Below are 576,716 nucleotides of genomic sequence, written 5' to 3' on the forward strand. Positions count from 1 at the left end.
ACATGTATTATATTGGTATACGGTCGGGAAGCCGGCGGACTCAATGCCGACTGCCGGCTTCCCGACTGCTTAATCCCGGCGAGGGTTAAATAACAGGCATCTAAATGTAGATGCCTGTCATTTTACCGACGCCGGGAGGCCAGCGCCCGGCATGCCGATTGAATGTGATGCCGGGTACCTGGCACGGACAGCCACGGGGGGGACGGTTAGGTATAGGGGGGGACTTAGGGTTGGGCACACCCCCGGGAGGTTAGGGTCAGGCTAGGGGAGGGGGGGTTAGGGTTAGGCACCCCCCTGGGGGAATTAGGTTTAGGCTGCGGGGAAGGGGGGGTTAGGTTTAGGCACTTAGAGGGGGGATTAGGGTTAGGCACAGGGGGGGGGTTAGGATTAGGCACCCTAGGGTTAGGGGGTAGAATTTCTTTAGTTTATACTTACATTTAGGACGATCAGGATTTCCTCCTCTGCCGGGCTGCCGCTGCCGGCGGTAAATCATACCGAACCCATTATATTTTAATAACCTATAATGCACTGTTTATTTTGGGCTGCGCTTTTGATCTATTTCATTTTTGTATTCTGAAGAAATGCTGGGTTTTGTTTTATCTCACTGTCATACTACTATCTACCTGCGGCTGCTTTTTTGGTTTGCTTTTCATTTATGTCTAATCTAATGCCGTCTCTTATACTATTAAGAAATACTTATTAAACTGTCAGCCTATTTGTCACTGCTTAATCATTCTGCTTCATTCATTTCCATCAGCCAACCAACACTAGGGGGTACATTTACTAAGAATCGAGATAGGTTAGTTCTTTTTAATCTCGATTTGCATCCTGAATCTCGGGTGATTTTCCAGTTTTTCTACTCGCAAATTTACTAAGAAGTGAGTTTAGCTGAAAGTGAGATTGCTGATGGTGATGCAGATCAAGATATCTTCCGCGAGTTGCAAGTGAAGATGAGATTGCAGTGTTTTTTCTCTTCCAAACTCACCCGAGCAAGCAGCCTCCACGTATCAGTGAGATATGTGTAAGCTGCTTGTGTGTTAAGACCTGTAAAAAATGGGTTAAATAATATAAAAAAAATGACAGAGTGCCCCCCCCTAAAGCTTAACCAGCCCCGGACTTGCCAGCCTGTCCAGGTACCTAAAATTACGGGGAACAAAATGAGTAGGGTTCCACCCTAAATAAGGTACCAGCACCAGGCTGCAGGGCCAGTCCTGGTTTTAATTATAGGGGGAAAAAATTTGCGTAGAAGTATCCCTATAATTAAAACCAGCACTGGACCCTTTCTAGCGGGGGGCTGATGCCACAGCCAGGGGAGCCCATTCACAGGCCCCCCTGCCGCAGCATCAGTCCTGACCGCTAGTCAGGCCGGGATCCCTGGGGAGTTGGGGACCCCACCAATAAAGGGGTCCACCTCTCCAGGGCACCCCTGTTCTAGGCTGATAGCCTGGGGCTATCCCTGCCACCCCCAGCCGGTGAGTGGCGGGTTGATAGTGTAGGTGTAGTGTGTAAAGAAAATAATTAACATTGTCTTTACAGTGGAACTACAGGTCCCAGCAAGCCTCCCCCGCATGCTGGTACTTGGAGAAAATACATTTTATTATAACATACCTCCACACTCACACTATCAGCCTAGGCCAGGCTTTGCCCTAGAGAGGGGGACCCATTTATTGGAGGCCAGGGCTGATCCTGCGGCTGGGGGGCCCGGTGAAAGGGCTCCCCTGGCTGCTGTGGCATCAGACCCCCGCTAGAAAGGGTCCAGAGCTGGTTTTAAATATATAATGAACCTCACGCAAATTTTTTCTCCATATATTTAAAACCAGGTCTAGCCCTGCTGCCTGGTGCTGGTTCTGAAATTACAGTGGAACCCTACACATTTTGTCCCCTGTAATTTTAAGAACCAGGACAGGCTGACAAGTCTGGGGCTGGTTAAGCTTTAGGTGGGGGAAACCTCACATCGTTTTTTTGTGATAATTAAAAATAATTTAACAAGTTAATAAAAGAAACATACACAAAACACAATGATTTGTGTATGTTTCAGCCAAACTCGCAGCTCTGGAGGTGAGTGTTTAAAACATCAATTTGGCAGAGAGTTTGCAGACATCTCACCCGAGATTATCATTCTTGGCAAATTTGCGAGCTGTATCTTTTAGGTGAAAAGTACTTCAGAGTTTGGCCGATGGTGAGAAGATTCGAGTTTACTAGCTCTCCCGAGTTTTGCGAGTGAGATAAGAGAAATCTCTTTGTAACTCACCCGACTTTGCCTTTAGTAAATTTGCGATTTGAAAAACATGCCTCATCTCACCCGAGATTGCAATCTCACCCTAACTCGATTCATAGTAAATTTACCCCTAGTCCTCTTTCCAAACTTCTCCCTCTACAACACCCACCCGCAAAAAAAAAAAAATATATTTAGCATGTACATGTAAAAGGTGCATGAGTCTGCCCATTGTGCATTTAGTATTCAACATCCCAATCTGCTCATCTCTTTTCATAAGAACATGTCAAAATATAACACCTTTAGTAAGATGATACAGAAACCTACTTCTTCTTCCATGACCTCTTACTCTTCACCCTCGCTCACATCTATAACTCTCTCTCTCTTCCATGCCTTACTGGATGTCCCAGCGTTTTTCTTAAACTCAACATATCTGACTGAATTTTATGTCTTCCCCTACTCCAGGATGGCTTTTCCTTCCTACCTTTCTCTGACTGCTGCCAATACTAGCTTCTTGCCTGTCCTTAAAGTCTGGGGGTCATCTTCAGATCCTCCTTCCTCACTCCTACATTTATGCTATCTACCAATCCTACTACTTCCATCTCCACATCATCTCCATCTCCAGGATAATATTTATTAGATTATGCAGAGCTGTCTGCTGTATGTTATTTCTGGGGGGTGGGGGAATGGGAGGAATCCTCCCATCCCCCCACACCCCTGGAATAACATATAGCAGACAGCTCTGCATAATCTAATAAATATTATCCTCCCATCCCCCACCCACTGGGAATAGCAGACAGCTGGCATAATCTAATAAATAGTATCCTCCTATTAAAACACTTGAAGTACACAATTAAGTGTATGTTGCAGGCTTATTCTGGTTAGACGTTTTTGTCATTGGGTCTGTAACCAATTATTTGGAAACCACCCTTTCAAAATCCTGCGTTTGCCACTGGATGATAATGTGTTGGTTTGTTATTTCCTTGGCATATCTGCATCCAGATGTTTAGCTAAACTGATGATACTAGTTGTGGGGGGAGGTGGAATGAAATAATTTCATAAGTACCAGCAATCAGGCTTAGGGAGCCCTGTCCATTGAATAACCACTTTTAAGTGCATGCAGCTCCCCAGTTAAGAGTATAGCAACATGTAGCAGGATATACCTCCTGACTCTCCCTGCAGTTGAGACAAAGGGCCTGATTCAGAGATGTACGCAAACCCGAAGGTTAGCGGAAATCTCCGATGGTTTTGGGTCTGCGTATGTGTTTGTTTGCTACAGACACCTCTTGCTGCATTTCAGATGGCTGGAATTGTACAGCCGCTTGTGTGCAGCTCTGCAATACCATCCATCTCTGAATCATGCCCAAAGTACTGACTGCTCAGTACAGCCCCCCAGAATTGGAAAATTCTCACCAGACTAGGAATAGTTGTCAGAAAGTGCTGCTGTGTCTTACTAGTTCTCAGTGTTTTGACTAACTGTAGCTCCTGTGGTCTTATGTTCAGTTGTTGTCTGCAGGTGTGAAGAACTTAAGTGTGTGTGTGTGTGTGTGTGCGGGGAGTCTTTTCAGGAAAGCCTCCCTCTAACACATATATCCCAACTAGATAGTGGGATTTCCTGAAACTTTAAAGTGCTCTCCTCTTTATACTTTCATTCACTCCACCTTGCCTGAGTTGTTGGAAATCTGTAACGTGTGTAGATCTGGTCATGGAACGTGCTCATAGACTTGGTCCACAAAGGGATACAGCAAATACCAGACCCAGAGTGGTCATATTTTGCAGCCTTAACTATGTACACAATGAAACCATTAGGATCGTGTCCAGAAAGCAACATAATCTCTTGTGGCAGGATAATAAAATTTTTATTTTTCAAGATTACTAGGCGGAGGTCACTAAGGCTTGCAAGGAATTATCTCCAGTTTGCTTCCATCTCATTTCTCAATGCTGCAAGTTTGCCTTATTGTTTCCAGCTAGTCTGCACCTCTTTGATATATGGAAAAGGACCCTAGACTGCACATCCTGAATATATACAGTCAGGTGCATAAATATTGGGACATTGACAGAATTTTCATATTTTGGCCTCTATTCACCACCACAATGGCTTTGAAATGAAACAAACAAGATGTGCTTTAACTGCAGACTTTCAGATTTCATTTGAGGGTAATTACATCCAAATCAGGTGAACGGTGTAGGAATTACAACGGTTTCTCTATGTGCCTCCCACTTTTTAAGGGGCCAAAAGTAATGGGACAAACTAAACAATCCTAAATCTAACTTTCACTTTTTAATACTTTGTTGCAAATCCTTTGCAGGCAATTACAGCCTGAAGTCTGGAACGCATAGACATCACCAGACACTGGGTTTCATCCCTGGTGATGCTCTGCCAGGCCTCTACTGCAAAAGTCTTCAATTCCTGCTTGTGCTTGGAGCATTTTCCCTTCAGTTTTGTCTTCATCAAGTGAAATGCATGCTCAATCGGATTCAGGTCAGGGGATTGACTTGGCCATTGCATAACATTCCAGCCTTAAAAAACTCTTTGGTTGCTTTTGCAGTATGCTTCGGGTCACTGTCCATCTGCACTGTGAAGCGCCGTCCAATGAGTTCTGAAGCATTTGACTGAATATGAGCATATAATATTGCCCGAAACACTTCAGAATTCATTCTGCTGCTTTTGTCAGCAGTCACACCTTCAATAAATACAAGGGAACCAGTTCCATTGGCAGCCATACATGCCCACGCCATGACACTACCACCACCATGCTTCACTGATGAGGTGGTATGTTTTGGATCATTAGCAGTTCCTTTCGTTCTCCATACTCTTCTCTTCCCATTTCTCTTGATTTGGATGTAATTACCCTCAAATTAAATCTGAAAGTCTGCAGTTAAAGCACATCTTGTTTGTTTCATGTCAAAGCCATTGTGGTGGTGAATAGCGGCCAAAATATGAAAATTCTGTCAATGTCCCAATATTTATGCACCTGACTGTATAATGGGAGGTGCTACTTGTTGAGACTATTATTGTAGACAAAAAAAGACAAATTACAAGTGCACAACTCCAAATTACTAATTATATACAATACATTTTACAATAAAATTTTGCAATAAATAGAGGTTTTAACATAATCATGGCCAAGGTTATGGGCCTACCCATCACTTCACGGTAACTTCTTAGGGTAGGTCCCTAACATACTGAGGTTCAAATCAAGAGTGCAGGGCACCCCCAAACCAGCCCTGCTGAGCCACACCAGGGCATCACTCGAATAAGAAGTGAAGTGTAAAATTGGATAGATAAGAGCAGCTAATGCTGCATATATAAGAATAGAGATATGAAAATACATATATAATAAACAAACAATAGAAGTGTTAAAAAGTGCACAAAAAGAAAAAGAGTGTTATAATGCAATGTCCTGAAGCAGCCCAACCAAAGCAATCCAGGAGACCCACACCAAAAAAATCAACCGAAAGCTGCACTACAGTATATAAATTTGTAGGACTTACCTAAATTGTGCCTTTTACTAATATGCAGTCACAATGCCAGACTCCCTGCCTAAAACCAATAAGGGAGGGGTGCTAGCCCAGGCTGAAGGTGTCTCATGCCTTCAGGTGTGCAAAGGAGCACACTGACTTAGCATCCTACTAAGGATTTCTCTACTGCTGTTAACACCAAAGCTTTTCTACAGGAACTTCAAGTTTCTGGTATGGTCTGTGACTCTAACTCTTCACCCTTTGCAGTTAGCTGACCCCTCTTACCAGATGGTCCTCTCTGACTCATCAACACTACATCTTTGCCCTCATACAAGACTGCTTATTTGCTCCACCCTGCAGGTCATATGTATTTTGCCTGTTAGGAAAAGCTGTATACATTGGGAATTTACTTGCTGATTGTTAGGCACATACACCTTTACTCATTAGGATGCATGTTGTGCCAAGAAGTGACCCATTATATTTCTGTCTAAGGGTTTATTATATCTGTCTTTGTATTTATAAGTGTGTTTGGTTAGGTATTTGCTACCACACCTCAACTTATGTGCTATTTTCCATTCTGTACCACTCGGAAGTCACTTATATTTTCCTGTTTCATAGGCTTAGGTTACTGTTGACATGCCTACATTTACTTGTTTGTCTTCAATGTCCCCCGTATTTCTCCTTCCCGTATATATGTTTTCTCCTACCTTCTGTTCCCCTCCTCTTCAATGGTGTTTTTATGGTGTACCTATAACGGCTCAGTTACAACACATTTTATTTTGAGTATTCCTTGAAATATTTATAGATGGTTTGATTGTTTTCTCTGTGACAACTTATGTCTAACCTAAAGATTGGTATGCGGAAAGTGTGGGGTTTTAACTTACTGATTAAATGAAAGAAGGTGTTGCTGTACCTTAATAAGAGATAATATAGTCCACTCGGACCAGGCGCTCCGTAGTTGACATTAGACGTTTCTTATCAGCAATTTACTGGTAAAGCCTCGGTAGACCTGAACCTCCATGCCATACTCTTTAGATGCAGAAAAAGCATTTGACCTGGTCTTCTGGGATCATCTCTATGAATATCATCACCTTTTTGGCTTTACAGGTAAATTTATTGATGTCCTTCAAACTTTGGGATCGATTTACTAAGCCTTGAAGAGAGATAAAGTGGACGCAGATAAGTACCAACCAATCAGCTCCCATCATTTTTCAAACACAACCTGTAAAGTGACAGTTAGGAGCTGATTGGTTGTTACTTTATCTTCATGCGGCTTTATCTCTCTCCAAGGCTTAGTACATAGACCCCTATGTATTCCAAATCTACATCCCAAAACTCTTGTAATTGTTATCTCTCTCGTCCTTTTGAGATTCACGTTTGTACTCGTCAAGGTTGATGTTGTCCCCTATACTATTTACAATAGTTTTGAAGCCACTGGCGATCCTCTGTTCTGGGGAGTCAGTGTGGGCGGGGTGGATCTTACAGTTGCTTTGTTTGCTGACAATATGATGTTATTTATATCTGAAACTAAATTTATTTGGTGTAATAAGAAACCAGGGATCACTATGGCCAAACTTTGTTTAAAATGAAGTAAAGGGGTTCTAGGAGTCATGGGTGTAACTGCCAGAGGTGCATGGGGTGCAGGTGCTATGGGGCCCAGAGCTGAGGTGGGCCCATCTTCCTTGTCAAAGTTACATTATTTACATACATTTTTCACCATTGAGTGGTACATATGGGTCCTTACAAACTTTTCCTACGGGGCCTTCAAATACCTAGTTACGCCCCTGCTAGGAGTCCCAGATTTAACAACCCTAACACATTCCATTTTCTTTAGATATATTTTAGACTGGATGTTGGACTGTGAGGGTTATACTTGTACCAGATTAGACAAGGCCTTACTTTATCCCTATTCTCATTGGGTCCATACACCCAAATATTCACTTCCCCTTCATATTAATTTCTAACCCCCTGTTTGGAGATACCTAACTGTCCTGGATATTTATTAACTGCAAGATATCTAGAAATTGGATGTTTTCCCCTATATAACATTCTGGGGGAACTCTTGCCCTGGATAATAAAATGTTCCTTGCATGGAAAGTCAAGGGTCTTATGAGAATTAAAGATATATTTGACCCAGGTGGACAATTAGAAGCACTTACAACCTTTCCAATAAACATTTTTATATGTACAGGTATCTGCTAGTTTGTCACCTTGGTAATTATTTGTCCCCTACTGTGTATTCCACACTTTCTCCATACATATTGATGTCTCTATTGAATTTTGCCCAGTTAATGTGTTTCATACCCGATACATCTACAAATATCTTGTTCAAATAAACCCAACTAATGTGCAGCAAAGAGTAGTTACTGGATGGTCTAATGTAATTATGTACCTGCTATTGTATCCTGTGATGATTTGTTGACCCACTTTGACTCCTCACTCCACCATGAAACATTTGCAATGTGCACTACTTCAAGAAGTTCACTTCAATACCCTCAACAGAGCATATATTATGTAATATCGACGCAGACATGTGGTCACAGAGGAAACAGGCCAATGCCCCAAATCCAGGGGATCGGCTGCCACGAATTCCATCATTTTTGTACCTAAATAAGACGCTTTTGGAAATAGCTTTTCTTTTTGTACTCTCTTTTCTCATTACCTTTTCACTTAGATCCACTGGCTATGCTATGTGTCAGTGCTGAACACTGGGACCAAGGGCCCCAATAAAAGTAGATAATTCCCCTATTAACAGTCATTCTCACGGTAGCCAAAAGGCAATCCTGCCTAAATGACTAGCAAATCTCCTTCTTTGGAGATAGTCAAGCAAATATTATTGAAGCTCTTATATTTTAACAGACATGCGACACTCCTGGATATTATCGTTTCCATAAAAAATGGGCTATGTACATAGAACACCTCAATGAGCAGTCCCAGTCACGCATCTATAAACTATTAGGGGGTGATTTAATAAAGCTTGGAGAGAGAGAAAATTGGAGATAAATAGCACCAACCAATTAGCTCCCAACTGTCATTTTTCAAACACAGCCTGTAAAGTGACAGTTAGGAGCTGATTGGTTGGTGCTATTTATCTCCAATTTTATCTCTCTCCAAGCTTTATTAAATCTCCCCCTTAAGCTGGCCACACACTAGACCAACTTACATCCAACCAGCCAACTTGTTGATTGGTTGGAATGAAAACCTGGTAAGGTATGGGAGTAAATGATGATCAGCAATTTTCTCCTAAATGCCAGAAAACAGATGAAAATGGTCGTCAGACAAGTTTGTTAAATGTGTGATCTAAACTATTTGTTCAAACAACAGTTTTGGTCCATTTTCCAGCGTTTAGGAGCAAATTGCTGATTGTATACCTTACCAGATTTTCATTTCAACCAATCAACTAGTTGGCTGGTTGGACAGATAATCTTTAGATGGCTTAACTCTTCGAATTGGCATTTACTCCGCTATCTGTAACTCCTATTTGACTACATGGCTGTTTCGATATCTGATATTGTTACCAATATTTCTTGTTGTTTAGTTACCAATTGTGCTGAGCCTACCTACTTTACCTCATTTTGATTCCTAACACATTTCCCACCCACCTCTCTCTCTCCCTTCGCTATCAATTCCTTTGTTTTGTCCCATTGTGTCTTTGTCCTTGTTGTTGGGTTATTGTTGTTTTCTCTTATTGTTTACCTGCACTCATGCAGTTTTCATCTTTGTTCCAACCTATGTTCAATGCCTTTGTTACCTTGGAGCAAGTTTAATAATGTTAATATTACTCTTTGCTTGAATGTGAAGATTTTCTTTTTTTTCTGTAAGGTTACTTCTCTAGCCTTCTCATTATTGTCTAACTTATGCTGACAATGGCAAACTGCATGACTTCATTTTAATGCTTATGCTGTAAAATACTTAAAGATTTATTTAAAAAAAAGAGAGAGGCATTAGAGGGGGGGCAAATAGGCTGGCGAGCTCAATCCACGGCACTCAACCATCTGGGGTGCCCTTGGTATGTGACCACACCATCTACATAAAAAATATCATACAAACTCGGCACTCACATGCTTTTCAAACTGCAACTCCTTTGAACATAGGGAATGTTGGTTCCAAAATATTGCAATAATTTGTTAAGCTGGCCACCGCTTCACGGTCATTCCCATCTAGCCAGTCCCTACACATACCAAGGGCACCCCAGATGGTCGAGAGCCGTAGATTGAGCCTGTCGTTTATTTAAATTTTGTGGTCACACTTGCTAGGGCACCCTGTTTTTCAAATGTAAGACAAACTTTTTTCTTTTTCCAGGTGCTTATTAACTGATAGCCCTGGGTGTGGTCCTGTCTCTTTAAGGCAGGACCCAGTTTCATGTTTAAAATGTATGCAAGCTTGAGCCCAAGATGGCAGATCAAGTCCATTTATCTGAGAATCAGTGTGGGGACTGGCTAGATGGGAATGACCGTGAAGCGGTGGCCAGCTTAACAAATTATTGCAATATTTTGGAGCCAACATTCCCTATGTTCAAAGGAGTTGCAGTTTGAAAAGCATGTGAGTGCCAAGTTTGTATATATATATATATATATATATACACACACACACACACACACACACACACACACACACACACACACACACACACACACACACACACACACACACACACTTAATTGTAAGCACATATAACCCCTGCCTAGAAAACCTGCATTTGTCTCTGATCTAGATTCTGAAATGGTGAGGTCCTATTTGGGAAAGTGGTAGGTGCATGAAATATGAGAGACAAGTGAAAATGAACACTTTAGGGTCCACACCAGCCCCAATATTAAGTAATAGGACCCCTGTTTAATAAAGTCCTCCTTCCCCTGGGCAGTACTAATATTAAATTAGTAACATTTATGTTTAAAATAGGGGTGTGCACCGGCCACTTTTCGTGTTTTGTGTTTTGGTTTTGGATCTGGATCTTTCTTCGTGTTTTGGATCTGGATTGGTTTTGCCAAAACCACCCTTCCGTGTTTTGGGTTCTGGGTTTTGTGTTTTGGATCTGTATTTTTTTGAAAAAAAGCATAAAAACAGCTTAAATCACAGAATTTGTGGGGTTTTCTGCTCCTATGCAATTATTAACCTCAATAACCTTCATTTCCACTCATTTCCAGTCTATTCTGAACACCTCACACCTCACAATATTGTTTTTATGGCCAAAAGATTGCACCGAGGTAGCTGGATGACTATGCTAAGCGACACGAGTGGGCGGCACAAACACGTGGCCCATCTAGGAGTGACACTGCAGTGGCAGACAGGATGGCAGTTTGAAAAACTAGGCCCCAAACAGTACATACTGCAAAGAAAAAAAAAGAGGTGCAAGATGGAATTGTCCTTGGGCCCTCCCACCCACCCTTATGTTGTATAAATAGGACATGCACACTTTAACAAACCAATAATTTCAGCGCCAGGGTCTGCCACATGACTGTGGCTGAAATGATTGGTTCGTTTAGGCCCCCACAAAACAAGCTGGCAATTAATGTGTCCCTGTACAAACTGGCTCTACGAAGGCAAGATGTCGTCCTCATCCACCGATTCCTTGGATAAAACAGGAAAAAGGGATTCAGGTGTCCCTGGAATGCTTACGGTCTTAGCCAAAGTTTCTGAACTTGACAGTAACTTTTTATGAACGCGCTGCAGGTGCCGTATAAGGGAGGATGTTCCTAGGTGGTTGACGTCCCTACCCCTACTTATTTCACCTTTACATATGGTACATATGGCAAGACAGTTGTTGTCCGGATTTGGATAGAAATATTGCCAGACCAAAGAGGTGGAATGTTTGGTCTTCTGCCCAGGCATGACCGTGATGGGCTTTTTCATCCCACGGACAACAACTGTCTCCCCCAGAGCCTGATTTAAACAAACCACATCACCATCAGAATCCTCCTCGCCAACTTCCTCCTCAGTGCCAGCTACACCAGTATCCTCATCCTGTTGTACTTCAACAGTGACATCTTCAATTTGCATATCAGCAAGTGGACTGTGGGTGCTCCTTTCAGCACTTGCAGGGGGCGTGCAAATGGTGGAAAGATCCACCTCTTCCCGTCCAGTGCTGGGAAGGTCAGGCATCACAACCGCCACCACACTTGGACTCTCCTTGGGGATTTGTGATATCTTCTTAGAACGCACAGTTCTTCACTGTGCTTTTGCCAGCTTAACTCGTTTGATTTTTTTTAGCGGGAGGAGGGCTTCCATCGTCATGTGAAGCTGAACCACTAGTCATGAACATAGGGAAAGACCTTAGCCGTTCCTTGCCACTCCGTGTCGTAAATGGCATATTGGCAAGTTTACGTTTCTCTTCAGATGATTTAAATGTTTTTTTCAAGGTCATTTTCCTGAACTTTGTCATTTGAGATTGTATGTGCCCTCTACTATGACATTGGGCATCGGCCTTGGCAGACGACGTTGATGGCATGTTATCGTCTATGTCATGACTAGTGGCAGCAGCTTCAGCACTAGGAGGAAGTGGTTCTTGATCCTTCCCTATTTTATTTTTATCGGAGAAAGTTTGGTCCTCCATTTATGTTATATTGATATATACGTGCGGCTAAGGCGCACACAAACACAGAAAATAATTTTTTATTTTTGTTGGAGACTAGTGCACTTTGTGGGTTACACCACCCTTTAAGAAATGAGCCAGCCGGCCCTTTACTTATGGGACACAGGCACACGCTTGGCGCTGCTCCTTTGTTGATGCACGTGCAGCCACAGTGCACACAATTCACAAACACAGAAATTTTTATTTTATTTTGTTTGGAGTGCCCTTTGGGGGTTACAGCACCCTTTAGCGGTCAATCCAGCCGGCCCTTTATTTATGGGACACAGGCGCATGCTTGGCACTACTTTGTTGATGCACGTGCGGCTACTGCGCACACAATTCACAAACACAAAAAAAAATATATTTTTATTTTGTTTGGAGTGCCCTTTGGGGGTTACAGCACCCTTTAACGGACAAGCCAGCCGGCCTTTTACTTATGGGACACAGGCGCACGCTTGGCGCTGCTCCTTCGTTGATGCACGTGCAGCCACAGTGCACACAATTCACAAACACAGAAATTTTTTTTTAATTTTGTTTGGAGTGCCCTTTGGGGGTTACAGCACCCTTTAGCGGTCAATCCAGCCGGCCCTTTATTTATGGGACACAGGCGCACGCTTGGAGTGGACACAGCCCCTATGGACAACTGACTGCACAACACAGTCCAGCCAGCCCCTATGGACTTTAAAGGAGTGGACACAGCCCCTATGGACAACAGCAGCACAGCACAGCACAACACTACACTGCACTACACTACACTACACAGCAGAGCCAGCCCTAACTCCCACCCTCCCTCTTCACTGTCCACAGCCGAGTGAGAAAATGGTGCCGACGCGGGTACCTTATATAGGATCCAAAACCCGCGAGACCCGGAAGGCAGGATGATGACGTTTTGCCTCGATTTCAGATCCGAGTCAGGCGGGAAAAGTCGAGCCTGACTCGGATCGGCCACGGATCGGGGGGGCTCGGGGGGGTTCGGATTTCAGAAATCCGAACCCGCTCACCCCTAGTTTAAAATTAATAGTACACACTTTTCACAAATAAACCTATTACCCTCTAGCAAACCCCAGCATAAAATTAATATGACATCAAACCCACCCCCAGACTACCCCCCCATCAGCCCCCACAAAACATTAACCCACAAATAACATTAACCCCCAACATAACATAAATACTCCCATAGTTTCAGCATTATATTAATATTCCAGAGCCTATCCCTTGAAATATATATTGTTATGTGTATGAGGGGGATGGGAACGGGATCCCGGCGGTCAGAATACCGACAGTCGGGATTCTGACTGTCGGGATAATATTACAGTATAATATTTTTGTCCTCTCCCCACATTTCTCATGGTAGACAGAGCAATTCCTGTATTGATTTGAAAAAAAAAAAATGCACTAATAATAATTTTTTTTTACAATTTTTAATTTGATCAATATGTACTGTATATATTTTATCAACTAGATAATGCTGGAGGGGTTATTACTGGAGACAACAAGGTTATCACTGCTAGTAACCACCCTTATTATCTAGGGTAAATCAACAACAAGCCTTACTGCCCTTTTAATAAATTAGCCCCTTTTTTCACAATTCGACCTGAACCCCAAACATTTTTCTCTTCATATCCCTTTTCCTTCATCTATAAGACACCAGATCAGGAAACGTTCTAATCAAATACCGAACATGCGACTAACTGATAATCCAATAAAACAAGAAACACTTTGCTTAGAAACCGCAGTCTTTATTTCCAGGCTACATCTGTTAACATTAAGCCGTCTGATTCAATTATTCCGTATTTGTTGTAAAATAAATGTCATTACAGAGATTGTTTTTCTTTATTGCTCTTTAGTATTTTATATGCTGTTCACTTGTATATGGATGACATAATAAAATCCTCCATTAAAAAACAAAACCTGTGTCTCTCGTCTTTAAATTCGAGTCAAAGGAAAGAAAGACTGTTATATATAAAGGTTCTATTTTAGCCTCAGCATGACATATAAGGAGTATGACGGGGCAGAAAGCTTATAATTAAAAAGAGAATTCTTGCTTTGCACTGTAGACTTGTGGAATGGGTGAGATTCTCTCACTGAGGGTCTGATTCAGCAAGGAACGCAGTTGCTAATATGCACACAATCGCCCGATTGTTGTGTACTGCGTAAGCGTCGCAGTGCGTGTGTGCGAACTAGCTATTGCGATCAGGACTGCGATCGCAGAGACTATGCAGACCCCGCGCTGATTGATTGACAGGAAGCACCGTTTGTGGGTGGTGACAGGGTGGTGGTTTAGGAAACGTAGCCGTGGCAGTGGTGTGAATAAATTATCCACTGTGATGCCATAAACAGTCTGAGGTCTCATAGCGTGCGTGGTTGTTAGCAATTTCTGAGTTAGGTCAGGGCTTGTGCAAGTGTGCGTGAGGCTGCGATGGTACTCGATTGTACCGATGATTTCGCTATTCTGCTAAGTATTATGGATGTGTGCAATGTAAAGTGGGTGTCCTTATGTAGTGCTAAATTTGCATTGCGATCGCAATGGATTAACATACTACCACAGTTTAATTGCGTGCGCACGCAATATTGCATACCGTAGTAAATCAGGCCCTGAGATAAGTATATGATATTGAAATAAAAGGGTTCGCTTACTAACACTACATTTAGGGGTAAATTTGAACTGCAGACCGGTATCCAACCAGCAATGAGCTTTCATATCTCCCAATATTTACACATGCCTAACTGTGCAACACCTACTTGTTGAAACTCTGCCCATTTTGAGACATGCAAATCTGGACTGTCCCACAGCTCTGAGGCCAGTGAGTGCTGCACTGGGTGTCACCACACCTGGTGACGCCTCTGGGTGAGAGGTCAGTGGTTGCTAATGTTCCTTTTAAACTGGCCATACACCAGACCAACTGGTTGGTTGGTTGGAATGAAAATCCGGTAATGCATGGGAGCAAATGACAATCAGCCATTTGCTCCCAAACACCAGAAAACATGAAAAAGGTCGTTCAGAGAATTTGGTTAAATCTGTTTAATTTGAACATCTCGTCTGAACAACTTTTGTCCATTTTCCAGGAAATTTGGGAGCAAATGGCTGATTGACATTTGCTCCTATGCATTACCAGATTTTCATTTCAACCAACCAACTAGTTGAATGGTTGGAGGAAAGTTGGTCTGGTGCTGGCTTTAAGCCCACAAGGGATTATATAAATGAGAAATGGGATCAAATGTAATAGCCTGCAAAATGCAATGTAAAGCCGAATTCTTTTTAAGACAAAATCAGGTTGGTTTTGCCTTTAAAAAAAAATGTCCTCTTTTATTCTCGCAACTAAATTGCCAAAATCTCAGCACTTGTTGCAACTCACAGGCTATTACATTCGAGTGTATTATAGTGGAATCATGTTTGACTATTAAGTGAACATTTTTCCGTTACCAGCTTACACATTTTCTGGAACATCTGCCAACCTGCGAAACTAAGTACTGATTGCTTTCATCATGATGTTTCCCTTGGTGCATTGAAAAAGGCAACAATTGGTCCACTAGGGACACTTGTTCCAAGGCTAATTAGACCAGGGTCGTAGTCCTTGGTATTTTGAACTGAACTGACCTTTTCACACAGAAAAGGACCCGGGTTGACCCAGCAAATTCCCATCCTTTTCTCTGTCTGTTTGACTATAACTGTCATATACCCCTTTTCCACCAAAATTCCGGGTCTGACCCGGAGTTGGAACAGGTTTCCTATCCGGATAAGACCCGGAATTTAGCCGGCGCCGACTCGGGATATTCCCGAGTCGGCGCCGCTCACACCGGAGTCAGGTCTGCATAGACCCGGCTTTTCCGGAGTGAAAGTGGTCGCTTGGAGATGACGTCATCTCCAAGCGCCACTGAAGCCGGACCAATCGGCCGGCTAGCAGCGCACTCCAGGTCATCGTGACCCGGAGTGCGCTGTTCTCACAGCAGGGTTTCCCGGGCTACGCCCATGTTAAACCCTGCTGGTTACCTGGGTTGGATTGCCGGGTCACTCGACCCGGCGATCCAACCCTCTCCCCTTTTACACCAGGGAGCTGCCCGGGTTAACCCTTCAAAAACCAGGGTTTTAGCTGCGGTGTAAAAGGAGTGTTAGAGAACAAAGCATGTATGTGCAAAGCACATGGTATGGGTAATTACATTACAGAAAATTATTTTACTAATGTAGTTTATGATTGCACACTTTCATGAATAGTAAACTGACACATTGCTCACTTGTAATCTGCTAAATAGTTTTTAACTTGAAACTCATCCATATAGCTTTTCATTGATACAGGTGCATGTTTTCTAACAATGTAAATAATCACTTTTGGTGCATACACACGATCAGATTTTTCCTTCAGATCTGAACGATAACGATTTAAAAATCGTTCAGTCGTTCATATCTGAAGGAAAATCTGACATATCTGACATGCCCGAACGATGGACAATGAACGATGCGCGTTCCCGTTTGTCAGATAACGATATCTGACATCTGATGTGTTTGCAGTCAGACTTTCAACGATTCCATTCATTTTAATGCAGTCAAAAATCGTTCAATCGTTCAAATCGTTCAAAACTTTGGTAAAATCATTCAAATCGTTCAATCGTTCATCTGACAAATCTGACCGTGTGTATGCTCCATTATATTAAGGAAAATAGGGTTTATGGAGCGTACACACGGTCAGATTTGTCAGACTTGTCAGATTTGTCAGATGAACGACTGAACGATTAAACGATTTGAACGATTTGGACGATTTGACCAAAGTTTTGAACGATTTGAACGATTGAACGATTTTTGACTGCATTAAAATGAATGGAATCGTCCAAGTCTGACTGCAAACCCATCAGATGTCAGATATCGTTATCTGACAAACGGGAACGCGCATCGTTGATCGTCCATCGTTCAGGCATGTCAGATATGAACGATTTTCCATCAGATATGAACGACTGAACGATTTTTAAATCGTTATCGTCCATATCTGAAGAAAAAATCTGATCGTGTGTATGCACCATTAGGGAAATGCAATTTACACAATGAGGGTTTGGAGTACTTGTATGAATAAACAATATCTGACACTTCTCCTCTATCAGTAGTACATAGCTGTAGGCTACCCATTTCTAGCTCCTGAAACAATGTTACAAGCCTGGCACAGTACCTCTATATCCTGCCTTGTCCTGGGAACTAATCTCCACAAAAGTTTTACAGCTGAATAATTACAGAAATTGCAGTCAGGCCTCTAGTGAAAAATAACCACACAGCAAAACCTGCTTTCTGTGTTATCCTTTAATTGGTAATCTTCTTTTTATGTTCTTTCAGTTAAGCATGATCTAGGAAACAAAAAGGAATGTTGTTTTATGGTTTAGTGACATTAAATGATGTAGTTTAAGAAATAAAACTGATGTTCTACTTACATGAATATGTTGCAATTAATGCAGCACAAATATAGGCAGTGGGAGAATATTTTTCTGACAGATGTCTTCTGTGTAATAGCTGAGACTTAAGCTGCACTATTTCTGGGTCTAAACTCTAAAGCTGTAATGAATACTGCTGGACAGTATGGTGTATATAGGGAGATGTAGTTCTGAGACATGCGACCACATGGCTGCCGATCTCAATCCCGACACTACAATCCCGGCAGGGGATTTAACATAGGCGTCGAAATACAGACGCCTATGTTAATCCCGATGCCGGAGCGATCGTCCAGCGCCAGAGGTAAGTAGCGATGTAGCCGGGGATGGGGGGGTTAGGTTTAGGCACCCCCCGGGGAGGGTTAGGCTAGGGGAAGGGGAGGGTTAGGTTTAGGCACCCCCGCGGTGAGGGTTAGGCTAGTGAAAGGGGAGGGTTAGGTTTAGGCACTAGGGGGGGAGGTTAGGGACCCCTCGGGAGGGTTAGGTTTAGGGTGCGGGGAGGAGGGGTTAGGTTTAGGCACTAACAAAGGGAGGTTAGGGTTGGGCACCCCTAAAGGAGGGTTAGGGGGGGGGAGAGGGGAGGGTTAGATTACTTACCTCCGCTGTCGGGATTTCCTCTGCGTCGGGCCAGCACTGTCGGGATTTGAACCGGCGCCGGCATTTCAATCCCATTCTGTATATAGGTATGTGCCACCAGCAAGAATGATTTTATTGGCTGTTGGAAATAGTAATAAAATTCAGCAAGGATCGCAACTGCGATTACTCACGCAATTGGCCGATTGTTGTGTACTGCGCATGCATTGCACACTCCACTGCGATCGGGACTGTGATCGCAGTGACCACGCGGACCCATCGCAGAGTGATTGACTGGAAGTACCGTTTAGGGGTGGTGACGGGGTGGTGGTTGGTGAAACGCAGGTGCACCAGGGCATTTGAACGCCATTACAGGGGCATGCATAAATGATCTACTGTAATGACATACACCGCCTGAGCTCTCACTGCGTACTGGAATGTTAGCAATTTCTGAGTAAGGTCTGACCTTGTGCAAGTGTGCGTGAGGCTGCGATGGTATGCGATGTTATGGATGTGTGTAAGGTAAGGTGGGCGTCCTTATGTTGTGCTGCGACAGCATAGCGATCACAGAGGATTAGCTTATGAACACAATTAGACTGGGTGCGTAATCGCTATTGCAATCACAGTTGCAATCCTTCAGTTAGATTAAGCAGGACAGAAGCTGACGTTTTAGGAGTTCAATGGACAAATTAATCTTTGCATACGGAAGGCTGAATGGGAAGTGATACAATGCAGGGGCATACTTACAATGGGTGCAAGGACTTCACACGGGCCCCTGAGTCAAGAAGAGTCCACGTCACAGTCCCTGATCCACAGAAGTCTGACCATGCTGATGCCATATTTCTTAAGAAATCGCCAGAGATATGGTACATGCACAAAAGCTAGCAAGGACTCTGTGATACCACAGTCACGGGTCTGACCCAATATTTGGAACATGGTCAAATCTGGGACAGACGCAAGACAGACTCCATTCTCACTGCGACTCCATTCCCACTGCGACGAGACAGACTCCATTCCCACTGCGACATGGTCAAATCTGGTACAGACTCCATTCCCGGGTGAAGTGGAACTGTTCTTCCGGCGCTTAGAGATTAAATCATCTCCAAGCGCCAAGAAACCTGGAAATCCCTATCCTGTAAATGGGACCTGGGTCGGACGACGAGGGTTACCCATTTACACTGCAGGGTTACACAGTTCATTCCCTTGTTAAACCCTGCAAGCTACCCAGGTTGGATATGCCGAGTCACTCGACCTGGGAATCCAACCCTGGTCCCTTTTACACCTAGCAGCAACCAGGGTTACCCCTGCAATAATCTGGGTTTCTTCTTCAGGGTCCATAGGCTCCACAGGGAGACCTTGGGGTGTAGGTGATGGGAACCAATCCGGGCACCACGCAGTTAAAGCTTTAGCACTGGGTCCACTTTCCCTATACCCCGCCCCCGAGCCAGAGGCACCTCAGTTTCATTGGTGCCCAGCCGGAGTTGGGTCACCATTCTGCTTGGGGGCTGTCGATCAGCCCCTAAAGCTTTTTTCTTTATTTTATTTAGCTACTTCTACAAGCGACTAGAGCGCACAGCAGCAGACTGTCCGCGGGACGTCTGTGCTAACTTTTTATACGGATGGGAGTTGTCATAGACAAACAGACACAGGTGAATTATGTACAGGTTATGCTATTGTAAATGACACAGACATCATAGAAGCTAAACCTCTCGGCCCTCCTCACTCAGCCCAGGTGGCAGAGTTAGTAGCACTGACTAGAGCATGTGAACTGGCAGCAGGCAAATCTGCTAACATTTACACTGACTCGAGGTATGCGTTCGGGCTGGTGCACGATTTGGGGGCTCTATGGCGTCTGAGAAATTTTATGACAGCAGCAGGCACACCAGTTGCACATTCCCAACACATAAAACATCTTTTAGAAGCAATCCAACTGCCCAAAGCAGTGGCAGTAATTAAATGCAAAGCCCACACATGTGAGGATGACCCGGTGTCACTGGGCAACAACAGAGCTGATGAAGCTGCAAAATGGGCAGCAGGGTTAAAAATGTTTTCTCCAACTGAAACAATTATGTCATTTCAAACTATTGATATGCTGAAATTAATTGAGATGCAAAATTTGTGTTCAATTCAGGAAAAATCCATTTGGAAGTCCAAGGGATGTGGCCAAGAGTCCTCTGGGCTCTGGAGGGACGGACATGGTAAGCCAGTAGCCCCCAAGGCATATTACCCCAGCCTGGCTGAGGCAGCACACGGTCTGACTCATCTGGGTAAACAGGGTATGTGCAAGTTGGTGAGGGCATACTGGTGCGCACCAGGTTTTTCTTCACAAGCAGAAAAGATAGCAATGTCCTGTTTGACCTGCTTGAGAAAGAACATAGGGAAAGCGTTCCCTACCGAACCGTCCCACATTCCACCGACTGATGGACCTTTCCAGGTGATACAAATTGATTTCATCCAATTACCACCCTGCAGGAACCTTAAGTATGTATTAGTGTGCACAGACGTATTTTCTAACTTGGTTGAGGCCTACCCAGCGGCCACTAATACTGCTGCGTTTACTGCCAAGAAAATTGTTCAGGAATTTGTATGCAGGTACGGTATCCCTAAAATCATTGAGAGTGATAGGGGTACCCATTTCACAGGTGATGTTTTTCAAAATATGTGTAAGCTGATGGGTATTAATAGCCGACTTCACACCCCCTACCGACCGCAAGCCAGTGCAATGGTAGAGAGGATGAACGGGACTATTAAAAATAAGCAAAGTAAAATCATGACTGAGACTGGACTAGGATGGCCAGAAGCGTTACCTTTGGTCCTACATAGCATAAGGACCACTCCTAGACCTTCTCTGAATCTGTCCACATGTGAAATATTGTTCGGTAGACAACCTCATTTGATTATAAGTCCACAGGAAGATCTAAAGGGTTATAACGAGGTAACTGTGAAGTATCATATCAATGAGTAAGCAGTTAAAGCAACAGCAGCAGAAACTGAAATTGTTGTCTAATGATATGCCTGAAACGAACTGTCATGATGTTGAACCAGGAGAATATGTAATGATCAGAAATTCTTGCGTTCAGGTTGTTTGACTGATCGGTGGGAAGGTCCGTACCAGGTGCTACTGACAAGTACTACATCTTTGAAGGTGGCCGAGAGAGATACCTGGGTCCATTCCACTCACTGCAAAAAGGTCAATCAACCGGTGGAGAAACAAGTCGGAGACAAAGCTGATAGCGTGGACCTGTCGCTCGCGAGCTTGTTCTGGGAGGATTGAAAAGGTCATAGTAAGATACCTGAACTGAGAGAAATTTGCAGGTCTTGTTGTGACAATGGACAGGCCTGCTGTGTTCATTTTCATATTCTCTTTTAGAGTGTTCACCACCCTGGTCAGTCCGGGGATATCCAGTGTCTGTGATGGGGGACCGATTGAGGAAACGGGAGCTGATGGCAGCGCTGATGGAGTGGAATCAGGAGGAGTGCAATGCCAATCAGGGGAGTGTCTGACCAATCTTAATACTGTTATTGTTAAGAGAGCTGTCATTCCGGATACTCGGGGAAGGTGTGGAGGTTTATCATCTGAAGATTCCTGCATTTGTGAGCTGTGTGGGTCCCTAGTTGATGAGAACTGTATCCAAAGGTGCCAACCTAAATATAATCCGTACTGGGGTGGGTATCCTCTAGAGGATTATCATAGCATGGTAGGCAAAGTGTTAAATCAAACTGATTGCTGGGTGTGTTCACATGTGCCACAGGGACAGCATAACTAAGGTTTGTTGCCATTTCCGCTGAATATCACGGAAATTTTAGAATTGCAAAAAGGGAAAATTCCTATCATCCAAACCACCTCATTTCGAACTCCATCAATTCCAAGTAGATAGATCACTTTTGTGTCTAAACATAACCAACCCCAATAAACCTGGGAGTTGGGAAGTGACGGGGAATAATCAGACGATGACCTTCTCACAAAGAGCTGATAATGAGTCCATAAACCATGATCTGCTGTGCTCCATTAAGTCTGGTGGGAAACATTTTAGGTATTGGTATACATTGAGTTCCACCAAAGAAATTATTGGTAAGGTGCCAAATGGTTATTGTGCTAAAATAATACAGCCAGAAACTTGCATGTACCAGATGGAAGAACCAGAAATAGGATTGTTTGCAAGGGAAATGTGCTTAATGATAATGATGCATACCATTCCTTATGTTCTCCCTGATAATGTATATTTCATCTGTGGAAGAAAAGTGTATAAATGGCTCTCCCCGAGTTCCGAAGGTTTGTGTTACCTGGGAAGAGATGTCCCAGAAGTTATGACCCTCACACATGTTGAAATGCTGGGTATACATAAAAACACACCGTCACCATATGTTCACACACAATATGAACACAGAGGCAAAATAAATATGGTACCTGGTGATATACATAAAGCCACTCAGTTAATCAGTGAGACAACTGGCTTTCAAGTTCTGGTCGTATTGGACCCCACCAGGATCGCTCGGGGTACATAAAATTTTAGATATATCCAGAAACTTGCCAAATTGTTAGATAATATCACCGAGATGTACGATGACACATTCAGGTATACAGGGAGAGAATTGCAAGTGTACAAGAAAGAACTGGTGCAACACAGGCTGGTGTTGAATTATTTAACTGCTGTTACTGGAGGGTATTGCATAACATTGGCCACCCAATTTGGAGTAAAATGTTGCACCTATGTCACCAATGATACCAGCGACCCTAAGGAGGTGATAGACTGGAAGATGGATAAAATTCTGCAGCTAAAGTGGGAATTTCCATAACGCTTCAGTGGCTGAAATAGGGGAGAAGATAGAAGGATGGGTTTCATGGCTGAACCCAGTGAAATGGTTCTCAGGTCTAGGGGAATGGGTCCAGGAAGTCATCGCCAGCGTAGGCAAATTCTTAATCCTTATACTGATTGTCATCATAATAATTGGCATATGCGTCCGGTGTGTTCCTATTGTGTTGAAGTGTGGAAAATGTAAAAACAGAGTGAAACGAAAGAATGAAACTATGATGGTGGTCAGTAATGACAATATGTATACCGAGGTAAATATAGAACTGCATTACAACCTTGAACTAGGAAATACAATCGTTTGATGTATTATATTTAGACATGCATAGAATGTATTATTGAAATGTTATTTATAGAACACCTCAGATAATATAAAGTCTCAACTCCCCTTCAAGACTGCTATTGTAAGACTGGTGCATTCCCACACCTTTCACATGATCTTCCAAGATCCGCGGTGTGCGTATAATAGTAGTTTTATGTCCCCACCCAGAGACACATTATTGATGGATTAAGAACCACCTTGTGCCATCCCATAATAACACCAAATAATATGTAAATGTAAGCCTAAATTAAATTCTAATAGATTGTGATAGCATGTTGTTTGCAATCAAAGGGTGGACTGTCGAAGCTGAATAATTGGCTGAGACAAGTTCAGTTTAAAATGTAATCGCGGTGATGCCATCTTGCGACTGGCCACAAGACGCCATCTTGAAAATGAGATCGCAAGACACCATTTTGCGAAGGGCCGCCTAAGCGCCATTTTAGATAAACTCACATTTTAGTACATGTGGCGATGATACTATTAGCCCCATGTGATTAAATTTTTCACCATTTCTCTTACACACATTAATACGCACAATTGCGCTGTTAACTAGTCGCATATTAGCGACTGCATAGGACTTTGTATGAAACCGCTGTTTTATTAGCTTTATGCGCACGCATCTGCCCTAAGTTAACTAGCATCCTTATATCAAACCCTCAATACCCACACATTACATATTCACACATAAGGTTCAATAAGCTTTAAAGTGTATGATTTAAGTTGGTTCAGTTAGTTTAAATGCTGAGAAATAAAGGTATTTGATAACTAAGGTATTATACATGCTAAACAAGTCGTGTTTGGTCTTGTACTGATGCGTACTCTTTTTACAGTATTCCAGTGTTATCGGTGGGGAGGTCGCATCATGCAAACTCAAGTTATGGATCGCAGAGCCTACAAGCAACAAAATGTATATTTCATAAACAACTGTTAGATTGTTGCAGGGGGCATGAAGAGGAAGATCCCCAGCTGTTAGAGGCAGGGAGAGTCTATTTGAACCAGCCTGTTAAATGTGCTGTAACAGATGTTTCTCCCCTGGGAACCAATGACAAACTTCCCTATTGTCCTGTTTATTCTGGGGGGGTATAAATATGTGTGCACGAACGCTGGTTCTCAGTCTTCGTGCTGAACGCTGTATGACTAGGGGTCTCTTGCTGATGCCTATCTCCGGGTCCGGAAGCGCCTGCGTATGTATACTGTACTTGGGTCTGTATAATTTTCCTTTTGCGCCTAAATTGTGTATGGATCAATTGCGTGTAACTGTCTGAACTTTTACCTGTGCTTTGGAACCACAGATTCCACGTCTAAGTCTTTATTTATGGTATGACTGCGTACGCAAATTAGCGTCATCCTTAGAAGGTATAGGTAGGATATTAGAAGGTATAGGAAGGTGTGTATAGAGGTTCTGATCCAGTATCGTTACTCTCCTCCTCCGGACACATCCCCTCCGAGTTCTCCGGCAGCCATTTTCTAAATGTGCAGTCGCAGTTCTCTCAGGACAGCGCGTGGTCCGGTCCCCCTGCATACCTCTCCCCAGGGTCAGCGTACTCTCCCCAGGGTCAGCGTATGTAGCGCTATTTTCTACCAGACACTGCGTCTGTGTAGTTGAGTTTAGTGCCGCTTTGCTTCGTTTTTCCTGCATTGTATGTGACTTGTGCTAGTGCCTCTGTGTCTTTTTTTCGATCTGTCATCGTATGACTATATCCGTTCTCTCATTCTGCCCTAAATACAGGTGTTGTTAAGAATGGCTCATACTTAACCTCAGATATATATATATAATTCAATATTTCTGAGGTCTGTCACATACTGTTGTGTGCTGCACTGTGCCATATTTTGGCAACAGGTTCCTGCAGCTTCCATAAGACATTGCTCCCTGTTAGTATCTATATTTACTCTTGGTTGCTTTGTACACAGGGCCTGATTCTGACCCGCTCGCGAGCGCTGAGCGCTCGCAAGCGGGTCGATGGTGCCCAAGTGCGCTTGCGCATGACGGAGGTGCCTCCATCGTGCGCATGCGCCCCAACCCGAATAACGACGGCCAAGCTGCCGTTAAGGGTCTTGCACCAAAGGGGGCGTGCTGTCGATAGTGATTAACAGAGCCAAAAGCACTCCTGGGCTTGCGGTAGCGAGACCCTACCGCAGGGTCTCGTCACAAGCCCGATGGTCTGGTCTTGACCATCGCGACCATCATTTTGGCCGCTCGCTATAGCTGTGGGTGGTCACCCACAGCTATGTGAGCGGCCAGGAGGCTGCTCCAAAAAGGAGCAGGGACAGCCCTGATTCAGAGTGAGCACTCTGTCAGAGCGTCCGGCTCTGAATCAGGGCCACAGTGCGATATTGTGCGTCATTTACCCCGCAGACATGTCTGACAAGAGTAATGGACACATTCCTGTACTTTTGTCGCAATCTTACAGATTACATGTACTGCAGTTTTCAGTGAGGAGGATGTGGTTCAGGTTGGGCTATGTATGAGGTGTTATAACCCGCCATGTGCCCCGAACCCCCTGACATCAGTACAGGAGCCCCCTTGAGCGGTTTTCTCTCAGATGCTGGCCTACATTGTAGACCGTCTGGCAGTCCCGGCTGTTGTACGTCACTCTCAGGAACTACCACTGAATATGCAGACACTTCCTTTTCCTCAGCAGGCAGTCATGCCCACAGTGGGATCGCTACAGGGCCCTCCACCATGGGTGGATGTTTTCTCCAACTCAGTACAGAGTCTGGCAGCAACCTCTACTGTGCTTCAGACCATGTTACAGAGTGAAAAGCCCATTAGACCAGCTAAGCGTCCTATGTTGTCATCTCAATCCACACAGCTATCAGAGTCTGAGATGTCTTCTGATGACGGAGAAGTGGCTGATGCCTCTAACACCAGGGACGTATCTATAATGGGTGCAGGGTGTGCGGGGAACACGGCCCCTAGGTCCAGTGGGGCCCCGCACCGCACACCCTGCACCCATAGAATTACTATGTCGGCGCGGGTGTCCGGTGCTCTAAAAAGGACCGTCGTTTGCGTATTCGCAGTACAACGAAAATGGCCACCGTGACCATTTTCCCAGTGACCAGCGCATCCTCTATGGACTCTGGGCGCACTCTAGTGCCCAGAGTCTATAACTCCGGCGCTGGCCACGCACAACTCAGTGCGCTGCCGGCCGCTGGACAGAGAGGAGGGGGCCCGTGTTGAAATCTGCACACGGGCCCCCTCCTCTCTAGAAACGCCCCTGTCTATCACTGACTCCCCTCGGCAAGAGGCGGAGCCTAAGTCAGGGATTAATATTCCTGCCTTGGTGCGAGCGGTCAGATCCGCATTGGTTATTGAGGATGACGAGCCAGTCCCTAAATCCAAGCACGCACTGTTTAAGGTATGCAGTCAGGAAGCCGGCGGACCTAATCCCGACAGCCAGCTTCCCGACTGCTTAATCCCGGCAAGGGTTAAATGACCGGCATCTAAATGTAGACACCTGTCATTGTACCGACGCTGGGAGACCGGCGCCCGGCATCCCGATCGAAGGGATGCCGAGCGTGGATAGCCGCGGGGGGGTGGGTTAGGTTTGACGTTCCTGGGGGGATTTAGGGTTAGGTTTAGGCTAGGGGAAGGGGAGGTTAGGGTTGGGCACCCCCGCGGGGAGGTTAGGGTTAGGCACTCCCCGGGGGACTTAGGTTTAGGTGGCAGGGAAGGGGGGGTTAGGTTTAGGCACTTAGAGGGGAATTAGGTTGAGGCACTGGGTGGGAAGGTTAGGGTTAGTTACCCCTAAGGGAGGGTTAGGGTTAGGGGGTAGAATTAGGTTATACAATACTTACCTTGGATGATCGGGATTTCCTCCTCTGCCGGGATGCCACTGTCGGGATTCCAACCGCCGGGCATGGGTCCGGCGGTAAATCATACTGATTCCCTGTTTAAACAGGTGAAGGTGACTTTGGCAGTATTCCCTCTGTCAGATCACCTGGTTTATCACATGGTAGTTGCCTGGCAATCACCCTCAGAAACGTTTGACCTCCTGTTACCCGTTTGTGGAGGCTCATTGTAAAAAGTGGGAATCCCCCCCTCCGTGGATTCACACGTTACATGGCTAATAAAGAGTGCAGCGTTACCTATGCCTTCCATTTCTTCCTTAAAGGATCCTATGGATAGGTAGGTGGAAACTTGCCTGAAGTCTATTTACTCTCTTTCAGGAGCTGTTGCCCGCCCGTCCATGGCTATCTCCTGGGTAGCTAAGGCTATAGAGAGTTGGGCCAATACACTTGAGGACTCCTCTGAAGTTCCAGAGGATCAGGAGTCACTGATCTGCCATTATTAGGGACGTGGCTGCATATATTGGTGAGGCCACTCTGGATGCTAGTCTACTGACATCCAGGTCTCGGCCGTGGCCATATCTGCTCGCCGTTCCCTGTGGTTACGCTATTGGGGCACAGTTGCCGATTCTAAGAAGGACCTGGAGGCCTTACCCTATAATGGGGAGATTTTGTGTGGTCTATCACACAGGGGTATCACACAAATACTTGCACACAGGGCCCCACATTTGTAAAAACGCCCTTGATACTGCATATTATAAGCATTGCAACTGGAGTCGCTGAGAGAAAGTCAGGTTTGCAGGAAAATTCATACCATGAGCAGAGCTAGATGAAGAATTTGGGAGGGAGGGGAGGTGGATTGTGGCATTTAAGACAGGGTAGCCAACCATGACCCAAAACTAAACATCATGCATGACAAAAAGGTTGCAAGACATTCTTCATCATAAAAGGAATATTTATTTTATTGTACCCAAATATAATACAAATACAGAGAGTACCCTCATGACCATAATACAATATTGGTAGCCAGTGCCGTAGCAAACAACTTATATCTCCTCAGCTGTCCCCGCATGCCCTACACTCCCAGCACATGTGACGTCATGATGCCATGGAAGAGCGGTCCGTGACCATGAATCTGAGAGGTGGGTGTCCAAACTGTAGGATGCTGTTCTAGGCAAGCCAAATACAGATGGGATTGTGGCAGCAACAATGCTGCCTTCTTGGTCTTGCACCTTAGGTGATAGCACCTGTCACATAAAACTAGGCATGGCCTTGCAGAGAGCATTCTATTGACCACCATACAATACAGAGAGCATCCTAGTGACTAATAGAGCATCCCACAATATTGCCATCACACAAAATCACTCAAAAAGATTGAGACAGGAATTTTTATATAAAATAAGAAATTTTCCTACAAAAAATGCAGTTGGGATATGACACTCTACATAAAGTGATAGGGACATATACCATCTACTGAGCCCTCCTTACACCTCTCCTTCCCAGCTGAAATCCTCCTCCCAGCTATCCTCCACAATTCTTTGTCTTTCGATCCCTCACATCACTGCTCTACCCCTTGCATTCTCTCCCACCCGTCCCTCGTGGCGTCATGCTCCTTGGTCTTTTTGTGTGACCCCTCAGTTTACAAGTGATCAGTCCTTGTGTCTGGGAGCTCCCCTGGAAGAGTGGGGGCCAGCAGGGTGGCCAAGACATTGGGTGGGCCCTAGTACTGGGGGTGTGGTCATTGGAGGGGACATGGTTATGTCCCATTGTGAAATAAGATTCCTTTTGGTAATACATTACCATATTGCCTAATACCCTTCATACTGTGCCCCAATATTTGACATCTAGGGTTGTGAAACCTGAGTCTAACGCATATTGAACACTAGGAGTAATAATATGTCCTTGAACACTAATGAAAAACGATAAAAATAATATAAATAAATATTCATATAAGATGGTATTAGTATAATTATTATCCGTGTTATCTATATTATATAATACTCAATAATATATGTGAACGTTAAGACTATATGATTTAAGTGTATTTAGGTAATGTGGTGTAAACTATGGTTGGATTACCCATGTCTTCATTAAAGCCTTCCAGCTGTCATCCTAACTTGCTGATACGTCTTCCTTCCTTCCCGCCTACCCCATCTGTGTCACTCCTGTTTGTCTGCCTCTCCATTTTAGAATGTAAGCTCTTTTGAGCAGGGCCCTCTACCCTCTTGTGCTTCTCCCTACTGTATTTTCATTTATCTCTTACTTCCCACAAGGGCAACTAACACTTGGCTGCTTATGTGGGTGTAAAGGTCGCTAATATAGCAATGTTTATTGTCCGTGTATTGTATTGTATTACAAGTTGCTGGTTACTTATTTGTTTATGTACTTTGTTATGTACTTTCCATATGCTGCGGAACTCTTGTGGCCCCATATAAATAAATTATAATAATAATAATGACTAAATTCAATCATGCAGGATTGTAATGACATAATCCAGGGAATTGAAAACTGTATTATGTTTAGGAAGTGATGAAGCCAGATGATTGGCTGAGACCTTAATTGTAACAATAATATCTGCACGGAGCCTGCTCCGTCGTGCGCATGCACACTGGGCCACCATCGACCCGCTTGCGAACGCATAGCGCTCGCGAGCGGGTCTGAATCAGGCCCTCTGGGTGGTCAATTTCTCACAACCGTATATTACTGCATGGTGGATGCTAAAAGGAACCCTGAGAACCTACTCCACGGACTGGTAATCTTTTTGCTGCTAAATCATATCCTTTGGACACACAGGAGGGAGTCCTAACTCCAGCATAAGTAATTTGGGAGCTAATACAATTTAGCATTTCTGCACTTTTGATTTTATTTGATTATGTTTATATGAATGTTGAAATTTTATTAGTCGAGTATGCACTGAGGGGTCGATTCAGACACGGACGCTAAGGTGCGCTCTCACGCAGCCAAAAGGGTCTGGGTATGCAAATGCCACGATCGCACTGTCTGGTGGAAGGACGCCCTCTATGCCTTAGAGAGCGACGGCAGAGCGAACGCACGCCAGTATAAAGTCGCGCACCTTTCTTTCTTAGCACACGTCATCTCCAGGAAGTGTGTGTTTAATCGGTTACATCAAGAGCCATCGGAGCTGCACGCAGCGCTTGAGGTAGACCCTACCCCACCGCAAGCACTGCGATCAGTGCTGTCTAAAATACAACCAAGTGATGTGTACAATGACGCTTCATTGCTAATTATGCACACCCATAAAACGCCGTTTAGACGCACAGACACGCCTGTATTCGCACATCCACCCCCCTGATCTGTCACTCAAATTAGCGTCCAGTCTGTGTACTACGAGCGCACAATTCCCGAGCACAGTGAGTGACTCACGCATCCGCAAATTGACGCATACGCATACGGGCGATTATCGGCCATAGCTTGTGTTCGCGGCTTAGTGTCTGGGTTTGAATCAGGCCCTGAGTGCACTCTTTTTATTGTGCCATTTTTTAAAACCGGCCATCATATTTATTTCACTTCTACTTTTATATTTATTTAGCGCTGGCTCCTGTATTATTAACTTTCTTGAAATAGGATTCTATAGCGCTGTCTACTGTGAAGAATCTGTGAGTGCAGAGGTGCTGTGGCATCATCGGGGCATGGCTGCAAACCCCCTATCAGAACCTCTGGGGCATATGGCCCGTAACCCCTGGCCCCCCTTAATCTGTTTCTGACTAATGGGAATCAGATTCAATCTGTCTGAGCCACTGTATGAGCTATTCACTTGGGTAAACCTGAATCCAGGGCCGTAGCTAGGGTAGTGCGGCCAGTGCCATCGCACAGGGCACCACAGGTCAGGGGGCGCTGTTTGGATCTGTCAAATTTCTGTTTATTATCATTCTCACTGGTAGCTTCCTCTTATTTCATCCCCAGCATCTCCTGGCCTCTGCTAAATTTTCTCTGGCCCTTCCCCATGAGGCCATTCCTCTTTTTTGGGTGCATTATGTCCCTTTGAAAAATGAGGGGGGCGCCAATGCTCTTTCTGACACAGGGCACCAAAAAGTCTAGTTACGGCTCTGCCTGAATCAATGAGTTTTAGTGTTCTCCCTCATAGTGACTAACATAGTTAACTAGTGTAACCCTTTTTCTTACTGGGTCAATAAAATGTGCCTCCACGCTCCACCCAAGCTTAATTATATGCATGTATAATACCTGGGCTCCCTTGGGTAAGCCTGATTAAACTTAAGTGTAGTTTGCATGTGGTGCACACAATAAATCACCTTCTTCTTTCTCCCTTTTGTAACCTGTATGTACAGATGAAATGGGACCTTCTTAATGCTCTTCCAGGTAAGTAAACACACGTTATTATAGACTTTTGTTATTTTATGTTAACAGATGTGAAAGAATGAGAGCAAATACATTAACAACACATCATAGTTTTCAGCATCCATTTAGGGAACATGCATATATACAAATATACATTACTGTATTCAAGAATAACAAAGTTACACTTTCCTCTAACACTAATGTCTCTTTGATGAACATACAAATTAATGAAGTCCTCTATCAATTGTTATATAGACATCCTTGTTAATATCCAACGTGTATTGGTCAGCTTTCAATGTCTTTGAAACATTCAAATAGGAATTCTCGTATTACCAATAGCTTCTTAAACTAACATAAATACCACAATAAGGGCTATGAAGGAATTTTATGTATCTTTAACTATTTATTACTCCTCTGTAAAATAAGTTCTGAAAATAATTTGTAGCAGTACCCCAATTAAGCCACAAAGGGCCTGATTCAGACCCACTCACGAGCGGCTGTCCGCTCGCAAGTGGGTCGATGTTATGGACTGAGCATGCGCACGACGGAGGGAGCTCCGTCGTGCGCATGCGCCAGACGCGACGAGCGAAGGAAAGTCCTTCGCTCGTTGTGTCCGATCAAAGGGGGCGTGCTGTCAATGTTGATTGACAGCACGCCCCCTTTGGTGGGCGTGCCGGGGGCGTGCCTCCCTGACGGGGGCGTTCCCACGGGAACGCCTCCCGTCAGAAGCCGGCCCACTGACATCACTAGTGATGTCAGTGGGAGTGATTTTGGCTCTGATAGAGCCAAAATCACTCCGGAGCTTGCGGTTGAAAACCTCAACCGCAGGCTCCGGCTCGCAATTTCAATGGTCACAAAGCACGCTCGTATAGCCTGTGGGTGGTGACCCACAGCTATACGAGCGTCCAGGAGGACGCTCCATGAAAATGGAGCCCGGCCCTCATTCAGAGCGTGCGCTCTGCTCAGAGCGTACGGCTCTGAATGAGGGCCAATGTCATATATAAATCCTCCAGAAGTGGGGATGTTATTGATTTAATATGATCCTTTCACTTTCTACCTAGACTAGAGCTATGTCCCCAATTATTGATGAGATCAATCAGTACTTATACTGTAGATAATTTGAATGTTGCTGCTTGCCCAAAACCTCAGGATAAAGCAGTACTCCAGGTGCTCTTCTTATCCTCTTATTTTGCTATATGTTTGACTAGGATTCCAAATAATAATGTTATTATAAGTCTCAAGGTGACTTCTGGGGTAGAATAACGGAATCGGTATGATTCACCGTTGGCCACATGGCCGGCAGTTCAAATTCCGGCAGCGGCAGCCCGACAGAGGAGGAAATCCCGATCGTCCCCAGGTAAGTATAAACTAACCTAATTTTACCCTCTAATCCTAACCCTCCTTTAGGGTGCCTAACCCTAACCTCCCCCCTTCTAAGTGCCTAAACCTAACCTCCCTTACCCTCTGCCTAAACCTAAGTCCCCCGGGGGGGTGCCTAACCCTAACCTCCCCCCGGGGGTGCCTAACCCTAACCCTCCCTCCCCCTAGCCTAACCCTAAGTCCCCCCCGGGAGCCCTAAACCTAACCCTCTCCCCCCGCGGCTGTCCGCACCCGGCGCTGGTATAATGACAGGCGTCTAGATTTAGACGCCTGTCTTTTAACCCTCGCCGGGATTAAGTAGTCTAGAAGACGGCGGTCGGGATTCCGTCCGCCGGCTTCATAAACGTATAACAGAATAACTCCTATCTGTGCTGTTTACATTTAAGGTCAATTATTAATGCTGTATGAGAGATCCAGCTGAGTGTGTTACTGGTGTAATAGTGCTCACTGTAGGTACAGCGCTGCTGCTGTTCCCACTGCCACTAGTTAGCTTCACTCACTTCTGCTACCAGACTAGCTGTCAGCTGCCTGTATAATGCAGGCTCTCTTTGCCTTGGTATCGGTGGCTAGGACTCAGGCACGGCTGTCAGATTTCTCAATATGGGCAGTCTCTCTTACTGACCGGCCCCGGCTCTGACGCGACTGTACTCTTCACCTCCGGCCACCTTCTGTTCTCAACAGCCGCTGGGAACTGTGGTCACCTCTGACCAAGTCGCTACCCGTCCAGCCTCACTCTGGCCCTGCGCAAACTCACACTCCCGGACGCTGCTAGGCTCTCCCTTCCTTCACACAGCGCCGGTGGAGTGATGTGTGGCAACCTCTGGTGAGGGGAACACCAGACTAAAGCTGCAACACACACAACGATTTTGTAAATTAACGATTTTAGTAAACAATTTTCGTTCATTTTTTCAAGGGAAAAATGAATGAAAATCGTTTACTAAAATTGTTCATTTACTAAATGTAATTAACGATTTTTTTGAACTACAAACGATTTTTGCATATTCCCTTACTGAAAATCATTGAGTTGGTCAGTCTGACTGAACTACAAACGTGAACGCATGTGAACGATAATCGTTCATTGTTTTAACTCAGAAAGTGAACGATTTTTTCAACGATTGAACGATAAACGATATCGTTATCGATAATCATTCAAAAAATCGTTGTGTGTGTATGCACCTTAACTGTCAGCTGCTGCTAACAGCTCTTCTCTACTACTCTCTAAACGGATCCCTCTTTCCTGACAGAAACCAAATTACTCCCACCTATATTACTCCGCTCCTGCTCTGCATGCTTATGTTATAACATTAACCCCTGCCAGTCCCGCCCTTTTACAATCAAAACATAACATTTTACAAAGATTCATCTCTATATTTAATCTTATATGCTAAAACAACTTTCCCTAATAAATTGTGATATATCATACATCAGAGATCTGCAACAATATCTCTATACACCTTGTACAACAAACTCTAGACATATATCTATATGGCTACACTAGTTTCTGCATTGGCTGCACCATTGTCACTTATATGTATAACTAGCCAAATATCATTACACTGGAAGTGTGCATATGTGCTAGTTCTTTATTTACAATACCACTTTCACACATACAACCCGGGAATTGCCCTGCTCAGACCCAGGTTTTTCACCTCAGCAAAAACCCGGGTTTAAGCTCGAGACCCCCATTCACACTACACCTTCACATCAGATATAAGCCTGTCTGCCCTGGCTTTCTAACAACCAGGACTGCCACGCTGCTCTCATGTCACGCTCATACACACACATAAATGTCATACACGCACACACACACACGTCACACTCATACACACTCACGCAAGCACACACCCCTTCTCCAGCCACGAGACCTCACATCGGGCAGCGTCTCTGTAGCTAGTGTGTGGGTACTTGGTCTTCACCCCTTGTTATAAGGGCTGTGAAACCACTGATTGTCTCCGCAGATTCAGTGCTGACAGTTTTTTTTTCCTATTGTAGGAGGATGCTTCGCCCCTCCAGACAGCCTCGCCCTTTGCAGGTGGCCCCAAAACGGCCAATCAGAGGCCGCTAGTTGCAACCAGGGAGTAAAATCCCGGGTCGCACCATTCAGACTGAACACAGGTTGTCTACCTGGGACTTAAAAACCCTGGTCAATAGCAGGGAAGCCGACTCGAGCTGGAGTATGGTAAGTCAGTGCTCAGAATGCGGACACCAGAATGTCGACATGGTTCAAATGATGGCATTCAGAATGTTGATTTATTAAATGTCAACATTCACAATGTCAACATTGTGAATGTTGACAGTCGACATGTTGACGATTTTGCATAGATGGCTTAACTAACCCGGGGCCTGCTTCAGTACGGATTGCAATTGCGATCCCAGCTGCGATAACACTTGCAACGCAGCTGTGAAAATATGCTAATGCCTCCCACAGCTCAGCCAGCATAGAAACACCCAGTGCTGCTTTCTCACATCCATGATACCTCACAGTCCTGCGTAAACATCGGTGCCATCAACATACATCTGCCCATCACGCACATTTTCAGCAGGTCTGACCAGCCGCAGAAACTGCAAGTCTCGCCACACATAGTGATTGACATTCTGCTGCTGTTTGTGGGTGTCGACAGCCACTATTACCCGAAACGGAGGCGTGTTGCCACTGTTGGGGGGGAGGGAAGTCGGATGATAGAGATTTCCTGGCCTCTTCCTCTAAACTGTGGCGGCCGGCTGCGGGACCCTATGGGTCACCGCAGCGATACTGCATTGCACAATGCATCTCTGGGATCAGGCTCCCTAACCATAAACCTAATTCTAAAGTCGGCTAAAATCAGCTGTCGACATTCACAATGTTAAGATTATGTCATGTTGACATTCTGTCATTGTCAACAGTGTGAATGTCGACATGTTGAATGTTGACATTCTGTGCAGGTTGACATTCTGATTATGTTGACATTCTGGTGTTGATATTCTGAACGTACACCCAGAGCTGTACTCATCTCGGGATCAGCAGTACATGTGCCTAGTTTATGACATTGTGTGCTGCAGTGCAGATACAGACATATGCCTCCTAAGTTCCTAACAGGTGTATATGCACATAATTGCTGGACTGCATTGGCCTTGTTGGTATGCACACGCCCTTAGTGAATTTTGCCTATGTGAGAATGCCCCTTCCCAACCCCATTCTTCTTTTCCTATCGTAAGATTTGTTACTTACAAAATGCATGGGATTATGCATAGGTGCATACACATGCAGAGCAAAGTCACGCAGGATGTGCTGCACAAACTGGCGTAGTGCACGCTCTGCATCGTTCCTCTGGAGTCTTAGGGGGTGATTGGTGACTTCCTGCAAACATATTTAGACTGCCTTTCCAATGCCATAGCCCATATCCTTATAGCAGTAATGTTAATGAGATACATAATTAAATGAGACATACTCATGCTCTCCACCCGGGCAACACCAGGTATCCCAGCTAGTTATATCATCATCTCCATCAGCTCCATCAGCTCCCACTTTGAATACAGGGCCTCATTCAGACCCACTCGCAAGCGGCTGTCCGCTCGCAAGTGGGTCGATGGTGTGCACTGCGCATGTGCACGACGGAGGGAGCTACGTCGTGCGCATGCGCCAGACGCGACGAGCGAAGGACTTTCCTTCGCTCGTTGTGTCTGATCAAAGGGGGCGTGCTGTCGATGTTGAAGGGAACGCCTACCGTCAGAAGCCGGCCCCACTGACATCACTAGTGATGTCAGTGGGAGTGATTTTGGCTCTGATAGAGCCAAAATCACTCCAGGGCTTGTGGTCGAAAACCCCGACCACAGGCTTCTGGTCGCACTGGCGATGGTCGCGATGGTCAAGACCATCGCGACCATCATCCTGCACGCTCGTATGTGCTGTGGGTGGTGACCCACAGCTATACGAGCATCCAGGAGGACGCTCCATTTTTATGGAGGACGGCCCTCATTCAGAGCGAGCGCTCTGCTCAGAGCGTCCGGCTGTGAATGAGGGCCACAGTCCCTTGCTACTGGTGTTTACATACACCGCTCCCAAGGGCGTATCTATAATGGGTGCAGGGTGTACGGTGCACACGGGTCCCGGGGGCCCACATCACACACCCTGCACCAATATTTTCCAATACTTACCTCTCAGAAGTCCCACGTCAGCTGGTGAGGCGCTACACAACACTCTGGGAAATTGGCTGCATTCTGCGCATACGCAGTAGGGACATCACCAGGTAAATGGCTGCTGCGCCATTTTCTTGGTGTCCTGTGAATGCGCAGTAGACTCCGGGCACAGACATTCATCTGCCCATCACGCACATTTTCAGCAGGTCTGACCAGCCGCAGAAACTGCAAGTCTCGCCACACATAGTGATTGACATTCTGCTGCCGTTTGGGGGCATCGACAGCCACCATTACCCGAAACGGAGGCGTGTTGCCACCGTTGGGGGGGGAGGGAAGTCGGGTGATGGAGATTTCCTGGCCTTTTCCTCTAAACTGTGGCGGCCGGAGTCTACTGACAACCTGTCAGTGCACCACGGCCGCCGGAGAGAGAGGACGGGGCCCCAAACGGTAAATGAACATGGGCCCCATCCTCTCTTAATACGGCCCCTGACCGATGCTAACCTTTTCTCTCAGAAAACCTAGGATACTCCCGAATTCCAGGGTGCACTCACTGACTCCCATCAGAGCAGGCCAGCCTACCACAACAGGGGTCCTGAGTACACAATTCACTCTGACGTGGATCAATTTGTGGCCCCACCGCCGGTTGTATCACTAGCGCACCACCCCTGCAACTCCCACATAGTTGCTCCCTCTGGAATTCTCCAGGAAAGTTATTGTGGAATACCTCTCCTTGTCTTACTGATCAAGCAAAGTTGGGCAAGAGGACTTTTAAAAAGATAGACCCCTGTTTATTTTAAATAACTGCAGTTTTGGTCAATGGAATCAATGTAAATACAATTACCCAGGATAGGATAAGTTTGGTTCGAACAAACCTGCAGCTTGTGGGCTGAGAAATGACTTATGTTTATTAATAAGTAACTGCCTCAAGTCCATTTTCATTAGCATTAGGTAATATTTACTACTGTTTTGTGTTTAGATTATATTTCTCAGTAAATGTATAATCCGCCAAGAAGAGTATGAGAATCCTATCCATCTACAGCTTTGCATATATATATATTGAATATTTTTATTGAAAGTTACACTACAATACACCGCTATGCAGACAGCAGTACATGTCCTTTGTTCAGCTTTGCATATTTTTATGCACAATGATGACCTAAGGGAGGAAGTGTGTGTTTGTTTTGCAAATGGACAAAGACTGCATGTATTAAAAGAATCAAGGTATTTAAATAAAGGTACCCTAACAAATGTTGTGCCAAGTTAAAATGACTTCAGACTTATCTGTGTAGGCCTGTGATCCATGATCTAATAATAATCAGTCTCCTCTGGAATATTCCCTTGATTCATTTTTCAAATATGGAAAAGGACAGATAAAAGTACAGAGTGTACTATCTTTGATTTAAATGCTGCACAAAAAATATACGTACATAATGTGTTATGAAATAACTTATCTGAGGGAACAGCCTTAAACCCCTTTTAGATCTGTAATAAGGGCTTGCGGGGGGTGTAAGCCTGCTGCCGTGGAGGTGTGGTCTACCTTTGCGTTGCACCCTCTCACGTTCAGTCTGTACGTGTAACAGACGGTCCTGGTATGCAGGCTGGACACTGACATGAAGAAGGATTAGCTTTAGGAGGAAAGACAACGCATAAGTACTATCCTACCTTCAAGTTGACCGCAACAGCCTACCGTTCCGAGACTACAAAAATAGTATTTTGGGTTTAGGTGTAAATCTGGCACTTTTAGCCTCAGATCCCAAGTTTCACCTATGGGTGTTCATGCACCAGATGGAAACTCGACTTTGCACCTACAGTCTACCCAGAAAACAAGGAAGACAGAAAGAAAGGGAGAGCACAATCACAAAGTTTCTCACCGGTGGCACTCTTGAATTTCATCCTGCTCACTTCCTCACTGGTTCCTGTAAGGCTGTGTTTCCCAAACTCATTCCTCAGGGAACACTAACAGTGCATGGTTTCCATTTTTCCTAGTTGGTGCACATGTGTAGTCATTACTGGCTGACACATTTTAAAAGATTCACAGATGGAGCTAATTATTTCACTTGTGATTCTGTGAGGAGAGCCGGAACACATGCACTGCTAGTGCTCCCTGAGGAATTAGTTTGGGAAACACTGCTTTGAGGAGCCAATAAACACCTCCATGCAGGTCCCTTCCCTAACTTACAATGTGTCACAGAACTACACTGTATACCTATAATAATAATAAACTGGGCCTAACTCACTAGCTTTGTACCATGTATATTTAAATAAACAGCAAAACATATGGTGTATAACCTTATCCAACAGTACTTTTATAACTTGGACCTGCATGGACACAGCAAGAGGTATGCAGTCGGGTAGCCGGTGGACGTAATCCCGACGGCCGGCTTCCCGACTGCTTTATCCCGGTGAGGGTTAAATGACAGGCATCTAAATCTAGATGCCTGTCATTTTACCAATGCAAGGAGACCGTGCCCACCGTCCCGATCGAAGTGATGCCGGGTGCCGCTGCGGACAGCTGGGGAGTGTGGGGGGGTTAGGTTTAGGGCTCACGGGGGGGGACTTAGGGTTAGGCACCCCCCGGGAGGTTAGGCTTAGGGGAAGGGAGGGTTAGGGTTAGGCACCCACGGGGGGGACTTAGGGTTAGGCACCCCCCCGGGGGACTTAGGTTTAGGCGGTGTGAAGGGGGGGTTAGGGTTAGGCACTGGGGGGGAAGGTTAGGGGAGTGAGGTTAGGTTAGTAAATACTTACCTAGGGATGATCGAGATTTTCAGCCATGTCGGGCAGGCGCTGTCGGGATTTGAACCACCGTACCGATTCCCACCAACAAAAGGACATTTTCAGATACACAGCATAAGAGTAACCACAGACAACAAATGTAGGTACTGCCTCCTTATACCTACCTACAGAGGGCTGTTTCTTTAAAGCCGCATACAGACTAGATAGCGATATCGTTAGCATTCAATGGTTTAAAATATCGGCTAGTGTCTGTGCGAAAACGACCAGCGATGCTGGTCATTTAATGATAACCCCGCTCAGCTGTACATGCAGCCCAATCTGGGGTTATTGTGAGCGATGCCATGCTGCCTACAGAGAGCTCTCCCTCTAACACCTCCCTACAGAGAACTGTCCCTCTAACACCTGCCTACAGAGAGCTGTCCCTCTAACACCTGCCTACAGAGAGCTGTCCCTCTAACACCTCCCTACATAGAGCTGTCCCTCTAACACCTGCCTACAGAGAGCTGTCCCTCTAACACCTGCCTGCAGAGAACTGACCCTCTAACACCTCCCTACAGAGAGCTGTCCCTCTAACACCTGCCTACACAGAGCTGTCCCTCTAACACCTCCCTACAGAGAGCTGTCCCTCTAACACCTGCCTACAAAGAGCTGTCCCTCTAACACCTGACTACAGAGAACTGTCCCTCTAACACCTCCCTACAGAGAGCTGTCCCTCTAACACCTGCCTACAAAGAGCTGTCCTCTAACACCTCCCTACATAGAGCTGTCCCTCTAACACCTGCCTACAGAGAGCTGTCCCTCTAACACCTGCCTACAGAGAGCTCTCCCTCTAACACCTCCCTACAGAGAGCTGTCCCTCTAACACCAGCCTACAGAGTGCTGTCCCCCTAACACCTCCCTACAGAGAGCTCTCCCTCTAACACCTCCCTACAGAGAGCTCTCTCTCCAACACCTGCCTGCAGAGAGCTGTCCCTCTAATACCTGCCTACAGAGAGCTAACACCTGCCTACAAAGAGCTGTCCCTCTAACACCTGCCTACAGAGAACTGTACCCCTAACACCTGCCTACAGAGAGCTGTCCCTCTAACACCTGCCTACAGAGAGCTGTCCCTCTAACACCTGCCTACAGAGAACTGTCCCTCTAACACCTCCCTACAGAGAACTGTCCCTCTAACACCTGCCTACAGAGAGCTGTCCCTCTAACACCTGCCTACAGAGAGCTGTCCCTCTAACACCTCCCTACATAGAGCTGTCCCTCTAACACCTGCCTACAGAGAGCTGTCCCTCTAACACCTGCCTGCAGAGAACTCACCCTCTAACACCTCCCTACAGAGAGCTGGCCCTCTAACACCTGCCTACAAAGAGCTGTCCCTCTAACACCTCCCTACAGATAGCTGTCCCTCTAACACCTGCCTACAAAGAGCTGTCCCTCTAACACCTGACTACAGAGAACTGTCCCTCTAACACCTCCCTACAGAGAGCTGTCCCTCTAACACCAGCCTACAGAGTGCTGTCCCCCTAACACCTCCCTACAGAGTGCTGTCCCTCTAACACCTCCCTACAGAGAGCTCTCTCTCCAACACCTGCCTACAGAGAGCTGTCCCTCTAATACCTGCCTACAGAGAGCTAAGACCTGCCTACAAAGAGCTGTCCCTCTAACACCTGCCTACAGAGAACTGTCCCTCTAACACCTGCCTACAGAGAGCTGTCCCTCTAACACCTGCCTACAGAGAACTGTCCCTCTAACACCTGCCTACAGAGAGCTGTCCCTCAAACACCTGCCTACAGAGAGCTCTCCCTCTAACACCTGCCTACAGAGAACTGTCCCTCTAACACCTGCCTACAGAGAGCTGTCCCTCTAACACCTCCCTACAGTGAGCTCTCCCCCTAACACCTGCCTACAGAGTGCTGTCCCCCTAACACCTCCCTACAGAGAGCTGTCCCTCTAACACCTGCCTATAGAGAGTTGTCCCTCTAACACCTGCCTACAGAGTGCTGTCCTCCTAACACCTGCCTACAGAGAGCTGTCCCTCTAACACCTGCCTACAGAGAGCTAACACCTGCCTACAGAGAGCTGTCCCTCTAATACCTGCCTACAGAGAGCTGTCTCTCTAACACCTGCCTACAGAGAGCTGTCTCTCTAACACCTGCCTACAGAGAGCTGTCCCTCTAACACCTGCCTACAGAGAGCTGACCCTCTAACACCTGCCTACAGAGAACTGTCCCTCTAACACCTGCCTATAGAGAGATGTTCCTCTAACACCTGCCTACAGAGAGCTGTCCCTCTAACACCTGCCTACAGAGAACTGTACCTCTAACACCTGCCTACAGAGAACTGTCCCTCTAACACCTGCCTACCGAGAGCTGTCCCTCTAACACCTGCCTACAGAGAACTGTCCCTCTAACACCTGCCTACAGAGAGCTGTCCCTCTAACACCTGCCTACAGAGAGCTCTCCCTCTAACACCTGCCTACAGAGAGCTGTCCCTCTAACACCTCCCTACAGTGAGCTCTCCCCCTAACACCTGCCTACAGAGTGCTGTCCCCCTAACACCTCCCTACAGAGAGCTCTCCCTCTAACACCTCCCTACAGAGAGCTCTCCCTCTAACACCTGCCTACAGAGTGCTGTCCTACTAACACCTGCCTACAGAGAGCTGTCCCTCTAACACATGCCTACAGAGAGCTAACATCTGCCTACAGAGAGCTGTCCCTCTAATACCTGCCTACAGAGATAGCATAAGCTTGTAAATCTGGCTAATGCTGCTACCCCCAAATGAAGCTGCTCTGCGGGTGACTCAGAATCGGCTCCACAGTATGTGCTAGCTATTATTTTGACCCATCCATTTGTACAGGAGCAAATGTGAAGACTAAGGGCCTGATTCAGCTTTAGACGGAATTGCAAAGCTGCATGCAGGCAGCTTTGCAATTCAGTCCTTGCAGATATGGTAATGCAGCAGAGGCATCACGCCTCCTGCTGCATTACTTATCCGAGCTGCATTCTAAAACGCAGGATCGGATAATCTGCGGGAACATCGGCCAGCTAAGTGACCCATGAGGTCACGCAAGCCGGCCTCTGCAGATGAGAGAAAGAGGCCAGGAAATCTCCCTCAGCAGACGGAGATCCTGGCCTCTTCCCCCCCCAACGGTGGTGACACGCTTCCTTTTCAGGAAACGGAGGCCGTCGCCGCCCTCTCCCGCCCACAAACGGCAGTCGACTGTCCACCACTGACAGTCCGCTGCCGCTCTGCGTGCGTACACGCAGGAACTGTACTGCACATGTGCAGTATGGGTCAGTTGCCTGCGCAGATTCCCGAAGGCCCTAAATCCACTTATGTTAATATTGAAATATTATTACTTACATAATATAAATGATACTAGGGCGTATGTTTACTAAAGTGCGGGTTTATAGAAGTAACAATCAGATTCTACTTATCATTTATCTAACACCTTCTAGACAATAATAGCTGGAACCTGATTGGTTGCTGTGGGCAACATCTCCTCTTTTATAAAACCGCACTTTAGTAAAAATACCCCTTGATCTCACTGTGCTGGATTGTACTCTTTGTTAGTTATAGGTGCTGCTACATCACTGTAGCCGGTGCTTTTTCACCTCCTGTTGTTACCTGCTGTACTGTGAAGCCATAAACTCCCTATCGGCAGATGTAAGATTGCATGACCTCCCCCCACCTTAACCATAATGCCTGATGAATGAAACTATAAACTTAACTAAAATAATGACACAGACACAGGAAATGCCATTAAAATTGGTCAACCTTTTATTTAAGAATTAAATAATCAAATAAGTATGGTGGCAGAAAGAAAGATTGGCGCTATAAGTCTACACAGTATTGTTGAATAATTGCAAACCTTATAAAAACCTAATAAAGAACTAGCAAGAGCCGTATAGGTGTTTGACATTTAAACATGATTTTTTCTCATTTCTTGTTCACTTATAATATTAAAAATGTATATATCATAAACCACAATTTAAAAAGGAAAGCTTATGTAGCAAAATATTGCTTTTGGACACTTAGCAGTGTTCCACATCTTAGAAATCCAGATACATGCTACAATCTTAACACAAATAAATAATAAAGTTGCTATTTGAATAAAATCGATATTAGCTACAATTGTAGCTGGCAAAAGGATAACCAGAGATCACACAGAAGGTTTATTGTGAATTTAGCCTCATTAGATCTAATGGTTATATCCGGGTGATTGAGGTGAATAAGCTTAGGACCTCATTCAGACTTGCTAGCGGGTCGATGGTGGGGCACTGCGCATGCGCCGCGTGCGTGCGCAAGCCCTGTAGCGAGTGAGAAATTCACTCGCTCCCGGGGTCGCTACAAACGGGGCGGCTGTCGACGACAGCTCGCTCCATTTTGTAGGAGGGAAGGGGGGTGGCTGGTCAAACGGAGGCGTTCCTGAAGGAATGCCTACCGTTTGTGGGTAGCCCAACTGACATCACTCGTGATGTCAGTAGAGAGCCTCCTGCTCTATTTTAGCAGGTTGCTCACTGGGGCTTGTGGCAGACGAGGCCCTACCACAAGGGTCTCGTCGCAAGCCCAATGGTTGCGATAATCGCGAAATTCACCTGACCGCTCGCAAAAGCTGTGGGTGGTCACCTACAGCTTAGTGAGCGGCCAGGAGGCCGGGTTAAAAAAAAAATGACCACCCTGATTCAGAGCGAGCGCTTGCTTTTTGCGAGCGCCTCTGAATGAGGTCCTTAATCCAATGATGATATTATGGTGGCTGATTTATAGATAGATGTTTTTAGGTTAGATGTAGTTCTCTGTGATAGTATATAAGAATTTTACAGCTGCATTGAGATAAACTCGAGCAATGTCGTCGGATGTAGTCAGCGGTGTAAAATTAAATTTGATCACACCCAGCAAAGCAGTGAGGTTGAGCGGTGTATCTCCCAGCACTGATGTTATTATTATCAGTGAAACAGTGTAGTGTCCCACTCCGGAAAGCGTGCAGTCGGGTGGTGTCTGTGGTCCAACTCACCCGCAAGCCAACATCAATCTGGCAGCAGAAAGACGTCATCAGAAGTGCGCTGACATCAGACCCATTTGGGGGAAAGGTGCTGTCTAGCGGTGTACGTGTTCCGATTCACCGGCAGTTCCTGGTCACAGTCAATTGCCACAATCCTATAATAATCTGGCAGCACGGAGGAGTGCATCAAAAGGTGTGCTATTCTCGATCCCACTCAGGGGAAGTGCGGTGTCAGTCCAACAGTTTAGGTATTCTCTGTCTAGGACTGCTTCCTCAGAGGCAACTCATTGCATCTGAGGAGGCTGTCCTAGACAGGGAAGCGCATTAGGCAGAGTACCCTACACTCCTGCTACACCATCTGCTACACGTATTGTTGCTATTATTACCAGAGAGTGATTGAGATCAGAAACATTGGTAATTGGAATACCTAGGCTATCCCTATCCCCCCCCCTAACCCTCCCTAAGCTTCCCACTTAGTGCCTAACCTAACCTCCCCCCGGGGTGCCTAAACCTAACTCCCTCTCCCCGCACCCTAAACCTAACCCTCCCCGGGGGGTTCCTAACCATAACCTCCCCCCTGGGGGTGCCTGACACTAATCCCCCCTTCCCCTAGCCTAACCCTAACCCTCCGGGGAGGGTGTCTAACGCTAAGTGTCCCCGGGAGACCCTAAACCTAAACCCGCGGCAATCCTCTCTCGACACCCGGCTTACCTACGATCGGTATTCTGGGCATCAGGATTTAGGCCTGGGGCTAATGATAGGCGTTGGTATTTAGATGCCTATCATTAGCCCCATGCCGAGATTTTACTGTCGGGAAGTCGGCGGTTGGAATTTTGACCTCCGGCTTCCTGTCTACATACCTTTCTGTTGTTTACATTATAACCATCGCGTGTGTCTAAATACTTTATATATTCACACCTAAAGTGCCCATATAAGTGCCCCTCATGCCAAATATATTTTCTAATGTGTGTGTATATATGTCAGTATGTGTGTGTATGTCAGTGTGTGTATATGTGTCAGTGTGTTTATATATGTCAGTGTGTATCTATGTCAGTGGTCCATGTGTGTGTATCTGTGTCAGTGTTTGTGTGTGAAATGACGCAGGGGGGGATGATCGCATGACTGATAGATGACGCAGGGGGGAGGTGATGGTGTGCTGAGAGATGATGGGGTGGATGATAGTGGGACTGAGAGACGACCGCACCGGTGGTGTTGGTGTGGTGAGAGATGACATGGGGGGTGATGGTGTGGCTAAGAGAGGATACGGGGGGGAGGTGATGGTGTGCTGAGAGATGATGCGGGGTTGGGGGGGAGGTGATGGTGATGGTGTGTTGAGAGACAATGCGAGGGGGAATGATGGTGTGGTTGAGAGATGACGTAGGGGGAGGTGATGGTATGCTGAGAGATGATGGGGGAGGTGATGGTGTGAATAAGAGATGACATGGGTAGCTGAGAGACAATGTGTGGGGAGGTGATGATGTGTTGAGAGTCGATGTAGGGAGGTGATGGTGAGGCTGAGAGATGACATATTATTACCAGAGAGTGATTGAGATCAGAAACATTGGTAATTGGAATACCTAAACTCACACACACACTGAGAAAGCCTACACAGACACACACACCTCTTTCACACAAATGTTTTTTATTTCTCTAGTTATCAACCAGGAGACTAACTGGTATTCTAGAGGCTGCCCACAAGTACTATTTGATAAATTGTATTTCTGTTGGGAATCGGTATGTCAGTCCGGTGGATGAAATACCGATGGTAGTAGGCTGGCAGATGAAGATCCCGACAGGGGAGGTAAGTAGGCTATCCGTACCCCCCCTAACCCTCCCTAAGCTCCCCGCTTAGTGCCTAACCTAACCTCCCCCCGGGGTGCCTAAACCTAACTCCCTCTCCCCGCACCCTAAACCTAACCATCCCTGGGGGGTGCCTAACCATAACCTCCCCCCAGAGGTGCCTGACTCTAACCCACCCTTCCGCTAGCCTAACCCTCCGGGAGGGTGTCTAGCCCTAAGTCTCCCTGGGAGACCCTAAACCTAAACCCGCAGCAATCCTCTCTCGACACCAGGCTTACCTACGATTGGTATTCCGGGCATCGGGATTTAGGCATGGGGCTACTGATAGGCATCGGTATTTAGATGCCAATCATTAGTCCCATGCTGGGAGTTTACTGTCGGGAAGTCGGCGGTTGGAATTTTGACCGCCGGCTTCCTGACTACATACCTTTCTGTTGTTTATATTATAACCATCGCGTGTGTCTAAATACTTTATATATTCACATCTAAAGTGCCCATATAAGTGCCCCTCGTGCCAAATATTTTTTCTAATGTGTGTGTATATGTGTCAGTTTATGTGCATATGTGTCAGTGTGTGTGTGTCTGTGTGTATATATGTCAGTATGTGTGTCTATGTCAGTGTGTGTGTATATGTGTCAGTGTGTTTATATATGTCAGTGTGTGTATATATGTCAGTGTGTATCTATGTCAGTGATCAGCGTGTGTGTATCTGTGTCAGAGTTTGTGTGAGAGATGACGCAGGGGGGGATGATCGCATGACTGATAGATGACGCAGGGGGAGGTGATGGTGTGCTGTTAGATGACGGTGTGGATGATAGTAGGACTGAGAGATGAACGCACGGGTGGTGTTGGTGTGCTGAGAGATGACATGGGGGGTGATGGTGTGGCTAAGAGAGGATACGGGGGGGAGGTGATGGTGTGCTGAGAGATGATGTGGGGGTCAGGGTGGAGGTGATGGTGTGTTGAGAGACAATGTGGTTGAGAGATGATGTAGGGGGAGGAGATGGTATGCTGTGAGATGACGGGGGGAGGTGATGGTGTGAATAAGAGATGACATGGGGGTAGCTGAGAGACAATGTGCGGGGAGGGGATGGTGTGTTGAGAGTCGATGCGGGGAGGTGATGGTGAGGCTGAGAGATGACGTAGGGGGGAGGTGATGGTGTGCTGAGAGACGATGCAGTAAGTAGATGATGGTGTGCTGAGAGATGATGCGGGGGGTGATGGTGTGCTGAGAGATGATGTAGGGGGAGGTGATGGTGTGCTGAGAGATGACGCAGTAAGGAGGTGATGGTGTGCTGAGAGATGATGCGGGGGGTGATGGTGTGGCTGAGAGACGATGTAGGGGGGTAGGTGATGGTGTGCTGAGACAATGTAGGGGGGAGGTGATGGTGTGCTGAGAGATGACACAGTAGGGAGATGATGGTGTGCTGAGAGATGACACGGGGGTGATGGTGTGCTGAGAGATGACGTGAGGGAGAGATGATGGTGTGCTGAGAGATGACACAGTAGGGAGATGATGGTGTGCTGAGAGACGATGCAGGGTGTGAGGTGATGGTGTGGCTGAGAGTTGACACAGAGGGGAGGTGATGGTGTGCTGAGAGACAATGTGGTGGGGAGATGATGGTGTGGCTAAAAGAGGATGCAGTGAGATGATGGTGTGGCTGAGAGACGATGCAGGGAGGGAGATGATGGTGTGGTTAAGAGAGGATGCAATAAGATGGTGGTGTGGCTGAGAGGCGCAGGGGCAAGGAAGTTGCAAAGGGGGCATGAGTCTTGTTGAACCGTTGTATGATGATGACCATGTTAATATTCCTACACAAACAGGCATCTTCCGGACAATGTGACCTACATGAATATTGAACACTGACTGAAGACGCCGTTGTCCCAGGGAGGATATATTTCTTCAGAGGTTCCACATTGTGAGAAACCACCATATAGGTAAGGTGCATATGGATTGGAAAGGAATGTTCCCAGAGTGACAAGAAATGGGTGGCGTGTCACCACATTTGCAGTAGCCACGCACCTTCCGGTATGTGACCATGCCCATTGTTTTGCCACGCAGCTTCAGGAGCAAAATATATTTTACTGTATGATGGTGGGGGGGGGGTTTGCGCCAATCTTAAACTTGCCCTGGGCTCCAAAGATCCTAGTTACGCCACTGTTAAGCTTGCTCATGCTCATTCTAGCACTCACTCATCATTTACTGTAAAACAATCAGTTTGAACTATGGGGTCGATTCAGACCTGGACGCTAAGCCGCGATCGCTCGCATCCAAAAGGGGCCGGGTATGCAAATTTCACGATCGTACTGTCTGGTGTAAGGACGCCCTCTATGTCTTAGAGAGCGACGGCAGAGTGAGTGCACGCCTGTCTAAAGACGCCTACTTTTCTTTCTTAGTACACGTCATCTCCAGGTAGTGTATCAGAACCATCGAGAACCATCGGAGCTGCACGCAGCGCTTGAGGTAGACCCTACCCCAAGACAAGCACTGCGATCACTGCAGGATGAAATACAACCAAGTGACGTGTACAATGAAACTTCCATGCTAATTTTGCACACCTATAAAACTCAGTTTTGACGCCCAGACACACCTACGTTCGCAGCACCACTCCCCCGTTCACAGGCACCTTCCCCTATTACCACCCACAAACAGCACTATCTGTCACTCAAAGTAGCGTCCAGTCTGTACTACGAGTGCACGATTGCCGGACGCAGTGACTTCTTCAGGCATGCGTACTTTGATGCATACGCATGCGCTAACGTGCGATAATCGCCCATAGCGTGCATCCGCAGCTTAGCGAACGGGTCTGAATCAGGGGCCACAGTCCCTTGCTACTGGTATTTACATACACCGCTCTCAGGGGCGTATCTAAAATGGGTGCAGAGTGTGCGGTGCACACAGGTCCCGGGGGCCCACACCGCACACCCTGCAAGCACCTTCCCCTGTTACCACCCACAAACAGCACCATCTGTCACTCAAAGTAGTGTTCAGTCTTTGTGCTACGAGCACGCGATTCCAATTGCAGTGACTGGTTTGCGTACACGCGTACTGCGATGCATGCGGAGACGAGCGACAATCGCCCATAGCGAGCGATCACGGCTTAGTGTCCGGGTCTGAATCAGGCCCTATGTTCGACTGCTCTCTGCAGTAAGAATGATGGGGTTCATTGACCAACCTCACTTTTCATCCAGCTCTATCATATATACTATGATTTTAATCGCTTGTACTAAGGCTATTCACTGTGTAATAGTCATCCAGTTTCGTAAAAAAAACAAAACACTCTAATTGGCTGACCAAATCTGCATGAATGTAGCTAACACAAAACAGACATGCAACATGAATATTAATAGACTCCTTATTAATATTTATGTTGCATTTTTGTCTTATGTTAGCTACATACATGCAGATTTGGTCAGCCAATTCATCCAACTCTAAAGGTGCATACAGACTAGGGGTGTGCACCGGCCACTTTTCGTGTTTTGTGTTTTGGTTTTGGATCTGGATCTTTCTTCGTGTTTTGGATCTGGATTGGTTTTGCCAAAACCACCCTTCCGTGTTTTGGGTTCTGGGTTTTGTGTTTTGGATCTGTATTTTTTTTAAAAAAAGCATAAAAACAGCTAAAATCACAGAATTTGTAGGTTTTTCTGCTCCTATGCTATTATTAACCTCAATAACCTTAATTTCCACTCATTTCCAGTCTATTCTGAACACCTCACACCTCACAATAGTGTTTTTATGTCCAAAAGGTTGCACCGAGGTAGCTGGATGACTATGCTAAGCGACACGAGTGGGCGGCACAAACACGTGACCCATCTAGGCGTGAAACTGCAGTGGCAGACAGGATGGCAGTTTGAAAAACTAGGCCCCAAACTGTACATAATGCAAAGAAAAAAAAGAGGTGCAAGATGGAATTGTCCTTGGGCCCTCCCACCCACCCTTATGTTGTATAAACAGGACATGCACACTTTAACAAACCAATCATTTCAGCACCAGGGTCTGCCACACAACTGTGGCTGAAATGATTGGTTCGTTTGGGCCCCCACAAAACAAGCTGGCAATTAATGTGTCCCTGCACAAACTGGCTCTATGGAGGCAAGATGTCATCCTCATCCTCCTCATCCACCGATTCCTCACCTTCTTCAGTGTGTACATCCTCATCCTCACAAATTATTAACTCGTCCCCACTTGAATCCACCACCACAGGTCCCTCTGTACCTTCTGGAGGCTGGTCTCCCTGGAAGAGCTGATAATTCATTTTGATGAACATCATCTTCTCCACATTCTGTGGAAGCAACCTCCTACGCCTTTCGCTGACAAGGTTCCCGGCTGCACTAAACACTCTTTCGGAGTACACACTGGAGGGGGGGCAACTCAGGTAAAATAGAGCCAGTTTGTACAGGGGCCTCCAAATTGCCTCTTTTTCCTGCCAGTACAGGTATGGACTGTCTGCCATGCCTACTTGGATGCTGTCACCGATGTAATCCTCCACCATTCTGTCAATGGTGACAGTATCATATGCAGTGACAGTAGACATGTCAGAAATTGTTGCCAGGTCCTTCAGTCCGGACCAGATGTCCAAACTTGGTCCTGCCTGCCCTGCATCACCGCCAGCGGGTTGCTTAGGATACCTAAGTTTTTTCCTGGCAGCCCCAGTTGCAGGAGAAAATGAAGAAGGAGCCGTTGACGTGTCACGTTCCGCTTCAGCTGACAGTGTGTTCACCAGCAGGTCTTTGCACCTCTGCAGGCTTGTGTCGGCCGGAAAGAGAGACACCACATAGGCTTTAAACCTAGGATCGAGCACGGTGGCCAAAACGTAGTGGTCTGATTTCAACAGATTGACCACCCTGGAATCCTGGCAAAGCGAATGAAGGGCTTCATCCACAAGTCCCACATGCCGAGCGGAATCGCTCCGTCTTAGCTCCTCCTTCACTTTCTCCAGCTGCTTCTGCAAAAGCCTGATGAGGGGAATGACCTGACTCAAGCTGGCAGTGTCTGAACTGACTTCACGTGTGGCAAGTTCGAAGGGCTGGAGAACCTTGCACAACACGGAAATCATTCTCCACTGCGCTTGAGTCAGGTGCATACCCCCTCCTTTGCCTATGTCATAGGTGGATGTATAGGCTTGTATGGCCTTTTGCTGCTCCTCCATCCTCTGAAGCATATAGAGGGTTGAGTTCCACCGCGTCACAACCTCTTGCTTCAGGTGATGGCGGGGCAGGTTCAAGAGTGTTTGCTGGCGCTCCAGTCTTCGGCACGCAGTCGCTGAATGGCGAAAGTGGCCAGAAATTTTTCGGGCCACCCAAAGCGTCTCCTGCACGCCCCTGTCGCTTTTCAGAAAATTCTGCACCACCAAGTTTATTGTGTGAGCAAAACATGGGACATGCTGGAATTTGCCCAGATGTAATGCCCGCACAATATTGGTGGCGTTGTCAGATATCACAAATCCCCAGGAGAGTCTAAGTGGGGTAAGCCACTGGGCGATGATTTCCCTCAGTTTCTCTAAGAGGTTGTCGGCGGTGTGCCTCTTACTGAAACCGGTGATACACAGCGTAGCCTGCCTTGTAACGAGCTGGCATTTCTGAGATGCTGCTACTGGTGACGCTGCTGCTGTTGCTGCGTAAGGTGATACATCTACCCAGTGGGCTGTCACAGTCATATAGTCCTTAGTCTGCCCTGTTCCACTTGTCCACATGTCCGTGGTTAAGTGGACATTGTGTACAACGGCATTTTTCAGGACACTGAGGACACTTTTTCTGACGTTTCTGTACAGTCTCGGTATCGCCTGCCTAGTGAAGTGGAATCTAGACGGGATTTGGAACCGGGGACACACTACCTCCATCAATTGTCTAAATCCCACTGCACTAATGGCGGATACCGGACGCACGTCTAACACCAACATAGCAGTCAAGGCCTCAGTTATACGTTTTGCTTCAGGATGACTGCTGTCGTACTTCATCCTCCTCGCTAAGGACTGTTGGAGGGTCAATTGTTTAGTAAAAGTAGTGGTGTTCCTACTTCCTCTCTGGGATGATGAACGACTCCCAGCAGCAGCAACAGCAGCAGCGGCAGCAGTAGGCATAGCAATGCAGGATCCTCCAGAGGAATCCCGGATAGGAGAGTCAGTCATGCCAGTGACATGGCCTGCAGGACTACTTCCGATCCTGACTAAGGAGGAAATTGACGAGGAGGGAGTTGACGGTGTGGTTTGCAGGCGCTTGGATACAACAGGACAACGGGATTTAGGTGTCCCTGGACTGCTTACGGTCTTAGCCAAAGTTTCTGAACTTGACAGTAACTTTTTATGAACGCGCTGCAGGTGCCGTATAAGGGAGGATGTTCCTAGGTGGTTGACGTCCCTACCCCTACTTATTTCACCTTTACATATGGTACATATGGCAAGACAGTTGTTGTCCGGATTTGGATAGAAATATTGCCAGACCAAAGAGGTGGAATGTTTGGTCTTCTGCCCAGGCATGACCGTGATGGGCTTTTTCATCCCACGGACAACAACTGTCTCCCCCGGAGCCTGATTTAAACAAACCACATCACCATCAGAATCCTCCTCGCCAACTTCCTCCTCAGCGCCAGCTACACCAGTATCCTCATCCTGTTGTACTTCAACAGTGACATCTTCAATTTGCATATCAGCAAGTGGACTGTGGGTGCTCCTTTCAGCACTTGCAGGGGGCGTGCAAATGGTGGAAAGAGCCACCTCTTCCCGTCCAGTGCTGGGAAGGTCAGGCATCGCAACCACCACCACACTTGGACTCTCCTTGGGGATTTGTGATATCTTCTTAGAAAGCACAGTTCTTCGCTGTGCTTTTGCCAGCTTAACTCTTTTGATTTTTTTAGTGGGAGGAGGGCTTCCATCGTCATGTGAAGCTGAACCACTAGTCATGAACATACTAGGGATCGACCTTAGCCGTTCCTTGCCACTCCGTGTTGTAAATGGCATATTGGCAAGTTTACGTTTCTCTTCAGCTGATTTAAATGTCTTTTTCAAGGTCATTTTCCTGAACTTTGCCATTTGGGATTGTATGTGCCCTCTACTATGTCATTGGGCATCGGCCTTGGCAGACGACGTTGATGGCATGTTATCGTCTATGTCATGACTAGTGGCAGCAGCTTCAGCACTAGGAGGAAGTGGTTCTTGATCTTTCTCTATTTTATTTTTATCGGAGAAAGTTTGGTCCTCCATTTATGTTATATCGATTTGATATATACGTGCGGCTAAACACAGAAAATAATTTTTTTTTTGGTTTGGACTGGAGTGTACTTTGTGGGTTACAGCACCCTTTAACGGTCAAGCCAGCCGGCCCTTTACTTATGACACAGGCGCACGCTTGGCACTACTTTGTTGATGCACGTGCGGCTACTGCGCACACAATTCACAAACACAGAAAATAATTTTTTTTTGGTTTGGACTGGAGTGTACTTTCGGGGGTTACAGCACCCTTTAACGGTCAAGCCAGCCGGCCCTTTACTTATGACACAGGCGCACGCTTGGCACTACTTTGTTGATGCACGTGCGGCTACTGCGCACACAATTCACAAACACAGAAAATAATTTTTTTTTGGTTTGGACTGGAGTGTACTTTCGGGGGTTACAGCACCCTTTAACGGTCAAGCCAGCCGGCCCTTTACTTATGACACAGGCGCACGCTTGGCACTACTTTGTTGATGCACGTGTGGCTACTGCGCACACAATTCACAAACACAGAAAATAATTTTTTTTTGGTTTGGACTGGAGTGTACTTTCGGGGGTTACAGCACCCTTAACGGTCAAGCCAGCCGGCCCTTTACTTATGACACAGGCGCACGCTTGGCACTACTTTGTTGATGCACGTGCGGCTACTGCGCACACAATTCAGAAACACAGAAAATAATTTTTTTTTGGTTTGGACTGGAGTGTACTTTCGGGGGTTACAGCACCCTTTAACGGTCAAGCCAGCCGGCCCTTTACTTATGACACAGGCGCACGCTTGGCACTACTTTGTTGATGCACGTGCGGCTACTGCGCACACAATTCACAAACACAGAAAATAATTTTTTTTTGGTTTGGACTGGAGTGTACTTTCGGGGGTTACAGCACCCTTTAACGGTCAAGCCAGCCGGCCCTTTACTTATGACACAGGCGCACGCTTGGCACTACTTTGTTGATGCACGTGCGGCTACTGCGCACACAATTCACAAACACAGAAAATAATTTTTTTTTTGGTTTGGACTGGAGTGTACTTTGGGGGTTACAGCACCCTTTAACGGTCAAGCCAGCCGGCCCTTTACTTATGACACAGGCGCACGCTTGGCACTACTTTGTTGATGCACGTGCGGCTACTGCGCACACAATTCACAAACACAGAAAATATATTATTTTTTTAGCACTTGGGGGGAGCACCCCTGATGGACAGAGCACCCCCTGGACAACACTACAGCACTCCATTAGGACTGGGACACTGCACAGGACTTTGGAGTGGACACAGCCCCTATGGAGAACTGACTGCACAACACAGTCCAGCCAGCCCCTATGGACTTTGAAGTAGTGGACACAGCCCCTATTAACAACAGCAGCACAGCACAACACAGCCAGCCCCTATGGACTTTGAAGTAGTGGACAACAGCAGCACTACACTACACTACACTACACTACACTACACAGCCCTAACTCCCACCCTCCCTCTTCACTGTCCACAGCCGAGTGAGAAAATGGCGCCGACGCGGGTACCTTATATAGGATCCAAAACCCGCGAGACTCGGAAGGCGGGATGATGACGTTTTGCCTCGATTTCAGATCCGAGTCAGGCGGGAAAAGTCGAGCCTGACTCGGATCGGACTCGGATCGGGGGGGCTCGGGGGGGTTCGGATTTCAGAAATCCGAACCCGCTCACCCCTAATACAGACACAACGATGTTAGTAACCAACAATTTTAGTGAACAGTTTTCTTTCAGATTTTCCCTTGAAAAAGTGAATGAAAATCGTTCACTAAAAATCGTTGGTTACTAAAATAATGAACGATTTTCAGAACGAAAATCGTTTGTGGGACAGTCAGAATGGACGATGAACTACGAACTACAAACTACAAACGTGAATGCGCATGAATGATTATCGTACATCGTTCAGCTTAAAAAGATGAACAATTTTATAAATGATTTAACGATAACGACGTCGTTAGTTCAATCGTTCAAAAAATCGTTGTGTGTACGCATCTTGAAAATTTGTTTTACATTTTTCTTTATGTAATTTAATTAGCAACAGATACATATGTATCATAGACTTATTATAAAATGTATCTGTTACTAAATTACACAAATGCAAAGAAATATGTAAAATAAATTGAAAGTGTAACTTCAACAAAGTTGGACCATCTGTTATGTGTTTAAAAGCTGCAATAACTTTGTACAAAGACACTAAAGAAGTAAGAAGAATTTGTTACATCTATTGACACTGTACATGGTATCCGGTCAGGTAGTCGACATTCAGAATGTCGTCATTTAGAATGTTGACACTAGAATGTCGACATGTTCTGTATGTTCACAGTCAGAATGTCGACATGGGCATTAGGTCAACATGGTTAAATTGTGAGCATTCAGAATGTCCTAATTTATCATGCAAACTCCGCACAGATAGAACCCGTGACCTCCGTGCTGTCAATGCTCATCACTGCGCCACGATGCTGTTTTTATGGTCATACTGGGCGCACTGTAAAGATCTATAGAAATTCTTTTAGTTAAACTCTTACACTATGTGCATACTGTGGAATATTTTGGACCAAGAATATTGTGTAAACGTTACCTCTACTACTGGGAATTTAAAAAGCTGCATGGTCTAACTAAAGGGGAATAAAGGTTTGCTAGTCTGTATTGTGTTACACTGTGCTATTATGGGAACCTGGTGTGGAGTATCCAGAGTGAAGGATGGACTGATATTCATAAACTGAGTCCTTCCCACTAAGACTACATCAAATAATCTGGTCCAGGATTTCCCTGAGACTGACTTGGAATAGATTCATCAGGTAATTGATCTCATCTAGTTAATTAGAAAAGGGAAAACTCCTATATAAACCTGAATGACAGACGTATTTTTTTTTAAATAATTTTATTGATATTTTTAGGGAACAGCAAAAAAGGCACATTTGCATAAACATTGGCATGGAAGAGTCAAATGACACAGACCGACACAATATTCCTAGCCATAAAAAGAGATAACAAGAACACAAATAGACTTCGCAGTTATACAACAAATCAATTCCCAATTATTTTATAGATGATAGGAAATATTCCTAAAGCTGCATACACACGTAAAGATTTTCTGTCCAACCATCCAACTAGTTGATTGGTTGGAATGAAAATCTGGTAAGATATGAAAGCAAATGACAATCAGCAATTTGCTCCCAAACGCCGGAAAATGGACAAAAACTGTTGTTTGAACAAATTGTTTAGATCAAACATTTAACAAACTTGTCTGACGACCGTTTTCATCTGTTTTCTGGCATTTAGGAGCAAATTGCTGATTATCATTTACTCCCATACATTACCAGATTTTCATTCCAACCAATCAACTAGTTGGATGGTTGAACAGAAAATCTTTACGTGTGTTTGCAGCTTTACAGTAGAGAAATGGCGGAAAGAAAGACAAAGGGGAACAAAAGTGAGGGAAATCGAGGTAGCGTTAGTGAGGAACAAAGAGGGGCATAAAGGGCAGGAAAGGAAGCAATGACAGACTTATTTAAGACCTTCTAGGATGGCCATTGGTAGGTTGCCCATCAATGGCCAAAACCATTGACAGGGAAGCATCGATGGTGTGCACCCATCAATGGACATCCCCACTTTACTGATTGGCAGGTGGCAGGCCAATCACTGAAGGTGGGGGGTTTTAGTTGTGTACCCAGGGGTGGTGGGGCAAAGCTCTGTTCCCCTGCACTGGGGATACATTGCTGCTTGCCATCGGATCTCTGCTGTCCATGTTAACCATCGATGGTCGATGGCCATCACTAAGACCTTCCACTTCCTAAGGGTGGATCAGTGTTGAATACCCAGGGAACGTGCCTGATAAAAAAAATCCTAAAAACATAAGAACCAGTGTACCAGACATATATAATGGCAGATAGCCAAGATGCCCAGTTAGTGTTAGGTGTAATAACAGGGTATTAGATAGTGCCCTGAAAGAGGTAGGATTTTGTTTTATTATTGTCTTTCTTTGCCAGGCATGAAATCCGTATCACATTGTATGTAGTGAAGGGGCCTCAAGCCATTTGAATCCACCTGTACTTGCAAGTCATCCTTTACCCTAAGGGACTGTGTGATTTGTGAAGCTTAGAACATTACCCATTGTCACATCTGCTAGATGAAAAGACATTTCCCTGATGCAAGAATGCAATATAAAATGCATAAACCTTCTCAAACGCAAATTATTCTATACTGTAGATTGCAGTTAAAATATAGGTACTCTCCATCCAGTGTTTTTATATCACAGGACTAATAGACTGTGGAGGGTGATGGTGGTAAGGACAGGGGCTCTGTGTTATAATGGATACCAGCCCGAGCTACCTAACACTGGGTTCTTATGTTATAGATGCAGAGACGAGCGCAATTCAGGCGAGTAAGCCAATATTTTGCAGCTTTAAAAATACTGGCTAGCTCGCTGGCTATTACATAATTAGGACCTGGGGCGAGTGAGGATTTGGGGGCTGGGGAACAGACTGAACAGTTTCTAATTGTTTTGATAATTTTACTTTCATGCTTTCCAGTGGACTTTTAAAAATTAGCTAGTACAGAACATTCTGTAAGCCTTTTGATGCTTTAGAATGGGCGTGCTTCCCACTCCTCAAATCGCTTTTGAAAACACGTCTTCCTGCCCCCTTATTTTATTACAATTATCTTGCCCTGCAAAATCTCATTTCTGTGCTGCTCCGCAAAATGAGGCACATCGGTTTTGTTTCCTGAGTTTTTAAGACCACTGTTAATTTATTAATTAATCTATTATGAATTTAGGTTTGTGTATTGTCTTCTGTCGATGTTGCCAGGTGCAGAACATCATACTGTTTGAGGGTTTTACACCTCAACAATTCTTACAATCCCAATGTTATGTGAGGGATTGCACAAATTAATGCCAGAGGTTTTGTGATTTGAGGGATTGGGTTGATCAAGGAATGACCTGGATCTGAGGTGTGTGGTCTAAAATGTCCACATCCTTCAGTTCAGGAATATTGAGAGGTGTGAATTTGAAGTAGGACAAAATGCTATTCTCCCAATTTTTCCACTTATTTTCCTACTGTATGCAACAAAAAGCAGGGATCACAGCTGATCTGCTGTATTGAGCGAGTATTGACATATCCAGGTAATGTAAGTTGATTCAGTCTTGTCTAGGTTCCACTAGGAGCATATTACGTACATCCTATATAGCATGGTCATTAAGGTCTTCTTCAGGAAGAACATTCTCAATGGCTTTAGTGTTGTAATATAATAAATTAACTAAGGTATTTTTAAGCTGTTTTTATTATATTTACAAAATATTTTTTTAAGTGGTGTAATTGTGTTTTTTTTATTTTCATTAGATACTAATAGTTCAGCAAGTCTTGTCTTCCAGGCTGACACTTGTTGTTCCACAAGTTACAACATTTTCTGGCAACAATGGGCAAGCTGGAGATTCTAGTTCCACAGGCGCCAGCAATCCCAATAGTTGCCAAGGCTTGTTGGGACTTGTAGTTCCACAATAGAATGTAATTTATATTTTGCTTTTCACTACTGGAGCATAAAAGGTAAACTCTGTTTATTTGTTCTTCCTTCTGTGAGGACGGATTAATAAAATCCAAAACTTTGAGCTATAGGCTGTGTGTGTGGTACCCCCAAATAAATTTATAGTAGACTAGTGACCTGCCCTGGCTTCACACGGGAGCAATTTCATCTCACAACAGCCTCCTGCTTCTTACTCCTACCCCCTGCATCTCACAACAACCTCCTGCTTCTTACTTCTACCCCCTGCATCTCACAACAGCCTCCTGCATCTTACTCCTACCCCCTGCATCTCACAACAACCTCCTGCTTCTTACTCCTACCCCCTGCATCTCTCAACAGCCTCCTGCTTCTTACTCCTACCCCCTGAATCTCACAACAGCCTCCTGCTTCTTACTCCTACCGCCTGCATCTCACAACAGCCTCCTGCATCTCCCTCATACCCCCTACATCTCACAACAGCCTCCTGCTTCTTACTCCTACCCCCTGCATCTCACAACAGCCTCCTGCTTCTTACTCCTACCGCCTGCATCTCACAACAGCCTCCTGCATCTCCCTCATACCCCCTACATCTCACAACAGCCTCCTGCTTCTTACTCCTACCCCCTGCATTTCACAACAGCCTCCTGCATCTCACTCATACCCCCTGCATTTCACAACAGCCTCCTGCATCTCACTCATACCCCCTACATCTCACAACAGCCTCCTGCTTCTTACTCCTACCCCCTGCATCTCACAACAGCCTCTTGCTTCTCACTACTGCCCCCTGCATTTCACCACAGCCTTCTGCTTCTTACTCCTACCCCCTGTATCTCACAACAGCCTCCTGCTTCTTACTCCTACCCCTGGCATCTCACAACAGCCTCCTGCTTCTTACTCCTACCCGCTGCATCTCACAACAGCCTCCTGCTTCTTACTCCTACCCCCTGCATCTCACAACAGCCTCCTGCTTCTTACTCCTACCCCCTGCATCTCACAACAGCCTCCTGCTTCTTACTCCTACCGCCTGCATCTCACAACAGCCTCCTGCATCTCACTCATACCCCGTGCATCTCACAACAGCCTCCTGCTTCTTACTCCTACACCCTGCATTTCACAACAGCCTCCTGCTTCTTACTCCTACCCCCTGCATTTAACAAAAGCCTCTTGCTTCTCACTACTGCCCCCTGCATTTCACCACAGCCTTCTGCTTCTTACTCCTACCCCCTGCATCTCACAACTGCCTCCTGCTCCTTACTCCTACCCCCGGCATCTCACAACAGCCTCCTGCTTCTTACTCCTACCCGCTGCATCTCACAACAGCCTCCTGCTTCTTACTCCTACCCCCTGCATCTCACAACAGCCTCCTGCTTCTCACTACTCCCCCCTGCATTTCACCACAGCATCCTATATGTCACCACAGCCCCTTGCATCTCACCACAGGACCCTGCTTCTTACTCCTGCCACTGGTTCTTACCACAGCCCCCTACATCTCCCCACAGGCCTCTGCATCTCACCACAACCCCCTACTTCTCACTCCTGCCCCCTGCATCTCACTAATGTCACCCTGCCCCCCCTTACTGTTGCCCTGCAGCTGGCTGGGGCCCCGCTACTGGGATGTGCTGGGAAGGGCAGGAGGATCATGTATGAGAGATTTGTATTGCAGCTACCGTAAGCATTGTCAGCAGCACGTCCCTGGGGAACCTGTGCACATTTCCGCTGCCTCCATGCGCACCCCTCCTCGTCTGCCAAACATGGCGAAGAGCAATATCCTCTTTGCACAATGTACCTTGTATTTCCTGGTCTTCCTGTTGACCTTCCTCTAAGTGGTGCCCCTGTCCGAGAACAGCGCTGCCTTCCATGGGAGGAGCCTCCTGTTCACCGAGGGCTTGTGTCTGAGCAGGAACATCATGCTGGAGAGGGAGCACTTCACGATGTAGGATTGGTGGCTGGAGTCAGCCTGCAGGTTCAGCGTAGGATGGACATCAGAATCCGTTGGTTACTAACCATCAATGTCTTTGTTCCGATGGTAGTGTTTTTACCATTAAATGATGGTGGCCCGATATTTGCCACCATCAAATGGAAATCATTCAATGGTGTTCCAATGGTTGTTTTTTTCCCCTAGTTCCTGATAGCTACGCCTCCCCTGGTCCCTTCCTAGCTACTGTGTCTGCAAAAGGGCATCTTTATGGGTTCAGTGGAAGCTGTCTCTCACTCTCTGTCTACTTCAGACGTGACCCTGCTCAGCCCCTGACTCCATCCCCTCTCTAGACTGCTGCTAAGCAACAGGGCACATTGCTATCTCTGATTGGCTCTCACTGTCTCTTGCTGATTCAGCACCCTGGCCAGCAGCTTGGTGCAAGATTTTCTTGTCTGACGTTGCTTCAGTAAAATCATCTCGGGATGCAGTCAGGAAGCCGACGGTCGAAATGCCAACTGGCGGCTAACCCTACTGTCAAATCCCGGCAGGGTACTAATGACAGGCATCGAAATCCCAACACCTGTCATTATACATAAGCCGGGAGCCCGACGCACGGCATACAGATCGAAGGTAAGCCGGGCAGCGGGCACGGACAGCCGCGGGAGAGAGAGTTAGGTTAGGGGCTCCCAGTGGGGAGGTTAGGCATCCCCGGGGAGAGGTTATGGTAAGGACCCCCCCTGGGAGACTTAGGTTTAGACTTAGGTTTAGGCTGCGGGGAGGGGGGGTTAGGTTTAGGCACTAGGGGGGAGGTTAGGATTAGGCACCCCTAAGGGAGGGTTATGGTTAGGGGGGGGGTAGGGTTAGTAATACTCACCTAAATCCCCTGTTGGGATTTCCACTGCTGTCGGTCTGCCAGCAACGGGATTTGAACCACTGGCCTTACAGCTGGTGGTCATTCATACTGATTCCAATCGTCACTGATCAGCTCCCTTTTTTGTCACAGATGACTAACAGGCAGACTCCTAAATCAAGAATATATATATATATATATATATATATAGAAGCATGAAGGTGCAGCACTCCCCTCTCAATAAATCAAGCAGAGACCAAAGGATCAATAGAACGTTTCAGTACTTTTAGTACTATCTTCAACCATATACAGATACAAACAAATGGCTCACCTTAAATACACCCCTCTGCCCAATGTGCTAAACACAAGCCAGTCAGATCACATGACAAGACTGACAGCGCCTCCTGACATCAGCAACTAAGCTGTCATCACTACAGGACCACATCACCATAGAAACACATAAACACAAACAGAGCCAGGACATATAATGCAATAGCACTGTGCCTGGTTGCCTAGCAACCACAATTACCTCAATAATGTACATGAAATGATTGTCAAATGAGCGGAATGGATATACAGCATTACAGATACCAACAATGTTACATGTGTGGATATCAAAACACATTCACAATGATCACAATAATAGTCATTATATATAAAAAGTCATTATATATAAAAATGTCTATCACATGCCCATGCTATACCCAGGTTACATAATAGCCTCAATAATACACGGATATAATAAGGGAATATTACAGGCATGCAATGCTATACAAAAAGACCTATGCATGTCAACACACATTGCAGCAATGACTAACATTCACATACATAGAGATAGTTATGTTATTAAATTTGCTAACTAAATCTGAATCTAGTGACAGAAGAGAAATACTCCCGTGGGTTAATAAATTTAATGTCTTATCCCCTAATATTAATCAGGCATCTAAAAAGCATTGGCCCATTGTAAAATATGATAATTCCTTGGGTTTGGCCAATACTGACATTATGTCTTGTTATTCCAGAGGGAGAAATTTACGGGATATATTGATGAAGGCCGATATTTCTAATCGCATAAATACTCCTCTTAAAAAACATTTTTGGGCAGTAAGAAAGAACGGATGTCACAGATGTTCATGTGTGACATGTAGATACTTAATCCCTGGGGATAGCTTTGCTCATCCGCATTCGGGTAAACAGTTTTCCATTCTTCACCATTTAACATGCAATAGCACATTTGTCGTGTACCAGATTATCTGTCCATGCGGACTTTCGTACGTGGGTAAAACCCAGCGTAAATTTAAAGAACGCATGGCAATGCATCGTTCAAGTATTCGGACAGCATTGTCATGTGGCTCTAGTGATCAGCCGGTGGCCCGGCATTTTCTGGCATTCAATCATAATTTGGCATGCCTCCGCTACAGGATGATAGATCATGTCCCACAGCCAAAAAGAGGGGGTGATAGAAACTGTTTGCTATTACAGTGTGAGGCGAGATGGATTCATCGATTGGATGTAGTTGCACCGCGTGGTTTAAATGAGGCTCTCACATTATCGTGTTTCTAATAACTAATTACTGGAATTTAATAACATAACTATCTCTATGTATGTGAATGTTAGTCATTGCTGCAATGTGTGTTGACATGCATAGGTCTTTTTGTATAGCATTGCATGCCTGTAATATTCCCTTATTATATCCGTGTATTATTGAGGCTATTATGTAACCTGGGTATAGCATGGGCATGTGATAGACATTTTTATATATAATTACTTTTTATATATAATGACTATTATTGTGATCATTGTGAATGTGTTTTGATATCCACACATGTAACATTGTTGGTATCTGTAATGCTGTATATCCATTCCGCTCGTTTGACAATCATTTCATGTACATTATTGAGGTAATTGTGGTTGCTAGGCAACCAGGCACAGTGCTATTGCATTATATGTCCTGGCTCTGTTTGTGTTTATGTGTTTCTATGGTGATGTGGTCCTGTAGTGATGACAGCTTAGTTGCTGATGTCAGGAGGCGCTGTCAGTCTTGTCATGTGATCTGACTGGCTTGTGTTTAGCACATTGGGCAGAGGGGTGTATTTAAGGTGAGCCATTTGTTTGTATCGATTCTGTATATGGTTGAAGATAGTACTAAAAGTACTGAAACGTTCTATTGATCCTTTGGTCTCTGCTTGATTTATTGAGAGGGGAGTGCTGCACCTTCATGCTTCTATTTATCCCTATGTGAGGGCACCCCTGCAGGATTTGGTTTATTAGCTGGAGTGCCGGACCTGGAGACTTTGTATATATATATATATATATATATATATATATATATATATATATATATATATATGTTACAGTGTTTTGGATTATCACAGGCCCGAAGTTACTGTATTAGCAGGTATCCACTTTAGCTCCAGCACTCTGTCCTTAGCAGCAAGATTGGCTCTTCCCACTGGCGTAACACGGGTATTTGGAGCCCAGTGCAAATTTAAAAATGGAGCCCCCCCCCATGTGCACAAAAAATGGGCGTGGTCACTTACAAATGTGGCATTTCAACATGACACACACCCCTCTCTCGTCACTCTGAACATTCCTTTCCATATGCACCTTAACTGTAGTAGTTCCCCTTATACAGTACCCCCAGTATGCAATGTCCCCAGTAGTGGTCCCTCATATGCAGGCCCCTAATAGTGCCCCTTATACAGTACCCCCAGTAGTGGTCCCCCTTATGCAGCCCTCCATAGTTACCCTTATAAGGTGCCCCCAGGAGTGGTCCCCCTTATGCAGCCCCCATTAGTTCCCCTTATACAGTGTCCCAGTAGTGGTACCCCCTAAGCAGTGCCCTTTATATAGTGCCCCCAGTAGTAGACCCCCCAATGCAGTGTCCCCAGTAGTGGTACCCCCTATGCAGCGCCCTTTAGATTGTGCCCTCAGTAGTAGTCCCCCCTATGCAGTGCCCCCAGTAGTGGTCCCCCTTATGCAGGCCCCCAGTAGTGATACCCCCTATCCAGTGCCCTTTATACAGTGCCCCCTGTAGTGGTCCTCCCTATGTAGTGCCCCCCAGTAGTGGTCCCCCCATTGCAGTGCCCCTTGTGCCCCTAGTAGTAAGCCCCTTAGTGCCCCCAGTAGTAGTTCCCCCCAGTAGTAGTCCCCAGTAGAGGTTCCCCCTCCCGATGCAGTGCCCCCTGTAGTAGTCCCTCCCCAGTAGTGCTCCCAGTAGAGGTCCCCCCTCCCGATGCAGTGCCCCCAGCAGTGGTCTCCTTCCAATAAAGGTCCCCACTTCCGATGCAGTGCCCCCAGTAGTAGTCCCCTCCCAGTAGTGCCCCCAGTAGTAGCACCCCCGTAGTGCCCCTAGTAGTAGTCCCCCCAAGTAAAGTCAACCCCCTCCCTCCGATGCAGTGTAGACAAATACAAGTAAAAAAAGAAAAAAAAAAAAACTTACCTGAATCCCAGCTCCAGCTCCGGCTGCTGCCCTGCCACCATCCGCACATCAGTCCTCCCGGGCTGGCGCGGTCTGCATTATGGGAGAGACGTCATGACGTCTCTCCCATTACCCACTGCAGGAGCCGGAAGGCGGAGCTCATAAGTGAGCTCCAGCCCGGCTCTTGCAGTGAGCGCAGCAGCCAATGAGAGTCTGTCTGACTCTCATTGGCTGCTGGTTAACACACACATTGCCGCCACGCTGGCGACGATGTGTGTGTAAAAATGCACCAGCCTGAGCCCGCCTCCCACCCTCTGTCTAGCACTATTGGGTAAGTGCTCAGTGGGAGGGAAGGGGCTTGGCTGTGCAGCACAGGATGGTGCTGGGCGCAGGGAAGCCTAGCGCCGATCCTGTGTAAATGTGTAGTGCTGTACAATACACTGGCTAACTATGACAGACTGGTACTGTGGCCGGCAGCACCCCCCGCACTGCCGGTCCTATGGCGCCCAGGGCACACACCCTGCTCGACCCCCCTCAGTGACTCCACTGGTTCTTCCATCCCTCACACCGCAACAGAAAGGCAAGGAAAACTTACATTTTCCCAAAGACTCAAAATAAAGGCTAGAATGGGTCACTTCAATTAAAGGAACAGATGGCATGCATTTCTTTAATTACATTAAAAACAGGATTCACTAATGCAATATCACATATGCATAGGCGATGGTTCCTACCAAATATTTCCTCGCTGACTATACAGCAAATACAAAGTAACTTGATCTTCACAGATGCATATTATGTTCCAATTATACAGTCCAACTTAACATTTCACCATAATACTTAGTGCTTCACAAAAAATACTTTATTACTTAAGCATGAAATATTAATGTTGCAGTGCTGTTATATATACTTTAAATGCAGCAATGTCTCTCACATGAAATAATGGTTATCTCTCACCAAATAGCAGGATACAGCTTCCCCTGCAGAAGATAGCCCAGCATACACTGGAACACTTGGTCTGGCTGTGGCACAACAAGTCTCAGCGATCTCTTGGTGCTTAGCATTACTGCCTCACAGCACTGAGGTCGTTGGGTCAATACCCACTACAGCCCTAACTGTGTGGAGTTTGTATATTCTCCTTGTGCTTGCGTGGGTTTCCTTCGGGTGCTCCGGTTTCCTCCCACACTCCAAAAATATACTGGTAGGTTAATTGGCTCATAACAATTTTACCCCTAGTGTGTATGTGTGTGAGCATGTGATAGGAAATATAGATTGAACACAGAAAAAAAGGGATTTGCCCCCCAGCACACTGTAGCAAAATCAAAAATACTTAAATCCTACATGATAATAGAGATTCAGAGGTATTAGTTACATACATTTGCAAATATATGAATAAGCGCCAGGCCAATCGTCAAGGCTCCTCTATACTGGCATCCCTAACATTAAGGGGTTCACGTCTGAGAAGCAAGGCACCCCAAAAAATTCCAGCCAAGGACCATCCCCAGGGCATCACAGGAAAAGGGGAAAAAAAGTGATAGTGAAGTGTAAAGGATAGATGTGTAAGGATAAATCAATAAGTGTTAATGAAATGTGAAAGAATTAAAATGACATAAATAATATACAAACAATTAGAGAAGTGATAAAAATATTCTATGTGAATTAAGTGGTGATGCCATGAGAAAGGTCCAGCCAGAGCAACCCCAGGGGCCCCACTCCCAAACGCTCACCCCAAAATAATTATTGCTACATAATAGTAGCACCCACTCTGGGTCATATAAATACAAATTGGTGTACTGCATGATAACAGCACATGTATGAGCTAAGAGCTAACTCACCTTGAAGGTACCCCAAAAACCTCCACATGGCACTATAAGGATCAGCACCTCCTCCTAATGCTGACTCCCTTCATGCCTGGGGCAGGGAAGGATGTGAATGGCCGAATATTCTCTGTAAAGCACTGCGGAATATGTGTGCGCTGTATAAATAACTGGTAATAAATAAATAATAATGCAGTTTGTCTCTCTGGGAGCTGTTTTTCTCTCTCACTTGTTTCTTATTTTTTGCTTCCACACTTTATGTATCTTTCTCTTGCTTTCTGCTTACTGTAGTTCCACTCTCCTTGCTGCTTCCTTATCTCCCCATGTGGGTCTAGTCCTATGTTCCTCTCTGTCCTTCAGTCACATCCACCCAACTCTGACTAACCTCCTCTCATGGCTTACACTTATCTCTTCTGTAATCTTAAACTCCTGAGGTTTAAACCTTGTGGCTAATTGAATTCCCCCTTTAGAAGGCTTGATACTCTCAATTTGCCATGGGACATACAGTGTGGCTGCAGCTCCAGGTATACTGCCCAGAGTTATTCAATTATTTGGCAATTTCCATGCACGGTAAGCATGGAAACTAATGCTGGGTACACACTGGCTGATATATTAGCCAATCAATTGATCGGCCAATATATCGTGCCCCATCGGCCAGTGTGTACAAACAATATAGACATATCGTATATGCAGACATATCTGTCCATCGACAAGTGTGTACGGGCGATCAGGGGCGCCGCAAGGGGGGGAGAGCAGGTACTAATTACCCGGGTCCGGCAACGCTCCCCCTCCCTCTTAGGTCACAGCACACACTGGGCTGCACTGGGACACTGTCCGAGGCTGCTAAAGCAGCCGCTGGAGCAGTCTCCTATGCCAAAGGGGGGGAGCGATCACGCTGATCATGCACTCCACTGGCTGTGCACCGGGCTGAGGGACACACAGCGCCCCCCTCCCCAGCGCACAGCGCCACAAATAATTTTTCTTTTTTTCCGAAGGGGGCATGGCCACGCCGTCTGCGATTAGGCCACACCCCTACCTGCCCCCAGTCCGGCCCGACCCGCTGCAGCATGCAGATGATGGTCGTTCAGTGTGTATGAACGACCATCATCTGCAGATATATCTGCAGATCACTCGATCTGCAGATATATATCGCTATAGTGTGTACCCACCTTAACAGTAAACCTCTGAGGGTGCACTTAACACCGATTTTTCTTTGCAGTGAACCCGCAGGGCTTACCGCACTGGCATTGGGCAGTAATTGAATAGCTTGTGGCAGAGCTGCAGCCGCATGGTAAGGCCCACAGCTAATTAACCACTTGCCTGGCACGGTCGTATCAGATATGACCATACCAGACTGGGCTTTCCCTGACATGGTCGTATCTAAATGACCAGTCAGAAATGGCCACTAGGTGGCTATGGGAAGTTAATCTTCCCACTGCCGCCTATATCAGAGGGACCTTCTGGTCCCTCTACACCCGCGGCTCCCGCTCCTTTGTGTCCCGATCACTGCTGGCCACAGTGATCGGGCACCGTCAGCACCTCCCTCACGGCGAGCTTCCATGGGCTAGCAACTTCCAGCAGCCAGGGCTTATGTAGCCGTGGCTGCTGCGGTGACCCGATCACTGTGGCCAGCAGTGATCGGGCAGCCGGACCCACCCCTTCAGTAAGAAGCAGCAGCGGCGGCTCTGGTAGCCGCCGCTCTGCTCTGTATCCAGGCCGCCAGCGGGACACCCTCCTGCTGTGGCTCCGGCTCTACAGTGATCACTGTGTGATCACTGTTGTGTAGGAGCAGCAGCGGCGACTCTGGTAGCTGCCGCTCTGCTATGTTCAGGGCCACTCCCTCCAGCCTCAGCAGCTCCAACTCCCTAATTATGCCCATTTGTATAAGGGCCAGGCCATTATATATATATATATATATATATACACACACATATATACACATATATATATATATATATTAGGGGTGAGCGGGTTCGGATTTCTGAAATCCGAACCCCCCCGAGCCCCCCCGATCCGAGTCCGATCCGAGTCAGGCTCGACTTTTCCCGTCTGACTCGGATTCTGAAATCGAGGCAAAACGTCATCTTCCCGCCTTCCGAGTCTCGCGGGTTTTGGATCCTATATAAGGTACCCACGTCGGCGCCATTTTCTCACTCGGCTGTGGACAGTGAAGAGGGAGGGTGGGAGTTAGGGCTGTGTAGTGTAGTGTAGTGTAGTGCTGCTGTTGTCCACTACTTCAAAGTCCATAGGGGCTGGCTGTGTTGTGCTGTGCTGCTGTTGTTAATAGGGGCTGTGTCCACTACTTCAAAGTCCATAGGGGCTGGCTGGACTGTGTTGTGCAGTCAGTTCTCCATAGGGGCTGTGTCCACTCCAAAGTCCTGTGCAGTGTCCCAGTCCTAAAGAGGTGCTGTAGTGTTGTCCAGGGGGTGCTCTGTCCATCAGGGGTGCTCCCCCCAAGTGCTAAAAATATAATATATTTTCTGTGTTTGTGAATTGTGTGCGCAGTAGCCGCACGTGCATCAACAAAGTAGTGCCAAGCGTGCGCCTGTGTCATAAGTAAAGGGCCGGCTGGCTTGACCGTTAAAGGGTGCTGTAACCCCCGAAAGTACACTCCAGTCCAAACCAAAAAAAAATTATTTTCTGTGTTTGTGAATTGTGTGCGCAGTAGCCGCACGTGCATCAACAAAGTAGTGCCAAGCGTGCGCCTGTGTCATAAGTAAAGGGCCGGCTGGCTTGACCGTTAAGGGTGCTGTAACCCCCGAAAGTACACTCCAGTCCAAACCAAAAAAAAAATTATTTTCTGTGTTTGTGAATTGTGTGCGCAGTAGCCGCACGTGCATCAACAAAGTAGTGCCAAGCGTGCGCCTGTGTCATAAGTAAAGGGCCGGCTGGCTTGACCGTTAAGGGTGCTGTAACCCCCGAAAGTACACTCCAGTCCAAACCAAAAAAAAAATTATTTTCTGTGTTTGTGAATTGTGTGCGCAGTAGCCGCACGTGCATCAACACAGTAGTGCCAAGCGTGCGCCTGTGTCATAAGTAAAGGGCCGGCTGGCTTGACCGTTAAGGGTGCTGTAACCCCCGAAAGTACACTCCAGTCCAAACCAAAAAAAAAATTATTTTCTGTGTTTGTGAATTGTGTGCGCAGTAGCCGCACGTGCATCAACAAAGTAGTGCCAAGCGTGCGCCTGTGTCATAAGTAAAGGGCCGGCTGGCTTGACCGTTAAGGGTGCTGTAACCCCCGAAAGTACACTCCAGTCCAAACCAAAAAAAAATTATTTTCTGTGTTTGTGAATTGTGTGCGCAGTAGCCGCACGTGCATCAACAAAGTAGTGCCAAGCGTGCGCCTGTGTCATAAGTAAAGGGCCGGCTGGCTTGACCGTTAAGGGTGCTGTAACCCCCGAAAGTACACTCCAGTCCAAACCAAAAAAAAAATTATTTTCTGTGTTTGTGAATTGTGTGCGCAGTAGCCGCACGTGCATCAACAAAGTAGTGCCAAGCGTGCACCTGTGTCATAAGTAAAGGGCCGGCTGGCTTGACCGTTAAGGGTGCTGTAACCCCCGAAAGTACACTCCAGTCCAAACCAAAAAAAAAATTATTTTCTGTGTTTGTGAATTGTGTGCGCAGTAGCCGCACGTGCATCAACAAAGTAGTGCCAAGCGTGCGCCTATGTCATAAGTAAAGGGCCGGCTGGCTTGACCGTTAAAGGGTGCTGTAACCCCCAAAGTACACTCCAGTCCAAACCAAAAAAAAAATTATTTTCTGTGTTTGTGAATTGTGTGCGCAGTAGCCGCACGTGCATCAACAAAGTAGTGCCAAGCGTGCGCCTGTGTCATAAGTAAAGGGCCGGCTGGCTTGACCGTTAAAGGGTGCTGTAACCCCCGAAAGTACACTCCAGTCCAAACCAAAAAAAAATTATTTTCTGTGTTTGTGAATTGTGTGCGCAGTAGCCGCACGTGCATCAACAAAGTAGTGCCAAGCGTGCGCCTGTGTCATAAGTAAAGGGCCGGCTGGCTTGACCGTTAAGGGTGCTGTAACCCCCGAAAGTACACTCCAGTCCAAACCAAAAAAAAAATTATTTTCTGTGTTTGTGAATTGTGTGCGCAGTAGCCGCACGTGCATCAACAAAGTAGTGCCAAGCGTGCGCCTGTGTCATAAGTAAAGGGCCGGCTGGCTTGACCGTTAAAGGGTGCTGTAACCCCCGAAAGTACACTCCAGTCCAAACCAAAAAAAAATTATTTTCTGTGTTTGTGAATTGTGTGCGCAGTAGCCGCACGTGCATCAACAAAGTAGTGCCAAGCGTGCGCCTGTGTCATAAGTAAAGGGCCGGCTGGCTTGACCGTTAAAGGGTGCTGTAACCCCCGAAAGTACACTCCAGTCCAAACCAAAAAAAAATTATTTTCTGTGTTTGTGAATTGTGTGCGCAGTAGCCGCACGTGCATCAACAAAGTAGTGCCAAGCGTGCGCCTGTGTCATAAGTAAAGGGCCGGCTGGCTTGACCGTTAAAGGGTGCTGTAACCCCCGAAAGTACACTCCAGTCCAAACCAAAAAAAAATTATTTTCTGTGTTTGTGAATTGTGTGCGCAGTAGCCGCACGTGCATCAACAAAGTAGTGCCAAGCGTGCGCCTGTGTCATAAGTAAAGGGCCGGCTGGCTTGACCGTTAAAGGGTGCTGTAACCCACAAAGTACACTCCAGTCCAAACCCAAAAAAAAAATATTTTCTGTGTTTAGCCGCACGTATATATCAAATCGATATAACATAAATGGAGGACCAAACTTTCTCCGATAAAAATAAAATAGAGAAAGATCAAGAACCACTTCCTCCTAGTGCTGAAGCTGCTGCCACTAGTCATGACATAGACGATAACATGCCATCAACGTCGTCTGCCAAGGCCGATGCCCAATGTCATAGTAGAGGGCACATACAATCCCAAATGGCAAAGTTCAGGAAAATGACCTTGAAAAAGACATTTAAATCAGCTGAAGAGAAACGTAAACTTGCCAATATGCCATTTACGACACGGAGTGGCAAGGAACGGCTAAGGTCGATCCCTAGTATGTTCATGACTAGTGGTTCAGCTTCACATGACGATGGAAGCCCTCCTCCCACTAAAAAAATCAAAAGAGTTAAGCTGGCAAAAGCACAGCGAAGAACTGTGCTTTCTAAGAAGATATCACAAATCCCCAAGGAGAGTCCAAGTGTGGTGGTGGTTGCGATGCCTGACCTTCCCAGCACTGGACGGGAAGAGGTGGCTCTTTCCACCATTTGCACGCCCCCTGCAAGTGCTGAAAGGAGCACCCACAGTCCACTTGCTGATATGCAAATTGAAGATGTCACTGTTGAAGTACAACAGGATGAGGATACTGGTGTAGCTGGCGCTGAGGAGGAAGTTGGCGAGGAGGATTCTGATGGTGATGTGGTTTGTTTAAATCAGGCTCCGGGGGAGACAGTTGTTGTCCGTGGGATGAAAAAGCCCATCACGGTCATGCCTGGGCAGAAGACCAAACATTCCACCTCTTTGGTCTGGCAATATTTCTATCCAAATCCGGACAACAACTGTCTTGCCATATGTACCATATGTAAAGGTGAAATAAGTAGGGGTAGGGACGTCAACCACCTAGGAACATCCTCCCTTATACGGCACCTGCAGCGCGTTCATAAAAAGTTACTGTCAAGTTCAGAAACTTTGGCTAAGACCGTAAGCAGTCCAGGGACACCTAAATCCCGTTGTCCTGTTGTATCCAAGCGCCTGCAAACCACACCGTCAACTCCCTCCTCGTCAATTTCCTCCTTAGTTAGGATCGGAAGTAGTCCTGCAGGCCATGTCACTGGCATGACTGACTCTCCTATCCGGGATTCCTCCGGAGGATCCTGCATTGCTACGCCTACTGCTGCCGCTGCTGCTGTTGCTGCTGCTGGGAGTCGTTCATCATCCCAGAGAGGAAGTAGGAACACCACTACTTTTACTAAACAATTGACCCTCCAACAGTCCTTAGCGAGGAGGATGAAGTACGACAGCAGTCATCCTGAAGCAAAACGTATAACTGAGGCCTTGACTGCTATGTTGGTGTTAGACGTGCGTCCGGTATCCGCCATTAGTGCAGTGGGATTTAGACAATTGATGGAGGTAGTGTGTCCCCGGTTCCAAATCCCGTCTAGATTCCACTTCACTAGGCAGGCGATACCGAGACTGTACAGAAACGTCAGAAAAAGTGTCCTCAGTGTCCTGAAAAATGCCGTTGTACACAATGTCCACTTAACCACGGACATGTGGACAAGTGGAACAGGGCAGACTAAGGACTATATGACTGTGACAGCCCACTGGGTAGATGTATCACCTTACGCAGCAACAGCAGCAGCGTCACCAGTAGCAGCATCTCAGAAATGCCAGCTCGTTACAAGGCAGGCTACGCTGTGTATCACCGGTTTCAGTAAGAGGCACACCGCCGACAACCTCTTAGAGAAACTGAGGGAAATCATCGCCCAGTGGCTTACCCCACTTAGACTCTCCTGGGGATTTGTGATATCTGACAACGCCACCAATATTGTGCGGGCATTACATCTGGGCAAATTCCAGCACGTCCCATGTTTTGCTCACACAATAAACTTGGTGGTGCAGAATTTTCTGAAAAGCGACAGGGGCGTGCAGGAGACGCTTTGGGTGGCCCGAAAAATTTCTGGCCACTTTCGCCATTCAGCGACTGCGTGCCGAAGACTGGAGCGCCAGCAAACACTCTTGAACCTGCCCCGCCATCACCTGAAGCAAGAGGTTGTGACGCGGTGGAACTCAACCCTCTATATGCTTCAGAGGATGGAGGAGCAGCAAAAGGCCATACAAGCCTATACATCCACCTATGACATAGGCAAAGGAGGGGGTATGCACCTGACTCAAGCGCAGTGGAGAATGATTTCCGTGTTGTGCAAGGTTCTCCAGCCCTTCGAACTTGCCACACGTGAAGTCAGTTCAGACACTGCCAGCTTGAGTCAGGTCATTCCCCTCATCAGGCTTTTGCAGAAGCAGCTGGAGAAAGTGAAGGAGGAGCTAAGACGGAGCGATTCCGCTCGGCATGTGGGACTTGTGGATGAAGCCCTTCATTCGCTTTGCCAGGATTCCAGGGTGGTCAATCTGTTGAAATCAGACCACTACGTTTTGGCCACCGTGCTCGATCCTAGGTTTAAAGCCTATGTGGTGTCTCTCTTTCCGGCCGACACAAGCCTGCAGAGGTGCAAAGACCTGCTGGTGAACACACTGTCAGCTGAAGCGGAACGTGACACGTCAACGGCTCCTTCTTCATTTTCTCCTGCAACTGGGGCTGCCAGGAAAAAACTTAGGTATCCTAAGCAACCCGCTGGCGGTGATGCAGGGCAGGCAGGACCAAGTTTGGACATCTGGTCCGGACTGAAGGACCTGGCAACAATTTCTGACATGTCTACTGTCACTGCATATGATACTGTCACCATTGACAGAATGGTGGAGGATTACATCGGTGACAGCATCCAAGTAGGCATGGCAGACAGTCCATACCTGTACTGGCAGGAAAAAGAGGCAATTTGGAGGCCCCTGTACAAACTGGCTCTATTTTACCTGAGTTGCCCCCCCTCCAGTGTGTACTCCGAAAGAGTGTTTAGTGCAGCCGGGAACCTTGTCAGCGAAAGGCGTAGGAGGTTGCTTCCACAGAATGTGGAGAAGATGATGTTCATCAAAATGAATTATCAGCTCTTCCAGGGAGACCAGCCTCCAGAAGGTACAGAGGGACCTGTGGTGGTGGATTCAAGTGGGGACGAGTTAATACTTTGTGAGGATGAGGATGTACACACTGAAGAGGGTGAGGAATCGGTGGATGAGGAGGATGAGGATGACATCTTGCCTCCATAGAGCCAGTTTGTGCAGGGACACATTAATTGCCAGCTTGTTTTGTGGGGGCCCAAACGAACCAATCATTTCAGCCACAGTTGTGTGGCAGACCCTGGCGCTGAAATGATTGGTTTGTTAAAGTGTGCATGTCCTGTTTATACAACATAAGGGTGGGTGGGAGGGCCCAAGGACAATTCCATCTTGCACCTCTTTTTTTTCTTTGCATTATGTACAGTTTGGGGCCTAGTTTTTCAAACTGCCATCCTGTCTGCCACTGCAGTTTCACGCCTAGATGGGTCACGTGTTTGTGCCGCCCACTCGTGTCGCTTAGCATAGTCATCCAGCTACCTCGGTGCAACGTTTTGGACATAAAAACACTATTGTGAGGTGTGAGGTGTTCAGAATAGACTGGAAATGAGTGGAAATTAAGGTTATTGAGGTTAATAATAGCATAGGAGCAGAAAAACCTACAAATTCTGTGATTTTAGCTGTTTTTATGCTTTTTTTAAAAAAAATACAGATCCAAAACACAAAACCCAGAACCCAAAACACGGAAGGGTGGTTTTGGCAAAACCAATCCAGATCCAAAACACGAAGAAAGATCCAGATCCAAAACCAAAACACAAAACACGAAAAGTGGCCGGTGCACACCCCTAATATATATATATATATATATATATATGGAATATATTTTTTTATATATATGTATGTGTGTATATATATATATATATATACACATACTGTAAGTGTGTGTATATATATTTATGTATATATAGATATATATATATATGTATATATAGAATATATTTTTTTATATATATGTATGTATATATATATACACATATTGTAAGTGTGTGTATATATATTTATGTGTGTATATATATATATGTGTGTGTGTGTATATATATATATATATATATATGTGTAATCGATAGATATCGCAGAGCCTCTGATTTGGAATGGCAACCGACCATCGATGGTTTGTAAACCATCAGTGGTCTGACTGAAAACAAGTGGTTTGACATTACTATTCACCCCCCTAAAGTCAGTATTTTGTCGAGCCACCTTTTGCGGCAATTACAGCTGCAAGTCGCTTTGGATAAGTCTCTATGAGCTTGCCACATCTTGCCCCTGGGATGTTTGCCCATTCCTCAAGGCAAAACTGCTCCAGCTCCTTCATGTTTGATGGTTTCCGCTTGTGAACAGCAATCTTCAAGTCTGACTACAGATTCTCAATTGGATTGAGATCGGGGCTTTGACTAGGCCATTCCAATGTTTCCCCTTAAACCACTCGAGTGTTGCTTTAGCAGTATGCTTCGGGTCATTGTCCTGCTGGAAGGGGAACCTCCGTCCCAGTCTCAAATCACAGGCAGACTGAAACAGGTTTTGCTCAAGAATATCCCTGTATTTAACACCATCCATCTTTCCATCGACTTGCATCAGTTCCCAGTCCCTGCTGCTGAAAAACATCCCCACAGCATGATGCTGCCACCACCATGTTTCACTGTGGAGATGGTGTTCTTGGGGTGATGGGATGTGTTGGGTTTGCGCCAGATATAGTGTTTTCCTTGGTGGCTGAAAAGTTACATTTTAGTCTCATCTGACCAGAGCACCTTCCTCCATACATTTGGGGAGTCACCCACATGCCTTTTGGCAAACTCAAATTATGTCTTCTTATTTTTATCACTAAGTAATGACTTTTTTCTGGCCACTCTTCCATAAAGCCCAGCTCTATGGAGTGTACGGCTTATTGTGGTCACATGCACAGATATACCAGTCTCTGCTGTGGAACTCTGCAGCTCCTTCAGGGTTACCTTTGGTCTCTATGCTGCCTCTCTGATTAATGCCCTCCTTGCCCGGCCTGAGAGTCTTGGTGGGCGGCCCTCTCTTGGCAGGTTTGTTGTGGTACCATGTTCTTTCCATTTGATGATGATGGATTTGATGGTGCTTCGGGGGATCATCAAATGGATATTTTTTTAAAACCCAACCCAGAATTGTACTTCTCAACAACATTGTCCCTGACTTGTTTGGAGAGCTCCTTGGTCTTCATGGTGTGATGCCTCTTGCTTAGTGGTGTTGCAGCCTCTGGGGCCTTTCAGAAAAGGAGTGTTTATACTAACAGATCATGTGACACTTAGATTTCACACAGGTGGACTTCATTTCACTAATTATGTGACTTCTGAAGGTAATTGGTTGCACCAGAACTTTTGAGGGGCTTCATAGCAAAGAGGGTGATTACATATGTGCATGGCAATTTTCAGAATTTTATTTATAAAGATTATTTTTTATATACTGTATATTTTTCTCATTTCACTTCACCAAATTAGAATATTTTGTGCAGATCCATCACATAAAATTCAAATAAAAACATAAATAAAGTACAGGTTGTAATGTAACAAAACAGGTAAAACGCCAAGGGGGTGAATACTTTTGCAAGGCACTGTATGTGTCAAGAAAAACGACTGTAGTCACCCGCAGCAAGTATTTATTTGCAGTGTGATTGACAGTCAGGCAGCGTTGGGGGTGGTAACGGGGAATATTGTGGCCGTTTTCGGGGTGTATCACATCCTGCTTCTGCTATCTCATACGCGGTAAGCATGGCTCTAGCGTCCCATTTTCCACGTCCATTCTGCGTGACTCTATAGTTACTCAGGTCTGCTAACATCCAATGATCCGCGACCAATGCTGCGTCTTTGTACGTAGAGGCTTGGATTTGCAAAGATGCCGGGCGCTTCAATACATCTCCCGACAGCTGCATCATTTGCATATATTCACACTGCATCTGCGTACAGGATCGCAGCTGTGGTGACAATAGCATACAACTAAATCATGCCCACAGTTATGATGCTCATACGTGTAGAGAATACAGGAGTACTAGCTGCCGCTCATGCAAGGATCTTCATTGATTTTTAACTTGAAAGTGAGTATTCCTTGTTGGACAGCAGGGCCGTATCTAGGGTAGTGCGACCGATGCCCTGGCACAGGGCACTGCAGGGCAGGGGGTGCTGTTTGGGCCTGTCAATTTTTCTGTTTATTATCATGCTCACTTGATCTCTTCCCTGGCCCTTCCCCATGAGGCCACGGCCCTTTTTCAGGTGCTCTTATGTCCCTATTTAAAAACTGGGGGGCACCAATGCTCTCTCTGGCACAGGGCACCAAAAAGTCTAGTTACGTCTCTGTTGTACAGGAACATGTTTTCTCCATGTCCTTCTGACTTTATTTCTAACAAATTACAATGCAATCCTCAGTGACATTAGCAGATACTTATAGTAGCATGGTTACTTATTAAACGATAGGAGCTTTCCTTGGGTGATTAACCGAATAATATATCTTCAATTAAATTAGTTGTAGCACTTCTTTAAGGAACATTGGCCCTGATTCAGAGTTGGACGCTCTGACAGAGCGCTCGGTCTGAATCAAGGCCGTCCTTCTTAATTTTAAGAGCGGCCTCCTGGCCGCTCTTATAGCTGTGGGTGACCACCCACAGCTATAGCGAGTGGCCAGGATGATGGTCGCGATGGTCTTGACCATCGGGCTTGCGACGAGACCCTTGTGGTAGGGTCTAGTCTGCCACAAGCCCTTGAGTGCTTTCGGCTCTATCAGAGCCGAGAGCACTCCTACTGACATCACTTGTGATGTCAGTGGGGCCGGCCCAGGACGGTAGGCGTTCCCATGGGAACGCCTCCGTCTGGGCAGCCCTGCCCCTGGCACACCCACCAAAGGGGGCGTGCTGTCACTCACCATCGACAGCACGCCCCCTTTGGTATGAGACCCGAAGCGACGGCTTGCCCGTCACTATCCGGGTCTCGCGCATGCGCACTGGGCAAACATCGACCCGCTTGCGAGCGCTCAGCGCTCGCGAGTGGGTCTGAATCAGGCCCTTTGATCCTCACCGCAGCTAAGGCGAAGGCTCTCATCACATAGGGCCCATTGCTGAGTTGGACGCACTGCTGATGTCAGATGCAGTTGGGTGTGGGGGTGTGGCCTAATGATGTCTGAGCTGGCCCCGCCTCCCCAAAGTAGCAAGCTGCATCTCCTCCTCGGGCTTCTCCCAGAAAAGAGATGAAGAAAGTAGGTAAGTCTGCTATGAGCTCAGCGTGATTTATCCTACAGCTTCAGATGGAGCTTAGGGCCTGATTCATATGTGGACAGTATTGCACAGAAGCAAGGAAGCGGCTGTGCAATACCATCCAGCAAATATTTGAATGCTACAGGAGGCATCTATAGGAAGCAGAGGCCTCCTGACAACAGTTGCGATCAAATTGCAGCATCAGTAGATGCTGCATCGGATCACCATTGCGACCATCACCACCAACGCAGACCCAGGCCTCAGCACTCCCGCAAAACGGGCAAACTATATTTTACATGGTAAATGCGACTTTAGTATTTATCAATAACACTGACACATACACAGACTGTCTTATGTATATACTTCAATAAATCTCTGTATTGTGTACAAATTGAAGACCTCATTCAGAGGCGGTCGTTAGATGCAAGCGGTCGCTCTGAATGAGGGCGGCTGTTGCATCTTGTAGTGCCTCTTGGTCGATCACTAAGCTGTGGGTTACCACCCACAGCTCTAGCGACTGACCAGGGTGATGGTCGCTATGGTCAAGACCATCACGACCATCGGGGCTTGCGATGAGACCCTAAGGTTGGGTCTCGGCACTCGCAAGCCCCAGGGAGCGTCCTGCTCTGATCGAGCAGGAAGCTCCCCACTGACATCACAGCTAAATGTCAGTGCGGCCGCCCACAAAGGCAAGCGTTCCTTCGGGAATGCCTCTGTTTGGCCGGCCATGCCCCCTGCCCGCCTCCCAAACATGGCGAGCTGTCACTCACCATCGACAGCTTGCCCCCTTTGGTGCGAGACCCCTAGCGACGGAGCGCCCGTTGCTAGCCGGGTATTGCGCATGCGCACGTCGGAGCCTGCTCTGATGTGTGCATTCCCAGTGGGGGAAAATCGACCCGGTTGCGACCGCTCAGCGCTTGTGACCAGGTCTGAATGACCCCCTGAGTACTGTAGCCTTAGCATTTGCTATTAGATTGCCAAGCCACGGCTGCTGGCGTAAAGCTGGCGCATATGCTATCCTTTTAAAGCTGGCGCATATGCTATCCTTGTAAAGCTGGCGCACATGCTATCCTTGTAAAGCTGGAGCACATGCTATCCTTGTAAAGCTGGCGCACATATGCTATCCTTGTAAACCTGGCGCACATGCTATCCTTGTAGAGCTGGAGCACATGCTATCCTTGTAAAGCTGGCGCACATATGCTATCCTTGTAATGCTGGCGCACATGCTATCCTTGTAAAGCTGGAGCACATGCTATCCTTGTAAAGCTGGCGCACATATGCTATCCTTGTAAAGCTGGCGCACATGCTATCCTTGTAAAGCTGGAGCACATATGCTATCCTTGTAATGCTGGAGCACATGCTATCCTTGTTAAGCTGGCGCACATGCTATCCTTGTTAAGCTGGCGCACATGCTATCCTTGTAAAGCTGGCGCACATATGCTATCCTTGTAAAGCTGGCGCACATGCTATCCTTGTAAAGCTGGAGCACATATGCTATCCTTGTAATGCTGGCACACATGCTATCCTTGTAAAGCTGGCACACATGCTATCCTTGTAAAGCTGGCGCACATATGCTATCCTTGTAAAGCTGGCGCACATGCTATCCTTGTAAAGCTGGCGCATATGCTATCCTTGTAAAGCTGGAGCACAGGCTATCCTTGTAAAGCTGACGCACAGGCTATCCTTGTAAAGCTGGCACATATGCTATCCTTGTAAAGCTGGCGCACAGGCTATCCTTGTAAAGCTGGCACATAGGCTATACTTGTAAAGCTGGCACATATGCTATCCTTGTAAAGCTGGCGCACATGCTATCCTTGTAAAGCTGGCGCACATGCTATCCTTGTAAAGCTGGCGCACATGCTATCCTTGTAAAGCTGGCGCACAGGCTATCCTTGTAAAGCTGGCGCACAGGCTATCCTTGTAAAGCTGGCGCACAGGCTATCCTTGTAAAGCTGGCGCACATGATATCCTTGTAAAGCTGGCGCACATGCTATCCTTGTAAAGCTGGCGCACATGCTATCCTTGTAAAGCTGGCGCACATGCTATCCTTGTAAAGCTGGCGCACATGCTATCCTTGTAAAGCTGGCGCACATGCTATCCTTATAAAGCTGGCGCACATGCTGTAAAGCTGGCGCACATGCTATCCTTGTAAAGCTGGCGCACATGATATCCTTGTAAAGCTGGCACACATGCTATACTTGTAAAACTGGCACATATGCTATCCTTGTAAATCTGGCGCACATACTATCCTTGTAAAGCTGGCGCACATGCTATCCTTGTAAAGCTGGCACCTATGCTATCCTTGTAAAGCTGGCACACAGGCTATCCTTGTAAAGCTGGCACACATGCTATCCTTGTAAAGCTGGCGCACATGCTATCCTTGTAAAGCTGGCACACATGCTATCCTTGTAAAGCTGGCGCACATGCTATCCTTGTAATGCTGGCACATATGCTATCCTTGTAAAGCTGGCACATATGCTATCCTTGTAAAGCTGGCGCACATGCTATCCTTGTAAAGTTGGCACACATGCTATCCTTGTAAAGCTGGCGCACATGCTATCCTTGTAAAGTTGGCACATATGCTATTCTTGTAAAGCTGGCACACATGCTATCCTTGTAAAGCTGGCGCACATGCTATCCTTGTAAAGCTGACGCACAGGCTATTCTTGTAAAGCTGGCACATATGCTATCCTTGTAAAGCTGACGCACAGGCTATTCTTGTAAAGCTGGCACATATGCTATCCTTGTAAAGCTGGCACATATGCTATCCTTGTAAAGCTGACGCACAGGCTATCCTTGTAAAGCTGGCGCATAGGCTATCCTTGTAAAGCTGGCGCACATGCTATCCTTGTAAAGCTGGCGCACATGCTATCCTTGTAAAGCTGGCGCACATGCTATCCTTGTAAAGCTGGCGCACATGCTATCCTTGTAAAGCTGGCGCACATGCTATCCTTGTAAAGCTGGCGCACATGATATCCTTGTAAAGCTGGTGCACATGATATCCTTGTAAAGCTGGTGCACATGCTATCCTTGTAAAGCTGGCGCACATGCTATCCTTGTAAAGCTGGCGCACATGCTATCCTTGTAAAGCTGGCGCACATGCTATCCTTGTAAAGCTGGCGCATATGCTATCCTTGTAAAGCTGGCGCATATGCAATCCTTGTAAAACTGGCGCATATGCTATCCTTGTAAAGCTGGAGGTATCTCAAGCTCTGCGAATGCATTTTTTCAGACACATTTTACTTCCGCAATTTGGCTCAAAAAGTCTTCAGTCTATACTGTACCTATATGTTATGTTAGGACTTTGGGGAATATGCAATAGCTTGGGAGTTGCAGGTACCTGCGAGATTTTGTTGATTTAGCCCCTATATTTAAAGCAGCAACTTTTTAAAAGCAAAAACCTCGACTCAGTGGCGTATCTATAATGGGTGCAGTGTGTGTGGTGCACACGGGCCCCCAGGTCCAGGGGGGGGCCCCACCACACACCCTGCATCCATACTTTGTATTACTTACCTCTCCGAAGTTCCGTGTCGGGTCTTCCCATGGCCATTTTTCTGGCATTTTGAGCATGCGCTGGGAGGCGATTGCCGGGAAAACGGCGGCCGTGCCATTTCCCCGGCGATCTGCACATGCGCAATAGACTCTTGGAACACTCTAGTGCCCAGAGTCTATTGATTCTGCGGTGGCCGGCCAGCCGTGTCAGTCGGATGCCGCCACCAGTGTGAGAGAAGGGGGTCTGTGTTGGGGGGATGCACACGGGCCTCCTCCTCTCTAAAGACGCCCCTGGTTTGACTAATAAAAGAATTGGCGCTTTCAATTTAGCAGCTAAATGGCAGAAATGTGGCGGCTGCCTGCGACTCACTAGCTATTACGTTTTCCCTTTGTCTATATTCCTATGACATTGCCCAGCTTACCGCGCCATTCACAGCACTGCTGTCATTTCAGACCTTTGAACTCTGGTATTTATATTGACTGGGGACTCTTCAATTTACACATGATCAATCATATATAAAAACTCTTTAAAACCGCCTCTTTCCAGGATTTACACAGTCAGGGATGGCAGACCTCCCTCCTACCAAGAAGCAATAAACATAATGCAAAGCTTAATAAATTGACAAACACGCTTTGCATTTGGAGCTGCATTGGTCTCTTATAACATCTGTCTCATCCTAATGGAAACAGCATTGACTTTCTGCCCCATGAGACCCATTCTCCAAACTGAGTATTGAATGAGTTCTGCTATGCAGCTCACACTAAGGATTCTTATTAACCCCATGAATACAAAGGTTGACTGGCTTGATGGTAGAGGGTCAGCAGTTTTGTGTTCCTTCGTTTACATGTAACATTATTGCAAATGCTTTATACTATGGCGGGAGAGGGCCGCATTGTAAGACCTAATGACTTTTTAAAATGAAGATTTGTTTTTGTTCTTTGAAATGTCACATTTTGCGATGCGCTGGCTACATTGGCAATACATAATTTTAGGATACAACAGAGAAAGTGGTGTGCTACTGCAAGCGGAGATGTATAGTAGATCACTGGGGCTGACACAGGGGTATTCCTGCCTGAATATCCCCAAAACAAAACAGAAAATAAAGAATATGTGTCTGTGCCTGGGCCTGCCTGCCTTTCTGGGGGTCGGGAGAAGCACCCGATATTCGGGAGGCTCCCGACCAAATCGGGAGGGTAGGCAAGCCTGCTGCAGAGGTGTCTTCTGGGTCCTGGCGGTCCTGTGACCGTCACTTCCGGGTCAGAGTTCTGATCCTTCGGTTTACTGGTGTTTCTCCCCTATCCCTAACCCTTGTCCCCACCCACCCTCTAGTGCCTAACCCTGAGGAATGGGTACGAAATACCGGCGGTTCGATTCCCGTCAGCGGCAGCCCGACAAAAGCAGAGTTAGAAGCAGTGGAAGCCCGGCAGCGCTGGAAACCCGATTGTGGATAGGTGAGTATATACTAACCTAACCTAACCCCCCTAACCCTAACCCTCCTTAGGGGTGCCTAACCCTAACTTCCCCCCCAAGTGCCTAACCCTAGTCCCCCCGGGGGTGCCTAACCCTAACCCTCCCTCCCCCTAGCCTAACCCTAACCCTCCCGGGGGGAATGCCTAACCCTAAGTCCCCCCCGGGAGCCATAAACCTAACCCTCCCCCCCGCGGCTGTCCGCTCGCGGCGCCCGGCATCACTACGATCGGGATGCCGGGCGCCGGTCTCCCGGCGTCTGGGAAATGCGGGCGTCTACATCTAGACGCCTGGCATTTCACCCTTGCCGGGAAATGACAGTCGGGAAGCCAGCTGCCGGTATTTAGGCAGTCGGCTTCCCGATTGTATACCAACCCTGACTCCCCCCTCGCAGCCTAATCCTAAAACTCTCACATCCGCAGCCTAACCCTAATGTCAACATTCTAACTGTCAACATTGTAGTTACTGTCGACTTTTTAAGTACATCCCGTACGTGGTGACACACCTATGTAATGGCTTTTAGAGCTGTCCCTATATAAAAGGTTTGTAAGTCCTGTGGAAATGCGCAAGGTGGAATGTGTTAAAATATAATCTTCAAGTCTGCCCTACATTAATTACAATCTATACATTTCACCTACAAAACTGCAATACTGGCCAGATAAAGGTGGGTTTTGGTGGATTGTGTCAGAGTTCATAAGTGATGGGGGCAGGGATTTTATTGTGTGTCTTAATATTTGGAAGTCTGCTTACATTAGTCATGAGAGAGGGGAAATCGGGACTATATTACATGTATCTTTAGTGTGCCTGAATGTTTTCATTTCATTGGTGTTTATTCACCTAGAAATGCGCTTTCCTGTATAAAGCGCGTCTGGAAGGTTGATATACTGACAGATATATTGGCTGATATGTCTGTGAACTACGTCGTTCACAGACATCGCGTCATCTATGCTGCACAACTGATGGCAGATATATCTATCCCATAGTTGCCGACATTCAGCTCCCTCCTTCCGGGAGGGAGCTGAATGCCTGCATTGTGTGGGGGGCGTGGCCGGGCTATGATGCAGTTTCGGGGGCGGGGCCGGGGGCGTGACCGCACGATCGCGTCATCGTGGCCCCGCCCCCTCTTCACAATGCCGGAAAAAAGACATTGTGAAGCAGGGGGCGGAGCCACGATGACGCGATTCAGCGCGAATCGCGTCATCGGGCCCCCCGCCAGCGGGGGTTTTTACCATTAGTCTGGGGGGGTAGGCGGCAGCCGGGAGGCTTGCCTGCCTTTCCGGGGGGTCGGGAGCGGCACCCGATATTCGGGAGGCTCCCGACCAAATCGGGAGGGTAGGCAAGCCTGATCTATCCATAGGCAAGTGTGTACACATGCAGCAGAGGCCGCAGGGAGGGGGGCGAGACACACCCCCCTACCAGCGGGACCAGCGGCCAGAGGCAGATGATGGATGTTCAATGTGTATGAATGACCATCATCTGCAGATATATCTGTGCAGTGTGTACCCACAATTAGGGGCCTATTCATCATCACTTGTCACAAAAGCAGGTGAAAAAGCACATTTTCACCTGAAATTGTGACAATTAAGTATTCGGGCCATTCATTAAGAAGGTGAAGCAGGAATGGCTGCTGTGTATGGGGACAGAATTCATCAAGCTCCGAAAATATTATATTTTCGAAGCTTGACTGCAGGGCATTTGCCATCTTCAGATGGCGAATACCCCCGCTTGGTGTTCGCAACCTGCTCTTCCCTATGCAAAGTAGGTCCGGTAGAGCAGTAGGAGCAGTGAAGCCGCTCGCGGGATTTCACATCAGCTGTCACCGCGCCGGAGCAAAGCTGAATTGCTCTGGTGGCCGCAGCGAATTAGAATGTTAATTGTTGGGGACCCCGATTCTTAACATCATGAATAGGCCCCTTAGTCCCTTTGAAACTAGGCCAATCAAGGCTTGGTTTCCAACCAGCCCCTCCTATTATAAGGTAGATAATATTGTACCCTCACAGATGCTGCATATTTGGTAGTGCGGTGGACGAATACAGTCACTTTTTGCCATGAAACCATCAGTGCAATGCAGGCAGGACCATGATGAAGCAATTTGCTAAGAATTATGTTGGTGTTTTATTAGGAAGTGGGTGGGATGTAGGAGGATAACTTACTCTCCTCAGTATTTGTGGGGACTCCTCCATATTTGTCAGTCTCCCGGCTGATCCGGGAGAGTAGGTATGTATGAAAGCAGAGAATTCATAAAACGTCATCTGCATAATGGGTTCACTGTTATTGTGACAGGTACCCATAATAAGCATCATATAAATAAAATAGTATTACAGTTTTTAATGATTCCTACTTAGTGCAACCCCAGAAGTAGATGACAGGATATATTCAGTTAATTACTATTTGTAGTTATACTAAATGCATGTATTGTCCCTCAAATTTTATTGCTACCCTGGTTTACCACAAGGTTCATTCTTTGCAGAAAAGTACAGTAAAAAAGTATCAATTCCATTGTGTCATCTTCATTGGCATTATACACTTCATTGGCATTATACACTTCATTGGCATTATACAGTAGGGGCCTGTACTTACCTCAACATCTGAAGCAGTTATGCAGCAACAGCAAAATTCCCCATTATTCTGGGGAAAAATCAGGATAACAAAACCATATAGTCTATAAAAATCAGGACTGTACTATGATAACCTGGAGTTCTATATGAAAGGTGCTTACTGTAAAATGGCTATAATAAGGAAAATTTGCTGGGGACTTGTGAACAAACGTTAGGTAGTTGGTGCCTATTTTGATGCCACCTCATTCAGACATACATACACAGGGGGCAGGATGCACCGAGCATGGCATTTTGCATGTGATGCATCCCGGCGATCATGGCATACATGCCGGCGTAAATAACGCCGGTATGCATGAAAATATTATAAAGGACAGCTCTCCCGGTAAGAGATGTCCTTTGCGATAGAGTCTTCCGGGTTTATGACCCAGAAGTCCTTCTGCACATACGTCGAGTGGCGCACGCACCACAGGGGGTGATGGGAGGGATCTCTGACAGCACCCACAGAATAGAAGCCCATAGGCTAAAGATGGCGTTGCCCACTGCATCCAAGCCCCGGAATGTAACGCATACGGATATTGATGCATCTGCGGTGAGCGGCCAAACCTCCCAATACATAATTTTCGGAGATTTGACTGTAAAAAACCGCAATAGTGCATCACGCCCATAGTCTTCTCCTGGGGGCCCTGGTGTTTTATAGAAGGAAACATGGAAAATGACTTTATTGCCCTCTGCAGATCTGTAATCATTATCCAGTACATATGATAGAGTATTGTGAACTTCTCGTGAAAAATCTGTGACCTACATGAAATTTATTATTTTCCAATGTATAGTGGGATCCCATTACAGGATATTCCGATATTCCGGCAGACACTGCAATCCTTAGTTCATCATTTCACTGGAAGACAGCTATTGTGTTTCCTCATTTACAATGCAGCATTCTATTGGACGCCAATCATTTGGAGAACAGGGATAAAATAGTTTTGTTCCACTTTGCTGGACAGCAACAGACAGGGGCATAACTAGGTACAACTCTGAATCAGGCCTTATGGACAGGTGACTGGAGAGTGGCTCCGTGAGTTATTATGTATCTCTATCTCCTGCTATGCTGTTAAGGACTGTGGAATGATTCATGCACAGAAGGGTCCCAGCTCTGGAACATTGATTATGGTGGAAACAGGAGGAATTCAATTTCCTAATAAAATCATTTCGGAGTAATGGGACCATACAAAACAGTAGAGGCATATCTGTCCACATCAGTTACTGTGATTTTCTTTATATATTCATTTATTATTGTATTTTTTTTTTTAAAGCTAGCAAGGATGGACGTAGGGAAAACAACAATATAATTTTCTTAAAATTCTAGCAGTTAATAAGCATCATGTACTGAAGGCTACGTTGATGGTTCCCAATGTGTGATATATATAGTTTGGGACGTCACATTGTCACTAGATGTAGGAGATGACAAAGCATGAGGCTTCGCACTAATTAGGAAGCACCTCTGAGGTAAACGCACACCATCCGCTACAGATGCCTCTGACTGCAGACCATCCGCTACAGAGCCTCTGACTGCACACCATCCGCTACAGATGCCTCTGACTGCAGACCATCCGCTACAGATGCCTCTGACTGCACACCATCCGCTACAGATGCCTCTGACTGCACACCATCCGCTACAGATGCCTCTGACTGCACACCATCCACTACAGATGCCTCTGACTGCAGACCATCCGCTACAGATGCCTCTGACTGCACACCATCCGCTACAGATGCCTCTGACTGCACACCATATGCTACAGATGCCTCTGACTGCACACCATCCTCTACAGAGCCTCTGACTGCAGACCATCCGCTACAGATGCCTCTGACTGCACACCATCCGCTACAGAGCCTCTGACTGCACACCATCCTCTACAGATGCCTCTGACTGCACACCATCCGCTACAGATGCCTCTTACTGCACACCATCTGCTACAGATGCCTCTGACTGCACACCATCTGCTACAGAGCCTCTGACTGCACACCATCTGCTACAGATGCCTCTGACTGCACACCATCCGCTACAGATGCCTCTGACTGCACACCATCCGCTACAGAGCCTCTGACTGCACACCATCCTCTACAGATGCCTCTGACTGCACACCATCCGCTACAGATGCCTCTGACTGCACACCATCCGCTACAGATGCCTCTGACTGCACACCATCCGCTACAGATGCCTCTGACTGCAGACCATCCGCTACAGAGCCTCTGACTGCAGACCATCCGCTACAGAGCCTCTGACTGCAGACCATCCGCTACAGAGCCTCTGACTGCAGACCATCCTCTACAGAGCCTCTGACTGCAGACCATCCGCTACAGAGCCTCTGACTGCACACCATCCGCTACAGAGCCTCTGACTGCACACCATCCGCTACAGAGCCTCTGACTGCAGACCATGCACTATCTGGAATTTTACTTCCAGGACTGAAAGTCCACATACAGCTTTAGTGCGCATGTGCCAGTCCCCCCTATACATGCTCAGAAGGGCAGAGCAGGGGGTCTTCAGAGGGGGCAGTCATGTATTACCGGACACAACTCCAAATTTTGCTGTGGGCACTGGACACCAGCTGTTGCGTGTTACCCCCACAGGATGAAGTGATGAGTTTGCCGGGCGCCGGTCTCCCGGCGATGGGGAAATGTCAGGCGTCTACATCTAGACGCCTGGTATTTCACCCTCGCCGGGATATGACAGTCGGGAAGCCGGCTGCCGGTATTAAGGCAGCTGGTTTCCCGATTGTATACCGTAATCTCCGGCTGGTCGGAGCATAGTGAATAGATAACACAACTTTTGCCCTTTATTAATGACAGCACAAGTCACCTATTAGTGTTGCTTGACCTGGTGTCAGAATAGATGTACAGTACACCTGGGGTCATAAGCTGTAGTCAGCACTCTGGTGGCTGGTAATTATGTTGTTATAGTTTCCTGGGCATATATATAATGTCACATAAGAACTCCATAGGGATCGGCATGATTTGTCGTTCAAATCCCGATGCCGGAAGACTGGCACCAGTGAAGATAAGTACTAACTAACCTAACCCCCCCAACCCTTGCTTAGGGGTGCCTAACCCTAACCTCCCCCCCCAAGTGCCTAACCCTAATCCCCCTCTAAGTTCCTAAACCTAACCCCCCCTTCCCCGCAGCCTGAACCTAAGTCTACCTGGGGGGGGCCTACCCCTAAGTCCCCCCCCCCCCCGGGAGCCTCTAACCTAACCCTCCCCCCCGCGGCTGTCCGAACCCGGCATACCTTCGATCGGGATGCCAGGGTTCGGGCTCCCGGCGTAGGTAAAATGACAGGCGTTGGGGTTTCGACGCCTGTCATTAGACCCTTGCCGGGATTAGACAGTCAGAGTGCCGACGGTCTGCATTTAGACCATCGGCATCCTGAGTGCATACCCTATCAGCATATTGTTTAGGGACAAGTGAAGAAAAATATGCTGTGCTTTGGTAAATAACATGTCATGTTAATGTTTAGTTCTGTTTCTGTTGATCACACTTGTTAGGCCTCTTCAATGGAGACTTCAGTGATTGGGAGGAACCAAACCTCATGGCTGTTTTGTTGTGTGTCGGGCCTGACATCATCAGACTGCCAGTGTCATTGTAAATAGTTTCCTGCATGGGAGCATTCACAGCTAGTGACATAGGCAGAATTACTTCCCAAGGAAGGGCAGACATACAGCATGGCAAATGGGGCTAGTTAATTATATTAGTCGAAATTTTGGACATCTGAAAGAAAAATGGAATAAAGTACAGACTGTACAGCATCATAAAGGGACATGTCCATTAGTCATTCCATTTTTGATTACTAAATAAATACTAAAATACTTAAAAGCAATACAATTATTTAAAAAAAAAAGTTATTTAAATAATGATATCTTACTAATAACATATATTAGAGTGTAAGAGGCTCTGTAAAGAGGTGTGAGGGAAAATACAGTTACAATTCTGTGATATTCAGGAATTAGTAAGTAAATATATTCAGCGCTAGTCATGTGTGTTACTTTGAGTACATTTTCTCCGATGCTTTGGATGCCGCCACTATTACTCTATAAGTGACGGCATTCAAAAGCCACTGCTTCTCTGCGTTTAAGTCCAAATTTTAAAACGGCAATGATTTAATAGCATGCTGCTTAGTAAATAAGGGACGTAGTTAATTAGTCCATAGGCAGATATCGACACTCAGAATATGGGAGGGTAATGTCGACTACAGAATGCCGACACAGTAGTAGTGTGATTTAAAGCATTGGGCAATGTAGCTTTAAACATGATGCTTTACCATCATGTTTAAAGTCATAGGGCCTGATTCAGACCCGCTTGCTAGATGCGACCGCTTGCATCCAGCGTATGCAAATTTTTCAAAGTGATGACATGGGAAGCGATCGCTCGCCAAGGCATAAGCACACCCACTTTGGCTGTGCGAGCGATCGCTCTGTGTATGCAGACACCCATTAGCGTATGTTGAGACGCCCACTAGCGCATGTCATCTCCGGGAAGTGTATTAAAACATTGGTACATCGAGCACCATCGGAAGCTAACGCAGCGCTTGTGGTTGCCATAAACTGCCGCAAGCACTGCAAGGACTTCAGTGTAAAAACCAGGCATGTGACGTGTACTATGACGCTGCCTGTTAATTATACACGCCTTAAAAACCCAGGCACGCCTTCGTTCGCACCTCCACACCCCCGTTATTAATGTCCTTTCCCTGTTACTACCCACAAAAGGCCTCTCCTGTCACTCATTTCACTGGGCTGTCTTTGCTGGGCGAGCGAGCGGCCTGCGATCGCACAGAGTAGTTCACGCACGCGCAGAACGAAGCGTGCGCATGCGCGTTTGCAAACCATCGGGCCACTTGCGAGCGCATAACGCTAGTGAGCGGGTCTGAATGAGGTCCATAATGCAGACACTGTAATAAATGCTTTCAATTATGTGGTCGCATTACACTGTACACATTCTCAGTGTCGACATTCTTACCGATCTCATAAATAATCCCCAAAGAGACAACCCAAACATGGATGAAATAACAATTTTAAAATTATATCTGTTACGTTTATAAATGAAAATTTAATTCTTATCCTGTTGCTCTAAGAATCATATGCACAATAACATAGACACTTTTTCCATAGTAATAACGTTCTTTATATCAGTTCTGAGTATACATTGCTTCACCATTTTGTGCTCTGTATGTAATGTACATATATTCCTGTGTAGTTAACATTCTTCACAGGGAAACACGGAGCAGCGCCCCCCAACCCGAGGTTATATACACTGAATTTTATACATATATATATATACATATACACTGATTTCATCTATTCATATATTTATAAGTGATGGAAAAATATAAAAAAGAATTATAAAATAATGAACTAAAAACAGTAACTCCTCTTTAAATTACCCAAATAAACACACTCTGCATAAACACATACATATTTGCATTTACACACAGTATTTCAGGAGATGTTTTAGTTAGGCCACATGAAAAAAGGATTTTTACAGCTATACCTGTATGGTTATATTAGATGACACACAGGATCAATTTCTGTGTATGGGTGTAGGATGTCCATCTAGTAGGTGAATCACTGTCTGAGGTTCTATTTTGTCCTGAACTGGATAGTGCGGCTCCACAGTACCATGTTGTTTTCTAATTAAATATGTGGGTAAATGCTTCTTTATACCTGTCCTGATATGGTGAGAGGTAGAGAAACCAAGTTACCTTGGTAACTGTTTTTAAGTCATTAAATAGTGTTCATCCCATTACAGAACACTTATAAAATTAATTGCAATATGCAGGGGCACCGACAGGGGGCTGGTGGGAGGGGATTGGCTGAGGGTACTCTTTACCCAAGCCAGTGCTTGTTGGAGGGGCCCGGGTCAGTAGCACATCAAGAAGGGAGAGAGAGGAGACTGCTGCAGCTGCGTGCGGTCCAGGGAGGAGCAGCAGCAGCATGATGTGCCCACTGCCGCTGCAGTGCTATACAGCGGCCAGCAGTAGTGGGCAAGTAATAAGTGCTACAGGGGAAGGGGGAAATCACTGATCGCCCCCCTCCCCTGGATCCATCCCTGGCTGAGTTGCATGCTGCGCATAAAGTATTTTTTTACAAAATGTTAAAAAGGGGCATGGCCACACCTCCCCCGATTTTGCCACCCCCTTTTCCCAGTACCTGGGTCCGTCCCTGCCCTTGACGGCCCTAGCAAAATGGAAAGTAAGTGGTTGGGCTCAGTATATGCAAAGAGATGATAACGGTAAACCTAACTGGCAGTGGTACAACCCCAGGCATTGAAACAACTGAATATGCCTTATGTCAGTGTATCAGTATTCAATACCAAGTAGCAAAAAAGGTATGTTGTTTTTTTTTTTTTATAAAAAATTCAGTGCTACCTTTCGGCATGTTCTTTATTGTCTATGTCTATTGTTTATATGGTAATTAATTTTGGGTGCTTTTTGTTTGCGCGTTAACTAAATGCTGAATATATGTTACTTATTTGAATAATGATGGGTTGTTCTATAAAGTCTAATGAAAATTCTTGTGTCAGTGACACTGGCGAAAAATGACTATTCTATGAAACTGATAACTAAGAGGAAAGTGTAAGAAAGATGTTGGTTGTATAATGGTAACTGCTATCATATGCTGTGGAGAAGAAGCAGGGCTGCCCAGGGAGCATGCGGCAACTTGGTGCATTGTTATTTTATTAAGGCTGAGGCTTTACAACCCATTCTAACAGGAGCTTAGGGGCCTAGACAAGCCCAGAAAGACCCTTAGGTGCATACACCGGATTCTCTAGCAAATGCCAGGAGCGGGACTGAGGAATAAAGTGACTAATGGCACCTGCACTGTTGTTAAACCCGGCCCCTGGTTTACAAGTGAAGACAGTAGCTGCTTTTCCTATTAAATAGCCCCCACTAAACCGATGATATATTTGGTGAATCTCAAGGATATTTCTTCTGTTATAACATTGTAATAATTTTAGACATGGAACCAGATCAGGTATAGGCAATCTGTGGCTTCCCAGCTGCTGAGTTATGCTGTGATATGTAGTTCTTCAATGCCTGAAAAGCCAAAGATGTCTTCTTTTACTCTAGAAATATTATCTGTAACTAGTGATATGTTATTATGGGAATACTTATCAATCAGATATATAAAGAACATGTGTATAATACAGTACTGTATATTGATTCAGTGGGATTGTATGGATTTTCACTTTGTATGGGATGAGGAGGTTCCAATGGTGAGAATGGTATAAAGAAAGGCAAATTGAAGGTTCCTAGTCACAAGAGAAGTCCCAGGCTTCTAAGTAATCATTTCTGAGTTCACTGAGCATCTGCAGTCGTAGGCTGCAGCCGCTGATCCACATTTCTTATCCCCAGGGTGGTCGGCGCCTTTCACATTAACGTCACAGTGATCAATCCTCCAAGGATAAGAGATTCAGTCCACCTATCTGTGGTACATTAGGTCTGGATTCTGGCAATGGGCACACACTGACTTCTCATAGTACAATCAATGTGACCATAGATAGATAGTAAACACATAGAAAGTTATGTTGGCTCCCTTCTTTAAGAGTCCTTCAAAGTACTGAAGTAGTAATTCTTTGTAGCACCCCAAGGTCGGGCTCCAAGGCCACTATGTTCAACAATCATCTGCTATGTCTATGGGATGGAAAACTGGAAGTGATTGATTGCTCTGGAATCTTCAACACTGCTATCTCCATTCATTCAACCTGCTGTGGTAAATGATCTAGGATTATCCTAATCTGACAGTTCACATTCACAGAGTACTGACAACCCCATGGATGTCAATATTCTATGTAGAATGAACATCAAAGATTACGATTCTTTCACTTCCAGAATACTGGGGAATGTATGCGTCACAGACTCAGGAAACAAGAGCGAGAGAGCGAAAACCTGGTACAACCTGGAAAAGCACAGTATATGGAAATGACAAACCCCATCAGCACTGATACCAACCAGCTAGGCTTAACAAGATAATATACCTGGTAATAAAGTCACTGCTGCAATTTGGGGCAAGACACATCTATATCGGGATCAGCAAGGTCATCAATTTTGACAGAAAACAAATCTAGGTTCAGTTAAAGGAAGACACGCATGGAGATTAGAACAGGCCTTTGGCTATCACATACAAGAGGGGAGATTGACACCCATCAGGAGAGTGCATGTATGCTGTCATTAGCAGGAACAGAGTAGGTAGGTGACACAGAATCCCCTAATAATTAATATATGACTAATAGGGCATACCTAGCTAATACTAGAGTATATAACTAATATCTACCTTATTCTATGAAACAATAAAAACCCAAATAAATGTGAAATTACAGATCTTGGCAATCAGATGATTACAGTTGGTTTCCTCCAATAGGCTGTGATCCGAATGTACGGATGACCCTGGGTTGTAACAGGTTCCTCACCCCCTTATGCAGCACAGAAGTGTTAATATAGGGGGCGATACCTCTCTATCATGATAATCTCAGGATTCATACATTTAGATTTTTCACAATGCTGGACTATTGGAACTTTCCTTATATATTAGACTTAGGAGACATGTATCTACAATGCACTGGTCATTTGCTGTAGATGATGGTAAATAGAGATAATATAATTTAGTGTTAGCTGCTCATTCTGTACTATTATGCACCTTACATGCATTATTATGACAGCACAATGACTACCTAATAACCTGCACTTTGGGATCGTTTAGGATTTATATCGGACTATCCAGATAAAAATAGTGTTTCCTTTTAGGCTTTCTTTCTTCTTCCAGAGCTGTAAAATAATCGCTCTGCTATGTGTTCTGTCTTTTCCAGAAGGCAGTGATCATATATTTTAATTTGTAACCTATCCCAACCAATAGTTTTTGTCGTAGTCAGTGATCCGGATGTGGCGGTCTGCCCACTCTGTTCGCGCTCCCGTGAATTTGGCTCAGCACGTGCTGCTTAAACGGTTTATCCCTGTATTATTGATATGGCATCCTGTACTGTGTTATATGTGAACCTGTGGAGTTTAACACACCAGTTAAATAAATGGTGCCATCATCTGCAGTAGTTTTGTTCCCTGTTGGAGTAAACACATATACCGTATGAGTCTCTTGGATTGAGATGAGTTTATGGTATCTGTTTCAACACATTCTCTCATTTTGAAATGTCTCTGGGTTGGGGATATGTGTATTTTATACATTTTGAATACTTCTGACTATTAAAAACTGGCTTCTAAGATATGAGTATTGCTCAGATAATTCCTCTTGTCATTAACAGGTTTTCTGTGTCACGGGGAGGAGGAGGGAATGAGACTGACTCTCAGTCGATCTTTCTCTGCTTATCAATAATAGTTCTCTCACACTCTCAGGGCACATTCACGTTTTCTTTACAGTTGTTCTTGAATTACAATGATGCCATTTTTGGTTATGTAGATTTTCGTCCAGGCTCTTGTGCTCTCATCTCCTCATTTGCTCTTGTTACTTTCAGAAGATGATTTTGCTCTCTCAGCTGTTCTAGGATGAGGTCTCAGCATGTGAAGTCTTCAAATGCTCCACGTACAGCATGGTGGGGGAGAATGTTAGCTGTGTAGCTCATTCCTGCTGGGTGCCCTCTCACGCCCTCACACGGAGCCTGTAATGAGAAGATTGTATTCATTATTACAGGGAACACTACAGGAAACGAGTAAAGCAGTAATGGGGGTAAAACGTAAAACTATATCTTTTTTGTATTGCAAGAATCATTATAATAACTTTATGGGAAGGACTATGGCACAGATCTCCCTGGCCAGCTACCTGATTCTGAGTTGGGAATAAAGCAAGAAACTCCAAGTAACTCTTGGACAAACCATGTAGGAATGCAAGGGGTGCAAATATTATTATTTATTAACAGTTACTTATATACAGTCAGGTGCATAAATATTGGGACATTGACAGAATTTTCATATTTTGGCCTCTATTCACCACCACAATGGCTTTGAAATGAAACAAAGAAGATGTGCTTTAACTGCAGACTTTCAGATTTAATTTGAGGGTAATTACATGCAAATCAGGTGAACGGTGTAGGAATTACAATGGTTTCTATATGTGCCTCCCACTTTTTAAGGGGCCAAAAGTAATGGGACAAACTAAACAATCCTAAATCTAACTTTCACTTTTTAATACTTTGTTGCAAATCCTTTGCAGGCAATTACAGCCTGAAGCCTGGAACGCATAGACATCACCAGACGATGGGTTTCATCCCTGGTGATGCTCTGCCAGGCCTCTACTGCAAATGTCTTCAGTTCCTGCTTGTTCTTGGGGCATTTTCCCTTCAGTTTTGTCTTCATCAAGTGAAATGCATGCTCAATCGGATTCACGTCAGGGGATTGACTTGGCCATTGCATAACATTCCACTTTTTAGCCTGAAAAACCTCTTTGGTTGCTTTTGCAGTATGCTTCGGGTCATTGTCCATCTGCACTGTGAAGCGCCGTCCAATGAGTTCTGAATATGAGCATATAATATTGCCCGAAACACTTCAGAATTCATTCTGCTGCTTTTGCCAGCAGTCACATCATCAATAAATACAAGGGAACCAGTTCCATTGGCAGCCATACATGCCCACACCATGACACTACCAGCACCATGCTTCACTGATGAGGTGGTATGTTTTGGATCATGAGCAGTTCCTTTCCTTCTCCATACTCTTCTCTTCCCATCTCTGTGGTACAAGTTGATCTTTGTCGCATCTGTCCATAGGATGTTGCTCCAGAACTGTAATGGCTTTTTTAGATGTTGTTTGGCAAACTCTAATCTGGTCTTCCTGTTTTTGTGGCTCACCAATGGTTTACATCTTGTGGTGAACCCTCTATATTCACTCTTGTGAAGTCTTCTCTTGATTGTTGACTTTGACACATATACACCTACTTCCTGGAGAGTGTTCTTGATTCGGCCAACTGTTGTGAAGGGGTTTTTCTTCACCAGGGAAATAATTCTTCTGTCATCCACCACAGTTGTTTTCCGTGGTCTTCCGAGTCTTTTGGCGTTGCTGAGCTCTCCGGTGCGTTCTTTCTTTTTAAGAATGTTCCAAACAGTTGATTTGGCGACACCTAATGTTTTTGCTATCTCTCTGATGGGTTTGTTTTGATTTTTCAGCCTAATGATGGCTTGCTTTACTGATAGTGACAGCTCTTTGGATCTCATATTGAGAGTCGACAGCAACTGATTCCAAATGCAAATGTCACACCTAGAATCAACTCCAGATCTTTTACCTGTTTAATTGATAATGAAATAACGAGGGAATAGCCCACCCCTGTCCATGAAATAGCTTTTGAGTTGATAGTCCCGTTACTTTTGGCCCCTTAAAAAGTGGGAGGCACATATAGAAACCGTTGTAATTCCTACACCGTTCACCTGATTTGGATGTAATTACCCTCAAATTAAATCTGAAAGTCTGCAGTTAAAGCACATCTTGTTTGTTTCATTTCAAAGCCATTGTGGTGGTGAATAGAGGCCAAAATATGAAAATTCTGTCAATGTCCCAATATTTATGCACCTGACTGTAGCGCAGCATATTCCACTGTGCTTTACAATTGGGAGCAAAGAGTACTAAAACAAGATTGGGTAATAGCAATTAATAGACAGAGGTAAGAGGGCCTTGCATTGTTCACAAGCTTACAATCTATGAAATACGTAATTGTTTTTGCATGCAGGGGCGCAGAGAGGGGGCCAGGCTTATTGGAGGGGCCCAGCGCAGCCCCAGGTCTGATGCCGCCCCCCCTCCCAATTACTTGTCAGCAGCCTAGCACACGCTGCTGTGTGCTGAGCTGCAAAAGTGAGAGACCAGGGAGACTGCTCGCTGCTCAGCAGCAACAGTCTCCTCCTCTGCCTGTTGGTTTGCGCCAGGCTGAGGGGCTCACAACGCCCCCCTCTCTAGCTCGCAGCTACGTGAAATAGTTTTTTCCTAAGGGGTGTGGCCACGCCTCCCGGGATTAGATTAGGCCACACCCCCATTAGTAATCGGGCTTGGGTCGGCTCTCTACGGCCATGTTTGCATGCAGGGTAAATACTGGCTGCTTTTGTAGCCCACAAATGCTGGACAGCTTTATTTTTACACTGCAATTTAGATTTCAGTTTGGACAAATCTACATTTCTGCACATTTTACATCTACCCCACCTGCAGTGCAGCATGGTTTTACCAAGATACACAGTTACTTGCTCTTTCTTGCTCTATTCCCTACTCATTATCACACCCATAGTACTATAATACTATACTAATATCCTCAGCACTCAGCAAGACAGGAACACACATGTACAAGTGTATAGACTGGTAATGTATTACTTTATGAGGCAGTTTGACCCTGTCCTCTATATCCCAACATAATAAATAGGAATACACTAACAGTCATGATCACCACTTATAGATTTGATTTGTTACAAATATATACTTTTGAAGTGCATAGTATATTAACAGCAGTATTCTTTCTAAAATGTGCAACTGAAATGGAAGAGTAGAAAACAATCTAATGAGAATTCCACCCTGGCGCTTGGGCTATGTGGGTAGACCAGGGTGCCGGGCTGAAAATAAATGCTAAGCCCCCTTGGCATTCCCGCTTGCCAAGCTGAGTTAAATCACATGGCAGTGCTAATGTTAATGTATGTTTTAATGTTATATCATTGTAACTGTTCTTAAAGGTCACCAGATGGGTTTTACAAGTCACGGCTGTAATCTAGACTATGCCAACTAAAAGAGCTAATGTCATTTGGGTTCATTGTGATCTCCAGGCTACAGGCACCATAGAAACTGTTCAACAGCCCTATACTATGGGAACCAGACAAGTGATAGAAAGTAACAGTAGTCTTCAGCTTGGGACAGTGCAGCTCCTGTCGAATCATTGCTGATATCCTGGCTCTCTACGCCTCAGCAGTCTTTAGAGGAGATGTATCAAACCTCCTTTAGAGAACAGGTGGAGAAGTTTCCCATAGTAAGTAACCAGTCGGCTTCTAGCTGTCATTTTATCCTCTTTAGTAAATTTGATACATCTCCTCTTCTATCACTTTGTGCACCTGCCAAAAGCAAAAAGGGCTTGGCCCCTATCTTGCTGGTAGAGGAGCGACTCGTCAGTCTGATCCTAACTGTAATTTTTCAAACACAGCTTGTAGAGTGACAGTTAGGAGCAAATTGGTTGGTACTTTATCTCTCTCCAAAGCTTAGTGCACATATTCCTTTATCTCTCGCCATTTTATGGGGCATTTCCAATTGCGGGCGGGCTTTTTAATAAAAAAAAAACCACGGCGCGGTGTTTTCCCCACTGCCGCATACTTTCGCTATTTAATAAGGTGCCTGAAAATGGGACGTGGTGATTTCTATAGAAATCCATCTCATCTGTTTTCTCGCACCTCCAGAGCAAGTCTGACTTTTTCTAAAATCATTGATTTTGGCAGATATACTGGCCGATATCCTGGCTGCCCGGTGTTGCCAGGTCAAATGTCACAGGTGGCAAAAAGCAGCCAGGTTTTACAATTCCCTACATTTTAAAGTAGGGATGGAAGAAAAGGGCGGGCGCAATTCAGCACAAATCGCGTCATCAAGCTGCCCTCACCGCCTACTTCTCTTGGTAAGTGACGGCACCGGGCAACAACAGACATGCTCCAGGAGGCTTGCTTAATTTTCCAGGCTTCTGGTAGAGCCCCTCCCCCCTTTCCCCGTTGATGTGAGTCTCTCTGACATTCTGGGAGATCAGGTAAGTATGGTGATTAGGACTGCTGAATAAGATGGCGGAGGAGTTTGATGGAAAGAAGACATTCCCACTGAAGTACGGAATAGTAGGGTAGCCAGGAAATTTATCGGGCACTGGTATGGGAAGTGCAGCCAAGTGTTTGTGCGGGCGCAGCCATACCCCATTGTGAATATCAGACAAGCATTACCTGCTGCACCACCGACTCAAGGGTGTAGCTAAGCCCTCTTTGCAGAGTGGTTGTCAGGCCCATGCCCCAGGCAAGTCTGAGCCCGGACGCTGTGTGCTGATTCTGATTCGGACGGATCACTGTGCATGGGCGCAAATGGCGAGTGTTTGCATACGGTGCATGCACAGATGAAACTTTACCGATGTGCCGGTCCTTCTCTGAGTTGTATGGAACTGACTTTCCAAGAAATTTGTGGTGGCAATCAGACAGCAACAATTCATAAATAGAGTAACACTTGTTGGTGATCCTTATATCTATATTATATAATAAGCTAGAGACATTTCACTAGCACAAAGAAAGTAGAGAACTAAACGGAGGTCCCGCCTCCTTCCTTCCCTCAAAGCTCTCCCTGGGGGCCTGCAGTATAAAGCCTCACCTCCCCCACCAGAGGAAGAAGGCACCAAACTGTATGTGAATCAGCGGGCCAGTGAAAACCAACAACCCCCCGCCCTTCCTAAGTGTTCCACCTGGGCCTGATCCCCCTGCTCATGCTATGGAAGACGGAGAACCGAGGGGGAAAGAAGCAGCATAGCTCCCCCCCAGAATCCACCCAGACTGTGACTAACTGAAGACTTGGGGAGCCCACCGCCTGTACTTTTATTTATTATTATTATTATTTATTATTTAAACAGTGCACTGTGCATATATGCTGTCTGTAACATAGTGGACTCCATGCAACATACGTAATGAACACATACAACATGTTAAAAAAACCTGCCCTAAGGTCCGCTTACTCACTTGATTTATTTGAGTACAAATAAATGTAATTCTAACAATATATTAGGAGAAAAACCTGAAATGCTTATTTAATTCGAAGGGATGTGATGTTTTTGATTTTCCACAGTACACATTCTTAAGATTGTCTTGCTTAATTCAAGGCACATTTCTACTTTTTGGAGACTGCACATTGATATTTACTGAGCAAACTAAAGAGGTGCAGTGATATATAACCAATGTGATTTGCAGTGTATTGTGGGAGAGCTTCCTAAATGACCCCTATTGTAATTCATTTGTATGGCAAGTGTGTATAGTTCCATTGAGCACTTGTGAGATCCTCCTGCTGCTTAAGGCTAGAGAATTGTGTCTGTGTGTTCATCGTTCTCATTTATTAATAAAACTAGTTTTCCAAAAAAAAAGTGTTTAACTTACATGACGCTTTACATCATCCATACTTAATGTCACTCCCTTGTCATTGTTATTGCGTTTCGAGTCTTTACCACATTTTGCGCCTCCACACAGCTTGTATCTCAGAACCTGGAGATAAACATCAGCATTAATTCCTGCATTGCCATAGGAACAACATACAGTAATGACTAGCAGGAGAAAATGAAGTGCTTTCAGTAAGAGTTCCTGCCACTGAGTAATCTTACCTCATAGACATAGTCAAAGAGTTCCAGAACCGTTAGGATACTCGCTCCAATAAACAGGCCCATCTGTCCCCCAATATCCCCTATTGGAAGAAATCACAGCACAGATAAGAGTGAGAACAGGCTGGGTGCTATGAGAGACAATGATGCAATCATGTCAGTATTAACAGCAAGAAAACTGTGGTGGTGAGGGAAGGGTTAAAGCATGGGACAAGTAACACAAAGGATAGCTGTCAAAAAATGTGAATAAGGATACTGTGTTAGGCTCAGAACAAATTTATCCTATCATTTTGGAAACAAGCAGGTGGATATGGATAGAGCACAGGTGGAACATATTGCAAATGCATTCCATAAATCATCTGAAAGCAACCAGCTAACTACACCCAGAATGCCCTGCCAGTGACAAGGGAGACTCACAGGTTGACTAACGGCGCATACACACTGGACGATGTGTGTATTCAGCGATATAGGCAGCGGTGGGGGTTGCGGCATCGGTAAGTGCATACACACTTGCCGATGCCGGCAACGACAAACGGCGGCGCTGCGGGTTCCATGCTGCATTCAGCAGCATGGCATCATTAACGATATGCCCAGATTGAGCTGCATGTTGGGGATATCGTTTACGACCCGCGGGAGTGTGCATCGTTCATCGCTTAGTGCATACACACTGGACGATTTGAACAATATATCGTTCGAAGATGTCGATATCGTTCAAAAATATCGTCCAGTGTGTATGCAGCTTAAGGCTAATGTCAGATATGAGCTTAGTGTGCTTGTGTACTGTAGCCTTATGAACTCATTACATTCTCAGATATCAGGCATTGTTCCTGCCATGAGAATACCGATAGGTGGTATTTTGTAGATCCTATCTCTTGAAGGAGAACCGAGCTCTTAAAGCTGTCAGGGAATTCTGGGATTTGTTGTTTGACAACAGCTGGATGGTACAGGTTGTCTAAGGCTATACAGGCAATAATATTTATTTAAAATGACCACATTTTAGGACAGTAAGAAGGAAAAACTATTTACGGCTGTTTCTATGTAAAGCAGCCATAAACTTATAGGGCCCCATTTAGAGTTTGACGCAGTTGTCACTCCGAATGTATGCGCAAAAATTTTGTAGCAAAAAAAAAATCATTTCATTACGCCACATGTACTGTAAGTGTGAAAGTTGCATTCTTCATATAAACAATGTAATAAAATACAAATCCAATAGGAATCTACTTTCCTGCAGTAGTCCAAATGGAAGAGACAAACAAGCAATCAAAACAAAAGTCTGTGACTTAATATAATTTAAGTGCTATATAATGAAGTAAAACCAGATTGGGGGGGTCAATACGCAAGCAGCTAATTATAAGGGGCCAGATAACGATTTATAATTAACATGACATATTTTTACACCATGCCATTAGTACCTGTAAAAGATAGGTCTCATCCCCAGGGGGCGCACTGCACTTACAAAACACGTCCTTACTGTACTGAACCTACACTTGCCTACCCGCATTCCGCCGAAGAGGGCACAAGTTGTAGATACCCACAATGCTAGATATGGACACTTTGAGGGGTATTCAATATGAAACGTAAACTTCGCTGTCGAAGTTTACGTTTCATATCGGAGTTTTTACCTGCGTTAAAGTATCGGGCGCGCGCCCCCTTATCCCCGTATTCAATATGAAATTAATGAAAACGGGAAACTCCGAAGTTGGATTTGCGTAAAGTTACAAATTTTTCCTTAAAAAAATTGTAGGACCCCCCTAAAGTTGTAAAAACATGGGGGATCACTATGGGTACCCCCGTTTTAGCCTGTAATTGAAAGTCGGGGATTTAAATAGCCGCAGCAGGTGTTTTTCCCCGACATTGAAAAAGTGATGCAGAAGAGCACTTAGGTTAAATTTGGGGTACATGAAAATGGGTACTAGCATATTTTTATGTCCCTAAAGTAAGTTTTTAAAAATTCTGCATTTGTGCACCTGCCGCTATAATTCTATTCTAGAAAACACCTGCCGCATACTTGCAGAATAGCCCTGAACCTATTTCCCTATTGTTAAACAAATTTTTCCCATTTTTTTTTTCACCCAAATTCTTACATTAATTTTTTGGGGTGTCCCTATTTTTTTTTAAACTTTTTTTGACACAGTTCTTTTTTAAATAACATTCCCAGGGGTGCAGGCTATTTTTTTTAAGCCTGCACCCCTAAACCCCAATTCTGCACTTTTTTTCGACACCTATTCAATGGTGAAAAGTTATCCCCGTTTTTTATCAAAGACTTTTCGAACCTGCGAAAAGTCTTTGAAATTGAATACGGTGTAAAACTAAAACCTGCGATAATTACGTCATAAGTGCGATATTAACGCAAAAATGATGTTTTCGCTCCCATATTGAATACCCCTATTTGTGTTCTGCATGTGCAGTAGGAAAATGTGTGTATTCGAACTAAAAAAATCACGGATGTACATCCAACTGTAAATGAGGCCCGAAGAGTTAAGACAAGTTCTGATTTGGTTAGTTAGATATATCTCACCAAGAAGTCCGGGCACCTCATATTCCTTCTTCTGTTCAATAGTTTCATAGTTTAGTGCTTCAAAGAAAATATCCAGAACCAAAATATTCTCCCTATGAGAGAGAGAGCAGGCTGCTTAGAGAGTGCACTGTGTAGGCATAGGGAGTGACAAGGGCCATGTTTAGTAAGTAACACTAGCTGTGGGACTTTCCCAACTGGAGACATCCATGGAACGCCACATACAGACTTGCAGCATTGTCAGTGTTTGTGTCTGATAGCAGGGAGAGGACCAGTTCTAATTATTCAAGTAGTTACTATAGGAGTGAGTCTTCTATGCGGCAGCTGATTAGATTGGCCGTGGCTCTTGTCCCATCAGCTGCTACATAGATCCTGATTCAGAGGTGTGTACGTATTATCGTGACCAAGCCGCGCTGCGCATGCATCCTTATGATCACATGATTACCCATGTGAGGCGCACTATAGAAGCAACACGCACAGAGATGGATTTTCAGTGGACGTTTCAGGGTCAGCGTTGCAGGGGATGTGTCAGCGGCAATGGTGGGGCCGTGACAGTGCAATCGTGTCTTCACAGTCCCACACCCGCTATATAATGCAGAGATTTTCGGCATTGTACAGCAGGATCATTGCCCCTCAACCCCCTTCCCCGGACAGCCCAATGCAAGATAGGGCCAAAATAGTTAGATGCCTGTCACCTGCATAGCCTGGCATAATAAACGGGTGTCTGAACAGATAGCATATAACTGAATATATGTTACATACATACTCTATGTCACAACTGTAGAATTTCTTCTAATCTAAGTAGGCGAATACTTAATTGTGAACTTTTTTTCTTTTTACTTTCGCTGAAATGCAATTTTCTTATGACCCTTCCTTCCAACAGGTGAGAGGCTCAGCCTGGCAGAAATCAGTGCTCCTCAGTGGCCTCTTGTAGCGCAAGAGCGGTTGATTGACACTCCCCCTTTGAGAGCGGCAGTTTATCTCTACCTCAGGGAAGGACATGGTCTCCATCTTAGCTAGGGGCAAATGCTATGCCAATTAAGGGGAAGTCATACCACTCAATCCAGTTTGTGCTGGGTGGGTGCCACCCCATGAATTCAAATATCTTTATATAGCAGTGGCTGGAGTTCGCACTGCTTTTTTTTGCCACCCTTCACAACTACAATTCTAATTCAATAAAATTGGCAGTGACCTATTGATTGCAATACAGTTGTCTGTGTATTTATTTCTACTTAATATGATAAGTTATAGTATGGCATAATAAAACCACTGGATCACTTACAGCGTTGTACATGTCTGCAGGAAGATAGTGATCTTTTGGGCAAATGTTAACAGAATTATCTTTGAGAGTGTGAACAACCTACGTACTGGCTGAAGCTCATTGAGGGGTCTATTTACTAAGCAGTGTTAGGAGACAGAGTGAAAGTGATAAGGTGCCAACCAATCAGCTCCTAACTCTCATCTCACAGACTGTGTTTGAAAAATGACAGTTGGGAGCTGATTGGCTGGCACCTTATCACTTTTCACTCTTCACTTTTCCTAACACTGCTTAGTAAATAGACCCCTGTGTTCCTGAAAAACAATATAGGGCATAGTTGCCTACTCTCCCAGTATTTCCAGTAGACTCCTGAAGTTGCTTAAGTTCTCCCGGCACCTGGATAATGGGCGTCCTCATGGTGTCCTCATGGCACCCACCGAAACGTGACTATACATTTCGTAGAGCTACTTCAAACTCAGCACATGGGATCATCCTTCCATTAATAGTCATGAAACAGTATTTTAATTACTAACTTAATGAAGACTTTACAACGGTACTAATTAGCCTCCATGGGCCTAGTGGAGGGGCTTGTGGGGTCCAGGGCCAGCTGCTGCGAGGGATGAATGTCTCACTTTGCAGCATGTAGTTTCCATTGCTTCCTCCAGGATTTGCTCATGCTCCTTTCTGTACCCGGGCCCGTGACTGTCTCAGTGGCCCTGTACAGAACAACCATATAGATGTAACACAATGTAAATGTAGCATAAGCTTATTTACAGTCAGGTGCATAAATATTGGGACATTGACATAATTTTCATATTTTGGCCTCTATTCACCACCACAATCGCTTTGAAATTAAACAAACAAGATGTGCTTTAACTGCAGATTTTCAGATTTAATTTGAGGGTAATTACATCCAAATCAGGTGAACGGTGTAGGAATTACAACGGTTTCTATATGTGCCTCCCACTTTTTAAGGGGCCAAAAGTAATAGGACAAACTAAACCATCCTAAATCTAACTTTCACTTTTTAATACTTTGTTGCAAATCCTTTGCAGGCAATTACAGCCTGAAGTCTGGAACGCATAGACATCACCAGACGTTGGGTTTCATCCCTGGTGATGCTCTGCCAGGCCTCTACTGCAAATGTATTCAGTTCCTGCTTGTTCTTGGGGCATTTTCCCTTCAGTTTTGTCTTCATCAAGTGAAATGCATGCTCAATCAGATTCAGGTCAGGGGATTGACTTGGCCATTGCATAACATAACATAACATTCTCTCAATGTCCCAATATTTTTGCACCTGACTGTATATATTGTCCATTAAGAGCTGTTTAATGTGTGTAGATAACAGGTCCTCTTTATCCATTCCTCCCAACTGTTCCAATTTACAGTAGGTGGGACAGACTTGTCTTACTGCCCCACTGTAGAATATAGTAAAAAAAAATACCAAATTTATGTTATATATAATAATTCATAATGTCATATTTTTATTTGTGGGCTTTAAAAGACACACAGACATTTTTGTACTTTTTTATTTTCTACTATACAGTAAATGTAAGAAAAGCTTTAGTGTGGTCTTTCAGTTCAGTTGGACATGTGCGAGCTGGCAAGCCGACCCATGTCATAGTTACCTATCTGGCCCGGTACTGACGAGGCAGTTGAGTAAGCTCAGTGATTTTTACAGAAATAAAAACATGGTATAATATTAAATTAGCCCATTAATCTTGCAGCGCATCATGTTTTATCGGGTAGTGTTACTTAGTCAACATGGCCCAATTTAGCAAGAGTCAGTGTGAACAAAGATGTAGAGGGTAGTGCCGAAAGACACAACAAAGGATAGGAAAAGGTGATCTCTGATTATTCTAGGCAGAGAAATACACACAGTGGGTGCAGATACATGGAGGCATAAGTGCTAGATACATGGAGGCATAAGTGTTAGATACATGGAGGCATAAGTGCTAGATGCATGGAGGTATAAGTGTTAGATGCATGGAGGTATAAGTGCTAGATGCATGGAGGCATAAGTGCTAGATACATGGAGGTATAAGTGCTAGATACATGGAGGTATAAGTGCTAGATACTTGGAGGCATAAGTGCTAGATACATGGAGGCATAAGTGCTAGGTACATGGAGGTATAAGTGCTAGATACATGGAGGCATAAGTGCTAGATACATGGAGGCATAAGTGCTAGAAACATGGAGGTAGAAGTGCTAGAGAGGCATAAGTGCTAGATACATGGAGGCATAAGTGCTAGATACATGAAGGCATAGGTGCTAGATACATGGAGGCATAAGTGCTGGATACATGGAGGCATAAGTGCTAGATACATGGAGGCATAAGTGCTAGATACATGGAGGCATAAGTGCTAGATACATGGACGCATAAGTGCTAGATACATGGAGGCATAAGTGCTAGATACATGGAGGTATAAGTGCTAGATACATGGAGGCATAAGTGTTAGATACATGGAGGTATAAGTGGTAGAATCATGGAGGTATAAGTGCTAGATACATGGAGGCATAAGTGCTAGATACATGGAGGCATAAGTGCTAGATACATGGAGGTATGAGTGCTATATACATGGAGGTATAAGTGCTAGATACATGGAGGCATAAGTGCTAGATACATGGAGGTATAAGTGCTAGATACATGGAGGTATAAGTGCTAGGGAGGCATAAGTGCTAGATACATGGAGGCATAAGTGCTAGATACATGGAGGTATAAGTGCTAGGGAGGCATAAGTGCTAGATACATGGAGGTATAAGTGCTAGATACATGGAGGCATAAGTGCTAGATACATGGAGGTATAAGTGCTAGGGAGGCATAAGTGCTAGATACATGGAGGGATAAGTACTAGATACATGGAGGCATAAGTGCTAGATACATGGAGGTATAAGTGCTAGATACATGGAGGTATAAGTGCTAGATACATGGAGGCATAAGTGCTAGATACATGGAGGTAGAAGTGCTAGATACATGGAGGTAGAAGTGCTAGATACATGGAGGCATAAGTGCTAGATACATGGAGGTATAAGTGCTAGATACATGGAGGCATAAGTGCTAGATACATGGAGGCATAAGTGCTAGGGAGGCATAAGTGCTAGATACATGGAGGTATAAGTGCTAGATACATGGAGGCATAAGTGCTAGATACATGGAGGTAGAGTGCTAGATACATGGAGGCATAAGTGCTAGGGAGGCATAAGTGCTAGATACATGGAGGTATAAGTGCTAGATACTTGGAGGTATAAGTGCTAGATACATGAAGGCATAAGTGCTAGATACATGGAGGCATAAGTGCTAGGTACATGGAGGTATAAGTGCTAGATACATGGAGGCATAAGTGCTAGATACATGGAGGTAGAGTGCTAGATACATGGAGGCATAAGTGCTAGATACATGGAGGTAGAAGTGCTAGATACATGGAGGCATAAGTGCTAGATACATGGAGGCATAAGTGCTAGATACATGGAGGTAGAAGTGCTAGGGAGGCATAAGTGCTAGATACATGGAGGTATAAGTGCTAGATACATGGAGGCATAAGTGCTAGATACATGAAGGCATAGGTGCTAGATACATGGAGGCATAAGTGCTGGATACATGGAGGCATAAGTGCTAGATACATGGAGGCATAAGTGCTTGATACATGGAGGCATAAGTGCTAGATACATGGACGCATAAGTGCTAGATACATGGAGGCATAAGTGCTAGATACATGGAGGTATTAGTGCTAGATACATGGAGGCATAAGTGCTAGATACATGGAGGCATAAGTGGTAGAATCATGGAGGTATAAGTGCTAGATACATGGAGGCATAAGTGTTAGATACATGGAGGCATAAGTGCTAGATACATGGAGGTATAAATGCTAGATACATGGAGGTATAAGTGCTAGATACATGGAGGCATAAGTGCTAGATACATGGAGGTATAAGTGCTAGGGAGGCATAAGTGCTAGATACATGGAGGTATAAGTGCTAGATACATAGAGGTATAAGTGGTAGAATCATGGAGGTATAAGTGCTAGATACATGGACACATAAGTGCTAGATACATGGAGGTATAAGTGCTAGATACATGGAGGTATAAGTGCTAGATACATGGAGGCATAAGTGCTAGATACATGGAGGTATAAGTGCTAGGGAGGCATAAGTGCTAGATACATGGAGGCATAAGTGCTAGATACATGGAGGTATAAGTGGTAGAATCATGGAGGTATAAGTGCTAGATACATGGACGCATAAGTGCTAGATACATGGAGGTATAAGTGCTAGATACATGGAGGTATAAGTGCTAGATACATGGAGGCATAAGTGCTTGATACATGGAGGTATAAGTGCTAGGGAGGTATAAGTGCTAGATACATGGAGGTATAAGTGCTAGATACATGGAGGTATAAGTGCTAGATACATGGAGGCATAAGTGCTAGATACATGGAGGTATAAGTGCTAGATACATGGAGGCATAAGTGCTAGATACATGGAGGTATAAGTGCTAGGGAGGCATAAGTGCTATATACATGGAGGTATAAGTGCTAGATACATGGAGGTATAAGTGCTAGATACATGGAGGTATAAGCGCTAGATACATGGAGGCATAAGTGCTAGATACATGGAGGTATAAGTGCTAGGTACATGGAGGCATAAGTGCTAGATACATGGAGGTATACGTGCTAGATAAATGGAGGCATACGTGCTAGATACATGGAGGCATAAGTGCTAGATACATGGAGGCATTAGTGCTATGAGTAATCCTGCAAATCAATGATTAATAAGTACTTTTACATTTTATGAAATTCACCGTTATTTATCCTTGTTATATTGTAAACATATAGAAAACCATCTCCACAAAGCAAATCAATTAATTTATAATAACACCTCGGATGCATTCATCCTCACATTGCTAATCTGCTCGGTAACCCTGCTACCCACCGGCCACCTCCATTGCCTGTGTCACATGCAACTTTGTCTAACACTAGCACAACAGTAGGGGTGTAACTAAAGACGTATAGTCCCCATAGCAGAACTCTGTAAGCTTCCCATAAACAATATCCCCTGCTGGGGGCTGAAGGCCTGAAGCTGACGACCTGAATTGCCAGGGAATAGCAGGGATATATATAACAGGCAGGTTGGTCTGCAGTTACAGACTGGTAAATGGGAATAGCAGGGGTAATAAACATAACTGGGTGAGAGTGTTTTTAAGAAAAATCCCAATTTTAATGCAGCATGCTGTGGAGACACCTACCTCCCAACCCCCCATCGGCGCAAGTATTGGGACCTTCCAGCCAAAAGTCTGTCATCTACCAGTACTAAAGGTAGTTAATGAGCGACTCTAATGACTCTAATGACACACTGTACTATTTATCCCATCTGCCTAACAATTAAACCCCAGCCCTCATCTTCACCATGATAAAGCACCCTCAATATTAGGTAACAACTCCCCACCACCAATATCCTATCCCCCCACCAGCAAAGCCATAACTAGACTTCTTGGTGCCCTGTGCCAGAGAGAGCATTGGCGCGATAGGGGCAGCCAGGAGATGCTGGGGATAAAAGAAGAGGAAGCTACAAGTGAGAATGATAATAAACAGGAAAATTGACAGGCCCAAACAGCACCCCCTGCCCTGCGGTGCCCTGTGCCATGGCACTGATCGCACTACCCTAGTTACGGCGATGCCCACCAGTTGGAAAGAGATCTCTTGCCATGCGGAGGCCTACCACGCATGGGTGCTGATGCTGGAGAGTGGACCCCTAACCACCCCTCTCCAGAGAAGCACTTACCCCCTAGCTGTAGGCCAGGCAGTGGATGCAAAGGTTACTCCTTTGCACACCAGCGTGCAGAACACTACCTCCTACAACATACACACTCATCTCCTGAAATACTACTGTTAACATTTTGAAGATCTCATTGGCTATAGTTTGTTCTAACTCTGCCCACTTCAAATAGGGGGAACACATATGAACAGGTGATGTAGACAGCAGAATGACAAGAAAGTGGTGCACTGCTCATACACTGGTCAGTCACAACATAGAAAGGAGGCTATTGTTTTGCATTGGGAAGATACCAGGATAAGGCCAAGTGGCATCATGAGGGGGTGCAGTCCACTCCCAGGTGTCACCCTTGGAGGGGGTGACACCAAAATGCCGGCTGCTCTGCAGTGACAGGAGCTGAGTGCTGCAGTGTGACATTCTCCTGCAGCACCCGGCTCCTGTCATAGAGGATGAGCAGACTGCCCAGTCTCAAGGGGCAGCCCAGCATCTCCGATGATGCTGGGTTGCCCCCGGAGTGGTGTTATCCGGAGCCCCCGTGAGGCCACGCCCCTTAATTTAGCCCATGCCCCCTTTTGGCCGGACATCCAGAGTGCACACCAGGTGTCACCAGATCCAGTGACGCCTATGGATAAGGCTCTCCAGTTGTTTTGAAACTACAAGTCCCAGAATGCCTTGTCAACCTGCTGGAACTTGATGTTTCTGCTGGCTTCCATTATTGTTTCATTTCATCTAAAAATAAAACCCCCAGCTACAGTACACAGTTTAGGTGTTGGCTAATCACTTATGTGTGAGGATGCTGGCACATTCATAGTCAGATATACAGCACTTGTTTAATTATCTTTAGCTGTGAAGGTTAATGGAGACGAAAGGGAAAATAGAGCTTAATATATTATTAAAAATTACAGCTGTGGCTATATAGAAGTCATTTTCTTCTGTGCCCGTCTCTCAAGGAGCGAGTGATTATTATGCCTCATAACTGCTTGTACCAGCCTAGCTACACAACAACAACAATCATCACAGCAGCCCAGCAGGTCCGGAGCCCGTCAGACAAATGAGATTACCACTTTAAAGATCATATGTCACCTAAACACTGTGGACACAGACAGTTTGTGGGCTGTATATTTTAATGTTTATAAAAATACATTAAGAAATATTGACTCGTGTATGCATGACACAGTTATCTAGCAAGAAGATGTCATCGGTTCCTAGTGAATGCATTGGATAATATCTTATGAATTTATTACCTAAACGTGCTGCCCCCAGTAAAGCGAGGTACACACCTGACATATGTGCCAACAACTAGACTAATTCCGGTGACCGAAAACATCTTACTAACACCAGATGTGGAGCGTGATGTTACACAATAATTGCTTAGTTTCAAACAATCACATGGACTACAAATCGTTGAATTGACGTTTGTTATATCCAGGATCAGCCTGATCTCAGTACACATTACAAATTCCGAATGAAGCCTATCGTTGAGACCATCATAGCATGTGCAGCACACACTATGTCTGTGACAGGTCCGACGGGACCGTTCCTGGTCCCTGGTGCAGCGTACACACTAAATTCTCAGGCCAAGGACCCAATATCTGACAGGTTGCCAGCGTGTGGCAATGGTGTATCTATCTAATGGGTGCAGGGTGTACAGTGCACAAGAGCCCCTGGCCACACCGCACACCCTGCACCCATATGAGTGAGGCCGATGCTGCAGAGCAGCAAACATCAGAGCAGTGGCCATTTTCCCTGTGATTTGCGCATACGTAGTAGAGATGTGCCCGGTCACCATTTTCCTGGAGATCTGCGTCAAGCCAGAATCTACTGTGCCCTCTCCTCTTTTAAAACACCCATGGTATGTACCCATCCCATCTCAGGTCTCAATTGCAACAATACAAATCCTTTTTTATGACACTGCAAGGTTACATTTGTGTAAGCGATTTTTACATAGGCTATAACCTGTAATAGTGCTAATAGTGGAGGTCACCGGATGTCTCTCAAGAGCTTAGTGGGCATGCTTCTGCCAGTATATGGGCAGTTCCCACTCTCATTAATGGTCTGGATTATTCATTGCTAACCAGAAGAGCTGCCTATAGGCATGTGTAGGGATGGACAAATGTTGCTCCCGTATCGATAACTGAATCGATAGAGGATTGGCCCTGGAAAATTGATGATAATCATGGAAATAATATATAGCATTGGCAGAACGGGGATTGGCGTTTAGATGTATGGACCGCATAATACTGTCTCAAATACAGAAAGAAGGCAAAGACTATTGACTTCAAACTAACATACTGTAGTATTATTCATTCTCACCGTTAGCCAACACCAACATACGTTTGCAGGGAGGTGAAGAAATAGAACATCAAAGTCAAACTTTCTAAAACTTTCATCCCATATGAAATGAAAAATGTAAGTTTTAATGGGAAGATGTATTAAGCCTCTACAGAGGGCAAACGGCAAATTTGCCCAAAACAATCAATCAGTTCCCAGCTATCATTTATCTAGTACAGTCTATAAAATGATGGGTGGAATCGATTTGATTGTTGTGGGGAACGTTGCTACTTGTCCACTTTAGAAGCTTGATCTCCCCCTTAGTGTTCCCCTAAAATAATGCATGGATTTACTTTATTTATGGTTTAAATTAATCATGAGAACGAGGCGATCTCAGGACTGTTTTTATCTCTTACTTTGCTCAAAGTCTGTCTAGAAATGTTTATCCTCCATAGAGCTACTGGAAGATGTATAGCCCATACAGTACTTGCCGAATTTTGATACCGGAGTAGAGGTCCAAGTGAAAAGTGCAGGGGGCATGGTGACACAATGTGTATTACCAAGGTGCCAGACCCCACAGTGTAATGTCTCAAGGATCCGATTTGCAGCAAATAACGTAAACAAGGCCCATCTACTACACTAGGGAAGTGGATGTAAACTACTGTAGGAGGGATCCTTGCTGTCTCAGGAGACAGGGAGCACCCCCTGAAAATCATGACTCTCACAGCCATTTCAGAAGATTAGGCAAGTATGGGTTACATCATCTGTTCTAAGCTGGTTGAAAAATCAATTTTTTGCAGAGTGAAAATGACTGGCCTATTCATCAACACTAAAATAACGTTTTTAAAGGCATTTTCCTTAATTAACGTTATTTTAGTATTCATGAACACACTTAGCACAGTAGATAAAACTGATATCGCCTTGCTAAGTCCCCCTGCGTTAATTTCCACACTCCCCATACATTAGTATGGGGATATGGAAATTATGGTATTCATCAAATTCCAAAAATTATGTATTTTCGGAATTTTATGGTGTTACTATTCGCCACTGTGAGGTGGCGTATAGTAGGTAACACTTACCTGCTTCCAGCTGGGCAGGTCCCCCGGCGTCTCCTTCCGGCGCTCTGGTCTCTCCTTTGGCTCCGACTGCTATGCTGACATTGTGTTCTCCCATCAGAACACAATAAAGTTTAGAAAAAAACAAACATTTTTTTTTTCTAAACAGTACTGTGCTCTTCTGGGAGAACACGTGACAGCATAGCAGATGGAGCCGGTGGCTGCTGCGCGGGCAGGTAAGTGCTGAACGGGGGGAGGTGAGCGGGAGGGGGGTGGGGGGGCAGGTGAGCAGAGGGGGGGGACACAAACTTACCGCAGGTGTAAGCAGTGCTGCGCATGCGCTGGTTTTACAGATGTAACAGTGCATGCGCAGCACGGAGTCCAGCTGCGGTAAGTTAGAGCAGGCAGGGATATCTATTTATTTCCCGAAAAGCTGTCATCGCAAAAATAACAGCTTTTCGGAATAGATAGTTATGGGGAGGAGGAATGATGAATTCCTCCTGTAATTAAGTAGAACTCCATGCGAGTTCTAAACCTAATTACCTCCTGAGAAACTTTAGGTATGATGAATAGGCCCCTGTGTCCCTTACAGTAGCAATGACCTCCCCTAAAAACGGCACCTTCTCAACTCTTTTACCTGATTTAATAATCCACAAAACAAAATCTTGGCTTTGCACTGCTCTATAAAAAACGGAAGCATTGATGTGCAGGGAACACCTTCACACCCCTTCCTCCCATTGGCTGGTACCGATTCTTCCTACCGTCATCTTGTGCCTTAATCTCCCTTCCTAAATGACAGCTATTGTTTGCGCTTCCAATTTCCCTGCATCTTATCATTTTTACAATAACAGCTCAAGAGTGTGGTGAGACTGAATAGATGACCTTTACTTCTATGCGTTGGATTACAGGAAAGTGGAATCCATCAGAACACAGAGGCTGATTTGCCTTTCCACATCTAGATCTGATACACAGTCACCTTTTTTTTTTACAGTAAAAAGAATTTTACATAACAATGTCACCGAGTCCTCTACATAGCAATATTCATGTTATTTACATGCTAATATGTGGGAGACAATACAGTTGTTGGAAATAATGAAGTTATAGTTGTTGCCATTGAAGTCGGAGACAGCCATGCAGTTAACACTTTAATAACACTGTAGTAACAATATAAACTGGTGATGAGAATAAAGCTGGATACACACCTTGCGAACACGCTGTACGAACGCGCAATGTATCATTACATGAAACTACAATGCCTCGTTCATTGAATGTGATGATTCAATGAACGATGGCCGGGAGAAACGGATCAGGCGTACACACTATACAATATGCATGATATAGCTTTTCAATTCGCATCGGGTCTATAAATCTTATATATCGTATGGTGTGAACCCAGCTTAAGAGTGATAACGAGCAACGTTACTAATATGTTGTCATACGGGAATAGGACTCAGGTTCTAATGCAGGCACTGCCTTCTGGAGCTCTCTTCTCTAGACTAAAGCTGGCCACACACACATAGCGATATTTTATCCGATCTGTCCGATTCCGACACATTGGAACGACAGATCGTGTAAAATATGGCCAAATCCTGAGTAAATCATAAGTCCCCACTCATGATCACGATGCGATGCGTGTCCCCGCTGGTCGACATCGCATCTTCAGATCTGCCGTGCAGTAGGGCAGATCTGACAATCTAGGAGGCGATGCACTGTGAAAGTCTAGATGCAGGAGAGATCGTATGAAGATTGGACACCACATTGTGTGCAGAGCTGCCGGGGAGAGTTCCAAGGGAAATCGTACACAAATCGTACACATCGGCTGATCGTGTGTAGATCGCCATGTGTGTGGTCACCTTTAATGTAGCAAGAGCAGTGTTTTAGAAAAAACAGAGCCATTACCTGGATGTTTGAAGAAATATTCCCCTTCTCCTATCAGAGCTTTTCCATCAATTCATACACACCCGGGCTAAAGCTCCCTGGCACACATTTCATACTACGAAATCACATCTGCTGATCACATGTGTAAGCAAACTGCCAGATGGCCCATAGTTGATAAGGGCCCTGAGGTAGAGGCCAATGTCGTTATCTGGATAGTGGCATCACACAGAACGTTTTATACAAAGCGGATCAATTTCTTGGACATACAGGGTCAGTCTCTCCGCAGAGAATATTCTCCGTGTAACAAGCAGCAGGGGGTCTCTGATCAGGAATTGAGGAAGGACGGAATCCCAGGGCGAAAATATGTATGGAAGGAATGTTGACGCTTCGGGAGATTACAGAATGAAGGACTATGGCTCATGGCAAAGACAGATTTAGCACCCCAGAGTAGGAGTCCAGACAAGAATACAGAAGGACAAGCCAGCGTCAGGATCACATAGCAGGCAGTCTTACAGCATAGGGTCAAAACTGAAATAGGTCGTTAATGAGTGAACCATCAATGCCTTGTGTGCTAATACACTGTGGGATATATTAGAGAAATATTGTCTGTTACAGCTCACACCGAATAGAGTTGCTAGCCAAAAGCAAGTGAGTCTTCTGTATGGTAATGGCTGGAAATATGCGCAGCTGGAGATCACAACCCCACTGAATTGAAACAGCCCCTTGGAGTCAATTCAAAGACATTTAGAGACGGACGCAGAACCAATTCAGTTCCATCTGTCCACTAGTTTTTTACTGCACCTGGCTGCTGTGTGCATGAGCCATGATACTGCTGGGGCTCCGGACGCAGGGTGGGGGAAGTCGCAGCCTGTCAATCATTTTAGGAGGAGACGGGGAACGTTGCACAGAACGGAAGTGTGTCTCCTCCGTTTTGTGGGAGTGCCGAGGCTAATGATTGTATCTTACGATGCAGACTTACTGGCCTCGGTAGCATATGTAGATGTGACTGTCATCCTGAGTTGCCTGCCTGATGGCTGTGTTGCAAAACTATCTTCCAACTAAAGAAATTGCAGTCACACCAGCAAAACAGAGATATCACACAGGTTACTCTGCAGCTAAGAAACAGATCAGAGCTTTTCCTATTTACTTTATACATATTAGAAATTAATATTTGCTTTTTTTATATAAATGGTCTGATTTTATAATTATTGTACATGAAATTGTGTTCCTATGTTTTATTACATAATTATAGGGCTCACAGTTACTGACCAATGTCCACTCTACGATTTTGTAAATAGCTGCAACGAACTCTATTTAGAAGTGTGTTATAAATAATGGTAAATCTTGCTAGCTTTACCATTATTTATAACACACTTCTAAATAGAGTAGCTGTAAAAACAAGCTGTAAAAACAAGTGATCCATGAGCACTGCTGCTGGGTACATTGGTAATACAGTACTTTTTAAATGCTTGTGTTGTAGACAAGTCCACAAGTCTGTCCTCTATAATCCCCATGTCTGTTTCTATAGTTTCTATATTTTGCATAACGCTACCTGATTTTTCAAGATTAAGATTTTTCATTAAATAACCATAACAAACATAGCAGGAGACTGGCTTGTACTCTGCTCTCCATAGCAGGAGACTGGCTTGTACTCTGCTCTCCATAGCAGGAGACTGGCCTGTACTAGGCTCTCCATAGCAGGAGACTGGCCTGTACTAGGCTCTCCATAGCAGGAGATTGGCTTGTACTCTGCTCTCCATAGCAGGAGACTGGCTTGTTCTCTGCTCTCCATAGCAGGAGACTGGCTTGTACTCTGCTCTCCATAGCAGGAGACTGGCTTGTACTCTGCTCTCCATAGCAGGAGACTGGCTTGTACTCTGCTCTCCATAGCAGGAGACTGGCTTGTACTCTGCTCTCCATAGCAGGAGACTGGCTTGTACTCTGCTCTCCATAGCAGGAGACTGGCTTGTACTCTGCTCTCCATAGCAGGAGACTGGCTTGTTCTCTGCTCTCCATAGCAGGAGACTGGCTTGTTCTCTGCTCTCCATAGCAGGAGACTGGCTTGTTCTCTGCTCTCCATAGCAGGAGACTGGCTTGTACTCTGCTCTCGGCAGCCAGAGTTGCTATTGACTCAAAATGTCATTGACCCAAAGTAAAATCAATATCTGAATTAAATAACAAAATCTTGTCCGGACTAAAAAAATACTGCTTTGCTTTATCAACATTTGTTACAAATGTAAAAAAATTATTTTAAGATACCTGGTTTAATTGCGTTCCACCATAAGTCCAGCCCCTTTAAAGTCATTTTTATTTGTCTTCAATTACTTTCGTCAATGTTGTTACTATGAATTAGGGGTGAGCGGGTTCGGATTTCTGAAATCCGAACCCCCCCGAGCCTCCCCGATCCGAGTCCGATCCGAATCAGGCTCGACTATTCCCGCCTGACTCGGATCTGAAATCGAGGCAAAACGTCATCATCCCGCCTTCCGAGTCTCGCGGGTTTTGGATCCTATATAAGGTACCCGCGTCGGCGCCATTTTCTCACTCGGCTGTGGACAGTGAAGAGGGAGGGTGGGAGTTAGGGCTGTGTAGTGTAGTGTAGTGTAGTGCTGCTGTTGTCCACTACTTCAAAGTCCATAGGGGCTGGCTGTGTTGTGCTGTGCTGCTGTTGTTAATAGGGGCTGTGTCCACTACTTCAAAGTCCATAGGGGCTGGCTGGACTGTGTTGTGCAGTCAGTTCTCCATAGGGGCTGTGTCCACTCCAAAGTCCTGTGCAGTATCCCAGTCCTAAAGGGGTGCTGTAGTGTTGTCCAGGGGGTGCTCTGTCCATCAGGGGTGCTCCCCCCAAGTGCTAAAAAAATAATATATTTTCTGTGTTTGTGAATTGTGTGCGCAGTAGCCGCACGTGCATCAACAAAGTAGTGCCAAGCGTGCGCCTGTGTCATAAGTAAAGGGCCGGCTGGCTTGACCGTTAAGGGTGCTGTAACCCCTGAAAGTACACTCCAGTCCAAACCCCAAAAAAAATTATTTTCTGTGTTTGTGAATTGTGTGCGCAGTAGCCGCACGTGCATCAACAAAGTAGTGCCAAGCGTGCGCCTGTGTCATAAGTAAAGGGCCGGCTGGCTTGACCGTTAAGGGTGCTGTAACCCCCGAAAGTACACTCCAGTCCAAACCAAAAAAAAAAATATTTTCTGTGTTTGTGAATTGTGTGCGCAGTAGCCGCACGTGCATCAACAAAGTAGTGCCAAGCGTGCACCTGTGTCATAAGTAAAGGGCCGGCTGGCTTGACCGTTAAGGGTGTTGTAACCCCCGAAAGTACACTCCAGTCCAAACCAAAAAAAAAATTATTTTCTGTGTTTGTGAATTGTGTGCGCAGTAGCCGCATGTGCATCAACAAAGTAGTGCCAAGCGTGCGCCTGTGTCATAAGTAAAGGGCCGGCTGGCTTGACCGTTAAAGGGTGCTGTAACCCCCAAAGTACACTCCAGTCCAAACCAAAAAAAAAATTATTTTCTGTGTTTGTGAATTGTGTGCGCAGTAGCCGCACGTGCATCAACAAAGTAGTGCCAAGCATGCGCCTGTGTCATAAGTAAAGGGCCGGCTGGCTTGACCGTTAAGGGTGCTGTAACCCCCGAAAGTACACTCCAGTCCAAACCAAAAAAAAAATTATTTTCTGTGTTTGTGAATTGTGTGCGCAGTAGCCGCACGTGCATCAACAAAGTAGTGCCAAGCGTGCGCCTGTGTCATAAGTAAAGGGCCGGCTGGCTTGACCGTTAAGGGTGCTGTAACCCCCGAAAGTACACTCCAGTCCAAACCAAAAAAAAAATTATTTTCTGTGTTTGTGAATTGTGTGCGCAGTAGCCGCACGTGCATCAACAAAGTAGTGCCAAGCGTGCGCCTGTGTCATAAGTAAAGGGCCGGCTGGCTTGACCGTTAAGGGTGCTGTAACCCCTGAAAGTACACTCCAGTCCAAACCCCCAAAAAAATTATTTTCTGTGTTTGTGAATTGTGTGCGCAGTAGCCGCACGTGCATCAACAAAGTAGTGCCAAGCGTGCGCCTGTGTCATAAGTAAAGGGCCGGCTGGCTTGACCGTTAAGGGTGCTGTAACCCCCGAAAGTACACTCCAGTCCAAACCAAAAAAAAAAATATTTTCTGTGTTTGTGAATTGTGTGCGCAGTAGCCGCACGTGCATCAACAAAGTAGTGCCAAGCGTGCACCTGTGTCATAAGTAAAGGGCCGGCTGGCTTGACCGTTAAGGGTGTTGTAACCCCCGAAAGTACACTCCAGTCCAAACCAAAAAAAAAATTATTTTCTGTGTTTGTGAATTGTGTGCGCAGTAGCCGCATGTGCATCAACAAAGTAGTGCCAAGCGTGCGCCTGTGTCATAAGTAAAGGGCCGGCTGGCTTGACCGTTAAAGGGTGCTGTAACCCCCAAAGTACACTCCAGTCCAAACCAAAAAAAAAATTATTTTCTGTGTTTGTGAATTGTGTGCGCAGTAGCCGCACGTGCATCAACAAAGTAGTGCCAAGCATGCGCCTGTGTCATAAGTAAAGGGCCGGCTGGCTTGACCGTTAAGGGTGCTGTAACCCCCGAAAGTACACTCCAGTCCAAACCAAAAAAAAAATTATTTTCTGTGTTTGTGAATTGTGTGCGCAGTAGCCGCACGTGCATCAACAAAGTAGTGCCAAGCGTGCGCCTGTGTCATAAGTAAAGGGCCGGCTGGCTTGACCGTTAAGGGTGCTGTAACCCCCGAAAGTACACTCCAGTCCAAACCAAAAAAAAAATTATTTTCTGTGTTTGTGAATTGTGTGCGCAGTAGCCGCACGTGCATCAACAAAGTAGTGCCAAGCGTGCGCCTGTGTCATAAGTAAAGGGCCGGCTGGCTTGACCGTTAAAGGGTGCTGTAACCCCCAAAGTACACTCCAGTCCAAACCAAAAAAAAAATTATTTTCTGTGTTTGTGAATTGTGTGCGCAGTAGCCGCATGTGCATCAACAAAGTAGTGCCAAGCGTGCGCCTGTGTCATAAGTAAAGGGCCGGCTGGCTTGACCGTTAAAGGGTGCTGTAACCCCCAAAGTACACTCCAGTCCAAACCAAAAAAAAAATTATTTTCTGTGTTTGTGAATTGTGTGCGCAGTAGCCGCACGTGCATCAACAAAGTAGTGCCAAGCGTGCGCCTGTGTCATAAGTAAAGGGCCGGCTGGCTTGACCGTTAAAGGGTGCTGTAACCCCTGAAAGTACACTCCAGTCCAAACCAAAAAAAAAATAATTTTCTGTGTTTGTGAATTGTGTGCGCAGTAGCCGCACGTGCATCAACAAAGTAGTGCCAAGCGTGCGCCTGTGTCATAAGTAAAGGGCCGGCTGGCTTGACCGTTAAAGGGTGCTGTAACCCCCAAAGTACACTCCAGTCCAAACCAAAAAAAAAATTATTTTCTGTGTTTGTGAATTGTGTGCGCAGTAGCCGCACGTGCATCAACAAAGTAGTGCCAAGTGTGCGCCTGTGTCATAAGTAAAGGGCCGGCTGGCTTGACCGTTAAAGGGTGCTGTAACCCCCGAAAGTACAGTCCAGTCCACACCAAAAAAAATATTATTTTCTGTGTTTGTGAATTGTGTGCGCAGTAGCCGCACGTGCATCAACAAAGTAGTGCCAAGCGTGCGCCTGTGTCATAAGTAAAGGGCCGGCTGGCTAGACCGCTAAAGGGTGCTGTAACCCCCGAAAGTACACTCCAGTCCAAACCAAAAAAAAAATTATTTTCTGTGTTTGTGAATTGTGTGCGCAGTAGCCGCACGTGCATCAACAAAGTAGTGCCAAGCATGCGCCTGTGTCATAAGTAAAGGGCCGGCTGGCTTGACCGTTAAAGGGTTCTGTAACCCCCAAAGTACACTCCAAACCAAAAAAATATATATTTTCTGTGTTTGTGACTTGTGTGCACTGTGGCTGCACGTGCATCAACAAAGGAGCAGCGCCAAGCGTGCGCCTGTGTCCCATAAGTAAAGAGCTGGCTGGCTCATTTCTTAAAGGGTGGTGTAACCCACAAAGTGCACTACTCTCCAGCAAAAATAAAAAAATATTTTCTGTGTTTGTGTGCGCTTTAGCCGCACGTATATATCAATATAACATAAATGGAGGACCAAACTTTCTCCGATAAAAATAAAATAGGGAAAGATCAAGAACCACTTCCTCCTAGTGCTGTTGCTGCTGCTGGGAGTTGTTCATCATCCCAGAGAGGAAGTAGGAACATCACTACTTTTACTAAACAATTGACCCTCCAACAGTCCCTAGCGATGAGGATGAAGTACGACAGCAGTCATCCTGAAGCAAAACGTATAACTGAGGCCTTGACTGCTATGTTGGTGTTAGACGTGCGTCCGGTATCCGACATTAGTGCAGTGGGATTTAGACAATTGATGGAGGTAGTGTGTCCTCGGTTCCAAATCCCGTCTAGATTCCACCTGCATCCTCAAAGCAGCAGCGACAAGCGTGCGTCTGTCTGTTAAAGGGTGGTGACACCCTCAAAGTGTGCTACACAAACAATTAAAATATTGTTCTTTTTTTTTCTGTCTTTGTGAATTGTGTGGGCTGTAGCCGCACCTGCATCCTTAAAGCAGCAGCGACAAGCGTGCGTCTGTCTGTTAAAGGGTGGTGACACCCTCACAGTGTGCTACACAAACAATTAAAATATTGTTCTTTTTTTTTCGGTCTTTGTGAAATGTGTGGGCTGTAGCCGCACCTGCATCCTTAAAGCAGCAGCGACAAGCGTGCGTCTGTCTGTTAAAGGGTGGTGTAACTCTCAAAGTGCTCCAAAAAATAAAAAACTATTTTTTTAATGTGTTTGTGACTTGTGTGCGATGTAGCCGCACTTGCATCCTCAAAGCAGCAGCGACAAGCGTGCGTCTGTCTGTTAAAGGGTGGTGACACCCTCAAAGTGTGCTACACAAACAATTAAAATATTGTTCTTTTTTTTTCGGTCTTTGTGAAATGTGTGGGCTGTAGCCGCACCTGCATCCTTAAAGCAGCAGCGACAAGCGTGCGTCTGTCTGTTAAAGGGTGGTGACACCCTCAAAGTGTGCTACACAAACAATTAAAATATTGTTCTTTTTTTTTTGGTCTTTGTGAATTGTGTGGGCTGTAGCCGCACCTGCATCCTTAAAGCAGCAGCGACAAGCGTGCGTCTGTCTGTTAAAGGGTGGTGACACCCTCAAAGTGTGCTACACAAACAATAAAAATATTCTTCTTCTTTTTTCTGTCTTTGTGAATTGTGTGGGCTGTAGCCGCACTTGCATTCTCAAAGCAGCAGCGAGAAGCGTGCGTCTGTCTGTTAAAGGGTGGTGTAACCCTCAAAGTGTGCTCCACAAACAATAAAAATATTCTTTTTTTTTTTCTGTCTTTGTGAATTGTGTGGGCTGTAGCCGCACTTGAATCCTCAAAGCAGCAGCGACAAGCGTGCGTCTGTCTGTTAAAGGATTACATCGGTGACAGCATCCAAGTAGGCATGTCAGACAGTCCGTACCTGTACTGGCAGGAAAAAGAAGCAATTTGGAGGTCCCTGTACAAACTGGCTCTATTTTACCTGAGTTGCCCCCCCTCCAGTGTGTACTCCGAAAGAGTGTTTAGTGCAGCCGGGAACCTTGTCAGCGAAAGGCGTAGGAGGTTGCTTCCACAAAATGTGGAGAAGATGATGTTCATAAAATGAATTATCAACTCTTCCAGGGAGACCAGCCTCCAGAACGTACAGAGGGACCTGTGGTTCCAGCAGGGACGAATTAATACTCTGTGAGGATGAGGATGTACACACTGAAGAGGGTGAGGAATCGGTGGATGAGGAGGATGAGGATGACATCTTGCCTCCGTAGAGCCAGTTTGTGCAGGGACAGATAAATTGCCAGCTTGTTTTGTGGGGGCCCAAACGAACCAATCATTTCAGCCACAGTTGTGTGGCAGACCCTGGCGCTGAAATGATTGGTTTGTTAAAGTGTGCATGTCCTGTTTATACAACATAAGGGTGGGTGGGAGGGCCCAAGGACAATTCCATCTTGCACCTCTTTTTTTTCTTTGCATTATGTACAGTTTGGGGCCTAGTTTTTCAATGCCATCCTGTCTGCCACTGCAGTTTCACGCCTAGATGGGTCACGTGTTTGTGCCGCCCACTCGTGTCGCTTAGCATAGTCATCCAGCTACCTCGGTGCAACCTTTTGGACATAAAAACACTATTGTGAGGTGTGAGGTATTCAGAATAGACTGGAAATGAGTGGAAATTAAGGTTATTGAGGTTATTAATAGCATAGGAGCAGAAAAACCTACAAATTCTGTGATTTTAGCTGTTTTTATGCTTTTTTTCAAAAAAATACAGATCCAAAACACAAAACCCAGAATCCAAAACACGGAAGGGTGGTTTTGGCAAAACCAATCCAGATCCAAAACACGAAGAAAGATCCAGATCCAAAACCAAAACACAAAACACGAAAAGTGGCCGGTGCACACCCCTACTATGAATATGTATACCATAGCCTAACTTTTCTTACTAATTCATGGCATACTTGCCTACCCTCCTGAATTGGTCTGGAGCCTCCCGAAAATCGGGTGCCGCTCCCGACCTCCCGGGAAGGCAGGCAAGCCTCCCGGCTGCCGGCGACCCCTCCTATCCCCCCTCAATTACATGTAAAACCCCTGCAGCGGGGGACGGTGGTGACGCAATTCACGTGGAATCGGGTAATTTTGGCCCCGTCCCCTGCTTCACACTGCCTGTAATATCAGCAGTGTGTAGTGGGGGCGGGGCCAAAATGACGTGATTGTGTGGCCCCACCCCCACCCCGCCCGCAAGCACTCATCGTCTGGCCGGCCCTGCCCCCGTTTGCTGGCCACGCCCCCCCAGTCATGCCGACCTGGCTGCTCCCTCTCGGAAGGGGCAGCCAGATAGTTGGCAAGTATGAATCATGGCCTCCTACCTCTTCCTTTAGCCTCCTCCTGCCTCATGTTCCCTCGCCATCATTGTTGCTGTTTTGTTTTCATTGAACTTTATTTTCCATGTTAATATACTTTTTTTTTCATAAAAAAATAAAATGTACACCCCCAGCCCCCCCAAAAAATGTATTCACCAGTAATTCGTAAAGAATCTGTTATATGCCTGCACCTAAACAGTGCAGGGAGGAGAGCCTAGGGGCAGTGCAGTCGCTCAGGAAGCGCTGGGCACGCCCACAGAGTGACAAAACTGGAGGAACATGCAGTTAGGCCACCCTCCCTTTGTGGGCACGCGGGGAATGTTGGCAGGTATGGTATGGGGATCCAGAGACTATTAACAGGATACTGTTGGGTTCATATCCTATTAGCAGAACTGTGTGACAGTGCGGTGTGCAGCACTGATGCTGGGTGTAGTAGTCCCCCAGACAATTTACCCACCAGGAGGGAATACACTTGGCCAAAGTATATATGATGTTGGGTGCGTTGTGCAGTTGTTTGGTGCTGGTGACAGTTAGTCCACACGTGGTACAGCTTAACCAGTGTTTAGGTTTATTGAGCCAGGTAGAACAACAAGTAGCATAAGACACAGGGATATGACAGATATAGTTGTATCATACAGAAGCAGCCTGGAGATATAGGATATCACTGGACGTTGTAGTGTGCCGGGCGTCTGAGCGGTACTTGCACTGGTGGATGTTAGCCATATGGCCTCACACTATAGCATTGGTAATATAGTGTACGTGTGGTGTTTGTATAGACTCAATATGGCTAGAGGGAGGAGAGGAGGAGCCTGGGCCCAGGTAAGTAAATTGTAATGTATATATATATATATATATATATATATACACACACACACACACACACACAGTATATATATATATATATATATATATATATATGTGTAATATAAATAAAATCGGGGTGTAGAGCAGACATTATCTGGGGGAATTACTTCAGGGGGCATGACTAGTGAAAATCTACGTATTTTGTAGCCCTCAGATATATATGATCTATCTCTCAATGTTACCCTCTGCCTCTCCCTGCCATCCCCTACCTTTCTATGGTCGGGATGTACTAAGGATCCCATTGTGGATGTGATACATCCCACCACTTATTCTATTGAGCAATGCCATGTAAAGATGGCATTGCCCATCGGGTCCAAGCTCTGGAATGTATCACATTCCGGAACATGGTACTTATGGGGAATGCATCCAAATTTTCATTTAGTACATCCTGCCCTATGTCACCCACTGTCTCTCCCTGTCACCCTCTACCTCTCCCCGCCCCCTCTAAATCTGAGTCAGCCACTGCCTCCCCATATCATTCACTGCCTCTCCACATCACGCTCTACCTCACCCTATCGCCTACTGCCTCTTCCTGACATCCTATACCTCTCCCTATCACCCCGTAAATCTCCCAGTCATCCACTGCCTCCCCATGTCACCCTCTGCCTCCCCTTATCATTCACTGCCTCTCCATGTCATCCTCTACCTCTCCCTGTCACTCTATACATTTCCCAGTCACCCACTGCCTCCCCTTGTCATCCACTGTCCCTCCATGTCACCCTCTACCTCACCCTGTCATACATCTCCCTGTCATCCACTGCCTCCCCATGTCACCCTCTGCATCTCCATGTCATTCACTGCCTCCCCATGTCACCCTCTGCATCTCCATGTCATTCACTGCCTCTACCTGTCACCCTCTACCTCTCCCTGTCATTCACTGCATCTTCCTGTCATCCTCTACCTCTCCCTGTCACGCACTGCCTCTCCCTGTTACCTTCTACCTCACCCATCCCCTACTGCCTCTCCCTGTCACCCTCTACCTCACCCTGTCATCCACTCATCCACTGCCTCTCCCTGTCACCCTCTACCTCACCCTGTAACCCACTGCCTCTCCCTGTTACCTTCTACCTCACCCGTCCCCTACTGCCTCTCCCTGTCACCCTCTACCTCACCCTGTCATCCACTCATCCACTGCCTCTCCCTGTCACCCTCTACCTCACCCTGTAACCCACTGCCTCTCCCTGTCATTGACTGCCTCTCCCTGTCACCCTCTACCTCACCCTGTCATCCACTGCCTCTCCCTGTCACCCTCTACCTCACCCTGTAACCCACTGCCTCTCCCTGTCACCCTCTACCTCTCCCTGTCATTGACTGCATCTTCCTGTCATCCTCTACCTCTCCCTGTCACGCACTGCCTCTCCCTGTTACCTTCTACCTCACCCGTCCCCTACTGCCTCTCCCTGTCACCCTCTACCTCACCCTGTCATCCACTGCCTCTCCCTGTCACCCTCTACCTCACCCTGTAACCCACTGCCTCTCCCTGTAACCTTCTACCTCACCCGTCCCCTACTGCCTCTCCCTGTCACCCTCTACCTCACCCTGTCATCCACTGCCTCTCCCTGTCACCCTCTGCCTCACCCTGTAACCCATTGCCTCTCCCTGTCACCCTCTACCTCACCTGACACCCACTGGTGTGTGGCATATTACACAGTGTGGGGTGGAGGAGGGGGACCCTAAGCATATTTTTGCACCTGGGCCCACCACTCTGTCACTGCTATCTGGTTGTGGGGCCATTTCATCAACAATAAATTAACGGTTTAAGGACAATTTTCCTTAATTACCATTTTTTAGTATTCATTAACATACAATGCAGGAGATATCACTGATATCTCCTGGTTAAGTCCGCCTGCGTTAATTCCACACTCCCCATACTTCAGTGTGGGGATGTAGAAATTAGGCTATTCATCAAATTCTGAAAATTATGTATTAATCTGATGTATTAATCTGATGTATTAATTAAGATGCTGCTGCTACATTAGCTGGGCTGATCCGGGAGACAGGTTGAGGAAAGAAAACTATTTTCAGAAAAGTTGTCATTGCAAAAATGGTAGCTTTTCGGAATAGATACTTATGGAGAGGAGGAATGATGAATTCCTCCGGTAATTGGGTAGAACTCCATTCGAGTTCTAAACCGAATTATCTCCAAGGATATTTAAGTATTAATGAATAGACCCCTATGTATTTTTAGTTTGTTCCTGCATCCTACAAAAATATGGGTCATCACAATCTTTAGTGTCCTTCTTTATTTATACTACTCACCGTGAATCACAAGCACATTCTACTGTATGAGGCATAACAAAAGATTACCTCTAGTATACCTACTCAAATGAATTATACCATAATGCCTCTTCTACATAAATCACTTATATCATAACTTTTATCCTCTATACAGGCCTCATATTTATCACGTAAACCTGACATTTTGAAAAATCTCCTAAACATCACTGTTAATAATCCAGGATTGATAGCTCAGGAAATAACCATTCCTATTAGCGACAGGTCATATGCACTCACACACTTTCTACCTTTGTAATTAATAAGACAATGATATGCATATCAGTCAATGATGAATTAAATTTTCTTCTACCTGTTAAGCAAATATTGCATAAATCCCATTATATTAATATGTGCAGTGAACATTGACACCTCACCTGCTGGTTACTGGAAGTTATTGAAATTGCAACCTGCAATCACTGGAAAGTTACTGATATCAAACCCTACATTAACCTGGGAACAAACTACAGCATTCTTCTTTAATCAGTCTTCTGTGAACTGATGATGTTCCATGGCAAGACACATTAATCTTTCTAATGAACAGACACTATTAAATGATATTAATGCGTTTATGCTTTATTAGTGAGCCCAGTGTGACAGTTCCAGTGGGACTATGCATGAAAAGATGAAAATAAAAAAAAATAAACTAATAGGGCCTTATTCTGAGTTAGGAATTAAGCAAAAACAGAGCAAGTAACTGTGCACCTGGACAATCCATGCTGCAAGCAAAGGGGATACAGTTAATATACCTGACGGACGAGAAGCTGTCCGTCGGAATCCCGCTGTCTCAATCCCAACATGGGACTAAAGACAGGCGTCTAAATCTAGACGCCTATCATTAGGCCGACGACGGAATCCCGACAGGACGGCTTCCTAAACATAGCTAAGCGGGAACACTTAGTTCTTAGCTGCGGGGTGGGTGGGTTAGATTTAGGCACCCCCGGGGGACTTAGGGTTAGGCACCCTCGGGGGAGGGTTAGGCACCACTGGTGGGAGGTTAGGGTTAGGCACCCCCCTGGGAGGGTTAAGGTGCAGGGCGGGGGGTTAGGTTTAGGCACCACCCCGGGAGTTTTAGGGTTAGGCACCCCCAAGGGAGGGTTAGGGTTAGGGGGGGAGGAGTAGGGTTAGGTGATTTACCTGCGCCATCGGGATTCTGCTCCTGTCGGGCTTCCATTGTTGGATTTTCACTCCAAAGGCGAGCTCAGGGAGGACAGAAACCTCCCGTGGAGCAGAAGGGTTTTCATACCCAACCCAAGAAAAGAGTGCATATATATTTATACTTTGGCAAGGGTAAATATTGACTGCTGCTGCATGTAGCCCACAAATAAAAGCTTTATTTTTACACAGTAATTTAGATTTCAGTTTGGACATGCCCTTCTCACATCTAAATGGCCCCATACATCAGGCGGCCGATTCCCCGATCTAAACAGAACCACTGATCCGCCAGTCAGAAATGTTGTTCGTCAGCCATCGATAATTGCCTACCCTTCAGGGAGTCGGGGAAATTAAAACACTTTAACTGCTACGTATGACTCACTGGTGGTGTTCTGGGGCGGTTTGGTTGTATTGGCCCTGGAGAAATTCTTCTTGTTAATAAGCACTGATCTGGCGATCCCGATCATATTTTGGTCGGGATCGGTAAATAATGGAAATCCAACTCGTTGGATTTCACCACAGCCCCGACCCCAGTATCTGGGTCGGGGAATTGCCCCATTCCATCACAACCAATATATGATCGTGATCAGCAAATCTGGTCAGCAAATCTGGGATTTTTAACATGAAGAATTTCACAGATTCCCTGTTGGATTGCCGATCATTGATGGCTGCCAATCATTGATGGTTGCCGATCGGTGTTCACAGATTCCCCGTCGGATTGCCGATCATTAATAGCTGCCGATCATTGATGGCTGCCGATCAGTGTTTCTGGTTCCGGTCACATCCAGGAATCGGCAGGCAGGGGATGCAGTCAGCATCCCGGTGTGTGGAATGATGGGTGAAATTCCAGCGCTGAAATCCCGACAGTGTTGGGAACCCGGCACCAGAATCCTGACTGTCGGCACCGGCATCCCGAAGGTAAGTATCGGGCGTTAGGGGGAAGGTTAGGGTGCGGGGTTAGGGTTAAGGAGAGGGTTAGACACTAGGAGGGAGGATTAGAGTTAGGCACCGGGGAGGGAGGGTCAGGGGTAAGGGTCAGTCTTTTTTCTTTATGAGTGTTGGGATTCTGACTGTTGAGATGCCGCTGTTGGTATTCTGACCAGAGGCATCCCGACAGCCGGGATCTCATACCCAACCCAGCAGGCAGATATATGGGTCCCTTTAGATATACATATACATACATTTACGAGGTTCCTTTGCCCTGGATTCTCAGCTAGTAGTTGGTGTTAAATTTCTACTTTTTCTTGTGGACATTTTGTGCTGTTGTCATGGGTTTTATTGTGTATTCAGAAAGGTTTTATTAATAGATTTATTTCCAGAACCATTCTAATTTTTATAGCTTAGAGTTTTGTATATATATATATATATATATATATATATATATATATATATTAGGGGTGTGCACCGGCCACTTTTCGTGTTTTGTGTTTTGGTTTTGGATCTGGATCTTTCTTCGTGTTTTGGATCTGGATTGGTTTTGCCAAAACCACCCTTCCGTGTTTTGGGTTCTGGGTTTTGTGTTTTGGATCTGGATTTTTTCTTAAAAAATAAAAAAAAAACGCTAAAATCACATAAAATGGGCCTTTTTTTGTTCCTACGCTATTAATAACCCCAATAACATTAATTTTCACTCATTTCCACTCTATTCTGAACACCTCACAACTCACAATATTGTTTTTAGGCCAAAAGGTTGCACCGAGGTAGCTGGATGACTATGCTAAGCGACACAAGTGGGCGGCACAAACACGTGGCCCATCTAGGAGTGGCACTGCAGTGGCAGACAGGAAGCCAATCAGCGTTATGGTGCCCATTTGCATGTAGCATGAACCCGGGAGATCCGCGCTACATGCATCTGTGTGATTGGCACAGAGCAATGACAGGTCCGTGAGACCCGTCTGTGCTGCTGTGGTAAAAAAAAAAAAAAAAAACCTGTGTAAAAAAAGAAAAAAATGGCGTGCACCCCCCCAAAAAAGAGCAACCAGCCTCGGGCATTAGTAACCCAGTTCTGGGTGTGCTTAAATACAGGGGACAAACGACGTAGGGGTCCCCTGTACTTAAGCACAACCAGCACCGGGCTAGTCAGAACCAGCGCTGGTTGCCAAAATACGGGGGACAAACGACGTAGGGGTCCCCCATATTCTGCGCAACCAGCTCTGGGCTCTGATCCGGTCCTGGTTCTGGAAATACAGGGGAAAAAAATTAGTAGGGTTCCCCTGTATGTTCCAGAAACAGCACTGGACTTTTTCTAGCGGGGGGCTGATGCCACAGCCAGGGGAGCCCTTTCACCAGGCCCCCCAGCCGCAGCATCAGCCCTGACCGCTAGTCAGCCCAGGCCGGGGATCCCTGGAGAGCTGGGGACCCCCCCAATAAAGGGGTCACCCTCTCCAGGGCACCCCAGGCCCAGGCTGATAGCCCGGGGCTATCCCCGCCACCCCTGGTGGCGGTGGGTGGCGGGTTGATTGTGTGGTGTGGTGTAAATAAAGAATATCAAACATTGTCTTTACAAGTAGAACTGCAAGTCCCAGCTAGCCTGCCCCGCATGCTGGTACTTGGAGAACCACAAGTACCAGCATGCAGGGCATTAAGGGCCCACTAGTACCTGTAGTTCACCTGTAAAAAAAATGTTTAAAAAAACACAGGACACACACACCGTGACAGTATAAGTTTATTAAACATACATACACACACACACACACATGTACACATACTCACCTATGTAACCTGTAGCATCGGTCCACTTGTCCGGTAAAGTATCCATAGGGGACCTGTGAAAAAAAACATACTCACCATCTCCTATGCGAGGTTCTGTCCTCTTCGTTCCAAAGTAGGCATCCCCGGACTTGGCAACAAAAAAAAACGAAAACGCGATCCACGAACTTAGTACCGTTCTATAGAACGGTACTTCCCGAATGAGAGCTTAGCGGCGGGGTATCACCATGGAAACCCCGCTGCTAAGCGTTCATTGGCTGAGAGAGGTCATCTCCCGTCTCTCAGCCAATGAACGGCTCCCTCCATTGTAGTCAATGGTGGGAGCCGCAGGGTAAACTTTAATAACCTTGCGGCTCCCACCATTGACTACAATGGAGGGAGCCGTTCATTGGCTGAGAGACGGGAGATGACCTCTCTCAGCCAATGAACGCTTAGCAGCGGGGTTTCCATGGTGATACCCCGCCGCTAAGCTCTCATTCGGGAAGTACCGTTCTATAGAACGGTACTAAGTTCGTGGATCGCGTTTTCGTTTTTTTTTTTTGCCAAGTCCGGGGATGCCTACTTTGGAACGAAGAGGACAGAACCTCGCATAGGAGATGGTGAGTATGTTTTTTTTCACAGGTCCCCTATGGATACTTTACCGGACAAGTGGACCGATGCTACAGGTTACATAGGTGAGTATGTGTACATGTGTGTGTGTGTGTGTATGTATGTTTAATAAACTTATACTGTCACGGTGTGTGTGTCCTGTGTTTTTTTTAAACATTTTTTTACAGGTGAACTACAGGTACTAGTGGGCCCTTAATGCCCTGCATGCTGGTACTTGTGGTTCTCCAAGTACCAGCATGCGGGGCAGGCTTGCTGGGACTTGCAGTTCTACTTGTAAAGACAATGTTTGATATTCATTATTTACACCACACCACACAATCAACCCGCCACCCACCGCCACCAGGGGTGGCGGGGATAGCCCCGGGCTATCAGCCTGGGCCTGGGGTGCCCTGGAGAGGGTGACCCCTTTATTGGGGGGGTCCCCAGCTCTCCAGGGATCCCCGGCCTGGGCTGACTAGCGGTCAGGGCTGATGCTGCGGCTGGGGGGCCCGGTGAAAGGGCTCCCCTGGCTGTGGCATCAGCCCCCCGCTAGAAAAAGTCCAGTGCTGGTTCTGGAACATACAGGGGAACCCTACTAATTTTTTTCCCCTGTATTTTCAGAACCAGGACTGGATCAGAGCCCAGAGCTGGTTGCGCAGAATACGGGGGACCCCTACGTCGTTTGTCCCCCGTATTTTGGCAACCAGCGCTGGTTCTGACTAGCCCGGTGCTTGTTGTGCTTAAGTACAGGGGACCCCTACGTCGTTTGTCCCCTGTATTTAAGCACACCCAGCACTGGGTCACTAATGCCCGGGGCTGGTTGCTCTTTTTTGGGGGGGGCACGCCATTTTTTTCTTTTTTTACACAGGTTTTTTTTTTTTTTTACCACAGCAGCACAGACGGGTCTCACGGACCTGTCAGTGCTCTGTGTCAATGACACAGATGCAAGTAGCACAGATCTCCTGGTCCGTGCGTGCATCTGTGTCATTGAAATACACAGCAGCACAGACGGGTCTCACTGACCCATCTGTGCTCTGTGTCACTGTCAATCACACAGATGCATGTAGCACGGATCTCACGAGTCCGTGCTACATGCAAATGAGCACCATAATGCTGATTGGCTGAGAGCCGTGACAGACGGCTCTGTCAGCCAATCAGCACTTTGCCCATTAAAGGCAAAGGCATTTTTTTAAAAATGGCCGCTCGAGGCAAAACCTCGAGATCCGACAGCAGATCTCGAGGTTTTGCCTCGGGAGAGGGATCCGGGGCAGACAGGGAGATCCGAGCTTGGGCTCGGATCGCCCCGGATCCCCGAAGTTCGGGTGGGTTCGGTTCTCAGGGAACCGAACCCGCTCATCCCTAATATATATATATATACTTTAGACAAGTCATCTCTATCCCTGAGGAAGAGGACAGCCTGGGGACTTGATGATGCAGTTAGCTGTGAATAGTGGACCCCAATGCCTACCCCCTGCTGCATCATAGCACAAATCACAGCCTTGCACAGTGGTGGGCAGGGCCATGTGATGTAATTTGAAATGCCATGCTCCCATTTCAACCTCCCCTCCAGAATCTCTTGAGGCAGAAGAATAAAACAGTCAGCAGGTATGGTTTTATGTTTTTCCTTTATTACATTTATTCTTTTTATGCTGTCCTGAAACATGATACTTGATAAATAGCAAAAGCATGGGGAAGCCATCACCGGTGATATGTAATTGTGGAAGGGTTATCGCTGGTGGTAACCCTCTTAATATACAGCAGCATATTTTTAAAAGAAAATTTGCAGGATATCCCCTGAAAACACCCATTTTCGGGGATACCTGCTAATATTAAGGATTCCCAGGATATAATATAGAGGAACCGCAGTAGATAGCTGTCCCTCCATTTCCGACCACAAAGCAAAACAACAGGTTTCTATGGGGTCTTCTATACTGTTGGATTTACCAAGCATGCCCCGGCAGCTGAAGATGGCGTTAGCCTATAGTGGCCTATGGTTACTATAACACCATTATTTTCTAAGAGGGATCCATCTGTGTTGCCCCTAATGACGCATGCACATCACCTGCAGAGGACCCGAACCAGGAAGCTATCACTCTACTTCCAGCTCTTCCCCGGGATGAGCTCTTATTGGATCCCATCTCCCGGCAGAGCAAGATGGGCACATTTGTGTAGAAACAACAGTTTGTGCAAACAGAGAGGAGGAGTTGGGCGTAGTAAAGTACGGAGTTGGGAGAGCAGAGGAGAAATGAGATTTAGGCAGTGAGATTATGGAAATGAAATATTATATAACCTCATAGCAACCTTTATTAATGACTCATTGTAGCAATATTTATTGAATTAATCATATGAGTGAGAGAACCTCTGGGCTGCCTTTGTTACATGTAGCCAGGGGCGCAGGTACACATTACTTGAGCCAGGCCTTTGGATTGGCCTGGGAGTGCGGGGGAGGCATAACCATGCCTCCACACCATGCCCCATGATCTCCCAGGACTGTGCACCAGGACGGTGTGTATAGTAGTCGCTCCATCTCCAGTAGCCATACCCTCTTAGTACTCGGGACCACCCTATGTCTTGCCGGCCCTGCGTCTAACAAGCTTGTGTTTTTGGATTAAAAACATAATAATTCTTACATTCCTTAAAGGGCTCCTTTATTGAAGTGCAACAGCCGAGTGAAAAAAGTGGTCCATTACAAGTATAGAACCCGTTCAAGTCCTTCTGCCAGAGTGGAAGTGGCTGTTTGTATTTTTTAACCCCTTTATTTCCTTTAAATATTTACTCCACAAAATCAAAACTCATTTTGCACTGCTTCACAAAACTAGGAGTAACAGTACGGGCCAGATGTACTAAGCATCCCCCTTAATCTGCTCTGTACCTCCCAAGGAATGTCTTTAGTCCACCCAAACCCTCCCATCGGTGGTGCAGACTTCTGCCACTCTGCAAATACTTCATAAACCCATGGACTTTCACAGATATCTTTGTGCACCTGTGTGAATCAGTAGCACTGCCAGATCCATTCATATGCTAGTTATCTGACAGTATTACTTATGAGTGTTCTGAGGTGAACAGAGGCTTTTTGTCACCGTTCTACTAGTTCTGCACATCTGCCAGAAATAAAAGGACATGAACAATGTAAAACCTACTTCACAGGGTAAAAGCAATGTTGATTGAAAGACTATTTCGGCCTTCAAAAGCAAACTTTGATATCTCTTTTATATTAAATGGTTTATTAACTCACAATATGGTATTTATGGAGAATTAATATTCTCCGCTCAGCACATAAGAGAACTACATGTGTTGAACGGACGGTACATTGTTTACAGATGATAGAAATCTATACGGCGAATCTTTCTTTAGTGCCATGTTAAAAACTGGCCTCTTATTTCAGCATTATACAGAGCGAGGGTTTAGGTTTTTCTGGCCTGACGCAAAAAACTGCCAGTATTAATGCCAGGCACTGTACACATATTTATTCTATCTTGTCGATCAAACCGATGGTCCATACTGTAGACAATAATGGTTTGACTGGACTTTATAAATTTTAAAAATCCAGGCAGGAATATGATAGTCTATAATAAAGTGTGACTATACTGCATGGGAACAGATTTCAGGCACAGGTGGCCATTAGTGTGTTACGCATGCTTTGAGGGGATTAAAGAGACATTCTGCTAAAATATATATATTTTTATTAACAAAATATTTGACTAATAAAGCTGTTTTTGAGAAACAAATCAAGGATGTGTCTGTGTCTGAGAGCAGAGCAGGGGCAGATTAAGAGAGGAGGGAGACTGTTTGCAGCCTCCATGCAAGCACCCTCCTCTCCCTGTGGTGCAGACGCCAGCACCCTCCTCTCTCTCTCTGTGGTGCAGATGCCAGCACCCTCCTCTCCCTGTGGTGCAGATACCAGCACCCTCCTCTCCCTGTGGTGCAGATACCAGCACCCTCCTCTCTCTGTGGTGCAGGTGCAAGCACACTCCTCTCTCTCTCTGTGGCGCAGATGCCAGCACCCTCCTCTCCCTGTGGTGCAGATGCCAGCACCCTCCTCTCTCTCTCTGTGGTGCAGATGCCAGCACCCTCCTCTCTGTCTGTGGTGCAGATGCCAGCACCCTCCTCTCTGTCTGTGGTGCAGATGCCAGCACCCTCCTCTCTCTGTGGTGCAGATGCCAGCACCCTCCTCTCCCTGTGGTGCAGATGCAAGCACCTGCCTCTCTCTGTGGTGCAGGTGCCAGCACCCTCCTCTCCCTGTGGTGCAGATACCAGCACCCTCCTATGGGTTCCCGGTGGTCGTGATGCCGCCGGACAGAAAACAGACAGTGACATCCTGACAGAATCCCGACACCCGTAGGTAAGTACTCCTAACGCTAACCTGTACCCCTCCCCTAACCCTCCCTCCCCAGTGCCTGAACCTAACCTCCCCATCAGTGTCTAAACCTAACCTCCCCCTCCCCACACCTAAACCTAACCCTCCCCCCTTAGTGTCTAACCGTAACCCTTCCCAAAGTGCCTAACCCTAACCCCGAACCCTCCTCTTACTCCTGATACCTTTGGGATGCCGGCGGTCAGGATTCTGGAGCTGGTATCTTGACGCTGTCGGGATTCCGGCAATGGTATTTAGTCTACTGACTACTTCCCCATTGCACAAGCCATAATTACAGGCAAACACCCTCCTTACACAGGAAGACATTACACAGTGCCCCAAATCCTGTCACATCACATTTAGATCTCTTATTGCCTTGCATGTTGCAGAAACAACGCCCCATAAGCATAGCACACAGAAAACACCCATTGCACAGTTATTACGTACACTCTGGCTATAGGCATAATCAGACACTTACGCTATATACTGCTCGCTTTTGTTATATTTCTTGGCTAGGTACCGTGCTGAAGCTTTGCTGGGGATTTTCACCATGGACAGCTCCTTCCCAAATCTTGTCATGTTACATGGAGTCTCACACACACAGTAGTCATTATCTTTTTCCACCAGGAAATCTGAGGCAGTTGAGAGGAGAGCAAGACAAAAGAATCAAGACCAAAAGAAACCTAAAGAAGCACATTCACTGACCTATAAAAAAAACAACAAAAAAATTGTTCGAAATATAACAAAGCTATAGAAAAATAACGTGTTATATTTTATTTCTAAATGTAACATTGCTTTTGGCCATAGTAGGCCAGCAGTGCGACTAGTAATACAAAATGATGTCTGCTGTTTATGTTCAAATTAAATAAAATGTTTTAAAAAAAACATTAAAATGTAACAATTTAAGCTTCAGAACAGGCAACGCTTATAAATAATTTATTTGTCTTTTTCCTTTTTACTCGAAGTTCAAGCTGCGAAAGTGGATAAGGCAGTAAAAGGTCTATTCATCAAGCACTGCAGAGCGTCAGTACTAATTTAGTTTCAACTCGCTGCGAGTTCCAACGAAACACAGGAACTATTCAACATTGTTCCAGTGCAGGGACAGCTTATCTGACAATCAGCCGTCACTGCAATCTTTATTACTGCTAAATCCACAGCAATGAAACTAAACAATGCTGTGTCTGAGTCGGCAGTGTTAGTGCACATGGAGATACCCAATTGTCTGCGGGGAGCGGAGCTTCGAGAATGGACACCAACTGAAGATGGCGTCCGTTCCCGCAATCACATTCCAAAAATTATTATTTTCGGAGTTTGATGAATTGGGAACTGAGGAGTATGCGGACCACTGTTAAATGAATGGGGCCAGCACTAGGTGATATTTTCCCCTACTTTTAAGCATAATGAATAGGCCCCACAGAGACAAATCAAACTGACCCATCAATCTCGATCCTGCACCTAACAACTTAGAGGCCAGGCAGCTCCCAAGGCCCACAAGTATGCAATGACAAAAAATTCTCCCATTCGTGAAATCAGTACATACTCCTTTGCCCTGAAAATACAGATTATTACAACTTTTAATTGTAGACTGCTTTCTTCACTTCTGACCAACTATGGACAGAATATGGTGACTGTGTTTTCCTATCAATTACAATAATTCTATGTATACTTATTCATTTCTTTGCTGATTATTAAGTCGCATTCATACTGAAACATAGGTCCTGATTCAGAGTTGTACGCTAATGCCGCCGCTGCTGTGTCTGTGTGCGCAGCTGCTGTGCAAAATTATGCAAATGACAGACGTCAAGAGATGTACCGAGCCAGCCACTGGCTTCTTTGCAAAGCCAATCATCTGCATACAAAGACGCAGCAACGGTCGCACATCACTAGATTATCCCAGACCTGAATGAGCCTACGGTCCCGCACAATGGCCATGGGAACTAAGACGCCTGAGCCATATTTCTTGCATATGGCAATGCAGACACATGGAGTGACATGCCCCCGTAACGTTTGCGACACGCCTGCGTGCTTTGCCGCCACCCCCCATTACCTACAAAAACAGTCCCTGTCTGTCAATGGCACTGCTAGTAAAAAGTCAGTGTGTGCGGCTACGGTTATTGATACTGACATATGCACATTGCAACCAGGATGCATGCGCAGATTGGCGATAATCGCTCAACTGCGAAACTTTGGTAGATCGTGAAAATCTGAATCAGGCCCACAGTACACAGAGTACACCCTGAATCTTGAATATAGATTTACTTTAAGGTTTGTAAATACAACAAGATCAGAAAGACCAAAAAGTTAAATGAATCTATTGAGCGCTATAATGTGTTCTTGCCGTGACCGGTCAGCAGGTATGTAAAGCTTACCACATACACAACAATGTGTACTCCCAATTTTCATGTTGAGCCTCCAGGTATATTCAGAAGTAGTCTATTATGATGCCAAGGACCTCACATTGCAGCAGCCGATGCTGAGCAGTAGTATTAATGAAGGCTTGACCTTTCTGCCATACGTGTTTTCCTATCACAACATTTCTCATAGCATATCATAATGACATTTTCTTTGCAGCCTCTGCTTGGCACGGTAGTGATGTTAGCCTGTGGCCTTTTATGTCTTATATTATGGTATTTTTTTTTTACTTAAAGTGGAATTCGCCATTCAGAGAATTCTTTTGTCCAGGTAGATTTAGTTTATTTTTGAGCTCCTTGGATATGACAGGGTAACGTTTGGCCCGTGCATTGGATAAAACTACATCTAGAAAAGCAGATTAGATCGGAAACATGGCAACAAAAATAATCACATATTCCCGATATACAGAACTTTATACATGTGAAGTTCTCCTCAACTTCTGCTGACCAATGATGACGGGTTATTTTTTTACCCATGGTACTGAGCAGGATATTACAGATTAGCTTCAAAGCTAAAGACAATATACTCACACATATTTGTGTGTTTGCGTATAATTTGGCCTAGCACATATGGGGGATGCTAGTGTCTGTAAGGTTAAGCTGTCCTTTCATGAATTCTAAGGGCAGAATTTACAAAACAGCGGCTTGCAGGGGAACATTTTAAATGGCACTCGGAGTCAGTGTAAAGCACACCGGCTTTACACTGACTCCGAGTGCCGTTTAAAATATTCCCCTGCAACTCGCCGGGAAGCAGCGGCTTACAGAAGATTGCATTATCACCCAAGATTTTCTGTCTAAATAGAAATCTCTCCCGAGTTTGCTTTTAGTAAATTTCCGAGTTGGTGAAAATGGAATCAGTATGATTTACCGCCGGCTGACAGCAGAAGCCCGGTAGTGAATATCCCAACAGGTAAGTATTTTTTCTATTTACTAACCTAACCTCCACCCCTAACCCTAACTCTCCCTTAGGGGTGCCTAACCCTAACCTCCCTCCCAAGTGCCTAACCCTAACCCCCCCTTCCCCTAGCCTAACCCTAACCTCCCGGGGGGTGCCTAACCCTAAGTCCCACCCAGGAGCCCCTAACCTAACCCTCCACCCCCGCAGCTGTCCGCGCCCGGCTTACCTTCAATCGGTAAGCCAGATGTCGGGCTCCCGGCGTATGTCTAATGACAGGCGTCGGGATTTAGACGCCGGTCATTAGACACTTGGCGGGATTAGACAGTCAGGATGCCGACGGTCATCATTTAGACCGTCGGCATCCCGACTGCATCCCGGTGAAAATGGTTAAACTCACCCGAGATTGCAATCTCGACCAAACATGATTCTTAGTAAATTTACCCCATAGAATTCAGATAACAATTCTAACCCTCACTTATAAAGCACTCACTACCCCTCCTACAGCTCAAACCTTATTTCTGTTCACATTCCCTCCCGATCCCTCTGCTCTTCCTATGGTTGCTGCCTCCACTCCAACCTGGCTACCTCCTTCAGTGGCATCACTAGGGGATTGCGAGCCACACTGGCTGACACCATCAGTGGCGTAACTACCGCACCCGCAGACCGTGCCATGGCTTGGGGGCGCGGTGGCGGGGGCTGAAGATTCCATACGGACTGACCGTCCGCATGAAATCTGCTGAAAATGGCCCTCCAAAAATGGCCGCCGCCTAGGAGGAGACATATGCTAGAGGTCCTTCTGGACCTTTAGCATCTGTTAGTCACCCAGGCAGGGCGGTAGTGTGGACCGCACATAAGTGCAGTCCGCACTACACTACTAGTATAGCAAACACACAGCCGCCGGCGCCGGCAGCTGTGTGTTTTAGCAGCCGATGAGAGTCAGATAGACTCTCATTGGCTGCTTGCCTTCCGGCTTCCACAGTGGGTGATGGGAGAGGTGTCTCCCATCACCCACTGATGTCTCTCCCATCATGCAGAGCGGGCCGGCCCAGGAGGACGCTGGATGGAGGAGCAGATGCCGGAGCATGGATCAAGGTAAGTGGATTTTTTGTGTGTGTGTCTGTCTGGCGGGGGTGTTTACTACTACTACGGGGACTGCATAGAGGGGGATTACTTCTGGGGGCACTGCTGGGAGGGACTACCACTGGGGCACTGCTGGGGGGGTAGACTACCACTGGGGGCACTTCTGGGGGGACTACTACTGGGGGCATTGCAGGGGGGGACTACTGCTGGGGGGGCCTACTACTGTGGGCATTGCTGGGGGGGCTACTACTGGGGGCATTGCTGGGGGGGACTACTACTGGGGGCATTGCTGGGGGGACCACTACTGGGGGCACTGCACTGGTGGGACCACTACTGAGGGCAAAGCGTGGGTGGGGATTACTGCTGGGGGCACTGCATATATGGGGATTACTGCTGGGGGCACTGCATAGGTGGGGATTACTGCTGGGGGCATTGCTGGGGGAGGACTACTACTAGAGGCACTGCTGGGGGGTTAGTACTGGGGTCACTATATAAGGGGGACTACTACTGGGGCCTTATATAAGGGGCACTGCATAGGGGGACCACTATCTGGGGCACTATATAAGGGGCACTGCATAGGGGGACTACTACTGGGGGCATTGCTGGGGGAGACTACTACTGGGGGCATTGCTGGGGGGGACAACTACTGGGGGCATTGCTGGGGGGACTACTACTGGGGGCACTGCTGGGAGGACTACTACTGGAGGCACTGATGGGACCACTACTGGGGACACTGCACTGGTGAGACCACTACTGAGGGTACTGCATAGGTGGGGATTACTGCTGGGGGCACTGCATAGGTGGGGGACTACTACTGAGGACATTGCTGTGGGAAGACTACTACTGGAGGCACTGCTGGGGGGACTACTACTGGGGGCACTGCTGAGGGGTTAGTACTGGGGTCACTATATAAGGGGAACTACTACTGGGGGCATTATATAAGGGGTACTGCATAGGGGGACCACTACCTGGGGAACTATATAAGGGGCACTGCATAGGGGACCACTACTGGGGGCACTGTACAAGGGGCACTGCATAAGGGCTTGTGTAGCTATCCAAGAGAAGGGTGAGGGTGCAAGGTTGAAGAAATGCCTAGGGTGCCAAGAAGCCTTGCACCGGCCCTGCACCCAGGGGCTCCCGCGCGCGCTGTACTGTGCCGAGGAGGAGTACAGCCACTTCCTGCTGTCTGACAGGTACTCATAGTGGCTCTCTCTCTCCCCTCTTCCTCGGGGCTGTCAGACACCGGTGGGAGGAGTCGATGGGTCTGCAGTGGCCACAAACTAACACCCTGTAAAAGATGCTGCTGTGTGCAGGCTGCAATGCTCTGTCTCTGTGTACTGGAGCAATGCTCTGCTTTTGTGCTCTGTCTGTGTACGGAAGGGATGATCTGTGCAGGATGCTCGTTATGGTGATGATGATTGGTGCTCTGTGATACATGGTGTACTGTACATATAAATGCAGTGTGAGGGATGCTGGCGGTATAGGATGCTTTATACGACTAGGAGCACCGGCGCCCCCATTTACATACACTCCCAAATATACATATTATACCCCTGGCAACGAGCGTAAAACTCCTGGCAATGAGCATGGAGCCCCTGGCAATGAGTATGGAGCCCCTGGCAACAGGTATGGAACACCTGACAACAAGCATGAAACCCCTGACAACGAGCATGAGACCCCTGATGAGCAGGTAATTTAAAAGCAATTAGAAGCCTTACTGTGGGGCATAAAATGGTGTCAGGGGGCAAATATGTAAGTGGCACTTTGGTAATAGGCATTACAGTGTGTGGCATAATGTGTAATGGGCATTATGGTGTGTGGAATAATGTGTAAGGGGTATTATGGAGTGTGGCATAATGTGTAAAGGGCATTACTACAAGGAGGAAAAATATTGTAAACTGTCTAGGGGGGTGGGAGAACATTTTTAACTTTTGCACTGGGAGCCAAATTGCGTATAAACGGTAATTATTACCAAAATGCCGTGGAGGGGCGACAGAAACATTTTTTGGTGGGGGGGCCACAGAAAATTTTTGGCAGGGGGGGAGCAAAATGTATAGTTATGCCACTGGACACCATCCAAGGGGGTGGCACCAAAATATCAAAGCTGCTCTGCTATTTTTATTTAATTCCCTCGGATGGTGTCACCAAGCAGCACTGATAGCAATGATGGATTACGCAGCTTTTCTGATTTTGCTAGACATCTTGAGTAACCTGAGGGTTATGGAGATGTCTGATGATCATGCAGTTGATTAGATGCTGTGTCTCCAGATGCAGCAGGGGATCACAGAAACTGGCAGTGGGAGTCTTTTTACTTAAGACACCTCCTGCGGCTTTTGCATCATTTTGCACTGCCCCTGCGTACAAATATGAATTGGCGGCTAAATTAGTGTTCATCTCTGAATCAGGCCCTATGACACTACAAAATACACATCATGAGAATCTTCTCTGCATATGTATAGAATTCATGTTAATAAATTGGCAAGTACACAATGGAAATGGAAAAAAACATACCCAATGCAGGGTCCGCACATTCCTTGTACAGCTCTGGGGTGCAGTATGCAGCATCTCCTGAACAAAAAGAAAATATAAGCAGTTACTACTATGATTAATGGCGAGCTACTGGTCTACATCATGCAGATATACAGGGAGAGGAAACAGCATTATAGAGAAATTACCTGTGAAAGTGTTATTATAAGCAGTAAAGCATTTTGCATTTATATCAAGATAAATATTATAGAATTCACAAGGAATCGTTAAATTATTATTATTATATTCTTTTTTTCTGTTTCAAATTAACAAATGTTATTTTTGTGATTAAACGTTCTTCTTTATCATTATCTAGATGTACAACATCTACCGTTACAAGACTTTAAAGGAGTTACTTTCTCCCAAGCAAAGTCATATTATTGCATGCCTCCAAATTGTCCCGATCTAGATGGAACAGTCCTAATTCTGGAGTCTGTACCATTATCCTGACTGCTGGTAATATTGGCATGTCTCACTCACATCGGTGATCGGATGCAGATGGGAGTGCACTGGAGTTTTAAGAAAAGCACAGAGGGGAAGGGGCATGTCTACATTCCCATAGTCACCCAACTGCATCACCATCACATGTTGGCAACACACCCTTCTCATTATTGTCTGGGTTCCAGAAATGTGACCGTAGGAAGCCTGTTATTGTATCATATGCATAGCCTATCACCTGGTGGCTTCTCTTGTGTGTAAATCCTACCTCCAATACCATCTTGAGTAACACAGGGCAATTATATTCTTGAGAATTATGATTATAGTACATTGCAGATTTTCCTACGCACCTCCATGGGTTACGAAGTAAAATCTGCAATGTTTGTGGCTGTGAATTGCTGGGGAAATGGTTCAAATGCTGGCAACTTACAGTCATGGTTTTTAATTGAAGCAGTTTCAATTATCTGAGGGCTGAGTAACATGCTCTGCAAGTAAAGTGCCCAGAGCAGAGCCAGAGTTAGAGGTCAGACTGCCCCTAGGCACAGCATTATTGGCCACCCCCACCATAAAAAAAGTAAGATAGCAAGATCATTTAATAAGTATTTGGCCTGCTACTTATATACATACATTATATTTGCAATATTTAAAATCTAATAAGTGCAAATTCTAATCACGACTGCCAGTGCCACCAGATAGGTATCCATGTTTCAGCATCTCTGATGGTCAAAGCCTTCACCTGCGAATCCCATGCCAGCTCCCTGGGCACTGCAGTTCAGCATAGCTGCAGAATCACCCAGCAGTGACAGGCATCAGCAAGCTGCGCTGCCTCTGTCTGTCACAGATCACAATATCATGATCACATTACTGCCTGCTCAGGCTTTGCCCCCTTCACGAATGGGCCAGCCAGTCTCAATCAGATGCCTCCAGAGTTCCGGGCAGGCAATGCGTTATGGCCCAACTGCACCACAAATCTCTGACAGTGAAACCCCACCCCCTCTTTGTTGCTAAGTTAAAAAAGGGCCAGCTGTTCTGATGTAGGGGTGGGGAAGCATGCTGCAGCACCCCAAATAAGTGGTGCCTCTAGGCCTGTGCCTCATGTGCCTAGTGGGAAATCTGCTTCTGGCCCAGAGCTATTCAATTACAGACCTGTGGACCTATGGAGGTGCAAGCTGATGTAAGCAATAACTGCTACCTCCCGCGGCAACAGACGGTATGACTCAGCCAGAAGCTAAATGATCTGCCTGTCAGCCAGCCTTAACTTTGGGAGTCAGTGTTGGTATTGGGTGCCTTCACATTTTCTCTCCCTCATAGCATAGTATGCACTGATTTCAGACTTGCATAATGTCTGTGGGCAAAAGACCTCCAGGCAAAAACTGTTATAGGGCCTGTTTCAGAAAGTAATGCAATGGCTATAACTGACGCACATAGAGTAATTGTTTGCCAGTGCACATGCGTATAAGTCGCACTGCGTGTGCGCATCAGTCACATTGTGATTATGGATGCACAGGGCACCCACAAGCAAAATGAGTGACAGGTAGTCAGCGTTTGGGGGTGGTAATGGTGGGGTGGCCAGAAAAACGCAGGTGTCTCACCGTTTGAATGCCGTTACATGGGCGTGTATAAATTAGCCCTTGCGATCTCCTACACAGCACGAGAACCCTCTGCAAGTCAGGAGAGCTACCAAGTCTGCAGCTGGTCAGACCTATCACAAGGGCAAGATGGCCGGTCGATGTGCGTCGATGTTACAGATATTTATGCAGGTAAGCAACATGGTATGCATATAAGAAGGCAGTAGTGGACGTCCTTACGCTTGGGTATTCTTTGCAACCATTATCATATTTTCGCAGCAGTTTTGCTTTTTACCAGTTTTGGTAAATATAGGCAGGATCCTCATGGTCACAAGGAGAGCCACTATGATGAGACCTAGATAAGCCAACAACAGCTGGACACAAAGATGTGGTCCTCCACATTGAAAGTGCTTAAAGTGAGATCATTAAGAAGGTGCCAAGGAGACCAAAATTTATTTTAGGAGGAGCATTTTGTCTCAATTTGTTAGAAACAGGGTGGTGAAATGTGTTGGGACAGGCTGATGTAATACTGGCATAATGTGCTTCATCATAATGTGTTAGAAACAGGGTGGTGAAATGTGTTGGGTACAGGCTGGTGTAAGAGTGGTATAATGTGTTTCATCATAATGTGTTAGCAACAGGGTGGTGAAATGTGTTGGGCACAGGCTGGTGTAAGACTGGTATAATGTGTTTCATCATAATATGTTAGAAACAGGGTGGTGAAATGTGTTGGGAACAGGCTGATGTAAGACTGGTATAATGTGTTTCATCATAATGTGTTAGAAACAGAGTGGCGAAATGTGTTGGGTACAGGCTGGTGTAAGACTGGTATAATGTGTATCATCATAATGTGTTAGAAACAGGGTGGTGAAATGTGTTGGGAATAGACTGGTGTAATGTGTTTAGGAAATGCTGGTATAATAGAATTTTTTAGGAAACTTTTATTAGGAACACTGTTATCCAGACTTCCAGGGCAAATGACCAGTCTCAATAAACTATTCTGTTTGGACAATAAGATGAATTAATGAAATATCCATAGAATGTGATATTATATTGCTTCCTAGTGAAACATAAAAAAAACAATTTTGGGGTTCTGAGTTGAACTGATCTCCAGCTTAGTTTACACTGAGGTCGAGTAGAGTCCTGAATCGGGTCTTCTCGCCAAGTACGGATCTCGGATCTTAAAAGTGGATTTTGCATGTTTTGGATTGCATGTAGGTCCTTTCCTTGTGATTTCAGGGGCAATTTTATACAGTACAGTGTATGGAGAGGATGTGGCAGGGGCATATCTATAATGGGTGCAGGGTGTGCGGTGCACGCGGGCCCCTTGGTCCAGGGCGGGGACCACACGGCACACCCTGCACCCATTTATTCAATACTTACCTCTCCGGAGTCCTGTGTCATCGGTAGCATCAGTGTAAAAATCACCTGGAAAATGGCCACCACGGCCAGTTTCCTGGCATTTTGCGCATGTGCAGTAGGGAAATCACCGGGAAAATGGCTGCCGGACCATTTCCTCAGTGAACTGCATATGCCCAGTAGACCCTGGCACAGACTAGTGCCCAGAGTCTACTCCTGTGCCAAGTGTGCTGCCAGCCTCTGGGTAGAGAGGTGGGGGGGCGAAGATTGCTCATGGGCCCCCTCCTCTCTTAATATCCCCTGGTATGTGAGCTGTAGTTCATGCTACAATGCTACATACTAGTCGCCATTAGAGAGCGTTGTAGGTAGATGGAGTGGGTGCAAAGCCAGTAAAAGACTGGAGGGATCTCTGTCACTCTGAGGTAAATTTACTAAAGTGAGAGTCTTTAGAAATGTAGATGTTGCCCATAGCAACCAATCAGATTCTAGCTATTATCTTGTAGAAGTTCAATGTTAAGTATAATCTGATTGGTTGCTATGGGCAACATCTCCACTTCTAAAAAACACAATCACTTTAGTAAATTTACCCCTGTGTGTTTGTTTGTCAGACACTAACTAGCTGGCACCTGTAATCAAGTGCAGTGGGTTTTAGACAGTTAATTGAGGTCCTGTGTCCTTGCTACCATGTCCCTTCTAGATTCCACTTCATTAAGACAGCAATTCCCAGTCTGTACAAGGACATTAAAAAAAACCTTATTAGTGTCCTATGAAATGCCGTTGTACCCACTGTCCACTTAACCACAGATATGTGGACAAGTGGGACAGGACAAACTAAAGATTACATGACAGCCCACTGGGTAGGTGTATTGCCTCCAACAGTGCAAACAGCAACAGCAGCATCTAACAAATGCCAGCTCATTCAGAGGCAGGCTACTCTGTGTGTCACAGGTTTAACTAAGAGGCATACCGATGAGAACCTCTTAGAAAAACTTAGGGAAATCATTGCAAAATGGCTTACCTCGCTTGGACTCTCCTCGGGATTTGTGATTTCTGACAATGCCACCAATATTGTGAGAGCATTACATCTAGACGAATTCAAACACGTCCCATGTTTTACTCACAATTAATTTGGTGGTGCAACATTTTAAAAAAAATGACAGGGGCGTGCAGGAGATGCTTTCGGTGGCCCGAAAGATTTCGGGACATTTTCGACATTCAGCAACTGCATGTCGAAGATTGCAGCACCAACAAGTACTGTTGAATTTGCCCTGCCATCAGCTGAAGCAAGAGGTAGTAACTAGATGGAATTCTACCCTATATATGCTTCAGCAGATGAAGGGGTAGCAAAAGGCCATCCAAGGCTACACAACGACCTATGATATAGGGAAAGGAGCGGGAATGCACCTTAGTCAAGCACAGTCGATAATAATTTCCGTGTTGTGCAGTGGACAATAATTTCAGTGTTGTGCAAGGTTCTCGAAAATGTCCAGAAATTTTTATGGCCACAGACAGCATCTCCTGCATGCCCCTTTAATTTTTTAAAATATTTTGAACCACTAAGTTGATCTTGTGGGCAAAACATGGGTCATATTGTTCACCCATGCTCTCCCCTCCTCCCTCATAAATTTGCTTCGGTATCCAAAACTTAAATTAAATTTACTATGAATCAACCCTTCCTTTTCCTGCCTTCAACTACATACATACTCGAACTGCCCCAGGCCTCAGTCTTAATTAATAAAAAATATTTGTTTCCTGATGTGCCATGTTGGAGCTAAACTGCCAAATGTTAGTGCCGCCCACTGCTGTCGCTTAGCTTAGTCAGCCAGCTAGCTCGAGGCAACTTTTTGGCCTAAACTGGATGAAATCAATATTCTGAGCTGTGCGGTGGTCAAAATTGACAGGAAATGACTGGAAATAAATGTTATTGAGGTTAATAATACTGTAGGAACAAAAATAGGCCACAATGATGTGATTTCAGCTTCTTTTATGATTTTTTTTAGAAAAAATACAGATTCAAAAAAACAAAACACGCAAGGGTAATTTTGGCAAAACCAATCCAGATCCAAAACACGAAGGAGATACAGATCCATATCCAAAACCAAAACACAGGGGATCGTGCACATCCCTAGAACAAAGGCAGGTCCAAGTTGCATGATTTTAGTTGTTTTTTTTTGTTATGATTTTTTAAAGAAATTCAGATCCAAAAGCAGAACCAAAACCGAAACCAAAACATTACAGAGTGATTTTACCAAAACCAAAAGAGGAAGATGAGTTAGAATCAAAACACGGAGGTGTGCGCACATCTCTAGTGTTCAGTGGTACTCATATTTTGCCAGATTGTGTTCAGCATGCATTTGTTGGTCCTGCCCATGATTGACCCAGCTCATTTGACTATTCTGACTGTTGCGTTCCTAACCTCAGATTGTATTTCAATTAACCTGTCTGCCATTTGCCCAGACCTCAGATTGTTATATGACCATTATTTTCTTTGCTGCCAGCCCTGAACCTTACATGTTTATCTTTATGATCCCCAGGGCCTATTTACTACAATCCGCATTTAAAATGTGGTTGTAGTGTGATATTTTTGCCTAAATTTGTATTGCGAATTTAGGAAATATCACAAGTATTTATTAAAAATCAATGCACATACAATAAAGACTACCTCTCCACTATCGCTTGTTAAATCAATGTACAGTAGTTGATGAGAATTCTTCAATTTTGTGTATAATATTCTCCACCTCACAAATGTAGTGTATCACCCACCTCAATAGTGTTGGGTATAACCGAAAAAAGGAGAAAAACTACAATACATAGTGTAAAACCCTATATACAATGAACATTTATTACAATAAAAGACTATGAACAATAAAAACAAGTTGTCATAATATAAAAGGAGCAGGCATCCACATCTTCATCTGGTCTCAAATCTCCTTCACATGAAACGGCTTAGCCACATCAGCCAATGTCGACGATAATACAGTTACGTGAGCACCCACGCGTTCCGACACCCCTCGGGTCTTTCTCAAGGTCAGCTCCAGTGTGAATGTCCAAGCTCAAAATATCGAGCATATATCCACCTAGCTGAAGCATGATTGGTCCCGGCATTCTAATAAATATTAGGGGTGTGCACCGGCCACTTTTCGTGTTTTGTGTTTTGGTTTTGGATCTGGATCTTTCTTCGTGTTTTGGGTTCTGGGTTTTGTGTTTTGGATCTGTAATTTTTTGAAAAAAAGCATAAAAACAGCTGAAATCACAGAATTTGTGAGTTTTTCTGCTCCTATGCTATTATTAACCCCAATAACCTTAATTTCCACTCATTTCCAGTCTATTCTGAACACCTCACAATAGTGTTCTTATGTCCAAAAGGTTGCACCAAGGTAGCTGGATGACTATGCTAAGCGACACGAGTGGGCGGCACAACATGTGGCCCATCTAGGAGTGACACTGCAGTGGCAGACAGGATGGCAGTTTGAAAAACTAGGCCCCAAACAGTACATAATGCAAAGAAAAAAAAGAGGTGCAAGATGGAATTGTCCTTGGGCCCTACCACCCACCCTTATGTTGTATAAACAGGACATGCACACTTTAACAAACCAATTATTTCAGCGCCAGGGTCTGCCACACGACTGTGACTGAAATGATTAGTTCGTTTGGGCCCCCACAAAACAAGCTGGCAATTAATCTGTCCCTGCACAAACTGGATCTACGGAGGCAAGATGTCGTCCTCATCCACCGATTCCTCACCCTCTTCAGTGTTGTGTACATCCTCATCCTCACAGAGTATTAATTCGTCCTTGCTGGAATCCACCACCACAGGTCCCTCTGTACGTTGTGGAGGCTGGTCTCCCTGGAAGAGTTGATAATTCATTTTTATGAACATCATCTTCTCCACATTTTGTGGAAGCAACCTCCTACGCCTTTCGCTGACAAGGTTCCCGGCTGCACTAAACACTCTTTCGGAGTACACACTGGAGGGGGGCAACTCAGGTAAAATAGAGCCCGTTTGTACAGGGGCCTCCAAATTGCCTCTTTTTCCTGCCAGTACAGGTACGGACTGTCTGACATGCCTAATTGGATGCTGTCACCGATGTAATCCTTCACCATTCTGTCAGGTCCTTCAGTCCGGACCAGATGTCTAAACTTGGTCCTGCCTGCCCTGCATCACCGCCTGCGGGTTGCTTAGGATACCTAAGTTTTTCCTGGCAGCCCCAGTTGCGGAAGAAAATGAAGAAGGGCTGTTGACGTGTCACGTTCCACTTCAGCTGACAGTGTTTTCACCAGCAGGTCTTTGCACCTCTGCAGGCTTGTGTCGGCCAGAAAGAGAGACACCACATAAGCTTTCAACCTAGGATCGAGCACGGTGGCCAAAATGTAGTGGTCTGATTTCAACAGATTGACCACCCTGGAATCCTGGCAAAGCGAATGAAAGGCTTCATCCACAAGTCCCACATGCCGAGCGGAATCGCTCCGTCTTAGCTCCTACTTCACTTTCTCCAGCTGCTTCTGCAGAAGCCTGATGAGGGGAATGACCTGACTCAACTTGGCAGTGTCTTAATTGACTTCACGTGTGGCAAGTTCGAAGGGCTGGAGAACCTTGCACAACACGGAAATCATTCTCCACTGCGCTTGAGTCAGGTCCATACTCCTTCCTTTGCCTATGTCATAGGTGGATTTATAGGCTTGAATGGCCTTTTGCTGCTCCTCCATCCTCTGAAGCATATAGAGGGTTGAGTTCCACCGCGTCACAACCTCTTGCTGTAGGTGATGGCGGGGCAGGTTCAAGAGTGTTTGCTGGTGCTCCAGTCTTCGGCACGCAGTCGCTGAATGGCGAAAGTGCCCAGCAATTTTTCGGGGCACCCAAAGTGTCTCCTGCACGCCCCTGTCGCTTTTCAGAAAATTCTGCACCACCAAGTTTATTGTGTGATCAAAACATGGGACGTGCTGGAATTTGCCCAGATGTAATGCCCGCACAATATTGGTGGTGTTGTCAGATATCACAAATCCTCAGGAGAGTCTAAGTGGGGTAAGCCACTGGGCGATGATTTCCCGCAGTTTCTCTAAGAGGTTGTCGGCGGTGTGCCTCTTACTGAAACCGGTGATACACAGCGAAGCCTGCCTTGGAAAGAGCTGGCGTTTCTGAGATGCTGCTACTGGTGACGCTGCTATTGTTGCTGCATAAGGTGATACATCTACCCAGTGGGCTGTCACAGTCATATAGTCCTTAGTCTGCCCTGTTCCACTTGTCCACATGTCCGTGGTTAAGTGGACATTGGGTACAACCGCATTTTTCAGGACACTGAGGACACTTTTTCTGACGTTTCTGTACAGTCTCGGTATCGCCTGCCTAGTGAAGTGGAATCTAGACGGGATTTGGAACCGGGGACACACTACCTCCATCAATTGTCTAGATCCCACTGCACTAATGGCGGATACCGGACGCACGTCTAACACCAACATAGCAGTCAAGGCCTCAGTTATACGTTTTGCTGCAGGATGACTGCTGTCGTACTTCATCCTCCTCGTTAAGGACTGTTGGAGGGTCAATTGTTTAGTAAAAATAGTGGTGTTCCAACTTCCTCTCTGGGATGATGAATGACTCCCAGCAGCAACAGCAGCAGTGGCAGCAGTAGGCATAGCAATGCGGGATCCTCCGGAGGAATCCCGGATAGGAGAGTCAGTCATGCCAGTGACATGGCCTGCAGGACTACTTCCGATCCTGGCTAAGGAAGAAATTAACGAGGAGGGAGTTAATGGTGTGTTTTGCAGGCGCTTGGATACAACAGGACAAAGGGATTTAGGTGTCCCTGGACTGCTTATGGTCTTAGCCAAAGTTTCTGAACTTGACAGTAACTTTTTATGAACGCGCTGCAGGTGACATATAAGGGAGGATGTTCCTAGGTGGTTAACGTCCCTACCCCTACTTATTTCACCTTTACATATGGTACATATGGCAAGACAGTTGTTGTCCGGATTTGGATAGAAATATTGCCAGACCAAAGAGGTGGAATGTTTGGTCTTCTGCCCAGGCATGACCGTGATGGGCTTTTTCACCCCACGGACAACAACTGTCTCCCACGGAGCCTGATTTAAACAAACCACATCACCATCAGAATCCTCCTCGTCAACTTCCTCCTCAGCGCCAGCTACACCAGTATCCTCATCCTGTTGTACTTCAACAGTGACATCTTCAATTTGCATATCAGCAAGTGGACTGTGGGTGCTCCTTTCAGCACTTGCAGAGGGCGTGCAAATGGTGGAAAGAGCCACCTCTTCCCGTCCAGTGCTAGGAAGGTCAGGCATCGCAACCGCCACCACACTTGGACTCTCCTTGGGGATTTGTGATATCTTCGTAGAACGCACAGTTCTTCGCTGTGCTTTTGCCAACTTAAGTCGTTTGATTTTTTTAGCGGGATGAGGGCTTCCATCGTCATGTGAAGCTGAACCACTAGTCATGAACATAGGGATAGACCATAGCCGTTCCTTGCCACCCCGTGTCGTAAATGGCATATTGGCAAGTTTACGTTTCTCCTCAGATGATTTAAATGTTTTTTTTAAGTTCATTTTCCTGAACTTTGTCATTTGGCATTGTATATGCCCTCTACTATGACATTGGGCATCGGCCTTGGCAGATGACGTTGATGGCATGTTATCGTCTATGTCATGACTAGTGGCAGCAGCTTCAGCACTAGGAGGAAGTGGTTCTTGATCTTTCCCTATTTTATTTTTATCGGAGAAAGTTTGGTCCTCCATTTATGTTATATTGATATATACGTGCGGCTAAGGCACACACAAACACAGAAAATAATTTTTTATTATTGCTGGAGACTAGTGCACTTTGTGGGTTACACCACCCTTTAAGAAATGAGCCAGCCGGCTCTTTATTTATGGGACACAGGCGCACGCTTGGCGCTGCTCCTTTGTTGATGCACATGCAGCTACAGTGCACACAATTCACAAAGACAGAAAAAAAAGAATTTTTTATTTTTTGTGAAGCGCACTTTGAGGGTTACACCACCCTTTAACAGACAGACGCACGCTTGGCGCTGCTGCTTTTAGGATGCATGTACAGTGCAGACAATTCACAAACACAGAAGAAAATATTTTATTTTTGTTGGAGTGCACCTTGGGGGTTACACCACCCTTTAACAGACAGACGCATGCTTGGCGCTGCTGCTTTGAGGATGCACGTACAGTTCACACAAATCACAAACACAGAAAGAAATATATATTTTTTGGAGTGCACTTTGGGGGTTACAGCACTCTTTAATGGACGAGCCAACCGGCCCTTCACTTATGACACAGGTGCACGCTTGGCGCTACTTTGTTGATGCACGTGCGGCTACTGCGCACACAATTCACAAACACAAAAAAATATTTTTTTTTATTTTGTTTGGAGTGCACTTTGGGGGTTACAGCACCCTTTAACGGACAAGCCAGCTGGCCCTTTACTTATGTGACACAGGCGCACACTTGGCGCTGCTCCTTTGTTGATGCACGTGCAGCCACAGTGCACACAATTCACAAACACAGAAAATTATTTTTTATTCTGTTTGGAGTGCACTTTGGGGGTTACAGTACCCTTTAACGGTCAAGCCAGCCGCTCCTTTACGTATGACACAGGCGCATGCTTGGCGCTACTTTGTTGATAACCGTGCGGCTACTGCGCACAAAATTCACAAACACAGAAAAAAAAATATTATTTGGAGTGCACTTTGGGTTTTACAGCACCCTTTAACGGACGAGCCAGCCAGCCCTTTACCTATGACACAGGCGCACGCTTGGCGCTACTTTGCTGATGCACGTGCGGCTACTGCGCACACAATTCACAGACAGAGAAAAAATATACTTTTTTTTTGCACTTGGGGGAGCACCCCTGATGGACAGAGCACCCCCTGGACAACACTACAGCACCCCTTTAGGACTGGGACACTGCACAGGACTTTGGAGTGGACACAGCCCCTATGGACAACTGACTGCACAACACAGTCCAGCCAGCCCCTATGGACTTTGGAGGAGTGGACACAACCCCTATGGACAACAGCAGCACAGCACAACACAGCCAGCCCCTTTGGACTTTGGAGGAGTGGACACAGCCCCTATGGACAACAGCAGCACAGCGCAGCACAGCACAACACTACACTGCACTACACTACATAGCCCAGCCAGACTTAACTCCCACCCTCCCTCTTCACTGTCCACAGCCGAGTGAGAAAATAGCACCGACGCGGGTACCTTACATAGAATCCAAAACCCGCGAGACCCGGAAGGCGGGATGATTAAGTTTTGCCTTGATTAAGTTTTTGTGACATGACCTTTTTGTTCATACTAATAATCTCTATAATAGATTCAGATGCGGCCATCCTATCTTCTACGGATAGGTTTCAATTACGTCAGGCTACTAGTAGTAATGAATCCATACATTTTTTGGATATCACTATGTGGAAATTCAAAAGATCCACACCAAATTTTTTACAAAACCCACTGATTCTCTGAAGTTATATTAATGCTGGTAGCTACCATCATCCAAATTGGCTGTAGTCCATTCCAACAGGCCAATTCAAACTAATTAAAAGAAATTGTACAAAGGATGATATTTATCAGAGTCCGGCTAAGGAAATGCAATGGAAGTTTATAGCCTGTAGATATAAAAAAGATCTGGATGATGAGGCAGCAAAAAAATGGAAAAAGTGCAAAGAAAACGTTTCTTAGAACCAGAGGGTATAGAAAAGAAAGGAATGAAGGAGTCAAAGGGTTGTGAATGGGCTTTTGTAACGACCTTTAACAAACAATACAGAATGTTAGGAAAATCTATTGAGAAGCATTGGGGAATCCTAAAAAAAAGACCCAACAGTAGGTGATCAGTTACCTGCTAGACCTAAATGTATTTATAAAAGTGCACAGGTATCAAATCAAAAGGGTTTTACCAATGCATGTCATGCATAGCCTGTAAAGAAATCATAATGTAAGATCAAACCAAAACTAGTGAAGTGAAAATAAATGAGAATATTTTTCGTGATTAGGGAATTTATCACATGTGCAACAAAAAACCTAGTTTACGCAATAGAATGTGACTGTAACTTGTTTTATATAGGGAGAACCTCCAGGCCACTTAAGGTGTGACTTGGAGAGCACCTTAGAAATATAAAAAAAGGCCTGGAGTCTCATGCTCTCTCTGACCATTTTAGAAAATATCATAATTGTTCGACTACTGCCATCAAACGCTTTATGGGTCTAAAATGGGTCAATGGCCATTGGAGACAGAGGTTGATTGAGGAAGCCCGACATACAAGATCACAGACTTTTAGGAGTGGTTATGTATATGGATCACATGTGCTGAGACCAATCATGCTTCAGCTAGGGGGAAATACCCTCAATATTTTGAACTTGGATATTCACACTGGAGCTGACCTTGAGAAAGACCCGAGGGGGGTTGAAATGTATGCGTGGGTGCTCATGGAACTGTATTATAGTGGACGGTGACTGATGTGGCTAAGATGGTCCAAGGAGATTTGAGACCAGGAGGACCCATTGCTGCAGCCGGAGATTTACTCTTGAAAGTGCACACTCATAAGAACTGACTGTTGCCAATTCTCTTTCACAGTCAGTAATTGCCCATTGCTCTTGTTTGCGGTGGAGGTAGGAAGAGCCTCTGAGAGTTTTCTGCACTGCTGACTACTGTGCGCACCTTGTGGTATTTGTATCTTGTGGTATATTTATTAAAAATCCCTTGCATGGACAGAACTTACGATAAAGCTCTGTCCTTGCGAATCCCCTCCGCAATCTTTTCTCTGTATTTTTCTGTAAAAATACAGTGAGAAGGTGCCTGTGCATGCGCCGACCGGCTTGTCTAACCCCACTCATATGACCCCCCCCCCGTGATTTTCCCCGCTTTACTTTCACTTACCTTTGGTCATTGGTGCTCCAGTGAGGACCCGTGGCTCCGATCAGCTGGTCTTCCATCCTGCACTGTGACCCCGGTCAGCTGTTCTATGTCACAGTGCAGGAGCCAGGAGACCCGCAGGACATCACCGGAGCACCGATCACCGGCCCTGGAATCAGGTAAGTGGGTTTTTTTAACTTTTTTTTTTTTTGCAATGATCAGCTTGTGGTCTATTTAGACCACACAGGTGATCACTGGGGCCTTGCTCCCGGCTCTGCTCTGTCTATTAGAGCAGAGCAGGAGTCTGGGAACCATGGGAAACCCTGGATAACGCCATCACCAGGTGACGTTATTATCACAGGGCTTCCCCTAGGATTTTTTCACATTTAATTTTTAGTAACTTTGGTCAGATTTCAATTTACAATTATGGGAAATGCGATCTGCTTACTAAAAAATATGAGATATGGTAAGAACTTACCCTTGTTATCTCTATTTCTACGAAGTCCATAGGGTTCCACAGGATACCTTGGGGTATAGGTGTGACGTCAGTCGCAGGGCACCAAAGAGTTAAGCTTTCAGCCTCCCAGGATGCACTAGGTCCCCCTCCTATACCCCGCCCCCAGGCCAAGGCACCTCAGTTAGTTACCAAGCCATAGGCCGGAGGAGGAGAAGGAAGAGAGAGAACAAAGATCTGGACACATACAAGAATCACATTCTCACCAGAGGGAGACGGAAAACCGGTGACCAGAGCAAAGCCCATCTGCAGCACAGGTGCGACAGGGCGGGAGTCCTGTGGAACCCTATGGACTTCGTAGAAATAGAGATAACAAGGGTAAGTTCTTACCATATCTCATATTTTCTACTTCAGGGTCCATAGGGTATCCACAGGATACCTTGGGGATGTCCCAAAGCAGTATCCTTTAAGGGTGGGGACGCTCCTGTGCAGAAAGGAGAATCCGCCGCCCGAAGGAAGCATCCTGAGAGGCGAAGGTGTCAAACCTGTAATACCTCACGAAGGTATGGACAGAAGACCACGTAGCAGCCTTGCAGATCTGAACTGCCGAGGCACCACGTCAAGCTGCCCACGAAGGACCCACAGACCTAGTGGAATGAGCCTTCAGAGAAGGAGGGACCGGTAGGCCTTCATGAAGATAAGCTTCAGAAATAGCCATACGGATCCAGGCTGCCAAAGTTTGCTTTGAAGCAGGCCAACCCTTTTTACAGAAGCCATAGAGGACAACAAAGCGTCCGACTTCCTAAACAAAGAAGTGCGGTCCACATAAGTCCTTAAGGCCCGCACAACATCCAAAGAGGCCTCACCCACGGAAAGACCCGGTGAGTTAAAGGCCGGAACAACTATTTCCTCGTTAACCTGAAACTGGGAAACAACTTTGGGGAGAAACTCGGGCCGAGTGCGGAGCACTGCCCTGTTCCCATGAAAAAAAAAACCAAGAAAGGGGGTCTACAAGAAAGAGCCCCTAACTCAGAAACACGTCTGGCTGAAGCAACGGCCAGAAGGAAAACAGTCTTAGCTGTTAGCCATTTAATATCCACTGAGCCCAGTGGTTCAAACGGCGGTCCTTGGAGAGTCCTCAGGACCACAGCCAAATCCCAAGGCGCCACAGGTGGAACAAAGGGCGGCTGAATACGGAGAACACCTTGCATAAAGGTGCGCACATCCGGGATTGTAGCAATCCTACGGTGAAACCAGACAGATAGGGCCGAAACCTGTACCTTCAAAGAAGCAAGGCGAAGCCCATGATCTAGTCCCGCTTGCAGGAAGGCGAGAATCCGAGACAGACGAAACTCCCGCGGTGCATAACCTCTCGGTCGACACCACTGGAAGAACGTATGCCACACGCGATGGTATATCCTCGCGGAAGACGGTTTCCGAGCTCGTAACATGGTACACAGCATAGAGCTGGCAAACCCCCAGGACCTCAGCATGGCCGTCTCAACAGCCACGCCGCCAAAGACAGCCGAGTCAGGTCCGGGTGAAGACAAGGACCCTGAGACAGAAGGTCCGGTCGTAGCGGCAACCGCAGAGGACTGTCCACGGACAGACCCTGAAGGTCTGAGAACCAGTGCCGTCTGGGCCACGCGGGAGCTATCAACAGGAGCGTCCCTCCTTCCTGTTTGAATTTCCGGATTACCCGTGGAAGAAGGGAGACCGGAGGGAACAGGTATGCGAACCTGAACGTCCACCAGACGGACAGAGCATCCACCAGAGACGCCCCTTCGTCTCTTGTGCGAGACCCGTACACCGGCAACTTGTTGTTGTGCCGGGACGCCATGAGGTCGATTTCTGGAAGACCCCACCTGTCCACCAGTAGTTGAAAAACGTCCGGGTGCAGGGACCATTCCCCTGGATGAACGTCCTGGCGACTTAGAAAGTCCGCCTCCCAATTTAGCACTCCCGGGATGAAGACCGCTGATATGGCCGGAAGATTGCGCTCCGCCCAAACCAGGATCCGAGAGACCTCTACGAGAGCCGCCCGACTGCGAGTTCCTCCTTGCCTGTTTATGTAGGCCACGGTGGTAGCATTGTCCGACTGGACCTGCACCGGGTGACCCTGGAGAAACCGCTGTGCCTGCAGGAGAGCATTGAAGACCGCACGGAGTTCCAAGATATTTATTGGAAGCTCCGCTTCTGTCGGTGTCCACCTGCCCTGGGACAAGTGTGGACCCGAAACTGCTCCCCAGCCCCGAAGACTGGCGTCCGTTGTCAACAGGACCCAATTTGGAACCCAGAACGGACGTCCCTTGTTGAGGTGGGTCATCTTTAACCACCACGCAAGGGACAGGCGAACTTCCGGGGTGAGCACAATCGTCTGGAACTTCAGAGACTGAGGCAGCCCGTTCCACTTGGACAGGATCAGGTGCTGCAGAGGTCTAGAGTGAAACTGGGCGTATTCCACCATGTCGAACACCGACACCATGGAGCCCAGTAACCTCATCGCCGAGTGTAAGGACACCCGGCGGCTGTGCAGACAACTGCGCACCCTTGACTGTAAAGCAGAGATCTTGTCCTCCGTCACGAAGATCCTTTGCTGTCCCGAGTCCAATAAGGCTCCAAGATGCAGAATCCTCCGAGACGGGATTAGAGTGGACTTCTGCCAGTTAATTAGCCAGCCGTGCCGTTGCAGCAGTGCAATGGTCAGGTCCAAGTGGTGTAACAGGAGCTCTGGAGATCGTGCCACCAATAACAGGTCGTCCAAGTACGGCAACATGCGGACTCCTTGCAGCCGCAGAGAAGCCGCCATGACCGCCATAGCGTCCTGTATGTCCAATGACACCATGTAGTCCCCAGGTTCCAGCGCCAGAATGATGGACCGTAGGGTCTCCATCCGAAACTTCGGGACCCGCAAAGACTTGTTGAGTGCTTTGAGGTTGAGAATCGGACGATATGACCCATTGGGTTTCTGTACCAAAAATAGATTTGAATAGAAACCCTGGCCCCTCTGGGAGAATGGAACAGGCACTATAACTCCAGCCTGGAGCATAGTGTGCAATACCTTCCGCAGCTCCGTAGCCTTGTTCCGGTCTGATGGTAGACCCGTGGTGAAGAATCGAGCCGGGGGTCTGTGCCGGAAGGAGAGGGCGTACCCGTGAGAGACCACCTCCAGAACCCAAGTGTCTGTCGTAGTGAACGACCAACACCGGGAGAACTGCAGCAGGCGGCCTCCCACCCTGGGATCCCCCAAGGGGAGACCCGGACCGTCAGGCCGCAGGCTTGTCATCTGGCTTGGGGGCCGGACGTCTGGTACTCCATGCCTGTTTCCGGGGCTTGCCCGATTTCTTAGGGCCAGCCTGTCGAGGAAACGACTGTGGTTTGGGCCTGCCCTGGGCCCTAGATGACCGAAAGGACGATGGTCCAGAACCAGAAGGAGCAGCGGCCGACGGGAGACAAGCAGATTTGGCTGCCGCCAGCGTGGCCACAATCTTATCCAGATCCGGACCGAAGAGAACTTCTCCGGTAAACGGCAACGCTTCCAGACCTTTCTTGGATCTGCGTCCGCCTTCCAGGATCGCAGCCACAAGGTGCGACGAGCAGCTACCGCTGCTGAAGAAATTCTAGACACCAGAGTACTAATGTCTAGAGCCGCCTCGTTGATGTAGGTGGCCGAATCACGGAGATTGCCAATCAACTCCGCTTGTTCGGCCGGACAGTCGGATTCAAAAGAAGCCTCTAATGAATCCGCCCAGCGCTCCATCGCTCTGGCAACCCAGCAAATGGCCATAGCCGGCCGTGCTGCCCCCCCTGCAAGGGAATAAGCGGACTTCAGGCAGATTTCTACCTTGCGGTCCGTAGCATCCTTAAGGGAGGACATGGATGGCATCGGCAATGTGGCACTACGGACAAGACGGGTCACGTGAGAATCCACCTGTGGAGGGGATTCACACTTAGCAAAATAATTATCCGCGAACGGATAAGCCACCGCCAGGCGTCTCTGCGGCTGGTATCTTTTGCCAGGTTGTTTCCACGCCTCCTCTAAATGGTCCACCAACTGACCCGAAAGAGGAAAGACTGTGGCATCGCCCTTCACATCTTTGAAAAAGGCATACTTAGATTTAGCCGCTGGGGGAACTTCGTCCTCAATCACCAAGGCTGTGCGGACCGCCCGAATAAGTCCAGGAATATATACTTTGGACTTAGCATCAGCGTCCTTAGTATGGAAAGGTTCCTGATCGTAAGGATCCAGAATCTCCCCATCATCAGACGTCCCTTCGTCATCCTCATAAGGAGCGGACAGAGACGCCACCGGCCTTTTATGAGGCCGCATCACAGACTCCCCTTGCAATACATCCGACAAGTGCTGTAAAGAACTCGTCAGGGAGTTAACCCACGCTGGCTCCTGAGAACCCGGGAGCGGGGAAATAGGGAGACTGTGGGGTACCACCAATTGTCGTGGGAACCCCTGCATGGGTGACGACACCACAGACTGCTGGGACAAACCCATCGGAGTAAACGCGGGCTGCGGAGCTAACTGGCCCACTAAAGCTGTTAACGCCTGAGCGAAACAAGCCCAGGGCGGCTCCTGTACCGGTGCTGTAACCGTAATAGGCCGCGCCATGGACAACACTGCCGGCAAAGGCCCTCCGCGCTACCCTCCCCCTCCGCTAACGGTACTTTGCACGTGGTACACTGTAGCCGGAGGGGAAAATCACTTTCAGACATGATGGCACCACGTATGTGACCTCTCTCACCAATTAAGTATTAAATAGGCGAGAGACCACCCTGCAGCACCGCACCGCAAGGGCTTTAGCAGAAAGAACAGGGACAGTAATAAAGCTGACAGTTTAGTGAAGAATAGTTACAGGCAGCGCTAGCACAGTCACATACAATGCAGAGAAATAACAATTCCTGCACTAACAGCGCTGATCACTCAACTACACAGACACAGGGCCTGGTAGGACACAGCGCTGCATACACAGACCTGAGCCACAGCGGAGGAGAGGTATGCGGGGGGACCCAGACCACGATGCTTCCTTCCAGACTTCCAGCAGCGTTCACCATGCGTTGCAGAGAAGATGGCCGCCGAGGAGCAGAGAGAAGCTGGCCTGGGGGAGGAGCGCTGACACAGGACCAGTCAGCACAGTGCAGAGAGGGCTGTGTGCAGCGGGGGAGGCGCCGGCTGTGAGACAGGGAAGGCGCGCTCCCCTGGCATGCATTTAACCCCTGGGACGCCGCAGCGATACCGCTCTGCTGCGGTCCGCTGTCCCAGGGGGTAGTGGAAGCGCAGGTTGGTCGCCTGGCTCCACGCTGCAGCCAGTCCCCAGGGAGCCCCCTGCCTGGGGACTTAGGACCATGTGATCAGCGGGGACCCACCGCGGGACCCCGCTGCTTACCTCTGTCCCCCTTGAATCCGGCCATGGTCCGGAGCATCTGGGGTCACCGCTAGCTGTGACCCCAGACGCCCACCAGCATCCCCGGATCAGTACCGGCGTTCTGGTACCGGCGGGGTGTAGGGAAGACAGCATGGACGTCAGGACTGACTGTCCATGCTGTTCATCCAGTTGTGCAGCCACAGCTGCATGAAGAATAAGCTTCAGGGGCTCTTCTAGCCCCCACTCCAACAGGTGCACCCGACTCCGGCCGGGCACCAAACTAAACTGAGGTGCCTTGGCCTGGGGGCGGGGTATAGGAGGGGGACCTAGTGCATCCTGGGAGGCTGAAAGCTTAACTCTTTGGTGCCCTGCGACTGACGTCACACCTATACCCCAAGGTATCCTGTGGATACCCTATGGACCCTGAAGTAGAAAATATGTGATAATTAGGGTTTGGAGTAGAATTCTACTCCAATTGCTCTGTAGTAAATTTATGTGAAACTAAAATAATGTGAAAAGGGTGTGAAAAAATGTGCAGGCTCGGTTTTACTCGGAATTAATCGGTTCTTATCGCCACTTTACCGCAAATTCAGATTGATTATATTGGCTATCCAAAACACATGATAGGCGATAGCCAATAAAAAGATCCGAGTAAATCTGAGTAAAACCGAACCCGCTCACCCCTAGAAAAAACCCTTTTCACTTTATTTTAGTAAAAATAATGTTAATAAATAGACCCATTAGTCACCTGCCCTGCCCTTAGCTTGTTTCTGTTATTGTAGCAAGCCACCTGCCCCTGACTAGCTGAGCTTTGTCCTTTACCCTGGTTTTGTCACTCTGTATCCAGATTTGCTGGTATTTCTGATTTTGGGCCCGAATTAGCATGGATCGCTAATGCAACCGCCACTGTGTAATCGCACTCAGTTTTGCTGCGAAAATATGCTAATGTTTGCAATCTGTCAGCCAGCATAGAGAAGCCCACTACCACTTTCTCACATCCGTAATACCTCACAGTCCTCCGTACACATCGGTAACATCGAGTAACATTGGACGCTCACACAGAATTACAGCAGCTCTGACCGTCTGGCATGTCTCGTCACACGCTGCGAGTAATGAAGCTGCGTATGCTGTCGCAATGGCTAATTTATGCAAGTCCATGTTCAAAAGGACAGGCATTGCTGCGTTTCTCCGACAACTCCCCCGTCACCACCCCCCAAACGCTGACGTCCCATCACTCACTCTGTGATAACTTTGTTCTTGTGTGTGTGATCCCAGTGCGATCGCAATGCTATCCTGCACAGGCGCACTGCGGTGCATACGCATGCGCAGTACACACCATCGGCTGATCTGCGTACACTGTTGCAATTGCGATCCATTCTCAATCAGGCTCTTTGCCTCCTAAAACACAATTCTCCTCTGCATCAGCTTCCTGTAAACTTGTACTAGACCTGGGAGCAACAGAGTACCGGTGAGCGCATAGAGCTCTATGGGAAAGGGCACAGCTGTAAGTGAAGATTAGATGCTCCTCTATAGATTTACCTTGAAGATGAGTGCAGTCATTACCAGGTTAAGGTTCCCTACAAGGTAAAATCTTGATGCTCTGTCTGGACAGCATTGAGTGGACAGATATACAGGCATATTTGGGGGCCAGGACAAATGGTTTAGATCCATAGGGTCCCAATTAGTGCCAGTGGACACTGACGTAATGAGGATTACCAGTCCAAGTGTATTTTTTATGCTCAATCTCAATCATTATTACATCACAATAATTGCACAGTGTATTTAGGTTAAGCTCATGTAGTTTTGTACAGGAAGGGAGTTCCACCACCTCACTAGGACCACTTTAAGCACTGGCCCTTTTGGCATTTGCCAGAATTGCCAGGTAGCCAGTCCGCCCGTAGATACACTGTATATTAGTTTAGTAAGAGAACTCATTATTGCACATTATTGCACATTTCCCTGCTAAAGAATTTTGGACCTGAAAGTAGGCCAGCCTCCCGGGTCCTGCCCAATTCCTCAGTGATGTTGGCAATCCATGGCTGAATGCAACATGGATTGCCAGAGAAAAGTTGTCAAAAATGCTTTATTGTGTGGTATGGGGGTACTAACAACATTTACGTTTTTGTACGTTTATATTTCTGAAAAAATAAAAGGTTTTTACTTTCCGATGGCTCTGATTCTAAGTCACATGCTGGTCTGAATGTAGCGCATCTCGCAATTGTAAACAAACTGCACATGTGCCTCAGCCTTCATGCATAACCTCTTTCATTATTTTATATCAGACAATGAATTTCATTTAATAATTATTTAGTCTAATTGAAATTAAAATATTTATATAGTGAATATGTAATTATAAGTGCACATAATTGTGCTAGAATTAGAACCTTTAGCATCTGTAGCTGTTACATTCCATTTTCTATAACCTGTTTGTTGGAACAGCTGAAATCTATAATTAGTAAATATTAATCTCATCACTGTGCTGCCAAGACGACTGCAGGCTTGTTCTTCTATTTATTCATTTGGAATTCTTTATTCAAATTCTATTCTTGTAATTCATGAAACTGCTATAACCAGAATATTTTCTTTGCGTCTTGTAAACGGTCTTTTCATTAGCTCTGAAAACATCCAGCTATGGCTTCCTAACCAAAGGTAAGCTGCCACATATTCCTCCCCAACAGGCCCCATAAAACAATGCTTCATTTGTAATGACTTTTATCTTAATTTCAGGATGTACCTTCCATCCCCAGGAACTACTCAGCATTGTCTCATACAATAATTTCACAGTCTCTCATATTCCATGTCTGCTAACATTTCAAATGCCCGAAGAGGAACATTTAATATTAGTGCAGTTTTCATGTATTTACAATCATAGATTAGTACAAAATGTCTCAGACGCAATTAACATGTAAAACAGTTTATTCAATATTACACAGTACAAACCACTAAAGCTAACAGTAATAATACGTATAAGCAGGGGTGTAGCGTTTAGCCATGGCGCCCGGAGCATGTGTGTGCTACCGCGCCCCCACCCCCCAAGTGTGCCAGGCATGAGATGTGTCCAGCATTTAGGGGCAAATTAAAGGGAAATAAAAATAAACATTATGGGCAGTATCAAACTGGGACATGGAGGGCTAGATATATTCCAATCCACTAAAGTAATTCCACCAATTAAAAATAAACCACACAGTACAGTAGTGCCCACAATTCACATTACGCCACACAGTTGTGTCTTTTATTCATGTTACGCCACAGTAGTGCCCCTTATTCACATTACGCCTTGTACACAGGTCAGTGCGTCCTTGCTGGGGCATGGTCTGGGTGAAGCCACAAGCTCCGCACCGTACACACCATGCCCCTTTTCTGGAAGCACTGATCTCTGTGTTTCACACTCAGCTCAGCAGGTGCTCTGTCCTTCCTCGGAATGGCTGATCTCCAGCGCCCTGGCTAGAGCAGGCGCCTGGAGCAGGTGCTTTACTGGAGCCACCCTCGCTACTCCCCTGCGTATAAGCCACACAACACTGAAGGGCTGTAGCTATAAAGTTAGACAAGTCAATAGAGGGAATCTGGACAGAAAAGATGAGCCAGGTTCCAAAGTGCAAACCTGGGACATTTGGCATAAATGTGTTATTACACTATATAAATATTAATTTTCTTCATCAGGGGCCTGATTTAAAATAGGACGCAATTTTGCATGCTGAACATAGACATAAACAGTGGCCTTATGTATATACCTCGAGTTATACCCAAACTAAGGTATGAGAACTTGAACTAGAGTGTGTACTATAGATTCAGCTGCATTATTATGCTCATATTATAGGCCAATATGAATATACAGCAGATGATAAATGCTATATCTATGCTGTTTAAAACAAAAGATGATTTGGCCGACACCCAAAATATAGCCCTTGCTGTTCACAGCTAATGCAAGGGGGCAACGGCATGGACTCGTCACACTACAACAGGGGGACTCACTGCGCAGATTCCGCCTGTCATAATGTGAAGCAAACCCCACCCTTATTAGCATATGGCTGAACATCCTATGGAAAATGGGCCTGCAAAAATGTGCATCCACCTTAAAAGGGGCTCATCCTGGCACTCCTGGTATAGTAATAGTGTAAAGTGAAAAATAGATGTGTTCCTGCAGTATTGTAAAACTGAAATGCCACTTGTGATACTACAGTAGTCATCTCCAGGGGATGTGCTGAACGAACCTCAACCTACTATACGTAACTTGCATGCGCACACCCCCTGATTCGCATCTGCGGATGCAAGGTGCTGGAACTGCAAGTTACTCACAAGTATATAAAATCTATAAATGCGCCCTCATTTAAACATACAGTGCAACAAGGTACATTTTTACAGGCGCAGGTGGACTAGTGTCTAACTCTATAAATCAGGTCCTGTAATATTCTAAATTGGATTCCATCAACCTACAGTATGGCCCTTCTGCTCTTGCTAATTCACAGCTCCAAACTGCTGGGGAAAACATACAGAGAATTGTAATTCCACACTGGATGAGCTATTTCCTAAGCATCTCTTAAGAATAAATATGTATTTGCACAGTTGACACTCAGGGGTGTATTTACTAAAATGCGGGTTTTTAGAAGTTGAGGTGTTACCCATAGCAAGCAATCTGATTCTACTTAACATTATCTAGCCTCTTCTAGAAGATAATAGCTAGATTCTGATTGGTTGCTATGTGCAACATCTGAAAACCTGCACTTTAGAAAACATCCCCCTCACTGTTAATTTTTTATGGATATGTTAGAGAATCAAAACATATATGGTTCACATTAGATCCGATCAAATGTAGATATCAAAACTGACAGATGAAATGCTCAGAATATGTGGATTTTAAGTTCAAATTATCAAATTGAAGCTGATTGAAGTGTGTATTGTAACTGTGCAGTTAGAGACGTGAATCCTAAAACTGTTGTACATTGCACATTTACAGCAATTGTTTTCATTGGGATGCAGCTGTCTTGTCTATCTTAATTTACGATTTTATAGAAACTCATTGGATTAAAAATGATACATGCCTTAAGTGTATACTGATGCAATTGCAATCGTTACTTGAAACAATATGCCACAATTGAAGTTTAAGAAAGTTGTAATGATCAGATCACCTGCAGACAACTCTACAGCATCAGTCTTTACATTTATTTAAATCTATATCAGGCATAGCATTCTAGCGCCCTGTAAGTGCTGTCTGCCACCGGATGTGAGAAGGTGGAATTAAAGCTAGTTCACATTCCTACAGCAATTAGATCCCTCATTTTGAAACAAAACAACAGGATCTGTACAGGTGCTGCTATGTGCAAATTATCAGCATACAAAATAGAATAAGTGAAACAAAAACACCTTCCTGCACATGTGCTTCCTGTTATGCTGTTGTCTTCTACAGGATAGACACCTGCACTGTACACATGTAGGCGAGGAGGGGACACAATGGCTGCACTGAAAAGTGGAGTGATCTGATTGATGTGTGTACACTGAACATGTTGACATGGTTATAATGTCGACATTCAGCATGTCAACAACACTGATGCAATGTCAACATGGTCAGAATGTCGACACTGTGTTTTTAAGGTGAGTCTCTCCATAACCCTTATCCCTAAACCTAACCCTAAACCAATGTCAACATTTCATATGTGGACAGTCTGTCCTTGTCGCTATTCTTCAGTTGTTGACATTTATGATGTCGACATTTTTAAATGTCATAAAGCTTAGGCTTAGCTATACTGAGCACAGATCTCTGCATATATAAGGTGTGGGCATTTAATACATATGCATAAAAGCAAAACATGAAAAACATGTTTGAAAACAGTAGTAGTAAAATACTTCTGGGAACTGAAAGGTCTACGTAGCTTTTAGAACTCTCTGAGATATTAAAGGTGTTTACAGTAAGTAGCTCCAAAAATACTTTTCTGCTTGTCTAGAACAGTGGTTCTCAAACTCTGTCCCCAAACAGCTCATGTTTTCCAGGTCAACCGTGGATCTTTAAAATGTTGGTAATACACCTGTGCACCTGAGGAACAAGGTTGAGAAACACTGGTCTAGAACATAGAACAATTGTGCAAGCAATTACAGTACATTACCAACTGCCCTCCTAGGTGAAACCTGCATGGTGTAGCTGGTGCGGAATGTCCAGGTACCCACAGGGTGAATGAGGCATAGTGTATGTGATGCACAGTCACTGCTGGAAATGGAAATCTCTTGGAGGCTCTTCCAATGTGAGATCCGGGTTGCAACCCCCAGAGGGGGTGATGAAAGAGTCAGTGTTAGCCTTGTATGATAATAGCCCTGTGCAGGAATTGCTAGCAGGATGATAGAAAACCTGAAGATAAGAATTTTCATGGGTCATATAAACTTTGTGGGTAAAGGATCTGTAGCCCAAGAGCGGTAAAGGTCTTTCGCATTTCACTGGGCTTGCCAACTTCCTAAGCGGCAATCTGCTCACTCTTATTATCACATAGAGTTCTATAAGGTCTATAGCCCATCATTTTGAAACGTCAGCATGGTGCAGTGTTTTTGTTTTTTTTACTGATTTTACTGAACCAACATCTTGCATTATTAACGGAAAGGGCTGCAAGGCAGCATACATTACCTGGCATATGCACCATACGACAATTACAGTTTTCCACAAGGTAACGTGTCTCGCAGTCGATCCGACATGCAGAAATACTATATGTGTCAAAGAATTCAGAGTCCATGGCACCGCCTTTGCAGACTCCCCAGGGTGGGGGCAGGTATGTGAGCTAGAATAATTGCAAGTTGGACATAGTGAGAGGGAGACAAGCAGACAAGATAAACATCAGACAACTGGTGCTTCTTCTACAATACTGTTTTTATTCTTACAATCACACATAGGATTCACTAGCAAAGTGAAGGACAAGTAGTCAGCATTTGGGGGAGGCACCGGGGGGTGGTTAGAGAAATGCAGGCGCGTTGGATCGCTTTCTAGGTGTCCAGAAATTAGCCACTGCGTCCTTGCTCGCAGTGTCTGTGTGTCTGGAGACCCGCCATGTCTGCGACAGCTTAGACTTATTCAGAGGGCTGATGGCCGTCTGATCTGCATTTGATGTTTCCGATGTTTCCAGTTCTGTGTGTGAGCGGTGGATGTGACATGCTTTCAGTGGGCGTCTCTAAGCACTGGGCGGCGAGTGAGTCATTAGTATATTTTCCCAATTGCGATCTGTGCGAGATCTGCGTCCATCTCTGAATCAGATCCTGGGGAAGATGTACTAAGCCTTGGAGAGGGATAAAGTGAAGAGGGATAAAGTATCAACCAATCAGCTCCTAACTGCCATGTTACAGCATGTGTTTGAAAAATGACAGTTAGGAGCTGATTGGTTGGTACTTTATTTCCATCCACTTTATCTCTCTCCAATGCTTAGTACACCCCTGTATCTATACATTTTCACAATACTGATTGGTTGGTACATTATTTCCCTCCACTTATCTCTCTCCAAGGCTTAGTGCATCTACCTTCCTGTGTCTATAAATTTGGACAGTGTATGTAATACAACCATTGCTCTGTAAAATGACATATCAGAAGTGGGTAAGCACACAAGATGAAGGGGCTGATACAGAGTGAGAGCTTTGCCATTAGGCATGGGATGTAGTCAGCATCCCAGCGTGTGAGATATTGACGGTCCGAATACCGGCACCGAAATCCCGATAGGTCGGGATCCCAGCACCAGTATCCCGACCGCCAGCATCCCAAAGGTAAGTATCGGGAGGTTAGGGTTAGGAAGTGGGGTTAGGGTTAGGCATTAGGGGGAGGGTTAGGGTTAGGCACCGGGAAGGGAAGTGTTAGAATCAGGGTGCAGGGAGGGGGAGGTTAGGCACTAGGGGGGAAGGTTAGGTTTATGCACCGGGGAGGGAGTGTTAGGTTTAGAGTGCAGACAGGGGGAGGTTAGGATTATGTACTAAGGAGGCACGGGGGAGGGAGGGTTAGGGTAGGGGTTAGAAAAATACTTACCAGTGTTCTCTATGGGTGTCGGAATTTTGGCTGTTGGGTTGCCGCTGTCGGTATTCTGACCAGCGGGATCCCGACAGCTGGGATTTCATACCCAACCCATTTGGCATACTGCATCTTTCATGAATTAGAACAGTATACACAGACATAGGCAGATTTGTGTGATTCGCTCTCTATTACGCCTACCTGCACCTGGTTGGGCAGTATGGGACCAGAGAGGGTCATGAAGTTCGTATTCAAGCAATTGCAAACACTTACAGCCTGGCAAAACTGTATATACACATGAAAAAGCTGTATTATTTGCGGGTGGTCAGGGAAGAGGGGTGCAAATACTGTAAGAGGACAGGCAACGCCTCTAGCAAACTGCTCATGGTTGGCTGTTGGTGAACACTCAGCTGACACTGAATAGTGCTTTTCTGATCACTCAGGGGTGGGCGATGCTTCTGTGAGCATGTTTCATCAAATTTTCTTCCATTTACTGCCAACTTACATCAGGGAGTTCTCTTTTGCTGTTGTCTGGTGTGAATTTTCAGTCTATACTACCAAATATATTAGGCCTAATGCAGAGTTGCACCCAAGATATAATTGCTTCTGCCCTGCGGACATGTGACTAAGGACCTCATTCAGAGCCGGTTGCACAGAGTGTGCGGTCGGTCTGAATGAGGGGAGGACGTCTTGAATTTTCAAGACGTCCTCCTTTGCGGTGGCAAGGCTGCCTAAGGTGATGGTCACGATGGTCAAGACCATCGCGACCATCGGGGCGTACGACGAGACCCTAGAGTAGGGTCTCCCTTGTCGTAAGCCCCGGAGAGTTTTCGGCTCTGTCTGAGCCGGAAGCTCTCCACTGACAGCACTAGTGATGTCAGTGGGGCCGCCTCCAAATGGTAGGCGTTCCCATGGGAACGCCCCCATTTGGGCTGCCACCCCCCCGGCCCGCCTTCCAAACGGGGCGAGCTGTCAATCAACATCGACAGCTCGCCCCCTTTGGATCGAGACCCGCTACGACCGGCGCTGTCGGTCGTAGCGAGTCTCACGTATGCACACGACGGCGCCGTCGTGCGCATGCTCTGTGGGGGGCCATCGACCCGGTCCGAGCGCATCGGCGCTAACGACCGGGTCTGAATGACCCCCTAAATGTGAATATTTGCTGTATTGTATAGAGTTGTATGCACCTCTGCGGCCATGCCGCCTCCTGTCCGTATGCTTAGTTTATAGTTGTCATCATTATCAGGGCGCATTTGCAGCTGCCTGTATTTGATGCAAGAGATTGCACCTGGAAAATGTATGCTTACACAGAAAGCCCTCAGATGTGTCAACATGCTCCTTCAGTAGCAATGGGAAATGCAATTGAAAGGCATATGAAACTGCATAGTCTGTACTTGCAACCGCTTGGTTCTGGATCAAGCGCAGAATGAAATCATGCAGGATATGCTCTGCAAACAGGCGTAGGCTCAATTCTGCGCCTTTCTATTATTCTCTCTCAGCTCCTAGACGGCAAACTTCTTATTTATAAGTTTTCTATTGTCACTGACTGATCCTATAAATACTTGTAAACAAAGAACATGTCCCTCCCCTCGAAAGAATTGACCCAAGTAGCACTGAACACTTCCTGGCCAGTGGATACCAGAATAACAGTCTGAAAATATAGTGCATGTCTTTTTGGCATGTACTTGGGCATTACTTGGGCATTAGTGCTTACTTGCACTTGTAGTGCCACAAGCATGCATCCTGCTCTGGCTCACGAATTCCGCACTGTGTGGGGAGAGACATTATGTCTTCTTCCACAGTGCTGTGGGATCTGCTGCTCTGAGCATCTATAGGACGCTTATGCTAGTTCTCCGGAGAAGTCGGTCTTGCGCACCCAGCCCTTGGGGTGCTCAGTTATGACGACTTGAGTGGAGCTCAGGGGTGGGTGTAGTATAGGGCGCAGAGGCACCCTGTTACTGGGCTGCCCATCCTAATATATAATCAATAGTGCCCCCGTATCTTTTTACACCTCTTAACCAATCACAGATGAGAAACCACTCCTGACTAACTGTCTGGATATTAAATAGCCACCCTTAGGGTTTTTTCTTCTATTTGCCATATGAATTACCATATTCACATTGTATTATGTCAGGTTAAAACAGAAAGATTTTAGGTAAGTATTTAATTAGGGAGCCACAATTTGCTCTGAAAATCAGAGGTTTTGCAAACTCCGCCATTACAGTCCAGGTTTTAAGATTATCCATGCTTGAGCACAGGTGACTTTAGTAGCACCTCAGTCAATTTAATTTAGCCATCTGGGCTCAAGCATCTATATCCTTAAAACCTGGACTGTAATGGTGGCGTTTGGGAACATCTGATTTATGTCATGTCATGTTATCATGTATGGACATCTGAAGTCTACAGAGCTCCCAGCTTTTCAAACTACATAAAAAATAATTCAAAGTATATACTCACTCGCTGCTCTTGGCAAGATACAAATGTCTGGAAACCAGGTGGCACACCGAATCCTAGCTGGTCAATGAAAGGGGGTTCATCTTGACTATGAATCTGAACCTTGATCCCAGCCTCAAAGGAGGTCTCATCTATAGTACGGGGGAAACACAGTAAGTCAGCTGTCTCAATGTAAATGGGAAAAAAATTTAATCTACCAACCTGTTTCTCCCCAGACCGGCAAATATTCATCTTGTTGAATGTCTAGCATTAGCTCTAAGCCATTTCCTGTGCCACCCTTTGTAGTAATTAGGGGAGGTCGTCCATTCTGGCCTGAGTTAAAAGTGTAACACTTGCCATATCTTGTAAAGACCTGTTAGGAAAGTAAGAGAGAAGCACTGTGGAATATTTTGTGATAACATCATGAATCTACATTCCACATCATGACACTGAGAACATAGATTTGTCAAATTCAAAAGAAAGATAGACATTTTCTACAAAATTATGGGAAAGGATGTCAGATCGAGCCCGAAAAAAATCATAAATGTCAAATATAACACTGAATATTGGCTTATCATCCCACAGTTCAGTGCTACAAGCCTAATGGACAAGCAATTTAATTTTATTGCAGCATAGAGGTCTCTTCATAGACTTTTTAGACATAATCAGCTTGTCCTGTAGTGTTAACACTTTTTTTCAGCCTCAGAGTCACAGGAAGATGAAGTGACTAGTTCAGGTTCAAAAGGGAAGCCGAGCCACATTAACAGCCCCAATTAATACAAACTCGGTTCTCTGGACCCCAAACCGTTCACGTTTTCCAGGTCACCCAGCAGGTGCACAGGTGTATTCATTACACACTGCATACTTGCTGAACTTTTGGCTGCCCCTCTGGGAGGAGGCAGCTAGGTCAGTACTGCAGGACGGCGGCGAAGGAGGGTGGGTCTGGGGGCGTGGTGATGCAATTGCACCATTGTAAGCCCACCCCCACTATACAATGCCATTATTACCAGAATTGTGAAGTGGCAAGGCGGAGCCACGATGGCGCGGTTTTGCATCATTGGCTGCCGCTGTTGCCCACTGCACGTGAGAAGTGAGCGTTCCTGGCCTGTGGCTTCGACTAGCAGGAGACTTACCCACCTTTCCAGATGGCCGGGAGCACCACCCGATTTTCGGGAACCTCCTGGCCTTTCTGGGAGGGTAGGCAAGTATAGCTCACTGACACGTTTTAAAGATCCACAGGTGGAGCTAATTATTTCACTTGTGATTCTGTGAGGAAACCTGGAAAACATGCACCGTTTGGGGTGATCAGGACCAAGCTGGAGAACCTGTAATCTTTTGTATTCATTACCAGTGCTTAATGTGACTGAAAAGGTCCTTAATGTTCCTTAAATAGAGTTAGACATTTTCTTGCAAGTCAAGTGCAAAAATAACAGGATTAAAGAAATCCAACATCCTGGAGACTGCACAGCTCCCAATATTTATACCAAGAAACATGGTTCTATTGTTCTACATACAGTATACTGCTTCACACTTAACTTTCAAAGTTAATAATTCAAGGATACATTTTGATATTGCTATAGAGTAAAATGAAATGACTTTGCCATATGCTCCACGTCTAGGCCTGTACTTGCCAGGCTTCATCTGACTATGTTTGTGCCCCAACTGTTGGAACTATGGCATGTGGGTGGCCTGTGGTGAAAATCACTAAAGTTCTGGCCTGGGCCTTTCCTCGATTGTACATGATGATATTCTTGAAAAAATTTTCAGCGTTTTGCAAAGTTTTTCAGAGCCCGACAGGTTTTAGTCTACAACTCTGTTATACAAATGAATCAGGATATTATGGGCCTGGTTCTGATATGCCCGCTGCTGCGATCGCTGTAGCGCCTTTTGCCGTAGTGTCATCTGTTACTATATGCTAATGTTAGTATCATTCCTTCCCCTGGTGTAAAAGTGTGCTTCTGACTGTGCAAGGGCTGAGACGCCCACTTTGAGCAACTTTAGATGCTGTTATACCGCCTGGTGCGTCTTTGGTCGCATCATTGAAACTTGCACCAGCCCTGTGGTAGGTGCAGATTTTCCAGTATGTATGGAGTAGGCCTCCAATGTGAGCCGTCAATCATCTGTGTATACAAACAATTCAGTGACACGCCTTCAGAACTCCCATAAGAGGGACCATCTTCGGGCATCTGAGTAGCCACCTCCCAGTCACCACAAGCACATTTCCAATACATTTCTGATACTGTGTCTCATTCGCAGCTGCACCTGGGTGTGTGCACACCACGGGACACATGCGCCATATGAGCTTTTAGGGATTTTCTCTCAATCTGTGTTCATCAGCTTTACCAAAATCACTTTTACAGCTAGGAGACAATGTATGGCTCCAATACATCCGATTAACGTACCTTATCTTATACTCGCCCCCCTCTTCACTGGACCATACAGAATGTTTTAATATGTTAACCATGTTTCTTTCCATTTCGAGTTATACCCTAGACTAGGCCTGGCCAACCTGTGGCTCTCCAGCTGTTGCGAAAAAACAAGTCCCAGCATGCTTTACCAGTTGGTCAGTGGGAAGGTTTGCTGGGACAGTCACAGATTGGCCAGACCTGCCTTAATCTACACATCCTTGATATCTTCTATGTCTCACTACCAGGGCCGGACTGCCCATCTGGCAAGTGCCAGACAGGCCGATGGCCAGATGGACCGGTCCGGCGTTAAAACTTGGCCAAGCAGCACCACCTCCCGACGCTCTGCTCAGCCCGGATACTGACAGATGGGGGGGGGGCCCTCCCATTACGCATAGATATGCTGGTACCTTTGTCCTTCAATCTATAGTGCCTGATGTGTGACCAGGAGTTAAGTTCAATAGTTCTATCAGTGTACTGAGTGACTAATAGTCTATTTTGGCTGGTCTGAATTATTGCTTTGTTCTCCTCTCTTCTGACCTGGCATGACTTCTGACCATCCCTGTCTGATTGTCACCCAACCTTCAGTTTAATTCCTAAAATGTAATCAGTGCTGCCCACTTGACCTTTTGGCATCTTTCCTACTACATTTGTGTCCTGTTACTTTACTTCTTGTCTTTTTTGCGCCAATAGCTACATAACGGGAAGAACCTGGTGGCCTCAGTTTATAAGTGATCTGACATGAAGGCCATCACCTGTGTCTGGGGATCCAATCTTAAGACCGGACACTCATTAAAACTATGCATCTCAGGTGAGCCAGCGACGCAAACTGGGCTGCGATGGGGTGTGACCACATTATGGAGACAAATATACATTGATCCTCTGCACTCGCCAAAGACATGATGAGGCTGATTCTGATTTGCACGCACTGACATACGCAGTAGAGCGTGTTTTCTTCTGCAAATGCGTATATACGTCGCACTGCGCATGTAGGCAGATGTGTGCACACAGAATCAGAGGTGCGATCGAGGCGCAGGGGAGACACAAGACATTATGTAGTGGCCGTTCCTGGGCGGGACAGGGAGGAGTCCCAGCGCACGCATGGGTTTGGTCCATGTTATGGGCGTGTCATGGAAGTGTTGCGTGCGTGCGTGACGGTGATAGTGGTTGCGTATACTGATGCTCAACCACTCACATAAGCGGACGGAAAAACTGCACATAATAGGGTTGGTGCAAGTTTCGGTGGTACGACCAATGGTGCCATCTAAGGACTCACCAATCTGTATTTTAGCAACTACGTATGCTGACAGCGCGTGTCTCATTTCTTGCACACTCTCACTTTGCAGCGGCATTAGCATAAAGTCGCAGACGGGCGACCGCCAATAGGTGCAGACATGGAAGCGGCTGCGTCCGACTCGCCATCAGTCCCTATAAGCGCTATTCTGGCTGCTTCAAGCTGTACTCTATTATAAACAGGGGATGTTAGTCCTACATACTGCAGTACATGTTAAGTTGACAAACTCACACCAACCCCTACTGGCCAGTCCTGAGTCCTACACTACATAGATTAATTTATTTATTAACAGTTATTTATATAGTGCACACATATTCCGCAGCGCTTTACTGAGAATATTTGGCCATTCACATCAGTCCCTGCCCTAGTGGAGCTTACAATCTATATTCCCTACCACATGCACACACACACATACACATGAGGGTTAATTTGTGTGGGGAGCCAATTAACCTACCAGTATATTTTTGGAGTGTGGGAGGAAACCGGAGTACCCGAAGGAAACCCACGCAAGCACAGGGAGAATATACAAACTACACATAGGTAGGGCTGTGGTTGGAATCAAACCCATGACCTCAGTGCTGTGAGGCAGTAACGCTAACCATTACACCGTCTGTGCTGAATTCAGTTGGGATTTTAACATAATCCTTGCTGTGCTTTCTAACTGGGTTAGGTTTTACATGCACACAACTTTTAAAGGCAAGTACTCCCCAAACATTAGTAATAAGCAGACACCTAGAGAATCATCTGACGCTAGTTGGATAAGGAGCATGGGGACAGAATCACAGTTGTATGCAAATAGTATGCAGCGGCTGTGTCTTTGTATGCAGCGGTTGTGCTAACATATGCTAATGCTGCAGGAGGCACCTTGTGTAAATAGCACCTCCTGCTGGCTTCTCTGTCCTGCCGTTGAGTCTGAGGACGTAGCCTCGTATTAACTGCATGAAAATCAGTAATATGAGTAACCCTAAGGTTACTCAGGATGTCTGGTGAAATTGTGCTGCCTGGGCCAGAGAAGCGCCAGTAACTTCGGCATGTCCGCATTTTCTGGAACGCTGCCCATCGCCATCCACAAACACTAGTGGTATGTCAATCATACTGTGGCCTTTGGGGCACTGTGAGCGGCATGGCAGGACCTGATCCGCATATGCGCAGTGCCGCGCCTGCTCCTGTGCAGATCAGAATTAAGTGTCCATCTGCGAAACTATGTCTCCAGCGTACAACTGTGAATAAGCCCCGTAGTCTGTAGCACTGATAGCCATATCATTTCTTAGTACCATATGTTAATTGTTCCTATTTGTTGTGACTTCATGTTTTAGTACCGCATTTATTTATACTGCATTTTATTTCCTCTTTATAGATCTTCAATTAAAAGAAAGAACATTATTTTTTTAAAATAAATTAAAATAAAATGAACATTTTATTGCAGATATTCAGTAGTGAATGAGTAAAATTTATCATCACATAATATAGTGATCCCGCTATTTCAACATTTAGAAATTATCCTCTTGAAAAACAATTGGTTTAATAATGTTACTCTGCTCAATTCACTCTAATATAGGAAAAAAATCCCCATTTGTGGCTCAACAGGTAATTAGATTACTTCCGCACATTGCACTCAATGTGTGCAGCCCCACGCCGTTAGCACAACCTAATAAATGTAGAAATCCTTAGCAATACCTCAAATAATAATATTCTCCCATATCTATACCAGGGGATAAATAAATGTTTAATGGCAACAACTCGTCAGATGAAGACTTTCATCTTGCTCACTCTATCAATGTTTGTCCCTTGGTGTTACAGTTTTGTTAAGCAAGGGGCCTGCTATTCCCTTGCAATATTACCATTACATATATCACATACCGTGAAATTTTAAAAATAACAAACTCCATACATCACAAAGTTTGGAATGATAGATTATGATTCAGAGACATACATTCATTATAACATGGAGTCATTTATTATTGAAGAGGCAAGCGTACAGGATCTCAAACTCTGAACAGGATACCAATGATAGGTTTTGGTTCTGCTTACCATGCGTCCATTGAAAATGAGGTATTGACTTACCGGGATAAAGTAATCAGGGTCACATTCTCTACCCTGGTATTTGCAGTCCAGCATCATGTCGCTGAGCTGATGAGAGGAACGATCAACGATCTCTGAAAAATCAGATGATCCATATCCAGGTGTATCAAAAGAAATGTCTGCATCCCTATCCTCCGGGAGGCCTATTAGGGGAGCCAGGTAAAGTAACTCAGAGCCGGAGAGCTGAGAAGGTCGGAAGCGGTTGTAGTTGCAGAAAGTAATTGCAGGGAAGGCCAATGAGTTGGCCACCACCTCATCGACTAGGGTAACATATGGACTTGATCTATAGTAAGCCACACGATCCCATACCTGAGACAGGAAGAGAAAAAGGGAGAGGAGAAAGGCTGCAGTCCAAACAGCACGTCGAGCTCCCCAGGGTCCTTCAGTGATGATGTGATTTAGTCCATGGAGGGTGCAGCTGCTGGCAAAGGCAGCAGCCTCTATTACACCATTATCCTCAACTAAGTTGAACTGCTCAGATTCCTCTTCAGCTTCTCTCTTATGCTTAGGCTCTTTGTCTGTAGATACAGACAATGTACAAAATATCTGAATTGGCATTCTTTAGCTTTGGGTACTTAAGAAACCTTTGTCCCAGCTTGGAGAAATGAAATCACGCTGCTCCTAGCACTGTAGAAAAGAGGACGAGGTCACCACTCCATACACCAGGTTTTCTCTGTCCAAAAGTCGGATCTATGTCCTCTTCTTACTGCAGACAGACATCTCTTCTTTGCACTTGGTTTTAAAAGCTGCTTATTCCTCTGAAAACAGATCTTGATCATTTCTTGCCACATTGGAGCTTGTCGTCCATCCGTACCTAACTGACCTTAGATGCCATAAAGAACGGAGGCACGTTTTATGTATTCCATTGTGGTAAGATGTTAGACATACAACAACTCTATACTAACTCTGTGTGGTTCCAGCCTAGCTCTGCCTCTGCCACAGGCAGCAAACTGATCCTAGAGAGCAGTCATCAATAATATATGAAGATCCCAGCAGCAAGGGAGGTACAAGGTAGGACAGCATTTGACAAGGGCATAATAGTTTTAAATGTTACAAATCGTTTATGTGGCACTGTATATCCCCGTAAAATGCCAATGCTTTCCCTGGGTAACTTCATGTTTTTTTGTTATCATTGGCGAGAAATGACCTCAAGGGCAAGTACATTTCTCCCTCCCCTTCCTTTAGCAGGCAAGCTTAATGTAAGTTGTGAAGGTCCTATGGGTCATTTTACACAGGCCCTTGGGACTGATCAAATCTCAACTTTATTGCCGCATTAGTAAGACTGAATCTCTAGTATCTGAGCAGTGGAAATGCATGCACAGCAAACCTTACCGAATTATCAAAGATAAAGGACTGTGTAACAGATTGGAGAGATGGTGCTGCAGTTTAGTATGCAAAACTCTGTCTGACAGCAAGGGGATGATATTAAGTGCATCCATTGTCTGCAGCACCCATTGTCTGCACACAGAGCAGAGGCAGGGATTTTATGGGCTAAATAAACCAAATAGGCATGCACACAATTTATTCACTATGAACTTGTGACATCTCTGAGGCACTAATGTCAACTGCACCTAAAGATTTCATAGGCTGCATATTAATAGTGGTCCAGCGGACAAGATTATCTTACTTACCTATTCAGTTACTAAGCAAAACAGTTCTTCGGTCCCATAGCCAACACTAACTTAACTCAACTACTGCTCAGTCTCACTTGGCTGGGTGCTGATGTTTGACTCGTACTATAGTGGGTGGCACTAATGGAATGGAATAGCTGCGGAAGCCATAAATGCAGTAACAGCTGATGTCAGCCTGCCCATCCCAACATTTATCAGAGCTCAAAATTAACTAAAATAAAGACACAGAGGACTTAAATAGTGGTTAAAAATGAGTCGACTTTATTTTTACAAATACAACAATAAATCTGCAAACACAAAATAAGCAGGCCTAGATGGAGACCAACAGCCAGCCCATCACCAACACCTCAAGGCCTAGATGGGGGCCAACTACTGTACCAGCCCATCTCCAACAACTCAAGGCCTAGATGGAGGCCAACTACCAGCCCATCACCAACAACTCAGGGCATAGATGGGGGCCAACTGCCAGCCCATCACCAACAACTCTAGACCTAGATGGGAGCCAAATACCAGCCCATCACCAACAACTTAAAGCCTAGATGGGGGCCAACTGCAAGCCCATCACCGACAACTCAAGGCCTAGATGAGAGTCAACTGCCAGCCCATCACCAACAACTCAAGGCCTAGATGGGGGCCAACTACTGTACCAGCCCAACTCCAACAATTCAAGGCCTAGATGGAGGCCAACTACCAGCCCATCACCAACAACTCAGGGCCTAGATGGGGGCTAACTGCCAGCCCATCACCAACAACTCTAGACCTAGATGGGGGCCAATGTGGGGCTGAAAAACTCAATTTATCCAAACAACCCTCCCAATAACTCAAAAAGCCCCAGCTGGACCAGTGCTGCTACTGCTGACCCCAGTAGGGTAAAATCAGCCTAACCCACAGATTGGTGGGGAGAACACCTCTAGAACTACCCCCAGATAGCTAATACTAGTGTTCTTTCCCACATCCACAACCAAAGTTGACAACTAAAACAGGGGAAAAGGAGGGAATTTCCAAATGAAAAAGAGGCAGAAACCTTATCACAACAGATACACAAATATAAATCCACACCCATAACCCCACCCCCACCAAGCACCCACAAGAAATATGCCCAACCTAGAAAACACCTTTTAACTGCCAAATGCTGGAAAGTGCTTCCTGACTCAGTCTTGGTGCTTAATCCACTCCATGCATATAAAATGATTTATGTCATATATCATATGGAGTTACTCTACTCTTAGTTGAACCTAGGTAGGTTGACTAGGGTCCAATGGATAGGGGGCACCTAAAACAAAAATGAGTTACATAATGACAGTCATTCAATAGTTTTAAAGCCCCACAAAGTGCACTAGATGCTGATATGAAGAAGCAGCCAACAGTATCTTACATGTGAAGGTATCAGCTGCTGCTCCTCCATGTCAGTGTTACACTGACTATGATGTCCACAAACCTAGGTGCACATTTAGATTGCAGGTACACCTTCATAGACTGGGAAGTAGGCATGTTCCCTGTAATCCACTGGGTGCTTCAGATAATTGCCCTAGTGAAAAAACAAATCTACTGTATTTGTGGTGTGCATTCTGTTGTCCTCCACTATATGCTCTTCAGGAAGGGTCTTGAATGTGAAAAATACAAGTCTTTGGTCAAGGGGGAGATATTGGATGAACTTAAAATAATTAAATTTGATGTTAGCAGGTAAATGGAAGAAAAGAAGCTCTTCATCCTCTCTCTGCCATGCTAACCATATGTGGTTTATATAAAAAAATGTATATATCACAAATTTACAGGATAACTTGATAAAAAATACCATTTACTTTGGGATACTTGGAACAGTTTTCACAACAGCATGAGTCCTCAGTAGTGGACGAAACATGTTGCTGCTCTTACATTCACCATGGCTTATTGCTAGCAGCCCATCAGTATCATTGCACTCTGGGATCAGAAGGGACGGAGCAGCACCTTTATCAGCTCCTGTTATCCAACTGCTGGGCTAAATACCATGATTCATCGCCCGCTGATGGCTGATGCAAAAGCATACTAACTCTGATGATCTTGTAGAGGAGGGCAGTCTATCATTGACAACTGTAAGCAGGGCCAGATTAACAATGGGGCGGATGGAGCTACAGCTCCAGGCCTCCAAATAAAAATAGGCCCATCATCATGACAGCATGATGCTGACTGACCATCTGCAAAAATTGTATTTCTATTTACCTCACAAAATACAGCATTTTTTTCTTTTACATATTTATGGAGACATTGGTGTTGAGATTATAGAGGGTGTATATTCCTATGTGGCTCTGGCCACACCACACAGCCCTGGTCACACCTCATCTGCTTCTCTTAATAGGCCCTTGATCATTTTCAGCTCCAGGCCCATGTGGCCCTCAATCCGGCCCTGACCCTCGAGGTTGCTCTGAGATTAGAGCCGCAAGCAGGAGTCTGGAGGCGAGATAGTTGTTGATGCTCTCCTCCGTTCGCATTCACTACGAACTCCCCAGTCCCAGCAGCAATCACACAGCACTCCCCCTAACCCACATTCACTACTAACACCCCAGCAGTACCCAGACACACTCTACTCCCCCTGCATTCACTTGCAACACCACAGCAGCACGCAGTCACTCCTTCTAAGGGTCTTCCGTTCTTGCTATTTTGCTGCTTCCACAGTCCTGAGTGTGTGAGGAGGAAGAACCAACAAAGGAGGGAGGGGCCATGCACTCCAGCCTCTGCCCTGCCCTCTTTTATATACTGTACATTGGTGCTGTTTCCTTGCTGGAGATCCGTCCTTAGAGACCAGCTTACATTATGGGGACCCTGGGAGAGGGAAGGGCTGTCTCACATGTCCTCTGGGTTCACTGCTTATTCCTGTTCTGGGGCCCATAAAGCAGAAGCTGGAACATGGAGGAGGCCAGTGTGCCCACTTTAGGGCTAGCACCCAAAGGCAAATGCCTTCCATTGTCTCCTGTTTGACGCCCTTGGCCATAGGTGCGACCTCATCATTTGCCGTGTAACAGTATTCACTGAGAGCGACATAAATCCCTGGTGGCTGCATACAATACTTCAGCGCTGATAGATGGTACAGTAATTCTCCTGTTTTCAGACAACTACCATTGGTAATAATGATATCACCACCCGGGTGGACAAATAGATGGTACCATATATTATTTATCCTAACCAATAACTGGGATACTTTAAAGAGTACTGGAAGACTATTGCTCCCCATGTGTAACTTTTTTTTGCTGATAACTGTTTCTTTCTTATAAGAAACATATGTTGCCACCTTATACTAGTTGATATTTTATCATACACTTTCTTAAGATTTGGTTACTAAGGGGGCAAATTAATTGTTTTGTGCTCCTCCGCTGGGCATCTATACAAATAGGCGCCCGACAGAGCAATCAAATTGATTCTCCATTCGGGCGCCCATTAATATTTAACGCGTCTAAAAGCACCAGGTTTAGTAGTCTAGTGCCCAGAGTCTACTGCACATGCGCAGGCCACCGTGCCATTTTCCTGGCGACTTCCTTACTGCGCATGCGCAAAACGCCGGTGGTGATTTTTTTTCAGCATGGACATTGCCGACGTGGGACTCCAGTGAAGTGAGTATTTAAAATATGGGTGCAGGGTGTGCAGTGTGGACCCCCTGGACCCGGGAGCCCGTTTGCCCCGCACACCCTGCACCCATTATAGATACGCCCCTAATTTCAGGAACCTGGTAGACAACTATTTGGCCTGGGTCCGTGGCCCCCTAAGCCACTGGGTCCCATAGTCATGCCACTACTGCACCCACTATAGCTACGCCCATGGTTGCTAGGTTGGTTTAGTTAGTCGTAAGTAGACATGACGGTATTTGAAACTGCCAGTTCAGATAACAGCTGCATTTAAGAAAACCTGGCTGGTATTTTATTAGTATGGCTGACAAAATGGGACAATAAATAAATATTATCTATATGGTAAACAGGTATTGTAGGTATAATAGCTGGTATTTTTTCCATAGAAGGTCATAGCCCTGTATATACAATATAACTAAAGATTTGTGGACTCTTTAGAAATTGCAGATTAACTACATAAGTGTTTATCTTCATGTAACTCATACAAACATATAAAGATAACTAAACATATCAAATAACAAATAAAAGTATATACTTTATCATACATTAATTATTTAAAATGATCCAACATAAAGTTTGTTTGTTGGAATAAGTATATAAACTTTAAATAACAGCTGTGACTGTCTTGAGTAGCAAAGATGACTTCAATGAAATGTCTACTGGGGGGAATTCAATTAGGTGAAAGCTTTTAAAAAGCGTTACATTTGCATTCGCCTTAAATTTGCACACTTCACCTTCATGCACGCACCCGAGATATGCACAATTCAATTAGAAATGCTAATTCGCACTACTCGCAGCAAGAGTGTGCAAATTCTGTCCAAAAAGCGAACTGGGGAAAATAGCATGGAAAAGTGGGAAGACCTTCATGGACCCCAAAACAGACAACTTCATTAGCAGAATAATATAGAAGACTGGTCATAAGGAAAAGTATCGTATGCTTTTAAAATGTGTCAAATGACTGATTTGTTCATTTTCTTAAACAAAAAGTCAAATCATGTAAAAAGCTGTAGAATTAAATACAAAGGAATTCAACGGAAAATGCAAAAAAAAGTAGAAAAAATGTTTTTGGGGGAATTTGAGGTAACTTTAAAAATAATGTAAAAAAAATTAGAAATGCAATTATTTTTTCGCCAAAATAAATACTTTCATTAAATTTGGGGTGCATTACTTAGCTAAAAAGCTTATTTTGGGGTAATTTGAAGCCAGTAATTTTTTATTACCCCAAAAATGACATGTAAGAATTGGCCCAATTAAGCTAATTGAAAACTTCCAAATGCCTAATTAGTCATTATGGGGGGAAGTCCCAACATTTTTGTACCTTAGAATAAAGATTTTTCCTACCTTTTCACCTGCTCATGGGAGTGCAACAAAAACAGGCAAATTTACTCTGAAAAAGAAATGCGAGTTTGGAATTGAATTGCAAATTTAATTCGCACTGCGAGTTTGCTGTGAATTCGCCCCGCGGGACCAAACTTGCACCTAACTGAATTCCGCCCTAATTGTTGATCAGTCTCGAACATCAGCTTGAAGGAATATTGGTCCATTCTTCCATGCAGAACGGTTTCAACTCATGGATGTTGGTTGTTATTGCATCCTGTTTCAGGTCCTGCCACAATATTTGTACTGGATTAATGTAGGAACTTTGGGCCTGTATCACTACGGAACGCAACTGCGAATGCATTACGCACAGTTCAAATGCGATAGTATGCTAATGCATTGCAATCGCAATGCCACCACAGCACTACATAAGGACGCACACTTTACCTTACGTAAGACTGCGAAAATATCGGTACAATCGAGTACCATTGCAGCCTCACTCACACTTGCACAAGGTCAGACCTTACTCAGAAATTGCTTACTTCCTCGCACGTTATGAGGCCTCAGGCTGCGTAAGGCCTCGCAGGGGCTTATTTATGCACGCCCATGCAACCAGGGCCAACGAGAGCCGCACCGGGCGCAGGTGACAGGGGGCGGGACCTAATCACTGGAGGAGTGGCCACGCCACCTTAGAAAAAAAGTGGCCTTGTGCGCCGGGGAGGGGGGCACTGTGTGCCCCTCAGCACAACACACAGCCAATGGGGAGTGCGATCAGTGTGATCGCTCCCTCATAGGCATAGGAGACTGCTCCGGCTGCTGCTTTAGCTGCAACGAGCAGTCTCCCAGTGCAGCTGGGCTGCTGTGACTTAAGAGGGAGCAGTGCCAGACCCGGGCCCCCGCTAGGCCCCTGCAGCAAGCCCGTGCCCGGGTAATTTGTACCAGCTCCACCCCTCTCTGCGCCCCTACATGCAACGGCGTTCAAACGCACTGGCACGCCTGCATTCGGCTGACCCCCCCCACAAACGGCACTTCCTGTCAATTATTCTGCGATGGGTCTGCGTAATCACCACGATCGCAGTCCTGATCACAATGGCTAGTTCGCACACGCGTACTGCGATGCGTACGCATGCGCAGTACACAACAATCGGCCTATTGCGTGTGTTTTAGCAACTGCGTTCCTTGCTGAATCAGGCCCTTTGTCCATTCCAAAATTGGATATATATTTTGTTCAAACACTTGTTTTATACTGGCTTGTGAAATTAGGGTTGTTTTGCTACAAGAACAACTTTCTCATTTAGAATTTGTTGGTACAATCAGGAATTCTTAGTAACATCAATGGATGGCAAGCTGTCTTGGTCCAGAGGCAACAAAGCTACATCTCCATAGGGACCCAGGAGTGCAGGGGAGGTGTAACTGTGTCCACCACAATGGCAGTGCACATTATTGGTAAAAACTAAACAAGAGGGCGTAGTTGTGCCCCTTCCTGTGGCCTGCTGAAATATCCAAGCACTGCGCTGGCTTAGACTGAACGACATGTTATATAAAGTGTAGCTGTAAAGTACATAATCATTTTGGCAGGTATGTACTGAAAATAAAATAACTGAATCTGATTTGTTGCTGGGGGTTGCAGTACATTGTTCCCGTGCAACAGTTTTCATAAATGTCCCATTTTTATGAAGAATATCAGAAAACTTTAGTTACAGGATTGGGGATTGACAGATATCCATTATAGTGATTTTCCGCAGCAGATGTTGAACCAGTAGATCAGAATGTACAGTCTCTACTTAGGTCCAAATGAATTATGTCGGGGAGGTGTTGGTTAGGCAGGGGGATATTCTGTAATGCTTCTAATAGAAAGTGTGTCCTGTCTCCTGGTTAATTGGTATTTTTATACTGGGAGAGGAGCCATTTGTGTGATGTGAAATTCTAGCTGAATGTTTGAATTTGATATGTGCGGTAGCTGTTCTCATTTATCCTCCAGGAAGCACTGGAAGAATGCCACCCTTGCATAAAAAAGCTGTATTATTCTTTATAATAACCTGTGAGTGGGGGAAGGGTCACTGAGCTCCATGTATTTCTCCAGCAACGATTCCAGTGGGTTGCTAGGGCGACAGACCTTAAAATGCTTATCATTATCAGCGAATTGAAATTTCTCAGCAAAAAAGTTATAAAATATATATTTTATGACCTTTTTTCTCTAACAGGTGAAGCAATTCATTTTCCACTGCAGGTATCTTACATGCAACTTCACAAACAGGCAAATGGTTGACATTTTTAATAACACACATTTTCCTACAGCGCATAATCTCTGTCTTTGATTATTTTTAAATGATCTCTTACTAAAATTAAATCAGCCAGCCCTCTGCTCTCTAGGGTCTGTAGCTCGATAGGGAAGGGGTTAATGGACTGAATCCTGAGGCTGAAATTGCAGAGCCAAATTAAATGTACCTTCCCTCTTAGTTACATGCTTTAAAACTGCCGTAGTCAGCACTAGAAATAAGGAGACGAGCTTCTCGTACACACAATCATTTCCCCAAGGATCCAGTACATTTCTATATGCTGACATATATGCATTAAAGCTTTGTCACATCTGCAAATTGTGGGTTTCTCAAGAATGTTTGAATGGAAGAACAGTATAATTATTTAGACACCTTAGTTGCCCTATAGATGAAAATACAGGAAGCAAATATCTCATGTGATCAGACTTACCCTTTATGAAAAACGAAGTGAATTGCCTTACAGCATACAGTGTTAATAATAAGCATTATGTCTGGCCAGTCCATCCAAATGACTAGGATCAAGCAAATCTCGTGCAGGCAGCACCTTAATACTCCAAATTCCGGTGAACCACTGAAGCTGGTTCATGGTCTGTAACGTTACCATAGATCCTTTGTGGGGCTTAGGGGATAGGACCCCACTCCAAATATTTGTTTTTGCATTTGATCATACAGTAACAAATCATTTAATAATATTCACTACAGAGTATTTTCAATTAATGGGGAATTCAATTAGACTCGAAAAGCTACGATTTGCGAATAGTTTTCACATGTGCAAATTTTTCGCATTTAAATGCGTACCATGCAATCCTATTCCCGGAGTTATCCCCTGTGTACGAAAACTCCATAGACAAAAATTGGTGAAAAGTTTTCACCATCTCAGAGTGGGTGAAAAAAAGTGCAAAATCCCTATTTTTGGCTAAAACTGTGGGGATTTGGTTCAGTACTCTTTGGACACCCCCTAATGGCTAATTAGAAAAAAAATATTTTTTAATTAGCTAATTTCCCCTAATAATGACAGAATTTTTGGGGTGAAAATGTAAAAAGTGTTGGAAAATGGGTTTAAAGTACTGGGTCAGGTATTTTGGGGTGCTGTATGGACGAGACAGGTGTTTTTAGGATTGCAGGTGGCTGCAGCAGGTGTATTTTTAATTTTTTTTTGAAACTGCACTTTTTAGACACAAAAATATACCAGCACCCATTCTAATGTACCCCCAATTTAACTGCAGTAATTATTTTATCCCCAAAATATTGCTTTTTATAAATTTTCAACCCTTATGCAAATATGCATATAACAGCCATTTCACACAATTTAAGAACCCAAAATACCTTTATTACGGCCATTAATACACTTCTATATTGAATTCCTATGTCAGTTAGTCTTTTTATGGGGTACATACTGATTGCCCCAAAATGTGCTGCACTTTTCGCTAGTTTCGCCATGCGCAATTATCGCACACATGCGTTTTCTCTTCTGTTGTAATTGGATAGGGCGAAAAACGGGAGCATGCATTGCGGAAAGAAGTGAAAATATTGCACCATAACTAACGAAAAGTGCGAACACTTCCCCGGCGTTAAGTTTACGTTTTGTTGCTGCTAATTGAATCTGGGCCTAAATCTTTGTTGAACAATATAGCAAACATCTCACTCTTAGTATACTGATAAATAAGGTATTCTACAATAAACAGCAGTGAATCTCCAGACGCAATAGAATATACGTCCAAGGCGGCCAGTGTGCAGCAGGCCCCCTCATCTGAGCAGCCCCCCAACCGGGTATTTTACCTTGCTCCAGCAAGTGGGTCCCTCCTCCTCCATGGAGCCATCTTCCCAAACATCACTGAGAGGAGCAAAATTAAGTTTAAAATCTCAAAGGACAGTTCTTCCGATAAGAGCTGTCCTTTGCTATGAGAGGACTTCCAGGACTATGACCCAGGATCCTGCGCATGTGCGGCCGCTGGCCAGCATATGTGTGAGCCGCAAGGGACCCTGGAGGGAGTATCTATAGTATCTGTCCCAGGGAACAATGCAGAAAGTACAAGCTCCAGAAGGAGCTTCTAATAAACTAATAAGGGAGACACTCCCCCAATCAGTCTAAACAACGTGCGCTGCTTCCCGGCGCGTGGCGCAGATGGAAGTGACGTCATCATGAAGCGACCGGAACTGGAAGTAGGTCTTGATGCGTTCCATTAATCCCCGGAACCGGAAGTTGAAGTGCGTTCCACCATGCGATCCACCTATTTCTAGGACAGTTAGTTTAGGTAGATACTGTATATGTGTTATGGAAGCCAGGTCACCATGAAGGACAGGATGTCCGAAAAGCTTTAAGCGTGGTGACTGTTTTATTGTATGGGGACTCGCTGACATCATCTCTGTTGCCTGAAGGAGGAGGAAGAATCCTAGAACTCTGAGCGTCAAAACCCTATTCCATCTGGGAGGGTAATATATTGATGAGAGAAGCAAGCTGACACCCCATTTTATACCCCATATGGTTATATGTGATTTAAAGTTTTTTTCAATGTGAGTGTGATGTGATAAATAAACCTTTTCCCAAAAAACATTTTGGCTATATTGCACCATGTTTTGTGTTCTTCTTTTTTATACAAATCATTGAGGAATTCATTGAAGAAGGAGTGTATATGGCGAAAGATCTATGGGCCTGATTCAGACCCGCTCGTGAGCACTGAGCACTCGCAAGCGGGTCGACGTTGGCCCAGTGCGCATGCGCACGACGGAGCCGGCTCTGTCGTGTGCATGCGCGAGACCCGGATAGCGACGGGCAAGCCGTCGCTCTGGGTCTCGTACCAAAGGGGGCGTGCTGTCGATGTTGAGTGACAGCACGCCACCTTTGGTGGGCGGGCCGGGGGCGTGGCTGGCCAGACGGAGGTGTTCCCATGGGAACGCCTACCGTCTGGGGCCGGCCCCGCTGACATCACAAGTGATGTCAGTGGGAGTGATTTCGGCTCTGGGCTTGCGGCAACGAGACCCTACCACAAGGGTCTCATCACAAGCCCGATGGTCGCGATGGTCTTGACCATCGTGACCATCATCATGGCCGCCTGCTATAGCTGTGGGTGTTCACCCACAGCTATGCGAGCGGCCGGGAGGCCACTCAAAATAACCAGAGGGCCAGCCCTGATTCAGAGTGAGCACTCTGTCAGAGCGTCCGGCTCTGAATCAGGCCCTATGTCCTTAAAAGAGATTGAAATAACCATATCCAGAGATTAAGGAACTTTTTTATTCGATGTAAGGACTATTTCACGTTATTTGCGCCATCTGAGTAAAGTTGTTATATGTTCATTTGATTATTTTGAGGATTTGTTCTCTATTCTTCTCAGGGGCTGCACTAAATGTTTTTGTGCTGTCATTATTATTGTTCATTGCTATTTCCTCACTGGTCGACTGCAGCTGATCACGGTGCCACTGTAACTTTTCGGCATTGTGCATGTGTAGACAGGTCTGAACCCAGAAGTACTCATCACCAGAGCCCATGCCCATAGGACATAAGGAAATGGAGCGGGATGCAACATTCACTATTTTATCATTTAAACCATGTGTTACCAAAGGATTATTAATTTCTGAATATAAAACAGCTAAAGCTTTCCACCACCTTGGGGGTATATTTATTAAAGTCAGTTTTTAGAAGTGATGTTGCCCATAGCAACCAATCAGATTCTACTTAACATTTAACTAGCACCTTCTAGAGCTAGAATCTGATTGGTTGCTATGGGTAACATCTCCACTTCTAAAAACTCTCACTTTAGTAAATATACCCCTTGGAGTGCAAGATTGGAACAAAATAAGCACTGATGCCAATCTTCACAAACAACAGCCCTGATCTGCCCAACAACACCCACGTAATATTGAGACCACTCTCACTGTCCAATAATCCCCACCCCTAATAAGACTATTAATAGGAATATGAGGTGTGACATAAAAAGAGCTGTCTCTCAGCCTTTGCTGTCCATAGACACAGCTTTGTGCCTAATATTAAATCTGCCCATATGAGTTTATAGCTAGGAGCATTGTGGACATTCCCACTGAACATTTGAAAATGATTTTCTAGGCTAAGCAACAGTTACTGACATCCAAGGTAAGATAGTATAATAAACCCAGTTATAAACATTATTAAAATGCATTTAGAAGCATGGCTGCTTATCACAGAGGAGGGGAAGATCTAGCCCCTGATAGTGGTATTTATGCAGCAAAGTTATTTCAGTACAGTTCAAAATGAATGAATCAAGACCTAATGCGATTTGGTTTCAGTAATTCTCCATAACATCCATCCTACTCTTTTTTGATTGTGTCTTATATTGGAATGAAAGTTGTAAAACAATATGTATGAGAAGGAATACATTGTAATAACATTTACAAACTTGCCATAGCTGTCTCTCAAGCTATTCTCCGTATTAGGGAGGGTGCAGTCAACTCTGTGAAGGATTGGAAATAACACAGTTTAATTTTCAAATGTATGAATGTATTTATCTAAATCTCCTGTCTTCAAATGTGAATCCACATAAAACCCAGCAGTAGTTATTTGTCTTATAAATCTCCTGCAGTTCCTGTAGTCAGCATCTCGGGGTGCAGGATGCCAACGGTCAAAATACCAGTGCCGGAATCCCGACCGCCGGCATCCCGAAAGCAAGTATCAGGGGTTAGGTTTAGGGGTTAGGCACTAGGGGGAGGGTTGGGGTTAGGCACTAAGGGGCAGGGTTAGGTTTAGGGTGTGGGGCGGTTAGGTTTAGGCTCTGGGGTGGGAGGGTTAGGACTGGGAGAGGGTGAGGGTTAGGGTATTTACCTTAAAGGAGTCGGGAATATCACTGTCGGAATGCAGCTGTCGGTATGCTGACCAGTGGCATCCAGTCCTCCAGGACCCCATACCCAACCTGGAAGAATTATCTATTCATATACATAAGGAGATAAACTGGTAATATATACTGCTTATACCGTATCTACATTCTGAATTATTGGTGACTTCTATGGTTAGTGTTGGTAGTACTGAGCACACTAACATCAAGGAAAGAGGATGTTTTTGGAAATAATGCATTAGAGATGTGCGCAGACCCCGTGTTTTGGATTTAGTTTTGGCAAAACCACCCTCAAGTGTTTTGGTTCGGTTTTGGATTTTTTTTAAAATTGTTAAAAACTGCTAAAATCTTGTAACTTTGACCTGTTTTCATTCCTATAGAATTATTAACATCAATAACATTTATTTCCAGTCATTTCCAAATCACAAGGGAGAGACTTGCATTCCATCAAAAATATGTAAGATCCAGTTTTTAGATCCAAGATCCAACTTGCGGGAAGACCCGAACTGGGACTTGGTTCTACTTGGAACCCAAAAAGTGATCGGCTAGGAAATACAAAGTTCGGTTGTGTTCGGTTTGGCTTGATAGAATATTATTTGATTGATATGTTGATATGTTTATTGGTGTATTATCAGCAATTCCAATGCACTGTATAAAAGCAGGTCATCTTGCCTAAGAGATCTTGGTGGCCTGCTAACTTTAGTGCCCGTGAAATGTACTCACTACCACTTCAATCATTGTTTTACCCAAGGATACAATATGGTGCATGAGGGCGTCTAGTCGACACTAAGTGCCTGATTCAGAGGTGGACGCAGTGCCGCCCATTGTTTTAAATATGTGCATGAGTCTGAGTCGTACTGACTGATTTTGAACGTATAGAGTCGCACAGCAAATTTATATGACTGGTGGCAGAAATGCAAGGAGCATTTCTAGACGCTGATTAGAAGTTAACAGAGGGGTGGCTAAATAGAGATGTTGCCTTTTATGGGAGTGTCACAGGTGTGTCACAGACATGCATCTGCTCACATAGGAGGCATCTCAGGCACATTGTTGCAACGTTTAGATACAATTCACACATGTGAAGTTCTTTTTCTGTGGATCCAGGATTTTTATTACCTTGTGACCTTTTAACTGTATAATTTAGTACATTATAGATTTTTTCATGTATTTGTTTTGTATAGTAAATTGTGTATTTATTACAATCTGATAAGCATATGTTTGCAGTACCTGGGCATACAATCCATTTGAAAGTGAATTAGCGCTGCTATTATTTCATTTATTACAATTATTTTTTATATGTGGTGTCAGGCTAGCTACCCTACAGCGGCTGCTTGTCATCCCCTTTTCCTTTTCCTTCCTTTGCTCAGCGCTTGGGACTTCTACTTATTTAGCTTTTCAAAAAAAAAATAATTATTATTTGAATTTCTTGTAAGCAGGGTCAGACTGGCCCACAGGGGAAGTACCCAGAGGGCCCCACTCCTCTACGAGTCCCCTATCACATATACAGTACATTCATGTAGTTTAAAGAGACAGGAATGCCATCATGTGCTTTATTATTAAACATATGTTATATTATACTGCATTCCCAGGGCTATGATATATTCACCACAGTGCATATTCATCAATCCGGTACATTACCATGCATGCACTATCAGTATTTACCATATATTTATAAAGAGGCCCAGACCATGCACTCTCTAATGGTTAGCCAAGCCTCAGGGGTGACTGGACACATTTCCTCTGTTGGCTGACCCCACCCCTTAAGCATGGACCCCACTGCTGCATTCCCCCAGTGGGCCCTTCATGCACCAGTCTGCCACTGCTTGTAAGTGCTTTTTATTGGAGAGAAACTGGAATGATTAAGTAGGAGACGTGTAGGACAAAGCTTCCGCTACACAAGAACAGGTTGGACACTATAAAGGACCATATAAATCATTAGTCTGTGGCAAGAGATACGAACATACAGTACAGTATGCTCCAAATGGCACCATTCATCTCTGATATCAAATGTGTGTCACGATGAGGTGGAACATTCCTTGGGTGCCAGCTGATAAGCAAAGTTCATCAGATGGAAATCCATCAAAGTTCAACTGGCCAGACACTGACAAATGGACAAACTGTACGTGACATTGGCTATCCCTGGTGGTCACAGTTCAGATATTAATGACCTCTCTATTTCAGTACATATGTCTTATACTGATAACATAAGGTAAGCAGCAAACCTGACATTAGCTGCTGATAACCTGCAGAGGAAGATCTCCTAAAATGATTCACTTTAAGAGTTCTTTATCCAAGGATAATATGTAACTAATGAAGAAAGAGTAAAGTGAACAAATGTGTATGGCATGATCAATCATTCAGTCGCTGTAGCGATTATCATCAGGGCAGCAATATAACACAAGAATCAACCATCAATACATTACAGCAAATGTCAAAGTTGCATCTCTCAAAGTCAAAGCCCACTGATAGCTATGTGGCACTGCCTAAACTATTTTGGGCGCTAAGAAGCATAAAAATAGCAATAAAAAGAGTGAAAAAAAGTAATCGGGAAGAGAAACAAAATTGCTAATATGTGTAACAGTTAAGATGGGTACACGATGGATTGATGTCGGGCTGTCGTGTGCACGCGCGAGACCCGGATAGCGAGGGGCAAACCGCCGCTCCGGGTCTCGTACCAAAGGAGGCGTGCTGTCGATGTTGAGTGACAGCACGCCCCCTTTGGTGGGCGGGCCAAGGGCGTGGCTGCCCAGACGGAGGCGTTCCCATGGTCAGTGATGTCAGTGGGAGAGCTTTCGGCTCAGTTAGAGCCGAAAACTCTCTGGGGCTTGCGGCAACAAAACCCTACCACAAGGGACTCGTCGCAAGCCCGATGGTCGCGATGGTCTTGACCATCGCGACCATTATCATGGCCGCTCGCTATAGTTGTGGGTGGTCACCCACAGCTATACGAGCGGCAAGGAGGCCGTTCGAAAAAACCAGAAGGCCGGCCCTGATTCAGAGCGAGCGCTCTGTCAGAGCGTCCGGCTCTGAATCAGGCCCAGAGTACGATTATTCTTAGGGCCATTCTGTGGTTAGGTCCAGGGTGCAACTGTGGGCGGTAATTTCTACTACATTAGTTACCGGAGGTTGATATTTCCAGTAAGGAACATTAATATAAAATGGTTGGTACTGCTGGATAGTATGCATTATAACATACAGGAAATTGGGTTGAATAATATGTTGTGCGGCACATATGGGCATGGATATTTGTGTAAGAACAATAAACAGCCATAAAGCCACACATGCTAATTTACATGAATCCACCATTGCTAAATCATGTGGCAGCATGGTGGCACAGTGGTTAGTAGCAACACCTTGCAACACAGAAGTGAAAGGTTTGACGTGGACCAGGGTCCTTTCTGTGTGGAGTTTATATGTCCTTCCCGTAGTTTTCTTCCACACCACAAAAACATACTAGTAGGTTAATTGGTCTCTTTTAAAGTGTGTGTTCACGTGGTAAGGAATATAGATTGTACAATCCACTGGTATAGGTACTGATGCAGATTATTAAATAATTACAGTAAAGAGCTGTAATAATAATAATAATAATTATTATTATTATTATTATTATTATTATTATTATTATTTCCAACCTTCCGTACTCCCTGTACCTTAATGGAGCATACACACGGTCAGATTTGTCAGATGTGTCTGATGAACGATTGAACGATCTGAACAATTTGAACGATTTGACCAACGATTTGAACTATGAACGATTTTTTACTGAATTAAAATGAATGGAATCATCCAAATCTGACTGCAAACACATCAAATGTCAGATATCGTTATCTGACCATCGGGAACGCGCATCGTTCATCGTTCAGACATGTCAGATATGTCAGATTTTCGTTCAGATATGAACGATTGGACGATTTTTTAAATCGTTATCGTTCAGATCTGAAGAAAAATCTCGCCGTGTGTATGCACCATAACAGTGAGATGGATTTTTGTTAATCCAATTACATTGTCATAGCCCGTAAAGCATATTTGGGGGAGGTCTAGATGGGGTGGCGAGGGCATTGCGCCAAGAATCACATCAAGGTCCTGCCCCTGCTGTACAATGCTGTATATTTTGTCATTGGGTCACAATAATGCTATTTGCCACGAATAATAATAATAATGCCACGAATCGTGTCACAGAGCCTTCGGATTGCCCACTTCGGAAGTCTCCCGGAGATTATGGAAGAGTTTGCCAGAATGCTGTAGACTTAAGTCGCATGGCTGCCAGTATAAACGCAAGCTTTTAACCAAAACTAGTAGCATAACAAAACTTACAGGACCACATTGTTGCAGCTTCCTGAATTGCCTCTAATATATCCTTATCTAGCCAATTTCATAGTTATCTTCACTGTGTGATACTGCAAGAAATAAGTCACACATAGATTAAGAGTATACACTAAAAAAAAAAAAGTATTTTCTTTTATCTTCTGTGATTTATTTCAATGTTTCTTTAAGCTCTATGGCTGGCACTGGCATTAGTCCTGGGACAGTGTCACTCACGCTGCATGGTGCTAATACATTCAGCAGGTAGCACTGAGCTGAGTAGATAAACCTATTCCCTGTATCTGTATTAGAGTTCAGTTGTGATGAAGGTGTGGAGGGGGATGGAGCATTCAGTGCTCTGATTGGCAGCTTATACAGGGGTTCTTCACTGCTGTGCTAGACCTTTACTACAGCGGTAGCTTGTCTGAGCCCTACCTGTAACAGTTTAACCCTTACATAGCTCTACTGTAACTCTCCCTGAGATAGCTCCTTGTCTGTATCACAGCTTTTTGTAACCGTTTCAGTAGCTTGCCTATGGGGACACTAACCATTACCCTCTATATCACTGATGTTCCTTTAGAACAGACATCAGTGTAGAACAGAGAAGTATTACAAAGACAAATGACTAAAACACGCAATAAAATAAAAAAATAAGCAACATTGTTATATATAAAAATTAGGGATGTGCAGGCTCGGATAGGTTCGAGTTTGCACGTGGAGTTCGGATTTTTCCCTCCAAAAAAACGGAACTCAGAACGAGGCAAAACGTCATCTTACATGGACGAACATCATCATTCCTGGACAAAAGACCAGGAATGATGATGTTCGTCCATGTAAGATGACGTTTTGCCTCGTTCTGAGTTCCGTTTTTTTGGAGGGAAAAATCCGAACTCCACGTGCAAACTCGAACCTATCCGAGCCTGCACATCCCTAATAAAAATACAATGCGTAGAAAATAAACAGTAGTTTTATCTTTTGTGGGTTTTTATCCAGTCATTTGTTTTGGTTCATAGGTATGAAAAATGAAAGTGTACCCATTGCATTTTATAGGCTGCAGATATAAATATCAGACTGCAGTCTTTCAATTACAAGGGGCCGAGTGATATTACTAAGGGTGGGATGTACTAAGCATCGCATCCGCGATTCCGTACATTCTGCCACTTATCAGGTACATACTGGTGTTAATTATTCCGGTATGTACCTAGATTTATGATTCTAATCGCAAAGGACAGCTCTTCTAATAAAAGCGGTTCTTTGCGATAAAGAGACTTCCGGGTTTATGACCCAGAAGTCCCTCTGTCATCATTCTGCACATGCGCAGCTTGACGTGTGCGCCGCTGGGAGGGATCCCTCTCAGTTAGGAATGCGGAAAGAAACCCATAGGCTTCTATTGGGTATTGCCATCTAAAAATGGCGTTACCCACTGGGTCCAAGCTCCGGAATATATATCGCTTTCCAGAGCTTAGTACATATGAGAAATATGGTAAAACCCCCAAAAACTGCATTTTCGTTAGTTTTACCAAATTTTTGCCCATAGCACATCGACATAAAGGGGCTTATTCTGAGTTGGGAGTAAAGCAAGTAACTTTGCACTTGTTGCCAATCAAGGGCTGTAAATACATTTTTTTTTTCATACTTCGCCAGGTGGGTAACGCCATCTTTAGCTAGCATTACCCAATAGAAGTTTAAGGGCTTCTTTTCGGGATGCGAGCTCCCCCTGCAGGCGCGTGCGTCCTTCTCTGCATGTGCAGAAGGAAGCCAGATGGAATTCTGGGTAATAAATGCACAAGTCCCTCTATTGCAAAGGACAGCTCTTACCGGGAGAGTCCTATGCGATTTTCTAGGGACATACCGATGATATTATCTATGGGTTAAACCGAGTGCAGGAATATTTCTTTTCAGCTTTTGTTTTAAAATATTACCTAGTGTTTTCATGGCTGCTGTCAATCAAGGCTATGTAGTGTAAGGCCTATTTGTGTGCGGCTCACAAGTTACACTCTATGGGGCAGATGTACTAAGCCTTGGAGAGAGATAAAGTGGATGGAGATAAATGACCAAACAATCAGCTTCTAACGGTCATATTACAGGCTGTGTTTGAATAATGACAGCTAGGAGCTGATTGGTTAGTGCTTTATATCTCCACTTTATCTCTCTCCAAAGCTTAGTACATCTACCTCTGTATCTGTGAGTTGAGTGCATGTAATTACAATGTAATGGTGTGCTAATCATATACAGACATGGCCAAAAGTTTTGAGAATGACACAAGTATTGGTTTTCACAAAGTTTGCGGCTTCAGTGTTTTTAGACCTTTTTGTCAGATGTTACTATGGTATACTGAAGTAAAATTACAAGCATTCCATAAGTGTCAAAGGTTTTTATTGACAATTACATTAAGTTTATGCAAAGAGTCAATATTTGCAGTGTTGACCTCTGCAATTCGCCCTGGCATGCTGTCAATCAACTTCTGGGCCACATACTGGCTGACGGCCGCCCATTCTTGTCTAATCAATGCTTGGAGTTTGTCAGAATTTATGGGTTTTTGTTTGTCCACCCGCCTCTTGAGGATTGACCACAAGTTCTCAATGGGATTAAGGTCTGGAGAGTTTCCTAGCCATGGACCCAAAATTTAAATGTTTTGTTTCCCGGGCCACTTTGTTATCACTTTTGCCTTATGGCAAGGTGCTCCATCATGCTGGAAAAGGCCTTGTTCATCACCAAACTGTTCTTGGATAGTTGGGAGAAGTTGCTCTTGGAGGATGTTTTGGTACCATTCTTTATTCATGGCTGTGTTCTTAGGCAAAATTGTGAGTGAGCCCACTCCCTTGGCTCAGAAGCAACCCCTCACATGAATGGTCTCAGGATGCTTTACTGTTGGCATGACACAGGACTGATGGTAGAGCTCACCTTTCCTTCTCCGGACAAGTGTTTTTCCAGACAAACAATCTGAAAGGGGATTCATTAGAGAAAATAACTTTACCCCAGTCCTCAGTAGACCAATCCCTGTACCTTTTGCAGAATATCAGTCTGTCTCTGATGTTTTTCCTGGAGAGAAGTGGCTCCTATTCTGCCCTTCTTGACACCAGTCCATCCTCCAAAAGTCTTCGTCCTATGTCATTTTCGGCGTATGTTGTGCCTCCATACTTTATGTAAAATGTGTCCCACTCTACATCCCCTGTGTGCTTTATAAATGGGATCCACTGTATATACTGTAGATTGCAGCTGCAGTTTCAGAAATCTTTGCAAAATAATCAGATTTTGATGCTTGTAAATAGCATGGTGTCTTACCTATTACGCAGCCAGGAAACTTGGATAATTCACCCCATGTTGTGTGTTAATTATATAACTACAGGTATTCTGCTTCATTTCCCTTGTAATGATACCATCGCTATGGAATGTGCTACTCTGTCCTCATGGGCCACTGGTGTGGGATTTCTCTAATCAACAGGTAATTAGCAAATGCTTGTTTTTTTCACTGATCAAAATGCTTAGGTATGTATTTCCCTAATAGCTGAGCCTGTCAGCAAAACAGATAACAGGAGCTGTGCAACCCTGCTGTACTTCATGAATATGAAATACTGGAAATGAAAGAAAATAAGATGAGATAATTAATACAGAGGATGAAGGAATGATAAACATAGTGCTCAGGTGTATGAAGAATGACAAAGCCACTGAAACACAAAGCAGTGTGTTTAATATGATGATTCTGAAGTATACACATTGCCTACACGCTGGCATTTTGTCAGCTGATGCAATATTTATGAGGATGTAGCCAATTTTTTCATACCGCCCAACATTTGGGAAAAATAATGCAGGACTTTGTGTATGTGCCAAAGGTGCACACACAAAAAAGGGGCATGACCATGTGGAACACCCAAGTTGTGCTTTACATTGGGCACTTCTCCCGGCTGCTGGGCTACTCCAGCCTCTCTCTGTACTGTTTAGGTTACGAGCCTATGCGTGCTATGCAGAGTATAGGTGAGAGAGAGTACCCTCCCAACCCATACTTGGCTACTCACCCGACACAGCTGGGAGGCTCCAGAATCTGGGGTGCTGTTCCCACCCCCAGCAGAGCATTCAAGTCTACCGGAGGCTGCAGTGTCAGCACGGTACTGGGCCAGGTCCAGGCAGAGGATGACGCGGTTCACGCTTGAACTGCATAATTGTAGCCAAGCCCCCTGCTTTATAATGCCGGTAATCTCTACATTGTAAAGTAGGAGCGGGGCCAAGATAAAGTAAATGTGCCATCACGCTCACTTTGACGCACCACACCCCTTGAATGCCTCCTGCTGTCCCAACCACCCCCCCTCCCACGGGACACTGTGGTTCACAGGTGAGGTGGTGGGACAGTGCCCAAAAACCAGGACTGTCCTATCCAAATTGGGATATTTCGGAGGTTTGTTAGTTCACTGGAACATCACTGAATCCAGAGGGGATTCAGTTTTGTTGCCTGAAATAACATAGAAGAGAAAGCAATCTCGATTCACTAGGACCCAGTGATATTACTTGAGGCATTAGTCAAAGATTTTAGTGAATTCATAGGCTGCATTCTCATGTCAAGTAGTTAACACAATGGTTGCATCCACTTGATAAGGTTTGGTCTGTGCCACTTCAGTTTTAGAGGCTTGATGACAATGTTTGCTGCCGCTCTGAGAAGTGAGGAGTCTGGAACTGTAGCAAGAGGGAATACTTCTCTTGAGCGCAAGTGTACTATCTAAACGAGGTTCTGCTCTGGAGTTGTGATATAGTTGTATTTCATTAATCTAAAATCATTCACAAGGTGCTTAAATGCATTAATAAATTCTTAATAGATTTAGCTGTCCATTCATCATACTATAACCAACGTTTTTTTCCTTGTTTTACATATTTATGTTATTTTTAAGTGACCGTCCCATTCATTAACCTAGTAACGCAGGAGATATCACTAATATCTCCTGGTTACAGTCCTGTCACTATAATTTCCACACTCCCATACTTTAGAAATTAGAATGGGGATGTAGAAATTAGGGGCTATTTCGGCAAATTCCGAAAATCATTATTTTTTTCAGAATTTGATTGTTTTACTGCACGCCATCCTGAGATGGCGTACAGCTCCCGAACGGCTTCACAAGCTCTCTCCCTGAAACCTTATCGCATCTGCAGAATGGAGGGAGCCTGCATAATGCTATCTGAAGATGGCGTTATTTCTGACTAGGGATGTGCAGGCTCGGATAGGTTCGAGTTTGCACGCTGAGTTCGGATTTTTCCCTCCAAAAAAACGGAACTCAGAAAGAGGCAAAACGTCATCTTGCATGGACAAACATCATCATTCCTGGACTTTTGTCCAGGAATGATGATGTTTGTCCATGCAAGATGACGTTTTGCCTCTTTCTGAGTTCCGTTTTTTTGGAGGGAAAAATCCGAACTCAGCGTGCAAACTCGAACCTATCCGAGCCTGCACATCCCTATTTCTGACACAGGCTCCCTCTGATATTTGTTTACAATTAACGGTTAGTTAATTTGAGTAAAACACATTTTGCTTTCCAATTATTGGATATGAGTTGTACTTACTAAAAATATGTGATAATTAAAGTCTGGAGTCGAATTTAGCAAATTCTCCCCGGGCCCCCACACAGGGTTTGTGTGACCCTTCCAAGAACAGGTGTCCAGTGACACCTGTTCCCGAATGGAGGCTCAGCTGCCGCGGCTCTGTGTTCTACTTCATGCAGCAGTCAGTGCTGCTGCATCATACTTACCTACTTTTGAAAAGCATTTCAGGGAGATTGTAAAAGCAACACCTATGAGAGCGGCAGTAAAGTGGGCGTGTACTGCTACATCTGACAGGCGTGCCATAAAATAAACTTACATCCAAATGTAAATGAGCCCCAAAGCAGTCAGTAAGATCTACTTGTTTATGAAAACACACTGATACTTTTCAGAAAATGCATGTAGCCATAGGGATCATTGTGGCTTTTAACCAATGCAGGGAAATTATACTAATGATCCCATTTGAATGTATATAGCTGTTTTTTTTTAAATATATATAACAGCTTCATAATGGGGGTAAGGTGCAAACAGGGAGATTGCTGGACTCTTCAGGGAGTCAGAGAGGGAGCTAGGCTCCATGTTGCTGTGGGGGAGTGTAGGGTCCGTGTGGCTTGGGGGGGCTCCGTGTGGGCAACTTAGTTGCCCTGGGGCTCCCACGAGCCTTAATCCAACCCCGGATCCATAGCATTGAGGCTGGTGGAGGATTTAAGGGGGGGGGGGAGCACAATGCCAGTTGTGTTTATTAATCGTTATTTTCTTTTTCTTTTTTTTTTTCGGTTCACAACATGCACATTCAATGGGTTTTCTTATTAAAGTATTAGACAAGCTCTTAACTGGTGCAGAATGTAACACCTTTAACAGGGATGACTGTGCATGGCTAGGAACATCCCTGGAAATGCTCGATCCAGCACATTTTTTCATTAGAATAATATTACACCACAAAATGAAACCTCAACATTGCTCCATAAAACAGGGTGCATTGGTGCACCTACTCCAACTCTGACTGTGCATCGTCTGCTTGTCTGCAAGTGCACTCATCTTGTGTTATATAACAAACTTATGTACCACAGTGGGAATGTACAGATGTGTCCACATACAACTATCCTCAAATCAGGCCACAACCCCCTTTTAGCATGTAACAGACTTTGCGACTTAGCCACGAAAAAAAGCTAACACTGCAAATATTGACTCTTTGCTTAAACTTAATGTAATTGTCAATAAAAGCCTTTGACACTTATGGAATGCTTGTCATTTTACTTCAGTAGACCATAGTAACATCTGACAAAAAGGTCTAAAAACACTGAAGCAGCAAACTGTGTGAAAACCAATACTTGTGTCATTCTCAAAACTTTTGGCCATGGCTGTATAATGTGAACTAAGGGCCTGATTCAGAGTTGGGAATAGAGGGCCTGATTCAGAGCCGCTCGCTCTGACAGAGTGCTCGCTCTGAATCAGGGCCGGGCTTTTTTTTTTTGGATCTGCCTCTTGGCCGCTCGCATAGCTGTGGGTGACTACCCACAGCTATTGCGAGCGGCCATGATGATGGTCGCGATGGTCAAGACCATTGCGACCATCAGGCTTGCGATGAGACCCTTGTGGTAGGGTCTCGTGGCCGCAAGCCCCAGAGAGATTTCGGCTCTAACAGAGCCGGAATCTCTCCACTGACATCACTCGTGATGCCAGTGGGACCGCCCCCAAACGGCAGGCGTTCTCATGGGAACGCCTCCGTTTGGGCAGCCACCCCCCCCAGCCGCTCACTCAACATCGACAGCTCGCCCCCTTTGGTGCGAGACCCGGAGCGACGGATTGCCCGTCGCTAGCCGGGTCTCGCGCATGCGCACGACGGAGCCAGCTCCGTCGTGCGCATGTGCTGTGGGCCACCATCGACTTGGTTGCGAGCCCTCAATGGGTCTGAATCAGCTGAACTAGCTGCTTTTGCATGTAGCTCACAAATACTGCACAGCTTTATTATTACTCTACAATTTAGATGTCAGTTTGGAAACATTCCTCCCAAATCTAAATCTCTCTGCACATTTTAAATCTGCCCCACCTGCAGTGCAGCATGGTTTCACCAAGATGATCAGTTGAGATAGATATCTCTCTCTGGGCCTGACTCCGACCAGAGCGCTCGCTCTGAATCAGGGCCCTCCTACCGAAAATGGAGCAGCCTCTTGGACGCTCGCATAGCTGTGGGTGACCACCCACAGCTTATGCGAGCGTCCATGATGATGGTCGCGATGGTCAAGACCATCGCGACAATTGGGATTGCGACGAGACCCTGCGGTAGGGTCTCGCTGCCGCAAGCCCAGGAGTGATTTTGGTTCTATCAAAGCCAAAATCACTCCCACTGACATCACTAGTGATGTCAGTGGGGCCGGACCCAGACGGTAGGCGTTCCCATGGGAACGTCTCCGTCTGGCAACCACGCCCCCGGCACGCCCACTAAAGGGGGCGTGCTGTCAGTCACCATCGACAGCATGCCCCGTTTAGTGCGAGATCCATAACGACAGCTTGGCCGTCGTTATTTGGATCTCGCGCATGCGCACGACGGAGCTCCCTCCGTCGTGCGCATGCGCATTAGGGTACCATCGACCTGCTTCCGAGCGTCCTGCGCTCGCGAGCGGGTCTGAATGAGACCCTCTATTCCCAAGTCTGAATCAGGCCCTAAGATGCAAAACTGAAGAAAAGTTGTACAACATGGGAATCACGTCAGGCGCAAACTGGTCCATTGGTGCATTTGTGCTGCAGAGCCACTTTTTGTGCTTCATAAATTATCTCTAAAGCTGGCCATACACGCTACTATTATCCGCTGATATCGGGCGGATTGCCCCGATAATTGTAGCGTGTGTGCGGGCGACTGAGGGTTAAATATTGCTCAGTCGGGCATGTCGGATTGTCCAGCATGCACGTCTAATGCGATATTTAAGAGGTAACTGTTGGCCGCATCGGGCAGTGTATGCCCAGCCGCGGCCGACAGACAGACATTTCCTGTGTTCCTTCCCATGGAAGGAACAGGGAAATGTCTACTCCCCCGGGGGCGGAGCGCAGATGTCGGGCTAATACACTGTGAGTAATCTCACAGTGTATGCCGCGGACATCTGCGGCTGGCAGGCTGCCAGATAAAATGCCTGTCGGTCTGACAGGCATTTTATCTGGACGTGTATGCCCAGCTTTAGTGCGGGCAACAGTGCCACTTTAATCAGTTCCAGAATATTGTCTTGCAGGAAGCAAAGGTTACATTGCCTTGAAATCAACCAAATTAAATCGAAAGATTTGTAAGCAAGTTGGTGTCTGGAGACAAGTGAAATTTTGACCTCTGTGTCAAAATAATCACATTTGAATGGAGGGTTGACTTCATTGAGAGCCAGCTGAGGTATTTTAGAAGCTTATTTAACAATAAATGAGACTGACAGCACAGCTGACACCTGATCACAGTGCTTGGATAATAGATCGAGAGCCTGATTCTAACATGTACGTTAATCAGATGCTGGGGGGGTGGACCCGTTCTGCTTGGTCACCGTTCGGGGTGTATCGCCCCCGTTTTTCAGGAGGGACGAAGCCAGGATCTGTGTCGTTGGGACCACAACCAGGCCCACAGTTTGCATGTAGTGATCCACACCCAGTACATAGAGATAAGTTGTGCTGGGTACACACTTGAAAAATATATCGTCGTTCACAACGCCATGCACAGACATATCTGATTGGCCCTGCAGCAGTGCTGATGACAATATATCTAGCAGATATATTGTTTCAATTGGCTGCCGGTATGGTGGACCCACCAATTTGCAATTTGTATATAAGGATAATCTGGAAGACAGGAATGCCTAATAAATGTGTTATAAGGATCCATCTATTTATCATCAGCTTATTGTGGCACTATATATTTACTTTTTTTTTTTCAAACTATTTAACAATATTTTATTCCTGAGGCAGCAGAATAATACACAGCATCCAATCTCTCTGCCCTGCTGACTACCTGGTGCAAGCTTACAGCTGGAACCCCATATTTGAGCTTTTAATTCCACTGTTATTAAAAACTATACAACGGTACCTGGGTGGGATATATTAGACAGCAAGTGAACGCTCAGTTCTTGACGTTGATGTGTTGGAAGAAAGAAAAATGGGCAAGTGTAAGGATCTGAGCGACTTTGACAAGGGCCAAAACGGCAGGTTCTTGGTATGCAGTGGTTAGTACCTACCATATTCCAAGGAAGGACAACCAGTGAACCGGTGACCAAGACATGGGCGCCCAATGCTCATTAATGCGCAGGAGAGCAAAGGCTAGCCTGTCTTATCCAATCCCATAGAAGAGCTACTGTACCACAAATTGCTGTAAAAATGAATGCTGGCTATGATAGAAAAGTGTCAGTATACACAGTGCATCGCAGCTTGCTGCTTAGATGGAGACTGGTCACAGTGCCCATGCTGACCCCTGTCCACCACTGAAAATGCCTACAGTGGGCATGTGAGCTTCAGAACTGGGTCATCTATAGCTATATCTATATATTTCTATATCTCTAAATGGAAAGGTTGAGGGTTTGTTTGCATTATTTACCAACCAACCACCAACCTGTAAACTAGGGGTGTGCACCGGCCACTTTTCGGGTTTTGTGTTTTGGTTTTGGATCTGGATCTTTCTTCGTGTTTTGGATCTGGATTGGTTTTGCCAAAACCACCCTTCCGTGTTTTGGGTTCTGGGTTTTGTGTTTTGGATCTGTATTTTTAAAAAAAAAAGCATAAAAACAGCTAAAATCACAGAATTTGTTGGTTTCTCTGCTCCTATGCTATTATTAACCTCAATAACCTTAATTTCCACTCATTTCCAGTCTATTCTGAACACCTCACACCTCACAATAGTGTTTTTATGTCCAAAAGGTTGCACCGAGGTAGCTGGATGACTATGCTAAGCGACACGAGTGGGCGGCACAAACACGTGACCCATCTAGGAGTGACACTGCAGTGGCAGACAGGATGGCAGTTAGAAAAACTAGGCCCCAAACTGTACATAATGCAAAGAAAAAAAAAGAAGTGCAAGATGGAATTGTCCTTGGGCCCTCCCACCCACCCTTATGTTGTATAAACAGGACATGCACACTTTAACAAATCAATAATTCAGCGCCAGGGTCTGCCACACAACTGTGGCTGAAATGATTGGTTCGTTTGGGCCCCCACAAAACAAGCTGGCAATTAATGTGTCCCTGCACAAACTGGCTCTACGGAGGCAAGATGTCATCCTCATCCTCCTCATCCACCGATTCCTCACCCTCTTCAGTGTGTACATCCTCATCCTCACAAAGTATTAACTCGTCCCCACTTGAATCCACCACCACAGGTCCCTTTGTACCTTCTGGAGGCTGGTCTCCCTGGAAGAGCTTATAATTCATTTTGATGAACATCATCTTCTCCACATTCTGTGGAAGCAACCTCCTACGCCTTTCGCTGACAAGGTTCCCGGCTGCACTAAACACTCTTTCGGAGTACACACTGGAGGGGGGGCAACTCAGGTAAAATAGAGCCAGCTTGTACAGGGGCCTCCAAATTGCCTCTTTTTCCTGCCAGTACAGGTATGGACTGTCTGACATGCCTACTTGGATGCTGTCACCGATGTAATCCTCCACCATTCTGTCAATGGTGACAGTATCATATGCAGTGACAGTAGACATGTCAGAAATTGTTGCCAGGTCCTTCAGTCCGGACCAGATGTCCAAACTTGGTCCTGCCTGCCCTGCATCACCGCCAGCGGGTTGCTTAGGATACCTAAGTTTTTTCCTGGCAGCCCCAGTTGCGGGAGAAAATGAAGAAGGAGCCGTTGACGTGTCACGTTCCGCTTCAGCTGACAGTGTGTTCACCAGCAGGTCTTTGCACCTCTGCAGGCTTGTGTCGGCCGGAAAGAGAGACACCACATAGGCTTTAAACCTAGGATCAAGCACGGTGGCCAAAATGTAGTGGTCTGATTTCAACAGATTGACCACCCTGGAATCCTGGCAAAGCGAATGAAGGGCTTCATCCACAAGTCCCACATGCCGAGCGGAATCGCTCCGTCTTAGCTCCTCCTTCACTTTCTCCAGCTGCTTCTGCAAAAGCCTGATGAGGGGAATGACCTGACTCAAGCTGGCTGTGTCTGAACTGACTTCACGTGTGGCAAGTTCGAAGGGCTGGAGAACCTTGCACAACACGGAAATCATTCTCCACTGCGCTTGAGTCAGGTGCATACCCCCTCCTTTGCCTATGTCATAGGTGGATGTATAGGCTTGTATGGCCTTTTGCTGCTCCTCCATCCTCTGAAGCATATAGAGGGTTGAGTTCCACCGCGTCACAACCTCTTGCTTCAGGTGATGGCGGGGCAGGTTCAAGAGTGTTTGCTGGTGCTCCAGTCTTCGGCACGCAGTCGCTGAATGGCGAAAGTGGCCAGAAATTTTTCGGGCCACCCAAAGCGTCTCCTGCACGCCCCTGTCGCTTTTCAGAAAATTCTGCACCACCAAGTTTATTGTGTGAGCAAAACATGGGACGTGCTGGAATTTGCCCAGATGTAATGCCCGCACAATATTGGTGGCGTTGTCAGATATCACAAATCCCCAGGAGAGTCTAAGTGGGGTAAGCCACTGGGCGATGATTTCCCTCAGTTTCTCTAAGAGGTTGTCGGCGGTGTGCCTCTTACTGAAACCGGTGATACACAGCGTAGCCTGCCTTGTAACGAGCTGGCATTTCTGAGATGCTGCTACTGGTGACGCTGCTGCTGTTGCTGCGTAAGGTGATACATCTACCCAGTGGGCTGTCACAGTCATATAGTCCTTAGTCTGCCCTGTTCCACTTGTCCACATGTCCGTGGTTAAGTGGACATTGTGTACAACGGCATTTTTCAGGACACTGAGGACACTTTTTCTGACGTTTCTGTACAGTCTCGGTATCGCCTGCCTAGTGAAGTGGAATCTAGACGGGATTTGGAACCGGGGACACACTACCTCCATCAATTGTCTAAATCCCACTGCACTAATGGCGGATACCGGACGCACGTCTAACACCAACATAGCAGTCAAGGCCTCAGTTATACGTTTTGATTCAGGATGACTGCTGTCGTACTTCATCCTCCTCGCTAAGGACTGTTGGAGGGTCAATTGTTTAGTAAAAGTAGTGGTGTTCCTACTTCCTCTCTGGGATGATGAACGACTCCCAGCAGCAGCAACAACAGCAGCGGCAGCAGTAGGCGTAGCAATGCAGGATAGGAGAGTCAGTCATGCCAGTGACATGGCCTGCAGGACTACTTCCGATCCTGACTAAGGAGGAAATTGACGAGGAGGGAGTTGACGGTGTGGTTTGCAGGCGCTTGGATACAACAGGACAACGGGATTTAGGTGTCCCTGGACTGCTTACGGTCTTAGCCAAAGTTTCTGAACTTGACAGTAACTTTTTATGAATGCGCTGCAGGTGCCGTATAAGGGAGGATGTTCCTAGGTGGTTGACGTCCCTACCCCTACTTATTTCACCTTTACATATGGTACATATGGCAAGACAGTTGTTGTCCGGATTTGGATAGAAATATTGCCAGACCAAAGAGGTGGAATGTTTGGTCTTCTGCCCAGGCATGACCGTGATGGGCTTTTTCATCCCACGGACAACAACTGTCTCCCCCGGAGCCTGATTTAAACATACCACATCACCATCAGAATCCTCCTCGCCAACTTCCTCCTCAGCGCCAGCTACACCAGTATCCTCATCCTGTTGTACTTCAACAGTGACATCTTCAATTTGCATATCAGCAAGTGGACTGTGGGTGCTCCTTTCAGCACTTGCAGGGGGCGTGCAAATGGTGGAAAGAGCCACCTCTTCCCGTCCAGTGCTGGGAAGGTCAGGCATCGCAACCACCACCACACTTGGACTCTCCTTGGGGATTTGTGATATCTTCTTAGAAAGCACAGTTCTTCGCTGTGCTTTTGCCAGCTTAACTCTTTTGATTTTTTTAGTGGGAGGAGGGCTTCCATCGTCATGTGAAGCTGAACCACTAGTCATGAACATACTAGGGATCGACCTTAGCCGTTCCTTGCCACTCCGTGTCGTAAATGGCATATTGGCAAGTTTACGTTTCTCTTCAGCTGATTTAAATGTCTTTTTCAAGGTCATTTTCCTGAACTTTGCCATTTGGGATTGTATGTGCTCTCTACTATGACATTGGGCATCGGCCTTGGCAGACGACGTTGATGGCATGTTATCGTCTATGTCATAACTAGTGGCAGCAGCTTCAGCACTAGGAGGAAGTGGTTCTTGATCTTTCTCTATTTTATTTTTATCGGAGAAAGTTTGGTCCTCCATTTATGTTATATCGATTTGATATATACGTGCGGCTAAACACAGAAAATAATTATTTTTTTGGTTTGGACTGGAGTGTACTTTGTGGGTTACAGCACCCTTTAACGGTCAAGCCAGCCGGCCCTTTACTTATGACACAGGCGCACTCTTGGCACTACTTTGTTGATGCACGTGCGGCTACTGCGCACACAATTCACAAACACAGAAAATAATTTTTTTTCGGTTTGGACTGGAGTGTACTTTCGGGGGTTACAGCACCCTTAACGGTCAAGCCAGCCGGCCCTTTACTTATGACACAGGCGCACGCTTGGCACTACTTTGTTGATGCACGTGCGGCTACTGCGCACACAATTCACAAACACAGAAAATAATTTTTTTTTGGTTTGGACTGGAGTGTACTTTCGGGGGTTACAGCACCCTTTAACGGTCAAGCCAGCCGGCCCTTTACTTATGACACAGGCGCACGCTTGGCACTACTTTGTTGATGCACGTGCGGCTACTGCGCACACAATTCACAAACACAGAAAATTATTTTTTTTTGGTTTGGACTGGAGTGTACTTTCGGGGGTTACAGCACCCTTTAACGGTCAAGCCAGCCGGCCCTTTACTTATGACACAGGCGCACGCTTGGCACTACTTTGTTGATGCACGTGCGGCTACTGCGCACACAATTCACAAACACAGAAAATAATTTTTTTTTTGGTTTGGACTGGAGTGTACTTTCGGGGGTTACAGCACCCTTAACGGTCAAGCCAGCCGGCCCTTTACTTATGACACAGGCGCACGCTTGGCACTACTTTGTTGATGCACGTGCGGCTACTGCGCACACAATTCACAAACACAGAAAATAATTTTTTTTTGGTTTGGACTGGAGTGTACTTTCGGGGGTTACAGCACCCTTTAACGGTCAAGCCAGCCGGCCCTTTACTTATGACACAGGCGCACGCTTGGCACTACTTTGTTGATGCACGTGCGGCTACTGCGCACACAATTCACAAACACAGAAAATATATTATTTTTTTAGCACTTGGGGGGAGCACCCCTGATGGACAGAGCACCCCCTGGACAACACTACAGCACTCCTTTAGGACTGGGACACTGCACAGGACTTTGGAGTGGACACAGCCCCTATGGAGAACTGACTGCACAACACAGTCCAGCCAGCCCCTATGGACTTTGAAGTAGTGGACACAGCCCCTATTAACAACAGCAGCACAGCACAACACAGCCAGCCCCTATGGACTTTGAAGTAGTGGACAACAGCAGCACTACACTACACTACACTACACAGCCCTAACTCCCACCCTCCCTCTTCACTGTCCACAGCCGAGTGAGAAAATGGCGCCGACGCGGGTACCTTATATAGGATCCAAAACCCGCGAGACTCGGAAGGCGGGATGATGACGTTTTGCCTCGATTTCAGATCCGAGTCAGGCGGGAAAAGTCGAGCCTGACTCGGATCGGACTCGGATCGGGGGGGCTCGGGGGGGTTCGGATTTCAGAAATCCGAACCCGCTCACCCCTACTGTAAACGCATCTTAACCGGCACTGCAGAAAGGGATCTTTGAACCCATAAAGGAAGTGCAGACTGTACGTACAAAAGATCGAGGTGGACACAGAATGGAACAGACAAGCAAGACAATAGGACATGCCACTTTCATAGGTAGCATAAGAGTATACCCGAGTGGTTTAATCGGCCTGTATACCCAAAGTATTCCTCTACTGTAGGTCCACGCCCAAATTTGCTATTGTTTCACAGATATACAAATTCAACTCTGGGACATTTCCAGATGCAAGCAAGGTACACAAGTTTCGTTAAGTACTAATGGTGGTTGTACATTGTATTTAGTTACCAAACTCCTAAAATAAAGCCTAAGGCGTATATATCAAATACAGAAGAGGCACAGGACAAGTTTGAACAACTAACTTTTTGTTTTATAATTAACTTTCTCAACAGAAACGACCTCAGCGGCAATAAGAGTCTGTTTGCTGGTCCGACTACTTAAATCCACTGTCTCAGGGGTCTGGAATTACTAATGCTTGAGCTCAAATGAGCTTGTGAGTTACAATAATTAAGAACACACTGGAACGGTAATTACTCAGGAATTTTCTATCCATAACTATCCAGCGTACGGCACTGTGTACTTTCAGCACTTTTGCCCTATTGTCAGTGCAGTGTGCATGGAGCAAGCGGTGTACACGGGTGGTGCTTTTCTCGGTGGGATCAATGATCCCTAACATGCTACAAACTTTCTTTCTTTTACTAGACCAGGACAAAGCATGTTCACATTCCTCTATCCTATATTTGCCTAATGAACTAGCTGACAAAATATAACTGTAGGACATAATATAAATGCCATAAACTGTATTTTACGGTACTCACCAACACCACATAATAACACAAGAGCTGTAACTATAAGAACATATATATATACAGAGGACAGTTGACTGTGTATAGCCTACAGAAAATGAGTTATATTTTGCAACTGATCTATTCTATATTAAAAATCATGCACCAGTCATTAAAAAAAGCGGAAAGAAGGATTTATTTATGAGGTCTGTCCAAGGAGCAAACAGGGTTAAAGAACAGAAATGAGAGCTGCTGCTGCTCCTTGAGAATACCCAGCCAGCCTCTGTTAGCGCAGACGTGAGCTACACAGAGAGGACGCAATTAGTATAAGGCTGATAAATCCTACTTTTAGATCACACAACCTGTCTCCGAGACACACACAGAATGCACAGCCATATCCATACAGCCACACGCACACACTCACTCACAGGCCTCTGTAACCTTGCCCGAAAGTTATTTGTATTTAGACTGCATTTGATGCATGGCCTCAATTTCCTCAGTCACACCTGCAGGCGGGAACAGTATCAGCTCCGAGCTGATTGGGGGAAATTACCAGTCATCCATCAAAAGAGAGACAGACTATGAAAGAGACACACAAGTGCTGTGCGAGACAGAAGCTGAGAAGAGTCAACCTAAAACCCAAAACTAATGTCTTCTTGCTTCATACATGGGAGTTTTAATTTAATATACCATAACAAAACTTGTTTTACTCACACAAAATACTAGCTAGGGCTTTACATTGTCAAGGAAAATCTTTGGGGCCTTTTTATTCTTACCAAAAAAGTGGTACAGCCTCAGAAATTACCTTTTCTCAGTGGATGGCTACATTTTTGGACTGTTTAACAAGATCTTGGTGAGGACTATACAAATGCCCTATTTACTCAGTTCCGACAAGCTTAACCTGGGTACACACTAAACGACCCAGCGATGCGACCTGCGACCCCTCTGCCGACATATCTGGCGGCCGGCACACACTAGACAATCCGGTGCCTGACAGCCCGTTATGTCGACCCCTGCCGCATACCGCTGTATGGAGTCGTCAGCCGCATTGTCAAATTGAGCTGCATGTAGGGCCGACCTGACAATGCGGCTGACAACTCCACGGGAGCGCGCACCACACCACATAGTGAGTACACACTTTACGATTTTAACAATTTGTCGTTCCGATCTGTCAGAACCGGGCAAATCGTTTAAAAAATCACTTCAAGCTTTCCTGGGCTTGACCACATTAGCTTACGCCATCATTAGATGGTGTTAGCTCATTGTAGACTATCGACTGCATACCCTATCCGCTAATTACTTCTTATGTGCCCCGCTAGGCGCACACATGGGCTGTAGTAGAGAGTAAGCAATCACTTTGCTCTTTATCATTTCCTTGAATGGAGCCGGTGTTCTGTGGTTTTATTCTTAATACACTGCCATCAAAAATCATTCCAAATTGCTGCGATATGCTAATTTTTGGAGCTTTTATGTGCAATTTGCCAAATATAACCCTCTGTCATAGTGTCACAGAAATATACAGTGGCCACCTGCATCGCCCAACTGGAAACTCCCAGGAAAGGGAGGGAAAAAAAGTAAGGCAAGAATAAGCTGTAAGGAGGCTCTGATGGCAAATCTTGCATATAGTGTCAGCATACCTCCCAACTCTCAGAAATCTGTAGCCGGAACGATATGTGTATGCTGAAGGAGCACGCATGTTGAAAGGTGTGGCTTTGCAGGTCACTAGGCCACGCCCACTGGTGCGATGTTTTGTGGGCATGCTGTGTGTCACGCCACCTTTTTTTGGTCAAACTGAGGGACAGCCCAGTACTCCAGCTGCTGCTGGGCAGCCCCCAGCCTACTCCCGGCATTAAATGTACTTCGCGCGCATCCATTCAGCTCTGTTCTGTTATGCAGGACAACACTGGAGAGCGTCCACCAACCTCTCGCAAGAAACTGTGACCCGCGGGTAGGACAGCGGGGCAGTGCCTGAAAAGAGGGACTTTCTCTCTGAAATTGAGACGGTTGAGAAGTATGTTTTCAGCAGTTATCTTTAGTATATGTTCTTAGTATAGCTCACAAAATGAAAGCAAAACTCTATAGTCATAGTCAAAACTCCATAGTCATAGGTTACTGCACCTGGAACACCAACTTTCATACGTATGTCTCGTAGTGCTGGTATTTAAATGGTTAGGTCTAGACTATAAAGCGCTGATGGACCTGTGACGTCACACCCACGTGACCCGGCCTAAAAGGGGGAGGGGCGGGGATGGTATCGGGGGGCCAAAAATGTCCCCTCGTGGGCTCGCTAGGCTCGCCATTCTTCGGGCACGGTGGCTCGCTGTGCTCGCCACAAATATTTATCTCCCTCTATGTCCTAGTGGATGGTAACGCAGGAGCGGTCCAGCCTCCTGCAGCGGTCACGTGGTGGATACATCACAGAGGTCCTTTAGCCACATAGGAAATAGCATCAACCGTACAGGCTTGGACTGGGCTGCCGGGGAATCGGGTATTTCCCCGGTGGGCCCTACTGCAATGTGGCCACGCCCATTTCTGCGAGGAGGCGGGGCTTAGCGCACGGCGATCGAGAGTGTTGGGGGGGGGGGGTTATGTTGCTGTCAGGCAGAGCCAGGGCAGCAGCAGATGAGCAGCAGCAGTGCTGCTGTCTATATCAAGTTTTGCTAGGGAGAGCTGGCGGGCTCTAACAACAGGCCACCTGACAACACTCCGAGCAGGGGGCTAAGCTACACGGAGCTGTGCAGGGGGCGGGGCTAAACGGGACTTTACATGGGCGGGGCTAAACAGGGGGCGGAGTTACACGGGATTAGAGAGATTGGAAAATGCTGCTATCAGAGAGGGAGATGGAAGGAAGCTGCTGCACAGCCAAGCCTGGCCCACCCGGAGACAGAACTTTGCTGCTGATAAGGTATGTGTCATCTGTCCATATGTGTGTGACTTGCATGTGAGCTTCCTTTGTGAATGCTGGGGAAGAATCAGGGGTTGCGTGTGTGTGGTGTGTATGTGTGTGTCAGGGGGTGGTGGGGGTTGAAGTAGTGGGAGAAGCAGATTGGCATAATGGTAGAAGTCTAGGGCATGAGGCAGGCCCGGCAGGGGTGTCTTTAGAGAGGAGGGGGCCCGTGTGCATCCTCCGTCACAGGCCCCCTCCTCTCACCCCGGCAGCCGACTTACGTGGCTGGCCACCGCAGAATCAGTAGACTCTGGGCACTAGAGTGTGCCCAGAGTCTACTGCGAATGCGCAGATCGCTGGAGAAATGGTGCGTCTGCCATTTTCCCAGCGATTTCCTCACAGCTCATGCGCAAAACACCAGTAGAATGGCCATTTTCCAGCGTTTTGAGCAACGCTTTCAGACCAGATGTGGAACCTGGGAGAAGTAAGTTTTGATATTATCGGTGACGGGTGTGTGGTGCGGGCCCACCCTGCACCCATTATAGATACGCCCCTGGCATGAGGGGGCCCTGAGGCAGGGTCATATCTACCCCTTGGCCAGGATGACATTCGCACAGAGGGGGGGTGTCGCCGGGGTTTAAAATCACCTATATGTGTATTCCCTATGCAACAACACTGCCCACCAAAAAAATTGTACTGTGTGAAGAAGGCACAGGGAGCTAGGACTTGAAGGGGACACTGATTGTTGCCTGGAAAGGCATGACGTCACTGTGTGCCCAGCCAGTGACCGGGAGTCCGGGTCATGGAGAGATCACTACCATTAAGTGGTGCGGTGCTGCCCGCACAACCATGGCACAGGGTGAGGACCACAGAAAATTTTTATCAACACCTATGGGAAGTTGCTGTGTAAATGCATGTTAAGGTGAGCAGGCAGTGGACTCCACCGTACATGGTGTCCTGTCTGCATCCCAGACCATGGTAGACAGTGATGGCTGGACGTGTATTTGGGGAGGAGTGAAGGAGGTTGGCAACGCTGTCACGTGCCCAGTCTCATCTTCTCTTCTTCCTACAGAAACCACAAGACGCCAGCAGCAGTGACACCACTAGCACGGGGTGCTGCAAAATCTCTGAGTTTACAGCAGATCCTCCTTACGTGCTGCGATAGAAGGTAATCCTCCTCATCACTGTGCGAGAGATGTGTGTGTCAGTAATAAGCCCACAGTACTGGCACATACATCACATCATGTGATGTATGTTCCAGTACTGTGGGCTTATTTCCGACTCATTAATTACAGATATTGTGTAATTATTAGGGCCACATTTATCAACGAGTTTTATCACTCAAAACGAGTGATAAAACTCACTGTGTATGATAAATGGTGCTCCAGCCAATCAGCTCCCAACTGTCATTTTTTCAAACAGATGACAGTTGGGAGCTGATTGGCTGGAGCACCATTATCATACGCAGCGAGTTTATCACTCCTTTTGAGTGATAAAACTTGTTGATAAATGAGGCCCTATAAGTGCTAGCATGCCAGGCTTACGCTTAGAAGTCAGAGGCTAGATAGACAGTCACCAGATGTGGACATTAGACCCCACTAAAGGTGACTTGCACAACACCCTCTGATTGTCCGCAAATAACACTTGCTTGTGTGTTTCCCCCATTGCATCTTACTCTGCTGGATCTCTCTTCTGAGTTTACAGGAACACATTACAACCACTCACTGGTGGTGCTCGTGGGGATGGTTTGTGGTGGTAGTGGGGCGGGGGGTTTGAGGGGCCACCAGTCCCTTACTTTGCCAGGGAGCAGTTTGGGGAGTGAGGGCAGCAGTGTGAGGGGAGCTTTGAGAGGCACAAGGGGTGAAATGTGAGGTGTGATGGGGCAGTGTAAAGGTGCCCATCCATTTGTAGATGCGGGGACGACGATGTCATAATCGTGCAATCGTTCAGTATTATCGGCAAGTGGATGGGCACCTTAAGCTGTGTGAAGAGTGATCTGCTGGGTGAGCAGAGAAATGTGTGATAGGGCAGTAACAGTGGATTATACATTATTGAGCTCTATGGACTCGCTGAGACCCTGTGGGCTTAAACTCTTAATTTGGAATATCCATGCTTCCCTTCTGCAAAGTCGGTTATATCCATTGCCCCTCTCACCGGGGTTGGGTATGAAATCCCGGCTGTCGGGATGCTGCAGGTCAGAATACCGACAGCGGCATCCCGACAACCAGAATCCCAACACCCATAGGGAAGGATGGTAAGTATTTTCCTTCCCCCTACCCTAACCCTCCCTCCCCGGTGTCTAACCCTAACCTACCCCCCTAGTGCCTAAGTCTAACCTCCCCGCTCCCTAATCCTAACACCCCCTCCCTGGTGCCTAAACCTAACCTCTCCCTCCCCACACCCTAATCCTAACACCCCCTCTCTGGTGCCTAAACCTAACCTCTCCCTCCTCACACCCTAACCCTCCCCCTAGTGCCTAAACCTAACCTCTCCCTCCCCGCACACCTAATCCTAACACCCCCTCCCTGGTGCCTAAACCTAACCTCTCCCTCCTCACACCCTAACCCTCCCCCTAGTGCCTAAACCTAACCTCTCCCTCCCCGCACACCTAATCCTAACACCCCCTCCCTGGTGCCTAAACCTAACCTCTCCCTCCTCGCACCCTAACCCTAACACTCCCCCTAGTGCCTAAACCTAACCTCTCCCTCCCCGCACCCTAATCCTAACATCCCCTTCCTGGTGCCTAAACCTAACCTCCCCCCTAGTGCCTAAACCTAACCTCTACCTCCCCACACCCTAATCCTAACTATCCCTCCCTGCTGCCTAACCCTAACCCTCCACCTAGTACCTAACCCTAATCCCGCTACCTAATCCTAATCTCCCCCTAACACCCCGATACTTACCTTAGGGATGCCGGTGATCGAGATACTGGTGCTGGGATCCTGACCTGTCGGGATTTCGGCGGCGGTATTCAGACTGTCGGCATCCAGCACGCTGGGATGCCAACTACATCCCCTCTTACCGTTTCCTTTATCTGTTCTTTAGCTTTAATAGGAACTGCCATATGTCCAAATACACTATGGGGATTCATGTTTTTCATGCTTTTCAAGCCTCTAGTAGATAGCGAGCATGATATCTGGAGTCTGTCCACAATAACATGTAAACAGAAGTAGCCCAGTGACACACAAAGGGGTTTATAAACACAGTATATATCTATTAGTTGCAATGATCCGCCATTCCTTGCTGATATTATTCGATTGCAATCTGGTGCCCTCCGCATAAATCCTTAGAATAAGGAAATAAGTAACATAGGGCCTGATTCATGCACGGATCGCAACTACAAAAGCGCACGCAGACAGACGATGGTTGTGTACTGTGCATGCGTATTCATCACAGTGTGCGTGCGCGAAGGTAGCTCTGCGATCGCATTGCGATTAAGCAGACCCATTGCTGAATGAGTGACAGGCTGTGAGCGTTTGGGGTGGTGATGGAGGGGGGCAGAGAAACGCATGCGTGCCTGTCTGTTTGAACGCTGTTACAGGGCTGTACATAAATTAGCCACTGCAACGGCATACGCAGCTTGAGTACTCATTACGTGCAGAAAGCAAGTTATAAGTAAGGTCTGACCTGCTATAATTGTGCATGAGGCTCTGATGGTACTCAATGTTACCGATGTTTCCACTGGAATGCAAGGTATTACGGATGGGAGAAAGGGGAAGTGGGCGTTTTTATGTTGGCCTGCGACAGCATTGCGATTGCAAACTTTAGCATACTTTCACAGCAGAACTGCGTGCGCGATTGCTACCGCTGAATCAGGCCCATAGTCTCTCCTGGGGTGGCACTTGGGTCGACTTAACAAATAATTCACAATCATCTTGTTAAATATCAACCTTTCAGAATCTGTTTACTTAGTTCTTTCGTCTGTATCCTATTGATATTCAACAAGATGACTATGTAAATTATTTGATAAGTCGGTCCGAGTGGCCATCCAACAAAGGCCCGTATTCAATGTGAGCTGAGCCGCGATACTTTAACGCGGCCCGGACTTTCCGCCGACTTCGCCTGTTTTGGAGGCGGAAAAGTATCGCGGCCGTCCAGGCTTTACCCCGTATTCAATATGAAAGTACGCGTAAACGGGACCCGGCGATACTAAAACAAGCAGAAAGTACTGTCAATTTTGGGGAAATCAGCCTGACACCCCCCAAATGATGCTCTGACATGGGGTTCCCTATGGTACCCCCCGATTTGGCTTGCTGAAGGTATTTAGTGTTTTTAAATGGGCTCAATTGTTACTAAATAGCGTTTTTCTATACCTGATGCAGAATAGTATTTTGGAGTTTTTTTTCAAGAAAATACCTTATCCCAGCAAATTTGGGGTACTTGAAAATGGGGGTGTCAGCATATTTAAAAGTTGCTAAAGTGAAGTTGAAAAAATAGTGAAAAATCCACCTGCTGTAAGCACTTGCAATCAAAAAAACACTTGGGGCATACTTGAGGACCCCCCAGAGTCAAGTTCGCTAGTTTTTAACTTTGTACCCCAACATTTTTTTTTTTCGCCCCCTTTTTCAAAGTAAATTTTTGGGGTGTCCTTAAGTGTTTTTTTTTTTATTTTTGACACAGATTACCTTTGGGGGACTGTCTGAAGGCTGCACGGGGGCACCCGCAACGTTGCACCCCAAAACCCCAATTCTGCACTTTCTACTTCAGGGTCCATAGGGTATCCACAGGATACCTTGGGGTATAGGTGTGACGTCAGTCGCAGGGCACCAAAGAGTTAAGCTTTCAGCCTCCCAGGATGCACTAGGTCCCCCTCCTATACCCCGCCCCCGGGCCAAGGCACCTCAGTTTAGTTTGGTGCCCGGCCGGAGTCGGGTGCACCTGTAGGAGTGGGGGCTAGAAGAGCCCCTGAAGCTTTTTCTTCATGCAGCTGTGGCTGCACATCTGGATGAACAGCATGGACAGTCAGTCCTGACGTCCATGCTGTCTTCCCTACACCCCGCCGGTACCAGAACGCCGGTACTGATCCGGGGATGCTGGTGGGCGTCTGGGGTCACAGCTAGCGGTGACCCCAGATGCTCCGGACCATGGCCGGATTCAAGGGGGACAGAGGTAAGCAGCGGGGTCCCGCGGTGGGTCCCCGCTGATCACATGGTCCTAAGTCCCCAGGCAGGGGGCTCCCTGGGGACTGGCTGCAGCGTGGAGCCAGGCGACCAACCTGCGCTTCCACTACCCCCTGGGACAGCGGACCGCAGCAGAGCGGTAGCGCTGCGGCGTCCCAGGGGTTAAATGCATGCCAGGGGAGCGCGCCTTCCCTGTCTCACAGCCGGCGCCTCCCCCGCTGCACACAGCCCTCTCTGCACTGTGCTGACTGGTCCTGTGTCAGCGCTCCTCCCCCAGGCCAGCTTCTCTCTGCTCCTCGGCGGCCATCTTCTCTGCAACGCATGGTGAACGCTGCTGGAAGTCTGGAAGGAAGCATCGTGGTCTGGGTCCCCCCGCATACCTCTCCTCCGCTGTGGCTCAGGTCTGTGTATGCAGCGCTGTGTCCTACCAGGCCCTGTGTCTGTGTAGTTGAGTGATCAGCGCTGTTAGTGCAGGAATTGTTATTTCTCTGCATTGTATGTGACTGTGCTAGCGCTGCCTGTAACTTTTCTTCTCTAAACTGTCAGCTTTATTACTGTCCCTGTTCTTTCTGCTAAAGCCCTTGCGGTGCGGTGCTGCAGGGTGGTCTCTCGCCTATTTAATACTTAATTGGTGAGAGAGGTCACATACGTGGTGCCATCATGTCTGAAAGTGATTTTCCCCTCCGGCTACAGTGTACCACGTGCAAAGTACCGTTAGCGGAGGGGGAGGGTAGCGCGGAGGGCCTTTGCCGGCAGTGTTTGTCCATGGCGCGGCCTATTACGGTTACAGCACCGGTACAGGAGCCGCCCTGGGCTTGTTTCGCCCAGGCGTTAACAGCTTTAGTGGGCCAGTTAGCTCCGCAGCCCGCGTTTACTCCGATGGGTTTGTCCCAGCAGTCTGTGGTGTCGTCACCCATGCAGGGGTTCCCACGACAATTGGTGGTACCCCACAGTCTCCCTATTTCCCCGCTCCCGGGTTCTCAGGAGCCAGCGTGGGTTAACTCCCTGACGAGTTCTGTACAGCACTTGTCGGATGTGTTGCAAGGGGAGTCTGTGATGCGGCCTCATAAAAGGCCGGTGGCGTCTCTGTCCGCTCCTTATGAGGATGACGAAGGGACGTCTGATGATGGGGAGATTCTGGATCCTTACGATCAGGAACCTTTCCATACTAAGGACGCTGATGCTAAGTCCAAAGTATATATTCCTGGACTTATTCGGGCGGTCCGCACAGCCTTGGTGATTGAGGACGAAGTTCCCCCAGCGGCTAAATCTAAGTATGCCTTTTTCAAAGATGTGAAGGGCGATGCCACAGTCTTTCCTCTTTCGGGTCAGTTGGTGGACCATTTAGAGGAGGCGTGGAAACAACCTGGCAAAAGATACCAGCCGCAGAGACGCCTGGCGGTGGCTTATCCGTTCGCGGATAATTATTTTGCTAAGTGTGAATCCCCTCCACAGGTGGATTCTCACGTGACCCGTCTTGTCCGTAGTGCCACATTGCCGATGCCATCCATGTCCTCCCTTAAGGATGCTACGGACCGCAAGGTAGAAATCTGCCTGAAGTCCGCTTATTCCCTTGCAGGGGGGGCAGCACGGCCGGCTATGGCCATTTGCTGGGTTGCCAGAGCGATGGAGCGCTGGGCGGATTCATTAGAGGCTTCTTTTGAATCCGACTGTCCGGCCGAACAGGCGGAGTTGATTGGCAATCTCCGTGATTCGGCCACCTACATCAACGAGGCGGCTCTAGACATTAGTACTCTGGTGTCTAGAATTTCTTCAGCAGCGGTAGCTGCTCGTCGCACCTTGTGGCTGCGATCCTGGAAGGCGGACGCAGATCCAAGAAAGGTCTGGAAGCGTTGCCGTTTACCGGAGAAGTTCTCTTCGGTCCGGATCTGGATAAGATTGTGGCCACGCTGGCGGCAGCCAAATCTGCTTGTCTCCCGTCGGCCGCTGCTCCTTCTGGTTCTGGACCATCGTCCTTTCGGTCATCTAGGGCCCAGGGCAGGCCCAAACCACAGTCGTTTCCTCGACAGGCTGGCCCTAAGAAATCGGTCAAGCCCCGGAAACAGGCATGGAGTACCAGACGTCCGGCCCCCAAGCCAGATGACAAGCCTGCGGCCTGACGGTCCGGGTCTCCCCTTGGGGGATCCCAGGGTGGGAGGCCGCCTGCTGCAGTTCTCCCGGTGTTGGTCGTTCACTACGACAGACACTTGGGTTCTGGAGGTGGTCTCTCACGGGTACGCCCTCTCCTTCTGGCACAGACCCCCGGCTCGATTCTTCACCACGGGTCTACCATCAGACCGGAACAAGGCTACGGAGCTGCGGAAGGTATTGCACACTATGCTCCAGGCTGGAGTTATAGTGCCTGTTCCATTCTCCCAGAGGGGCCAGGGTTTCTATTCAAATCTATTTTTGGTACAGAAACCCAATGGGTCATATCGTCCGATTCTCAACCTCAAAGCACTCAACAAGTCTTTGCGGGTCCCGAAGTTTCGGATGGAGACCCTACGGTCCATCATTCTGGCGCTGGAACCTGGGGACTACATGGTGTCATTGGACATACAGGACGCTATGGCGGTCATGGCGGCTTCTCTGCGGCTGCAAGGAGTCCGCATGTTGCCGTACTTGGACGACCTGTTATTGGTGGCAGGATCTCCAGAGCTCCTGTTACACCACTTGGACCTGACCATTGCACTGCTGCAACGGCACGGCTGGCTAATCAACTGGCAGAAGTCCACTCTAATCCCGTCTCGGAGGATTCTGCATCTTGGAGCCTTATTGGACTCGGGACAGCAAAGGATCTTCGTGACGGAGGACAAGATCTCTGCTTTACAGTCAAGGGTGCGCAGTTGTCTGCACAGCCGCCGGGTGTCCTTACACTCGGCGATGAGGTTACTGGGCTCCATGGTGTCGGTGTTCCACATGGTGGAATACGCCCAGTTTCACTCCAGACCTCTGCAGCACCTGATCCTGTCCAAGTGGAACGGGCTGCCTCAGTCTCTGAAGTTCCAGACGATTGTGCTCACCCCGGAGGTTCGCCTGTCCCTTGCGTGGTGGTTAAAGACGATCCACCTCAACAAGGGACGTCCGTTCTGGGTTCCAAATTGGGTCCTGTTGACAACGGACGCCAGTCTTCGGGGCTGGGGAGCAGTTTCGGGTCCACACTTGTTCCAGGGCAGGTGGACACCGACAGAAGCGGAGCTTCCAATAAATATCTTGGAACTCCGTGCGGTCTTCAATGCTCTCCTGCAGGCACAGCGGTTTCTCCAGGGTCACCCGGTGCAGGTCCAGTCGGACAATGCTACCACCGTGGCCTACATAAACAGGCAAGGAGGAACTCGCAGTCGGGCGGCTCTCGTAGAGGTCTCTCGGATCCTGGTTTGGGCGGAGCGCAATCTTCCGGCCATATCAGCGGTCTTCATCCCGGGAGTGCTAAATTGGGAGGCGGACTTTCTAAGTCGCCAGGACGTTCATCCAGGGGAATGGTCCCTGCACCCGGACGTTTTTCAACTACTGGTGGACAGGTGGGGTCTTCCAGAAATCGACCTCATGGCGTCCCGGCACAACAACAAGTTGCCGGTGTACGGGTCTCGCACAAGAGACGAAGGGGCGTCTCTGGTGGATGCTCTGTCCGTCCGGTGGACGTTCAGGTTCGCATACCTGTTCCCTCCGGTCTCCCTTCTTCCACGGGTAATCCGGAAATTCAAACAGGAAGGAGGGACGCTCCTGTTGATAGCTCCCGCGTGGCCCAGACGGCACTGGTTCTCAGACCTTCAGGGTCTGTCCGTGGACAGTCCTCTGCGGTTGCCGCTACGACCGGACCTTCTGTCTCAGGGTCCTTGTCTTCACCCGGACCTGACTCGGCTGTCTTTGGCGGCGTGGCTGTGAGACGGCCATGCTGAGGTCCTGGGGGTTTTCCAGCTCTGTGGTGCGTACCATGTTACGAGCTCGGAAACCGTCTTCCGCGAGGATATACCATCGCGTGTGGCATACGTTCTTCCAGTGGTGTCGACCGAGAGGTTATGCACCGCGGGAGTTTCGTCTGTCTCGGATTCTCGCCTTCCTGCAAGCGGGACTAGATAATGGGCTTCGCCTTGCTTCTTTGAAGGTATAGGTTTCGGCCCTATCTGTCTGGTTTCACCGTAGGATTGCTACAATCCCGGATGTGCGCACCTTTATGCAAGGTGTTCTCCGTATTCAGCCGCCCTTTGTTCCACCTGTGGCGCCTTGGGATTTGGCTGTGGTCCTGAGGGCTCTCCAAGGACCGCCGTTTGAACCACTGGGCTCAGTGGATATTAAATGGCTAACAGCTAAGACTGTTTTCCTTCTGGCCGTTGCTTCAGCCAGACGTGTTTCTGAGTTAGGGGCTCTTTCTTGTAGACCCCCTTTCTTGGTTTTTCATGGGAACAGGGCAGTGCTCCGCACTCGGCCCGAGTTTCTTCCCAAAGTTGTTTCCCAGTTTCATGTTAACGAGGAAATAGTTGTTCCGGCCTTTAACTCACCGGGTCTTTCCGTGGGTGAGGCCTCTTTGGATGTTGTGCGGGCCTTAAGGACTTATGTTGACCGCACTTCTTTGTTTAGGAAGTCGGACGCTTTGTTGTCCTCTATGGCTTCTGTAAAAAGGGTTGGCCTGCTTCAAGCAAACTTTGGCAGCCTGGATCCGTATGGCTATTTCTGAAGCTTATCTTCATGAAGGCCTACCGGTCCCTCCTTCTCTGAAGGCTCATTCCACTAGGTCTGTGGGTCCTTTGTGGGCAGCTCGACGTGGTGCCTCGGCAGTTCAGATCTGCAAGGCTGCTACGTGGTCTTCTGTCCATACCTTCGTGAGGTATTACAGGTTTGACACCTTCGCCTCTCAGGATGCTTCCTTCGGGCGGCGGATTCTCCTTCTGCACAGGAGCGTCCCCACCCTTAAAGGATACTGCTTTGGGACATCCCCAAGGTATCCTGTGGATACCCTATGGACCCTGAAGTAGAAAATATGAGATATGGTAAGAACTTACCCTTGTTATCTCTATTTCTACGAAGTCCATAGGGTTCCACAGGACTCCCGCCCTGTCGCACCTGTGCTGCAGATGGGCTTTGCTCTGGTCACCGGTTTTCCGTCTCCCTCTGGTGAGAATGTGATTCTTGTATGTGTCCAGATCTTTGTTCTTTCTCTTCCTTCTCCTCCTCCGGCCTATGGCTTGGTAACTAACTGAGGTGCCTTGGCCCGGGGGCGGGGTATAGGAGGGGGACCTAGTGCATCCTGGGAGGCTGAAAGCTTAACTCTTTGGTGCCCTGCGACTGACGTCACACCTATACCCCAAGGTATCCTGTGGAACCCTATGGACTTCGTAGAAATAGAGATAACAAGGGTAAGTTCTTACCATATCTCATATTTTTTTCCGCCTGCCATTCATAGGCGATCCTTTACCGCCTATTACACTTGAATACGGGGTAAAAGCAAAACAGGCGATAATGACGTCATCGGCGGTAAAGTATCGCGGATCCGGACTTAACGCCTCAAATTGAATATGGCCCAAAGTATTTTTTGGATGGCCATGCCCATTCAGTTGACAACACCAACAAAGTAGCTGGTCACACCCCTTCAGCGGGCCCCTACCATTGCAATCCCCTGGTGGGCCCTTCATGCCCCAGTCCGACACTGCAACCGTATTTAAATGGCTGTACCAAGATTTGTAGGGCAACAGTAGTTTTATTTTTTACTCACAACAACAAACTGGGGCAAGAAATAAGAGGCTGCATTTGGCAACAAGAAGCATTGCTACAAACTGAGTTTATGAATATTACTGAATAATAAAATGAGTATCTAGGGGTAAAAGATATGTAAAAAAATATTAAAATGATTGTAGGGCAGTCATTTTATATTGCCACAAAGAAGCTCATATTTTAAGACTACTTTGGAGATGGTAATTTCCGTTACTAGGGGGTGGGGAATACAAATTAGATTTCAGACAATGCCTTTCACTTCTGCAAAACCATATGTCAGTCATTGTACATAATGGGTAATATTGACTAAATGTACCTGCGGACCATAGTACCTGGTCTTACCCTGCGTGCAAAATGATACTTTCATACTTTCAGCCATGAACCTATTCATGCATAATATGAAGAAAACTAGCAGTTACACGTGGCATTGCTTGGGTATATGTTATTTTGTGTGGGCGTAATGTGTATTTCGTGTGTTTTTTTTCCAGTCTGTCCCTCTCTTTATATGAACTCATTGTGTTTGCCCCTTGATGGTTCTCGTCTCAGAGAGGAAATTACCCGGGCTTGCTGGAGGGGTCCGGTGAGGCCCAGGTGGTCTGCTGCTGAAGGGGACATTGCCCCCCACGGAGTTGCTGAGAGGGACAAAAATCTCAGTGTGCAATGCAGCATAGTAGTTATTCACCAATTTTTTTAGAGAGGGCGTGGACACACCTTCCTGATTTAGGCATGCCTCCCAGTACCCAGGCCCATGTTAGCCTGGGTACTGGGGGGCCATGCTCAGCTGCTACCTGTTTACTATACCACTGCCTCCTATCTGTACAACAGGACATCCACCACCAGCTTCCATCTTTTAAACTTCCCACCCCCACCAGGTCCTGTCTCTCAACTTACCGCCACCTAGCCACAGCAGGATGCACCACAGCAGCAGCACCAGCTTGTTAATGGCGGCTGTGGGCACTGGACATTAGCTACATGTACCTCTGTGAGAAATATGACATAGGTACAATTGGCCATTTAATTTTTTTTTAAAAAAATTACTGCGTCACATTTTTTTCAGCTTCATAAATGACCCCCACTGTGTAGTCTCCCCTAACTGCGCTAATTATAATACTGATAGGAGGTTTGTTTTTTATTTAAACTTTAGCTATGACAGTAAAGGCACACAACACAGCGTGAGTAATGTACACAGATTTAGAAATACAATAAGCATCATTAAAATACATGACCGCTGGATTCCGGGCTGAGGAATTACCGCAGTCTGTAGATGATTTATGAGGGAAAAATTACTGTTGTGTGTGCACATTTCCGGGTGAGCAATCATTGTTTTGTGCTCATGTTTTCTGGGTGAGAAGGTATTCTTTTGTACTCAATGGTTATCAACGGTGAGCTACCATGTATAAATCAGCCGCCGTGTTGTCAATTCACTATTTGTTTTCATAGAGACACCAAGTAATTGCTCACCATTAACACCAAATTGGGCAATAATTAAAAGTAAGCATGACAGAAATTCTCAGGACTATGGTGAACTGATCAGATATAGGAATAGCTCAATTGTAATTTGAGTAACATAAAGTTCTGCACAATCTTGTAGCATTTTCCGTTACAAATTGCCGTAATCTGCATGACATTTTGGGTCAGTACCACTGAATATAAAATTACTGACAAAATCATGAGCTGCATAATATTTTATAAAGAATTTGGAAAGTGAACTTAACAGTAATGAAATTTACATGAGGCTGAAATAATGTGTTTGATAATTCTCTGAAGTTATTTAAGTTAAATACCAAAGGGGTATTTACGAATATAACAAAATGTACTGGGTGGAATACAGTTATATTTGCACAAAAATTGGGATCATGATGTAGAATTGGATGCAAAGTTGCAAACGCACCATGCGCCGTTATTTTAGTCGCAGTTTTTTTTCCTATCGTGCATGAGACCCAAACAGTTTGGACAATTGAGGCGCATTTCATGCTTATTTAAATAAGGTAATTTTTCTGTAGGCTATCTGTGAGATGGCGATAGCCATAAGGGAATTACCATGATCATTTTTAAATATACTTTGCATCGTTAGTCCTGCGGGACTGATGGATACCCTTTAATAGATAAGGAGAAGCCCTGACTAGCGGAAAAATACTTTTCTCTCTTTAATAATTAGACTCCAAAATATTGCTTGGTTTAACAACAATTAGAGCTTAAATCATTACATATGACAGTGAAGGGGCTTCTGGTTGTATTTCTGATCACAGTGCTCATCAAGAAATACGCTCCTTAGCCAAAGTTCAATAGGAAGGCTCAAGTGTGCATCCTTAAAAGTAGAAAATAAGTCAAAACTACCAGCTCTGGTGCAAAATGTCAGGGGACCCGATGATGTGATTTGCAGTATTATTATTATTATTATTATTATCATTTATTTATATGGCGCCACAAGTGTTCCGCAGCGCCTTACAAAGTACATAGACAAAAAAGTAACCATTGACTTACAATACAATACAATACAATACAATGCAGGACATGGATAAACATTGCTATATTAGTGACATTAATGCCCGCATAAGCATTAGCATAAGCAAGTGTTAGTTGCCCTATTGGCTAGTAAGAGATAAATTAAATTACAGTAGGGAGAAGCACAAGAGGGTAGAGGGCCCTGCTCGAAAGAGCTTACATTCTTTAAGGCAGGGGAAGACAAACAGGAGTGACACAGATGGGGTAGGCAGGGAGAAAGGAAGATGTAGCAGCAAGTTAGGATGAGAGCTGGAAGGCTTTAATGAAGTAGTGGGTCTTAAGAGCTCGTTTGAAAGATGGTAGAGAGGTGCAGAGTCTGATAGGAAGAGGGAGGGAGTTCCAAAGGTGAGGAGCAGCACGGGCAAAGTCTTGGAGGCGGGAGTGGGAGGAAGTGATCAATTGGCATGAAAGGCGGCGTGTATTAAGTGAACGAAGAGGGCGGACAGAAGAGTGAAGGGAGATGAGATCAGAGATGTAAATTGGAGAGGAATGGGAGAGGGCTTTGTAAGTGAGTGTGAGAGCCTTGAATTGGGTTCTGAAAGGGAATGGGAGCCAGTGGAGGGCTTGCAAAAGAGGGAGGCAGATGTAGAGCGCTTGGAGAGGAAGATGAGCCGAGCAGCAGCATTGAGCACAGACTGGAGAGAAGAGAGATGGGATTTGGGGAGGCCAGCTAGGAGAAGGTTACAGTAGTCCAATCTGGACATGACCAGTGAATGTACAAGGGTTTTGGTAGCATCCTGGGTGAGAAGGGGTCTGATCCTGGAAATATTCTTGAGATGGAAACGACAGGACTGCGAGAGGTCCTGAATGTGTGGTTTGAAGGAGAGGGAAGAGTCCAGGATGACTCCAAGACAACGCACTTTGGGACTAGATGATATAGTAACGCCATCTATTAATAAAGAAATAGTGGGACATGATGTTATGTGGGAGGGTGGGAAGACTATCAGCTCAGTCTTAGACATATTAAGTTTGAGAAATCGGTGGGACATCAAGGAAGAGATAGCAGAGAGACAGTTAGAGATACGAGTCAGTAGAGAGGGGGAAAGATCAGGTGAGGAAAGGTAGATCTGAGTATCATCAGCATAAAGATGATAATGGAGGTCAAAAGAGCTGATGAGTTTACCTAGAGAAGACGTATAGAGAGAGAATAGGAGAGGTCCAAGAACAGAATCTTGGGGAACACCTACTGTAAGAGGCTGTGGGGGGGAGGAGTCGCCATGAGAGGAAACAGAGAAGGAACGGTCAGAGAGGTAGGAGGACAGCCAGGAGAGAGCAGTGTCACGTAGACCAAGGGAGTGAAGGATATGCAGCAGTAGAGGGTGGTCCACAGTGTCAAAAGCAGCAGAGAGATCAAGGAGAATGAGCAGGGAGTAGTGGCCCTTGGATTTGGCAGCAAGGAGGTCGTTGCTGACTTTTGTGAGGGCAGTTTCAGTGGAGTGGAGAAAATGGAAGCCAGACTGAAAAGGGTCAAGGAGGGAGTGGGAGGAAAGAAATGTGGTGAGGCAGTTGTAAACAATACGCTCAAGGAGTTTGGAGGCAAAAGGGAGGAGAGAGATTGGTCGGTAGTTAGAGAGAATGTTAGGATCCATGTTAGGTTTTTTAAGAATGGGGGAGACACGGGCATGCTTGAATGCAGAAGGAACAGTGCCAGATGAGAGGGAGAGATTAAGGAGGTGGGCAAGATGGGAGCAGGCAGGAGAGAGGTAGCAGAGGAGGTGGGAGGGGATAGGGTCGAGGGGAGAGGTGGAAGGGGGGGAGGACTGGATAAGGGCCTTAACTTCCTCTCCAGTCACAGGGGAGAAGGATGTCAGAGTCTATAAAATGGATGGGGAGGGGTGATCCGGGAAAGGAGGAAGTGGAGAGTTGGGGGACTGGTTGGATATGATGTCCTGACGTATGGAATCAATTTTAGATGTGAAATAGGTAGCAAAGTCAGTGGCAGAGAGCAAGGAGGGGAGACGAGGAGGGGGTGTGCAGAGGAGGGAGTTGAAGGTGGAAAGAGATGCTGGGGAATTGAGGACAGGGAGGAGATGAGATTCTTGAAATATGATTGTTTAGAGAGGGAAAGGGCAGCACTGTAGGATGACAGCATGAATTTGAAATGGAGAAAATCTGCCTGAGAGCGTGATCTTCTCCACTGTCGCTCGGCGGTTCGTGAACATTTTTGCAGGTATCTGGTGCATTGGAATGCCAGGGTTGTGGTGTGGATTTGCGAGGGTGAGTAGTGATCGCCGGAGCAACAGAGTCAAGAGCAGAAGTAAGGGAGGCATTGTATAGGGAAGCAGCTTGTTCAGCGCAGGAGAAAGAGAGGATAGGGGAGAGAAGTGAGTCAAGTAGGGAAGAAAAGAAAGCAGTGTCGATAGCTTCAATGTTACGCTTAGTGATGCTGGCTTTCAGAGCTAGTGGAGGGGAAGGAGAGAGGGATAGGTTAAAAGAGAGGAGGTGATGGACAGAGAGGGGGAATGGAGAATTGGAGTAGGCAGAAATATCACAACGGTGAGTGAATACCAGATCAAGCAAATTCCCACTCGCATGGGAGGGTGAGGAGGTCTATTGGGAGAGTCCAAATGAGGAAGTGAGGGTGAGTAGTTTGGAAGCAGCAGATTCTGTGGGGATATCAATAGGAATATTGAAGTCACCGAGGATAATAGAGGGAAGGTCTGAGGAGAGAAAGTGAGTGAGCCAGGAAGCAAAGTTGTCAAGGAACTTGGAGGGAGGGCCAGGGGGACGGTAGATGACAGCTACTCTGAGGTGTACTGGTTGGAAGAGGCGTATAGCATAAACTTCAAATGTGCAGAATGTAAGGGATGGTTCTGATGGTATATGTTGGTATGAGTAACCAGGGGATAGAAGGACCCCAACACCACCACCACTCCCATCCCACCCACCTCGACGTCCCGGAGAGGCACTTACCAAAGTCCGCAAGTATGTCCAGAAAGCCTCCACCCAGTCAGTGCAAACTTATCCTCCTCCGCAAATGCCTTTGGGTCTAATTCAGAGTTACCCGCACAGTTCATGCAAATGTCAGTTTGGGCATTCCTCTTGTGTACATCCGCGTGATGAACTGAGCAAACCCTTCCATCGACGCACCATCGGTTGCATCATCGATCTCTCGAGCAGCCCCTGCCTGGTGCACAGCCTCGTTTGTAACTTTCTCAATTATTATGGGCATTGTGGCTGAGGTACTGTAAAAGAGAATGCAGATGCATGCCGGTACACGCCCATCACACTGCCATAACTCGCTTTGGCCACTTCCTCTTTTTCACTTTAGGGGCAGGATGCATCAAGCATCACATTTTGCAAGCGATGCATCCCACCGCTCATCGCATGCATGTAGGCGTTAATAACACCGGTATGCATAAAGATTTGCGAGTAAAATCGCAAAGGACAGCTCTCCCGATAGAACTGTACTATGCAATAGAAGGACTTCCGTGTATATTGCCCAGAAGTCCCTCTGCCCATGCATCGTATGACATTGGTGCCGTGGGGGATGCTGGGAGGGATCTGATTGCAATAAGAAGACAATGGGCTTCTATTGGGCAATGCCATTGGTGCATATGAGAAATGTGGTCAAACGCCCAAAAACTTAATTTTTGGGGGTTTGACCACATAATTGATGATACTGAACTCTGCCCTAGGTCACCTCCAAGTCTCCATCCAGAAACACCCATAGATCGCAGACATTGTCTCAAGTCATGGTGATGTTATACTCAAATGCATACGCCATTGCACACATTAGTTTGCGCATGCGCAGCAAGGGTTTTCTATACTTTCCGTGCATTCGCAGTAGCAAATAATCGCTCAACTGTGCAAAATATCGGTACTGTGTGCACACCTGATTTAGGCATATTATCTTGTGTTATAATCCAAGGCTAGTGCAAATTGAGGTGCACTGCAGGGTAAAAGCTAATTCTGTGCCACGTCTTGGTCATTTGGCACTTCATAAATGACAGCCGTTGTATTATTATGTATTGTTAGTGGTTTTTTTTCTTATGCTTTTTTTTTTGCTTCATTACATTAAAAATGATTTTGCCCTATTTTTCTAGATTTCCCTAATGCCTCATCTCAGAAATGTTCGATATAATATAACCAGCTAACTGAACGTCTTCTTTCAGGCATAACCAAGTATCATTACCCGCAGCCCAGACTGAAGAGATATCACATACAAGGCTTTCTCATTTACTAAGTGTACTTGGCAGCAGCTGTGCTCACGGTTCCGTCGCTGTGTGAGGATTTCCTGGAATCGATGTGTGCATGTCAGTGCTACTTGAGTGGTAAAATATCAAAACACATAAATAGATAACACTGAAGCAGGGTGAGAAGTCACTGGAAGACAGATAGAGATTTTAGGCCAGATATAATTTGTGCAACAGATGAGAGATTGAAAGATCACGCAGCATGATGTGTGTTCGATGTCTGCAATTAGAATTCATTGGAGATGGATAAACAAAGCCAGGGCCAGATTTATCACTATGGTTAGTAGGCCTGCATTTAGGGACAGTCTATAGCACAGCAGTAGGTTATAGCACATGTGATGAGTATAAAGGAGACGTGCATTATTAGTGACAGTATTGGATGCAAATTGTCATAAGACACAGGTTACTGTACACAATTACAGGCAGAGTTGAACGTATGCCTGGCTTACGTGCAACGCTACAGTATATCAGGCCCCAAAACATTAAAGCAATTAATGGTATACAGCAGGGGTTCCCAACTACAGTCCTCAAGTCACACTAACATTCCAGGTTTTAAGGATAGTCATACTTGAGCACAGGTCACTTGATTAGTACCTCAGTTATTTAGATTCAACTATTGTGTACAGGCATGAATATCACTAAAACCAGGACTGTGAGTGTGCCTTGAGGACCGAGGTTAGGAATCACTAGTATACAGAAACCAGGGGATTGCAAGGGAGACATGACGGGTCTGGTATATTTTGTCGACAATCATAATGTCGACATGTTCTGAATGTCGACATACACAATGTGGACATTCTGAATGTGGACAAACTGACTGCATTCCAGCGTAACCACATCATACTTACCTACTCTGCTGGAAATTGCGGGAGGCTCCCGGGTTCTCGGGTAGAGAAGAGGGTTGGGATCTCCCGCATCTCGCCCACTTCCTAGTGAAGTGGGCAAGATTGGGAAATAATTGCTGGGAATTTCGGCTCCGTATGGAGGGGGCGGAGCTAAATGACTCAAACACATAATTTAGCCCCGCCCTCTGCTCATAGTCCCACAAATCACAGCAGTTTGCCATGACGGGGGTGGGGCCTTTGACATAGGAGCCCGGACCTGGCCCCCAAAGTAGCCCGCTTTATCTCCTCTCCGGGTTTCTCCTAGAGAGGAGATTAAAAAAACTCAGCCAGCATGAACCACATACCCCTGCCGCAATGACCCTATGAGTGGCGGCACACACTATAGAAATGTACTGAATGAGGAGGCAAAGCCCTGCCCAAATGTGGCCACGCTCCCAAGCTCCTGGAAGACAAGAAGTGTGGGTGGTCTTGATGAAAACCATTGGAAAGGGTCATATTTCCAGATCGTAACAGTCAGACACTAAAGAGGGACAATATGCACAGGGGAATTCAAGTACTGGAGCAGTATTGTCATTTGTTTTGGAGACGCAGTTAGACTGAAAAAAGGTGATATAAAAGAAAGTGTAAACTATATTTGTCAATGGGCGCCAATTTGCTTATGATAGGTAACAATGGCAATAGCCCTGCCAGCAGTAAGATAAATATGCATTAGGGAGCTTATTAAACATACTGAATATCATTATGGTATATGTACAGGTTTAGTCTCCCATATCTAAAATGCTTTGGACCAGGGGTATTTTAGATAACAGAATATTCTGTATTTTGGAATATATGCATACCATAATGAGATATCTTGGGAATGGGACCCAAATCTAAACACAGAATGCATTTATGTTTTATATAAACCTTATACACACAGCGTGCAGACCATTTTATACAATATTTTCAATAATTTTGTGCTTTAAACAAAGGTTTTACTCTCTCGGTCATGGTAAAAAAAATTCCGTATTTCGGAATATTACGTATTTCGGAATATTTGGATATGGGAGACTCAACCTGTACAGCTGCCATACATCTTAGGGTAGTGATAACAGATCAAAATAATTTTAAATTCAACAAAATTTTTAATTATTACATTTTTTTTAAATGTACTCAATTTATTCTTAAACCGTTGCATTTGATTTTTTTATTGTCAGTAGTGGAACTGAAAACAAATGTACGCTGCCAATCCCACTGTGTCAGTGCAAGCTGGCAAGCCGTTTCATAGATGGCCACATCTGCACACATGAGCCCGGTAAGTGGTGATGGGGCTCTCAATAATAAATAGGCTCTTTAATCACACCCGAGAGCTAAATATGCCCATCTTCTTGTGACATGACTGCTGGTAATAACATCATCTTCTTGTCGTTTGCCCTAAATTCAGTCACACAGTACTGAGGATCGACTACCTCATTTAATAGAACCTCATTTTTCCTACAATATAGCTCAAGGCTATAACTACACTATGTACAGTAAATACTAATTTAAATGAAATATAATTTTATATTACACTAGCTGCTGTATTGATTTCTTGTAAAATCAATATTTAACAGATCAGAATCACCAGGTTTTTTTTATTATTGACTCTGAAGAAAAATTATGTTGATTTTAAGCTTAAAATGATATTATTAATTTTATATCTTTGCAACATGTGATGGACAGGCAGCTTCATCTGTATAGAATGCACTATATAGAAATAATTTCCAACGTGTACAACCCCAAGGCAGTAACAAATAACATTTGTCTGGGGTACCGTAGAAATGATTATATCTGTTCCAACTTTACAGTGTGAATGACATACTGTATATAAAGCATATATAGCCATCCCATCCAAAACAATATTTCAAATGCCCAAATGGGGACACTTACTGAATAGTGCAAAGACACACTTCTGTTGGGAGTAATATAAACTAAAATGATTTATCTAGGTAGTTTCAGTGGATAATTTTCAGTAGAGAATAACTAGTGATATGCTGCTTTTCAGGCAGGGATAAGAGGTAACTTAGGGCTCCCAGAGCCTATAATCAATGAATATATACCAGTTTTGGGGGATAGAATATATTAAGTATACCTGGATGGTATTTATGTGCAGGGGACCGCAGCAGGTATTGGAATATCTACCATAGTTCTCCATTTTTGAGTTCCAAAAGCAGTCCCCATACGTTTCTATGGGGTCTTATTTATTGCCAAATTTAACAAGCTCCGGAAGCTAAAGCCATCTCCAGATGAGGTTAGCCGCTGTTGCCTATGGGCTACTCTTCACAGAAATTATCAGGAGAAGGTTTTGTAGGAACCCCCCTGGCAACAGCTGCCGCACATGCGTAGTCAGGAGAACGCACATGCCCAGTAGCGCTGCAGCATTCCCATAGAGAAATGAAGTGTTTGCATTAGCGATCACTTCACTTCTAACACATCGCAGGGACCACATTCTGGTAAATCTTTTGCAGCAATAAGAAATTATAATTATTGGGTCTGAGACCTGATAATTAATAAATATGCCCCTCAATCTAAAAAGGCTTCAATAGGTCACAGTGTCACATTATGATCAGTTTTTCAGTCAATGGCAATGTTGTACCCTTACCATGTACATGTCGCCTGCACATAATGGAGGAAGACATTTTATGGGTGGATCAAATAGTGATGAGAATGCAGCCTATCAATTCATTAGGAACAAGTGACATCACTGAGTCACTTCATCATCATGGTAACCATCACCTATTTTTGAGGTACTTGCTACAAAAGAACTGATGGATACCTTGTAATGAATATTACTTCAGATGACTGAATTGGCTGCCTCTGCTGTGTATCATACTTACCTACCTTCCTTATTTGTCTTATTGTAAATAAGGGGAGTGGGAGGTCCATGTGGGATGGATGGGATCGATAGATTTACTAACCGTCGATATAGAGGCGAAAAGTTGGAAAAGTTTTGCCTGTCCGACTTCCCGTCTCCATCGCCTGTTGGCGGAATCTCTCCGTGCACGTCCCAGCTTTTCTCCTATTTCAATTTCAAAACAGGCAAAGATGGAAAGCGGCGAATGCGGAACAGGCAGAAAGCACTGAATTGATTGGGGGAATTAGTCTGTACCCCAAAATAAGATGCACTGACACTGGAAATCAGTACAGATGTGTACTATTAGCCCTAATAAAGGTACTTTAAAAGCTTTTTATCTGCTTATTTGCAAAAGTGTTGAAAAATGGTAGAGAATAGTATTTTTTGGTGAAAATAAATAGTCCTGTCAAATTTGGAGTACTTGAAAATAGCATATTTTTGTGTTTCTAAAGTGAACTTTTAAAAAACTTGAAAAACCACCCTCATACATGCATCTGCAATCCCAAAAACACTTAGCCCCTCCTTACAGCACCCCAAGAAGTCTATTTCGCTAGTTTTCATAGTTCTCCCCCCACTTTTTACTTTTTCACCCCAAAATTGACATGTCTTTTTTTGGGGTGTTCTGAGGTATTTTTTTTGTTGATTTGTCCTTTGGGAGGATGTCCCAAGGGTTCTGAGTTGTTTCCCCATGTTTGCACCCCAAAATAAAGATTTTGCACTTTTTTTCACCTGCTATACATAGGAGATACTTTTCCGCCTATTACAAAGCATTGAGTTTCCGCTTAGGCGAAATCGTCCTGGAATTGAATACGGAGATACTTTGAAAACAGGCGGAAAGTCCGAATCCGCGGAAACTTATCTCCAAACTACACTTTTCGCCTCTAATTGAATCCAGCCCTAAATATGAATCAAATATCTGTAGTGTGCAATTTATGCTGAAATGATAATATATTAAACATGTCTTCTCCAAAGTTACATTCTTGCCTCAGGCAGAAAGCCACATTTAATATGTTTTCATGTGTTGTAGCTCACTATGTACTTTAAAGGTCATCCATTGCCGACAGTGTTGCCATTTTATAAGCTAGAACAATATTCATGAGAACTCAGCATAGCACTGTCAGAGATACAATTGTTTTTTAGTGAATACACCTAAATGTGTGACAGTTGGGAGGTAACATAGTAATGTGCGAGATCTCGCACATGCCCACTGGATCCGGCAGAGAGGTGAGACACAGCGCAACAGCACTAGGCTAATGTGCTGTGGGGTCTGGCAGGGATCGCTGTAGGGAGGAGTTTTTCACTCCCTCACCCTGGCAGATGAGATGTTAAAACATCTTGTCTGTACTGCTTCCTGCTACACCTCTGTAAAGAAGTTAAGGAGGAAGAGCTATAGCGGCACGATCTATGCCCCTATAATACATCTCCCCCAGATTCAGTCAGACTAGGATGCCCTATGGAGGGGAGTGTGTGAATGACTCAGGGGGGAGATGTACTAAGCCTTGGAGAGAGATAGAGTGGAGATAGATAAATTACCATCTAATCAGCTCCTACTTGTCATTTTTCAAACACAACCTGTAAAATGACAGTTAGGAGTTGATTGATTGGTACTTTATCGCTCTTCACTTTATCTCTCTTCAAGATTTAGTACATTTAACCCTCAGTCAGTCTGGACTCCAGCCCTGGAGGGACTGTCTGAAAATTGAGAGAGGCCTGGGAGACTCATGCCAGTGTATCAGCACGGCTGGTCTGACTGACTGTTTGTTTTTTTTTAATTGATAAAACATCTAAAATCATGTAACTTGAACCTGTTTTTGTTCCTATAATATTATTAACATCAATAAAATTAATTTCCAGTCATTTCCAGTCAATTTGACCAATTTTGGCACCTGAAATGACGAGGGAGGGGCTCACATGCAATAAAATACACACAAGATGCGTTTTTTAGATCCAAGATCTGACTTGCGGGAAGACCCAAGCCGGGACTCGGTTCTACTTGGAACTCCAAAGTTCAAGTGTGTTTATATAGCAGTGAAGTATACTCAGCATCTTGATAGTAGGGCCATAACTAGGGGTTGGTCGGGATGGCACTCGCCAGGAGCACTGGTCATAGGGGGTCCCCACCTGGCTCAGCTTGCCAACCTCTAGGGTGCAGTCTGCTACACCAGGAGCTGAGCCCTGTCACCAAGGTGGAGGTGAGCTTCCTTTCTGACCTTTTTGCATTGCTATTGTTAGTATAGAGATAACTCACATTGTTCTGACTATACCCTGCATAACATTGCTCAGATAGAGTATAAATCTGCATAATATCTGTTTTCTTGGGTGGTCGTGCTATGACCAAGTCATGGAGGGACGTGACTAGTGCTTTACAAGATCCCATCTCACTCCAAAGCAAAACTGTGCATAGGACTGCTTTGTTCAGCACTGCCTTCAAGTTGCTTGGAGTTGATTGACTCCACAAGGTAATGCCCCCTCTTTATTGATTCTGCTTAAGATCATGCCGCATTCGAAACAATCTAACTCATTCTCTATAGTTTGCCTCTTGTTTGCATATATCTACAAGGCCTCAAATCTTGCTCCTCTGTCCTTCCCCCTCTTCTCCTCCCTATCTTACTAGTTACTACACCTCTCCTGTCCCCCTTTCCCATCCTTCTTGCCCATCACTCCTACCCCACCTGTCACTCTTACTGCACAGCCTCATCCTCCTCAGTTTCCCCTAATTACCACTAAGTCCATTGTCTTATCTCCCCCTAATGTATCTTACCCCTCCTTTAATAATATGACCTTTACAGCATGGATGGTCAAGTTATAAACAAAGATGATTACATGAATGATGGGGGGGGAAGAGTGTGTGTGTTTGCTGGATTGGCATCTGTCAAGCCCTACACTTTCTCAGGGGTACCTAGACCCCAAGTTACAACCCTGCTTGACATTTTGGGGTTTTCTTTCCCAGGCACTCAAGTAATTATTTTAAGCACTTGGATCCAGGAGTCATTTCCTACATGCATCAGACACATACTCATTATATTACAAGAGGCAGGGCTATTTTTCTGGAAAAATAGGTTCAGGAACTGTGAGTGAAGCTACTGGGGGTGGAGCTATAGAAAAACAATTATATATGTGTAGGCACTAAAACTGGACTTTAAAATTAAACTTATCTTATGGAAAATACATTTTGGCCCCGGACATTATGCCATAGTTAATGAGAGGTTCCTGCTTGTTCCTGTTGAAACTAGCACTGACATGAGGTATGATGCTTGCACCTACACCATATGTGGCTTTATGTACTAATTGTACTGTACTGTGCTATAATTGTTATTCTTCCTGCATATTTCTTGCTTTGTACCATTTTGTTGGATCTGAAAACTTCAAGAGCTTTGATATGAACCAAAATTCCAGAATGTCTGGGACTGAAGAAGATGCTACTTAGATATATATTATCCATTCTTCAACTGACCTCCAGGATAAGCTCATACTGGCTACCATCACTTTAGTTCTCGATTAAACCCAAATAATTAACAATATTTGCTTGAAGAGGTGTAGCATTGTTTTATAATGTATGATGATGAATTTTATACCATGGTTGTACCGTTGGCCCTTCATATCCAATGCAGAGGTTCCCAAAGTCCGTCATTACAGTCCAGGGTTTAAGGATATCCATGCTTGAGTCCAGATGGTTAAATCAAATTGACTGAGGTACTAATTAAGTCACCTGTGCTCATACATGGATATCTTTAAAATGTGGACTGTAATGGAGAAGCTTGTGAACCTGTGCCCTATGGAATGGTACATTGGAGCTTAAAGGTGAGTAAGGAGGATTGGTTCATAGACCCTCAGGAATACAAACATTACATGAGTGAATGAATTAAATGTGCTATTCCCACATGTACAGTCTCCTGAAGGTAGTACAGCAAAGCATTTTCAGCATATCAGTACTTCTCACAAGTACTAGAGCATATAGAGGGAACTTTTTAGCTCCAGAGTCCAGGCAGTTGTGGAGTTAACTGCAGGGTTTGGTCCAGAATGTTCTAATCTGTTGATTTGCCATCGATCACACCCTAGTTGACCTGCTACATTATATCTATGCCTAATAGTCAGATAAGTTGTTTAAAACTTTTTCATTACTGGTCACAGCATCAAGGACTGTGCAAAAAAACCCAACTCTCTATTCTCAGTTCACACATACGATGAGAAGAGAACATTCGATTGCTGCTGTGATCAATTATCCCAATTTTGTCACCTACGTTCCCTTTGGCCACGTGCAGTCTGTTATATCACATTTGAGTGTTGGGAGATATGCCTGTGTGTATAACTCCTATGGATTTAATTAACTAAAGTTCATTACTTTACTACTATGCTGATATTAGTGGAGCTGGAAGGCACTGAGAGAACTGTCAGCTTGGGAGGTGATGAAATGTTAAAAGTGATTCAAGAACTATGCTGATAAGTTGCGAGAGACAGTGCTGTCTTTCTGCTTTACTCCGATCTGTGTATGTATTCATCTCTCACCACAGCACTGACATTCATTAATTACTGTTCAGAATTTACAATAAGGGGAATAAATAGACTAAGGGGTAGCATATTTGCCAATTTTGAAATCTTCCCCTCTGGGAGAATTCCCAGGGGGCGGATTCAGCTGACCACTGACAGCTGATCACGGATTGCAGATTTTTTATGAGGGGGCGTAGTCAAAGTGACACGATACCCCTTAGGACAGATCAATCAGAATGTTTTCAGGCCAGCAGGAACTTACATAGATGTGCTTGGTGGCCAAGAGACCAGCAGAAGATGCAGCCTCACCACTTTGATTCTCAGCCACCAGGTGCCGCCATGCAGTGTGGTCCACAAAGTTTATAGGTATTCTCTTAATGGCTATCCAAAACACAGGACAGCCGGATAGCCAATATAATGCCGTTTTTTACATCCGAACATATCCGAGTAAATCCGAATAAAACCAGACTGCACTTCTCTAGTTATTACGGTAGCACACTGATTGATGGATGGCTCTGGCCATTCAACATCAGAGAGATGAGGTCTCCACACTCTTAATGCTGAATGACTAGAACTATCTACCAATCAGAGAGCACAATGCTGTCACAGTGATGGACTACAGGAGGAGTCATTTAATTAGATTACCCCACAGATCAGGGGTTTTACACCAATAGAGATTGAGGGGGCTGCACTGTATTATAGTGCCACAAAACAGCTTGGGTGTGATTTTGAATTGTTATAGAGATTAGGTCAGGCGGGTGCTTTGCTAAATCACATCCCCATTAGAAAACTCTAGAACTGCCTCTGAGGGGGGTGCTACATGTGTGGTATCTGAGAGACTCTGATACATGGGAGAACAGGATTTCATCACATTTGGTGTTCCCCCAATGTAGGGACCATGAACACCTATCCCTGGTGGGACAAAAGATGTAAAGAGAGATAATGACAAGCAGATATGTAATGTAATAAAAACATTTGCTGGAAAAAGATATTCAATAACAAACTTACAATGTAAAATAGCCTAATTGGCTGCCAAAAGATACAACTGAACCTGTCAGCCATCTTGTTAAGGTCAACAGTGAAATTATTCTGCCTATCCAGGTCCAGAAGGACCTACATACTAGTACAGGAGCTGGAAAAGGGGACAAGAGGTAAGCTAAGTAACATAATAAACATGATATATCAACACACTATAATCTCTAATTCCAAACCCTTCATACACACATTTTATTTTTACTCATTTTACAGGTAAGATTTCCAGGGATGCCATATGCACTAGCTTAGAAAAGTACCAAAATACCATTACCATTCTTAATTCTTTGTGAGAAGACCAGGTACCATTCATATGAGAAATCCATCCCCATTTATACCTAATTACATTGTGAGACTAGTCCAATATTTAGTGTCCAGTCATGGCTTGTCATGCTCACCACTCCCCATACAATAATCCAGGGCACTGCCCTCACATACAATATGTCATCCATCTAGTGACCTATAAGCCAAGAGTTACACATACACATGTGAGCAACTCATAGACGGTGCAACAGTAAGTAAAATCAATTTCCTGAATGTTTCACTGTGTGAAGAGTGAATCTGTCAGATTTCTAGACTGGTGAAGCCAACCTGGAACTAGAGATGTGTGGTTCGGGCTTTGCTGAAAACCAAATACACCCAAACTTTGGTATTCTGAGTTGAATCGAGTCTCAGCTCGGATATCTTTTGGGGTTCCGAATAGAACAGAGTCCCGGCTCGGGTCTGCTGTAAGTTCAGAACTCGGACTTAAAAAACAAATCTTGGGTTTTGGATTGCATGTATACAAGTCTAAGTAACTGATTTTACCTGCTTTTATCCATTTTAAAGAAATTCAAAAACAAAACATAAAAGAACCAAAACACTTGAGGGTGATTTTGCCAAAACCATAAACATAACATTTGAGATTATTTTTGCCAAAAACCATAAACATAACATTTGAGGGTGGTTTTGCCTAAACCTAAATATCTCTACCTAGAACCCATTCGAAGATAGGGCAGTGTGCAAGCAGCGGGTGGACTACTGGCTGCCTACATTAAACTATAACAGTCTAGAAGTCTAATATAGCACCATTACCACATGATAACAGAAGACTGTAGTAGATTTGTATTTGTCAAGTTGTGTCTATACACCCAGTGTGATACATTAAATTTCATCTGTTGTTTCAAAGTACAACCCTAATAACAATTATGCTAACTATGTCCACATTGAATTGAACAGCTTTTGATCAAACAGTTTTAATTAAACTATTTATCACTGACAACTAATTACTGGGTTTCCTGGTTAAATGTACAACTCCCGGCATTTCAATCTACGAAGAACATAAAGGATCTGTTTAAGTACTGTATATGTAATTATTCAAAGCAATAATTTAGCTCTTTTAATTCACTTAGAAATTAGCAGGGTCTGTATTTCCTCAGTCCCTTTCAAAGGGACAGTGATTGCATATTAAATATTTATCCTGGGCATCATTTGGTGAGTAAAACTGAGTATTAACTTGTTGCCCACAAACGCATTTATTATCATGGTCAATTTGGCCATTGTAAAATAAATTGGTGGTACATCAGTTTTTGGGCGGGCCTAAAATGATTGTGAAATCCTACCAGATTATGATTAGTATCGATCCAATGCCAAACAAGATACTTGGAAAATGCAGTGGGACAATGAGAATGGTCTGATATATTCCAGCTACACTAATTGGGCTTCTTGAGATCTCAATGGCAACATTTATGAAATGTGGCTTCACATGTATGTGGTCAAATTGACGGACAATGTGCTTACTGCTTGGGCCGAGCAGCAGGATCTGACAATCTACGGCAGGCTTAGGAGGCACTTTGTCTTGTATTTGAGACAGGTAAATGCGGACCACAAATGATCTAATACCAATCTCAATCTACTGTATGCTTTGAAGCCTATGAGTTAGGAAGCCCCGGTGTTTGTGCAGTCATCACACCTGATATCATTATATCACAGCTGTTCTTTGGGAGATATAATGAAATACACTGGTTGCTGCACATGGAGTGTTTAGTAGAATGAGATGCAGGATTAGTAGAACTTGCTAGATACATTGCTCTGATTCTGAATGTTATAGGTTAGAAATAACTAGGGTTTCCATCAAGGCAAAACAATATACTGTGCTCTAATACTAATGCTGGGACATTAGTATAGCACACACCAAATTAAGCATATAGAAAATTTTAATCAATAAAAAACAATTAGTAAGACAAAAACATAAACATAAACCATGCATATAAAAAATAATAATAGTACTATACTTAGACAAATGAGCATGTATCTCTTATAGTTGTTTGTGGAGCACTATATCAAATACACATTAAACAGTATGCATATAGACATCCTAATACATGAAAAAAATGTTAACAGGATAAAAAATATATATAAAAAAAGAGCTGATCAGACGCTCAATAAAAATAAGAATGATATTCCGATAAGCAGCAGCTGTAATAAAATCAATATAAAAGTCAAATGTTGCTGTTGCTAATAACTGATTTCAGAATGTGGTTTTATTGGTATCCACATAGCCTATACTGTTGCAATATTACATGTAAATAGTGGTTCCCTGGAGATTCTTTCATGATTAACAATCATGTAGCATTTGCAACTTTAGAAAGTCAGCTTCTTTTATGTGTTAGTTGAAAGAACAGAGGCATGATTCAAAGGTGCATGCTAACTGCGAGCAATGCCGCACAAATGCGCTGTTGCATACGGGGCCATTGGTATCAGAAATGGCGAGGGAAAACCATTGGTGTTCCTGGGTGGTGACTGGGAGGTGGACTGAAGTGAACACAAAACAATCTGTTGTGTGCATGTTATGAGTGTGTCATGGTTGTGTCACAGTGAAAGTGGCTGCATTCTCAGACGCAAAGATGCAGCCACAGAGGTCTTGTTCAGATGGAGATACTGCCCCTGCCATAGGGCAGGAGCAAGTGTCGATAGTGCACACAATGATGCACCCATGTTGATTGTCTTGAATCACTGGCGGTGTTACCCTGTGCAGCAATGCTGAAAGTGAGCGTTTCAGTGCTTGCACATTCAGGTGCACGCTAGTTCATGAGGAGGAGGCTGAAACTAGTATTTGCATATTATGATGTGCCTCCTGTAACATGCAATTGTGTGCACCTCTGTCTCATGCCCTGTGTGTGCTCGCCTTCGTTTTATCACAGATCAGTAACAATACACAGTTAAACCACCAGGACTTCCCTACTTTTTAATTCTCGTTTCTGGGAGAAGCCAGGCTCTTTACGTCATTAGGCTGTGATTTGTGTAATTTTAGCTCCACCCCCTTCCCATGGAGCCACGATTCCCTGTATTATCTCTCCATCCTGCCCACTTCACTAGGAAGTGGGCTGAATGTGAAAGATCCTTCCACTGTTTGGGGGCTGCAGGGGACTGCTCAAAAGAAATATGGAGTCTTCCGCGAAAATAGGTAAGTATGCATTTCATCTGGCATAATAAGTTGCTAAACTACAAACTACGTTCAACTGATTATTATTTAAGCTACAAAAACGAGTACAGTAGCATCTCTGTATATGTAAGTTTGGTTAAAAGTACTATTATTAAGAATAAATAGGTGATCATGGGGTTGATGCATCAAGCAGTGAAAATAGTAGAGTAGTTGACCAATGGAGAAGTTGTCCATAGCAGGGGCATTTTAAGAAAGGAGGGGGCCCATGTGCAGCCTTCGTTTGGGTTCCCTACACTGTCAGTGGACTGAGCGCAGTAGATTCTGGCTTAATGCGCGTGTCTCCGGGAAAATGGTGCCCACAACTTATTTCCGAGGACATATTTTCTGCGCATGCGCGAGTCACTGGGAAAATGGCCACCGCCACAAGCCAATTCAATAATAGGGGCCCGATGTGGCCACCCCCTATTCAGCAGTTTTACTGTAGGAATCTACACCATATGCTTAGATAGCATTAGTTCCCAGAGCCCCGCTCCTTCCTATGTCGTGAAGAGGGATCTGATTGCATCCCTCTGCCACCTCTAGCACTGCACCCCCTCCAGAAGGATGCATGCGTGAATTCAGTCCTGGCAGTGCAAAACTTCTGTCGGTACTAATTAGCGGAATCATCAGTGGTAGGTATTGCTAGAAGGAGCAAACATTGCCGTTATCGTAGAAATATCTAATTGCTTTGGTATTTTAGTATCCACTGCCACAACTCGCAGTGAGATGGATATTTAAATACGGGGGCCAATCAGTCCCAATAATGAATAGGTCCCATTGTGAGATGCAGCGGTAAATGATTTTATGAGGAAAAAGAGCCACCGTGATATTAATTTAAGTTACTAATCTGAACTTTGCACTGGTTTCTCAGGAGACATAGGGGTCTATTCATTATGATAATTAACATTCCTACTCGCGGCAAGTGCCGGAACAATTCATCATTGCTCCAGCATGGAGACAGCTGATCCAAAAAGCAGCTGTCTCTCTGAATGTTTTCAGTGAAACAGTGAGCATTGAAACTTAGCACTGCCGTGTCTGACGAGTCTGACTCAGGAGTGCTAATGCACCTACGTGAACTAGAGTTCTCACAGGAGAACAAAGCCCAAGCGTACAGGGGAAGGAGCCGGACAGGTGCTAAGTGGTCCGAAAAAATCCCTCATCGCTGCCCGGGACTCCTGTGTGCGGGAGCAAACGCCATCTGAAGATGGCGAATATTCTCACAGTCAAGCTCAGAAAATGTATTGTGGGAGCTTGATGGTCTCCATACTAGTGTATGGGGAGAGCAGGCCACATCGGCAGAGCAATGTAAGCAGGAGACATCAGGTGATATCTCCTGCGTTGCCTTTATGATGAATTGCCCCATAACTTAATTTCTACAAAATGTTAATTTTCATCTGCTTTTGTAGAAATTAAGTGGAAATTAATAAACCCCATAGGGTTTTTCCCTGGTAGCAAATTGGAATAAATGTATTATTAACTCTAAGCCCATTATATAGAGAAAGGAGGCACAATGACACTCTTTTTGCCACTTTTAGCTTTTAGGTCTTGTATAGGTAGGAGTTATTTATTCTAAAACGTTATTAAAGACTGTGTGGGGGATTTATTAAACCTTCTAAAGAGAACAAGTGGAGGTGTTGCCCATAGCAACAAATTAGATTATAGCAATTATTTTATAGACTGTACTAGATAAATGATTGCTATGGGCAACACCTACACTTGTTCTCTTTAGAAGATTTGATAAAACCCCTCTGTATTTTAAAGCCTATTGCAACATTCATCTGAAAGTCTATTTGAATATGCCTTGATTCTGATAGTCCAATACATAATTTGCAAGCAGAATGAACCTTTACACATCTGTGATGAGCGTTCATTTCACTTAGCTTTGTCAACGTTGCATGCAGCATTCAGAAGCGTTAACGCTCAATAAAATACAATTGCCTTCAATAGGAAGATTAATTTAAGTATTTTGTACACTATGCTGCAAGGAAGCATTGAGACACGTTAATGAATGTGCTTAGAATCCTCTGTTAAAGCGAGGATAAAGTAGAAGGTTTTGTCTAATCTTTAATTGCCGATGTTTAATAACGCTTTTGCGTGCAACCCAGCTGTTGAACGATGACTGCGAATTCACGGCTCTTAAAGATGTTACATAAACTAGAAATTGTTGCCTTTCACGCTTAAATCTCTTTTATAGCATGTATAGGGTTCTTTTTGTAATTAAAACAATTACACAATTGTTTATGTAAAAATACAAGAAAAACACTATACAACTTAGCCGTTAATGTCGAGCATGATTGAGCTGTTTTGAACATGGCCGATGTTATTTGTTTTGCTCAAATTTGTTAAATTTTTAGTCTAAAGTTTGAAAATTTATTGTGAATTTTTAAAACCGTATTGCCCACGAAGTAACATAGGTAAGCAAAATGTAGTGTGCAAGCCTCTTCATGGTTAGTTCCAGCCCATAAAGTACCTAAACATGTTGTGGGATGGTTTTCCACAGTGGAATAAAAAAAGGGGATGTAGTCAGGATGCCGGTGGTCAGAATATCTGCACCGAAATCCCGACAGCAGTCGTAATCCTGGCTCCAGAATCCTGACCGCTGACATCCTGATGGTAAGTAGGTTTAGGGGTTATTGATAGGCACTAGAGGGAATTACTTCCCTAATGCTATTGGGATTCTGACGGTAGGGATGCCGCTGACGGTATTATGACCGCCGGGATCCCGTACACAACACCATAACAGTCCTCTGAAAATGTTCAGTTTTAAGGAAATTGTCCTCTTGACCATAGAAGGCACAAATTATATGATCTTTATTTTGTTATGTCAAAACAAAGTGACTTTTATTTTTATATCAAAATAACTTGGCATAATAGTTTCTGTATTCTGAAATTAAATTATAAATTAGATTAATTAATGAATGTATCGGTGAACTAATACCATTTCTTGATTCAATAATAAAATATGTTATACCATAATGTAAAGATAAATAAGTCTCACTGGGACTGTGCAAATACAATGCTGAGAATGGCGACTGTATATAGGGTGTGTGTGGGGGGGTGCACCATGATGCACTCTTTACACCATGTCCCCCCTTACTGCACCAAGCCCCTGGACCCTTGCACCCTCCTGTAGGGACAGCCAGGATATTGGGATCCATGATTCAATGAATTTGTTATTCAAAACTGTAAACAGGAAACTGCTGCGCTACTGTAAGTTCTTATGCACAGCAGCCTGCAGCAGTGGTCAATGGCAGTCAGCAGCCGTGGGTTGGGTACGGGATGCCGGCGCTAGCGTTCCTGGTGGTCAGAATCATGAAGCCGGCATCCTGACAGGGTACTTGTCGTTCAGTATCATAACCCTCCCTCCCTCCTTGCTGTCTAAGCCTAACCCTCCCCCCATTAGGTGCCTAAACCTAGCCTCCCCCCCTAATGCCTAACCCTCCCCTTAGTACCTAACCCCTAATCCTCCCCCTAACCTCAGTGCATACAGGTGTTGGGATTCTGGCACCAGCATTCTAAGTGCCGGCATCCTGACTGTCGGGATTATAACCACATACCGTAGCTGCAGACAAGGTATTATAAGTACCGGCATCCTGACTGTCGGGATTATAACCACATACCGTAGCTGCAGACAAGGTATTCTAAGTACCGGCATCCTGACTGTCGGGATTATAACCACATACCGTAGCTGCAGACAAGGTATTATAAGTGCCGGTCGGGATTATAACCACATACCGTAGCTGCAGACAAAGTATTATAAGTGCCGGCATCCTGACTATCGGGAATATAACCACATACCGTAGCTGCAGACAAGGCATTCTAAGTGCCTGTTGGGATTATAACCACATACCGTAGCTGCAGACAAGGTATTCTAAGTGCTGGCATCCTGACTGTCGGGATTATAACCACATACCGTAGCTGCAGACAAGGTATTCTAAGTGCTGGCATCCTGACTGTCGGGATTATAACCACATACCGTAGCTGCAAACAAGGCATTCTAAGTGCCGGCTGTTATGTTCTGGGTTGCTTGTGGACCCGGGGTGGTAGCAGGAGCGATCACAGAAGCAGACTTGAAAATAAAACTAGGATTTTTAATAAGTGCTTGAGTAGACATATAATGTGGCAGTAAATAAAAGTCCAGGAAAATATAAATGTGCACAAGAGTTCTGTGGTGGGAGCAAAAGGGTTAATGTCCAGGTAGAAACAATTAGAGCTGTCCAGGTGTGCAGGTAGTGAAACTGAAAATAATCAAGCCAGGTTTGCAGGTAGTGAACTGAAAATAATCAAGCCAGGTTTGCAGATAGTGAACTGAAGCGCAGGATGTCAGCAGGCTCAGGCACTCAGGTATGGGCAAGGGTGATGGAGGTAGCGGGGTAGTCCAGTGGGAACTAGGAGCTGACAGGCAGACTGGCAGACAGCGAATTCACAGGAACAGGAAAGCACAGAGAACTCCCTCTCAGCTAGGCTGAGATACACGTTGCACTGGTAAAGAAGGAAGGCACTGACCCTTCCTAAATACCCAATGCCGTGCTGTTACTGGCCGGAGGGAACATGTGACTCACCAGGATTGGCCAGCCTCATCACATGGCCAGAAGGCAAGATGGCGGCACCCATGCCAAACGGAACGGAGACGCTGCCAGGCCTCACCAGCGCAGAGTGACAACAGGGCCGCACAACAATGCGCGCAGCCAAAGCCCCCCGCCAGACACCAGCTCCGCCACCAGACAGCCCGCGCCACAACGACCTCACAGGTAACACCCGCCTAGCGCCATGCTGAAATACCCTGGCCGTGACACCGGCATCCTGACTGTTGGGATTATAACCACATACCGTAGCTGCAGACAAGGTATTCTAAGTGCCGGCATCCTGACTGTCGGGATTATAACCACATACTGTAGCTGCAGACAAGGTATTATAAGTACCGGCATCCTGACTGTCAGGATTATAACCACATACTGTAGCTGCAGACAAGGTATACTACGTGCTGGCATCCTGACTGTCGGGATTATAACCACATACCGTATCTGAACACAAGGTATTTTAAGTGCTGGCATCCTGACTGTCGGGATTATAACCACATACCGTAGCTGCAGACAAGGTATTCTAAGTGCCGGCATCCTGACTGTCGGGATTATAACCACATACCGTATCTGAACACAAGGTATTTTAAGTGCTGGCATCCTGACTGTCGGGATTATAACCACATACCGTAGCTGCAGACAAGGTATTCTAAGTGCCGGCATCCTGACTGTCGGGATTATAACCACATACTGTAGCTGCAGACAAGGTATTATAAGTACCGGCATCCTGACTGTCAGGATTATAACCACATACTGTAGCTGCAGACAAGGTATACTACGTGCTGGCATCCTGACTGTCGGGATTATAACCACATACCGTATCTGAACACAAGGTATTTTAAGTGCTGGCATCCTGACTGTCGGGATTATAACCACATACCGTAGCTGCAGACAAGGTATTCTAAGTGCCGGCATCCTGACTGTCGGGATTATAACCACATACTGTAGCTGCAGACAAGGTATTATAAGTACCGGCATCCTGACTGTCAGGATTATAACCACATACTGTAGCTGCAGACAAGGTATACTACGTGCTGGCATCCTGACTGTCGGGATTATAACCACATACCGTAGCTGAACACAGGGTATTCTAAGTGCTGGCATCCTGACTGTCGGGATTATAACCACATACCGTAGCTGCAGACAAGGTATACTACGTGCTGGCATCCTGACTGTCGGGATTATAACCACATACCGTATCTGAACACAAGGTATTTTAAGTGCTGGCATCCTGACTGTCGGGATTATAACCACATACCGTAGCTGCAGACAAGGTGTTCTAAGTGCCGGCATCCTGACTGTCGGGATTATAACCACATACCGTAGCTGCAGACAAGGTATTCTAAGTGCCGGCATCCTGACTGTCGGGATTATAACCACATACCGTAGCTGCAGACAAGGTATTATAAGTGCCGGCATCCTGACTGTCGGGATTATAACCTCATACCATAGCTGCAGACTAGGTCAATACTAAGAAAAGTTAAGGCAGCAAAATAAAGGAAATTAGAATAAAGTCTGGATGCAAAACAGGGGCCTGATGTAAAGCTGAAAGTAAACCTGACATATGTTGCTCCAAAGAAACATGCACAAAATATATATGTAAGCAGAGTTGTGTATATCTTGAACAATCTGCTTTATTTGAGTTTTGCAAAATTAAAGAAGACATAATACAAATACAAATGAACATGTACATGGAAATAGTTGGTCTAAAGAGGCTGGAGATAGGATTTAGGCTGATGGAGTCCATTTTAGATACCTCTCGATAGGGATGAGGAAAAAAAAAAAAGAGATGTAGGGGGGTATTCATGAAAGCTTGGATAGAGATAAAACTGTGAGAGATAAAGTACCAACCAATCTGCTCTTATCTGTCATTGTACAGACTGAGGGGTCTATGTACTAAGCCTTGGAGAGAGATGAAGTGGACGGAGATAAAAAGTACCAACCAATCAGTTCCTAACTGTCAGTTTAAAGGCTGTGCTTGAAAAATTAGCTGATTGGTTGGTACTTTATCCCTGTCCACTTTATCTCTCTCCAAGGCCTAGCACATCAACCCCTATGTTTGAAAAATGACAGTTGGGAGCTGATTGGTTGGTGCTTTATCTTTCACAATTTTATCTCTCTCCAAGCTTTCATGAATACCTCCCACATAAAACAACTGTAATAAACATAAGGACGGACTAAGGGCCTGATTCAGCAAGGATCACTGATGCCCAGGAGTGCTGAGAGGTGAGGGGGGGAGCGGTTACAAATTACCCAAGCCCAGGCTTGCTGCAGGGGCCCGGCGGGGGCCCGGGACCCGCACCGCTCCCCCTCCCTCTTAAGTCACAGCAGCCCAGCACACGCTGCTGTGTGCTGGGCTGCACTGGGAAACTGCTCGTGGCTGCTAAAGCAGCAGCCGGAGCAGTCTCCTATGCCTATGGGGAGCGACCACGCTGATTGCGCCCTTCATTGGCTGTGCACTGGGCTGAGGGGCACACTGAGCCCCCTACCCTACTGTGAAAGTATGCTAATAATTGCAATCACAAAACGTTCGCACAGTCAACATGCAGACGCCCAGTTCCCCTCTTGCACATCCATAATACCTTGCAATCCATCCAATACATCAAAGTACATCGGGTACTCTCATACCATTACTTAGAGATTGCTAACTTTCCTGTACGCAGTGAGCAAGTTGCGTATGCCGTTGCTAATTTATGCACGCCCCTGTAACGGTGTTCAAACGCACTGCCACGCCTGCATTTCACCGACAACCCCCCCTGTCACCAACCCCAAATGCTCTCTTCCTGTCAATCACTCTGCGGTTGCTCTGCGTGATCTCAGTGCGATCGCAAATGAAGCATTCACACACGCGCACTGCGTTGCATACGCATGCGCAGTACGCAATAATCGTCCGTCTGCATACGCGATTGCAATAGCCATCCTTGCTAAATTAGGCCTTAAGTTAAAAGAAAGGGAAGAGGTAAACAATAAGCAAATGAATGGTGAAGTTTGAAATATATCTTACGATCATCAGTTATCAGTGTGCTCTTACACCTTCCTTATACAGAAGGGTGATTGTAGAAGACACACCTCTAAACAGGCCTATTTCCGCTTACGTCCAGCTCTACAGAGCCTGCCGTTCTGCCAACACATTTTCACTGTATCTATGTCAGAACACCCTACAACCCAGTTATGCTTTTTTGGTCATAAGTGCAAATGTGGTTGAACTGTGTACGACCCTGAATTGCCCATACTTGTGTACACTCAGTTCCGGAGCATGCGCAAGAAATGCTCCGCAAACAGGCATACGTTCAACTCAGCATCAGCCCCATAAAATCTAGGTATGTTGGGATTCTATATTCTGCTTAATTTTAAATATCATGTTTAAAATATTTTAAATTATGTTTAAGAATCATCCATTGCTGCTCCTGTCATTCCCTTCCTTATTAATAATGTGAGTTGCACTCTAGCCTATGGGTGCAGGTTTCAGCTTGTAACGAATATTCCCCTTACCCCCTTGGCATCAGTTGTAGTATGCCAATAATTTGTTAGTATTAGTATGCTAGTTATTTGTTAATTGTATACTGTATTGCTTATTGTATTGTACTCTGTTACCATGTACTGTCTTATCAATTGCCCTCTGTACGGTGCTGAGGAACACGTGTGGTGCCATATAAAAAAGTTAAACAAATAACTAAATAGCAGCCCTCCTCAAAGTGACCCCAAGAAGTAAGTGTCAATCTTGTCTATGAGTAAAATAATTTTTGTTTTTGTTGTTGGTTTTATTTTGGTTTTCAGGATAATCAAATTCCAGGTAATAGATGCTGATGCTTGTGTATACTTCATTTGTAATGCTGATGATGCTTAATATTAGTACATGTATCTTTCACTAAACTCACATTTATGTTTCTTTAGGGGATGAGCAGGAAGCCAATCCCACAGCAGAAATGCCAGGCACATCCTGGTTGAAATGGCAAATAAAGAGATTATTATTTATAAATACTGTACAATAAGCTATAGAACATGTTTAATATAATTTGCCACTATGCCACCTGCCAATATTAGTAAAACTTCACCTTTCTATTTCAGGCGCCGATACTTATAATGACTCCATTAGAATGCTTTTAAAGAAGCAAATTAATTACAGTTTTCTTTTTTTATTGTAGATAAAAAAAAATAATGTCTGAGACAATATAATTACTATCTGCAGTCACTTTCCAGTGTAAAGGAATGTTTCCGTATAATAGTTGTTCATACCGGGTACAGCACACACCGTGATTAGAGGACAGAAAGTGTTTTCACGTTCAGAGAAAGGACAATGCTTTGAAGGTTGATACAACAAATACATTAATTAAGAAATACACTCGTTTAAGAAATTATTGGACACTTCTCTCATTGTGGCAATTAAAGTAATTTAAATACACTAAAGAGTTTGATTAATTAGTATGCTAACATGAGAGGACAGAAATTATTTGTTCCTATTATTTTCCTTCTAATCATGATAGCATTCATTTTCCCTAATGTGGCTATGACTTACATAGTTCTAATCTATTGTGCTATAAAATTCGTTTGGCTTTTTTATGTCTACAATCAGTACAGGCCTGATTTTGTGGGGAAGCCATACAGATGATAGGACTGCAGAGGTAACAGACTGCCCTGTGCTTCATCGTCTTACAGAATTGTTCAAATCATTTCTTAAGTTATTTATTTTGAATTACTTTTGTACATATATTTTATATGTATCTATAAGATGCTGCACTACAGGTATGCATACCATTCTTGAGAAAGAATCCACTGAGGAAGGTACATACATATGGCAAAATGTGTTCATGATTACTACTACTGCACCATTTGATTTACTTTGTATTTCATTTTTTTATATTTTAATTTGCTATGAATTTGCTATTTAACCCCCTTCCTTGTCCTCTACGTATACCGTAAGACAGCTGGCAGTGGGCGATCGGCATCAGAAAGTGGCATGTACATGACAATCTCACTATTGTGAAAAAAAAGAATGGAAAAGGGGGTAGGGGGTGGGCATAAGTCCCTGTGTAGGTGTGTCCTCATACATCTAGCCTCAATACGCCATGCAACGCGTCTTGCCTGGCATGAGTGAGCTTCCACGTCTGTGCTACTCTGCTAGCATCGGGCGTCTGTTTTTGCCGAAAATTGATGAGACTAGGATGCACCAGCAGACTGTGCTGATTAATATGATATGTGACACTTGTATATCTGGGTGCACCTCAGTCTGTATATGAACCACAACCGAACTTGGAATGAAAAAAGCTGCTACATTGTAGCACTTCGTATACAGAGTCAGAGACTCAGTTCACACCGATATACAAGTGTTGCATATCAAATTAATCACTACAGTCTGCTGGTGCATCCTAGTTGCATTGCGTTGCGACTTAGACGCATTTTCGACAAAAAAGACGTGTTTGTTGTATTTAGCAGGGCCGTAACTAGCTGGTGTTACCAGTGTCGCCACACAGAGAGCAGGATGCTCTGGGGGAGGAGCCGGCAGCCACTGATGTCCATTTACCGGGCGCGCCCGGAAGCTCCTTCTCAGCAGTTCGGAGGCTGGAGCTCACTCCTGAGCTCCGTCTTCCAGCTCCTGCAGTGTGTTTAGGAAGAGACATCATGATGTCTCTCCCATAATGCCTAAAGCGCTGAGAAGCTGTTATGCATGAGGTGCAGCAGGGCGGCATCTGGTTTGGCAGGCAGGGAAGGCAGGCGACCAGGAACAGCAGTCAGTGAATGACAATAAGAGATTGGTGGCAAATTATGTAAGGGGCATTACTGTGTGGTATAATGTGTAAGGGGAACTACTGCTATTCAATAAATTGCCCATCCACCCTTTACTACTGTTTATACTGGGGCCCCAAAAGTGGTGGGATTAATGCCTGGTACTGCTACTGTTGCCCCCAACCAAATGCTAGGGACAGAGGACCTTATTCAGACCCGCTCGCAAGCGGGTCGATGGTGGGGCATTGCGCACGTGCGTGCTCAAGCACTGGAGCGAGAGATTCTCTCGCTCCGGTGCTCGCTTCAAATGGGGCAGCTGTCTATGTTGATCGACAGCTCGCTCCGTTTTGTAGGCGGGGTGGGGGGGTGGCTGGACAAAAGGAGGCGTTCCTGAAGGAACACCTGCCATTTGTGGGCGGCCCTACTGACATCACGAGTGATGTCAGTAGTGAGCTTCCGGCTCTATTAGAGCCAGAAGCTCACTGGGGCTTGCGGCAGATGAGACCCTATCACAAGGGTATCGTCACAAGCCCGATGGTCGCGATGGTCAGGACCATCGCGACCATCACCTGACAGCTCGCTAAAGCTGTGGGTGGTCACCCACAGCTGAGCGAGCGGCCAGGAGGTTGGGTTATTTAAAACAAAGCGGCCACCCTGATTCAGAGCGAGCGCTCGCATTTTGCGAGCGGCTCTGAATCAGGTCCAGAGTTTATAAATTGCTTAAAAAGCTGAGTGGGAAAAATACTTTGTGAGAAAATTAGTGTTTCATGCCAGGAATTCTTGACAGTGGAGCGGAGCACAGAGAGAACCCTCAGGTATCTGGGAATGAGTGAAGACTCAGAGGACGTTTCTACCGCAGAGAAAGCGATCGGATGACCTTGCGCTGTGGGAGAGCCAGTCAGCCAGTACAGAAAGGAGGCAGAGAAAGAGGACAGACTGACAGCAAGGGAGCGGTACTGTGAGCAGAAGAAAAGAACAAACTTAGGGCCTGATTCAGACCCATTCGCTACATGCATGCGCTCGCAAGGTGGCCCGATGGTCTGCATATGCGCATGCACACGCTTCATTCTGCATGTGTGCGAACTACTCACTGCGAACGCATATCGCTCGCTCTGCAAAGACAGCCCAGTGTAATGAGTGACAGGAGAGGCTGTTTGTGGGTGGTAACATGGGCTGTCCTGTAATAACGGGGGGTTGGAGATGTGAACACAGGCGTGCCTGAGTATTTCAACGCCGTTTCAGAGGCGTGCATAATTAACAGGCAGCGTCATAGTACACGTCACTTGGCTTTTTTTTACACTGAAATGAACGCAGAGCTTGGGGTAGGGTAAGGCTACCACAAGCAGTGCGTTCGCATCCGATGGTACTCAATATACCAATGTTTTAATACACTTCCTGGTGATGACGTGTGCCAGTGGGTGTCCCTACATACGCTAAGGGGTGTCTGCATACACTGAGTGATCACTTGCACAGCCAAAGTCGGTGTGCTTATGCCTTGGCGAGCGATCGCATCCCATGACGCCAATTTGGAAAATTTGCATACGCATCTAGCGAGCGTACGCAGATAGCGACCGTGTCTGAATCAGGTCGTTAATCACCTCTCTGTCTGAGACAGTAAGCAACCCCAATAAATAAGTACAAAGGAGCTATCCATGGTACTGCAATGCTAGTAATGCAGTGGCGACACATACTGTAAGTTTAGTGCGCACTGCAGAACATTATCTGCTTGTCAGCAGTTAATAAATTGCAAACCCTCATACTGCCATACTAATTGTACCTAACTGACTAATGAAAGTAAAGCCAGTGGCAACAAGTAATAAAGAAATAACAACAGTCCAGGACAAGGGGTTTATGTAAGGTAGAGAATAGAGGTTAAAAGTTAAACAGCAGGACCTGGGGTCTTATGTGGGGCACTAGGATCAGAGATTGCCAGATAGTGGGAGATGAGGATGTGGTCAGTGTGGTGAGAGATCCAGGGTCCTTGATATCAAGAAGCTAATGCTGCTAAGAGGGAGCCTAGGGGAGACCAGTAGCAGTGGGTAGCTTCAGATGTGTCCACAAAACCTCTCCTCAAATTGCACCAATAGCCCATTTAGCATGCCATGGACTTTGCAACTTAGCCGCGCCAAAACACTAATACTAAACGGTCTACGGAACTGATTCAGACCCGCTCGCTAGCAAGTGGCCGCGTGTTGCAGACGATGTTCGCTAATGTGCGCATGTGTGCAGTTCGCAGTGCACGTGCCCAAACTAGTATGAGCGATCGGATTGTGCTTGCTCGCCCTGCAAAGACAGCCCAGTGGAATGAGTGACAGGAGAGGCCATTTGTGGGTGGTAACAGGGGCAGGGTAGTAGTAACGGGGGAGTGGAGTTGCGGATGCAGGCGTTCCATAGTGTTTTCACGGCATTTCTGGGGCGTACATAATTAACAGGCAGCATCATAGTACACGTCACCTGGTTGAATAATACACTGAAGTGCTCGCAGTGCTTGCAGTAGGGTACAGTCTAGGCATCTAGCGAGCGGGTCTGAATCAGGTCCCATGTACTAAGCCTTAGAGAGAGATAAAGTGGATGGAGATAAAGTACTAACCAATCAGCTCCTAACTGTCACTTTACAGCCTGTGTTTGAAAAATGACAGGTAGGAGCTGATTGGTAGGTACTTTATCTCCGTCCCCTGTATCTCTCTCCAAGGCTTAGTACATAGACCCCCCTAAGCATCTAGTACACCATGGAGCTGATTCTGAGTTGGACGCAAATTCTGCTGTGCTGCGCCTTTTGCTGCAGCTGCGTCTGTATGCTAATGCGCTACAAAGCCCCTCCCTGGAGTAGATCTCTGTGTCCCAATGTGCAAGGGCTGAGACGCCCACTGTCAGTATCCATACACACTGCAATCATGCTTGGTACATCTTTAGACGCCACCATCGGTCGCAACATCAAAACGTGCACCAGCCCTATGGCAGGTACAGTGTCTCCTTCTGAGTATGGCCCGAAATGTGCTCAGATGCTCAAGCTCATCAATGAAGTGACCCTAGAAAATATCTGAAGATGTCGCAACTACGTTCAACCCAAACTGTAGAACCACATGAGGTGCGTGACTTGGTCCCGATGGTTCCTCAAAATGACTTCTCTCAGGCTGATTGCCAGGGTTGAAGATAAAATCAACGTATTGAATCCTTGCCAAACCAGCTCATTGGACAAGCAGCAGCAGCCAGCCAATCAGCTTAATGGACAGCAACGTAATGGCAAATTTTTGTTCAAAGTTCTCTTGGCTGTCTGTATGGGAAAAATGTGTGCTGTAATTAACAAATGCTATGGCGTCCTATTTCATTTCCTATGGGTCTGTAGTGCTGATTTATCAATGTGTGAAACGCCCCATTGCCGGCAACAATAAACTTAATCTCGCTTTGGCTGGAACCCTGAATGCATTGTGATTATTCTGTGACCCAGAAAGAGAAGGTTCATCCACCAACATAAAAGTTTGCATTAGTGTAGTACAGTGGTTCTCAAACTCTGTCCTCGGGACCCCACACAGGTCACATTTTGCAGGTCACCCAGCAGGTGCACAGGTGTATTCATTACTCACTCATACATTTTAAAAGATCCACAGGTGGAGCGAATATCTCACTTGTGATTCTGTGAGGAGACATGGAAAACATGCACTGTTTGGGGTCCTGAGGACCGAGTTTGAGAACCTGTGGTGTAGTATCTATAAAAAAATGTGTAACTTTAATCATTACTACAGTATGCCATGTAAGAAGTCACTGAACCAACTTACATACTTTAGTCTGTTTCTTACATGTGCTGTCAGAGGCAACTGCTTTAGCCTGCCCAGTATAAGTACAGCCCTGTTATTTGTTAATTCATATAGAGCACAGGTTCTCAAACACGGTCCTCAGGTCCCCAAACAGTACATGTTTTCCAGGTCTCCTCACAGAAGTAGTGTCTGCTCGCACTCTGCAACAACATGGGTAATATATGAATAGAATTTCAGCATCCTGGTACTCTTCACCTCATGCTCTAATAGTTGTTTGCAGATAAAGGGCCTCATTCAGAGGCGGTCGTTAGATGCAAGCGGTCGCTTTGAATCCGGGCGGCCGCTTGCATCCTGAATGGCCGCCTCCTTGTCGATCGTTAAGCATTGGGGCTTACGACCAGACCCTAGGGTAGGGTCTGGGCACTCGTAAGCCCCAGGGAGCTTCCTGCTCTGTTTGAGCAGGAGGTTCCCCACTGACATCAGCAATGATGTCAGTAGGGCTGCCCCCAAACGGCAAGCGTTCCGACGCTTCCATTTGGCCGGGGCACACCCCTGGCCCGCCCAGCAAATGGGGCGAGCTGTCACTCAACATCGACAGCTCGCCCCGTCTGCTATGAGACCCCTAACGACGGAGCGCCCGTCGTTAGCCGGGTCTCGCGCATGTGCTGTGGGGCAACATCAAGTCGGTTGTGAGTGCTCAGCGCTTACAACCGACTCTGAATGAGCTCCAAAGTGCTATCAGCACTATGGGCCTGATTCAGAGATGGACGGTAATGCGATCGCAGCTGTGATTTTATACTCAACACAGCTGCGAAAATATGCTAATGCATGCCAAAGCACAGCCGGCATAAAGATGCCCACTACTACCTTATTACATATGTGCAATTTCGCTTACCTGTGTAAATATCAGTAACATCGATGCACATTGAGCGATCTTCTTGCCCTTGTGGAAGGTCTGACCTGCTACAGACTGGACAGCTCTCCAGACATGCAGAGGGTTCTCATGCTGTGTTGGAGAAGGGCTAATTTCTGCACGTTTAAATGCTAAGACACACCTGCATATTCTGACCACCCCCTGTTACCACTCCCGAACACTATCCACCTGTCACTCACTTTGGGATGGATTCCTCAGTGGATGGTGCCTCAGTAATCACAATGTGAATGCTGCACACGCGCATTGCGGCTTATATGCATGCGCACTGGCAAACAATCGCTCGATATGCGTCCGTAACAGGGGAGTATCTATAATGGGTGCATGGTGTGCTGGGCCCACAACACACACCCTGCACCCATATTTTTATATCTACCTCTCTGGAGTCCCACGTCAGCTGTATCAACGCTGTAAAAAATTGCCTGGAAAATGGCTGCTATGGCGTTTTGCGCAAGCGCAGTAGGGAACTCGCCCCCATTTTCCTGGTGACCTGTGCATGCGCTGTAGGGAACTCACCCCCATTTTCCTGGTGACCTGTGCAGGCGCAGTAGGGAACTCGCACCCATTTTCCTGGTGACCTGTGCATGCGCAGTAGGGAACTCGCTCCCATTTTCCTGGTGACCTGTGCATGCACAGTAGGGAACTCGCTCCCATTTTCCTGGGAACTTGCTCCCATTTACCTGTGGTCATGTGCATGCGCAGTAGGGAACTCGCGCCCATTTTCCTGGTGACCTGTGCATGCGCAGTAGGGAACTCGCTCCCATTTTCCTGGTGACCTGTGCATGCACAGTAGGGAACTCGCTCCCATTTTCCTGGGAACTTGCTCCCATTTACCTGTGGTCATGTGCATGCGCAGTAGGGAACTCGCGCCCATTTTCCTGGTGACCCGTGCATGCACAGTAGGGAACTCGCACCCATTTTCCTGGTGACCTGTGCATGCACAGTAGGGAACTCGCACCCATTTTCCTGGTGACCTGTGCATGCGCAGTAGGGAAATTGCTCCCATTTTCCTGGTGACCTTTGCATGTGCAGTAGGGAACTCGCTCCCATTTTCCTGGTGACCTGTGCATGCGCAGTAGGGAAATCGCTCCCATTTTCCTGGTGACCTGTGCATGTGCAGTAGGGAACTCGCTCCCATTTTCCTGGTGACCTGTGCATGCACAGTAGGGAACTCGCTTCCATTTTCCTGGTGACCTGTGCATGCACAGTAGGGAACTCGCACCCATTTTCCTGGTGACCTGTGCATGCGCAGTAGGGAAATCGCTTTAATTTTCCTGGTGACCTGTGCATGTGCAGTAGGGAACTCGCTCCCATTTTCCTGGTGACCTGTGCATGTCCAGTAGGGAACTTGCTCCCATTTTCCTGGTGACCTGTGCATGTGCAGTAGGGAACTTGCTCCCATTTTCCTGGTGACCTGTGCATGCGCAGTAGGGAACTCGCGGCTATTTTCCTGGTGACCTGTGCATGCGCAGTAGGGAACTCGCTCCCATTTTCCTGGTGACCTGTGCATGCACAGTAGGGAACTCGCTCCCATTTTCCTGGGAACTTGCTCCCATTTACCTGTGGTCATGTGCATGCGCAGTAGGGAACTCGCGGCTATTTTCCTGGTGACCTGTGCATGTGCAGTAGGGAACTTGCTCCCATTTTTCTGGTGGTGACCTGTGCGTGCGCAGTAGGGAACTCGCGCCCATTTTCCTGGTGACCCGTGCATGCACAGTAGGGAACTCGCACCCATTTTCCTGGTGACCTGTGCATGCGCAGTAGGGAAATCGCTCCCATTTTCCTGGTGACCTTTGCATGTGCAGTAGGGAACTCGCTCCCATTTTCCTGGTGACCTGTGCATGCGCAGTAGGGAAATCGCTCCCATTTTCCTGGTGACCTGTGCATGTGCAGTAGGGAACTCGCTCCCATTTTCCTGGTGACCTGTGCATGCACAGTAGGGAACTCGCTCCCATTTTCCTGGTGACCTGTGCATGCACAGTAGGGAACTCGCACCCATTTTCCTGGTGACCTGTGCATGCGCAGTAGGGAAATCGCTCTAATTTTCCTGGTGACCTGTGCATGCGCAGTAGGGAACTCGCTCCCATTTTCCTGGTGACCTGTGCATGCACAGTAGGGAACTCGCCCCCTTTTTCTGGTGACCTGTGCATGCACAGTAGGGAACTCGCACCCATTTTCCTGGTGACCTGTGCATGTGCAGTAGGGAACTCGCTCCCATTTTCCTGGTGACCTGTGCATGTGCAGTAGGGAACTTGCTCCCATTTTCCTGGTGACCTGTGCATGTGCAGTAGGGAACTTGCTCCCATTTTCCTGGTGACCTGTGCATGTGCAGTAGGGAACTTGCTCCCATTTTCCTGGTGACCTGTGCATGTGCAGTAGGGAACTTGCTCCCATTTACCTGTGGTCATGTGCATGCGCAGTAGGGAACTCGCGGCTATTTTCCTGGTGACCTGTGCGTGCGCAGTAGGGAACTCGCGCCCATTTTCCTGGTGACCTGTGCATGCGCAGTAGACTCTGGGCACAGACTAGTTCCCAGAATCTACTGCTGCGTCGCAGCACTCAGTGCGAAGCCGTCCGCCAGAGAGAGAGTAGGGGGCCCTGGACGGAGACTGCACATGGCTCCCTCCTCTCTTAATACACCCCTGGTCCGTAATCACCATTGCATCAATCTCTGAATCAGGCCCTATATGTGCATGTACAGTGCAGCTTCAATGCTCATTATATTACACTTCCTGCTTAAGTCTGTGTGTCCTAATCTATAGCTTCCCCTGGTGTCTGTCCAAAGTATTATTGAATTATCATGTATCATCAGCCCAGGAGTCCTCCTCTCTGAGAACAAGTACTTTATCATGGATCCCTAGAGTCTAAATGGTTCAACTTTATAAGAGCACTTGTGGTTTAATAACTTATACCTTATACATGAAAATTATACTTTGTTTTTCCTTATAAGTATAAGCTAGATACTGAAAAAAACTCTTTGACATTACCGTACTCTTTAATGCTTACTGCTAAGATGACTGCTGCCTTAAATATCCTCCTAAGGAGTGAGGTGAGATGGAAGATATGATTATGGGCCTGACGCAGTGTCAATGTTTTTGCAGTTGAGCACAGAGGCCTTTTGGTAAAGATGGCTGTACTGCACGACCCATAGGCTGCATGAGGGGTCGATGGTGCATCGATCAGTGGCAAACGCAGGATTTTGAAAGGGGGTTTCCAAATCCTTGGTTACCAAATGAAAATACATCTAGCCACAAATAAATAGATAGACAGACAGATAGATAGATAGATAGATAGATAGATAGAGTGTGATAGAAGCACTGGAGAAGTTATGGATGGCGTGTATTTGTGTCCCAGATTCCTGTAATATGTGTTAAAACCCCCAGGAGAAGTCTGTTGGATAAAGCAGACTAGAAATGTCGTCTTCTGTGAAAAGCCGGAATAGGTCCTGGGGTTGTGTATGTGAGGAGAGGGAAGGCTCCATCCACAGGCCACTCAAAGTGTTGTGCCTTTCAGCCTGGTAGCAGGTCATTAGGGCTTGCACCTGGAAATGGCTGTGATAAGCTGGGTTTAGTTGTGGCTGAGTGTCTCATACCTGGGAGAGCAGGCCCGCAGGTTAGCTTGCTCTGAGACACTGTTTGCTACAATCCAGAAGGTAATGTGGACGTAAGCTTATTTAGTGTTCGGTTAGTGAGGGAATTTAATGTCTAGTTAGAGCCCAGACGGGTTAGGATTTATTTTATGTTTTGTTTATTTGATTATTGGTGTTGCACAATAAAAACTGGCGCCGACCAGATTGAACGAAAAACCCACGACTGGAGTGCTGTTTCCTAGCTGCTGTGTGTAAGGAGGTGTCCATCTACCCCAGGAGAGGGACCTCTACGCCAATCATATCACAATAGATAGAAACAGCGTACACAGGATTTAGGACCACTAAAGTAAAATATACCACTCAGACTATAACGGGGTACACACACATTGACTGACACAGAAAGACACATACCCCTATCACTAAAAAACATAAATGCAGCAGGCAAATAAATACAGCCAGCAAGATTTATTAAAGACCCCCCTCCCCCAAGTAGTGTTCCCCACTTTGCAGTGCCCCCAATAGTAGTCCCCCTTATGCAGTGCCCCCAGTAGTGTCCTTTATATAGCGTCCCCAGTAGTAGTCCACCCTTTGCAGTGCCCCCAGTAGTGCCCCTTACATATTGCCCCCTGTAGTAGTCCCCCCTTTGCAGTGCCCCCAGTAGTGCCCCTTACATATTGCCCCCTGTAGTAGTCCCCCCTTTGCAGTGCCCCCAGTAGTAGTCCCCCCTATGCAGTGCCCCCAGTAGTGCCCCTTATATAGTGCCCCCAGTAGTAGTCCCCCCTATGCAGTGTCCCTTATATAGTGCCCCAGTAGTAGCCCCCCAGTAGTGCCCCCAGTAGTGCCCCCAGTATTTGCCCCAAAGTAGTGCCCCTTATATAGTGCCGCCAGTAGTAGTCCCTCCAGTAGTGCCCCTTATATAGTGTCCCAAGTAGTGTCCTCCTATTCAGTGCCCCCAGAATGGGAGACCCCTCTGATTCTCATTGGCTGCTAAAATAAACACACTATCGCCAGGTAGTACAAGCGTACTACCTGGTGCCGGTGGTGGTGTGTTTGTTAGTGTGCAGTGCGTAACGCACTCACTGCGGTTTGCACTACACTTAGTGATCGGCGGGCAGGGGGGGGTTTCTGGGTACTCAGAAACCCCCCGTGGTGCGCGCCTGTTGTTGCTGGAGTGTTCCTAACCACTAACAAATATGCACTGTGCTCAGATAATGGAAAGGGGGCGTCCCAGGGTTTGCTCAGCCTGTTACACACTATTGCACAAGGTGATGGCAGAAACTGGCATTTGCATATTTTTTCGATTGCAAAATTGCAGCTGCAATTGCATCCACCTCTGTATCAGGCCCTATATGCAATCCTCAGTAATATCTCTGAACATTGCTCACAGTGGTCACAAGCGGGTCGATGGTCCCCCACTGCGCATGCGCATGCCGGAGCCGGCATTTAGTGTTCCGGGCGCTCCGTCGCTACGGGTCTCGCACCAAAGCGGGGCAGCTGTCGATGGTGATTGACAGCTTGCCCTGTTTTGGAGGTAAGCAGGGGGGGTGGCTGGGCAAACGGAGGCGTTCCTGCAGGAACGCCTGCCGTTTGTGGGCGGCCCTACTGACATCACTCAATGTCAGTAGGTGGACTTCCTGCTCTATTAGAGCAGGAAGTCCACTGGGGCTAGCGGCCACGAGACCCTACTACAAGGGTCTCTTCGCAAGCCCGATGAAGACCATCGCGACCATCACCTGGCCGCTCGCATAAGCTGTGGGTGGTCACCCACAGCTATGCGAGCGGCCAGGAGGCCGTCTTTAAAAAAAAAAAGGGACGCCCTGACTCAGAGCGAGCGCTCTCAAAGAGCGTCTGGCTCTGAATCAGGCCCAGTGTTTCAGAATGTACCACTGAGCAAATGGATCAAACAATTCTCTTGTCTCTAATATGTCTCTAATAATACTTCTCCATCAATATATCAATCTACTATGCAAACAAACATCAATTGCTGATTTAGAGATTTTAACTAAAGAGAGCTGTAAAATTCCCATCTCAGTAATTTACTTAAAATGCATGAATGCACTGTTCAAGGCATCTTGGGATGTGTAGTTCAACAGTAGGGGGCGTTTCTTCGTGCATAGGGGATGTGGCCTCCCAACCAGAACGCCCGTGCCTACTACTTGGGGGGGGAGGGGGGGGGTGCAGGAGGTACCTGTGTGTAGTGCTGGCCGGCTCCCTCAGTGTCAGGAGTCGAGTGCTGCACTTAATGCTACAGTGCTGCACCCAGCTCCTGTCAGCGAGGAGGGAGTCTGCACCTTGGTGTCACCCCTCGTCAGGTGACACCCGGGTGCGGACCGCACCCCCCTTGTCAAGCCACTGTGTATATGAAATGTCTCTCTGTATCCATACCTGTCTCCCTGTCTCCCCATACTGTATATGATATAGACCACTCTGTCCCCCCCGAATGTCATCCTTTGTCCCCCCTCCCCCATATCTGTGTCTCTTACTTTAAAATGTCCCTACCATCTATGATCACAAACAGCCTGCAGTAAATCATTTTTGAGTTTTTAACTACCTGTGGGGTGCAATGCAATTACTGTTTATTCCTAATAACACTATAGCAATTTAAGAGAAACTAGCATACTGTACTGTAGGTCTGATTTGGATAAACTTCTACCAGACATATTTCTGGATCTTTGCAGCATTTAATACATACAGCTTGTTATGTTCAGTCATCTGTGAATTCATAGCATGCTGCCTGCGCGGCAGTAAACATAACCTATTGCTTATATTTACTTTGTGATTGCTCATTATATTAGACTGAATCAGAGCGTAAAAGCTTGTTGGAATAATATAAATTATGGAAAACATGTTAAAATTCACAAAAACTATTTTACATTATCCAATTTCCTACTAGGTATTACAATGTTTTATACTATGTAAGGAGGAGGTCGGGGAAGATCTGTTTCAGCCTGGGGTTGTTATAGATGACACAGACAGATATAATCTTGCTGAAAATAAACAGTCATGGTACAGTAAAGTTAGGTTCTCATGTTATTGCCAAACACTGTTTTGCACATTGTTTTCTAACGGGTTTAAAAGAGATGTATCATACAATACAGTAAATCAATAATAAGGTAGAATAAGGGCTGTTAGTTACAGTATATGTATTTGGGTTGTGCTAAATCCTGATTTTTCAGCTGTTTCAGTGTAAATTCTAGTATTGTCAAAGTTACATGTAGGGAGGTCATATAATATTAATATCAAGAATTATACTCATACTTTTCTACTCTCCTGGAATGGTCTGGGAGGCTCCCGAAAATTGGGTGGTGCTCCCAGCTGCCTGCAAGAGGGCAAGTCACTTGTCCCAGCCGCCACCATGCAAAATCCCCCCTCCCCCCTGCAACCGCCCATGGGCGCCGAGAGGGGGTGGGGAGTGGGTACAGTTTACCCGAGCCCGGGCTTGCTAGAGGAGCCCGGCGGGGCACGGGTCCAGTGTCGCCCTTCCCCTCCCTCACAGCAGCTCAGCACACAGCTTGTGCTGGGCTGCTGTGTGAGACTGCTCGCGGCTGCTGCAGCAGCCGGAGCAGTCTCCTATGGCTGTGGGGGGAGCGATCACACTGATCGTGCCCCCCCTGCTTAGCACCGGGCTGTGGGGCTTACAGCGCCCCCCTCCCCGGCACGCAGCGTCCAAGGGGGCGTGGCCACACCTCCCGTGATTAGGCCATGCCCCCTCCATTACCCACCGCACAGCGTCCAAGGGGGCGTGGCCACACCTCCCATGATTAGGCCATGCCCCCTCCATTACCCGGCCAGGCTCTCAACGGCCCTTCAACTGCCTACTTACTGAGTGAAAGTGCGCGGTCTGTGGGGCTGATATATAGATTCACGCTGCATCGTAGCCCCATCCCTTTGGTTTACAATGCCAGTAATCTCTGCATTGCATAGCGGGGGTCTGAGATGACTCGATCGTGACGCCATGCCCCCATACCGCCCACCATTGCCACCGCCATGTCCCCTGCTGCAATGACCTGGCTGCTTCTTCCGGAGCAGCCAGAAAGTTGACAAGTACGATTGCCTTAAAAGGTTGCACATTTGGCACCCATAACCAGAGGTGTAGCATGAAGAAGCACATGTTACACCTCACACCCCCTCCTCCCACTAAAGAATTTCCCCAAAGGGGTTGTGGCTGACATGTGAGGGCAAGTTGAAGTGGAAAACAAAAAACAGTCATAAATATTTAGCTGAATAATACTGTACATGCAGGAATTATTCATTGTTTTAATCAGATTTAGAATTAACAAATTTTAAATGAGACCTATTATAGAGATATTATGGGGCCTCTTTATCAAGTGATACTGCCCTTAAAATACTGTATATGGAAACTGCTGTTTCCCCACTTTTAAGGGCAGAATTAAGTGTCAAGGAAATATAACAAGATAGATAGCAGAAGATGCCGGAAATGTCTCCTGCTGTCCGGACGCCAGCCTTCGCATCAGCCTAGAAATCTATTGGGACGGAATCAGTATCCGCACAGCTTAGCTGTCTAACGCCATCCTCAGACAGCATATGACAGTTACATTCAATGGGGCAGCCTATTCATGGCCTGTATCTTTGCGACTTTCCTACGAAAAAAAAATCCCTATTGCCACAATATGCAGCAATAAGGATTCTTAGTGGGGCTGGCTGCATTACCAATAACAGATATAGGGGGATATGTATGTTTTATTGCAAATAAATTGAGATACATCTCCCCCCTATATGACTGCATACTGTAATTTTGATCGCCTGTATGGAGGAACAAGTATCCACTTAGACAGCTCTTCCGATAGAGCTGTCCCAGAGATGCTATTTACATGCATGTGCACGGCAGTCATATCCCTCTATGGGGATTTTGGCGATAAGAAGCCCACAGGCTTCTATAAGCAATGTTACACTTTGCTGCATGTGGGCATAGGGGTAGATGGAAGGAATAGGGAGAAACAGGAGAAATAAGGTGAAAAAACGGGGGGAGATGGGAAGTATAGGGGAAGACTAGTAGGAGATGGGAGGTATTGGGGAAGACTAGTGGGAGATGGGAGGTATTGGGAAAGAATATGAGGAGATGGGAGGTATTGGGGAAGAATAGAGGGAGACAGTAAGTATAGAGGAAGAATAGGAGGAGTTGGAAAGAATAGGGGGAAGAATAGGGGGAGACAGTAAGTATAGAGGAAGAATAGGAGGAGTTGGAAAGAATAGGGGGAAGAATAGGGGGAGACAGTAAGTATAGAGGAAGAATAGGAGGAGTTGGAAAGAATAGGGGGAAGAATAGGGGGAGACAGTAAGTATAGAGGAAGAATAGGAGGAGTTGGAAAGAATAGGGGGAAGAATAGTGGGAGATGGGAGGTATAGGGGAAGAATAGAGAGAGACGGCAGGAAGAGGGGAAAGGATAGGAGGTGGGCTGGAATAGTGGAAACAATATGGGGAAATTGGAGGAATTGGGGGAAAACAGTGGGACAAGGGATATATAGTGGAATATAGGGGATGACGGCAAGAATAGAGGGAAGAAGAGGGGGAGTTGGGAGGAATAGGGGAAGACGGGAGGTACAGTATAGAGGGAAAAGGCAGGAATAGGGGGAAGAATAGGAGGAGATGGCAGGAATAAAGAAAATAATAGGGGAGGATGGGAGACATAGGGGAAAGAATATATGGAGACAGGAGAAATAGAGGTAAGAATAAGGGGAAAAGGGAGGAATTGGGGAGATGGGAGAGAGATAGGAAGGTGGGGAAACAGAATACTAGTAATAACATCATAATCCACAGAACAAGCCTAAACATAAAAACTATATTTGGTAAGGGCAAATCTAAAGAACATGTGTCTATGAATGAGTCCCACCTGCTCCTTTTATGTTTTCTGATGTACAAAATAAATCCCTCACAGATAACCCTTATCCTACCTCATTAATAGTGTAATCCAGGCAGCTGTATCAGGGGCATCCCTTCTGCATTCCCCAGCGCTCAAACAATCTTCTTCCACATCCTGCTACACAGCTGCTAGATGCTACCAGGAAGGATAGCACCCTCCATGCAGCTGCAGGAAGATAATGTCACATCATGAAAGGAAGAAGCAAGGAGGATCTTCAGCCAGTCAGTATCCGGTATAGAGGCTGTCCTTCCCCTGCTGCTCACCAATCTTCTCCCCTGTACTGCTCGTGTCCCTCCCCTGCAGAGGTTAGATCCGCCCATCCTATGCAGTAATTACAGCTGCTGCCCGCTGACTGGGATCTTAAAATAGTGAGTGCAGAGCTGAGCAGCGATGCTCATGTTAGTGCCACTTGTTGACTTTACCAGCAGGACAGTGCACCCCATCTCTGCCTGCGCCCGGAGCTCTTGCTCCAGTTGCTCCACCCATGCTATGCCCCTGTCCATAACCATTCTTTTCTTGTTTCAAAGGTGCCTTATTCTAATCAGAATGTAAGGTAAGTGGTAACATCATAGGAAGGAGCCAGCGCCGAGAGGACAGTCCAGTGGGTATAAAGTACCTAGGCTTCCCTTGTTCACCCTTTGAGGCAGATTTTGTTAAGGTCACCAGCTGAGGCACATTAAAGGCTGGGCAAAGGGATTGCGTGGACTAATAGTATTCTCTGCGTCAACTTGTGGCACACTACTGGGTTGTGACTAATATAGATACCAGAGCAATAAGCAAGATACGTAGAATACACATAAGTCTAGAACAGCATCAGCTAACACACTACAAATAACATTGCAATGCATTTATTGCAAAAGACAAGAAAGTCTATAATACTGTATATGGCAAAAGATAAATTATAGCACTGAAAAAAATTACAGAATATATGTAGAGGAGGAGGAAAAAAAGTAAGGGAGAGGGGCAGTAAGGAGAGAGGAGAAACCAGACCATTCGGGGAAGCTAGGGGGAAGGGGTGAAAATATAATTTTAACTGTTATAGGAAAGTTATGTGTGTAAACTGAGCTAGGGCCATCGCTTGGGACTGAGAAATATAAGTCTAAAGCGGAATATGAGGGGACTCTGTGAATTCCATCCCTCTAAACCAAGTACCCGAAAACTCAGAGAACCTGTCTAGCGATGACATAATACAGTCATCCATTGATATAAACTAGTCTATACAAGTTAACCAGTCTCTGATAGAGGTAGGTGAGGAATATCTCCATCTAGCAAGGGCTTTAGCTGCATTATTCAAATGTTTGAGCAGTGATATATTTATTGTAACAGTGGCGATCGGAATTATAGAATCTTCATCGATAAATTATAATTTTCCACTAAATACGTAAGATGGAACGTGGGACCGCACTACATCTCTAGCAGGAAGCAGGAACTTTTTGTTAGCATTTACGAAGTAATGCCGGGGTTCTGTATCATCTACAAAGTAGTTATAATTGGATCTCTATTACAGAGATACTGGCAGAGCAAGCATCCCAGTATCATCTTAGCATCACATAGGCGTCTATGCAATTGTTACATGCTTTTATATAGCGGGGTTGTGTGTCAAACATTCCCTTGAGGAGTAATTTATATATAGTGATAGCGTGTCGCACATTATACCGATATTAATTCAAATGGGAGATTTTCTTCTGCTCATGTGTCGGAGTTGCACAGCGGAAGCTACCCTATTGTTACTGCATGGAGATGCAAAACAGATTTGAATGCAGGGTCTGTGCAATTAAGTGGGTGATCCCAGTAGGTAATAGGGTGGCTAAGCAGATAAGGGTGTGTCATAGTAATGTCGCTGTAAGCGGCTGCATCCAAAGACGCACAGCTGCTCAAACACAGTGGCGGCCTCGGGTGTGTTAGCACCCTGTGCAGGTCTATATGAGGGCGGCAATGCGCCCTGGCTGCACTGCTGCCCCTTCCCTCCCCCTGAGCTCAAACCTTCAACACCAGCAGCTGGGTCGATTACAGGCAGGTACAAGTTTCAATGGTGTGTCCGTAGGTGCACCAATGGCGCATCTAAAGACGCACCAAGATGGAAATTCATTGACGCAAGACTATGCAATTGGGCATCTCAGTATTAAGAAAATCGGCTGAATCATTGCCATAAGACGCAGACGTGGCCGCATCTGTGTGCTACTCTGAATCAGGTTCTTTGTTTTGTAATGCACTGTGATGGTCAGATGGTGGGAGATCTCCTAATGTGCAGATGCCACACTGCATATGTACAGATCTTGCTCTGTGAGATCGTTCACAGTACCCTGGATGCCGCAGCCGGATTGACAGGCTGTGTCTGTTTGGGGGCAAAATGTGGGCGGCACAGCAGCGGATCAGAGAAGTCGGCAGGAGTTGTCTATTTACACAAGATGCTGCCTGTGGCATTAATATATTTACCCACAGCAACTGCGTACAAATAAGCAGCGGCTGTGTGATATGCGTCCATCGCTGAATCAGGCCCACAAAACACATGTCCGCTGCCCAACACAATAGCTGCTGCTACTGACAATTCCTATTGTTCCGCATGTGCATGTTGTGCATCACTTGTTACTGGCCAGATGCACACGTTAGGTCACATACGCAGATGACTCTCTGCTGGTGACTGGCCGGTGGTGGCGTGATACCTGATGATGGGCATGTGGAGGAAGACTGTAGGTAAAAATAAGAAAATGAGAAACAGAGCGAGTACAAGAGCAAGGAACAGAGGGCCTGATTCAGAGCCAGACGCTATTTGCGGACGCTCGTTCATAAAAAGGGGCTGGCTATTTAAATTAAGCGCTCGCTCTTTGCGGTCTGTTGATGCCTCTGTGTCTGAACGAGCGAACAAAACATGCGCTCACTATTTAGGAAAAAACGCCCCCTGGCCGTTTGCATCCTACGTCATCTCCGCTATTTATTTGATTAATCGAGTAATCGAAAGGCGTATGAACTGCTCGCAGTGCTTGTGGTTGGATTTTCCTACCGCAATCATGCCAGCAGTTCAGGCTAAAAGACAACCAAGTGACGTGGCCAATGACGCTGCTTTGTTAATTATGCACACCCTTAAAACACCCGTTTTGACCTTTTGGCACGCCTGCGTTCGGATCTCCACTCCCCGTTTTCAAGCACCTTCCCCTGTTACCACCCACAAACACCTCATTCTGTCACTCAAATTAGCAGGCATTCGCTATTTTGCGAGCACACGATTTTCGACCGCACTGACTGGTTCGCGCATGCGTACTAAAACCCATACGCATGCACAGATGTGCGAACATCGCTCGGAGCGAACGAGCGGCCGCTTACGAGCGGCTCTGAATCAGGCCCAGAGGGGCAAGAGAGAAAGAGACTGGGGGCAGGCGGGACAGAGAGGGGCAGGAAGAGTGTCAAGGGGAAAAACAGCGAGACAGAGGAGGGGAAGATACAGGGGGTATATAGCGAGATGGAGTAGTTGGATAAAGAAAGAAGGGAATAAAAAAAGAGTAGAGAAGTGTGTCAGAGGGAGAAAAGAAACAGAAGGGGAAGGATATAGATAGTGAACAAATAACGTAGGAAGTGCGAGACAGAAGAGGAAAGAGACACAGTAGGAAATACATAGAAGACAGGTGGAAATAGAGAAATGAAGAAAAATCGGGACAACAGCTAGTTCTGCATGAGAATGTCACCATCCCCCACCTAAGTCAGATCATCTAATCACCTATAGGATTCAAATCACAATGATTTCTACTGTGTCTTCAATGATATCTAATGATATTTAACAGAAGAAATAAATAACAGCAATTATGACAAGTTTCTCATTTTATGGGCTTTCATTGTGCATAATTACAATATTGTTGATTTTGTAGGAAATTTTAATCGGGATGTTACTGTTACCATCCAAATTTTTCTAAGTTTCAATTCCCCAGCTGTCAAATTGCCTGAGGATTGGAGATGTTTCATGTTTGACGCCAATTAGCCTTGTCATTTCTTTAACAATAAACCAACTGCTGAACTTTCCGTTAGAAATGATACATTCATACAAGTCATTTTTTAGCTTCTCTTTGATGAGAAATGTTGACATCATTGAAATCTCATCTCTTCCCTCTATCTAAAGCATAAAGCTCACTATTGTTCTCAGGAAGGAATCTGACTTTCTCCATCTCTCTCGGATCTGCCCAAGCTCTCGTACAAAACCTGTTACATTGTTTGAAAATGCTCCGGTTCTATCAACTGTACAATGAAGAACTTTGGAAGCTAAAAACACCACAATTAAGTTGCTAAAATGGAACGATCCAAAGGCAGTGAGACATTTCCTTGTGTTAACCTTTTTAGGAACGAAGCAGAATTGAAAGTTATTTGGGCTTATATTGGGCAAAAGAACATAAAATATTTGCCTAGTTACTGAGTTGTATGTATGGACAGTGCATACCCAACTGCATTGAGTACTTGCACCTGTCCTACAGTACGTGCAAAATAGACACCTTCAAATAGCCGTATTTCTGCTTATGTCCAGCTACATAGCCCGCATTTAGGTGAACACGTCCTTACTGAACTTTGCTATGTGAGAACACCCCATGCCAACCCAGATGCTTCTCTTCAGAGTGATGTAAGTTGGGGTGAAAATACGTGTGTGTCTCCCTTGCCTGCATTTGCACTTGCCTATTTTCTGCACATGCCCAGTGCGAATTCATGCATGCGCATTCCACAAGCAGCAATGCAGTCAGTTCCCTTCATGGCCAATTGGCACATGTGACATGGAATTCCTTTCAATGTTATATTTCTTAGGGGGGAACCATTAGAGCTTCCCTTTGGCAGAATAGCTGACTAAAATGCTTTATATTTATAGGTATTCTATAACAATTTATTACGGAAATAGTTTTCAATGATTCATTCCTTAGTTAGTTTATGCAATTAGTGCTACCTCAGATACTTACCCCCAACACACAATCAGTTACATAATCAGCTACATTTCCCAATAATATGAATAGGAAATATAAGATCTAACACAGTGATAGGGTCCAAGGACAAAGGTCTGCATTTTAGTTGCCTTCATATTGCTCTGCCAATGAGCATATACAAACCCTTAGGGCTGATACAGAGGTGGGCGCTATTGCAGCCGCAGTTACGTTTTGTTTGTGGAGTTGCAGTGGTAGCCAGTAATAAGCAACTGCTAGTTTCAGCCGTCTCCTAATACACTAGGGTGCGGGGGACTGCGCAAGCCCTGAGACGCCCACTTTCAAAGCCCATGGACAGTGCAAATCTGCTGGTGGTTCCAAATGGCCCACCGTCACATTTATCATTGACACGTACATCAGCCTATGTCAGATGCAGAATCTCCTGAAATTCCTCTGCACATGGCATCTGTGGCTCGCCGTTTGGTAATGCAGCAGCGTTCACTGATAGGCCCATGCCACTCCCATAACATGCCCCTGTTGGCATTAGAACTGGCGGCACAAGACTATGAGCATTCCTGGTAGCTGGCCTGAAGTGAACGCATGAAAAGGCCCTTCTTTTTCTTGCGTTCACTTCAGGACACCTACTAGAAATGCTCATAGTCTTGTGCCGCCAGTTCTAATGCCAACAATAGTGTTTGCAACAGCAAACTCTGTGTATACTCAGGGGAACATAAGCACCATACGTGACTTTTTGTGCATGCGCAGTAGCAAATAATCAGAACCATGCTGCACTGCAGGTGAGGCAGATTTAAAATGTGTAGAGAGACTTAGGTTTAATAGAGACGTGTCCAGACTGAAGTCTATACTGCAGTGTAAAAATAAAGCTGTCCAGTATTTGTGGGTTAAATGCAAAAGCAGCCAGTATCTATCCTCCATGCACAAACAAACAAACAACCACTTGTATTTGCACCTCTTGAATTGCAACAAGTAACTTTGTTCCAGTTATACTATGGAGAGGCCATTGTGCTGGTCACACTCATATTTAGATTTGGATGTTTGGTCTTCTTGATCTTACTCTGATTTGCGCACAGTCATGGCGAGCCCACTGCTCAGCTACATCCACTTTCTGGTGAAGCCCCATTCACACTAAAGCTGGGTACACACTAGTGACTAGAGTAGATGATATGTCGTCCAATCCTGCGGATCACAGCGACATATTGGGTACATCGTCTAGTATGTACCCATGATATGTGCGCTCCCGCAGGTCGTTAATGACATCCCCCATCGGCCCTACTGCAGGGCTGACAGGGGATCTCACTAATGATGATGCAATGCTGCAGAATGTAGCATGGCGCATCCCTCCCCCGTCTGACCCGGCATCGGCAAGTGTATAAGCCGGGGGAGAGGCTTGGGGGCAGCACAGCAGCTCGGGGAATGCTGGGCATGTTCCCAGAGTGATGGAACCAGGCATGAAACCACGCGCCTTTAAATGAGGACACGCCCCTTTACACAAGGCCACACTCATTATGTTGGGAAGTAGCAGCAGAATAGGCCTATCCTGTGGAAATTGATTGAATAAATTGACAATATTTTTTTAATTCAACCTCTCATGTGGCACTGCTGTAATTTTCAATAACTTGTCACATCTCTGCCTGTGTATTCACATGATTGCCTTCAGATCTGCCACTGCAAGATATATATAGTGACCTTTTTACTTATTCCCACGAAAAGTGGGACTAGCATAACGAGACAAGTGGCACAAGACTGGAATAAAGACTGGTACTAATCCCAGAAGAAAGGATATCCATGTATTTTATGCACCCTCTGAGATCAGTGGAGAATCATTATATGCGATCTCATTTCAGTATCATAGAGCTCAACGCTTAATGTGTAAGAGCAATCCATAGAAATGCTAGTAATTTAAAACTACATATTTTTTATATAGCTCTTGTTGATCTAAACAAAGGTAACACCATGGACGGGATGCATGACGCATCCCACCACCCATCGCATGTATGCCGAGTTGATTACACTGGTATGCATGAAAGAAAGCATAAAGGACCGCTCTCTCGGTAAGAGCTGTCCTTTATGAATGAGGGACTTCCGGGTCTATGACCCTAAAGTCCCTCTGATGTCATTCTGCGAATGCATTGAATGTCACATGTGCCTCAGGGGGTGCTGGGAGGCATCGGATTGGATCCCTCTCACAGCACTTTGCGGAGAGAAGCCCACAGGCTTCTATAGGGCAACGCCATCAGAAGATGGCATTACCCATCGCATCCAAGCATTCCGGGGCTTGGTGCATAAGAAATGCGGTCAAACCCGCGTTTTCGGGATTTGACTGCATTTCTCCCATTGCTGCATCCCGCCCCGTATCTGAGTGATTTAGGGACCTATTTATCACTCAATATTTGTGGCATATTTGTGAAAAACATCAGTTTTCGGAGGGCACCCGAATATATTAAGGATCCCCCAAATGTATGAAGGAGGGACTGCAGCAGATATATCTGATATCTGCTACACTCCCTCCATTTCTGAGAGCAGTCACAGCCTCCAGTCTATGGGGACTGCAAAACTGTCAGATTTACCAAACTCTGGAATGCAAAGCATTCTGAAGTGTGGTCCCGGCAGCTAATGCCGTCTGTAGTGGATAAATCATGCTGTGATGTAAGAGGTGCAAGTACAATATTGTTATTAGTCATGGAACATATTGTCTTGTACACAGGGGTGCAGAGAGGGGGGTACTAAGTACCCGGGCCTCTTGGAGGGGCCTGGCGGTGGACTGTGCCAGCTGCTGATGGGGACAAAGGAACCCCTCTGCTGAGCGTGGATCATGTGCACGGCATCCATTCACAGTTTGCTCTGCTAAGAAGTGCAGCGGGTGAGAGGGGGATTCCCAACCCCCCCAGCTCCCCCACCACCACCACCACCACTGCGGGACACTGCCTGGAAAGTGGGACTATCCCAACAAAATTGAGACAGTTGGGAGGTGTGGATAAGTGATAGTTAGATTCTTATTGGATGATATGAGCATTGGGCAACACTTTTTTAGAAGATTTAAATAATTCCCCTTATTAATTACTTGTACTTCCTGTCCCAGCAGCAGTGATTAAGCACTATAAATGCTAACGCTTTCACCTGCCTCGTTTGGATTCTTCCACTCTTCTCATAATGAAGTTTTTCATAGTAAACATATATAACTATGTAGAAACAATATAAAAATTGTTGTAGCTTACACCAACAACATAATGGGCAACCTACCTACAGTAGTAACATATTTATACTCCAGGATATCCCAAGTGTCAAAAAACAAACTGTGTCTTGCAGGCATTGGCGAGACTACCCAATGTTTTAAAGTGGCAATCATTTAAAAAACACATCCAGGTTGGTTTTGCCATCAAAATAATTGCCTCTTTAAAACATTGGGCAGACTCTCCGAAATCCTGCTAATTTCAGAAAGTTGCAGACATTTCCCCCCAAATGTTGCTATGTAAAAAAAGTTTTTTTCCACAGTTGCGCACAGCAAATAAATAATTACACGCAGGATATGATGACGAGAAACATGGTTTGGGTGTTCTCTATATGCATACAGTCCTGAATTTTGGCTTAAATCAATGCGAAATAAACAGAATCTTACTGGAACAAAGCTGTCGGGACCACATTCTTCTCCACGGTACTTGCAGCTTAGGAGCATCTCATTGATGTCATGTCCAGTGCGGTCATAGAACTCTTTCATATTAAACGGCTTCGGTTTAAAGTTGCGGAAGTTGGCTTTATCTTGCAGGATTTCCATTACTTTCTCATCTGCAAGGTGAGAGTCTGGAAGCTCATAGCTGGGAAGAAATTATAAAGATCACATGTAGTGAGTGACAAAGAAAACGAGAAGAGATTAATATATATATATATGAGTTTCTCAGGTCTAGTCATCAAGTACCCCCAGCACACAGGTCATGTTTTTCCTTCTCAAATAGATTCAATTAGATGAAATCTAATTGAAAATATGTGCATGATGAAGAATATCCTTACAGCATGACATGTTGTGGTACCTAAAGTGTACTGATCACAAACACATTAAACTCACATTATTTGAACTAACAACATAAGAATATACATTTGTCACATGTATTGTTTTTCTGCTGTGCAATGTCTACCCATTGTAATTCAGGGGACTATATATTGTGATATAATGGTACAGGCCTTGGTCAACCCTTTGCACATGAAACAGGCACCGTAGAGAGGAGGAGTACTTGCTACCTATGTAATGTGTGCGGTGACCCATTTTGTTACCTAGCGAGCACTGGAACAATTAATTTGAATTTGGTTGGCACTTGGCACAGATCCCACCAGCCCGGGGTCGTGTAACTTTGATAAGTGGACACGCCATGTTCCCAGTGTCTATACATTTTATTTTGTCAGAGTTGAAGTGTCTTAAACATCACTTTCAGTTAACTATTCTAGCGAAAATCTAAGCTATGGGATCCACTGTTTTAGAATTATTTTTTTTTTGAGTCCTACTCCTAAAAATAATCAGCCCACAAAGACTGTCCCTGTTTCCATATGATTACAGGTGAATAAATGTAATACCAAGGGGAAGAATCAATTAACCATAGGTTTTCTATGGGCAGTCTTTTCTCTCTCTGTAAAGTGACCAGAGCTATACTATCAGAGACACGGGATTATCCAGTCAGCAGCCCTGAGAGAGAATTTTAATCTTATTTCTGCTTGAACCTAAATAGACAAGGGATTGCCGAATTGCCCAAAGTCTGTTTGATTTAAGCCCATTGGAAATGATAATAATAAATCCAAAACCTTTTTGCATATGATCTATACTGTGGCTTTCTTGTTGTTTTCTCCTAGCTTGTATGCCTCCATTACATTATATATTACAACTAGAGATGTGTGCTGGCCCCCATGTTTCGATTTTGGTTCTAATTCATCATCATGTTTTAGTTATGGTTTTGGCAAAACCACCCTCAAGTGTTGTAGTTCGGATTCGGTTTTGGAGTCTTTAAAAATCAATAAAAGATCGAAAGTAAAAACCCAGCTAAAATCATGCAATCTGGACCAGTTTACATGCAATCCAAAACCTAAAATTGTTTTTTAAATCCAAGTTCTGTACTGACAACAGTCCGAAGCTGAAGTGGGACTCGATTAAAAAAAATTCCGAAGTGGGACTCGATTCGACTCGGAAACTCAAATTGACTCCGGAGTGGGACTCGATTCAACTCGGAACGTCAGATTGATTCCGGAGTGGGATTTCGAGTCGACTCGGAACCTCAAATTAATTCCGGAGTGCAAGTCGATTCGACTCGGAAACTCAAATTTATCCCGGAGTGGGACTTGAATCGACTCGGAACCTCAAATTGATTCCGGAGTGGGACTCGATTCGACTCGGAACCCCTAAGTTCGGGTGTGTTTGTATTTCGAGACAACCGAACCACACCTCTCTATTTGCAATATATTCAACATTGTGGCCTTGATCCAATTTATGCCACACATGCGTAAACTACCGTTAAAAAGTTTGGGGTCACTTAAAAATGTCCTTATTTTTGAAAGAAAAGCACTGTTTTTTCAATGATGATAACATTAAATTAATCAGAAATACATTCTATACATTGTTAATGTGGCAAATGACTATACTAGCTGCAAACGACCGGTTTTTAAAGGAATATCTACATAGGTGTATAGAGGCCCATTTCCAGCAACCATCACTCCAGTGTTCTAATGGTACATTGTGTTTGCTAAGCGCGTTAGAAGACTAATGGATGATTAGAAAATCCTTGAAAACCCTTGTGCAATTATGTTAGCACAGCTGAAAATGGGTTTGCTCTTTAGAGAAGCTATAAAACTGGCCTTCCTTTGAGCAAGTTGAGTATCTGGAGCATCACATTTTTGGGTTTGATTATACTCTCCAAATTGCCAGAAAAAGAGAACTTTCATGTGAAACTCGACAGTATATTCTTGTTCTTAGAAATTAAGGCTATTCCATGCGAGAACTTGCCAAGAAACTGAACATTTCCTACAACGGTGTGCACTACTCCCTTCAGAGAACAGCACAAACAGGCTCTAACCAGAGTAAAAAGAGGCCCTGATGCACAACTGTGCAAGAAGACAAGAACATTAGAGTCTCTAGTTTGAGAAATAGATGCCTCACAAGTCCTCAACAGGCAGCTTCATTAAATGGTACCCGCAAAACACCAGTGTCAACGTCTACTGTGAAGAGACGACTCTGGGATGCTGGCCTTCTAGGCAGTGGCCAAGAAAAAGCCATATCTGAGACTGGCCAATAAAAGGAAAAGATTAATATGGGCAAAAGAACACAGACATTGGACAGAGGAAGATTGGAAAAAAGTGTTATGGACAGACGAATCGAAGTTTGAGGTGTTTGGATCACAAAGAAGAACATTTGTGAGACGCAGAACAAGTGAAAAGATGCTGGGAGAGTGCCTGACGCCATCAGTCAAGCATGGTGTAGGTAATGTGATGTTCTGGGGCTGCTTTGGTGCTGGTAAAGTGGGAAATTTATACAAGATAAAAGGGATTTTCAATAAGGAAGGCTATCACTCCATTTTGCAATGCCATGCCATACCCTGTGGACAGCGCTTGATTGGAGCCAATTTCCTCCTCCAACAGGACAATGACCCAAAGCACAACTCCAAATTATGCAAGAACTATTTAGGGAAGAAGCAGGCAGCTGGTATTCTGTCCGTAATGGAGAGGCCAGCGCAGTCACCAGATCTCAACCCCATTGAGCTGTTGTGGGAGCAGCTTGACCGTATGGTACGCAAGAAGTGCCCATCAAGCCAATCCAACTTGTGGGAGGTGCTTCAGGAAGCGTGGGGTGAAATTTCTTCAGATTACCTCAACAAATTAACAGCTAGAATGCCAAAGGTCTGCAATGCTGTAATTGCTGCAAAAGGAGCATTCTTTGCCGAAGGCAAAGTTTGAAGGACAAAATTATTATTTAAAATAAAAATCATTATTTCTAACCTTGCCAATGTCTTGACTATATGTTCTATTCATTTTACAAACTCATTTGATAAATAAAAGTCAGTTTTCATGTACAACATGAAATTGTCTGGGTGACCCCAAACTTTTGAACGGTAGTGTACATTTACAATTATGTTTCCATATATACCACTTATAAATACAGATACAGGGGCTTGAATATAGTAGGTAGAATTCTCCTTCTATATGAATAATAATAAAACATTTTGCTGAAATATACACGATATGCATATTCTAAGGGAGGCGAACAGTGAATGGGAAATACAACAGAGGCCCCAAAATGTTTGGCAACACCTTTATGAAAAGTGGTCGCAGCCCCTTGTCATGCACGTCCTACAAGCCCTACTGAGACCTGCACTTGTTCTGATCCCCCAATAAATGTTGGGAAGTGTGCGCAATAATACACCAGAGTCCAGGGGGTTTATTTATATATGGGAAAGATTTTATATATATATATATATATATATATATATATATTAGGGGTGTGCACCGGCCACTTTTCGTGTTTTGTGTTTTGGTTTTGGATCTGGATCTTTCTTCGTGTTTTGGATCTGGATTGGTTTTGCCAAAACCACCCTTCCGTGTTTTGGGTTCTGGGTTTTGTGTTTTGGATCTGTATTTTTTTTTTAAAAGCATAAAAACAGCTAAAATCACAGAATTTGTTGGTTTCTCTGCTCCTATACTATTATTAACCTCAATAACCTTAATTTCCACTCATTTCCAGTCTATTCTGAACACCTCACACCTCACAATAGTTTTTTCATGTCCAAAAGGTTGCACCGAGGTAGCTGGATGACTATGCTAAGCGACACGAGTGGGCGGCACAAACACGTGACCCATCTAGGAGTGACACTGCAGTGGCAGACAGGATGGCAGTTAGAAAAACTAGGCCCCAAACTGTACATAATGCAAAGAAAAAAAAGAAGTGCAAGATGGAATTGTCCTTGGGCCCTCCCACCCACCCTTATGTTGTATAAACAGGACATGCACACTTTAACAAATCAATCATTTCAGCGCCAGGGTCTGTCACACAACTGTGGCTGAAATGATTGGTTCGTTTGGGCCCCCACAAAACAAGCTGGCAATTAATGTGTCCCTGCACAAACTGGCTCTACGGAGGCAAGATGTCATCCTCATCCTCCTCATCCACCGATTCCTCACCCTCTTCAGTGTGTACATCCTCATCCTCACAAAGTATTAACTCGTCCCCACTTGAATCCACCACCACAGGTCCCTCTGTACCTTCTGGAGGCTGGTCTGCCTGGAAGAGCTGATAATTCATTTTGATGAACATCATCTTCTCCACATTCTGTGGAAGCAACCTCCTACGCCTTTCGCTGACAAGGTTCCCGGCTGCACTAAACACTCTTTCGGAGTACACACTGGAGGGGGGGCAACTCAGGTAAAATAGAGCCAGCTTGTACAGGGGCCTCCAAATTGCCTCTTTTTCCTGCCAGTACAGGTATGGACTGTCTGACATGCCTACTTGGATGCTGTCACCGATGTAATCCTCCACCATTCTGTCAATGGTGACAGTATCATATGCAGTGACAGTAGACATGTCAGAAATTGTTGCCAGGTCCTTCAGTCCGGACCAGATGTCCAAACTTGGTCCTGCCTGCCCTGCATCACCGCCAGCGGGTTGCTTAGGATACCTAAGTTTTTTCCTGGCAGCCCCAGTTGCGGGAGAAAATGAAGAAGGAGCCATTGACGTGTCACGTTCCGCTTCAGCTGACAGTGTGTTCACCAGCAGGTCTTTGCACCTCTGCAGGCTTGTGTCGGCCGGAAAGAGAGACACCACATAGGCTTTAAACCTAGGATCAAGCACGGTGGCCAAAATGTAGTGGTCTGATTTCAACAGATTGACCACCCTGGAATCCTGGCAAAGCGAATGAAGGGCTTCATCCACAAGTCCCACATGCCGAGCGGAATCGCTCCGTCTTAGCTCCTCCTTCACTTTCTCCAGCTGCTTCTGCAAAAGCCTGATGAGGGGAATGACCTGACTCAAGCTGGCTGTGTCTGAACTGACTTCACGTGTGGCAAGTTCGAAGGGCTGGAGAACCTTGCACAACACGGAAATCATTCTCCACTGCGCTTGAGTCAGGTGCATACCCCCTCCTTTGCCTATGTCATAGGTGGATGTATAGGCTTGTATGGCCTTTTGCTGCTCCTCCATCCTCTGAAGCATATAGAGGGTTGAGTTCCACCGCGTCACAACCTCTTGCTTCAGGTGATGGCGGGGCAGGTTCAAGAGTGTTTGCTGGCGCTCCAGTCTTCGGCACGCAGTCGCTGAATGGCGAAAGTGGCCAGAAATTTTTCGGGCCACCCAAAGCGTCTCCTGCACGCCCCTGTCGCTTTTCAGAAAATTCTGCACCACCAAGTTTATTGTGTGAGCAAAACATGGGACGTGCTGGAATTTGCCCAGATGTAATGCCCGCACAATATTGGTGGCGTTGTCAGATATCACAAATCCCCAGGAGAGTCTAAGTGGGGTAAGCCACTGGGCGATGATTTCCCTCAGTTTCTCTAAGAGGTTGTCGGCGGTGTGCCTCTTACTGAAACCGGTGATACACAGCGTAGCCTGCCTTGTAACGAGCTGGCATTTCTGAGATGCTGCTACTGGTGACGCTGCTGCTGTTGCTGCGTAAGGTGATACATCTACCCAGTGGGCTGTCACAGTCATATAGTCCTTAGTCTGCCCTGTTCCACTTGTCCACATGTCCGTGGTTAAGTGGACATTGTGTACAACGGCATTTTTCAGGACACTGAGGACACTTTTTCTGACGTTTCTGTACAGTCTCGGTATCGCCTGCCTAGTGAAGTGGAATCTAGACGGGATTTGGAACCGGGGACACACTACCTCCATCAATTGTCTAAATCCCACTGCACTAATGGCGGATACCGGACGCACGTCTAACACCAACATAGCAGTCAAGGCCTCAGTTATACGTTTTGCTTCAGGATGACTGCTGTCGTACTTCATCCTCCTCGCTAAGGACTGTTGGAGGGTCAATTGTTTAGTAAAAGTAGTGGTGTTCCTACTTCCTCTCTGGGATGATGAACGACTCCCAGCAGCAGCAACAGCAGCAGCGGCAGCAGTAGGCGTAGCAATGCAGGATCCTCCGGAGGAATCCCGGATAGGAGAGTCAGTCATGCCAGTGACATGGCCTGCAGGACTACTTCCGATCCTGACTAAGGAGGAAATTGACGAGGAGGGAGTTGACGGTGTGGTTTGCAGGCGCTTGGATACAACAGGACAACGGGATTTAGGTGTCCCTGGACTGCTTACGGTCTTAGCCAAAGTTTCTGAACTTGACAGTAACTTTTTATGAACGCGCTGCAGGTGCCGTATAAGGGAGGATGTTCCTAGGTGGTTGACGTCCCTACCCCTACTTATTTCACCTTTACATATGGTACATATGGCAAGACAGTTGTTGTCCGGATTTGGATAGAAATACTGCCAGACCAAAGAGGTGGAATGTTTGGTCTTCTGCCCAGGCATGACCGTGATGGGCTTTTTCATCCCACGGACAACAACTGTCTCCCCCGGAGCCTGATTTAAACAAACCACATCACCATCAGAATCCTCCTCGCCAACATCCTCCTCAGCGCCAGCTACACCAGTATCCTCATCCTGTTGTACTTCAACAGTGACATCTTCAATTTGCATATCAGCAAGTGGACTGTGGGTGCTCCTTTCAGCACTTGCAGGGGGCGTGCAAATGGTGGAAAGAGCCACCTCTTCCCGTCCAGTGCTGGGAAGGTCAGGCATCGCAACCACCACCACACTTGGACTCTCCTTGGGGATTTGTGATATCTTCTTAGAAAGCACAGTTCTTCGCTGTGCTTTTGCCAGCTTAACTCTTTTGATTTTTTTAGTGGGAGGAGGGCTTCCATCGTCATGTGAAGCTGAACCACTAGTCATGAACATACTAGGGATCGACCTTAGCCGTTCCTTGCCACTCCGTGTCGTAAATGGCATATTGGCAAGTTTACGTTTCTCTTCAGCTGATTTAAATGTCTTTTTCAAGGTCATTTTCCTGAACTTTGCCATTTGGGATTGTATGTGCCCTCTACTATGACATTGGGCATCGGCCTTGGCAGACGACGTTGATGGCATGTTATCGTCTATGTCATGACTAGTGGCAGCAGCTTCAGCACTAGGAGGAAGTGGTTCTTGATCTTTCTCTATTTTATTTTTATCGGAGAAAGTTTGGTCCTCCATTTATGTTATATCGATTTGATATATACGTGCGGCTAAACACAGAAAATATATATTTTTTTGGTTTGGACTGGAGTGTACTTTGGGGGTTACAGCACCCTTTAACGGTCAAGCCAGCCGGCCCTTATGACACAGGCGCACTCTTGGCACTACTTTGTTGATGCACGTGCGGCTACTGCGCACACAATTCACAAACACAGAAAATAATTTTTTTTTTGGTTTGGACTGGAGTGTACTCTCGGGGGTTACAGCACCCTTAACGGTCAAGCCAGCCGGCCCTTTACTTATGACACAGGCGCACGCTTGGCACTACTTTGTTGATGCACGTGCGGCTACTGCGCACACAATTCACAAACACAGAAAATAATTTTTTTTTTGGTTTGGACTGGAGTGTACTCTCGGGGGTTACAGCACCCTTAACGGTCAAGCCAGCCGGCCCTTTACTTATGACACAGGCGCACGCTTGGCACTACTTTGTTGATGCACGTGCGGCTACTGCGCACACAATTCACAAACACAGAAAATAATTTTTTTTTTGGTTTGGACTGGAGTGTACTTTCGGGGGTTACAGCACCCTTAACGGTCAAGCCAGCCGGCCCTTTACTTATGACACAGGCGCACGCTTGGCACTACTTTGTTGATGCACGTGCGGCTACTGCGCACACAATTCACAAACACAGAAAATAATTTTTTTTTTGGTTTGGACTGGAGTGTACTTTCGGGGGTTACAGCACCCTTAACGGTCAAGCCAGCCGGCCCTTTACTTATGACACAGGCGCACGCTTGGCACTACTTTGTTGATGCACGTGCGGCTACTGCGCACACAATTCACAAACACAGAAAATAATTTTTTTTTGGTTTGGACTGGAGTGTACTTTCGGGGGTTACAGCACCCTTTAACGGTCAAGCCAGCCGGCCCTTTACTTATGACACAGGCGCACGCTTGGCACTACTTTGTTGATGCACGTGCGGCTACTGCGCACACAATTCACAAACACAGAAAATAATTTTTTTTTTGGTTTGGACTGGAGTGTACTTTGGGGGTTACAGCACCCTTTAACGGTCAAGCCAGCCGGCCCTTTACTTATGACACAGGCGCACGCTTGGCACTACTTTGTTGATGCACGTGCGGCTACTGCGCACACAATTCACAAACACAGAAAATAATTTTTTTTTGGTTTGGACTGGAGTGTACTTTCGGGGGTTACAGCACCCTTTAACGGTCAAGCCAGCCGGCCCTTTACTTATGACACAGGCGCACGCTTGGCACTACTTTGTTGATGCACGTGCGGCTACTGCGCACACAATTCACAAACACAGAAAATAATTTTTTTTTTGGTTTGGACTGGAGTGTACTTTGGGGGTTACAGCACCCTTTAACGGTCAAGCCAGCCGGCCCTTTACTTATGACACAGGCGCACGCTTGGCACTACTTTGTTGATGCACGTGCGGCTACTGCGCACACAATTCACAAACACAGAAAATAATTTTTTTTTTGGTTTGGACTGGAGTGTACTTTCGGGGGTTACAGCACCCTTGACGGTCAAGCCAGCCGGCCCTTTACTTATGACACAGGTGCACGCTTGGCACTACTTTGTTGATGCACGTGCGGCTACTGCGCACACAATTCACAAACACAGAAAATAATTTTTTTTTTGGTTTGGACTGGAGTGTACTTTCGGGGGTTACAGCACCCTTAACGGTCAAGCCAGCCGGCCCTTTACTTATGACACAGGCGCACGCTTGGCACTACTTTGTTGATGCACGTGCGGCTACTGCGCACACAATTCACAAACACAGAAAATAATTTTTTTTTGGTTTGGACTGGAGTGTACTTTCGGGGGTTACAGCACCCTTTAACGGTCAAGCCAGCCGGCCCTTTACTTGTGACACAGGCGCACGCTTGGCACTACTTTGTTGATGCACGTGCGGCTACTGCGCACACAATTCACAAACACAGAAAATATATTATTTTTTTAGCACTTGGGGGGAGCACCCCTGATGGACAGAGCACCCCCTGGACAACACTACAGCACTCCTTTAGGACTGGGACACTGCACAGGACTTTGGAGTGGACACAGCCCCTATGGAGAACTGACTGCACAACACAGTCCAGCCAGCCCCTATGGACTTTGAAGTAGTGGACACAGCCCCTATTAACAACAGCAGCACAGCACAACACAGCCAGCCCCTATGGACATTGAAGTAGTGGACAACAGCAGCACTACACTACACTACACAGCCCTAACTCCCACCCTCCCTCTTCACTGTCCACAGCCGAGTGAGAAAATGGCGCCGACGCGGGTACCTTATATAGGATCCAAAACCCGCGAGACTCGGAAGGCGGGATGATGACGTTTTGCCTCGATTTCAGATCCGAGTCAGGCGGGAAAAGTCGAGCCTGACTCGGATCGGACTCGGATCGGGGGGGCTCGGGGTGGTTCGGATTTCAGAAATCCGAACCCGCTCACCCCTAATATATATATATATACATATATATATATATATATATATATATATCGAACCAAGTTCCGGCACTCATGAGGACAATGCATAGTTACTGGTCCGGGTGCCTTCCACAGTGTGTCACAAAGTCCAGAAACACACTAACACATACAAAATCCAATGGCGGCACTCCGTGGAAGTGCAGTCGTTTGAGTGATTTTTTCCACGGAGTGCCGCCATTGGATTTTATATATATATATATATATATATATATATATATGGTTATTTGTGTTGTTCTTTTCTATATTCTTTTTTTTAAACCTTTTGATAATAGATGTATTTACTGATCATATCATGCAAACATTATTTTTTTTTACTTTAAGGCCAATGTTCCCTGTGCTCTGGAATCATGAGGATTTTTAAATAGAAAATAATTAATTTCCGCACAGAAATGATAAAATAACATCACTGATTGGCACTAATGAGGCATCTGCAATGTTATTATATAGTCCTCTAATCAGTTTTATACACATTTGATACAAAATAGCTTCACTGTTATTTAGATAAATTCTGATAATGACTGGAAAGGTGTATTATGGACAATGGGCAATTTTATACAGTAATTCAAAACAATTAACTACAATGTTTTAACAGTCAATGCTGACAGTTTAATATTTTTAAAATGGATGATTCTTTCCTTCCCTTCAGAAACATGGGGATAGTTAATTTATTAGATCTGGTGTAAATGGCAACAAACACAGCAACACTCCATATATTAGACAGTTTTTTTTTTAGACACTTGAGTTTGCGTATAGAAATCAGTTTACAGCCATGACATTACAAGTGTATGGGGTAAATTTACTAAGATGGGAGTTCTATTAAGAAGTGATGTTGCCCATAGCAACCAATCAGATTCCAGGTATTATCTTCTAGAAGGTGCTAGATAAATGAGAAGTAGAATTTGATTGGTTGCTATGGGCAACATCACTTCTTAATAGAGATGAGCGGTTCGGGTTCTGTTGGAATTTCGGCTCTGTTTGAGCCGAAATCTCTCTGGGGCTTGCGGCAACGAGACCCTACCACAAGGGTCTCGTCACAAGCCCGATGGTCGCGATGGTCTTGACCATCGCAACCATCTTCCTGGCCGCTCGCTATAGCTGTGGGTGGTCACCCACAGCTATGCGAGCAGCCAGGAGGCTGCCCTAAAAAAAAAATAGCCCGGCCCTGATTCAGAGCGAGCGCTCTGTCAGAGCATCCGGCTCTGAATCAGGGCCACTGTGCGGTGTAATGTGAATAAGATTGTGCACTGTGGGCCTGACTCAGAGCCGGATGCTCTGACAGAGCGCTCGCTCTGAATCAGGGCCACAGCTATAGCGAGCGACCAGGAAGATGGTCACAATGGTCAAGACCATCGCGACCATCGGGCTTGCGACTAGACCCTTGTGGTAGGGTCTCGTTGCCGCAAGCCCAAGAGGGCTTTCGGCTCTAACAGAGCCGAAAACACTCCCACTGACATCACTTGTGATGTCAGTGGGGCCGGCCCCAGACGGTAGGCGTTCCCATGCGAACGTCTCCATCTGGGCAGCCACGCCCCCGGCCCACCCACCAAAGGGGGCGTGCTGTCACTCAACATCGACACCATGCCCCTTTTGGTATGAGACCCGGAGCGACGGTTTGCCCGTCGCTATCCGGGTCTAGCGCATAGCGCTCGCGAGCGGGTCTGAATCAGCCCAGTGACTCCTTGGGCCGTAGCCCACGTTGTAAATAAGTACTGTGATTCTGCTGGCCGTACCCCACTGGGTGGGTGCACTACTTTTCATTTCTGCCACTGCTGTGTGGTAATGTTTCATAGATGTGCTTTATACTGTGGTGTCTGTGTCGTTGTGCCGCTGCTTTGTCGCTTAGTTAGCTCACTGCAACCTTTGGCCAATAATGTTGAAAACAATATTATAAGCTGTGAGGTGTTCTAAATTGACTGGACATTAATGTTATTGAGGTTAATAATACTCTAGGAAGAAAACAAAGACCAATTTATTTGATTTTAGCTTTTTTTGTCAATTTTTGTAAAAAAATCCAAATCCAAAGCCAGTCCCCACAGTTTGGCAAATCCAAATCCAAATCCAAATCCGGACGACGAATTAGAACCAAATACAAATCCGTCAAAAATGGTCCGGCCGCACGCATCCCTACTTCTTAATAGAACTCCCAGTATGATATTAAGGGGTCTATTTACTAAACAGTGTTAGCAAACAGAATGAAAAGTGATGAGAAAGTGATAAGGTGCCAGCCAATCAGCTCCCAACTGTCATTTTTCAAACACAGCCTGTGAGATGACAGTTGGGAGCTGATTGGCTGGCACCTTATCACTTTCTTATCACTTTTCACTCCTAACACTGCTTAGTAAATAGACCCCTCAGTAAGAATTGGGGAGTTACTAAGGTGAAAACTAAATCAAGGTTTACTTTAGTATAATTATAAGATCAGAACTACAGAGTCCTCGGCCTGTATTCCCAATATCGGATGTGAGATGTCTGTTAAATGTTTCAATTAGAGGTGTGCATCGGCCACTTTTTGTGTTTTGTGTTTTGGATCTGGATCTTTCTTTGTGTTTTGGATCTGGATTGGTTTTGCCAAAACCACCCTTCCCTATTTTGGGTTCTGGGTTTTGTGTTTTGGATCTGTATTTTTTTTTTTAAAAAAGCATAAGAACAGCTAAAATCACAGAATTTGTGGGTTTTTCTGCTCCTATGCTATTATTAACCTCAATAACCTTAATTTCCACTCATTTCCAGTCTATTCTGAACACCTCACACCTCACAATAGTGTTTTTATGTCCAAAAGGTTGCACCAAGGTACAGTGGCGTAACTAGGGGGGGTCGGGCAGGGTGCGTGCCCTGGGCGCCGTGGGACTGGGTGCGTGCCTGGGCGCCATGGGCCACGGTACGGCCCGCCCTAGTTATCCACCAGTGTAGCACCGACCGCAGTGAGTGTGGTCAGCGCTACACATTTACACAGGACCGGCGCTAGGCTTCCAGCGCCGGTCCTGTGCTGCACAGCTGAGCCCGTTCCCTCCCCCTGAGCGCTTGCCCAATAGGGCTAGGAGGCAGGCTCAGGTTGTGCATAACACATGCATCGCCGCCAGCGCTGGCGGCGATGCGTGTGTTAAACAGCAGCCAATGAGAGTCAGATAGACTCTCATTGACTGCTGCAGCACCCACTGCAAGAGCCGGGCTTCCGTACGGCTCCTGCAGTGGGTAATGGGACAGACGTCATGACATCATGACGTCTCTCCCATAATGCTGAGCGCACCAGCACGGGAGGACTGGCGGGCGGCGGCGGGAGCGTTGTCGCGGACCGGAGCAGCAGCAGCGTGGATTCAGGTAAGTATATTTTTTTATATATATATTTTTTTAAACCTGTCTGCACTACTGGGGGCACAACGGGGGAGGGGGGTGACTACTACTGGGGGGACCTCTACTGGGGGGGCTACTACTGGGGGCATTTAATCAGGAAGGGGAACCTCTACTGGGGACTACTACTTGGGGGGGAACTACCACTGGGGGCATTATAAAAGGGGCCTACCACTAGAGGCACTGCACTGTGGAGACCACTACTGGGGGCAATAATAGGAAGGGCCACTACAGGGGGCACTGGATAGGGGGATCACTACCGGGTGCCTGCATAAGGGGGACCACTACTGGGAAAACTGCATGGGGGGACTACTGCTGGGGGCACTATATAAAGGGCACTGCATGGGGGGGGACTACTACTGGGGGCACTATATAAAGGGCACTGCATAAGGGGATACCGCTACTGGGCGCACTGCATTCTGGGGACTGCTACTGGGGGTACTGCATAAGGGGGAACACTACATGGGGCACTGCATTTGGGGGGGCCACTACTGGGGGTACTGAGTAAGGGGAACTAATTGGGGGCTGTATAAGGGGGACCACTACTGGGGATATGGTATAAGGGGCACTACTATGGGCCTGCATAAGAGGGACCACAATTGCATACTGGGGGTACTGTATAAGGGGTACTACTGGGGTTAAGGTGCATATGGATAGGAATGTTCAGCGTGAAAATAAAGGGTTGTGTCATGTTGACACGCCCCATTTTTAAGTGACCACGCCCATTTTTTTGACACGCGCGCCCTAGGCGCACGCACATTGGGGGTGGGGGGTGCTCCCTTTTCAAATTTTCCCTGGGCTCCAAATACCCTAGTTACACCACTGCCGAGGTAGCTGGGTGACTATGCTTAGCGATACGAGTGGGCAGCACAAACACATTGCCCATCTAGGAGTGACACTGCAGTGGTAGACAGGATGGCAGTTCGAAAAACTAGGCCCCAAACAGTACATAATGCAAAGAAAAAAATGAGGTGCAAGATGGAATTGTCCTTGGGCCCTCCCACCCACCCTTATGTTGTATAAACAGGACATGCACACTTTAACAAACCAATCATTTCAGCGCCAGGGTCTGCCACACGAATGTGGCTGAAATGTTTGGTTCGTTTGGGCCCCCACAAAACAAGCTGGCAAATAATTTGTCCCTGCACAAACTGGCTCTACGGAGGCAAGATGTCGTCCTCTTCCTCCTCATCCACCGATTCTTCACCCTCTTCAGTGTTGTGTACATCCTCATCCTCACAGAGTATTAATTCATCCCCACTGGAATCCACCCCCACAGGTCCCTCTGTACATTCTGGAGACTGGTCTCCCTGGAAGAGTTGATAATTCATTTTTATGAACATCATCTTCTCCACATTTTGTGGAAGCAACCTCCTACGCCTTTCGCTGACAAGGTTCCCGGCTGCACTAAACACTCTTTCGGAGTACACACTGGAGGGGGGGCAACTCAGGTAAAATAGAGCCAGTTTGTACAGGGTCCTCCAAATTGCCTCTTTTTCCTGCCAGTACAGGTATGGACTGTCTGACATCCCTACTTGGATGCTGTCACCAATGTAAACCTCCACCATTCTGTCAGTGGTGACAGTATCATATGCAGTGACAGTAGACATGTCAGAAATTGTTGGCACGTCCTTCAGTCCGGACCAGATGTCCAAACCGGCCCTTGACTTATGACACAGGCACATGCTTGGCGCTGCTGCTGTGTTGATGCACGTGCGGCTACTGTGCATACATTTCGCACACAAACACAGAAAAAAAAGAATTGTTTATTTTTTGTGTAGCGCACTTTGGGTGTTACACCACCCTTTAACAGACTTATGGGACACAGGCGCACGCTTGGCGCTGTTCCTTTGTTGATGCACGTACAGTGCACACAATTCACAAACACAGAAGAAAATGTTTTATTTTTGTTGGAGTGCACTTTGAGGGTTACACCACCCTTTAACAGACAGACGCACGCTTGGTGCTGCTACTTTGAGGATGCAGGTGTGGCTACAGCCCACACAGTTCACAAGGACTGAAAAAAAAGATTTTTTTTTTGTGGAGCGCACTTTGGGGGTTACTCCACCCTTTAACAAACAGATGCACGCTTGGCGCTGCAGCTTTGTGGATGCAGGTGCGGCTACTGCGCATACATTTCACACACAAACACAGAAAAAAAGATTATTTTATTTTTGTTGGAGCGCACTTTGGGGGTTACACCACCGTTTAACAGACAGACGCACGCTTGGCGCTGCTGCTTTGAGGATGCAGGTGTGGCTACTGCGCATACATTTCACACACAAACACAGAAAAAAAGATTATTTTATTTTTGTTGGAGCGCACTCTGGGGGTTACACCACCCTTTAACAGACAGATGCACGCTTGGCGCTGCTACTTTGAGGATGCACGTACAGTGCACACAATTCACAAACAAAGAAGAAAATGTTTTATTTTTGTTAGAGTGCACTTTGGGGGTTACACCACCCTTTAACAGACTTATGGGACACAGGCGCACACTTGGCGCTGCTCCTTTATTGATGAACGTACAGTGCACACAATTCACAAACACAGAAGAAAATGTTTTATTTTTGTTGGAGTGCACTTTGGGGGTTACACCACCCTTTAACAGACAGACGCACGCTTGGCGCTGCTGCTTTGAGGATGCATGTACAGTGCACACAGTTCACAAACACAGAAAATAATTTTTTATTTTTGTTGGAGTGCACTTTGGGGGTTACACCACCCTTTAAGAGATGAGCCAGCTGGCCCTTTACTTATGGGACACAGGCGTACGCTTGGCACTGCTCCTTTGTTGATGCACGTGCAGCCACAGTGCACACAATTCACAAACACAGAAAACAATTTTTTATTTTGTTTGGAGTGCACTTTGGGGGTTACACCACCCTTTAACAGATGAGCCAGCCAGGCCTTTACTTATGACACAGACGCACGCTTGGCGCTACTTTGTTGATGCACGTGCGGCTACTGCGCACACAATTCACAAACACAAAAAAAATAATATTTTTTTTGGAGTGCACTTTTGGGGTTACAGCACCCTTTAACGGACAAGCCAGTCGGCCCTTTTCTTATGACACAGGCGCACGCTTGGCACCGCTTCTTTGTTGATGCACATGCAGCCACAGTGCACACAATTCACGAACACAGAAAATAATTTTCTATTTTGTTTGGAGTGCACTTTGGGGGTTAAAGCACCCTTTAACGGTCAAGCCAGCCGCCCCTTTACTTATGACACAGGCGCACAATTGGTGTTACTTTGTTGATGCATGTGCGGCTACTGCGCACACAATTCATAAACACAATAAAAACATTTTTTTTGGAGTGCACTTTGGGGGTTACAGCACCCTTTAACGGACAAGCCAGCCGGCCCTTGATTTATGACACAGGCACACGCTTGGCGCTACTTTGTTGATGCACGTGCGGCTACTGTGCACACCATTCACAAACACAGAAAAAAAAAATATTTTTTTTGGAGTGCAGTTTGGGGGAGCACCCCTGATGCACAGATCACCCCCTGGACAACACTACAGAACCCCTCCAGGACTACAGCCTTTATGGGACACTGCACAACACAGTCCAGCCAGCCCCTATAGACTTTGGAGTGGACTCAGCCCCTATGGACAACTGACTGCACAACACTGCCCAGCCAGCCCCTATGACAGCAGCACAACACAGCCCAGCCAGCCCCTATGGACAACAGCAGCACAACACAGCCCAGTCAGCCCCTATGGACTGAGCGGTCATAGCCCCTATGGACAACAGCAGCACAACACAGCCCAGCCAGCCCTAGCTCCCACCCTCCCTCTTCACTGTAGACAGCCGGAGTGAGAAATGGCGCCGACGCGGGGACCTTTTATAGAATCCAAAACCCGCGAGATCCAGAAGGTTGGATGATGACGTTTTGCCTCGATTTCAGATCCGAGTCAGGCAGGAAAAGTCGACCCTGACTCGAATACGACTCGGATCGGGGGGGCTCGGGTGGTTTGGATTTCAGAAATCCGAACCCGCTCATCCCTAGTTTCAATATACAGTTGATATTGAGGGCGGGATATATAAAGCATTGCATTTTGGATGCAATACATCCCGTCACTGATCGCAAGTATACCGGCGTTAACAATAATGCCGTTTGTGTGTAGGACATACTTGCCGACATTCAGCTCCCTCCTTCCGGGAGGGAACTGAATGCCTGCAAACAGTGGGGGCGTGGCCGGGCAATGGGTCTGTGTTGGGGGCAGAGCCGCACGATCGCATCATCGTGGCCACGCCCCTTCCTCCCAATGCCGGAAATAAAGGCATTGTGAAGCAGGGGGCGGAGCCACGATGATGCGATTCAGTGCGAATTGCGTCATCACGCCCCCCCGCTGCGGGGGTTTCTAGTAGGTACTCAGGGGGGCAGGCGGCAGCCGGGAGGCTTGACTGCCTTTCCGGGGTGTCGGGAGCGGCATCTGATATTCGGGAGGGTTGGCAAGCCTAGTGTGGGATTGGGATACAAATCACAAAGGCTAGCTCTTCCAATAAGAGCTGTCCTTTGCGGTGTGAGTACTGCCGGGTTTATGAACCTGGAAGTCCTTCTGCACATGCGTGGCCATTAGTCATCACATGCGTGCGCTGCGGGGGACCATGGGAAGGCTCCTATTGGATCCCTCATCGGGAATATTGCGAAAGGAAGCATTTAGTCTTCTATTAGGCAACGCCATCTATAAATGGCATTGCCTATCTGGTACAAGCTCTGGAAAGTTTTGCATTTCGGAGTTTTGCACATATGTGAAATGCAGGCAAACCTCAAAAAATGGAATTTTTCTGAGTTTTGACCGCATTTTAGCGTTAGTACATCCTGCCCTGAGAGTTAAAGTGGTTTTAATATGAAAAGGGTTAATCTTGTATGTTTAGAAATAGGTGGATTTAAAAAGGAGCAATAGATTCCCAATTAAGACTCCTTAATTAAATTCAGTGATTGATGCTCATTTTGTTACCCGCTCCATATACTGGTACAGGGGTGTGGAAGGAAGGAATAGTTTGGTTTTCCTATACCAGGGGTATCAGAGCTACATGCAGTAATGCACATACTAGGACTCACTTACAACACATACAGTAATATGGCTGAGAAGCAGTCTAAAATCCTCTTTACTGTTATCACATGCGACTCATGGATGGAGTTGAATAGAGCAAAGGTGTTTGATAAAGTTAGACTAAGTGCAGAAGTGTGAGTAGCTTTGCGAGAGAGAGAGAAAGAGAGAGAGACAGAGAGAGAGAGAGAGAGAGAGAGAGACTTTAAATGAGATAAAAGGGTAGGGAGTGCACATTTTTAGGATCTTTTCTTTCTTTGTGTAAAGGAAAAACAGTTATGTCCAAAGACTAGGTGCTCGAGTTTAAATCAATCTAAATCGATATAAATTGATATTCTGTTTCAGGGGCTTAATTGCACATTTACTTGCAGATGATATTTTATATTGATTATCAAATGTTAGTAAATGTGCGTCTTAACCCCTGAAACACAACCAGATTCGCTGAGAGGGAGAAGCGGGTACTAATTACCAGGGCCCGGGCTTACTGGAGGAGCCCAGCGGCGGACCGGGTCTGACGTCGCTCCCCCCTCCCTCCTACCTCTCAGAAGCCCCACCTGCTGTGTGCTGGGCTGCAGTGGGAGACTGCTCTCTCCTCTGCCTGTGGGGGTAAGTGATCACACTGATCTCGCACCGCCGCTGGAATTTTCACCGGGCTGAGGGGTTCACGGCGACCCAATCGCAGTTATGCAGCACCGCTTCACGGCGATGCAAAAAGATGTTATTTGTTGCCTTTTTTTCTTCTAAGGGGGCATGGCCACACCTCCCGCGATTAGGCCACGTCCCCTTCCCCTGGGCCGGATCTCTACGGTCCTGAACACAACACTGATTTAGATTTTTAAAATCGATCAAAAACTATTAAAATTGACCTTTAGTAAAGTTACCCCTAGGATTTTGAACCACTTTGCACCAGGAAGAGGTCTGACATGCTGGGCCAAATGTAATAGGCTGAGAGTTCGAAAATGAGATGGTGCATACACACGGTCAGATTTGATGAACGATTAAAGGATTTTTACAACAATTTGAACGATTTCATCAATGATGAACGATTGAACGATTTCTGACAGTATTAAAATCTTTGAAATCGTCAAAATCTGACAGCAAACACAGTTGATGTCAGAGATCGTTATCTGACATACGGGAACGCGCATCGTTCGTCGATGCATGCCCTACATGCCAAAGATATGAACGATTGAACGATTTTTACAATCGTTATCGTTCATATCTGATAAGAAATCTGACCGTGTGTATGCACGATAAGAGTTTAGCAGTAAACTCTCACATTGGTTGAGTTGTATCTTCAAAATGGGAAAACATCTGGATTAGAGTTTATTTTGTGAGAGAATTTTTAGTCTGAAAAACAGGCGAGTTTGCATGTTCTCAGACTCTATTACATTGGCCGAGTTTAAAAAGTGTGAGAGGTTACTGCTAAACTCTCTCATTTTCTAAACTCACTCTATTACTTTTTACCCTTTACATCTTCCAGTTTCAACTTATCAGAGAAGTGAATTTCAAAGCATAATGTAAAAGAATAAAGTTTCAAACATACAAAAATTGTAATCAAGAGTCCTGATTTCACATCACTGTCATAATTAAAAAAATACCCAAAACATTTTTTATCAAATGAAAATGGTGGTTTTAATGTGGTCGGAGGGTGGATCACGCTGTGACATTCACACTATTGCACAGTGCGCCTTGCAAATTATTCTGCATGGTCTCAAGCAGATGAACTTGTAGTTTGTGTAGACAAGCAAAAAGCAATCTCCTTTACTACAGTAGACAAAAAAACTAAAAGGGTCAACTGTAGTAAAGGAGTTAGGGGGCGACTAGGTGTGCTTTATGAGAGAGGTCCACTGTGTTCAGTCACTTGTAAACCCTAGGGCGGTTTCCTGTACATATAGTTACCCATATTTATAGCATCAGCTCAGGAAAAAGTAAATGAAATGAAAATCAGGATTTGTTAATAAAATTGGAATAAGTGCATTTATTATCTATGGATTTAATTGCTGCTTTAGCTTGGAAACTATGACGCAGAGGAGCCACCACTATCTCTTGGCAAGCCAAGTCTTCATAAACCAGGTTCATCTGCTGCAGATTACTTCATATGAGATGTTTCCAATTATGTATTCCATGCAACCATACTGCATTACCTATATGCTTTTAATTATGTAGTCCATATAACCATACTACATTACCTATTTGCTTTCAATTATGTATTCCATATAACCATACTGCATTACTTATATGCTTCCAATTACTGTATGTATTCCATATAACCACACTGCATTACCTATATGCTTGCAATGATGTATTCCATATAACCATACTGAATTACCTATATGCTTCCAATTATGTATTTCATATAACCATACTGCATTACCTATATGCTTCCAATTATGTATTCCATATAACCATACTGCATTACCTATATGCTTCCAATTATGTATTCCATATAACCATTTCCATATAAGCATTTCCTATATGCTTGCAATTATGTATTCCATATAACCACACTGCATTGCCTATATGCTTCCAAATATGTATTCCATACAACCATACTGCATTACCTATATGCTTCCAATTATGTATTCCATACAACCATACTGCATTACCTATATGCTTCCAAATATGTATTCCATATAACCATACTGCATTATCTATATTCTTCCAATTATGTATTCCATATAACCATACTGCATTACCTATATGCTTCCAATTATGTATTCCATATAACCATACTGCATTACCTACAGTATATGCTTCCAATTATGTATTCCATATAACCACACTGCATTACCTAAATGCTTTCAATTACGTATTCCATATAACCATACTGCATTACCTATATGCTTCCAATTATGTATTCCATATAACCATACTGCATTACCTATATATTTCCAATTATGTATTCCATATAACCATACTGCTTACCTATATGCTTCAAAATATGTACTCCATATAACCATACTGCATTACCTATATGCTTCCAATTATGTATTCCATATAACCATACTGCATTACCTATATGTTTCCAATTATGTATTCCATATAACCATACTGAATTACCTATATGCTTCCAATTATGTATTCCATATAACTATACTGCATTACCTATATGCTTCCAATTATGTATTCCATATAACCATACTGCATTACCTATATGCTTCCAATTATGCATTCCATCACTCAATACTGCATTACCTGCAGTATATGCTTCCAATTATGCATTCCATACAATGATACTGCATTACCGATGTTTCCAATTGAAACCACGCTCACGAATGTTAGCAATGACCTCCATTACTGCCAAAGCCAAGGGCCAGTACTCTCTGCTCATTCTTCTAGACCTCTGCTGTTTTTGACACTGTGGACCACCCTCTTCACCACTCATGACTCCTCTCCCCCCCACATCCTTTTTCAGTGGGTGTTCCCCAAGGTTTCTTTTCTTGGACCCCGCCTAATCTTCCTCTATACATCCTCTTTAGGTGAACTCATCAGCTCTTTTGCCCTCCATTATCATCTCTATGCTGATGATACTCAGATCTACTTTTCCTCCCTTGACCTCTCCCCCTCTCTCCTCACTCGTATCTCTGACTGTCGCTCTGCTATCTCTTCCTGGATGTTCCAGCAATTTCTTAAACTTAATATGTCTATTACTGAGCTGATCATCTTCCCACCCTCCCAGATAACCTCACATACCACTATTTCTTTATCAATTGATGGCACAACTATCTACTCTAGCCCCAAAGTGCACTGTCTTAGAGTTATCCTGGACTCTTTCTCCTTCAAACCACATATCCAGCACCTCTCGCAGACCTGTCGTTTCTATCTCAAAAATATTTCCAAGATCAGATCCTTTCTCCCCCAGGATGCTACTAAAACCCTCATACATTCACTGGTCATCTCCAGATTGGACTACTGTAACCTCCTCCTATCTGGCCTCCCATCTATCTCCTCTCCAGTCGCCCTCAATGCTGCTGCTTGGCTCATCTTCCTCTCCAAACGTTCTACATCTGTCTCCCCTCTCCTACAAGCCCTTCACTTGCTCTCCTTCCCCTTCAGAACTCAATTCAAGGTTCTTATACTCACCCATTCCACTCCCATTTACTGTACATCTTTTCACTCTCTTGTCCGCCCTCTTTGTTTCAACAAATGCACGCCACCTCTCATTCCAACTGATTACTTCCTCCCACTCCTGCCTCCAAGATTTTGCTCGTGCTGCTCCTTACCTATGGAACTCTCTCCCTCTTCCCATCAGACTCTCCACCTCTCTACAATCCTTCAAACGGGCTCTCAAGACCTACTACTTCATCAAAGCCTTCCAGCTCTCATCCTAACTTGCTGCTACATGCTCTTTCCTCCCTGTCTACCCCATCTGTGTCATGTCTTTTTGTCTGCCCCTCTTCTTTAGAATGTAAGCTCTTACAAGCAGGGCCCTCTACCCTCTTGTTCTTCTCTTTACTTTCATCTACTTCTAACTCTCCACTAGGGCACCTAACACTTGGTTGCTTATGCTCTGTTGCGTATATGGGTGTTATGGTCGTTAATGTAGCAATGTATATTATCCACGTCCGTGTCCTGCATTGTATTGTATTGTACTGTAGGTCACCGGTCACTTATTTGTTTATGTACTATGTAAGGTTCTGCGGAACACTTGTTGTGCCATATAAATAAATAATAATAATAGTATTATTATTATTATTAATAATAATAATAATAATAATAATAATAACCATACTGCATTACCTATATGTTTCCGATTATGCATTCCATACAACCACACTGCATTACTTATATGTTTCTAATTATTTATTGCTTATAACCATACTGCATTACTGATGTTTCCAATTATTGATTGCATACAACCATACTGAATTACTTTTAATGTAGTTAATTAGCTAAGTGTCTATATGCTTGGTGTGACCTAGAGAAGCATTTGCTACCAGGCCAGCTACTGGGAATTTCCATGTGTTTAATTTTACCTAGCAAAGACTCAGTTCTTTCTTTTGGAAATGTATAACTCAGAATGCTTATATGGCTCATGTTGATCGTTCTAGAGAACTTGAAATTACAGCGCCAGTAGGCATCATTTTTGTAATGCAACAAAAGGAAACATGAGGTGATGGGAAAAGAGACATCACTGTGCCTGTTGAATCCTACATAGAATTTTCAGTTTCCCTGGTTTGAAAGCTCTGGGGAATGACCTTAGACAGATTGGCAGACTCACAGTGTCCATTAGTTAACTGTTGGAACGCTGTGCTGGTAATGCAACTAATTGTATGAGGAGAGACGTCATTGCCTTAACTTCCATAAAAACAGGAGGAATCAGTGTTCTCACAATGCTACTCTGGGCTGTTGTGCCAGCAAACTCCTTGACCTTTGATCTATGTCTCAATTTAAAGTTCTGGCGTTTATTAAAAAGATTTCTCATCCACAGTAATACAATCATGTATAAAGCAACCACCAGAGGTTCTCAGTAGGAAATCAACAGATCTATGTGCTGTAGACTGTTGAGAGGTGAGTTCTTGCAGCAGGAGGTAGTTCAAGCACATCCTTGTGTAGACAAGAAAACTAAAGTTGGAATTCATTCAGTGTGTCCCATCTGACTGACACTTGCAATACATGTTTTGTTGTTTCTGATAAACTGTTAGAAGGATTTCTTTTCTTCCAAGACATTCCTACAAGGTTTGCTGGAACCTCCTTGGTAGGAGGGTAACGTCAAGCCTTACCCTCCTACCAAGTATCACAAGTGATCCCTGGGAAATTGTACTGGGCTGAGAGAGTGATGAGATAAGTGATGAGATAAGATAAGAGAGAGACACTTTGGTCTTCCAATAAATGAGTCAGGAGAAGAGATACTGTATATAACAAAAGTTAAATACAATTATTGCAGATGCTGTAATGATTTTGAAAATAAGTCATATATATGTCATTATTCTTTCAGTATGTTTATGAACAAACAAAGGTAAAGTATGTAACCTACTTTGTATTTAACATTAAAGGGAATGTAGCAAGATAGGTCCAAAAGGGGTGCCTAGGCGAGCAGAAGAAGCAATGTAGAGAGGTGTCCTGCTGGAAACACTTTTGTGGGCGGCGCTGGAACCAGGCATCGATCCCAGTGCCAACGGAGGAGCCACTGGTGGTTTTCAAATTTGGCTCAAGGTGCCAGCCAATCACAGCTGGTGGACCGGCTGGGGGCTTTTGAAAAAGAGCTTACACTGACCCCCTTGTTGTTCAGGTGAAGTCCAGCAAAAGTCAAGTAGCCGGCGGGGTCAAGACAGCATCGAGAGGCAAGAACAGTTCCAGTCCTTGGTGAGCTTGGGAGTGACGCTAACCCCATGTAGGGAATGGCTGACTCAGGGATACCCCTCTGTGTCCACCAAGATCGGCAATGCGGGTAAGATCCCTGCCTTTATAATTGTCACCCTAGATCATCTGTAGGACCGGATTATAGGCACAAATAGGGGGCCCCGACACCTTGTTTCCTTTCAGCAGCCGCCGAGGAGCTTCATCACAGTCACAGTCTCATGAGATTATGATGCCAAATCTCACGAGACTGTGGCTGGTCGGACCAGAGCCCAAGCAGTAACCCAGGTTGCCTGCAGTGTGTGACAGCGTGAGGCAGAGCAGCTGAGTGGAACTCCGATGTGTCATGTTACTCTGCTTCTGCGTGTCACCTGGCCATGGAACAGAAGAGGAGAGAGCCTGTGTGCAAGTAGGTAATTGTGTGTGTGTGTGTATATATATATATTTGCACTTGAAATTACAGTTATTACATTTGCTTTTAAATGTAATATACTTGGTGTTTCAAATTCAAATATATATATAAGACTTATAGCAAAGTATTGCTGTGCTTTCATTTGTTGGCTGTGAAGTCTTGCTGAGTGCCGTCCTTTGCCCTGGTCTTGTGTTTATTATTAGGAAGGGCACCGAAGCAGAGAGTGCTGCTATATATATATATATATATATATATATATATATATATATATAATAAAATAGGTGGTTAGGGCACCAATATAATTGTGATGGATTGAAGTAGGTGTGTGACTTAATAACAATCGTGCTAAAACGAAAGAAAATAAAAATGTAGCAACAATGCCTAATATTTAAAGGCGTCAAGTCTATGTCAATGATAAAAAATACTGGTAGAAGTATTGGAAAACAACTAGATAAAACTGATTGACTGCAGAGCGACTAGTTTGCTAAAGTGCACAAACGAGTGTTACCCGAGTAAACTCTTTGGTTCAACTCAAATGAGGCACTGCTTTAATGTGCATATACACATTGTGTGAATCAAGGAAAATAAAGTACTGGTGCCAATAAGTATATATAAATAATTAAACAATTTATTCAGAGACACATAACAATGAGAAGAAAATATAAAATGAAAAATAAAAACAGTTAATAAAAATACAAAAATCAATCAGCCTTTTCAAAAGGGTAAGAACATATGGGTAAAATCGTGTAGTGCAGGTGCTAGGCCCGGGAGCACTTGTGATCAGGCTCTAGGCCCGTGTCCCCATAATAGGTTGGATGCTAGATCAGCGCCCCCCTTGATAGGTTGGGCACTAAGCCCGTTCCCCCTGTGCCAGGATTGGCACTGGGGGAGGGCACCAGCGGGGATGTGGTGTTCTTTGTATTCAGTTACATTTTATATGGAAAATTTGAATTTTACATATACTAATAACATTGTCAGGACACTATTATCTTATTATGTGATATCTCATTACATTACATTACAATGTGTTCAAATAGGGTAATCTGACTTTTTAAAATATTATATATTGCTGCCAAGACGCATTTCTATGCTATCGTTGGGCGAAAGTATATGTATTTGTACGTCTGATGTAGAAATACTGGTGTGCTTACAGTTGGACATAGATTTAGATAGTCAATATACTCGTACAAATACAGTATATAACCACATTTATGCAAGATATACTTTAGTATACATACAGTATGTTCAGGGAGCAAAAGACATGTCTATCAATAGAGTACCAACTGTATGGTAAAGTGGTAGAATATTTTTTGCATTGGATAATGGTCACAAATACTATTTGCAATTACTCATTGAATACAGATGGGTCTTTGTTGTATTTGATTATAGATCTTTGGAATAAAAGTTTCCCAGCTAATGAATTGGCTATATAAATGTATAAAGCCATGCCACATAAGACGAACCATCACCAAGTTTTTAAACTGGATGTGATTTTATTTGGCCCGTTATTGTTTTAATTACTATTAGGGGATGATTCCGTTTCAGCGGGTTCATTGGATGTCATCAGAGGCTGACTTCTGCTCATAGCCAATGGAGGTGCAAGCAAAGATTAGCCTACTCTAATTGCATTTATAAGTAATTGAATCGACCCCTAAATGCTCTGATGTACATAAGTAAATAGCAACCTCTGCATAGAATTTATCTTTTCTTACATTTGCAAAACGGATTTGTATTTCAGCATATGTACTCTTTCCTCCTGGAAAGGTCCCCTGATCTCTGACTGAAAAACATGAAGCAGAGAGAGGAGAAGGGGCTGTGCTGGGAAGAGAGAGGCGTCCCAAAACTTCTGCCCTCACATTTTATTTCATGTGACTGTGGTTGCCATAGAAGTTAGCAAACTGTAAATCATTCAAAGCAGGTTGAAACAAAAAGAAATGTAAAAAAGAATACTGCAATAGGGTTCATTTACTAAAATGGAAAAATAGAAAAAAAAAAGAAAGCGAAAATTGAGGTGTTGCTAATACCAATCAGAATCTATCTATTGTTAATCTAGTACATTCTAGAAAATGATAGCTGAAACCTGATTGTTTGCTATGGACAACACCTTGGTTTTAATAAATCTACCCTCATGCCACTTCTTACAGCAAGCCACAGTGATTTATGTTAATAAAACGCACAATATTTTTTTTGGGATTGCAGATATAATTAAATCAAGCTACTAGTAATTACCTGGAGTTACAAGGCTACAGCACTTCTGTAGGAGCCATTCAGCCATGAAAAATCAATTCTTCACTCTGCTAGAGAGAGACTCTACTGAGCATGCTCTGCTGATAGTGGTTTGCGATTGACAACAGAGCGCTCTCTTCCTCCCCCACTACTCAGATCCCATATTAGTTTTACCATTTGCTGTATAATAAACCTCATCAAACATCACAGCTGCGTAAAGCTGCTAACTGCCCTTAATTTCCATGTACATTCTAACGTTTTAAGGATTTGTCCCTGGAAATATTTGTGCCTGCTATTCACTAATGACCAAATACACAATAAGATTTAGATTTTTCTGCATGTTATATGCAGTACTTACCATCTATTCTTATTCTCCAGGTGTCAGAAGTTAATATTTAAATATAAAAAATGAGTATTTTAATTCCAGCTAGTACACTACTCTCACATTCCATTAACATGACATGCTGCATGCGCCAATGTGTGTGACATTATCGCATGTAATGTAACTGCATAGTTGCATTCTCGCAGCAGGTAAAGGCCCCCATACATCAGAGATTAATTGCAGCAATCGTACAATTTGCAATCGATTGTGTATAAAAATCTTTCCCTTTTTCAATCGATTGTGGCAATTCTGCAATCGATTGAAAAAGGGAAAGATTTTTATACACAATTTATTGCAAATTGCACGATTGCTGCAATCAATCTCTGATGTATGGGGGCCTGAAGTTAGTTTATCTAAAAAATACAGTTTAAAATGTTGCCAGCTATGCAAACACCCATGCAGGGAATTGGAGGCATGAGCATCAGATGTGGCAAAATAAAGATGCATTTCATTCATACTGTACTTCACGGTGTCGTCTAAGCCTTGAAACATTTTTAGTGCTGAAATGTAGTCATTACAAGCCATGGTTATATTACCCACAGCCCTGCCTCCAGCCTATCACATAACACTGGCTGCTGGGCCACTGGGGATGTGATGTGCAGTGATTTCTCTGACACCTGATCTCACCCTTTCAGTACTGCACAGCACCAGCCAACTCATGTAACAACTCCAATACCACACAGTGATGTTACTGTAACTCAGAGGAAAAAAAGCAACACCCAGCCATAACAATGAATGCACATATGCATATAATAATGTTTTGTGTGTATGATAACTGATGCCTCAATGTTTTCTATAATTAGATAAGATAAAGTTGAATTAAATCCAATATGTTACAAATGAGTAAAGTTTAATATTTAGGGGCCTATTTATCAAATAATATTTGCGGGATATTTCCCCAAAACACCCATTTTTGGGGGATACCTGCAAATATTAAGGATCCCCCGAATGTATGAAGGAGGGACCACAGTAGACATCTCCAATATTTGCTCTGGTCTCTCCCAGCAGCGGCTCCTACCCTCTTGAATGAGGGGGCTGCCGCTGCCCATGCTGTCTGCACTGCACTAGTCTTCCAGAGAGGAGGAGACAGTCACAGTGACAGGCCGGCTGGGTCCTGACACCTGCATAATGAGCATATGAAGACTGACTCATATGCACAAGCGGCTATGGGATCGCACATGTGCAAAACACATCAGCATCTGCTGCTGCTCCTAGAAGCTGGGTAAGGCTGCCCGAAAAACAGAGGAGTGGCTTCCCACTGGAAACAAGATCTCTGCTAATTGCAGCCCGAGGGGGAGAAAACACCTCTCTCTGAGACTGCCTGTTGTGTGTGTGACTGGCAGGTAGCGCTTCCAATGGGAAGCCACTGCCAGTCACAGTGCAGCCAGTTGCCCCCAGTGACACATGTGCCCGGCGCGGATTCGCATTGGCTGCCGCGGACCCAAACCAGGAAGACTAGTGCAGTGCAGGCAGCACGGGCAGCGGCAGCCCCCTCAGCATGATAGCATTACGCTCTGACACGGCTTCCAGCTCTTCGCCAGGATGGGCTTTTATAGGAGTCTGTTTCCTGGCAAGAGGATTTTAGTAAAGTTGCATACTGTATTCATCTTCACTTTGCAAATTTGCACAAAATATATTTATCAGATCCGCATTATAAATGAGGATTGTGATAAGTATGCCCTTTAATCTCTCTATGACCATCTTGACAAGTTACAATTAGTTTACTATGGTTATTTGCCTTGTTATCTTGGTAATGCTCATATTTTTCTTAAATGTAATGTAACCTCAACAGATTTTTTTAAATGTAATTTTGACTAACACAGGAAAGTAGTGTATTTAAAACACATAGGGGTCTATTTACTAAGCCTTGGCTGGAGATAAAGTGAATGGAGATAAAGTACCAGCCAATCAGCTCCTAAATGCCATGTCACAGGCTGTGTTTAAAAAATTAGTTAGGAGCTGGTTGGCTGGTACTTTATCTCTGTCCACTTTATCTTCATCCAAGGCTTAGTACATAGACCCCAAAGTACCAACCAATCAGCTCCTAACTGTCATTTTGCAAACACAGCCTGTAAAGTGACAGTTAGGAGCTGAGTGCTTGGTACTTTATCTCCATCCACTTTATCTCTCTCCAAGGCTTAGTACATAGACCTTATAGTTTCTGACTCACAAGTCTTATGCAGGGTAATGTGTCAATTTGGGTAGGGTCAATTGAATGATTTTGCTTTGCACATGCCCAAAAAGATAGTTACCACTTTGCATATGGTCACCCCTGCAGCTTTATTAATGAAAGCAAATAGCGCTTGTGATTTGCGGCAAACTCTGCATATTCATTTGTCTAGTGTACATGAAAGCATGAGTCTGGCTCTTTGTTATGGTGTAGTGCAAAATATCAAGCTAAATGCAGTGTTAGTAAATAAGCCCTCTGTCATCTTATATGTTACCTACTGTGTCTGTTCATTATCTTTTAAGCTCTAAGCTTTTCTGAGCAGTCTACTATTGTGTTTCGTAGTTGTGCAAGTGCATTATGTAATTGTTATATTGCCCTGTATATTCTAATGTGTACATCGCTGTAGAATATGTTGGTGCTTTATAAAATAATAAAAGTAATAATAATAATAATAATAATAACAATAATAACTGCAATAAGCTAAGTGGCCAGGCTGAATAGTCTTGGTTTGTCAACAGCAGTCTATAGTATGTTGCTCACATAGAATGTGTCTGCGGCTACTGAAGTCAGTGCAAGGGATGTTCTGGGGATGGGTGTCAGCGGAGGCCTGGACACACAGTGATAGAGTGGTCTATTAATTAAACTGAACATTTGGAAATGCAAAGCCAGATGAAAAATGGAGGCAATTTGATGTGATAAAAATCAAACAGGTTTTGCTATATTCATTTAGAACCTAAGTAAAATGATTGCTGTAAAAATATCTAATTGGCATGCACTTTTCACATCAATTATATTTGAAGCCTCCTCCAGGCGAGTCAATTTGTTGATTTCTATCTTCCTTTCCTCACTCTCTCTTTTTCTCTGTAGTATCTACATTCTCCTATTGCTCATTGAATAATGAATTGTGGCAGGACGTTCCCTGGCAGTTTACTGATTATCCTGCGAGCACCTTTCATCTTATACATAAGGGGCCTGATTTAATCGTAAAGATACCCCATTTGCGTATTAACAAAGATTCATCTGCACACATGCGTGTCCATGCCTATAGTTATATTTTGTATACATCTTAAGATATACAGTCAGGTGCATAAATATTTGGGACATTGACAGAATTTTCATATTTTGGTCTCTATTCACCACCACAATGGCTTTGAAATGAAACAAACAAGATGTGCTTTAACTGCAGACTTTCAGATTTAATTTGAGGGTAATTACATCCAAATTAGGTGAACGGTGTACGAATTACAACGGTTTCTATATGTGCCTCCCACTTTTTAAGGGGCCAAAAGTAATGGGACAACCTAAACAATCCTAAATCTAACTTTCACTTTTTAATACTTTGTTGCAAATCCTTTGCAGGCAATTACAGCCTGAAGTCTGGAACGCATAGACATCACCAGACGCTGGGTTTCATCCCTGGTGATGCTCTGCCAGGCCTCTACTGCAAATGTCTTCAGTTCCTCCTTGTTCTTGGGGCATTTTCCCTTCAGTTTTGTCTTCATCAAGTGAAATGCATGCTAATCGGATTCAGGTCAGGGGATTGACTTGGCCATTGCATAACATTCCACTTTTTAGCCTTAAAAAACTCTTTGGTTGCTTTTGCAGTATGCTTCGGGTCATTGTCCATGTGCACTGTGAAGCAGTATGCTACGGGTCATTGTCCATCTGCACTGTGAAGCGCCGTCTAATGAGTTCTGAAGCATTTGACTGAATATGAGCATATAATATTTCCCGAAACACTTCAGAATTCATTCTGCTGCTTTTGTCAGCAGTCACATCATCAATAAATACAAGGGAACCAGTTCCATTGGCAGCCATACATGCCCACGCCATGACACTACCACCACCATGCTTCACTGATGATGTGGTATGTTTTGGATAATGAGCAGTTCCTTTCCTTCTCCATACTCTTCTCTTCCCATCACTCTGGTACAAGTTGATCTTTGTCTCATCTGTCCATAGGATGTTGTTCCAGAACTGTAATGGCTTTTTTAGATGTTGTTTGGCAAACTCTAATCTGGTCTTCCTGTTTTTGAGGCTCACCAATGGTTTACATCTTGTGGTGAACCCTCTATATTCACTCTTGTGAAGTCTTCTCTTGATTGTTGACTTTGACACATATACACCTACCTCCTGGAGAGTGTTCTTGATTTGGCCAACTGTTGTGAAGGGGTTTTTCTTCACCAGGGAAATAATTCTTCTGTCATCCACCACAGTTGTTTTCCGTGTTCTTCCGGGTCTTTTGGTGTTGCTGAGCTCTCCGGTGCGTTCTTTCTTTTTAAGAATGTTCCAAACAGTTGATTTGGCCACACTTAATGTTTTTGCTATCTCTCTGAAGGGTTTGTTTTGATTTTTCAGCCTAATGATGGCTTGCTTCACTGATAGTGACAGCTCTTTGGATCTCATATTGAGAGTCGACAGCAACTGATTCCAAATGCAAATGTCACACCTAGAATAAACTCCAGACCTTTTACCTGCTTAATTGATAATGAAATAATGAGGGAATAGCCCACACCTGTCCATGAAATAGCTTTTGAGTTGATAGTCCCGTTACTTTTGGCCCCTTAAAAAGTGGGAGGCACATATAGAAACCGTTGTAATTCCTACACCGTTCACCTGATTTGGATGTAATTACCCTCAAATTAAATCTGAAAGTCTGCAGTTAAAGCACATCTTGTTTGTTTCATTTCAAAGCCATCGTGGTGGTGAATAGAGGCCAAAATATGAAAATTCTGTCAATGTCCCAATATTTGACAGTTGTTTTCCGTGGTCTTCCGGGTCTTTTGGTGTTGCTGAGCTCTCCGGTGCGTTCTTTCTTTTTAAGAATGATCCAAATAGTTGATTTGGCCACACTTAATGTTTTTACTATCTCTCTGAAGGGTTTGTTTTGATTTTTCAGCCTAATGATGGCTTGCTTCACTGATAGTGACAGCTCTTTGGATCTCATATTGAGAGTCGACAGCAACTGATTCCAAATGCAAATGTCACACCTAGAACCAACTCCAGACCTTTTACCTGCTTAATTGATAATGAAATAATGAGGGAATAGCCAACACCTGTCCATGAAATATCTTTTGAGTTGATAGTCCCATTACTTTTGGCCCCTTAAAAAGTGGGAGGCACATATAGAAACCGTGGTAATTCCTACACCGTTCACCTGATTTGGATGTAATTACTCTCAAATTAAATCTGAAAGTCTGCAGTTAAAGCACATCTTGTTTGTTTCATTTCCAAGCCATCGTGGTGGTGAATAGAGGCCAAAATATGAAAATTCTGTCAATGTTCCAATATTTATGCACCTGACTGTATGTAACCTGAAAACTGGCGTATATAGATGTGCCCTAAGCATTGATTCATCATCAACTCCCAAATTTGCACCAATTTGAAATTTAAGAGTTTCTGCATGATTTTAGTAGCAGGGTAATTTAACATATGCAGGAGATATGGGATATATCCTGGGTTAGGCAATGTAACCTAGTATACTGCAGACACCATTATTAACAATGTGGACTGTAGTCTGAAGCAATTGAACAAGCTCCAGAAAATGTAGCTTTTCTCTTGTAACCTATGGATTACAGTAATGCTTTTATTTTAGGATTCCTCTCCAGTAACTACCGTTTGCACATGTGCTGCCTGATGAGTGACCATTCACATTAGGCCAGCAGGCTCCAAACCTGTAATGCTGGCCATACATGCTACAATTATCGGGGCGATCCGCCCGATATCGGCGGATCGCCCCGATAATTTAGCGTGTGGGGGGGAGACCGAGGGTTAAATATTGCTCGGTCGGGCATGCCGGATTGTCCAGCATGCCCGTCCGATGCGATATTTCCCGGTAAACTGTCGGCCGCATCGGGCAGTGTATGCCCAGCCGCGGCCGACAGACAGACATTTCCTGTGTTCCTTCCTACAGAAGGAACAGGGAAATGTCTCCTCCCCCAGGGGCAGAGCGCGGATGTCTGCCGAATACACTGTGAGAGAAATCTCACAGTGTATGCCAACGACATCTGCGGCTGGCAGCCGGCCAGATAAAATGTCTGTTGGTCTGACAGACATTTTATCTGGCCGTGTATGCCAAGCATAAGTAAAATGATAGTTTTAACTAGAGATGTGCGGTTCGGTTCTCCAGAAATCCAAATCAACCAGAACTTTGTGAATCCGGGTAAATCCGAGTTGCAGTTCTAATCTCCTGTGGAGATCCGGGTAAATCCGGGTCACGGTTCTGATCTTTTTGCGGTTCAGAATTCAGATTTTAAATCCGAATTTTGGGTTTTGGATTGCATAAATTACATGGTTTTAGCTGTTTTTAAAACTTTTTATCTATTTTTTTATTTGAAAAAATCCAGATCCAAAACCAAAACACTTGAGGGTGGTTTGCAAAACCAAATCCAGATCTCAAAACCTTGAAGGAGATACAGATCCAAAACCAAAACCAAAACACGGGGGTCGGCGCTCATCCCTAGTTTTAACCATAGAGATGAGCCATTCGATTCTCCAGAAATCCAAATCCACATGAATTATGTGAATCTAGACAGATCTGAGTGGTGGTTCTGATCTCCTGAAGAGATCCGGACAGTCGCGGTTCTGATCTTCCCGCGGTTTGGAATTCTGATTTTAAATCCGAATTTCAGGCTTTGGATTGCAAAAATTACATGATTTTAGATATTTTCTTAAAAACTTTTTATCTTAATTTAAAAAAAAATAAAACAAATCAAAACAAAAACCAAAACACATAAAGGTGGTTTTGCAAAACCAAAATCAAAACACGAAGATGAATCTGGATCCAAAACCAAAACACAGGGGTACAGTATGTGCACATCTCTAGTTAACCATCACTTAACTTTTAACCCTTCCTGAAACGTACAGACTCTTTTGGAGCCCGTGTCCCAGAGTGTAAATACCTCCGAAAATATTTTAGAAAATCGCTGCAATATTTGGTGATAAAGGTTTTCTGCAAAGAATAATAAATAGAGCCCTTACGTTTGGTAATTAATGTTCATAAATGCACATGCAACAAAAAGATACATCTGAAAAGAGTGTGCTTAACTCTCTCATGCATGTTCTTATTGCACTTGTACATTACTTGTCTCTGCCTGATCCACCACAAGTGCAAGTTTTGTGCAGCTCAGATATGGACATAAATTGTGTGTATGCACAATGCAACATTTTGGGCCAAGATGGATTTTTACAGTATGTTTCGCAAATGCACTTACATGTAACTTTAAATGGAATGTACATATCTAGATTGCACTGCCAAAAATTAAGTTGCTGACATTTTTTTTAATAACACTTTATAAGGTACTGACTGGAAATCTTTTAAGGGTCCATTTACATCATTGCAATGTGGCAATGGCTCATTAACCTCGCCAAACCTTTATAAAAATTCAGTGTAATATCCCGTAATCCTACAGATTACTGATCCCTAAAACATTCTTTCCTGTCCATACGCATCTAAAAGCATATTAAAGTACAACATAGATAATATGCTTCATGCAATATTCACAGCACGTTAAACTTACCTCGCATTTAACTACACTATAAACAGCCAAAAGCAGTTGTCTTATGCTGGTAACTCACTGGCGTAATATTAAATGCTAGTGACAGTGTGTCAAAATGAATCACATTTGACATCTGTCGGTAATGAGTGCTTTCCCTTACGGTTGGGGGAACTGGATTTGGGACCAATGGGTCACATTCCAATTCCCTATAACACATATTTTTAAAAATGCTACTAAAAGTGGTTGGCAGGGATCCTTAGTGATCAGGGAACCCTAGACCTCAGGATATTATACATGATTTTTATAGGTATTCCCTGTGGTCACCTCTCTAATAAAAATGCTCCCTAAAGGAAAACTATTATCATTAAAAAAAAAAAAAAAAATCATGTAACCATAATTTGTAATATGTGATCTGTTAGTATTCTATTTTTTTTTTAATCTATTGGTTCTTCTATATGGATATATTTTAGCCAATGTTACTGTTACTTGCTTGATGCATTTAATAGGAAGGTATACATTTATATGTTGTGAGATTCCACCACTAGAGATTTGGATGTGTGCAGGGTGATATTAAATTAGTAAAATGTATTTACTAATCTAGAATATTTGCAATATTTTTCTATTTGCCACTAATCGCCTGCTTCTCGCATAATAGGGAAGAAACTCACAGCGAGCGTTAATGCAAAGTGTTCATCCTGGTTCCATCACAGCAGTTAATACAAGATGCTCAGGTCCAGGTGGAAATGAGTGAAATCACAATAAAGTCCTTGCTATTAGCACTTTAGGACGACTACCACCATCACTATCCCTACTACTCAGATTTTCACCAAAAATAAAATTGCATTATTTAGGTCTTATGAGGGCACATTAGGATTTTCTGTATTGTATGTGGCACGTTAGTGTGTTTAATATGTTTATATTACATTAAAGACCGGCTATAAAATGGACTTCCTGTATAAATGTGCCTTGCATTGTAAAAGGTGTAAGCAATAGGTGCAGAATTCGCAATAGAACAACAACAGTCTACAATTCTGCATGGGAAATGAATATATACAGTATGTACCCTAATTAACAAGCAGAGGTCGGGAGGCAGATATCCCTATTGCCAAATACTATAATTTTATATGCTGATTGCTGTTAACTATAGAAGATTGGTGGTGCTCCCCTGAGTCAGAATTGCAACATTCAAAAAGGGAATAAAGAGAAAGAAGACTCTTGTTTGGGGGCACACTTATGTAATAATGATGTGATTAAAACTTAGCTTTTAAGAAGCAACACTAAAATAAGTAGGAAAAGATTTTTTTATTTCAAAACTAGAAAAAATGCAAAGGAGGAAGAAAAATATACGAAAAAGTATGTTTTTTTTTTTATTTTATTTTTTTTACTTTTTTTATAAAAAATTATGATAGTTGCTTATGTTTGTAAATGTCCCATCAGCAGTGCTGCATTGGCAAGGCGAAATATTTCGCGTATATACACACTGTGAAAAAATTTGTAAATGGTGTCCCAACTAAAGCCAATTTCTTCCACCACCCATCCCTAGACACATATAAAAAATGTAAATGCATGGGAAAGGCGTTCATGCACGAGACCAGCATAAAGAGAGGTGCTCCTGTCCTAATCTTCTAAATGAAAGTACAAAACTATCTGCTAATTAGATTTGTCTTACTCTGATGAAACCTGTCTTATGCATAAAGTGGATAAGACAATGTACTTATGAGTGTTATATATTTATATATAGCCAGAAACAAGGGGCTGAAGTACTTGGGCATAGGAAGCCTGTCTGTAAGGGTAATCTTACAGTAAAATCTATAGTAGTTATTATTATTATTATCATTTATTTATATGGCGCCACAAGTGTTCCGCAGCGCCTTACAAAGTACATAGACAAAAAAGTAACCATTGACTTACAATACAATACAGGACAGGACATGGATAAACATTGCTATATTAGCGACCTTAACGCCCGCATAAGCAGCCAAGTGTTAGTTGCCCTAGTGGGGAGTAAGAGGTAAATTAAATTACAGTAGGGAGAAGCACAAGAGGGTAGAGGGCCCTGCTCGAAAGAGCTTACATTCTTTAAGGGAGGGGAAGACAAACAGGAGAGACACAGAATGGGGTGGGCGGGGAGAAAGGAAGATGTAGCAGCAAGTTAGGATGAGAGCTGGAAGGCTTTAATGAAGTAGTGGGTCTTAAGAGCTCGTTTGAAAGATTGTAGAGAGGTGCAGAGCCTGATAGGGAGAGAGAGGGAGTTCCAAAGGTGAGGAGCAGCACGGGCAAAATCTTGGAGGCGGGAGTGGGAGAAAGTCATCAATTGGCATGAAAGGCGGCGTGTATTAAGTGAATGAAGAGGGCGGACAGAAGAGTGAAGGGAGATGAGATCAGAGATGTAAATGGGAGAGGAATGGGTGAGGGCTTTGTAAGTGAGTGTGAGAGCCTTGAATTGGGTTCTGAAAGGGAATGGGAGCCAGTGTAGGGCTTGCAAAAGAGGGGAGGCAGATGTTGAGCGTTTGGAGAGGAAGATGAGCCGAGCAGCAGCATTGAGCACAGACTGGAGAGGAGAGATGGGATTTGGGGAGGCCAGATAGGAAAAGGTTACAGTAGTCCAGTCTGGACATGACCAGTGAATGTACAAGGGTTTTGGTAGCATCCTGGGTGAGAAAGGGTCTGATCTTGGAAATATTCTTGAGATGGAAATGACAGGACTGCGAGAGGTTCTGAATGTGTGGTTTGAAGGAGAGGGAAGAGTCCAGGATGACTCCAAGACAACGCACTTTGGGACTAGATTAGATAGTAATGCCATCTATTAATAAAGAAATAGTGGGACATGATGTTATGTGGGAGGGTGGGAAGACTATAAGCTCAGTGTTAGACATATTAAGTTTGAGAAATCGCTGGGACATCCAGGAAGAGATAGCAGAGAGACAGTTAGAGATACAAGTCAGTAGAGAGTGGGAAAGATCAGGTGAGGAAAGGTAGATCTGAGTATCATAAGCATAGAAATGATAATAGAGGTCAAAAGAGCTGTTGAGTTTACCTAGAGAAGATGTATAGAGAGAGAATAGAAGAGGTCCAAGAACAGAACCTTGGGGAACACCTACTGTAAGAGGCTGTGGGGGGGAGGAGTCGCCATGAGAGGAAACAGAGAAGGAATGGTCAGAGAGGTAGGAGGACAGCCAGGAAAGAGCAGTGTCACATAGACCAAGGGAGTGAAGGATATGCAGCAGCAGAGGGTGGTCCACATTGTCAAAAGCAGCAGAGAGGTCAAGGAGAATGAGCAGGGAGTAGTGGCCCTTGGATTTGGCAGCAAGGAGGTCATTGCTGACTTTTGTGAGGGCAGTTTCAGTGGAGTGGAGAGAATGGAAGCCAGACTGAAAAGGGTCAAGGAGGGAGTGGGAGGAAAGAAATGTGGTGAGGTGGTTGTAAACAATAAGCTCAAGGAGTTTGGAGGCAAAAGGGAGGAGAGAGATTGGTCGGTAGTTAGAGAGAATGTTAGGATCAAGGTTAGGTTTTTTAAGAATGGGGGAGACACAGGCATGCTTGAATGCAGAAGGAACAGTGCCAGAAGAGAAGAAGAGATTAAGGAGGTGGGCAACATGGGAGCAGGCAGAAGCAGAGAGGTAGCGGAGGAGGTGGGAGGGGATAGTGTAGAGGGGAGAGGCGGAAGGGAGGGAGGACTAGATAAAGGCCTTAACTTCCTCTCCAGTCACAGGGAGAAAGATGTCAGAGTCTGTAAAATGGATGGGGAGGGGTGATCCGGGAAAGGAGGAGGTGGAGAGCTGGGGGACTGGTTGGATATGATGTCCTGACGTATGGAATCAATTTTAGATGTGAAATAGGTAGCAAAGTCAGTGGCAGAGAGCAAGGAGGGGAGACGAGGAGCGGGTGGGCAGAGGAGGGAGTTGAAGGTGGAAAAGAGACACTGGGGATTTGAGGACAGGGAGGAGATGAGATTCTTGAAATATGATTGTTTAGAGAGGGAAAGGGCAGCACTGTAGGATGACAGCATGAATTTGAAATGGAGAAAATCTGCCTGAGAGCATGCTTCTCCACTGTCGCTCTGCGGTTCGTGAACAGTTTTTCGGGTATCTGGTGCATTTGGAATGCCAGGGTTGAGGTGTGGATTTGCGAGGGTGAGTAGTGATCGCTGGAGCAACAGAGTCAAGAGCAGAAGTAAGGGAGGCATTGTATAGAGAAGCAGCTTGTTCAGTGCAGGAGAAAGAGAGGATAGGGGAGAGAAGTGAGTCAAGTAGGGAAAAAAAGAAAGCAGTGTCGATAGCTTCAATGTTACGCTTAGTGATGGTGGCTTTCGGAGGTAGTGGAGGGGAAGGAGAGAGGGATAGGTTAAAAGTGAGGAGGTGATGGTCATTTATTATCAGTTATTGTAAATTACCCTGGCTGAATCTATGAAAAGCTGATCACAGCCTCCCAGGCAGCACCCCATTATTAGATGAATCTTCCCCAATGTTCAGTGATTGTACTATACTAATCATTATCTTGCAGAAAGGCAGCTGCTGGTAGAAGCTTCTGCTTACCACAGTATGCCCATGTGCGGTTACCAACAACATTCTTGCATGTTATTCAAATCTTGTGCTGGTATTCACCATTTGATTGACATACACGTAAGGTTTATTAACCAGAGAGCTCATGATATGGGGAGTAAAGCTTTTAACAGAAGTTGCCTTTCTACCAAAGTACAGAACAGTGCAGTCTCTGATCCTTAGGGGCGGAGCTTAGCTTTTACAGATTCAGACAGGATTGGAAGTCTGGAAGGAGATAAAGTTAAGTGTAGCTGAATAGACTTATATGTCTTAGGAGAGAACTCTTGGGGTTTGTAATTTTTCTGGAAATATAGTATTCATAAATGTCCTGGTTAGATATGAAGTAGATAATAGGTTACTATAATGCGAATCAGGGGTGCATAATAAGACTTCCTGCTCAAGTTTGGTTGCATAATGTGTAAATACAGGAGGAGCCAGACAAGTGCTTCATCCATTGGTATAAATATATAGGGCTCAAAATGTAGGTGCCAGACTTCATTTTCAGCCTCATTGTCTCCCTGGCTCCTGGATTTGTCCACTCCTGGTTGAGAAGTGAAGGTCACATAATGGATTCATTGGTTGAACCAGTAGTGTAATTTAGTTCTTAGCAGACTCAGGAGAGTTTGCAGACATTTGTGCCTATACAGTACATTAAGTTAACAATTAGTTTTGCAGGTTTCGTTTTCAATACTTATATTACATGTATAAATATGTGTTTATATGTGCATGTTATATTACATGCAGAAATATGTGTTTATATGTGCATGTTATATTACATGCAGAAATATGTGTTTATATGTGCATGTTATATTACATGTAGATATATGTGTTTATATGTGCATGTTATATTACATGCAGAAATATGTGTTTATATGTGCATGTTATATTACATGTAGAAATATGTGTTTCTATGTGCATGTTATATTACATGTAGAAATATATGTTCATATGTGCATGTTATATTACATGTATAAATATGTGTTTATATGTGCATGTTATATTATATGTATAAATATGTGTTTATATGTGCATGTTATATTACATGTATAAATATGTCTTTATATGTGCATGTTATATTACATGTATAAATATGTGTTTATATGTGCATGTTATATTACAGGTATACATATGTGTTTATATGTGCATGTTATATTATATGTATAAATATGTGTTTATATGTGCATGTTATATTATATGTATAAATATGTGTTTATATGTGCATGTTATATTATATGTATAAATATGTATTTATATGTGCAAGTTATATAATATGTATAAATATGTGTTTATATGTGCATGTTATATTACATGTATACATATGTGTTTATATGTGCATGTTATATTATATGTATAAATATGTGTTTATATGTGCATGTTATATTATATGTATAAATATGTGTTTATATGTGCATGTTATATTATATGTATAAATATGTATTTATATGTGCAAGTTATATAATATGTATAAATATGTGTTTATATGTGCATGGTGGTCGCGAGAAATTTAAACTGTTCTGAAAATGTTGAATCTTTTTGGTTGTTGAGGGGAGCACATGAATATAGTGGGCCTGATGCTGATATGAATCCAATTTGGCCATAGACTGAATGAAGTGAATGAACACATTAGCCCATAAGCAGAGTTGTCTGCACTTTGTGGTGCTCCGTCCACTATTTGTATGCTTGGCATCATACATGATCATTATCAGGGTGAACTTGCACTAGTCTAGAGTTGGTGCACATAATACATCAGAAAACAGGCATATTTGTGCTCACAGCAAACTCTTTATAGCCGCAGTTGCATTGACATGTCCCTGAACTTTGCCCATTACAGCCCACGAAAGCCTCATCAGTCACAAGGGAAATACGTACAACTAGGCATCACCCGTACTCCTGTACACTTGGTTCTGGAGCAGATGCTAAATATATGCAAGATGCACTCTGCATACAGGAGTACATTTAACTCAATTTTGTGTGTAATGTACACTATAAGGAGTATGTATTATACAGTATGTAAGTGTATTTATGTCTGCATCAGTGTGTTTCTGTGTAAAAATATCTGAATTATTTATATTCCCAAGTTAATTTGACTGAAAATGTGCTTTATAATAGACAAAAGGAAATGGAGTAAATAATTAGTCCATACAGATTTCTGCTTTTATCATGTGTTCAGTGAGCATTTTTACCTTGCATTCAATAAGGATCAATTACAAAGTGTATAACACTTATGTTTTTTCAGTTGTGGGATTTTTATAGGTTATTGCACATGGGATGTAGTCAAAAGGTCGACAATGACAATTCATAATGTAGACACACAATGTTAAAATTTATGATGTTGACATTGTTAAAATTTGACAGGCAATGTGTCGACATTCACAGAATGTGGAGATTAGGAATATGATCCAAGTGACGTGCGGTGAGGTCAATGGTATATATACATAGCTGCTACCTCCTTCCAATACTTCATTCTGGAAAGAAATCTTGTTTTTATGAATGATGCTTACACTAAGCAGTATCATTGCACCTAGCGCTCAGCAGGACTTCAGCATAACAGCGATCCATCCATTGTTCTGTGCAAAATGTATGTGTTCTGTATTTTATCTATGTTCTATGTAGTTTTAAACATTTGCAGATACACGCAAGATATGGCCTGCAAACAGGCATATGCGATCACCATCAGGCCTGTTGTGTATGAATTATATGTAAGTGTGTGTGTAATGTATATTGAGTATGAATTATATGTAAGTGTGTGTGTAATGTATATTGAGTATGAATTATATGTAAGTGTGTGTGTAATGTATATTGAGTATGGATTATATGTAAGTGTGTGTGTAATGTATATTGAGTATGACTTATATGTAAGTGTGTGTGTAATGTATATTGAGTATGAATTATATGTAAGTGTGTGTGTAATGTATATGGAGTATGGATTATATGTAAGTGTGTGTGTAATGTATATGGAGTATGAATTATATGTAAGTGTGTGTGTAATGTATATTGAGTATGAATTATATGTAAGTGTGTGTGTAATGTATATTGAGTATGAATTATATGTAAGTGTGTGTGTAATATATATTGATTATGGATTATATGTGTGTGTGTAATGTATATTGAGTATGAATTATATGTAAGTGTGTGTGTAATGTATATTGAGTATGAATTATATGTAAGTGTGTGTGTAATGTATATTGAGTATGGATTATATGTGTGTGTGTAATGTATATTGAGTATGAATTATATGTAAGTGTGTGTGTAATGTATATTGAGTATGACTTATATGTAAGTGTGTGTGTAATGTATATTGAGTATGAATTATATGTAAGTGTGTGTAATGTATATTGAGTATGAATTATATGTGTGTGTGTAATGTATATGGAGTGTGGATTATATGTAAGTGTGTGTGTAATGTATATTGAGTATGAATTATATGTAAGTGTGTGTGTAATGTATATTGAGTATGAATTATATGTAAGTGTGTGTGTAATGTATATTGAGTATGGATTATATGTGTGTGTGTAATATATATGGAGTGTGGATTATATGTAAGTGTGTGTGTAATGTATATTGAGTATGAATTATATGTAAGTGTGTGTGTAATGTATATTGAGTATGAATTATATGTAAGTGTGTGTGTAATGTATATTGAGTATGAATTATATGTAAGTGTGTGTGTAATGTATATTGAGTATGAATTATATGTAAGTGTGTGTGTAATGTATATTGAGTATGGATTATATGTAAGTGTGTGTGTAATGTATATTGAGTATGAATTATATGTAAGTGTGTGTGTAATGTATATTGAGTATGAATTATATGTAAGTGTGTGTGTAATGTATATGGAGTGTGGATTATATGTAAGTGTGTGTGTAATGTATATTGAGTATGAATTATATGTAAGTGTGTGTGTAATGTATATTGAGTATGAATTATATGTAAGTGTGTGTGTAATGTATATTGAGTATGGATTATATGTGTGTGTGTAATGTATATTGAGTATGGATTATATGTGTGTGTGTAATGTATATGGAGTGTGGATTATATGTAAGTGTGTGTGTAATGTATATTGAGTATGAATTATATGTAAGTGTGTGTGTAATGTATATTGAGTATGAATTATATGTAAGTGTGTGTGTAATGTATATTGAGTATGAATTATATGTAAGTGTGTGTGTAATGTATATTGAGTATGAATTATATGTAAGTGTGTGTGTAATGTATATTGAGTATGAATTATATGTAAGTGTGTGTGTAATGTATATTGAGTATGGATTATATGTAAGTGTGTGTGTAATGTATATTGAGTATGAATTATATGTAAGTGTGTGTGTAATGTATATTGAGTATGGATTATATGTGTGTGTGTAATGTATATGGAGTGTGGATTATATGTAAGTATATGTGTAATGTATATTGAGTATTAATTATATGTAAGTGTGTGTGTGTGTCAGATTCTGAATTATTTATATTCCCAAGTTAATGTGACTGAAAATGTGGTCTGATCTTCTTCAAATCCAATTTGTGCTTTTTGCATGTGTTTAGTGAGTATATCTATCTTGCATTCGATAAGAGTCAGTTACTAAAAGTGTAACATCTATATATTTTCTCTTATGTGATTTTTTTTTTATAGATAAGCGCACACATAAGCTCAAGGTAAATGTTGTGTACGGTTCATATGTACATGTGATGTGCGCCATCATTATGGTGTGGGCAACCTGGATATAAAATAACAAGGTAAATATTTCTCATTATTAGCTGGTTTATGTCCATATTATGGTAACTCTCCAAATATACTCTCCAATATATAACACCTTTGGAGGGCATAGATGGAAGACCACAACAGGGGACAATTTTGGTGCTATATAAGTTGTTACATAATCATGATGGTAATAACAATGTTACAACGGGATAGGTATGGGATGCCATCACTCGGGATCCCTTTGGTCAAAATCCTAATGCCGGCATCCCGACAGGTTTAAGATACCGACACCTGTCGGTCGGTATCCTAATACTCTCCCTACCTAACCTCCCCCTAGTGCCTAAACCTCACCTCCCCCTAGTGCCTAAACCTAACCTACCCATCCCCGCACCCTAAACCTAACTCTCCGCCATAGTCCCTAACCCTAACCCTCCCCCTAGTGCCTAACCCCTATCCCTCCCTCCAACCCCGCTACTTATATTCGGGATGCCGGCAATCAGGATGACGGCACCAGGACTCTGACAAGTGTCGGGTTTCCGGAGCCGGCATTTGGAGTGTCGGCATCCCCTGTGTCCCCTGCTACTTACCTTCGGGATGCTGGCGGTCGGGATGCCGGTGCCGGGATTCTAACAGGTGTCGGGATTCCGGCGCCTGTATTCTAAGCACCAACATCCCCTGTGCTGGGATACTGAACGTATCCCTGCTACTTACCTTGGGGATGCCGGTGGTCAGGATGACGGCACCAGGACTCTGACAAGTGTCGGGATTCCGGTGCTGGCATTCTAAGTGTCGGCATCCCCTGTGTCCCCCGCTACTTACCTTCGGGATGCCGGCGGTCGAGATGCCGGTGCCGGGATTCTGACAGGTGTCGGGATTCCGGCACCCGTATTCTAATCGCCGACATCCCCTGTCAAAGTGGGAATTGAGACAACCCATTAGTACTTGGAAAAAAGTTTTAAAGGAAATGTTATTTATTCTCACTGTGGAAAGACTAATTTTGAATTAATCAAAACTAATATAATAGTATACGTTTTTGTCGACCCTAGATCACACATTAACAAATTATCTCCCCTCTGCCTCCCTCTTTCCTAAAAATGCTCTTAATCCTTTATGAAATATCTTCAGATAGCTAATTTTCCTGTCAGTTAAATGTATCATGGGATATGAAGAATATTGTTGAAAATTTTTGTAAATTCTTTTGTTGGCGATTTTAGTAAAAACTATTTTAAAGTAAAAAGGACAATGATTATAGTTTGGAAACAGTGAGGGTGATTCAATTGTTTTGCGGGCGGCAATAACTAATGTGGCAATTTAATTGTTCAGGGCATCCATTCATTATTGCGCTGATCGTGCCCTATTAGACCGGGTTTAGCCGCGTAAAATGGCTAAACCTATCCTAAAGTCATGGTTAGGGTGCCCAAACTGCTACTTAGACACCCAAACCACGGGTTTATCGCATATTTTTGCTTCTGAGGGTGCAAGTAGAAATGCTGGTGCCAGCAGGTATTGCGCCCAAACTGTGCAACAATTGAATGGCTCCGTTGGGCGCCCAAAAAAAGATTGAATTGTTTCCTGTGTGTCTATAGTGTGTCATCTGCACAGTTAAAAGAATGTCACAACTAAGGGGTCTATGTACTAAGCAGTGATAAGAGATAGAGTGAAAGTGTTAAGAAAGTGATAAGGTGCCTGACAATCAGCTCCCAACTGTCATCTCACAGGCTGTGTTTGAAAAATGACAGTTGGGAGCTGATTGGCTGGCACCTTATCACAGACTTATCACTTTTCACTCTGTCTCTTATCACTGCTTAGTACATAGACCCCTTAGTTTGCTGTAAACAAAATTTAGCCTAGCTCCATCAGAATTGGAATTACGTTTTTGTTGCAAGTACTGTCCCACTAACTCCCAGTCATATTGTATAGAAGTCTCTAAATAATACAACCTTTCTTTGTTTAAGATGACAAAAGGCATTTATTTCAAGTGACAAATCTCTTAATTTCGTTTTAATTACATAGGATTACAATGCAGCTTTTTTACGCCACCTACTTGGTATATATTTCTGGAATTTTGTGTGGCCTAAAATCCCTGCAGTACCTAGGAAATCCAGGCATACTCTCATTTATACATAGCTGCTACCTCCTTACAATACTTCATTCTGTAAAAGAAAATCTTGTTTTCATAAATGAACACTTACACTAAGCAGTATCATTGCACCTAGCTCTCAGCAATTCAGACTAACAGCGATCCATCCATTGATCTGTGCAAAATGTAAGTGTTCTGTATGTTGCAGGGCATATCAGTTCTGTTTCATCAAAGAAATTACCTCAAACATCTGCAGATTGGAGCAAGATAACAGGTATACCCTCAACTCTAGAGCAGGCCCATTGTGTGTAATGTATTTTGAGTATGAATTATATAGAAGTGTATTTATGCCTCATATCTACTGTATGTGTAAGTATGTGAGCGTTTCTGAATTATTTATATTCCCAAGTTAATTTGTCTGAAAATGTGGTCAGATCTTCTTCAAAGCCAATTATTCCAGACAGATATGTGCTGTTTTCATGTGTTTAGTGAGCATTTCTGTCTCGCCTTCCATAAGGGTCAATTACAAAGAGTAGAACATCTACCGTATATATGTATTTTCACTTATGTGACTTCTATGGGTCAGCGCACATATACGTTCAATGCCCAGGTTGTGCACAGCCCATATGTGCATTTGATGTGTGCAATTATTATGGTGTGGGACCTGGACATAAAATAGCAAGATAAATATTTCTCTTTATTAGCTGGTCTATGTCCATATTACAGTAAAGCTCCAAAGATAATATATAGTAACATCTTTGGAGGGCACACCCATAGACGGAAGACCACAATGGGACAATTTCAGAGCTACGTAAGTTATTACATAATCATAGTGCTGATAACAATGTTACAACATGTCAAAATGGAAATCTAGTCTTGGTGAAAAGTTTTCTAAACCTGTGAGACCTTACTGCTAGAGCACTGAGGGCAAATCCAGAGAGCTGCTTTTCCTCTGTTATTTATCTCCACCCATTAACCTGTTTAATGTATATGCTCCATACTGTGATGTTGGTAAAATTGTATTCCCTAGGAGTAGACAGTATTTATCCAATAAATACTCAATACAATCTAGAGCTAGAACTATCCCATAAGAGTAAAGCCTCTAGTCTAAATACTGCCAGTCACTCTGTCTATGAGTAATGGCTGGTGCCAGGTATAACATGGGTAGTGCGGTTAAAAAGAGACTCGAAGCCTTGGGTGTGACACCAACCATACCACTAATTCACTCACCGGTTGCTACTGCATTTAGTAAAGCATAAGAGTAGAAATATATTTTAATGAAGCACCTCCATATCACTAGAAGTTGTTTTGTTTTTCGTTTTTAAACATTTGACCCGTTTATCCTTACATAATACAACTCTGCTCAACTTCGCTCATAGTACAGCACTTATTCTCTTATGCCCAATTCCTTATTTAGTAGCCGACCTCTTAGCATGATTTGGGATGGGCAGTCAGGGCCATAACTAGGGGTGTGACAGCAGTGCCACCACCCAGGGTGCAGGACCCAGGTGGAGGCACCATTGTAGCTCCATAAGACACTCCGGGCACTCTTCTTCTTCCTGGTCCTTGCAGTTTCTGTTTGAAAGCAGTGCGCTTCTGGACTGTCTCCTCACTGTACATACATGCTGGGCACTGTGACCCAGAGTCAGCAGGGAGGTCCGACATCCAACCTGATGTGCTGCAGCCATCTTTACTGTAGAAGAGTGACATGGTGAGAGACAGAAGTCTCCTGTTTAGCTTGTGAGAAACCTCAGTCTATACATGTGTAATGCTGTTCCAGATCCCTACACCGCTACCCGTTTGCAGCATACACTCACCGGTTGGTGAGCTGTATAGAACCCCGCTCTGCTCAAGCTTCACTCCATTACCAATGTAGTAACAGTGAGTATGGGTTGTTCATAGTTGAGTCATCCGCTGGTGTGTGCCTATAGTATCAACACCTGCACAGACATCATTTCCAACAGCCCTATGCCCTGGATGTGACATCATATTGTCACATGCTCGAGGGCGGAGCTGGGACAGGGTGGAATATTGCCCTACTATGGCACTGTGGGCAGCAATGAGTAAAATAATTTTATATAGCTCTTTAGTAAGAGGATAACTTACTTGGGGTAGGTTCCTAAAGTCACCTTGCTGCATATGTCACTGAATAGTACAGAAAGTGCCATTTGTTTGAATAGAGAGAGCAAACTCTATTTCACATGTATGTTCCAGTTTTTCATTTCCAGAATATGGGATATATAACGATACTATGCATTTGTTTTAAATTAGATTTTTTTTTTCATTTTCTGTATTTACTATCTGCCTAATATATTTTGCTTTCCGTTGCAAATAAGATAGAAGAGGCAGATCCAGTAGGCATCTAGTGGCACACAAGTAAAAACCCATCCACTGACCTTGTGTACCGGAACAGTATAGTAATTGGAATGCCACTTTCTATCATATTGTTAACTTAATAACTTGATGTATTAAAGACACCACTGGGGTTTTATAAGGAATGACAGTTCCTCTTTAAATGCTCATTAGTAAGTAATGTAATTCATGAGGATAATGGAAGTCTGTATATTTATCAAACATTATTCCTCTAAGGATAGGCTAAAGTAAATTTACTGTGTTCTATTACTGCTCACTGCTTGCAGCAATAGTGGAAAAAGTACAATTGGAAGTGCCAGGGCATGCAGGGAACAATAGTATGTCACAGGACTAAAATATTGCAATGCTTTGCACCAAGATATGTTCCATGGAAATGTAGTTACCGCTTAGCAAATAAGTCAGATACCTTGTGAGTGCTACAAATTCAAACAAAGTATGGTGTAAAACATGGCCTGTTTCTTATCCCTGATTATTTTTGTTTTGGTTCATACTAATGGCATATAATCCTTTCTAAAATGTAGCAATAGCTTTGCAATATTTAAGCGTGTCTGTATTGTATTTGCAGCCATTTCATTTTTAGAACAATATATTATAACAATATACAGTATTTGTTACAATGGTATCATTGAAATGTGGATATTGCAAAATGGAATGAAATGTCGGTCTGCTGGTAATTTTTACAGATCACAGGCAGGGGCGCCGAGAGGGGGGGAGCGGGTACAGATTACCGGGGCCCGGGATTCCTGAGGGGCACGGTCAAATCACTATCAGAGCCAAAATCACTCCTACTGACATCACTACTGATGTCAGTGGGGCCGGCTTCAGACGGTAGGCGTTCCCATGGGAACGCCTCCGTCTGGCAGCCACGCCCCCGGCACGCCCACCAAAGGTGCGTGCTGTCAATCAACATTGACAGCACGCCCCCTTTGGTGCGAGACCCGGAGCGACGGAGAGCCCGTCGCTATCCGGGTCTCGCGCATGCGCGCGACGGAGCTCCCTCCATCGTGCGCATGCGCAGTGGGGCAACATCGACCCGCTTGCGAGCGTCCTGCACTCGCGAGCGGGTCTCAATGACCCCCTCTGTCTGCAGAGCCAGGCCTGCGGAGTTCCTCATACAAGGTGGACACTAGACCCTAAGTGGAGGATTGCCCGAGACATAACATTTCAAAAATAATGAGGAGACTGGAGTAACTTCATAGAGGAATGTAAGTAATGTATTTTTACTAATGGGACAAAGTATTTATTTGGTATTGAAATTAATTTTTAATGTCAGAGAACAACTGGAAGATAAAGCCCATGAAAAGATCATTAAGATATCTAATCCCCCGGGGCAAAAACAACTCAAAGGATGCTGGAGTACAGAACGAACTCTAGAGCTGTGCAAGAGTCTACTGCACATCAGCCATTTTCCCCGCAATTTCCCCACTACATATGCGCAAAATGTTTACTCTGTCCCAAATTCTAAGCAAGAGTGAGATAATGGTATGAATGTGAGTAGAAGTAGGGTGCCTAGATCTGGGGTGCAGGGGGAGTCCAAATCCACCCCAATACAAGCCTCTTTATTCTGTGACCATACCCTAGTATGACGAGAGATTTCAAGCCCACCACTCAGGGTCGTGCATTGAAAAAGCAGAAAACCAACTCTGTGCCGTTTATTTTTCTAAATAAAAATCAAAATGTAAAGGTTCAAGGGGTCTATTCACTAAGCAGTGTTAGGAGAAGTGAAAAGTGAAGAGTGATAAAGTGCCAGCCAATCAGCTCCCAACTGCCATCTCACAGGCTGTATTTGAAAAATGACAGTTGGGAGCTGATTGGCTGGCACTTTGTCACTTTTCACTCTTCACTTTTCACTTCTCCTAACACTGCTTAGTAAATAGACCCCCTAGTATTTAAACATCCCAATCAGAAGGTTCTGGAACATTTAAAGCAAACACGGGAGGATGTTTATCTTCACGGCCGCAATCCAGCCTAGCAAAGAGATGTACAGGGACTTCCATTTATTTCAATCATTGTTTATTGTAGAGAGGAGATGGAGACAATTAGCCTGGAATAGGTTGTAGAGGGTTTTAGTAATGCAAATCCCCAATTAGTTAATTTATAATGGTGCCATTGAAACAGGAACTTTTTATGGCATCTGAAAGGTAGAAATTAAGACACTCGGTTTTTAGCAGGGTAATCTTATATCCTGAGTTTTGGCTATAAGAGTCAATCTCTTGGAGAAAGTTAAAAACTGACAAAATCGGATTAGTCAGTGTCAGTAGAACATTGGGGGTCATTCAGACCCGCTCGCGAGCGCAGGACGCTCGCAAGCGGGTCAATGTTCCCCCACTGCGCATGCGCACGACGGAGGGAGCTCCGTCGTGCGCATGCGCGAGACCCGGAGAGCGACGGGCTCTCCATCGCTCCGGGTCTCGCACCAAAGGGGGCGTGCTGTCGATGTTGATTGACAGCACGCCTCCTTTGGTGGGCGTGCTGGGGGCGTGCCTGCCAGATGGAGGCGTTCCCATGGGAACACCTACCGTCTGAAGCCGGACCCACTGACATCACTAGTGATGTCAGTGGGAGTGATTTTGGCTCTGATAGAGCCAAAATCACTCCAGGGCTTGCGGCAGCGAGACCCTACTGCAGGGTCTCCGTCGCAAGCCCGATGGTCACGATGGTCAAGACCACTGCGACCATCATCATGGACGCTCGCATATGCTGTGGGTGGTCACCCACAGCTATGCGAGCGCTCAGGAGGCCGCTCCATTTTCATGGAGGAGGGCACTGATTCAGAGCGAGCGCTCTGGTCAGAGCGTTCGGCTCTGAATCAGGCCCATTGTCCGCAAACAAATCTATCTTGTGTTCCAGCCCACCGGTTCTAATACCTGAGATGCAAGGGTGGCATTGAATATTGGCTGCAAGAGCTTCTAGTAGCAGTGCAAGTAGAAGGGTTGAGAGGGGGCAGCCCTGACGGATACCTCCATCCCCGCCACTGATTACTCACCTGTCATCCTCCCGATTCTGGCAGAGCTGCTCCCTAGTTCCCTCATCAGCGTCACTGACGTGATGTGTCACGTGATGTGATGTGTCACGTGACGCCTATGAGGGGACTCAGGACCTGATTCAGACCCTGTCGCTAAATTGCGCTTGCTCGCTCTGAGTGATTTTTGCCCCTCTGCAAATGCGTATAATTCGCAGTGCGCGTGCGCAAGCCTTTCTTTGTGATCTGATTTTGGTTGCTCGTAAGCCACTATCAGGTCGCTACTTTGAGTGACAGACAGTGCCGTTTGTGGGTGGTGCTTGAAAACGGGGGAGTGGTGTTGCAGACACAGGCGTGTCAGTCCGCCAAAACGCTGTTTAAAGGGTGTGCATAATTAGCAAAGTAGCGTCATTGTACACGTCACCTGCATGTATTTCAGCCCACACTGATCGCAGTGCTTGCGGCGGGGAAAGCAACCTCAAGGGCTGTGAGCAGCTCCGTTGGTTCTTGATGTTACCGATTTAATCCTACAATTCCCGAAGTTGACGTGTGTTGCAAGTGGAAAGGGGGCGTCTTTATACACTTGCAAGCGCTCAGTGCTGTAGCTCACTAAGACATAGAGGGCGTCCTTATGCAACGCAGTGTGGGCGCTTAATTCAAAGATCCGGCCCCTTTTACAAACGAGCGATCACACCTTAACGACCAGGTCTGAATGAACTTTTGTCACAGTCGCTACAGCAAAATTATGCTAATGTTGCAACTGATGGGCTGTCTGTTAAGACGCCCACCGGCTGCAGCTCTAATTCGCTGCGGTGTGCACAAAGGCGCTCCATTGACCGGACATTGGCCGCAGGAGTCGGGAACTGACGCCAGCACACCCGCTTCCTCGAGCCACTCCACCTGTCACCATCATGGAATGACTATCAGATCTGCATAGATCTCCATATGGTTCCGATCTGCGTTCGCCAGAGGTGACCTTCAGGACTCATATGCAGTGCATCTTGGGTGAATGCACAGAAGATAAACATCAGACGCTTTACTTGTGTCTGGGTCTCAGTCGGGTCCTGATTTTACAAAAACTACGTCTTGTAAGGTGTGCATCTAACACTAAAATGACTGCAGCGTTTGCTATCACCACCTCACATGGTGAGGAGTTCCACAGCTTACAGACCCTTAGAGAAAAAACATGTCTAATTCACAAATAAGGTCCTCTGTGCCTTTCTGCGTTAAAAAAGGTTGCATCCCATAAACCTGCTGCAGAGGAGCAGTGCTGTAACATGGCTTTAATGCGCCCTGTGCCAGCCACACCCCCTTTGTGCATGATGTCATGATGCCATGCATAGGGGAGGGGCCAGCCAGCAACCAAAAGCGCAGCAGTGGACGAAGCATCTAGAAGACGCTCTGTGCAACTGTATTGGACACTATGGGTGGCATTGCCGCAGCCCATGGGGCAGGGACAGTGCCACCCAAAGCACTCTACACTATTCGTGGTGGCACTGGTCACACACCCCTAGTTACGACCAGTATCGGACTGGGGCACAAAGGGCCCACCAGGGAATGTAATGGTAGGGGCACAAGCTTAACGGGTAAGGCCATCCACCAAAGGGGGTGCAGCCAGCCAAAACAGATGGGCTTGGCCAACCATTAGAGAGGACATGCAAAGAACAGAGCCCCTTTATAAAAAAGGGGACGTGTGTGTGTCAGAACCACTCCCTTTGATTGGCAGGATGGCTAATCTTAGTGTAGTTTCAATAGAAACAAATCAAGCACCCAAGTTCATCCATGACCCTGCTCCACCACTAGCAGAGGGGCTGGGGCCCTAAGGCTGTGGGGCCCACCAGAGATTTTCCCTGTACCCCTGTGGGCCCGTCCAACCCTGGTTACTGCCATGCAGAGGAATGAAAGAGTGTGATGCGGACTCAATCAGTTAACAAACAATCTGTTTATTTTATGTGTATTATTCAGCCTGGTAGTGCACAGCCTTTGATGTATAGTAGTGACCAGTATTTTTTGAAAAAAGGTACCGGTACTATTTAAAAAAAGATACTGGTACTCAGTATCTGCGGCCAGGAAAGTGACTCCAAGTAGCTGGAATGGAGGAGTCTGGTGATACAAGTTCCAGGAAAGGGTGTTGAAATATATCAGCAATGATGGCAGAGAACTTCATGTTAATGGGGAAAAATAGTGTCAGTACTCACTGCCATTGGGGACCATCAGAAAAAAAAATCACTGGTAATGGCAAAAGAAGGCACTGGCCCTCATTCAGAGCCGTACGCTCTGAGCAGAGCGCACGCTCTGAATGAGGGCCGGGCTCCATTTTCATGGAGCGTCCTCCTGGACGCTCGTATAGCTGTGGGTCACCACCCACAGGCTATACGAGCGTGCATTGTGATGGTCGCGATGGTCGAGACCATCGCGACCATCGAATTTGCGAGCCGGAGCCTGCGGTTGAGGTTTTCAACCGCAAGCTCCGGAGTGATTTTGGCTCTATCAGAGCCAAAATCACTCCCACTGACATCACTAGTGATGTCAGTGGGCCGGCTTCTGACGGGAGGCGTTCCCGTGGGAACGCCCCCGTCAGGGAGGCACGCCCCCGGCACGCCCACCAAAGGGGGCGTGCTGTCAATCAACATTGACAGCACGCCCCCTTTGATCGGACACAACGAGCGAAGGACTTTCCTTCGCTCGTCGCGTCTGGCGCATGCGCACGACGGAGCTCCCTCCGTCGTGCGCATGCTCAGTCCATAACATCGACCCACTTGCGAGCGGACAGCGCTCGCGAGTGGGTCTGAATCAGGCCCACTGTTAGCATTGCTGTTTATGAAGCATTTTTAGGCTTAGGTCTGTTGAAGCCCCTATTATATTTGTATATGCTGTGAATGTGTTAACATTATTTACTGTCCAGTCAATGCTACATAAACGTGGTATATTTTTATGTTTTTTCCTGATAAGGTATTGTATTTTTGGCACATCTTTTTAATCACACTCAGTTCCTTTGAGCATGTTCCATCAATGAACATTTCTATCTCTCTCCCAGACTGAATTTCTCTCTTTATCTCCAGGTGCTGTTCTTTGTATTATAATACTGTCCCCCAGGAGACATATTGATTTTATGCTTTGACTGCACTGAGCCCATTAAAGCAGTTATTATTATAAGCTACTCATTTGTTACGTTGTAGGTATGCTGTTTGTTTCACCATTAATTGCATTGCTTTCAATTCATTTGCTATTGCAAACATTCATAATGGTCAATGTATTATGTAAATCCCGATAAGGTTCAGGATTTTCCGAATAATATTTAGTGGAAACCTTCAGAAAATATAGTGTAAAACAAAGTGATAATCTTCATTTGCAAATATACATCGGGAACTGCTATAAATGTGTAAAAAAAGGGTTAACTGTGAAGGGATTTGAGCTGGCAGGCAACGGGTGCATATGTTTAATACATTACAATAAACATCAGTGTCACAGACACTCTTTGCCTAACAATTTCAGTTTGGTACAAGATCAAACAATGGGGAGAACCAGAACTGTTATGTGTAATACATATTCTAATGACTTAACAAATAGGCAAGTAAAGCAGAAAACAAAGTGTATAAATCGGATGAATATTCATTAAACCACTACATGCCCCACTCTACATCAACACTTCATACTATTGATATTTCCTTGAACTATTAAAGTATCGCAAATGATTCATCTTTTAAAGACTCACTTTTCTCCATTCTCCATCCTTACAAGAAAAGAATGTGCGTCCTAATAAATATGCAATAAAAAAAACACCTAACTCTTCTGTTGATGTAATAGAACATAGTATCAAAAACTCCTAATTTACCAGTGCCCCTAGTGGTCACATTATCATGAAAGATGTTGCTGTACAAGTCTGCATGCATGTTATTATCTACTGAGCAAAAGAGAGAGATGAGAATCTCTTTATTCTGCTCAATAAAAATAATCATATAAAATCAACATTGTTACATAATAATAATAATAATAATAATAATAATAATAATAATAATAATAATAATAATAATAACAACAACATTTCCAGATAAAGTAAAATCAGTGAGGTACCCAAGCCGCATTTCTGCTTTCTCTGAATTATAATTATGATTATTAGCCATTATTTTTATGGTGCACAAGGGTTCCGCAGTGTCTTACAAATGAGCAAAACAAGAAAACAGCGACTTACAGTACAAAACAATGCAGGACAATGACATGATTAATGCCGATATGATATTGATATGTAAAACAATTGTTTTATACAGGTAAGTAGATAAAATAGTCAGACATTTTCTATGATGTAAGAAAGAAGGTGTATGAGCATTTACACTGGCTGATGAGAAAATTACACCTGACTGCAAGGTAAGCTGACAGTGACTTGTAGATTGACTCTCACCGGTTGTTGAGCAGGCTCAGTAGCTCCCCCGCATGGTAAAGGTCATTCTTTGACACTCGGCTGAAGCGGAACTCATTGAGGTTGCAGAAGGTCACGGCTGGAAAGGTCATCCTAGCTGTTGCTATCTCATCCAGTTTGGTGACATGTGGGTAGCCAAAGTAATAGATGATCCTCTCGGTGCAGACTAACAGCAGAAACGACAAGGAACCCAGGAAACACAGTACCCAGATCATCCGCCGACATGAGAAGCGCTCATAGGAGAAGATGTGAGCAATGCCATGCAGTGTGGAGCCACTTGCAAAGGCCTGGAGTGTGACTGGCTGGGGCCTGCCCAGCTCCTCTGCTTCCTTCGCATCCATGCGGGCACTGAAAAGAAAGGATGTGTTGGTTATGGTGATACAGTATTTTTCCCGTTTTGCCTATAAGAATTATTTACCCTGCTTGTCTGACTGTTCTGGTAATAGCTACATCCCACTTGTGTACCATGCCAGGACATACCTGACTTCCACAACAACTGTCGAGCCAAAACCAAAGCTGCCAATGCTTTCAGATCATTTGCTAACCCACCCTGTTCCTGAGCAGGTATATATAGACAAAACATAAAGAATGCAGTCTAGATGGACTACTATGCACTATAGTCCTCAACATGTTTAAGAGCTATAATGAAATTGTCATGCATTGTAAATGCTTCTCAATAATTATTTACATATCTGTCCATGCAATAAGAACACAGAGATTACTTCATCCAATCCATTGGACTGTACTGAAAAATAGGGATATAACAAGAGACAGATCTTTATAACCCTGGACTATTACAAGTAATTATATCTACTGTATATGTCGCACACATATTCCGCAGCGATTTACAAGGACTAAGTGGTCATTCACATCATTCCCTGCTGCAGTGGAACTTACAATCTATGGGCCTGATTTACAGTATACCAATGGTTACTGGCCGTCTGCTCCTGTATCTGAGTTGCACTATGAATGTGACAAGGTACATTACCATCGTCGCTCGCAGAAAGTATTTATTCGCAGTGTGATTAACCGAGCATTTAGTGGAGGTTTCGGAGTGGCGGCAAGGAACGCAGGAGTGTCTCAACCGGTTCAGGGGCTTGTCTTACCCTGCGGCTGTGATCCTGTACACATGGAATATGGCTCGGGCATCATAATTCCCACGGCCATTCTGCGGGACCATAGACTCACTCTGGACTGCAGCACTTGTAATGATCTGCGAGTGATGCTGCATATTTGTAGGCAGATGCTGCAACATTTTATGCAGATGCTTGGATTTGCAAAGCCGCAGGTGGGTGTCTCAATACATCTCCCGGTGGCTGCGACATTTGCATATATTCGCATAGCTGCTGCATACAAATTTGCAGCCGCGACGTCATTAGCTACAACTCGGAATCAGGCCCTATATTCCCTATCACATTTACACACATACACACTAGGGTTCATTTTTTGCCACTTAACCTACCAGTATGTTTTTGGATTGTGGGAGGAAACCGGAGCACACAGAGGAAACCCACGCAAACATGAAGAGGACATACAAACTCCACACAGATAGGACCTTTGTGGGAATTGTACCCAAGACCTTAGAGTTGTGAAACAATAATGCTATCCACTACTTTAACCGTGCTGCTCCAACTACTCCTTGACGTTAGGGACAATGGCCGTTTTCTCCATAGGCAAGGGGTGGCCAAAGTAACAATAATGATCGACTGGTGGGCCTCGGACACTCGACAAGTAGATCTAGAGGATGTCCAGCAGCAGCCAATAAGAATCAAGTTGATTCTAATTGGCTTATTGCTCTGAAGCCATGTCTTGCTGAAGCCACAGCTGTCCCTGTCAGCTGTCACATGTGACAGCAATAGCCAGTAAGAATCAGACTGACTCTAATTGGCTGATGCTGACCTGTTTCCATAGCTATAATCCCCTCCACCAACAACAATGGCTCAACACTGCATTCGGGAAACAGTCTGCCCATACAGTGCACGCTGCTAAACAGCGTCTCTGCATCTATAACTACAGCCACGCTGAGACACAGCGCCTCTGAGCTACACAGTGCCAGGCTCCCGGAATCACTATCTGGATAATCAATAGGCGGCAAACTGTTTGGACTAAGGGTGGGAAGAGAGAGCTATAAGTTCACTGTTCAATTCAATGCCACCTGTTTCTATCTGCAGCATCATTGGTTTATGAAGTAGTAACCTGATATGTTTAGTTAGTTTATGTTTCACAACCATCCCAATCTTGGCGGGACAGTCCCCACGGCTCTTGCAGCGAGGCCATGGTCCCTTTTTGGACACGTACTTACGGCACCTGCAAATGTCCCTACATGGTAGATCACTAAACTATTTTGGTATATAGAGTAGACCAACAAAGTCCAAAAGTCTGGCCACCCCAGAAAACATTCCTTATCTAGTTTAAGGGGTTATTATAATGATAAGAGAATAGGCATAAGCAGGGCCATAGCTAGGGTAGTGCGGCCGTTACCATCAAACAGGGCACCATAGGTCAGGGGGCGCTGTTTGGGCCTGTCAAATTTCTGTTTATTATCATTCTTGCTTGTAGCTTCCTCTTATTTCATCCCCAGCATCTCCTGGCCTCTCCTATCTCTTCCCTGGCCCTTCCCCATGAAGCCATGGCCCTTTTTTGGGTGCATTATGTCCCTTTGAAAAATGAGGGGGGCGCCAATGCTCTTTCTGGCACAGGGCACCAAAAAGTCTAGTTACGGCTCTGGGTATAAGTACAAACACAATACATTTATAATTAAATATTTGACCAATAAATACTTTTTCAAATGAAAGTGAAAACTATGAATACTGAATAGTATGCAAATGACATAATTCACAACCAGATCTACACAAGAGATGGAAATTGTAATCACTCTTCCATAAATACCAGTTTATAAATGTAAATTAGTCTTTATCTGTTTGGAATCATCTATGACTTTTACCATTTGTACAAAACTATGGAAAATGTTTAGTTCATAATATGCAATAGCAATAATAACAATGCATATTGGGAGTGCAATATTATTTGATATTTAGTATTTAAAATAAGAAAAACATTGTGCTTTGACGTAGATAAGGGTAAACTATACAGTCTAGCTTTTCCGTGAATGCCAGAACACTTTCATTATTCAAAAATCATTCTAATGTTACTCACTGAATGCTGTCACATTTCTGTGAAAATCTTCACCTCATTTAGGGTTATTTCCATATTTGCATTGTCTGTATGCAGACACTGCTCTACCTCTTATCATACTGTGGATGTTTGGTTGGAAATGGAATGTGCATGTCACCATACAGAACAGCCTACTGACACATTTAAGCCAACAATCTAAATCATATGAAATGCTGATCCTTTAACTCTGAGTTGTGTTTTACATACCTCAAGACAGTAAAGAGACATTGGGCTTTATTTCATATGACGCTATATTATATTTTGAATTTGTTCCCTATAAAACTATATAAAATGTGCATATATTGATCATCCCATTGAAAGTAGGCACCAAATTCTGATCTCCAAGGTGTTGTAAAGATCCAGTCATATTGCATAGCTAAAAAAGCACCACCGGCCACCACTACACCAGGAGCAAAAGTGTGTCCACCACCTACAGCTTATGAGAATGTTTTGATATGTAGCACAAAATGTTGGTTGAACTTGAGTATAATTATGTGTAACATGTTATTTTTCCATTCTGCCAAAATCCACATGGCTTGTCTAACAAATAGTACCATGTTATTATATTAATTATTATGCCAATCTGTGACAATAGGTGCATTCACATAACAATATGTGCATGTTATCATAAGGTGTAACCTCTTTAGTAATGTGACTTACACTTTGTCACACACATAAATAAGCCCCAATGCATGTCTGTTTAGAAATTCTATTTTTTTTTTTACTATACTGTAGGTAAAATATCGATTTTCAGATTCTGATTGTGGTCACTTTTCCAAATTCAATAATTGCACATAGGATAATAGGGTAACCTGTTATTGAAACTTTTTCCCCTAGGAATAAGTTGACTTTTTTTAATTCAACAATGAACATGCCTTCTTTCATAAAAGTTCTATCTGGATAGTGGCATATCATAAACTATGCTAATGAAAGCCTACCGAAATCATACAGTACACACATATCTGCTATACACAAACCATAATATACATACACCAATCTTAGTTACAAACACTGAACATGTGTATGTACCAAAGTAAATTTCACTAGTACACCAGTATAGCAGAAACACGTTGCGACTTGATTTCAAGGTATGATGGGTCTTATGGAGCAATAATTAAACTACAAAGTTGTTGTCATTATAACTGCCTTAATCCTACTAAATTCTAAATGTATATATAAAACAAATAGAATTATATAAAAATGAATAAAAAAAGGGCATATATATATATATATATAAACACACACACGTACACACACGTGTAAAAACAATATTTCAGCTAAATAAAGCATTCCTATTTATTATTTCTCATGGGATAGATATTCACAGAAATATGGCACTGAACAGCCCCATCTTAAAGCACATAAATATTTCACAAAGTTCCAGTCATTTGATCCATATAATGATCACTTGTGCAATAACTGACTTATATGAAGGCTACTTACTGTTATAACAGGGCTTGTATGAAAATGTATAATATCTGTAAATCATCTTGTACAGATTTTTAAAGCTTTTCTTTCTTTGTCTTTCTTTTTTTTAATCTATCTCTTTTAGTGGACTAAATGACAACCACATTATCTATAGTACATGCCAGGAGTACCTAACCCTGGCATGGAGACTGCCCACACAGTAATACTGTAGAGACTCCCACATGAGAGTGGCACAATGAATAGCAGACGATTAAACCACAGGTGAATGTGTGACTAGAGCCGGCTCTGACAGATCTACAACATTGCAAAGGGATCTGTAACTGTATAATTAAATAACAAAATCCAGATATGTTTCCTTATAAAGGGGCTAGATAGCAACATTGAAAAATGTGTACAAACCAGAAAAGAAGAGTAAAAAACACAAACAATATACAGGAAAGACATAAAAGCTGTGTTCATTTCTATATGCGGAGTGAAATGAGTTTATACAGCAAGAATAGGCAAACAGCTTTAATAAGAGTGATTGGTTCAGCACATAGACTGTCAGCTTGTGCATTAAAGATATTAGTGAATGGCAGGGAAATAAATAGCAATGATGTGGATGGGACAATTTTTTCTTAATACAATTGCCAAACACTTTAATTTGCCTTTATTAATACAGAGCCATGCATAGCCACAATTACATGTATAGATCCAAACTCCAGTATTCCATAAATATATGTATATATATGTATAGGGGCATCCCAGGTTCTGTATGCACCGCCTGACTCCCCCAAACACTCCGGAGAAAACAGTCCCATATGCAGTTAGCAATGAGCACATCTGTGCATTCATTATATACACACTGCCACCCTACAGTCCAGTCACTCATCTGCACATATATACATACACATCCACAAATGCAAGATCATCACTATTATACATTTAGTGATTAAAAGTACTGTGACTGTGAACACTATCAGCTTCCCTTTGCACTCACACAGTTATATATATATATATATATATATATATATATATATATATATATATATATAGCCACCTGCGCTCATGCAAATACAAATGCCATTAACAGATTGCAGTCTGAGTGCATGTTGCTAATGGTTCTGTGACTTATCCATATGCAGATGTTTTAGTCACATACATGCACTGTATGGTATGCATTAGACACGTACACATGTCGTTCTATACAAGGACAGACATTACGACCGAGGCACGTAGCTAAAGAGACTGGGCAATGAATGCCGCACATCCATGCACAGTGTTATTGCTGGGAGCACAGCAGCACTCACCTGCAGGCAGGGCCAGTCTGATCACACTCTGCACTGAGGAGACAGATCGCATATAGCAGTAACAGCAGCACTCTCTCCCCCCCTGTACCGCAGAGACAGCACAGGACCCCCACACCTTACCGCAGAGTCACACAAGGGTCCAGGGCACAGAGGCTCAGAGAGGAGACCAACGCTGTCACTCAGTAACAGTAACACAGTGTAGGTTTCCGTGTGTGTGAATGTGTCAGTGTGTCTATACATTAGAATGTGCATACATCAGTGTGTGTATCAGAGTGCAAATGTGTATCAGTGTGTGCATGTATCAGAGAGAGTGTGTGTCTATATATATGTGCATATACGTGTGTACGTATGTATGTATCAGAGTGTGCAGGAGAAACCGTGCACCCCCCCCCTGTCTGCCACTATTATTGTGTGTGTGTCTATATGTCTGTCCCCTCTGTATGCATGCGTCTATCTCCTCAGTACAAGGATGTGTGTGCATGTCTGTGTGACCAGCTCCCTTCCCCCAAAACCAGCTGCTCCCCCATAGCACAGAGATGCCGCTGCTGCTTCAGGAATCAGCCAGGACCAATACAGGAGATATTAACCCTCTCCAGCAAGGGAAGACTTACAAAGCAGCCTGATCAATCAGCATCAGTACCGCCTTCCATAGCCTTATAGAGAGACCTACACAGAACCAGCTCCATCATCCATGTCTCTCGCAGAGGAGACCTGCTTCAGTCCTTCCCAGAGACGTATCTCGCACACAGACACTTTCGTACTGGAATATAATGATATGTGTATATAGCTGCCAGGGATGCTTTACTGATGATGAGCAGGTGCTAATCGCACCATGCTGATACATTACTGCACTTTGTCGCCTTGTTTGCACTGAAATTATGACTAGCTTACTAAAGGTTATATTGATTTTTGTTTATGCATTTTAAATGATCCTCCACAATACATATATAAACTCATAATACCCGAGTAAGTGAAAATTGCCGTAAAGATGCAGAATTAAAGGTGCTACCCTGGACAGTAGATCAGAATTTTAAAAAAACAGGGGATACAAAGTTCCATGAACACATTCTTAAAGCCTGCAAATGCCCCTGAACATTAGGGACAGTTGGTAACTGTGATGCAGCACAGCCAGCATAACGTCTATCACCAATTCTGCTGTTACCTGTGTGTGTCATCACTCTGTAACCCTTGGACAGGGCTATGAAATATTAACTGAATGGCCACTCACCCGTGGAGATGGGGCTTCTCCCCTGGGGTCTGTCCTTTCCGGGCTTACAGTAGCAGCAGATGATATCCTCACTCACCAGGGATCAGCCCATTAACCTCCTTGCCCTACTGGCCCAGACACAGATAGAGAACAAAGATACCATAGGGAGAAGAGGAGTGAGGGCAGCCAGTATCATGGCACATCTATTACCAGGAGATAGCAAATGTTTATGGCCTAGGTTAAGAAAGATAGTCATCCAATAGGTAATAGACAAGTAACAAAATAAAATAGTCAACCAGAATGTTATTGGGAGTAAATAATAATTGTACATTATACACTGGGCCTGATTTAGATTAGCATGCTAACTGCACCCTCTGCCCATGTTCATGTAGTCAAGCGATTATTTGGTACTGTGCATGCACAAAATATTCTGAAAACCCCTGTGGTGCATACCTTACCCTGAGTGTGCCTCAAATGCGCTGTTGCTTATGGGGCCGCTGGTATCAGAGATGATGAGGGAAACCCATGGGCGTTCCAGTGTGGCGACTGGTAGGTGGTCTGAAGTGAACGCAAAAAAACCATTGCATGGGCGTGTCAACGAAAGCGTCTGTGTTCCCGCCACCGAGCTGCAGCCACAGTGGCCATGTTCAGAAGAAGACCCTGCACCTGCCATAGGACAGGTGAAAATGTTGATGGTGCACATGATGGCGCACACGGATCGTCCTGGATCACTGGCGGTGTTAGAGCATGCAGCGAAGCTGACAATGGGCGTTTCAGTACTTACACATTCAGGTGCACACCAGTACATGAAGGGAGGGCTGAAACTAGCATTTGCATATTTTTGCAGCCATGACTCCACAAACATACACACCAGCAGCTGCAACTGCGTGCACCTCTGAATCAGGCCCAGTATGTGCAATCTCTCCAGCAACGAATAGGCTATAAATCTCACTGACATGCTTGAATTATATTCTCACTAACTAACAATGCAATGAATGATTAATAGTGATGGCGATCTGTTGGTAGAGCACTTTATAGAAGCCGAGTCTCGCATTTAGCTATAGAATTCAGAAGTCAAGCTTATAATCTGGTTGAATTCAGGTAAGATGATAATGATGTTCTCAATAATACTTATTGGCAACAATGCAGCGATAACATAGATTTTCTATTGCCGCTGATCTCAGCGATAGAAAATTAGTTGTTTATGCCATTTCTGAATAAAATATCACTGGTGATACTGGCTGGCAGTCAGGGCCGGCCCCAGGTCTACTCGCTAGTCTGTGTTCGCTAGTAGCCTGCCGATTTTAGCATTGTGCGCATGCGTACGCATCACAGTGCGCGTGCGTGAACCACTGCAAGAGTTTGGGAAGCATCACTCACTGCGCATAGACTACCCAGCAGAGTGAGCGACAGGAGAAGCCGTTTGTGGGTGGTGACAGGGGCTGGCCACTATAAATGGGGGAGAGGAGGTGCGAACGCAGGCATGCCGGAGCGTCTCAACGCCATTTCAGAGGCGTGCATAATTAAGAGGCATTGTTATAGTACACGTCATCTGACTGGTTTTTACATTGAAGTGCTCGCAGTGCTTACGGCAGTGTATGGTCAGCCACAAGCGATGCAATCGCATCTATTGGTACTTGATGTACCGATGGTTGCATACACTTCCTGTAGATGACGTGCGCAAGTGGGCGTCTTAAGACAGGCTGGTGGGAGTCTGCATACACAGAGCAATCGCACGCCAATACATAGAGGGTGTGCTAATGCCTTGCCATGCGATCACCTGTCTTCCCAAATTTGCATACGCATCGTGCGAGTGAACGCATCTAGCGAGCGGATCTGAATGAGCTCCCCAGTGCGATAAATTATGGAGCATCCCCTTCTCCCTTATATTGTCCTCCACAGGAAAAAAAACACACACATTGGCCCCCATAGGAAAAAAAACATATTAATTGCCCCCACAGCAGGAAAAAAATGAAACACACATTCATTGCCTCCAAAGGAAAAAAAATAAAACACATATTCATTGCCCCCACAGAAGACTGACCTGACATGTCAGACTCAGAGACTAGTTGTAGTTGTCATGGTGGAAGATAGGATTGCCAGAGCTGTTACACAGCAGAACTAGTTGCACTTCAAATTGCAGACACAGTAGATGAGAGGGGCTCCTCCCGGTTTTACCCTTGCCCTAAGTCGTGGGACACAGCAGCCTCAGTGACGGCAATGCACCGTGCAGGTGGGACAGCAGGCAGCTGCGTGACCTATAACATCACGCTGCCGCGTCTTCATTTATAGGCCATGGCTAGGGCCGCTTTTTAGCCACCTGGAAAAGCCCAGCGCTGCCCAGGCCAGATGTTAGCCCTGGCTGCAGAGGATGCAGTGCTGCCTGCTGCTGGTGGTTGCAGCTAGCTCCCAGACCCGGTCCCTGGTGGCCACACTGCGCCCCCTATGGGGTGTCGCTCTCGTGCGGCCACCCCGCTGGAACAACCTTTGAGCTGGCTCTACTGGCAGCAGAAAGGATACAATTGTGCATGTATGACCAGACTTTGAAAACAATTGAAAGAAAAGTAAGTAAGAAAAGAAATAAGCATTTTCTCATATAAAATGTATCTCTTCTGCCATTCTGATATGGTACTCGTATTGCTGCAATCCTTACTATAATGTCTAACCCAGGCCTTACATCTCTTTGCTAATGAGGGGATAGCTCCTATGGTAGCCGTATCTCTGCCCAAAACACCCATTTTCACTGTAGATATAGCTTTCAGCACTTACTGTAAATGCATCAGTTTGTTAATACTGAAAATAGTTATCTATTAAATTAACTAATTGATAGTAGGCTTAGAATTGCTCAGTATCTCAAGTAATCCTAGCACAATTCTGAGTCTAGGATGGGTCTCAGACATAACATTACAATACTGGTCTCAAAATCCATATTCTTAAATCACTGGTACTTAAGGGTCCATTAATCATCACTAAACGACTTGTTACACATGCGGAAATGCAAGTACCCCATATTTTAGGTAACAGGCCATTCATCATCAGGGGTCCAATAGAACCACCTGACATTCAGCAAATTCCGAAAATGTAAAGTTTTTGGAGTTTGCCTGCGAGAATAAATGCCATCTTTAGATGGGCCTTGTTGTTGGAGCCCCGCTCCTTACTATGGGAAGGAGTTCAGGGGATGCAAAGAGGGATCAGTGCAGATCCCTCCGCCGCCACCTCACTGCCTCCCCAGAGGCTTTGCGCATGCGTGACCTAAGGTGATACATGCACAGAAGCCAGCGACGGGACAGGTATGTAGTGCTCCTACAAAAGTAGCAATGTTACTGATCACGGGGACAGATGCTTTTCGGAGCAAATGTCCCCGCACCGGAGCAATGCAGAATTGCTCCGGTGATTAGTATCCCCTGCGGCTAGTTGGTAAGTATGCCCCTGCGGCCCCCGATGATGATAAGACCCCTTAGTCCGTATTTGGAGGTCTCTGGTTCCACCATTGCATGGTTAGCTTGCTAGCACAATCCTCTCTCCAAGGTAACTCTCAACTTTCCACAAGCCTGTTGCTCTTATTTGTAGAATTTGTAGTGTTCTATCAGAGGCTCCCATTAGGATGCTCCCACCATGGAGATAGAAGCAGCTATCCAGAGATAGTTATGCTGTCTTGCCTTCCTATCCCTCACAGACAGGGATGCCGAGAGTGAGGGGTGATTACCTAACCTTGTTGTAGGAGCCTGGTGGGGCTGGGGTCAGCTGCTGACAAGGACAAATTGCAGTGCTGCGTATAGTATTTTTCTGTGTTTTTTTTTTATATGGAGGGGCGTGGTCACACCTTTTGGATTTGGCACCGTTCAGCTCTTGGCGGCCATACTCACAGTCAATGTTCTCCCAGCAGCTAGTAACATAGAAACAGAACTGAAGGCTAAGGGTTGCAATAAATCTCCAAGCCAACTGGCAGGTACAGGATGGGTAGCGAGAGTTACAACATCAAAGTAAAGTCACTGAATATGGCTTTGGGCCAACACACGTGGCCAGTTTGGCTTGCATGCACCTTCACTGGGGTTGGGTATGGGATGCCAGCGCTCGCCCTGACATGGTTAGGATACCGACACCTGTCGGTAGGTATCCTACCCCTTCTCCTACCTCTACCCCCGCCCCGCTGTCTAAACCTAACCCTCCCCCCCTAGAGCTTAAATCTAACCTCTCCCCAGCACCCTAATGCTAACCCTCCCCCCCAGGTGCCTAACCCTCCCCGTAGTGCCTAACCTTAACCCTCCCCCTAACCCCACTGCTTACCTTCGGGATGCTGGCGGTCAGTATGCCGGCGCCCGGATTCTGACAGGTGTCGGGTTGCCGGCGCCGGTATTCTAAGCACTGGCATCCAATTTGCCGGGATTATGACCGCATCCTCTTCACTGTATAATCTGCCATTGTCTGTAAAAGTGCAAGAAGGTTGCTGCACCATCTCACAAAAGAAAGTCATGCTTGTCATGAGCATCCACACATTTTCTGTGGTTGGGACATTGCATTTCAACAAGACAACCAACCCATCAAGAGATGAGTGGTTTATTCACAACCCAGCTATGATATCCTGCTCTATGAATGTATTGCTATTTAAAATAACTAGCTTCTTGGGACATGTGGTGTTATTTAAAGTAAATTTTAATTAATGCATGGATAGCATGATGCTGTAGTGTGCACGTCTGCACACTGGTGCCTTTTGCTAATGATCTTTTCCCGCGGAGTCCCATGCTGACAAGACATATTCATGAAACATTAGCCAACTTAGCTCTCTTGTAGTAAAGCTTCACATTCAGTTTTAGGAAGTAAACCAGAGGAAAATTGCAAAAATGTATTTCACCTTCTATGAATGGCGTGAAACATAGGCCTATCTAATGGGTGCAGAGTGTGTAGTGCACAAGTGCCCTTGCACCCAGGGCATACCAACTGGCTCTGTCATGTGAGTCACTCTCCTACGCGGCTCCATCTCCGGTGACAGCTTTGGAACGATGGAGCAGTGAAAGCAAATGTCAGCTACAGAGTATGCATAGTACCCGGAACTGGGACCGCAGGGAGAACAGACTAGAGTGAATTATACTCCTCATACAGTATCACCTATATGATATAGGATAACAGAGAAAATCTAGGTCTGCTGTAAGTATGCTACCTGGCAATGGTAGCTATACCTCAGGGGTCTTCAACCTTGGCCCTCCAGCTGCTGTGCAACTACACATCCCAGCATGCACTGCCACCTTTTTGATATAACAGCATGCTAAAACTATGGCAGTGCTATACCTTTAACAGCCTAGTACATGTGAGTGCAAATGAGTAATGGATGGATCAGTCTGTAACACACTATAATATGTGTGTCCTCAGATGATAATTGAATGAACAGTCAGTAGCAGCTCTTGAACACAGGTGGTATAGGTGAGAGAGACTGCATCCAGGAGGCTAGGTTTAGCAGACTGTAATGATGAATGGATGCTTGCTGCTGAAGGCAGACAGAACACTGCTGTAAGGTAGCACCGAATACAACAGGTGTGCAGATAGTAATTCTTAGTTGCAGTATGGTGAGTGCAGGTGACAGGCTGAATCCACTGGAAGGAAAGCACTCAGGTGAAACAACAGAGAGAGTAGTACAGATACTGGAGCTCAGTTACTGGGAACCGCTTCTGTCACTGGAGACCAGGAGTCCAAGGAGACTTGTTGTACTGGCAGGTTGGGTACGGTATCCCAGCACTGATAATGTCAGCGGTCAGAATCCCAGCAGCATAATCCCGAAGGTTGGAAATCCCGATGCATGCAGTTAAGTATTGTAAACCTACTCCTAACAGTATCCGTAACCCACCTTTCCTGCAGCCTAAACCATCCCTCTCGCAGCCTAATTCTAACCCTCCCCCCACAGCCTAACCCTAACCTTCGCCTCTTGCAGCCTAACCCTAACCCTCCCCCTAGTTAATCATGACATGACTGGCCAGCAGACATTGAATAGGCAGCACCAAGTAGGGTAAGAGGGTCAAAGTACCTGATTTGTGACAGTCCCCCACCCTATTATGGGTGACCCCATGGCATCTATTGGATTTTCAAGAAAATCCTTGTGGAATTCTTGAACAAGTGCAGGGGCATACACATCTGATGCTTTTATCCAAGAACATTCTCCTGGCCCATAGCCTTTCCAGTAGATGAGTTAATGGAGTTGCCCTTGATGACAGCGAGAGTCCACGAATTTACTGACTTCATACTCTACTCCTCTTTGTGTTTGGATTTGTGGTTTGAGCAATGAAATATGGAATGTGTTAAGAATTCTCAGATTTTCCGGTAATTGCAGTTTATATGCCACCGGATTGCCGACGTTGTAGGATGGAATATGGCCCAAGAAAACAAGAAGCCAATTTCATAGATAGTACCTATAAACGTAAGTATTGAGTAGATAGCCAGACTTGATCTTCAGGTTTCAGCATAGGAGCAGCTCTGCATTTTTTATCAGCTCCTGTTCTGAAGCAGATCAAGACGGACCTTTTTCCAAGTTTCAGAAAAAAATGAAGTGTGGCTTCTGTCACTGGATTGGAATTTTTTGGAAATGATTAAAGGCAGGAAGTCAAGGAGAAAGGCCTTATACAGTATGGAATGGTGAGGTCTTGCAAGAGGTATGATAGTGATTATTATGAGCAAATTCTGCCCTAGGCAACAAGTTCGACCAATCATTTTGGGAAGAGGATACATACAAACAATGACATTTTTCTAGATCCTGATTGACTCTTTTAGTCTGTCCATTAGTTTAATGGTGATAACCCAAAGAAAAGTTACATTTTATTTGCATAACACCACACAGAGCTTGCCAGAAGTTGGTGACAAATTGGACTCCATGTAATCGAAAGACCTCTTTGGATAACCATGTAACTGAAAGATCTCTTTGATGAAGATTTGAGCCAAAACTGGAGCCAAAGATAGTCCTTTCAATTGAAAAAAATAGCCAATTCAGAAAAGCGATCCAGCACTACCCAGATAGTGTTGAACTAATTGGAAGCATGTAAATCGGTGATGAAATCCATTGATATATGTGTCCAAGAAATGTGGGGCACTGGTAATGGCAACAAGAGACCTGCTGGGGCTTGTCTAGATACTATTTTCTGCACACATAGGACAAGTGGATACATAGTCTCTGAATGAGATAGGCCACCAGTAACCACGCTGAAGTAATTCTTGGACTTTCTGTACTCCAGCATGACCTGAGAAGCGAGATGCATGGACATAAGGGTTTTTTCCTCTAGGAGGGGTGCTCTTTGCAGAGGTGACTGCAGTAGAGGTTGGGTTAATAATAGGACGATCTTCAGAAAAAATATAACAGGATAGAGCATCAGCTTTTTATTGTTAGTCCCTGGATGAAAGTTTATTTGGAATTCAAACCTGGAGAAAATTAGACCAGTGTGCTTGGTGAGGATTTACAAATTGTGCAGTTTTCAGATATTACACATTTCATGGTCAGTAAAAATGGTTATAGGAAATCCTTCTAGCAAATGTCTCCACTCCTGAAGTGCCAGTTTCATTGCCAACAACTCCTTTTCTACAACGATGACATATTTCATCTCAGCAGGAAGAAATTTCCTAGAGAAAAAGCTGCAAGGATGTAATTGTGAATCTTCTCCATACTGATATAATACACTGAGCAAGCATCAACTTCCAGTATAAATGTTTTTGAAGTATCAGGTTGATTAAGGATTGGGGCAGATATAAACGCTTGTTTGAGAAGATGGAAGGCATGTTGTGCTTCTTCAAACCAATGTGAAGGATCAGCTCCATTGCGAGTTAATGCAGCCCTGGGAGCTGCCAAACTAGAATATCTGTGTTTGAATTTCCTGTGATTATTGGCAAACCCTAAGAACCACTGGGCTCCTTTAAGGGCTGTAGGTTGTGGCCAATCAAGAATTGCTTGGACCTTGGAAGGGACCATCTCCAAACCAAAACCTGAAACGGTATAGCCCAGGAAAGGAATGGTTTTGACTTCAAACATACACTCTTCAAGCTTGCAGTTAAGCTTATTTGCTCTGAGTCTCTGGAGCACCTCTTTGATATGTAAATTATGTTGTTGCAAATTTGGAGAGATGAGTATATCATCCAGATAAACTACTAGACAGACATAAAGCAAGTCGAAATATCTCATTAATTAAATTCTAAAAGACAGCAGGAGTGTTGCTAAGGGCAAAAGGCATACCAGGTATTCACAGTGGCTGTCACTAGTATTAAATGCTGTTTTCCACTCATCTACTACTCTGATTCTGATGAGATTATAAGCCCCCTGAAAGTACAACCTGGATAATATAGTTCAGTGTTGGCTAACCTTGACACTCCAGCTGTTGTGGAACTATATATCCCAGCATGCCCTGCCACAGTTTTAGCATGCCCTAATAGCAAAACTGTAGCAGTGCATGCTGGGTTATGTAGTTCCATAACAGCTGGAGTGTCAAGGTTAGCCAACACTGATATAGTTGCTCCCTTTACTCTGTCAAATAGTTCAGATATTAATGGAAGAGGATATCACCTGTGTGTCTGCAGATGACAGCTGAAGGACATAATAGTCAGTAGCAGCTCTTGAACACAGGTGGTATAGGTGAGAGAGACTACATGCAGGAGGCTAGGTATAGCAATCTGTAATGATGAATGGATCCTTCTAGCCTAATGAGGTGATAGTAGCTCATTTCTGTTCTTTTATCCTACCTTATACTAAGTACAGAGTTTAACTTGAATATTTGCCCATATGCAGAGACAGGGGCATTTCTAGAGAGGAGGGGGCCCGTGTGCAGTCTCCATCACGAGCCCCCGCGTCTCCATCCGGCCGCCGGCAGGGCACTGAGCGGTGCGCGGCTAGCGCCGCACTTATAGACTCTGGGCACTAGAGTCTATAGTGCATGCGCAGGTCACTGGGAAAATGGGCGTGGTGGCCATTTTCCCTGTACTGCGCATGCGCAAACGACGGGAAAATGGCCACGGCGGCCATTTTCAAGCTGCTTTGACAGCGCAGACACCGGCGCTGACATGGGACTCCGGAGAGTTAAGCATAATATGGGTACAGGGTGTGCGGTGCTGGCCCCCCCTGGACCCATTATATTGCAAATAGATGTAACACTGAAATACATATAACTCTGCATTGCTTGAAGAGGGAGAGTGTTAACTCACCTCTCCAGTGAATTGTACTCTCACTCTTTTGGCTCCTGACCAGCGCTTGCAATGCATCTGCGCCAGTCAGAACCAGCCCCCCCCCCCCTCCACAGCGGCTCCCGCAGCTCATTAAAAAAACTTTATTGTTTCTTGAATGCACAGTCCCTGGCCGTCGTTAACGACAGTTCAATGCATGTGGCAACGACAGCTGAAGCTGTCGGAACGGTTATTGCCAATGACCGTTTATACATTTGCCTGCACATCGGCACCCTATTTTGAATATATGAGCGCAGATAATGAAGGCTTGCATGGCATCATTCTCCTCGCTTCCTTGCATTACTATATGCAGGGAAGTGGTAACTGCAACACTTAATGTGGCCAGTTACCGTTTTCCCCCTTATCGCCCCTTCATACATCTTCCTCACTATCTGTTCTCTTGCCACTCATATTTCACTCCCTCTCAGCTGCTCTGTGGCGACCTCCAGCTTCCCTGTCTCAACAGATCCAACTGTCACTCAAGTGTTTTTTCTTTAAATCAATTATCACATTTTATTTAAAATGGCACTGACCTTGATGCCCTCCTTCAAAATGGCACCTGCAAGGTATTGCACATACATGCTTACATGCGCACATGCACACACTACAAAATGGCACCTGCAAGGTATTGCACATACATGCTTACATGCGCACATGCACACACTACAAAATGGCACCTGCAAGGTATTGCACACATGCGCTTACATGCGCACATGCACACACTACAAAATGGCACCTGCAAGGTATTTCACACACACACGCTTACATGCGCACATGCTCACACTACAAAATGGCACCTGCAAGGTATTGCACATACGCGCTTACATGCGCACATGCACACACTACAAAATGGCACCTGCAAGGTATTTCACACACGCTTACATGCGCACATGCACACACTACAAAATGGCACCTGCAAGGTATTTCACACACGCGCTTACATGCGCACATGCACACATTACAAAATGGCACCTGCAAGGTATTGCACACACACGCTTACATGCGCACATGCACACATTACAAAATGGCACCTGCAAGGTATTTCACATACACGCTTACATGCGCACATGCACACACTACAAAATGGCACCTGCAAAGTATTGCACACACGCGCTTACATGCGCACATGCACACACTACAAAATGGCACCTGCAAGGTATTTCCCACACACGCTTACATGCGCACATGCACACACTACAAAATGGCACCTGCAAGGTATTTCACATACACGCTTACATGCGCACATGCACACACTACAAAATGGCACCTGCAAGGTATTGCACACACGCGCTTACATGCGCACATGCACACACTACAAAATGGCACCTGCAAGTTATTGCACACACGCGCTTACATGCGCACATGCACACACTACAAAATGGCACCTGCAAGTTATTGCACACACACGCATACATGCGCGCATGCACACGCTACAAAATGGCACCTGCAAGGTATTTCACACACGCGCTTACATGCGCACATGCACACACTAGAAAATGGCACCTGCAAGGTATTTCACACACGCGCTTACATGCGCACATGCACACACTACAAAATGGCACCTGCAAGGTATTGCACACACACGCATACATGCGCGCATGCACACGCTACAAAATGGCACCTGCAAGGTATTTCACACACGCGCTTACATGCGCACATGCACACATTACAAAATGGTACCTGCAAGGTATTTCACATACACGCGCACATGCACACACTACAAAATGGTACCTGCAAGGTATATAACACACACGCTTACATTAGCACATGCACACACTACAAAATGGCACTTGCAAGGTATTTCACACACACGCGCACATGCGCACATGCACACACTACAAAATGGTACCTGCAAGGTATATAACACACACGCTTACATTCGCACAGGCACACACTACAAAATGGCACCTGCAAGGTATTTCACACACACGCTTACATGCGCACATGCACACACTACAAAATGGCACCTGCAAGGTATTTCACACACACGCTTACATGCGCGCATGCACACACTACAAAATGGCACCTGCAAGGTAATTCACACTCACGCTTACATACATGCATGCACACACACACTCTAAAATTATCTTGATGCATTATGAATGAGGTGAACATATGGTTTACACAATCATGAGACAAAAAAAAGCACTTGACAGTACTGAGTTTATTTCATTGGAAACATTATTATTATTTTTTAGTGTGTTGAAATGATATCAGAAATTTAGATGAGTCTCCATTTGAGTTACAAGTACCAGCCAAGCCTCATTCCCTCTGTATACTAATGTAGTGGAAGACCAGACCTCTTTTTGGGGGAGATGTATCAAATTTCTAGAGATAGGTAAAGTACCAACCAATAAGCTTCTAAATCCCATTTTACAGTGTTTGAAAAATAACAGAAGCTGATTGGTTGATACTTTATCTCTCTCCATTACATCTCTCAAAGGTTTGATACATCTCTGTTGTGTGAACTACAGTATCTAATCAGAACCAAGCCCTGTTGCGAATCAGAGTGAAGTCAGGAAGACTTGTTTTGAGAGGAGAATATACCAATTTAGATAATTTGGGATTTCTTGGGTGTAGAGTATTTTGAAGGAATTGAATGAAGTTGGCAAAGACCATCTGTGAATCTAAATCAGAGCCTCAGGCCCGGGGGCCGTATAAGGCCCTCGGAATCATTTGGTCTGGCCCTCGGCGCTTTTTCTGCTAGCCTCATCTGGCTAGCAGGTTGCCGAGAATGGCACCCTGCAGCCAGAATCTATGCAGTAGTGCCGCCTGGACACTTCAGACAGTCACACCGCTGCCCTTACAGCTCCCCAGAGCATCCTCAGGATGCTCCAGACATTGCTGTAACCATCGGTAATTGGGGCCCCGCCCCGTATGACATAACATGGAGAGGGTGTGGCCTGCCCCAGGCTTGCAAATAATGTTATATATATCAAAATGTCCCTCGGCAGAAAAAAGGTTCCCCACCCCTGATCTAACTGTATGTTTACTGTTTTATGGTGTTTAGAAACTACAGAAACAATGGGACTGTGAGTTTAAATGTTTATGCTTTTTATGGTGCTTTACTGTGCTATGTTATCAATGGGCACATCGATAAGTATAGGAGTGTGTAAATGTATACACAGTGTGACCACATACAATACATACACACCACCATACAGAAAGAGAAATTATGCTGGTAACACTGACTGAGACGATAGGTAATATACTAAAAATATGTAACCTGTAGTACCACATAAAAAATAATATAAATAGAACAGTAATGCTAATGTCTAGCAAATAAAATTAAAAAATAAAGATTATAATAAAAAACAGCAGTCTTCGGAAAAACATCCTTGGTTATGTATCAATTATTTGCAACCATTAAGACCGAATGTATAAAAAATGTTGCAGTCTCTTAGAGAATTGCATTTTTCTTTGACATTTATCTCCAGAGAGCCAGATTTTATAGCACTCCTAATATGCATTATCAAAGGTTGTCAATAAAATAAAGTGGCCAGTAGTACTCATAAAAAGGAATAATGCAAGCATACAATACCCAATAATCTGGAATAATATTATAGGAACTGTATACCACTGACCACGACCCCTGGGAAGTGAAACCTACCCACAGAGAACAGTGTTAGCCTACAGACAGTAGTCCCTGGATGGTTGATATATGTGTCTAGTGGCTATCAAGGTGTCGGCCTGAAGCAGCTGTTTGATGACAGCAGCGACCATCAGCATGGGCGGCTAGAGGTACCAGTAGTAGCAGGTGAAGCACTCACAGCCGTCATGTATACAGTGCAGACAGCTGGGCATCTGGGGGTGTAAGGTATAGGGTTCCCAACCTTTATGGATGCAAATTGAACAGCAGCTGCAGACATGAGGCTTACAGCAGATGTTGGTAGTAGCTGCTGAAGCTATGTAATCAATGGGATTGTACTTAGTATCACATGGTGGTGTGCTATATAATGGAGACTACTGAGGTGGTCCTTGATGAAGTTTGGTGTAACGAAACATGTCATTTGTAGACTATTACTTGGATTTTCTGGACTTTTTCTGGGACTTTAGCTTCATTCTTTGATGCAGTGATCCTTATGGTGATATAAAAGAGCAATTTTGGAGATCCTTTCAGATGTGAAGGTGTATTCAGATAAGCCTTTATTGCATTTTCCATTGTGAGCATATTCTAATTGTGCATCCCTCCAACTTTTGAATAAAAATGTATATTGTTTTATGGCATTGTACCAAGTAGTTCTATGGGGATGTAGTCAATATACCGACGAATGTAAGAGTGATAGTCAGAATAATGTCAATCATATCCCGATGACCAAAATACCGACTACTAGTGTATACGACAACCAAAGATACTGATTAGTACCCCACAACCCTAAGTGAAATACCGACATATACTATATACCGACAAACACAGTACCGACACCTACGTAATCCAGACAGCAATGAAATACCCACAACTAAAATACAGACAATAGAAAAAAACGAAAGGTACAACAACCATATCACCTGGTATACCGACATTAACATAATACATTCCACGACAGAAAACCGACAAGATTAATGTAGACAAATACAATACCCGGCGATCACAACACCGACATACCATAAATCTGATATATAACATGCCGACAATATTATGCCACCAACCAAAATATTGACAACACAAATGCCAACAAACATAATCTCGATACACCCATTACTATCACAATACCGTTTACCAAAATACCGACAAGTAACCCCCCCCACAATGCCGAAAACAAAAATGATACCGACAATCACAAGCCAAACACTATAATATCGACAACTAAAATACCGACAATCAAAATCTCAACACACCCATAACTAATACAATACCGATTGCCACAATACTAGAGATCTGCGCCGACCCCCGTGTTTTGGTTTTGGTTTTGAATGGATAAGGATTGGTTTTGCGAAAACCTCACCTCCATGTTTTGTTTTCATGTTTTGGTTTTGGATCTTGATTTTTTCTTAAAAAATAAAAAAAACAGCTAAAATTGCATAAAATTAGCCTTTTTTTGTTCCTACAGTATTATGAACCTCAATAACATTTATTCCACTCGTTTCCAGTCAATTTTGACCACCTCATAGCTCACAATATTGATTTTTTTATTAGTTAAATAGCCAAAAGTTTGCATCCATCTTGCTGGCTCAAAACTGATTGATATAATTATTAAGGTTGAGTTGAGGACTGTGCAAAGATGATGGTTGGGAGACCCTTGAGGATTGAATAATTGATAGTTGATACTAGTTGGTGCAGCCCCTGGATGTAAAATTGATAATAAATAAATTAAAAAACAATTCATTGGTGCAGTCCCGGGCTGAATAATTAATAATAAAAAGAAATTCATTGGTGCAGCCCCTGGCTGTAAAATTGTTAATAAATTAATTTAAAAACAAATCATTGGTTCCTAAACCAACCATAACATTAATTTAAAATGTCAGGCAGCAATGCCCCAACCAGCACATAATGGAAAGGAAAAAGGTGCAAGATGGAATAGTCCTTGGGTCCTTCCACCCACCCTTATGTTGTATAAGCAACAAGGACTGCAAATTGTGGCTGAAATGATTGGTTCGTTTGGACCCCCATAAAACAAGCTGCCAATGTGATATGGACATGGAAATGAAAATGATCCCATACATAAACTGGCTTTACATTACTAGTTGTCGTCGTCCCCATCAGTGTGTACATCCTCTTCTTCACACAATATTAATTTGTCCCCGCTGGAATCCACCATAGGCGCCTCTGCTATTTTTTTATGTAATTGTTGGTAGAGGTCTTCCTCGTGGAATTTGTAATTCATTTTAATGAACATCATCTTTTCCACATTTTGAGGAAGTAACCTCCTATGCTGATCACTGACAGGGTTGCCAGCTGCACTGAAAACTCTTTTGGAGTACACACTGGAGGGTGGGCAACTTAAGTAATGCAAAGCCAGTTTGTGTATGGGCCTCCAAATTGCCTCTTTTTCCTGCCAGTACTGAAAGGGACTGTCTGACATGCCTATTAGGATGTTATCTCTGAAATAGTCCTCCACCATTCTATGAATGGAGACCGTATCACACATAGTCATGGTAGAAGACATGTCACTAGTAGGCAGTTCTCTCAGGCCCGACCAGATGTCATTTTTTGGTGACTGATCTGCATGACCAGCAGGCATTCTGTAAGGAAAATTGAGTCTTTTCCTGGCAGCTGCAGAAACTGAAGGAGGAGATGATGGCGTTTCACGTGCAGCTGCAGCTGACAATTTTTTTACCAACATCTCTTTGCACAGTTTTAGATTTCGGTCTGTTGGAAAAAAACTCACAAGGTAGGACTTAAACCTAGGATCCAGAATGGTTGCCAAAATATATTTTCCAGATTTCAATAGATTGACGACTATTGGATCCTGGAGAAGTGAATCAAAGGCTTGATCCACCAGTCCAACATACTTTGCGCAATCAATCCATTTCACCTCCTCCTTCATTTTCTCCAGCTGTTTTTGCAAAAGTCTGATGAGGGGAATGACCTGACTCAAGCTGGCAGTGTCTGAACTAACTTCACATGTGGCAAGTTTAAAGGGTTTGAGAACCTTACACAACACGGAAATTATTTTTCACTGCACTTGAGTAAGGTGCATTCCCCCTACATGGCCTATGTCATAGTCCGTTGTATAGCCCTGGATGGCCTTTTGCTGTTCCTCCATCCGCTGAAGCATATAGAGGGTAGAATTCCACCGAGTTACTACCTCTTGCTTTAGCTGATGGCATAGCAAATTTAACAGTACCTGCTGGTCATGCAATCTTTGACAAATGGTTGCCGAATGTCTAAAATGTCCGGATATTTTGCAGGCCACGGAGAGCATCTCCTGCACGCCCCTGTCATTTTTTAAAAAATGTTGCACCACCAAATTACTTGTGTGAGCAAAACATGGGATGTGTTGGAATTCCCCCAGATGTAATGCTCTCACAATATTGGTGGCATTGTCCGAAATCACAAATCCCGAGGAGAGTCCAAGTGGGGTAAGCCATTTAGCAATGATTTCCCTGAGTTTTTCTAAGAGGTTCTCAGTAGTATGCCTCTTAGTGAAACCAGTTATACAAAGAGTAGCCTGCCTCTGTATCAGCTGTCTTTTGGTAGATGTTGCTGCTGCTGTTGCTGTTCTAGGCAATACACCTACCCAGTGGGCTGTCACAGTCATGTAATCCTTAGTTTGCCCTGTCCCACTTGTCCATATATCAGTGGTAAAGTGGACAGTGGGTACAATGACATTTCGGAGGGCATTATTAAGGTTTTTTTTTATTTCCTTGTACAGATTTGGAATTGCTCTTTTAGCGAAGTGGAATCTAGAAGGGATCTGGTAGCGAGGACACAGGAGCTGAATTAACTGTTGAAAACCCACTGCAGTAATAGCAGATACTGGATGCACATCTAATACCAGCATAGCTGTTATGGCGTCAGTAATCCGCTGTGCAACTGTGTGATTGCTGTCATACTTGTTTGCCCTTGCAAACGATTGTTTGACAGTTAATTGTTTTTTGAAGGCTACACTACAAGTAGTCTTCCTCTTGGTCCCCTTCTGGGATGAAGATCCACTGACAGCAACAGCAGCAGCAACAGGCGTAGTCATCAAGGATCCTTCTGAGGAATCACGGATAGGAAAGGAGTCAATCATGCTTCGATTAACAACATTGGATACAGCAGGACTACTCCCGATGACGAAAGAGGATGTTGATGATAAAGGTGTTGGTGTTGTAGATTGAAGGCGCTTGGATCCCACAAAGAGGGAGCAGGTAGGTGACACTGGACTTGTTACGTTTTGAGTTTTGGAACTTGGCAGCATACACTTTGACATTTGATGGAATGCGTTCCAAGTGACGTAACAAGGAGGAGGTTCCTAGGTGGTTTAGGTCCTTCCCTCTACTCACTCTTGCTTGGCAATGGGTACATATGGCTTGACAAATGTTGTCCGGATTGGGGCTGAAATAATTCCACATGGGAGAAGTGGATTTTTTTGTCTTTTGCTCGGCATGACAATAATGGGCTTTGTCTTTTTCAATACATGGGCAACAGCTGTTGCCTTACTTACACAAAGGACATCCTCGGCATCAATATCCTCATCACCAACATCTTCATCATCAACATCCTCATCATCATCATCATCCTTAGCACCTTCAACTACCAAAATATCCTCCTCCTCCAAGTGCAATTCCACAGAAATGTCCTCGATGACTATGTCCGCAAGATGTTGACTGCCCTTCCCCACATTTACAGAGGGCACACAAATGTTGGAACTTGGAGGATACTCCAGTACACTAGTATTTAGGTCTGGCTCACACATGGCAACCGTGGACACACTTGCACTCTCCTCGGGGATTTGTGATTTCTATTTCTCAGGGCACACAGTTGGTTTTTCCGGAGCTGGCTTACTCATTTTAACAACTTTAAATGTTTAATGGTACCATCACCACTACTACTACAAGCAGAAGGGCTATCAGAATCAGCAGTATTCATAAAGAAAGGCCAAGGCCTTATCCTTTCCTTTCCACTTCATGTAGTGAATGGCATATTGACAATTTTTTGTTTATCTAAAGGCAAATTTCCTTTCAATTGTTTTTTCTTAAGTTTGGTAAAAGTAGCTTTACCATATCGATGGCATGACTTAAGTTCTGAGGCATGGGCCTTCATAGACGATGAGGAAGTTGACGGCCTTGCAGTGCTGGCGGCAGCTACAACATGTGGTTCTTGGCCTTGCTCTCCTGTCATGTGACAGCCCTCCATATTGTCTGTGGTCTTTAAGCAGTGTCACAAGCACCAATAGTGTAGCCAAGGTGCGGTTACAAAATTCACACACGTGCAGTTGTGCACACACACAAAAATATTAGACAAAAAAAGACAATTGATTTTAATTTTTTTTGTGCTCAAGAACTTGGTCCCAGAGCAGTGATTGATCATGACTGGAGTGGGGCAGCACTGGGTTGCAACTTGTGTTGCTGGCTGGATCTTGTGCAGTTAAGCCTAACACATACAGACACACACACAAACAGTGAAAGATAAAAAAAAAAGACAATTGATTTTTATTTTTTTATGCTCAAGAACTTGGGCCCAGAGCAGTGATTGATCATGACTGGAATCGGGCCGCACTAGGTTGCAACTTGCATTGCTGACTGGATCTTGTGTGGTTAAGCCTAACATGCACAGACACACATAGACAGTAAAAGATAAAAAAAAAGACAATTGATTTTTATTTTTTTTATGCTCAAGAACTTGGGCCCAGAGCAGTGAATGATCACGACTGGAGTTGTGCAGCACTAGGTTGCAATTTGTGTTGCTGGCTGGATCTTGTGTGGTTAAGCCTAACACGCACAGACACACACACAGACAGTAAAAAAGAAAAAATAAGACAATTGAGTTTTATTTTTTTTATGCTCAAGAACATGGGCCCAGAGCAGTGTAAGATCACGACTGGAGTCGGACAGCACTAGGCTGCAACTTGCGTTGCTGACTGGATCTTGTGTGGTACTTTGGTTAAGCCTAACACGCACGCACACACACACAGAAAAATATAAAAGACACTTTTATTGATTTTTTTTTTTTTGCATGACTGGAGTCGGCAACACTAGCTTGCAACTTGAGTTGCTGGCTGGATATTGTGTGGTTCTGCAGTTAAGCCTAACACGCACGCACACACACATAGAAAAATATAAAAGACACTTATTGAATTTTTTTTCTTTTGCACGACTGGAGTCAGGCAGCACTAGCTTGCAACTTGCGTTGGTGGCTGGATCTTGTGCAGTACTACGGTTAAGCCTAACACGCACGCACACACACACACATACACAGAAAAATATAAAAGGAACTTTGATTGATTTTTTTTACAATATATATATATATATATATATATATTATTTATTTATTTATTTATTTTTGTTTGTTTGTTTTTGTTTTTTTGCGTCCAGAACTTGGGCCCAGATGGACACAGCACCAGCCCAGATGTATCTGCAGTTCTGCACCAGCCCAGATGGACACAGCAGACATGAAAAACATCAGCCCAGAATGGATTCAGCAGCACCAGCCCAGGACACAGCAGACAGCACAGACAGCCCAGATGGATCAGCAACAACCCAGATGGACACAGTAGACAGCACAGTGACAGCACCAGCCCAGAATGGATCAGCAGTCACCAGCCCAGGACACAGCAGACAGCACCAGCACCTATCCCAACCCTACACTACCCACCCTCCCTGTTCAGTCTCCACAGCCGGAGTGAAATGGCATCCGTTGCGTGGTCCCTTATATACTACATTGATCATAGAGACGAAAGCTTGCGAACCGCGAGATTTCAGACTCTGTCACTTTACCTTGTTATCGAGATCCGAGTCAGGCAGGAAACTCAGAAGCCTGCTTGGATCCGACTCGGTTTTGCTAAATTCGGGTGGGTTCGGATCTCTGGAATCCGAACCCGCTTATCTCTACACAATACCGACAAGTAAACAACCTCCCTCTGCTGTCATAATACCAACAAAAGCCAACTGAGAAGTCACATCAGTCAGAGGAGTCGCCAAGTCCCGAAATAACTTCCAGATCCGCCATGTAAGAGATGGCAATGTAGATGGCTAACCCCAGGCTAATGCGCGAGTCCGTCTTCATACACCATCTAAAAATAAAAATAGTCATTACTTATTAGATGGCAAATTAGATGCCGAAATGTATGATAATGTCTGGCCGTCAACTCCTAGCCGTCCGTCCTGTCTACAACGGCCATACCTGTCCCTTATTAGAGGGCAAGTTAGATGGATAGCATTCTGACTTGCTATTTGGTTTGTCGGTATATTAACTAAATCCCGTTTTAATACCTAACTATATACAGTACACTTCTTTTTTGGTTTGATTTTTTTCAAAGTTTTTAAACACGCTTGCTTCCTGTAATACACATACACATACTGTATATACGGGATATGTATCCTAACCATCCAAGGAGGGTGTCTAAACCAAATCCCCCCCTTCCCCAAGCCTAATCTTAAACCTCCTGGGGAGGCCTAAAACTAACCCTCCTCCCCCCCATGGCTAATAGCTACTACAGTTTTGCTTACCTTCGTTCTGGAAGCCGTCCGTCGGGATTCTGGCGTCTAGATCTAGAAGGGCCTTTGAATTTAGACGTCTGTCTTTAGTCCTGCCTCTAGATTTAGAAGCAAATATGTAGTAGGCCTGCTTTTCTGCTGTGGGCATTTTAAATAGACACACACACACATATATATATATACACACACACACATACACATATATACACATACACATATATATATTTATACACACGCGCACATTAATACACCAACACACACACACACAAATATAGGTAAGGGTGCACTCCATTAACCATCGATAGCGTGTCCCAGTGCCTTCCTTAAATACCCCTGGTGGAGTCCAACATAGCAAATGTGGAAGCCGACACTCAGCAAAAAATTTTTTGACAGCAGGTAACTTAAACGTTTTGAAATCCAGAACCACATAAAATACATTAAAAAGCAAGGGTCACTTAATACATAATTCAGTTCCTCCATGTGTCACTGCAGCTCCCTCCCTTTCCATTCCAGCCCTTCAGCTCTCAGGCAACAGTGCCCCTGTAGTTGTCCCCATATGCAGTGCCCCCAGTATTTGTGCCCCTTATGTAGTGCCTCCTGTATTTGTGCCTCTTATGCAGTGCCTCCTGTATTTGTGCCCCTGTAGCTTTAACCCTTATTCAGGGCCCCTGTAGTTGTGCCCCTTATGCAGTGCCCCCTAAAGTAGTGCCATTGATGCAGTTTCCCCTGTATGCAGCACCCCCAGCCTACTTAGTATTACTTACCTGACCACCTTCCTTTGTCTTCTCCAGCCTCCGAGCGCCACTACAGCTGCTGCCGCCTTGCGCCTCTGACTGGATCTAACTAGATTCAGCAGGTGCGCAGGGTAGGCTCTGCACCTCGCAGGTGACATAATGACGTCACCCGCGCAGTGCAATACTGGGAACGCTGCTGTCCTCTGAAGTGGATGCTTCTTTAGCATCCGGTGGCTTCAGAGGCCAGCGTTCCTGTCAGCAGGGGTTGGGGTGGAGTGCCCCGTGCGATTGCAGGGATCGCCCTTCCCTAGAAATGGACCTGCATTTGAGTATGTAAACACAAACACACGCATGTTTAATTTAAAATGGCAAGCCGATATTACATATCTTGATAAAAATACAATAAGGACTTCTGTTTATTATTTTTTAATTATAGTAAAAAAAATTAATGCAAGCCATATTTTTATTATTCAAAAAGCAAATCAACAGAAATTTAACAAATCAACATAAACTATACAATTTTAACATTTACAAGCTAAAAAATATGAAATATACATTATTTGTTTTTGATGCAAATAAAAAGGAAACTTTGCTTAAGACAAATTAAACATAATACATTACATGTTTTTATTTTTGTCATTTTCTTATTGTATTTGTAGAAATGTTTTTTGTTTATTGACTTTTATTTTTTAAATCCATTTTCAGTAGTTCAAATTCCTTTGTTAGCTGTGTAAAAAAATAAAAAAATAAATACAACTATACTCCAATATGTCATTTAAAACAATAGCACACAGTCCTAAATTATTGAAACAGTTCTTTAGTATAATAAATATTTAGGCAACTGTTTTTTATAGCTTTGGGTATGAAATTCCGACGGCTGTTAAGCCTTCTCAATAAATACTGACTTTGCAAGCCCTTACTCTGAAGATCCTGACTGGGCATGGTAAGTACACTAACCCTCCCCTTCTCCCCCACTCCCTAACTATAAACCTTCCTTAGTGGTACCTAACCTTCCCCCTATGGTACTTAACCCTAACCCTAACCTCTCCCGCTGTGGCCCTAAGTGCCTCTTGGTGGTGCCTAAACCTAACATCCCACTACTGCAGCTTAACCCTATCCCACCGGTTGTGCCTAATATTAACACTACCTTAACCTCTGAAACTTACCTTCTGCATGGCTACATTTTGCATTCTGTAGCTGGGAACCTGACACTGGGCCTGATTCTGCACATACACGCTGCAAAGTTTTGTAAATGATTGTGATCACAATACACTCGCAGCTCAACAAATCCTGCCCCTTCACACGGTGATTGCTCAGGCTGCGTATAGGCTTGCAATGGATAATTTATACATGCCCCTGCAACTTCATTCAAATGCACTGACACGCCTGCACTTGCTTGACCACACTCCCACACCACCCACCAATGGCACTTCATGTCAATCACTTCCAGGTGGGTCTATGTATACATTGCAATCGCATTCCCTATTTTAGTGAATAGTTTGCGCACGCTCACTGTGACTAAGATGTATATGCAGAATGCGAGAATCATCTAACTGACTGCAAGGTAGTACTTGTGTTACTTGTAGAATTAGGGCCACTGTTTGGATTCTAGCAATGGTAATTACAGTGAGCATCCCTTAACCCGGGATGCTGACTATATCCCTTTTGTATTCATAGATTACTTTATATTAGAACATAACGGTGTGGGGGAACCCCCAGACAATATATTGCACATACTGTCCGCCCACCGCCTTTACAGCTCTATGTCAGCTTCGTTGGGTCCTCCCCGTCTAGTGGCAGGCTGGTCCCTTCATGCCATCCCGCTTCTCCTGGGCACTGAAAGGTGGAGGAAAACAAACATATGGCATGAAACTTCAAGCTTTTCTGGTCCCCAAGTCCTACTCTCAGCCCGTGATCCTTGCGCTGTCATCACAGGGTCCTACGCACCAAAGTAGGACACAGACCCCTTACGCACAGTCTAGCTAAAAAAATAACCCAAACCCTCCCCTCCCTCAAAAAAAAAATAAATACATTTATATGGTTAAAATTAAAAATATATTTTACTTTGAAAAATCATGGTTTATCAGTTCATGGTTCCTGGTCCTGCTCTTCCTGGCTCGAGAATTGCATCCTTTCCATTTCCATCCTCAGCCGAAGCTCCATGTTTTCTTTATGTATTTGCTGGATTCCACTGTACATTGATGGCATTGCAACCTGTTCAGTTTGTAGTGGTGGATCTACTTCAGTGGATCTTCTTTTGATATCATCCGTCAACAGATGCAGTTGGTTGGCAATCAATCTTGTGTTTGTGTTGCCTTGATGCTGCCACTACCATATGGTTAAGGCGGCTGTCCATCTGTTGGAGACGACTAAAAAGCAAATCAATAGTTGTTGTCATTAGACGAAAGTACTGGCCTACCGTTTCCCAACTGCATGAGTGACTTTGCTGTATAGTTTAAATCTGGTTCATGCTCTGCCCCAGGCTGTTAAAATTTCGTTTCATCCATTCCCGATCTTCCGCCCTTCGTTCCTCTATTCATTCACGATCTTCTCTTCTCCTTTGTTCAAACCATTCCCGATCTTCTCTTCTCCTTTGTTCAAACCATTCCCGATCATCTATTATTCTCTGTTTCATCCATTCACGACAGCGGCGGATTGGGCCGCCGGGACAGTTCCCGCTGGACCAGTCCCCTTGCTGGCCGGTGGCCGGCGGCCGCCCAACCCACTCTTCAATGACTAACCCCAGTCCCGCTGCCCGCATCCTTCGATCAGGCAGCTGCACAGCGCAGGAGCTTAGTGGCGGCGGCCCCTCAGCACGCCCCACCGCAATAGTCTAAGCCCCCTCCCCCGGGCCTCCGCTCCCCAGTCCCGCTGCTTCCCACCATTACTCCTATCCTGCTTCCCACTATTACTCCTATCCTGCCCCTGCTTCCCACCATTACTCCTATCCTGCTTCCCACTATTACGCCTATCCTGCCCTGCTTCCCACTATTACTCCTATCCTGCCCCTGCTTCTCACCATTACTCCTATCCTGCTTCCCAATATTACTCCTATCCGGCCCCTGCTTCTCACCACTACTCCTATCCTGCTTCCCATTATTACTCCTATCCTGCCCCTGCTTCCCACCATTACTCCTATCCTGCTTCCCACTATTACTCCTATCCTGCCCCTGCTTCCCACCATTACTCCTATCCTGCTTCCCACTATTACGCCTATCCTTCCCCTGCTTCCCAATATTACTCCTATCCTGCCCCTGCTTCTCACCATTACTCCTATCCTGCCCCTGCTTCTCACCACTACTCCTATCCTGCTTCCCACCATTACTCCTATCCTGCTTCCCAATATTACTCCTATCCTGCCCCTGCTTCCCACCATTACTCCTATCCTGCCCCTGCTTCCCACCATTACTCCTATCATGCCCCTGCTTCCCACCATTACTCATATCCTGCCCCCTGCTTCCCACCATTACTTCTATCCTGCCCCCTGCTTCCCACCATTACTTCTATCCTGCCTCTGCTTTCCACTATAACTCATATCCTGCCCCCTGTACTGAACTACTACTCCGCCTGCCCCACACTATTATTACTCCAAGCCTGCACCAGCTCTGCCATTACTACTACGCCCATCCTACCCTCAAATCCACACTACTACTCCCATTCAACCCCCTGCTTCCCACTACTACTATTCTCATCCTGCTCCTTGCATCCCACTACTATTACTACTCCCATCCTGCTTCCCACTACTGCTACTCCCATCCCGACCCCAGCGGTGGTGGAGTTTATGAAGTTTGTGATCCAGGTACTATTTCTTGCGGAGGACAATGTGTTTTACTTTTTTCCTGCAGTGGCCAATGTGTTTTTTTTTCTTGTGGAGTCCAATGCGTTTGTATTTTTACCTGTGGAGGCCAATGCATTTGTTTGGGGCCGGTGTGTTTTGATTTTCTTCTTGTTGAAGCTAATGTGTTTTTATTTTTTCATGTGTGGACCAATGTGTTTTTATTGTTTTCCTGTGGGGGATAATGTGTTTTTTTTCTGTGGGGGATAATGTGTTTTATTTTTATCATGTGTGGACCAATGTGTTTTTATTTTTTTCATGTCGGGATAATGTGTTTTTTTTTTCCTGTGTGGGATAATGTTTTATTTTCTGTGGGGGATAATGTGTTTTTTTGTTCCTGTGGGGGATAATGTGTTTTATTTTTTCCTGTGGGGGATAATGTGTTTTTTATTTTTTTCGGTGGGGGATAATGTGTTTTTTTTTTTTCCTGTGGGGGATAATGTGATTTATTTTTTTCTAGTACGTTGTTTTTGATCTACACACGTGTTTGAGTGGCAGTGCAGATTCAGACGCATGCACCAAGTGTATTAGAAATTTGTTGGGTGTTCCTAGGTGGTTACAGGGGTTTGGCTACAGAGACACTGAATTGCTCACACTCAGGGGCAGAACTATGGGAGACAATGGAGGCGCCTGCCGCCGGGCGCCAGCACTGAAGGGGCACCTCCACCATCACCCACAATATATTCACCCCACTTAGGGCTGTAAATATGGGAGATAGAGGGCACTAAATAATAACTTGCCTCCGGGCGTCTGGGATGAACTTACGCCACTGCTCACACTGGAGGCCATACTTAGACGGATGATCTGCACCTAGCATAGGGCTGTTGAAAGTTCCAATGGTGCGACCGATGGTGGTGTCTAAAGTCTTCAGGGTCTATTCACTAATCCTTAGAGATATAAATTGAGAAAAATAAGTCTCACCCAATCAGCAAGCAACTGTTATTTTTCAAACATTGACTGTTAACTGAAAGGAGCTGATTGTCTGAGACTTATCTTTCTCTCTCTCCATGGATTAGCAAATAGAACCCTTAGACACTGAAAGTGGGCCTCTCAGTCCTTGCATATTTGCTTAAAGTTACAGACGAAACTGTAGCAAAAGAAGCAAGGACGGCTGCAACTATGTCCACCTCAGAATCGGGCCCTATGAGAAGGGATCCCTCCCCCTCGACAGACCCCGCCCCCATTAGGGCTGCTTCCATAAATTTCCCGGGCTGGTTTTCCATCCCAATCCGCCCCTGATTCACGATGCTCTGTCATACGTTGCTCTACAGACTTCAAACACTCAACAGCAACACTGACTTGTTGTGGTGGTTCTTGATGTTCTTTAGACAAAATTACATCATATAGCAGGATTATTATAACAAATGTCAAATTATGTAAATAAACATAAAGGTATTGTAAAAAAAATACCTTACTTCCAAAAAAAATGTATGTATAATAATTTATTTGCACTTACTGCGTCATTTAATTGCAAGTTTGAGGAGGATGGTCTTACTGATGCAGTATCCATGTTACTCTCTATTGTACTTTGTCCTCCTGCAATTATACAAAACAATTAAAAATTAAAATGGATATATATAGTAACATTTTTTTTATAAATATTTATTTATGTGGATTAATACCAAAAAATAACTCATTTAAAAAATGAACATTTATTAACATTACATTAACAACGGTATGTAGTGAATATTCCGATGTAAAACAGTACAATGAATGAAACTTAGATAGGCTTGATTATTTTTAAACAGACATACCTGTGTATGTCTTGTGGCTTGTACTGTGGTCATAGTCCTGGCTGCCCTTTCACCTACGGTTTCTTCCTGATCAGAAGAAACTCTTCTTTCTGTGTTTTCTGCTTTAAGATTACAACATATTAATGTTTTCCCAATGTCATAAAATCATTCTGTTATGAGTATTGGTAACCCAAGAAAAATCACTAGTGAAGTGTGTAGTATCTGTACTAAGTCAGATTCCCTTTATGTAATCCCACAATGAAGATTTGATAAATAAAAAATGGGGGTACTTCACTCACTATGCAACATGTGTTCTCAAGTATTTAAAATTGTATTTAAACATATAATATGGACCAGAATGTGTAGGAATGTTTGCATTGGAATTCTGACTGACAGTATTTCAAACGCAACCATAATGGTCACAAGACTCCTTTAAGTTTTATAGCTGAAAATATAATTATAATCAATAATTATTCAATGCCTCTACTTAGTAAATATATTGTACATTTTGGTTAAACATGCATATATGTGTCCAACATGGTTATTCCCGTGGCTGCGGTCCTTGGTTCACTTTCGCTGGCATGTTCTTCAACAAAAGAAACTCTTCTTGTTCTCTTTTCTCCTGCAGATTTTTTTTTAAATGAATAATTGAATAATTTTATGTAGAATTTAAAAAAATTGTTAAAGCAAAGTAAATGACAACACAACTTACCTTCGGTTTCTGATGGTGTTATTGCAGGTTTCTTTCCTGTCATTGTTTCCTTCTTTGTTTGCGTGGTTTTTTTACTGCTCCTCTTTGGCGTTCCTATACAACACAGGTTCTCAAACTCGGTCCTCAGGACCCCAAACGGTGCATGTTTTCCATGTCTCCACACTAAATCAAGTTAAATAATTAGCTCCACCTGTGGACCTTTTAAAATGTGTCAGTGAGTAATGATTACACCTGTTTACCTGCTGGGTGACCTGCAAAACATGACCTGTGTGAGGTCCTGAGGACCGAGCTTGAGAACCACTGCTATACAACAATATCCACAATAAAAGTTGGACACTTATTTTTAACAATTACAAGTCCTTCAGTACTTGTAAAAACAGAAAAAACAACCCCCAAAAAATAATAATAAAATATATATATATATATATATATATGTATATCTATATATAGAGATACACATACCTTGTGAGCAAGTGCCTGGAACTTCTTCGTCTCTGACCATATCAAAGTGTGTCTGTATCTTCTTCTCCCATTCTTTCTCCAGGTCATTTACATCTTGGATTTTGTTATAAGTTGTCTTTTTACAGTCACGAAGCCTCTTCTTGCATTTTTCTGGTGCCGGTCTGATTTCCCGACTGAAGAAACGGCTTGCAAAATCTTTTCCCATGTTGAATTTTTTCATTTATGGTGCATGTTTTTTGCCTGCAGACCAAAAAGCAGAGAGGTGTGAAGAATTACTTGGTCGATGAGGGTCTCCATTTGCCTGGTGCTGAAATTCGGGGCTCTCTGCCTTGATCCTTCATCTTCTGACTCATCTTCATCATGTGACACGTTGACAGTCTCCATTGTTGATGTGTCTTGGTTTTCTTCTTCTTGACCGATCCTCCTCTGGTCACGCTGTTTCTTCTTGTGTCCTTTGACATGATTTAAAATGTTATTAAAAATATAAAAAATATTATATTTAAATATTTACTCCAAAGAAAAAAATAAAGACTATTCAAAGAGTGTTAAAAATACACATAGAAGTGTATAAAGCATAAAGGCCTTAAACATGGTAAAACAGGTTGTGTACTGGTTCACGGCAAACATAATGCAAGTGCTCTAGATCACAGACCAGGAACACTCAGTGACTTCCCACACGTCTAAAGTTAATTAACAAATCCCCTTCCTTGAATAACCTTACATCAATACGTAACCCATCACTTCACCCTTGTGACTAACCCCACCCCACAAAACTAAACAGTATAATTTGACATAACCGGATTCTAGCCAAAGTCATACTGGCGGCAGCATTCAGGCTCCATAATGGTGGACGTTGGTATTATGTGATCCTGATTAAAAATTACATCCTGTTAAAAATAAACATATTTATATCCCTTAAAAGCGATGAAAAAATAATGAAATATCAAAATGTGTAACAAACTAAACTTATTATTTTTAATTTTTTTTACATTTTAAATGTTGAACTTATAACATTGTTTACTAAACTAAGTACTTAATGCATTTATACAGTTCATGTTTTAAGGATATCCATGGTTTCGCTACCTGCCTAAGTAAAACTAGGACTGTTAGATTGGCGTGAGGATTCAGGGCCTCTTTTAAACAGACAGCACCCTGGCCTTCAGTATTATAACTATATTCCATTTCAAATATATACATTCATCCAATTATAAATGTATATGTCTCACATGTTACCGGGCATGCATATTTATTGATGCCTAAATTCCAATGAGAATTAAAATAGGCATCTAAATACCGACGTCTATCTTAAGACTGACGCTGGAATGCTGAAGGACGCCTTATTGAACGAAGCAAGTCTGATGTCCCGGCGTCCCTCCCGGAGGGGGGGGGGGTGGTAGATTTACTGTGGGTGTGGGTTAGGCACCACTAAGGGATGGTTGGGGGAGGGGGGACAGGGGATACATGTAGCATTGATAAAAGCATTTAATCAACTCACCAAAAACAACTAAATTATTGAGATGAAAATAAGAACTTTTGTTAAAAAAAATAATTCAGAAGCACTATGGTATTCACAATCTCTGTCACTTAATCACCAGTTAGCAGTTGTCAATAAAAGAGCCGATTCCCTCAACGCTGTCAACAACAGTTTCAGTGCAAGGAATGGCAACTATGCTAGGGTGTGTCAAAGCTTTTATATTAAACACAAAGTCTGCGAAAATATAATCAACCCCCTTGTTCAAATCTAGACGTTGTTATTGGCTATCTCACTGGCTACAGAACACGTCACTTAATTCATCCCCTAGGAACGCAAAATAATTGTTAGAGGAAAAATAGGTTCCAATATGTTTGGTTCGCAGGCGGCCATTTTATTAGTGCTGTGAATAAAATATCACATTTGCTTCAAAAAGATTTATGTAATATCTAAACGATTCCGCCACCACCACAGCTAATAGCTAGGATGGCTGATGACGAAATTACGCCATTGTGATTTTGGCACCTATTTTTAGTCCCTGGTCAGGCTAAGGGGTGAGGGTTTATGAACCCTTGGTGCCACCGGGGGGAGGGTTAGGGTTGGGGGGGGAAAGGTTAGGGTTACATACCAACATGTCCCTATTGTGATCTCTAACGAGCAGACTTACGGCTTCAGTATTTCACTTCATATTAGTTAATTTGCAGGCTTACATGATGCTGGACATCTAAATACCGACGTCTAAATCCCCATCTACTACTAAAGACAGATGCTCAAACCTAGATGGGGCATGAGATTCCGACGTCTAAATTGAGACGCTTGGCATCCCAAACCAATCTTCAGCGGATTAGTATAGTTTTATGGGGATGAAATTAGTATACTAACGGACTAAATGTGGTCATTATATTTACTGATGCCTAAATTCCAATGGGAGAATAAAATAGGCATCGAAATACCGGGGGGGGGGGGGGCGGGACTTGGGGTCAGACACCATCCCTGGAGTTTTAGAGTTAGGCACCCCTAAGGGATGGTTAGAGTTAGGGGGGTGAAGGGTTAGGTTACGTAACAGCCTGCATCGGGATCTCCTCTTGTCAGGCTTTGAACTGGTGGCTTCACAGCCGTCGGGGGTAGGGGGCGGGTAAGGTTTAGGAAACCTGGGGGGAGGGGTTAGGATCACAATCATTGCAACTGACCTTGTATGTACAGCTGCTAGGGTTATCCGTCTAGGATACAGTGGATATGCATGGTTTAGCGGTTTAGATACTGGAAGACGACAGCTAGCGTTAGCCGTCTACAACATGTTGGATATATATATATTTAGACGCCAATATTAAGTCCCCCATGGGGATTTCAGTGTCTCGAAATAGAGCGGCGGCATCTAATCCGTAGGTTTATTATCTACATTCCACTCATACACAGACTAATAATAGTGTTGTGTGTAGTGTAGGTGCAAAACAGGGAACATAAGTCAGGGGTCTTGTATTTAAACACAACCAAATTATAAAAATTCATACTGATCTACCTATACTTTAGCCACATACAGTTCCTTGCATTACTTATTTAATCCTAAAAAATTTTGGTGGTTTACGGAAATAAAATATAAATGCTGCTTTTTTTAATAAAAAAAAAATTATTTGCTGTATGATTGACATTTATCATATAATCATAATAAATGAGTATTAAAATATAAATATATATTTTAAAATAAGTTTACATTTTTCAAAAAAAAAAAAAAGCAAAACAGTAGTAAAACATATAGGCATTTATTTATTTTTTAGACCTTAGGCAATATTCAGTAAAGTGCAACTTCCATAATATTTAGATTTTAAAGTGAACAAATTAAGTTCTAATCACATTATGAATGAAAATAAACAATCTAATAACTGTACAGAGTGGAATACTCAAGCATAACACAGGTAAACTTTAAATTAACATATGCAGAAAAGTGCTGCAGATTTATGCTTTTAGCAAGAAAAAAAGGAATTAAAGTTTTAAATTGTCCATAATCCAGTATGGCGCCTCTTGTAGATTAATTATGTTATCTACTGTACAAAACAATAATATTCTGTTACCAGCAAAGGTTGTATCTTTACCAGGAAAACAGCGCCATCAATTTCTCTTACATTTTGAGGTAGATTTATATCTGTCAAAGACTGGGCTTCTGTAAGTAAATCCTCTCTTCTGGCCCTTTTTATAACTTGCCTCAAAGCATCTCGATTAGGCATGGCAATAGCACTGGTATTTGGCATTTCTGTGGTGACATTCTGAATTATATGTGCTGGAGTTTCTGCTGTACATCTTGCCCTTTGTTTCAAAGCAGCTCTGGCGATTAATACATCAGTGTGAAGGGCACGAAGAGGATGATTGTGCTCTCCATGTGAACGCACTGCAGGTTCTCCAAAATCAATGGTACTGGCATATGATGAACAGTAGCCACTTTTTTTTCCACACAGTTCCAATAAGAAATGTCCCCTCTCGTCTTGATTTTAGCAAACAAATATCCATGTACAGTATGTTCAACAACATACCTCCCTTTTGTGAAGGAACAAGATTGCATGAGGGTTGCTGTTGTTGTTGTTACATTGTTCATTCCTTGACCAACTCCAAAGCAAAATTTTAAAGTTTTGACTATTTGTGCTGAAAGGCGTGGTATTTATAGGTAGGCTGTAACTTACAAAATTATTCATAATCACATGCTCTAGAGTCTAGAATTTAAATTCGATTGGATTTTATTAAAGTCCCTCCCTCTGGGTTCATGCTAAATTTCGTAATAACAGTAGATTGGCTGGACATGATCTTTGGGGTGGTATATTAGCTACATCCAGAGGCGTCACTAGGATTGGTGTCACCTGGTGCTGTAACTCACAGTGACACCCCACCCCCTCTCCACCCAAAAAAAAAATCAGGACCAAGGTGCGCAGCTCCGTGCTCTCTCCCCCCTTACCAGTTCACCACTCACACTGCAGTGCTCCTCCCAGAATGCTGGGCGCACCCGGCCGGCGTGATGACATCCCGCCCTGTATTCTGAGTAGAGAAGAGAGGAGGACGGTCTGATGGACTGGACCAAAATACTGCCGCCGCCAGTCCGTCCACACCTTCCCACCTGCGTGCGGTGGTGGTAGTGGAGAGCGGACTGGTGGGTGCGGGCAGGAGTGTGGGGGTGGCAGCGCATGTGGGGGGTGGGGTGAGAATGCAGGGCTGCCAAGAGAAAACTTGGGCCCTGGTACAGCAACCTCCCATGGATTTTCTGGAGAGGGAGTGGCCCTAGCATGTTGAGAGAATGGCTGCACTTTTTTGGGGTTGTGTCTAGCATGTGAGAAGCACCCACTCATAGGAACATGACAGGTCAGCATTTTTTAAGAGCTGACCATATATTGGCCACTTTCTTTTTGGAAACAAATAGATTTTTTAACAGTGCCCAGAAACTGCCCCACTGTTTTTTTTTGGGACGCAGAAGACCCAGTAACACACCACACGGCCTCTGAAACACAGAGAGTGGTCGCAGGCATCCCGCTGTTCACTGGTGTCTGTTCCTGCCGGTAACAATGCGGCCTTTCTTTTACACTGGGGGAGGGATCTGCTCTGCCCTCCAGTTTGACACCACCTGGCACTCTGACAAGAAGTCTTAATGTTAAGTCTTGCGTGTTTCCCCAGTGCCCATTTCTCGGCCACATCAAAGTGCCAGATGGCAGAGGAATTTTGCAGGGCAAACACCCGAGAAATTAAGTTTAGGGAGAATGCTGATATACATATAAATATCTTTATTTATCCATCTATCATCTATGTCATATATATATATATATATATATATATATATATATATATACATAGCCACACAACACAACAGTAGCAGTCCAGACAGGATATTGTACTGGCCCAGAGAGCATACCCCCACAGCCGTTTCTAGAGGCTGGAGCTCCCAGTGCGAACATTTAAAATGTGCACCCCACACACACACACAAAAAAAAGCTTAAGATAGTAAATTTGGTCTCACATCAAAAGACTTCCCTATGAATAAATAATGATAAAATAACCATAGGATTAGGGACAGCAAGATCTGTTAAAATTTCCAAGGTACATCATCAGTGCCCCCCCACCCCCGCAGGTAAAAAACAAACACATTGCTCCCCCAATAGAAAAAGTAATATTGCTCCCCCACAGAAATACATAACATTGCTCCCCCACAGAGATACATAACATTGCTCCCCCACAGAGATACATAACATTGCTCCACCACAGAGATACATAACATTGCTCCCCAACAGAGAAACAACATTGCTCCCCCACAGATATACATAACATTGCTCCCCGAGAGATACATAGCATTGCTCCCCACAGAGATACATAACATTGCTCCCCCACAGATATACATAACATTGCTCCCCCAGAGATACATAACATAGCTCCGCCATGGAGATACATAACATTGCTCCCCTACAGAGATACATAGCATTGCTCCCCCAGAGATACATAACATTGCTCCCCCACAGAGATACTTAACATTGCTCCCCCAGAGAGATACATAACATTGCTTCCCCACAGAGATACATAACATTGCTCCCCCACAGAGATACATAAAATTGCTCCCCCAGATATACATAACATTGCTCCCCCAGAGATACATAACATAGCTCCGCCATAGAGATACATAACATTGCTCCCCTACAGAGATACATAACATTGCTCCCCTACAGAGATACATAACATTGCTCCCCCACAGAGATACATAACATTGCTCCCCCAGAGAGATACATAACATTGCTCCCCCAGATATACATAACATTGCTCCCCCACAGAGATATATGACATTGTTCCCCCCAGAGATACATAACATTGCTCCCCCAGAGATACATAACATTGCTCCCCCACAGAGATACCTAACATTGCTCCCCCAGAGATACATAACATTGCTCCCCCACAGAGATACATAAAATTGGTCCCCCACAGAGATACATAACATTGCTCCCCCAGAGATACATAACATTGCTCCCCCACAGAGATACATAACAATGCTACCCCAGAGATACATAACATTGCTCCCCCACAGAGATACATAACATTGCTCCCCCACAGAGAAACATAACATTGCTCCCCCACAAATATACATAACATTGCTCCCCCAGAGATACATAGCATTGCTCCCCCACAGAGATACATAACATTGCTCCCCCAGAGATACATAACATTGCTCCCCCACACATATACATAACATTGCTCCCCCAGAGATACATAACATTGCTCCCCCAGAGATACATAACATTGCTCCCCCAGAGATACATAACATTGCTCCGCCACAGAGATACAGAACATTGCTCCCCTACAGAGATACATAGCATTGCTCCCCCAGAGATACATAACATTGTTCCCACACAGAGATACATAACATTGCTCCCCTACAGAGATACATAACATTGCTCCCCCAGAGAGATACATAACATTGCTCCCCCAGATATACATAACATTGCTCCCCCACAGAGATATATGACATTGTTCCCCCCAGAGATACATAACATTGCTCCCCCAGAGATACATAACATTGCTCCCCCACAGAGATACCTAACATTGCTCCCCCAGAGATACATAACATTGCTCCCCCACAGAGATACATAAAATTGGTCCCCCACAGAGATACATAACATTGCTCCCCCACAGAGATACATAGCATTGCTCCCCCAGAGATACATAACATTGGTCCCCCACAGAGATACATAACATTGCTCCCCCAGAGAGATACATAACATTGCTCCCCCAGATATACATAACATTGCTCCCCCACAAAGATACCTAACATTTTTCCCCCAAAGATACATAACATTGCTCCCCCAGAGATACATAACATTGCTCCCCCACAGAGATACATAACATTGCTCCCCCAGAGATACATAACATTGCTCCCCCACAGAGATACATAAAATTGGTCCCCCACAGAGATACATAACATTGCTCCCCCACAGAGATACATAACATTGCTCCCCCAGAGATACATAACATTGCTCCCCCACAGAGATACATAACAATGCTACCCCAGAGATACATAACATTGCTCCCCCACAGAGATACATAACATTGCTCCCCCACAGAGAAACATAACATTGCTCCCCCACAAATATACATAACATTGCTCCCCCAGAGATACATAGCATTGCTCCCCCACAGAGATACATAACATTGCTCCCCCAGAGATACATAACATTGCTCCCCCACACATATACATAACATTGCTCCCCCAGAGATACATAACATTGCTCCCCCAGAGATACATAACATTGCTCCCCCAGAGATACATAACATTGCTCCGCCACAGAGATACAGAACATTGCTCCCCTACAGAGATACATAGCATTGCTCCCCCAGAGATATATAACATTGTTCCCCCACAGAGATACATAACATTGCTCCCCCACAGAGATACATAACATTGCTCCCCCACAGAGATACATAACATTGCTACAACACATAGATACATAACATTGCTCTCCCCACAGAGATACATAACATTGCTCTCCCACAGAGATTCATAACATTGCTCCCCCACAGAGATACATAACATTGCTCCCCACAGAGATACATAACATTGCTCCCCCACAGAGATACATAACATTGCTCCCCCAGAGATACATAACATTGCTTCCCAACAGAGATACATAACATTGCTCCCCCACAGAGATACATAACATTGCTCCCCCATAGAGATACATAACATTGCTTCCCCAGAGATACATAACATTGCTCCCCCACAGATATACATAACATTGCTCCCCCACAGATAAACATAACATTGCTCCCCCACAGAGATACATAACATTGCTCCCCCATAGAGATGCATAACATTGCTTCCCCAGAGATACATAACATTGCTCCCCCACAGATATACATAACATTGCTCCCCCACAGATAAACATAACATTGCTCCCCCACAGAGATACATAACATTGCTCCCCAACAGAGATACATAACATTGCTCCCACAGAGATACATAACATTACGCCCCGACAGAGATACATAACATTGCTCCCCCACAGAGATACATAACATTGCTCTCCCACAGAGGAAAACTCCCACACAGAAAAAGGCACGTATCCCCAGCCAGAAAGCACCCCCTTCAGTGTCCCCAAAGAGCCAGCCTGTTTTCCCTTCTTTGTCCAGCCCAGTCCCACCTCACTTACCGTCCTCTTGACAGCTCCTCTCTTCCAGCGGTGGCTGCGGTGAGCAAAGGAGTGGACGGGCAGCGGGCTCATCTCAGCGGCAGCACAGTGTGACGTCACACGCTTTCTTTGGAAAAAAAAATTCTTCTAAGCACTGCGGCGGACGGCGCCTGGGGATGTGGGCGGATTCTGCATGGCTCGCCCGCCCCTAGTACCTTTGTGGTGGCGGGAGGGAGGGTGCGGGCATGAAAGTGCGGCTTCTGGTGTCACCCGCACCCCCCTTGTGACGCCACTGGCTACAACCATGCAAAAAAATAAAAATAAAAAACACTCCTCTTATTGTCTAACCCTTCACCTAATACTGCTATGCCAGCATCCCGTTTAAGGTAATTTAAACAAAATAAGTTCTATACTTAATACATGTTCTATTTATATTTGTTAATGAATATTAAACAATAACGTTATTAACATAGATATACTCCTAGTGGGATGTAGCTAAGACACCCACGGAAAAGATTCCGCTGGTCTGGGATGTAGCTAATACACCGGCTGACAAGATTCTGCTGGTCTATATCCTGGCGCCTAAAACAGAAAGCTGGAATTAAGTTATGCATCTATTTCAATGCCGGACGTTGGATTGCCAACGCTCAAAATCGGACTTGGTACCAAATATAGGCGTCTAAATGCCTACGCCTATCTTAAGACCGATGCCAAAATCCTGACTACCAGCATCCTGAACAGGGTTAGGTAGGCAACCCCCAAGGATGGTTAGGATACGTATCCCGTATATACAGTATGTGTATGTGTATTACATGAAGCAAGCATGTTTAGAAACTTAAAAAAAAACAAAACAAAGAAAAAGGTGTATATAGTATGAAAACGGGATTTAGTTAATATACCGACAAACCAAATAGCGATAGTCAGAATACTATCCGTCTAACTTGCTCTCTAATAAGGGACAGGTATGGTCGTTGTAGACGGGACGGCCGGGTAGGGGTTGACGGCCGGACATTATCATACGTTTGGGCGTCTACCTTGCCGTCTAATAAGGTATGGCTATTTTTATTTTTAGATGGTGTATGAAGGCGGACTCGCTCATTAGCCTGGGGTTAGCCATCTACACTGCCGTCTCTTACATGGCGGATCTGGAACAGTTATTACAGGACTTAGCGACTCCTTTGACTGATGTGACTTCTCGGTTGGCTTTTGTCGGTATTGTGACAGCAGAGGTTCTTTACTTGTTGGTATTGTGGCAATCGGTATTGTACTAGTTACGGGTGTGTTGAGATTTTGATTGTCGGTATTTTATCTGTCGATATTATAATGTTTGGCTTGTGATTGTCGGCATCTTGGTTGTTTTCAGCATTGCGGGGGGTGTTTACTTGTCGGTATTTTGTTAAACGGTATTGTGATAGTAATGGGCGTGTTGCGATTATGTTTGTCGGCATTTCGTTGTCGATATTTTGGTTGGTGGCATAATATTGTCGGCATGTTATATATCGGATTTATGGTATGTCGGTGTTGTGATTGCCGTGTATTGTATTTGTCAGCATTAATCTTGTCGGTTTTCTGTCATGCTAACTGTAGAGCGGTCGCTGATTGGCTCCGGCTCCTGACTCACTGAACAGCCCATGTGGGAACTGTCAGGAGCCGGAGCCAATCAGCTGCCGCACTACAGTTAGTGGGCGCTGATTGGCTGGCGGCTCCTGACAGTTCTCACTAAACAGTTTGGAGCGGTTAGTGGTGTATGTGGTCACACACATACACCACTAATGGTAAGTATATGGATCGGGTGCTCAGTTTGTTTTTTAGCAAAGACCCCCCTGTATGCTACGGAGACCAGCGCGAGGATGGAGGGGAGTATAGGATCTTTTTAGCAGCTCATTCTTCATGGGAACATCTGGCAGCAGGTAAGTATGTGTGAATGAGGTATGTGTGTTTTAAACTTTTACTGTATACGGTGTGTGTACTGTCTTTGTTTAACTATTTATTTTACAGTGGAGGTATGGGTGTTGTCCACCTGCTGACACTTGTAGTTCCACTGTAAAATACAATAGTTTACTTTGATTTTCCACTTTATTACCCCCATACCCACAGCCCAGGGGTGCGGGGAAGAGCCCTGGGCTTCAGACCAAGTCTGGGGTTTCGGGAGAGGGGGTCCCCATCTCGCCTGATATATCATGCTTGGCCTGAATGACTTGCGGTGAGAATGCTTTGGCCCTGGAGACCCGGTAATAGGGTCTCTGGGCTGTGGCATTACACCACGGTCATTTTGTTTCCGGTGCTGGTTTTAATTATTGGGGGACGCTGTGCATTTTTTTCCCCATATAATTAAAACCAGGACTGGCCCTGCAGCCTGGTGCTGGTACCGAAAATTATGGTGGAACCCTACTCGTTTTGTTCCCCGTAATTTTAGGTACCATGACTGGCTGACAAGTCCGGGGCTGGTTAGGCTTTTGGGGTGGGACCCTACGTCATTTTTAAAATATATTTTATCCTGTTTTTTACAGGTACAACACACAAGCAGATCACACATATCTCACTGATATGTGCAGGTTGCTTGTTTGGGTGAGTTTGGCAGAGAGAAAACACTGCAATCTCGGGTGAGTAATCTCATCTAAACTCGCAAATAGGGGGAGAAATCTCGATCTGCTTCACCATTGGAAAACTCAGTTTCAGCTAAACTCACTTCTTAGTAAATTTGCGAGTTGTTAAAGAGTAAACTCACCCGAGTTTTGGTGAAGCAAAGAGAGTTTAAAAAATAAAAAAACTTGCCCAAACTCGATTCTTAGTAAATTTACCTCCTGGTGTCTATCTAGACATTGTCTACCTTTTTACTGTAGATCTATAGACCGGATACCGCATGAAGGATGACAACTTGGATGCATTGCTCATAGTGTGCAAGAAAAGTGGTAACTTGGATGCACTGCTCATAGTATGCATGACGGATGGTTACTCGGATGCACTTCTGATAGTGTATGAAAAAGGTGGTAACTTGAAAGCACTGCTCATAGTGTGTAATAAGGCTGGTAACTTGCATGCACTGCTCATAGTGTACATGACGGATGGTAACTTGCATGCACTGCTCATAGTGTGCATGACGGATGGTAACTTGCATGCACTGCTCACAGGGACGAATTCAATTCAGTGCAATGTTGAATAGCCCCGGGAGGGAGCTCCCACAGCTAGTCAATACACCGCCCTGTCTTCTTGCACCCACCTGGGGATTCGAGGAGAAATCCAACAAAAGTGCCGGCGTGCAGCTGTTTGCCGGCTTAGCGCGGTGCTAACAGACGCACGCCCATCACTTTAGTCAGAGAATGACGGTTACACCCAGGTTAAGTTGCGATAACCGGCATTCTCAGACTTAACCCATTCCAGAGAATGCTAACAGCGCGTTGAATTGAATAGCTGCGGGAGCTCCCACCCACAGCTATTCAACATCGCACTGAATTGAATTCGGCCCACAGTGTGTAAGAAGGGAGGTATACTTGGCTTATCATCATTATCATCAAGATGTGCTTACATCTGCCCTACACAAGTAGCAAAATATACACTTCCAAAAAGGCATATCTTTGCTTAGGTCTGGACCAGTCTGCATAGCCCGCATTTTGCAAGAACATGCCCTCACTGAGCTTTGCCTGTGTGAAAACACTCCATCACATCCCTTTCAGTGTAGATGTCATCAAAATGAGTACTACCTACTTGCATGCAGCTATTTTTGGTGCATGCACTGGGCAAATTCATGCAAGATATGCTCCACAAAAGGTTATATGTTCAACTCTGCCCCAGCCCTAGTGTGCCTCACCAAAGGAATAGCTAGACATAGCAAAATTTCCACAGGGCCCCCAAAGGTCTAACCCCCCCGCACACACACACTACTCACCGCCTGAGCCCGGTGCTCCGTCTCTCCTCACTGATGCTCAGAGGAGGTGTGGCCCTGTTCCAGGATGTCCTAGCAAACTCAGCACAGCCGTGCCCCCTACCAGCATCAGTGAGGAGAGTCGTATTAGAGGAGGGACATGAGGATGGCGCCATGCTGCTGGACAGTCTGGCAGGGGGTCCGCAGCGCAGGGGGGATCAGCGACCACTTCTCTCACTGTGTAATGCCACTGAGGTTAGGGGGAGGCGGGCCCCGGAAGGTCTGCATGCTCCTAAGCAACCGCACCCATGATACGCACCCGTGTCTCACCTATTGTTTTAATTTTGCTATCGTGGGGACCACAGTTAAAGCAATTGAATTTATTAATAAAAGCCTTTGTAGGTGGAGTACTGATATTTTGTGCAGAAAAGAGACATATTCAATTTTGAACCTTGGGTCTTTTCGCTGAAGTGTTTAAATAAGATCATAGAACTGAAAACTGCTTTTTTATTTTCTCTTGTTACCACTCTTTTCTTATGAATGTATGTGGGTTTCTGGAGTAGCAAATTGTAAAAATAATATTTTGGGAGAAATTGTTAATTTGTATGATGACTAAACAATGTATGTACGCATATACAGGGCCGTAACTATGGTAGTGCTACCTGTGCCATGGCACAGGGCACCGCAGGGCAGGGAGCGCTGTTTGGGCCTGTAATTTTTCCTGTATATTATCATTCTCACTTGTAGCTGTATGTATGCACAGTGCACACACAACTGCATTGAGTACTTGCCCGCATTTAGGTGAACACGTCCTCAGGGCCGTAACTAGAATAGTGCGACCAGTGCCATGGCACAGCGCACCGCAGGGCAGGGGGCGCTGTTTGGGCCTGTCAATTTCCTGTTTATTATCATTCTCGCTTGTAGCTTCCTCTTCTTTTATCCCCAGCATCTCCTGGCCTCCCCTATCTCTTCCCTTGTCCTTCCCCATGAGGCCATGGCCCTCTTTTTCAGTTGCGCTATCTTAAGTCCCTAGTTAAAAAATGGGAGAGGGGGGCGCCAATGCTCTCTCTGGCACAGGGAACCAAAAAGTCTGGTTACGGCTTTGCGCCTATAAGGAGCTAGGTGATTGAGTTAATTGCTACCTGTTTTTATACTGACTTTTCAGCTGCTGAGAATCTGTCCAAAATTGAAGTGAAAGTAATAATAATAATTATAATCAGGACTATGGAACATCATTATAGTCTGTTACCGAGCAGCTATAAGCTACAATATATTGAGACAGCTCAGTTTTGTTGCACTTTGCCATAGTGGGATAGCCCTATGTTGTTGGTAGGAATAAAGGAGTTTTGCCAGGATTGTTGATTTCAACTGCAGGGATTTGCTGCTAATGCATCCGGAGGGCAGTTAAGATGAATATTACATTATGATACAATCTATTTCACATTATGTCACATTATTTGTGTGGAAGTGTGTGTTAAAAGTCTGCAGATTTATTATTAATAGAAAGGCAAATACTGACTGATCTTCTATGAATATCAAGAGACAATGTTATTAACACAAGTATAAAAACTCTCAGCATTGAAATACAATATACTGTACTGTATCCAGTTTTCAAGCTCCTTGTAAATGCAAAGATTTGATGCTAACTGCTGACTATAAGTCGAAGTTGACTTTTTCAATGGAGTTCTGTAATATCGGAGCCTAACAGGAAATTGAAATAGATTTGAAGGATGACTCAGCAGAGTCTGGAATTACTTTCACCAAACTTTTATTTGGTATATATTGTTTTGTTCTATTGCTCGATTCTTATCTACCGAAGTTTGATATAAATGGTGGTTTTATGGATTTATCACTGCTCTCAAATATTCTGATTATTATGGTTAGTAACAATATTTATATTTTTTATTAGTAAATGCTATGTGTAATTTTAGTTGTACACCCATTAGATGCTGGAATGTATATATTAAGTTGTAAGTTGTCTTTATCACTTTATATAACCAGCATCTGCACTTACATTTGAAGAGTATTTCTAGAATGACTGGTAGAGTGGGCAATTTCTCCCTTGGTTAAGCTGCAATGCTAGAGAATAAGACAGTGAATTAAGTGGTTTCAACACCTTTGGGTGTGAGTGTTTTTTTATATACTGTACATTTCAAATTCATCTACTTGTCAATAATATTTCTGCACAAAATTACTTTTTTTTTAATGCAGGATATATATATATATATATATATATATAGAACTCCCGAGGGGGGGCATGGTGTTTATGGAGCTACACCTCAAAAGCTAGAACTGTTGCTTGGTGCTGCATGCCAAATTTCAGGGCAAAAACATAAAAAATTTGGATTTGGGAGTAATCTAAAGTTCCAACTGTCCGTTTTCTTCTGACACTCTCAATTAAGGGATGTAGTTATGAGACCGGCGGCTGCATGGCCACCGGTCTCAATCCCGACAGTGTCATCTTGGCAAGGGTTTTAACATAGGCAATACCAACGCCTATGTTAATCCCGACGCCAGAACGCCGATGGACGCCAGACTGATCGTCCTCCTGCCGGGTAAGTATGCACTTAGCCCGGGGATTGGGAGGTTAGGTGTAGGGACCCCCGGGGGGACTTAGGTTTAGGCATCCCCCCATGGAAGGTTAGGGTTAGGCTAGGGGAAGGGGGGGTTAGGGTTAGCCTAGGGAAAGGGGGGGTTAGGGCTAGGCACTAGGGGGTAGTTTTGGTTTAGGCACCCCTGGGTAGAGGTTAGGGTTAGGCACTAGGGGTGAGGTTAGGGTTAGGCACCCCTTAGGGAGGGTTAGGGTTAGGCATTAGGGGATAGGTAAGGTTTAGGCACCCCTGGGGAGAGGTTAGGGTTAGGCACTAGGGTGTAGGTTAGGTTTAGGCACCCCTTAGGGAGGGTTAGGGTTAGAGGGGAGAGGGGAGGTTTATTATACTTACGGGCAACCGTCGGGATCTTCATTCATCGGGCTCTCACTGTCGGGATTAGAACCGGCAGCTATTAAGCCATCGGTATTTCAATCCCATTACCTCAATTATAATCACTTTTCTGCTGTCCTCTATGGGGGATTTTTGGGAAGGCATAACTCAGGGTAGGGGGAAAATTTAGACTTGGGGTTTGTTTTATTAGGTAGTTATTGTTCCAGAGTAGGTGCTTGGGGTTTAGGTATTTGAGAAAGTTACAGTCTTTAAACTATTACCTCACGAATCCGCCATTATAGAGATAGGAAGTTTCAACTTGTTGCGCAGTCTTAGTAGGAGCCTCTGTGGGGGATGGTAGCGGGAGTTAGCGGCAGCAGTGCGGGTGGCGTGGTACAGACGGCAGGACCCGGGGGAGGTAGCAGCAGACAGATGCAGGCTCGGATCTGAAAGATCCGTGTTACCTGTATCTGCGTATAAATAAACAAACACAGCAGCATGGACGAGATCAGTGAGACCTGTCTGCCTCTGTGTTTAAAAAAAACAAAAAACTTGTGTATGAAAAAAAAATATATTGCGTGCCCCCCCCCCCCCCCCAAAAAAAAAACAACAACCAGCAGCGGGCTTTGGAAACCCAGTACTGAATACAGGGGACAAACAATGTAGGGGTCCCATGTGTTAGGCACAACCAGCATCAGGCTTTTCAGAACCAGTCCTGGTTGCCAATATATGGGGGACAAATGATGTAGGAGTCCCTCGTATTCAGTGCAACCAGCACTGGGCTCTGAGCCAGTTCTGGTTATGGTAATACGGGGGAAAAAATGCATAGGGTCCCCCAGTATTTACCAGAACCAGAACAGAAAAGTGGTCCTAATTGAGATTCTCAGAAAAAACTGACAGTCGGAACTTTAGATTACTCCCAAAACTTAATTTTTTAGGCTTGAAATTTGGCATGCAGAACCAAGCGACAGTTCTACCCGCCCATATGAAATTTCAGCTTGGTACCCCCAATAGTTTTTGAGATGTAGCCCTTAAACACCATATCCCCCCTCGAGAGTTCTCTATGGGAGAATTCAGGTTTTTTTCGAGGGGATCCCTACATCGTTTGTCCCCTTTATTTTGGCAACCAGGACTGGCTATGATTAGCCTGGTGTGGTTGTGCTTAATATAGGGGACCCCTATGTCGTTTGTCCCCTGTTTTTAGCACAACCAGCACTGGGGTTCCAAAGCCCGATTTTGGTTGTGCTGTGGGGGCACGTCATTTTTTTAAAATTATTTTACACATTCATTTTTTAACAGATGCATAGATGGATTTCACTGATATGTCCATGCATCTGTATCTTATTAATTTGATTTTCTTAGGTGCATGCCCAGCACCTCTGAGTCCTTCAGTCACCTGCTGATGCTTCTGTGCACAGCCCTGTTGCTGCCACTTCCCCACACACCTGCAGCCTGCTCCCACAGCTGTCTCTCCCTCTACACCCACAAAATACCTCCTGTGTGCTGACCTCTCCTCCACCCATGCTAGTGTACCTATTTGTTGTCCTTCTCCCTGCAGGTGGCCGGGTTTGCTTGTCAAAACCCTCATGGTTAATAAATTAGAAAAAAGCAATGACATTTCATAGACAAAAAACCTTATGGTTTCACATGTTCCATTAAGGCTTCTTAGACATGATCTGAAATTTCACAAAAGCTACTGAATTTGCGCCACTCAAACTAAAAAAGCAATGAAATTCCGATCATTATGGCTGACGCCTTAATGGACGTGCTCCTTGCGCAATACAGATATGGTATGCCATCACACCCTGTGGTTAACTGCAGATTCAGCTCTCTCACAGAGTGAAATTGCTGTCACTCACAAAATGGTGGAGCTGCTAATTCACAGAATTGTGTGCTCATTGGAATACACAAATGCAGTCGTTCATCCTTCTCACTTCATACATCCATCTCATTCAGAATACACATTCATCTCCCTAATTTCTAAAACTATCATACTCTGTCTATGCATGTACACTATCTATTTTGGGGTGCAAAGGTGGGGAAACCACTCAGCACCCTTGGGACAGCCCCCCCAAAGGATAACTGCATCAACAAAACCCTAAAAAAAAGTGAGGAACACCCCAGAAAAGCACTTTGAAAATAGGGGTGAAAAAGTGCAAAGTGGGGGTGCAAACATAAAAAGTAGCAAAATAGACTTGGGGGGGTCTGAAAGTATGGGTGATGTGTTTTTTGATTGCAGTTGTTTGCTGAAGGTGCATTTTTTATGTTTCTTATAACTTCACTTTAGCGACTTTTAAATATGCTTGTACACATTTTCAGGTACCCCAAATTGGACTACTTATTTTCTCCTAAAAATACTGCTTTATGCCATTCTTCACCACTTGTGCAAAGACGCTAATTAGTGACAATTGTGCGAACTTAAGTACCCCAAACTGTTTCATTAGGGCTGTTCGGGCACTACTACATTGATCACCAATGGTTCAGAATTTTCTTTTTGAGGTGGTTCAGGCTGATTTCCCTGATTCAGACACCACTTTTCGCCTGTGCTGACTTTGCGTGTCTCCGTTTTTGCATCTTTTGGAATTGAATAGGGCGAATCGCGGGTAAGCGCGCGATAAGTTTCTGCGGCTAAAATACGTGATGTAGGCAAAAACTCCGGCAGGCCAAACTGTATCGCGTACGTGAAAGTAATTGAATACGGGCCATGGTCCTAAATAGAAGTTTCAAATAAACTAACTCCTGAGCTGCGTGTTTGGCAGAAACATACACAGATCAGTGTGATTTGTGTATGATTCTGCCTGTAATTAGCCTAAAAAGGGTTCAGTTTTTTTAAAAAAACCTGATGTGGAGTTCCCCCCCAAAGCATAGCCAGCCCCAGGCTCCTGAGCCAGTCCTGGTTCTAAAGATATGGGGGACCAAACGTATAGCGTTTCATCATATTTTATGAACCAACACTGGGCTCTGTGAACCAGACCTGGTTTTAAAAATATGGGGAAAAAAGGTAGGTAAGTATTTAATTTTTTTTTTTAGGTAAACCCTTGGATTGCTACTGGAGAAAGGAACCGTTCACCAGGGAGAAGGTAAGTATGTGTGTGTGTTTAGTGTGTAATAAAATTTAACTATCTACGGTGTGTGTGGGGGTACAGCTGCCTGCTGACACTTGTAGTTCCAAAAGTGCCAAAGAGCAGGCACACTGGCACCTATAGTCCCACTGTAAAAAACTATAGTAGACATCTATTATTCCCACTATTACCCCTGCACCCACCGTCCAGGGGTGCAGGGAAGAGCCACGGGCCTAGGCCTGCGGTGTTTAGGAGAGGTAGGATCTCTTTATTGGGAGGGACCCTCCTTCCCTAAAATCTCCAGCGTGGGCTTACTAGCTTGTGGTGTTAATGCTTTGGTCGGGGTGAGCTGGTGAAAGGGTCCCCTGGCTGTGGCATTACACCCCGACTAGTTTGAGTCCACTGCTGGTTTTAAAAATACGGGGACCCCACTCCATTTTGTCCTCGTATTTTTAAAACCGGGACTGGCTCACAGAGCCTAGTGCTGGTTCACAAAATACGGCGGAACCCTACACATTTTGTCCCCCATATTTTTAGAACCAGGACTGGCTCAGTAGCCCAGGGCTGGTTATGGTTTGGGGGGAACCCCACGTAAAAAATTTTTTTAAAATTAACTTTTTATTTTATTTATTTCTACACACAAGCAGCCTGCATGTATCTCACTTATATGTGCAGGCTGCTTGTTCGGGAGTGTTTGGCTCCGGTCAGACACAGGAAATTCGGGGAGAAACACCATCACATACACCATCGAAAAACACGATTCAGCAAAATACGATTCTTGGTATATATGAGTGTTTCAGCTGCCAAAAGTCTCTCGTGTTTCAGCAATGCTGTGCGTGTTTCAGCAATGCTGTGCGTGTTTCAGCAATGCTGTGCGTGTTTCAACTCGGGCAATCCTGGACCAAACACGATTCTTAGTAAATTTACCCCTTAGAGTGTAATATAGTGGTGTTGTCCTTTGCTGCTTTCTGATCTAAAACTAGCAGCTTCTTTTATTTTTGTACAGTTTCAATATTATTGAATCTTACACAGAATGCTTATTCAGCCACCTTCAGGCTAGAACAATCAATGAACATGACACATAGCTTCCTAGTTAAAAAGGACTATCCAGCACATACTTGCCTACACTCCTGGAATATCCAGGATGTATCCAAGTTTAGGGGAGATTTGGCAATCCTCCAGCCTTCAGTCTCATACTCCAGTGAAGTGGGTGGGAGTGCGATGACATGATAAACTGTGATTCGCTCCATCATGGTCGTGTCCACTGTGTCATATTGCTGCAAATGGCGGCACTGCAACAGGAAGGTCAGGGTCGATATCACTTCTGTGTCCCTACCACGTAGACATACACCATCCTGGAGCACAGGTGAAAAAAGTTGCAAGTGTAATTTATAGAGATGTGCGGTCCGGTTTTCCTGAAAAACGATCACACCCAAAATTTGGGGTTCCAAGTCGTATCTAGTCCTGGCACAAATAACTTCTGGGGTTCTGAGTAGAATCGAGTCCCGGCTCGGGTCTGCTGTAAGTTCGAAACTCTGAGTTAAAAAGTGAATCTCGGGTTTTGGACTGCATGTAAACAGGTCTAAATTACATGATTTTAGCTGTTCTTATAAATTTTAAAGAAAACCAAAACTGAATCTGAACCAAAACACTTGAGGGTGGTTTTGCCAAAACCATACCCATAACATTTGAGGGTAGTTTCGTCAAAACAAAAACACGGGGGTCCGCACAAATCTCCAATACATAACATCAGCAACATTTTAAATAATTAAAATAATATTCTCCTACAATCACATTTCCAGTATACAGAAAAAGAAAAATGAGCGATTCCACTGGCGCTGTCCTTTTTTGGAGGGATCACGTCTAGATGTGGCCTTTAAAAAACACCAAACCCGTAGATAGAAGAAGACTAATTAGTCATAGATGGTCTATAATTAAGTGCTTAGGTGGAGGTGATGATCTCCACTCACCTAGTCGCAAATAAATGCGTTCCCTGAAAGGTATCTTTGTATGTTAAAGATCGTAATCAGATAAGCTTCTTTCCACAGGAATAATACCACAATTGGAACCACGCTCATCTTAATTCAGATATAGACGTTTCTAGAAAACTTTCTTTAGACTTCAGTATGAAGAAAGTTCACCATACACATGAATATCCTATTATGGAAATTTATTCCAAAAAGTCTTTAAAAACAATATGAAAATTCCTTTAGTTAAAACACAGTCAGCCCATAGGGGTAATTTCTCAGTCATGCATCTGTATCTCACCCGGAATAAGTCACAAAAACGGATGGCTGGACCATATAAGTATGGAAAATATGGAGAAAAAAAACCTCCAAATGGTGTAGTGTTCCCCCTTACTTCTTTAGCACCAACGCGTTTCCGACCACTCAGGTCCTTCCTCAGGGTGTATGGGGGTTTATCTCACAAGATCATATTTATACCCTATCCTTAAAAAAGGGGCTCGGTTAAAATCAGGGCTAATAGTAAACCATGGGAAAATAAATAAACATATAAATCCTTCCTTCAGCCTAAAATAGATGTCGCTAAATCTCTATATCCATACACCTACTTTCAGGTATTACTTATCTTAATAAATATGTAATGCAACACACATAAAAAATACATATAGTTATACCAAAACAATCTTAATTCCAATCCATACTTTCATAAAGACCACACATTGTGGCCATTTGCGCCGTTTTATCAATCACCCCCAGCTGGTCTTTACTGGCACATATTGCCGAAACGTATCCCGCGTGTCACGTGATTTCTACTTCCGCATCCTGCGTGTCACACGGCTTCCGGTCTACGGAGTGCTCAGAACATCCTGCCAATGCTGCATCAGCCTCCATCATTGCCGGTGGCCATTTTGGGTGAGTCCTAAACATAGGGTGAAGTTCTGCCTCTAGCTTTTATTTCAGACAAATCAATTAAAAATACAATTAAATACAATTAAAAATACCCAGCTAGAATAATCAACCCACTACATATATATAAATATGTAATCCAACAGCCATTTTTGGTGGGTCCTGAACATGCAGTATACTTGGCCTCTAATGCTGTCATCAATGACAGCATTAGAGGCCAAGTATACTGCATGGGTTTGATTATTCTAGCTGGGTAATTTTAATTGTATTTTTAATTGATTTGTCTGTATATGAACTGTTTATTATGTCCACTTATCATTTGTGGTTTTACTAATTGTTTTTTTATTTTTTGTATATTCCTATCACTGACGATTGAGCTGCTGCTATTATCCATTGAAATTGACCAACCCAAAATGGCCGCTGAAATAAAAGCTAGAGGCAGAACATCACCCTATGTTTAGGACTCACCCAAAATGGAGGCTGATACTGCATTGGCAGGATGTTCTGAGCGCTCCACAGACCGGAAGCGGTAGCCGTGTGACACGCAGGATGCGGAAGTAGAAATCACGTGACACGCGGGATGCGTTCCGGCAATATGTGCCAGTAAAGACCAGCTGGGGGTGATTGATAAAGCGGCGCGAACGGCCACAATGTGTGGTCTTTTCCATATTTTCCATACTTATATGGTCCAGCCATCTGTTTTTGTGACTCATTCCGGGTGAGATACAGATGCATGACTGAGAAATTACTCCTATGGGCTGACTGTGTTTTAACTAAAGGAATTTTCATATTGTTTTTAAAGACTTTTTGGAATAAATTTCCATAATAGGATATTCATGTGTATGGTGAACTTTCTTCATACTGAAGTCTAAAGAAAGTTTTCTAGAAACGTCTATATCTGAATTAAGATGAGCGTGGTTCCAATTGTGGTATTATTCCTGTGGAAAGAAGCTTACCTGATTACGATCTTTAACATACAAAGATACCTTTCAGGGAACGCATTTATTTGCGACTAGGTGAGTGGAGATCATCACCTCCACCTATGCACTTAATTATAGACCATCTATGACTAATTAGTCTTCTTCTCTCTACGGGTCTGGTGTAATTTAAGGGTCACATCTAGACGTGATCCCTCCAAAAGGACAGCGCCAGTGGAATCGCTCATTTCTTTTTCTGTGTATCTGAAGGTGTGGTGCTCCAGAGCGTGAACTAGGCTGCGGTCCAGGAGCAAAGGAGATTTGAACAAAAAATTGTTTCTGTTATTTGACATTTCCAGTATATATTATAGGATATGTCCGCAAATCCGATATTTAAAATTTGTAGCTTATCCCAATAAATAATCTGACCACATTTACTGGAATTTCTAGCCAGTCACCCAGCTTGTAGTCAAACTATATACAGTATTTATGTACCGATCAAAAGTTTTAGAAAACCACCATATTTAGTTTCTGCACTGCTACGCATACGCATGCGCAGATGGGCGATTATCGGCCATAGCGTATGATCGCGGCTTAGTGACCGGGCTGAATCAGGGTCTACAGTATGTCCACTCCATCATGTTGACTTGGTGGGTTGGCATTCCAAGTGCAATAAAACTACCCACTGTAACCCCTTGTAGGCATTTATGAGTCTCTATGTTAAGTTCTGAGCCACACCCACTACACACACACCGACACACACACACACACACACACAGTGAACGTGTGCAAATGTGCATACATACCCTATGGTACATCCCTAAGTAACACCGGTAGCCACTTACGTGTAAGTGCTGCTCTCTGCTCCGAAGCCATGCATCAGGAACTGAGCATTGCATGCTCACTGTTGTCATTCAGCAGTGCCTGCTGGACCGAGCTTTCAGCTGCATTGTGCATCTACTTGTCCTGAAAACAGGATGCATAACTATCCTAAACAAATACAAAAAAAACCACTGTGAGTATTATATAACTATACTAAAGTACAACAAACATTGAGGGAAATATATGAAGCATGCTTGCCGACTTAAAATTTCTCCTTCCTGGGAGAAGCCTGGGGAAGAGAAGCAGGTGGGCGGAGATGGGGGCGGGGGCAGCGCGTCATTAAGCCCCGCCCCATGTGGGAATTTGTCGCAAAAACGGATATTTAAAATAATGGACTGGGCTAAATGACGCATCATTAGGTCCCACCCCCAACGCACGGACCCGGCGATCCCCCGTAATATTCTCCCGCTTCTGCCCATTTCACTAGGAAGTGGGCAGAATGCGGGAGAAGTGCCTACCCTACCTAGACCTGCTTCACCCATTATCGAGGCGAAGCAGGTTCAGACACCGTCCGCATGAATTAAATAAACTTTTGCCAAAGAGGAAGAGTGTTAACTCACCTCTCCGGCGAGTCAGACTCTCTATCCTTCGGCATCTGACCAATGCTTCAGTGAGTCTATGCATGCACTGTTCATTGTTTGTTGTATGCACAATCCCTGGCTGTCAGAATCGACAGCCAGGGACAGTGCTGTGTTGTGCGTCAACAACAGTTGCAGCTGTTGAAATCGATAGCGGCAGTTGTCGGAATGGCCAGTGCTGTCTAAGGGGACCTTCTGACACTGCAATTGCTTGGTAAAGAAGGGTATAATGCATGTTTTTAAAAATTTTAGCTATTTTTAAGAATGATTAGCCTTGGAAGCCAAATAAAATAGTCCAATATACAGAATAATAGTAAAATTACTGTATAGCCAATCACAGACAAGGTCGATTCCTTTTACTTACCATGAAAGCATACCCACCAACCTGCTACCTGTGTGCTGCTAATTAACATATATTACAATGGCAATGATACAAAGACACAGATGTCTTAAATGGAAGAGGGACTGAGAACTCATTCCGCCATCTCAGTGACTGGGCCCCCAGGCTCATCTTCCTCCACAGATAGGCTGGTGCTCATTAGAGCATTGACAAGAGCATGTCTCAGACAGATAATGAGAGTGACACAGCTATGCTACTGGCATAAATACCCCTAATCTGCCTCAGGACACAGGCAAATGAGGGGCTAACTGGCTACTGTGTTCATCAGCTCAGTGCCAAAGTTTCTGCTTTCTGCCTAAATATGGCATATAAGTTGTAAATACTTAATACTTAACAAGTTACCTTTAAAAGCTGTTATATGAATAAGAAAAAGATGTTCATTATACAGTGTAACCCTTTCTGAGCTTTATTCAGAAACATCAAATGTGTTTTTACTTTCTCTTAACATTGTTTGACGTTTTCCATGAGTGTAGTTCCCAAAGAGACTGTAACACTCTGCGTCCACAAATTCTGACCCTTCGACATAACCCATTACACTGGGTGTAAAATACTTGGGGCCTGATTCAGAGCCGGACGCAATTAGCGCTCGCTCGTCCAGAAAATAGGGGTGGCTATTCAAATGAACCGTTCGCTCTTTGCGGTCTGTTCACGCCTCTAGGTCTGAACGAGCGAACAAAACTTTCGGTCGCATCCTACGTCATGTCCGCTATTTATTAGATTAATCGAGTACATCGACCAGGGTATGAGCTGCTCGCTATTCTTGTGGTTGGTTTTTGCTACCACAATTTTGCGAGCAGTTCTGGCTATAAAATAACCCAGTGACGTGGTCAATGACGCTGCTGTTTTAATTATGCACACCCATAAAACGCCCATTTTGACCTTTAAGCACGCCTGCGATCGGATCTCCACTCCCCGTTTTCAAGCACCTTCCCCTGTTACCACCCACATACGCCTCTTTCTGTCACTCAAATTATCAGGCATTCGCTATTTTGCGAGCACATGAATTTCGACTGCACTGACTGGTTCGCGCATGCGTATAACGATCCGTACGCATGCGCAGTTGGGCAAACATCACTCGGAGCGAACGAGCGGCCGCTTGCGAGCGGCTCTTAATCAGGCCCTTGGTTCCTACTTTCTTCCTCTTATTTTCCCGTTGCCATAAGTGGATATGATAGAACAGTCTGCTACCTGCCAATGGAAGCTGTGTGCAGAGCAGCAGCAGCCCCCTATGCCTGTGGGATTCCTGGATATGCACTGGGCTGAGGGGCTCACAGCGCCCCACTCCCCAGCGTGTAACAAGATTTTTTTTCTTACAGGGGCACTGCAAGTGTTCACAGACTGTTACAGTAACAGTGTGTGATACCCAGGAACAGTCATTTCTCTACCTGCTGCTTGTGTATATACAAGGTAGCCACGGATAAGGAGAGAGCAGTATAGGTGATAGCGGAAAATAGTTATATTAAGGGGTACATGTCATAGCCTGCAATTTGCTGCCTTGGCTCCTAAATGTACCCTCTTAATCAACCAACGATTGGCTCCACTGTTCGTTGTTGAAAATGACTGAAAGAAAACATATTTCCATTACTTTTTCTTATTACACCTTTATTACAGAACGGAGGGCCTGATTCACTAAGGAACGCAATTCTGTTTATACACACGCACCGTAGTTGCTAATATCATGTGTGCAACCACATTGCGAACGCAGCCAGGCATAAGGACGCCCACTTCCCCTGACTCACATCCGTATACTAGGGCAACATAGCGAAACCATCGGTAACATCGAGTAACATCGGACCCATATACACACTTGCACAAGCCCTGACCTTATTCAGAAATTGATAACAGCCACGCATGCTATCAGTGCTATGGCTGCTTATGGCCACCAGACTTCCCCTCTTATTATGAGACTACGGTAACTTTTTTTGTCAGTCTTAATGATATATGATTGTGAACTTCATTTCAGGTTTCCCCTCCTGCATCTGTATATGCTAAGGAGGTTATAATTTTTCTCACTCCCCTCATAGATGAGAAATTTTGAAATGCTTTAGGCTGCTCTTGACTCCTCTGTGGCTAAAATGAATGATAACCCTGCTACTATAGACACTAGCGCAACGTGCCAGTTACACTGAGGATAATATTCTTGCCCTTCAAAATGGGACTGAGGGCGTGATTCAGTAAGGATCGCTATTCTACTTATACGCAAGCAGCACGGTTGCTAATATCAGCGGTGATATGTAAATGTTTGCATTCGCATTGCGATCGCAACCTAAGATAAGGACACCCACTTCCCCTTACTCACATCCGTATACTTGGGCAACACAGCAAAATAATCAGTAACATCGAGAATCATTGAAAAAATGCGCACAATAGTGGCTGACCAGACCTCACTCAGAAATTGCTAAACTTCCTGTGTGTATCTACAGCTCAAGCTGCGTCTTCCATCGCAGTGTTATAATTATGCACGCCCTTGTAACGGCATTCGAATGCACTGGCACTCCTTCGTTTCACTGACCACCCCTCTGTCACACCCCCGAAACGTGCACTTCCTGTCAATCAGTGTATAATGACACTGCGTGCTCACAGTGATCGCAAGCCGAACGCAGTGAAGTGTTCGAGCATGCGCACTGTGACGCGGACGCCTGCGCAGTACACAACAATCGGCCGATTGCGTGCGTATAAGCAACTGTGTTCCATGCTGAATCAGGCCCTGAGTTACAACTACAGCTCATTCAACAACTCACTGCTAAGTTCAATGACCACGAAAACCCCAACAAGTGGAACAACCTGCATTTCATACCGCTGTCAGAGTGGGTCAAGGGGGCGGATCTACTACCCTTTTATCCCACCTTCTTATCTCTGCTCTTGATACGTGTACAGCTTATGATGTCGGTGAACCCCAAATTGAACGAGTGCATTGTCTGGGTTCAGAATGAGAGGAGCTCTATAATAGGTCTCACCCTGTTATTGCCAAGTTCCTTGACTTTCGATCCAGGAAAAGGATTCTCTTGGCATACAGGCGTATGAGATTACTGACAGATGATGGTGCTAGGATCCTCATTTTTCAAGATTATTCTCTGGCCCTGTCACAAAAATATAGAAAATTCACTCCCTTGTGCAAACTTTTGGCTTGAACAAGGCACACACTTTTCACTCTTCTACCCAGCTAAGCTTCAGATTGTTGAAGGTGACCAAACTCTTGTCTTTGATGACCCTGATGCAGCTAGACATCATCTCCAGTCTGTTACTCCCCTCCATGGGTCTCCTCTTCATTCACTCCAAACACTCACACCTACTTGACCTGTATACTCCTGGGCTCTTAATAACCCAGTAGAGGTTTGTTTTTCATTCATAGATCGGCTTTCGGAAGCCATAACTAAGTTTCCTATGTGTGTCCTTCATAGTCTGCCTGTTATTCTAATATATTAAATATTCTGTTGGTTCTTTCCACATTTATTGAGGGTATACTTTCAACTTTATGGATACTGTTGTATTGCTCTTAATGATGCCTGGTCAGTTTTCCAGGTCTCACTTCTTTTTTACTGTGACAGTTGTACATTTTGAAAATGTTTTGAAGCACAAACTGTTATTTTTTTGCATGTCTACTGTTTGCCACTATCTTATTGTTACCGGTATATGCTTTGTCTGTTTATTGCACTGGCAGGGGAGACTCTCCTATTGAAACAATATGGGTGGTCCTTCTACCTTTGGCTTCCAAGCTATCTACAATTTTCACAACAATTTTGGCTTTTACACTTCCCCTATGAGGAGGTAGGTTACCCAAATAATATCTCCAAGTCCCAAAGGCGCTAGGATCAAGGTAATTCCCACTTGGATGGTCCTTTAGTTAAACGGAGTTATCTCACTCGGTCCTTCTTGGTTGTGAACCTCAAGAAGATACATAACAGAAAAAAACTGTCATAGTGCAATACATAAAAAATAGTGGTATATGATAAGGTATAGGTCCAGACTTAATTACCTTATATGGTGGTCTACATAAATATGTTTACAGATACACATTCAACAGATAAGTATTTGGACACAAACAGCAATCGGCAATCAACTCTCCTTGTTAAGGATCCTCTATTTTAACCTTATTGATTCCTCCAAGGTACATAAATGGATAGAGCAGAAACCCTTAAATAGTGTAAAACTGGATTTATTCCAGAACATATAAGAAAACATACAAGAGTAACAATAGCCTCTCACCGAGTGTAATGGTCTACTGGATGAAATAGTAGACAAATATCACATTTGATAAAGGTGTAAACTAGGCGTAAAGTGCAAATGTCGCCCCATAAAAAAATAGTTCTCACTACCAACGCGTTTCGAAACTTCCAGTGTGTATCTTCCTCAAGGCACTATTCTATAGAGCATTTGTCAAGGAAGGTTTAAGTGTATGACACATTAATGTATGTCAAAAGGGAGCTGAGCAGTGACAATTTTAGTGAAGCAAGTCAGTGAAAAAACTGACGTCCGAGCGATTTCTTGGCTTATGCTGCCTAAACACCTGTTAAAGATATATGACAATGATGGACTTTATTTTATACCATGTAGAGATTGATACGTAATATCCAGTTTTTCAACAAAACTTTATGCAAGCCCTGTTTACTGATACAAAAGTTCAGATTTTCCCTGTTCCTTTATCATTTATGTAAAAAAAGATTCTTTAATTTCAAACAACTCCAATTCCCATTAAGAGCCTGCTTTGGCATGGCAATAAATAAAGCACAGGGACAGATACTTAGCATGGCTGGAGTTGACCTAGGTGGAGACTCGTTTGCACGTGAACAACTTTACGTGGCCCTTTTGCTTGTCACATCACTACTAAATCTTTTCGTGTGCAGTTTTCACTATTCTATAGAGCATTTGTAGAGGAAGGTTTAGGTGTATGACACATTAATGAGCTGAGCAGTGACAATTTAGTGAGACAAGTCAATAAAATATGTACATCCCAGTTTGCCAAAATGACGCGATCGTGTGGCCCCGTCCCCCACCCACAAATACTTGTAGTCTGGCCGTCCCCGCCTCCTCGTGCTGGCCATGCTCCCCTGTCATGCCGATCTGGCTGCTCCTTCCTGGAAGGGGCAACCAGAAGGTTTGCAAGCCTGGTGTACAGTGATAATGTCATGCCACAGAAACAGGTTTGGGTTAGCAAGTCATCATGTCCTGTCTTCAGGAACAAATGCGTTGGAACAAATGCTTAGACAAATGTGGGGACTAAGTAGAAAAATAATTTGTACCAAGGCCATATTATTGAATATATGTACATGTACGAATTGAATACATTTACACAATTATTACCTTACTTATTGAACATTATTTATTATATATTGAATTTTATTTATTGAACATTATTTTATACCATGTAGATACGTACATTATTATTCGGTTTATACAGAAAAGTTGATGTAAGCCCGGTGTTATAAGTCACGTTCACAACTTGTCTCCCTCGAGCAGTTTACCCTGTCTGGATGGGATTACTTCAGTTTCCCCTTTTGCTAGGCGACTGTCACGCCTCAGGAAGTGATGTGTCATCCACAGTGCAGTGTGATAGGTGGCTCCTCCTATTTGTACACACTGGACTTATGCCACCTTGCCAACTATAGTGTATCTGTGGGTTCCCTCGGCTCGGCTGCATGGTCAGCATTCTGCTCCCTGTGGTGTAGATTTTGCTTTTCCCAAAACAGCTTCTGTGCTGTCCCTGGTTCTGCAGCTTCTTCTACGGCTTCCTAGCTGCACCAATACCACCGTGCTGCCATCGGCTCTCCAAGCTGCAGCACCAACTACCTACTCCTTTATCATCGGCTCATGTTGCACCTTTGCTGCACCAACAGCTTCCGTGCTGTCCCCAGCTATCCAGCATCTTCTATGGCTCCCTAGCCACACAAATACCACTGTGCTGCCTTCAGCTCTCAAAGCCATAGCATCTACTGTTAAACTGTCTACCATCAGCTATTGCCACACCAATGGCACACAAGCCGCACGATTGGCACATTTACTGCACCATTGGTACAATTCCCGCACCATCGGCTCCCAAAACCACAACATCTAGTATTACCCATCTACCAACAGCTATTGCCGCACCATTGGCACACTAGTGCACCATCGGCACATTTGCCACATCATCGGCACATTTGCCGAACCATGGGCTCCCAAAGCCTCAACATCTACTATTAACTGTCTACCAACAGCTATTGCTGCACCATCGGCACACAAGCCACACCATGGGCACATTTGCTGAATCATCGGCACACTTGCCGCACCGTTGGCTCCCAAAACCACAGCATTTATTATTAACTGTCTATCACCGGCTATTGCCACACCATCGGCACATTTGCCACATCATCGGCACATTTGCCACACCATCGGCTCCCAAAGCTGCAGCATCTACTGTTAAACTGTCTACCATCAGCTATTGCCACACCATTAGCACACTAGCCACACCATTAGTACATTTGCTGCACCATCGGCACATTTGCAGCACCATCGGCACATTTGCAGCACCATCGGCTCCCAAGCCGCATCTCTCTAAGCGGTATCATAAATTCTTCCTGAACAAGACTCTTTTCCTTATCACAGGATTCCAGTTGACTCCCCTGTAAGCTGCCACTACTCCGAGTGGTAAGTCCAGACGGCCTCCTAAGTACTGGTGAGCAATTAATCTCTTAGGGAACAACGGGCGGTTGTTAGTGATGGAAGACCTCGTAGCCTGAGTTCTAGACGGCTTACTAGGAGTGGTCACTGGAATTCATAACATTATAGTCGGCCCAAAAAATATAAGTGAAAGAGTTTTTCGGACTAATAACTGCAGCTAACATGGAACAGGGGCAGATCAAATTCAAGTTATCACCCAGAAGGTCCAGGAGCTCTCCTTATGTGTCAAAGAGAGCCATTCTCCTGTTCTTCCAGTTCCTCTCCAAGAACCGAAAATTAACTTGCCAGATCGGTTTTCTGGGGATCACCGACAGTTTTTAAATGTCCTCGAAAGTTGCAAACTTTATTTAGGCTTCGTCCAGTCTCTTCAGGGGCACAGTTGCAACGAGTTGGACTGGTAATCTCTCTTCTTCAGGGGGATCCACAAACTTGGGCCTTCAAATTGCCTTCAACCCATGCTGTATTACAGACCGTTGATGCCTTCTTTACGGCATTGGGCCTATTGTATTTATGATCACCTGACCGGACTGCTTTGGCAGAGTCTAAATCCCGTTCTCTCAAACAGGGTCAGAAGGCGGCGGAAGATTACTCCTCAGAATTCCGCAGTTGGGCAACTGACTCGGGTTGGAACGATTGGCTCTACGCAGCCAATACCATCTCGGTCTTTCTGAGGCCATCAAGGACATTCTCATTCACCATTCTCCTTCTGAGTCCTTGGATGATCTCATGCAACAGGCAATTAGGATTGACCGGCATCTACGGGAATGAAGATGAGAGCAGAACCTTCCCACCTGGTCACCTCGTTCTCTCAGTTGGGTTCCATCTTCCGACATAGAAGAGCCTATGCAGATTGGTGCATCTCGCCTATCACCTGAAGATAAATTCAGAAGACGGTCTCTAGGCCTCTGTATGTATTGCGGAGACAAGGGACATACCATGAATAATTGTCTGCTCAAATCGGTAAAAGGCAAGGTTTAGGTGTTCGGGAGGAATTGCACTTAGGCCTTGCTCCCATTTCCTCCAAAAGCTCAGTGCTAGTTCCAGCAGTCATCCAACTTGCTAACTCCACTCTGACTACTTTGGCATTTTTGGATAGTGGGGCGGCTGGTAACTTCATGGATTTCCTTTTCTTCCGCAAACTGGGTGTACCAGCTATCCCTTTGGATCAGAAAATCCTAATCTGTGGTCTGGATGGAGGATTGATTTCATCAGGTCATGTTAAGTTTAAAACGCCTCCTCTCCATTTGTCAGTCGGAATTTTGCATTCAGAAACTTTGTCGTTCTATCTCTTTCATTGTTCCTTGGCTCCTGTCGTTGTTGGTCTTCCGTGGCTTAGGGATCATAATCCCATTATTGATTGGCAGTCTGGAGAAATAATCAGATAGAGCCATGCCTGTCAAACTCATTGCTTGGGTATTTCAGTTCGGTCAGTACAACATGCGGTTGCTGAGGTGCTTCCAGCCATTCCACTCCAGTACCGTGATTATGCCTATGTTTTCTCTAAAAAACTTGCACATGTCCTTCCTCCACATAGGCCCTACGACTGTGCCATCAACTTGATTCCAGGTGCTAAATTACTCTAAGGTTGTTTCTATTCCTTTTCAGTAGCGGAGGAAAAGGCAATGAGAGAGTACAACGAGAACACTTTGGCTAAAGGGTTCATCCGCCCCTCTAAGTCACCAGTGGGAGCTGCCTTTTTCTTCGTGGGAAAGAAGGATGGATTTCGTCCCTGTATTGACTATAGGGGGTAAATTTACTAAGAATCGAGTTTGGATGAGTTTGGGTGATTTTGCAAAATCATGCGAGTTTAGCCTGTTTTTCAAACTCGCAAATTTACTAAAACCAAACAGGTGTGAGTTTGGAAGTGAGTTTTCTCTTCTCACTGTTAAAACTCATGTGAGTTTGCAAACTCGACTAAACTCACCATTGACCAAACTAGGAAGTACTTTACATGAAAAAGTTGCAACTCGCAAATTTACAAAGAATCGAGTTTACAATCTAGGGTGAGTTTGTAGCAAACTCACTGATAAATTAATGTTTCAAATAGACCATCTCCTGAGCTGCGAGTTTGGCAGAAACATACACAGATCAATGTAATATGTGTATGTTTCTGCCTGAATACCTAATATAAAGTGTTTTTTATTAAAAAAGGTGACGTAGGGTCCCCCCCCAAAAGCCTAAATAGCTCTGGACTTGCTAGCTAGTCCTGGTTCCTAAAATTATGGGGAACAAAATGAGTAGGGTTCCACCGTAATTTAGGAACCAGCACCTGGCTGCAGGTCCAGTCCTGGTTTTAATTATAGGGGGAAAAAAATTGTGTAGGGGTCCCTCTATAAGTAAAACCAGCACCATACCCAAAACGGTCTTTTTTTGTTAACTTCTCCATTATATGTTTATATATGGGGTTATTACATATCTTTTGACAGAATACATATTTATTTTCCATAATGGTTGTTTGTTTTTTATTTTGCATTAACTTATGTTTCATACTTATTTGTGATCTCATCCTGTAAAAACTTATTGCATGATCATATCCATATCTTATCATTAATGTAGTATATATAGTTATTTCTTAATTTAATCTTTTCTTTTTCCAGATAAGCCTGCTGTTTCTCCAGCTCTATTAGCAGGATATGTCTGCAGGTATTTATCATACAAATAATCATCCTACTGTATTCCATAGAGGTTTCTTTCTTATTTTGTAGCAAGCGTATTAATATTTTACTCAATCTTATTTATCTTACTGGAGTTATATCATATTTAATACATTTTATTTTTTTTACTGTCTACCATGGGCTTTTTATGTCTATTGTTATGTGTGTCCATCCATCCATCTATTTATTTATTTACATAATCATCACAACTTTACAATTAATACAGTTAGAAGTTCATAATTATCTGTAATATTTCACTAGTTCTTCTTTTATCATATTTACTGCAAATACCATAATATTGTTTTTTATAAATTAATGTGCTAATGTCAAGAAACTATATATAAATATGATTTAAAATAATCCTAGTGAATATATTATTGTGAGTAAATTATCATAATGTGTTCAGTGTTATGTGACTATGTACATTTTTTTTGTGTTCAATATTATGAATAATGGTTGATGGTTGAAATCAATAATAACTTTTTGTTTATACATATATTTTGTTATGTATGTGAATTTTGTAATAAAAAATTAATACAAAATTGTGTGTATTTTGGTGAGAAACTGATATGTGAGAACTCATTCTACAGAAATATGACACTAAACCCAAAGTGAAGTGAGACACATGCATGTTGCAATATCTTATTAATGGTTTCCAACAAAATTGGTGTATATAAAAATCATGTACTGTAATTTCTCTATATTAGTTGATATATCTGATGGTGACTCCTATTGTAGAATGTGTAGGGTTGAGAGTTAAAAAACCCCAAAACCAGAATTGATTGTTTTCATTCATAATGATTGGCACAATTCATGAGAAATATTAATCGGGATTCTTTTTGAAGGAGTTGTTTGTTAATATCTCCTCTTCTTATCACAATGCATACTTTTTCCATACCAAAAGCTTTAAGATGTTCAGGGTTCCCAAATGTTCCTTCAGGAAATATTTGACAACACTAATAAGTGTCTTGAACCTTTGTTAATCTGTTTTTGCATGTCTAGTATTCCCTACATTTTCGAGTATTCTCTTTTTAACTTGTCTATTTATCTGTCCAATATATTTTAACCCACATTAGCAGTAAAGACAGAATATTGCTCCTAGGGTCAAACAGCTGATAAAATTATTTATTCTCCATGTTTTTCCATATTTGTCTTCATATTTTTTTATTGGTTGATATATTTGTTTGCTTTGCAGCTTCCGCATGAGTAACAGTTGTTTTATTCTTTGTTTTTCCTTTCTTCACAAAGTGAGTGTGTACCAGTGAATCCAAAAGTTTGTGGATCTATGTCAACATGCATTCCCTCTATCCCCCAGGATTTTCACTAGATCTGCATCTGTGGTAAATACATTCCAATATTTTTGTAATATTTATTTAATTTGTTGTAATTCGTTACAGTATATTCCAAAGAGCCTGGTTGTATGGTCTTCCTTTCCCTTTTTCTTAAATGGTTGGGATGAGAGTAAAGATTTTCTGTATCTAACCACTGTCTTCCTCTATCCAGATTTTATAGTTTTATTACTATAACTTCTCTGTTGGAGTTTGTGGGTTAATCCTTTAGCTGTTTTGTCAAAGTTTTGTTTCTCCCACCACCCGAGGCTTAAATTGGAATACATCGGAGCACATGTAGTGCCAATTGCTCTACCCCTGGGTCTGTAGGTAGTATATCACTAAAGAAAAAATAGATATGAATTTTAAAATTTGAATTAGAAGAATTAGAAATCCATTGTATTTATCTATCTCCAACATATTGAGAAAATATTTGACTGCTCTGATACAAGCTTCATGATTTATGCTTGTTTACAGCAACTCCACATTACAAGTACACAGCCAAGTTCCAGGTTTTGGGACCATTGCTTTCAATTTTCCTACAACATACAAAGTGTCTCTGGTATAGGAGGGCAATTTTGTCACGTATCATTTAAGATTTTTATTGACAAAAATACTTCTCATCCTATTCCCCACACTATGGGCCTTCCTGGTTTTCCATCCTTATTTTGGTGAATTTTGGGTAGTGGATAAAAATACATTTTTGGGTGATCTTTACCCTATGGTTGTCTTTCTCCCATTTGGCAATGATTCTTTCTATCATGTTGACAGTTGGATTCAAAATGAATGTCCTATAGCATTCTTAATTTTCCAGTTCATTTCCAGTTGCATGCCTCTTTTTTTCCACAGAACTACAGTATTTTCCCCCCTTTGTCTGAGGATTTTATTTATATGTTTATTTAGATGTCCTCCCAAGTTTGTATTTCTCGTAATGCTTCCAATGCATTTTTCATGAGACTGTGTTAAGTATATCGTTCCTTTATGCTATATAGTAGATCCAAATCCTTAGGAACTAAATCCATAAATGTTGGTCTGGGGCAGATATGAAAACTGGGGCAGATAATGGATTATGCCTTCAAATTGGAGATCCTTGATGGAGAGATATTGTTTTCCCTGGACAGTTCTTCCAGGGCATTTAAGGCATCTAATTTGTCTTGATCAATAAACGTGGGGCCAGTTTGACTTTTATTGAAAGAGGTATTTATTTCTTCTTTATTTTCACTTCTAAAAAAACTTTTTTTCAGGATGATTTTCCTGACAAAGACGTTCAGATGTTTCTCATCTAGGAACCGATCCATACATTTGCTGGAAGAAAATGACAATCCCTTCAAAAGGACACTTAAATGATGTTCATTAAGATATTTATCTATTAAATTATTATTTGTAAATTGTCTTTGGAAATCATCTCCTGTATGGTCTGGTTTTCCTCTGAGGATTCGCTCCCCACTAGCCTTTTATAACAACATGGCATTGATACAAAAATGCTACAGTATTTACTAATTCTATATTGAGGCTGTTCATTTATCATATGGTTTGGATTTGAGAAGAGAAACAATAGGCAAACAGATGTATGAGGGTATACCTGTAGTACCAACAAACATTTACTGAAGATGATAGTTGAATATATCTTATTGAAGGTTCTCTTCAAAGAAATATGCAGATTTGTGGAAGGAATATGACTGCCTGATTATACAATAACGTGCAGTAAATTATGAACACACCACGCAAAAGATGATATAAAGAAATTATAAACCTAGGAAATAAAGAATTTTAGAGTCTTACATAGATAAGTTTCTAAGGAATGTTTTGAGTACATGATGACGGTACTCAGGATCGAGGGGCCAGAATCCTGACACCAGCATCCCGTCAGGGATAGGATACTGACACCTGCCGGTGAGTACTCTAACCCTGCCCTTAAAGCTTACCCCCCCTCCCCCCCGCACAGCCTAACCCCAGGCCTGGTGACAGGGGGGCCTATAGGCACAACTGTGCCGTGCCCCGAGGTCCTAGGGGGCCCTGGAGTGTAACTGCTGTCTGTGATGCTGCTGATCAGCAGGTTGCAGGCATGTACAGGTCCCCTGCTGATCACTGCAGCAGCAATGCAGGCAGCGGTACAAGGTCCATCGGGGAGCTGCTATATTGCACCCAGGCCGCTGCCCTGATGGTAATGATGCCCATGAAGAATGAGCCGTGCGCCGGCATCTAGATACCTGAATGAGGTTTCACCATCCATGCACATCTGTCAGACTCATCGGCAGCAAGGGAAGGGGAAGGAGGTGGGGATATCCTCACTTTTTGGCTGCTGTGCTTGCAGGCAGCATGGGCAGCGCTGTCTTGTCCAACTCCCTGTGTGGTGCTGCAGCTGAAGAGGACTCAGAGGCTGAGCTGCTCAGTGGAGTCTGTGAAGAGGAGCTGCCCACGGGGAAGTGAAGAAGCAAAGGAATATAAAAGAAGAACCAGAGAAAAAAAGTAATTAAAGGTTTCTAATGTGAGGCTGTGTATTAAGATGGAGGGGGACGGTCTGTGTGATATACCTGTGCACTGGGATGGGGGCACTCTCTGTGTGACATGCCTGTGAACTGGGATTGGGGGCATTGTCTGTGTGACATACCTGTGAACTGGGATGGGGGGCACTGTCTGTGTGACATACCTGTGTATTGGGATGGGGGCACTGTCTGTGTGACATACCTGTGTACTGGGATGGGGGCACTGTCTGTGTGACATACCTGTGTATTGGGATGGGGCACTGTCTGTGTGACATACCTGTGTACTGGGATGGGGGTCACTGTTTTTGTAACATACCTGTGTACTGGAATGGGGGACATTGTCTGTGTGACATACCAACTGTACCATTTTGGCCTATACAGTACCATATTTTAATGGTCTGTACCACCGAGGTAAGCGATGCTGGATTGCCCCAAGGCTCTGCTCCACATCTACTCAGTATGAGGAAGAGCCTGGGGACAGCACAGTATCTCCAGGAGTGCTGGGCACACCCCCAAAATCTTTAGAATGGGGTTGTGCCATGAGGCTACACCCTTCCACATGATTACACCACAAGAGAAAAGACAAGATTTTATGGTCCAGTGCACTGATAGGTCTTAATATATCATCAATTTATTCTGTATCCTCTAGAAAAATTATAAAATATAACTTTTATTCTCTAATTCTAAAATATGGTGTTCAGACACATTGGCGAAATATAAAAGAAAAGAAAATAGTATACAACAGAATGTGAAAAAAGTATATAGAATTAGTGGTTAAAACACTTCCATTTGCTGCCGGTCAACTGGTTCCTATCATCTCATATTATGATGACAGCACTGTCAGTATCTATATCACCACTCCTATCCAGTGGATTATTTCAGTGCCTATCTATTGTACAAGTGTAGTCCTAACATAAACAGAACTCTCCATGTATTGGTTGATCTGTATCAACTATTATTGCAACGATAAAGATACTAATATGTAACATTTGTATGTTGTGTTTATCCCCGTGATTATAGTGATTTTGGACAAATTAGTGGATTAGCTACTTCCTGGATGTATCGACACCACATAACCCTTCACTACTCTATTTATCTCCCTCTGCTAAATAATAACTTCTGAATGTTCAAAATCATACAGTTATATATAGTCTATCTGTTGCATGTCATTAACATAATTGTTTATATAGTATTCCTGTGCTGTACTTATCTCCAGGCAGATAAAGTACAGACTGTTGGTGAGTAACTATGAAATATTAGAATTACTATATTAATATAAGTTACATTTTATAATTTTTCTAGAGGTTACAGAATAAATTGACGATATATTAAAAATCTTGTCTTTTCTCTTGTGGTGTAATTATGTTGTACTGATAGAAAATGGTCTGGGGGCACCTCCAGGTATAAATTAACTTACCATAATTGTAGGAATCAAAGGTCATAGAGCAGTTTTATAGGTCAAAAAGAACATAAACCATTCCTCTGGATTTGAGGGAATAAATACTAATACAGTCAGTGCGGGATCTGAGCAGTGTTTGTCGAACCCTTTCACATGAGGTCACACCCCTTTTTAGGCATAATTTCTGTATTACACAAGTGGAGGGGGAGGCACCAATGATTATTCTGGCACAGGGCACCAAAATGTCTAGTTATGGCTCTGAATGCACTAGCAGTGGGCGGTGCAATAAAGTTTCTTTTTGTTGCGATGCAGCGCACGTGACATCATGATGTCAAGCGCACCGTACCACTGAAAGTCCGAGCAAAGGAGCCGTGGCAGGCAATCAGAAGACATAAAATAAGGAAATTCGTCCGGTTGGTTGGAGGAACACTGTGGGGGATGGAGGGACAGAAGGGGTCACAGAATTGAGAGACAGAAGGGGAACTAGGGCTGGAGAGACGCAGGAGGACTGGATAGACAAAAGGGGGTTGAGGCTAGGGAACCTGTACCTGCAAGGGACCCCTTGTAAGAAAATGGCTGTACAGAGTCCCATGATTTCTGTTGCCAGCCCTGTCTAACCCAAACCCTCCCTAGCCCAATACTTACCATCGGGATGCCAGTGGTCGGGATGCTGGCACCAGAATTCTGACTGGTGTAGGGATTCCGGCGCCGGCATCTGAACAGCCAGGATGTCATCTACATCCCCTCAAGAATAACTGCCTAATTATTAAGTCAGTGGTAGTGGTCTAATACGTATCATAAGATTTGCCTTATACTAACCTCATTTACATGGGATAACCATACTCTATACTAAATGAGGTTGCAAGACCATCATTAAAGGGTCAAATGATAATACATAAAATAAGGAATGTATACCACCTATGATATTTGTATATTTATTCATATAAGAATTTGTCTCTCATTTTATCTCATATCTATAAACCCAAAAATATGTGTATACTATTGACACAAGGCCCTTAGTAGTAGTTCTTATTAGTTCATATTAATATTGAGAAGTCAAACAAAAGATTGAATAAATACATGACAATTCTTCACACTTCATATATCTTTTCATTAAAAATATAAGGAGAATGGACAGAATGATATAGACAGACTAAAAGTCAAGCTATACATAATGAAATAAGTAGTGGGTACAGTATTCACAAAGAAACAAATTTACATTTAAATCACCTTTTCTAATTTTCTGAGCAACACTACTTTACTATACTCTCTTTATACTTTGAATAATTGTAATAAATATTTCACCTGATCTAGGATCCCGTTATTTTTAATGCAAATGAAATAAAGAATATGATTTATCTATTAATACAATATTTATAAAAATTAACTCTTCTGTGCACCACAGACTTATGCTCCACTTTTTCCTTTTCCTTCTTTACATACAAGATTGTTGGCTTGTGTAATACTTTCTTTAGCATGTGGTCGATAAAGGATCAGAAATGGCTCAGAACTGGCAGAAACCAGTGGGACCCAGGAACACCTACTGTTCAGGAAGTCTGGCCAGAAGTGGTCTTCATGGAAGAATTGCAGCCAAAAGCCATACCTTCGACGTGAAAACAAGGCCAAGCGACTCAACTATGGACAAAAACATAGGAACTGGGGTGCAGAAAAATGGCAGCAGGTGCTTGGACTGATGAGTAAAAATGTGAAATATTTGGCTGTAACAGAAGGCAGTTTGTTTGCTGAAGCCCTGGAGAACGGTACAATAATCAATGTCTGCAGGCAACAGTGAAGCATGGTGGAGGTTCCTTGCACGTTTGGGGCTGTATTTCAGCAAGTGGAGTTGGGGATTTGTTCAGGATTTGTGGATCGAGATTCCGACGCCGGGATTTCAACATACAATGTCCCGGCCTTCATTGTTTTACCTACATCCCCTTTACTACACATGAAAAAATGTCAGCGAAAACCAAATGGAAAAAAAAGTATTCTACATCTGCTTGCAGCTTTGCAGAAGATGCTCAGCACATTGTCAATGAAGAAGAAGGAACCATTTTACAGACTGACGTTCTTGCCTCTGGTGCTAATAGCCAAAACACTTCTCTCTACAACTGTATCTATAGGCCTCATTTATCAAAAAGTAATATTATTGTTATCACTCTTTACTGATCTTAAATGGTGCTCCAACCAATCAGCTCCTAGTTGTCATGTGATTGAAAAATGACAGTTAGGAGCTGATTGGCTGGAGAACCATTTAAGATTAATAACGAGCGATAATAAGAATATCACTTGTTGATAAATGAGGATAAATGTTTTCAAGTAGCAAGTGACTTTATAGTCATGATCAAAAAGAGACTACTATCACGACATTTGAAACTTCTCTAAGTGTACATTCTGCTATAATAAACTGAGCAGTCTGCAATACAAAGGTAGAGTTGCTCAATAAGATTTGTAAGGAATGATAGAACCCTAATTCTGCATATCAATATGTAATTACACAGGAACACATATCTAGTTGTGATGATAACCGTGAAATTGGAAAGCAGAGTTAAATTTTGTACCCAGTAGCCTTATTGTATCAAACAGACGATGGATATTTTCACTGCCTGTGGGTTCCATCCCTCAGCACGCCCCTAGATTAATATGTTTTTCTGACATTTTTTGGTGTGACAGAAAAAAGTGCGGTTGGATTAGAGACAGGATCTCTTTGGTCTGCCTTGGCATCTACGCTAATGCTTATACATTTAATTTTAAAAACATTGACCCATCAGCTGAACACAGAAGAGGAAACAATTTTATTCCAGCCCAGAACATAGTTGCACTTACATTCATACCAATCCTGAATTTTTCTGAACTTTGTAAATTTCTAATGGTCTAAAAGACTGGGGCCTTATATACCTAATTTGCTTAAACTTTTTGCACTCACATTTTACTTTTTCATATTTTGTTTTTTACTTGTGTATATGTCACAACTTTATTTTAGAGGAGTTTGGGAAAGATGCTTATGGGCCACCCTCTCACCAAATTCTCCTGTCTTCTTGGGGCAGCTGTATATCCAGTTTCCTGTGGGAACCTTCAATCAACCTTGGAGAAAAATGGGGCCATCTGAGCCTTGTGGTAGACATGGGCCTGAAGACCCTTGACTCCCTAATGGGTCTTTTGGTTCTGGGTATCGGTGATCTCAAGGGGGCCCTAGCTTTGGCAGTGGGAGGAACTGAAAAGCTCCATGCCCCAAGGGGGCTTATTTCTTTGGGTAAAATAGGGCCCTTCACCTTGACTGTAGTCCAGCACAAACTGAGTACTGTATTGGGTGATTGCAGCAGGCATCTCCGACTTAAAAAAAGAATACTGCTAAAGCAAGGCTGATCTTTTAGAAAATGAGTGTGGAAAATGAGTGAGGTAACATTTGGGAGGTCAGACTGTGGCCTATTTTTGTACCTACAGTACTTTCTGATTGGGAATCTTGGAACATACTGTATGTGTGAGCAGGTGACAGGTACACTTTGAGTCTTATATAATGATATACTTTCTGATAAAAACAGCTTTGTACATCATGTAAGCTGTTTCCATGACAATAAGAAAAGCTTCATATAAACCTTTTTCTCATTATCATTCTGTCTCCGTGTGTTTTCGCAATCCTCATGTTTCTGATTGACAACAGTGAAAGAAGAATGATGGATTCTTCAACCTACCGAGAATTAGTATTCATAGCTTTACTGGAAAAACAAAAATAGCAACATTTTAAAACAGATTTTTTTTTTTTTAAAAAGTCAGTACTAGAAAGGCCAAAAGCAACAAATACTATAAACAGGGGTGGACAATGCATAGAAATGGCAACCGACTGGCTGAATGTATATAGCAATATTTCATGGATGATATTAAGGTTGAAGACTAAAGATCATTCCACAATCTATGAAGGATAAGGACCCATTAAGTCAGGATTAACAGTCGTGATGCAGATTTGAGAAGCTAAATCAGGGTTAAGAAACAGTACTTAGCATTGGAACCATAACAATAATGTCCATGGAAAAAAGTTGAATTTCGAAAAACTTAAAGGGGAAATCTAGCCATATTATTGCCCCAAACAGTCAGACTGGAGTAATAGTGCTTTCAGCTGTCCTAAGGAGTCAAATTCAAAAATGCTAAACTGCAGACGAGCAGTGCAAATCTAGTTTGTGATGACACCTGTATATTTTTGTGTGAATGCACCAAGTTTTTGAGGCGTAGAGAGAGTAGATTTTGCTTCTGCAGATTGGAATGCCTAAGTAGATTGAGGTGTCCTGCTGAGCACAGATACAATAATGAGATTTTAGCACATGATTATTTCTATGAGACTTAAAGGTGGAGAGTGCATTTAGGGGATTGTTGTCTGATCAGCAGGGCATGATTCAGGGCAGGGGATTAGCAGGGCATGATTTTCACCTCAAAATTATTTTTGTTTTAGATCTTTGCTGCATACTTTGAATGGTGTGCTTTGGTGCATTACAAAAACTACACTTTATGATGAAAATAATATTTCTAAGCAAACTTTGACTAATATAGTAAAACATTCAAACTAAAAAGTGACACGTAAAAAATACCTGGTCCATCATCTCTCCACTCTAATTACTATTAAAAGCTAAACCGAGGTATTATAACGAGTTATAAACCAATCAGGTGCTACTTCAGCTCAACATATTATTCACTAAGCTGATAAAATGTATAATAATATTTATGAAATAATAAAAAAATATAAAAATAGCACAAATGGCTAGAAATAATATTTCACAAGGATAGCACACATGTAGGCTTTTTAAAATTAAGGTAGGTCTGCAGTTAATAATAGAATTGAGTAAAAGTTCCTTGTCCTCAAATAGACGTTTTGGTACAAATGCAGTGCAAGCCTAAATGTAATGTTTGAGTGTTCAGCTATAAGGTATATTACCAGTTCCGTGAAAATAATAATGGGGTCCAAATTTGAAATGGATGTCAACATACAGATGGTGATTCCCCTCTTAAACATGGTAAGGCTGCTGGAGTTCTAAAAAAATGACTGTAAATCCTATTGGTGTGTCCTAAAATTCCTTATAATGGAATGACTGTAGTCAAAGATAGTCAAACTAATGCATTTCACTGCATCAACTGGCAGCTTTTTCAATGGTATGTCCATATGGCCAAATGGTGTGTTTTATATAGAGATCTTAAAATAACTGCTGATTAACAGATGCAAGTAATCAACTTCTTATCTGCAAATAAAGCAGTAAATTAATGAACATGTGAATCAGTATTAATAGGAGGCAAACTCATACCATCGAAAAAGTTAATTTATTAGATTTTGCTTCAATAAACATTGGTTTCAGTGTTCAGGTCGGGCAGCTGCACTCATCATGTCAACAACATCACATGTCTCTTCAGAGATGTGCGTTCATAGTTTCCAGCCAGGAGTATGAGCTGGTCACATGGTGTAATTGAACGCCACGTGATTGTTAAAGTTTAATGAAGACCGCCGACTGCCAGCCCTGGTCACGAGGTGTAAACAAACACCACTAGGCAACACTATCTGCTATCAATCATGTGATAAATAAATATAACAAGTCTCATCTAGCTATTTTGCAATTCAGTAACAGATATATTGTTGAAAGTCAGATGTTTAACTATTGTAAGAAACAGCAATAGTATTATTGTGATCAAACTGTAATTGCCTGTGTAATATGTTTATGAACAAACAAAATATCATTCCAATTAAATCCAAGTAGAAGCTACATTCATTGAGTTCTTATATTAGAACATTATGCAGTGATCCTTCTTATATATATTCAATATTATTCTTGCCCAAAGAAATTCAGCAATTTTTTACACATATTAAATCCCCAAACCATTGAATATTGATTTTTATTTTTTGTGCCTCAATATTTTATCTCTTTAAAGCACTATTTAGTTCCATTTTGAATGTCAAGAATTCAATTTTAAGATCTAAAAATATATTGTCTGCAAGTTTCCAAAACCTGTCTCCTCCCCGTTTAGTAATGGAAATATCTTCAATTCTTATTAGTTTTAGTGATTTAGGGTCTGCATTATGATAGTCACTAAAATGTTTGGAGACACTATGATTTTCTACTCTGTTAATAATGTTTCTCTGTTGCTCCATTAATCTCAGTTTGAGTGTTCTACTGGTTCTACCCACATAACTCAAATTTCAACCACATTTCAATAAGTATATAACATAACTGGAATTATAATTCATAAAACTTTTAATTTCATGATCTATTTCTTCTGTATTTATTAAAATTGTTGTAGTTCTGTTTCATATGTGTTGACATGTGGTATGCTTATTTCTTCCACATTTAAAGAAGCCAACAGGTTTTGCTGGAAGCCAGGAGTACTGCTCTTAATAGAAGTATTGAGTGGATCATGTGACTTGGTGCCAGCTTTTAAAGACCTGTTCTTTCTGAATACAAACTTTGTATGTGAGGGTAAACAGTTGTTTAAAATCTGATGTTGTCTGAGAATGCTGTAGTTGTCTTGAATAATATGTTTAAGTTCAACTGAATGACTGCTATAAGCGTATATGAAGGCTAGTACTCTCATATCTAAATTATTTCCCTGTTGTTTATTAGGTTTAGATCCAAGTAAGAGTTCTCTATTTGTAGATTTCACTTTGTCGTACACAAAATAACCTTTGGATAGCCCCTATATCGAAAGGAGTTAATAATACTGTTAGCCAAGATTTCGAAGAAATCTGGCTTGGAACAGTTTCTTCTGATATGAAATAATGGTCCCTTTGGGATATTCTCTTTCCAGGGTACGTAATGAGAACTCTTAAAATGTAAGTAGGTATTTGTGCCCACTTCCTTGGAATAATTTGATCAAACGTGTGTATGAAGTGTACATCATAAGTGTTGGTGTTAAGAGAAGAAACAAATTGTAGGACAGTGTCAAGGTTCTCATTCCAAATAATAATTAACAGATCATCAGTATAACAGCCATGCAGGACCAGATGGCCATCAAGCTCGCTCCCCCACACAAGTTGGTCCTCCACTTGACCAATGTATAGGTTAGCATAGCTCAGCACAAATCTGGTCACCATGGCCATTCCCATCACCAGATAGAAAGGCTTAACTGATTAATATTTTAGGAGGAAATTGAGAAGCTGAAAGTAGTGGATCCACTTTTGTTAGGCCTAATGTATGTTTGTTGTAAATATTACATTTATGAGTAGGACATAACTTGAGATGCATGCTGCTCCACATACACACTCCATTTTGAATAGATATTTTCATATTTTAGATAGATCTTTTCATATTTATTGGGATTGTCAAATTTATGTACAATTTTTCATTTGGTGATATGCTTGTCCAAGGACATTAAAGGACGGGACACGCCTGTAGATCTTGAACAAGGTTATGGCTCTATATCTACAGTCAGGGCCAGATTAACAATGGGGCAGATGGAGCTCCAGCTCCAGGCCTCCACATAAAAATAGGCCCATCAACATGACAGCATGATTACCAGGTGCCTAACTTATTATTTAATTAGTTTTTCTAGTTACCCCCCCACCGAAAAAAAAAATGCATTTTTTCTATTTCTATATACTTAGAGAGACATTAGCCCTCATTCAGAGCCGCTCGTAAGCGGTCATACGCTCGTAGTCATCCGATGTTGTCAAACCACGCATGCATCGGTGTAACAGTGCGCATGTGCGTACGGCTGTTTGCGATCATTTTTCCAGTCGTTCATCGAATAGTGAACAGGAAGTGACATGTCAAATGTGATTGACAGAACTGTCCGTTTTGGGGCGGTGACGGGGGTGGAGATGGGAAAACGCAGGCGTGTCGAGGCGTTTTTTGGGCGTACATAAATTATCTGATGCGAACGGCCAATGTGAACGGAACAAGGGTTATGTCACTGTCTGATCCACTTTCCATTCAAACTACTTGCTCAGCTTGTGGTCTGGTATTCTCTAGCGCAATGACGATGGTCTCTTCGTTCTTCCCGTGGCTCATCGATGGTTTCCCGAATGGATCAATTGAGGCCTCAAAAACAATCAGTTTTGAATTGCAAAAAGGCTTGTAAGGTGTTTAGCAAATAGCCTTTTTTTAATTGCAAAAAACCGTACGCAGGTGAACTACTCAGCTGATAATTTCTGGGTTAGACAATCAATTAGCTTACAAATTTATTTTACATTTGCGTGTTTTTTCCAAATTGTTTTTTTTTTTTCAGGCAACAATATTGTACGCAGGTTGGTTGTTTTTCTTCATTTTTTAGGGGCCAAGAAAACAATCGTCCTTTTGATTTTTGCTAAGTGTTAATTAAAACTCATAAATTGTTTTTAACCCTTGGTTTATTTTTCCCTCAAAAATGTTTAGATTTCCGTTGTATTGTTTGTAATGTTGTTTGCGGGATTACCTTTTAACCAGTTTTTGAATAAATTAACAATAGAATTGTGCAGATTTTCAACATTATTTTTTTATTATTTGTTTATTTCTAAACAAATTTTGGGGAAATAAAAAAAACTTGATAAGGTAAAAACAAATAACAAATGATTTTAAAAACACACAAACAAAATAAGTGGCATTTGAAATCCACAAACAAACACAATTAATAAAAAATTCACAAGAAAGGAGAGGGAGGTTTGGGGCATTAAGGAATATGGGGCAAACACAGAGAAGGATTGTGGGAAAATTAGCCAGTGCTGTCATCACCTTTTGGCCCGTTTGGCCGGGGTAGGGAGGGAGCCTGAATGGGTCCGGGATGTCCTTCTGCTGGCCTGGCCAGAGGCAGATGTTGTGGCCTCTGGACTAGGCATAGGGCTAGGCACATTTGGAGGGATGGCTGTTGTTGTGCCAGAGGTGGAGGGTCCTGATGTTCCGGCAGGAAGGGAGGCCGGCTCCAACATGTGCTGGCAAATGAGCTGCTCCAGGGCATTTGCTATTCGCACGTTGGCCCCAGTATTTTCCGCCAGGGCCTTAGCAATGGTCACGTTGGCCGCAGCACTTTGCTCCAGGGCGTCCGCCACCCGCAGCAGATTGGCGTCCATCCTCAGCAGAATCTCGGTCTGCTGATCCGTTTTAATATTGAGATAAGTGAGGAGGTCCACAGCCGGATCTACTGCTTCCTCCCCTGCAGAGCCAGCAGAAATTCTGCGGCCAAAGCTCCCCTCTGGAGCAGACTCATCCGCCTGTGTCTCTGTGAGAAAAAAGAGAAAAGAGTAACATTATAATCTAGATATTGTCCCAAACACATTTCTGAGTTGTTAACATTACAACATTTACCTGGGGCAACATGAGGAGCCGCAAAGTCGGGCATGTCAGTATCCATGTTCGACGCTCCAAACACCTCCTCATCCTGCACACACCCCTGGACCAGCTCCTCCAAATCTGTGAGCTCCAGTGACACAGGAGTGGGACCCCCACCTGTCCCCCCTGTAGCCCTATCAGCCAGTTTTTGCTTAAGACGATATTTGAAGTCACTCCATCTGTGGGGTAAAAAGTTGGCATTATTCCTGCAGTATTTGGACCTGTAAACACTTTTTAGTCAAATGTAGTTTTTACATACCGGCGTTTGTCCTCCTGGGTTGAACGTTCACAATCACCCACCCTATTGACACCACTGGCTATGTTATCCCACATTTTCCATTTCTGGCTTGCACCCATATTCCTTGGTGCCTGTGGCAGGTTGTCATTGCACATTTGCATTAAAACCTTCATCTCCTTTCTTGTGAATTGTGGCTGCCTTTTTTTTTGTGGTTTAATTGGCCTACTAGGCCCAGCAGCCTCTTCCATGGCATCCTCCACTCCTTTTTTTAAAAAGATTGTAAAAATTATAATGTCAAACGTTAGCCAAATTATTGTTGAACATAAACCTTTAGTCCCAAAAAGACAAATACTTACCTGGCGCCTCTTGGCCAGTGCATTGCTGCTCTGTAGCCATTTTTGACTTTCAGGTCTCACTACAGCAGACCGATTGGGGTTTTCAGTGACGTTTTTATACATGCGTCAGCATTATTCGGCCGCGTCATTGATTGTGAGCGCCTATTGTCCGTCCTTAATTTGAGCGGGAAAAAAAAAAGACTATTTATGGCTTGGTGTGACTCGAGTCGAGGTGGCGGGTTATGAATGTTGGAGGTTTGGCGTAGGAGTTGATTGTTGGTGGTATTTGGAGTTTGAGGCGGTTTTCTACACTTGTGATCGTTTTGTTTGTTTTCTTACTTATGTAATTTCCGTTCGCTTTTTTTTGATTGTTTAGCTTTTTTTTTTGGAGTTTTTGAGTAAGTCTTTTTAAAAACCACAGTAAAAAAAATAGTAAATAGTTTACAAATGTTAGTACTTATTTTTAATTTTTTTCTTTTTACAGTTATTTTGGCATTGCCCCATTGAAGTTTTTGTACTTTGGGATATTTGTCTGTTTTTGGTAAGTGTTTTTAGTTTCATGAAGTTACAATTTCGATGTGTTGGTCTTCGCATATGTTTCGCTAAGTAAACTTTTTTTTTTTCTTGGACCAATCATGTCTTACCACTAAATATAGCGTACTCTTTTGCGAATTAATGTTTGAGTTGTTTTTAATTTAAAATGAACGTACTATTTAGCGCACTAATGTCTCCTTATGTAAGTGTCAAAAAAGCATACTATTTAGCGCACTAATGTCTCCTTATTTAACTGTATAAATTGCGTACTATTTAGCACACTAATGTCTCCTTATTTAACTGCATAAATTGCGTACTATTTAGCGCACTAATGTCTCCTTATTTAACTGTATAAATTGCGTACTATTTAGCGCACTAATGTCTCCTTATTTAACTGTATAAATTGCGTACTATTTAGCGCACTAATGTCTCCTTATTTTACTGTATAAATTGCGTACTATTTAGCGCACTAATGTCTCCTTATTTAACTGTATAAATTGCGTAATATTTAGCGCACTAATGTCTCCTTATTTAACTGTATAAATTGCATACTATTTCGTGCACTAATGTCTCCTTATTTAACTATAAATTGCGTACTATTTAGCGCACTAATGTCTCCTTATTTAACTGTATAAATTGCGTACTATTTAGAGCACTAATATCTCCTTATGTAAGTGTCAAAAAAGCGTACTATTTAGCGCACTAATGTCTCCTTATGTAAGTGCCAAAAAAGCGTACTATTTAGCGCACTAATGTCTCCTTATTAACTGTATAAATTGCGTACTATTTAGCGCACTAATGTCTCCTTATGTAAGTGTCAAAAATGCGTACTATTTAGCGCACTAATGTCTCCTTATTTAACTGTATAAAAAGCGTACTATTTAGCGCACTAATGTCTCCTTATTTTACTGTTAAAAAAGCGTACTATTTAGCGCACTAATGTGTTTGTTTTTTTTCATTGTAAAATCATGTTTTACCACTAAATGTAGCATGCGATTTTCCGAACTAATGTGTGCTCACTTCTCTATTTTTTACCCCCAAAAAATGTGTTTACAATCCAAGTTTTTTTAAAAAAAGCAAAAAATATTCATGACAAGACCCCGGCCTGTAAGCATCTTTGGATTTCTTAGAAAAGATAAGTATATTTTTCTTTACACATTTGTCTAAAACAATAACTACCTGGCTTACCATTTCAGGTTGATGTTGGTCATATTATATTGGCCATGGTTCCTGAACCCGACCAACCTCAACTTCGTCCCAGGCATAGGCCTCGTAGGCATGCAAGGCCCCAGATATATAGAACACGTGTCACCCTTTTTGGAATACCAGATGATGAGGTATTAAGACGATACTGTCTTCCTCCCCAAATCATCCTAGACACGCTCTCATTAATAGAGAGTGATCTTGAACGGCAAATTGTCAGTCCTACAGCAATACCACCACTTACGCAATTAATGTCGGTGTTACATTTCTGTGCCTCAGGATCCTTTCAAACCACTGTGGGAATAGTTGCCAGAATCTCCCAATCCTCCTTTTCAAGGATCCTGAGGGCAGTGATGGAGGCCATTTTTAAACACCTCCATCATTTTATTACAATGCCATTGGATATGGGTTCCCTTAGTGTGGCGAAGGCCAATTTTTACCAAATAGCTGGCTTCCCACACATCATAGGGGTTGTGGATGGCACTCACATACACTTCAGCCTCCAGCAAGGCTGGATTTTTTTTTCGGAACCGCAAACACTTTCATTCACTGAATGTAATGGTGGTATGTGATGTCTCCCTCCAGATCCTGTCCCTGAATGCCAAATTCCCCGGGAATGCACATGATTCCTTCGTCATCCGGCAATCAGGGATTTGGCACAAATTAGACAACCTACAAGCTGGTGATGCGTGGCTTCTGGGTAAGTTGACACCTTCTGTTGCAACCAATGCAAAGCTTGTTACACAATGGTCCTGATGTTTGTTTTTGTTTTTTCACAGGAGACAGTGGTTACCCTTGCACGCCCTGGCTGCTCACTCCTTATTTGGCTCCCACTCCAGGGCCACAAAGTGAGTATAATTCCGCACTTACAGCCACCAGGCAGGTGGTGGAGTGCTGTATCGGCCTTTTAAAAGGCCGATTCAGATGCCTCCACCGCTCTGGTGGCGAGCTCATGTATTTGCCGGATATGGTTTCGAAAATTGTGGTCCTGTGTGGGATATTTCACAACATCGCCATAAGGAGTGGTGTCCCAATGCAGCCAGAGGATGCCTTGCCTGAGGATGGCCCTCCCGAGGTTGGTCGGAGGTCAGTATGTGGGGGGGCCATACGCGATGATGTGGTGGCCAGATTTTTTAGGTAATTATTGTTCAAAATTTAGTTAATTGACACAATGTAGACATGTAAGATTTTAATGGCCAATTTTAATTTTTTTTTCTTTTATTCCATAAAATTACCCGAAAAAACGAAGCCTACTACCTGATCCTAAAAATTTACTTCATGTGGCCACATTGGATATAACTTCTGGAACAATGATTTCTTCGCCTCATTTGTGGATTCATGTTGGCATGCTACTTCTTCAAACAGTTCTTGATTGTTGTTGTTATTTTTGGTGTTGGTTGTATTTTTGAGTGTGTTTTCACTGTGTGAATTGATTGTGACAATTCACTCTGTGTTTATTATTTGTGTGGAATACATTTTTGGTTAACATGAAAAAAACATTTCCTTGGTAAATTACAAGCAAGTGTAACCTGGTCCAAAAAAGGCAAATTTGCTTAATGGCTAATCCTGTAATGTGTTAAATTGTAAAGTATTTTACCATGCTTTGTGGCTAAAAACAAACACCAAAGGTATTATGGTGAATCAGTATGTTTCCTAATCTAGGCCTAAGCAGGTTTGATTTAATATTTACATTACCTACCAAAAAAAAAAAAAATTGCTGGTAATTCTACAAACCTATTGGTATTGTTAGGTGTTTAATGTGCCAGCTTACATACTTACTTGAGCTTTCTACAATCTAATTTCCATTACTTCCAAAAACAAGCTCCAATAGTCGACATATGTAAGGTTAAACAATCGAATATTTACAGACAAGGAATGAGACTTTAATAAATCAAAATATATTTTATTTTTCAACATTTTTATGGGGAAAAAACAAAAAAATTAGTGGCGCAGGAGCGCCAACATGTGATCCAGGACCACAAGCATGCCTACAACATGGCCCCTCAACCTGTGCAAGCCATCCTGCATTTCTTGCATCCGCCTCTGGTCCTCTGTGGGTTAAAAAAAAGTGTGGATTACTAAACTGACACCTTAATTTATATGTTACCAAACAACTTACAAATCAGACTATACTTTAAAAAAAGAGAAACAAATCCAAAAAAAACCAAAGTAATGGCAAACGCAAAGATTGTATAAATAAAAAATGTAAAAATTACACATAAAAATACAATAAAAAAAAGGGACAAGTACGCCAAAAAACTACAGTTGTTGGTTCAGTAAACATGAAAGACACAAGTATGAGTGTTTGGACATGTGTGATATGTGTAAGGGGAAAACATCCTAGACATTGTTTGGCAAAGATATATATCCAAAACATTAGAAATACTTAGCAAATTGGAAATGCACAGGCAAAAGGACAACATCACCCAAAATCAAAAAAATGCAAAAGCAACCATAGTTTAAAAGGGAAACATACCGGTCAGAATGATGACTGGTCCTGGAGCCCCGACATCATCCTCCTCTGAGGTGGGCCAGTGCTGGTGGGATGGAGGAGGGGTGATTTGGCTTGGTGTGGAGGGGAGGAAAAGAGAGGGGTGGGTGGAGGGGAGGGTGATGAAAAGAGAGGGGAGGTGAATTTTGAGGGATGGGAATATTAGGAGAGGGAGGGGCATCCCGGTCTGGCCGGTCTGGGGTGGAGGGGGAATTTGGGGAAGGTTGGGGAGAGGAGGTTTGGGTGGGAGTGGGGGATAGGGGACGAGGCCGACGTCATTGACGTAGTAGACGTCGTAGTCTGTGCTCAGCCCCTAAATGATGGATCAAAATTTTTATGATTAATTTTTTTTTTGGTTTTGTAAAAAATGTACCCAAAAAAACAAACAAAAAAAACCCCAATACAGAAAACATGCACACGCAGGTATATCCCAAATAAAGAAACAGGGCTAGATGGAAAACAGGCACACGCAGGTATGTCCTAAATAAAGAAACAGGGCTAGACAGAAAACAGGCACATGCAGGTATGTCCTAAATAAAGAAACAGGGCTAGACGGAAAACAGGCACATGCAGGTATACTTACATTTAAAATGTTTAAGAAATACACTTACTTTCGCTAATTTGCTGACGCAAATTGGCCAAAAGGCGTGGGGATCTGCGGTGGAGATCGGACCAGCACCTTTCTAGCTGGCCGATATTGCAGCAGTAGCCCATGTTACGCAGGCGGCGACGCACCTCCGCATAGGCAAGCCGCTTGCGGAGGTTAGTGATGGGGGCCGGATGCTCCGTGATTCTCTGGTCCATCACATCTGTGAGGACCAGGAGTTCTCTGTGAGTAAATGCTGCGGCTCTCATGATGGCAATGATTTTTTCAACACAAAACAGTTTTAATAAAGGTCCCAGAAAAAATTTGATTGGCTAATGTACTTTGAAAATTAACAGAAAGCATTGTATTGGTTATTGTATGAGTCATGTGACCTACACCCTCACAAATATAATGTGAGTTATGATGCAGTGACATGTGTAAGCTAATTTAAATATTATTAATAAAGATGAAAAATCTGCATATAAACTAACGCAAAACATTAGTAGCATTCAAACCAACTTTAAAATTTAATAAACCATCCCCTTGGTACAAACGTACGTATTCTGCGGAAGGAATGACACACACGAACAATAATAAAGTTTATTGACAGTGAAAAAAAAAAAAGATTGCAAAGATATGAATACCAATTAAGCTAATGAATATACTGATTGCTATTAATCGATTCTAGTATGTTGGCAGAATGAAATAGCAGGGAATCGAAAACTGACAGGCCCACTTCCGGATTTGACTTGTGCGAGCGTTCCCTGCAACCAAAGAGGAGATGGCCGGTCGCTATTTAGAACGTTCGCTAGCTAGAGGAGGGGTTGGGAGACTATGGGGTGGAAGATTAGCTGCGAGCGAACATACGAGCGAGCGCTTGAATTTACATTTTTTTCGCTCGTACGCCGAACGAACGGCCACTTGCGTCCGGCTCTGAATCAGGCCCATTGTGTTCATAGTATAGGGGGTGTACACACCAAGGTGACTCTGACCCCACCCACACAGCAGTGGTTACAGCTCCTCCCCTTCTCAGTATAGGCCCTTGAACATTTTCAGCTCCAGGCCCCTGTTGGCCTTAATCCGGCCCTGTCTACAGTAGCTATAAGAAGTATATGAATTGGAGGAAAGGGGGAGGGGGAAATCGGTGCACTGGCAAGTGTAATGATAACTGTTAAGAATTATAATAGATCCACTATATCCTGTTGATAATATTATTCTTAAATTAGGGAATCTTGTCGGGCTGTGGAGGTGCTCACTAGAGTAAAATACATTGTGAAAAAATAGAAGAAAAGAAACTGTTTTGTGAGCACTCTTGAATTAATGAAATTATTTAATAAACATAGCTTTATTATAACCTTTTAATAAATAAGGAACAAAATGTATATAAAAATGACAAATGACAAATACATACAACATGTAACCTGACCTAGAAATTTTTTAGGTTTTTTACATAATTAATATACCCAGCCGGATTAGTAATATATATATATTATTTGAGATATAGAGTGAGGTACAAGGCGTATATATCTCTAATTATATTAGACATTTAAATTTTAGTGTCCCTGCTGGGAAGTAGGAATAAAACAATTGGACAGGTAGAAAGTATCAGTGCCTCCTTATTTAATAGGGTGAAATATAAATCACATAAAAAATCATTTGTAGTCTCAAAGGCATATTTCAAAACATATCCTTATGGGCGAAATATTTTAAGTAACATTAATTCTCATATATATAGCCTTAATGATATAGTTAAAGTTTGTACCAGTTTGTGCGTATTGCACCCTTGTTCAGATGAAATACCAGACACTGGTACTCTTAATTCTACTTCTCCCCACTTAGCCTAGGCCATCGATGAAGAGTGAGAGATCAATCGAGAACAGTTTAAACCCTTAGAAACAACAGTGTAACTGCAACGTTTCTCAATATTTCGCTTCTGCTGTTGAGGGTCTTACATCAAGTATTGGACCCCCAATGAGAGAGTTACTCTAACTGAGATAGTCATCAGTTAATAGAGTAGATAGAAAAGATGTGTAGAAATTTTACATGTCAGTACTACTCATAGGACATCCTATTCACAATACCCTGACAACAATTTGAGCAAAAAAACAACATTATTACTAAAGAGCAAATGTTTCAGACAGATCTGAATCTCAGTGGACAAGAGGAAATTGACACAAGTATAAATTGATCAATTCCTATAGGAACTGTATATATATATATATTCGCCTGTCATTAGTACCACGCCAGGGTTAGAGAGTCGGGAAGCCGGCGGTCGGTATTTAGACCATCGGCTTGCTGACTACATCCCGTTTGTAGACCTGCCAAAAACAAGATAACATTGAGCTGAGACCCTACCACATGGAAAAAGTAGTGTAGAGGGTGGCTCAGAAGCTATGATTGCACAAGGAAGTGACCAGGACAAAAATGCTGGTGAGTACAGTGGTGGGTAATTTACAGTTTGGTGAACTCCCTAGTATTGTTGCATTTTTGCTATTTTTTATGCTGGGTGAGCCTCTTTTGTGCCATCAGACCCCTCTTGGTGCTCCTTTTGTGCCAACAGACCCTTACAGATGCCCCTTATGTGTCACCAGATTGCCCAAGTACTTCTAATATGCTACCAGCCCACTCCACATAGCCCTTCATGTGCTATGAGCTCCCTCTACATAACCTTTATGTGCCAGCCCATTGACATTCCCCTTATGTACCATCAGTCTCCTCCACAAGCCCCTTACATACCATTAGCCTCTTCTGTGCCATCCGCCCTCTCAACATGCCCCTTATGTGTACCAGTTCTCTAAATATGAGCTTATGTACCATCAAACCTTAAACATGTCCCTTATGTTACATCAGCCCCTTTCACATGCCTCTTATGTGCCATCAGACTCCTCGATATAACTCCTTTATAAGTGGGTTATAAGCAAGCTTGTATAATGCCCAAGGCTTGTAATATTGTCCTAGTTTGGTTGAAAGTCTGAGCAGTAGCACAGAATATAAGAATTGGTTTTCCCCACACAGAGAGTATTTATTATTTATCCTGCTATGTGCCCCCACATTGAAGTCCACCTTGGAAGAAGAAATAAACACAATCCGATTGGCCACAGCACACCCAGACCATTATTTGTCAGCCTATCACAAAGAGAAAGATATTGTGTGTGTGTTTATAGGGGAGGGACACACTGGTGCGCTCTCACCCAGGTGCTAACATTTCTAGTTACTTCTCAGCCCTGGCATCCTCACATGTGATCATTATCTATCATCGTTCATACAGCATTTACTTAGAAACACCTACAGTATTCCATGAGTAACTATAAATGAACTATGTCTCCCTTTCCACATTTGAAAACAATCCATTTCTAATCACTAAGTAGAAGAAACTGTCACCACTAACGTGCCCTGTGCTTTCCGACGCCCACTGAATGTTACTGTGTGACAGCAGTCTTGGAAGCAGTCCAGTATAAACCATCTTCAGCGTTCTCCCTGCAGGACACAGGTAATTTAACACAGTGCAGTCATCCGGGAGATCTGCTGAAGTTTAAACTTAACTCTGTTGGGATCACACTTAAGATAACCCCGCTAAAACACTGTTACAAAGCAGACAGACTAAAGAACTCCTGTGTAAAAATGTATTCTGGATGTCTGATAAAATATTGAGAGTGAAATTATATTTGGAATAAATCTTAAAGAACAAAATACATGTAGAAAAGATATTAAGCTTACTTAATGTTCTATGATAGACAAATGTAATTTGACATTTTTTATAAAATAAACCATTAGGCTCATTTTTATGCTGGCAACCGTATTCAGTCAGGAAAATATAATCAAGATCCCTGATTTTTGCATTTAAATAAAATATTTCTCAGATTCTGTATTTGTTTTGTGCACAGGACTAAGACCACTGGGCAGGACTGGTATGACCTGGAGTGAATGAAACTAGGTGCACAAATGACAATTCTCATAAGTTTTACTCACAGGATAGTGAACAGGAAGGAGAGCAGCATAATTATTAGGCAAAGGAACTGGTGAGCTACAGTACCTGATTGTGAAAGTAACACAACTGAAGCCTAGAACACTAGTAAAGAATTGGGCTTGATGTGGTAGTGTCAGGAACACTGTAGAATACACACTAGGAATATGTGCCCTCTGCGGGTGATGTTCGGAGTAGATGGCTGGAAGCATGTACACCAGGGGTGTGAAACTCAGGCCATCCAGCTACAGTGGAACTACACATCCCAGCATGCCCTGCCACAGTTTTAGCATGCCCTAATAGCAAAACTGTGGCAATGCATGCTGGGATATATAGTTCCACTGTAGCTGGATAGCCCGAGTTTGACACCACTGCTGTAGACAGAGACAGGTGCTGCAGGGTGGTATGAAGCAAACTTGTAGTGTAAGTTGTATACAGGAATACACAGGCTGCAACTGGGACTATAAATAGTGCATGCAGGTATATACTGGTAGAGACTGCACACAATAAATACAGGTACAGTCCGCAGGTAGGTATATGCAGATAGAGTCCGCAGGCAGGTATGTGCAGGTTTGGTCTACATGCAGGAAAGTGCAGGCTGAGGTATTACCTGTGTCTATCACACCTTAGGCTTTAATTGATATTACATACTCTGTATCTGTCTATAGAGAAAATGCTGGAAATGGGGCCTATACATCTGGATAAGAAGCTTGTGATATATAGTCTTGCAAGATACTGAACATTAACGCCTGTGAAAACAATTGGCTGCCCAGAAAAGATGTATGCTGCTGCTGTGACCTCCTGAAGAGAGTTTAGAAGCTGCAGCTAATACTGTACTTCAACATCTACTGATGGAGGAAAAGCTGAAAAGAGTAACTGGGATAATCTGTAGAAGTCATAGTCAATTAGGAGTGATATACAAGAGAGCCACATTGTCAGAGGTCACCTATTAGTATTTCCATAGATTCGGTTTGGCTGAGATATTTCAAAGAATTCTTTATTTTCCATAATGGTTTACACATATTCATACTGTCACCATCACTGTTCACGTTCATTGTATGGGAGCATAGTGGTGATGATTGTGTGGAGACTTGTAACCTTGTCGTAATGCTCAGACTTTTGCTTTGGGTTAATATAATTGTGATTCAGGACCAAAACACCCAGTAAAAGTACAGTAACATACGCTGCTTCTCCAACATACACAATCTTGGAAAAGCCCATAATGAAAAGTGGTGAACAATGGATTTGTCTGTGGATATATTGTATCTTAAAAAGTGCTTTCACAGTTTAACAAACCAAGCACTTCAACGACATGGGCTGCCACTTTTGTGGCTAAAGTGCTTGGTTTGTTTGGGCCCCCACAAAAGAAAACTTTGGTGGTTTGGTTAAACCAATCTACCCATAGGCTTAAGGCTAACAGTGTTAATCAACCTCAAAGTTCAAGATGTCATCATCCTCATCATTACCCTCATGTTTGTTGTTAATATCATTATACAATATTAGCTCATTCACACTGGAACCCACCATTACAGTCTCTGTAATTGGCAGCAAAGGTATTTCTCATGGAAATTATAGTTCATTTTGATATACATCAGTTTTTCCACATATTTTGGTAATAGCCTCCTATACCATGTGCTTACAAGGTTCCAAGCTGCACTAAACACCCTCTTGGAGTACACATTGGAGTATCTTAAGTACACATAGATAGTTCATACAAGGGGCTCCAAATTTGCCTATTTTTCCTCCCAATATTCAAGAGGACTGTGTGAAATTTTTTTCATTATCATTAAATCATTAAAGTAATCCTCCATCAATTTATTGATACTTACTGTATCAGAAAAATACATTGTAGAGGTAACAATAAATGTGGGCAATTCTTTTAAGCCTGCCCAGATGTCATAATATTTCACCCTGGTGTGCTGAGCTGACTCATCATCATCAGTGGGTCTCTTGGAAAAAGTCAGGTTTTCCTGGCAGTAGCATTTGCAGGAGAAACTAAAGCAGGAGATATCGTGTAATGTGCCACTTGAGCTGACAACTTGCTTGCATCTCTTAAGATCTGTGTCAGTTGGAAAGAAATACATTATATAGGACTTAAACTAGGATCAGGCATGGTTGCCAAAATATAGTGATCTAAATGTTATAAACCATTTGGTCCTGCAAAGCAAATAAAGAACTTGATCTACAACTCCAACAAACTTAGCGGTATCACTTAGTTTCATCTCCTCCCGCTTCTCTAGCTATTTTCTAGTAGTTTCATTAAGGTTATGACCTGATTCATGGACTACAATTTTAAATAGTTTCAGTAGCTTGCATAAAGCTGAGTGTATTTTCCAGTGTGCTGCATTAAGGTGGTAATATGTCCCCCCTCTCCCTATCTCATGACTTGATGTGTATTTCATGATGGCTTGTTGCTGTCCCTCCAGTTGTTGAAGCATATAATTATCTTATCTCTTGCTTCAGTTGGTAGCATATCTGCAATGTTTTAAAGGAGGAATGTAGACGATGTCCAGAAATGTTATGGGCCACAGCTGGCATCTCCTGCACTGACCTGTTGTTTTTCTAAGAAATTCTGGACCACCAAATTTATTTTGTGTGGAAAACATGGTACATGTTGAAATTCAGGCATTTGTAATGCTTGTTCAATGGGCCTGATTCAGAGTTAAACACTGTTAGCATCTTTAGATGCTTCAGCAATGTTACCATACCAATGCTGCAGTAGTCGTGTTGTGTAAACAGATACCTTCTACTGGCTTCTGTGATCTGCTGCTTCATCTGAGGAGCATCACCATGTAATCTTTAGTTTGACCTGTACTGCTTGTCCACATATCTGTAGTTAAGTAAATAGTTGGTACAATGGCATTTTCTAGGCAAAGAATAACTTTTTGTTTAACATCCCGGTACAAGTGAGGAACTGCTGTTCTTGTAAAGTAGAATTGTGATAGAATTTGGAAGTGTGGGCACATGACCTCAACTAATCGCCAAAAACCTGATGCATTGATGCAGAGCCAACACTAACACAGCTATAGTGGCAATCAGTTATCATACTTGGTTTCTCTTGCAAATAATTGTTTCACAATAGATTGTCGTTTGAAACTACAATACTTCTTGGTTCCCTTCTGTAATAAAGATACACCCCGAGCAGCAGCCATAATGCACAAGAATTCTTTCTGGGAATCATGGGGTGCATTAGGGGAGTTAGTTTGCTTTTGCAAATTGGATGCATTACTACCTCTGATCACTAATGAGGAGGTCCATGAGGAAGGTGTTGGCAATTGCATGTGTCGTTATTCATCAATGCTGCTGGTAGCTTATGTTGGACTGCATAACATGGATTAGGTGCCTAAATGGTTAACATCCCTATCTCTACTTACTTTGGTACTCAAATGGTAATGTTGTCAGGATTTGGGTTAAAATGTTTCCGTTTGAGATGATGGCTTTTTTGGTCTTTTGCCCAGGCATGACAATGCACTTCTTATCACTCGCATAAAGTGCTCCCACTGATGGCTGAATTACTTTGACACAAACAACATTATCCTACTGAATTTTATAAACTTGTTATTTTTCAACACATTCATCATCATTCTGATTAGTGTACGATATGCAGTAATCCCTCTAATCCATTGCACAATTTCCAAATTACAGTAGCATCTTCAATGTCTATGTCTAAACTATCATCATTACTTTTGCTACTACTTATCCGCACATTGGAAGAGTGTTAAGAAATGGTGGAAGGAGGCTTCTCTAGGATTACAGTGTCAGAATCAGAAATGTCAAACTCACACTTAGCACTTGTGGACACCCTTAGACTCTCCTCAGGAACTGTAAAGTTTGTGAACAAACAATTTGTTCTTCAGCCTTAGTTTTCATTTTGTGCATTGAGTTGCCTGTTTTAGTACATCTAGACTCAGAGTGAGAAGGTGATGCATGTGAGATTAAATAAGATGTCTGACTGTTTGGACCTGGCTTTCACAGTAGGCATTCTAGTGCATGAAAGAGCAGTAGTAGGACTACAACTCACAAAAAATACTCTGAGTCTTTCCTTGCCAGGACATATGGTGTATGGCATGTTGACAATTATATGATTTTCAGTAGTAACCTTTTCCTTCATAGTTAGAGGTGTTTTTTTTAAGATGGTCAAACACTATTTATATAGGGAGGGTCCTTTCTTACACCTTCTTATTACCCCTTGATCTTTTTTAAAAGTAGATGTTGAAGAAGTATTATGACTGCCAGCCAAGGGCATAACTAGTTATTTGAAGGCCCCATAGCAAAAGTTTGCAAGGGCCCCTAAGTACCACCCAATGGTGAAAAAGTTATATAAAAATGTATATAAAACATGTAACTTTGACAAGGGAAGATGGGCACCCTCAGCTCTGAGCCCCATAGCAGCTGCACCCTTGTACCTATGGTAGTTACGCCTATGGTATTTACGCCCATGCTGCTAGCACTAGTAATGGGATGCTACTGTTCTTCTATAGATTAATTTATGCGTGATCTACACCAGAATAGGATTAAAGTTGCTGTACTTAAACTTGTAACTGCCACCAAGTAAATGCACCTTTATCATTCAGTTTTGTTAAAAGACTTGAAAACTTTTTTTAAAACAAGAAAAAAAATATTTTATCAACTTTTATTACTTTAGCACTTGAGATTTTTGAAATCATAAAAATTTTATTTTTTCAACTTATTTTAATTTAGGGTGCAGCTGCCGGGTCTGCAACACCCAGTAAGTGCAGTAATATACACTGTCTCTCAAAATCACAGTGTTCTCTTTGAATAGTTAAATTGAATTAAGACACTTAAGAATTTTTTTAAACCACAATAATATTTATTTTTTGCAACTTTTATTATTTTGGGGCGCTGCTGATGGGGCGGCAACACCCAGTAAGTACAGTAATATTCACTGTCTAACAAAAACACAGTCTTCATTTTAAATATCTAAATTGAATTACAACACTTGAGATTTATTTCTTAAACCACAAAAAAAAAAAACATTTTAAACTTTTATTAGTTTGGGAAGCAGCTGACAGGGCCGCAACACCCAGAGAGTACAGTAATATATGCTGCCTCTCAAAAACACAGTCTTCCCTTTAAATATCTAATTTAACAGCAACATGTATATTGCTCTTGGACAATATTTCAATGTTTATACCGGTTTTTGATTGTCTTTGACATAACTTATAGAATTTTTGTGTAGATCCACACATTTTGTACTTTTCACTTTTATTTCAACATCTGTATTATTCTGTTGAATGCTTATATTATGGAAAAACCAAATAAAAACAGATTTAAAAAAAAAAAAGGGTGGTGTACCTTCAAAGTGCGCTCCACAAAAAATAAAAAATTCTCCTTTTTTAAAAAAAATTTAAAATATCTAATTTGAATTAAAAGTCTTAGGGGTGCAGCTCACTCAGACATTTACACTATATTTTGTCAGCTAAGCTTGCAATCACAGTACCGTCTCTGTCCCCTAATGCACAATTCGTATACTGCAGTGTAGATGATAGAGATACCCTTGTGAACAATTGTAAGTGCAGCTCACTTTAACAAACAGCTGCAGCCTGCATTGCTGATTACTTGCTAGTGTCTGACCCTCACAGATACACACATTAAAGATGCCATTTTTTAATATATACTGCAGTGTACAAGGGCAAATGCAGGATTTCTAGAGGCGCATTTCCAAATGCTTGATTTTAAAGCAAGTGTTGCCAGTCCATGAAAAGGGCATAATTAGCACTTAATAAGCTATAATATACGTCATATGAAGTATACTGTATGTAATAATTCTGACATACACAGAACCAGCTATCATAGTATGCCATCATATGCGGAAGTAGGTCAATCCTGCATGAGCAGAATATTTTTATTTCAGATGTGGGCTCCATTTCAGATCATTTGAGCAAGTTTGGGAGTCTGGGGGAGCATTAAAAGAACCTTGCACTGCACTGGACATATATGTACAGATTGATTTTCTCATGTACTGGATAGTGTATTAAATATACTGTACAGTATTAATAATCAACCCTATAGATGGTCTATATCAGTACATCCCTAACAGTGCATGTTTTCCATATCTCCTAGTTGGTGCACAAGTGTATTCATTACTGGCTCACACACTAGAAAAGATCAACAGCTGGTGCTGATTATCTCATTTGATCTTAAAAACTTGCAACTTTATTATTATTTGCTATTTCTATTGTGGTTGTCATGGTGTGGACTGGGGAGGGGGGTTTCCAGGCAACTGGAAACCCCCTGCATTTGCCTGTGGTCTAGATGATAGATACACCCTTGTGAAAAACAATTGTAAGTGCAGCTTTACCAAGTCCCATCTGTATATAAAAAGTAATTGTATTTTTACAAGTACTTGAACATGATTATGGATTTTTATGGTTGCAGGCCTCACGGTTCCAACCACACCTGTTCCCCTACTCCCTGCAAATGTACAAATACTGTACAAATAAAATAAAAAATAAACTGTAAAAAAATGATGCTATAGTTTATTGATAAGCTTCAAAAATTGCAGCACGTTGGAGGTGGGCATGACTGGAAGAGTGGCTGTAACATCATGCAATGCAGGCTTTTATTGTAAATCACATTATTGGGCATCCTATACAAAACTATATTTTGTTTTCACATGATGAAATCACATCATACAAAATGTTTTATAAGTCTTCCACATTGGACGGGATTGTTAAAACTTATACTTGTTCAAATATTAGGGCTAAGTTTAAAGCATCAGAATATGTTGACAGATCCACCAAGAGGGAATCAGGGATTTCGACGCCTGTCATTAGACCCTTGCCGGGATTAGACTGTCAGGATGCCGACGGTAGGCATTTAGACTTTCGGCATCACGACTGCATACCACCAAGAGCTATGTCATCTTCCATTACGAAGGGGTGTGGCCAAATATGATGGCTACGTCCTATCTGGTGCCTATGGCAGAAGCTAAGAGATGTATGCCACCAGAGAGGCCTAGGTACTTGTATATCACCCTCTCTGCACTTTCTGTATGTTGGTGCCACATATAATAAATGAAGAATAGTAATGACACATTCATTTAGCGAGACCTGAAGCTAGGATCAGGGGTGTATCTAGGGATCCGAGTGCCCCTGGCAAGGTAATGGACTGGCGCCCCCATAATTTCAGGAAGTGCCCCCAGTAGTAGTCCCCCCTATGCAGTGCCCCCAGTAGTAGTCCCCATTATGCAGTGCCCCTAGTAGTAGTCCCCTCTATGCAGTGCCCCCAATAGTAGTCCCCCTTATGTATTGCCCCCAGTAGTAGTCCCCCCCTATCCAATGCCCCCAGTAGTAGTCCCCCCAGTAGGGGCCATCTTCCACATAATGTGCCCCCAATAGCAGCCCTCCCCTATACAGTGCCCCCAGTAGTGGCCATTCCCCCCATAATATGCCCCCAGTAGTGGCCCCCCTATACAGTGAATATAAATGGTTAAATAGTGCTCTGTTTGGGGTGCAGGTTAAATATGTCCCATAAGTGTGCAACAATTAAGTCTTATGGTAATAGTCACTGATTTTAGTCCACTTGTATATATTCTGTTTCCATTTCTTCTGTACAATAAAAACCTGGTCTCTCCACTGGGTTTTCACACCATTACCCCTCAATGTCAGTAGGCCATAAAAGACAAAAGTGGGGAAAACATATAGTGTAAAACCATTTACATTTATTTAAACAATTTATAGCTAAAAAATGGTCACGTACCATCAAGGACCTTTAGATGAAAGGCACAACATTAAGCATATAGGGGTATATTATTGCTCCCCCTATTAAGCAATACCTTTCACCGTTTACAGGATTTGAATGGCTGCAACCCAAGATACTCCAACGCATTTTAACCAGTCAGTGGTCTTTTTCAAGGTGTGTTGTATGATAAAGCTGGGCAGGTTTTAAAGAGAGAAGTAACTCCTCCCCCCAAAAAGGGGCTTGACTAATCCGTCTGAACTTCTAATAAAAGGTCAACGTTCACACAGTAATAACTCATTTTATACCGCTATGTGCGTGATTCAATCTCCTAGTGATGTGACCTTTAACCAACGTATGTCAGACTGTATATTTAGTATTGCCGGGTTCCATGTTTCTGCGATGCGTTCCACCCGGTGGAACGCATCACGTGCTCGCTATTCCGAGTCCCATGATATTATTATGGTGACTGCGGGGTTCTGTATTATCTCGATGCTTTCCACCTGGTGAAACGCATCACGTGTCCCGTCCCGAGTCACGTGGTATTTATTCCAGCACTTGACTCCGGTAGAGTGTGTCATCTGGAAAGTGATGTTTCTCGGCATCACATTCCACTCCTCGGCATGTCACGTGATATATAACACGTGCTACACCTCCTATTGGAGTCTATTGCTCCCTTTAGGGATTTTCGCATTAATGATGTCAATTATTGTCACGTGACGTGCGTGAGTGCTGAAACCGGTTATTGGAAGAATTTTTTTTATCCTAGGCAGTTTGTTAAATCCTCGCTATAGTGATACATTTAATTAATTTCCTACTATAGAGTCAGGCAAGTTGGTTTGTGTGACGTCACTATGTTATATCCAGCGGGATCACTGATCTACAATTAAGTGACATCTGTATAGTGCCCTGAGATTACCACTACATAAAGAACATTAATAAATAAATAAATATCACCATGAACATATGTGCCATGCATTGTGGACATAAATATAACACAATATGAATATGTAAATATAAAACGATTAAAAACTTGTATGAACATAAAACCTATAAATGAAGATAAATAAGAATTAAAGAAATAAAAGCAATAAGAGAATAAAATACTGAGGGAATGCATATCAATTAACAGAGAAGGTATGAATTTAAGGGCAATTACATTTATACTGATATTCACAAGAACCACTTGAGCTCGAATTCTGAGTTAAGGCCGTCTGGTTCTAATGTTTTTGCCTCATATATATATCTCATCTCTGCTTTAGCAAGAAATCTTTCCACTCCTCTTGTTCTCCAATTCCCTTCCACTTTTTTAATACCTTTAATAAGTTTAATTCCATTAACTGAACCTTGATGCTTTTCAAGGAAATGCTTAGATAATGAATGGTTCGTGACACCCCTTCTGATATTTCTTAGGTGTTCCGCCCACCTTTCTCTAACTTCCTTGATGCTTTGCCTATGTATTGTAGGCCACAGTTACACTCTATTATACGTGACTCTCATTGGCTGGCTGCTATAACAGCTGGCAGCTGTCTGTTTGTTACTGTGTAAGGCAGACCGCTCTCACTGCGGTCTGCCCTACACTTCTGGGGCCAGGGGGACTAGCGGGGCTAGTTCAAGCCCCTGGGGTAGTCCACCCTTTGGCTGCTGGTGGCACTGCCGTACGGCGGCCCCCTTTTGGCCAGCGCCCCTGGCGAGTGCCATCCTGGCCAATGGGTAGATACGCCCCTGGGTAGTATAATTGTTACATCACCTCCAAGCTGTGGGTTAAAAAAGAGGGACAGTTGGAGGAAAGAAATATGTTTCTGCTTCATAAGAGTCCAATAATTGACAGCTAAAATATTGTTTTCAATATATACTGTTGAATCCATGAAGAGAAATTATATGCCAATATGCTCTTCTGTAGCTTAATGGAAAATAAACAGTCTCCCCGAATGAAAACCTCTAAATGATGCAGTGTTTATAAGGACAGATACATATTGCTCAGTTACCTAGGATGCAGCTGTAGCCAAGCAATTACACATCCTCCAGATTTATACGTCAGAGCAGAAAGTTTTACCAAATTTCAAGTTTAATGTAAACTTTGCCTTGTTAAGAGTTCATCTGAGCACGGAGGAATCTGATCTCTTTTCTGGAGTCACAATACAGATTTGTTCTTCCTCTGGGCACTGAGAAAACATTGCAAATAGCTTCAATTAAGTCCATGTAGTTTGTCTTTTTCTGATTGAACAATATTCTACACACAGCGGCATAAATGGAAATGTCTTAGCCCTATAGCAAAATTGTAATAGGGCTCTCTGTGTACCATCCTAAGGTCATACCCACCACAATGCCTGCTCCATCCATAGCCATTATCCAATAGGGCAGAGTATTAATTGTATTAGTGGCAAATAACTTTCTGGTTGTTTTCTATAGGGGAAAACATACAACATCACAAACCCCCTATAAATCTGCCCCCAACAGAACAAGCTTTGCCACATGGTGAGGGTGTAGTTTGGTGGTTGAAAGTAGTAGGTGATCGGCAGTAGTTCCACTACTGTGCCCCATGACAGTTACACATACTTACCTACTTTTGAAAACTAGTTTCAGGGAGACTACAACCCATAACACATAGCACTGCATGGCGAGACGTTGAGAGGGTGTGCCATGCTTCACCCAAAGGGCATGTCTAGATCCATCTATCATCACTCAGGGGTGTGTCCTGCGGCGGAAGGTGAAAACTAAAGTACTAAGGGCCTAATTCAGACCCGCTCGCAAGCGCTATGCGCTCGCAAGCGGGTCGATTGTTAGGCAGTGCGCACGCGCGGCGTGCGCACTGCGCGTGCGCTCTTCCTGGAGCGAGCGCAAATAGCACTCGGTCCGGTGCTCGCATCCAAAAGGGGCGGCTGTCGATGTTGATTGACAGCTCGCCCCGTTTGGAAGGCGGGGAGGGAGGGGAGCTGGGCAAACGGATGCGTTCCTGCAGGAATGCCTGCCATTTGTGGGCGGCCCTACTGACATCACTCGTGATGTCAGTAGGTGGACTTTCTGTTCTATTAGAGCAGGAAGTCCACTGGGGCTTGTGGCCACGAGACCCTACCGTAAGGGTCTCGTCGCAAGCCTGATGGTCATGATGGTCTTGACCATCGCAACAATCACCTGGCCGCTCGCATAAGCTGTGGGTGGTCACCCACAGCTATGCGAGCGGCCAGGAGGCCGCAACATAAAAAACAAGCGCCCGCCCTGATTCAGGTCCTTAATACACTGCCACCGAGGATGATCTGGTCCCGCACTGGCACCCGGGGGAGGAGCTGTCACTGTAATGATGCATACAAGCATGTGAGTAGTACTTCTGGCTGGGACACTCTTCTCCCCCCGTCCCTGCGGGCTGTTATTCTGCGATAGCCCCCGCCGCCATCCCAACCGGATGCGTGCATGCGCAGTACAGATTTTGGGCAGTGGGGACTGGGGAATCTGTGGGATTTATTTATCTTTGGGATACTAAACAGCGACCCTGGAGTCTCCAACAGTAATCAGGAGAGTAGGCAACTATGCAGTTACATGGACTGCTAAAGCTATTGGGCCTGATTCAGGTTTGAGAATAAAGTAAAGCCAGCCATACACGGTGCGATTTGCACCGTGTGACCGGAGGGGGATCCGACGTCCGTCATATCGGACGGTCCCCACACACAGTGCGATCGGGTGGCCGACTGCCTGATATGCCATCTCCCCACCCAGCGCAGCATGAGATCACACATCGCATCCCCAGATCGACTGAAACTGCAGTAAGATTTGGGGGTGCGTTGTATGACCCCACGGGTGTGCACACTGGAGCTCATTCAGACCTGCTCGCTAAGCTGCCGCCGCTCGCACTGACAGATATTTGCCTATCTGTGCATGCGCATAATTCGCAATGCGCGTGCGCAAGCCAGTCTCTGCGATCGGGAATCATGCGCTCGTAGTACACAGACTGGACGCTACTTTGGGTGACAGATAGTGCCGTTTGTGGGTGGTAACAGGAAGGTGCTTGTGAACAGGGGTGTATCATTTGACGAGGCAACAGGTATAATTTTACTTAAAGTACTCGCATTGCTTGCGGTAGGGTAGAGCTCCCTCAAGCACTGCGAGTGCTTCTGATAGCTCACGATGTTGCCGATGGTTGTAAACACTTCCTGGAGATGACATTAGCTGCGGGCGGCAAGGGGGCAGCATTACACTATTTTGCGATCGCACAGCCACCGCTCACTAAGACATAGAGGGCGTCCTTATGCCTTGCCGCACGATCGTGCTATTGGTATACCCGGACCCTTTTTGATGCGAGCGAGCGCAGCTTAGCGTCCGGGTCTGAATCAGGTACACTATCCAATATCATGCCCATACACGGTATGATATAGCAGCCAAATCGTACCAATCCGTCTGATCGCCTGATTTATCGCACCGTGTATGGGCACCTTAAGATAGTACTTTAGTACTTTATCTCTCTCCAAGCTTTGATAAATCTCCCCCAAAGTCAGCAGCTGGTCGGTTATGCATTCTGATAACTGCAGAGTGTATCTAGTTACATTACCACCCATAGGGACTGATTGATTTTATAGTTGCAGAGTAGTCTGCTTTCAGGACTAATGTAGTGATTTTTAGTTACTGCTCGTGAGTCGGAACAGGGCACACGAACCTCCGAGTAATGGTTCAGGAACGTTCGCATCTAAGTTGCATCCCACTCGCGGCATAACCAAGCTGCAAAAAGGTGTTCGACATAGGATGTTTGCCGTGGGCGTGGCTTGGGTGCGCAGGTGGACTTGCGGGCTTGTCAGAGGTCAGTAGAAATTGATTTGATAGCAATGACGACTATATTCACGAGCACATAGGAGCATATAGTATTGGCGCAGCAGCAAAGATGTGGCCAATTTGTAGTACAGGCAAATATCCACATTTATTACCGAATATGCAATGCGGCCACATCTGAGTCAGCTGCAGCCTTACCTGTAATTTATTACACATACAGTAGCATAGACAATGCTTTTCAATCAGGCAGTAGCACTATATAAGACATACTCTAAGTATAATCAAGACAGTCATTTCAAGCTGCATTTTAGAGGTCATTAGATACTTTGGCTCATATTTAGTGGGAAAGACTTTGAAAATATTTTTCCTACACCAGATCTTCGTAGAATGTAACATTGTTTAGCTAATTGCACGCAAAGGAATTATTTGATAATTAAAAACTTTGCAGCCTATTGATCGTATGGCTCCTACCATAAGCAAGGAGGAAAAATGAAGAAACAAAAATATTACATCAAGTACTGCTAAGTTATCAGCAATGCAGCAGATACTTCTGTGGAGAAACAGCAGCGAGACTAATCAGCGGTATAATTAAATGTCATCACCAGAAATGGTATGTAAATGACACTGCCATGGTTCTTTAACCCCTTCACAGCTCTTGACAAGTACATCTGCATAGGAAATATAATTTTTTTAATAGTTTTTAGATTAACACTTTCAGAACTACTATGCTGCTACAGAAGGAGGCCACTGGATATTCAGATGAAGTGCTATAATATTTTAGCTCTATAGACTTAGTGAAAACAGCTTATCAACAATTTCTTTCTCACTATTATTTATCGCTGATCAAATATAAAGAATTACTGAAATCAAAGTTGATAACAGAACTCCAAACGGGCAGCCTCCTGGTTCTTTTCAACCAGTACATATAGTGAAATACATTTTACTGGATTTTATTTTGGAAATTTTGCCATCTAATAGGAGGTTTGAAGTAGGAGGCGCCTACACTACGTACAGTAAGGTCCCATAATGCTACATCTGTAGAAGAGAGGTATACTGCATTAATCCGTAGGTTTTTTTAAAATAGGCAGTTATATGGAAGAATATCAAAACCAATGAACAATCAGATCAGTCAGTAATTAGACCATATATGTGGGTGATTACAGTGAACTGATTAGAGTGCTCATGCCCCATGCTATACCATCAGTTTCAGTTTATAATAGAAGCATTTTGAGGCAGCAGCCTTGGGTTCATGTCTGCAAGGAAGACACATTGCTCAGCGATGTTGGCATTTGTAAACCAACATTTGGGAGAAGGATACTGGGATAATGTGTGCGTACACTATGAAAAGGGGGGGTTGCTTTGTGGTATGAGGGTGTGACCTCATGTCAGAGCCCTGTTCTTTATGAAGCTGGAGGCATGCTTCCTAAGCTGCTGGACTGCCCCCAGGCACTCTCTCTAATATTTAGATGCGCATGTGGCATCTATTCACCGCTGAGACTTCTTAACCATTCACAGTGAGAGAGAGAGCTCTCAACCTTTCCCCGCACAGGACACTGTGGCTTGCAGTTGGAATGATGAGAAAGTGCCCTAAAAGCGGGACTGTCCCGCCAAAATAGGGATGGTTGGGAGGTATGCCACTGTGGACAATCAAATTGAATTTCAAATTGGTACTTCTGGACTTATTGAATAAAGACCCCAGACACACTGCAAAGTGGCTCCCCGGGGGGTTGTTTGGGATAGCATAGGTGTACTCAAGAATACCACTCCATAAGGTGACTCTGCTAAAACTGACAGTCACATGGCCACAGAGACACAGAAGACATCACTGCAGCCGTCGGGAGAAAGTAAGTCACCACTGAGCCACCAGGAACGATATGTTGACAGTCTATCATGTCGACATTTCATCAATGTCAACATGATGAATGTCGACATGCTAAGCATGTCAACATTGTGTCTATGTCTAAAGTATCATGCCAGCATTATGAATGTCGACATATCATGCCACACCCTTCATGCAAATTGGCTGTCTGAATTCTTACGTGTATTGGAAATCTTAAGACAGAACATTGTTAGTGCTCCATACACCAAGCTAAACACTCTTTAACAAGCCAAGTCAAATACAATACAACAATGGTCTGATGCAGCAATCTGTCTCTCTGTTTACCTTCACTATACAGCCCTCTCCTTCATCATACAGCTCTCTCCTTCACCATACAGCCCTCTCCTTCACCATACAGCCCTCTCCTTCCTCATACAGCCCTCTCCTTCACCATACAGCCCTCTCATTCCTCATATAGCCCTCTCATTCCTCATAAAGCCCTCTCCTACAGTCCTCTCTATTTCACCATACAGCCCTCTCCTTTGCCATACAGCCCTCTCCATCACCATACAGCCCTCTACTTCACCATACAGCCCTCTCCATCACCATACAGCCCTCTCCTTCGCCATACAGCCCTCTCCATCACCATACAGCCCTCTCCTTCACCATATAGCCCTCTCCTTCCTCATACAGCCCTCTCCTTCACCGTACAGACCTCTCCTTCGCCATACAGCCCTTTCCTTCACCATACAGCCCTCTCCTTTGCCATACAGCCCTTTCCTTCACCAAACAGCCCTCTCCTTCCTCATTCAGCCCTCTCCTTGATCATACAGCCCTCTCCTTCATCATACAGCCCTCTCCTTCCTCATGCAGCCCTCATACAGCCCTCCCCTTCACCATACAGCCCTCCCCTTCACCATACAGCCCTCTCCTTCCTCATACAGTCCTCTCCTTCATCATACAGCCCTCTCTTTCACCATACAGCCCTCTCCTTCCTCATACAGCCCTCTTTCATCATACAGCTCTCTCCTTCCTCATACAGCCCTCTCCTTCATCATACAGCCCTCTCCTTCATCATACAGCCCTCTCCTTTCTCACACAGCCCTCTCCATCACCATACAGCTCTCTCCATCACCATACAGCCCTCTCCAATACCATACAGCCCTCTCCTTCACCATACAGCCCACTCCATCACCATACAGCCCTCTCCATCACCATACTGCCCTCTTCATCACCATACAGCTCTCTCCTTCACCATACAGCCTTCTCCTTCCTCATACAGCCCTCTCCTTCCTTATACAGCCCTCTCCTTAACCATAGAGCCTTCTCCTTCCTCATACAGCCATCTCCTTAACCATACAGCACAATCTTCCTCATACAGCCCTCTCCTTTACCATTCAGCCCTTTCTTTTACCATACAATCCTCTCCTTCACCATACAGCCCTCTCCTTCACCATACACCATTAGTACTCAAGCTGCATAAGGCATTGCAGTGGATAATTTATGCACGCCCATGCAATGGCGTTCAAATGTGCTGGCACGTCTGCGCTTCTCCGACCAACCCACGTCACCTCCCACAAATGGTGCTTCCTGTCAGTCACTCTACGATGGGTCTGCATAGTCCATGAGATCGCAGTGGCTTGGTTGCATACCCATGCGCAGAACACAACAATCGGCCGATTGCATACGTATTAGCAGTTGCTATCCTTGCGGAATCACGCCCTTGGTGGGAAGATCTGAGCTAAAACCAAACTGCTTTTCTCTAGTTCCTATGATTATAGATGTCAGCAAGCCAGGGTTAGGAACATTAACAATAACAGACAAGCCACAGAGATTAAGCAAAGGAATATTAGGCACAAACTGGGGGTTTTGCATAGAGAAGTCACAGATTAGCCATAGTGATTAATGGAGAGAGGTTTTAGGAACAAGTTAAGGTTCATACAATCATGTCTTAGATAAGCCACATACTCAAAAGCTGTAGGTTGTGTGCCCAACACTCTGGCAGTGTGTAACAGCTAGATGGATGTTTAAATTGGAAAAATTGCTGCCTTCATGACGTACTGTAAGTGGTCACATGACCACAACTACAAATCTACTTGAGAGCATTATTCACAGAGTGGATGACGTGAGCCTCAGAATCAATGCAGGAGATGCCCAGCAGGAGGAGAAAGCAGAGCTAGCTGCGGGGACAGCCACTGTGTGACCCAGTCAGTAAGAGCGAGATGCCACATGTTGTGAATTGTGACATGGCCCCCCATCTGGGTGTAGATTCCCCAAAAAAGGCGTTTGAGAGAATTTCATCTGAAAGTTGTTTCAACTGAAATTCTTCCTCTTGTTGCACCATAATCGAATAAAGAATAAGAACTTTTGATGAATGAAAAGTGATTAATTATGGGTGGGTGGAGTATAGATATGTGAAAAATATTAGTCATCCGTAAATCTTGATGAAGTTTTAGTATGTTAGCCTGGGTTCATTGCTTGAAATATTTCAAATGGAACCGCGGAGCAAATTTCATGTTGAGTAATTTTAGGCATACAGTAAATGTGGAGTGAAGAGCCAGGCTTTATCCCCGGGTGATAATTGTGGAACAATCCATTTTCTCCTATCAGCAAAGTTTTAGTAGTTCTTAGATGAAGCTTTGAGGTTTTTTCTGACTTTGGCCCTCATTCAGACCCACTCGCAAGCGGGCGCACGTACGTTAGGCGTACGTACAAAAATATTTAAATTCAATGGCTCGCTCGTATTTTCGTTCGCATCTAAAATTCCTCCCAAAACTCTGACGACCCCTCCTCTAACTAACGAGCGTACGAAATAGCGAGCGTACATCCCCGAAATGGCTTGAAAGGAACGCACGCACAAGTATAAACAGGAAGTGGCCTTGTCAGATGTCGATTACCTGCTCCTTTATTCTGCCTACCTCCATCAATCGTATCATGCCAATCAATGTATCAATTAGCTTAATTGTTTGTTTTTTTTCAACACAATGAAAGAAACTTTACTCTTGTCTGTGTTTGTGTTTACCCGCAGAATACGTACGGATGAAACATTCGCTTGTATTGTTTAAAAAACATGTGAACCACAATTAAACAATTGTACTATTGCTGTGTATCCCCGCATATTTCCCTGGGTTCATTTCTTTATTTAAATTTGCTTACGCATGTCACTGCATCAAGCCTATCCTAACTCTCCAGAGATTTCTGGCCCTGTCGAACACATGACTCATACACTAACCAATAAAATTGCTCCTGTTAATTTCCAAAATACATTAGCCAATCAGAAAATTTTTACACACTTTATCAAAAATGATTTTTAAGAAAAACACCATTGCCATCATGAGAGCCTCCGCATTCACCAGGCGTGAGCTGCTGGTGCTTACGGAGGTCATGGATCGCCGGATCACCAGCCAGCCAGAACCCATGACCAACCGGCAGAAGCGCTCCGCGTATGCGGAGGTACGGTCCCGCCTGCGGTCCTTTGGATCACGCCGCAACATCGGGCAGCTGGAGCGCAGGTGGTCCGACCTGCAACGGCGAACGCCCCGCTTGCTGGCATGCTTTCGCATGCAGATCCTGGCAAGTAAGTGTTATGTATTGTGGTTTTAATGTTTGTGTTTGTGGGGCAAACTGCGTGTGCATGTTTTCATGTTTGTTCTATTTATTATTTGTACTCATATCTGCGTCTGCATGTTTTCCTGTCTGTTCTATTTATTATTTGTACTCATATCTGCGTCTGCATGTTTTCCCTCTTTTTATGAATTTTTAATTCTACTGCTATTTTTTTTTTTATTTTTTTTTTTTTGTTTGTTTGTTTGGCCGGATTTGTCCATAAACTAAACGCAATTTATTTGACATATTTTAGGGGGACAGCCAAGACTCCGCCGTCAACGTCGGCGTTCCCGCCCACTCTCCCCAACCCCCAGCCAACACTCCACCCCAAATCTTTCCCCTATTCCCCACTCCTCCCCATCCTTCCCAGACCCTCTCCCGGAAATGTCGGGACTCCTTCCCCTCCGTCCCACTTCCCCCTCTCCTCCACCCACCCCTCTTCCAATTACCCCCTCCCCGGAGTCCAGCATAACTCCGCCCCATTCTTTGGGGAATGACGGATCCTCCGAGGAGGATCATGGAGGTTTTGCCGGAGCTCCCGATTTTTTTCCCGGTATGTTTTTTATTATTTTTTTTTAAACCACAAACTGTTTGTATGTAATCATGTGTCGTGCCTTTCTTCGTGTTTTTGTGGCTTGACTTTTGTTGATTGTGAAGGTTTGCCTTTACCTCTTCCTGGTGATTTAAGCATACACATATCATACCTGTGGGAATTTGTACCTAGGCCTTGTATTTTTGCCAGCCCACACTTTTTATTTATGTTTTTGGGTTTAGGAGTGATTTGTTTTTTAATTAATGTTTTTCTGTGGAGTCCCTATTGTTGTATTAACCCACACACTTTTCTCACCCACAGAGGAACAGAGGCGTCGGCAAGAGGTGGCGGATGTTGTGGGGCAGATGCGCCACCATGTAATCGGCCTTCTGGTGGCCCTCGACCGACTGTCTGGCCTCCTTCGGCATTAGATTTTTTTTTTTTGTTGTATTTTCCCAATAAAATTTTAAAGACAAATATACGTTGTGGATCATTTTTAAAAACCAAAACCAAAATAGTTTAGCCTGACATAAGTTCCTGCAAGGATTTCCCTTTTGTAAAAGTTAGATTGTGTTTTGTCTTTGTATGTCAAACAGACACCAGAAACACATAACAGTAACAATGTAATTTCCCTTTTTGGGTGTAGTGTCAATTTCAGATTTCTACATTTTCAAGGTTCCTACTTGGTGCGCAAGCTGCTTAGGCCAATCTTACAAATCCCAAGGTTGGGCCAGGCTTCCTTTTGGTGTGGATTGGAAAGCTGAAAACATATTTCAGTTTTGCTCATCTGGCGTCAGTACTGGTTTACCCCTTAGTCAAATGTAACTTGTGTTAACCTGGTTACACTTGCTGTTAACGTCCCAAAAAAGGAAGACCATTTCACTCTTCAAACATTTATTCACCACATAACAGAGCAAACAAAGTGGTCACTCCCCAAAAAAATACACAGTGATAAATTCAAATACAACACATACCAAGAAAAAAATAAATAAAAACACAAAATCAAGAACTGGTTGACGAAGGACCATGCCAACATGATTCCACAAACATGGCGTTGCGATATGGGTTCCAGAATATATGCCCAAAAGGACCAGATCCAGGTTTGGTAAGGGTAGCAGGAAGTAGTGAGCGTTGGAGTGCCAAAGATTATGTGAACAAACAGAAGATGGTGAGAAAAATAAAAATAAATTAGATGTTTGCCCAAAAAAAAAAACACATTAGGTATAAACACTGGAGTTTTGAACAAACTTACCTAAAAAATCTGGCCACAACATCATCGCGTATGGCCCCCCCACATACTGACCTTCGACCAACCTCGGGGGGGCCATCCTCAGGTAAGGCATCCTCTGGCTGCATTGGGACACCACTCCTTATGGCAATGTTGTGAAATATCCCACACAGGACCACAATTTTAGACACCATATCCGGCACATACATGAGCTCGCCACCAGAGCGGTGGAGGCATCTGAATCGGCCTTTTAAAAGGCCGATACAGCGCTCCACCACTTGCCTGGTGGCTGTAAGTGCGGAATTATACGCACTTTGTGGCCCTGGTGTGGGAGCCAAATAAGGAGTGAGCAGCCAGGACATGCAAGGGTATCCACTGTCTCCTGTGAACAAAAATAGACCACATCAGGAACACTGTGTATCAAGCTTAACATTGTTATGTACTAAAGGTCTCCACTTACCCAGAAGCCACGCATCACCAGCTTGTAGGTTGGTTAATTTCTGCCATATCCCTGATTGCCGGATGACGAAGGAGTCATGAGCACTTCCGGGTAATTTAGCATTCAGGGACAGGATCTGGAGGGAGGCATCACATACCACCATTACATTCAGGGAGTGATAGTGTTTCCTGTTTCTAAATATGGCCTCCAGCCGTGCTGGAGGCTGAAGTGGTATGTGAGTACCATCCACAACCCCTATGATGTGTGGGAAGCCAGCTATTTGGTAAAAATTGGCCTTGGCCACACTAAGGGCACCCATATCCAAAGGCATTTGAATAAAATGATGGAGGTGCTTGAAAAGTGCCTCCATCACTGCCCTCAGGATCCGGGAAACGGAGGATTGGGAGATGCCCGCCACTATTCCGACCGTTGTTTGAAACGATCCTGAGGCACAGAAATGTAACACCGCCATAAATTGCGTCAGTGGTGGTATTGCTGTTGGACTGTCAATTTGCCGCTCAAGATCACTTTCTATTAATGAGAGAGTGTCTATGATGATTTTGGGAGGTAGACGGTAGCGTCTTAAAACCTCATCATCGGGCATTCCAAAAAGGGTGACACGTGTTCGAAATATCTGGGGCCTTGCATGCCTACGATGCCTACGCCTGGGACGAGTTTGAGGTTGGTCGTCTTCCGGGAGCAGGGCCAGAACAATTCGCCCCAGATCTATCTGAAATTCAAAGTTTACAATGTAAGGCTTTTGACCCACCCCAAAAGTAAGAAAAAAAAACTTAGCTTTCTGATACCATCCATAGCTGCTTACATGCCGGGGTATTGTCATGATATGTATAAACTGTAAAAAAGGCAACAATGAGACGTCAAAAATGTAAAGGGTTTTTTTTTAGGTAAAAAATTGTTGCAAGCCAACACAGAAAATAACGGAAAAACACATTTGGCCATCGCTGAAAACTACATTGCACACCGTACGTCAAATAGGGTTCAAATGGACCCAAAAAATGGAAAAGGGAAAAGCAAAACTGGATTATATGATGAATAAGCCGTCCAAAATGCGGTAAATTATTCGCAAATGCAAGTCACTACACCAACAGTCCAAAATGCGGTAAATTATTCGCAAATGCAAGTCACTACACCAACAGTCAAAAATGCGGTAAATTATTCGCAAATGCAAGTCACTACACCAACAGTCAAAAATGCGGTAAATTATTCGCAAATGCAAGTCACTACACCAACAGTCAAAAATGCGGTAAATTATTCGCAAATGCAAGTCACTACACCAACAGTCAAAAATGCGGTAAATTATTCGCAAATGCAAGTCACTACACCAACAGTCCAAAATGCGGTAATTCATTCGCAAATGCAAGACAAAAAATGGACTTACCCAACTCGAATATATAAGATGTCCTCAAAAAACTTCTTTGGGTCCGAAAACCAAAAAAAACTAAAAAATATGAAATGAGTGTTAAACAAATTAACTAACCACAAAACAGAAGAATACAACAATTGGCCACAAATTTGAATGCACAAAACTTACCAAATCAGGAAAGGATGTAGAAAAAATGAAAAAAATGCGAACGTAAAAACCAAAGAAATGTAGCAAAAACAAACAAAAAAACAACTCTCCAAAATCCTCCAAACGCAACCAACCAACCAAATCCAAACCACTTCACCGACAACACTCCAACAACCCCACCTCGAATCCACACACACCAAGCCATAAATAGTGTTTATTTTCCCGCACAAATTAAGGATGAATCATAGGGACGCACAATCAATGATGCGGCCGCAATCTAACGACGCATGTATAAATACGTCACAAAATCACATAGAATTTCTGGATGATTTCATGCTGGAAGCAGAGACATGGCTTCAAACCAGGGAAACAATGGTCAAAATTGCGGCGGTAAGGCCTTCATGCATTTTGTGTCAATGAGTATTTTAAAACATAATATTGTGCAAGTTGAGAAGTGGCTAAATCTGCATATTTACCCAAATAGGTGAGGAGGATGACATGGAAGAGACTGCTGGCCCCAGTCAACCCGCCAAAGCTGCCAAAAAAAAAAGGCAGCCACATTTCACAAGCAAGGAGATGGAGGTTTTGATCCAGAAGTGCGTTGACATCCTGCCCCAGGCAGCCAGGAATATGAGCCAAAGCCAGAAGTGGAGAATGTGGGAGGAGGTCGCCGTTGCTGTCAATAGGGTGGGTGATTATGTCCGTCTAGCCCGGGATGTCAAACGGCGGTAAGTAAACACTTTCCCATCCTATAAACAAACCCCATTGTTAAAAAAAGGATAATGGTTCCAAATTCATTCCACAGATGGGCAGACTTCAAATATCGTCTAAAGCAAAAACTTGCCGACAGGGCTAGGCATGCAAGGGGGACAGGTGGGGGTCCCACCCCTGTGTCATTGGAGTTGACAGACTTAGAAGAGATGGCACAGGGGTGTGTGCAGGCTGTGGAGGTGTTTGGCGTGTCCAACATGGATACGGACATGCCAGACTTTGCGGCTCCTCATGTTGGCCAAGGTAAGTCTTGTCATGTCACCATCTCAGAAATGCTATTGTGCCAATATGTAGATTCTAATGTGAGTCTTTTCTCCAATTTCCTAACAGAGACAGAGGCGGATGAGTCTGCTCCAGAGGGGAGCCTTGGCCGCAGAATTTCTGCTGACTCTGCAGGGGAGGAACCAGTACATCCGGCTGAGGACCCTGCAGAAGCCAGTCCAGGGCGTGCCCCCTCGCAGGCAGTGGGCCTCCTCACAGAACTCAATTTTAAATCGGATTTCCATACGGAGATTCTGCAGAGGATGGACGCCAGTCTGATACGGGTGGCTGAGGCCCTGGAGCAAAATGCTGCGGCCAACGTGACCATTGCTCAGGCCCTGGCGGAAAATACCAGGGCCAACATCCGCATCGCCGATGCCCTGGAGCAGCTCGTTCGCCAGCACATGGTGGAGCCGACCTCCCTTCCTGCCGGAACATCCAGATCCTCCACCTCTGGCACAACATCAGGCAATCCTCCAAATGTGCCTAGCCCTGTGCCTAGTCCAGAGGCCACAACATCTGCCTCTGGACAGGCCAGCCCGATGGCATCCCGGACCCGGTCTGGCGCCCACCCTCACCCATCCAAACGGCCGAGAAAACGGTGACAGCAATGGCGACTTTTCCCACTTTCCTTCTGTGCTTGGCTCATATTCCTTTCTGGTCAAAACTTCCCTCTCCTTTCTTGTGAAATGTTTTTAAATTTTGTATTTACGATTATGTTAGTAGTTATGTTTTTTTTTTTTATAGATCAAATATCTTGGCCACAAAAAAAGGCAATACAATATTATGCCAATTTGTTTGTGTGTAAACAATAAATTTTACAAAAAAAACAGACATTGTATTGTGACATTATTGTACAAATGGGTTACATTTAATCCTGGCCTTAAACGCAAAAACTGACCCTCTTATGTTAAAAAAAAGGCCTCTTTAAGGAACGTTTAAAAAAACACATAGCGATGCAAATTCAACAGTAAACCAAAAAAAAGGGGAGCTAATTAAAAGATGATGACATTATTTTTACAATAGGCCATAACCACCAAATTGTAGCCAAAAAAAAACCCAAAAATGTACGCTAATTGATTATGTAATCATGACATTAGCAGCTCTGATTTCCACCTGCGTACGCTTTTGTGCTATCCCAATAAACTGCTTTCCAAACACATACCAAGCCGGATTTCAATCCAACACTAATTACTTTACTGACCAGCCACGATTAATCGCAGCACCATCGTGGAGTCCCGGGACGGAGGAGAAGGCCATCGCCAATGTGGTCGAGTAATCCTGACCCTAAGCTGTGCGAGCATTTTGAAGGGAAAGCGGATGTTTCAGTGACGTATGAGACGGTCCGAACACATTTGACGTTCGCATCTGCTAATGTATGTACGCCCCAAAAACGCTTCGCCACGCCTGCGTTTTGTCATCTCCACCCCCGTCAACACCCAAAAACGCCCTGTTCTGTCAATCACATTTGACATGTCACTTCCTGTACGCTATTTTAGGAACGAGAGAAAAAAAGCTCGCAATTTGCCGTACGCGCATGCGCGGTGTAACCCCGACGCATGCGCGGTTAGTCAACATCGGAACGCAACGAGCGTACTGTTGTTAACGTGCGGCTCTGAATGAGGGCCTTTGTTCCAAACTTGACATAAATTTCGCTGAACAGATGCAGTAACAGCATGAGACAGAAAATAGGACAACTCGTGTTGAATAGGGTGACACCGCTAGAGGATTAAGAAGGTAGATAATGCAATGGATTTATGGTAGTGATTATTGTGGGTGAATTATGCCCACGGAATCAAATCCACACAATAATCTTGGTTAGAAGAACTACAGTATGAAGTCTAAGGAAGGTGTCAAATGCTAATAAGTTTAACTTGATGTCAGCCGCTTTACAGAGGGCACTCCAAAATTTGGAGGCGACCTGAAATCTGTGATATAACACTTTTTCTTGGGGACACCCATGTATCTAGAAGATGTCATTAATAAATGTTGCGTTAGCCCCATCAGAGGAATAAAATGTGCAGACTTAGAAAGAATGGTCAACAATGACCTAGATTATGTTAAAATCGTGACCATGGAGATGTGTGACCATAGGCAAATTAAAATTCAAAGAAGAAGAACCCCATATGATGCCTGCCAATGAGTTTTCTGTTTTGTGCAGGTGGAATCTGTTTAAACAAAATTTGTTGTATCTTTTTAGGACAACCAATGGTGGCGGGACAAAGCTAAAGGTGAAACTAGCATGTCTGGTGAAAAGGTGGCATGAGCCCAGTGTAGGAGTTTAGGTATTGTGATAAATAATATATATAAGTGAGGGTGGTTCAATAAGGCAGGTAACAAGATTTCTCACGTGTGTAATTTTCTCTATTTCATTCTAATTTCCTGCCACACCAGAGCAGGTAGACCACTGTTTCCCCTCACGGCCATTAGACTGCGCCTCATATCAGACATCTATTGGTGGGCTGGTGGAAACATGGTCAAACATTGTGGTGCGTAGAGTGATCAGGGCACTTCAGCAGCTGAAATTCATCGCCAACTTCTCAAGGTGTACAAAAAATTGCCACCTCATTTCTTGATTTTTCCCTCATAACTTGACTATAGATTGCTTACTGGGTATGCAATACAATGTCAACACCATAATGTCAACATTAGATCATCGACATGGTTCAAACTGTCGACATGCACCATGTCAGTATCCTCAGTATGTTGGCATGTTCTAAAAGTCGACATCTGAGCTGTCCCCATGTGAAATGTCGACAGTCTGAGGATGCGGACGGTTAGGGTTAGGTGCCGCCGGGAGTGTTAGGCTGCAGGGGGAAGTTACGGTTAGGCTGCGGGGGGAGGTTAGAGTTAGGCTGCGTGGGAAAGTTAGGATTAGACTGCGGGGGGAGGTTAGGTTTAGGATGCAGGGGGGTTAGGATTAGTCTGCGTGGGGAGGTTAGTATTAGACTGCGGGGGAGGTTAGGATTAGGCTGCGGGGGGAAATTAGGGTTAGTCTGTGTGGGGAGGTTAGGGATAGACTGTGGGAGGGTGGTTAGGGTTAGGCAGCAGGGGGAGGATAGGGTTAGACTGTGGGGGGGTTAGAGTTAGGCTGTGGGTGGATGTTAGGGTTAGGCTGCGGGTGGATGTTAAGGTTAGGCTGCGGGGTGGTAAGGTTAGGCACTAGGGGGAAGGATTAGTTTTATGAGTAGTGGTTAATGTTTAGGGGTTTAATACTCACCAGAACGCTGCTGCTGAGACTTCACCATCAGAGCTGCTCCTCATGTGAACCCCAGGACCCGGAAGACGCTGTAGCCGCTGAAGCCACCGGGACAGGGTAAGACACTGCTAGACCACCAGGGAGCATTTGTCAACAGTACAACATGTCGACATATCATCAGTGTGGACATGATGAATGTTGACATAACTGTCAACCAATCGTACCTAACCTGCTTACTGCACATTGTTGTGTTTGACGAGGAGACAGTTTATTCACTGCATCTTGTTTAATACTCCATCCAGTCAGAATCTAGGCTTCCTAACTGGGACTCCTCCCACAACCCTGGTGGACACAGGTGGGATTTTAAATCACAAGGCTTGCAGTGAGGAGGAATGGATGTACTCTTGGATCTACAGTGAGGCACAGGCGCCGTGGTTTACAGACACTTGTGGATACCAATGTCACACACGGGTATGGCCTTCTCTATTTCAATGATGAATTATGACCATTATAGAATAAAAACATCTTCAAGCATATTTCAAAAAAATCCATTTGCATTATTTCCAGTAAGAACATTATGGAAATGGCACAATAACCATTTATCTGAATCCATGAAACGTTTAATGAGAGTAATACTTAAACAGTGATGAATGAAGTGGCGTGGAGCATGGATCCCTGTGACCTGGAATATTACTGTGCGAAGCTGCAGGATGGAATAGTTCTAATCTCCCCAAGGAGAACATAGAAATACTGAGAAAAGTAATTGCTGTAGAAGAAAGTCAACCTGCACTGCTGTTCCTCAGATGAAATACAATGAAATCATTGATGTGTTCAGAAATCCTTGACCTAAAAGATAGGCAGAAAACAGTGAAGACCTTATAGAGTAATCTAGCGCACAGCATTTATCAGCCAGTGAGGCATGCCCCAAAGGAATGTCTTTATTTACATATTTATAACATGTTTGCAGTGTATGACAGGAACATTTGATATCAAAGGCCAAAGGGAAAATAGTGCAATGAAGCCTACATGGGACTTATTTATCAAAATATACTGCCTGCAAAGCTCATACAGGCGCCATAATAAAGAGATTTGGTATTATTAAAGAATAATAAATAGGGGTGGGGGAAGAGGAGCTAAGGGCCTGATTCAGACCCACTCGCAAGCGGCTGTCTGCTCGCAAGTGGGTCGATGTTGTGCACTGCACATGCGCACGACGGCGGGAGCTCCATAATAAAGACCATCGCGGCCATCAAACTGCACGCTCGTATAGGCTGTGGGTGGTGACCCACAGCTATACGAGCGTCCAGGAGGACGCTCCATAATTATGGAGGGCGGCCCTCATTCAGAGCGTGCGCTCTGCTCAGAGCGTATGGCTCTGAATGAGGGCCTAAATCTGTAGCAATAACAACCTTGTCCCTGGTGCTGATCCTGTGTCTGTTCAATTCACCTTCTATCTCCTTCTGAAATGTTGTCAGGAAGGGTTCTAACCATAGACACAGCTCTGATAAAATTGTGCATGTTTTCACAACCTGTTGTAGAAGGTGGATTTCACATCTGCTTTTTCTTAAGTGTCAGTTCAGCACTGTTTATTACAGTATATACTGAGGAAATACTTTATGGAGTGATTACTAGTGAACGCAACCAGATTTTAATGAATGGGATTTGATCATCACAAATCTGCTTGACAGGAATAGATTACTGACTCAACTGGTCCTCAATAGTGACTTATTTCTGCCTTTTTAGAGACATTTACGCATTTACGTAGTATCACGTTTTGATTGTCAAAATATTTTTGCTTTATACATTTAGGGTGATAATCAATTAGCCCCGATATTTTTTGGGGTGCAAAAAACGGGGATGTTCACCGACAAGCCCCGCTGTTCGCTGATTATTTTTTTTTCAAGCTATCCCTAACCCTCCCTTCCTGGTGCCTAACCCTAACCTCCCCCCCTAAAGCCTGAACCTAACCCACCCTCCCCGCACCCTAAACTTAACCCTTGCCCCTTAGTGCCGAACCCTAACCCTCCCCCGAGTGCCTAACCCTAACCCTCCCCTAACCGCCGACACTTACCTTCGGGATGCCGACGGTTGGTATTCTGGAGCCGGGATACTGACTGCTGGTCGGGATTCCGGCGCCGATATTTAGACCGTCGGCATCCCATCAGCCGAGATGCTGACTATATCCCGTTGATAACTATGTCGAACAGACGATGTTAATTCTCTCCCCTGACTGTATGTAAATAGTTTTTTTTGCAGTAGATCAGAAGATTGCAGTTAACATAGATTTCTCTTTATTGTACACATCTGTACACGGTATATATGCAGATCATTGTTTTATACTTTGAGAGATATAATTATTATAAATTATTTATATAGCACCCCCATATTATGCAGTGCTTTCCAGAGAATATTGATTTGCTCACATCAGTCCCTTCCCCACTAGAGCTCGCTGTCTAAATTTCCCATCACACAATCATACATTATACAGAAGCCAATTAATTAACCAATATGTTTTTTGATTGAACTTTACGTTCTGGTCACAAAGAATGATTAGTTGTTTAGAGAGGGAGTATTTGTTCTTTCTTATACATAAGAAACAATAATTTCATATTCTAAATAGTTCATACAAGGAGACATAGTGGAGGATATAGAGAATAAAGAGTCTATGTACTAAGCCTTGGAGAGAGATAAAGTGGATGGAGATAAAGTACCAACCAATCAGCTCCTAGCTGTCACTTGGTGCAGGCTGTGTTTGAAAAATGACAGTTAAGAGCTGAGTGGTTGGCACTTTGTCTCTCTCTACTTTATCTCTCTTTAAGGCTTAGGGCCTGATTCAGAGCCGCTCGTAAGCAGCCGCTCGTTCGCTCCGAGCGATGCTTGCCCAACTGCGCATGCGTACGGATCGTTATACGCATGCGCGAACCAGTCAGTGCGGACGAAATTCATGTGCTCGCAAAATAGCGAATGCCTGATAATTTGAGTGACAGAAAGAGGCGTATGTGGGTGGTAACGGGGGAAGGTGCTTGAAAACGGGGAGTGGAGATCCGAACGCAGGCGTGCTTAAAGGTCAAAACGGGCGTTTTATGGGTGTGCATAATTAAAACAGCAGCGTCATTGACCACGTCACTGGGTTATTTTATAGTCAGAACTGCTCGCAAAATTGTGGTAGGAAAAACCAACCCCAAGAATAGTGAGCAGTTCATACCCTGGTCGATGTACTCGATTAATGTAATAAATAGCGGACATGACGTAGGATGCGAGCGGCCAGGGGGCGTATTTTTTCAAAAAACGACCGCAAGTTTGGTTCGCTCGTTCAGACCTAGAGGCGTGAACAGACCGCAAAGAGCGAACGGTTGATTTGAATAGCCACCCCTATTTTCTGGACGAGCGAGCGCTAATTGCGTCCGGCTCTGAATCAGGCCCTTAGTACATAGATCCCTGAATCAGAGGTGGCTTCAGTTGCTGCTGCGACTGTACCTTCATGCAATGCTGAGGCCGATGGTCTTCCCACGGAGACACTCACCAGCTGAGGTGCTAATCCGTTGCTGTGCATTTTAAGACGCACCATCAATTGCAACATAGATTGCACTAGCCCGATGGAGGTGGAGGCGCAGATTCTCCGTCTGATCATGGCTGCCTGTGTCAGTGCAGTGTGTCTTTAGAGGCAGTCGCTGACAGCGACATGTACATGACCACATGTACATGACCTAGGAAGGAGGGTGACTTGGAGGAGGTGTTTGAAAGTTTGTTATCCATTGTTTAAAGAGCCAGAGGCAAACTAATATAGGTTAAATGGATTTCCACATTGGCATGAACTGTACTATAAGAGGAAAGTATTTCTGTTGAGCCAGGACACTCACCATTCAACTATGATGACAGCTGATTAGTTACGACTCACTTTTCTGCTACAACTTAATACATACAGTATGGTAAAAAAGCGAATCTTATATTTTAAAGCATTTCTGAGATCAAAGTTATGCTCACAATCTTCAGCTGATTGATCCGTGGTCTTAAGGCCCCCACACACGGTACGATTTCCAATCTCGTTTGCGATTTCCTGAACACTCCCGGACAAACACATGGAATGATTGTACAAAAGACCAAACGATATAGATGGATCGTTAACGACTGCAAATCTTTAACGATATATCGTTTGGCAGCAAACAACCTCACGATGCATCTGCTGGAACATTTAAAAATAGTGGAGGGGAGTGGCCAGGATCAGTGACGACAAATCGCCTATCGTCCATTAAGGTTACTTAAGGTTACTTTCGCGGTTCTCACCATTGAAGTCAATGGTGGGACCCGTTCATTGGCTGAGAGGCAGAAGGCTCGCCTCTCTCAGCCTATGAAAGCTCAGCACCGGGATTTCTATACTGAAATCCCGCGGCGGTGTGCTCATTCGGGTAGTACTGTCCTTAGAGGACAGTACTAACTTCGTGGATTTTTTTGTTTTTTTTGTTTTGCCAAGCCCGTGGATGCCTACATGGAAAGAAGAAGACGTGAACCACGCACAGGAAGAGATGAGTATGTTTTTTTTATTACAGGTACCCTTTGGCTTATCTAATTGAGAAGTGGACGTGATGGCTTCAGGGATACATAGGTGAGTATGGGAGATAGGGAGTGTGAGTGTACATTTGTGTGAGCATGTATGTATTATTAAACTTGTACTGTCACGGTGTGTGTGTTCTGTGTTTTTTTTTAATATTTCTTTTGCTGTGGAACTACAGGTACCAGCGGGCTAGTAATGCCCCGCATGTTGGTACTTGTGGTTCTCCAAGTAACAGCATGCGGGGGAGACTTGCTGGGACCTGGAGTTCCACAGCAAAAGACAATATTATCGCAACATGTTTTTTACACCACACTACATTATCAACCCGGCACCCAGAGCCGTAATTAGACTTTTTGGTGCCCTGTGCCAGAAAGAGCATTGGCGCCCCCCTCATTTTTCAAAGGGACATAATGCACCCAAAAAAGGGGAATGGACTCATGGGGAAGGGCCAGGGAAGAGATAGGGGAGGCCAGGAGATGCTGGGGATGAAATAAGAGGAAGCTACAAGTGAGAATGATAATTAACAGAAATTTGACAGGCCCAAACAGCGCCCTCTGACTTGTGGTGCTCTGTGCGATGGCACCGGCCACACTACCCTAGCTACGGCCCTGCCGGCACCCACCGGCCAGAGGTGCTGGGGAAAGCCTGGGGTGCCCTGGAGAGCAGGACCCCTTTATTGGGGGGCTCCCCAGCTCCCCAGGGATCCCCGGTCTGGGCTGACTAGCGGTCAGGAGTAATGCTTTTGCTGCTGGACCAGGTGAAAGGGTTTCCCTGGCTGTGTTATTATTACCCCCCCGCTAGAAACATTCTGGTGCTGGTTCTGGAATTTACAGAGAAACGCTACGCATTTTTTTCCCCGGTATTTCCAGAACCGGGTCCGGCTCAGAGCCCAGTGCTGGTTGTGCTTAATACAGGTGACACCTACGTCTTTTGTCCCCTGTATTTAGCACAACCAGTACTGGCTCTCTAAAGACTAGTGCTGGTTGTTCTTTTGGGGAGGGGGCCACGTTGTTTTTTTTTTACATTTTACACTGGTTTTAATTTTTTATCACTGATCCCATCCATGCTTCTGTGTTTATTTATTTACACACAGATGCATGTATCACGGAACTCATTGACCCGTGCATGCATCTGTTCATTCGAGTTAGTGAAAACTGAATCCTAAATAGAAATGAATAATACGAATGACAACAAATGATTACACCATCAAACAACATGAATGACAGAAACTCGGCAGCTTAATAAATTCAGTAACCTGTAAAAATTGGATCTGTTTAAAAGCGCCTATGTGCTAAACAAAGTGCTATGCATAAATAAATACTGATAATAAGCTGATTCAGTTAGGTCAGATATTTGTGTGGTATTTAAACCAGAAAGTGCATAGTGCAAATATGAAAAGATTATTGGTAATTAATATAAACCAATATTAGCCCCTAATAAAGTGCAAATAGTGTAAGAATTAAAAATGTACGCTGACTAAAAAATATGCATAAAAAAATATATAGTTTATTTTAAAGCAAATTAAAAAGACAGGATGAATAAATAATGGTGTACAAGTAAAAATCACGTACTGTGTACAATAATTTCATGTCTTTTACAGACCCATATATTAGAGCTTTTCAAATAAATAAACACAAATATAAAAGACATTTCAATTAGTATGTTAAAAAAGGCTTCTGCGGCTTATCTGATATAATGGTAGTAAGTTCATGAAAGATAAGAGGAGCATCCAACGCGTTTCATCTGCCAATCAGACTTCTTCAAGGAATAAAAAGCTCCTGTGGCGTGTCTGGTTTTTTAAACCCTCTTAATAGGGACAAACTAGCCTCAATTAGAGTCAATTGCATCACTTCCGGTTCCTGGATGATAATTAATTCAGTAACCTGGATCCAAAGTTCTGAATAAACAAGTTAATATAGATGTGACTATAATAAGGTACAATATCGCGCTATTTATTTAGCAATAATTAACTTTTTCAGTCCAGTGGGGACTCCAATATGCCCAGTGCAATGTAGTGTATCCGCCCATCCTGAGACCTCTCAGATCGTCACTTCCGCCCTTCTCCTCGGATCAGTTAGGGAGAGTCATCACTGGCTGGTTACGACATCCGCCCTTGGGGTATGTCACTTCCGCCCATTCGTTAATCCCGGTTGTGGCCATCTTGGTCCTCCTGTAGGTATATCGCGGCCATCTTTGTCAACCCTAATCTTCCTCGTGATGTACTATTTCTCGTCCTTCTTCACGGTAATCGTCATCTCAGCCCGACGTGCAGCTTCCGTCCTTACTGTGGATGTTCTATCTCTTAATCGTCATGTCACTCCACCCTTCAGCACAAACAGGTCTCGGCCATCTTTGTCCTCAAAGAGATACAGCGCGGCCATCTTTGTCCACCCACTTCTTGTTAATTCACAGATCCAGGCCATTATATTCTAGTCAATTAAAACAAAGTAGTTAGAGGCATCTTTTTCTTAAAAGGGGTATATAAAGTGGGATCTTGTCATATATTAAAAAACAGGGATAACATAATCCACAGAATGTTAATAATTCTTCTATGGGTAAAAAATCTTCAGTGAATGCTAATAAATAAATACTGGTGAAGTGGTCTAAAAGCATAACCTTCTGATATAACTCTCAGCAGCAAATCATTCAAATGAGCTGATAAAAACAATATTATTATTATTATAAATACTATGACGCCTAATAAGGAATATTCATCCAGGAGATAGTTATCAATGAATATATATCAAAACAGAGGGGAGATCCAAAAAATAGGGAGTTTTCGGAGGAGACGTTAGAAAATAAGTTCATAAACAAAAAATCCAAAGAACAAGAAGAAAATCCAGAAGAGTATGTTCTTAATCATTTGTATTGTTTGAATATAAGTATTTCCAATGTTCAAGTTATAATTTGTCTCTTAAAGGTAAATTCGCCTTTCTTTTGCTATCGATGGTACATGGATCCTCCTATCCTTGCGACATGATGCACATAGCTGGTCTGAACACTGGGTCTCATTCAGACCCACTCGCGAGCGCAGGACGCTTGCAAGCGGGTCAATGTTACCCCAATTCGCATGCGCACGACGGAGGGAGCTCCGTCGTGCGCATGCGCGAGACCCGGACAGCGACAGCCAAGCTGTCGCTCTGGGTCTCGCAACAAAGGGGGCGTGCTGTCGATGGTGACTGACAGCACGCCCCCTTTGGTGGGCGTGCCGGTGGCGTGGCTGCCAGACGGAGGCGTTCCCATGGGATAGAGCCAAAATCACTCCAGGGCTTGTGGCCACGAGACCCTACCGCAGGGTCTTGTCGCAAGCCCGATGGTCGCGATGGTCTTTACCATCGCGACCATCATCATGGACGCTCGCAGAAGCTGTGGGTGGTAACCCACAGCTATGCGAGCGTCCAAAAGGCCGCTCCATATTTAAATAGGACGGCCCTGATTCAGAGCGAGCGCTCTGGTCAGAGCGTTCGGCTCTGAATCAGGGCCACTGTTAGGGGATATACATACATGTCCAATGTGCATCTACCATCTGAGTACTGGCCAGGCCCCAAATGCTTAGCTTTCAAGATCAGACGAGATTGGGCGCTCGCGAGTGGGTCTGTGTCAGGCCCATGGTATATATGTATTATATACCTAACATTTTTGTTTGTTAAATCCCAAAAATGGGGCATGGCCTCACTACAGCTATATATATCTATGGATATATCTATTATATATCCGCACCAAAAAGAATTTGACCCTAGGCTATCATATAGCTATATTTATCTAATTATAGGGCTTAAACATGCTAATGGTGTATATCTATAAAACCACACCATTAGTATGTTTAAGCCCTATAATTAGATAAATGTAGCTATATGATAGCCTATGGTCATTCTTTTTGGTGAGGATATATATCTTATAGATACAGGTATATCAATAAAACCACATCACTAGCATGTTTAAACCCAGCCCCAGGCCAGCACCTCTTCTTTTGATAGGAGTCTGTATTTTACCGCAGTCTGACATTGTGTTATAGCAACTTACCAGCAGGCAGCCCTGTGACATGAGGGATGTGGATCCCGATGACAGTGACTGGAGGCCCGGGTGGGCGGATCTGCTCCTCCGGATCTGCCGCTCCTGCACACAGGACAGTAGCAGCAGAAAGATTACCACTGGTGCTTGGCGCCAACCAAACGCGGGCCGAGGCTCCCATTTCCCTCACCACCACTGCGGTGAGCACTCCCACTCTTGCCCAGTAAACGCGATGCGATGGGCCTGCGGCGACGGCCTTGCGACGTGACGTCATGACGTCACGTCTCCCCTTGCATGCAAACAGACGGTCGCCCATTACAACTGCGGTGCAGCTGTGTCACTGTGACACAGTCTGCCCGCAGTCTGCCTTTGCTGCTGGCACCATTGTTTAATAAAGTAATATATCAGCATGGTCGCAGCCACGGCACCCTTAACTATGTGGCGCCCTACGCCACGTACCATGCGTAATTATAGAACCGGCCCTGCCTGCACAGCACTCGCCACTCTGTCAACCCCAGAGACCCCCCCCTTGGTGTGGTGTCTCCAAGCGCGCCACCCACCAACTTGTCCCTGCTGCTTCCCACGCACCCTCGGGTGGGGATTAGACCCCCTCACCTCTGGGGGCATCTGGTGCACGTCATATTATCCTGCCCCATTCATTCCTACAATTGCACACAGCCCAGCTGCCCCCCCCTTATTTCCCTGCCACCATGCCACTGCACATAACCCCAATGCATTTTTCAGCCCCTTATCATCCACCCCCGCTCTGGTACCAGCAGCCATTGCCCCCCACTCTCATACAGTACGTCCCTCCCCCACTGCTAATATGGGCCCTCTTTTCCCTGGGATTGGCGCCTCACTACCAGGCGCAACAGCTGCGCCCACCTGGCCACATGCCACTACAGCTGCTTATTCCTGAAACCATACATGTTTCAACCCCCCCTTCCCCCCCCAGCCAACAGCACCTTATCCCGTACCCCCGCTGGCTACAGCATCCCCTGCTCCTTCTACTGCTTCTGAGGGACTTTCTGTTACATTGGTCTCTCCAGATATGTTTTCGAGCCCCCAGGTTACAGTTTCAGAGCGTCTAGGCCCATTGTCGAAGTCCTGCGGACAGATGGTGCGGTGCTGATGTTGAATAAAGTCGTGGTGAGCGCACCGCGCAGTGAGGGACTGTTGGTGAACACACAGGAGGCAGTGGCTAGTCCTTCCGCATCAGGATCCAGTGAGCATGGTGTTAACCCATTCACGCAGCACACATTCCCCTTCCACTGATGATCTAGCGATTCTTGCAGTTCATCTGAAAGGCTGCACAAGCTCATGCATTACTTAGTGCACAAATTTAAAGGGAAGCAGGGGAGCCCTTAGAGTTCTAACACAGTGTCGGCAACTAAGGTGCTGGATGCAGCGGGGGTTATGGTTCACTGCGCGAATACGGCCATCCTTAGGTGTTTAAGGTTTAAAGTAGAGAGCGGTTAGGGAAGGGTAAATTTGTGGATATGTTTGCGATTACGGCCGACGCACGAAGATTTTAGATCAGGCTAAGTCAGAGGGAGTAGTGGCGGAGGAAGCCCTCCATTCATACCAGAATTGGCGGTGGGTATGTATGTTTTTTGCGTCGTGCTACCTTGAGTCCAGACACAACAGGAGGGGGAGGCAGTGTTTCAATTAGGTTTCAAGGACGTCAAGGTTTGGCTTGCTTGATCAACTGCCTAGCTTGCCTGCGGAATCCTCGGCTGGTCGGAAGCAGCCATTTCTGGCCTGCCCACATCTGCGGGCATCAGCCGCGGATAGTGCGCAGTGTCATGAGGTGCAGGCTGTGGATACAGGGCCTGATTCAGAGCCGGATGCTCTGACCAAAGCACTCGCTCTGAATCAGTGCCCTCCTACCTAAAAATGGAGCGGCCTCCTGGCCGCTCGCATAGCTGTGGGTGACCACCCACAGCATATGCGAGCGGCCAAAAAGATGGGTTTGCGACGAGACCCTGTGGTAGGGACTCGGTGACCGCAAGCCCTGGAGTGATTTTGGCTCTATCAGAGCCAAAATCACTCCCACTGACATAACTAGTGATGTCAGTGGTGCCGGATCCAGACGGTAGGCGTTCCCATGGGAACGCTTCCGTCTGGCAGCCACGCCCCTGGCACGCCCACCAGAGGGGGCGTGCTGTCAGTCACCATCGACAGCACGCCCCCTTTGGTGCGAGACCCGGAGCGACAGCTTGGCTGTCGCTGTTCGGGTCTCGCGCATGCGCACAATGGAGCTCCCTCCATCGTGCGCATGTGCATTGGGGTAACATCGACCCGCTTGCGAGCGTCCGGCGCTCGCGAGTGGGTCTGAATGACCCCCACAGATCTAACTGCATGTTCTGCGGGAGCAGTCACCCAGCCAAAGTGTGCGGGCTGGTCTGCGGCACAGGGGTAGGCCAAAGAGAATAATGAAACAAATAGCTGATTATTTGGGGATTTTTTTGAGGAGCTGGTTGGGTCGTTACCCCGATTGGGGAGGAAGGTGCCTTTTTTGTTGCAAGGTTTTGGCATGGGTTTGCATTTATCTATGACATGGGCGATATCTGACGTTTCTAAGAGAATCTGAAATCGGCACGTGACCGTACAGAAGTCGTTAGGTGTAAAGTGGGGGCGGAAGACAGGTTGGGAGGCATGTGCGGCCACTTTTTGCTTCCCCCCTTTTTGGAAAGTTTAAGTGCACCGCCTTTAAGGTGGCACCATAGAGGGTTCCGGGTAAATTTAGGTTGATACAGCATCTCTTTTGCCCAGATAGAAGGGTTGGCCACCCACGCATTATATCCATTTAGATTGTCGCGTCACTTACCAATCTGTCAAACATGCACTGGAGATAGTACAAGGTTTTGAAGGGAGGGATCTACTAGCTAAGGCAGATATCGAATCCACTTTCCGGCTGATGCCCATTCGTCCTGAGTTCTTTAGATATGGGGGATTTAAAATAGCAGGGCTCTATTACGTAGACAGTTGTCTGCCGATTCATTTGTTTACTTTTGCAAGTGTTTGTTAGTTACTTTTTGCAGTGGTGCGTCCAGGCGTACTGGTGTGTCCCACTACCGGTATGAGTTTCCGTTAGGGGGGGGCGAGTAGATGCCTGAATTTGCGAGTATTTGCTTTTTCCCTTGCAAGCCTTGTTCATCATCATGAGCGCCCTGGAGGTTCGTGACAAGACGGAGGGTCTAGTTATGCGCATATCTTACTTGGGTATAGAAATCGATACCTTAATAGGGTTATGCTTCTTGCCTACGGAGAAGGCGTGGCATTTTGGGGTAGTTACTAAAGCATTTGGTTTGGCAAAGAGGGTTTCGCTAATACAGTTGCAATCGCTTTTGGGTCTCCCCGGTTTTGCGTTAGAGGGTCCCTAAGGGCTGGATTTTTAGTAGATGGCTTGGGAGAGCCACAGTGGGAGTTAGGAAGCCTTATCACCTCATTCTGCATCTCTTTGGAGCTGAGTTAAGTTCTGCGCATTTGGTTAGTTTTTTATGCCCGTATTCAATGGTGTACACATATGGCCCCCCGGCACCCGTAGCCAATTCTGAACTTCAACTGTTTACAGAATTGTCCGGTTCCTTGAGTTTTGGTGCAATTTGTAAGGGTGTGCTGCATGGAGCCGGGGCCGGATACTTGTCGGGTAAGAGGTGGGGTCTTGGGGTGAGGGGCAGCATCTCGGGCAGGTAAAGGGGGTATTAGCAGAATAGACAGACAGAGGGTAGAAGAAAGGGCAGAGACTTAGGGAGGGAGGGGAGGGAGTACTTGGATATCTACAGAACAGGCGCTAGCTGCTGGTTTTTCAAAGAAGGAATCTGCTGCCACTTATTAATCATTGTTGCCCCAGTGTTATAACACAGCCATAATATGCTGGATAGCTTTCCCCCAAACACCCTCCCCCCCATCGTGGCCCACTAAGCCTCGTGCCCTCACAAAAAGAGACGGGGCTTTGAAACAGTGGAGTCCACTGAGGAATTACCTGGTCCCCCACTGGGTCAGTCTGAGCCTGCCTTTTACAGGTATTCATATTAAACTTTGACCAGCTGTATAACTCTTCTATTATACCATACACACACTGTTACATCTTAGACACAAAGTAGGGAGGTTACACTTTCATTGTTGAGTGTTCTCTCACTAATATGCTTACATGCTTAGAGTTATTTTGTTTCTCTAATCATTGACTCATAAAAAATCATCACAGTGACATTCTTTCTATGATGGAAATGTATTATTGTTCAGGTAGTTCTGTCACGGCTCGGTCTGAGTTAGGAGCCGGTGTGGAGACAGAGGACGTTAGTGGACCGGTTTGCTGGTACTGGAAGGAAGCTGGTTTCAAGGGGGTGCGAATCATGAATGATGAGACGACAAGAAGATCCGGACAGGTGCTGCAGAAGCGAAGGTTCGTCGGACCCGGGCACCGGAGTGGAGAACTAGGACCAGAGTCTCGAGGACGGCGGGCCCTCCTGGGAAGCAGGACAGAGAGCGACACACAGGAACTGGGGACAGCGGTAGACAAGCTGGAGCAGAACTGTGAATGCAGGCAGACTGTGACATCCTGCAGCGGATGGGAGCTCAGGAACTAACACACAGCTCATGCTGTGTACGACGTTGCACTGGCAAGGAAAGAGTGTGCAAGGCACTCTTAAGTACCATAGGTAGTGCAGGGATTGGCTGGAGCTCAGGAGCAAAGCAGGGATGGGATAGGCTACCCCCAGGTCACGTGCTTTGCTTTCACTCTTCTGTCCAGTTCATGCCCAAAAGAGTCTAATTTGATGTAAGTCTAGAGACTGTGCCTGCCATTCCATGATGTGAAGCCTACCATCTTGTTCTTTCCCTCAAAGGTAATTCTGACATAGTCTGGAGCTGTGTTCTGGGTCATTATCCTGCTGTAGGATGAATCTGAGACCAACTTGACATAGACCAAAGCATAAGGCTATGGTAGTCCTTTTGGTCTAGGTTGCCAGTCACTCTGTGTAAGTCGCCAACTCGGGATCCAGCAAAAGAGCCCCAGACCATCACGTACAGTCAGGTCCATAAATATTGGGACATTGACAGAATTTTCAGATTTTGGCCTCTATTCACCACCACAATGGCTTTAAAATGAAACAAACAAGATGTGCTTTAACTGCAGACTTTCAGATTTAATTTGAGGGTAATTACATCCAAATCGGGTGAACGGTGTAGGAATTACAACGGTTTCAATATGTGCCTCCCACTTTTTAAGGGGCTAAAAGTAATGGGACTATCAACTCAAAAGCTATTTCATGGACTGGTGTGGGCTATTCCCTCGTTATTTCATTATCAATTAAGCAGGTAAAAGGTCTGGAGTTGATTCTAGGTGTGACATTTGCATTTGGAATCACTTGCTGTCAACTCTCAATATCCAAAGAGCTGTCACTATCAGTGAAGCAAACCATCATTAGGCTGAAAAATCAAAACAAACCCATCAGAGAGATAGCAAAAACATTAGGTGTGGCCAAATCAATTCTTAAAAAGAAAGAATGCACCGGAGAGCTCAGCAACACCAAAAGACCCGGAAGACCACGGAAAACAACTGTGGTGGATGACAAAAGAATTATTTCCCTGGTGAAGAAAAACCCCTTCACAACAGTTGGCCAAATCAAGAACACTCTCCAGGAGGTAGATGTATATGTGTCAAAGTCAACAATCAAGAGAAGACTTCACAAGAGTGAATATAGAGGGTTCACCACAAGATGCAAACCATTGGTGAGCCACAAAAACAGGAAGACCAGATTAGAGTTTGCCAAACAACATCTAAAAAAGCCAATACAGTTCTGGAACAACATCCTATGGACAGATGAGACAAAGATCAACTTGTACCAGAGTGATGGGAAGAGAAGAGTATGGAGAAGGAAAGGAACTGCTCATGATCCAAAACATACCACCTCATCATTGAAGCATGGTGGTGGTAGTGTCATGGCGTGGGCATGTATGGCTGCCAATGGAACTTGTTCCCTAGTATTTATTGATGATGTGACTGCTGACAAAAGCAGCAGAATGAATTCTGAAGTGTTTCGGGCAATATTATATGCTCATATTCAGTCAAATGCTTCAGAACTCATTGGACGGCGCTTTACAGTGCAGATGGACAATGACCCGAAGCATACTGCAAAAGCAAACAAAGAGTTTTTTAAGGCTAAAAAGTGGAATGTTATGCAATGGCCAAGTCAATCCCCTGACCTGAATCCGATTGAGCATGCATTTCACTTGATGAAGACAAAACTGAAGGGAAAATGCCCCAAGAACAAGCAGGAACTGAAGACATTCGCAGTAGAGGCCTGGCAGAGCATCACCAGGGATGAAACCCAGCGTCTGGTGATGTCTATGCGTTCCAGACTTCAGGCTGTAATTGCCTGCAAAGGATTTGCAACAAAGTATTAAAAAGTGAAAGTTTAGATTTAGGATTGTTTAGTTTGTCCCATTACTTTTGGCCCCTTAAAAAGTGGTAGGCACATATAGAAACCGTTGTAATTCCTACACCGTTCACCTGATTTAGATGTAATTACCCTCAAATTAAATCTGAAAGTCTGCAGTTAAATCAGATGTTGTTTGTTTAATTTCAAAGCCATTGTGGTGGTGAATAGAGGCCAAAATATGAAAATTCTGTCAATGTCCCAATATTTATAGACCTGACTGTATACTCTATGAGGGCACCTAGTTTGAAAGACTGGAGTCCCCTCTTTCAAACAAGTATGCCTTTCTACCTGCTATGCTATTCAAAAGCATTCTTTTATTTACACAAAAAGGGCATCACTTTCTCATTCACCAGTCCAGGCTCTCACACTGCCCACCTGCCTTCAGGGCCATTAGGGAGAAGGTAATTGTGTTTTTTTTTTAAATCCAATTGCTGTAGAGCAGGGATGTCAAATATGCGGCCCTCCAGCTGCTGTGGAATATCCCAGCATACCTTGCCACAGTTTCAGCATGCCCTAATAGCAAAACTTTGGTAGTGCATGCTAACGTGTAGTTCCACTGCAGCTGCAGGGCCGCATGTTTGACACCCCTGCTGCAGAGGATAAGTGGGACTCGTCCTCTTCAGCTTTAAGGTATGTGTGCAGGACAAGCCCCACTCATCCTCCGCAGCAAAGTGATTAATTGTATTCACCTTCATAAGGTAAGCAAAAAATATGGTAGTTGCTCAATCAGCTTAATATACTACAGGTGCTTGCAAGCACCTGTAGTATATTAAGCTGATTGAGCAACTACCATAGTTTTTGCTTGCAGTTTGGAGGCATGAAAAGAGTCAGCATTAGGAGGAGGTGCTGATCCTTATAGTGCCATGTGGAGGTTTTTTGGGGTACCTCCAAGGTAAGTTAGCTCTCAGCTCATACATGTACTGTTATCATGCAGTACATAAATTTGTTATTATATGACCCAGAGTGGGTGCTACTATTATGTAGCAATAATTATTTTGGGGTGAGCGTTTGGGAGTGGGGCCCCTGGGATTGTTCTGGCTGGACCTTGCTCATGGCATCACCACTTAATTCACATAGAATATTTTTTCACTTTTCCATGCGTTTGTGTATTATTTATGTCATTTTAATTATTTTACATCTCATTAACATTTATTGATTTATCTTTACACACCTATCCTTTAACACTTCACTATCACCTTTTTTTCCCTTTTCGCTTGATGCCTTGGGGATGGTCCTTGGCTGGAATTTTTTTTGGGGTGCCTTGTTTCTCGGACGTGAACCCCTTAATTTTAGGGACGCTGGTATAGAGGAGCCTTGACGACGGCCCAGCGCTTATTCATATATTTGCAAATGTATGTAAACCAATACCTCTGAATTTCTATTATCATGTAGGATTCAAGTATTTTTGATTTATCTGCAGTGTGCTGGGGGGCAATTTTCTTTTTTCTGCCTTCATAAGGTAACCAAGCAATCTATTAATTGCCATAAACCTGTCTTTCATTAACTTCTGTTTAACAAATTAAGGGTATAGTTAATAAAGTGCGGGTTTTATAGAAGTGGAGATGTTGCCCATAGCAACCAATCAGATTCTAGCTATTATTTTATAGAAGGTGCTAGATAAATGTTAAGTGAAATCTGATTGCTTGCTATGGGCAACATCTCCATTTCTAAAAACCTACACTTTAGTAAATATACCTCTTATGGTGCATACACACGATCAGATTTTTCCTTCAGATATGAACGATAACGATTTAAAAATCGTTCAGTCGTTCATATCTGAAGGAAAATCGTTCATATCTGACATGCCTGAACGGCGGACGATCAACGATGCGCGTTCCCGTTTGTCAGATAACGATATCTAACATCTGTTGGGTTTGCAGTCAGACTTGGACGATTCCATTCATTTTAATGCAGTCAAAAATCGTTCAATCGTTCAAATCTTTCAAATCGTTTAATCGTTCAGTCGTTCATCTGACAAATCTGACAAGTCTGACAAATCTGACCGTGTGTACGCTCCATTAATGGTGCATACACACGATCAGATTTTTCCTTCAGATATGAACGATAACGATTTAAAAATCGTTCAGTCGTTCATATCTGATGGAAAATCGTTCATATCTGACATACCTGAACGATGGACGATCAACGATGCGCGTTCCCGTTTGTCAGATAACGATATCTGACATCTGATGGGTTTGCAGTCAGACTTGGACGATTCCATTCATTTTAATGTAGTCAAAAATCGTTCAATCGTTCAAATCGTTCAAATCGTTCAAAACTTTGGTAAAATCGTTCAAATCGTTCAGATCGTTTAATCGTTCAATCGTTCATCTGACAAATCTGACAAGTCTGACAAATCTGACCGTGTGTACGCTCCTTATGGTGCATACACACGGTCAGATTTTTGATTCAGATATGAACGATAACGATTTAAAAATCGTTCAGTCGTTCATATCTGAAGGAAAATCGTTCATATCTGACATGCCTGAACGATGGACGATCAACAATGCGCGTTCCCGTTTGTCAGATAACGATATCTGACATCTGATGGGTTTGCAGTCAGACTTGGACGATTCCATTTTAATGCAGTCAAAAATCGTTCAAATCGTTCAAATCATTCAAAACTTTGGTAAAATCGTTCAAAACTTTGGTAAAATCGTTCAATCGTTCAAATCGTTCAGTCGTTCAGTCGTTCATCTGACAAATCTGACAAGTCTGACCGTGTGTATGCTCCATAAAGCTACATACACCCACAACGATTTTGTTACCAACGATTTTCTGAACGATTTTATGAACGATTATCTGTCAGATTTTTTAATGTGTTATGAACAATTTTTTTGAACTACAAACGATTTTTTCATATCCCCCTTAATAAAAATTGTTGAGTTGGTCAGTCTGACTGAACTACAAACGTGAATGCGCATGAACGATAATCGTTAATCATTTTAACTAATAAAGTGAACGATAAACGATATAGTTAACGATAACTGTTAAAAAAATTGTTGTGTGTGTATGCACCTTTAGTGTTTTTTTCTTGTAAAAACAATCCACCAGCAACACTCACAATTGTATATTTTTTTAAATCCATGAACTTGTGATGATGAAAAATGTCTGAAGCTTTACATTCAGAAGCAAGTGATTCATGGGATATTGTTCTATGCACTGATGATCTATCTATTCATATCTGAAATCCTATTATACGGCTACGGAAGCATGTAGGAGGGAGTCACTGACAGTCCATAATCATGATTATAGAATACAATTGCTGACATTTATCTAGCTACTGTAAATTCAGTCATGTTATAGAAAGTTTTACTGAGTATTACAAAATCCTTTTCAATATTAGATCAAATTGAACTACAGGATCCTATTGATACTTAGTTAAAAAAATACTACTCATCAAATAAACATTGTTTTAAAATATTTGGTAAAGAATTGCCACAATAGATCAGTGTAGCCCTCTGTTCTCTCATTTAGGCTAGCTCACTTCTTCTCATCTCAAACCCTGGTGGATTTAACTCAATCAGGTGACTGCAAATGCGTGATTAGTAACCTAAGTTATACCCCTTTTCCACCTAAATTCTAGGTCTGACCCGGAGTTGGAACAAAGTTCCTATCCGGATCAGGCCTGGAATTTTGCCGGCGCCGACTTGGGATATTCCCGAGTCAGCGCCGCTCACACCGCAGTCGGGTCTGCATAGACCCGGCTTTTGCGGAGTGAAAGTGGTCGCTTGGAGATGACGTCATCTCCAAGCGCCACTGAAGCCGGACCAATCGGCCGGCTAGCAGCGCACTCCAGGTCATCATGACCCGGAGTGCGCTGTTCTCACAGCAGGGTTTCACGGGCTACGCCCGTGTTAAACCCTTCTAGTTACCTGGGTTGGATTGTCGGGTCACTCGACCCAGCGATCCAACTCTCTCCCCTTTTACACCAGGGAGCTGCCCGGGTTAACCCTTCAAAAACCCGGGTTTTAGCACCGGTGTAAAAGGGGTACTAGTTGTTCTAGCACAGTACAGAGTTGTTACGGTTTACTGACACCAGAACGTCTTTCTGTATGAAAATAAAAATGCACAGTTACGTATAATACAACAACTCAAATCAATAGATCAATTCTTTGTTACAGTATACTGTACATATGGTATCAAGAGCTGACTCTTTCTCTATCTCTCTGGGACTGCCTCTCAGCCTCTCAGTCTTTCACTGACACACTGTCAGTCTCTACAGTATATATGACCCGTAGCTCATGCCCCTCATCAGTTGTCACTCTCTGCTAGTTGTTTCCCCTGAGGGTCCACAGGAAGACTCAATATACACTACTCTCCTACCTGAACCATGCTTCCTAGACTTCACTACTAGACTCTCTGCTGAGGCGCACTCACTACACTGTTCCCTGATGTTTTATATGGAGTGTGTGGACTCTCTCCTCTGCTTTCTGACAAGTCCTGTGTAGCACTGCAGCTTTTATTTGCAAAAACGTTATTGACAAGCGGCCAAACTAACAAGAGGTCTGTGCCTGATTTTCCGTTATGGAGAGACAGATACCGGCACCTAGATGTGACAAAGCCCCTGCTGGAGAAGACAGCAGATGGTAAGGCACCTTGGGGTAGATGTATGATAGCGGCACTTAACGTGCCGCTATAATGCTTCCCGCTTTCATGGCTTCCTTTCCATATAAATAATATATTTGTTGCTACATCTCAACCAGGACAGGTTCTCCCCAAATGGGTTGTTATTCCAAACTTGGTTTAATTCCCACCAGCCAACAAATATATTAGTATAACTTGTGGTGAACCTAGTGTCCATTGCCATGCCAACCTTTTGTTGATAAAAGTTAATTTCATTTTAAGTATTATTTTTTAACAAGTACAGGGTGTTTCACTCGATATTGGTCTAAAAAATGTTCTTAGAACTTTTAAAGTAATTGACGTAATTTAGTGGAATGTGACACAGACATACCTTGGTCTATGAGAAACATGAGGAAGTCAGAGCAAGTGTTGAAAACCATCCAGGCCAGCTGTTCACGCATTAGCGAAGTGAAGGCCAACTGTTTACCACCCTAGTCAGCAGCGCAGTCCAAAATTCAAATAGGGGAGCCACACCAACTGCCAGGGAGGATGCCAGTGAGGATGGCAGTTGGTGCGATTCCCCTATTTGAATTTTGGACTGTGCAGCAGCACCAGCTCTGGAGCCGACACTGCTAGTCAGTAGGTATTCCTGCTTCTGACAGTGGTGTTGTGTACTGTGGCATCCACATTCATCGTGTCTGTGTGTTACGTGCCGAAATGAACTGGTTCACAGCTGAACAACGCATATTTATTGCCCAGACATACTGGAAAACGGAGTGGGTAAAGGCATGTTCACTAAGGAGGCTGCCTGAAAATGCCAGATGCAAAGGTGCAGGAAGTGAAACACAGACTCCTGGCCTCCCCGCAGAGGTCCTTAAGTAAACTGTCACAGGAGATGGGAGTTTCCACAAGTAATATGTTGGTTAAAACCTTTTTGTAACATGGAGCATTACGTTCAAGCTGACCTGGATGCTAATGGTGAACACTTTCAACACTTGCTATGACTTCCTCAGATTTCTCATAGACCAAGGTACTGTATGTCTGTGTCACATTTCACTAAATTACATCAATTACTTTAAAAGTAATAAGAAAAACTTTGTGATCCAAAGCGAGTGAAACACTCTGAATAAAAGAGATGAGTTTTAATAAAAACTCCTGTATGTCTTTATTAAAATCACCAAACTTTAAAAGTGTGCCTCTAAACCTAAATCAGGAAGATTGCTGAACAGAGAGGTAAAAATCTTGGGTGAGGATATTTCTTTCTCTATTTTTTTTTTAGTTCATGCTTCATTATAATAATAATAATAATAATAATAATAAATCATTAATTAAGGAACAATTAATAATATTTCCCCACCCTTTTTGCTAAATTGTTCTGTGGAATTAGAGAAGGAAGCTGATTTAGAAATGTTGAGTCCTTTGGGAATAGGTTGATGAGCTACTTACCTTTCTATCATGGTCATCATTTCCAACCACATTCATATTTTCATATTTGTCATTAAAAATATAATTAAATATTTTATTTTTCTGTTTTACTATATGAAAACATATTAGCTGATGTGATGATAAACGGTGATAAATGATATGGATTAATAAATGGAGTCAACACCAAACTGCACCGTGACTGCCTAATATAGAGGTAACAAATGAGTGTCACCACACTTGATAAAAGATATAAAGCGGAACCTCACAATCCTGGTGCCCATTAATCGTACAATCAATAAATCACATAGACCAATAAACAACATAGTATACCACACCGGAGCAATACTGAATTTCTCTTCTAATTAAGTATCCACCGCTGCAACTTGCAACGAGTTGGATACTTAATTAATTATATACTTAATTGCAGCAAGCCCCTGATGATGAATTGGTCCCATGATCTTTAATTAGAAAAGTTTTTTTTTCTTCAATAAAACATCCCTTTAGATTGCTTCACTGAGTTATGCTTTTGCAACTGTATTTGCTGATATACCCTGTATGACTTTCGAGAGAATTAACATTTTCATTTCTGTGTCCAGGCACGTACAGACTGTTCCGATAATATTACAATTATTTTCCTATATCTGCTTTTTTTTCTAGGGGGAGATGTACTAAGCTCTGGAAAGTGATACATTGGAGTGTGATAAACTACCAGCTAATGAGCTCCTAACTGTCACGTTACAGGCTGTGTTTGAAAAATGACAGTTAGGAGCTGATTGGTTGGTATTTTATCACTCTACAATTTATTACTTTCCAGAGCTTAGTACATCTGCCCCAATATATTATATCTGATCTACCAGAAGTAGACATCTCCTGCTATGACTGGAAATGTTCAGTTATCTAGAGGGTTGTAATAGCTTCTGAGCATAAAATCACCTGGTTGATTGCCAAATACTGTACTGTACTAACCACAGAGCACAGAGGAGGAATGCACCTAAAGAGAGGCATTAGTGGAGTCCAAAACTTTCATTAGGTATCTTCAAGTCAACTTTGTCTGGATTGGGACATTTCTTTGGTCCATTAGGTGCATTTACTATCTGCAACATAAAGATAATGCTAAAGATTGTTCCCCAGCAAGTAACAAATGAGTTAAAACAAAAGGTACTAAAAGAAGTAAGAATAATGTATACAAAAGGATGACTTTTGTTTAATGAGCAGCAAGTTACTGTATGATCCTGGAAAATATTTTTGCTACTGGTAAACATCTAAGCTTAGCAAACTGAATAGGTAAAATGACAACTTGTTATTGCAGGTTAGTGTCTCTAAATGTTATATGAGAGCTCAGGGAAAGTCTACTATGAAAACTCATGTACAGGATAAGGTGTTAAATCAAAGAATCTATTTGCCAAAACCCTGTGATAACAAACATTGGGCCCGATTTAGAGCTATACACAAACCCACCGGTTTCCATGCATCTTTGATGGCGGGGTGAGTGCGCATGATCCGTTCTGTGCATGTATGGAACAGGTCCTGCGTCTCTGCCCATTTGGCCACGTAGCAGCGCGGCCTGTGTTACCAGAAAATTACGTGTCTGCCCCGATTTCTGGGAGTGCTGAGGCCAGTATCTACAGATATACTGGCCTCGCAAGCAGGCAGGAGGTGACCATTCTGAGTTTAGGCTTAACAATCAGTAGAGAAGGGAACAGTACTCTGGAATAGGGGCACACTCCGAAATTATAATCCAAATCAGATAAAATATAACTTTTAATAAAGTACAATTAAAAATCAATTAGCACTATAATGATACGGAACACAAAAAGGTCATAAAATTATGCGGCTCGCATTAGTCATATGGGGTATTTTGAAAATGTACCCTCATACGCACATAAGATATATAAGAAATCTACATAAATTTTAACTCAACTACTTTGTATGTGGGTTGGATATTAGTGGAAATATGTAGTTCAGATATAAGAGAAAAAGCTTGACTATCAAAGCACTAAATGGTAGTTATCATAGGTGTGCACCAGTGGCGTAACTAGGGTATTTGAAGTCATGAGTAAGATGAAAAATCCCCCCCCCCCATGTGCCAGTTGAAGGCTTGAGGTGAAAAGTGGGCGTGGCCACATGTCACAAGGGGGTGTGGCCACTGAAATGGGTGTGTCAACATTACACACCACCATTTCTCGTTACTCTGGGAACATTTCTTTCCATTCCATATGCACCTTAATGCACCCAGTAGTAGTGCCCCTCATGCAATGTCCACTGTAGTAGTGCCCCTTATGCAATGTTCCCAGCAGCAGTGCCCCTTATGCAGTGCCCCATGTAGTAGTGCTCCAGTAGTTCCCCTTAAACAGTGTCCCCAGCAGCGCCCCTTATACAGTTTCCCAGTTTTGCCCCTTATACAGTACCTCCAGTAGTGCACCCTTATACAATGCCCCCAGTAGTGCCCCTTATACAGTGCCCCCAGTAGTGTTCCTCTCTAAGCAGTGCCCCAAATAGTGCCACTTATAGAGTGCCACCAGTAGTGTCCCTTAATCAGTGCCCCCAGTAGTGGTCCCCCCTAAGCAGTGCCCAGTAGTGTCCCTTATACAGTGCCCCTGGTATTGCCCCTTATACAGTGCCCCTTATGCAGTGCCCCCAGTAGTGGTCCCCCTATGCAGTGCCCAAAGTAGTTCCCATTTATAGTTCCTTTATACAGTGACTCCAGTAGTGGTCCCCTTTATGCAGTGCCCCCAGTAGTGTCCCTTAAACAGTGCCCCCAGTAGTGGTCCCCCTAAGCAGTGCCCCCAGTAGTATCCCTTATACAGTGACCCCAGTATTGCCCCTTATACAGTGCCCCTTATGCAGTGCCCCCAGTAGTAGTACCCCTATGCAGTGCCCAAAGTAGTTCCCCTTTATAGTTCCCTTTATACAGTGACTCCAGTAGTGGTCCCCTTTATGCAGTGCCTCTTATACAGTGCCCCCAGTAGCAGTTCCCCCTATGCACTGCTCCCAGTAGTGCCTCCAGAAGGGGTCCCCTATATGCAGTGCCCCTTATACAGTTCCCCTTATGCAGTGCCTCCCTATGCAGTGCACCCAGTAGTGGTCCTCCTATGCAGTGGCCCCAGTAGTGCCTCTTATACAGTGCCCCCAGTAGTGGTCCCCCCTATGCAGTGCCCCTTATACAGTGCTCCCAGTAGTGGTCCCCCCTATGCAGTGCCCCTTATACAGTGCTCCCAGTAGTGGTTCCCCCTATGCAGTGCCCCCAGTAGTGGTCTCCCCATGCAGTGCACTTTATACAGTGCCCCTTACATATAAAGACGCACACAAAACAAAACATAATAATCAACTGAATCCCTGTGCCTGCTGCCATCCGCTCCTTCGTCCTCCTGCTTGGCACCAGGAGTGTCGAGAGGTGGGGGGGGTGGTACTAATTACCCAGGCTTGCTGGAGGGGCACAGCACAGCCCCCCCTCTTACATCACAGCAGCCCAGCATACGCTGCACTGGGAGACTTCTTGCGGCTGCTAAGAAGCAGCCACAGCAGTCTCCTATGCCTGTGGGGGAGCGATAAAGCTGATTGCGCTCCTCACTATCCTAATATACTGTGGCTCATGTCGCACCAAATTGCCCCTCTCAGTACGCCAGGGTCAGTGCGACCGGGCCGCGCCAAGCGTCCTGTTCACTCAAAATCTGTATCTTATTCACATTGCTAAAACAACCAGGAGCAACAAAACTACATTTCATATGTATAAAAAGAATTCCAATATGAGCAGCCACAGATTTTTATTCCACTAAATTCTGCTTCATTATCAACTTAGTACTCATGTTAAGCCAATTCCTGTGCAGTAAAATGGGTAAAACGCGTTGGGTATAGGAGACAGACAGCGGCATCATGATGCTCAAAATCCCAACAGGAGGTAGGTAAGCATACTAACCCTCCCTTCCTGCTTCCTAACCCTAACCCTCCCCCACCCCTAACGCTCCCGGTTAGCACCTAAACCTAGTGCCTAACCCTAACCCCCCCTGGTGGTGCCTAACCCACCCCAAGGGGTGACTAACCCTAACCTCCCACCCCCGCAGCCTAACCCTAACCCACCCATAATGCCTATACTCAAACCCACCCTCGCAGCTAACAGATAACCCAAGGCAATATACTTACGCTGGTGTAGTGGCCGCATGTCGGGATTCCGGTGCCGAAATTTCGCCCGCCAGTATTCTGATCATTGGCAAAGTAACTACATCCCCAGTAAAACTAGCAGCCTAGCTTCTCTGGTACAATGTGAGTGGCTTTGTCTGTGATGCTACCAAAATGCTAAGTTTGGAAAAAGATTTGCAACGCTACTTGTATTGGAATGTCTAAGTAACACTGGGTGTCTTGCGCCCTATTGCACAAAGATGCTAGGTACAGTATAAGAGGACACATCTGTTCCCCTTCCCTAGGAGCAGGCTAAGATGAGAGGAGGATGTGCTTTAGGTAGAGTTTGGGGCTGCCTAAGGCTTGTGTGGGCGCATACCCTGTGCATATGCCTATGCCAGTTATACTGTACTTGTTACATCACAGAAACATTCACAGATTTGCAATCTGTACTGTACATTTCTGTTACCCAGGTGATCAGCAAGCAAACAGCACTCTGGATCTTCAGTGGGCTATAGTAATGCAAGATAGAGGAACAAGGAGTTGTTTGGAAATGCAAGATTTATCTGAAGAAAAGAACAAGCACCATTCTGGACAGATTTAATTACTTATAAACACACAGTATTACACCAGCTTTACTATATCTATAAATACCCTCTGCCTGAGATGTTTGACAATTGCAGTTGAAAGGAAAGCAGCTTGTACTGAAAGCACCGTGGGCTGAATGCCTACAGTATGTGCACACACCTGAACGGAAAGAAACCTGTTACATGAAAACATGCTGCATTCCTAAAGATGGCGCGAGCGATGCAGTGACAAACAGTGGTAATCTTAGCGATCGCTAAAGGGGTTATGTCTCGTTCCTAAATGGGACCCATAGTAGAGAAGAGACAAATATGCCAATTTTTCTTATAAGTGGTTTTATTATTGGCTTATTAAAGTGCAATAATATTTACAAATAATATTATTATTATCATTTATTTATATGGTGCCGCAAGTGTTCTGCAGCGCCTTACAGAGTACATAAACAAATAAGTAACCAGCAACTTACAATACAAAGCAGGACACGGAAATGGATAATAAACATAGCTATATTAGTGACCTTTACACTCACATAAGCAGCCAAGTGTTAGTTGCCCTAGTGGGGAGTAAGAGATAAATAAAAATACAGTAGGGAGAAGCACAAGAGGGTAGAGGGCCCTGCTCAAAAGAGCTTACATTCTTTAAAGGAGGCGCAGACAAACAGGAGTGACACAGATGGGGTGGGGGGGGAGGAAGGGAGATGTAGCAGCAAGTTAGGATGAGAGCTGGAAGGCTTTAATGAAGTAGTGGGTCTTAAGAGTTTGTTTGAATGATTGTAGAGAGGTGCAGAGTCTGATAGGGAGAGTGAGGGAGTTCGAAAGGTGGGGAGCAGCGCAGGCAAAATTTTGGAGGTGGGAGTGGGATAAAGTAATCAATTGGCATGAAAGGTGGCGTGTATTAAGTGAATGAAGAGGGCGGACAGAAGAGTGAAGGGAGATGAGATCAGAGATGTAAATGGGAGAGGAATGGGTGAGGGCTTTGTAAGTGAGTGTGAGAACCTTGAATTGGTTTCTGAAAGGGAAGGGGAGCCAGTGGAGAGCTTGTAAGAGAGGGGAGGGCAGATGTAGAGTGTTTGGAGAGGAAGATGAGCCGAGCAGCAACATTGAGCACAGACTGGAGAGGAGAGAGATGGGATTTGGGGAGGTCAGATAGGAGGAGTATACAGTAGTCCAATCTGGAGATGAGCAGTGAATATATGAGGGTTTTGGTGGCATCCTGGGTGAGAAAGGGTCTGATCTTGGAAATATTCTTGAGATGGAAACGACGAGAGGTTTTGAATATGTGGTTTGAAAGAGAGGGAAGAGTCCAGGATGACTCCCAGACAACGCACTTTGGGACTAGATGAGATAGTTATGCCATCTATTGATAAAGAAATAGTGGAAAATTAGGTTATGTGGGAGGGTGGGAAGACTATCAGCTCAGTCTTAGACATATTAAGTTTGAGAAATCGCTGGGACATCCATGAAGAGATAGCAGAGAGACAGTTGGAGATATGAGTCAGTAGAGAGGTGGAGAGGTAAACTGAGGAAAGGTAGATCTGAGTATCATCAGCATAGAGATGATAATGGAAGTCAAAAGAGGGGATGAGTTTACCGAGAGAGGATGTATAGTGAGAGAATAGGAGAGGTCCAAGAATAGAACCTTGGGGAACACCTACTGTAAGAGGCTGAGGGGGGGAGGAGGAGTCAGGTGAGGAAACAGAGAAGGAACGGTCAGAGAGGTAGGAGGACAGCCAGGAGAGAGCAGTGTCATGTAGACCAAGGGAGGGAAGGATATGCAGCAGTAGAGGGTGATCCACAGTGTCAAAAGCAAGGAGAATGAGCAGGGAGTAGTGGCCTTTGGAATTGGCAGCAAGGACGTTGTTGCTGACTTTCAGTGGAGTGGAGAGATCGGAAGCCAGACTGAAAAGGGTCAAGGAGGGAGTGGGAGGAAAGAAATGTGGTGAGGCGGTTGTAAACAATACTCTCAAGGAGTGTGGAGGCAAAAGGGAAGAGAGAGATGGGTCGGTAGTTGGAGAGAATGTTAGGATCAAGGGTAGGTTTTTAGAGAATGAGGGACACAAGGGCATGCTTGAATGCAGAAGGGACAGTGCCAGAAGAGAGGGAGAGATTAAGGAGGTGGGCAAGATGGGAGCAGGCAGAAGGAGAGAGGTAGCGGAGGAGGCGGGAAGGGATGGGGTCGAGGGGAGAGGTGAAAGGGGGGGAGGACTGGATGAGGGCCTTTACTTTCTCTCCAGTTACAAGGGAGAAGGATATCAAAGTCGGTAAAATGGATGGGGAGTGGTGATTCGAGAAAGGAGGAGGTGGAGAGCAGGAAGACTGGTTGGATATGATGTCCTGATGTATGGAATCAATTTTAGATGTAAAAAGGTAGCAAAGTCAATGGCAGAGAGCAAGGAGGGAAGACGAGGAGGGTGTGGGCAGAGGAGGGAGTTGAAGGTGGAAAAGAGATGCTGGGGATTATAGGACTGGAAGGAGATGAGAATGACATGGAAAAATCCTATTGGTGTTAAGCAAATTGATCTTTTCATTAGCTGGGTTCAGACAGCTGAGACTATTGTAAGACCTGTAGGGGCACGGATTGAGGTGTAGAGTACATATTCTCTTTAATGCGCTGCGTAATATCTACACACTATTTTAAAGTATATCTGTAACTGTTAATAAATAAATAATGAAGTAAAAAAAATCCAATGACTATTTTTAATCTTACTGTTTTTCACATTTCAATCCTTTCTAAAATATATATATGGGGCCTGATACAGCACAGGATGGAATTACAAAGTGACACAGAAGCAGCTTTGCAATTCCGTCCTTGCTATTATGATAATGCAGCAGGAGGCGTCATACCTCCTGCATTCATTAATGATCCGAGCTGCGTCCATCATTTGCATGATCCTCGGCTGGCTGTTGACCATGGGGTCATGCAAGCTGGCCATTGCAGTTCAGGAAAAGAGGCCAGGAAATCTCCATCAGCCCCCTACCTGCCCAGAAACAGCAGTAGACTATCAATCATTGACAGTCTGCTGCCGTACTGCGCAGACCTATATTGCACCTGCGCAGTACGGGTTCGAAGCATGCGCAGATTCCCGACCATCCCCATAGTCTCGATTAAACATAGGTATTTGCTTATGTTTTAAAAGTGTATTCTAAATAATACTTTTTGTTTTATCCATGGCATACCTAATAAGGAGGTATGGATATCCACTTTCTCAAAATCTCGGCTGTAAATCTGTAATTATATTCTAAGGGTTCATGTCAGTACAATTTATTTTAATAATTTGGTCAGTGAATATGTTTTTTTTATACAGTAATATGGTATGTTGTTATATGGCATGTTATTTTCCATTTAGAAATTAAGATAAACTGTAACTAATTACATCTACAGATTTTTCTTATTAAAAAATGAATTATTTAGTTTTAAGTAATAAATCATAAAAAGAAAATCAACTCAAAATATAACACAAACTATTGAAATCACACGGAATAGTTTGAGGCAATTTCAAAACATTAGGGGCATTTATCAAATCTTGGAGATAGATAAAGTGGAGAGAGACAGAGTACAATCCAATCCGCTTCTATCTGTCATTTTACAGACCATAGGCAAATGCAGGGGGGGGTGTTCCATCTGCCTGGAAACCATGTGCTAGGCAGATCAATAGGTGAGCTGCTGTTTGTATATACACATTTAGTATTTGGTGCGCCCCTCATTCCTCATTGTGTTGTCTTTGCCTGGAAACCCCCCTCCCCAGCCCACACCATGACCACAATAGAAGTAATGTAATAGAATTTTACTAGTGCTGCATGTTCTTCTCAGTATCACAAATGAAATAATTAGCACCACCTGTGGATATTTTAACATGTATCAGTCAGTGATAAATAACCTGTGCACCAACTAGGAGATCTGGAAAACATACACTGTTAGGGATACACTGCTAAAGAGTCCAATATGTACATATATGTCCAGGGCAGTGCTAGGTTCTTCAGCTGCTCCCAAACTCCCGGACTTGCTCCCATGCTCTGGAATGGTGCCCACATCTAAAATAAAAACATTCAGCTCAGGCAGGATGGCCCTACTGCTACATTTAATGGCTTACTGTGATCGCTGGTCCTGTATATGCTGGAATTATGACACACAATATACTTTGTATGACGCTTATTAAAGCTGGTTAAGTGCTAATTCTACCCTCTTCATGGACTGGCCACACTCGCTCTAAAATCAAGCATTTGGAAACCCCCCTCTAAAAATCCTGCGTTTTTCCACTGCAGACTATGGCCCTGATTCAGAGCTGAACGCTCTGAGCAGAACGCTCGCTCTGAATCAGGGCCGTCCTATTTAAATGTGGAGCGGCCTTATGGACGCTCGCATAGCTGTGGGTTACCACCCACAGCTTATGCGAGCGTCCATGATGATGGTTGCGATGGTCAAGACCATCGCGACCATCGGGCTTGCGACGAGACCCTTGCGGTAGGGTCTCGCTGCCGCAAGCCCTAGAGTGATTTTGGCTCAGAGCCAAAATCACTCCCACTGACATCACTAGTGATGTCAGTGGGGCCGAACTTAGACGGTAGGCGTTCCCATGGGAACGCCTCCGTCTGGCAGCCACGCCCCTGGCACACCCACCAAAGGGGGCGTGCTGTCACTCACCATCGACAGCACGCCCCTTTTGGTGCGAGACCCTGAGCGACGTATTTCTCGTCGCTCGCCGAGTCTCGCGCATTCGCACGATGGAGCTCCCTCCATCGTGCGCATGCGCATTCGCCCACCATCGACCCGCTAGCGAGCGACCTTCGCTCGCGAGCGGGTCTGAATGACCCCCCATGTACCAAAGCTTGATGAGAGATAAAATTGTGAGAGAAAAAGTATTAACCAATCAGCTTCTGTCATTTTTCAAACACAGCCTATAAAATGTAAGTTAGAAGCTGATTAGTTGGTGATTTATATCTCACAACTTTATTTCTCATAAAGCTTTGATACATAGGGCCTGATTCAGACCCGCTCGCGAGTGCTGAGCGCTCGCAAGCAGGTCGATGTTGCTCCAGTGCGCATGCGCATGAGGGATCTGGCTCCGTCGTGTGCATGCGCGAGACCTGGATAGCGATGGCCATGCCGTCATTCCGGGTGTCGCTACAAAGGGGGCGTACTGTTGATGGGGGCGTGGCTGACCAGACGGAGGCGTTCCCATGGGAACGCCTACCGTCTGGGGCCGGCCCCACTGACATCACAAGTGATGTCAGTGGGAGTGCTCTCGGCTCTGATAGAGCCGAGAGCACTCCAGGGCTTGCGGCAGATGAGACCCTGCCACAAGGGTCTCGTCGCACGCCCGATGGTCGCGATGGTCTTGACCATTGCAACCATCTTTTTGGCCGCTCGCTATAGCTGTGGGTGGTCACCCACAGCTATGCGAGCGGCCAGGAGGCCGCTCTAAAATTAGGAGGGACGGCCCTGATTCAGAGCGAGCACTCTGTCAGAGCGTCCGGCTCTGAATCAGGGCCATAGGCCCCTAAGGTAGATAAAAGGTATAGATTTATCAAAGCTTGGAATAAGATAAAGTAGATGGAGATAAAGTACCAACCAATCAGCATCTGCCATTTTACAAGCTGTGTTTTAAAAATGACAGTGTCAGGATTCTGCCTGGGATCAGCTGTTACTTACCGCAGCGCCGACTTCCTCTCATTAACGAGAGCAGCGAGGCATCAGGAGCAGCGGTGGGTGACTTGCTGAGCATTCTCCCCAGGGCCCAGGTGACTATCACGCAATTCTCCATATCGGAGTTCCTGCAATGATGGTCATGGGCGCACCCATCTTGGCTGAATCACCTGATAGATCCATATCCAGTGGTAGCTGTGTCAGTTCTCAGCTGACTTGCTCATCCAATGGACAGCTACCTGGGGGTATAAACAGGACTCCAGGTGAACAGGTAATTTCCTGATTAACATCGTTATTGCCAGATGGTTGCTGTTTGCTTCATCCAGGCTTCACATGCCGTCTTCCAGAGACCCTTCCCAGTGGTAGTTCCAGTATATGCTCTGTACATCTCCTATGTTCTGAGGGCCTGTGTATTATTTACAAAGTGCCATATCCTTGTGCAGCAGTGTGATAGAACATCCTTGCTTGTTTGCTATTTACAAAGTGCCATATCCTTGTGCAGCAGTGTGATAGTACATACTTGCCTGTTTGCTATTTACAAAGTGCCATATCCTTGTGCAGCAGTGTGATAGAACATCTTTTTCCTATTTGCTATTTATAAGAGCCTTAACCTTGCCTGTGTGTGCTATTTACCAGTGTCCTATCCTTGGGCATCAGTGTACAGACACCACGTCATCCAAACTGGTGCAATCACCACTCTCCTTCAGTGACTGCTGTATAGCCTCACTTCCCTCAAGTACTAGCTGCATAACCTACTCCTCAGTGGATTCTCTACCTCTGGTCTGCCACAACACCTCTTCAGGAAACATCTCTATTGTGCTACTCTGTACTAGTGGTACAGAGATTATATTTCCAGTGGGCCAAAGTGGAGTGTCTTTCTCTATTCCAACTCGCATCGGATCCCTGACCTGGGAACCGCGACCTGCTTGCCGGGTGCAGCTGAAGCCCATATCCTGCTTGGAGGGGTCACTGGTGAACACCTCCCGGCAGGTTAGACTCCGCATCCTAGGTCAGATCTCGCCAACATCTGATGCTTGTGGATGAGGAGACTGAACATCCAGGCCCCTCGCTCCTGACTCCTTCATTGACCCAGGACCACAACTTCCAGCCCCTCAGTAGGGGACTCCAGGATGCTAAACGTTACAGTTAGATTAGACCCTAATATGTAAGTCGTGGGTTCTCTGGATGTATAGGCTATTTAAGATCTCGCCTCTAGTATGAAAAATCAGAAAGCAGCACAGATACAACTGGCACAAAGTATTCAAGCAGTATCAAACCAATTTACTACCATTAAACCCCTCCAGTACTCTAATATCTTTAACTCTGGACATCAGACTACCTTCCAGCGATTACTGGAACAAGTACAAGATTCCCTCACAACATTTTTTCAGTTTATTCCTTAGTTTCTTGGTGTTACCTCTGATTGTTCTAAATCCTCCTCTGCGCAGAATAAAGTAAAACATCTGAGTTTCCCACGTCCTAAGGTTTCTGAGGCTGAATGCTAGCATCATAGGGAGTTTTCTCTGTGTTTGTATTGTGGGAATTCCTATCATTTTATAATTACCATCCACCAGCCTAATTCTGATACCAAAGGTTTACATTCCAGTGTTCATGTCTCTAGTTTTTCTCATTCACCATCTGCAGTCACAGTTCCCTCAGTCTTGTGCAAAGGGTCAAAATCTACTATGCTAAAGAAGGTTCAACTTTTTGACTGGGGTCCTGTAAGACGATACTCTTACTCCAGATCTGGGAACCAAGGAAAGATGTCTGACCCATCTACAGCCAGGGAGACACTTGACTTGCCAGCTTCAAGTGACACACTTGTTTCACCAGTTCCAGGAGAAATATTAGAGTTGCATACCTCTGGAGGGGTCTCAGCTTCGAGTTTCTTACCCTAGCAGGGGGTCATAAGTTTTTCACTTCAACAGGAAGTTTCAAGTCTCTCTCCTCAAAAGAGAGTTTCAAATGTCACACTCCTAGAGAGGCTGTCAAGCTTTTCGCTCCAAGAGGGGTCTCAAGTTTCATACCCCTGGAGGGGATCTCAAGTTCCCTACCTCAAGAAGGGGATTCAAGTCTCATACCCCAGGAGGGGATCTCAAGTTTATCTTTTCAAGAAGGTGGTTTCAAGTCTTGCACCCCAGGAGGGGGTCTCAAGTTTCACACCCCAGGAAGGGGCTTTAAGTCTCTCACCCCAAGGCGGGGTTTCAAGTCTTGCATCCCAGCAGGGGGTTTCAAGTCTCGTACCGCGGAAGGGGGTCTCCATTTCAAGTATTATACCTCAGGAGGGGTTTCCAAGTATTAGAACCCAGTAGGGGTTCTCAAGTTTCTCACCCCAAGAGTGGGTTACAAGTTTTGTACCTCAGGAGGGGGTCTCAAGTCTTACACCCCAGAGGGGGATTTCAAGTCTCTCATTGCAAGTTGGGGTTTCAAGTCTCGCAACCCAGCAGGAGGTTTTTACTTCGAGTGTCACACCCCAGGAGGGGGCCTTCGTTTCGAGCTATACCCCAGAAGGGAGTCTCTGTTTCAAGTTTCATGCCTTAGGATGGGGTCTCCGATTCAGGTTACATACCCCAGGAGGGGGTCTCAAGTCTCAAGTGATGTACCCCAGGAGGGGTTTCCAAGTGTGCTACCCCAGAGAATCAAGTACCATACCCCAGAATGGGTTTTCAAGTGTCATGCCCCAGGGGGGGTTCCAAGTGTCACTCTCCAGAAGGAGTTTTCGAGTTCCATGCCCCAAGAAGGGGTTCCAAGTCTCTTTCCCTAGAGGAAGTTTCAAGTTCCACACCCCAGGAGGGGGTCTCAAGTTTTTCAACTCAAGTGAGAGTTTCAAGTCTTTCTCCCTAAGAGGGAGAATCAAGTACCATACCTCAGGAGGGGCTTTCAAGTGTTATGCCCCAGGTGAGGGTTCCAAGTGTTGTTCTTCAGGAGAAGTCTTCAGCTGTTATACCCAGGATGGGGTTCCAAGTGCCATTTCCCAGGAGGTGCTTTTTAGCTGTACACCCCAGGAGGAAGTTTCCAGTAGTAAGCCTCAGGAGGCAACTTCCAGTGATCTATCCATCCCAGTTGACAATTCTTCTTTTTTCACTCTTGAATGTTCTTCACAAGTGACAACCTTTCTGAAACCTAAGCCTGAAATTTTTGAAGTCAAGCAGACTCCCCAGGGAGTTCATAATTACATAGAAGGTCTGACATTTGCAATCTTTGAGGTCTCTGGACTCTTGGGAAGAAAGGAACTTAAGTCAGTAATAGAGGCAGTTGGGGGTAATGTTACAGAAAATATTGGCAAGAAGACCAACTACCTCATCATGAGCCATGATGGTAATGAATCTAAACGGAAGATGGCAGAGGGTCATGGGATCAAGATTATTGATGTGGATGGTTTGTTTGAATTAATGTACTCCTTACCCAGGGAGGAATCAGAGCCTATCTTCCGTAGGCTGGACTGTTTAACATGAATTCGACCCAGTAATTAGGTTCTACCCATTCTAATGCCCACCAGGTTTCATCTACAGACGCCTTCACTCTTAAAACCTCTAGTTCCAGTTTACCATCTACAGACATAAAACTCAGGTACACTGCATTAATTCCTTCTCATAATTATACAGAGCAAATTCAATCTATCCGGAAGAAAAAAAGACTCAAAGAACTATTAGCTGCCAACAACCTGACACTATCAGAATTGGTTACACTGCCTCAGTCAATCTCTGAAATCCTGAAATTATATTAACTCTTCCCTTCTTCCTTTTGGACACAGATTCCTTTCCCTGAGAACCATTTGATATTCGATCCTATTCTTCCTAATTGTGTGTTTCCCCAAGAATTACCAGTAAGAGCTACTACACTGCAAAAGAAAAGTTTCTTCTTTCCATACTAGATACCGTCTTAAGATTGGGAGGTCCACAGTTCCTCACGCTAAATCTTTGTGTGCTTCATTTATTGAAAAGACTCCTTTTTTATGCATTACCAAAGACTTTGTGGATGATGAAAGTTCCATCTATAGTGAAGATGAATGGTTTATGGACCCTGAAGATAAGAATAATTTTTTGAGATACGAGAGTTGGGAAGAAGTCTGAAAACTAATTTCAAGTCTCGTGGAACCCAATTCTTATGTCTTCAAGCAAGATTTTTTGATTTTCTTGTGTTTTCAAGTAGACATTTTTTTTTAAAGATTTGTGTTTCCTTGTACTCCCAGATCTTTCAAGGTTTTTAGAAGCTTTGAGTTCAAGAGGATTATCTGGAAGATACTCACTTTTCTATTGGTGTCCAGAGTCCACCCTAAAAGGAGGGGGTAATGTCAGGATTCTGCCTGGAATTGACTGTTACTTACTGTGCCGGCTTCCCCTCATTAATGAGAGCAGTGAGATGTCAGGTGCAGCGGTGGGTGACTTGCTGTGTATTCTCCCCAGGGCCCAAGTGACTGTCACACAATTCTCCATATCGAAGTTCCTGCGACAATGGTCATGGGCACAGCCATCTTGGCTGAATCACCTGATAGATCCTTATCCAGTGGTAGCTGTGTCAGTTCTCAGCTGACTTGCTCATCTAATGGACAGCTACCTGGGGGTATAAACAGGACTCCAGATGAACAGGTAATTGCCTGATCAACATCGTTATTCCCAGATGGTTGCTTATTCCCAGATGGTTGCTGTTTGCTTCATCCAGGCTTCACATGCAATCTTTCAGAGACTCTGCCCAGTGGCATTTCCAGTATATGCTCTGTATATCTTCTTATTCAGACCCTATCGCAAGCCGCCACTCGTATGCGGCTAATGTTCTGCATCTGTCTGTTATGCGCATGTGCGACTGAGTCCTTGCAATCAGATTTTCATTTTCTCGTATGGACTTCGAGCAGGAAGTGACTCCTGATAGTTGATTGACAGGAAGGGCTGTTTGTGGGTGGTGCAGGGGGTGGTCTAAAAACGCAGACGTGCCACAGCGTTTGCATGGCGTTTTAGGTGCGTACATAAATTATCTGCTGCGAGAGAGAATGAAGAGCGGAAGTAGTAATCTGTTACTCTGCGAGCAGGTTTCAGATCGGGTTGATCGTCCAGCTTGTGGTAGGGTATGGTCTCCCGCAAGACTGATAGTATTTTCGTTAGTATCTAATGTAGCCGATGTTACTAGTGATGTTGCTATTTCGAAGCCCACAATGCAGACACCTAATAGACTGCAAACTTGTTTGTAATAATAGGGCTAATTGGATGGCCAATTGCTCAGGTGCGTTTGCAGGAGCGAATTAGTTTAATTAAACCATTTACTGCTGCTGGATTTCTAAACATGTTTGTTTTGAAAATGATCTTAAAAATAGTATTTTTGGATACTTTTGTGTAAATGTTGTTTGTAAGCAATTACCTTTTACCTGGGATTATTAAACCTGCTTTTTTGACAAAGACGTATGGTGTGTAATGCTTTTTTTTTAATGTTGCTTTTTTTTTTTTTTTGCACATTTCCAATCATGGCAAACAAGATATTTACACTAAAACAAAATGCAATTTTCTAAAACAAATTTAAATCATTAAAAATTCACGAGGAAGGAGATGGAGGTTTTGGTTGCAAGAAATATGGGGACTGCACAGGAATGGATGAAGGACGAGATAGCCAGTGCTATCTTTTGCCTTTTTTAGGCCTCGGCTGAAGTGCAAGCTTGGCAACAGTCGACTGGCATGTAACACGCCGACTGGCCTGGCCAGAGCTGGATGGTATTGACTCTGGCCTAGGCATAGGGCTTGCCGTAGGTTGGGGGCTGGCTGATGGGCTGCCAGAGGTGGTGGTCCTCGATGGAATAGCAGGTAGGGAGGCTGGCTCCAACATGGCAAGTCAGTTGGCCTGCTCCTGGGCAGCAACCATATGATCATGGGCAGCAGCAGATCTCTCCAAGGCCTCCACCATACTCACCATAGTGGCCTCCATCCTCAGCAGAACAGATGTATTCTGCTGAGTCTGGTGAACCAACTCGTGCGGAGGGCCACGGCCTGCGAGGGTGGTGCCCCAGGAGTGAGGTCCACAAGGTCCACAGATGGATTATTTGTTTCATCCCCTACAGACCATCCAGATCTGCTGGGCCCAGATCTGACCTCAGGAGCAGACTTTTCATCCTCTGGTTCTGTAAAGAAGCAAATAACAAATAATCATATTGTGTATGTCAAGTTGTTTCTGGCAAGCAGTGTGTTTTTAGTTGTTTTTTTGGGGGGGTTAAATTAAAAAATTACCTTCTACACCATGTGGAGCTGCAAAGTCAGGCATGTCGGTATCCATATTAGACATGCCGACCACCTCCTCTTATTGCACACACCACTGAGCCATCTCTTCCAAAGGAGTTAATTCGAGCGACTCAGGGGTGGAGCCACCACCTGTCCCCCTGGCATGCTGAGTCCTATTTGCCAGCTTCTTCTTAAGCCGGTATTTGAAGTTGGTCCATCTGTCATGGATTTGTTTTTGTTAGATTTTTATTATAAAAAACAAAACAAAACAAAAAATCTGATTCTCAATAACGTACTGTCTCTTAACCTCAATAGTGGTTCTGATGATGTTCCCCTCCAGTTTGACAGCACTAGCTATCTCATCCCAAATCCTCTCCTTCTGTGCAGCCCCCATATTTCTGGGTGCATGGACAATTTGCTCCATGCACATGCCAACCAAAACCTCCATCTCCTTCCTCGTGAATGGTGGCTGTCTATGCCTGCACCTCCCATGGCTTGGGCCAGCTTCCTCATCACTGGCTTGTGCATCTTGAGGGTCTACACATTGTAATTGGAAATTTGTGATTACTTTTTTAAACATGCATAATTCATACTGTCATTCATTTTTGGGGCAAGTGCAAACATTGACGTTTCAACTTACTTAATTGGGGTGTGCTTTGGTTTGAATGCTCCACAGAGTCCATGGTGTATCACTACTAGGGGTGAGCGGGTTCGGATTTCTGAAATCCGAACCCCCCCAAGCCCCCCAGATCCGAGGCCGATCCGAGTCAGGCTCGACTTTTCCCGCCTGACTCGGATCTGAAATCGAGGCAAAACGTCATCATCCCGCCTTCCGGGTCTCGCGGGTTTTGGATCCTATATAAGGTACCCGCGTCGGCGCCATTTTCCCACACGGCTGTGGACAGTGAAGAGGGAGGGTGGGAGTTAGGGCTGGCTGGGCTGTGTAGTGTAGTGCAGAGTAGTGTTGTGCTGTGCTGTGCTGCGCTGTGCTGCTGTTGTCCATAGGGGCTGTGTCCACTACTTCAAAGTCCATAGTGGCTGGCTGTGTTGTGCTGTGCTGCTGTTGTTAATAGGGGCTGTGTCCACTACTTCAAAGTCCATAGGGGCTGGCTGGACTGTGTTGTGCAGTCAGTTGTCCATAGGGGCTGTGTCCACTCCAAAGTCCTGTGCAGTATCCCAGTCCTAAAGGGGTGCTGTAGTGTTGTCCAGGGGGTGCTCTGTCCGTCAGGGGTGCTCCCCCCAAGTGCTAAAAAAAAAAATATTTTTTCTGTGTTTGTGAATTGTGTGCGCAGTAGCCGCACGTGCATCAACAAAGTAGTGCCAAGCGTGCGCCTGTGTCATAAGTAAAGGGCCGGCTGGCTTGACCGTTAAAGGGTGCTGTAACCCCCAAAGTACACTCCAGTCCAAACCAAATAAAAAAATATTTTCTGTGTTTGTGAATTGTGTGCGCAGTAGCCGCACGTGCATCAACAAAGTAGTGCCAAGCGTGCGCCTGTGTCATAAGTAAAGGGCCGGCTGGCTTGACCGTTAAAGGGTGCTGTAACCCCCAAAGTACACTCCAAACCAAATAAAAAAATATTTTCTGTGTTTGTGAATTGTGTGCGCAGTAGCCGCACGTGCATCAACAAAGTAGTGCCAAGCGTGCGCCTGTGTCATAAGTAAAGGGCCGGCTGGCCTGACCATTAAAGGGTGCTGTAACCCCAAAAGTACACTCCAAACCAAATAAAAAAATATTTTCTGTGTTTGTGAATTGTGTGCACTGTGGCTGCACATGCATCAACAAAGGAGCAGCGCCAAGCGTGCGCCTGTGTCCCATAAGTAAAGAGCCGGCTGGCTCATTTCTTAAAGGGTGGTGTAACCCACAAAGTGCACTACTCTCCAGCAAAAATAAAAAAATATTTTCTGTGTTTGTGTGCGCTTTAGCCGCACGTATATATCAATATAACATAAATGGAGGACCAAACTTTCTCTGATAAAAATAAAATAGGGAAAGATCAAGAACCACTTCCTCCTAGTGCTTTTGCTGCTGCTGGGAGTTGTTCATCATCCCAGAGAGGAAGTAGGAACACCACTACTTTTACTAAACAATTGACCCTCCAACAGTCCCTAGCGATGAGGATGAAGTACGACAGCAGTCATCCTGAAGCAAAACGTATAACTGAGGCCTTGACTGCTATGTTGGTGTTAGACGTGCGTCTGGTATCCGCCATTAGTGCAGTGGGATTTAGACAATTGATGGAGGTAGTGTGTCCCCGGTTCCAAATCCCGTCTAGATTCCACCTGCATCCTCAAAGCAGCAGCGACAAGCGTGTGTCTGTCTGTTAAAGGGTGGTGACACCCTCAAAGTGTGCTCCACAAACAATAAAAATATTCTTCTTTTTTTTCTGTCTTTGTGAAATGTGTGGGCTGTAGCTGCACCTGCATCCTTAAAGCAGCAGCGACAAGCGTTCGTCTGTCTGTTAAAGGGTGGTGACACCCTCAAAGTGTGCTCCACAAACAATAAAAATATTCTTCTTTTTTTTCTGTCTTTGTGAAATGTGTGGGCTGTAGCCGCACCTGCATCCTTAAAGCAGCAGCGACAAGCGTGCGTCTGTCTGTTAAAGGGTGGTGACACCCTCAAAGTGTGCTCCACAAACAATAAAAATATTCTTCTTTTTTTTTCTGTCTTTGTGAAATGTGTGGGCTGTAGCCGCACCTGCATCCTTAAAGCAGCAGCGACAAGTGTGCGTCTGTCTGTTAAAGGAGAACATCGGTGACAGCATCCAAGTAGGCATGTCAGATAGTCCGTACCTGTACTGGCAGGAAAAAGAAGCAATTTGGAGGTCCCTGTACAAACTGGCTCTATTTTACCTGAGTTGCCCCCCCTCCAGTGTGTACTCCGAAAGAGTGTTTAGTGCAGCCGGGAACCTTGTCAGCGAAAGGCGTAGGAGGTTGCTTCCACAAAATGTGGAGAAGATGATGTTCATAAAATGAATTATTAACTCTTCCAGGGAGACCAGCCTCCAGAACGTACAGTGGACCTGTGGTTGTGGATTCCAGCGGGGATGAATTAATACTCTGTGAGGATGAGGATGTACACAACACTGAAGAGGGTGAGGAATCGGTGGATGAGGAGGATGAGGATGACATCTTGCCTCCGTAGAGCCAGTTTGTGCAGGGACAGATTAATTGCCAGCTTGTTTTGTGGGGACCCAAACGAACCAATAATTTCAGCCACAGTCGTGTGGCAGACCCTGGCGCTGAAATGTTTGGTTTGTTAAAGTGTGCATGTCCTGTTTATACAACATAAAGGTGGGTGGGAGGGCCCAAGAACAATTCCATCTTGCACCTCTTTTTTTTCTTTGAATTATGTACTGTTTGGGGCCTAGTTTTTCAAACTGCCATCCTGTCTGCCACTGCAGTGTCACTCCTAGATGGACCACGTGTTTGTGCCGCCCACTCGTTTCTCTTAGCATAGTCATCCAGCTACCTCGGTGCAACCTTTTGGATATAAAAACACTATTGTGAGGTGTGAGGTGTTCAGAATAGACTGGAAATGAGTGGAAATTAAGGTTATTGAGGTTAATAATAGCATAGGAGCAGAAAAACCCACAGATTCTGTGATTTTAGCTGTTTTTATGCTTTTTTTCAAAAAAATACAGATCCAAAACACAAAACCCAGAACCCAAAACACGGAAGGGTGGTTTTGGCAAAACCAATCCAGATCCAAAACACGAAGAAAGATCCAGATCCAAAACCAAAACACAAAACACGAAAAGTGGCTGGTGCACACCCCTAATCACTACTAATCCAAGCATGAGTAATAGTGGTGTGCACTCAGTATTTATAGATGCCTATGCATCATAGTCTGTGCACTGTGCACTTTGCGCTGTGCATGCACATATTTTTTTTTTTGATGGGAGTTTGCACTCTATTAAGGTTGAGGTGTTTCAGCCATTAGATGTGCTTTATTGTTGGTTAGTGGCTGGTATTTGAAGGGTTTAGTTTATGCACGATATCTCCTTGTTATTTTTGCCAGGTAAGTACATATGAGTACTGCAGGCTGCTCTTGTGTTGATGTTGCCTTAGCCTGCCATGTTTGTCCCACTTGAAATGTCTAGTTAACTTCTTTATTAGCAGGGCATGTGTACAAGTGAATGAATGTATTTGTTTCTTTTATATTCTAGTTGTGCTTTATATTTGTTTTGCCCTTAGGAGGGCTTCCCCTTCTACTTTTTCTTGATATTTTCTTTTGGCCAGGTAAGTACATATGAGTACTGCATGCTGCTCTTGTGTTGATGTTGCCTTAGCAGGCCATGTTTGTCACACTTAAAATGTCTAGTAATCTTCTATATTAGCAGGGCATGTTTTTTACTACTAAAATGTCTAGTATTCTTATTTTTTAGGAGGGCATGGTATACCTTTCTATTCCCTGATTTTTCAATTAATACTAATTTTGTTTTTTTGTCTTTAATTAAAAAAAAAAAAAAACATGTAGGAGCAAGCCAAGATGCCCCTTTCCAAACCTGTAAGATTAATCTACATTCTGCTGAAGTTACGTTTTTTTTTTTTTTTTTAAATTATACACAAAATTAAAAATGTTTGTTTAAATTTCAAAGAGCTGGTGGAGATTTGATTGTGGCGATGCTCTCACACCTCTACCTATCTGTTCATCCTCCTAGGCATAGGCAGAGGAGGCGTGCAAGGCCCCATATACAGTCAGGTGCATAAATATTGGGACATTGACAGAATTTTCATATTTTGGCCTCTATTCACCACCACAATGGCTTTGAAATGAAACAAACAAGATGTGCTTTAACTGCAGACTTTCAGATTTAATTTGAGGGTAATTACATCCAAATCAGGTGAACGGTGTAGGAATTACAACGGTTTCTATATGTGCCTCCCACTTTTTAAGGGGCCAAAAGTAATGGGAGAAACTAAACAATCCTAAATCTAACTTTCACTTTTTAATACTTTGTTGCAAATCCTTTGCAGGCAATTACAACCTGAAGTCTGGAACGCATAGGCATCACCAGATGCTGGGTTTCATCCCTGGTGATGCTCTGCCAGGCCTCTACTGCAAATGTCTTCAGTTCCTGCTTGTTCTTGGGGCATTTTCCCTTCAGTTTTGTCTTCATCAAGTGAAATGCATGCTCAATCGGATTCAGGTCAGGAGATTGAGTTGGCCATTGCATAACATTCCACTGTTTAGCCTTAAAAAACTCTTTGGTTGCTTTTGCAGTAGGCTTCGGGTCATTGTCCATCTGCACTGTGAAGCGCTGTCCAATGAGTTCTGAAGCATTTGACTGAATATGAGCATATAATATTGCCTGAAACACTTCAGAATTAATTCTGCTGCTTTTGTCATCAGTCACATCATCAATAAATACAAGGGAACCAGTTCCATTGGCAGCCATACATGCCCACGCCATGACACTACCACCACCATGCTTCACTGATGAGGTGGTATGTTTTGGATCATGAGCAGTTCCTTTCCTTCTCCATACTCTTCTCTTCCCATCACTCTGGTACAAGTTGATCTTTGTCTCATCTGTCCATAGGATGTTGTTCCAGAACTGTAATGGCTTTTTTAGATGTTGTTTGGCAAACTCTAATCTGGTCTTCCTGTTTTTCTGGCTCACCAGTGGTTTACATCTTGTGGTGACCCCTCTATATTCACTCTTGTGAAGTCTTCTCTTGATTGTTGACTTTTACACATATAAACTTACCTCCTGGAGAGTGTTCTTTTATTTGGCCAACTGTTGTGAAGGGGTTTTTCTTCACCAGGGAAATAATTCTTCTGTCATCCACCACAGTTGTTTTCCGTGGTCTTCCGGGTCTTTTGGTGTTGCTGAGCTCTCCGGTGCGTTCTTTCTTTTTAAGAATGTTCCAAACAGTTGATTTGGCCACATATAATATTTTTGCTATCTCTCTGATGGGTTTGTTTTGATTTTTCAGCCTAATGATGGCTTGCTTCACTGATAGTGACAGTTCTTTGGATCTCATATTGAGAGTCGACAGCAACTGATTCCAAATGCAAATGTCACACCTAGAATCAACTCCAGACCTTTTACCTGCTTAATTGATAATGAAATAACGAGGGAATAGCCCACACCTGTCCATGAAATAGCTTTTGAGTTGATTGTCCCATTACTTTTGGCCCCTTAAAAAGTGGGAGGCACATATAGAAACCATTGTAATTCCTACACTGTTCACCTGATTTGGATGTAATTACCCTCAAATTAAATCTGAGAGTCTGCAGTTAAAGTACATCTTGTTTGTTTCATTTCAAAGCCATTGTGGTGGTGAATAGAGGCCAAAATATGAAAATTCTGTCAATGTCCCAATATTTATGCACCTGACTGTATATAGAACATGTGTCACCCTTTTTGGAATGTCAGATGATGTTGTCTTAAGAAGGTTCCGGCTCCCACGCAACATTATCCTAGACACACTCTCATTAATAGAGCAATCTAGAAAGTGAAATTAACATTCTACAGCAATCCCACCACTAATGCAGTTGTTGTCAGTGTTACATTTCTGTGCCTCAGGGTCCTTCCAGAACACAGTGGGTGTGGTGGGTGGGATATCCCAGCCATCCTTTTCGAGGGTCCTGAGGCATGTCATAGATGCCTTTTTCAAATAATTTGGTCATTTTATTAGTATGTCATTGGATATGGTAGCCCTTGGTGTGGTAAAGCAACAGTTTAAAAAAATTGCTGGCTTTTCACACATCATAGGGGTAGTGGATGGCACTCACATACCACTTCAGCCTCCTGCATTAATTCTTTGAATGTAATGGTGGTATGTGATGCCTCTCTCCAGATCCTGTCCCTGTATGCCAAGTTTCCAGGGAGTGCCCATGATGCATTTGTCATTCGGCAATCAGGGCTTTGGCAAAAATTATCCACCCTGCAAGCTGTTGACGCGTGGCATCAGGGTAAGTAAAATATGTTGATGTGTTACTCAAATTAACTTGATGTCACTGTTTTTTTTCTATGTATTTTTTTAATTCATTTTGTGCAGGAGATAGTGGATATCCTTTGCACGCCCTGGCTGCTGACTCCTTATTTGGCAAACATAATATAATGCTACATTTACTGCTACCAGGCAGGTGGTGGAGTTCTGTATCGGCCTGTTAAAGGGCCGATTCAGATGCGTCCACCAATCTGGTGGCGAACTCATGTATTCGCCGGAGATGGTTTCCAACATCCTGGTCCTGTGTGGGATCTTTCATAACATCGCCATAAGGAGTTGAGTCCCAATGCAGCCAGAAGATGCCTTGCCGTAGGTAGGTGGTGTGGGAGTGTCCATGGGGGCCATCCGCGATGCTGTGGTTGCTCGTTTCTTCAGGTATTTTTTATATTTGTGGTGTATCTATTCTCTTTTGTGGGACATATTTATGCCATTTATGTTTAGATGATTACCAATGTTTTAATTTTGAAATGATTTTTGAATTTTTTTTTTCTTTTAATAAACAAAAAAACCTTTCTTCCCCTCCAAAATCCATCATCACCACATTATCCATACCATTGTATGTTGCATTTGGAAATACCACACTTTGAACTGATTTGGCCAACATGTTGTGATGCTCCATCTTCTCCCAGCTCTTGATGTTTTTTTGACCAACATTGGTTTTGTGTTTTCCGTTGTTGTAAATAAATTTCCTTGTTCTGTAAGTATTATATTTTGTTTTTAATTTTTAGCCAGTGCACATTCCTATCTCACATACATTTTTTGGGGGGGATTTTAAACCAAAACAACATACAGATCCATTTCATTATTGTGTGTGTGTGAATGTGTGTTTGAGGTAATCAAGATGGCACTTTTTGAAAAAGAGCAGCAAAACATCCTTAATTGTTTTTTAAAATTATTTTTCCCAAAGGCCCAATGTTAACAAAATGCGTTCTGAACATATGGTAGCTATGGGTAGAAGGGCTAACCTGCTTTTTTTTTGTTTGTTTGTTTTGGGTTTGTTTCAGTTTTGGCATAAAAATCTGAACAATTCTTAACTAAATTAAAATTTAAAAAACCAGGCCTAGGTTTTTTTTGAACCAGTAGAAATGTGGTGTTACAGTTACCCATTGAAATGACAATGGCTGTCAATAACTTAAATATAAAATAAACATATTGTTTACCCTGCAAAACATACCAAATCAGTTGTACACCTTGGTTCAGAATGTGGTTATCAGTGAATAATGACTCTGTGGTTTAACTCAACCGAATTTTAATAACAAAACAAGGTACATTTCCATACCAAACAAAAGAAATCTGCCCATCAATTGTTCTGCAACATTGAGATGATGTTGCGGAAGCAGCCATCCATGTGGGATAAATGGTAGCAGGCCTATTCCAGCTCCTGAATCATCCAGTCGGACAACATCCGGGGATCTGTTGGTAATGTAACAGATTATTAAATTTATAACATAAATTTGGTCAAAAAACAAAAGTAGTAGATACAAAAACTAAAAAAAACCATTAGGGGTGGGCACTAAACTGACCTCTAGCTGAAAGATAAGTACACATCCGTACATGCATAACAAAAGATTGGGCACATTAAATGTTTCAAACTGTGCCAGGGGTTGTTGTACAATGTAGTTATGGCAAGGTAAAAAATTGCCAAAAATAAATTATGTTTTTTTTTAAAACAAAAACAGTTTTAAAATTACATATGTACACAATTTAAGAACAAAAAAAGATTACACTACAAATGTATCAATGCTAGTTTACACATTTAAAAAACATACTACTACTACACATGAAATTGATGGTAACATACACAGAGAATAAAGTCATTAATTTGCTGATCAGGGGCCGAATCTGCATTTGTGGCTTCCCTTGCAAAATTTTAATTAGTTGACAGAATAGAAGGAAATAACAGAAAGTGTCATGGGCTTATGATAAAGGGCCAGGTAAGAGAGGGTAGGGCACTATATGGTGGTTATTAAAGAAGAGATATACCAGTGTTAATAAGGCCAAATTACACAAACAGTAACAGCGACACAAGGCGTGTATTGGCCTGTGGCATGGCACAGCTCATAGTAGGCTACTTTTGTTCACATAATTAATATAGTAAAACTGGATATTTATGTTTTAGTTCAAATACTAAAGCAAACCCCCCCCAATAAGTGCACCAAAAGACAATGTGTAATCATTATCTGTGTCTAAACTCACACCTAAATCAAAATTTTTAAGTTTGTAAATTGAAAGGATAATGTGGTCGAAAATGTGAACTTATGATTTAGCAACAACAAAATATAATAGTAGTGAGCATAAGACGTTGATGGTCCAATTGTTTGAAATTTGAACTGGAAACATTTTTTTTAGGTAAAGGCATCAAGAATTAAATTTTTAGGTCAAAAATGTGTTTAAAATTGTTTTTGCAAACTTTTCAGGCCTAAATTTAACATGTTGACACCTCAAGTATGCTTCAACATGCACCAAAGACAAGGTTGGCTTATATGTTTGTATTTAATTGTTTTAAAGTTCATAACAGTGTAGGCATAGCAAAAAAACTATCCAAAATAGACATCCTGTAGTAGTGTCCAATTATAATGACCACACCATCAAGAAATACCCACATTATTAGTGTATATGTTATTATGTGGCAAAATGAACACTTGTGGTTATGTGAACAAGGCCACAAATTTAAAATATTATATGCTCACCCTTAACAACATTACCATGTGGCCAAACACACATACATGATAGTTACAATAAAGGACATATTTGAAAAACATTAAAATTTTGGAAAATATTACCTGCATTTCAGCCAAATGGGGGATACGGTGACAAGTTCCCGTATGTTGCCAGTGAAGGAGGGGAAAAATCAGAGGAGTATTCTAGGGAGGGAGGGGTAATTTGGGAGGGGAGGGAGGAGACATTTGGGAGGAGTGGGCAGGGGAGGGAGGAGACATTTGGGAGGAGTGGGCAGGGGAGGGAGGAGACACTTGGGAGGAGTTTTCGAAGGAGGGGTAATAGGGGAGGGGAGAGAAGAGACATTTGAGAGGAGAGGGGAGGGGAAGGAGGAGACATTTGGGAGGAGTGGGCAGGGGAGGGGCTTTGCCGATTGGCGAGTCGGCCTGCCCTCCTCTTCGCTCTCCGTATCCGCTGTTGTCCTAAGTGAAGGATATATTTTGATTCAATTTTGTTTGGTGATTGTTTACTATGATTTTAAACATGAATTTAGCATACTCATATTTTCACTAAGTAGACACTGATTTTGTTAGGAAAATTTAATTAGGTTACATACTGTACATAATATAAAGTACAGTAGGGCTATATTGTACTACAGTTGCACATACATTACTGGTTAATATCATATTTACAGTACAGTAGGGCCATACTGTACAATAGCTTTTCTTACATTACTGGTTAATATCATATTTACAGTACAATGGGGCCATACTGTACAATAGTTGCACAGATATTACTGTTTCTAACATTAATAAAAGTATAGTAAGGCCATCATAATGTTATAAAAAATTGCACAATTTAATAAGTCATACTTACGCTGATGAATACGCAGCGGTAAAGTATCCAGGAGGTCAGGTGAGCGGCGGCGCAAGTCAGACCACTGCCTTTCCAGCTGCACAATGGTTCACCCATACCCCACCATACACAGCTGACGGCGCAACTCGCTTGCATTTTTACATGGATGGGGATGGGGGGGGCTAGAGTGGCCAAGTGACGGTCCATTACCTGGACCAAACTGGCCAGCTCACGGCGTGTGAACACTGCCGCTCTCATGATGGCAATGATGATTTTAATAGTAAACATAATTTATACAGGAAAAAAGATGATTGACTAGTTAAGTTTCATAGATCACATATGATAAGTTCTATTGGATACTGCATGAGTCATGTGACACTAATATTTCATAATATTGCGAGTTATGATTGGCTCCATGCATTTAGGTGTGATTGCAAAGTTAAGGGCAAAAAATAACCATAGCTATAAATATAGAACAAATTTAAAAATGCACTTAGTAACATGAAAACATTTAAAAGAAAAGAACAAAACCAAAACCACCCCAAAAAACAACGAAGGGTTAAACCAAAAAAACAAAGCAAAGAAAATGACATTTGGACAATAAAGTTTATTTACATTAAAAAAAAGGGAACAAAGCCAACATTTGTCGAACACTTAAGTTAATTAATTAAATAATTGCCATAAATTGATTAACATATGCTGTGTGATAAACAGATAGACAATCGAAACATGACATGTTCGCTGATGAAAAATACCCTGCGTGCGCAACCACCAAAACCCCCCCCCAAAAAACTAGTGGCTCATTATTTACAAAGTGCCATATCCTTGTGCTGCAGTGTGATAGTACATCCTTGCCTGTTTGCTATTTACAAAGTGCCATATCCTTGTGCAGCAGTGTGATAGAACACCTTTTTCCTGTTTGATATTTCTAAGAGCCTTATCCTTGTACAGCAGTGCTGCAGTAGACCATGCCTGTGTGTCCTATTTACCAGTGTCTTATCCTTGGGCATCAGTGAACAGGCACCACGTCATCCAAATTGGTGCAATCACCACTCTCCTTCAGTGACTGCAGCATATCCTCACTTCCCTCCAGTACTAGCTGCATAACCTACTCCTCAGTGGGTTCTCTACCTCTGGTCTGCCACAGCACTTCTTCAGGAAACATCTCTATTGTGCTACTCTGTACTAGTGGTACAGAGATTATATTTCCAGTGGGCCAAAGCGGTGTGTCATTTTCTATTCCCACTCGCATCGGATCCCTGACCTAGTGCAGCTGAAACCCATATCCCTCTTGGAGAGGTCACTGGTGAACACTTCCTGGCAGGTTAGCCTCCGCACCCTAGGTCAGGTCTCGCCAACATCTGATGCTTGTGACGAGGAGACTGAACATCCAGGCCCCTCGCTCCTGACTCCTTCATTGACCCGGGACCGCAACTTCCAGCCCAGGACGCTAAACATGACAAACAAGAGCTCAGTGGCGGAACTAGCGGCAGTGCATCTTGTGGCTTGCACCGGGGCCCACTATGTTGCAGGGGCCCATAGCCCCTGCTGCCAATAGCGCAGCTGCACCTGCCACCAGTGTCCCCCAGGTGCCACAGTGTAGTGTGGACCACAGTGACTGCAGTCTGCACTACACAACAAACACTGCCCCTGGCCCCAGGTAGTACACTTGTACTTCCCAGCAGCAGTGTGTTTGTTTTGGCAGCCAATGAGAGTCAGGGAGCCGGGCTGGAGCTCACTCATGAGCTCCGCCTTCCGGCTCCCGCAGTGTGATGGGAGAGACATCATGACGTCTCTCCCATAGTGGAGAGCAAGAGTGGGTCAGGAGGAAGGGAGGACAGGAGCAGACAGCGGTGGGCGCAGGAGCGGGGATTCAGGTAAGTGTTTTTTTATTTTTTTGTGTCTATGTTCTATAGGCAGACTACTACTGGGGGCACTGCACATAGGGGGAACTACTACTGGGGGCACTGCACATAGGGAGAACTACTACTGGGGGCATTGCACATAGGGGGGGAATACTACTGGGGGCACTGCATAGCGGGGGGACTGCTACTGGGGGAACTTTATAAGGGGCTCTACTGGGGGCACTGCATAGGGGTATCACTATGTGGGGCACTGCATAGGGAACCCCAAAGCATATTCTTGCACTTGGGCCCACCACTCTCTAGTTCCACCACTGCAGGAGCTGATTGGTTGGTACTTCATCTCTCTCCTCTTTATCTTTTTCCAAGCTTTCATAAATTTCCCCCATAATGTCAGTACGGAAAAGTGACATGTATATTAAAGATTGAAGTTGTGATTTAAATAGCTTGAGGTGGGAAAAGATGGGTTGGGGGAGTAAGGGAATAAAAAAGTAAAATGCTTCAGATGTACTGTATAATAGTGGTGCGGTGCCTGCTGCCGGTCAGGTGTATTCTTGTAGCTAACATGGCGTCACACCTTCTCACCTTCAGACTGATATGCCCTACCATACCTAGAACCACTTCCAAAGGAAAGAGAAATTCAGGTTTTAAGCGAAGATCATCACTGGAACTTTTGGCCTCAGATCCTGAGTTTCACCTACAGGTACTCGTGCTCCAGGTGAAGACTTGACCTTGCACCGGAGTGCAAGGTCCACGGTCCGGCCTGAAAAAAAGAAAGACAAGCAGAAACAAACAGACAGTAAGAGACAGTATACACAGATGGTTCTCACCGTGACCACTCTTCTGCTTTGCCCACTCACTCACCTAAGGATCCCTGTAAGGAGACCATAAACAGTGTCTATCCAATTATATCATTAATTATACAGTGGCCTGGGCCAAATGCCACTTTATATATTGGGGCTTAGGCTCTTACAGCCTGCCTAACTGCGGGGCACTATCAGCGATCTGAGCCTAATTTATTTATTTATTACCAGTTATTTATATGGCACACACCAGGGCCGGATTAAGGGGGGGGGCGACGGGGGCGGTCGTCCCTGGGCCCCCACACACGGAGGGGCCCCCACTAGCAGTGGTGTGCTGTCTGCACCCGCCGCTAGTGTCCCCTCCGCTAGTGTAGTGTAGACTGCGCAGTGAGCGCAGTCCACACTACACAGTGACATACACACAGCCGCCAGCGGCAGCTATGTGTATGTCACAGCAGCCGATAAGAGTCAGACAGCCTCTCATTGGCTGCTGCACAACGGAGGGAGCCGGCTGGAGCTCACTCATGAGCTCCGCCTTCCGGCTCCCCCACAGCGTGTGATGGGAGAGACGTCATGACGCTGACGTCTCTCCCATACTGAAGGAGAAGAGTCGGGACACGGAGCTGACTGCGGCGGTCGCGTCAGGAGCGGCGATTCAGGTAAGTTGTGATTTTATTTGTGTGTGTGTGTGTAAGGGGGCTGCTACAGAGGGCACTGCATAGGGGTGGCCGCTACAGAGGGCACTGCATAGGGGAGGCCGCTACAGAGGGCACTGCATAGGGGGGGCTGCTACTAGGGTCAGTGCATGGGGGGGTGCTACTAGGGTCAGTGCATAGGGGGACTACTACTGGGGGCCAGTGGCGTAAGTTCATCCCAGACGCCCGGAGGCAAGTTATAATTTGGTGCCCCCCCCGTCACAGACGCTGACACTGTAATGTAGCAATTCGCATGCAGACCGGCGATAGATAGACAAAGGCAGCAGCTGATGGTCTGACATGGAGCTCTCCATTAGTGTACGGTGACTTCTCAGGTGCCGGGAAGGGGTGCTACGTATTGGACGGCCGTGATGGTACACTTCGGGTACATAGTTACAGCCCTAAGTGGGGTGAATATGTTGTGGACAATGGAGGAGGTGCCCCTTCAGAGCTGGAGCCCGGCGGCAGGTGCCTCCATTGTCTCCCAAAGTTCTGCCCCTGCTGGGGGCACTACTACTGGGGGTAATGCATAGGGGGGACTACTACTTGGGGCACTATATAAGGGGCACTGCATTGGGGGGCCACCACTAGGTCTGGGGGCACTATATAAGGGACACTACTGGGGGATTGTATAGGGGGACCACTACTGGGGGCATTATATAAGGGGCACTGCATAGGGGGAGCACTATTGGGTCTGGGGCACTATATAAGGACCACTACTGGGGGACTCTATAGGGGGACTACTACTGGGGCATTATATAAGGGGCACTGCATAGGGGGGAACACTAATGGGGTCCCCCTTATGCAGGTCTGGGGCATTATATAAGGGGCACTGCATAGGGGGACCACTACTGGCTGCACTGCATAAGGGGCATTACTACAGGTGGCACTGCATAGGGGGGACTACTACAGTGGGCACTGCATATGGGAGACCATCACTGGGGGCACTGCTACTGGGGACATTGCATAAGGGGCACTACTACAGTGGGCATTGCAAGAGGGGCATTACTACTGAGGTGAATTAAAATACAAAAAAAAATGTTCCTAGGGTGACGAGAAACTGTGGTATATAGGGACCCCAAAGGTTTGTTGCCCTGGGGCCCCCACAGACCTTAATCCGGCCCTGGAACATGCATATTCCGCAGTGCTTTACAGAGCATATTTGGCCATTCACATCAGTCCCTGCCCCAGTGGATCTTACAATTTATATTATGCCCAGATCACTTTATGGTTAAGGATGCTCAGGTTCTCAGCCTGCCTATTAGTGCATTAAGTGAACTAGGCCTAGTGTACAGTTCACTAACAACCTGGAGGGGCGTTATTTTTAATAGGGCCTAGAGCCCACCTTTATGCCCACAGGCATAAGGCCTGACTAATGGCCACGGGCCTAGAGCTTGCCTATCAGTGGCACAATCAGTGACCTGGGCCTAATGCCCAGGCCACTCTATCAATGGCATGGGCCTAATACCCACCTACCCAACCTCACGGGCCTAGTGCCTGACTGCCCTGATGGTCTAGGTAGGGGTTAAAGACAAGGAGGACCTCACAGAGGGCCTACCTGTCTGATGGGAGAGGCTGCAGTGGAGAGCTTCATTAGCTCTTTTACCTTCCCACCACTGCAGCATTCTCCGGTCCTCAGCCACATTCTTCTATCGTTGGCCCATCCAGGCCAGCGGCGCCACCTTTTCTTTTCCGCCTTCGGACGGCGGTATTCAGTATTCAGTTGCCATGTAGTCCCCTGTTCACAATGCAGTTGAAAGAGAATGCCAAAGCCAAAAATATATTCTCTTTGAAAACTATTTTGTCAGTAAATTTAAGATTTCAATCATTGTAAGCCACAATATCAATGAGCTGTTTCAGATGCCCTTCCAGACAATGAAAATATCATTAATGTACAGTGCTTTTTAAAAAGAATTTGTAAGTTTACATAACTTGGTGCATAACCTCAACCTACGGCTATAGTCTGTGCATGGAGATAAAATTAATCTACAAATGTAAAACAATTGCGAGTTAAAAATAATTATATTAATTCATAAATGCTTAGCAGTGGAGTATTGTCTATAAATTCTTTACAGGTTATTATTATGTACAGTAGTTTAGTGGCAGAATTAATTGGCAGCGTGTTGTATCGTGTGGTCTCTTCTCCTAGGCAAAGTACCCAGAGTTATTCAATTAGAGACCACAGATCAACTTTCGAGCTGCCCCGTGGCAACAGTTAAGGCTTATTTCTGATTCCACCCTCCAGAGGTGGGAACAGAAATAAGCATTGGTTGATCACAGGTCTCTAATTGAATAGCTCCAGGCACTTTAGCCGGGAAAAGAGACTGCGCGAGAACTCAAGGCTAAGTAATGTGCCTTACAGAAGTATACTGAGACTGTGGGCCAAAAGTAATAGGGTGAGAGTTTAGAAAATGTGAAAGTTTAGAAGTAAGCTCTCACACTATTACATCTGGATGAGAGTTTAAATCGTGAGAGTTTTTAAGTCTGAAAAACATGCGAGTTTTCATGTTCTCGGACTCTATAATACCCCTTTTCCACCAAAATTTCGGGTCTGACCTGGAGTTGGAACAGGGTTCCTATATGGATCAGACCCGGAATTTAGCCGCCGCTGACTCAGGATATTCCCGAGTCGGCGCCGCTCACACCGCAGTCGGGTCTGCATAGACCCGGCTTTTCTGCCGTGAAAGTGGACGCTTGGAGATGATGTCATCTCCAAGCGCCACTGAAGCCGGACCAATCGGCCGGCTTGCAGCGCACTGCAGATCATCAAGACCCGGAGTGCGCTGTACACAGCAGGGTTTCACGGGTTACTCCCGTGTTAAACCCTGCTATTTACCTGGGTTGGATTGCTGGGTCACTCGACCCGGCGATCCAACCCTCACCCCTTTTACACCAAGGAGCTGCCCGAGGTAACCCTGCAATAACCCGGGTTTTAGCTCCGGTGTAAAAGGGATATTACATTGACCGAGTTAAAAAAGTGTGAGACAACTCTCACATTTTCTAAACTCTCACCCTATTACATTTGGCCCTGTAAATCTATATTCACCCAATTAAAATCGTATTACTAATAAAAAACTTTAAACATTTCCGATGCAATAATGATTACCTTGAATAAGGTTTAGTTGGTTTCTACACCACTCAGCAGTCTTTACGCATCTTCTAAGCAGTCAGCTCTGTTCATAATCACTCTGCCTAGATTACTTTTATGTACTATATAGTATTAATATGCAGAGGAAGATGTTCCTAATTTACTCATAGCAAATGTACAGCTGGAATTAGTAGTGAATATTTTCTAAACAGTTCTTAAGACAAAAAAGAACTGGCTCAATAATGTAAAAAAACATTCTGAAGATTATTCTTAACCTATTGAGACAGGTTATATAATTTAACTTCTTGCAAACATTCTCTAATCTGCTTGTGCAATTGATGTTTCAATTAAAACTAGACTTTCAAAGAATCAAATACCATTTAGTTCAACAAGATCTCTCGGTTTGTCTCAACTCCTGTGCACAGTATTAGAAATAAAACGACTCCTCAGGCGGTGGATTGAAATCCACATCTAAGAAGACAGAGTGTGAATTTATTGTATCTGGAAAGGGATTTCTGGTGTGTTCACAGGATACAGAGAAATAACTATATCTAGGATCCAATCACAGGTCCTGTTGCCACAGTTTTCAAGCAATTCCTGTAAGACCTCCATTGGTTTATTGCCGATAACCCTTAAAACAACCTTGATAACTTAACACTATAACTTAAATAATAAATAAAGAGACAGACACATATCAGCTTGGCTAAAAGGTCACAGCTATTATTTAAACCAAATTAATTCAAATTCACCTAGCCAAGGTGGCCAGGAGATGCTGTATACTCAGGTCTAGCTTTCTAGAATTAGACATACTCAGGGGAGACTGAAACGTCCCCCCTAGAGACGCGCTTACACTGTGAAGGTCTCGCCTCCCTTCTGGGCTTAGTCTGAACGCTTCCGTATAAAAGCGCCCAGGTCCCCTCGCACAGAGAAGGACAAACTCGCCATATACATTGAAGGTCGATGCCCCCACAACGCTCTCTTGCGCCACAATAAAGCCACTGAGATGCAGCGTTTTCCCATCCATTCTGCTCCTTCCCTAAATGAGGAAGAAAAAATTAGCAAGTGACCAATGAGAAAAAAGATTTTGAGTGGGAGGGTGGGCTCCAGAATAGGAAAGAGGTTGAACCCACGCAGTTCCACTATTTTATACAGCCACATTAAACACACCCACAACACACTCATTGGCCAGACAACCATCACAAACTGCTAGTGTTTGTTTCCTACAGTATTCCTAAATACTTTTCATCTCATCACTTGGCAACCTTGAAACACTCAAATTATTAGTTCTAATTAATTAAGTCCAATCATCAAGGTAGTAATATATTTAACAGCTAAGAAACAAAACAGAAGAAATACCCCCAGCACACCCCAATAGGCCAGCAAAAGAGACTTACATCCTATATGATAATATGATTGAGCAACCACCATTCTGTGTATCATTGTTCTGAGAGGCAGGTGTGGGGTCATTAGCTGGTGATTATGCTGATCCTTGTATTGCCATATTGGAGGATCTTGGGCTGCCTTTGAGTGAGTTAGCTCTCCATTTAGAAATGCATAACTGTATGACCCAAAGTGGTGCTATTATTATGCAGTGTAGGACCACCAGAGCAGATACGCCTTGCTGTGGCTGGTGGCTTAACATATGTTTGCAAATGTATGTAACTGAGATTTTTGCATTACTATCATCAGGTAGCATGTACAGTATATCTCTTTTGCAGGCCCATTGCAGTTTGCTGGGAGATTTTTTCTTGTCTAGATTATCCTCTTCCTTACATGCAACTGTGAATGACCAATAAATTGACTGAGCAACCACCATTCGCTGTATCACTATTTACCAACTATGGGCCTGATTCAGAGCCGTTCGCTATTTGCGGTCGTTCGGTCAAAAACAAGGGGTGGCTATTCAAATGATCCGTTCGCAAATTGCAGTCTGTTCACACCTCTAAGTCTGAACGAGCGAGCAAAACATACGCTCGTTTATTTGTTAAAAACGCCCCCTGGCCGCTCGCACCATACGTCATGTCCGCTATTTATTAGATTAATCGAGTACATCGACCAGCGTATGAACTGCTCGCTATTCTTGTGGTTGGTTTTTGCTACCACAATCTTGCGAGCAGTTCTGGCTATAAAATAACCAAGTGACGTGGTCAATGACGCTGCTGTATTAATTATGCACACCCATAAAACGCCCGTTTTGACCTTTAAGCACGCCTGCGTTCTGATCTCCACTCCCCGTTTTCAAGCACCTTCCCCTGTTACCACCCACATACGCCTCATTCTGTCACTCAAAATAGCAGGCATTCACTATATTGCGAGCACATGAATTTCGGCCGCACTGACTGGTTCGCGCATGCGTATAACGATCCGTACGCATGCGCAGATGTGCGAACATCGCTCGGAACGAGCGTACTGCCGCTAGCGAGTGACTCTGAATGAGGGCCAATGTCTTAGAAAAAGTTATTTCATCTGTAGGAATCCGATGTTTGGAAAGTAAGTGATTACAGGCTGTACAGCATATGAAGGGCAGTATCACGAGATGAACAGTTTTATATAATCCATAATCAATATTACCAACATTAAGTTATATGCTATTTTGCAAACAACTACAACCAAATAAAATGTATGCTTAAAAAATAAAAAAAGATGTTATTGTCTGATTCAACTATCAAGTTTTGCAGAGCGATGTAATATCAGATGTGTATACAGAGTATACACCAGTAGTTCCCAAATGATTTTGTATAACGGCGCCCTAGAGCATCAGCATTTTGGTTGTAGGACCCCTAGGCCAAACGTTTCTTATTGATAATTTAATAATTTTTTCTGAAGTTAAGTAAATTGTGCTTATCTTAGGTTCAGTTATGTGGTGGTGAACACGGTTGCACTTCTCTTTGCCCACATACAGTATTTTATGGTTGGCAGCCACCAGCACTGGTTTTGCCTGTCACAGTTACCATCCAGTGGTACCCTTGCAAGTGCCTTGCTGCACTCCTAGATGTCATGGCACCAAGTTTGGGAATCCCTGGTATACACTGTTTCATATGCCCAGCAGCCAAGTGTCTTTGTAAAATGTTAGTAAAACTGCTGTACCTTAGTAAAGTATGGCACACCTCTCCTAAGGCTTTGGTATAATCTCAGAGTGGCATTACCTGTCATCAATTTGGTCACACACAGAAAAGATAACTCTGCAAAAATTACTGAGAGTTGGGACCATTCCAAAACAAATTAATCAACCAAACACACCAATACGATCATAATCTGACCAGGTCTTTGAACCTACTTGATCAAATATGATCATGATTGAATGATGGCATTGCATTCTGGAATATATAGTTCCACAGCATCTGTATAGCCATTGGTAGCCTACCTCTTTTCTAGATACTTTATAATGTACAGCAGAGCCGGCCCTAGGCATTGGCAAACTAGGCAAAAAAGGAGGCTCCAGCCAGCAACTTGACAGTACTAGATGGCACCTGGCTGCCCAGAGATCCCCCTCCCTGCCTCCTCTACTGCCCCCAATGTTCCTTACAAATGTGTTGTATTATCATGCAGGGGCTCAGAAGTGGCAGCAGGAGTTCGGTATCAATTGGATTGGTTGGGAACCCTACAACTTAGTTGCCACGGGGCCCCCACAAGTCTTAATCCGGATCTGGCCTAGGGGCATGCATTCCAAGCCAACAGCCAGCTCAGCTTGATAGTGGGCAATGGTGGGACCGAGACGGGCGGACAATGCTCTTTTTGTCCTACCACGATTGGAGCTCTCGGCTCAGCTTTGAATGGGTGGCAGCTCATACAGTCAGCAGTAGTGAGAGCGGGGAGTAGAGACAGTGGGAGCAGCGGGTTCTGCTGGAGGAGGGCTGCTGGGCATGCCCAGCCACAGCAGCTCCGCCTCCCATGGACCTTTTGCGGAGTCCAGCAGGCTGGGCCTGTCTGCAGGAAGACACACAGGGGGATGGGGGCACCACTGCTCTTGCTGGCACATGGCACCAAAATGTATAGTTACAGCTCTGTGGATGAGGATTGCAAAGGGTGAGGGATGATGGATGTTGCTGGCTGCTGTTGTGATCTGTACTGCTGGTTGATGGGTGCTGTGCTGGAAGAGGGGTGCTGGGTCAGAGGCAGAACTAGCGATGGTGCTAGGAGGCACTACCCAAAATCTTGCTTAGGGCATCAAACTGGTTAGGGCCACCTCTGATGTACAGCCATGTTGGCATCTACTTATGACAAGCTACATGTGAAGAATGGGTCTGTATTGGAAATCATGAAGCTGAAAGAACACAAATGCAGCTTTATTACAGAAAGAGAACGAAATACAATCAGTCTTTTATGCACTGTCTCTACCCTCTAGGGATGCCAGTGAAAGACAGCAAGGTCACTTGCTGGTACATGGAATATTTTTATGCTAGTCTTTATTTTGTTGAGGACTTTTGTATTCATGATTCTTGATAAATGAACATTTATATGCAAGTGCACACCCAGAAATGTGCATTTTAAGGGAGGAAGAAATTATAAAGACTGATATTTAAAAACTGATTTGAAAAATTAACTGTTTTTCACCCAATAATCTACTGACAATGACAATGACAAACGTGATACTAAGCAAGATGGCATTATGGGAAATGTAGTTCTGCAGCAAAAGGGCTCAATGTCAACCATCTCTGCCCTTCAGTTCTTTAAATTTCTAATTTAGAGTTCTACCCTCAATTGTAATTTGTACAAGCATAAAATAGGAAAATAATAAATTTTAGGCAAAAAAATTGATGCGCGAATAGCATAGTGGCCAGACTGTAGGTAGTTGGACATGGGTAGACCTACATATTTAAGATTTGTTCTGATATTTGTTTGTCTCTGGAAATGTCCATATTTTGCTATAAAACCCAGGTGTACAGTATAATATCTTTTACTCTTTTTTAAAGAATCAATTATCATCATTGTTGTTTAGTTTCTTGGCTTTTTAATATAACAACTCTTATGGAAATTATGTAAAATGCAAAAAAATATTTTTTAATAATGTTCAGTGAACATTGGTGATGGTGCAAGTAATGAACCAATATTCCCAGAGACTATCCGGGGTGTGACGCACACTGGGTCAACTCCAGGGTGCAGCCTTCTTGTGTCTCCCCAGCGCCACCGTGGGCCTGATTAAGAGGTAGACTGAATTGCAGAGCCGCAAACAAGAACCTGTGCAAGTCTGTCCACCTCTAATGTAAATGCAGCAGAAGGAGTCTGTAGGAAACAGACACCTCCTTGCTGCATCTGTGGTCACAGCCTGAGATCACCATCGCAACTATCGGGACCAACGGTTTCTCCTTTGGCCAGGCTGCAGTAGTTTAAGCTTACTGTAGCCTGGCTAGGTCCTGGCAGCTGCGAGGCCAGGAAATCTGCATCCACCGACTCAGACCCTGGCCTTGTTCCTCCCGGAAAATCGGGGCAACACATCCCCTTTTAAGGGAACACAGGCCATCTCTGCCCCTGCACTGCCCCCCAAACACTTGGGGAGAGGCTTGGGGGAATGTTGTGTGGTATAGCAGTACCCGTTCTGCACATGAGCAGCATGGGTCCTGTGCATGTGCAGACCACTTACCATCAGAGATGTGTACTAGCCATCGGGTAAGTTTACATCTCTGAATCAGACCCAGTGTCACCCCTGCTGCAGCCTCCTTGTCTCCCCAGCTTTCACCTCTTTGTGTCTCCCCAGCTTTCGCCTCCTTGTGTCTCCCCAGCCCCACAGTGTCTTCCAAGCTGCGGCCTTCTTGTGTCTCTCAAGCACCACAGTGTCTCCCCAGCTCAAGGCTCCTTGTGTGACAGTTACTTACTTTACTCTGTATCATCTTGCTGCTGCTCTTCTCAGCCCAGCTCCTCTTTGCTGCTCAGCGGTGCGGCACTCGTGACGTCATGTCGTCACGTGCGCCACAATGTACAAAAATAAAACCTTTATTGCTGCAGCCAGACCAACGGTGAACATGCCCAATTGGACCTGATCACTGCAGTTGGCACACAGAGCACTGCGATTTGGCCCGGTGGCAAGCCACAGGGAGGAGCATGGGCTGGCCAAGCAGGAACTCTTTCAAGTTACCTGTGTCCCAGTCCTCCCCTGGTAACACAAGTCATACCGCTTTGCTCCCTACATGTAACCCCAGGACCTCGCCTCCTAGATAGTAGATCAAAAATATCAGCAAGTATGAATGTATAAAGCCTATTTATCAAGCAGTCCTGAAAATACCGATTTTTTATCACTGCTTACAGTGGCCAGCAGTAGTAAGCATAGACTTATCACATCGCTGGCCGGGTCAGGTCCATTCTGTGCATACATTGCCAGGCATTGCCAGGTCAAACACGTGCACTGCCCTGGAAGCCTGGTACTGGGCTTATAGTAGCTGATTCACTACAAAATAAAACGAAAAAATGAATACATACAGTATGTGCAAAATAAAAGGAAAATAAATGTTTTATTGCCGTCTTCAGATGGAAATAGTGATTAAAGGACCATGGGCTTGATTCAGAGCTGCTCGCAAAAGCGAGCGCTAGCTCTGAATCAGGGCGGCCACTTTGTTTTTAAAAACCCAGCCTCCTGGCCGCTTGCTAAGCTGTGGGTGACCACCCACAGCTTTTGTGAGCAGCCAGGTGATGGTCGCGATGGTCGTGACCATCGGGCTTGCGACGAGACCATTGTTGTAGAGTCTCGCCTGCCTCAAGCCCCAGTGAGCTTCCGGCTCTAATATCACTAGTGATGTCAGTAGAGCTGCCCTGAAACGGCAGTCGTTCCTTTGGGAATGCCTCCATTTGGCTAGCCACCCTCCTCCCCACCTACAAAACGGGGCGAGCTGTCGATCAACACCGACAGCCGCCTCGTTTGTAGCGAGCCCCGGAGCAATTGAATTTCTCACTTGCTTCGGGGCTTGCGCTCGTGCATTGCACACGCTGCACGTGCGCAGTGCCCACCATCGACCCACTTGCGAGCGCATAGCGCTTGCGAGCGGGTCTGAATCAGGCCCCATGTCTGTACGTGTCTTTGTTAAATATGTGATAGCTATCTCTCCCTTTTAAGGCATAGGTAAGCATTCGCTGGATATCCGGCATCAGCCGCTTTGCTGACGGTCGCCCTTGATAGAAAGCAAAAGTTTCTAATTCCGGCATCTAGAGCAGCTGATTGATAGAACAGATATAACGAGCTGTATGTCTATCTTGCGCATAGTTGCTTCAATCTAATTCGTTTTCATCAGTGAAACAATGACTTCTGGATTGTGTTCTTTTAAGCATACTGTGTGTCTCTGCTCATAATGACTTAATTAATCTAAAAAACCCAAAAGCATGATCCCTCGTTACAGCAAATAAGATGCCAGGGAAATAAATTATCCATGTGTTGTCAAACTGAAATTGCCGACTGGGTCTACTGCACGAAAATAAAATCTACTCTTTTATATGTGTTTTACCCAATCATTACTGTAACACAGTTGTTAATCACTCCCATTGGGGTTTGCCTGACAATTTAGTGTGTGAAAACAGTACATTAAAACATCATTATCAGCCAAATGCATGATACATTACAGCCCTGAAGATTGACAACTGACACATATGTAAATTATAGATAACATTCCCAATGAGTTATTTAAGGATAGGGACAAACTATATATTAATTCTCTCCAGAAATGCCATTTACCTGATAGTTAGGGCTGCAGTGATGGTTCTGTAGATGGGAGTCCTGCTGTTCACAGGATTTACAATTTACACGTGACAGTCTGAGTTGTATTCGGGTACTCCAGTGTCACAAGGGGATGCAGCTTATAGACCCGCGGACTAAATGCCGGCAGTCTATACCCCGACACAAGAACCCCAACTTCAGATAGGCGTCAAAATACCAACGTCTATCTGCATCCCAACGCCGGAACGCCAGAGAACGACAGCTCCAACAAGGTACATCCGGGGCATCTTTAGCGTCAGCCGCGCGGGGGGGGGGGGGGCAGTGGTTAGGTTTAGTGAGTGTAGCGGGGTTAGGGGGAAAGTTAGGGTTAGGCACCCCTAGAGGGGAGAGTTAGGCACCCCGGGGGTAGGTTAGGGTTAAGCACCCCCGGGACAGTTAGGTTTAGGGTGCGGGAAGGAGGGGTTAGGTTTAGGGACCCCCGTGGGGGACTTAGGGTTAGGCACCACCCCGGAAGTTTTAGGGTTAGGCACCCCTAAAGGAGGGTTAGGGTTATGGAGGGGAGAGGGGAGGGTTAGGGTACTTACCAGCCGGCGTTGGGATCTCCTGCTGTCGGGCTTCTCGTGACGGGATTTGAACCGGCGGCTAAACATACTGATTCCATCACAAGTGTGGTTTTCTACTCCCACCCACATCCGTGGCCTATTCTATATTTAATATTTAAAGTGTGCATATTTAGCTCCTGCCTAGTTTCTCAGGAGACATCTCAGATAGATTTGAGAATAGCAGTAAATAATAAAACATGTACAAAACTAATCAGAAGGGATTTTTTTTAAATATTGAAATGCGTAAGGAATTACTTTTACATTAGGGTGCATTTAGTATAACGTAGAGATGTGGTTTTGGTTATAATTCGTCGTCGGGGTTTGGTTTTGCCAAAACCGCCCTCACGTGTATTGGTTTTGTATTTGTATTTTTTTTTTAAATTGATAAAAACAACTAAAATCACATATTTTGAGCCTGTTATTGTTCCTATAGTTGTCGCAAGCGTGGAATTTAGGAGCTGTGTTCCCGGACTGGGCCTTGGATCTGTATTACTTGGCGCAGACGCTCGCTGGAGGAGACTTGGCTTAATGAAGTTTCTCCGCATGAGAGGGTGCAGCGAACTGACAGGAGTTAGAAGAATGCGGCAGTAACGTGGTAGCTAGGAAGCTACGTGGAGCGGCTGGATAGCCGTGGGTAGACGTGGGTAGCTGAGTGGCTACGTGGAGCGGCTGGATAGCCGTGGGTAGACGTTGGTAGCTGAGTGGCTACGTGGAGCGGCTGGATAGCCGTGGGTAGACGTTGGTAGCTGAGTGGCTACGTGGAGTGGCTGGATAGCCGTGGCTACATGGAGCGGCTGGAGCGCAGTGGGAAGGCTTGCTTAGTTAAACTAAGAAACTAGTTGCACTGGCAACTTGTGTGAGCATAGGAGATCCTTTTGTAGTGGAAACTGGGAGCTGACAGGCTGAGAGAGAAGGAGAAGGCTCCTCATTGGTGGTAGTGGGGTCACATGGGCAATCCAAGATGGCCGCGCCCATGGACCAGAGGACAGCGCTTCCTGGAGGTAGTCAGCGGGGACCAGCGGTCAGCAGGAGCCGGCGTGGGAGCAGCACAGCAGCGGGACCCTCCAGAGGACAACAGCGGAGAGTGCCTTGAGAGTTGAGAAAGGAGCGTACAGCGCGGGAGCCGGAAGACAGCGCGGGTCAACGCCCGAACAGGTAAGCGACGGGGTCTGATTCTGGGGTCTCCAGGCCGGCGTGTGACAGTACCCCCTTCTTCAAGAGTGGCCACCGGACACTTCCTTGGTTTATGAGGAAATTTCATATGGAACGCTTTGACCAGACAGGGTTCATGGACATCGGAGGCATTTATCCAGATTCGTTCCTCCGGACCATAATTCTTCCAGTTGATGAGGTATTGAAGACGGTTGTATCGACAACGGGAATCTAAGATTCTGTCAACTTCGAACTCCTCTCCCTGCTGTGTTTGAACACTAGAAGCTTTAGGCAGGACCTTCTGAAATCGGTTTAAGACTAGTGGTTTTAAAAGAGAAATATGGAAAGAACTTGGAATGCGAAGAAATGGAGGAAGCTTTAACTTGTAAGCCACAGGATTCAAGACTTTGATGATTGGGAATGGACCAATGAATCGCGGAGCAAATTTCATCGAGGGTACTTGGAGTCTTAGGTTTCGGGTGGAGGGCCAGACCATATCCCCAGGTTGGAAATTTGGAACCGCTCGTCTTTGGCGGTCAGCAAATCTCTTGTACCGGGCTGACGTTTTAGTCAGAGAGGAACGAACCTTTTCCCAGATGTTGGAGAACCGTTGAAGGGACATTTTGGCCGCAGGTACATCTAATGTTGGAAGAAGAGGGAAATCTGGCACTCGAGGATGTTGACCAAAAACTGTAAAAAAAGGAGTTGAGCTGGTGGACGTGTGATAATGATTATTGTGAGCAAATTCGGCCCAAGGAAGAAGTTCAATCCAGTCATCCTGGGAGGATGAGACAAAAGAGCGCAGGAACTGTTCCAGGTCTTGATTGACCCTTTCGGTCTGACTGTTGGTCTGGGGATGATAAGCGGTAGAAAATTTGAGTTTTACTTGAAGGGCTGAGCAGAGTGACCTCCAGAACTTCGCTACAAATTGTACTCCCCTGTCGGAGATGATCTCTTGAGGAAGGCCGTGGAGCTTGAAGATCTCTTTTATAAAGCTCTGGGCGAGTAGAGGTGCAGACGGAAGCCCAGTAAGTGGTACGAAATGAGCCATTTTAGAAAAACGATCCACGATAACCCAAATTGTGTTGTGGTCCCGAGATGGAGGAAGATCAGAGATGAAATCCATAGATAGGTGAGTCCATGGCTTAAATGGAACTGCAAGAGGCTGGAGTTGACCGTGTGGAACCCGCCAAGGTATCTTGTGTTGGGCACATTTGATGCATGAAGACACATAAGACCTGACGTCCTTTTTCATCGAAGACCACCAATAGGACCGCTGGATGAATTCTAGGGTTTTATCCATACCCAAGTGACCAGAGAACTAGGAAGCATGAGCCCACTGCAGTAACCTCTTGCGGAGTTCCGGAGCGACGAAAGTCTTCCCAACCGGGGGTATAGAAGATAATTGGGTAGAGGCGAAGAAAGCTGAATTCAAGATTGGTTGGGGCTGTTCCATGGGTAGATCAGGGTCGCTCATCATGGAACGGGAAAGTGCGTCGGCTTTGAGGTTTTGAGAACCGGGGCGATAGGAGACTTTGAAGTTAAATCTGGAGAAAAACATTGCCCACCGGACTTGACGAGGGTTCAAGCAATTTGCAGATTTAAGATAAAGGAGGTTCTTATGGTCAGTAAAAATGGTAATGGGGTAATGAGCTACTTCTAGAAGATATCGCCATTCTTCGAGGGCTAGTTTCATGGCGAGTAACTCTTGATCTCCGATGGTGTAGTTCTTTTCTGCAGGCAAAAACTTCCGGGAAAAGAAACCACAGGGATGAAGTTTTTCATCTTTAAATCGCTGGGAGAGCACTGCACCAACACCTTCAGAGGATGCGTCCACCTCCTGGATAAAGGGCCGTGTGGAGTCTGGTTGCTTTAAGATGGGAGCGGAGATGAAGGCTTGCTTAAGAAGTTGAAATGCAGAGGTAGCTTCGACGGGCCATATAGTCGGATCTGCTCCCTTGCGGGTGAGGGCTGTAATCGGAGCTACCAGAGTCGAGAAACCCTTTACAAACTTGCGATAATAGTTGGCAAATCCTAGGAATCTTTGTATGGATTTTAAGGATGAAGGATGAGACCAATCAAGAATGGCTTGTAGTTTTGACGAATCCATTTGAAGGCCTGTTCCGGAGATGATATATCCCAGGAATGGTACACTTGAGACCTCAAACAGACACTTCTCTAATTTGCAAAACAGTTGATTGGACCGCAACCTCAGAAGGACTTGTTTGACCTGGTCTCAATGAGTTTGGAGGTCTTGAGAAAAAATCAAAATGTCGTCCAAGTAAACGACCACACACTTGTACAAAAGGTCCCGGAAGATTTCATTGACGAAAAACTGGAAGACGGCCGGAGCATTACAGAGGCCGAAGGGCATAACGAGATACTCGTAGTGCCCATCCCTGGTGTTGAAGGCCGTTTTCCATTCATCGCCTGGATGGATACGAATTAAATTATAGGCTCCTCTTAGGTCGAGTTTGGTAAAAACTAGGGATGTGCGCCGGACCATTTTTGCCGGATTTGAATTTGGATTTGGTTCTAATTCGTCATCCGGCTTTGGATTTGGATTTGCCAAACTGCGGTGACTGGCTTTGGATTTGGATTTGGATTTTTTGCCAAAATTGGCAAAAAAAGCTAAAATTACATAAATTGGGCTTTTTTTTCTTCCTAGAGTGTTATTTACCTCAATAACATTAATTTCCAGTCATTTACAGTCAATTTAGACCACCTCACAGCTTAAATTATTGTTTTCACCATTATTGGCCAAAGGTTGCAGTGAGCTGACTGGTGACCAAGCGTCAGAGCAGCGGCGCAGTGGCACAGACACCACAGTTTAAAGCACATCTATGAAACTATGCCACACAGCAGTGGCAGAAATGAAAGGTAGTGCTAGATGGAATTGTCCTTGGGCCCTCCCACCCACCCTTTATGTTGGATCTTAAAAAGGACATGCACACTTTAAGAAACGAAGCATTTCAGCGACAGGTACTGCCACTTTGTGGCTGAAGTGCTTGGTTTGTTTGGGCCCCCACAAAAAAATCTTCCAATCTACTAAAGGCAACAGGTCTACAGTGGCATGATGTCACCATCATTGCCATCCTCACCCTCATCAGTGTGTACATCATCCGATTCCTCACACAATATCAGTTCATCCCCGCTGGAATCTACCATTACAGAAGTATCTGTACTGTGACGTGATTGGTGGGAAAGGTTTTCCTCGTGAAATTTCCAGTTCATTTTAATGAACATCATTTTTTCTACATTTTGTGGAAGTAGCCTCCTTCGTCGTTCACTCACAAGGTTCCCGGCTGTACTGAAAACTCTCTCCGAGTACACACTGGAAGGTGGGCAGCTTAAATAATGCAAAGCCAGTTTATACAAGGGTCTCCAAATTGCCTTTTTTTTCTTCCAATATTCGAAGGGACTCTGTGACATGTCTACGTGTATGGTGTCCTGAAAATAATCCTCCACCATTCTTTGGATGGTTATCGTATTAGATGGAGTTGCGGTAGAGGTGTCACTGGTGTTGGGCAAATCTTTTAGACCCGACCAGATGTCAAAATGTTGACTTGACTTATCTGCATCACCACTGGGTCTTTTGGAAAAGGTGCATTTTTTTCTGGCTGCTGCTGGAGAAACCGAAGGAGGAGACGTCATCGTAGTGCCATGTGTCACTTCAGCTGCCAACTTGCTCACCAGGAGCGCTTTGGTTCTTTTAAGATCTGGGTCAGTTGTAAAGAAAGACACAGCATATGACTTGAACCTAGGATCAAGAATGGTTGCTAAAATATAATGATCAGATTTCAAGATCTTGGCCACCCGTGAATCCTGGCGAAGCGAACAAAGGACTTGATCTATCAGTCCAGCATACTTTGCGGAATCACTTTGTTTAATATCATCCTTCAATTTCTCCAGCTGCTTTTCCAAAAGCGAAATCAGGGGAATCACCTTACTCAAGCTAGCAGTGTCAGCACTCACTTCACAAGTGGCAACTTCAAATGGTTTGAGCACCTTGCACAAGACAGAAAGTACTCTCCACTGTGCTGGAGTAAGGTACATTCCCCCTCCCCTCCCAATGTCATGGCTTGTTGTATAGCTATGGATGGCTTTTTGCTGCTCCTCCATCCGCTGAAGCATATACAGGGTTGAGTTCCACCTCATTACCACTTCTTGCTTCAGTTGATGGCAGGGCAAATTAAACTGCTCTTGCAGGTGCTGCAATCTCCTGCACGCTGTTGCTGAATGCCGAAAATGTCCCGAAATTTTTCGGGCCACAGACAGCATCTCCTGAACGCCCCTGTCGTTTTTTAAAAAACCCTGCACCACTAAGTTTATTGTGTGAGCAAAACAGGGGATGTGTTGGAATTCACCCAGCTGTAATGCTTTCACTATATTTGTAGCATTGTCAGAAATCACAAATCCTGAGGAGAGTCCAAGTGGGGTAAGCCATGTTTCTATGACATCTCTTAGTTTTTCTAAGAGGTTGTCAGCGGTATGCCTCTTATTGAATCCGGTGATGCACAGAGTTGCCTGCCTCTGAATGAGCTGGTGTTGTTTGTTAGATACTGCTGCTGCTGAAGGCGATTCACCCACCCAGTGGGCTGTCACAGTCATGTAATCTTTAGTTTGTCCACTACCGCTTGTCCACATATCTGTGGTTAAGTGGACAGTGGGTACAATAGCATTTTGCAGACCAATAATTAGGTTCTGTTTAACGTCCTGGTACAGCCGAGGAATGGCTTTTCGGGTAAAATGAAACCGAGATGGAATTTGGTACCGGGGACACATGACCTCAACTAGCTGTGTAAATCCCACTGCATTAATTGAGGATATTGGAAGCAGATCTAATATTAGCATAGCTGTCATGGCGTCAGTGATCCGCTGTGCGACAGGGTGAGAGCTGTCATACTTGCTTCCCCTTGCAAGAGATTCTTTAACAGTCAATTGTTTTTTTGGTATACTACTAGTAGTCTTCTTTGTCCACTTCTGGGATGAAGATCCACCAGCAGCAGCAGCAGCAGCAGGCCTAGCGCTCAAAGATTCAGTTTCTTCTGAGGTGTCCTGGAAATTGGAGGAGTCACCGTGACTTAGCACTAACAAATTGGATGTTGTACTACCACTGATCATTCCTGAGGATATTGAGGAGGAAGGTGTTGTCGGCGGAGATTGCACTTGCTGGGATTTAGTAGAGAGAAGGCATCTAGCTAATGCTGGACTGCTTGTTGTTATTTTTTTTGCAGTAGTTTCTGTTATCAAACACCTGTCATGAGCTCGCTGCAGATGACGTAATAGCGTAGAGGTTCCTAGATGTTTAACGTCCCTACCTCTACTAACTGTGGTCTCACAGAGGCTACAAATGGCTTGACAAACGTCAGGGTTTGGGTAAAAGTAATTCCACACAAAAGATGTGGATTTGTTGGTTCTATGCCCAGGCATGGCAATGGCCTTCTTATCTTGGCCAAGAGCTGCTTCCACTGGTGCCTGACTTATACAAATAATATCCTCATCCTCAACATCCTCATTAGTGCCAGCATCAGCTGCACATATATTCCTCTCATCCTCTTGCAATTCCACGGTGGCATCCTCAATTTCTATGTCCTCGGCAATACTGCTCATCCCCACAACTACAGATGGAAAAGAAACTGTGGAGGGCGGCTTCTCTGAAAGGTCAGGCTTACACATAGAAATGCCACTTGTGGACCCACTTAGACTCTCCTCAGGGATTTCTGACATTTGTGTTTCAAAAAACACAGTTTGTTCGACTGCCTTATTGGTTTTCAATTTTTTCACACTTCTATAGTCTGATTGAAAAGGTCTTTTATCATCACGAGAGGCACAAGATGCCTCACTGACAGCTGCAGAACCACCACTCAGAAATAAAGGGCAAAGCCTGAGTCTTTCCTTGCCGCTACGTGTGGTGAATGGTATGTTGCCAATTTTCTGTTTCTCTGCAATAGTAGTAGTCTTTAGAGGTTTTTTTTTGTCTTTACCCCTGTAAAATCTAAATTTTTTGATTTCAGGTTCCCTAAGGTTTTAAAGCCTCTACGCCCTTGAGCATCAGCTTTAGATAAAAGTGATGGACTTCCAGCCGCTGCAATGCTAGCATTAACATGTTGTTTCTGCTCTCCTCTCAGTTCATTCTCGTGATCCATATTACTTTATCACTATGAACTGGAGTCACAGAGCTTGTATACACACAGTGGGCTATGCCCTTTCACGGAGCTTGTATAATAGACACAGTGGGCTATGCCCTGTCACAGAGCTTGTATAATACACTCAGTGGGCTATGCCCTGTCACGGAGCTTGTATAATAGACACAGTGGGCTATGCCCTGTCACGGAGCTTGTATAATACTCAGTGGGCTTATGCCCTGTCACGGAGCTTGTATAACAGACACAGTGGGCTATGCCCTGTCACGGAGCTTGTATAATACACTCAGTGGGCTATGCCCTGTCACGGAGCTTGTATAATAGACACAGTGGGCTATGCCCTGTCACGGAGCTTGTATAATAGACACAGTGGGCTGTGCCCTGTCACGGAGCTTGTATAATACACTCAGTGGGCTATGCCCTGTCACGGAGCTTGTATAATACTCAGTGGGCTTATGCCCTGTCACGGAGCTTGTATAATAGACACAGTGGGCTATGCCCTGTCAAGGAGCTTGTATAATAGACACAGTGGGCTGTGCCCTGTCACGGAGCTTGTATAATACACTCAGTGGGCTATGCCCTGTCACAAAGCTTGTATAATACTCAGTGGGCTATGCCCTGTCACGAAGCTTGTATAATACTCAGTGGGCTTATGCCCTGTCACGGAGCTTGTATAATACTCAGTGGGCTTATGCCCTGTCACGGAGCTTGTATAATACACTCAGTGGGCTATGCCCTGTCACGGAGCTTGTATAATAGACACAGTAGGCTATGCCCTGTCACGGAGCTTGTATAATACTCAGTGGGCTTATGCCCTGTCACGGAGCTTGTATAATAGACACAGTGGGCTATGCCCTGTCACGGAGCTTGTATAATACACTCAGTGGGCTATGCCCTGTCACGGAGCTTGTATAATAGACACAGTGGGCTATGCCCTGTCACGGAGCTTGTATAATACACTCAGTGGGCTATGCCCTGTCACGGAGCTTGTATAATAGACCCAGTGGGCTATGCCCTGTCACAGAGCTTGTATAATAGACACAGTGGGCTATGCCCTGTCACGGAGCTTGTATAATACTCAGTGGGCTTATGCCCTGTCACGGAGCTTGTATAATAGACACAGTGGGCTATGCCCTGTCACGGAGCTTGTATAATACACTCAGTGGGCTATGCCCTGTCACGGAGCTTGTATAATACTCAGTGGGCTTATGCCCTGTCACGGAGCTTGTATAATAGACACAGTGGGCTATGCCCTGTCACGGAGCTTGTATAATACACTCAGTGGGCTATACCCTGTCACGAAGCTTGTATAATACTCAGTGGGCTTATGCCCTGTCACGGAGCTTGTATAATAGACTCAGTGGGCTATGCCCTGTCACGGAGCTTGTATAATAGACACAGTGGGCTTATGCCCTGTCACAGAGCTTGTATAATAGACACAGTGGGCTTATGCCCTGTCACGGAGCTTGTATAATACTCAGTGGGCTTATGCCCTGTCACGGAGCTTGTATAATACACTCAGTGGGCTATGCCTTGTCACGGAGCTTGTATAATAGACACAGTGGGCTATGCCCTGTCACGGAGCTTGTATAATACTCAGTGGGCTTATGCCCTGTCACGGAGCTTGTATAATACTCAGTGGGCTTATGCCCTGTCACGGAGCTTGTATAATACACTCAGTGGGCTATGCCCTGTCACGGAGCTTGTATAATATACACAGTAGGCTATGCCCTGTCACGGAGCTTGTATAATACTCAGTGGGCTTATGCCCTGTCACGGAGCTTGTATAATAGACACAGTGGGCTATGCCCTGTCACGGAGCTTGTATAATACACTCAGTGGGTTATGCCCTGTCACGGAGCTTGTATAATAGACCCAGTGGGCTATGTCCTGTCACGGAGCTTGTATAATACTCAGTGGGCTTATGCCCTGTCACGGAGCTTGTATAATACACTCAGTGGGCTTATGCCCTGTCACGGAGCTTGTATAATAGACACAGTGGGCTATGCCCTGTCACAGAGCTTGTATAATAGACACAGTGGGCTATGCCCTGTCAAGGAGCTTGTATAATACTCAGTGGGCTATGCCCTGTCACGGAGCTTGTATAATACACTCAGTGGGCTATGCCCTGTCAGTTGTCACGGAGCTTGTATAATACAGTGAGTAGTAGAGTACACATACACACAGTGGGCTTATTATGCCCAGTCACGGAGCACACACAAGGGCTTATGCCCAGTAAAGTCACAGAGCACTGCCTACTCTAATCTATCTAACACTAGAACAGACAGCGCACTAGCTAACTACCTAACTATGCGTCACACGAGAAATGGTGCCGACTGCCGGGCACCGCGCCTTTTTATAGAGGCCGAACGTCACTCGGCTCTCGCGAGAATCCGACGCCGGACGGGTGACGTTCGGCCTCGAGGTGGAATCCGAGTCAGGCGGGAACACCCGAACTTGCGTTCGGGTGGACTCGGATTCCACCTGTTCGGAGCGGTTCGGATTCCTCAGAATCCGAACCGCTCATCACTAGTGAAAACTGTGGCTCTCCTGACTCTATCAAATAACTCTGTAATGAGAGGAAGAGGGTAGCGATTCTTAATAGTTATTTCATTAAGACCCCGGTAGTCAATACACGGGTGCAAGTCACCATCTTTCTTTTTTACAAAGAAAAATCCAGCCCCTGCTGGAGACGTGGAAGGTTGAATGAAGCCTTTACTTAAGTTTTCCTTAATGTACTCCGACATGGCCTGAGTCTCAGGGAGAGATAGAGGGTAGGTTCGGCCTCTAGGAGGATTCTTCCCGGGAATCAGATCTATGGGACAGTCCCAATCACGATGGGGAGGTAACAGGTCTGCGCTCTGTTTGCTAAAGACGTCCTGAAACCCATCGTAGGCTTTGGGCAGGTCTGTAGAATCCCGTACGACGGAAGATCTGACAGGTATTACCCGCTGAAGGCAGCCTTTGAAGCAATTGGAACCCCAGGAGGTTATTTGCATGGTGGTCCAATCAATTTGTGGTGAATGTCTCTGTAGCCAGGGTAATCCGAGGACTAAAGAATGAGAGGCTTTGGGAATCACTAGGAAGGATAGTTGTTCGGAATGGAGCACCCCAATGGTAAGTTTAAGTGGTGTTGTACGATGGGTGATGGTTCCACTAGAAATGCGACTACCATCGATGGCAGTTAAAGTGATGACTCGAGGCAACGCTTCCATGGGGATTTGATGTTTCTGGACAAAGTCAATAGTGACAAAGTTCTCTGCCGCTCCGGAATCCAGGAGAGCTAATACAGCTTTGGAACCTCGAGTATACTTTAAATGAGCCTGGATGGTGGAATCAGACTTCCTTTATGATTCAATGGCAACTCCTAACTTAACCTCTCTTTCATAAGTTAGGAGGAGGCGTTTCCTGGACGAATGGGACAAGTTTTAACTAAATGTTGAGGAGATCCGCAGTACATACAGAGGTTCTGCCTCTGCCTTTTCTGCCGTTCCTCAGCCGATAAATGAGAGCGGTTGACCTGCATGGGTTCTTCGCCCAGAGGAGGAGAGGGTAAGCGGGAAACTGGACGTGGCCTTCCACGATCAAATCTGCTCTTTCCAAGGCATGCTCCCTGTGACGGAGATCCACCTTGTTGCAGAGAGAGATTAACCCATCCAAACTGGTTGGAAGGTCACGGGAAGCTAGGTCGTCTTTGAGCCTTTCAGAAAGGCCACTCCAGAAGGCAGTGATGAGGGCATCCTCGTTCCAATTGAGTTCTGAAGCCAGAGTCTGGAACTGGACTACGTATTGGCCGACGGTCCTGCTGCCCTGACGGAGGCGTAGAATATCAGCTGATGCGGAAGTGGTTCTTCCGGGTTCATCAAATATTTTGCGAAATGTGGCAACAAATTCGGGGTAGTTGGAGAGCAGGGGATCCGACTTCTCCCAAAGGGGCGAGACCCAATCGAGTGCTTGGCCAGAGAGTAGAGAGATGATATATGCCACCCTGGTTCTGGCCGTCGGAAAGTTGGCGGATTGTAGCTCGAATTGGATTTCGCATTGGTTTAAAAAACCCCTGCATAATTTGGGGTTGCCATCGAACTTGCTCGGAGGGGAGAGCTGAAGACGAGCAGGAGGTAGAACCGGAGGAGCAGGTGACACCACAGGAGGAGAGGCGGCTTGGGAGCCAGCGGGAGCGGGATGAGCCAGTAAGGACTGAATGTTGTCCAGGCGTGACGATATATATCTTGGATAAATTGGATCAACTGGGCCTGAGAGGTCTCCTGTCTTTCCAGATGGGATAGTACATCCTGCGAGGCCTCTACCCCAGATCCTTGACCACTTGCCGAGTTCATCTGGCCAGTGCAAACTGTCACAAGCGTGGAATTTAGGAGCTGTGTTCCCGGACTGGGCCTTGGATCTGTATTACTTGGCGCAGACGCTCGCTGGAGGAGACTTGGCTTAATGAAGTTTCTCCGCATGAGAGGGTGCAGCGAACTGACAGGAGTTAGAGGAATGCGGCAGTAACGTGGTAGCTAGGAAGCTACGTGGAGCGGCTGGATAGCCGTGGGTAGACGTGGGTAGCTGAGTGGCTACGTGGAGCGGCTGGATAGCCGTGGGTAGATGTTGGTAGCTGAGTGACTACGTGGAGCGGCTGGATAGCCGTGGGTAGACGTTGGTAGCTGAGTGGCTACGTGGAGCGGCTGGATAGCCGTGGGTAGACGTTGGTAGCTGAGTGGCTACGTGGAGCGGCTGGATAGCCGTGGGTAGACGTTGGTAGCTGAGTGACTACGTGGAGCGGCTGGATAGCCGTGGGTAGACGTTGGTAGCTGAGTGGCTACGTGGAGCAGCTGGATAGCCATGGGTAGACATTGGTAGCTGAGTGGCTACGTGGAGCGGCTGGATAGCCGTGGGTAGACGTTGGTAGCTGAGTGGCTACGTGGAGCGGCTGGATAGCCGTGGGTAGATGTTGGTAGCTGAGTGGCTACGTGGAGTGGCTGTGTAGACGTTGGTAACTGAGTGGCTACGTGGAGCGGCTGTGTAGCCGTGGGTAGATGTTGGTAGCTGCGTGGCTACGTGGAGCGGCTGGATAGCTGTGGCTACGTGGAGCGGCCGGAGCGCAGTGGGAAGGCTTGCTTAGTTAAACTAAGAAACTAGTTGCACTGGCAACTTGTGTGAGCATAGGAGATCCTTTTGTAGTGGAAACTGGGAGCTGACAGGCTGAGAGAGAAGGAGAAGGCTCCTCATTGGTGGTAGTGGGGTCACATGGGCAATCCAAGATGGCCGCGCCCATGGACCGGAGAACAGCGCTTCCTGGAGGTAGTCAGCGGGGACCAGCGGTCAGAAGGAGCCGGCGTGGGAGCAGCACAGCAGCGGGACCCTCCAGAGGACAACAGCGGAGACTGCCTTGAGAGATGAGAAAGGAGCGTACAGCGCGGGAGCCGGAAGACAGCGCGGGTCAGCGCCCGAACAGGTAAACGACGGGGTCTGATTCTGGGGTCTCCAGGTCGGCGTGTGACAATAGTATTATAAACCTCAATAACATTAATTTCCAGTCATTTCTGACCACCTCACAGCTCAAAACTATTGTTTTCATCCAGTTTAGGCCAAAAGGTTGGGCCGAGCTAGCCGGCTGACTAAGCTAAGCGACAGCAGTGGGCGCCAACAAGCAGCTCAACTTTAAACATGGCACATCTAGGAAACATATTGGCACTGCAGTGGCAGACAGGATGGCAGTTTAATATAAACTATACGATGCTATAAAATGTTTTCATTAATCAAGAACTAAATCAGAGGCCCGAGGGCAGTACAGGGAAATGGAAGTGGAGTATGCAGAGAGATTGATTGAGTAATTGATTGTGCGATTAGTCATTATTTTATTACTGCTATAAAAAAAAAGAGAAGTGAAAAATGCTATAAAAAAACAAGCATTCTAAATTTTGATGAAAGTGGTGCAATAATTGATTGATTTATTGATTAATTAATTATAGATTGATTGATTAAGAAAATTAAATTTAAGGCCATAAAAGATTACATTGTTGATAGCCAAGGATTCCTCACAAGGGCTAAAAGAGAATCCAAGAAAATCAATAGTTGCACTGCAGAGCAGCAAACTCCAAATCAGAAACATTAGGAGGCTGACCATACTACCCTCCCCCCTAATTGGGTAACACAACCCTGTAGTACATTTATGAGGTACACCAGAAAGTTTTGAGTTGAGTATGAGGGACAATACACACACAAAAAAAATGTTGATTTTGATAAAAGCAGAGCAAAAAAATAAAATGTCCACCAACTGCAAAACACTGTGCAGATACTAAGGCAGTGGCCCTTGACCTACTGACCATTAGTGTTCTTAAACACTTCTGTATCACGCCCTGAATCTCTTAGAACACACAAAATTTTTTGATTCTGATAAAAGTAAAACAAATAAAACAAAAAACTGACCACCATCTGAAACACACTGTGCCCTTGACCTACTGACTGTTACTGACTGTTATATATCACAGACACAGAGGTCTATTTACTAAGCCTTAGATGGTGATAAAGTCAACGGAGATAAGGCACAAGCCAACCAGCTCCTAACTGTCATTTTTCAAACTCAGCCTGAGACATAGCAGTTAAAAGCTGATTTGCTGGTACTTATCTCCGTTCACTTTATCTCCACCTAAGGCTTAGTAAATAGACCCCACAGTATCACGCTCTGAAGCTTTTATCACAAAAAAATTATACAGTTTTCACTCGTGGACACACTTTGGGCTCTATTTATTAACATTATTTTTACTAAAACAAAGTGAAAAGGGTGTTTTCACACCCTTTTCACATTATTTTAGTTTCACCTAAATTTACTAAAGGGCAATTGGAGTACAATTTGTAAAATTCTACTCCAAGCACTAATTATCACATATCATTAGTAAGCAGATCGCATTTCCCATAATTGTAATGAGAAATGCGATCTGCCTGAGATTTACTAAAAATAACTTGTGAAAAAATACTGGGGGAAGCCCTGTGATAATAACTCCACCTGGAAGTGGCGTTATCCAGGGTTTCCCACAGTTACCGGACTCCTGCTCTGCTCTAACAGGCCAAGCAGAGCCAGGAGGCGGCCCCAGTATCAGCTGTATGGTTTAAACAGACCACAAGCTGATCACTGCTAAAAAAAAATAAATACAAAAAAAAAACTTACCTGAGTTCAGGGCCAGTGATCGGTGCTCCGGAGATGTCCTCCATGGCTCCTGTCAGCTGGTCTCCCATCCTGCACCGCGTTCACTGTCAGCTGACTGGGAGACCAGTTTACTGGAGCCACAGAGGACATCACCGGAGCACCGATCACTGGAGATAAGTGAAATTAAGGAAGGGGGGCCGCGAACCTAGGGGGGTAGCGGCGGCCAGTGGGCACATGCGCGGGCACCTTGTCACTGTATTTTTTCTGAAAAATACAGTGATAAGGCTGCGGAGGGGATTCGCTGGGACAGAGCTTTATCGCAAGCTCTGTTCCTGCAAGGGATTTTTAATAAATCCCCGTGATAATGCCTGAATTCGCAATGTGAATTCAGTCATTAATCTCACACTACAATCTGCATTTTAATGCAGATTGTAGTAAATAGAGCCCTTAGGGTTAAATTTACTAAGTGTGAGTTTTTAGAAGTGGAGATGTTGCCCATAGCAACCAATCAGATTCTAGCTATTATCTTCTAGAAGGTGCTAGTTATGTTAAGTAGAATCTGATTGGTTGCTAGGGGCAACATCTCCACTTCTGAATACTCTCACTTTAGTAAATTTACCCCTTAGACTCTCCTAGAAGATTTGTGATGTTTCTGACCACAGTTTGTTCTACTGGCTTAGGGTTTTTTTTAGCACTAATTTGGTTTGGTTGGTGCTCCTGCTCTTCTCTCGAATGATCGTTATCCATATCCACGAATACACAGACATATTACAAACAATAGAAAATTATTTTAAATGTATCCTACTAATTTTTCATTCGCAGCTCAGCTCACACTGCGTGGAGACACAACGCTTTTATATGTACGTGAACAAAAGCACGGGACAGCGCACAGACGTACTGTTGTACAAACAATAGAAAATATATATATTTTACTGATATTTTATTTGCAGCTCAGCACAACAGGAGCACAGCAGCCACTGGACACAGAGGGTGAATGACCACAGCACAGTAGCAGCCACTGGAAATGGAGAGGATGGACTCAGCGCAGCAGCCACTGGACATAGGGAGTGGATGGAATCAGCAGCAGCCACTGGATACAGGGATTGGAATGGACACAGCATAGCAGTAGCCACTGGAGACGGAGAGTATGGATACAGCACAGCAGCCACTGGACACATTAGCATAGCACAGACTGGAGTCTGTGCAAATGGCGCCCGAATTACCATGGCAGGGACTTATTTAGAATCCAAAACTCATGAGAATTCACTGCCGGGATGTTGACGTTTTGCCTCGATTTGGACTCTGAGCAAGGTGGTAAAACCCGAGCCGGCACTCGGATTCACTCAGATCCGTGATGTTCGGGTGGGCTCAGTTTTCAGAAAATATATTTACATTTGTAAATTAATCTCCAACTGTGTAAATAGCTGCGGTTAAACACACACTTTAACTATATCCACTCCTTCGACACAACACTTTAGCAGACTGGATTATTGCTCTAACATTACTATACCATACACAAGATTCAATTATTTCAGTTCATGTACATACCACCAACCAGGGACTCAATATGTTGCCAGGCTGCCATACACAGCAACTCTGCCTCACAGTTTGGGAGAACTTTACAAGGGGTCTTCCCATTTTTTGTTGCTGCACAGTCATTCTAGGGATGGTCATCAAAGGTGCCATAGGAACTTTACGTTGACGGGTATCCCTACTGTAGGAGATAGTGGGCCAATCAGACATGGAGGTGGGTGGGATAAAGTGGCATGATCGAGGCAGGTGTAAGCACCATGCTCCCTTCACTGGTAAAAAAACATTGTTGTGTCTCTGCCATCAAAGAGGGAGAACCACTAGACCTCCACCATCAATGGTAAAACCATCAACCATTGGTGTCAATGGTCATATCTAAGTTATACATTTGCAATCACTTGCACGGAAACCATACTATTATACAAATTGCTCTCCCCTTTTTCCGCTCAAGCTCCGCTCCATGCATAAGAGTCTGTGTATGCATAACTGAGTATGGTTGTACACTTCACATAACTGCTGAATAAACACCCCACTGGTTAAGAACCTGGCTGTTCGTTCACTTTGGGCATCCACTGGTTTGTACATACACAGCACCACCTGTACACACATGTTTAATTTTATTACTCCATAAAATACCCCATATGCAGCTTGTGAGTCTCTGTCTGTTTTGATTTACATGCATGATCGATGAATCTTTGAAATTGGAGTCTCCAGTATTGGATAGGTGATAGGTAAAGATTATGTGATACTCTGATATCCCTTTGCTTGAGATGTAGTTAGGAAGCCGGTGGTCGAAATGCCAAGCGCCGGCTTCACGACAGTGAAATCCCGGCATCTGACTAATCAAAAGCGTCTAAATACCGACGCCTATCGTAGGCCCCACACCGAAATCCTGACGCCAGGCATACCGATCGTAGGTAAACCAGGCGTCGGGAGCGCTTAGCCGTGGGGGGGTGGGTTAGGGTTAGGGACTCCTGTGGGGACTTAGGGTTAGGCACCCCCCTGGGAGGGTTAGTTTTAGGGTGCGGGGAGTGGGGAGTTAAGTTTAGGCACCCCTGGGGAGAGGTTAGGGTTAGGCATTAGGTTGACAGGTTAGGGTTAGACACCCCTAAGGGAGAGTTAGGGTTAGGGGGGGGAGGGGAGGGTTAGGGGTGTTACTTACCTCAGTCGGGATCTTCAGCTGCCGGCCTTCCGGCGGTGATTCATACCAATTCTCTTTGAATTATAGTAAGCATACAATCATTAGGGTTTTGTTCTTTGTTCTTTACTTCACTATGGCGAGCTTTATGGTTTCAAAACATCTTTCCATATATTATTTATTACTAGTTATTTATATAGCGCACACATATTCCGCAGCGCTTTACAAAGAATATTTGTCTATTCACATCAGCCCTGCCCCAGTGGAGCAATCTATATTCCCTACCACATGCTCACACACATACATATTAGGGTTAATTTTTGTTGGGACCCAATTAACCTACCAGTATATTTTTGGAGTGTGGAAGGAAACCCGGAGCACCTGGAGGAAGCCCATGCAAGCACAGGGAGAATATACAAACTCCACACTTCCATAGTGGGAATCGAACCCACGACCTCAGTGCTGTGTGGCAGTAATGCTAACCATTACACCGTCTGTGCTGCCCATCATTCCACTGAGGTGTAAACAGACTTATTTACTGCACCATGATTGTGGGGCCTATTCATTAAACCTAAAAATTTGATGGAGATAATTAGGTTTAGAACTCGCATGGAGTTCTACCTCATTATAGGTGGAATTCATCATTCCACCTCTCCATAAGTATCTATTCCGAAAAGCTGTCATTTTTGCGATGACAGCTTTTCGGGAAATAGATACTTTTCCCTGTCTACACTACCTTATCGCATCTGGAAACAGTGCTGCGAATGCGCTGTTACATCTGTAAAACCAGCGCATGCGCAGCACTGCCTACAGATGCGTTAAGGTAGTGTACCCCCCCCGACCCCCCCCCCACCCCCCTCCGCTCACCTCCCCCCCCCGACTTACCTGTCCACGCAGCAGCCTCCGGCTCCGTCCTGCTGGTCTGTCATGTGGTTTCCCAGCAGACCACATGACAGATTAAAAAAAAAATAAAATACTTTTTTTTTTTCTAAACTTTCTTGTACTCTGCTGGGAAGCACACATGTCCGACCAGCCTCCGGAGCCTGAGGACGGAGCAGAGCGCCGGAGGGACTCGTCGGGGGACCTGCACACGTGGATACAGGTAAGTCGATTCTGCTATTCGCCACCTCACAGTGGCGAATAGTACCTGCATCAAATTCCGAAAATTCATAATTTTCGGAATTTGATGAATACCACAATTTCCACATCCCCATACTAATGTATGGGGAGTGTGGAAATTAACGCAGGAGCACTTAGCAAGGAGATATCTGTGATATCTCCTGTGCTAAGTCTGTTCATGAATACCAAAATAACGTTATTTAAGGAAAATGTCCTTAAAAACGTTATTTTAGTGTTGATGAATAGGCCCCTGTGTCTTTTCTTTTTGCATGTTCATATGTGGAGATCACAAATTGGATGAATTATTAGACCTCGTACCCTTTTATTTTAGAGTTATATATAGTTATATATTTGTCAGGAACTTTGGACATTCTTTAGCACCAACTTTCTTGACCCTGTTTGTGTATAAGCTGGAATACAGCCTTTTAATTAGGGGTGAGCGGGTTCGGATTTCTGAAATCCGAACCCCCCCGAGCCCCCCCGATCCGAGGCAGATCCGAGTCAGGCTCGACTTTTCCCGCCTGACTCGGATCTGAAATCGAGGCAAAACGTCATCATCCCGCCTTCCGAGTCTCGCGGGTTTTGGATCCTATATAAGGTACCCGCGTCGGCGCCATTTTCTCACTCGGCTGTGGACAGTGAAGAGGGAGGGTGGGAGTTAGGGCTGGCTGGGCTGTGTAGTGTAGTGTAGTGCAGAGTAGTGTTGTGCTGTGCTGTGCTGCGCTGTGCTGCTGTTGTCCACTACTTCAAAGTCCATAGGGGCTGGCTGTGTTGTGCTGTGCTGCTGTTGTTAACAGGGGCTGTGTCCACTACTTCAAAGTCCATAGGGGCTGGCTGGACTGTGTTGTGCAGTCAGTTCTCCATAGGCGCTGTGTCCACTCCAAAGTCCTGTGCAGTGTCCCAGTCCTAAAGGGGTGCTGTAGTGTTGTCCAGGGGGTGCTCTGTCCATCAGGGGTGCTCCCCCCAAGTGCTAAAAAAATAATATATTTTCTGTGTTTGTGAATTGTGTGCGCAGTAGCCGCACGTGCATCAACAAAGTAGTGCCAAGCGTGCGCCTGTGTCATAAGTAAAGGGCCGGCTGGCTTGACCATTAAAGGGTGCTGTAACCCCCAAAGTACACTCCAGTCCAAACCAAAAAAAATAATATTTTCTGTGTTTGTGAATTGTGTGCGCAATAGCCGCACGTGCATCAACAAAGTAGTGCCAAGCGTGCGCCTGTGTCATAAGTAAAGGGCCGGCTGGCTTGACCGTTAAAGGGTGCTGTAACCCCCAAAGTACACTCCAGTCCAAACCAAAAAAAAAATTATTTTCTGTGTTTGTGAATTGTGTGCGCAGTAGCCGCACGTGCATCAACAAAGTAGTGCCAAGCGTGCGCCTGTGTCATAAGTAAAGGGCCGGCTGGCTTGACCGTTAAAGGGTGCTGTAACCCCCAAAGTACACTCCAGTCCAAGCCAAAAAAAAAATTATTTTCTGTGTTTGTGAATTGTGTGCGCAGTAGCCGCACGTGCATCAACAAAGTAGTGCCAAGCGTGCGCCTGTGTCATAAGTAAAGGGCCGGCTGGCTTGACTGTTAAAGGGTGCTGTAATCCCCAAAGTACACTCCAGTCCAAACCAAAAAAATATATATATTCTGTGTTTGTGAATTGTGTGCGCAGTAGCCGCACGTGCATCAACGAAGTAGTGCCAAGCGTGCGCCTGTGTCATAAGTAAGGGGCTGGCTGGCTTGACCGTTAAAGGGTGCTGTAACCCCCAAAGTACACTCCAGTCCTAACCAAAAAAATATTTATTTTCTGTGTTTGTGAATTGTGTGCGCAGTAGCCGCACGTGCATCAACAAAGTAGTGCCAAGCGTGCGCCTGTGTCATAAGTAAAGGGCCAGCTGGCTTGACCGTTAAAGGGTGCTGTAACCCCCAAAGTACACTCCAAACCAAAAAAAAAATATTTTCTGTGTTTGTGACTTGTGTGCACTGTGGCTGCACGTGAATCAACAAAGGAGCAGCGCCAAGCGTGCGCCTGTGTCCCATAAGTAAAGAGCCGGCTGGCTCATTTCTTAAAGGGTGGTGTAACCCACAAAGTGCACTACTCTCCAGCAAAAATAAAAAAATATTTTCTGTGTTTGTGTGCGCTTTAGCCGCACGTATATATCAATATAACATAAATGGAGGACCAAACTTTCTCCGATAAAAATAAAATAGGGAAAGATCAAGAACCACTTCCTCCTAATGCTATTGCTGCTGCTGGGAGTTGTTCATCATCCCAGAGAGGAAGTAGGAACATCACTACTTTTACTAAACAATTGACCCTCCAACAGTCCCTAGCGATGAGGATGAAGTTCGACAGCAGTCATCCTGAAGCAAAACGTATAACTGAGGCCTTGACTGCTATGTTGGTGTTAGACGTGCGTCCGGTATCCGCCATTAGTGCAGTGGGATTTAGACAATTGATGGAGGTAGTGTGTCCCCGGTTCCAAATCCCGTCTAGATTCCACCTGCATCCTCAAAGCAGCAGCGACAAGCGTGCGTCTGTCTGTTAAAGGGTGGTGACACCCTCAAAGTGTGCTACACAAACAATAAAAATATTGTTCTTTTTTTTTTGGTCTTTGTGAAATGTGTGGACTGTAGCCGCACCTGCATCCTTAAAGCAGCAGCGACAAGCGTGCGTCTGTCTGTTAAAGGGTGGTGACACCCTCAAAGTGTGCTACACAAACGATAAAAATATTGTTCTTTTTTTTTCGGTCTTTGTGAAATGTGTGGGCTGTAGCCGCACCTGCATCCTTAAAGCAGCAGCGACAAGCGTGCGTCTGTCTGTTAAAGGGTGGTGACACCCTCAAAGTGTGCTACACAAACAATAAAAATATTCTTCTTTTTTCTGTCTTTGTGAATTGTGTGGGCTGTAGCCGCACTTGCATCCTCAAAGCAGCAGCGACAAGCGTGCGTCTGTCTGTTAAAGGATTACATCGGTGACAGCATCCAAGTAGGCATGTCAGACAGTCCGTACCTGTACTGGCTGGAATAAGAAGCAATTTGGAGGTCCCTGTACAAACTGGCTCTATTTTACCTGAGTTGCCCCCCCTCCAGAGTGTTTAGTGCAGCCGGGAACCTTGTCAGCGAAAGGTGTAGGAGGTTGCTTCCACAAAATGTGGAGAAGATGATGTTCATAAAATGAATTATCAACTCTTCCAGGGAGACCAGCCTCCAGAACGTACAGAGGGACCTGTGGTTCCAGCGGGGATGAATTAATACTCTGTGAGGATGAGGATGTACACACTGAAGAGGGTGAGGAATCGGTGGATGAGGAGGATGAGGATGACATCTTGCCTCCGTAGAGCCAGTTTGTGCAGGGACAGATTAATTGCCAGCTTGTTTTGTGGGGGCCCAAACGAACCAATCATTTCAGCCACAGTTGTGTGGCAGACCCTGGCGCTGAAATGATTGGTTTGTTAAAGTGTGCATGTCCTGTTTATACAACATAAGGGTGGGTGGGAGGGCCCAAGGACAATTCCATCTTGCACCTCTTTTTTTTCTTTGCATTATGTACAGTTTGGGGCCTAGTTTTTCAAACTGCCATCCTGTCTGCCACTGCAGTTTCACGCCTAGATGGGTCACGTGTTTGTGCCGCCCACTCGTGTCGCTTAGCATAGTCATCCAGCTACCTCGGTGCAATCTTTTGGACATAAAAACACTATTGTGAGGTGTGAGGTGTTCAGAATAGACTGGAAATGAGTGGAAATTAAGGTTATTGAGGTTAATAATAGCATAGGAGCAGAAAAACCTACAAATTCTGTGATTTTAGCTGTTTTTATGCTTTTTTTCAAAAAAATACAGATCCAAAACACAAAACCCAGAACCCAAAACACGGAAGGGTGGTTTTGGCAAAACCAATCCAGATCCAAAACACGAAGAAAGATCCAGATCCAAAACCAAAACACAAAACACGAAAAGTGGCCGGTGCACACCCCTACTTTTAATCCACTAGGATGCTAAGAACATCACAAAGTGTACCGTGCCTTGGAAATATAACTAATTCATAATGAATGCATAGAGAAGATATTTGTTCACCCCCTAGAAATGCTGCCTTTCCTCAGTGTTAGTAATGGATGTTTGCTGAGCATGATGGGAACCATAGTTCAGGTTCAGTTCTTTATTTCCAGTTGCTGGCCTGTCACACAGTAAAATGCTTTTAACAATTAATTTCATACAAAAGTGACTCAGGGTTTATTGTTAAGAAAAGCCAGAGCTGCTTGATAAAGTGCATTCAAGAAGCTGTCTTGGCTAATTTTGCTACTTAGCAACGTAGGAAATGTTAGCATCAAGTATTTAGTCATTGTCATCGAAGGCAGATACTTCATAAATGGTGCCACAATGCCATTTATTAAGAAAGGGTATAATTTCAAGAGTGAATTTCCAAATTGGATTTAGGACTTTTAAGGCATTTAATGAATATTAAAAGGGAATTATACCACTTTTGACAGCAATTAAAGCATCAACTAAGGATCTGCATAGTTCATTGTGGTTCCATAATTGGTACCACTGCATATGGGCACAGATGTCGAAGAGTGACATTAAGGATATATTTAATACGGTCTGTTAATTTAGTGAAAATAGGGAAATATCATAGAAAACTTTACTCTTTTCTTTTTCATATTTTACCTGTTTGTCCACTTCTATATATTACCTTGTCATGGACTAACAGAAAGCCATATGTGTGCAACAATAAATACAAATATTTACCTGGTGAAAGAAAAAATATAAATAAAAATAAAACATTCCAGTTTACCTGATGCATCGGTAAAATATGAAAATTGCTGGAGCATGAAATTATTCAAGACATTACATTACAAGGGCCAACATTTGTAAATGTGGCATAACGGGATCGGTTCAAATCCCAACACTGGAAGACCGGCAGTGAAGATCCCGACAGGTAAGTATTTTAACTATTTACTAACCTAACCCCCCCTAACCCTAACCCTCCCTTAGGGGTGCCTTACCCTAATCCCCCCCCCAAGTGCCTAACCCTAACCCCCCCTGTAAGTGCCCAAACCTACCCCCCTTCCCCGCAGCCTAAACCTAAGTTTCCTGGGGGGGTGTCTAACCTTAACCCCCCTTTCCCTAGCCTAACCCTAACCCTCCCAGGGGGGTGCCTAACCCTAAGTCTCCCCCGGGAGCCCCTATTGTAACCTCCTTCCCCATGGGTGTCCGCACCTGGTGCCCGGCTTACCTTTGATCAGTATGCCGGGCGTTGGGCTCCCGGCATAGGTAAAATGACAGTCGTCGGGATCTCGACGACTGTCATTAGACCCCTGCTGGGATTAGACAGTCGGGAAGCCGGAAGTCGGCATTTTGACCGTCGGCTTCCTGAGCGCTCGCAAGCGTGTCGATGTTGGGCCAGTGCGCATGCGCACGGCCAAGCCGTCGCTATGGTCTTGCTACAAAGGGGGCATGCTGTCGATGGTGAGTGACAGCACGCCCCCTTTGGTGGGCGTGCCGGGGGCGTGGCTGCCCAGACAGAGGCGTTCCCATGGGAACGCCTACCGTCTGGGGCCGCCCCCCCTGACATCACAAGTGATGTCATTGGTAGTGCTTTTGGCTCTGATAGAGCCAAAATCACTCCAGGGCTTGCGGCAGACGAGACCCTACCACAAGGGTCTCGTCGCAAACCCGATGGTCGCGATGGTCTTGACCATCTCGACCATCTTTTTGGCCGCTCGCTATAGCTGTGGGTGGTCACCCACAGCTATGCGGGCGACCAGGACGCCGCTCTAAAAAAAGAGAGGGAGGGCACTGATTCAGAGCGAGCGCTCTGAAAGAGCGTCCGGCTCTGAATCAGGCCCTGAGTTTCCTTGGTCTCCCTAGCCATTAGTGATTACTGTTTTATGGACATCTGAGTCCCTCTAACTGGCCAGTCTGAAAGGAGTTTGGAGTCACTTACCAGTAATTACCCCAATATAGTTTTCAGAGAAATTTGCAATGTGTAGCCCATTTCTCTGAAGACTCTAGAAATCCTATTCATGTGGCTACTGGTTTGTACACTACTTTTCATTCACACAACACAACATGAGTAGCCTCTTGCTTGCAGGATGTCCATTAATCCTCTTCAAATGTGGCATTAGCTCCCAGGACATAACAAGACACAGATGCAATCCCTCTCTATTTCACTAATGTTATGTTCTCACCTTTTTGCTGCCATTATTCAGCAATACTTCTCAATATATGGTGCAGTATTAAAGGAAAATAGTGTTAAAGGAAATTTCTTATGTGCTCACTATTTCTATACACAATTCCTAAATAGTCTTGTTCATTCCCTATAAACCACACCTATTTAGTGGTGTCACTATGGGGGTGCAGGCCGCACCGGGTGTCACCCACGGAGGTGGTGACAACAAAATGTCGGCTCCTTCTCAGTGACAGGTGCGGAGTGCTGCAGTGTGACATTCTCATGCAGCACTCGGCTCCTGTCACAAAGGAGGAGCCGGCAGTGTAGGCACAGTCTCAGGGGACAGCCCAGCATATCCGGGGATGCTGGGCACGCCCCCAGAGTGATGCAATCAGTAGTTCCTTGAGGGCACGCCCTCTTTATGGTAGGTCAAGCCCCCTTTTCCGGAGGATTTGCAGTGCGCACTGGGAGTCACCAGACCCGGTGTCGCATCTGTATCTACTCCAGTCGTTTCATCACATTACAGTACAAATCATACAACCCTCATAGAGTTCTCTATCCAGCAGTTACTATTTCACAGGGGAGATGTATCAAACCTTGGAGAGAAATAAAATGGAGAGAGATAAAGTACCAACCAATCAGCTCCTAACTGTCATTTTCTAACACAGCCTGTAAAGTGACAGATAGGAGCTGATTGGTTGGTACTTTATCTCTCTCCACTTTATCTCTCTTAGTACATCTCCCCTGAAGTGTTATGGAACCCTCAATTACAAAGATCTCCAGAGTAACCTGAATTCTTTGTGGCATGAATTCAACAAGAAGCTGTAAACATTGCGATTCATATTACACAGTTGCACATATATGAGGTATGGCTATTAAATAAAGTTACTGTACTTGTAAAAGTAAATTATACTGCGTGAGTTAATAGGGAGTGGGGGAACATTGATATTGACCTTGGGCTATCGGAATACGTTTTTGCAAGTTTCACCCTTCTCACACAGATAGTTTTCTGTCACACAGCGTTGGAAGAATTTGTGTTTTTCCTGTGCGTTGTAAAAATACTTATTTCAAAAGTAAATCAATGTGATTTTGGTTGAATTAAACAAAACAACCACTAAATCTTTCCAGAAGCTAACCGAGGGGGGTATCCACTAGACGATAAAGTTGAACGATTGAACGATAATGATAAAATCGTTCGATAATCGTTCGATAATCGTTCAAACATCGTTTGAACATCGTTTGCAAATCGTGCAGTAATTGTTTCTAACGATGTACGATGCGCGTTCCCGCTGGTCGTTTGATCATCTCCTCCATCGACTGAACATGCAGGTCAATTTCACTTGATTGCTTACAAATCGTTTACACATCGTTTACACATCGTTCACGCTGAACAATCAAACGACGAATCACTATCTGCCCAGTATAGCTGAAAGCTCTCAATCACAGATTAAAACAACATAGTTTATTGTTAGATCTTTTGCAAATCGTTTGCAAATCTTTTGCAAATCGTTTGCAAATCTTTTGCAAATTGTTCACAGTGGAAGATCATATTTCAAGGGAAACTTCAAGGGAAAATCGTTAAGAGGTTGGACAGGGATAAAATCGTCTAGTGGATGCCCCCCTTTATGCGGGAGATTGTATGTCACGTGCACGTGTGGTTGAGTGGCACAAAAGATTTAGTGACAGTCATGAGGATGTCGAAGCTGTTGAATATCCCAGAAAGCCTAAAAACCTAATGAAAATGTGGAAAAAATTTAGAAAATTGTTGGGTCAAGATCTTAACATGACAAAAGTTTGTGCTAAGTTAGTTTCAAGACTTCTTAAGACCAAAAGAAAATTTGTACAGACAAGCAGATCCGCATTTTTTAGATAAAGTTATTACCTGTGATGAAATATGGATCTTCCAGTACGATCCTGAGACAAAACGCCAGTCCATACATAGGAAAACACCGTCATAACCAAGAATGAAGAAAGTACGTCAAAACAAATAGAAAATTCAATGCCATGTTAATTGTTTTCTTTGATATCAAGGGGGAGATGTATTAACGGCGATATCGCCGATGCGGTACATCCCCCCTGACTTCACGTACACACCGCGGTTAATTACCGCAGTATAGGGGAGATGTATTAAGGCCGAAAATGCGGTAAAACCCCCGAAAATGGCATTTTCGTGGGTTTTACCGCATTCCCCGTATGTATTAAGCAGCAGAATGCGCAGAAAGACTTCTGGGTGTTCAACCCAGAAGTCCCTCTGCCCGGCAGCATCGGCAGCATTGCAAAGGACAGCTCTCATCGAGAGAGCTGTCCTTTGCAAAATCCTTGGTACATACCGTGGTAATTAACCGCGGTATGGATGCGAAGTCAGGGGGGATGTACCGCATCTCCCCCTATGTACCAAGGATTTTGCAAAGGACAGCTCTCTCGATGAGAGCTGTCCTTTGCAATGCTGCCGGGCAGAGGGACTTCCGGGTTGAACACCCAGAAGTCCTTCTGCACATGCGCAGAAGGACGCGGGCCGCGGGGGCTCATGGGAGGGTTCCGATCGGATCCCTCCCAGGTCCGAGCGTCGCGTTAAGAAGCCCATAGGCTTCTGTTGGGTAACGCCACCTGAAGGTGGCATTACCTAGCGACGCGAAGCTGCATTCTGCTGCTTAATACATACGGGGAATGCGGTAAAACCCCCGAAAATGCCATTTTCGGGGGATTTACCGCATTTTCGCCGTTAATACATCTCCCCCCAAGGGTGTTATTTTGGAAGACTGGGTATCAGAAGGTGCAACAATGGATCAACATTACTACAAATATGTTCTAGCAACTTTGAGAGAAAGAATCAGAAGAAAGTGAAATCTGTACTCAAGAGAAACCATTTTGGATCAGTTATTGAGGTAAAGAAAAAAACAAAGGAGATGTTGAGACAGCTGACAGGTAATGAGCTACAGTACAACACAGCTTTGACCAATGGAAAATAAGAATACAGCTGTGTGTGGATGCAGAAGGGGTGTACATAGAAGGGGAATGGATTTAAAATATACTCAATATAAGTTAACGTAAATTATAGCTTCAATCTCGTTATGTAATTGCTGCACCTCGTGTGCCGCGACTGTCCCATTCCACCACATCCCAAGGGTGGGATTGAGATCTGGTGAATGTGGAGGCCGTTGGAGTACACTGAACTCATTGTCATGTTCGAGTAACCTGCTTGAAATGTTGTGTGTGCATTCTGAAAAGCAGTGTTATCTTTATTGAAGAAGTCGTTAGAAGTTGGGTAGGCTGTGGTCATAAAGGGATGTACACTGTCAGCAACAATACTCAATGCAGTGCTCAACTGGTATTATGGAGCCTAATGTGGGCCAAGAAAACATACCATTATACAACCACCAGCATGGACCATTGTCCCAGGGCAGGATGGACCCATGGATTAATGTTGTTTACACAAATCTGACCCTACCATTTGCATTCTTCAAACCAGGCAACGTTTTTCCAAACTTCAATTGTCCAGTTTTGGTGAGCCTGTGCCCGCTACAGCCTCAGTTTCCTGTTTATAGCTGTCAGGATTGGAATTTGGTGTGGCCTTCTGCTGCTGTAGCTCATCCACTTCAAGGTTCAAAGTGCTGTGAGTTCAGAGAGGCTTTTCTGCATACTACTGTTGTCCTGCATGATTATGTGGGTTGTTGTTGTCTTCCTGTGAGCTTGAACCAATTTGGTCATGTTTCTCTGACCTCTCTCATTAATAAAGCTTTCTTCTTCATGGGCCATAGGGCTCCACAGGGGAGACAATGGGGTGTAGGTGGGACTTGAGGACCGGACACCAACAGCAAAGCTTTTCAATCCCAGGATGCTTCGGTTCTTCCGCCTATACCCCGCCCACAGCTGTTTCAGATGTATTGAATGAAGGCAGACACTGCATGTTAGTTTCAAGTAGCGATGTTGTCCAAAAAAAACACTTAACCAAAAACCACACCCACATCACAAGTAGCTGCACCTTATAAAAGCCTACATAGAACCACTAGGTGGTGCCAAATACATAAGATTAACATTACACTTACATCTACCTTTTTTAACATATGCTATAACATAACTATAAATTAAGTCTGTCAGGTGGCCGTGACTGACGTCCACTACGTGAATAGACAGGATCTCGTTGAGCCGGAGTTTTTAACAAGATTCAGTTGATCTTAATTATATATCTTGTAATTTTAGAATAACATTATGAACAGACTATGAGTGCTTAAACTCTGTACTGTGTTAAATTGTTAGATAATTATAGATAATGTTCTCATATGTACAGATTTTTCACCGCTTGAATATTTACATCATATAACGTCACAAAGGGTGTGTGACCTATGATAATTAGGCCACGCCCCCATTACCGATTGCCACATGCAATGTTGGGGCACCCTCTAAAGTGCCGACACAGGGTGCTTCAACTCCTGGAGCCGGCCCTGCCATAGTTCCCGTGATCCACAGCTATTGCTCTACTAAGAGTGTCACTTATGCACATCTCAGGGCCTGGCTTGTAAGTGACACAGAGATTATAATGCTGTAATATTATCTTCATACTCTGATGTCTTTTAGGTGCCAAAAGAAGAGGCTTCTTAAAGATGGCAGTTAGCGACTTATGGTCAGTCTCCACAGTAATCATGTCCCGGTCGTATAGAAAGTTATGAAAACGGGAAAAAGCAAAAACAATGCTAAAGCACTCTTTTTCAATTTGTGCATAATTCTGCTCAGTTGGAGCCAATGCCCTTGAAGCAAATGCAACTGGTTGTCCTTCTTGCATCAGGTAACATCCCAGTCCAGTTTTACTGGAATCACTCTGTATAGTGACTGGCTTGGTAACATCATAAAACTTCAGTACAGGTGTAACTGTGACCAAATGCTTTATTTCCTGCTCTGCCTTATCATGTTTTGGAAGCCAGTGCCATATCGTATCTCTGTCTAGAAGTCTGCTCAGAGGTTCACATACTTCTGAAAGGCGAGGCATAAATTTGGCCAAATATGTCACAAATCCAATCAAATGTTGCACTGACTTTACACCAGTGGGCGTTGGCATTTCTAAGGCAGCTCTAACTTTTTCAGGGTCAATTTTCAAACCTTCAGAGGACAGGATATGACCATGAAAATTAACCTCTTTCAATTTAAATTGCAGTTTCTTCATACTAAGGGGTATATTTACTAAAGTGAGAGTTTGTAGGAATGGAGATGTTGCCCATAGCAACCAATCAGATTCTACTTAACATTTAACTAGCACCTTCTAGAAGATAATAGCTAGAATCTGATTGGTTGCTATGGTTAACATCTCCACTTCTAAAAACTCTCACTTTAGTAAATATACCCCTAAGTCTTAATTTCACTTGCCTGCAACGATCCAACAGTGCTAGTAACTTGCGCTTATGATCATCCTCTGCTTCCTTTTCTGTCTCCCCACAGCCAACAAGAAGAATATCATCTGCTATCGGCTCAATGCCGCAAAGTCCAATCAGCAATTCATGTTGTTTTCACTAGTAAACTTCAGGTGCCATGGAAAGTTTAAGCCATCTTTCCTACGCCAGGGGGTCCAAAAGTTGGTCATATAGCTGCTTTTTTCATCCAGCTTACAGTACATTGCAGAAATGCATCACGTGCATCAACCAGCGTAAAGACTTTTGCTTTGGGAAGCTTATATAAAACATCCTCTAATGTTGGCATAATATAATGAGATCTCTGCAGTGCTTGATTTAAAAAATTAGGATCAATACAGATTCTTAACTTGTCAGACTTTGCCACAATGACCATATTGCTAATCCAGTCAGTTGGTCCAGTCACAGGTGCAATATGTCCATCTGCTTCATACTGATCAAGTAAAGCTTTCACTCTTGGCTTCAGGGCTATAGGCATATTGCGTGGAGCACACTGGAATGGTGAAACAAGTTCAAAATGTACTTCCCCAGGAACAGACTTCACTGGTCCCTTGAACACATCATCATAGGCATCTATTATTTGCTCTTTCCTTAATGGTCCAGACAAATCATGTTCCATCTTATGAAGCTCAGCAGGAATAGTAAATTACATCAACCCCAAACACTCACACGTGGAACCTGACAATAATGGTTTCTGATAGGTCTCCACAATGTAGCATGTGGATTGTCAAAGCCGGATAATCAGCTGAGACAGAATCTGTTTACAATCGGAATCTGTGCGACGCCATCTCACGAATGGCGACAAGACTCCATGTTAGAAATAGATCACACAACGCCATTTTGTCAAAACCGCAGAGTAACACTCTTCCCCAGACACATACCAACAGTGTTTAACATACATAAAAAATGACTTATTAGCATTAGAACACTTTTTAGTAATCCTTCCAGAAATCATGCCCTGATGTACACAAAGCCCATTCTGGGGACAACCTTGCATAGAGAAATACCAAAACAACTAGAATAACATCCTCCTGAGAAAAGTAAATAGAATAGACAATACACCAGAATACTGTGAGTGTTTTACATACAAATTGGGAATCCCTGTATATAGACAAGTATAGTTGTGGCAATTGAATTTGTTTGAATCCTAAACAGGTTTTAGTCTCACTATCAGACAGAATGGCCCCAGCTTCACAGCTGGGGGTCTCCACCTTGTTTGAGAAGTGAAGCTCACTGCCCATAACACATTTGCATTGCAGTTTGAAACTGTTAGTAAGGAATGAAATATGTGTATATATATATATATATATATATATATATATGTTAAATCCATCATAAATAGAATCTCATGCATAAACACTGCACATTACGCACAGTTGTGCTGATAACATGACGCACAGTAGTGAATGCACAATATTCTGCATGTGAACGCTGTTTATTAGCTGCATGCATGCACATCTGCCCCAAATCAGATAAACCTAACTAGCGCCTTTTCCCAAACCCCTAATACTTACATAATGCACACTCACATAAAAGGTCCCATAGCTTTAAAGTATAAGATCCAAGTTTTAGACATTTATTACAAATGCTGTGAAATAAAGACTATTTTGGTATCTAAGGTTTAATACGTGATAAGTAAGCCATGTTTGATATTATACTGATCCACACTTTCTCAACAGCTTCCCGGTATCATCGGTGTGAAGATCGCAACATGCATTCTCAAATTATGGACTGTAGAGATATAAAGCACCAAAATGTATTTTGTGAAACCAACAGCCTAGATTTGCATGCAGGGGAAATAGAGGAGGCAACAAGCTGTTAGAGGCTGTTCTGTGTCCATTTGAACCAACCTGTTAAATGCCATGTAACAAATGCACCCACACTGGGAACCAATGGGATCAGCAACAAACTCCTCTATTGTGTTGTCTGTTTCTGTGAGGGTATAAATGTGTGTGTTGTGACCCCAGTCTGGAGTCTTCTTGCTGATTGCTGATTGACGGAGGTTTCTTGCTGATGCCGGTATCTGGTCCAGAGCGCGTGCATATGTATGACTGTATCTTGGGTCTGTATAATTCTTTGCGCTAAATTGTACTTAGATCACAGCGTGTAACTGACTGTACTTTGCAAATAGCGTCAATTTAAGAGGTTTATAGGCAGGGTTTAGAAGGTATAGGTAGGTGCGTATAGAGGTTGAAATCCAGTATCCTTAGGGTACGTCCACTAATGACGCATTCTGTTCTGAACTGACCCAATGATTTCATTAGCTCCCCAGAATACAGCTTCAGTTTAGTGTCGCTTGGCAGTAATGGGACTCTAGGAGCCAATTTCATCTTATCACTCAGACTCATCACATCACATGTTGCACCTGAGTCTAATTGGCATGGTTGCCTTTTATTATTCAAATTCAGATGTGCAAACCACTTTTGGCCTTCTGATCTCACAGTCCCAATACATTTTGTTGTATAAATCACCTCAGCACTATGGGTATCTGTCAAATTATCCCTGCTGTGCTGCTGTCTCTGCAGCATTAACATTAACAATCTGTCTGTCCATTGCTCTGATTCTCTGGTCAGTGAGCTCTGCTGTGCGACACATTTTAAAAGCTGCTGACAGATCTAAATTCCGCTTTCTTAACCACTTGCCTGGCATGGTTGCATCAGATGCGACCACACCAGACTGGGCTTTCCCTGACATGGTCACATCTGATGTGACCAGTCAGAATTGCCCACTAGGTGCCTGTGGGAAGCTAATCTTCCCACAGCTGCCTATATCAGAGGGACCTCCCAGTCCCTCTACACCTGTGGCTCCTTCTCCTGTATGTCCCGATCACTGCTGGCCACAGTGTAAGAGGTGTGTGGTGCAGTGCCTGCTGCCGTGCAGGTGTACTTCTGTATCCTACCTTGTGTCGCACCCTCTCACCTTCAGGCCATATGGGAAACAGATGGTCCTGGAAAATCTAACTGGGAACAACGCAGTGACCTAGGAGGGAGAAGAGGAGATGAGAGCTGTCCTCTCTATGCTGACCGATACGCCCTATCTGATTGAAGACTTCAACAAATGAGTTTGGGTTTAAGTGAAGAAGTGAAGATCATCACTGGCACTATTGGCCTCAGATCCCAAGTTGCACCTATAGGTACTCACGCGCCAGGTGAAGACTCCACCTTGCACTGGAGTGCAAGGTGCACTTTACGCCTTGAAGAAAAGGAAGATAGGCAGAGACAAACGGACAGTAACAATCAGACAAACACAAAGGTGCTCACCGGTGGTACTCTTGAGCTCTGTTTCGTTTGATCCCGCACACAGGTCCCTGTAGGGGAGAGAATAATATGGGTTCTAACCTATTCTAGAAGTGTGTCACCCTTTTATGTCATCTGAATCTACAAAAGCAATGGCCCTAACTCACTGGCCCGACTAAAACTATATATGGTGTGACAGATCCTTTTACTTCAACAAGCAACAGTGCTACATTATTTTACCCTGCACGACACAACAGACAAAACAATACCAGGATGATTAACCTTATAAAGTGACATAAGAACTGTCTGTTTAAGCCTGACTATTAAGAGCTGGCCAACTCTTCCCCTAGGTGACTGGAAAACACTATTTAGTTTCATTTGAGCCGTACAGCTTTCCATGGGGTACTTGGAGGGTCAGAGTTATTTTGGTGGGAGCCTGACAGCTCTCCATGCAAGGGATGTATTCAGAGAAGTGGGAGCCTGACAGCTCTTCATGGGGTACTTGGAGGGTGAGAATTGCACAACTGCTTACACCTCTATGCACTTACACAGGGCTACCTACTTACTATACCAGTGGTCTCTGCCTATTGCCCAGAACCACTGCCAATGGGCTCAGGGCCTAACGCCCAGGGTCTTACCAGCAGCTCAGGCTTTTAAGCCTGCCTACTGCAGGACACACAGGGGCTGGGGCCTATTGCCCAGAGTCCCCTTTATATATGTTGACTCTATGGACCTGTCTAATGTTGGGTCTCAGCTAGTGGCCTGGGCCTAATGCCCTGGGACACTTTATGCAGGGCTCAGGCCTATGGACCAGCCTAATAGGGACTTAATTGGGCCTAGTGCCTACCTGTAAGTGTACAGGTCTAAGGCCTGGCTGATGCCCATGGGCCTAGTGCCCACCTATTTGCTGAACACCCAGATCACTCACTCCTAACAGGGCCAATGAAATTCTATAGGGCCTACTGCCCTCTATAGTGCCAGTGCCTAGTGCCCACCTCTTTACCCATAGACCTAAGGCCTTGTGCCCGACACCTGGTGGTCTAGGGAGTTATAAATAAGTGGTAGTGGCCCAACGCCACCTACCCGAATTGTTGGAAGAGGCTGCAGTGGGGTGCTTTATTAAACTCTTTTGCATTCCACCACTGCAGGCCTCTCTGGTCCTCAGCCAATGCTCCACCTCCTGCCGACTGCCGCCATGCTCAAGGCTCAGCCACCGTCTACTTAGTTGAGCCCGATGTCTTCTGGCCTCTTCCGAGTCCACTGGAGCTCTTCTGTGGAGGTCCATCTTCTTTCCGTGCCACCGTCTGACTGGGCTCTCCCACCCGGCAGCATCCAATATACGAGGGTTGCCCAAAAAGTAATGCCTAAATGCTCATAACTCTAAAATAATATGCAACATTTATTTGAAACTTTGTCAGTTTGTAGTTTAATATGTCTGCTAGCTATATATGCATTTTTGTTTAGGTAGTCCAAGAAATACCATGGAATCCAAGATGAAACAAAGAGCCATCATTGAATTTCTGGAAAAAAAAGGCTGCATTGCTACAGAAAGCCACAGAAGACTTAAAAAAGTGTATGGTGAGCATACAATTGACTATAGCAATGTCAGAAGGTGGATGAAGATTTTTCTATCGGGAGACTCGTGGTGGCAGACCATCAACTGCAGTGACAACAGAGAACCAACACAAAGTCGATGCCATGATTCAGAAAGACCGTCGTGTGACCATCAGAGATATCAGTGATGAACTTGAATGTAGCCATGGCACTGTTAAAAACACTAATCAATGATTTGGGATATCATAAAGTGTGTGCTAAATGGGTTCCAAAGCAATTAACCAGGGATTATAAGGCCCAGAGGGTGGAAGTGTGCAATGACCTATTGACCAACTTTGAAGCCAACCCTGAGACGTTTTTGGAAAATCTCATTACAGGAGATGAGACCTGGGTGTTCCTTTATGACCCAGAAACAAAGGCCCAATCAAAACAATGGAAACACCCAAGTTCACCTAGGCCAAAAAAGTTTAAATCACAGCGATCCATAAACAAAGTTATGGCCACAATCTTCTGATTGCCGAGGTGTTATTCTCATTGAGTACTTGGAACCAAACCAATTACACTTAAGAAGCTGAAAGAAGCCATCCACAAAAAAAGGTCAACAATTCCACTGTCAAATGTCATCTTACACCACAACAATGCCAGATCTCACACTTCGATGGCAACATCTGCGGCCATTGCCAAAATGGGGTGGGCAATAATGCCACATCCACCATAGAGTCCTGATTTGGCCCCTTCTGACTTTCATCTGTTTGGCTCTCTCAAATACTGTCTCCGGGGTCAACATTTTGAAGACATAGAGGTTGTTAAAATCGTCATACGTTCCTGGGTTAAACACCAACAACTGTAATTTTTCCAAAGTGGATTCACAGCTTGGGTTGAGAGGTGGAGAAAATGTTTGAGGGTAGATGGTGAATATTTTGAGTAGAGTCATTCTGTTACTAAGACTTCAAAGTATTTTACAGTTACACAGAAGAACATAAACATTTGCACACATCAAAAATACAAAGATAACCCCCTATTCTTTGGTTCACTGGGGGGTGCTGCCGAATGACACAATATACATTAAATTACAAGAAAAAAAGGGAGAAAATGGATGTGCCTATCGTACGGCGCACAATAATATTAAAAATTATAAATCTTTATTAGATATATATTAAAATATCCCATAGGGGATTATGTTCAGCGAAATAGAGGTTAAAAACTTAAGTGAAATAGTGTGATCAGAAGTAATAAGAAATAGTGAATAAAATAATACAGTATCCTCACTGTGTGACCTCCTTTTTCTTCAAATAAATCTGTTTATGGCAATCTCAGTAGTTTTGTCGTTATCATTGCTTATTCCTCAATTTGCAGCATATGATTGTATGTAACAATATTTTATTTACATGAAATCCCTGCTTATAAAATGCTTATTTATTAGTCACAAGGTTAATATACCTCTTGTGACTTACAATAATCGCAATTATATCAACACTGGATTCCTATTTTTATATTATAATATCAGAATATTCAGGCATATCTATCATTGCCCTTATGTAATCACAGTCTATGGGCCTGATTCAGAGCCGTTCGCTATTTGTGGTCGTTCGTTCAAAAACAAGGGGTGGCTATTCAAATGATCCGTTCGCAAATTGCAATCTGTTCCCACCTCTAAGTCTGAACGAGCGAGCAAAACATACGCTCGTTTTTTTGATAAAAACGCCCCCTGGCCGCACGCACCATACGTTATGTCCGCTATTTATTAGATTAATCGAGTACATCGTACAGCGTATGAACTGCTCGCTATTCTTGTGGTTGGTTTTTTCAACCGCTATTTTGCGAGCAGTTCTGAGTTAAAAAAAACCAAGTGACGTGGTCAATGACGCTGCTGTATTAATTATGCACTCCCTTAAAACGCCCGTTTTGACCTTTAAGCACGCCTGCGTTCGGATCTCCACTCCCCGTTTTCAAGCACCTTCCCCTGTTACAACCCACATACGCCTCATTCTGTCACTCAAAATAGCAGGCCCTCGCTATATTGCGTACCAACGATTTTCGGCCGCACTGACTGGTTCGCGCATGTGTACTAAAAACCGTACGCATGCGCAGATGTGCGAACATCGCTCGGAACGAGCGTACTGCCGCTAGCGAGTGGCTCTGAATGAGGGCCTATATGCGATTAATTTTGCATATCTGAAGGATTGCAACGATGAATCCAATATATCAGGAGCTTACCATAAAATGGCCATAAGGGTACTCATAGCCATTAGATGAAATCTCTGCTTATAAAATATTTATTTATCAATATCAAGGTAGAGAAATTCCCTGATATTGATTGACACCGTTGTATATACCTCTTATGATTTATAATAATCGCATTTGTGTTCACACAGAGGCCCTCATTCAGAGGCGGTCGGAGGATGCAAGCGGTCGCTCAGAAACTGGGCGGTCACTTGCAAACTGACCGGCCACCTCTGTTTCGGTCGTTAGGCTGTGGGTTTACACCCACAGCTCTAACGACCGCTAGGGTGATGGTCGTGATGGTCATAGACCATCGCGACCATCGGGGCTTACGACGAGACCCTAGGGTAGGGTCTCACTTGTCGTAAGCCCCGGAGAGCTTCTGGCTCTGTCAGAGCAGGAAGCTCTCCACTGACATCACTAGTGATGTCAGTGGGGCCTCCCCCAAATGGCAGGCGTTCCCATGGGAACGCCTCAGTTTGGGCTGCCACCCCCCTGGCCCGCCTTCCAAACGGGGCGAGCTGTCAATCAACATCGACAGGTCGCCCCCTTTGGAAAGAGACCCGCTACGACCGGCGCTGTCGGTCGTAGCGGGTCTCACACATGTGCCCGAAGGAGCCGGCTCCTTCGTGCGCATGCGCACTGGACAAACATCGAGGCAGCCGTGCGGTCGTAGACCGTATGGTCACCTCTGAATGAAGCCCAGAGTCCCTGTTATTCACATTATTATATCGTAATATTCAGGGATGACTGTCATTACCCTAAAGTATTCACAACCTATATGCACTTAATTTGCATATCTGGAAGATTCCGACATTGAGTCCAATATATCAGGAGTTTTCCATAAATTAGTTGTAAGGGTACTTGATATTCAGTCCCAATATTAATATATCCACTATGTATTTGGATTTTAAAACATCCTGTTATTATATTGGCTCTATTGCACATAAATCCTATGCTAAATAAGCAGAGTTGTTTATTATGTGATTAGCCCGGCTCTGTCCTCAATCGGAGTGCTGCCTAAATACAATGTTGCAAGGTAAAGATATCTATTGATACTGAGTTTCCATTGTAATTACAGGTCCTCCTACATCTCAGATTTACACTGCCTAATGGTTTTTACACATTGCATATTAATCTCATATCATTTCGTAGGTAAGACATGTAAGGAGTGCACACAGCGGGCGTGCCGACGAGCGTTTCGCTGCTCAATTAGCTTTTTCAAGGCAAACTGATTGCCCTTCTAGTCCCAGACTTTATTCACACTGGCCGGCCAATAGAATTGTATGGTCCGGTTATGTGATTGTATTAGCCAATCCTGTGCTGTTTCTCATCATTGCCGGGAGTCCGGCCTCACGTCCAGTAAGCATCGGGATTACAGTGTCTTTCAGTAGTGGGTGTGTTGTCCTGCACCAATCAAAGCATTGGAAAATCGTAACTATATATTCCAATGATCTTACCAAGTACCGATATCATCATTATATCAGGATATCGACATTATCTTATATTTAGTTTAATCATTAATTTAATCCTCAGTTTAAATGATTCTATTCTCCTCAAGTAAGTATGTTCATTGCTGTGAAGTTATCTCATATGTTTTTTGCCAATTACTGTATTTTTGAAATAAATAGTATCCCACTGATGTCTCTCATTTATTTTGATTATCATTACTATTAACACATGATGTTAGGTAAGAAAATTAAAAATTACTAATAGTATATTAACCTTGTGACTAATAAATAAGCATTTTACATACAATCATATGCTGCAAATTGAGGAATAAGCAATGATAAAGACAAAACTACTGAGATTGCCATAAACAGATTTATTTGAAAAAAAAGGAGGTCACACAGTGAGGATACTGTATTATTTTATTCACTATTTCTTATTACTTTTGATCACACTATTTCACTTAAGTTTTTAACCTCTATTTCGCTGAACATAATCCCCTATGGGATATTTTAATGCATATCTAATAAAGATTAATAATTTTTAATATTATTGTGCGCCGTACAATAGGCACATCCTTTTTTCTCCCTTTTTTTCTTGTAATTTAAAGTATTTTACTGCAAATTTTCAAATCTGTATCTATAATAAAATTTTAGTTGTGAGCATTTAGGCATTACTCTTTGAACAACCCTCGTATGATGCCGCCGGTGGGCAGAGCTATGACACGGCGAGCCCTGATTGGCTCGCCGCGGGCAATTTCTATTGGCTGTCAGTCCACAAGCCATAATTGGCTCACAGCTGGAGCCTAGCTTACCCGACCGCTGAGCCGGCGCCGGAAGCCTAAAAGCAGCTCCGGTGCCAGACTCCCGTCGTGACCTAGACTCTGCCGCTGGAAAGGACCGGGCGGTCCCCTCCTTAGGTACCCACCGCATGTGCATCTTCAGAGCTGGTGGAAGGGGCCGGGCGGCCCCTTCACCAGGTACCCACCACCTCTGTATCGTCTGAGCTAGTCCCAGCACGGCTACGAATGTGTCCTGCGGAGGACACATCCTCGCCGACCCATCACACAGTGTCGTTGCTGGGATCCTCCGCACAGTGGGCCTGATTCAGACTGGCTCGCGAGTGCTGGGCGCTCGCAAATGGGTCTATGTTGCCCAAGTGCGCATGTGCACGACGGAGGCGGCTCCGTCGAGTGCATGCGCGAGACCCGAATAACGATGGCCAAGCCGTTGTTATGGGTCTCGCACCAAGGGGAGCGTGCTGTCGATGGTGATTGACAGCACGCCCCCTTTGGTGGGTGTGCCGGGGGCGTGGCCGCCCAGACAGAGGCGTTCCATTGGGAACACCTACCGTCTGGAGCCGGCCCCACTGACATCACTAGTGATGTCAGTGGGAGTGCTTTTGGCTCTGATAGAGCCAAAAGCACTCCAGGGCTTGCGGCAGCGAGACCCTACCGCAGGGTCTCATCGCAAGCCCGATGGTCAAGATGGTCTTGACCATTGCGATCATCATTTTGGCCGCTCACTATAGCTGTGGCCAGGAGGCCGCTCCAAAAAGGAGAAGGGATGGCCCTGATTCAGCGCTCTGTCAGAGCATCCGGCTCTGAATGAGGGCCAGTTTTGGAATGTGCTATTATTCTACCCTTTTCTTAGTTCAGAAGCCCAATGGGTCTCATCAGCCTATCCTCAACCTCAAGTCTCTGAACAAGTTTATCAGGGTGCCCAGGTTTTGTATGGAAACCCTCCACTCTATTATACTGGCTATGGAGCCTGGGGACTTTATGGTGTCTGTGGACATTCAGGACGCTTACCTACATGTACCTATAGTGCCTTCTCATCAACAATATCTCTGTTTTGCTATATTATCACAATATTACCAATTTCAGGCTTGCCTTTTGGCCTTTCAAAGGCTCCTCGTATCTTTACCAAAATCATGGCAGGTATGGCGGCCTATCTTCTCCATCAAAGGATCAGACTGCTCCCATATTTGAACGATCTCTTGCTGTTGGTCAGCTCCCCAGAAATTCTTCACCGCCATCTACAGATAATCATTGCCTTTCTACAAACGCACGGTTGGCTGATCAACTGGAAAAAGTCTTCCTTGACACCTTCTAAAAGAATGGTACATCTGGGAGCCCTCCTGGACTCTCAGGTTCAGAGAATCTTCCTAACGGCAGACAAACTCTCAGTATTACAGTGCCGGGTGCACAGCCTACTACACAGTCGCCAAGTGTCAATTCCCTCTGCAATGCAGACCCTGGGATCTATGGTGTCCACCTTCGACATGGTGGAGATCATTCAGTTTCACTCCAGGCCCCTACAACACCCGATGCTCTCCAGGTGGAATGGGCTGCCTCATCTGTCCAAGGCCTGGTGACTACAGATGTACCACTTGAACAAGGGACATCCCTTTTGGATTCCAGACTGGGTACTCCTAACCATGGATGCAAGCCTCTGTGGGTAGGGCATGGTGACTGGCCAGCACTCCTTCCAGGGCCGCAGGACTCCAGTCGAGGCAGTATTACCAATCAACGTCCTAGAACTCCGAGCCATTTACAGAGCTCTCACTCTGGCTCAGGATATCCTTCAGAGCAGGCCAGTACAAGTACAGTCCAACAATGCCATGGCAGTGGCCTACCTCAATCACCAAGGAGGCACTCCAAGTTGGGCAGCAATGGCAGAAGTATGCTGCATTCTCACATGGATGGAATGCAATTTCCCAGCCATTTCCGCAGTATTCATCCAAGGATTTCTCAATTGGGAAGCGGATTTCCTAAGTCATCAAGATGTGCATGCAGGAGAGTGGTCTCTACATCCACAATTCTTTCAGATTCTGGTCCAAAAATGGGGTTTACCAGATGTGGATCTCATGGCCTCAAAGCACAAACACAAACTTAAAGTGTATGGAGCCAGGACAAGGGCCCCCACTGTGGCCTTCATGGATGCATTATCTGTGAGGTGGACCTTCCATTTGGCGTACCTCTTCCCTTCAATATCCCTTGTTCTTTGAGTTCTTCGGAAGTTCAAATTGGAAGGGGGTACAGTCCTGCTGGTAGCTCCAACTTGGCCCAGATGCCATTGGTACTCTGACCTTCAAAGTCTCTCCATAAACGTTCCTCTTTAACTTCCTCTATGACCAAACCTGTTCTCTCAGGGTCCTTTCCTACATCCGGATCTAGCCAGTCTGTCTTTAATGGCTTGGTTCTTCAAACATTCCTCCTAAGGTCTAAGGGATTTTCTAGCTCTGTGGTCCAGACCATAATCAGAGGTTGTAAACCATCTTCTGCCAGGATTTATTACCAGGTATGCATTAATATTTCCTGTGGTGTGCCCCTAGAAACTATGATCCTCAAGTTTTTAAGGTTTCTAGACTACTTGCCTTTCTTCATGCTGGATAGGATCTTGGACTCCACCTAGCATCTCTGAAAGTGCACGTCTCTGCTCTGTCTATCTGGTTCCAGCGCAGAATTGCTCCTCTACCAGATGTTCACACCTTCCTGCAGGGTGTTCTAAGTATATAACCTCCCTTTGTCCCTCCTGTGGCTCCATGGGATTTGTCAATATTTCACCACGCCCTTCAAGAACCTCCATTTGAACCCTTGGAATCAGTGGATGTCAAGTGGCTCACTGCAATGACTCTGTTTCTTCTGGCTACAGCATCTGCCCATAGGGTATCAGATTTAGGGGTGCTTTTATGTCACTTCCCATTTTTAATCTTTCATCAGGACAGGGCTGTTCTTAGAATGCGCCCGGGCTTCGTTCCCAAGGTGGTCTCTTGTTTCCACATTAATGAGTAAATTGTGCTTCCGGCCTTTCAACCACCAGACCTATCGGCAGATGAGGCCTCTCTGGATGTGGTCTATGCTCTGAAGATCTATGTGGACCGCACTAGTTCCATCAGGAAATCAGAATCCCTCTTCATCTTATATGGATTTCATAAGAAGGGATGGCCAGCTAACAAACAGACTATGGCCAGATGGATTTGCATGACTATCTCACAGGCTTATACAAGGACTAGCCTTCCTGTGCCAGCTGCAGTATCTGCTCATTCTACTCGCTCTGTGGGTCCCTCGTGAGCAGCCCAGCGTGGCCTCTGCTGAACAACTATTCAAGGGGGCTACCTGGTCTTCAGTCCACACCATTCTTAGGTTCTATGCCTTTGATACATTTGCCTCTCAGGATGCTTCCTTTGGGTGCAGGGCTCTCCTCTCAGCTCAGGAGCATCCCCACCCTTGAACAACTGCTTTAGGACATCCCCATTGTCTTCCCTGTGGAGCCCTATGGACTCTGAAAAAGAAAGGGAGAGTTATGGTAAAACTTACCTGTGTTAACTCTCTTTTTTCTAAGTCCATAGGGTCCACAGGGCACAGGCCTGACACACCTGGCTTCTATGGGTTTCTTCTCTTACAAGGGTAAGCTTTACCATAACTCTCCTTTTTTCAGCCACAGAACTGACACTCATTGGATTTTTTTTTTGCTTTACGCACCATAGTCTGTAAACCCCAGAGACTGTTGTATGTAAAAATCCCAGGAGATCAGCAGTTTCTGTTATGCTGAAGTCCCAACAATTATTCCATGATTAATGTCACTTAAATCACATTTTTTCCCAATTCCAGTGTTTATGTCTTGGCTAGTTGGGAAGACGTGGATGCTGTTGGACTGCTTTACATACAGTATAGTGCGATATGTCGAGGTAACATTCCCTATTGTTAAAGATAATACAGTGAGTGCAGAGCTTCTATGATTGTTTGTTTAAATAATGTGGTCATATCTCTCTGGCACCACAGATAGGTGAAGGTTTGGGGTGGATTAAAGCTATATATAAATGTGCCTTTCTCATTTATATGTATATGTATATGTACTCTTGCAGTCCCAGGCTGATTCTCCACATGTTTCCATACAATGAATGTCTGTCAGCACTCTGATTAATAATAATAATAATAATAATAATAATAATAATTATAATTATTATTATAATAAAATTTTAATAATATAGCACTTTTCACCTAATAGGACTCAAAGGGCTCTATTTACTACAATCCACACTTGTAATGCAGATTGTAGTGTGATATTATCGACTGAATTCGCATTGCGAATTCAGGCAATATCACAGGGATTTACTACAAATCCCTTGCAAGGACAGAGCTTGCAAGAAAGCTCTGTCCCTGCGAATCCTCAAAAAATACCACGACAAAGTGCCCGCGCATGCGCCGACCGGCCGCCACTGCTGCCCCTGACGCTAAGCCCCGCCCCCACCGTTAAGCCCCACCGCGACCCCCCCTCCCTTAATAGCACTTACCTACAGTCATCGGTGCTCCGGTGATGTCTTCCATGCCTCCGGTCAGCTGATATCCCATACTGCACTGGGACCCGATCACCTGATGACCGGGCTGCAGTGCACCATGGGAGACCAGCTGAATGGAGGGAGTACATCACCAGAGCCCCGACCACTGGTGCATGGAGTCAGGTAAGTAATTTTTTTTTTTTTAGCAGTGATCAGCTTGCGGTCTGTTTAGACCACACAGCTGATCACTGGGATCGGCTTCGGCTCTGCTTTGCCTTTCAGAGCAGAGTAGGAGCCCGGTAACCGGGGGAGACCCTGGATAACGCCACCTCCAGCTGGCGTTATTATCACAGGGCTTTACCCGGTATTTTTTTACAATTTTTTTTTAATAACTTTGGTCGGATCACATTTCCCATTACAATTATGGGAAATGCGATCTGCTTACTAAAAATAAGTGATACTTAGGGGTTGGAGTAGAATTTTACGAATTCTACTCCAATTTCCATGTAATAACTATAGGTGATACTAAAATAATGTGAAAAGGGTGTGAAAACACCCTTTTTCACTTTATTTTAGTAAAAATAATGTTAATAAATAGAGCCCAAAGTGCTTTAAATTTGCCTTTACAGCACAAAATACAAAACAAGCTTAACAAGGGACATTAGTGAAATGCTTGGGTGATCAGGAAAGATCAGAGTCTACAGTATTTTTGAAGTATTTTAGAGTGGAGGCTTCTCGAACTATGCAGGGATGTGAGTTTCATATAGTCGGAGCCACAAAGTTGAAAGTTCGACCCCCAAATTAATTCCGGGATATTCTAGGTACTGTTAATAGTCCTTCATCGATGGATCGCAGTAATCGAGTGGACAGTAAGGTGTCAGAATCTGCTTCAAGTACCTTGGGCATTGGTCATGTAGGGCTTTTAAAGTGGATAGTGGTGGATAGCTCCAACCATCCACCAATCATCATGCTGACAACCATTCACTGTCTGGCTGCACACTGGGAGTCTGGTAGAGAATGCTGCAATTCACAATCAGAGAGACCGTGGGGCATCTTTCTCTGTCTGTATCTCTGACGGCTGCCCTATGCACGGAACAAGCTTCTGCACACCAGTGTACAGCCGTTTACTCCATGCATAGAGCTGCAGACTGAAAAGGATGCTCCCCGGCTGCTCTGATTGTGAATTACACACAATTAGAGGGGTCATGCAGCGTTATATATGTGGCCATGTGTACCTGCCTCCCAAGAAACTCAGAGACACTAGCCTGGGGGCAGATGCCCCCCAGGCCCAGCCTAACCCTGCTCAAAGGCCCCTAGAATCATGGTGCCCTGGCAATTGCCCAGTCTGCTCATATATAAAGACAATACTAATATTACTGTCCAAGGGGGCCATGTAAAGTGGGCCACCTCCCCTGAGCTGTAGCCCCCCTCAGCCACTCTGCATCTTACCTTGTGCCAACAAGCATGTCCCCCCTCCTCTGAAGCGACATCTTCACAGTGATGTAAGGGAATATCTGTCACAGCCCACAGAAGAGACCCCAGAATCAGACTCCGACACTTACCTTTGCTGCGCTCACCGGCTCCTGCGCTGTGCTGCAGAGTCTTCTCCCTCTGGTGTGGGTCCCGCTGCTTTCCTCTCTGACAGGCCCCGCTATCCTCTCGTCTCCATGCCGGCTCCTGCTGACTGCTCCGGCCCCAGGGCTCACATGCTGGAAACGCTGTCCTCTGGTGCATGGGTGCAGCCATCTTAGTTTTGCCCATGTAACTCCACTGCCACCAATGTGGTTGCTTCTCCTTCTCTCTCAGCCATTCAGCGTCCTGTGGATGCTATAAAAGAATCCCTTGCTGCACTCTCAAGTTGCCAGTGCAACTAGTCCCTTAGGTTACTAGTGAGCTTCCTCACTGAGCTCCCCAACGTAATTTCTACCTTCAAGTAATTACTTTCACCTTATGGCTTCCCAAGCCACTCCAAGCAGTCCATACTGCCGCCATTCACCTTACGGCTTCCCAAGCCACTTCAAGCAGTCCGTACTGCCACCATTCACATTACGGCTAATCAGCCGCTCCAAAGCAGTCCGTACTGCCGCCATTCACTTTACGGTTTCCCAAGCCACTCCAAGCAGTCCGTACTGCCGCCATTCACCTTATGGCTTCCCAAGCCGCTCCAAGCAGTCCGTACTGCCACCGTTCACCTTACAGCTACTAAGCCGCTCCAAAGCAGTCCGTACTGCCACCATTCACCTTACAACTTCCCAAGCTGCTCCAAGCAGTCCGTACTGCCACCATTCACATTACGGCTATTAAGCCGCTCCAAAGCAGTCCATACTGCCATCAATCACCTTACGGCTCCGTAGCCGCACCAAGTAGCTTACGAGCTACCATCCGTCACCCTACGGCTTCCCAGCTGCACCAAGTAGCTCCGTGCTACCATCGTCCTTCTTTCGGCTTCCTAGCCGCACCTAGCAGCTCCTGAGTTGCCATCACTTCTTCAGCTACATCAGCACCATCGCTGGAACAACGGCACAACTCCGTGCTGTCGTAGTTCTCTACCTACTATCTTCACACACCCATAAGTTCTTGCTGGCCTTGTATACTTTTTCATGCATAGGAAATTCATCAAACCTAGTCTCCTCCAGAGAGCATCTGAGTTGAATAAATCTAATCCAAGACCCAGCCCGGGAACACAGTCTCAAGAATCCACACCCGTGACAATATCACTGCGGGAATGCTTTAACTGCGTGGTGCCATCTTCCTGAAGATGTCACTGGGAGGATGGCCGTTGCAGACGAGGTTCGATCCGCTTGCCAGCATAAGGTATGTATGTTCTGGTGTGCTGTATGGGTCCCCATGTGCACTGCACAACCTGCACCCATTATAAATGTGCCTATGTAATTGTATTAATAGACAAAATATACTCTTGACAAATGCCCTTTGGTAAATACAGTATGCGGCCATGTGTACCTGTCAACATGGCTCATTTCAACCATGTGATAATTAGGGGTGAGCGGGTTCGGATTTCTGAAATCCGAACCCCCCCGAGCCCCCCCGATCCGAGTCCGATCCGAGTCAGGCTCGACTTTTCCCGCCTGACTCGGATCTGACATCGAGGCAAAACGTCATCATCCCGCCTTCCGAGTCTCGCGGGTTTTGGATCCTATATAAGGTACCCGCGTCGGCGCCATTTTCTCACTCGGCTGTGGACAGTGAAGAGGGAGGGTGGGAGTTAGTGCTGTGTAGTGTAGTGTAGTGTAGTGCTGCTGTTGTCCACTACTTCAAAGTCCATAGGGGCTGGCTGTGTTGTGCTGTGCTGCTGTTGTTAATAGGGGCTGTGTCCACTACTTCAAAGTCCATAGGGGCTGGCTGGACTGTGTTGTGCAGTCAGTTCTCCATAGGGGCTGTGTCCACTCCAAAGTCCTGTGCAGTGTCCCAGTCCTAAAGGGGTGCTGTAGTGTTGTCCAGGGGGTGCTCTGTCCATCAGGGGTGCTCCCCCCAAGTGCTAAAAAAATAATATATTTTCTGTGTTTGTGAATTGTGTGCGCAGTAGCCGCACGTGCATCAACAAAGTAGTGCCAAGCGTGCGCCTGTGTCATAAGTAAAGGGCCGGCTGGCTTGACCGTTAAAGGGTGCTGTAACCCCCGAAAGTACACTCCAGTCCAAACCAAAAAAAAATTATTTTCTGTGTTTGTGAATTGTGTGCGCAGTAGCCGCACGTGCATCAACAAAGTAGTGCCAAGCGTGCGCCTGTGTCATAAGTAAAGGGCCGGCTGGCTTGATCGTTAAGGGTGCTGTAACCCCCGAAAGTACACTCCAGTCCAAACCAAAAAAAAAATTATTTTCTGTGTTTGTGAATTGTGTGCGCAGTAGCCGCACGTGCATCAACAAAGTAGTGCCAAACGTGCGCCTGTGTCATAAGTAAAGGGCCGGCTGGCTTGACCGTTAAGGGTGCTGTAACCCCCGAAAGTACACTCCAGTCCAAACCAAAAAAAAAATTATTTTCTGTGTTTGTGAATTGTGTGCGCAGTAGCCGCACGTGCATCAACAAAGTAGTGCCAAACGTGCGCCTGTGTCATAAGTAAAGGGCCGGCTGGCTTGACCGTTAAGGGTGCTGTAACCCCCGAAAGTACACTCCAGTCCAAACCCCAAAAAAAATTATTTTCTGTGTTTGTGAATTGTGTGCGCAGTAGCCGCACGTGCATCAACAAAGTAGTGCCAAGCGTGCGCCTGTGTCATAAGTAAAGGGCCGGCTGGCTTGACCGTTAAGGGTGCTGTAACCCCCGAAAGTACACTCCAGTCCAAACCAAAAAAAAAATTATTTTCTGTGTTTGTGAATTGTGTGCGCAGTAGCCGCACGTGCATCAACAAAGTAGTGCCAAGCGTGCGCCTGTGTCATAAGTAAAGGGCCGGCTGGCTTGACCGTTAAGGGTGCTGTAACCCCCGAAAGTACACTCCAGTCCAAACCTAAAAAAAAATTATTTTCTGTGTTTGTGAATTGTGTGCGCAGTAGCCGCATGTGCATCAACAAAGTAGTGCCAAGCGTGCGCCTGTGTCATAAGTAAAGGGCCAGCTGGCTTGCCGTTAAAGGGTGCTGTAACCCCCGAAAGTACACTCCAGTCCAAACCAAAAAAAAATTATTTTCTGTGTTTGTGAATTGTGTGCGCAGTAGCCGCACGTGCATCAACAAAGTAGTGCCAAGCGTGCGCCTGTGTCATAAGTAAAGGGCCGGCTGGCTTGACCGTTAAGGGTGCTGTAACCCCTGAAAGTACACTCCAGTCCAAACCTAAAAAAAAATTATTTTCTGTGTTTGTGAATTGTGTGCGCAGTAGCCGCACGTGCATCAACAAAGTAGTGCCAAGCGTGCGCCTGTGTCATAAGTAAAGGGCCGGCTGGCTTGACCGTTAAGGGTGCTGTAACCCCCGAAAGTACACTCCAGTCCAAACCAAAAAAAAAATTATTTTCTGTGTTTGTGAATTGTGTGCGCAGTAGCCGCACGTGCATCAACAAAGTAGTGCCAAGCGTGCGCCTGTGTCATAAGTAAAGGGCCGGCTGGCTTGACCGTTAAGGGTGCTGTAACCCCCGAAAGTACACTCCAGTCCAAACCTAAAAAAAAATTATTTTCTGTGTTTGTGAATTGTGTGCGCAGTAGCCGCACGTGCATCAACAAAGTAGTGCCAAGCGTGCGCCTGTGTCATAAGTAAAGGGCCGGCTGGCTTGACCGTTAAAGGGTGCTGTAACCTCCGAAAGTACACTCCAGTCCAAACCAAAAAAAAATTATTTTCTGTGTTTGTGAATTGTGTGCGCAGTAGCCGCACGTGCATCAACAAAGTAGTGCCAAGCGTGCGCCTGTGTCATAAGTAAAGGGCCGGCTGGCTTGACCGTTAAGGGTGCTGTAACCCCCGAAAGTACACTCCAGTCCAAACCTAAAAAAAAATTATTTTCTGTGTTTGTGAATTGTGTGCGCAGTAGCCGCACGTGCATCAACAAAGTAGTGCCAAGCGTGCGCCTGTGTCATAAGTAAAGGGCCGGCTGGCTTGACCGTTAAAGGGTGCTGTAACCCCCGAAAGTACACTCCAGTCCAAACCAAAAAAAAATTATTTTCTGTGTTTGTGAATTGTGTGCGCAGTAGCCGCACGTGCATCAACAAAGTAGTGCCAAGCGTGCGCCTGTATCATAAGTAAAGGGCCGGCTGGCTTGACCGTTAAGGGTGCTGTAACCCCCGAAAGTACACTCCAGTCCAAACCTAAAAAAAAATTATTTTCTGTGTTTGTGAATTGTGTGCGCAGTAGCCGCACGTGCATCAACAAAGTAGTGCCAAGCGTGCGCCTGTGTCATAAGTAAAGGGCCGGCTGGCTTGACCGTTAAAGGGTGCTGTAACCTCCGAAAGTACACTCCAGTCCAAACCAAAAAAAAATTTTTTTCTGTGTTTGTGAATTGTGTGCGCAGTAGCCGCACGTGCATCAACAAAGTAGTGCCAACCGTGCGCCTGTGTCATAAGTAAAGGGCCGGCTGGCTTGACCGTTAAGGGTGCTGTAACCCCCGAAAGTACACTCCAGTCCAAACCTAAAAAAAAATTATTTTCTGTGTTTGTGAATTGTGTGCGCAGTAGCCGCACGTGCATCAACAAAGTAGTGCCAAGAGTGCGCCTGTGTCATAAGTAAAGGGCCGGCTGGCTTGACCGTTAAAGGGTGCTGTAACCCCCGAAAGTACACTCCAGTCCAAACCAAAAAAAAAATATTTTCTGTGTTTGTGAATTGTGTGCGCAGTAGCCGCACGTGCATCAACAAAGTAGTGCCAAGCGTGCGCCTGTGTCATAAGTAAAGGGCCGGCTGGCTTGACCGTTAAAGGGTGCTGTAACCCCCGAAAGTACACTCCAGTCCAAACCAAAAAAAAATTATTTTCTGTGTTTGTGAATTGTGTGCGCAGTAGACGCACGTGCATCAACAAAGTAGTGCCAAGCGTGCGCCTGTGTCATAAGTAAAGGGCCGGCTGGCTTGACCGTTAAAGGGTGCTGTAACCCCCGAAAGTACACTCCAGTCCAAACCAAAAAAAAATTATTTTCTGTGTTTGTGAATTGTGTGCGCAGTAGCCGCACGTGCATCAACAAAGTAGTGCCAAGCGTGCGCCTGTGTCATAAGTAAAGGGCCGGCTGGCTTGACCGTTAAAGGGTGCTGTAACCCCCGAAAGTACACTCCAGTCCAAACCAAAAAAAAAATTATTTTCTGTGTTTGTGAATTGTGTGCGCAGTAGCCGCACGTGCATCAACAAAGTAGTGCCAAGCGTGCGCCTGTGTCATAAGTAAAGGGCCGGCTGGCTTGACCGTTAAGGGTGCTGTAACCCCCGAAAGTACACTCCAGTCCAAACCTAAAAAAAAATTATTTTCTGTGTTTGTGAATTGTGTGCGCAGTAGCCGCACGTGCATCAACAAAGTAGTGCCAAGCGTGCGCCTGTGTCATAAGTAAAGGGCCGGCTGGCTTGACCGTTAAAGGGTGCTGTAACCCCCGAAAGTACACTCCAGTCCAAACCAAAAAAAAATTATTTTCTGTGTTTGTGAATTGTGTGCGCAGTAGCCGCACGTGCATCAACAAAGTAGTGCCAAGCGTGCGCCTGTGTCATAAGTAAAGGGCCGGCTGGCTTGACCGTTAAAGGGTGCTGTAACCCCCGAAAGTACACTCCAGTCCAAACCAAAAAAAAATTATTTTCTGTGTTTGTGAATTGTGTGCGCAGTAGCCGCACGTGCATCAACAAAGTAGTGCCAAGCGTGCGCCTGTGTCATAAGTAAAGGGCCGGCTGGCTTGACCGTTAAGGGTGCTGTAACCCCTGAAAGTACACTCCAGTCCAAACCTAAAAAAAAATTATTTTCTGTGTTTGTGAATTGTGTGCGCAGTAGCCGCACGTGCATCAACAAAGTAGTGCCAAGCGTGCGCCTGTGTCATAAGTAAAGGGCCGGCTGGCTTGACCGTTAAGGGTGCTGTAACCCCCGAAAGTACACTCCAGTCCAAACCAAAAAAAAAATTATTTTCTGTGTTTGTGAATTGTGTGCGCAGTAGCCGCACGTGCATCAACAAAGTAGTGCCAAGCGTGCGCCTGTGTCATAAGTAAAGGGCCGGCTGGCTTGACCGTTAAGGGTGCTGTAACCCCCGAAAGTACACTCCAGTCCAAACCTAAAAAAAAATTATTTTCTGTGTTTGTGAATTGTGTGCGCAGTAGCCGCACGTGCATCAACAAAGTAGTGCCAAGCGTGCGCCTGTGTCATAAGTAAAGGGCCGGCTGGCTTGACCGTTAAAGGGTGCTGTAACCTCCGAAAGTACACTCCAGTCCAAACCAAAAAAAAATTATTTTCTGTGTTTGTGAATTGTGTGCGCAGTAGCCGCACGTGCATCAACAAAGTAGTGCCAAGCGTGCGCCTGTGTCATAAGTAAAGGGCCGGCTGGCTTGACCGTTAAGGGTGCTGTAACCCCCGAAAGTACACTCCAGTCCAAACCTAAAAAAAATTATTTTCTGTGTTTGTGAATTGTGTGCGCAGTAGCCGCACGTGCATCAACAAAGTAGTGCCAAGCGTGCGCCTGTGTCATAAGTAAAGGGCCGGCTGGCTTGACCGTTAAAGGGTGCTGTAACCCCCGAAAGTACACTCCAGTCCAAACCAAAAAAAAATTATTTTCTGTGTTTGTGAATTGTGTGCGCAGTAGCCGCACGTGCATCAACAAAGTAGTGCCAAGCGTGCGCCTGTATCATAAGTAAAGGGCCGGCTGGCTTGACCGTTAAGGGTGCTGTAACCCCCGAAAGTACACTCCAGTCCAAACCTAAAAAAAAATTATTTTCTGTGTTTGTGAATTGTGTGCGCAGTAGCCGCACGTGCATCAACAAAGTAGTGCCAAGCGTGCGCCTGTGTCATAAGTAAAGGGCCAGCTGGCTTGACCGTTAAAGGGTGCTGTAACCTCCGAAAGTACACTCCAGTCCAAACCAAAAAAATTTTTTTTTCTGTGTTTGTGAATTGTGTGCGCAGTAGCCGCACGTGCATCAACAAAGTAGTGCCAACCGTGCGCCTGTGTCATAAGTAAAGGGCCGGCTGGCTTGACCGTTAAGGGTGCTGTAACCCCCGAAAGTACACTCCAGTCCAAACCTAAAAAAAAATTATTTTCTGTGTTTGTGAATTGTGTGCGCAGTAGCCGCACGTGCATCAACAAAGTAGTGCCAAGAGTGCGCCTGTGTCATAAGTAAAGGGCCGGCTGGCTTGACCGTTAAAGGGTGCTGTAACCCCCGAAAGTACACTCCAGTCCAAACCAAAAAAAAATTATTTTCTGTGTTTGTGAATTGTGTGCGCAGTAGCCGCACGTGCATCAACAAAGTAGTGCCAAGCGTGCGCCTGTGTCATAAGTAAAGGGCCGGCTGGCTTGACCGTTAAAGGGTGCTGTAACCCCCGAAAGTACACTCCAGTCCAAACCAAAAAAAAATTATTTTCTGTGTTTGTGAATTGTGTGCGCAGTAGACGCACGTGCATCAACAAAGTAGTGCCAAGCGTGCGCCTGTGTCATAAGTAAAGGGCCGGCTGGCTTGACCGTTAAAGGGTGCTGTAACCCCCGAAAGTACACTCCAGTCCAAACCAAAAAAAAATTATTTTCTGTGTTTGTGAATTGTGTGCGCAGTAGCCGCACGTGCATCAACAAAGTAGTGCCAAGCGTGCGCCTGTGTCATAAGTAAAGGGCCGGCTGGCTTGACCGTTAAAGGGTGCTGTAACCCCCGAAAGTACACTCCAGTCCAAACCAAAAAAAAAATTATTTTCTGTGTTTGTGAATTGTGTGCGCAGTAGCCGCACGTGCATCAACAAAGTAGTGCCAAGCGTGCGCCTGTGTCATAAGTAAAGGGCCGGCTGGCTTGACCGTTAAGGGTGCTGTAACCCCCGAAAGTACACTCCAGTCCAAACCTAAAAAAAAATTATTTTCTGTGTTTGTGAATTGTGTGCGCAGTAGCCGCACGTGCATCAACAAAGTAGTGCCAAGCGTGCGCCTGTGTCATAAGTAAAGGGCCGGCTGGCTTGACCGTTAAAGGGTGCTGTAACCCCCGAAAGTACACTCCAGTCCAAACCAAAAAAAAATTATTTTCTGTGTTTGTGAATTGTGTGCGCAGTAGCCGCACGTGCATCAACAAAGTAGTGCCAAGCGTGCGCCTGTGTCATAAGTAAAGGGCCGGCTGGCTTGACCGTTAAAGGGTGCTGTAACCCCCGAAAGTACACTCCAGTCCAAACCAAAAAAAAATTATTTTCTGTGTTTGTGAATTGTGTGCGCAGTAGCCGCACGTGCATCAACAAAGTAGTGCCAAGCGTGCGCCTGTGTCATAAGTAAAGGGCCGGCTGGCTTGACCGTTAAAGGGTGCTGTAACCCCCGAAAGTACACTCCAGTCCAAACCAAAAAAAAATTATTTTCTGTGTTTGTGAATTGTGTGCGCAGTAGCCGCACGTGCATCAACAAAGTAGTGCCAAGCGTGCGCCTGTGTCATAAGTAAAGGGCCGGCTGGCTTGACCGTTAAAGGGTGCTGTAACCCCCGAAAGTACACTCCAGTCCAAACCAAAAAAAAAATTATTTTCTGTGTTTGTGAATTGTGTGCGCAGTAGCCGCACGTGCATCAACAAAGTAGTGCCAAGCGTGCGCCTGTGTCATAAGTAAAGGGCCGGCTGGCTTGACCGTTAAGGGTGCTGTAACCCCCGAAAGTACACTCCAGTCCAAACCTAAAAAAAAATTATTTTCTGTGTTTGTGAATTGTGTGCGCAGTAGCCGCACGTGCATCAACAAAGTAGTGCCAAGCGTGCGCCTGTGTCATAAGTAAAGGGCCGGCTGGCTTGACCGTTAAAGGGTGCTGTAACCCCCGAAAGTACACTCCAGTCCAAACCAAAAAAAAATTATTTTCTGTGTTTGTGAATTGTGTGCGCAGTAGCCGCACGTGCATCAACAAAGTAGTGCCAAGCGTGCGCCTGTGTCATAAGTAAAGGGCCGGCTGGCTTGACCGTTAAAGGGTGCTGTAACCCCCGAAAGTACACTCCAGTCCAAACCAAAAAAAAATTATTTTCTGTGTTTGTGAATTGTGTGCGCAGTAGCCGCACGTGCATCAACAAAGTAGTGCCAAGCGTGCGCCTGTGTCATAAGTAAAGGGCCGGCTGGCTTGACCGTTAAAGGGTGCTGTAACCCCCGAAAGTACACTCCAGTCCAAACCAAAAAAAAATTATTTTCTGTGTTTGTGAATTGTGTGCGCAGTAGCCGCACGTGCATCAACAAAGTAGTGCCAAGAGTGCGCCTGTGTCATAAGTAAAGGGCCGGCTGGCTTGACCGTTAAAGGGTGCTGTAACCCACAAAGTACACTCCAGTCCGAACCAAAAAAAAATTTATTTTCTGTGTTTAGCCGCACGTATATATCAAATCGATATAACATAAATGGAGGACCAAACTTTCTCCGATAAAAATAAAATAGAGAAAGATCAAGAACCACTTCCTCCTAGTGCTGAAGCTGCTGCCACTAGTCATGACATAGACGATAACATGCCATCAACGTCGTCTGCCAAGGCCGATGCCCAATGTCATAGTAGAGGGCACATACAATCCCAAATGGCAAAGTTCAGGAAAATGACCTTGAAAAAGACATTTAAATCAGCTGAAGAGAAACGTAAACTTGCCAATATGCCATTTACGACACGGAGTGGCAAGGAACGGCTAAGGTCGATCCCTAGTATGTTCATGACTAGTGGTTCAGCTTCACATGACGATGGAAGCACTCCTCCCACTAAAAAAATCAAAAGAGTTAAGCTGGCAAAAGCACAGCGAAGAACTGTGCTTTCTAAGAAGATATCACAAATCCCCAAAGAGAGTCCAAGTGTGGTGGTGGTTGCGATGCCTGACCTTCCCAGCACTGGACGGGAAGAGGTGGCTCTTTCCACCATTTGCACGCCCCCTGCAAGTGCTGAAAGGAGCACCCACAGTCCACTTGCTGATATGCAAATTGAAGATGTCACTGTTGAAGTACAACAGGATGAGGATACTGGTGTAGCTGGCGCTGAGGAGGAAGTTGGCGAGGAGGATTCTGATGGTGATGTGGTTTGTTTAAATCAGGCTCCGGGGGAGACAGTTGTTGTCCGTGGGATGAAAAAGCCCATCACGGTCATGCCTGGGCAGAAGACCAAACATTCCACCTCTTTGGTCTGGCAATATTTCTATCCAAATCCGGACAACAACTGTCTTGCCATATGTACCATATGTAAAGGTGAAATAAGTAGGGGTAGGGACGTCAACCACCTAGGAACATCCTCCCTTATACGGCACCTGCAGCGCGTTCATAAAAAGTTACTGTCAAGTTCAGAAACTTTGGCTCAGACCGTAAGCAGTCCAGGGACACCTAAATCCCGTTGTCCTGTTGTATCCAAGCGCCTGCAAACCACACCGTCAACTCCCTCCTCGTCAATTTCCTCCTTAGTCAGGATCGGAAGTAGTCCTGCAGGCCATATCACTGGCATGACTGACTCTCCTATCCGGGATTCCTCCGGAGGATCCTGCATTGCTACGCCTACTGCTGCCGCTGCTGCTGTTGCTGCTGCTGCTGGGAGTCGTTCATCATCCCAGAGAGGAAGTAGGAACACCACTACTTTTACTAAACAATTGACCCTCCAACAGTCCTTAGCGAGGAGGATGAAGTACGACAGCAGTCATCCTGAAGCAAAACGTATAACTGAGGCCTTGACTGCTATGTTGGTGTTAGACGTGCGTCCGGTATCCGCCATTAGTGCAGTGGGATTTAGACAATTGATGGAGGTAGTGTGTCCCCGGTTCCAAATCCCGTCTAGATTCCACTTCACTAGGCAGGCGATACCGAGACTGTACAGAAACGTCAGAAAAAGTGTCCTCAGTGTCCTGAAAAATGCCGTTGTACACAATGTCCACTTAACCACGGACATGTGGACAAGTGGAACAGGGCAGACTAAGGACTATATGACTGTGACAGCCCACTGGGTAGATGTATCACCTTACGCAGCAACAGCAGCAGCGTCACCAGTAGCAGCATCTCAGAAACGCCAGCTCGTTACAAGGCAGGCTACGCTGTGTATCACCGGTTTCAGTAAGAGGCACACCGCCGACAACCTCTTAGAGAAACTGAGGGAAATCATCGCCCAGTGGCTTACCCCACTTAGACTCTCCTGGGGATTTGTGATATCTGACAACGCCACCAATATTGTGCGGGCATTACATCTGGGCAAATTCCAGCACGTCCCATGTTTTGCTCACACAATAAACTTGGTGGTGCAGAATTTTCTGAAAAGCGACAGGGGCGTGCAGGAGACGCTTTGGGTGGCCCGAAAAATTTCTGGCCACTTTCGCCATTCAGCGACTGCGTGCCGAAGACTGGAGCGCCAGCAAACACTCTTGAACCTGCCCCGCCATCACCTGAAGCAAGAGGTTGTGACGCGGTGGAACTCAACCCTCTATATGCTTCAGAGGATGGAGGAGCAGCAAAAGGCCATACAAGCCTATACATCCACCTATGACATAGGCAAAGGAGGGGGTATGCACCTGACTCAAGCGCAGTGGAGAATGATTTCCGTGTTGTGCAAGGTTCTTCAGCCCTTCGAACTTGCCACACGTGAAGTCAGTTCAGACACTGCCAGCTTGAGTCAGGTCATTCCCCTCATCAGGCTTTTGCAGAAGCAGCTGGAGAAAGTGAAGGAGGAGCTAAGACGGAGCGATTCCGCTCGGCATGTGGGACTTGTGGATGAAGCCCTTCATTCGCTTTGCCAGGATTCCAGGGTGGTCAATCTGTTGAAATCAGACCACTACATTTTGGCCACCGTGCTCGATCCTAGGTTTAAAGCCTATGTGGTGTCTCTCTTTCCGGCCGACACAAGCCTGCAGAGGTGCAAAGACCTGCTGGTGAACACACTGTCAGCTGAAGCGGAACGTGACACGTCAACAGCTCCTTCTTCATTTTCTCCCGCAACTGGGGCTGCCAGGAAAAAACTTAGGTATCCTAAGCAACCCGCTGGCGGTGATGCAGGGCAGGCAGGACCAAGTTTGGACATCTGGTCCGGACTGAAGGACCTGGCAACAATTTCTGACATGTCTACTGTCACTGCATATGATACTGTCACCATTGACAGAATGGTGGAGGATTACATCGGTGACAGCATCCAAGTAGGCATGTCAGACAGTCCATACCTGTACTGGCAGGAAAAAGAGGCAATTTGGAGGCCCCTGTACAAACTGGCTCTATTTTACCTGAGTTGCCCCCCCTCCAGTGTGTACTCCGAAAGAGTGTTTAGTGCAGCCGGGAACCTTGTCAGCGAAAGGCGTAGGAGGTTGCTTCCACAGAATGTGGAGAAGATGATGTTCATCAAAATGAATTATCAGCTCTTCCAGGGAGACCAGCCTCCAGAACGTACAGAGGGACCTGTGGTGGTGGATTCAAGTGGGGACGAGTTAATACTTTGTGAGGATGAGGATGTACACACTGAAGAGGGTGAGGAATCGGTGGATGAGGAGGATGAGGATGACATCTTGCCTCCGTAGAGCCAGTTTGTGCAGGGACACATTAATTGCCAGCTTGTTTTGTGGGGGCCCAAACGAACCAATCATTTCAGCCACAGTTGTGTGGCAGACCCTGGCGCTGAAATGATTGATTTGTTAAAGTGTGCATGTCCTGTTTATACAACATAAGGGTGGGTGGGAGGGCCCAAGGACAATTCCATCTTGCACCTCTTTTTTTCTTTGCATTATGTACAGTTTGGGGCCTAGTTTTTCTAACTGCCATCCTGTCTGCCACTGCAGTGTCACTCCTAGATGGGTCACGTGTTTGTGCCGCCCACTCGTGTCGCTTAGCATAGTCATCCAGCTACCTCGGTGCAACCTTTTGGACATAAAAACACTATTGTGAGGTGTGAGGTGTTCAGAATAGACTGGAAATGAGTGGAAATTAAGGTTATTGAGGTTAATAATAGCATAGGAGCAGAAAAACCTACAAATTCTGTGATTTTAGCTGTTTTTATGCTTTTTTTCAAAAAAATACAGATCCAAAACACAAAACCCAGAACCCAAAACACGGAAGGGTGGTTTTGGCAAAACCAATCCAGATCCAAAACACGAAGAAAGATCCAGATCCAAAACCAAAACACAAAACACGAAAAGTGGCCGGTGCACACCCCTAGTGATAATGTGCTGTTCCTGATTTCCCTATTGATTTTTATAATGCAACACTCTTGTTTGAATTAATGAATGTTCAAAAAATAAAAACCTTTCACATAAATGAAATAATTGAAACCACACTACTGAAATTGTAAAATAACTGGTGATAAAATGGGGGAGTTTATTACCACCCTGTTGAAATGGGTCCTGCTAGTAGGTCTGGGCTAGAAATGATGAAATGAATTTCACGTGCTATGGAGCTTGAGTGAGCTATCCCTGTGTTACTAAATTCCTTAACACTTTTATCACTTCCTCATCCTTCATTTAACACTGCTAAAGCTGTTGTCATTTTATTGGAGCAGTGTGATGCCGTAATGGGCAATTAGTGTACATGTGAGACTGCTTTGTCTGCAGGACAGAATTATACTTTTGAACATCAGAGCACATTCTATTCCCAGTAGCCCACACATTATGGGAAGTTTAAACAGATGGGGCTATACCGTCCCTTTGTCCGTGCTGTAGCACTTACACAGGTCCTAAATTCATTACAAGTGAAATATAGAGCCTTTGTATAAACATGTGTTTCAGAGAAGGTCTAATGGAATTATATTTATATGATTAGGGCATAGGGTTTTATAGATTTTCTGAAATCGTTTTACAGCTTACAAACCAGAGACATAATGCAGCTGTGGTGAATATGCCTCAATTTACCTCATAATTGTCTCAGAGCACTAAAAACAAACAGGCCTTAATGAGCTGACCTCGAGGTCTGGCGCTCCAAGCAAGGGACACATTCACCCCTCTATCTATGATATGTGATATTAAGTGTGCGTAATAAAGCATAAATAATGTAATCATTATCCACTCTGACTGAAGCAGGTTTTCTCTGTTTGTTATATTAAATACACTGAGAAAATCATAATAATTTGTAAATAAATATACTGTAGTATGAGGCTTTTGCTGCAAAGCATACAAAGCACTTAATTTACTCAAAGAAACCTGTTTGAGAAATGATTATGGTGCAAAAGTCACACAATTCTATTTTCTACTACTGTGACTTTGAAATCAATTTGTAAATAATACCACTTTTATACCTAAATTCCGGGTCTGACCCAGAGGTTGGAACAGGGTTCCTAAACTGGATCAGCCTCGGAATTTAGCCAGCGCCTACCCAGGATATTCCCGAGTGGGCGCCGTTCACACCAGAGCCGGGTCTGCAGCATACTTGCCTACATCCTGGCTGCTTCCTCCGGGAGGAAGCAGCCAGGTCGGTGTAGCAGGGGGGCGGGGTCTGTATATAGGGGCGTGGCCGGACACTTTACCAGCGTTTAGGGGCGGGACTTG

The 576,716-nt window shown here is 44.6% G+C and overlaps 1 protein-coding gene across 5 annotated transcripts; it reads right to left on the bottom strand.

The window, feature by feature from the left end:
• Positions 1 to 91,808: 91,808 nt before the first annotated feature.
• ASIC1 (acid sensing ion channel subunit 1) lies at positions 91,809 to 345,730 on the bottom strand. Of its 5 annotated transcripts, none has more exons than XM_088469136.1 (12): positions 345,700 to 345,730; positions 336,540 to 336,905; positions 279,987 to 280,182; positions 174,220 to 174,370; positions 174,022 to 174,149; positions 170,206 to 170,356; positions 144,510 to 144,566; positions 138,088 to 138,241; positions 104,499 to 104,590; positions 101,984 to 102,063; positions 101,763 to 101,867; positions 91,809 to 96,302 (listed from the first exon to the last, which is right to left on the bottom strand). In XM_088469136.1, exons 2-12 carry the CDS (start codon positions 336,896 to 336,898, stop codon positions 96,198 to 96,200), a joined length of 1,578 nt encoding a protein of 525 aa, XP_088325262.1. In that variant the 5' UTR covers positions 336,899 to 336,905; positions 345,700 to 345,730; the 3' UTR covers positions 91,809 to 96,197. The 5 variants fall into 5 exon arrangements, with proteins under 5 accessions (XP_088325262.1, XP_088325257.1, XP_088325261.1 ...); XM_088469131.1 differs by lacking the exon at positions 345,700 to 345,730 and adding an exon at positions 343,060 to 343,124; XM_088469135.1 differs by lacking the exon at positions 345,700 to 345,730 and adding an exon at positions 342,569 to 342,991.
• Positions 345,731 to 576,716: the final 230,986 nt, after the last annotated feature.

This window comes from Taudactylus pleione, unplaced genomic scaffold (assembly GCF_031769625.1).
Source record: "Taudactylus pleione unplaced genomic scaffold, aTauple2 ptg000089l, whole genome shotgun sequence".
Taxonomy (NCBI): Eukaryota; Metazoa; Chordata; class Amphibia; order Anura; family Myobatrachidae; genus Taudactylus; species Taudactylus pleione.

Coding starts and splice junctions, on each gene's coding strand:
- ASIC1 (XM_088469131.1), bottom strand. CDS start 343,082: ATGCTGATTGATCAGGCTGCTTT. Junction 144,567..170,205: donor TCGTATGGTGCATATGCCAG/GTAATGTATGCT, acceptor CTTTTTGTTCAG/GAGATGCTGCATACTGCACC. Junction 96,303..101,762: donor TGGATGATGTAAAGCGTCAT/GTAAGTTAAACA, acceptor TTCTCATTACAG/GCTCCGTGTGAGGGCGTGAG.